The sequence below is a fragment of the Leptosomus discolor genome, chromosome 1 (assembly GCF_034619465.1).
Source record: "Leptosomus discolor isolate bLepDis1 chromosome 1, bLepDis1.hap2, whole genome shotgun sequence".
Taxonomy (NCBI): Eukaryota; Metazoa; Chordata; class Aves; order Leptosomiformes; family Leptosomidae; genus Leptosomus; species Leptosomus discolor.
In genome coordinates this window covers 9,216,448-9,793,163 of record NC_141391.1, presented here as the reverse complement: position 1 = coordinate 9,793,163, position 576,716 = coordinate 9,216,448, and the positions used below count along the sequence as shown (strand labels likewise).

Sequence of the window (576,716 nt, the reverse complement as noted above, 5' to 3'; positions counted from 1 at the left end):
AAAGCAAATATAAAACCACAGAGAGTTGCCAAGAATGGACCTATTGAGTGTCCAATATTAACACACTGAGATTTCTTTTGCTGAAGGGAAAGTAGAACCTTGTTCATAGTCTCTTAAGCCTGAAAACGTAATGCACTAAAATTGAAGCACAGTAAAATACCACATGAATTTCCATGAAAATGTGCATCATAGGTCCAAGGCTACATTTTTTGTAGATACTGAGGAACTTACAGCTCTCCCAGAGCTGAGAAAATGTAGCTTGAACTCCCAGGACAACTTAGAGCTAATGATATCTTCTAGGGAGAAGAGTTACATTCAGGTCAGTGCAAAAGTTGCCTTTGGTATGTGTGAGGGAGTATCAGGGTTGTAGAACAACAGCATTAATGGCCACAGGATCTGCCTGGGGGAGGAAGAGCAGTGGGGTTGGGAGCTAGAGCAGTGGGAGGAAGGCAAATTAACATCCTGCTCCAAACACTGAAATGCCTCAATATGGCTCTGCCACCTCTAAGCTGAGGTATGATACCTCCTCCTGTGAGAGGAAGAGAGGTGGAAATGATGCCATGCCCACTCTTACACCTTTGCAAGGTTAGGGTGAGAGGGTAGCATTTCTGTGAAGAAACTGAGCTGCTTACAATACATAAATAAGGCTGTATCAAGGTGCCTAGCACCCTGCTGCTCAGGAGTGTATAGGAAGCAACAATCTCCCTCCCATTATACAATTAACTAATTATGTTTCTCAGTAGAATTAATTATATATAAAATTCACTCATTCATATTCATAATTCTTGTGTGTCTACATGGTAGCTATGATTTTCCTCTATTACAGTTTGAATGATAACAGCCTAAATCTGCTCATTTTTCCACTTCTGAACACTTTTCATTCCTTCATGTCTTTGGCACAGCTGCTATTTCTGAAGCAAAGGGAATGCAACATTTTCCTCCCTTCTAGGACTTCTCAGAACTGTTTTATTGCCCCATTGGGAAAAACACTTTAACAAGGCTACACATTATGCATAAACTGTTCTCTGTTTTCTCTGGAGGAAACCATCATGCTTTCTGCTTTACTCTCTAGAAGGTGATTCACTGTCATTACTGAGCTCATGTAACCTAGAAACCTTCTGTGTAATGTAAACCTCTACCATTACATGCAGCATCTCATGGCCGAAGATTAGATTTCACTGAGACGAGGATGTACTAAATGAGGTACTTAAAACTCTCAGGAAAAAAAAACTCTCAAATTTTGTTAGTTAGTTATGCAAACGCGCTGAGAACTTCTCACATAAACTTTGCATCAGGATATGCAGCCCTTTTACCTTCACCTCAGCTATTATCTCGCTGTGAGCATAAACCCTTATTGCAAGAGGAAAGAGATTTGGTTGCACAAGTGTCCGTGTACCTGCAAACATCACTGAAGACATTTGAAACCACACTGAATTTCCTTTGCACTGCAGTAATCTAGAAAAATGTGACTGAGTTTAATGAAATTGTTTTGGATTAGGTTTAAAGAAATAGCAACAGAATTCTGCTGCAAGCTTAGATTAGATCCTTTTAATTTTGGTTTCTTTTTTTAAGTGAAAACACACTTTTCCTTTGCTAGAATAGAAGTTAAAAGCAATGTCCTTGTTAAACGGTGTCTTAAAAAGTGTACAGGCACCCAGGAGTGAATTTATTTCTCTAATTTGTTCATAACTTTCCCTACTGCAAAAAAATATCTTGGATAATTTCTCTTACTGCTTACAGTGCATACTGTGAAATATTCCTTTATGATGTTAATCATAATTCCTCCTTAAGATTTCTATGGGAGAACTTTTCAGTTTCATTTAATTTTTGTGCATTTTGAACTTCCAAAATATCCACTGTATTAATGTGGAGGAAGAAAACGGTGAACTTGAGTTCTCCAAAGAATTACTGGAACAGATTCATGGACAGCTCACTTCTTACAACCAGCCGACTCAGGCAAAAATAGGATGAGGTCATCTCTTTCCAGTGTCTGAACATTTTATGCTGTGCTACTGTTTTGAGTACATCTTCTTTTCCCTTAGGTTCCTGTGCATCTCTCTCCAGACAGGCAAATATTTTTTAAAAAAATAAAAAAATCAGCAAGTTGGTGTAGCAAATTAAAAACAGAGAATCTTGCCAGGAAAAAAGATATTAAAACTTGGTTATTCAGTCTCTGTTTATCTCAGTTGGAATGACTGATGGCTGTTTTTCTTCTGCTCTTTGGCTGTTTCCTCTTCTCCAACTTGAGTTTAAAAACTTCGTAACAATATTTAAAATTCAAGTAATAGTAAAATCTAAACATCCTAAATCTTGAAGTGCAAATACTCGAGATACTTAGCTCAGTCTTCAAAACTGCTCAGTGCTCAGTTTATTAACTTGCTAAGACTGTCTCCAGGGAAGCAGTGATAGCAGTTATGTTTAATGTATTGATAAATTTTAATTGCTTGAGGACTAGTTAAGAAACCACACTCATACATGCATAAACATAGCATATATTGAATGATAAAAATATTATTTTTGTTTTCTTTAAGCAAAACATCAAACACCTGATTTTTCCTCATGGCAGTCTTGGCCCAGTACTTCTGAGCTGGTTATTATGGCTTAAAAGAAAATATAACATGAATACACATGGAGTTTTCAAATAACATGCAAATTAGAGGACAGGTCAATTATACCAATAGGTTTCTACAGCTTGATATGGAGTGTACCTACGAATAATTTGCTTAATAAAGTTATAGGGAATGTCAAGGAAAAATGTCATATACATATGGTGAGGAACTGTCTCCTGGAAAAGTGATTTTGAGGTAGGAGCTGGGACACAATCCATAGCAAATCAAGTGCAAACTTCAAGTGTGGTGGTGTAGCTGAATGTAAACACAGTACTTGGATCTGCCATCACAGGAACTTTATCTAGAATAAAAAGGTGTTGTTATACTCATGTGCAGAACAGAGAAGACCACTACTAGAATATTTTTTCTAGATCTGGTTGCTCTCTTCAAACAGAAGTAACAAGCAATTCCTAAGCATTCTGAAAAGAAGCCAGAGATTTGAATTTTGTTTTCAGGTATGATAACTGAGCCTAATTAGTTTACAAATAGAAATATTACGAAGCTGATGAAGGTACCTTTTGAATATACCAACAGAAAAGAAATCTGACAGTACATGCTCTTTGATCTAGGAGAACAAGGTATGCCTGAGATCCAGTCTCTAGAAATTGATGACATTTCTTCAGATTGAGAATGGAGTGAAACATTTGAACAGGGATATTAATAAACTACTAAGAACTATAACCAATGGATGTGGAAGACCTTTTATTTATCACTTGAGCGTCTAAATGAGAGTGGTTATCTTTAACAAATATGGCTTTGACATCAAGTATTTCTTCTATACGCTCACTGTTGGAATTGCTGTGATACTCCAAAAGTAAGGCAGGATGACCTTAATTGCATATTGCTGACTGTTTTTTGAGAAGTAGTTGCTGTTGAAGTCCCTGCTCTATCATATATCAGGTTTGGCAGAATTTCTCAGTTGGATCTTTGTAAATCATGACTGGACAACCAATGGCACCTTCCTTTGGAGACTGTAAATTAAACCAAATCAAAAGCAAAGAATTTCAATACTTCACAACAAGTCCTAAAAGAATGGAGCTAGCTGCGGAAATAGAGTGGGAAAAGACCACTGAAACCCATCTCTTTGAACAATGTGAAGATACAAATAATGACAGAAGAGGTGTTTCTTCAGAATGATGTTGTTGGGAAAAAAAAAAGTTACCCCCAAAAGAATAAGATGTCTTTTACTGGTAAGATTCACCTAAATTCACTCTAAATAGAGCTCAAAATGCAAACATTTGATTTGTAGCAGAGCAAGAGATTCACTTCTTGGCTATGATATTAGAAACACCATTTTGAAAGAAAACCCCAGAAATAAGGCATTAAATTGCAGAAACAAACGTTGCTGATGTCTTGTCCCAGATGACAGTTGCAGCAGACTCAAACTTGCAGGTCTCCATCTTCAGGACCCTCTGGAGGCTGCTCTCACACCTTTTTCCACCTGCACATGAGGGTCCTAAGATGGCATTGAATGCAAATGATAATTCAGAGCAGTTCCAAGTAACTCTCAGTTCTTCTTCCATAACAATAGAGATTTATTATACCACAATAACTTTATTCTTTGTGAGGACAAACCCCTCTTTTCGTCTGGATCTGAACTGCATTTTGAAATGCAATGAGGCTTGCTTGTGTTGCTTCCTACCTCAGGGTGACCTTCCTGTTGTGAAGTCAATTGCATTACAGTCTGACGTGATTTTTTTTCCCATCCCAATGTGATTTGCCCTGTGAAACTTTGTATGGCTTCATAACAACTGATCATAACATAAATATTTGTCTGTAGACTTTGATAGTCTTACAATCCTTGACGTGTCTCTGGCTTTGCAAGAAGAATCCTCATTCCAAGTTACTGATACAGAAGCCCAAGGCAGTCTTTAGGGTGGCTTTGCTGAAGTGTTTTAATGTTTTCTCCTCCTGCCTGCAACTTTTTGTCGATTTTAGGGGCCAGGCCTGATGACTCAATCTATGAACTTCTGCAGCAGCCCGATCCTTGTTTTTATGCTTTCTGTGGATTGTTTGTTATGTTTGAATGTTTTACAGAATCAAACTCAACAAAATCCTGTTTAATAAGGACAAGGACTCAGAGTTCTTCCTCTTCTTATTCCCATTTCTCATTTTTTAAAGTGTTGTTTACCATTTTCCTTTGTTTCTTAGCAGCTTCACATTCTTTCAGATGACCTTTCTTCTATTTGTCTTCAGATGTGGCTAAAACCAGCTCTGTTGAGATAATTAGATCACATCCATTTTCCTCTCTTTCCCAGTCTGTGTTTAGTTATGTTTCTTCTGTGCAACTATGTGATTGGAGGCTGTCTTCCAAGCTGGCAGTAACATTTCTCATCTCACTATCTTCTCATAAATTATTTCTTCAGCCTCTTTCAGGAGACCACCAAAGTACCAACCTTCTTCAATAATGTCTCTTTTCAGAGTTTGTTTCTACTTTCAGATACTTTTTGACACTGCTCATTATTTCTAAGGCTTCCTTTTCTTTAGATTTTCTTGGTTCTACTTCTGTTAGGCCAGACTGTACCATCACTTAGTAAGCAGAATTCTTGATGGGATTTAGCAGGTGGCTAAGTGGCTCAGTACCATTCAAAATGTTTGTGACTCAGGTCACTGAATCTTTTAATGATTTCAAATCAGCTTTATTCCATTACCTGCAGCTCTTTGATGTTACTTATATGATGATGCATATCTTTTCTAGTTTAGACAACATTAAAAAAAAAAAACAAACAAGCTTTTCTTTTTCAATTCCAGTTGTTCATTTTGTTTCATAAATTTGAGCTACAGTGTGACATTATTCATCCACATTTTCTAGTAAATTTTTTCTCTGCATATTCAGTACAACCTTGTCGTGGTTTGAACCCACCCAGCCAGCAGCAAAGCCCTCCGCAGCCGCTCACTCACTCCTACCCCGTCGGCAGACTCAACTCGGGGATAACAACATACATTTAATACAAACAACCACCACCATCAAGGATAACGAGAGATACAACCAGGTCTTAAATACAACACACATCCCCCCCCCCCCCCCCCCCCCCGCCGCCCCCCGCTCAGCTCTGCTCCCTCTTCCCCCCCAGCAGCGCAGGGGCAGGGAATGGGGGTCACAGTCCGTCCGGCACAAGGTGTCCCCGCTGCTCCTTCCCCCTCAGGAGAGGGGCCCTCGCAGCCCTCCCCTGCCCCACCGCGGGGTCCCTCTCCCGGCAGACATTCCTCCTCCAACGGCCCCAACGCGAGTCCTTCCCGCGGGGCCGCAGCTCCCCAGAACCCCCCAGCGCGGGTCCCTCCCGGGGCTGCCGCCCTCCCGCCGACGGGCGGCTCCAGCGCGGGCTGCCTCGGAGCCACGGCCCGGTCACGGCTGCTCCGGGCCGGTCCCTGCTCCGGCCCGGGGCCCTCCGCGGGCCGCAGGGCAACGGCTGGGGCAGCGCTGGGCTCCGGGGGCTGCGGGGGCTCAGCCGCCACCCCCCCGCGGGCCGCAGGGGAACCTCTGCTCCGGCACAGCTCCCCCTCTCCTGCCTCACTGGCCGGGGTGTCCGCAGGGCTGTCTCTCTCACATCCCCCTCCTCTCTTCCCCTCACAAACAAAAGTCTCGCTGAACCTTTCTTTCACTCTTAAATAGTTACTCGCAGAGGCGCCATTGGCATGGCCTTGGCCAGAGGTGGGTCTGAAATTGGAGCTGGGGAAGCTTCTCGAAGCTTCTTACAGGAGCCACCTCTGTAGCCCCCTCCCCTGATACCAAAACCCCTACCAAAACCCCGCCAGACACCAAACCACCACAAACCTTTACACGTTACAGTATTTTTTCTTGGGTTTATTCATCAAGCTGTTAACTGGTCCTATTCTGACTAAGACTGACAATTGTCTCAGCTGATTATACAAATCTGTAGCACTTCTAAAATTCTCAGTTTTTTCTATGTAAACCCTTGTTCCTTACATATATTCGAATTACAGAGTCCAGAAGCAATGTCAGAGATCTGTTGAACCAGTGCTACACAAACACTGCCCATCCCTTTCCAAAAAGGTTATAGTACATCAGGGGGAGCAACAGAGAAGGGAAGCAAAGTGATTCAAGTTAGAGAAATAACTAACAGCAGAACTGGGCGGTATTGTTGTTGCGAAAACAGGGAAATCAATCCGGTCTTGTGCAGCCAGCACCGAACATGCAAGACGCAAATCGGGAGATAAATAGTAATCGTTTATTTACAGCAACATTTACAGGTTCTTTTGGATTGTCGGTGATAAATTAAAAGCTACAGGTATAACTAAAGGTTTATCACTAATATAACAACAGCAACACACACTATACGCACATGTACACACTAACAACAATAACAACTTTCCCGCTGTAGGCCCAGTTGCTTGGCAAATAGACAAGCCTGTATAACAGGGATACAGTGGAACAAGAGACAGTAAATTCGTGGCAAACAGGAATCAAGGATACACTCAGGGAAGCATAGAAATGCACCTGAGGAGAAAATGTGAAAGACACCTGGGGAGGAAAAGTATATCTCTCAGCATCAGCTGAGGTAAATAATATTACCCACACGGCGTCCCAAGTGGGGCAGGTGGAGAAGGAGCGAATTCATGAATCCGTCCAGTCGTTGGTATGGTTCCGAGTTGATCCTGTCCCCATTTTTGGGCCGAAATTGGGGTGATATTTACACTCGAATTTTTATATTATATCACCAGGATATACGTGGGGGTGGGGATGACTATAGAAAATCTTAATTGCTTATGTTAATGCCACAAAGTCCTTTCATGGGTGGAGGTAATAGCTCCTTTTGTTTAGGGCAAAGAGATTGGCTTATGTGAATGCCACAAAGTCTGTTAATTTACACCTGCATGGGTGGAGGTAGTGGCTCCTTTTGTTCAGGGCAAAGAGAATGGGGCATGGGGACCACGAGGCCTCCGCCCGGTCTCACACTTCTCCGGGCAATCCACATAACACCAGATATCGATCTAGTGATGGTTGCCCCCTGCCCAGTGCTTGCCACTTCACCCAATGCTGAATTTCATGCTTCCAGGCATGCAGCTACATGGTGTACATGACTTGGACTTCGCGATTAACTTGATTAACTTTGCGCTCTCTCTACAATTGTCCAGGGAGAAACATACCTTTGGGCAGGAGGGTACATACAGCTCTTCAAAATCCTGAGTGTTTTGGTAAAAATTAGTACAGAACAATTATACTTCTAAAACGATAAACAAGAGATGTCAGATCAAACTGGTACATAAGTGGTCTTAAGAAAAAATATTCGTTCATCTATAGTTCAGCTGTAGAATTTCTTACCAGTAGAGGTAGTGGCCAATGAAAGTCTACATGGTTCTTAAAGTGATGGACAATCAAAAGAAAAAAAAAAACACCTCAAGGATTAAAAAAAAAGAAGACTAACTCTCAGGAACTCCCTGGACTACAAATAGTGAGATGCTGGAATATTATTCCATAGAGGCATCCCTAAGACTCTTGCTGTTTTCTTCTGGTTTTTTCTTAGGCATCTGACCCTGGCTGCCCTCAGAGACAGGGCAGTGTGTGAGGCCATTTGTCTGACCTGGAATGGGTATTGCATGCTAAAGCATTTTTTCAGGCTTTTATAATCCGGACTCGGATGTTTGGAATTCAATAAATTATAATACAAATTACATGTTGTCTTTCTGCATTTTGGGTCACTTAATACTGCACAGAGACTGGAGCCTCCAGGACAGTCAACTTTGAAAACTGGACCAGCTTTGCAGTGCTAAAAAGACATATCTGTTATGTTTAGTCTACAGAAATACATGTACTTGTGGGCTGGAGAGCACATAGTCCCTAAAGCAATTCCTTTGTGAACTGAATCTGTCTGTATGTTGCACAGCCCAGAGAACTATTTTGAAAAAGTGGAGGCAAAGAAAAGGTACTGAGAGTCCAAACTTTCTCTCTTTCCCAAATTGTTGTTTACCTAACTGATACTTGACATGTGCCTGGCAAGATGGCCAGAACCGCAAATTCTTTCTCAATCTGTGTGGAAAAAAATATCTTCTATCATCCTGCTTTGTTTATTTAGCACTGACAAGGCACAAAGATGAGGAGGGCTATTGGTCTTGTAAAGTTTATAATGTAACAAGTGGAAAGCCAACATAATTGGAGATCAGAAGAGGGAGAAACTGAAGGATGTAGGAACTGAAGAACTTCACTCAGAATCAGCAAGCATTTTAGGGACAAATCACTCTACTTTAGTTTCTTATTTGCAAAATGAGGACGTTCTCACGAGGCTGCATGCAGATTTGTGAAAGTTAGACGCTTATTTGCTGCAGTAATGCACACAATAAAAAAGCTTCTGAGGAAACAGAATATTCTGTGTGCAATGCAATGCGGAGAAGTGTGAGGCCACACACTGGATGAAGAGGATTAATAAATAAATAGATAAATAAAATTTCTGAAGAGCAAGATAGTTCATTTGCTGAGTACTCTCCATCAAAGTATCTAATTGAAAAGAAAACCCAAACAACAACATTTATTAAGAATAGAGAGACAGTCTTCTAAAGACAAAAGAAACAGCCTGCCTAACACATCTTGTCCTACAGCAGGTCTGGGTCAACGTGAAAGCATAGCTTATTTTTTTCTGAGGTGTGGGGAATTTTTCTTCTTTTTTTCCCCTTTTTAACCATCTTAACTGGTCAGTCTGCTACCATATTTTTCTGACTATCAATCCTCTGTCCTGTCATTTCTGAAGTCTTTCTGGACCTTGTCACACAAATGTCTGTTCCCTGGAGTGCCCCCAAACCACTCATTTTGTTGGTACTGTGTCAGTTTGATCAGTCTTTCTGGTTATGGTTCTGGATGCCGAAGGTATGTGCATGGCCCTAATTACCACAGTTCCTACTCTCCTTCCCTGCACAGTAAGATGGTATCTCCATTTTGTCTAAGCTCAGTCATGCTCTTTTAGATGTGTCATTTTAACACTGGCAATTCTCAAGCATCTTAAAGGCTGTGCTTCTACCCAGGCTTAGGCATCTCTTATTCCCAGCTGGTATCAGGCTACCCATTACATGCTTTCGCCTCAGTCGTGTTCTCATCTGAAAATTTTAATGTCATTTAGGCTACATCTGGTAGGTCTTCTCAAAGCTCTTATCAAACTGGGAATTTTGTTAAATGCTACTGGATTTTTTTGTCTCAAATACAGAATAAGATGGTATCTGTTTTCATTCGGTGTCCTGATAGTGTGAGCAAGGTGCTGGAAGATTAGTGCTGAAACTACTCTGCAGCCTCAGTGACTTAAACTCACCCTACATGCTCTGCGGGAGGGTACTCTAACCACCAGGCTGTCAGGCAGGCTGGACTGGAGGCAATGTCTTCCCCTTCGTGACAATATGACACTCTGTTCTTCTACACAAAGACAGACTGTAGGATTCTGCAGGGTAGAAGACAGCTCTGAGCAGAGAGGAAAAATCCAGCCACCTTGTTTCCAGTCTCTGCTCCAAAGTCTTTCTTGTGTAAGACATCTGATACTAAAAACAGTTAGAGCGTTTAAAAAAAATAATTGTGTCTTATAGTCAAAGTGGTTGCTTATTTTTGAACTGCCTTTGACTGCTACATTAGTGAGACGAAGAACCAGTGTATTAATCTCACAGAAAAAAAAAAAACAAAACACTGCCTGTTTATCTAGGTTTCTATGGCTCTGCTCACATTCGGATCAGTAAAAGCAGTAATACTTCCCTGTATTACATGAATACTGATTAGGGATCTATCACTGATCTCCTTTTACAACAGGATGTGTAGATACTGCAGCTCGTCCCTGCCACCAGTACTGAAGTTTTTGACACCGATTCATGAATTGTCCTTCTTCATATGGAAAATTCCACTTTATTTTTATCAGTCACCATTGTGAATTGCTCCTTTTCATTGACACATCAAACATAAAATACTTAGGCTATGAAGTACCTTGGCGGTTACTACCTCTTATTTGCTATCACAATGTCAATCACCAACCTTAGTCAGCCAGTACTGTTGACTTTCCTCGTCCACTTGCTAAACTCATCAGGAAATACAAACTGGACTTTTTCCCATGTTGCCTTTCTTGCTAAAGGGAGCTTGCTGCAAAACTCTGAAAAGCCACTTCATTGGCCTCCTTCAAATCCTTCAGCATCATGCTCACTAAAAAACTTGGCCACACTGGTAGGCTTGTACCACCTATTATAGTTATTGATATCCTTGTATTAATTGCCTTGACTTCTTTTATCTTTCCTATATTGGGAAAAGATGGAAAGTCACAGTCAAGGATGATGGTAGCCAGTTGTGGTAATGTTCTTAACATGAGCAGTTACTTAGATATAAGAAACCGCTTCTGTCATTCCCCTCGTGTATTCACTCATTGAGAATGTATCTTTTAAGTGTTTTTTTTTTTTTTAAACATAAACACATGAATCTTGGTGTAAACCAGCGATGCCTTTTTAGATAAAATATTGCCAGACTTTTTCTGTATTATGCTACCTTCATTATCTCTGGAATGAAACCAATGCAGAAGCAAGCTTTCCAGTCCCTAGGCTAGGTTACCCTGAGGAACTGACATTTCTAGGAAGTTTGTTGTACTGTTCAGAGATACATCATTTCAGTTCATTGAAATAACAGGAAGACAATTTTTAATGTAACAAACAGGTTAAATAACAAACAACTCCAGAAGTTATATTACAAAATTATTTTGGTTCCCTTTCTTTTTTTTTATATGGCATGATAAAGGCACTTGTTATACATCAGTTTATTACTCTCTTATGTTTCTTTCTTTTATATGGTTTGATAACCAAAGCATGAGAAATGCCCAGCTAAATTAGAATTGCACTAATCACGTGCCAGCACACCTCTGACACTCCTCTGAAATACCACTATCTAGGCTAGCTTAAACTAATGCAAGCGATGGGAGGGCAACACTTGTGATTAGAAATGTTATATAACACCAATACTTTGTCAATGATTCTTGCTTTCAGATAGGCAGTGTGCTCTGTGAGTTGTGTGAACTAATGTGGAGGAGTGTTGAAAATCTCCAAGTGTTTGGTTTGGGTTTTTTTTTTTCAAATTTCTGCAACTCTGCACACATAAGTCATTCTTGCTGCCTTTGTTCCTGCAGAAGGGAAGTTGCTTGAACAAGGACTGTTCCTCAAAATACATGGCTATTTACTTTCTCTGAACGATAGGGTTTCTAAATACCAGTTCTTAATTTCTGTAGCAAAGACAAAGAATAAAGCCCCATGGGAAACCTGAAGTCAAATGGTATCTTGGCATCCAGTAGACAATTGTGAATTCTGTCACTTAGAAATTATATGGAACAACAGGTAATCAATCAAAACATTCAAAAGAGCGAGAGCAACAATTTCTCTGTGGTAAGTATAGATTGTTTGTTTGATGAGAACAATTTCATTCTGAAGCATGGGAAGTTCTTTATTTAGAAAGGTAAACTGTATATATTTTTACAGTTACAGCAATCATAATAAAGGAAATGGATGTAAAAAGTGTTCCTATTAGGTACTTAAAATTGAAAATAATGATGCTTACAAATATTGTGAGACATAAAACAAATGGATAAAAATCTAAAATGCTATCAGGATCTTTAAGATGCATTTTCCAATTTATCATCACAATGGTTTGTTTGGTTGTGCCTATAACGAGATGTTACTTTCAGTAAATAGTATTTGTCTTTATACATACATAAGCACAAGTTCTGAGGAATTCTGTTAAAAGTGATTGAAGTTTAGGATTGTGGCCATACAAAGCACTCACATGATGTACAGGTTTGACTGGAAGAGATGAATTGTTGTATCTGTATTAGCAGTGGTCAGTGAGTGGTGCCTATTTTGTGTCCTGGGGGATGCAGCGACCACCCAGGTGCTCAGCACTCCCATCTACGCACACTTTGCCCTTGCAGTGTATCTTCCCTAACACCTGGCTGGTTGGTGCATAGCAGATGATGATTGCAACAAGCTAGTGGAATTACAGCTTTCAGCTAAAGATGTAAATAGTGCAACAGATGATACTGTTCAAACTCCTATGAGACACACATACATTTATGCATTTATTAAACCTACTAAACCTCTTAGAAACAGTTCAATAGGTTTTGAGGTGACTCTGGCTGTGGGCACCATTCCCCTTCTTCCTTTCTTCCTTCCCTGCCCAAACTTGCTGAGACACCAAAATGTTCCTTGAGAACTTTGTCTCAAGTTAGGGCTGCTGGAGGTTGCTGGACTCCCCGTCCCTCATCCACTTTCTTAACATGCAGGACTATCCCCACTCTGCAAGCATTTCACCTTCCGCACTCACCTGCTGAGACTGCTAATCCCAAATGCGCAGCAGCACTGCTCCAGGGAGCACTATCCCTCAGGGTGGAGAGAAGGGATGTCTGGTTTGCTTCTAGTGCCATCTCCTTCCAGCTGCAGGGGAAGGACGCCTACGCAGACACCAGAGAGTGCTGGGAGGAGACACGGGTGTAGCAAGGGCAGTTGGTACAGAAGTAGAACATAGGCTGGAAGTCATGGATTCTGCAGTAGGTTTGGGACATAGCTATGTTGGTACAGCATCTACTAGTACTGCTACAGTATTACTTTATTGCCTATCACTGAGTTTTTTTAGAGGTTGTTAAAAGAAAGGAAAGGAAATGCCTGTTCCACAGAAAACATTGGTATTTTGAATCACAACGAAATCTATCTTCCAAATCTGTTCCAAAGTCAAAATTATAAAACCCTTGTTTTGGAAAAACATAAAGGTGGTTTTAATTTTTATAGTTATATTTTGTAATGCCTTGTTAACATTTGGCACACCTTCCTGAAACATATCACAGCATGTCAGAAGAAACACTGAAATTCTGTATCTCAAATTACAACAATCATTGAATGCTAATAAAAATATCTGATTTTCTGGATGCATCTGCGTCTACTGTAATAGTGTGACACATTGTACAAAAGACGAAGGTAAGTACTTGGTGAACAAATTTAAGGAGCAGCTGTTTTCGACAAGTTGTGTTGGCTTGTTAACATGCTACTCAGCAGCAATTCTAGGAGCTGGGACTGCAACTGCAAATTGGTACTTTCTATTTGTGCTCTTCCACTGGTGGCAGAGTCAAGATATGACTTGTGCTCTTCCTTTTTGCTGCCTGAATTTTGCATCATTTAGTGCACTGGATGAGAGTTTCAGTGGCATATCTACATTCCATCCTACCCTGGAAACTGGTGGTAGGGAAACACAGATTTAAATCTCCTTGGACTGAGGACAAAACATGTAAGTTCAATATCGGATGCCACTCAATGATAAGCTCTAGATCTAACGGTCATCCTCAGTGATCTGGAATTCATTGAATTGTTTTCTTACTTGCTCCACTGCCACCATGGGCTATGTTTTGGTTTCTTGGAGCGAATTGATCATCTATTTCCAAAATAAAAACCTTCATGAAGGAGCTGCTTCCAAAAAAAGAGCTGCAATCTTTACGACTGTTACAAATTGATCAAGTTGCTGTATGTCTGGAAACTTTAGATGGGTAGCTAGAGTCCTCAGTTTCCCTCAAGAGAGTATGTCTTGGTGCAAGAAGATGTATCCAGGACAGCCTAGATGACAGGTAGCTCTGCTTGCAGAGAAACCTGATGAGGATGTATCTGTGATCTGCTTTCCCAATATGCAGCAAACAAGGAAAGGAGAGAAACATTGAGAATTAAAGTGAGCAGCAACCAGCTAATAAAAGCAATTTTCTGCTGAACTAGCTTTTTCCTATTAAAAGCATTAATTCTTGTCAAATAAAATCTTATAGATTTACATACTTAAAAATGCCAGTACCTTAGTGTTCCAGCACTCTCCTTGTAGATGCTGGGGCGTGTTATCTGATGAAAGGCTCTGGCATTGAACTGAAAAATTTATTTCCTTTGGGAAGCAATTTAATTACAGAAAAGTGTTTTTCATTTTCACAGAGAATTGACTATATCTTCTTTGTTTATTCCTTTTTGTTTCTGATGTCAGTCGGTTACCTTTACTGGCAGGAAAATGTAAATGCATTTCATTCCTGGCAAGCGTATTTCACCTTCCCCTAGTGTCTCTTAATCAAATAGCAAATTTTGCTTTGTATTAAATTATTGAAAAATTATGCTCTTTACTGACCTTTGGATTTTAAACATCTTTATAAATCTTTCCTTTCTAAATTCTTTAAAATTAATTAATATTAACTGTTTAGTTGATACCACAATTCACATTTTTGGCTTCCAAAGTAGATGATGATAGCCTAAATTCACTGAGGGTACAGGGCAATAAAAAGAACATCCAAAAAACCTGCTCAAGAATACTTGGTGTATCACTCATCATTTAAATGATTTAATGTGCTTCAAACTGTGTATCTGAGAGGAAACACTTCTTTTTTTTAATTAACTTTTAAAGAGTGAAACTGCTTTTAGGCAACAAGTTACCAAATAAGGAGGAATCGCAATTCCAAAAGCCCAGCATAATTGAAAATAGATGTTATCCATCTATTCTAGTTTATAAAGTGTTCATAATACTTTAAACAAAAAAGGATAAATAACGATAGAAGAATTATTACTTGGGAGAATAAGAGCATTTTTTCAAGTTAGTAATATCATATCTTCCCTGAGATGAAAATTGGAATTACTGAATAATTAATTTTGAATGTACATAAATTTAAGAAAACATGTCATTATTATCTACACTATTCTTTATTTTTTAATCAGTGCAGCTAGACTTGCAGAAAGAAAAAATGTTTGAAGAAAATGTGCATGAAGAAACCAAGCACTTCCTGATAAAATAAGTATTTGCAAAAAGTGTTTGTTCATAAAGAATGTGCATTTATATTTTCCTAGCAACTAGGATCTCGTAACAAAAAAGATTAGCTTTGCATGTACTCTGTGCTTTTTTCATCAGCTACAAATCTTGATCGTCTTATTCAAGGTATCACAGCTTTTCTATTTCTTCCATTTTTTTCTTTTGTTTTTAGCTTGCAATACTTTCATGTGCAAATATAAACTTTGGTCTTAAGGAATATGTAGTAAATTCTGCCCTGTAATAAATTCAGCTTTGGCACAGTTGCCTTTTGGAGCAGTAACATGCCTCTTTTCTGGGGATATTTCTTTTCAACAACTTTTTTCATTGATGGACCTCAGTGACTTCTTACACTTCCCTTAAATGACAGGAATGAGTAAAGTGAGTTTGGTTACAGCTTTTAGTTTCAGTGAGGCTTAACATAATCCACATTGGGTTCAGGGAGAAGCCTTTGGCATATTTTGGACCTGCAATACAGAAAGGTGACTGCAGGAAATTTTTCAGAGGTACCACGTAAATAAGGGAAAAAAAAAGAACAGTGCTGTCATAAAACATGGTTGGGGGATACTAAACGGTTGTGGAAACTGTTCAGCTACTGCGTAGCTGAGAGGTGTGACTGCCACGCAAGAGTATTTATTTCTCAGTTGTGGAATTGGTCTCACACAAACTCAAGACCTTTCATGATGTTGTTGGTTGGTTCAGTTTAAGTAGACTCCTCAGAAACTGTTTCATTAGTTTTCAAGCGTTTGTGTAATGCTTGTGGCTCCAGAGGAGCAGAGAACATTAACATAGGTCCTTATAACACAATGAGACCTTCAGCTTCTCCCAGAAGACTGGCTAGTGAGAAAGTCCAAAATAGTTTCAGATAACTAAGACTTGGCCTAACTTTCTACCTAGATACTTTGCAAAAGAATGGCATGGTCTGAAGAAACAGTCATAGCATCAGTTACAAGCATATCTATGCAGGCAAACCATAAACCTCTAGATATTCAATAATGCTTAAATGTGTTACTAAGCTTTAAATACATTTAAAATTAAGGTTCTCAAGCCAGCAGCATTTTGTGTCAAGGTTTGTCATAACGGCTGTCTCTCATAAAACTGGCTCTGCTTACTCAGAATACTGAGGAGAGACCAAGGAGAAATACCAGCCATATTTCCTTCCCAGTCTAACTGACGTAATTCCATGCGCTTCAGTAATGTTGCTTCTCACTTATTTCTGTGCAGGACTTTTGATTCAACAAAGCGCTTACATATGTGTTGAAAGCCCTCGCCGAGCAGAGAAATCCCTTTACTTAACTGTAAGCAAAGTTAGACTGGACCTCAGTGCTTGGGTTTTTTTTTGAATTGAATGAGTGCCTAAGACCTTTACTGGATGAAAGCCTAATTGAATAAAACAGGGGATTCGAGTCTATCCCCTATAATCTTCTCCATAATGTTCACGATCTTCCTTCTCTAAACTGTCTTGCCTGATACTGTTTACCTTGTCTTAGCACTAAATGCAACATGATCCGCAGGAAGTTCCACATGTCATTGGGCTTCATCAAATGAACAGGGGTGGGGATCCTCTAACATCGTGAGATTGCCTCTGTAGGTTGTACGAAGCAAGGAATATGAGTTAAATTTGCAGTGCAGTTAATTGCCAAGTAAGAATATTAAGTATTACTTCTACAGAAGTAGCTGAATTCTGGAGTAAGGCCCCATAATTGTGGCAAAAATAGGCACATTCTGAAGAAAGTTCAAGAGGATTTTAATTAAAAGAAAGAGAGACACACGTTGTGTTCAGTATTAAATTGAAAGTAAAATGTCAGAAATAACTTAGCAATTCTGACCCAAAAAACTGCTACTAAAAACGGAAGGATTGGTGATGTCAGGACCGTGCCTGACTGCCGGGAGTCCTGGGTGGCAGTCCCTGGTCGTTGTAATGACTGCTGGAAGGTGTGTTTGGACTGGAAGACATTTTCTGAAACTGGATCATTTAACAGTCTTCCACTTACTCTGGAAGATATTATACAGTCCGTTTCATAAAACAATAGAGCTCTAACATTTAACAAGGTCTTTTTTTCCCCACTACTCTAACTGGTAAGCTATTCCAGCACTTTGCTGCACCTCATCTAGTTTCCAGGCTAAATTTAATCATGAACAGGGTATAAATATTTATTCACGTACTGGTGTTCCCCTTTATTTAAAGAGTGGTAGAGTGCTTTCCCTCATTAGTGTTTACATTTTTACTGCCAACTATAGTTGCTTTGTCTGACTGAATCCCGTGCCACCATTTCTCTCCAAGCTAAGCAGATCTTGCTCTTTCAGCATATTTGCGTTACTCCTCAAGTCCCCAAGTGCAGGTGTATGGCACAGTCAACTTCTCTGCCTCAAGTTTGTACTACTGTCCTGGCAGGTTCCAGTCATTGTTTATGTGGCTTTGGGGGGGTTGTGTTTTGTTTTGTTTTGTTTGTTTGTTTGTTTTTCCTGGTGCTGTTACAACCTTTCATCTGCATGGGGGCATTTGGAGATTTTCATATCTCTGGCAATAGTGTGTATTGCACTTCAGACTCGCTATCTGAACAGGCAGCAAGAAACATCTTGAAGGCAGCCTAAAGGCGTCTTTCAGAAGGCAAATTTTTTAAGACAGAGTAATTAGGGGAGAAATATCTGAATAGCTCTTTTCTGCATTCCCATGAGAATTTCTTTCTCAAACGTGGAGACAGTAGTGAACTTCCATAGAAGTAGTCTACATGAGTGATCTGAGCAAGTTTTATAAAGACAAACGTAACCCCAGATTAAATGAGAGTAATAAAGGCCAAGGCACTTTTATAAAAGAATTCTGAGGTGTGACAATGGGAATAGACAAAGAATGAACTCTTCCTCAGGTGGGAATTTCTAGTATCTGGGATATCTGACCAAAATTTGGTCACTTTTTATCTTGCTATATCAAAAGTGCTTTCCCGATTTTATTTTTTTGACTATGGATAAAAGTCAGCTTTAGTTCTCAGAGCTCCTTTGTTAGCTTCGTGCCCTGCTTTGCCCTTGCCTTTCCAATTTTTTTTCCTGCCCTGCTGACTTTGTAGAAGAGTGCAAACACCAGTTTGGCAGAGTTAATGTGGAAGAACGTGCTAATCTCTCAGATCTGCAGTCTTAATGCTTTTAACTTTACGCTCTTCCAAGGAAAAAGTTTTTCCAAGAATTGTGGAATTATGAATGTTTACTCAATGTTGATATTTATGATGCTTGCATAAGCATGTTGTTGGATGTTGTACAGTAGACTTTAAGAGTTTCTGTAAACTATGCTCTGTGAATGATATGAGCTGTAGTTTGCACTGTAACTGTTTAAATTTTTCAGTTAACCAGGACTGACGTGGTCTTGATGAGCCCCTGGGAAATACTGCAGATTATTTGGCACTGACCTTTGAGCCCTGGCACTGAATCAGGATGCCCTGGCACAATATTAGCGTGCAAGACAACACCTTGGGATGCAAGCTACTGAAGATGCAAAAAAACGTTTTATTTCTTGTCTTAAATTACTGCTGCGCACTCTTAACCAGCTCTCCTCTTCCACCTGAGAAGTGACTGTGGTGATACGAAGCATTTCTTGCCCAGTTTTTACTTATTTCATGGATTGTTCCAAGACTCAGTTATTAATGATTCCACTAAAGCTCTGGCCTCTCTTCGAAGGGTATCACTTTTTTATTAAGTGCATATCACAAGGGATTGTTATTCAGCGGTACTGTGGTAGTGTGATTGTTCAGTAACTTTTTTTCCACACCAGCTCTGTTCAATAGCTTTTATTCATGGTCTGGAAGCATTAATAATCTTCAGTGCAGTGCTGTCGCTAACTTGGCAAACACAGTAACTTGGCATATAATCAGAGGAGTATCCTGTAATGTATTAAGATACTTTTACTCCTACCTATAATATTAGTTAGCCTGGTTTTGGATTGTTGTGTAAAAAGAAAGGTTTCCTCCTCAGAAAGGAAGATGAAATGTCTACCAAAATCCTCCAACTCTGGAAAGCTTGGAGGGAAGAATTAAGAACTAAATGCACAGTCTGTTCTGTTCACTAGGAAAAAGGTAAAAACGTGACTTGATAGTAAGTTGTACGAAACTGAAGAGAAAAAGGATTTCTGAGGGCAGATTCATTTCTACACAACAGCAAAATACATGATAACGCAGTGCTCCCAAAATAGTTTTTAGTCCTGTTTGGCCTAAGAATACAGTGCACCCACAAAAAAAAAAAAAAAAAAGGCAAGCAAAGAATAATGAACTAAGGGATCATTTAGCTCCGTATGCTGTCTTTATTTCCCTCTTCAAAGGTTTTAAAATAAGGCTAGCTATTTTGTTTTAAAAGAACTGCTCAAAAGAACCCAAACAGAGTTGATTGGCCAAATACAGAATTAATTGGTTGAAAATCTCTGGAATGCCAGCTTGGGGGAACATAACAGTTCCTCTAACCTCTAAATTCAGTGCAATATACGTTTTAACCCCTGTACTATTCTCAAACCTGGTCCCCACTCACTGCAATATCAAGGAAAGGCCTGTAGTTCAGTGAAAGGTAGATTGGACCTAAACCCTTTGAAAAGGTACAAGATGCTGCGTGTTAATGAGCCGTAGATATGTGGTTCAATTCTGTAATAAATGGTCAAGAAAATCTTCCAAACAGTTGGAAAAATAAATGTAACTGACATTTCTCTCAAATTGTCATGGAATGCACTCCAGCTGTATTTATTATACACATTTTCCCCATGTGCTTGCATTCTTTCATGATGAACGATGTCGCCGTGTGTTGGGGTTGTCATGCTATCTTTCTTGTTTGAATCAGGAATGCGTAGGAGGTTATTTGAGGACAACATACTGTAGGGCGTCCTGTCATACTTTTGAACTTGTAGCATGGAGCTGAGCAATGGCTGAATGGTTTGGTTTAGGAGAGAGAAGGGAGACAAACCACAGCCTGCTAATGCTACGAGTGCACTCATGCATTGCTGCCTGTTTTGCTGTGTCTACAAGAATTGAGGACCAGGTCTCCATCTGTCATTGTCTGATTTTTCATTTGAAGTCTTTGGGCATAAATTTTACTTTTCTGGTAAGGTAAAGTGTGGGCCTGGGCCATGCCTAACACTCCTAGACACTACGGCAGCAGTAAATAATGCATGACCATGAATCATTGCACCTTCATTGAAATTAATAAACTTGGCTGTCACCCAAATCTGGAGAAGTATTTCGCCCTCAGGAGGCCCCCGAGTCCATCAGGGAGCATACAAGAAAGCAAGTTGATCTTGTGGTATGCAGCAAATGTAAAGATCCGGTTTCAAAAAAGGAAAGAAATGACACAACGTGTAATGCCATAAAAGCCATATGCCGTCGCACAGGATATTACTCACATGGCACAGATCTTAAGAGTGACACACATTTTGATTGCTATTTTACCCTTATGTTGTGACAGCAGAGTTACAGGAAAAATTACACAGGCAAACAGCATGTAGCTTAAGTTTAATGAGAAAGTTTCTAAGAAATACAGGAAGTTAATTTGTGGGGAAACCTTTCTGTTTCTGGTTTCTCCTGTGATCGCAGTTTTCTCCTGAACATTTTGAATTTTGAAATTTGTTCCACATTTTTTCTTCCAATGGAAACAAAAAATGAACTAGCATTCCAAATCTTCTTTTCCTAGATGATTCTCTCCCTTCCTTAGATGCGTGCTGTTACCATTTGGCCAGCATCCTTTTCTGATTTTCTTTGACCTCTCTCTTGCTTGCATTCCTGGCTGCACAGTGGCTCACTTGGAGATTGTTTCCTTCCTTGACCTCGGTGAAGGGCAGCGGTTAGGAAGCTTTCCTGGGATGTGAATGCAATGGCTGCAGTTCTTTGAGAAGGATCCAGCCGTCCCACTGTTGGGCAAGTGGTCTGATCACTCTGCTGTTACGCTGAAACTGCACTTTTCCCTGTTCTCTGTAATGAAATCGGTGCCAACATTTCCTTCTCCTCCCATGAGCTCAGTGCTAAGGGTAAATACTCCAAGAAGGCATACTGGATCAACCTCCTTAGGGATGCAGGCAGAATTTAAGGGCCTGTCTGCCTTGATTGCAACAGAGCAGAGCATGAGGTGCCCGGATGGCTTCCCAGACTGGAAGGACACAGTGTTGAGCTCACAAGACATGCAGCCACTGTGGGAACTTGCAGGATGATCACGATCTGCTGAGAGATGAAGACACCTTGGACTTCACGTGATTTGAATGTGAATTACTCTCAGGCACATAAGCAAAATTTCAGTGCCAGAAATCTTCTAAGCCACGTCTGTAACATTAACCACAACACCCAGCAAAGTGTTGTAAAGCACCTGAATAAGGTCTGGGAGAGTAGATTTGAGTGTAGTGAACGTTGATGGGAAGTAGGCTTGGAAGGTGAGTGTGCAGTCAGGGGGACTTTGCTGATGCAGTAGAAGCAGCCTTATCAGAGAAAGTATGTGCTCAGTCTCTAAGAGAGACTGCCTGCCTTGACAGTGCTCTGTCCAGCTGGTAGGACAAAGCACAAAGACTGCCATAACTGGAGAACGGACATTCAGGAAGCAGAGAAAAGATGTGTTGGTACTCAAATGATGTTTGAGAGTCATAACTTTTCTAATTAATCAGGTTATAACTAGCATCTATGGCCATTTCTGAGTGTTCTTACCAAGAAGTTTAAAACACATGCTCATATGCATCTGGGATGGTTTAAAACAGAGAAAGACAGAAAACTTCCAGAGATCACTGGGAAGGCATGATTTAGCCACTTGCAAACTCAGCCTTTTCTATGGAGGAAGAACGCATTTGTAATAGCATGGCACTGGTCTCTGCCAACCTCTTCTTGGGATACCGATTCAAAACCCATGTGCATTTCCAGGAGGAAAGAAAAAGGGGATGTTTTCTACAAAAACACACTCCTTGCTCTGTACCTAGATATGATGTAGGATCCAATGTCAACTGCAGCGTGAGTCATGTACTCCACATGCATTACAGCACTTGGTAAGTGGGCAGTGAAGTACAGTCGCAGGCTCATGAGTCATAAGCTTCACATGAGTGGGCAGTCAAACCCTGCATAAGCTGATTTTTCAGAGGTATTTTGAAAGTATAGCGTATGGCATAGGCAAATTATTCTGGTTTTGTTTGTGCTTGCCGTGGCTTCAGTTTTGGCCAAGACCCCACGTTATTAGGCCTGACATCTCCTACAAACTTTATTTTCTGTCATTCCAGCTTTGACATGCTTGTCTAGGGAATTTGCATCATCTGGTTCTCTGTAAGCAGATTCCATTTCTCTTTATATTCCAACAGAAATGAGGACACGAATAGAAATAGCAAACAAGATAAATAACCGATACTATTTCTTCTGCTGTTAGAGCTGCTTTGGCATCAAACTATGGTTCTAGTGAGTCTTAAATTCAAAATATGTATTTTCCCTTTTGCTAGTTCTCCTTTTAGTGTCGTTTGATGATATAAAATAGCTGTAATCCCCTCTCCTCCTGTTCCAAAACTTTACCTGGCACCTCACACAGCTGCCGAAACCCTGTCACTTTCTGAGACAGGGCTCCTGCTGCAGCCAAAATAGCCCCAACTGAGTTTCACAGGAGCCATGCCTGACTCGTACTCTTTATGCTTAGGGCCACATATGGGTCAGACACTCCTTCCATCTTTACATGGAACTGGAGAAAGTCGGTACTTAGCTTCCTCTCAGTTTTCTCTGGACACTTGGTATGTGGCTCGTGAGGAACACAACAAATGGCAACTCTCCGAGTTGTAAGAGAAAGACAGCCAGCTCAGGCTGGACTGAATGAGGCTTCTCAGCACTGCTCCTTGGACTTGGCATCTCCTGGAAAAACACCTTTGCTCTGCTGCCAGCTGTCATTGATGCTGCTATCTCGAGGAGCGGCCGTGTGCACCACAATGCTTGGTTTAGAGTGGAAGCTCCCCCGGTGACTCATGAGGGTGTTGTATTTAAAAGCTGCTAGCAACAAGGGTGGTTTTAGAGCTTTTTCTTGATATAAAAATCAGTATCCGCTGCAACTCCATCTTGGAAAAAAAAAAAAAAAACACAGCCCAAGCTAACAACCAAATCCAACGCAAACACGAAGACCACCAGAAAAAGCAGACTGGTTGCAAAGCGTAGCAATCAGAACCCGGGACACTGCGGGCGCGGAGGTGCCCTCAGCACCCTGTCCCATGGCTGGGGTGCGGTTACACACCCGCGCTGCCTGCACCCTCGGTTGCTTTGCGCCGGGCACAGGCGCCCTCCCCTAGGGACACCCGATGGAGCAGGGTCACCTCCTAAAAGCGCAATCCGGCCCTTCCCAGCTTTCGAGGACCTCATGTACAGCCCAGCCGGGGTTCCTTGGGCAGCCTCTTTGTTTTCCCCCGAATTGCAGCCCACCCGCATGCACGGCTGTTCCCCCACTCCTGCTTTTTGTGTCACATCTCAGCCGGGGCGGGGGGCTTGGGGCACGGGGGGAACCCCACGGGCGGGATTCCCCCGGGGGCAAACGCGCTTTTCGAGGTGGGGGGATGCGTGGACCCGGCCACATCGCCCCGCGGCAGAGGCCCTGGCGACCCAGAGCCCCCTCGGGGGTGGCCGCGGCCGAGCCCCCCCCCCCTCCCCCGAGCTCCCCCGCTCCCCCGGCCGGCTCCGCTGCGGGTCCCGGGGGAACCCCGCCGGCAGCGCCGCGCATACCCGGGGCGGCCCCCGCCTCCGCCGCGGGGCCTGCGGCAGACAAAGGGGCAGCGCCCGGTGGCCGCGGCGGGCCGGGGGGGCCGGAGCGCGGCGGGGCCGGAGCGCACCGCCCCGGCGGCCGGAAGACAGGGCGGGGGGTGAGGGGTGGGGAGAGGGGAGGACCGGCTCAGCCCGGCTGAAAAGGAGGGCTCGCCCGCCCGTCACCCCCCCCCACACCCCCCACCACCGCCCCCCCCCCCCGGGTCCTGTCCCGCACCATGGCTCTGTCCTGGAGGAGCTGGCTGGCCAATGAGGGGAGCAAACACCTCTTTCTGGTAGGGGGCTGCCCCCGGGCAGGAGGGGGTCCCCCTCGGCGGGGCTGGCCCGCGGGGAAGGGTCGGGAGGTGGGCGCGGAGGTGCTGAGGGCCGGCCCGAGGGGGCGGCTGGCTCGGCGGGGCACCGGGGAGCCCCCGGGGGTCGAGGCGGTTCGGAACGGTCGCCCCCCGGCACGGCGCAGGAGGTCCCGGCCGGGCTCGGCGTGAGGTGCTCGGGGGCGGGACGGGTGAGGGATGTCGGTGCGGGGGGGTGGGCTGGGGTGTGCTCCGTGCCGGTGGGCGGCTGGCAGAGGTACCCGCGGGTGTGCCCCCGCCGGCGGCAGCGCGGGCGCCCGTGTCCCGCCGGGATCGGCACGCGTTGTGCGGGTGTTTGCTCTTTGTTAGAGCCTCTCCGGGAAGGTTTGGGGGAGAAGATGTATCTTCTTGGAGGTCAAGTTCTCCCTGCCTTTGTCTTTGCCTCTTCGGTGTGAGTTTTTATTCTTTGAGGCTTTAACCGCAGTATCTAACTAAAGATTTGGAGCAGCTTTTTGTGTGCGGAGGGTTTCGCCAGCTCTCCGTAGTCTCGACTCACAAAGGTAAAGTTTGGTGAAGTTCAGTGAAGGTGAAAATTTCTCACAGGGGGGCTATTTGTGATAAATGCTTGAAGTTTGTTTTCCCATTCCATGTACGTATGTTTATGAAACTACAGGCATATGAGTTGTATGAATGAAGCTAACACTGAAAAGTTTGCACATGTAACTTTTACAATCTCTTGTTTCTGTTTCATTTTAGTTTTTCTGGCTCTCCCTCAATGTATGGCTCTTCTGGAAAACCTTCCTGCTCTATTATCAAGGGCTGCAGTATTATTATTTGCATCAGATGTTAGGGGTGAGTGACCCGGACATTACTTTTTGCCCTGGAAATTGGGATGCTGGGAGATGGGAAAGGGGCAGAATGCGTTTCCTAATCAAGGATGACACAAACTGCCTGTTAACTCTGGAAACTGGGGACAGATCAAGTAGGAAATTACTGGCATACTGTTGACAGTTGCTTAGGAGTAGAAAGTGAACAGTGTTGAGAAGAAAAAGAGCCAGTCAAGTGTGAGACAGCTATCTTTCCCCCTCCTCTCCTCCCACCCAGTGCTCCCAGCTGAGGCAGGCTCACAGGAACACAAACATGCTCAACAGATGACTGGAGCTCGACTTTTGTCATCAAAACGTTAGCCAAGCTTGTGGGCTCGTGCTGGCAAATTCTTTCTAATCCAGTTATTGTGATACATGTTTGCTGAAGAAATTATTTTGATAAGGCTTGGTTCTTTTCGGTCTTTGTCATCCTCATAGATCCTCCATTCGGTGTAAATCATTGTAATCGATATAATTTTAATTTTGATTTCTAATAACAAATTGTTGGAATCTGAATGGTGTAATGAAGATTTGACTGTTTTGATTTAGCAAGGGTAACAGCCACCACCACCAGAAGAACCCAAAAAGGTATTTTGGGGAAGTGAGATACTGGTCTGTCTTTACATAACAGAAATTTATTTATCCACTAAATTTTATAGCATAGAACAGGCTGATTAAGCTCCTCCTAGCACACCATTGCAGTTGTTTGAAACAACTTCTACACAAAGGGATAGATTAAGGATTAACAGCTTTCTGGAAAGTGCTCTAGGGATGCTCAGAATTTGAGAATCTGGGAAAAAGTGGATAAATAGCATGATGCTTTGTAACACTATGTCAGGAATGGATTTCAGTGGAAAGTTGACATGGGGTTAAAGCACAGATGATGCACATCCTTCCCTGCTGTAGAGCCTCTGGGTTTTAACTTTGGTAGATCCAGGATATATTTTTTCATACGGTTGGTATCATTGCCATGGCTAGCCAGTTCCCTAACCTTTTGTGAACTTGCGTGAAAGTAAATTGGCCTGATACACTTTTTTTTTTTTTTTCTTATGGCTGACTCAGATGTGTTCAAGAACTGAATCTTAGCAAAGGCGATGCAAAAAGAAGCAAATGAAAATACTTAAATCCTTCATCATGATGGCTTTCTTGACAGAAAAAGTGTGAAAACATGTTTAGTTTTTCCATAATCTCTAATGGCTTTGCAGCCCAGTGCATCCTTTTGAAAACTGTGTTGCTGGCAGAGCAAGTGGGTTGTTTATAAAGCAAATGTTCTTGGGTCAACATGTTGGGCCAGATTGTCAGCTGGTGTCAATCAGCAAAGTTCTTCTCAATTCAGAAGACTCATCTGCCCTGTACCAGCTCATTGTCTGGTCTTTTTTAGTTTTCATGTACTTCAAAATGAAAGACACAAAGAAAAGCAATATAATGGGTATTCACAACCTGTGAGATGATTCAAGCAATAGATTCTTTGCCTTGGTCAGGAGATGAGGACAAGGGGGGCATGGTTTGAGTTTGAGTTTGTCTAACCGTGCTGCAACTGTGGGAAAAAATATCAAAGGAGTTTAGAGACTTTCTAAAATGATGAGGAAAGTCAAGAGCTAAGTGTAAAAGATACTTTTGGTCAAAGTTCTGAAACTAATGTGAAAATTTTGAAACCATTAAAGACTTTAAAACATTCTTGCAATTCACTTTTTACAGTTTATCTGAGTAACATCGTTAGACCCCAATGTTAGCTTTCTCCCTTCTCTTCAGTATATTTGTATGTGCATCTAAATCATACAGATTATTTTGCAAGGGTTGGGAAGACTGAACTCTTCAGGAAACAGAGTAAGCATATCCATACTACAACCGCTGTTACCTTCCACGGGGATTTTTGCTCCTTTTTCTGTATTGGTTTGTGTAGACACTGGCCCATGGCCCATCTGCGTAACCAGTCTTCTCTGTCCCACACATGGGTGAGTGACTTGCAGTGCTTCCGTGTGCCACTTCTTGATGTTTGAAAATGTTGAGAGTTAGATAAAAATTTTTCATTTATAATTAGTTATTTTTTGTCTTAACAGATGAACTTTTTTGCAGATACTTGGATGAAAATTCATTCCTTTTGCCATCCAGTTAACAAAAAATGGTAAAATGGAATGGCATTTTTTGAATAAAAAAAAAAAATTCTCTTGGTTTTCAGTGAGGTCTGCTAAAGCATTTTTTTCGCTCTCTGTATGCTACAATAGCCTAAAATCTCTTTAAGAACGTCTACACTGAAAGATTTGCCACAGGTAATTTTATTGTTTACCAAGAAACAGAATGGAGAACAAGCAGAACTGCTGTAGGAAATCAGATTGTGATACGAAACGAGATCTTGGACTGAATATACAGAATATATTCAACTCTGCCATGTTTTCATGCTATGGCATTTCTTTCTGATGTGAAGAAGGAGAAAGAATGAGGTTAGTCTTTCATTCAGTGGTCACTGAAGTGGTTCACTTCCCATCAGCCTTTTACAGAAGGAGGAGGCTCGATTTTATTCTTTTCCGATTGCATCCTCCGCAACTTTGATCAAGATACTTAGCACAGAATTATTTAGGTACCTAACTCCCACTCAGTCTTTCAATGACGATCTCTCTGATTGTTAATTCTATACCTGTAAAAAGGCACAGCAGGGTGGTGCCCTGGAAGTGCAAAGAGCATAAGTAAGTCAAAGGCACTGATGTGCTAGGAGGAGCTTAATCAGCCTATTCTATGCTACAAAATGTAGTGGGTAAATATATGTTGTGTCAAATGTCACTACTTTGCTCAGTTTGAGTCCTGTTGATGAGAACATGAACTCTTCACTGTGGAATTTCCATCCCTGGAGGTTTTCAAAAACTAATTGGGCAAAACCTTGAGCAAACTTAGTCTGAGTTTGGTGTTGAACCTGCTTACAGCAGGAGGTTGGAATAATCACGAGGTCCCTTCTAACCAGAATAATTCTGTGATTATATGATTCTTGTGCTGTAAGTTCAACTAGAACCTAGTGGATGTAAGCCCCTTCCCAGTACTTTTGCCTTGGATACTTAATTGCTTGTAATGCTGCAGATCGTAGTCTTACTGCATGAACGCATTCATTGCCGCTCTTTCTGGAACATGATTCAGATAAAGAATCTCATTTTTTCGTAATTTAATAGATGTTAACTTGCGGCCTTATGTTGCTTGAAGAAGAGAAGCCTGGGAAATGCCCAACAGGCATGGATTTCTTATAAAAGAGCATGGCAAAGAGGAAAGGAATATTCTCATCTTTGTGTTCATGATAGATACTGCAAGATGTAGTAGGCATGAATTATAGAAAGGAAGATTCATAAATTACTTGATGTGTCTCCAAAATCTTCATTGTTGGAGGTTTTGTGTCTGCTCAGTCAGAGAAATTGTCCAGATGATTAATTTCTTTGCAGACTTCAAGGTTCTTCCCTTCAGATTAGTTTGGCTGCATTTTTCTGACAAGTTTGCTTGTGTCTGACCAACAAATTCAGTCCTAAATTCAGTACTGCCTTGAACTAGAATCTTGCTTTTAGCAGCATTAAATGAAATACTTGTTGCTTGAGTTCTACATGGACAGAAAGAGCATCGGACTCATTTTGTCATGGCATAAAAGGTCTCTCTTTCCCTATTCCCTCTCTAGTCCCTGCTCAAATAACTCTAATGTAGTCAAATGGATGTTAATGCAAGAGATAAGCTTCTGGGTTTTGGACCAAAGTGAAGAAAATGCATTCTCAGAAGGATCTCTTTGGGAAAAGATTGAGTAACTGAAGAAGGGACTGAAAAGGAAAAGTGCTGCCTCACTTTATCTGTACAGTTGCTGCCTTCTTATTGTGCAGTGCTGTGCATCACATTTATCTAATTTTTATTCACTGCTTGGAATACGTTCCAGATGTTCCAGTAACTTGCATATCTGTCCTTGCTAGTTTATCATAATGATAGAGATTTTACTAATTGAGGCCAGATTCTGCTTTCATTGATCCGTAGGCAACCACACTACAGCCTGCGTCCCTCCTACATCTAAGCACTGGAGGGAGTTGTGTATCTTGACCATGTATTTTCTTTAATGCAGTGGGTTTTTGCTGTTTAATTGTCTTGTAACCAGGCTATTTGGGATTTGCTCTTTAGAGTGTTACATACAGCAAAAATGTCTAAAAATCGATTTACGTTGCTATGGAAGCTATATATATGCAGTATTCTATAATGACTGAGAGTGTTAATCTTGATAGTCCCCTTGAATTTGCAAGTGAATCTCTTGCATTCTTTTTGCCTCATTCTAGGTCTTCTGTTTGCCAAAACATTTTTTCCTTCAACCCTTTGGATAGCCCACAGTTCAGCATCACTGCTAAGATTATTCTCAGTTACGTGCCAATGAAGAACTTGGGTTTTGCACCATATTCTATTTGCTTGCTTTTTTTTTTTTATATAGCTCAAATGTTAGTGATCCTGTGAAGGACATCTATATTATTGACTTTTATGGAAGAACTTCCATACTTGCAGAACTTCTTGTGAAACTGTCAATAGCGGAGGTTCAATTAGTAGAGGTACATCTCAAATGATTAACTGAAATTTTTACTACTGTATCAGGTTAGACCTGTGTTAAACATAGTCTTCTTGTCATCATCGCTCCTTGTTCTAAGATGGTCATGGCGTAATACTCTGTGTAGAACAGAACTGAATTATGGCCAAAATGTTTCTTTGGTTGATTATTCATTATATTATGCGTTACTACAGGGTTCCCATGGTAGTCCAACAATGGCAGGTCTTAAGATAAAACCAGCTCTATTACACTCCAGAATGGTTTTACAGACCGTAATACCTACTGTGTTGTGGTAAGGGGAAATAATTGAACGTAAAGGGAGCCCTTAGTAGCAAACGTTGCATCACTTCTGTGTGACTGTGACTCAGATATGACAACGAGGAACTTCCTGCACTGTCCATGTGTTGCAGTGTGTTGTGAATTTCTTGGGGGCAGTTGGGTACCCTTGATCCCTTGATTCATGACTGAATTTGTGGAGTTTAGATCATGCTGCATCTTGCAGGATCATTCAAGTTCTTGTTACTATTTAATATATAAAATGGTGTCACGCTTTGTGATGTTGCTGCAGAAGAAGGATGGTCTGGAACACTCAAATATGAAAAATAACTTGAGATCCCTTCCAGTCTGTGCATATATCATTCTGCCTGGCACAAAAAGAAACCTGTAACTTGGCAACACTGACAAAAGTGTTTTTTAAACTTGTATTTCCTGAGGTCAGGATTAAATTAACTGTTTAACTGATTAATAAAGATGAACATTTGGTCTGAAATCTTGCAAGTGAATACACTTTGTTTGGAGATTATCAGAGAAGTTGGAAGCAAATACTGAATTCCAGATTAAGATTGTCACTTTCTTCAGATGGAATGGCTGATATAAGCAGAAGGAGGAGTACATCTAACACAAAGGGAGTGTGTACAAAATGAGAACATTGCCTAAATATGTGGACAGAAAGAGAAGGAAAACCTTCAAGGAATGCCTGTTTGGTGAGTTACAAGTGAGTGGTGAGAATATTGATTCTCACTAGTGCAGGGAAGATACCCCAACCTCACGAAAGAGCTAAAAATATTGTTGCCATTGTCCACTCCTGATGTGTCTCCCTTTCTATATCATATGCAACTTCTGCTTCATATAAGCATGCAGAAGACTGAAGTTGAGTAAGCATAGAGAACTGGGCTGCTGTTAAATTCTCTGTGTAGAGAATTGCTGGGGTTTGGGCTTGTTTGTTGTTTTTGTTTTTTTTTTTTTAAATACTTAATATACTTTTTCAAATGTGATTCAAAAATATTACGCCACTTCATATTAAAATAATTTTTAAAGGGTCGCAGTACATGAGGTTGGGATTTACAGAGTCCTGCCTTGAAACCTTCCATCTTCATGCACAAAACCAAGTCAAACTTTTATAGAAGTTTTCACATGTTCTCATAGGTTTCTGCTACCCTTGTGTTTTCCTTCCTTTCAGCTTCCTTTCAGCTGCTCCGGGTTTTGTTTTTTTTTTTTTTTTTCTAGATCTCCAGACAGATATGGCAGGCCTAGGGGGAATAATTGCTGTCTGTACAATTCAGATCTGTCCGTCATCTTAGATTATCTGTGCTCTGTTACTCAAAACAGGGAGTACTCTATGAAGAAAAGGAAGCCAGGTCAAAAGGAGGCACTTTGTGTAGCACAGTTTGTCCCACCTATGAAAATAAATATTTTTAGCTGTGCCAGTACTGATTTGGGGGGATGGTCTGTGACCTGCATCTACAGAGCAGCTTGTGGCTTATGAGCTTTCCCACAATGTTTCAAGTTGCCCCGAACCATAGAAGATTGAAAAAATTGGAAGAAAGTCTCGAGAGAGAGCATCTAGTGTGGTGTCTCTACTGCAGCATCACCTGTTTAGGATTGTTGCTTGTAGGTAGTGAAGTCTTGAGAAACAGAATCACATCACTTCTAGGTGTGGAAGGATTTGCAATATTCTTCCTTTTTGCTGCAGGATGGGCTTAAAAGGTGAAATGGGACTTCTTTGTGGAAGTCTTCCTGTATTCTGCTCTCCAGTATGTTTTGCAACCATGTATTTAATATTAGATTTCTGTGCACAGCAGTTGCAGGTAACGTTCATCTCTATATTTATAACTGGCGAACTTTGGGGGTTGGACTAGATGATCTTTTGAGGTCTCTTCCAGCCCCTAACATTCTGTGAATTCTGTGGTACACAGCAAGTTATTGTAGCCCTCAATCTAATACTGAAATCATTTGCATAACTACAGAGAAGCTCATTTCCCCTACTTTGCTGTAGCAACACACAGAACATCCAACGAGAACGGACTCTTTACTTCTCTCTCCTGCTTTGCATGAGTGTGGCCAGCAGTCCACCCCGATTTCTGTGGGACTGTACATCAGACAAGGATAGTTGGAGAACTTGCATTCCCACTTCTGCTGTTGTGGAGAAGGAAAATATGGTGATTGCTTTATACTTGTCTGGAGAAAAAAATCTAGCTTAGTTTCTAGTATTTGAGTGTGTAGTGGGTCCAGTTCCCTACTATACTTTGCAGAGATTTCCTCTGTGAATTCGATTAATCCTTTAGTTTTTCTGTGCCTCTTTGCCCCCCCCCCCCCCATGAAATGGGATAACAGCATGTGTGGTACTGGGTAGGCAGAGTACAGAAGGAGGTTGTCAAATGCTTGGATTTGATACAGCAAAGGTGGGTAAAAGAGAGTGTGGGGGTGGTTTTTTCTCTCTTTTTGATCCTGCAGAAATTTCACATGCTACTAACATGAAAATACACTTTTTTTTTTTCCTTAAGACAATGATAATCTTAAGAAGAAAAAAGGATTATATTTCTCTCATTTTTTTAGCCACTTAATAGAAGGGTATATATTCCCTTCTAGAATGAGTGAGTTGCCTTGGAGCAAAAACCATCTTTTATTCTACTATTGTTTAAAACTCCAACAATGCACTATGTTAATTTGCTACTATGCCACCCAGGCAATGCAAAGGAAGTCAAGTAAGAGACCACTTGGAAACCATTTGGAAAGAATTAGTTTCATGGGGATATTATTAGCCTTTGCATATATGTTAAGAGCAAACTTAGTGTTCTGTTATTCTTCTGGGTCTTGCATGAATTGTGATGCTAAGCATTGCTAAATGTATTGCTTTACCATTGTTTTCAAATTGGTCATGGACTTGTTGCAGCAAGCATTGACCAACTATTTCTTTAGAATAAAACCTTAAATGAACCCTAGAAGTGCACTGCATGTTTGAAGAGGTCGTTTCCTGCTCTCTTTGTTTTTTTTGTTCTTTGTACAGATGCTGATAGCATTGTGTTAGAATTAATGTAAGGGGCATTCTTCCATAATAATTTCATTATGAATGAGTATTTGCTAGTTGTTAAATAGTGACATGGAAAAACACAAGGAAGGGTTAGTAGGGTAGCTTTTTCTACTCATATCTGATTCATATTTTTTTGTTTTTGTACCAGTTAAATAATTTGGCATTTTACTTATTTCTTACAGTAAATTATTTCATTTATTTAATACTACACGGTGTAGAATTAACTCGATTCTAGACCTATTACAAACTAGGCTGTTTTATAAGAGGAATAGTTGTGCCTGATAAAGGAAGTCTTGGATAACTGATATCATGCCTGGTTTATGTTTAAACTCAAAGACAACATAAATTCTTGAGAATCTAATGATGTGTCTTATGGGTCATATAATAGGAATTACTACAATTTTTGAATTGCTTATTGTATTGCAACTTTGTTCAGTTTTTGGGTGTTAGTCAAGAGCTACAAAAATGGTTCAGTTTACTTCTGGATTTTGCATAACGTTCTACATAATTCTCAGGTTTTTCAAATCCTGCTCATTTAATCACTGAAATAGCATAGCACATCAGCAAGCTCTAATAAAAATGCTTATATGTGTTTAATGACCATGTTTTTGAAGTTACTGAAGTTTTATGAGGTGTATAGCTCATATTTAGCTTCCCTTTAGAGGAATAATCATTAATGAAATTAAAGACAGTCTTGCATATGCAAATGGAACATTAGAGACACATTTTACTTGCCATTAAGTCAAATCACTTCAAGGGTATTGCCGTTTCATCTGATAGTCCAAAAATATTTACTAAGTTCTAAAGTCAATTTAAGCTACTGTGGGCAAGGACAGAGAAATATTTATTGTGTTTTTTCACATATATATTTTTTTTTACCATACTTTGAAGTGGAAAGTGACATCAGCATTCAGTAAAATCTCAGCTCAGTTGCTGACGTTGTGGCCGTTGTAGCTGGTGCTCAGTTATAGTCATTGCACCTGTGCTCTGGATCAGCTGGGAGAGTCCAGAGGAGGGAGGAGATGATCTAAAGCCTAAAGAACATGAACTTGTGAGGGAAAAGTAGCAAAAATAATCTCTCACTGTGCACGTGAGCAGAATGTGAAGTAACAGATGAAATAGAAGCAAGGAAGGTTTAATGTAAGGACAAAAAGGAATAACAGTGCATTGGAAGAAATAGTGGAGGAGGTCTGGAGAGTGGGAAAGAACTAAGTGATGCGGTTCATTCTGTTTTCTGTAATCACTAGGTTAGAGATGCCTCTGTTGTAAGTGTCCCTCTCAGTGTAACTTCCGTGTGATCTATTCCTGGGATGTTTGCCAGGGATCCCACATTTACCTGGCAGTGAGCGAGGTAGAGCGCGTTTTGTGGGTAATTGATTCTACTTCTCATGGGCAGCTTTTGAGAGAAGGTGTTCTTATGACTGCTTCGTGCTGTGGAAGCTGGTAGTGTCTGGTGGGGAGGTCACTAGCACTCAGGTCTCACTAAGTGATGTGAAGTAGCCAGAATTAGAACAGGGTTTAAGTATCAAGCTTGGTTCTTCAGGTAGATTGAACATCTTTACCTTCCTTTTGCCTGCTGGTTTTGTGCCCAGATGTGCTGCAGAGAAGATGGGGTACATGGGTGTTACCAACTGTGAGAGCAGGCAGTTTTGATGTTTTATGGTACTGAGAAGCTCCTGTCATGCCGTTGTGCTTGTGATCTTGCTAGACGTGCTGAAGTTTATTTTGTTTTTACTAGTTTATATGTTCATACATTTCTGTGACATGTAGATGTCTGTAGAAAACAACTAAAAGTGATGACAAATTTTGAAATTACAAGGCTTTTCTAATAATTTTTGTAAAAAAATAGATTTCCAAATAAATAAAACCTCTTTGTTTCTCTCCAGTTTTGTTTCTTCTTGATAAGAAAGATATGAATATAATAGTTTCACTGATGAAATTTTTTCTGACTGAGAAATAACAAGTGTTCTTTTTTACATAAAGTTTAATTTTGAAACAGTAATAAATCTTTAGTAATTTTTATTGGCTACTTTGTACCTGTTCAAATCATTCACATACCTCTGCAGTATTTGAATTATCTTATATTATAATAGTTTTTTACTAATTTTTTCAGTTGGAAAACTTGGGGTTTAGAGAACATTGTAAGAAATACTCTTCCAGAAATCTGTTGACAGTCTAAAAGCATCTTTTATATAAGCTAGTAAAATGGTAATTCGACCTAATAACTAGGAGAACAATGGCATTTTGCTAACTTTTTAAAAATCATAAATGAATGAGAGAACATAATAAGATGAAAAAATAGAGGATTATGACATTAATGTGTGCTTTGTTCATTTATTTGACAAGTGGTTTTGTTCTAATTATGTAAGTTCCAAATATACCAATGAAAGCATTAGTGAAATTAGGTTTCATTACAGTTCCCAGCTATTGAGTAGTTAAAATGAAGAAAACCTACTTTCTTTAGGTCCAAATATGGCACTGCGTAGTGTGAATGGATGAGGAGTTCTGTACAATTCCATAGCAGTCCTTGAAACAGTATTATCATTTCAGTTTAATTGAATGAGTATTTTTATTTTACACCTTTTTCTTGCTTGCTTACCAGAAAATCATTGCACTTAAGTGGCGGCCTAGTATCTTCATAGGATTTATCCCTCCTTCTTATTTAATTATGTCTGTTGAAGCTTTCAGGTATTTTCTTGGTGCGCACTTATTGTTGTCTCAGGTATGTTTTGTTCCGTGTGGCTTTGAGCACTGGTGAAGATGCTGGTACCGTTAGTAGAAAGATGTCATTTGCTGGCATTATTGCTGACAAAATTAATTTTGAATAATTTTTTGATGCAAATGCATGAGCTGTTTCCCTTGGAGAACAGCCTGCTGTGTGTACAGTGTTTTTTCCAGTACATATAAAACATCACAAAACTCCATTATTCTGATGAGTCAAGAGAGCATGGGAACCATTTGGTTTCACAGCAAAGAAAAGGAGGTTGAATACTGACACCAGAACCATTGGAGTGTCTTTACTCCCTGTAATCTAACTCTTGCTGTATTTGTTCAGCTAGGATTGTGTGTTAGCAGAGCTTCAGCATCTGTCCTCAATCTCAACTGCTGCCTGGTCCTCCTACCAATGTGCCGTGTTCTCCTGGCCTTCCTGCGAGGATCTCAGAAGGTAAGTACTGTCCTTAGAATGCAGCGGTTGAGAAGAAGAGAGGCCTTGTCTTTAGTCTAAAAATAATAGGAAAAAAATTTCTTGTATCCCTGTTTATTATACCATTATGTGGCTGCATGGTGCAAGTATCAGACATTCAGGCTAGATTCCTGACTCCTTTGAAGACAATGCCTTGACTGGCATTGTCTGGTTTGATTGGACTTGTGAGGAAGGTTTCTTCAACACATTTTTGAAGGATGGGGAGTTGCTGTGAAACTGTAACGAGACCAAATGTCCTCCTTCTTTCCCAACTCTAATATTAAAGACATCTGTGTCCTCTCTACTGCTGCCTGGTAGAATTCAACAGAGCAAAAAGAACTTAATCTCTGTATCACTGGAAGTATGCTGCTGGAGATGGTAGAACTTTAAATAAAAATACCCAACCTGATATATTCATTATCATGGAAGAAAAAAGTAAGCTTTAGCAAAGCTAAGAGGGTTTCTTTTCTGTATCACTATTCAGTAAACAGTAGTTTAGCTTGTTTGTGAATTGCCAGTTACTTTTACAGAAATGTAAGTAATGCTTTTGAGGAACATCTGTGGTTTTTAGATGGTTGCAAATTGAACCTATGGGTTCTGCTCATCATGTGACAGTACCTCTCAGGTTTGATGCCTATAGATGCTTACCTGTATGCAAATATATCTTTCCCTTTCATCTTGATCTCAAAAGAGTCAGTGATGAATACAACAATTAGTGCTGGAATTCTTCAATTGTAAGGCCAGATGGGACATTACTTTACGTGCTCTTGATCCAACTTAAGACCTCAAAATTGGCTCATTGACATAATCCTGTAATTTTTAATTTAGGTACCATGCTTGCAAGGATATTAAACCTAGTAAAAGCTGAAGTTGCTGTTATGTCACCTCAGTTGCTGTTAGTATTTTTTTTTTCTTTGCTTTGTTTTAGAAGACAGATTGCTTGAATTCTTCTCTTATTAGGTTGCCAGCAGGAAAACCAGAAGGCTGCTAGATAAAAGTAAAACTTTCCATGTGACGTGTGGTGTTACAATATGCATCTTTTCAGGTGAGATCTTGCTGTGCTGTGCAGCAGCTTGTTTGGGAAGCACACTGAAGCAGTACTTTGTGGTTTTTCTTGTACAGTACATTTGGGGGTAGTCTTGCTCTGCGCTTCCCTGCCTTAAATTGTGAATGCTTTCTCGGATGTGAGTGGGTTTTGGTTTATTTTTCTTTAAACACGTGGGCTTGCATTCTAATGCCAAGCCTTTCCTTAAAATTCCAGTTTCTAAAAAGACAGGTGTATGAGATCAGGTCAAAATCTGCCATTACAAGTGACCATCCACTGTGCCTAAGGAATTTGAGTGAAGAAGCAGGGTGCTACAGGCTGATCTGCAGAAGAGGGAGCAGTGGAGACAAATACCCAATTTGTGAAGAAGAAATACTCTTTGGTGGACACCTTTGAATGTTGTCTCCCAGCTGAAGCATTGCAGTATCAAAATGATTGCTGTAGTGTTAAAAAAAAAAAAAAAAAAAAAAAAAAGCCTTAAAATACGCACAGCTCTCTGCCGTATGAGGGTCTATACCTTGTTTACTTTAGAAAAGAATTCCTTAGTCCCTGATGCATCTCGTGCAGGCGATGTGATTATAGCTTGGCATCTGAGTAGCCACTTTTCTGTACTTCAGGGGAACGTCTACCTCTTGTTTACGGATCTCAGCTTTACTCTGGTTTTTTTTTTTTTAGTCTTACATGTTGCTGCTCATCTGGTGAATGCTCTTAACTTCTCTGAGAACTACAACGAAGATTTTCTGGCACTAAATGCAGCAAACTATCGTGGTGAGGTGAGCCAGCTGTCTTTTCATATTTTGCTTTTAGCGATATAATTTAAATATATGCTTATTTGTATATTCAGTTCTGTTGTATGATCCATACTATGATCTATACAGTGCTGCTGTTTTGTGCACTGAAAACTCACCATCATGTGGGTTGCTGTGGATTTTACTACTTTCTCTGGAGAAAGCATGTATCAAGCACTCTTTTTTTTTTTTTTTTTTTTTTTTTTTAAGCCAGCAGGATTCAGTCCTGTTGAATTATGAGGTGGAGGATGCTGTCATCAAGTTCTTTCACCTTGCACCTTGTTCTCCTTCTCTTCTGCTTCCCTCTGTTCCTTGGGTGGGCCTGGTTGAGACACTTCTGCCACTGTCTGGGAAAATATGTTCCACATTTGCAGTATTTTGAATAATAGTGCTATGTAACATGTTGTGGATTTAAGGATAGTGAGATTTGAGACTGATTTTGCATTTTTAAACTGCAGTGGGAACTGGAGTATATAAGCTAAGGGTGGAATTATTTATTTGCATGAACTGGGCTGGAAGCTGTTTTCTACTTAGGAAATACTTGGTTTGCATGACTTCTCTGTGGTGCAGATGTGGCATACCAGAGGCCTAGTCGCTCCTCCAGGTGCTTGCTTGTGCATTTGGCACTGGAGAGATGTTTGCAGCTTTTAGGAGTAAGCCCAGAGTCCAGGACTCTTTCTTTGGGCTAAAATCAAATTCTTTCTTGTTTATATTCATTCTAGTCTCAAGTCTGCATTTCTTCTCTACCAGCTTCCTTAGGAAAGATTTAGAATGACCCTATCCCAGCTGCATCCTTTCCTGGAAAAAAGAGAGCTTGACTCAGCCCAGGCTCATAAGGACCAACAACCAAGGTCTTCCACTCCCTGGGTGAATGATCTAATCACCAAGCTATTCTATGGCAGACATGCCAACACCAACTATTGTGCTGAGGTTCTGGATTGAACTGAGTGTCTGCATGTGTTAGGAGTGGTCTAATAGACTTAGCCTCATCAGGAACATTAGCGGGAGCTTGCCTCAGGCAAGAATGTGCCAGAGTGTGCATGGCAGCCTGTGCTAAGCGGCCTTAGGAATTTTGCAATAGAAAATAGAGATAAATAACAAGTTTTTAGTAACTCTAGGATCAAAACCTCCTGGATTTTAGGATTCTAGTAGCTCTTGAACCTTTGTGCTTGCATTTCACTTAAACCTGTTTTTTAAGTGTGGTGGGCAGTCTGGATACTACTGTCATCTTCTGTACACGGGTGTGCACATCTGGATGCAGACAAGGTCAGGGAGAGGAACGCTTCATTTTTCCTGACCTGTATGAAAACCACTCACCTCCCCTCACTGCGTTTTACTTCACGTTTAAAAAAAAAAAAAGTTTTTCCTCTACAGTGAAGACAAAACCTCACAAGGTGTAGGGGAGTGAGGCAGTTTCCTGTGAGGCCGATGTATCCCTTCTTCCTTTCCATGTGGTGGAGGACACAGGAACAGCTGGCCTTGTATTGTCAGTTCCTTTGTGTTCAGTCCTGCTTCACTAGCGTCCACAGCAAATCTCTTGGTGATGTAACTGGCAATAAAATGCTTACCTCTTGTCTTTCATTTAAATGCAAACTCTCTTGCTCTGCTCTGACCTCCCAAAGGTATGAAGTAACTGAATAAAGTTAAACTTTCAAAAAATAATTACCTGGATCCAAATCTTTTATAACAGATCAGAATTGTCTTCATTGGGGCATGCAAAATCCAAAGGTTTAGTTTACATTGAATTGCTGTCAACGTAAACTGTTACCGAATATCGAATCTCTTCCTGCATCCAGATTTAGGGATTGCTTATGCCTTCGAGTGTGTGAGCTTTATGAGGTACTTATTATTGTTACATTATTAATATAGATATAAAATCATGATTTTTGATTTTTGTTATTTTTTTTGCCCATCTGTTTTTCAGGACCCGAGAAAACTACTTTTTGCTACTGGTAAGTCTCTTGCAAAATGAATGAGAAAGTTTGCTACTTCTCATCATCACTCTCCAGACAAAACATTTTGATACTGTGTTTGCATGCTTGTATCTCAGCTAGGTTGAGATGTGTTATTTGTGTTAATATAACCTGGGTTTGCTTATCAAATAGGAGGGAGGGAGGAGTTACATAAGCCCTGTAGTAGGATGAGCAGCATCTTCAAAGCTGTTGTTGTACAGATGAGTCAGTGGAAAATCATTAGTTTCAAACAGAGATTCTGCATAATATTAAAACCAAGTTCCTAAATGATCCAATTTCTAGAAAAAGAAACAACAAAAAAGCGGTCTTCTTGCTTCAGCTGTTTTATTTAAGGGTTGGTTTAACTTCAGAGCAAGCTAAACACAGGAATCAGGCTTCAGCACTCATAAAGAATAAATAAGCAAAGACATTTTTGGTGCAGGAATTTAGAAGGGAGCAATGTTTGAGTAAGGAGAGGTAGGCACAAGCCCTGAGCTGTGGTGCTTCACAAGTAGGTAAAGGTCCTTCCTGATGTCATCTCTCTTTTACCCTTATTTAAATCAAATGCAAAAATCCCAACTTGTTAGCATTTAGGGCGAGGTCCAAAGGAATCTCTGGACAGCAATAAATGAGGTTCTAGTTCTGTCAATCCCAATACATTTACTAGAATTAGCAGCCTGTGGGAGAATGCTTTCCAAAAACCCTGGGGAAGGTTTAGATTAGTTGAGAGTGAAATGATAGAAATTGAGATAGAAGTTAACTGCTAACTGGAAATAGGTTGGGTAACTGGTGTAGTTAGTGAACCAGTGGTGGAGGCTTGAAAGAGGGTAACTGATGGAGGAGTTAAAGATGGAGAGGGAGAATCAGAACAAGCAGCTCAGGCTTATATTTAATATTTTGAATGAAGGAGAAAGACTTGGGGGGGATAGCCAGTGTAGAGGCCCCATCAAATATTGTCTGACTTCTGGGGACACCTTGAGGCCTCTCTAGTTGAGCAGAGGACCTGCAAGGTCTTTTGCCCTCTAATCACCAGGAAAATACTGCATTTTCAAAAGTTTGAGCACACTGTTGCAAAAAGCAGTGAGTCTAAGTCATCTTAAATGTAAAATTACTCAGATTACTCCTAGTCCTAATGACTGGAAATTAACATTTATTATTTGTGCTGAAGGAGTGCCCAGACAGGGACCAAGATTTTGCTGCACTGGGAACTGTACAAATAGGCAAAAAAATTATCTCTTCCCAGACAGTTCAGAACTAGATTTATTGGCTGATGTTTTTTAACGCAGTAAAGAGAAAGAATAAAGAGTTGGAAGGATTTATAGTGTGATGGCTTTTCAGATCAGTGGAGTTAAAGAGGGACAGAGACAGGGACGAGAGGAAACACTAAAAATGCACTGATGAATTGGGGCAAGGTTGTGAGAGATTTCATATTTGCAGTTTGATGGAGGAGAGAGTTGAAGAACTGGAAGTAAAAGGTGACCCATGGCTTGAATGACAGTGTAGGAAGCTGGATCGGGTCCTGTACTGCAATTGGATTGGAAGTGTTTGTGTCAGAGGCGAGATTAATTGCACACTACATATTGAATGAGATAAAGAAGAAATGAAGGAGGCAATGGAAAGAATGCACATTTTTTTATTGCAACTGCTTTTAATTGTAACCTTTCCACAAAGGGTTGAAATTATGTTTCTCATGCAATCCATGACAAAATTTCCGCTGGTTGTAAGACGAGGATTTGCCCTTGACTCAGTTTGTAAAATGGGGGAATGATTTGGGAATTGTCAGATTTTGGGTATCAGACTTTTCAAGAAGTGGATATTGAGAAGTTTATAAAAAGATAAGACTTGAAATTCTCTTTAGAGAGTCTAAAATCACAGTCAGTTATTTAAAAAATTGACTTGTTCTTATCGTTAGGGTGTGATCCTTTAAAGGATCCTGGACCATTAAAATCGTGGTTTTGCCATTTACGTCCATGAAAGCTGGTTGAGACACTTTATATTCCGACATTAAACCAGGACTTACTTAGCTTTGTGCTTGGTCATTGGCACCACTGACTTCATTTAAACCCAAACACGTGGCTTTTAGAGTGACCAGAGACTATGCTTAAAAACTGTCATTCTTTGAGAAGTAAAAGGTTTTGATGTAATGCTTCATGGATTTTAGGTTCTTAATTCAAATTCTTAATTCCTGGGATGGCAATTTTGAAGATAAGGTGCTCAGAAAAAGTGGAAACTTTGGTTGGGATTTTTCTTATCTATCTTTAGGCTGATGGTTTACTGTACTTTATGGGCAGAATTCTGCTTTAGGATGAGATGAATCATGCTGTGGAAATAGTTGTTTCTCTCCTTTGATTTAAAAAAGAGCCAAGGATAAACTAGTTCTGATACAAGCCTGCATTTGAACAGATGAGTCCAATCCTTAATATTTTTAACCTTTCCTTCTCAAATACTGGCTGTGGATCACTCTTACAGACCTTGCTCTATGGGCAACAATTTCAAGCATGATAGAAAGCCATGGAGAGTAATTTCAGGCTCTTCCTCATTCCAGGATGAAATGAATTGGCAAACAATTGTAGTGACAGCTTGCATAGAAATTGATTTGCTTGAAATTCTGTCCCTGACCAGGTTTTTAATTGTTGTGTTCCACAGAGTTTAGGGTTTGGAATAAAAAAGAGGTATAGAAACTTGTACAGTCAGTCATACAAAGAAACAAATAGACAGGATTTGTTCTTGATTAGAGACAAATGTTGTGAGCAAAAGATTACAGGAGCAAAGACAAATAGGAAATTAGTGATGCATGGTGAAATGCAAGGAAAAGGACAGTTTTCTCTGGTGAGGAGGGAAATAACACAACAGCGCTTCTTTCCTATCTAGTTGATGCATGAATTGTCTTCGAGAGATAAAATACATGCAAGAGTTTGATTGAATCATGGATGTCTAATAACTTCCACTTTCTTAGAAGGTCGTAGGAGACAAGTATGCCTCTTCAGAGTTCAAAACCTTATGTCTGTTTTAGTTCCAGGTCTGACTGGAGTCATTATGGTGTTAGTGTTATTCCTAATGTGTACAGCTTCTACGTATGCCATCAGGTAAGACATAATCTGATCATTATGATGAAAAATGCCATTTGAGTAATCATATTCTCATACTGATTAGAGGGAATGAAGACTAAATGCAATATGAGGCAAGACGTATTTAAATGAGTGTTAAAAATACCGTTTTTCTTGCCCTGTTTGTTTTTTTTTTTTTTTACTGTCTTGAGGTAAATTAGCACAGTGAATTTTGTATTCAAGAAAATTACAAAACTTGATTAAATTGCCTTCAGAGAAAAATACTGTTTGAGGAATGTGCTTGGTTAAAAATGTAGACCTTTAAAAATCCAAATAGTTCTTTTTTCCTGTCTCTATAGGGAGGCAGTAAACTAAGCATGTGGAAAGTTCTGTCCAATGCATAAATTAAATCTGCTGGAAGTAAAATAAGATATATCTTTATCTTAATTATTTTCACCAATTAATTGTAACAACAAACTGTAAAAAAAACCCAAAAAAACAACAACAAAGCAAGCTCAAACAGAATCGTACTGCTTAAGTAGAATGTTGCTTTTTTAAAGCTCTGCTTTTGATTGTCAGATACATTCTATTTAATGTTGATTATAATGTAGTATTGGCTCAGAGTAGCTGCTGGGATTCCTAAAGGTTTGATCCTCCAATGGATTCACACTTTGCACCAACATTATTGAAAACACATAGTGCATTTGAGTGACCAGTACCTTGGAGGATCTAGCCCAGTGTTGTAGCCTTTTTAAGGCTTGGATACTGCAACTGAGGCACATGAAAAACACCTTGAATTTTATAGCAGTCTCTGGTGAATTCAAAGACTGATTACATAAACACATCATCTCAAATCAGCAAACACTGAAGGGTATTTTAATTCCGTATCTTCAAACATTAATGGTGCTCCACTGATCTGAGCTAGATATGTGGTTTTGAATTTTCTTGAACTAATCTGTCTTTCCTGAGTAGCAATGTTATCAGGTGCTGATTCAGGAAAGTAGTTTGGCAAATCCTTGTGCACTTTTTGTAGACAAAAATACTTCTAGGGTTGAGACCTTTGTGAGGCACTGTAGGCTACAGAAGTGCAGGATGAGACTGCTGCACAAGATGTCCCGCATGGCTGCACTTTACATAGTCCACACAGATGGCTCTACTTGCAAAAGAAAACTGGTTTTGGGAAGATGGAAAAATAAAAGTTACTTTACTCTGCAGCAGTGAGCCAGGACAAAGTCCTGTGTTCTCGAAGGCTGTGATAAATTACAAAAAAAAGAACAGCATTTATTGATGATTGGGAAGCTTAGGAAAATATATGTAGTTGCAAACATATTCTTCAAAACAATAATTTTGGGGTTCATGCAAGAAAAGTTTCCATCTTTTGAAGTTGCATGCCTGTTATTTCCTTCTTCAATTACTGTAAGTGTAAGTGCTTTCCCGTCTTTCTGCCATCTAGCCAGCAGAATCAAAACCCTTAAGAGATCATCTGTATCTCCTGTTACTTGAGCAATAATTCTTGTTTAGAAATTTTATCCTGGCTTCTCCCTCAGGTGTATGGCTCAAGCTTGTCTTTCTAGTGTGTTTTCCTAAAGAAATAAGCTTCCGTGTACATCTTTCTGCCATTTTCAGTTCTTTCTCTGTGGATTCTCATGTGCCTTATGATGGCTAAGCTCATGCTGCAGTTTTAGGAAAATTAATTGTAAATGTTCATTGCCTATCAGAAGCTGCGCTTTTTAAAAAGTATTTCAGAGACTATTATAGTCTCTTGGATTTCAGCCCTAATCCGCTCCTTCACACTGGCATGCTTAATCATTTTTTCCTTCGTATGTTCTTCCTGAAATTTTTCTATGCATGATTATCCTGCTATTTTTGTGCCTTTGCTTGTTCAGTAAACTGTGTGAATAAGTATTAGGAGGATTGAATTAGCTGCTAATGTTTTAAAAAAGGAAAGCAAGTATTGCTTGAAAAATCTTCTAAATTTTTGCCATGTCATACCTGAGAATGAGATCAACATTTTTTGTTCAGTAGTTGTTTGTTGGAAGGGTTATAAATTTATGAGAAAATACAATAACTCCTGTGAATAAACACTGACATTTCTTCTAACTTTCAAGTTAATGTTGTTCAAGACTGTTTCCACTGAACACAATTACTAGTGACTTTGGAAATCATATATTTAAAGGAACATTAAAATATAAGGTATTCCAATGCCATCTCTTTTTGTTACCAAATATTCCAGTCTTCAGTTTAATCTTCTAGACTACCACATATATCTTCATTTTCAAAAGTAGCTGTAATGCTTAAAAATATTTTTCCAAAAGTGTGCTACTTACTGTGTCCCTGTAAAGCATGGTGATCTCCCCTTACATTTCTCAGTAAGTTAACTCTTGCAGGTCTTCACCTGCAAAATTCTGAAGAGGGTTAGCCAAAATTAAAATGAAATATTTAACTTGATCTCAAATTTTCAGGACTTGGCATTCCTAAGAAATGCATTCATTCTGTGAATAATATCTATTTTAAGCCCTAAGAAGGTAAAGGAAGTAATAAATGTTCTGAAGAATAACAAATACATTGATGTAGCAGTGGAAAGATTATTGAATGTATTCGGATATCGTAAGTATCTGTAGGATACACAGTTTAAGAAGGATACAAGTAAGAAATATGTAGGTACTAAGATGTTGGAGAATATGCTTCATGGTAAGAGGTTAAAGGATCTCCTTCCCTTTAGTTAAGGAGGTGAAGTTGAGAGCACTTGATTACATTTAGGGAACTTGATACATGTGACGAACCAGGATTTTATAGTAGAGAGATCTGCAGGAATGCTGAAGGAAGAATAAAATGCTCAACTGGCTGGAAGCTGACATTTAGACATATTCAGACAAGAAGTGTGCAGTAATTTTAGTCAATAATAATAATTAGCTGTTGAAAACAACACATCAGAAGCTGGAATTGACTTTCCATCACTGAAATTTTGAAAAATTAGTGCATTCTGAAAAAAGTGCTCAAGTTCCAATAAAAATTAATTTCTTGTGCAGCTTTTGATATTGTAGCAAGATACCAAGTTAAACCAGAGCTCCAAGACCTCTTTCAGGTCTAGGGGTAAATGTTGTTTTCTTTGTGCCTTTGTTTTCACCGTACCATCATCCTTCACTTTCTTCTACTGATGCTTGCTCCCACGGCTCCTTACAGATACTGGTGGGTGACTGCATGGAAATGCCTACCAGGACGTGGGTAGTTAGAAGTGGTTTGAGAACCCTCAAGGAGGAAAAAGTGTTAGCGTGGTGCTGAATGGGGGAAGAATGGCAGGGCGAAAGGGGAGTTTCAGAGCCCCTTGCTCTGTTGCTGGGTTCCTTAGAACTGCTCGTTCTTGGATTTTAGTTTGGTGGCCCTCAGATTATCAAAACTATTTTTTCTGTCTTGAGAAAGGAAATGAATAAGTCCTGTATTGACAGAAAAGAATGCAGTGTACGTTTCAGACGTATTGAAGGAAGGATAGTTAGCTGTTTATGTAAAAGGCCATAGGAGGGGAAAAAATTCTGAAAAAAGGTAGCTGTGTCAGAGGAGTAGCTTCTTAAACTTTTCTCAGAGTTAAGGTTGGGTTTTGTTTAATAATTGTTTTGGCTTATGAATGGGGGTAGGCTTTTTGGTTTTGGAAGAGACTCTCCTACCACGCTGTGTAGTGTGAGAGGCATGTTTGTGTGCTATGAAGCAGAGTATTTTCTTAACCATTTGTTTGTTGTTGTTTTTTGGTGACTATTTTACTCAAGAAAAAACAAACAAGCTTAACAGAAAACAGTTCCAGATGGCTATTTTCTTTGGTCTTGGTTTGTTTTACATTACCTAACAAATTACTGATGAAAGGAAGTCCTCTCTCCCCTTCACCTCTCCTGATCCTCACAGTGGTAATGTTCTTCTTGTTCCTCCCAAGACCGTCTGTCCTAGAGCCCCACTGTATGTGATCTGCTGCCCCAAAATTCTTCTACCTGTCCTCTTGTGGCTTCCTTGCTCTGGTTCTCTTTCCTCCTGTATCCCCTTCCACTCCATACCCTCACAAGTTTCTCTTACATTTCCCACCAGCCCTTCTGCTGCTGTCTACGCTACCTGTTTGTGTGTGGAACCAGTAGTGACACATTAAGCACTGCAGCCCTGTATTGGGGCAGGGTGAATGCAAGGAGGCACTCACTGTTTTGAGCCTGGAGACTGAAGAACTCTTCTAGCTATAAGGATCTGATAGGGTCTAAGAAAGACCTACGAAAGCAGTGAAGTCTCCTAATTTAGGAGTTCTTCATCTGGCTCTGTACTTGTATGTTCTTCATCTCTCTTTCTCAGCTTTTTACTTCTGTGCCAGTCAGCTGTTTGTCTCAACGCTTAATTGTTTGCAAGTACAGTGTGCCTGTAGGAATACATACTGGGCTTTGACTATTCTACGTGACTATGTGGTGTATAATGATGACCTGTGTGCACAGATCTGCTTTTAATTCGCAGTGATTCCATCTCAGTGAAACAGCATTGAACCATGGTTTATTCTTTCCAGGGTTTCAAACTATGACATCTTCTGGTATACACACAACCTTTTCTTTGTCTTCTATATGCTGCTGATGCTGCATGTTTCTGGGTAAGTAAATGGAAAACACTGTCCCTTTTCCTGAAGCACAACCAGAAAGAGCAGTTCCCTTGATTGCTGCCTTTCCTGAGCTTGCTGTGCACAGTGGGCCAACGTCTTGGCAAGATGCTGTCCTCTTCAGTTTTTCAACAGGTGTTTGTTTAAATAAAGTTGAGACTGTGGCTTGGAGAATTGTGTGTTACTACAGTCAGCTAGCACAAGCTTCTTCACTTTCAAGTTTATCCCCTGTCCATTTTACCAATTTCTAGTGGGAAATCAAGAAAACATTATTGTTTCTTTTCTGCTCCCTCTTACCTGGCTGCTGAGAGGAGAGTGGGAAGCAAAGTTGCTCATCCCTTTCTGTTTCCTCTGTACCTTCCATTTTGACTGCTAAGGAGAGGGAAGGAACAGCTTTTCCCTATTTTTTTCTTGTTGCTGTGATACAAAGTTTACTAGCTTTTCTTCTTGTTTTCACAAACATCGGACTAGTGTTCATGTGCCATGAAGCTGATGGTCAGGTCTGTATCAGGCGCAAACAAGCCCAGCTCTACCGCAAGGTAAAGGAGCTTCCACAAGTTGTGCTGTGTGAAAATCTGGTCCATTAACGTCTCTGAACTTTCCTTTGGGGATGTAGCTGCAGAGATTGGTACAGGGAAGGGCAGGTGTATTTGAATGATGTTTATTTCTTCATGTCATCAAACATCTACTGAAACCTGGGGTGCTGGAATGCCTGTGCGACACTGAGCACCGCTGCTTAAAGTAAACAGTGGAAGGTAATTAGGCCTAGCAAGATCGCAGCAGGAATACGTTGTTGAACAAAACAAACGCAGCTTGAGATCTGGTGAATTGAAATCATGAGTTCAGAACAATTGAAATTCCTGGACACAATTCCAGTTCTCTGTGGGTTTTTTTGTTGTTTGGTTTTGTGTTTGTGTTGTTTTTTTTTTTTTTTTTTTGCTGTGGCATAGCTCTTGTTCATAGCTGGGGAAGATGGATCCAACCCATTCTCCCCGTCATGGGGCAGGATGAGCTTTTGTTAAATTATTGTTGAGAGGTGTTTGTCTAACTTCTTGGAAGCATCTGGTGACTGGAATCCTCTAACCTTCCGAGGAAATCTCTTCCACTGATTGCCTTTGGGGTATTTTTCATGTCCAGTTTAATCTATCTCCTTCACTGTTACCCTTTGCCCATTGTATTCCTAACCATGTTGCCACTTCATGAAGGAAGAAGTATAGTTGGAGAAGTTTGCAAACCAAGGCTGCAGTAATACACCAAACATTAAACAGGCATCTTCTTGTACACAGCTTCCTCAGAACTGAATTGGAAGGTTGTTCAGCTCAAATCTAAAAGAACTGAGTGTCAGCTAAAAGTGGGAGAAGAATGAGTCATGGAGAGTGGGAGTGGGTTCAAGTTTAAGATGCGTAAATGTAGATCTTTACATGTTTTCTAAGTGACTGTCTCCCATTATAGTCTAATGAGTTCTAATAAATACAGTCAATGGAGACTGAAGGATGCTTCAACTAACCTGCTTCTGCAAAGGTCTAGATTCAAGTGAGCTGTTTTGATTTCTGGGCTTAATTGGTGGTATTGATTAGAAGATCTGATAATAAAGGAAGCTTAGATACCCACACTTAAGTGCCCAAATGATTCCTGCATGTCATGTCTTAGAAATTTGCAGAGGTGTGGCCAGTTACTCTACAGAGGAAGGCATCTCCTGTGTCTGAACTGTGCAAGCAGATTGTGTGATGATTTACCTGTCTGGGAATCTCTCCTTTTAAGTATTTCCATAGTATCCCTGGATTCTTGTTTTGTTTCAAACTATTATGTGTATGTTCTTATTACGGTATCCTCTTCTTCAGAGTAGCCAAGCACTTCTCAGCAGTGCCTAAAGTGATATGATTCATCTGTCTTGTGTTACTGTTTTGTTCTTTCATCCCTGCCCTAAGGGAGAGGAGAATCTTTCAGGGAATTATCCTTAAAGACTTTTGTTGCTCTTGTACTTCTTGCAGCATGACTTTCAAATATTTTAGTGGCTTAAGGCTTGGTGCATATCTACATTAATTTATCTATATTTTAAGCCAGTAATAGCAACAACAAAAAATAGTTTGTGTAAAATAGAAGCTTGATGTTTCTAGTACCGATGTAAGGAGCTATCATTTGGAGCCAAATCCTCAGCTGATCCTAATTAGTATTACTGTGGAGTTAAATGGGTTATGCTGATTCACAGGAGCTGAGAATAAGGCCTTTGTGCTGTCACTGGAGTTATCCAAAGATTTATTTTCTAAAAGGAAAAAATTCTTAAGATACCACTAAGACCTTGACCTTTAGCAGACCATTCAAGCAACTCACCTTGAGCTGAGCAACAGAAGATGGATGAGAAGATAGAAGCAGTGCAATTACCTGTAAAAACACTTAGCACCATTGACCTCTAGCTTATCATAAAAATCTCAAGAAATAGTGATACATATTTTCCAGCTCTAGCCAGAAGTGAATTTCGTCTCTATTTCAGGGGTGGAAAATAAGGGCAGAGGTTGATGTATGGCCACGCAAATCCTGTGTGCTCAGCCTGTAGGACACTTTCACATGACTTACCTTTTTTCTGTCTTCCATTTTTGTTTGCTAGAGATGTCTGTCTCCTACTTACTGACATCCACACCAAGTTTTTATGTATTCAGGTGTTGCACCAAATAAATATGTGAGGATATATCTTAGGCTTCTTAGGAAATGTGCAGAACTCAGCCTTTCTGGAAACTGATTTCGGGTGTGTAAGACAACTTGCCTTTCGTTGACAGCTTCAGAAATGGGAGTCATTGCAGGTGCTGTTAACAGGCAGCTTTGTTGTCCCAGTTTGCCACTCAGTTAGCGTGTTTGTAATGGTTTAAACAAGCTAGAGATCATTGGAGGGGATACTTATATTTGCAGTTCAGCTATCCATGTCTCAAAGAAAACTTTGAATCCTCTTTTGGGATGTTCTGAGAGCAGAGAACCTGTGGGAGCAGCTGGCAGGCATGCACACAAGGTTGATGAAAAAATATCGCGTGTGCAGTGACTCCCACCTAAATCCACGAGGCACCATAACGTTTATGGAGCAAGGAACTAGCATAACGCTGGGGGTACCTGTCACTTTGCAAATATGCGATGACCGACAGTGATGCCAGATGCAAGCAATAGGCGTGATAGGACAATAAATACAGACAGGTACAGCATGGGTGTAGGCACACAGGCACTTCCCAAGTGATTCTCCAGGGTCGGATATGGAGTTTAGATGAGCAGGTTTAACTTCCAAGCTGTACATTATTTGCTGGACCATGCAGGAAGCTTGTTACTAGCTGTCAGGACTGCATTTCAGTAGAGAAGGTTGCCAGTAGCCTGTCAGAGCCTATTTAAGTTGGGAATATTGCAGATGTCCTACTTCTCTCTCTTCATGTGAATTAAACTCTGTCACCTCTGCTGCTGTGTGTGTACGTTGGGGAGAGGAGAGGGGAGCATATGTCCTTATTTTTGATTGTATACTTGAGATGAGCCTTCACCACATGGCCTAGCACTCAGAGGGCACGTCTCACCAGTTCTCACCCAGCACCACCCTATACAGCTGCCATTTAGCCCTTTGTTTTTTAAAATATTCCTCCTTATGGTTTTACTGTTGTCAAATCCAGATTTGGAGGCAAGTAATGCTTCTGAGGAATTTTATTACTGGTATTATCAGTTCTTCCCTGATTTTGACGATGGATTCATGTATTGAGATATCCCAGAGTGTCTCAGGTTTCCATTTCTTTCTTCATAGTTTCTAGCTGCAGCTGTGAAGTTCTTACTTCATTTTACTATAAAGTCAACTTTAGCTTGAAAAACAAGCATGGACCTCGCAAAATAGTTTGCAAGAAAGGTTACTTGACTATCATGCAGGACTTTCGTTTTTTCTTTCTATCTGTTTGATGAGGTGATTTTCAAAGGAGCAAATTATACCGTGTGTGCAAACCTGATTGATAAACAAGTAGTGGGAACATTCCTGCCGTTTATGATTTAGCAACTTAGGCTACAGATTGCCTTAAGAAACAGGGCTTGCTGACTGTAGGGAGGATGAGTGAAAACAGCCTGGGTGTGATTGAACTGGAAATGTGATTATTTCATTTTTTTTCAAGGCTCTCACAATATCTTCCCCCTTTCAAGCGGTATTAAGCTTGAGGCTGTTCAGTGGGGAATGCCAAGTGAGCTGGAAAAGTTAAACCTTGCCTCTAGTGACAGAGGGTTCTATTGTTGCAAAGCCTCGATTTCATTGAAAGTCCTGAAAGCAAACAGAATGAAATTTCTTAGAGAAGATAAGCCTTGTGACTGCTTTCTAAAACCCTCTCTGAATTAAGATAAGTTGCTTGGTTTTTGACTGTTCCTTCAGTGTCTTTGCTTTTTTTATTTTCCGGTAGGGGAGTGCTCAAGTACCAGACCAACTTAGAGGAACACCCTCCAGGTTGCTTTAATCCTAACAAAACACTCCTACAGAATATGACAGTGCCAAAGGCTTTTGAAGAACCGTTTCCTGACTATACAACTGAGCCTTTCCCAGAGGACTTACCAGTACCAGAACCCTTTGTACAAAATAGCTTTATGAGAATTTGTTCCGAGGAACCCAAGTTCCAGTCACACTTCCCAGAGGTCTGTATGATCCGACGTTTCAGGTATTACAAGCCACGCCAAGTCTTTCAGTCAGCCATAACCACTAATTATTGCTTTTCCAGACCAGATGTTTTAATAATGGAAAATATTATTAAAACCTTTTCAGGCATTCAAAGATTTGGTGGGGAAAAAACAATCTGTATTAAACCTTCAACTGCATTACAATGTGGTGCATAGAATAGGGCGGAAAAATGTCAAGAGATTGGCTGTAATGTTCTTTTTTGTACAACACGATAAGAGATGTATTGGTCTTGCTATAAATGTGATTTTAAATTACAGCGTAGCAGTTCAGAGCAAACATTTATGTAACATATTCATAAGGTCCCTTTGTAAGCATTGTATGGCAGTAGTTAATTGAAATAATCAAACTCCATTTGTTCTCTTTTACCATGCGGATGCAAGTCCTAATACTCATTTCTGGGTTGCAGTTGGTTGTGATTTGGCTTTGCATAGCCTGTTGTTTGCAGACAGGCTTGTTTTATATGTGACATGGGTAAATGAGTATGATGACAGTGGGGATAGAAAAGCCTTTTCTTTTTCTGTTTTCCGTTTTCCTTTTGTTTCTTTGTGTTTTGTGGCAGCAGCTTTTTCTTCATCCAAATATTCTCTTTCCTTTTGAGAAAAAATGAGCTGGGTTGTATTTGCCAGTAGCCTGAGGAAGTTTGGGAATACAGAGTTCATGAGTCCAAGCCCCACCATTCATGAGTCCCATAACTCACAGGAGTTGCTCTTTACTGTTGTCATTGTTTTCTGTAGAACACATACATCCCTTACTAGCTGCAGTGGGAACCCATTTTACTATGGAGCCTGTAATCGTAATAAGAAACAGTCAATTCTACATTGAAATTCTCCAGCAAAGTTCTTCGGATTTGTTTTTTGCTGTGGTAATACTCCTGAATTACAAGCGTCAATGTTTATCTGGCTCCATATGACCCATAGGACATCAGACAGTCTTCTTGGGGGCTTAAGATGCCTACTTTAAAGCTGCTTATGGGAAAAGAAGAGCCATGGAGAGATATGTCCACTGAGTGTTTTCCTGGTGGCTTGTAACATTATTTAGGACTTTTTTGGATTTGGAAGTGTTTTATGCCCTTAGCGATACCAAGACTAAAAAAAAAAAAAAGGCTTAGTTGTTCTGAGCTACTGAAGTTTTTAAGGCCAAAGGTGCTTGAGGAAATTAAATGCTGTGCTGGTTGCAAGAGATGCTGATCTGTAACTTCAGAAATTGGGAATGGAAGATGGATGAGGGTTGAGGACACTTCAGTGCCATGGCTTGAATGACTGAGCAGATGTGGAATTAGTAGCTAGTTCTGCCATAAGCTGTTAGTAATTGACTCTTAGGATGGGATTTAGCTGAGCAGCTGCAAATGTCTCCATCTGAGGTGGTCACCCAGGCTCCTCATATAATCAGTGCAGAGAAGAGAGTGTTATTTTTCTCAGCATACACATCTTCCACAGGGGCAAATGAATTGTGATTCAGAAGTGCCCATTTCTCTGCCTTGTCTATGATTTTACACTAGGTTAATATTAGCATAAATTCAATAGCACAAGAATGCTCCTCTCTTAGTTGTTTGCTTGTACCCGAGATGATTAAAAAAAGGTAACAGTCAAATAATATTGCAAGTCAGACAGCATTTTTCCATAAAGGTTAACCAGTTTTATAGTACTCTGGTCTGTTAGATTTTGAAACAGTTTATGTACTGTGTCATTCACTGCTGAAACCGGTTGCAATCTAACTACATAAAACCAGAGTAACATGGTTGCAAATGAGGTCATTAGCATTTTGTTCCTGATGAGTTTTATGATTGAAGTTGTTTGTGGTTGTGGATGATGCTGCCGGTTAGACTGATTAAGCCTCTGTAACACGCTTGGATTTCTGCATGTGGAGAGATGTGGTGGTTACTTGTGACCAAAACGCTTTTCCACAATAGAGGTGAAATGAGGTCCTGCAAGCACCCATGTAGTTTTAACATTAGAAAACATAAAATGAAAAGTCCTGGAGGTAACATATTTTTATTCTCCCATAGACCTGGTTTTGGATTTCTGGACCTCTGTGCTTGTACTGTGTGGAAAGGCTGTACCGCTACATCCGCAGCAATAAACCAGTCACGATAACTTCAGTGATAAGCCATCCCTCCAATGTCCTTGAAGTAAGGATGGTGAAAGAAGACTTTAAAGCAAGACCTGGTCAGGTGAGTTAATGCGCCCCTAAAAAGCCACTGCTGCTCGTGTAACATTGTCTATAGGGGTGACTTTCACTCTGTATGTACTAACCCATCACTGAATGTTTTGAACATACCTTTTCTATCATTTTATTTTTTCTGGATGATTTTGTTTCAGTATGTTACTCTACACTGTCCAAGAGTGTCTGCACTTGAAAGCCATCCATTCACCCTTACAATGGTAAGAAATAGGATTTTTTTCTCTACGTTCACTTTTATGTACATTTGGTAAGCAAAAGGTCTTTATTTCCTTCAAGGTGAAAATTCCCTCCAGAAAAGCTTATGTTTCATTTATGAGGGTACCAATGAATATGAAATGGCATGATCATTACGTATGACAGTACTCAATACATATTTAATTTTCTTCATTGTTGAGAAAATGATACTGGGAACTTTTTTCAATGCCTTCCATAAATAAAAAACAATACTAAATAAATAAATAAATAAAGTCCATGTGACATCATTGTTTCATAAAAGAAGTTTCAGCCATTTTTGTAGACCTTAACACCAAATGAGCACAAATTGTAGTGAATTTTCTGTCATCTTTCCTACTCGATGACAAGACATTCCTGCAACTGCCTTTTCCAAAGTTAGGAAAACATCGTTTTAAAAAGAAGTTTCTAAAATAGTCTTCTGCTTTATTTTTATATTAAGATATATATTGATGGCTTTAAGTGGTGTACTAGTGAAGTCATACAACATTGGTATTATTACTTACTCAACTTGATGGATCTAGAATGGGAATTGGACCCTGTGGAGACAGACTGGATTAAAGTGAAACTGTATATAAATAGACCTGAAGTTCTCCAGAAGTGAGCAATGCAGAGGCCTGGGAGATGCTACCAAAAAATCTGTACTGCACTGGCTATGTTGTTAGAAAAAGCAGAGTGTAAGATTGAGTATTAGTGGCAGACTTTTCCTTTCAAAGGGAATAGCGGCTTTAGGATTGCCTGAAAAGGATATTCTCCTTCAAGAAGACCATGGAGATAAATATTCACGTTTGATTCTTTTCTTTGGACTGATAACTGGTACTTTATCCTCACTGAATTGTAGCTAGTGCTGTGGAACAGCAGAGATGTTTTACTGTTACCTGAAATTCAGAGTCCACAACCAGGTTCTGTCCACTTCCAGTTCTTTGGCTTTGTGGGGTGTTTTGTTTTGTTTTAATTTATTTATCTATATGCTGAGCCAGGGATGCAAGTACTGTCACAGAGGAACCCACACTAAATTCCACCTAGAATAAATTTTGTACTGTAAATCTGGGAGTGAATCTCACTTACGGGAAGCTGCCTCTGCGTAGCTTGGTGAAGCAATTTTGGCACTTGCATAGCCTGGTTTTTGTGAAGTTTTCCTGGCTATTCGCTTTACCAGTAGAAAGCAGAGGTGTGTGTTATTTATCTGTTGTTAACTCCAGTGGGCAATTTTCAAGCCTTTCCTCTGTATAGTACATCAAGATAACTAGATATGCAATGCTGAAAAGTGATGTATATTGAGTATGATGGAATGGTAGGTGGTTTGTTGTGCAGAATGATTCAGTCAGTATTTATTTATATTTTTTATTAGTTTGGTGATCAGAAGATAAGTTTAAAGAACTTAGCGTAAATCGCAGATTGCTCTTTACACTCATTCGGCCCAAGAATAGCTGTGTTTAATAAAGTTAGACCTGTTCTATACTAGTGGACATATCTTATTTAAGCATTCATCTCGAAGCATCATGTTCTTAATTTCTGACTGCCCATCTCAGTGGAAATTAAAATAATGGTAATAGTTTGATCCTTAATAGTAATTGCACAGTTTGGAAACTACGGGACTCTTATGAAGAGTTACTCTTCTTATATAAGGGCACTGCTAAAACAATTTTTAATTTCCAGAAATAATATCATCGAAGAATATTAGGCCTCATTCAGTAGTCTGTTCACTGGCAAAACTTGTTATTTGTTATGATGGGTGTTTTTATCAGAAGAGAGACTGCTGACATGAACCTGCTGGGTTAGATCATAGAATGAACTTGAATAAGATGTTTCACTGAAATCAAATTCTTTGCATGAGTTGAGGATTTCATCCAGTATTTGAAATGGCATACTATAATAATGCATGTTATGAAAAATGATTTTTGCACAGACACTTCTAGATCCAGGAGCTATGGAAAATAGATCTCTTGTTGTGAGTCTGAGTTTTCTTAGTGAACACAACTAACTCATTTACATTCAGATAATTGCGGTATTATTTCTGTTACCTGTCTAGTTGATAAATTACAGTTTGTGTAATTTTTACAGTCATGTATTAAATACATAACGTTAGAACTAGCGATTTCCACTCATGCACAATGCATTGTATTTCAAGTATGTAATACTAGATGAGGCATTTTCTGTGCATGCCCAGTGCTTTGCACTTTACAGTACAGTGATATCCTTCAGCATAACAGCATATCCTTCAAGATCGCATACATGTTTTAACTCTTACAAGATATGAAGTTATCACTGAGTTACTGAGCTTCATTTTTATTGCCACAAACATACTTTGGTAGAATGTCAACTGTGCTGGAGAAATGCTGTTATTGGGTAAACGGCTGTTATACAGCCTAATGAGGATTTCAGATGTCTAGGTTTATGACAATCTTTTGCCCAGCCTAAGCAGGGGGCAGTCATTTCCACTTGTCTTTCTAGGTCATAGAATAGGTTGCTGTCCTGCTTAGAAAGCTTTTATTTGGTTGTTTAATATGATGCCAGACATGGGACTGTGCTCATAGAGTGTGTAGGCAATAACCTAACTCAGTATTTTTTCTGCCTCCATCTGGCCTACTTGTAGTTACCAAGCAAGCTGGACACTACTGCTGTTTCTTTTGTTGGATGATGATAGTCCCTGGGTTATTTTTCTGGGTTGGTGTAGGAGCGTGGGGCTCCAAGCCACCACAAGAGCAGCATGAGACGTGCACGGGGTTTCGGATACTGGCAGCACAGTGCAGGGGAAGACTGCATCCTTCTTCCTGGCACCATTGTTCTGCTTAGAATCATAGCATCATAGAATAGTTTGGGTTGGAAGGGACCTTTAAAGGCCATCTAATCCAATCCCCCCTGCAGTGAGCAGGGACATCTTCAACTAGATCAGGTTGCTCAGAGCCCCGTCCAACCTGACCTTGAATGTTTCCAGAGATGGGGTGTCTACTACCTCTGTGGGCAACCTGTGCCAGTGTTTCACCACTCTCATTGTAAAAAATTTCTTCCTTATATCTAGTCTGAATCTACCCTGTTTTAGTTTAAAACCATTACCCCTTGTCCTGTTACAACAGGCCCTGCTAAAAAGTCTGTCCCCAGGCTCTGTGTGATGTCCTGTCTAAGCTGATGAAACATCATACTGTGCCTGGAGTATGCTTAAAAGGCAAGAAGTGACCAGTTCACGCATATCTTTATACTCGGAGAACTACAAGCAGAAGTGGAAAGGAAGGGGTGAGTCAGTGTGAAGGAGTCATGCGGGTATTTTACTAGTCCCTTCCCTTTTTGAGGTTGTGTCATATTTACAGTTTAGCTGTTCCTTACATAACACCGGGGCGGAGGAAAACACTGGGAGGCTGTTTAAAGGGCCTGAACTCACTCCCGTTGCACTCTAGAAAAGCTCCCACATGTTTCCCAGAGGGAGCTCTGAATCGTAACCAAGTGGACGTAAAGAGATTATATGCGTTATTTAGAAACGTGTGCAGTCGGACTTATTTTCTTTTCCTTTTTGTCAATTGAAAGTGTTTTTTCCCCACTGATGGAAGGAATGAGCAGAAGTCATTGGTGGAAAATGTACACAGGAATTTGGAGAAGCAAAATGCATGTTGCTCTGAACTCAGAGCTTCCAGCCTCGCTTCTTTGCTAACCTGTGACCTGGCTCTGCCATCAAAGTCTTCGTGTCACAGAATCACAGAATGGTTGAGATTGAAAGGGACCTCTGGAGATCATCCTGTCCAACCCTCCTGCTCAAGCAGGACTGCCTAGACCCGGTTGCCCAGGACCATGTCCAAATGGCTTCTGAATAAGAATGGAGACTCCACAGCCTCCCTGGGCAACCTGTGCCAGTGCTCAGTCACCCTCACAGTAAAAAAGTGTTTCATGATGTTCAGAGGGAACCTGCTGTGTTAAAGTTTGTGCCCATTTCCTCCCTTCCTGCCACTGGGCACCACTGAAAAGAGCCTGGCTCCATCCTCTTTGCACTCTACCTTCAGCTATTTATATACATTGATAAGGTCTGCTTGAGCCTTCTCTTCTTCAGGATGGACAGTCCCAGTTCGCTCAACCTTTCCTCACAGGGGATATGTTCCAGACCCTTAATCGTCTTCATGGCCCTTGGTTGCACTCTCCCCAGTATGTTCGTGTCTCTTGTAGTGAGGAGCCAGAACTGGACACAGTACTCCAGGCGTGACCTCACCAGTGCTGAATAAAGAGGAAGGATCACCTCCCTTGACCTGCTGGCAGTGTCACTTGTACACTCTGAAGTTCAGGCACTAATTTTCTCTTACAATTGATGTGGAAACTGGCATTTTTTAACTCTGTTTTTGAAGCGTGCTTCCACTGATTTTTATTCATTAGTGACTTTGTATTCGTTAGTGCAACTCCTTCACTTTGTTATCCATTGGAAAGGTTGGGAATGCTAATGAAGGAATGACCAAACGACTGGGATTCCTGCAAATGACCTGCTGGCCAGTTCTAGGTAGTTCATAGTGAACTACTCACTTGATACTGTCTTCATTGCTCCATTGTCTTTGATTTCACTTTAACAAAATGCTCTCATGTTTTACTGTGCTTCTTTCACCAGTTTCTATGCACAACTGTACACAACTGTTACTATGCTGTGTAAAACAGTGTGAGTACATTTTCAGTACTGTATGCCCTTGTGTCTGATTTACTTATTTTGGCTAGGACAATATTGCATCTTATGGTTGAATCTGAGCAAAATAGTCAGCTCCAAGATATTTTCATCTGTTGTGGGGATGAATATTTTTGGTAAATAAATACTTTAGTTGAGGGTTTGTAAAGGGACAAATTATTTTTGTGTGTTTCCACTTGGATGAACTCTTTTTGAGGAGATTTGTCTTTCAGACCAAGTGCACAATATGGGCTGGAGATCAGACCGTCCAAAGAAACATTAGGAATCTCTTTAGTGTTCTGCTTCCCGAGACTGACATTTCTTTACACTTTTGTTGAAGAAAGTGTGGAACTCCTCTGCTGTGGAATACAGTTTAAATGTCATTGTCTGTAACAACCTTTAAAGCCCTTGGAAAAGAAAACAAGCTTTAGCAATAGTATGGATTTCTAATAGTAAGGTTGGTCCTTTATTACAGTTCATATATCCAAAACATTGCTTCCACTCTTTAGTATACAAAGCCCCACCTCTTATCAAAACTAAGAAAAGAAAAAAAAAAAAAGAGTTTATGGAGATTCTTGCTTTTTCTTTTTTTTTTTTTTTTAACTTTTTGGAAAGTGGTGGTTTCTCCTGACTTCATTCTGGTTGCTCTTCATTTTAGCCTGTACGAACAAGAAGAGACTGAGGCTTGCAGTTCATGGTAGCATTGATTTTCTTTCCATCTCCATCTTACATTTTCCACTTGGTATTGAGTTTCCTCTCTTTCCAGACGCTTAACTACACTACTAATTATTTGCAGCAACATGAAACCATAGTACTGACCATTTATGGCTTAGTGCTTCCTTTTTTTGCTAATGAATGACTTCAGAAGTAGATTCCCATTTAGACTATGTATTAGAGTCTTACAAGAGAGGTCACTTTGGGTTTGGAATTTCTTGCATTGGCATGCAGTAGTTGGCAGTAAGCCTTATGGAAATAGCCTTGTGCTTTGCAGATATTAAGTGCTTCAGAATTTGTGCTGGGTCTTTTTCTGTGGCCTCTGCTGAATCTACTACAGAGTCAATGGAAGCTACGAACTCTTACAAGCTGCGGTTGAGACAGCTTGGCTACCAGAAGACTGATGACTACTCCCAGCAGTTCATAAAGCTTGGTAACCTTGTTTTAGTAGTGTTGATTTGCACGTGGCACAAGAAGGCAGGAAACAATTACATCACTTCATGTGGAACTTAGACTGTGACAGGCCTTGAAATAAGGACAAAACTAAGAGGAGAATTCTTCTAAATTTGGAAATGGCTCAGATCTGAGGTTTGGTGAAACTTCTGCTGTGCAACAAACATCCACAAATGCAGGCTCAAATGATCTGTTATCCCAAATTGGTAAAAGTTTTGGTTGTCACTAGCTGTTGTCATGCCCCCATTTCCCCTTGGAACTGAAATCTACATTGCACAAGGATAATAGATACTGTTCTGCCATTGTGGTGTGAATTCAGAGCTCATTTAAACAGCTTTCTGAATAGTTTAATCTTTAAAATCCTTCCTTCTGGTGCATGCATGGAACAGTACAAGCTGTTCAGGACTGTTCATGCAGTGGGTACCATCTCTAAACTAGAAGTACCACCTCTGAGGAGAAAAGAAAACTTTGTCCTGATGGTACATGCAGTAGTGAACTGAGTCTTTCATCAAAGCTCCTTTACTGTGGAGGAGAGCCTAGCAGGTGTTGTGTTTGAATGAGACAGTTTGCAGTATCCTCTTTGCTGAAGTTGAACTGATGATGGAAAGGCTTCATTAAGTTTTATGACAACAGCATAGATCTGCTATTTAGAATAGTAATTTTGGCTAAAATATTGGGTCTCAAAGGATTGTCCTCTTTCATTTCTGAAAATTGTGTGTGTATAATAAATTATCTTTTCAAGTACTTTGACACTTCACCATAACAGGTTGTCTGAAGTATTGCTTTAGCATCCAAGACATGAGAAATCAGTTGTATGCATTATAGGTACACACTGAGACAACACCTCCTCTAGACTGGCACTCTTGTCGTGCAAAACAGACATAGGGGGTGCTTTTCGCCACTCTATACTGCTGTAGTATAAGGGCAAGACACTCTCCCAAGAAACATTCAGGATAGGAGCCAAACTTAAAACCTCTGAATCAATGAATGATTGCATTGACTGGAGAAGGTGCTAGAGTTAGTCCCTGGGAATCGCCCCTTGGATGCTGTGGGTGCTGGAGAGGAGGGAGTCTTTAGGAGTTTCTGGGAACTTAATTCTGCACTCTGTAGTTCCTGTCTAGTGATTTCACTGACCTGACCACAATTCCTTTCTTCATGGAAGTCATTCAGGCAAATAATCTGTATTGAATTTCTTTGAGATTCAGGACATTATTTTGTTGGAAATGATGAAACAATAAGTCTTTTCCCACTAAGCTCAGGCTCTTCAGGCAGAGAAAAAGCATTGCCTGGTCTATATAGGTCAACTTTCACTGACTAACTTGCACAAGTTTTATTCCTTTCTCCATCATTCTGACCCAGCACCATTACTAGGGTGCTCCCTCTTATCCTGCAGTTCCCCTTTAAGCGTGCAAAATCCCTCTTGGAAACAATTAAAAAGCCAGCTGTCATTAAGATAAAAGGCTTAATGTGAAGATGTTAATATACATTGTAAGAAGTTGACTTCTGTGTAGGAAGAGTACCACCTCTTCTGCTGCTGTGAACAGTGCAACCTTAAATATTTAGGATAAATGTCCTTGTACTTTACTCATATCTGTAAAGCTGTCCAGGACCTCATTTGTTATTCCAGGACATATATATCCTGAGCTTGATGCTTGTTGTCTTTTCAGTTTAATACTGTTTTAGCATTGAAGTTGTCCTTCGGTGACTTTTTTTCTTTAACACAGAAATGTATCCCAAGATACTCTTGTTGATACTCAGACAAACAGGTAATTTTCATAAAATCATGTTGAGCTGCTTCTGCCTCTCTGTTTAAGATGTGCTCTGCATATCTACTGATTAGTAGCTTCACGGGATAGTTAGTAGAGGGAGATGGTATGAAGTGGCACATATAAAGTGAAAAACTAAACCAGAACAAAAAACCCAAAGCAAAGATCCCAACCTTCAGACTCCATGACTTCATGAAATATCTACTTTATCTTAGCAGGCGTGGCTGCTTTTTCAAATCCTCTGAAGAGTTTTGGCTCTTCATTCAATGTCTAGATCCTAGTTCTGGTAGCAGGTGAGCAGAAATCAACTACCTGCAACAGGTAGTTTGAAACTAGAAGTTTATTCCTGTGTTATAATGTGCTCTGACCTTCCCTACTTCAGTGCTGTGTAATAAATCTGCTTTTCAGTCCCACTGAAGCTGGAAGAGTCTGGTAATAAAAAGCTCCAAGAAGTTCTGCTGGTTTGCTTGTTCTGCATATTTTTGTGCAGATGGTTAATTTGAAGCAGATAGCATCAGGAGGGTTTGTAGTGTGATGTCTTTCTTCCTTTCCTTCCCCATACGGTTATGTATGTGTAAGAAAAGAAAAAGTCTGGACGCACTTGAATTCTGTGCTCATAAACATGGATGGCCAAATCCTTGCTGTGTCTTTTATGGCATGTAGCAAGTTAGTGGGCCAGTATGTGTGGATTTTTTAATAAGTCAAAGCTGAGTTTTGAGGAGGGGAGAGGACAAATTTGCATATTCAGATACTCAGATCCACATATAAAAGCCAAATATATATTATTGAGGAAGAATATTTTGTCTGATTAGAATCCAAATTAAAGTTCTATAAAGTAATAATTACTGAACCCCAGGCAGGGAAACTCTTAAGTCCATTAATCATCTCAGAGTGTGTACAAGAATTACCTGAAAGACTTTTCTGGGTATACATGACAAATGATAGTACTGTACCTAAATGTCTCAGAGCTATTACTTATTCATACATTTTCTACATTTAAGATTTTTGTTTTGGTTTGGTCTGATTTTTTTGTAGATTGAGTTTTCCTTGTTACCTCCACACCTCTATTAAAGTCCATTTGGTGTCTGGATTTAGGCATGAAGGGATTACAAGATGATGGTCCTCATCTATACATTTACATTTTTGGGCTTGAAGCCTTGTCAGGAAGGTCTCAGCAAATAATACATGAGTATAAACAACTTAATAAGTAAAACATTTGTTTTTGTAAGAGAAAACCAGTGTTTTGTAATGCCAAAATTGTCTTTATCCCTGAATAACTCAGAGTTCATTTAAAATCAGTGAAGTTATTAACAGTCTAGCAGTGAAGTTTTAGCTCTAAGCTTCTTTTAAGCAAGAAATTTTGTACTGTGCAAGGAGCGAAACTGGAGATGATGGAGAACCACATGCCCTGTACTGTAAACTTGAGAAATAAACTATCCACAACAGGAAAAGCCTAGGGGCCAAATTCTGCATTAAAAAAATTTGAAGAGTTATTGAGCTATTGGAAGTTTGCCTTAGTAAAAAGGATGTAAGGACATTAAGAGCTAAGTTCATACTGACAGATAAATACAATAAAACCAAAATCTAACATGATGACATTCTAATAGGATTTGTTAAATATCTTCTGCAAATGGTTGTGGAACTTGTCTTTATGAGATGATTTACAGAGCATTTAGGGAAATGCAGATATTGTGAAGTATCTTGTTGGCAAACTAAAGAAATCCCTAGAGCTTGTCTGCTCTTCATAGAAGTAGAAAATCTAGCAGCTGTTTGACAAAGAATTCAAGTAAAACAAAAATAGAATAGATTAATATTTCAGATGCCTTTAGTACTTCCTTAGACTTGTTTATTTGGTTTGGTTTGATTTTTGGCTTAGTAGTTTTGGGGTCTGTATAAAAACCCTAAGTAAACCTTCACTTATGTTTAAACATACAAATCTGACTCTCTTGGACCAAGGGAACACAGAAATTGCTACATTCAAGTTCACTAAAGCCTGAGTCCTCCTTCAGCAGACACTTTAAACAGAAGGTGTCAGACCTCTCTCATGAGCAAGTTTTTTTCTGATATTATGGAAGCAAATTTACAATATATAACGAGCACCTACTGACTTTAGCAGGGAAATGTGTTTTCTCCTGTCAGAGGCAGTGCTTCTAGGTTAGCTTCTCTGTCAGGTTAGAGAAAGGTCTAGGAAGTGTGGAAGAACATCAAAATGAAAAAAAAAAAACAAGCACAACTTTTAAACATGAATACGGTTCACATGTGGACAAAGTATTAAAGGAAATGAAGTGCCCTGCCTCTTGCTGACCTAAAATTAAGATCAGCTGACTGGCTGGGATCTGTGCTTTTGCCTGGCAAAAATACTGCATGTGCTGGTAGGGTAGTTTGGAAGGACACAGCGTTCCTCAAGGTGTTGGTGATCCAACTAGAAAACCTATTGATCCTTTGATGGTTCTTTCCATGAGTGCCTCACACCACGGGGTGCCAGTTAGCATGAGTCTGGAGATGGCCTGTAGTTTCTGCTCAGGGGTGATGGAGAAGGAGCCTTTTGTGCCATTCAGTTTCCTTGTTCGTGCATTTGTCAGCTCAGCACGGCGTTGCTTGGCAATGTGTCTGCATACCCTTGGAGGACTTTGAGAGGCAGCCTTGGGCAGAAACGTTGCTCTACTGCCTTTTACTCCTTCAGGGACAAAGGCTTGTGTCCTGAGCATCTCATAATCACAGAATCACAGAAGGGGCTGGAAGGGACCTCAGAAGACCGTCTAGTCCAACCCCTAAGGTTGTGGTTTGTTGTTTCCTCTAGCTAATAACTTGAAATGCATAAGTTATATGGTCTGAATATAGCTAGGACTGAAACATTTTTACTATGTTACAGGGAGTTGGGCTTGATGATCCTTATGGGTTCCTTCCAGCTTGTGCATCCTATGATTCTATGAAATGTAAGGTGTTGTGCTGTGCTGAAAGGGTGGTCAGCAAGTTTTTTACCTCGGTTGAGCTGCAGAGGCAAAGAAATACTGACTGGTCTGCAGAAGTGTGTCCTTGTAGTGCATTTGTGGCAGCAACAGAGTAGCAGTTGGGCTATTACAGACTTACAGATAAAGTAATTTCATGTTATTTATTCAACAATGTATGTATTTTATGCAATATGTGTTTTACAGTTGCAACTATTGGTCTATATACAATCCTAAGACATATGTTACAGTAAAGATTTATGTTTTCTTGTGGTGCAAGGGTGAAATCAAGGAACAAATGCTCAAAGATTGAGACCTAAAAAAAAAAAAAAAAAGATTGTTTTGAACACTGAGAGTAGTTTAACAACTGAGACTGCAGGGATTGAAGTAGCAAAAGCTGAAATACAGACTCACAGGAATTAGTGGGTGTGGGTTTGTGGTGTGTTTCAGGAGACGTTAGATCCCAGATGACCAGAATGATCTTTCTTGGCACTGCAGCTGACCAGTGATGCATCCTGAGCATCCCACAGTGTTATGGTGTGTTTTTTCCACTAGCCAGACTGCAGGTGTTTGGGGTTGTACAACAAGGAGTATAAGGGCATAGAAAGTGAAAGGGGAAAGTGTCTGGGGTATGTTTCTTCAGCTAGGCTGCTTGCTAGGAGTCAGCTCTGCAGTGGGAGGGCTCTGGCTGAAGCAATGACTATTCAAGGCATGGTGGTCTCGCCTTGATCATCCAGACACCCTTGATACTTAAATCATGTTCTGTGGTCAGGATTTCCCCATGTTCAGGGATGTTATAATGTCTGCTGATGTCTGCCAGTTAAATTAGGATAGCTGTAAGGCCAAGTCTCTAACGGGGAAAGCTTTTAGAGAAAATCTGGTCTGTAAAATAACATGAAACAGAAAAAAAAAAAAAAAAAAAAAAAAGAGACATTTTAGAGACTGTCCTAGCCTTTGAGGCAGAAATGTGTTTAAAAGAGTAACTCATCAGATTAACTTTTTTTCTTCTTAAATTTGCTTCTTATGGGATTCATTAGTTAAAACAGGGGTAGCCCAGTGTAACAGAGTTCACCTCCTATGAGTCAGACTGAAGTCTAGTTACTATTTTTTGGCTACCTTTAGATAGTATGCCTGTGTTTGTCATCACTCCTCTTCATTTTCTAACGTCAGGATGAATCATTTTAGGAATGTTTATATCAGTTCTGTATGAAACCAGACAAGCTACAGCTTACTGAGCTTCCAAGTACGCGTTTTCTTGTGGAAAACAAAGTTGAAAAACTTTTCTATTTATTTTTTTCTTTTTTTTTTTTTTCCCCTGTACAGGTGGGAAAATAAGTTGGTTGTGTTTAGTTCTTTTTTTTTTTTCCCTCCTCAATTCTGCCTCTTTCCCAAACAGGCTACATCTTTAATGTGTTTTTCTTGATCTATGTAAGGGTTCTGGAGCAAGGATGGGCTCACTCTGCCACAATATCTGCAAATCCATATTACGATCATCTACAGGATTATCCTGATGTATGCATCATCAAAACCTAACGTCTTTCTAAAGTGTCTTCACAGTTCTTGTGGTAGAGATGTACAGAGGAACTGGAAACTTGCAGGAATTAACCTTCTATTTTCTTACTAGTTTGCTGTTGACTCACCCCAACTCCCTGCACCCGAAGGTTTAAAAATGGTGTTTTACAATATTTCAATAGTGTTTAATACCATTAAAATTATGTCAGTAAGGTTTGTCCTGTTTCTTGTTCCGGGCAGTATTTTTAACTGGGAGTAGGTTCCAGTGATGTTAAATATTCAGGGTATTCTAAGCTGGAAACACAGATGCTGTTAACATAGTTTTCATTTGCTATATGTTGTGCTCTTATATGCATAGGTTTTTCCACTGCTCATCACCTCCAGTAGATTTTTATACCAATAAAGTGGGTGTAAAGTATTACCACTATAATCTAACAGCAATTCGTTCATTCACTTTGTATTCCTATAAAAGCGAGACATACAGGACAACTGAGAATCGTGTTGACAATCTAAAACTGATAAATAAAATAGATTTCAAGTATGTATTAATCTAATAGTGCAGTAAACATTAGTTAATTAAGATTATTATAAATTATCATCTATATTTTATTTCAGCATAGAGATAAATAGATACCAGAGCTACGGCTACTGGTGAGTGTAATTAATTTGGTGATTTATAAGCATAAAGTTCTCCAGGGATTGTTGCAAATTCCCTATGTGATAATTAGCATTTGTATTTCAAGTTAGCTTGAAAAATAAGGAGAAAAAAATATATGGAAAAGTGTTTTTTCATCAAGATATAGAATAGTCTGTATTCCATAAGTTTTATCTACGCATAAAAAACCTATTCTCACTGCTTTGAATGTGGAAATACATATAAAAATAAAATTAAAATAGGCATTGTCAACTTCCCTACGTGTGATGAACAGCTCTGAGGAAATCTACCAACTTTCCAATGCTAAGAACATAATTTGGTTTCTCTGAGGGTGTAAATCTGCACAGCTCTATTAAATTTAGCAGAATTCCTCTCATTTTCAATTGTTTTTGGAGGATGGCCAAATGCTAGCGGATAACCTGATTAGCGTAGATGTTCCTACCTGTAAAATCTTTCACTTTTTACAAGTATAGATAGCTTGAGGTTAGAATAAGATTAACTTCATGTAACGACACTATCTGCCACAGTTAATTTGTGTACCATAGCATTTTAGTCGAATGAATGTGGCAATTGAGGTTCGTTTAACTCTTCAAAATGCAGAAACAACTACTGAAAAGCTTATCACTTGTGACCTTTTGTTTAACAATGACTAATGTCCCTTCTCATTACAGACTATTCAAGTTAGTGATTTAGCTGTTTGGAAAAACATTGTTTATTTAAGGAAAAAGAAATAAAATAAAGTATTTTTTTTATTTCAAGATTGGCTAATCATTACGATTTCCTCTTGGGCAGCGTACTGGACAACAAGCAATAAAAAAGGTGCTGCATGCAGCTCTTGCCACAGTACTGTTAATAAGTCACTGGATTGTTTCTTAGAGCTCCCAGGTTAAAAGGAGCAGGATGAAATCCAAGTACTATTTGCCAAAACACATTTTAAAACCAATTTTAATTGGTTTTGTTCACAGCTGCAGAGAGGACATCATGCATTGCTGAGACTACTTTGATACACCTTTATTTGACCAAGGCTTATATGCTTATTCTCTTGATTTCCAGTTCAAGATGGTGCCTCAGCTTGTGCTTGTCTTCATAGAACATAAAGAGATCAGTTTAAATGTGTGTATAAACTGACTGTAATAAGGATCTTGGAGCAGTGTTTAGCTGTGCAGTGTTTTAAAGATGAGATATGTATGGCAAATTAAAAGCAAAATAGATGATCAGAGACTTAGATATGTGAAAATGGAAAAAAGCATCATAATTGACAAGATTTTTGACACTGTTTCTCATAAAATCCTCATAGATAAATTGATGAAGTGTTGAGTAGATGATTAGGCAGGGAGGTACGTGGAAAACTGGCTGAACTGCTGGGCTGAAAGGACTGTGACCAGTAGCACAAAGTCTAGCTGGAGGCCAGTCAGTACTGGCGTACCTCAGAGGTCCGTACTGGTTAGCAAATGATACGAAACTGGGAAGAGTGACTGATACACTAAGTGGTTGTGCTGCCATTTGAGGGACCTTGAGAGACTGGAAAAATGGGCTGACAGTAACCTCGTGAAGGTCATGAAAGGGAATTGCCAAATCCTGCCTCTCATGAGGAGTAACCCCAGGTACTAGTACATGACGGGAACTGACTGGCTGGAAAGCAGCTCAGCAGCGAATGACCAGGGGATCCTGTTATATGCCAGGTTGACCATGAGACAGCAATGTGCCCTTGCAACAAAGAAGGCCAACAGCCTCATGTGCTGTATTAGGCAGAGCATTGCCAGCAGGTTGAGGGAGGTGACCCTTCTCTGCTCAGCACTAGTGAAATATATCTGGAGCTCTGTGTCCAGTTCTGGGCTCCCCAGTACAAGAGAGACGTGGACGTATTGAAGCACAAAGGGCCGTGAAGGTGACTAAGGCGCTGGATCATCTCTTGTATGAGGACATGCTGGGAGAGCTGGAACTGATGGAGGAATGGAGAAAACAGAGTCAGACTCTTCTCAATGGCACTCAGTGAAGGACAACACAAACTGAAATACAGGAGGTTCTGAACATAAGAAAAAACCTTGCTTTTTTTCTGAGAGTGGTACAGGTTGCCCAGAGAGGCTGTGTAGTCTTCATCCTTGGAGAGATTCAAAGTGCAACTGGATGCTGTCGTGGGATACCTGCTCTTGCAGACCCTGCTTAAGCACGAGGGCTGAAGTAGCTAGTCTCCAGAGGTGCTTTCTAGTCTCAGCTATCCTACAATTCTGTGATCACATGAAGAAGGTTAAATATATGAGGATATTTTCATTGCACTTCATTACACATGCCCAGTGGTCTGTTAATAATGCAGGAAAGTTTACCCACTTTCATGATTAAACTTCTGAAAAATTATCTTTTTATTATTTTCGTAAGCTTCTGGAATATATTCTCTAACAGTCTGAAAAAAGCCACAATTTTGAGACTTAATTGTGTTTACAGAGATAAGAGAGGTAAAATAAATGTTCTGTGCAGTGAAAACATCAGTGCAATTTTCAAAGTTAAAATGACAGGTCCATAGGAAAATCTGAAGTTGGAAGAGGCCTCTGGAGATCATCTGGTTCAACCTTCTTGTGCAAGGACTGTAGATTAGATTATCCAGGGACCTGTGAAGCTGAATTAGCAAGGGAAATTGCAGCATTTCTCTGGCTACCTATTCCGTGGTGAAGAGTATTTTTCCTATATCCAGCTGAAATTTCCCCTGAAGCAACTTGTGTCCCTGGTCTTTTGTCCTGTCTGCTATGCATGGTGATGAAGACAGCACCTTCATCTTCTCTATAGCCATTTTTTAGATATTGGAAGACGGTGATCTCCCTGAGCCTTCTCTTCTGTGGTTACGCAAGCACATTCCCTTTTTGACCTCTCTTTGTATGTCAGGTTCTCCAGTCCTCTCTTTGTCTTGGTGGCCCTTTGCTGGACCATCTACAACCTTCTCTCTTGAACTGGGGGAAGTTCACTCTGTGTGGCCTAGGTGATGGGCATTTTTCTTCTGCTAAGATTTAGCGGCACAATAAGATTTTTCCAGAACTCTCTGAGGAACTCTTATGCTCAGTTACAGGTATCAAAATAGGCTTCCTAATGTCTAAAAAGAAATAAATCTTGTTTTTATTGGATAATTTTTCAAAGGAGTGCAGAAAGGAGTTAATCACAAAGGTAATGTAAAGGATAACAGGTTTGAACCTATTCTGGCTGGAGACAAGGTGTATTCTGCCATCAACTTTAATGGAAGGAGGGAATGACAGACGATTTTATAGAAGACGTGCTGAACTGGGACTGTGCATAATTAGACTAAGAAAATCACTCAACCTCCCGTGAAACATAGAGAGCCCTGGGACAGCCCAGACTGAAAAATAAACTCTGCTAAAGGCTCCTTCGGAAGCCTCCGGGAGAACAGATCGTTTTACTGCCAGTATGCAACTTTCTAGCTGAGATGCCGCTTACCTACTTATTTTTATATGGAGAGCTGGACTTGATATTTTTGTTGGAAGACATCGCAACTACCCACAAGTACCGGCCTCATTGTGTAAGGCTTGCCTACAGCCCTCCCTTGATCCCATTTTTTGGAAGGCTGAGACTTGCTGAAATAATTTTGACTCTTAAGTTTCGGTACCAACTTTTTATAGGAAAGCTTGAAAGATGACAAGGAATTAAATATGAGTCTGTCTAGTAATCATTACTCTTAACAAGGATACTCTTCCTCTTCAGGAAAATGGAGTGAGTAGCTGGGACATTGTATTTCCTGTTCTAAGGTTGCCAAGGTATAGAGAATACTAACCTTTTACCTGTGTCTGCTGCTAAATAAGAAATGGATAGGAACTGATCCTGAGCCCTGAGGCCAGTGGTTTCCCACTCAACAACAGATTATCTTGGGAACCCTAATGGCAATGGTTCAGAACAGAGCCAAGAAGTGTCCTCACAAGCATGGCGGATGATTGAGTATTTGGTGCTTGGATTCACTACCTCTTTTATTTATAATACATATGTGTTCCTTGAATTTAAGCCTTCTCCTCAGAATTCATGTTTGTCTGTAGCAGAATTAAAAAAAAAAAAGACAGGAGTGTCATCTGTTGGATGTTGGATTCATGATGGAGCTTGGATCTGTCATTAACAGGTTCTAAGAAAGGTGTCAAAACTCAGTAGTAATACCGTCTATCAAAAAGAAACCAATAGTATTTGCTTATAGAAGGAAAGTGAATATTCTTTTCTTGAGGAATAGTTGCTTGCCCTCTTTGTGTGTGAAAACATTTGGTGTACCTGCAAAAGCTGTCCAGCCAGTGCATTTGAAATCTCCCGGTAGCTAACAAGGAGTGAAACTGAGGGGACTCCTTAGACCTTTGACATGGCTTAACTGGAGGTTTTTAGATACTATGGTGTGGATAAGACTGTAAATAATATAATTCTTGTGTTGACAATCACAAGTAAGTAGCCCTGAGGTGAGGGTGTAGGTGCAGAGTGAGAGAATGGTGGCTGCAAAGTGATTTTTATGATGTGCCATGCAATCTGTTGTTTTTCCTTTGCAAACTCAAAGCTCCTGTGAAGTGCGGCTGTGTAAGAATGATCAACTTGAAAACATGTGTTCTGACATTGAAGAACCAGAAGTCTTTTAAATGCTTTGATTTAGGAGTGATGGAGCAGTTTCTGATTTTGAATGATAAGTGTCAATACTAGTGCGAGTATGTCTGTACTATTGTATCCTTAGTCGGTTTCATTGCTGAGTAATGGTTGGTGAAGTGGCTGTTCCAAATCACAGCCCCAGACAAGCCCATCCCAATCTCTGTGACCAGAAGAAAGAGTTAAGATTGAGTGGAGACTAGCCATGCTCGGCTTCCTGAACTATACTGATGCTAGGCTTGCTTTTTAGAGGGTATAGCTGCTGGTGTGGCTGCTTAGGAGTGACCTATTTACACCAGGTTCTGTCTTAACAACTGTTCTTTGAATGCATTTTGTTATTTTCTTGTTACTCAGAAGTGGTCCTTAATATATTTAATATTTTTAGTGCCCTACAGATACCAAAGCAACGTTTGGGGTCCACCTTAAAGTAGTAGGAGACTGGACAGGTATGTAGAAAATCAATTCCTTTTCAGAGACAAATACCTTTACTTGAACTGTTATCCCTTTCTGGCCTCACCACAATTGTATATGGTCTCACTAGAGATCATTTGTGCTTGTTTTCCCAGAGTCATTTTTATTAGATTCTTGATGCAACCCTTGCTTTATTCAGATGTACATTTCTTCAGATAACGTGTTTGTCCAACTACTAACAAATCTTCTGATTGTAATGTAATAATTTTCATTACTCGTCTGTTTCTGCCTCTCTTTCTTATTTTTCGGTAGCCTGCTGCCCCTGTGCAGTGCAATGCCTCTGTGCGTAGTAGTGTCTGCAGGAGTGGTGAAATGTGCAGCTCCCAGATAAGCGGATTTTGGTGGCAGCAGTTTGGATGGCTGCCAGGTTAATTAACGCCTATGGTACACTGAGATTACAGGTTGCTTTCATGTTCTTCCATGCTCTTCCATTGCTCTTTGAATGTCCTCCAGACCGGGAGTGTAAGCCAGGATTCCCTGCAGAGAAGAATGGTAATTTGCTGCTCCCTGTGACAGTTGTATACTCAAGTGATAGTGGTCTGTATTCCTTGGTGGCTGACTTTTTTCTTGGTTAGCATATCATTTCCTTGTAAGGAAGACAAACACACAACACCATCTTGTTCATTTCTTATGAAGAAATGTTTGCCATGTTAATTTGTATCAGCTTGTGTCTTTGTGGAACCGTCAAATGAACTTGTTGCCCTAAAAGGGCTTAGACCAGGGAGCATAAGTCTCTGAAAATCTGTTGAACTTGATCCGGCTGCATCCTTGGCTGCGGAAGTCGCTGAAACTTTAATAGACAAAAGTTGGGAGGGCAATGCCGTATGCGCATATTGTCCGTAATCGCCCTGTTTTTCTGTTTTTGCTTGAAGTGGAGGATGTTGGCCAGAGTCAGGTTATGGGCCTAATTAGCCTCTGATCTGCCCCACTATGACAGCTCTTTTGTTGTTAAACATCGTTCCTACCTGGAAGAGGACAGTAGACTACTGGGACAAGTGGGGTGGAGATGTACTAGCTAAATGAGTGTCATGTTTGAAGTTTTCTGATTGCCTCTGTGGTATGAATTGCTCTCTATTAGCATCTGAATGTTATTCTCCCAACTCAGTATCTATATTCTCCACTGAGAGCCAGGTCTGCCTAGATAGGAGTGTGTAAGATTCAGGACACACTGTCACATTACAGAGACTGTTTGTTGGGTTAGTTTTGCTAAACAGGGCGCTCTCCCCCGGGGTCAAATGTACTGTCGAGAAGCAGGCAGTTTGCCCAACCCTTTATGCCGCATCTGTACCATGGAGCCCTGTTCTTTCTCGGTCCCTTAAGCCCTGTGACAATTAATGGTCTCTAATCCGCTGACTGTTTGAGGAAGGATTATATTTGCCACATTCCTTATAATCTTTCTTAAGCATGCTCTAATGGCTGCTTCTGCAGACGGGATATTGGGCTGGAGGAGTTTTATGCGACATGCTGTCATTTGAGCTCTTCTCATGACCTATTCTCTCAGCCTTTATCCTATTTATTCAAACTCTCTTTTGTATCACATTTTCACATCCCTGACAGTTTATGCCTGACACCAAAGAGAGTTAACAATTTATTTCAGATAACTCAATTACAAGCCTAAATTAAAAGGATGCAAGGAGTGCAGATATGCTGTGAAGTGCAGAGAAGAACTGGTTAGTTTGAGATGTTTCTCCTCTCGCTGGCTTCAGCTTCTGCTGCCTGCGTCTGGGAGATGTGATGAAAGAACAATTTCCTGCCATTATCTGTAAGGACTTGGGGAGGGATCCGTGCTGCCAGCAGACCAAGTTATGTTTCGGGTCAAGTCTCTGACACTGAGTTTTTTGTTTTGAAAATTTAATAGAAATAGCTTGTGGCCTTAGTGGCTGTTTTGTAGGTTGGGAAAGCAACTGCTTGTCAAGGGAAAAGATATAAGGGGTAATAGAATTCCCGACGAGAAGTTGCTGTTAATGGAAAGTCATTTATTGCCCATATCCCAGTACATATAATTTTAGTTGTCCAATAGAAGAAGCCCTAAGAAGCAGCTTCTGAAAAAGGCAGTCTCTCTAGAAGTATTTTTTTTGCATAGGAGCAGATATTTAGTAGATTTTCAGGCAATACTGTTATTTGCTTTTTAAAGCAATGATTTGAATAGTGAAAAACATAGGACGAAAAAAGTAGGAAAGAGAGGAAGAAACCTCAGAACCAGTATGTCTGAGACCTTTGCAAACCAAATTGTAATCCAGACCCCTAAGTGATGTATTTCTTGCTCCATTGAAATCAAATGATGCTACGTGAGCTTAGAAGAGCTGAGAACCTGTCCATATCGGAAGCAGATTTGAATAAAGGCACAACATTCCCTCCTGTTATGTAGGCAGCGGCATCCTTTACATAAATTTCCAATGCAAATCTGAGCTTTTTCATTTATCATCTGTGTTATGGTGATATTAGTAACTATATTGTGCTTAGTTTTCATGTTCATCACAAAGAACAGAGATACACAGGCACTGGTATCGCTGTAATGTGCCCTCAGCTGCCTGTGTGGCAGGTACTTTCACCTGAAATACTTCCCATGGCTCCTTTTGTAGACTTCTGACTTGTTTATGTGTGTAGTTTTGGATGAGATGAGCCAGGCCCCAAGCATGCCTTTTTCTCTTCATTCATTGTAAAGACAGGCTAGATATATACCTTGGAGGTAGTCAGTTTAGTGAATCGACAGTTGGTTGTGATTTTTCCCACGTAAAGTTTCCCAACATGTTTTTTCCATCTTTTGCCATGTGCCCTGGGTATTGTGAATAGTGGAGCAGCTATTACAGATCTCCCTAAAGAACGGGTTTGTGATAATGTAATTACTATCCTGACACGTAACTACTTAAGTCAGCATCTGTTGTATTAACAAAACAAAAATTTGTGGCATTGTGGTGGCTTGTACTATTAATGCAGTTAGTTTATCATATTACAGAGGTGAAACCTATGGGTGTAGACCACAGCTTAGTTAGCCTGTCAAAACTTAGGCACCCAAGTTACAGCGGGTTTACAGTGGCTGATCTGTGGTAATCGCAAACATGAGGCCCTGCAGGTTGGGTTAGCCCTGTGTATCACAGCTAAGTCAGCCTGTCTTCCGCTGCGGCTGCCTGGCAGTTATCGCAGCTGAGCTGCTGGATGGCAACTTTGAACCCTACAGTAACATTGGAGTCCCTGCAATGGCTCGTGCATGGATCAGAGCTGTGAGATCCAAGGACTGGCTAGTAAGCTGATCTTGTTGCTAGCCTCCTATCTAAACACCTGTTTTGTCCTGCTTCTCTCCTATCTCTGTGGTCACCTATTTCTCCTTAAGCTTTGAAAAAAAATTCTTGGCTTAGTATTTAGAAAAGGGTTTTTTGAAAGTTTTTTTTTCGCACTTACTGTCTAGTTTGTCCTCAGCGTTGTCATCTATCAGCTTCCTCTGTCCTTGCTGCTGCCTCAAGTACTACTGCTTGTTTAGTTTTAAGGCTGACATTTTGTCTGGCATCTCCAGAGGGAAAAAGAGAGGCCATGGGCCATGCCTCATGTCCAACCACTTGACAGCAGCAGAGAAAAACCATGGCAGTGTATCAAGACAATGTGTTTCATTCACTAGACAAACTTCAGGGTGTGAGACAGAAAGTGATATTGATGATGCCAAAATAAGAGACTTCTGAAGCCTTGCAGCATATTTTTGTGGAAAACAAATACACAGCACTCAGAGGTGTTGAGGTGAACTGCATGCCTTAAGGCAATAAAACATTGCTGTTATGTTGCAGTGAGTTGCTGGTACAAATTGATGCGGGACTGTTGTTAAAACACTGCTGCTGTTCTGCACTCTACAGTAATTTTTATCTTCTAGTGACATCGTCCTGCTGTTTAGTCGCGTGTGATCCTACAGGCATTCACAAGGCTTGTCCACCATTCTGAGCAGCATGGTATTTATTGTGGGAATGCTGTAAGAGCACTTTAATACCACCCACTGAGTCTTCGGCTTCTGTCCTATAGGTTACTAAATGTCATGGCAGCAAGAGGTGTTGGATGTGTGCAGGAACTCTCCAAGCTAAAGCCAAAACAGACAGGTCATGAGGTACTGATCTGCATCACTGTAGGTCTCGTCAGAAAATACATAACTTTGCTTAATTCTTCCTGCTAGAGATGAGCATATACACTTTCACTAGGTCATTTAGGTACTGACTACCTTATTTTGAATCTGACACGGGGAGGTTTAGATTGGACATCGGGAAAAATTTTTTCACAAAAGGGTTGTCAAGCATTGGAAGAGGCTGCCCAGGGAAGTGGTGGAGTCACCATCCCTGGAGGTATTTAAAAGACGTGTAGATGTGGTGCTTAGGGACAGGGTTTAGTGGTGGGCTTGGCAGTGCTAGGTTAGCAGTTGCACTCAGTGATCTTAAAGGTCTTTTCCAACCTAAACTAGTCTATGACTCTATGATATGAAGTTTTGTCAGATAATATAATCGTCCTTTTTCTGGAAGGTCCAGATTTGGAGAGGAAGTTTCAGGGCAAAAAAAATTCAGTTAAACCCAACAATTTTCCAGAACATGGCAAATGTATGAAAGCATAGATCTTGTTTAACTCCCTATGGACTAAAACCCGAGACAGCAAAGAGTACGCACCCCGTATTTCTTACAAAGAGACAAAAATTTTAAGGCAGTTGTTTGAGATTTTGGAGGCTGACTAAGGGCTTTTTGCATGCTCACCAGAAGAAAATAAACATACCTTTTGAGTGACTCTGAAGGAAGAATGATCTAAACTTGCTGGGCTGGGAGGATTTGTCAAATTGTTCAGGAGTATCTATGTGGCTGTGTTAAGCCCTTGCAGCTCCTGCTTTAGAGAATGCCTGAAGCATCACAAGGCTTGCTGTGCATTCTGCGCTTAGCTGGAATTTATCAGCAAGCATAGGAGCTAGCAAAGAAGCAATATTTATTTTCTGTAACCCCAGGGACAGTTTGAGAGATACTGAATTAGTGGATCATTCAGTCAGTATCTACTGTGTTCTTAGTAGATCTTGATTCAGACTGGAGGAATGTGTGAAGCAGAAGATGACAAGAAGGAATAATAAGACTACAAAGTCTTCCCTCAGGATGTGACAAGGTTGTCCCAGGATCACTGTAACTGCTACTGAGCTACTTTAAAAATATCTAGTCACTGGTGACGAACAGTTGGTCAACTCTTTTGCTATTACCTCAAGTTCTGTTTGATTTGGGCCTTTTTCATTCCATAATAACATGTATTTTGTTGTCTTTAGTTAATCCATGAGATCCCTGGCAGGGTATAAAGGTGTTAATGATGTGGAACTGTTGGTTGTTCCAGCAAAATCAATGTATGGTTTTGGAAGCAGAAGACAGAGGTGGGATAGATGTTATTTTCTGCTGTTAGATTTTATGACTGCTGATTCTTGTATGGTCAGTGAATCCTACCTACACTTCTGAGGAGGATATCAGAATTGAGTGCTAAAAAGGTTTAATTGTGTTCCTATTCGTATAATTTGGTAAATAAGTAATAAAAGCAGTACTGTTACATTACTGGGAGGTTAAAATGCCTTAACAATACAATTAGCTAAAGCATACCGTAAGGAATACTAGTTATATTCTTCATTGCCACTAACGTTCATTAATTATTTTATTATGACTCCAAACAAGCTCAATAGAAGACAGGATTAAGAGAATGGAGAAAAAGAAAGAGAACAGATTTAGTTTACTGCCTCAGTGCTAAAAGCCCCTTTCTTCTGATTAACGAATTAATGCTGAAGGTGAACACATCTGAATTTTTGGCTCCAGACCTGGATTGTTTTGCATTAGTTGAACTCCAGCTGACTTAGTACCAAAAACAGTGTAACTTGAGTCAACTCCGATTTGAACAGCTAATGAGTTTGACCTCTACAGGGAAAAAAGTTTTTTAGGTGAGAAAGTTGCCTTGGTGGACATTTTCTTCTACTCTGAAGTCCTTTCTTCCTGTTATTTGTAAACTTGCACCTTTTTGCTTATCCCAGGCTCTTTTATCATATAATAATTATGGAAAATGACATGGCTGAATGATGTAAATTATTTTTATCCTTGGATATAATATGCACAGGATGTGTGTATGTTGCTGTAGTTAAGAACTGATCCAAGAATACAAGGCTGAAGGATTCCTTGCTGTGCCTCAGATGTTTTAAGTACCCTTATGAACTACGGGAATGAAACCTCTGGAGCTTGTTAACATGTAGCAGCTGATGGGATGTAAATGAATGTAGTGAAAAAAAGCGAAAAGCCACTTTCTGCTTTGAAAATAGAGTCACAAGATAGAAAAGCTCTTGGACATGTATTTGAGTGGACTGCCAGGCAAATTTCTGGGTTTGTAATCACTATTTATATGCTGTGTTTGCATATTTAAGAAGGCAAAGTTGCTGTTCTGGAGTTGCCTGTGTTTCACCATTTTTGTTAATCTTTGCTTAGGAATGGTTAGGGAAGTCCCATTCTTGTGGTAGTTTCTGTGCAGAGGTGGACAGCTGCTTCAAGGAATGAATATACCAAGTCTGGCTGCATTTTCTGGTTCCTTTGTGTGAGCACCTTTAACAAGCTCAGGTGTGTAATGATTTTTAGAGAAATGGGAGAGTTCACATCAAAATGTCAGCTCTTCATGTGTGCCCGCACTTCCCTGGGGGCAATAGTGGATGCCACTCAAATTTTGCTGAAGAATCGCTACCAAACATCATCTTGTTTTGTTCCCATTTCATTGAAACTTCTCCCTCAGGGACAGAAGGAAAAAGCAGACACACTTCAAACTTGGGATTATGAGTTATCACAATTTGACTAACAATTGCTAGTTAAAATATCATAAAAGTAGATTTGAAAGGTTTCTTTTTGGGATCAATTTCTAACAGGTTGTGAAAATGCAGTAGTTAATTAGGAAAATGTATTTCAAATTTGGAACATTAAAAAAAGTAGGAAAAAATTCTGTAGGAACTGTTGATGTTTGTAAGCTTTATGATCAGAGGGGACAGTTACCTTTATGCGCTCCCAACTCCCCCGTGATGCTTTGGAATTTCTTAGAATAATTTATATACAGAAGTTAACATAAGCCAAACCCCAAACTTGGAGTTTAAATAGTCTGTAGATTTTTCAGCTTCAGCCTTGGAATGTCCGTGGGCTCTTTCTGTGCTGTTTATGAAAATGAAACTCAGCTTTGTGTTCATGTCATGATTTAGTGGGGTTTTTTTCTGTTTTGTTTTGTTTTGTTTTCCCCCTTCCTCCTTCATTTCAGGGCAAGAACCACCACTGGAAAATGTGTGTGCATTTTAGTTGTTGCCTCTTTGTGTACAAATACTTACAGCAGATGAGCACGGCACCTTTGAACCTTCTGTTTGGTTGATCTGTTGTACTAAGTTCAAGCTTTGAGACCTTGCATTTGTCTGGCTCTTTGCTTTCTGCACCCTTTCTGCTTCTAACATGCCTTTTAAATACAGAAGCGGCCTTGCTTTTCAGTAGAGGTCTCATCATTGGTTTGGGCTGTGGTGTGATTTAAAGTGTAGCTGTCTTTTGCCATAAAGGCCACGAGCAGTGGTGGTTGCTGGGCTATTCAGAACGTATCATACTACCTGGTATTGCTCCTTATTGCTTAGTCTCTCCTACCTGTCTGCTTTTTTCCACAGATGCCTTGTCTAAGCTTGGATTGGAAGGGAAAGGGGCTGTCACTTGCTCAGACTTTGTTTTGTGCTCAGCATTTAACTCTGTGGGAGTTAATGAAAACTCCCACAAAATTGCAAATGTCATCATGATCAAATAACATGGTCAAATGACATTTTCACCCTTATTTACACAGCAAGTATTTTCACCCTATTGACACGACAAGTATTGTGTAGCCCCTTGTTGGTATGATTATTAGTGCTGAAGTTCTAGTTAGGATATCCCATCTCATTTATTGCATTATTTTTTCTCCTTCATTCGTAAGTATATTTACCCCACTTTTCACCAGCTGCATGGCTTCATCCCAAACTTCAGAATTCCTTGAAACAACAACTGTCTGTTCCAAAACCTTTCTATTCCAAGGTACATTAAAATCAGTTCTGGCCTTATTCCCTACAGCCTCTTGCAACCCAGCTTTGCATTCATTTGTGGCACACACCTTCCTGTTGCTCGATCCAGTCCTTTGACTTTTGCCTGTGCATTGTTTCTCTCATGCATCAAGCACTAGCTGGAGAATTTGGGTCTCACCATAAAGAAATATAGCCAGTCTGTGATCCAAGAATCTGAGGGGCATCTTGCAGTCACATCTTCTCTGCCCCAGTCCTCCCCTGGAGATCTATCCCATTAAATCATAAATATTACTGATAAAAATCTGCAACCAGCCAACTATATAGTTACCCAGTGCCAAAATTCCTGTGAAAAGAATAGATATGTGACAGCCACAAAAGTGTTACCTTTAAAGAAACAAACCAAACCTCAGAACTTGCACTGAAAGTGCTGTGTCCTGACAGTGGGCCAACAGCAGGTATCCACAGCTTGTCAAAATAGATATTTTAGTATGTCTGCTATCAACAGAATAGAAAAGTTTTGTTTAGAATGTTTGTGTCCGTGCATTTTATACGAACTTAAACCACACACGAAACTACATGCTAATCACAGCTCTGTACTGGACTGTGAACCTCATGGTCCTGTGGCTCAAAAAAGTGGATACCCCAATGCAGAACACAGATGTGGGGGCAAGTTCCTAATGGGAATGGATCAGATTGCCAGTGCAATCCATTTTTTAATGTAAAGGCATCCTTTTGTGAGTGTCAGTCCACTAAATTAATTTGTAATTAAAACCCAATTTTTAATTTTTTATCAGGCTTTGAAATTTCAAAAGGCAGCGAGGCAGAAGTGCCTTAAATACTCTAAAGTTTAAGATGATGCAGAGTAAATGAATTGCTAGCATGTCCACATCTTGAGTGAAATTTGAAATGGTGTTTGCTACGTGCTGAACGTGGCATTTCTTAGTGAGATAAATGACTCCTTTTCTCAGTATTAACTAAAGCACTGTGAGAAGAAACTATGAGAGGGAATTCATAGGCTGGAAATCACTTTCCGAAATGTGAATGGGATTTCAGCCTGGCCCATTGTGGTACATGGAGCAGTGTGTGCCATGACAGCAATAAACGGCGCTTCGGTATGAAGTGCAGCAGCTGAGGGGCAGGGTGCAACGTGTATTTTGTTTCACTGACATTATAACCCACATTTCTGCAGCTCAGGCATGTTGTTCTTCCTCTTTTTCTTCTTTATTTAAAGCACTTCTTGCTCAGAATGGGGATAAAATGATAGAGCTGGTTTTGAAACGGGTATCATGATACTTCTTATTTCTATAGTTTGTGACATTTGTAGCAGATCAGACCAAAGTACGCTATAATGAATTAATATTCCATGAGAGGCAAGTTTTGTAGGAGAGGTAATATCTTTTATTAGATCAGCTGAAACAGCTGGAAAAAACAGGTTGTCTTTCAGGCATACAGTACCTTCAGTGGTTTGACAAAGAGGCAGCAAAGTCAAAGCAAAAAGCAGGGTGAAATAACATTCGCTGTTACTTTCTAAAGCAGTTTTTTCCTTGAGAAATATGAGTGATAAAATTGCCTAATAAATGAATAGATGTTCACCCCCTTTTTTAAAAAGTTGATTTACCTTTTCTATGGGAAATATCATTCGTTTCTCAGAAAATTCATACGGTCAAAAATACTGTCTGAAAGCCAAAAATACCACTTGTAAATGCTCTCCCCACTGCCTCTTAGGATTTGTATGTCTCCAGCTTGCTTTATCTTCTCTTGGCTGGGTTCCCAGTTAAGGGTATATTTGCTGTAATATGCTATGGTCTCACTCTCTCCTGGAGAAGGAAAGCACTTGCATCATGGCAGATACCATCGGCTGGCAGCTCTAACTGGGAAATGAGATGGGCATGTGAGAAAACTCCACTGTGACTTGCATGAAGTTCTGCATTTTATTTATATATACGGGCCCACACGTATCCCTAAACTTTCAGCATTTGGATGTGTTTTCTACTTTTTAATAGTTTTTTTAATCTTAAAATCTCAATATCCTACCTAAACATTTTGATTGAAAATGTTTGACCATGTATAGGGAGTAAAATTTGGACAATGCTTTACGCAAATCATCACTGTGCTTTTAGTAATTTGAAGGGACCTTGTTCCATGTGTAGAAGCTGATAAACAGTGGATGACTGCTTAGCTTTGTGACTTACCCAGAACCAGAAAATTTTAAGTTATGCTGTAGTAAATACCATGATAATGAGTAAGAGAGAATGGTTGTTTGCTGAGGAGAGAGCCTGGAAGATCTGTGGATCCAAACAGGCACATTTGTGGTTATATGTGTGTTGAATAAGGGGGAACTCAGTGGAGGGTGACATTTACTGAGTGCTGTTGATGCATTTTTCAGTGTTGAAGGGGGATTTTGGGGAGAGGAGGAGTTTCAGAGATTATTGGCTATTTTGAGTTTTGCTGAAATGGCTGCTGTGATGATTTTACTTTACTGTCAAGGATAAGTAGCACACCTACAGCCTCTGAGAAGCCTCCCCGTGTTATGTGAAATGAAAATAAATCCGTGGGCAGTTTGTGCTCTTCATTGCGATAAGCAGTTTTAAGGACTATCTCTTCCCATGAATTTAACATATTCCCTTATTCATTAAGCACACTGTAAGTGCCATTTCCTCAAGGAAAATGCCACAGACACCCATGCACATTTTCTAAAGCTGTGATGCTTTGCTGTGCTTTGCCAAGTGGCTGGTGCCAGCCTAATGGCACAGGGCTTTCCCTCAAGGATTTCACTTACATTGTGTTAGCTGAGTGTCTCTTGAGCTTAGCTGTGACTGGCTTGAAAAAGGCAAATTTTATAATTAAAGGAAGACATTTTTATAATTTCTGTTATTTGATATTTGCATTTTTTAATGGGTTGAGGGGATTATGCTAATTGTGCCCCGTTATTAACAAGCATGACAAATGAAATTTTCTCAGTGCAGTTTCCAAATAAAGCAGCATTTCATCAGTACAAAAATTTGTTTAGAAATAGTATTTCTTTAAAAGTCTCCCATACTTCTGAACCTGTATGTACCAGCATGTATCATTTCTCTGCATGAAGAGGTTTTTATCATTTCTGTGCTGTTTTGTATTGCTGAGTTTGTGATGGTGCATCGATGCATTGCTATAGCCAGGTCATGACTGGTAACTAAAGGATCAAAAGGTTCGATATCTAATGACAGCTTGTACGTTACAAGAATTGGCAAAATCACTTTTTCAGAAAAGTACATGTCAAACCATTTCCTTACAATGATGTGAGAAACTGTGTGATCTAAATCATGTTAAACCGCTGGTTCTTTGTTCTAGAAAATAGTTATCAATGTAGTATAACATAGTAACATTTTCAAGCTTTTCTCTCCCATTCACAGCTGGGAATACTTTTCCTGTTGACTTGAGTAGTAACAGATTTTCTGTCATGTAAAAACATGTCTATTTAGTATTTCATTACATTCATAACATCATGATGGTTGAAAGATGGAGATGACAATCTGGTAGAAAATCCCGCAGCGCGTTTTAAGGAGAGTCTACACGAGAGCTAGTGCTAAGTTAGCAAATATATGTACTTTTAAGAAATTATTAATTAAGAGTAAACAAAAACTACACAGATTAGGTTATATATAGTAATTTATATTCAGGGAGTGGGCTAGCCTAAATTATCAAAAATGACTTGTCTAATTCTGATGTAAGAACTAACAGAATTGCTCACAGCAGGGAGCAATTAAACCAAACTTTTGATACATTTCCTGAAACACTTGTGTGCATTACATTTTATCACCTATCCAAAACAAAAAAAAACAACGGATAAAATCTATTCCAATTGCCAGTCACTCAAATGATTTCCTGCTCAGGTTTTGATATTGCCCTTTGAGAGATGTTATAAGAAATGGAGCCTCAAATGCGATTAGATCTTTGGAAAAAATGTGCATTTCTTCCCAGTGGATCATCCCCAGTTGACTAGCAAAATTTATATAGAAAATAGGATCCAGCTGAGCTCTGATCACTTTATCCTGTGTTATGCTTCAGTGCAACTAGTGCTAGGAGTGCTTTTAGAGAAGAACTTGCACGTGTTCTGTAAAAGACACAGGCAGCTGAAAACACAGGAGAAATTATCTTTATGTATAAATGGAGTCCCTTAATACCCTATTTCTTCTTTTGTTTCTTATTTGGAGCCTTGTTACTGTTATTTCTAGCATTTCAGTTTAGCTAAGTGGTTGTCTGGATAGGCGTTCCCCCCACAGGGTGTGTATCAGAGCTGTTGTGTCAGAGCACCCTCTCCAAGTGTTCAGCCTATTTCAGCTTTCCCCCTGGCCCTCAGTACAGACCCTGAGAACAACTTAACACCTGCGGTGTAGGTATTCACACAACTTAGCTGTGAGGAAGTAAGTTATGCTTAATGACCTTACTAACATCAGTTAAGCCTGAGTGATTTGCAACATCATTCACAGCTGCAGTTGGCGGGAGGAGGGCTGGGCAATCTCACTGCTGCCTTGTATTACAAGGCAGAGAGTGAGGGTGCCTTAATAAGGAAACTCGTATTCTCTTTTGAAAACTCTTTTTTCTTTGGCATTTTCCCTTCCCATCCCTGCCCCAACTATGGGAAACCAGCATCTAACCTGCCCAGTGTGTACAAAGGCTATGGCAGGGCATTGTCTTGACTGCATGTTTACCAGCTGTGGGGGCAGTTGCCTCCTCACCTGCTGCGTCCCTCTCCTCAAACAGACGTGGGTATGCAGTTTTATCCAAAGGTGGCAATCAATGGAAACAGCACAAAATATTCATTTTTTTTTTTTCCCATAAGCAGACCTGCTGATTATATCACTTAAAGAAATTTAGGGTGACTTTTAAGAAAGGAGTTGGGACATACTTAGCAGTGTTGTGTCTGTAGGGACATCCTTTGCTAGGCCAAAATCTGCTAGTGCTTCCCTCCTATTCTGTTGTAATGGAGTAGGAGTGCTTTGTACAAGCCTGGCCTGTTGTGTGTTTTGGGTGTGCAAAGTATTTTGTGCATCACCCACCTCAACAACAGTGGCCAAAGATAAAATATAATCTTACCAGCCCTAAATCACCCTTTATGTTGCACAGGGAAAGGTTTGTTAGATCTTGAATCTGAGTCTCATGGCATGTAATTGCTCCCTCCCTCTTTTGTTCTACCTGCTTTTACCTGGGAAGGAGTAAAGCAGATGGAGACAGGCTGTTGTAGGTGTAGCCAAGTGACAGAACAAGAGGCAGTGGGCAGAAATAGAAATACAAGAATTTCTTTTTAAATGTAAGAAAAAGCTTTTCCACTGCCAGGGTGGTCAGGCACAGGAACAGGGTTTCCTAAGAGGAGTAGATGTTCAAGACCCAACTGAACATAGCTGTGAGCCACTTACTCTCACTGATCCAGCTCGGAGCAGGGGGATTGGACTAGATGATCTCCAGAGATCGCTTCTACCCTTGACTATTCCGATTCTGCAAGTTTATTATGCAGCAATTTATTTGCGTATTCATGCATAACACTGGAAAAGTGAGTGGGTAGGACCAGGCTATTCACAGTTTCTGCCAGTATCAGAACTTTTGGCCATCAAATACAGTCAGTAAGACACTATTTCTGGGCAAACATAAGATGATGGCTCTTCATGTAGTAGGTGAGAGACATATGGAACTCCTTGTCAGAGGGTGTGGGATGGATTAGGAGGTTTATGTCGGGGGCTGGGCAAGTACTTTAAAGAGAACTCAAGGCATTTCTGAATAGACAAACCACCTTAGGTTCAGGAGATCCACTGAGGTAGAAATGGTTGGAGGCTGGGAAAGTGACAGCAGGAGGGTCTTGCCCTGTGCTGATTCCTCCATAGATGTCTGCATGTGAAGCAAGATATTAGGGTATGGAGGCCCTTAGTGTGAAGCAATACAGCCTGACGAATTGTGCCTTTGCTCAGCTTTGGAGAGGCATGTCCCCTGGAGCTTTGCAGTGCTGGATAGTATTGCAGTAATTGCACAGCTGAATAGGAGCTCCATTTCAGTGTTAAAATCCCACGTAGCTTTTGAAGGGTTGGGCTTTCTCTGGTTTCTGTATCACATTACAAGTTACAAAGAGAGAACCAGCTGAATCCTCCCTGTCGCATAATTGAAGGTTTTGGTTTTTTTTTTTGTAAATGTAAGGACTTTTTAGATCAAGTCTCACAACTTTACCTTAAAGCCAAAAAGGGATATACTGATGCCTCATCATTTCTTCTAGCATGCTGTGAAAGTGGAAAGTGCACCACTAGTGAAGAAAATGGTAGTTGTGCGTCCCTGCACTGGCTTATGGGGAGTTCCAACAGCAAAGTACAGTCCTTCATGGCCAAAGGGAGCAACTGTAGAACTCAGTGCTAAAAAAAAAATCTGCATAAATAACATATGCTTCAGAGCATGTATTTATAAAGATATATTTTAAAGTTACTGTTTTGTGTTGTTTCTAAACCCTGTTTTACTATTGTGCTTTATAAGTGTTGAGTTGTGGAATGAACTCTACTGTCATGACAGAAATAGTCTTCAAGTATAGTAAATACCTCTAAGAACAAAAAAGTTTCTTGGTTAAGTCATTGGTTTTGAGCTCCAGTGGTCTAGCTAATCCCCAGCTCTGCCAGGGAGTTGCTGTATAACCTACAGAAGGATTTCTAACTCAGTATTGAGCATTGAGACTGCTTAAGTTTGTGTTGTGTCCACTTCTCTTCAGTGGCTGACTGGGGAACCCAGGTCCAGCAGCATAGCTAATAGGCAGTCTGGATCGCTCACGGCTGTCTTGTCAAGTAAGGCGTACAAAATGCAGTTTAAGTATGGTCCTCAGCATCTCTCTTCCCTGTTTTGAAACAAAGCAAGTGGTGCTTTTTCCTTCCCAACGTTAATCATCCAACCTTTTAAGGTTCCTTGGACGAGAACTGCCTTTTACTCTGTTTCTTCATTGGCTGGTATATGGCTATAGACACATAAATCGTGCAATATGTGTGATTATCATGTGAATAAGGGAGGTCTAGTTAGAAATGAGTCTGTCCAAGCTAATTTTGACATAGGAGGTGGGACATTTTAAAGACGTAAGAAAGCACCTAGATTCCAGCAAGGAGAAGTTGTGCTGGTGCTGGAATCGGAGGGAGGATGATTTCCAGCTGGTAAGCACCAAGCTTGAGAAACAGACGGAGCTGACTGCTTTTTAGGAAGCAAATGCAGGTTAGGAGGGAAAGCAGGGTGTACAGAGACTTTCTTCTAAGAAAGGAGAACTATTCTGCGGGTCCAGAGTAACTGGAAGGTTCACTGCTGCCCTGTGTAATGCTTAGTTGATTTCTTTTTTTTTCCCCCCCTCTAAAATCCTGCAAAAGAAGATGTTGAACAGAGGGATGATCACTGTTTATTCACTTAGCTTAGCAAATTAAGAGATCAGTTGCCTTTCTGTGAAAGCTTCTCTATTTTCCTTCAATAAATATAAGCAGCAAGGGTTTTTATATACTGTTCAACTTTCTGGGGTTTTACTAGCTTTTTTTTTTTTAGTACCTCTGTAAATGATGGGCTTTCAGATGACTGATCAGGAGGGAAAGAAATGGTGGTGAAAATACAGGAGAATTAAACTCTGTGATGCTTAATGGACTGAGAATCATGGAAATTCAAGCTGGTCAAAAAGCCTGTCTCTTTGTATCAGTAAAATATGTATGTTTCAGGGGAATTCCAAAGATTGTGATGTAATCATTTTGGAACCCTTAGCTCATCAACAATACCTCATCATTGTTTTCTTTCCTCCCCTTTTAATCTGATGGAGGATGTTTGTATCATTGACTCTTCAAGAGGACAGAAGTGACACTTTCTTAACTTCAGAAACTTTGGCCATTAATAAGCCACAGGTCAAACTAAAATATTGGACATTTCAGCTTTATGCCATCTTGTCGCTCATCACAGTTTTACAGCTCTTAACTGGCAAAGACTTCTTCCTAAATGCCTTTTCTTTTAACAAGGCACTGAGGAACTACTTATGACAGCATTTCCAAATTTACAGGGCTTGGAAACAAGTCAGATTAGTGGGTCTCAAATCCCTTTCAATGCCATTGGCAGTTTTAAGAAAGCTGACTTAATTTTTTAGGGTATTTTTAAATTATTGCAAGGTGCTGAGAAGCTATTCATGACACAGAATGTGCTCCAGACCACTGCATTTTGCATAAAACTAGGCAGATTCTTTTAGTTTGAAATTGCAGGGCTTGCACGTGTCCATGTGGTGAAAGATGGAACTGAGATTTATGTCTCAATTAATGCAGAATTGCTACAGGTAATTACAGAAATATGACTGCAAAATATCCAAATGCATGAGAGTGTCACTATGGATAGACCTTTTGGTAGACAGCTAGGCTTCTGGGTCACAATGTTCTGTACTTTGTAACTGATGAGGCTTTTCTGTTCTCCCATTTTCTGGCTCCTTTCTAATCACATTTCTGTTTATTCTTATGAAATTTGATTTAAAAAATAATCCCTAAAACTGATTAAAAAAATTCTTATCCCATAAAAAGAAATTACCATCAGTTTTACAGTGTTCGTAATTGAATTGATTGCATGTGATTCAACCTGTTTTTATTAGAGGTTCAGAGTGATCTGAAGCTGCTGGGTAAATGGCGGTTGGGATAAACAAAACAGTAATATTTCAGACTTCAGTTATATACTGCTGTGGTCTCATCTGAGCAGGGATTTGATTTTTCAAGACCCTTGGAATTTGGCAGGATGACTTTGCTGTTATTTTCTGTGAAGTATTTTATAACCAGAAAGAGCAAAGAAAGAAGAACCACAAGTCCTGGCTTTTAAAGTCAAACCTGACACAATTGCAGTGTGTTACTTTTACCATCATCTTCAAAGTGCTAAAGCAGTAAGAGCTTCAGGGATGTCACAGCTTCAAAAAACAAGGCCAGTGCTCCCTGTGCCATAGTGTCTTTGTCTACAGAATGTGAATAATAATACATTTTAATTCACAGGGACCTTCTATACAAATTATTTTTCTTTGCTTCGAGAGCCCCAGGTATTTAAATATTATCATAAAATTTCTGCTTGTCTCTCTTTCCACCTTTCTAATAATGTATCCTGGAAAAAAGAAAACTTGACTATGTAACCACTTTGAATGGGCTTCAGACCATACGCCCATTCTTGCTCACATTTTTCTGGCTTTACTGTTTACTCACCATACTGAGCAGAACCCCATTCTGCTCGAGAACAACAATGACAAGTATCAAAATATTTCAAAGGGAAAATTTGCCTTTAAATACATCCTTCTGTCCATGTAAATTGGTAACTGGTTTGTCGTAACAAGTATTGTAAAGTTGTTAGTTAGTGGGCTTTTATACTGAGACTTCAGTCTGATTTGTGAATATGTTGAGCTGGATGTGGGGAGGAGAACAAAGGGTGAAAAAGAGGGAAGAAGAATTAGAAGAGAGACAGGAAAGAGAGGTATATATAAGAGGACAGATTAAATCTCTAAATCTTTCAGTGGCAAACTTTCTCTTCTCTATACTCTACAACCTTCCTGATTTAGGAGGACAGGGCATAAGATTGTGTTATTACATCCAGCCCCTAGTCATCACTGGTAACTATGCTACACATTTAGCTAGACGTACATAATCCCAGTGAGGCTGCCTAAATTTAACTGAGGACTTCTCACTGATCAAGGATTTGGAAGGAACTGTATGCTCAAAATGAAAGCCAGGAGGAAGTGGAGAAACTCAGCATGTTGAAAAGATAAGTTTGAGCATAAGATATGACTGTGCGACCATTCTTGATGGCTGTGAGAACTTTGTCCTGCAGGTAGACTTGTAGGAGGGTCAGTGAGAGGCTGTCTGCAGTTGTCACACTCAGCAGACTGACAAAACAATCAATGGCATAATTGATCTCAGAACAACATAAAAAATCATTAGGAGACCAGCTAGTACAGACTTAAACTAATGCAAATTGCATGGATAGAATGAGGGACAGAGAAGAAAATTGCAGATTTATCAAAGTAAGCCTTTTATATCTTAATTAAGTAAATCATATTCATGTTTTGTTAACAAACCAGACCAACACCTAGACAAAAGCATCATGGTGTAGGTACTAAACTGTAGGAGGTGATGGAAAAGGCTAAATTTTGGGAGATGTCTCTCTAAAATGATCCAGGTAATGATAGGATTGTCTGTGACTTGGTTTGGTTCTATTGATCAACTAGTGATTGCAAATGAAAATAATGTAAAAATGCTCTAATTATTAGTTTCACCAGTTCTCAAATCTTTCATTTGTTGTTTTAGCATGGATTAGAAGAAAATCTTAAGTTTTTTGAAAAAATTCTCCCCCTTTGGAAGCTGTCATTGTGATATTTTCTTGCAAATTGAAAAGCTTTCTCTTGTCAAGCATTGGGCTTCTGATATCCACTTTTGTAAGAGCACCAAAAGCACCTGTGTTCTGTCAGTAGCTGCCAAAGCTCTTGTCACCTCCCTCATCACCTTGCTGGATAGCCCTTAAAGGCAATAGTGTAATTTGCACCAGTGGGACTTTTGTACTGTGCACATACATCTATGTGTAATGTAAGAATATTGCAGACCTGAAGGGTGAAGCACGTACACGATGGCCCTATGGGACAAATTAATCCTAAAGGCTTCTGTTCAGTGTGCCATGTCTCTTAAGAGAATTTACAGGATGTGGAGGCTACATATGGTGGAGGACGTCGTAGGATGTATTTGAGATGAGGTGGAACGCTACTATATAGTTGCCATGGAAAAATGAGTAAGGTCATATGGTGAAAAGAAAATACGTCTGCCTGGGAAATTTGCCATAGCATGGGGAAAAAAATGAAAGTTGACTTTAACTAAAACAAGATCCAGTAGGGAAGCTGTTTAGGCCAATTTCAGATGCCATAACTTGGCTGCTTTCACTCCAGTACTGGCCAGCCCTGTCACATTATTATTCAAAATATTTTCAAGATTGCTGTTTGTTGAATTGAGTCCTGGAGTGCAGCCAGGTGGCCTGGATCAGTGGGAAAGGGCAAGAGCACAAGAAAAAGAGTCACGGAGTAGGGGATAGAGATGGAATATGGCTCTCTGCCTGGGTGCTGTCCATCTCGAGCAGAACAATGGAGTGGGACATAGCTGTGGTCTCACAGAGCTGTGTTTTGTCTCTCCCAGAGAATCACAAGCCCTTTGCAAGGTCTGCCAAACCAGCCTTACTCACCTACATGTAATGTGGTGGTGTGCAGCATTGAGCAGAAGAACATGTCTCCCCATACTTTGCATTGCTGATGCACCTGGGTATAGCCCTTAGGGGAAAAAAAAAAAATAATCAGACCATCCCAAAGACAAATCCTTAGTCATGGTGACTCGCACCGTGTTCTGGAGGTCAAAACCCTCAAGTCGTGGAAGGAAGTGCTGTCGTTCAGTGTTTGCCATTCAAAACTTCCTCTCATTCCTCTACCAGGTACACACAAAGGCTGTTGTTCATAGGAAGCCTTTTTATAAAGGGTTTTTAGAAATGCACCAGTAACTTGAGTTCTGTTGGGAGATTCCTGAGGTAGGGGTGGAAGTTAATGTGCTCACTCTGAAACACAGTTGGATATTTTGCACCAGTGAAAGCTTCCTGAAGCCTTTCAGTTCTTGTCCCGTGGCTTTTGAAGATCATAGTGTATCATCTTTAAAGATGACGGGACATGCCCAGGTACAGCATATTGGCAGGTACCAGAGGACTGAGAAAAGCAAATCTCTGTACCTTCCTAAAAATTCAGGAAGAGGTCAAGAAGTAGCTGTACTGGCAAGCTTTTTGTGAAGACAATGAGCAGGCTGTTCCTTGACAGATGCTCACTGAGTTTCACTTCCATCTTTACAATATTGCATTTATGGTTGATGACCACATCAAGTCTGTGTCCTTCTTAGGTACAGTGAAAGCTAAGTTACATTTTGAAGATGCGGTGAGAATTTTGGAGGTACAAGTGCTTATTTCTTTCAAAATTGAATCTGAAGAGGTGTAGAAATAAGGAAATGAAGATACCAAGTATCAGCCCTTGTTTCTTCACTATTATCTTCTCCAAGATGTTTGCAATGCATCTGAGCCAGCTGATTAAAGACTAGATTAGACCATGTGAGACAATTAGCCCTTAAAACCAAACCCTTAACAAGAGACTGTTTCTTCTGAATTTATTATGCGTTTTTCAAAGTTTTATAACTGTATGAAGTATGGGTTTGGATTCCTTTTCCATTTTAGAGGCTACATAGCAGAATTCTGTCCAAAGTAATGGAGTTTAGTTATGATGACAGAATGGTATGTAAAACTCAATGTTAAGAAAGCCATCATATACTAACCTGTAAGAAGTAAGAAAGCTGCTATTGTTCCTTTTTGGAGCTGGGAGATTCAGATTTTTTTCTCTGATTTTCTGTCCCTTGATGTCTTACTCTGTAAACTCAGTCTTTCAGGAAATTTTGGGATACATAGGGATATAAGGGGAGTAAGGACTACACTTATCCTCAGGTTCAGTTCCCAGAATGAAAAACTTAATTTTTTTCATAGTAAAACTTAACATAGTTAGGGAAACCCATAGTACAGCTACTACACGCAACACACGGTACAAACTGTGGTTTAGCAAATGAAGGATAAAATCTGTAGCTGAAGACTTCAAGCCACACTTAAGAGGTATTGCAGGAAGAGTGGGAGATGGGCAGGTGGGAAGGGCATCACCAGTGTCCTAGGTTTCTGTGCCACTGGAGGACTGGTTAAATAAAAGTTGCAGGTGATGGAAGGAAAAAAGGAAACAGAGCATGTCCAATGCTATGGAGAGTTATGGGGTGTGCCAAGGGGATTTGACCTAGGTGGGAAATTCTCTTCTATCCCTGAATCTGGGTATCAAGTGAATTTTGAGGAGGTTCCCATCTTCTAGGAACTGAGAAATTGATACTGATAGAAGTTCCTACAATTCCTGCTTACTTACTGCATCTAACCGCCTCTAGAGAAAGGCAGCTGCACAAACCACAACCACCCATTCACTTGGTGGTCGGTGAAGCTAAGTTACAAAAACTTTACCTACTGCAGATTATCCTATAATGCAGTTTTTTAAATATATAGTAGTGAACAAAAAGCAATCCGGTCTTCTAGCCATCCTGGAAAATACCAATGAATCAGTTACCCAATTTAATTTAGATTAATTAATCAATCTACGGGTTTTTAGACTACTATGACCCTAGAGTGACTGGTGAATTCTTAGTTGCTCCTCCTTTCTGTTTAGACTAACCTCTTCAAGGCAGGGACTGTTTATGGCTGTCTATGTATGATACTCAGAAGACCTGCACACAGACCTCAGAAACTTGTAAGCACTACTAGGATTCAATATCAGATGAAAAAAAATTACAAAATATTATTAAAAGAGTTTACAGGAATAGTCTTAGCAGCAGTTTTGTATGAATATATAAATTTTATTCCCTATACACTTAGCTTTGTCCTCTGATGAATATTGCTGGAGAAGAGAATTTGCTGATATTACTGCTTGCTTACTTGTGGCCTGAACTTCTAATGCAGAGTCACAGTCTGGGTTTGTTTTGTTTTGTTTTTTTTTCTTTTATTCTTTTTTTCTTTGTCCTGACAGAAAGATTTCGGGATTTACTGCTTCTACATTCAAATCAAGATACAGAGATTCTGCCCATCTTTCAGCAGAGGCGCTATCCCAAGTAAGTAAGATTGTCTTCTTGGGAGAAATAAAATCTTTATCTATTTGCGGCAAGGGAGAGCGAAACATTTATAGCACTGTACATGCTTTTGGTGTGAAGTCCTAAGGCAGAGCTGTCAGGGAGCCACACTTACACTGAGCTTTACAGTGTTTCAGTGGTGTCAGGGAGAAGCAGACGTGCTTTGCAAGCATGCCCAGCTGTCAGCGGGGAGGTGGTGGCAGAGTGCAGACGTCAAGTTGCCTGGATCAGTGTCTGGTGGAGCTTTGTTTTACTTGACACTGTGTTGACATAGGCAGATGTTTTGTCAGGCTAATCCTCACTCTTGTCTTGTGGGATTCCATCATTTACAGTGACAGATTCCCTTGGATTTTAACAGGCTCCCCTCTGGAAGTCTGCAAGCACTAGAAAACATTTTTTTTTTCCCTTTTTAGGGGTGTATGTACAGGCAAACAAAAAAAGCACTGATGTGTGTTTAGGAGGTCCTGCATGTATTGAGTATATTCTCCCAAGTGACACACCTGAATGAAACAGTAAATGCTCCTTGCTATTATATTGGTTAAAAGAAACAGTTACTTTCAGCTAAGTCTTGAGAAGAGGCAGTGAAGGGGAAAGAAGAAATAGTCCTTGCGTTAACCATGACCCGAGTGAGCAGTGAAAGACGGCTAGTGCAGAATGGACAGAGGGAGGAGAAGGAAGAAAGAATGTCTGGAGTCAGTCCAGTAATGATGATGGAAATAAGCAAAGTTATTTATTGTTGGCAGGTTCCTGAAATACATAAGAAGCAAGTGGAGCTAAGTGTTAAATACAGCTCTTAAAATCTGATAATACATTTTTTTTAAGAGCAGGCAACAAATAGAAGGGCTGAGTGCTGAACACCAGTCACCTCCTCACTGTGAATATCTGAAAATAAAAGCACTCAAGGGTGCATCCTGATTCTGAAAATGGTGAAATTTTGCAGTGACTTCAAGGGAGACAGGATTTTATCACCCTGAATTTATGCATTAGCCATTGTCACTGTGTTACTGGAACACTATGGAGGTACAATATAAGGAACTGTGGGAGGCACCCTACGTGCATGGACTGGTCTACTTGTTTCACTAGGACTTCCATGAATTACTACTTTTCTCCTCACACTTTGGAGCACTGGAGCAGTTATTTTTCCATGGCAGTAGAATGCTTTGCTTGGCTTAGATGTTTTCACTTATGGTATGGACACTGTGAGACTGGTCTAAGAAACAAGTCCTTCCTCAAAGAATAGACTTATTTCTGTATAAAGCATTCCTAAAGTGTCCGACTTTTCATTTCCTTACATTCAATTTATTGCTAGCGTTCTTGGCAAATACAGTCTATTAACAATATTGCACATTGTCAGATTCATGGGTGAATGAGTGTCTATTGTCTTCTGTGCAATAGATGCTTCAGCTCTTTGGAGACTTTACAACAAATAGCTTGTAGGATGGAGCTCTGTTGCTATTTGAAGTTATAGTGGACTTGCATCACAAAATGATACATGTTTTCAGACACATTGCTTGGCAAGATTAACTGATTCCTCTAATATACAAAATCAGCCAAACTTTGGCAACTGACTGAAAGAAAAGTTTGCATATGTTCTTAAAAGCAATAGATTTCTGTTTATAGCATCAGGAATTGGAGCAAATTTGCTTGCTTGTTACAGAAATTTATTGTTTATTATTGTTCATTTAGAAACTGGTTGAAGACTATTGACATGTCCTAATTTCCCTAGGAGTTTCAGGTGAAGTACTGGTGTTCAGCAAGGTAGAAAAACCTTTTAATCTTCATAATATATTTTGTCTTATTCCCATGTCAGTTTTTTCCCTTCTCTATGCTCGTTTTCATTGAAAGGTCAGTTAACAGAAATTAAGATAATGAATGGACAGATCTCATTAATCAGTGTCCCTGCATTGACTTCAGCTGAACAATGTCTGGTTGTGCTACATAAGGATCTGAGCAGTGAGGTCATTTTAATGAGATGTTGTCATAGGGCACAAGCTGGAGCTTGTAATGCTTAAGGAAATCCTAAGAATATGTAATGTTAAAAATAGAATGAAATTTTTAGTAATGACTTAGCTGAACAGCTTGACTAAGCAGGGCTCAGTAGGTCGAAAGGACAAAAATTTACACATATTTGAGACGTGCAGAGGAAGGAGATTGGATAGGAGGATGTTCAGCATCTCTCAGCATATTCAGAGTCATAGTAATAAATATTAAAGGCTAAATGAGCAAACTGCAATCCATCAATTTTTGAAAGAAATAGAAACCTTGATGTTCTGGCCTGAATTATGTTCTTGTACATTTATTATATTAAGACCTGAACTCTTTCCCAGGGAACAACAGAATAATTTTGGATATGTGTTTGTTCTCAGAGATGTCTGTGCACTGGGATGGCTGGAAGAAGTTTTCTAGAATATGCAGGCACATTGTTCTGGCTTTGCTGGGGTAAATGTGTCAAAGGAACACACTTTGCACTCTTGGTTGATGAAGGGAGAAATTCAGTATCTTTTTATGGTCCTTGTGTTTGCCTGAGTTTATTCTGTGGGTCTTGGCTTAGCTGAGGAGCAAATACCTACTCTGGCACATGCAGGAGATTATAGAGAGACCTGAGCTTACAAAGATTAAGGCTTGTAAAGCCACACGGCACATCGCCTTGACTTCCTTGACTTACCACTGTGTGTCCATAAGTAGTGTGGCATCATGAGCATTGGTTTGCATCATGGCCTGTGGGCTGAGATGCAATACCATGCCAGCACATTGGTACAGCATGCATCCAGTCAGCCTAACCTGCAGTGTGTGTTCTCTCACATGTCTTTACAAGGTTGCAGAGCAGAAGGAGTTTGGCTTTTTCTTGTACTTCACTCACATGACAGTGTAACTGTGTCTTGGAAGAATTACAGTTATCGGGAAAGAATATGGAATTGTGTTCTTCCATAAATTACTGCAGTAGAGATTCTTAATGAAACATATTGCATTGCACATGGTTATAGGTTACTGACTAGCAAGACCAGGCAAGTCTTTTTGATACCTCAAGTGACTCAGAGGATAAATGCATGGTTCAGAAATCAGACATCACTAGACCCCCCTCACCCCCCTCATCAGGAAACCCACCCATCCACAGAGAGAAATGTTTTGAGGAGAAAATCTGTCTCCTAGCTGACATGAAGCCATCACCGTGTCCGTGAGGATTCACATTCCTGAAACTAAGAATAAACCTGCAGCTGTGGGCAGCCAAATGAGCTGCCTCCATGTGTACCCGCCTGGGAAGAGCCTCGGCACGCAAAGCAAATCACAGACATACTTGCAGCTTCTTCCTCCTCTCCCTCACTCCATGAATGTGCTGAAGTCGCTGAGGTGAGTTACGCCAACACGATCAGACCTGTCAACAACCTAAACTTGTTGCAATGAATCTTAACCCAACTCATTAATTTGACAATGAGCATTAAGGCTCCTATATCTCATAAAAAACTCCTCAGACTTTCACTCTTAGCACACTTCTGCAGCAGCTTTTCTCACATTGGTGTCAAGCTCATGCTTTCCTTGGTTGCCCACTTTGCTCATGATGTTCCTACTGTTTTATCACACAGATTCACTCATAAAATGCGAGAACCGCTGAAGTGCTGACACAAGCTACAGAGGATTGCTTGTGAAGAAGACACTATTATGCTTATTAATTGGGCAGTAGGGTCCAGCGTGTGACAGAGTGGTTGGTGCTAGCAGTGAGGGCCTAGGTCACTCCATCCTGTCAGGGTATTTCGGTCTTTTCCTTCTGACTCCACTCTGCTCCTGACCGCCCGTGCTTTGTGCATGAGGGAAGGATGCACCATTGCCTTGTGACACCAGAGAGAAATGTCTCTTCTAGCTGGGCCTGATAAGAAGAAAAAACCAAAAAACCCAAAAAACCAGAATGATAAGGGAAGTGATAAAAGAAGTGCAAGAGTGAGAAATTAGGTTGGTGGGTGAAAAAGGCAGGAGAGAGGCTGACACTGCATGAAAGAGCTCTTGAGAGTCATGCAGCAGAATTGCTGCTGGCGTTACAGCTTTTTAGCACATTTCTCTGTATACAAGTGACTTGACAGTTCATTTGTTTTCAAAATATTGCTGAAATCCTCAGATACGTATGTGGTTTTTTTAGAGGGATTATTTACTTTTTTTTTTCTCCCCTTAAGAAATATTTGCAGTCTTCATTCTTATCTTCTGTGGGCTTGGTGGAAAAGTTCTTGAATGATTCACAGATTTTAAGAACAGAAGGAGCTGTTATGTTCCAGCTAATTTGAGTCCCTTCTTAACATAAGCCATAGAGCATTACCCAATAATCCCTACAGCAAGCTTCTGGTTCAACCAGAGCATGAATTTAGAAAGGCATCCAGACTTTAAATTGAGATGTTAAAAACTGGAAACTTCACAAGCCTTTAGATCAGTTTGTTTCAGTTGTCAATTATTTCACATATGTATAACATTAATTTCTTTAACTGCAGTTTCCATTCTCTGCCATCTCACAATACCATTTTCTGCTAAAAAGAAAGTCCTGTACCATCTGAATGACACCTCAACAACAAGAGGTTGGAGGACATTTAAACTTACCCTTGTCTTGGACAAATTAAATAAATAAAACTTTCTTGCAGGGTAAGTTTAAAAGTTTAAACCTTTCCAAACTTTTAATTTTCTTTTTCTTTTCTTAAACATGGGCGTGCATTAAGACAGTATTTTGTTAACTGTTTCCATAATGTGCACATAGAGAAATAACAGCACTTTGTAGTCAAATGGGGAGACAATGTAAATTGAGCACTATCTTATTATTTAAATGGAGTGACAAAGTGTTGAACTTCGGAGGAAAAAAAATGAGCTTAGAACCTAGCAGGTGTAATGAAATAACAGAGTATTCCAAATACATTTATTTTCCATCAGTCATAAACTTACAAACTTTTCTTTGGCATATATTCTTAGTAAATTAAGGTAGGCTTCTTGTGTATGCACATAAATACTGGTCATTTTCATGTTCCAAGACCCGAGAAAATACAGGCTTTTGAATTTTATATATGTATGTATCTTCAAATACCTATTTTTGGAGGTCATCTTTGAAAAGCTGTTGAAAATTTCAGCTCAAACAAAGCCAAGTGGTGTTATTCAATTCTCATCATGGAGCAGTCTAGACAAATAGGCGGCAGAAAGTTAGTGCCCTAAATCATCGTGCCATCTGGTTCCCAATTGCTGCTCATTGTAATGATAATGGATCTGTAATGGATCCATGCCAATTTACTACAGCTTGAGATCAAAGCCAAGAAACTGATAATATTTCATAAATAATACCCCAGGAATGAAACTTATATCTTATTTGTAACTGTCTTGAGAACATTTTTCTTTTTAGAGGGGAATAATTTCTAACTAGAGAAAGTAGTGAGTTGTGGCTTCTGGAAGTGACGATGCTCAGACAGTGCATCTGCTGAGGTTCCCCCTGAATCCAAGATTTAAGCACTCACAAGAGCAGCTAGCAGGATCGTGGCCTAGAAACCTGATTCAGTTTGCATTAGAAACAAAGGCAACATCTTCCTTGGTGTTTGACAAAGGGAAAAAATCATGACCTATGCGGTCGTCACTCAGTCTTCATTGTAAACGCGAAGAGATTTTTAATTTTAAGAAGAGCTGGAGAACTTTTACGGAGTGATTTTCTGTAAAAGGCTTTCTGTGAAGTGTTTTACAAAAGATGTTCCCTTGTTATAGAGGAGAAACTGAGGCATGGGACTCTGATGTGAGTTATCAGTGTCACCCAGGAACAATTCTCCTGGGGACGAGGCCAGAAATAGAAATCAGGTCTTCCACAGTCCTTTCAGTTCTGTGCAATTGGCACTCTCGTCTGAAATAACATCCATCCTACAAAAACATGTGGCCTGCCCATATTGCTGAAATCAGATGGGAAAGTGCCAAGTAACGGAGCCTTTCAGAAGGGCCCACACAAGCACTTTAAATGCTTTGTTTAGCACTGTACAATAAGCATGAAAATTACTGGTTTTGAAGCGCTCCAAGATTTATTTCGAAATACAGGCTAGAAGCTAACTGTCTCACCAGCAGCAATGAGCCCGCAGTGAGTCTCAGAGAATTTTGATTCCTTGATAAAAAAAGAGATACCTGCTTAAGAATATGTAATGACATTTAAAAGAAACTCAAGGTGTTTATGTAGAAGAATGTTTATAAGTTGTTTTTTTAGCAGTTTCGATTTTGTTTCTCATTTTTAATTTTTTTTTCCTTTTTTTTTAAAAAAAAAAGTGATTTGCGGTGGTATCAGGTTATCCTGTAGAGATTGCAGACCAGTGCAGGGTTGAACTCCATGACAATAAAACTTCCACTATAATTAAAGGGCATTCTCCTGTCATTTGGGATTTTTGACAAAAGTGGTGAAAACAACAGTGGCAACAGGGCAAAGGTTGGTAGCTGTTTATAAAAAGCAACCAGCAAGTTATAAGAGTAATCATGTCAATAAAAATGGAATTATTTGATCTAGATTTTGTTGAAACCATAATGAAAACAGGAAGAAAGAGGACAGAAATTCACACTGTGCACTACATGTTTGGGCTCACATCCTACAGAGACTCGTGTGGACACATTCACGTAATATCAAACAAGGCCAAATCAATAACTTGAAATATTTAGGACTGCACATTAAACTCAAATCTGGGTCATAAATTCCTCAAGACAGAGGCTAAGTTTGTTTAAAGTATCAGTACAATGCCCCAGTAACTTCTAGGGCAAAATAAAGACGCTTTTGTTCTGTTTCCAAAGGCTTCAAGTTCAAGTACCGACAACACAGAGCAAAGCAGTCCCGTTAAAAGCCAAGGGGAATTTTGCTGCTAACTTCAGCAGGGCTCAGACCTGAAATTTAAGAAACTTTGAAGAAACAAGCACAAATCTTTCGGATGTAGAGAGATGTGGGGAAAAAAACTGTATTCTCTGAGAGATTTGTGAAGCAACATACATGCAAAATTGAAGCGCTGTGTGTGTATATATTCTCTTTTAAGTATCAAGCAATCCAAAATGCAAGCTTAACTTAGTGCTGTTTCATAGCATAGTTGGGGCTCATTAGCAGTCATGAACTGTTTTATGTATAACATCGCAGTGCTCCCAATTGAGAAGGGGAAAGGGCTGACTGAAAATAACAGGTGCCTAAATCTTTCAAAATATTCGGGAGATGAAATCATTGCTTTGTTCAAAATCAATGATATAAGACAAAACATTACAGCTGGCTTGCTTTCTGCTATTTGGGAGCATGAGCATGGTTCTTGATAAAGCCTGTTGATTTAATTGATATATACCTGCCTACTACTGAGCCACAGTGTGAGACTGTGAGGATTTATCTGCCACCAGATGTCTTGAAGGATGTTTTTTTTAAACAGCTCGAAGGGAAGTTATAGTAGTTTGATGCAGAAATTATTGGTCAAGTTCTTTGATTCATTATGCAAGAGAGAGTTACAATGATCCCTTCAGGCCTTATTTCCAGTTTTATCATAGTTTTAAAAATAATGGCTTATATTAGTTTAAAAAAATAGTTTTATGATTACCATAGTTACAGAAATCCAAGCACCAGGCTCTTGAAAAAGAAAAAACAAACACTAAAGAGTTGTGGTTGTTGACTTCTTCCTTGACTCTATGAATAAAAGGGAACAGCATCGTTCATTCACTCCTATACGCCTACCTGCACATTAGCAATTTGACTTTTGGCCCCATGCTTTCAGTGAGGGACCCCGGAAGCTGTTTTCTTTTATAGAACCTATTAAAAGAAGCAGCATCTTTTGTTGGTGTTTTGTTTGTTAGTCTTGGTGAAAAAGGGAGAAAAGAAAGATTCCAGCTGTAATAAAGGGGAAAATGGACAATATTATGCCCCTAAACATGTGGAAGAAACTGGAAGGAAAAAGTTGTCTACTATGTCGTCCTTTATATTTCATATAAGACATAAGCAAAAACTGTATTTCCTGGTCTCTAAGGAGGGCAGAAGTTTAGCAATACTCATTGTTGTTCTGGCCCTTTCCCAAACAAGGTTTGAAGAAGCAGATGAACTGTTAGATAAGCATCTCAGCTGTACCACAGGTCCCTCTTCATGTTGTTTAATACCACAGAAAACAGCATACACTGCTGCTGCCCCTGGGGTAGCAGAGCAAGTGTATGCTTTGTGTAAGAGCAGAGAGGAGCACGAACCTTCAAGCCAAAAGAGACAGTTATGATGTTCTAGATTTGCATAAAATGGGCAAGAGTGGCTTGTTCTCATCAGGACACGAGCCTAGATTTCAGTTTTAGCAACCTTTTGGTGGGTGGCACTGGTGGAGTTGTTCAATTCTGATTCCTAGGCTCTTTAGTATGTGTGAGGGAGAAACTTCACATTTCTCTTTCATATAACAAGTTGGGCTTTAAGCTCTTGGTGATAATCAGGGGCAGCAAGAGGCCCATGTTGATCTAACAGCCTGCCATGTCTTCTGAGAAATTGATAGGAGATCTGGGCTGTAGGATGCCAACTGGACCACCCTGAATTGAGCATTCCCAAGTAAACATGTACATCAACCCCATTTCATGGAGAAAGATGTCTCAGCATCTAGGCTAGAGCTTAGCTCAGAAGTAACTATCAAGTCTTAAAAACTGGCAGTGGTAGAAAATCCATCTCATCCTATGGTATGTTATTCCAGATGTTAATTATCCTCAATCATCGGGACAGGAGTTGGCTGCTGGAAGATTGTGCCCAGTAGGCCAAGCCTGGCCCCAAGGAAAGTTCTTCTATGACCACGTCAAGTGGTTTGTAAGAATCACAAATGCTTTTGAATGGCCAGACAGCTAGCAGCTGGAAAACATTGTTAGCAGCTGCAGAACAGCAACAGCCTGTGATACTAGCTGCCAAATCCTTTCTGAGTGTTGCCTAATCAGCTAGCTGAGGCTGTTCATGAACAGAATTGGAGACTAAAGTAGATAAGCCCTAGCACAAAAGCTGTTTGAATAGGAGATAGGTACTGAGCTGTTGTATGGTGAAGATATATTGGGTGATATTCGGAGTTCCTCATTGTTTTTTAATAGCAGAATTTTGTGGATTACGGATTTGTCAGAAAATTACCAGTCTAAGCATCTGTGCCATGTGAGGCATTACATGTATTGAGTGAGGTGACTAGCAATGCTTTTATTTGATATCATGGATGTAGTGACATTTTTTTCTGCCTCCCGAAGCAATGAGAGAAGCTGTGTTGTAGGCACCAACCAGAAAGAAAAGGTACTAAAATCATTTGCTTTAGAGCCTAATAGCTTTCCTGTAACACTTTGCCTTATGACTTAATTATCTGTTGCCGTCAAGGTATCTTTGTAATACGAGGTTTAAATTAAGTTTGTGTACAGTTGAAATTCATTTAGAACCAACCTCTGCAAGGAATTTTCCTCATTTCTCTGGGAGCTTGTATAAGGCAAAATTGCTGCATACTCCAAAAAAACCACATGGGAACAGGGTCAGTCCTACCCCAAATCCACTTGACCGGTGTGGAACAGTAACCTATACTACAACCTACACAACTGTCAGTGTAAGTGTTCTCTGTATCTTCCCTGGTCTCAAAAAGTACTCAAAAGTGTGTAATGAAAGCCAAATGTCTGAGCACTTCTGAGGACTGGAGTCTTGCTTTCCTCTGCATGGTGCATCATGATGTTACCTAAGGATATTATTGCTTTGTATTTCCCTTCACTGTATACCGTGTCTTTAAGGCTTAAAATAGTTCTTTAGCTACATTACTGTTGGTGATTTCTAATGTTGGAATGTTTAAGGTATAATTACTTCCTCTTTTAGACAAATCACCATAAAGATTGATTTTATATTTATTACCCTCTGCTAAACCAATTCTGAAGGTCTTAAAATAGATTAAATTGTTCTTTTTTTGCATGGAAGGATGAAGCTTCCTAAACAATGTTTGAAATGCAGGCATTTGTTTCCAGTGTTTTCTCCAAAAGAAAGGTATTTGCATACCTTCTCAAAAGACTTTGAAAGCTATTTGTAGTTTGTTTTTTGTGACATACTTTTTATGTTGTTAGGGAAAATAGAGCAATGGAAGTGGCCGGTGATAATTTCTCCATCCCGTAGTACTATTATTACCAGAGCAAAGCCAAAGAAATGGTGGCAGAACTGGACCATGAATTTTCCTGTGCTTCATCCTCAGGTGTATTTTCAACTTGGATGAGGCAAATCACGTAGTGTAATATAATGTTGTGAAGGAGTCATAAACCTGATGTTCTGGGCATATGGGCACTGTGAAGATGAAACTGTGATCTTAATAATACAAGAGTATCTCCTGTCATTTCAGTTTTCAAGGAAAACAGTTCTAGGATTTCAGCTAATTGTTCCATCAGTAAGAGTTGGAAGTGTGTTCGAGAGATCCCTTGCTTAGCTCAAATCTAGGAAACTGGCACTTTAAGCTAGTCTAAGATCAAATCTGGCAGAGTTGTGAAATGAACTCACGCTTTCCATAATTTTTTAGTATAAGTTGCAAGAAAGAGTAGGAAGTACCAAAATCCATTCATTAGGGTGATAACAGTAGGCAATTCTCTGTCTATTCCAGTGTTTGAGTGGGAAGGGCAGAGGCTGCTGTCCTGAAGGATCTCAGCAGATTTGAAGAGTGTAAAAGTCATTGGTTGCGTATTTCAGTCATGTCCAAGTGAAATTCTATGCTGCATTCCATCCAGAAAGAGCAAACTTTCTGTCAAGGACAATCATTACGTGCCAGGCTCTCTGTCGGCCCTGTTTTGTTTCAAGGAGACGATGTGAAATTTTGTTTCAGCTCACATATGTCAAACCTGCTAGTGAACTGAAGGGAAGGAAAAAACTCTTAAGTTTGGTTTCTGAGTGGCTCAGAAGGGAGCAGTGATGCTGAAGATTGTGTGGTCTGAGCAGGAGGAGGAAGGGAGGGAGGAAGGGAAAGAGAGCAGGAAGGAAGAAAAGTCAGATGTAGCTTTCTGTTTTGTGCACAGTCCACATATTACATGGAGAAAGATACCTTAATTCAAAAGAACAGGTTTACCTTATGGGATCGGCAGAGCAAAATATAACGAACTTGTTCAGCTGATAGGACTCTGATTGTAATGAGAGCATCTGGGCACTGCTCTTCTGTGACAGGCAAGCCGTGCTGGTATTGATGGACAACTTGAGCTCCTTCTGTCTTGTGTTGGGGAGGAGGGTTTAAGGAATGTCTTGCTAAAATATTTGCAGATTGCTGTGACCCCAGGAGAAAACAGGCTGTGAGTTCAGTGTCTCCAAGGCTTCTTTCACCCATGGTGCCATTAGCATGCACTTGAGCATCTAATTCCCAGTTCTAAGTGCAGAAGGACTGTCCCCTGTGGCTCAGCCCCTGCTTCCCTCTTTCAGTCAGCACAAGCAGTGCTTCTGAGATGGGGCTTTTTTAGGTTTCACTGCCCCATCTGCAGCAGCGTTTTGCTGTTTGAATGTATTTGTGTGTGTATGTCTATATGCCTCCTGCCTTCACGTTATTAGACGGCAGTAACTAGCTGCGTGGTGGTTAATGGTTAACTGGTTAACTTTTTTTTTTTTTTCTCAGTGCAGATTTGCACTACAGTTAAGGAATCCACTTTAAGGGACTGGTGCAAACAGCAGTTATCGACATTTGCGCTGGCTCTTTCAAGTCATTTGATAGCAAAATAGAGCAGGTTGGCTGCAAACAACTCTAAAGAGCATCACTGGAGCTTAAGAAATCCATTTATCTCTGCATTGGCTATGCCAGCTGTATGTGGTCAGATGGACCCCCCTCACTGAATTAGATTTGTTGTTAGTTATTTGGCCCAGCATTCAGATTCTGGCATCAGTGAATAGCATCTGCACCGTGTGGAAATGTTTTAGCAATTAAGAGCCAATTAAATTTGGCTCATTCCCCTGTTCCATCCTTCTTATGATGTCCAAGGAGAGGACTCATGACTGAAATATTTAGCATCTATTAAAAAACAAGAACGTTGTCTTGATTTTTCTGAGTCTGGTGTCTGTTTCTCTCTGCACTGAAGGTCCCTTGGAGGATGAAAGTTCAGGGGACATTCCACCATAAAACTTGTTCATAGAAAAAAAAATAATCAAATGTGCTTCTATATCATGTATGGTTTTATTGGGTCACTGGTGGTAAAAAAACCCTGTGCACTCAAGTGTTTGAACACCAGCATGTAAGATTAACCAAACTGATGAAATAGACTTGACAAGGAAATAACAGGGCTGATGCCTTTATCCACAGTCACCTTTATCCTTTCTTTCATTTGTTTGTCTTGGCAAGACTTCTCAAATGAGATACGAAGCTATCGCTTACCCTTTTTTTCAAATGTGTATCAGTCAGGTCTGCAGGTAAAAGCCATCAGTTGGACAGACAGAAACAGAAAAAAAATTAACCTCTAGAAAAACTCCTTTGTGTAATACTGTCCTTCCTTTCCTTTCATTTGCTTATTAAGACTGCGATCCATATATTGATGGAGTTTATGACCACCATTATAGATGTATCTATGGGTCTCACAGACTTTTAATGAAGTCGTCGTTGCAATGCTACTCTCTGTTTTGAGAAATACAGCTATTCCTGTCTAACAGGTAGATGCTGTCACATGCTGACGTTCTCCTAAGGAAGGTATGGCAGAGAGCGGGTTGAATCCCAGCACAGCACCCAAGCTGCTATGTTAATCCTTCTTCTTTGTGCTCTTTGAAGTTCATACCCCAAGGGGGAAAGTACCTTTTGATTAGGGACCTTTGGGCACTTCCACGATAGATGTAGCAGTAATAACGTCAGAAACATGTGGTGGTGGTTTAGCAAACAGTTGATGAATGCAACCATTAGGAAAAACATGAATGCTGTTTTCAGAATCTCAGAAGGGAACAACCAGAAAGTATTCACCTGTCAGTACAACTTTTACTTTATAGTTTGTTTAAATTGCAGGGAAAGAAAGTAAAGGATATGTGGAACACTTAAACCACTGATCACAGCTAATGGATACCAAGTGAGCTCTTAAAAAAATGAGGTTTGTTAGATAAACAGAACCAAGAGCACTGGGATTTCATCCACTGTGTACTGCCCATGTCCTCGTGTATTTACTTGAAAATATAAGTACCACAGCAGGATAAATAGTAAAACGTAGACTTGGCATATATATCCACTTGTATAATGTCTTAATATCTTCATCTTAATGTCTTCATGTCTTCATTCATGATATTGACAGTGACATTGAGTGCACCTTCAGCAAGTTTGCAGATGACACCAAACTAGGTGGTGCAGTCAATATGCCAGAGAGACAGGATGCCATCCAGAGGGACCTGGACAGGACGGAGAGGTGGGCCCAGGTGAACCTCATGAGGTTCAACAAGGCCAAGAGCAGGGTCTTGCATCTGGGCTGGGGCAACTGCTGGTATCAATACAGGCTGGGAGAAGACATGCTAGAGAGCATTTTCCTGTGGAAAAGGCTTGGAGGTACTGCTGGATGAAAAGCTGGACATGAGCCACCAATGCGCAACTGCAGCCCAGAAGGCCAGTCGCATCCTGGGCTGCATCAGCAGAAGTGTGGCCAGGAGATCGAGAGAGGTGATTCTGCCCCTCTACTCTGCCCTGGTGAGACCCCACCTGCAGTACTGCATCCAGCTCTGGAGCCCCCCAGCACAAGGAGGACATGGACCTGTTTGAACATGTCCAGAGGAGGGCCACGAAGATGATCAGAGGGCTGGAGCACCTCTCCAATGAAGACAGGCTGAGAGGGTTGGGGTTGTTCAGCCTGGAGAAGAGAAGGCTCCAGGAGGACCTTCTAGCGGCCTTCCAATACCTGAAAGGGGCCTGTAGGAAGGCAGGGGAAGAACTGTTCACAAGGGTCTGTAGCGATAGGATGAGGGGTAATCATTTTAAGCTAGAAAAGGGTAGATTTAGGTTGGACGTTAGGAAAAAGTTCTTTAATATGTGGGTGGTGGATCACTGGAACAGGTTGCCCAGAGAGGCAGGGGAAGCTCCATCCCTGGAGCCATTCAAGGTCAGGCTTGATGGGGCTCTGAGCAACCTGACCTAGTTAGAGATGTCCCTGCTTATTGTAGGGGGTTGGACTAGGTGACCTTTAGAGGTCGCTTCCAACCCAATACATTCTATGATTCTATGAATCTATAGTGAATATCTGCTTGATAATACACCTTTCAGTCCTGCAGAACTAAATCATGGTATCATGGAATTCAGAGGCATTTTTGACATTTCTTTTGTCCTGGAATGAGTTGTGGGGTTTTTTTTCAGAGAATTTAGCAAAGTATTGTCTAAATAAGACTGTCTAAATAAGCACAGTGTATTAAAAAGAAAAAGTCAGTGCTGACAGGTGGCAAGCAGTAAATAGTTCCTGAGCAGACAGTTTTAAAAGGGGTGAGGTATCAAATATGCAGCAATTCATCTTGAGACTTGTTCTTTTCCATATATCAAATAACGAATGGCAAGAAGGGAGATGTAAACACTAAGTTAATTAAATCCTCGGATGATATTGGACCAGGGAGGATAATATATTTCAGAGCAGGTGGCCTGAAATTTCTGAATGATCTAGCAAATTTCAGGAGGTGCTGGGAAGAAAAGGAAGATGAGCTGAAATGGCAGAAATGTCAGACAGTTCACCAAGAGAGAAATTATCATCGTCACAAGAAACAGTGGCATGGGGCAGGGGAAATGTTAGGATCATACTTAGAACTTTCTAACAGTCTTTTGTCTGTGTGTATCACAGTGTCAAACCTATTAAATTAAGTGTTCCTGATCTTGTGGAGCAGAGGTCTGAGAAAGTGTTGCTACCTGGTTTCACCAGAAGGAAGAGCATAGACGAGGATGTAAATGACATTCTGGAAATGACAGTGGATCCGCATGAGGGAGATGAAATTAAAAGGCTGGCCTGCTCTTTCTCTCTGACTGATCAAAACTGGCATTTGAGGTCAGACCCGAGGCACAGCCCTGTGATCTACATTTCACAATGACAACGAACATGACGGGGGTCAGCTTGACCAGTAGGACACTGATTTTAGGCAAGATGTCTCACAAGTCAAGATTTGCTGTGTCTCTCTAGAACGACAAGACCAGTCATACAAAGTGGGATTTCTCTGTATATACATAGAGCAACTTCAGGGGGCTTGGTCAATAGAAACTGGTATCGGGCCTACAGGAAAAGCTCCTTCAGCTTAGACTGACTCTGAGCCAGATGTATTCTGCTGTGATGTCCAGCCTCTATTCTCTTCAGTGCCTTATAGTCACCTTGCCTTACAGCAGTGTTTCACACCCAGTGGGTTATAACCCTCAGGATATTTATGAAAAGTGAGGGTGGGTGTTATGAGAGGAATTACATATTTGAAACACTTAAACGCTAGTCCCCCGTCTCTATTTCTCTCACCAAGTCACTTGCTCATCTGTCTTGTTTGGGGTCGCCTGTTCTCTCTCAGCTTCTTAAAACTCAGAAATGCTGAAAATGAGACTTTTTCTGTTTTCTGATACTCTTACAGCACATAGAAAGGTAAGAGCTTGAAGGAATTTAAAAATTCAAGGGGTGAAAAATTCTTTATTTTGAATAACCCAAGAGGCCAGAGGGCCAGAGGCATCTTTTTGTGTCTAGAAAGGTATTTATACCACCTATGAATAATGATGCCATTATAAAGAGCCTCAGCAGGACTGAAATTGGAACACTGCAGACAATAATGGGCCCTTCACTCTAAAAAACAGAACTTGAAATAAGAAGTTGGAGCTTATTCAGAGAAAAACAATGAAGAGGTCAGATGGTCAGGGCTACATTGAGCTCATCTGTGATGTAATGCAGTATTTTCTCTGGTAGCTTGATAAGTTTCTGCCCATGAATCTATGTGCAGACTCATCTATAGGCTTATGTTTACTTCAGAAATTCCTTCTCCAAGTCAGGTGATCTCATCCTTAATCTGACATTTTACTGCAACTGTATATGGTTCACTCTAGCATTCAGCAGGTATTCTTTCTTTTCATTTTGGCCTTGGCAGTTTTCTGTATCCCTTTCCAGATAGGAGACTGTCTGCCTAAGGAACGGAGCTTGTCTGACCATCACTGAACATCTGGAAGCCATCTGAAGTTGCCTTATCATTATCTTGCAGGCTTCACTCTGCAACTATCAGAGCAATATTTAGAGAATTTCTTGCTAGACTTCCTGGCAGCTGAGTTCAAGCAAAGGTATTTTATAGACCCCAAACTGGTAATTACTTGCTTCATGAAGCTGCCCTGAAGGACATCTACTCCTATAGGCACATTAACTGGCCTGTATAGGATGTGAGGCACATCGAGAGCATCTTTCCTTAAAGAAAGTGTAGCTGTGAGAGACATCTCCTTGCAAAGAGAGTTTTCCAAAGAAGTGATGTGCTTGTGATTGGACTAAGTCACTTTGCTTACCTGATGTACAGCCTAAGACAGAAAAGAGTCAGCAGTGAGACATGGCATTTTTTTCTTGGAGTTTATTACATTTTAGATATCATATTTGTGCTTATGTTTACTATGTACTGAGGATCCCATTTTATTGCAGAATTAACTACTTCATTTCAACTGTAGATTTGTCCTTCTTTGTTTTTTCTTCTTATTCTCTTAATTTTGAATTCTTCATCTCTACTTAATCTAGTCCAAAGAGCTGGAGCAGGCTGCCTTTGGAGGGGAATTGATATGCCTGGCCTTGTCTTCAGATTGATCTGCTGCCAACTATAACTTCCAGCACTCTAGTCAGCTGCTTCTCTCCTCCCCTTTTGTTTCTGCAGATACCTAGCCAGTATTTTAACTTCTGCACATGTCATTCTTGAGATTTGTCAGCAGGTGCCAACTTTTCTTTCCCCAGCCTGAAGGTGTATTGGAGCTTGACTGGGAAAGCCTACTGGCAGTGTGGGTGTCTAGTTAGAGTGGTCTGCTTTTATTCTATCAAAAAAAGCATTTTGACCTTGGGTATGTCACCTGAGTATATTTGTAAGTGCCGGGGTGGTGGATTGCTACATCTCATGTATGCACTGTCAGGCTTTCCCGAGTCCTAAACGCCACGTAGCCTTTTTACTTAACTTGAAAATACCCAAACCCCGCTGAGGGAACTACATTAGACCTTCAGTGCTGTTAATATGTAATCATTAGAGGTGTGAAAAACTTGAATCGGCATCTGATATCTGCAATCCATCTGCATCAGTATGTGTCAATGTCCTTCAGTTGCTTCACATATCCCATAGTACCCTGAGATACTGATGCCGCAGGTATTTCCAGTGATGTGGGGACATGGGATATCCTGTCTTAGTGAGTATAATTTGCCAAGTGAGGAAGAGGGCTCAGTGCTAATGATCAGCACTGCTTGTGGGAAGGACCCATGCCATCTGCTAGATGGCAACTCTTGAGATGACCACCAAAGGGAACGGTATAAAAAAAAAAGCTTCCTGTAAATATTGAAAGAGACCAAAGGTCAAATATGGACGTGGATTGCTCTAAAGCAGAAATCCTGTTCGCAGTGAGATGGGCAGATAACTACTGTACCAGCCAATGAGTTGTGGAGAAACATGGCCAACACGTTCAACCTAATTGTGGTTGCTGGTCTGTAGCATCTTATCACTTAATGATGTAAAAAACTAAATTTTCAAAAAGTGAGTTACGATAGGTGGTCCAGTCATTACAAATACTCTTCGTTTTGTTTTACTTAATTAGCTGAGGCAAAATTGGTAGGAGACAAGTTTACAGAGAGACAAGGGACTTCACAAAATAAATGCTGTAATTGGTAAGGAAATAAGTGGAAAATTGGATTTCTTGTTATAATAAAATTAAATCAAGTGTGATCTTTAATCAAAGGAATACGTTTTGGAAACATTTTATTAAAATGACAGTAAAAAGGCTGCCATGGAGAAGAATTAATACAACATTAATTAAGAATATTGACCCAAGAATTTGGTACAGAAAGTACATGTACTTTTAGAGACAAAGTTGTCTGAGTACATAATTACACTTGATTGTACTTCTCATAGTGGTTTTACAGACCTTTTTAATGAAGTGAGTGGTCTAAACTGTTGCTTCTCTCCTGTGATAGTCAGCAATGAGTAATCAGAAATATGGGTTCTCTATAAATACTTTGGGCAATATGTAGACAGTTTTATTCAATTCTGAGGAAAATGAACTTGGTCTGAGACATTGCCTTCAGATTGGTCTAGGAGTCCTGAACAAGGAAGAGCTATGCTTACAAGGACATTCATCAATTGTGCAAATCTGTTTTCTGTTGCCATCAGTGGAAGTTCTATCTCCACGCTTTTCTGAAATTTTCATTCATAGTTATGAGGTTCTCTTCTCCTCCTCTACGATCTTCCTCACTCCTCTGTTACAAGTCTAGCTTTCCATAGGTAGTTGTACAACTTTTGCTGCTGTAGTGTTCCAGCCTACTCCAGTAGGATCTTCTTCTCCTTGAACCTGCACTGTGTCTCATAGAAAACCATGGATCTCAGTTCAATGTTTACAGAAGGAGCTTTATCCATGAAAATGCAGGTGCCTGCTCTGCTTTTCCACTTCCTTGCCCTTGTCATCATGCCCTCAATATATTTTCTCTTTCTAAGGATATTGTAGAAATGGAAGTTATTCTTCAGTCATCTCTGGACCCTTGAGAGTATAATAAGCTGAAGAACAGATGATTATATTTTGTTTTGCCGAACCAGGGAGAAATAAATGGAACTGAGATGTACTAAAACCAATGGCTTTTCTAGAATTTTAAAAATAATAATAATAATTTCGTATCTATCTATGAGAAGAAAATCTGATGCTGATTGATTCTCTAGGGTTTTGAGCCATCTACGGTCTTATAACTTGATGTTTCACTAACTGATAAAGGAAGCAACTTTTGTAGAAGAGAGAAGGAGACTTTTACAAGTTGTAGTACATATTGTAAGAATATGTTTGAAGTTGAAAGGAAAAAAAGTGAATAATCAATCAAATTAAACTCAAGCTGTTAAAAAAAGGAGAGGATGCCTACTGAAATCTGAATTAGAGTCATAACACTGAATCTTGCACAAAATAGTATATACAGTTAATTGGACCCACTGGGTTTTGCAAGCTTACTTATCTAAGGGAGTGCTGGTTTCTTTAATGAAAACATCATCCCTCACAATGTCGGGAGAACACATGGGAATCTCTGATCTTACATGCCATATTGTCACGTTTTGTTACACTTTTAAACCTTGAAAGCCATTGTGGTTTCGGAAATCCATACAAGCCAAGGATGATGTGCTTTGTTCAGTGGTGGTTCTTTATCTATAAAAGGCTGTTAGTACTGAAATGCTGTCAATATTCAGAAGCCCTCTGGAAAAATAGTGTCAGAGTGTACATTTATTAATTGAGGTTTAAATAATGACATGAAGTGTCATATGTTGATTTCAAAAGATGAAGCAGCTGTCTTGATTTTTGCTGCAGAAAATATTTTAAAATCTTTGATAATAGCAAGTACAACTTCTTTGAAAATTAAAGTGATGTAATTTGTTGTAGCTAGGTTTTTACTGAAAACTGTGATTTGAGCCTTGGACTCCAAAGTGGTCTGGAACACTTCTGTAGTCAGTTTTGCTTTCTGCAAGTCTACCATATGAAAGATTGCACGGAATCACAAAATCACAGAATGGCAGGAGTTGGAAGGGACCTCTGGAGATCATCTAGTCCAACCCCCCTGCTAAAGCAGGTTCACCTACAGCTGGTTGCACAGTATCACGTCCAGATGGGTTTTGAATATCTCCAGAGAAGGAGACTCCACAACCTCCCTGGGCAGCCTGTTCCAGTGCTCTGCCACACTCAGAGTAAAGAAGTTTTTCCTCATGTTGAGGCAGAACTTCCTGTGCTCCAGTTTGTGCCAGCTGCCCCTTGTCCTGTCACTGGGCACCACTTAAAAGAGCCTGGCCCTGTCCTTTTGACACTCACTGTTTAGATGTTTATAAGTGCTTATAAGGTCCCTTCTCAGTCTTCTCTTCTCCAGGCTAAACAGACTCAGGTGTCTCATCCTTTCCTCATAAGACAGATGCCCCGGTTCCTTCATAATATTTGTATCCCTCCGCTGGACTCCTTCCAGTAGTTCTTTGTCTGTCTCGAACTGGGGGGCCCAGAACTGGACACAGGACTCCAGATGTGGCCTTACCAAGGCAGAGTAGAGGGGGAGAATAACCTCCCTCGACCTGCTGGCCACACTCTTCTTCATGCACCTCAGGATACCTTTGGCCTTCTTGGCTACAAGGGCCCGTTGCTGTCTCATGGTTAACTTGTTGTCTGTCACAACTCCCAGGTCCTTCTCCGCAGAGCTGCTCTCCAGCAGGTCGACCCCCAGCCTGTACCGGTGCATGGGGTTATTCTTCCCCAAGTGCAGGATCCTACACTTGCCCTTGTTGTATTTCATTACATTTCTCCCCACCCAGCTCTCCAGCCAGTCCGGGTCTCGCTGAATGGCAGCACAGCCTTCTGGAGTGTCAGCCACTCCTCCACTCCTCCCAGTTTAGTATCACCAGCAAACTTGCTGAGGGTTCACTCTGTCCCTTCATCCAGGTCGTTGATGAATATAGTGAATAGGACCAGACGCAGTACTGACCCCTGGGGAACACCACTAGTTACAGGCCTACACCACTAGTTACAGGCCTGATATAAGTTTATAAGATACAAGTATATTGCCTCTGATATAAGTTTCACAATTGGATGGTTTCCAGTAATTCTTCACTTATCTGTATTATCCTAGTGCCCTGAAGAAACAGTCATGCATCAGGAAGGCATCCTGATAAACACGGTCACACAGCAGAAAGACCATCCTGACGTAACCAGCTTAAACTAGAAGAACATGAGACCACAGAGGGATACAATCAGACAGCAAAATTCGGGGAAGCAGTGAGACAGTACACAATATGACTGAGCTATGGCAAGCACATGGGCAGCCTAACTACTGTAAACTTCTGGTTTACTGTTTTTTAGATATTAGGAGGAAGAAGAGTCTTAAAGGAATTTGACAGGAGATAACGAAACAGCTCTGCAGATGTTTAAAGAGATTTCCTGCCAGGCATGAAGGACAGTGTGGGAGGAACATGAAGGCACTTGTTTGAATATTTATCACGTGGGGGTGGAGGCTGGTATTGTGGGTTATCAGAGGAAGGTGAGAGCATCTCTCTGGTGCATAAGAGTTACAGGAGCAGAAGAACATAAGGAGACTGTTTCAGCCATCAGACAATTGGTTCCTTGGAGTTAGGCTTTATCCATCATGGCAGTACTGAGCTGTGGTTTTGGTACGATGAGTTAAAGAGAAGAACGACAATGGGAAGAGAGTTGTTTAGCTGTTTTTATTGTGATTTTGGAGAACTTTATCCAAAACCTATTGAAGACGATGACATGGGCTTTTAACAGTGGATCAGCTAGCTAGTTCCATTTCATTTCTGCTTGGCCTTCAGCTGCATTCCAGAGGGACACTGATCTCTAACATCCTGTTGAATTGAGTCAGTACAGTCAGTAGACATAGGGAGCAATTAATCACATCCTGAGTCTCCCTCTAGGCTCCATTAACTGTATTGACTGCATCTCTTTTGACTGTATTGAGGACTTAGTATGCTCACACAAAGATACCTACACCTGGGTCTTAGTAACTGAATACTGCTCCAAGGATATACAATCTCATACTCCTGGGTAAAATCCTTACTCCGTTGACATTGGTAAGAGTTTTGCCACAAACTTCAGTCAGACTAGGACTTCACTTTCTGTGCTCTATGCAGTACTTTGTATCAAAGCATTTTGTTCAGCTTGCAAACGCTGATACTTCTTTAATTGAAATTTCCTACAAACTCTTGAATTAACTCCCCAATCAATCTGTTATTCCACTAATATCCCAGATAGATAATGTCTTGCAGTTGCTCCCAAAGACCCTGGAAAAAATGTAATATCAGCAATTACAGTTGCATAGTGAAGTGTACCTGGATATAAGCATGAAACTTTTCTAAGGGCACCTACACCCTGTGTTAAAGGTTGGCACTGAGGTCCAAGTCCAACAGAGGTGTGAGCAGGTATCTGCACACATCACTATGCAGTTCATTGTAGAAGATAATAACTTGGGTCTCAAAAGCAGTACAGCTGCCTGTGTCCCTGAGACAGTGTCCCTTGGTTTAGGGACAGCCCCATGTTACTACAGTTGTGTTGCCCAGCACTGGAACAAACTGTCTTTGGTGTGTGCTGGGATATTGCTGTACTACAGAAAGTACTGTAGAATGTAAGCGTGCTATAAATAGAAAATATGTTCACCAGCTATCTGTTAGATGCTTTTTAATAATGTGCTCTGCTATTTTTTGTGATATGTTCTGTTTTGAGGAGCTTTTTTTCTGTTCGTGAGCTAAGAAATTGTGCCAGAATAACTGAGAGCACTCCTAAGATTGGAAATGAATACATGTGAAAAGAACAACTCGTTATTTGAATAAGTTTGCCCGAAGGGGAAATTTCTAAACTTTTAGTAAAATTCCATTCCCTTACTTCTTGTTAATTAAAACAAAGCTGGGGGGATAGGAGAGCATAGCATGGTAGTGTGATGTATCTGGGGCACAACTCAAGAAACAAAAAGTCGTCTTGCCCCCTTGGCTTGTCTGTCTTTTTATTGAATGTTGTGAGATTTCATCTGCAATAATGAACTGCTTTTATGCAAAACTTTTCAGTACTACCAAATGAAAGGAGGAACATGTTGACAGGAAGCGAAAGCTGCATAATCTCTTCGAAAGTCTGAATCGCTGCTCTGTTTGTCACTGCGCTGTTTGATACAGCATCAGGAGGTTTCTTTCTGACTTGAATAAAGGAAGGGTCAATTCCTAAGTTACTACTTCCATCAAGGCATCAGAGCCACATTTCTTTTAGTTATAAATTACCCCCATAGTAAAATAGGATTAAATAGTGCATGTTTATGACATCCAGCAAAATCTTCCAGCGAGATCATGTTATCCCTGGAATCGGCGGTCTTTTCAGACAGTCTTGTGGAGTGGGTTAACGCAGTAGCAATATTTCTCCAGCTTTCTCCCCATTTCTCCTTCTCACACTTGGAAGTAGTGACTTCTGGCTGTTCTGTGCTGGACCACATGCAGGCACAGCAGGAGACTCTTGGCTTCTCTGACTGCATTTGCTGTCCAAACAACTGCTCCTTGCTGCCTTAGAGGAAGGCACAGTGGGCAGATAGAAATATTTTGCAGGCCAGATGGGGCTAATGGGCCACAAACTGGAGCAATATAACCAAAGTACATATTTAATTGAAGGTGGTTTCTTGAATTTCTGGCATGCAATTACATACCATGCTTGACTGGTTTGCGATGACCAGATCTAGTTTTGCATGTTTCAGCTCCTGATCATGTCAGTGTTATTCAGTGATGCTCAGACTTTGCAGGAATTGCTTCGTCCCTTCTGAGATCAGACACATATGTACTTCAGATAGCCCTCAAGTAGGCTTAAGGGCAGCTCTGCTAAGTGGTACCCCTACAGTATATGACTATCGTCACATCCACTGCAGTGATTTCTGGAAAGATCTCCTTTGCTAGTTTGCCTTCGTTTTGTTTGCTTGTGTTTTTCCCCAAAAATGTTGGCTTTAAGTCTGTATATCCAAATGAAAGTTAGTGCTACTTGTGCAAAATGCAAGGAATTTCCCTCAGGCCTGTACTTATGCCCTTCATACCTTTAGGAGCGATTCTCCAGATTTCCCTAGCTAGGCAGGATCTGATTAGGGTAACATATGTATAAGAGGTATGCCAGGAATGACAGTGGACTTCAGTTGCTGGTCTTCATTATCGAGTTGTTTTTTTTTTTTTTTTCTTTTTGCTCTACATTGATATCCCAAAATTAGATCTCTGTTGAGATATACATCTGAGACCCATAACATTTGTGGACTTCTCTCAAGGTGTCTCCTGGCCCACGTTCATTTCACAGTAATGACCTGCTTCTCTACATTTCCCCTGCTGCTTATTTAAATAAGAGATGTTCCTTTACCTCAGTCAAACGGCAGTGCAACATTTAGAAGATCTCTTAAAGTAGCTGCTGCTGCACTCTGCACCAGCAGCGGTATCATTTCATTAGTGGAAAATAAACCCTGTTAAGCAAATGAGGTATAAAGTGTTATTTAAGAGGAAACATTTAATGAGAAGATAGTTAAAGTTCTGATTATATTGTGTGCACATGTCCAGTTTAGTTTTTCTTGGCCCCATTGTGCAAAAGAATTTATCTGTCCTAACTAAGGAGTGAATTTGTTTTTCTAGTGTTCTCATCCTACTGGAACTAACATACCTGACATTGAAAAGCTTTGAGATTCTCCAAGAGAACATTTGTTGAATACTGTAGTGACTTCAGAATAAAAAGACAAAACTAAGAATAAGTATATTTAGATGGCAAATTGCTTAGTTATGAATATCAGTGATGAATTTCGGTTACTTAAAAAGGTCTACTGCCAGCACTTCCAATGCCTTCTGATGATGGTTGTGGCTGGCTCAGTGTCTTCTACCTTTCTTTCCAGGTAGGAATCCAAGAGCCAAGAACGGAGTTTATAAGACAGGGCATAGTTAAGGATCAGCCTGTTTGCCTCCAGATCCGTCAGAAAGTAGGTGCTTGGTCTGTGTTTAGAGAAGGCACTGTAGAAGAAGGAGCCTAACATGCGAGGCATCAAGATGTCAGCAATAGCAGAGTTCTGGAAGAAATTTCCTAGAAAGGACAATATTGGCCAAAGACGTCCAGACGAGATGTTGTCTTGACTTGTAAGATTCCAAGGGTCAGACCACAAAACTAAAAGAAATGAGATCAGACTGAGGTCTTAAATTATGGCTAAGATCCAGCCCTCAAAAGGAAAGAATCAGATGAGGGCTGGAAGACTGGAAAAGAGACATCTCCTCTGCCTTTAATTCGCTGGCTACTGTTATAAAGGAGAAGCTTATGCCCTTCCGTTAGACGTAAAGTATGCATAGCTTAGTTGCATAATACTACCAGTATGTGTGTGTATAAAACTAATATATGTTGGAGATTTTTTGTGGACTCAGACCAGAGGTTGATCTCAGCCTAGCTGTGAGCAAATACCTAGTCACTGAGCTGCTGAACGCAGTGCTGGTCCCCCCACACTTTGCTTTATTCACCGGTTACCTAAAATATGGTGATCCAGTGAGTCAGTCGTACACACAACGGTCCGTGACTGAATGTACTGTTCAAGTTCTCTTTATAATAGTTGTAAAGATTAATCTGTTACTGAAGTTAGATATTCAGTTGGTATTCCATGGGGAGAATAGGGGGTAAGTGGATCTTACTAGAGATCTTACAGCGCATAAATTTTGACCTATCTGTAGATGACCTTGGTCAGACTTTCAGCAGTGTAGGAAAGATTTGGAGGTCAAACTTTTGAAGATGACTGAAAGACCATTTTAAAATTATAGTAGATTGATTTTCCAGCAGTATCTGAAATATTTAAAATGGGTTGGAAATGGGACTCAGTCTCCTAAATTCTCTTTAAAAATAGGTGGACAAAACTGTTGTAATAATGAGAGGCGTGAGTCAAAGGGCTACAACTCAGCGATTTTTCTGCCTCTTCAGGTATCCTGTATGATTGTGATAGATCACATTCCCAAGGGTCTGGACATGAAGTGAAGGAGTAGACAGATGTTAATTTGTTCCTCTTGCACATTGCAGAATGGATATGTGTCACCTCTTATTTGTTCCCTGGTGGCCCTTGAAAAGCATTAAGAGAAGCCAGGAAAAACAGAATTTTTTTTTTAACCCTTTGTCCATCTTAGCTGTTTCTGATGTTCAAGAGATTAACCTCTTAGGCAGGCCTAGCCAAACTCTTTTTCTTCCTGCATATGACCCACCAAGTTGTTACTGTTTCCAGTGCAGCATTTTCTTTGCCCTCTAATACCGGACACAAAGGGCAATTGTAGTTTAGTCACCTCCACTTGTTTGATTGAAAAATAGCTTGTCTAATCATGGAATGTGCCAAGAGATTTTGTGTAAGTTTTTCATACCACCTGTACATTGGTTTCTCTCCACACAGTTTTCCAGGAAAAAGCATTTTCACATTCTACATCCCGAGACTAATAAAAAATTGAAACAAATTCTTTGTAGGGTTTTAATTCTAGCTTGCTTTTCTTATCCTCTCTCTGATTTTAGCAGCTTTCTTAAAAGTGTTCTTTTTGCTTTTTCTGTAGACTGTATGTGGATGGACCTTTTGGAAGTCCCTTTGAGGAATCCTTGAACTATGAGGTCAGCCTCTGCGTGGCTGGAGGTATTGGAGTTACACCATTTGCATCAGTACTCAACACACTGCTGTAAGTGAGCTTAAGTCTTTTAAAGCCATTTCCCCCCAATTTACCATAGTAGTGCATGTCAGCAAGACTTTCAGGGTATTAAAAAGCTTCCATTAGCATAATGGAAGTGAATAATTCCTTGGAGAGAGGTAGAGGACTGGGATGTCCCGTGAAGAGCAAAAATCATCTCATACAGGCTTTATAACCCAAACAATTGTGGCAGAGTTGTGCCAGTAATGCATCTGAGCTGGGACAGTGTCACCAGCCTTTATATCCTGCCACCAGCCTGTCCTGTGATTAATGTTGTTGCAGCCCTTCAGCTAGACTTGTTCCCCTAGTCCCAGCTTAGATGAGGCTATGGACTATGACAGTGAGATTTTGAGAGTCAGGAAGTTGTGACAGTCTTTCTGCTAGAAGTGTAGGGCCAGCTCTCCTAGTCTGTTTGACTTCTGGAAATGTCTAAGCTTAGGGTTTTAAAGGAAAGGGACCAACTTGGATTCAGATAGCATTCGGAAGTTTAAGTCCATTTGGAAAGTTTAAATTTTAGGTATGCCTTTTTGTTTTATTTTCTTGTTTCTCTCTCTCTCTCTCTTCTTTTTAAAATTTAAAGCCTTTGACATTTTATTCAGACCAAATCTTTCTCTTTTTGTTTCTCCATCACATTGGCAACATGGTTCCCACCAAATCTTAGGCTGTGTGAGATAGGCTTGCTTTTATGATTCCTACTCTTTTTTTTTTTTTTTTTTTTTTTTTTGCTAGAATATTGGCTAAGAGCTCCAGTCACAGGTTAAGCACCCCTGTTTCATAGGGACTATATAAACAGCCAACCAAAGCAGCAAACCTTCCCTGAAGTGATGAGAGGCTAGCTCGTTTTGGGAGGGTTTTATAATGCATGACTGAAACATTTGTTCTAAGATGAACATGCAATGGCCAGCTCTAACTCCAAAGTGAAGTTAAAGCTTGGAATTTAGATGTTATGCACGTTCTTCTGCCCTGGATCTGGGATGGACCTGACAGTGCCGAGCACCTCTGTAGATTATCAGCCCCACCTGTCTCATAGTGCTGCAGCCCTCAAAGACCATCTTAGGCTCTCTCATTTTCTTTTCCTGAGAGTGTATTGATCATCCTCTCAAAAAGAGGATACATTTTTGCTGAAAGCTTGTGGCCCAGGTGGATAAGATGACCGCTTTACTTGTGATGGATTATCTTTGACAGTGTTTAGCAAAGATTTCACAGCAAGTAATGAGATGTTTGCCTCTACCAGTGTGTTATCAGAGGCTTTAGGATCTTGCACAGACATTGCCATAGATTAGTGTCCAAAACCTGTTGCGATGTCCATTTATCTGGCTAAAGCCATAAACTGGCTTCCAAGAAGCCAATCCCGTAACCTGCCTTTGTAGCCAGTCTTCCCTTGTGCACTCTACAATGTACAGGGGAATCATTCTGTGATTCTGGGAAAAAGTAGCAGTCTTAGCCTGCTTCCATTCTCAGTATTTAAATATCAACAAAGCACTGGTTTAGTGGATGATCTGCCTGTTGTCTTTGCTCTGGCTTAGGAGCAGAAATTGGCAGGTGTGACCATGCAAACTGCCTTACGATGCCAGCGCTGCAGAGCAGCAGGGCCAGTCCTGTTGTGTCAAGGACGTGCAGGTCTGGGGGAGATCAGAAGCCTGTCGATGTAGTCATTTGTTTCCTGCTCAGCTATGTTCCTGTTGTTTGTATGCAATTTAATTCCTGCTCCTGCCCTTCCCTCCACTTAACTGTTGAATCCTATGCCCTATTTTTAAGAAAATATAACTTACGTGAAGGAAAGCTCATGGCTTTCATCTAGAAGGGTCTGTAAATAATGGCTGTTATTGTGGGCAGTGGTAACATAGAAACACACAAGTGTCAGATGTGGATTTGTTGAGATGGGGGTTTGCACCTTTATTGCATAACACATCCTGCTGGAGGTAGACCCAAGCATATGTGTCTGAAGTTCTATTTTAAATCTATGCTTGACCTGTTTCATGAAGTCTTGCAGTCCAACCTCTTTCCAGCTGCAATGTTTCATCACCAAGAGTGGTGTTTTGTTACTGAACTACAGCATATCGATACAAAATGCTTTGCATTTTTCTCTTCTTTTATCCTTTTTTTTTTTTTTTTTTTGATGGTGAAAGGCACTTACTTTCCATGCTACTGCTTATAGTTAGCTTGACACACCTGACCAAATTGTGACCCTTCCTCAGGGCTCATCTTAGTATAGGCAGTCAGAAAAAGATGGAGGAAATCCTGCTCTGCAGGTCAACAGTTTACAAATTAAAAGCTGAAATCAGGACTTGAAAGATGCTGTGCTTCTCAGTCTTAAAGCACTTTTTTTTTCTTTCTGTGAGTTTACACGAAAGGTGACATCTCAGCCTCTACATGCTGCTGAGAATGCCTCCATCCTTGTTCCTCAGGCTTACAGTGGAAGGTAGGGCTATGGGGAGGTAAGACAGTGGTTGGAGCCATCAAGTATGTAGATTTGTTAATACTAAACCCTTGCTGGTTGTGTCAACACCACCAGAGTTTGAAATAATGCACAATGGGTATGGTGAGATGTATCATGAAACTTTTTGACAAGGATTGGTACTCGGGAGTAGCATTTGAAGTTGACAGGCTACGGCCTTCTCTATCTGAAAATTATTTTAGGAGGGAAAGGAGGAAACAGTCTGTGCACTGTCCGTTTCAGTGATCAGAACAACAGAAAACAGTGTTGTCCAACTAAGAAGATATGGATCCTAGATATTTGTGCTTTATTTGAACTCATTAATCACCAAGGGTTTTTTTGCTTCTATTTTTTTCCTAGTTCATTCCAATCCTTCCTTTGTGCTATATTTGTATTTTATTTGAATTAGAAATCAGACATGAGAGTCCTGTTTTTCTAAATATAATGCCAGAATCTGCCCATGACTGCACTTTACCCATCAGCATTTTCTGAGGACTGTAATATATCACACAGACCCCTAATGCAATGCAGCTCTGATTTGATTTGATCTTTGTGATTTTGTTACAGTATTAATTATAATCAGCCAGAGCCTTTCACACATAAAGGCAGAATTAAGCCTGGACATTATTGCATTTGTCAATATTTTCCTCACGGGTGGCTGTATAAACTAATAAAAATTGCCATAATACACTTAGAATGTTTGCTTTGCTTTGAAATAGAAGTTTGATGATGATGCATGAATCCATATTTGCTGCCCGAATCATCTGTATAGCTGACAACTTCCTACTATGGAAACAATATCTGTGAAGGGTGTTAGCTCTGCGTTAGAGATTTGATATTCTCAGGATCATCATAATAGGCTGCGTCGGTCATTTCAGTTGCTCATGTATCATAGGATGAAGAACAACTTAGCAGTTAACTTGTAATGGAAATTCATGTTTCCACTAGTGCATATAAAACATCTTAATTAATATTTCCTTTTTAAATTATAATTTTTAATTACCCAAACATTTTATTTTCAAGTGATGGCTGGAAATGCTACACACTCAGAAGACTCTACTTCATTTGGGTGTGCAGGGACATTGAATCTTTCCGCTGGTTTGCAGATCTGCTCTGTATGTTGCATAACAAGGTAATGGGTGTTGCTTGGAGGGATACTGATAACTTAATGAGTGCAAGGTATATCCACACCACGCAACTGGCATGCTATAGAGAAAGGCAGCCTCACTCAGAACAAGCAAGCTCCAGCAATACTTCTGCTTGGGCTACCTGACCCAGACTCTATTTATTCTTGGAGCTGTGCAAAACAGTTTGAGTATCTGTCACCAGTTTTTCATTGCACAGTGTTGCCATGTCTGTCATAGTCTGGACATTTGTCTGTGAACTATCTGCTGAAACCCATGTCCCTCAGCATAGCAGGCACAAGTGACTTTACGCAGGCGCAAGTGACTTTATGCTTACACTAAGAGAAGGGATATTATTTCATTAAGAGAAGGGATATTATTTCACTAGCTGTTTTTATCATCCTCCCAGCTTTGGCAGGAGAATCGACCAGACTATATAAATATCCAGCTGTACCTCAGTCAAACAGATGGAATACAGGTATGTGGCTAAATGCTGTTTGTAAACCGAACTAGACCTTGGGGTAGTAGACCATGCAAACTGTCAGTCAAAGGCCAAAGGGAATTACTGCAGATGGTAAAAGGAGGAAATGAGGCCATAAACTCAAGTGACTGATTCATTACTAGGGCAAGCGAGCAAGTCCATCCCCAAGGCATTAATTGAATCTAGTCTAGTAGCCTTAACTTGATTAGGTGTGGGCAGAAATCCATATCTTCCTTTTCTAGGAAAGAGGTCCTTCCAGGCCAGGCCACAGACCAGACAGTTGGCCATGTTTAGTGGGAAATCTGCATAATTTCTGGGCTAAAAATCAAAACAGAATAGTTGTAGGAGCTTGCAAGCTCAAATCTTCTTTTCAAATAAATATTTTGAGAGAAACTAGTTATTTTTAAAAGCTTTGGATATGTTTGCCTCAAATATAGACAGAAGTTACAAATTTCTTGATGTATGAGCCTGGAAATTATACTGAACTGTAGATTGTCGTGTGTTACCAACCCCAAAGCTGGGCTAATTCTCCAACTCTTGGCATCTCCCGTAGCTATTTACGCTTACAATCATCATTTTACCATTCTTTAGCACGTGAGCCTAGGCCTGATTCTTTACCCTGCTGTGTCTGGAAACTTTCCATTGACTGCAGAGGGCCTAGAACCAAGCCTAACAGTCACTACAAAACATGAAATGCAGTGAAAAACCATGTCCAAAGGATTTTGATCTTCCTGGTAACAGGTGGAGGTAGCATAACATTCACAGCTCTGGTAAGAACACTGTCTAATAGTCTAAATGATGTGATAACTACAGTAGTTACGAACATTGCTCCACAAATTTAATGCCTGGATGACATATGTTGATTGAAATGGTGTGCTTGAAAATACCTAATGAATGAACCTGGTTTGTAATTGTTAGGTTAAAATTAAAACCTGAAGCAGGACTGCATTGGATTGACACAGCAAGACTGTAATAATAGACAATTCAAAGCAAGTTTTCTAATATTGTGTATTAAGCAGCTACTGAATTTATTTGTCAACTTTATGTTAAGTCTTTCTTTAAAGTCACTTTTCTTTTGTGTCTGTTGAACAAAACTGGCATGAACCATAATGCTGCTCATGATTTCTCAAGGGGGAGTTAAACTCAACTCTTCATTGCCATACAGCTTATGTGTTCACTGATGTTAGTCCAAAGTGCTGACTGCTACCAAAATTAGGGCAGATTGTCTTCGTGCTCCCTTTGCTCAGAAGTAGCATGCCTGTGTGACAACAGGGAGCCAAGCCCATCCTTCAGCAAATGCCTCTTGAATATAAAACCTCAATAGAGGATGAGTTAGCTAAGACTCTGTGTTTGCATTGGCATGATCAATGTTTCAGGTTGTTCAGCAGTGGAGTGAACGTGGGAACCTAGATAAGGTGTAACTTTTCTCTACCTTTCAATCGTGTTATGACAGAAAACCGAGGAAGGGTAATGCCCTGCAATGGAAGGGCATTTGACCTTATCAAAATGCTGGTGAGTTAGCATTGGTAGAGTGGGGCAGGTTTCACCCGGGGAGCAGTTTTGGCTGCTTTCTGCTGTTAGGGCAGCTCAAAACAGCTGGCAAACTACTCTCAGGGAGAAGTGTGAGATTTCCCTTGTTACTTTTTCAGACATAGTCGTCTTAATAGTTACTTGTACAAAGTTAAAAAAAAAGGCTTCAGACAGAAAAATGATTTTTGCATCAGCAGTGCTTCTTCCAGCTTAGCATTAAAAACCAATGAGGGAATGAATAATAGGAGTGTGGTTATTGTTTTATGGCTTAAATAAATTGGTTTAAAAGTAACGGGGAGATTAATGAGCAGCTGCATGAGGAACAATATATACCGAACACCAAGGAGAGCCATTGAAAAGGCAGTGAGCAGAGGTATTGGTGCATGAAATGGCTGCAGTTTTAATCACAACTGACTGATACTTGTGCTCAGGTTTTACACCTCAGCGATATGATAAGTCAGCCAGTGTCAGAAATGGGAGCCTTGGGTGATATGAGGCAATTTGCAAATCAGGCAGAATGGAATTTTTTGTTTCTTACAGAAAATAATTGGTGAAAAATATCAAGCTTTAAACTCAAGGCTTTTCATTGGACGACCCCAGTGGAAACTCCTTTTTGATGAGATAGCAAAGTGTAACTGGCGGTAAGTACCAGTCCGCTTGAAGGATGCCACAGTTTGAAGGCTGGGGATATCTGTTTCTAGCTATGTTTGTATGAAAATATTTTGGGGTTCTATCTTACAGGGTAGCATTTCAGCTACTGATGTTGAAATTAGGTAATATTTTGAGGTGAGAGATAGCCTGTACAAACTGAAACATTTTTTTTTTCCCACTCAGAACAGTTCATCTTTTCATACGGCTAGGATGGTCAGTGGCCCAGAAAATAAACATGATAGATTTCCATCTCACTGCACAGAGATTGCATATGTTTTTGTCCGTGGCAATATCTTGCTTACAACATACACTGATTTTATATATAAAGTTGTGTTTTTTAAAATTGTTGACTTCTTTTATAATTTTCATGATTTATAGTGCTGGTTTATAAACAAAATGCATAAGGAAGAATCTGACTGTCCTGTATTGTTTTTATTCAGAGGATATATTGTCTTTGGAGATTCCTGGCACTTTTTATTCTTTGTTAAGACCTGGCAATGTCTTTTTACTGTGCTAGGCAAACATATTACGGTCTGAAACAAGACAGTTGCAAACCAGAGAAGACACGCAATTAGACTACGGAATGTCCTTCTCCAGATCCAGCTTTGTTGTTTGAGTATTTTACCCCCCACTGCCAGTTTTCTGCCTCAAAAGCTGATCTAGTAGAAGGGATTCTGTGAATCTTCCCTAATCCTCTTCTGGCAAAGGCAGTGGGATGGGAGCAAACCACCCTCAGTAGCTGTTAATAGTAATCTGGGTGCACCAGGTTGAGGGGTGCTCTCCTATTCACCTGTGGAACGTTCCCTCAAGAACTTTTTGTCCTCTGTTGCACTTCAAAAGTGAACATCAGCCCGTGGCTTGTTGACTCTTCCCTTCTGAGGCTGGAAATGACTAGGGGACACCGAGCCCTGGCTCTTGAGAAGTACTGAGGGCCAGTATGTATCACTGTCGGCAGCGTAAGCTGTTGAAAATATGCATCTTGGATTCAGGTCCTAGGGGATGTTGTGGACGGGGTCCCCTGCCAGGATGCCCCAAAGGCTGTTACAGAGGGGCGTCCCTAGTAAGATTCTCCTACTGTGGAAACCAGTGTCACTTAGAGAAGGGTTTTGTGGTAAAGAACCATGGGAAAGGGAAATAGGTCAGAGAAGCAAGTTGACACTCTGGCTCAGAGTCCTCTGCATGGAGGGCTGTTGACCTTTTACACTCCCTTCTAATGTCTTTTTTGTTTAGCTGTGCAAATTGCAGTTTTAAAAGATGAAAATGATGACATTTCTGCCACTGCCTTGCAAGGCTGTAAGTGCACGTAATATAGATGAAGCTATTAGTGGTAGTCATACTTTTTCTTTTGTGCTTTCCATCATATTACTCCTAATTAGACTTCAAGTACCGTTTCCTCTGCATTTTCACATTGGGTCTTTAAATGGTGCCACTATTTCCAAGCAAGGTGTCTTTTAGTATCTAAATAATGTTCTGACTCTTTCTGTTATCCCGCAGCTCGCTAAGATGTAGGCTTCCTCACCGTTTGTCACTCCTTTATCGGGGTTTATAGGTACAGGTCTGTATCTATAGACGTAGTTACATGTAATCTGATAGACAGTAGTGCAACCTGTAACTCAGCTATCCCACAGAAACTTACCTGTTGTAGGTGAATATTCTGCCTATTTCTCTGGATGAGACAGGAACTTCAGTTTTTCTCTATAGCCCAATTTCCTGGTCTCCTGCTAACTTGATATCAGTTCTTATTTCTCTGTAACTTTCCACCTAAATAACCCTGCTGCAATATGGAGACCAAAAAAAACAGGGCAACCAAGTTGTTTGCAACATCTGGTGCCAGCGTTCAGGCTTTCACATGTATTTACAATCGTCCCCTTGGGCTCGTTTATCGGCAGCCAAGATATTTTCCACTTTTTATCTTGTGATTTTAGTAAAAGCTGTGCATAAATAAACATGCAGCTGGCAAACCTCTCATCGGTTTAGCCATCTAATTGGTTTGTGGTTTGTGAATTGTTGCTGTTGTTGCTGTTTGGGACCCGAGTAAGCAAAGTGCATTCGTAAGTGTCTGAGCTTTGCCAGACCTTCAGAGCGTGGAATGGGACAGCCCAATGATCAGGTCCCTGATTCTTTCTTCTGGACTAAGAGGAGCAGACGCGTGCCATCTACTGTTGATATTTTATATGACACCCGCAGTCCCAACGGTGCGCACTGGGACAGTTTATATAATAAATTACTGGTCTTGTTTTTCGTGCTCTCTTTTTGGGGATGGAGCAGAAGCCTTGTTCCTGTTCAGTTGTGTCCTGGATGAAAAGCTTACACCATACCTTGACTGCCACGCTTTCTCAGTTTCACTTAGGTCAAATGGACACGTGCTTTTTCCCACGTGGAGACTGACCTAGAAAAAGACATGAATATCTGTAGGAGAGAAGGGCATGGAGCACCACGACACATTTCTCATGCGCTGTAAAGGAGAAACCTCTGTCTAGGAACGATTTAAAACTGGAATGTTTCAAGTCCTGACTGTCCTCTCTAGGTAGCAAAGTATTTCACTTCTCCCTCACCTCCTGCTGTTCATAAAATGGATGTAAGAATACGTGCTGACCTACTCATCCCATAGGAACACTGAGGAGCTATTTGCTTAGTGCTCTGAAGGTGTAAAATCCTATATTAATATTTATAATTATAACAAAGACTTGCCTATAACATAATTTCCCTAATTATAAACATGTTAGTGATATTTAGAAAGACTTTCAGACGCAGAACTACCTAGCTGCCAGTTTTCATCTGAGCAACCAAGTGAGCCATAGTCCCACCAAGTGATACATGATTAAAGCCCATCAGCTCAGGGTAGCAGCGTGCTGCTCCATGTAGTAGGTGCTTTCAGCTGCCTGCCTGTTTGTGCCAGAGCAACTGGGCAGGAGCCAAGAGAGGCAGGAGGAAGGTGTCTACAGGTGGTGCAGTGGGAGATGTAGGTGGGGAAGGACAGGAGGTATGAACTGTGGGAGGTAAGTGGTACGTGGAGAGTGTCCAGACTAGTGGGCTGGTGGTGGGTATATTGAGAGCCCCTGGCTCACGGCATGGGGCAGTGGCTCAGCTGGGTTTCAGGAGACTCTTAGCCACAGGTCTCTTGTGCAACCTTAGGCATATCGTTTAACCCTTCTGTGATTCTGTTTACTAGCCAAAAATTCTGTGTACCTTGGTAGGATGTTGCTGGGATGGGAATACATTAGCAGTATGTGCTACTTAGACAAGTCTGTGCTTTGGGGGCTGTATATATGTTATGAAAGAGAGACAGATGAACTCTTTGGGGTTTATTTATCAGTTGTCTGTACTAACTAGATTAATGAAAAAAAACCAACAACATTAATTCTCCTAATTAAATACAAAGTAGAAGACAGATTTCTACTGGCAGCTCACGCACCCTTTTTCTCCACTGTGCACAGATTAGAGGGTGTTCAGAGCCTGCAAGTGCTGAAGGATCTTACTGGAGAACAATGAGCAACAGTGCTCTCATTATTTCTGCAAATCCAGCCACCACAACACCCCTTGCCATTGAAAGGAGTACTGCCAGGACAGGAAAGCTTAATAGATATACATAAGGATGAGAAAAATACGAGTTACAAATATTTGCCATGGATTGATAGGAGAGGTGATGTAGTTGAAGGCAGTTAAAGTCAGCGTTGTAAGGTTTGTAAGGTGCCTGCACAAGGACACCGTTGCAGTTACCTGCGTACCTTTGTGATGCTTTTTGATGTTTGAGTCCTTAGTTGTACCACACCAGTGTTACTGTGCTCTGGTACAGCGTGGACTGCTGTGCTGTTCGAGCTCCTGCCTAACATCAGGCCCATACCCTTGACAGTATTCATCAAAGGTTTCTTCTTACATGTGTTAATTCCCTTCTCTCACCAAACACACAGGCAGCTTTAAACTGTGCATTTGATCCTCCTGCATGTGCTGAAATATTTTATATTAGATAGTTACTGGATAAAATACTGAAACAGTCCTGGAGGCAGGGACCAGAACTCAAGTCTCCAGCCTCTTGGTGAGTGCTATAGATCAGAATAGTTAGAGCCATGTTCCCCTTGTGTGCTCTCTCTATCCCAGTAAATCTTTAAGATCTTTCTCTGTAGTGGCACAATTTCAGCAGGAAGATGAAGAAATTTTTTTTTCGTGATATAGAAGAGACAGCACCACATCCTCTTTCCCTGCTCCTTCCTCTCCCTCCTCCTCATCTTTCAAAAAAAGGGAGATGGTGAATGTCATGAATGGCTCAGTCCTGCTGTTGTGGATGTGCCTTGTTCTGATGCTGGCTACTATTCTGAGCCCTTAGATGCTGTATAACTGTGAGTCTGACTTACAGCCTGTGTTTAAGGTGACCAGAGAGCAAAGAGCTGTTGTTGGTGGAGTGTGTGAAAACATCAGGTTAGTTAATGAACGCAGGCTGATAGCTGTGGATGATGAAGAAGGATCATATTCTGTGTTTGGCTTTTCATAAGACATCCCGATATAGCTATTGAAGGAAGGATTGCATGCTAATGTGAAACTAAAGCGGAAAAATTATTCTGCTGCTGCCAGAAATAATCACGGGTTAGTAGTGCTCTGTTTTCATTAGTGTAACGAATCACTGTTAGTGACTAGATCTCCTGCTGGTGTAAATCACGAGTTACACTAATGAAGTCATTACAGTGAGACACATTTTTAACAAAAAAAAAGTGATTAATCATGGAAAAAATTAGGACAGGAAGTAGTAATTTTTCATCACTTGATGTCTTGAGACCAAGATGAGGCACTTTTTTCTAAGAGTTGTCTTAGTAAAATAAGTAATAGGGCTTGTTGTGGGGATACTTGGGAGAGATCTGTGGCTCCAGTAATACCTCATGATCTTAGGAGCTGTTCTCACCTTAAAATCTGTCCATAGTTGGCTTATGTATAATATAGTGAGGGCAGAATCCAATTCTGTTACTGTTAATTTGCAATGTCGTAACTTTTTTTCTTTTTTTTTAACAGGAAAACCGTTGGAGTTTTCTGTTGTGGACCAAACAAAATCTCTAAGATACTTCATAAGCTGAGCAACAGCAGCAATTCTTATGGGACAAGGTTTGAATATAATAAAGAATCCTTCAGCTGAAAGTCTGTTGGACTAGCAAGACTCTCTAGAAGATGAAAGTGCAATTTTTTGTTTGTACAACTTTAAAGTTCAGCTGTGGTTTAAACAGACAGAAATGTACCAAAGAATAGCACAGGTTTTCTTATTTATGATTATTTAAGACTTTGGAAGATGATGGATACAGCAGTATACCAACAAATAATAAGTCCTTGTGCTCAAACCCAAATATGTCACACAATATTTGTGGCAGCAGTGTTTCTTTGGAGTTGTTTCTGATAATTAACAGAAGCTAGTGAGAGACACAATTGCTTTAAAAGCTGATGGAAGAAGAATCTTTGGAATGTTTGAACTTCTTCCACTTCAGTCCTCTGAAGCTGGATCTGTAAAACAAACCCCAGATTAATCCAAATGACAAAACACAGTGTATTACAAAGACTATTGCTTTTGTTGGTATACAAATCTCCTGGCTTTGGGGTGGAAACACTCCATATTAAAGACTTTATACATTGCAGAACTGGGATTCTGTATTCAAAATATAGTGTTATTCTTGCTAGTCTACTCCTGTAATGGATGTGAATATTCCCACCCTGAATGGAAGAGAGGGCGGAATATGGAGAAAGATGTAAGTAAACCTATGGAAAAGTGAGCACAACTGTGTAGCACCCACAGGCAGACTCTGCCGTGATGTAAATCAAAACTTTTTGGCAACTAAACAGCTGGAAGTGGAGAACTCTCTGTTTTGCATTGATTCAGCATTCAGTGAGTTTGCAAAATAAGTGTGATTTAATGCAGCCAGAGAGATGGAGCAAGAGAAGTGATTAACAGGAACAGACAGGATATGATGTTTTATTATACCACACACTCAACATGGAAGTTGCAGTCACTCTGCACTCACCTGCCCTGAATGTCAAATACTTCAAGCATTTAGATGCTCTTTCGAATTATTTTACAACACAGCAGGTTGAAATCCAGTTTTAGAGGTCCCAGAGTAGGTTTGATTGACCATGATCCTTTGCATACCTTCCCTGGAGTCACGCTTGTTTGCACTGAAAGCAGGATTAGGCCAGATCTACAGCAGAGTAAGAATGAAGCCCTCATTACTGTGGCTCTTTGCATCATGTGTGCAGATAGACACCTTGCAGGCACTGCAGTATGGTTTCAGTATGTTTCAAAGGGGAGAATCTGAAACATCCAAATTTAAACTTCCCTTCCCCTCCCTGCAGTTGTTTTCCACTCTGCTCATAGTTGCCATGGAAGGGCTAGAGGTTGAAACAGGCACTTTATAACTTTTTGGTTCTAAGGAGCAACTTTTATTTTCCTCTATCCAACTTCCTTTGTTTCTTCTTTACACCCTTTTCCTTATTTTGCCAAGAAGAGGGCATTTAAGCAGATGTCAGACACTTAGCTGGCATAAATGGGCATCATTCTAGTGCATCTTAATAGAGCAGCATCGCTTCACACATGCTGAAAACCTGCCCCTTAGTCTCCAGCAGAAGCTTGGGAGCAATACCCTGTAGTGTTTGCAGCACACACAGATGTAAGATGACTCAACATCTCTCATGCCTGTCATTCACCTGTGTTTAGCACAGTGCATTTGTCTTGGTTTATACCTTTCCAGTGAGGACCTTTTTTATTTTGATAGGAAAGACACTAATATTCAGCTCACAACACAAACTCTGTCCAAGGCTCTACAAGTATCAGTATCAGTGTTCAGAGGGAAGCATTCTTCTAGTAGGTGATGTATAGGTGTGTTGTATGTGTAGTTAGTGAAAATGAGTTTGGTCTTTGCCTTGGCAGCTTCTGCTCAGGAGTTGCCGTCAGTGGAGCAGCAGGGTTGAGGTGCAGTAGCGAAGCCACACACAGGGACATGGTCCTCAGTGCCTAGACTTTGCAGTGAAGTCTTTAGCTCTGGCTCTGCACAATTTGAAATTCGGGGGGGGGGGGGGGGGGGGGAAGGAGGCAGAGATGGACATATTCCTACTGACGAGAATTCTCAAAGTAGCCTAGAGGAGAGAAGCCGAAATAGAAATGCAGTATGAGATGGGAGCCTACATTGCAGCTACTGATTTCAATTTATTTTTTTTTGAGGCTGGAAGGATCGTTATTTTCCCATTGGATCTCATTCATCCATCACTGTAAAACTGCAGGTATGCAGCGAAGGATTAGATACTTTTTAATCATTAAGATTTTTTCTAGTACTGCCTGCATGTGTTTTATGATAAACATAACACTGATGGCAAAATGCATAGATAATGGATATTGCTGATACTGCAGACTTTTTTTGTTTGCTGGCAGTTAGCTTAAAGCATGATTGAAATCATGACTGTGTCTATTAACCACAACCAGACAGTGATCTTTTTCCTCTTGTTTTAGGATCTAGTGTCTAAGGGGTTTTAAATACAGTTTAGGGTCATCTAATTACAATATTGTTTGTGGTTTCACAACTCCTCTCTGATAGATATCAGTTCCATTACCATAGAATGAGCAGCTAGTTTTGTAGTTAGCTCTGTGCTAAAACAGATTCTGTTTTCTGGCTCAGCCTCTGTGTAGGTAGCACTTCGTAATTAAAATAATAATACTAGTACTGTGCTCTTGTTCTGCATTGTAGCAGGAGCTGACGCTGTGTGTAGGCATGTTAAATGCCTCTTGGTACATTAGGCAGTGTCAGAGCAAGATACAAGCAGAGCCTGGGTCTCCTCTTTCTGCCTTTGTCCTGTACCAACCTCAGCTGACTCACTTGTAAAACAGGCTTGGGACTGTCTACCTTTCAGGAGTGTTGTGAGGCTTAATTAGTATTTTGGGATCATGTCAGTGCACCTGCAGTGAAAAGATCTGTCTAATTGCTGTGCAACTGTAATTCTGTTTTTCTATTGTGATATGAGTAATTGCTAGACCAGGTGAGGCTGTGTTTGGGGAAGGGCTAAAAGTCTCAGTTGCTTTTTTCCTTTTTCTTGAGGTATGTGTTTTAGAGGAGCAAAAAGTTTAAGCGTTACTGACTGTGACTTGGCTTCAAGAGTGGCAGATGCTATGATAAACATGGTCTTTATACAGGCTGCCATTGTCCTTGCTGCTTCTGAGTGTGTCTCCAGCTTGCAAAACCAAGCCAATCCCTCTTTTAAACTCCATGCATACATGAAAATATAACTTGGTGCCAGACAAGTAAGTGAAGGCCAACAGGACATAATTCCACATTTACAGATCTAGCAGATTTATGTAATTGAACGTCTCTTTGCGCTTTAAAACTGAGTCCTGTAAGTGGGTCTGTCATTCGTGTCCTGCCGGCAGGGTAGGGATCCCACCACGTGTTCTGCCACGTCTCACTCGGTCTGTCACAAAACTGCAGACGCCTCAGTGTTTGCTCAGTAGGACCTCTGTGTTTTATTCATCATAAATGTTTCAGGACTTTTCTTTAAACCGGGAGTGTTTTCCTGCCATGATGGAAACCAAGCCCTTTCACTGCAGTGGGAATCCAGACCTCATACAGCAGTATGAGACTCGGGGCTTCACACAGCTAACAACTGGATTAATCAGATTTATCTGAGATATCCTATTCACAGAGCACTGAGATTACTTGTGTGAGTAAGCGTTCACTGCAAAGGGCTGCAGAGGTGGGCTCTGATGGAGTGTAGGAAAGCCTGATGAGGAGCAACCTTCACCTCTGAAGTCTGCAGGACAACCTGTGCCTCTGTGATGATTATTCCAGCCCTGAGTTTGGAGAAAAATTTCACTATTTCAGCATATGGTACTAATAGGATGTGTGTTCTTCCTTGGTCTTTTATCTGCTCTTCTAGGAGACAGGACTGAAAGGGGTGTGATAGATCACAACATACAACCTTGAACCTGGGCTGGGGAGAGGACACCAGTGTGTACCCCGGATGCCTTGCTGGCAGCTGCACTGCTTAGGGTGGAAAGTTTAAGCTGAATCCATTTTTCTGCAAAATGCTGATTGTTTTGCCACAACAGACTAGAGAACAGTCGCTATAAAGAGAAAAGAGATAAACTCTCTGTTTGAAGACTCCTGCCCACAGAAGCCTGGTGTGAAGAGGTGTATGAAAGCACTGTGCACGTTTGGTTTCCACTGCATCCCGATTGTGGGCTTGCTCCCTCGGCACTGAGTCCACATCGTTTTCTTTGGTTGCAGATCTTCACCTGTCTTGTTTGCAGATGTGCCTTGCAGGTTAGAGAAGTAGTATATATACTTGTGTCCATGCACAGACTGATCTAAGCACAGAGCAACCTGTGAGCACACTTTGCAGCCACTGCAAGCAAGTGCAGTCGTCCCCTTGCTTCTGATGCTTCTAGCACATAGGTGAGAAGGTGATTTGGAGCTGACTGGGAAGGGTCAGATAATACAAGTTGCAGACCAGCCATGTTGGGAACAGCAATTCAGCTACAACAGCCTAACAGAGCAGAGAAATTATGGTTTGGAAAGAGATAAGCTTTTAGAACAGCAGCCTAAGAGAGAAGCTTCTACTCAACACTAATGCACCAGGTTATACTTTCAAACTGCAAGACGTTGCCTAGAGAAGCAGGCAGGAGGCTAACTAGTCATTGCCTATAGCAGTTCAAGCCCTGTAAGTCAGAGAAGACACATGATTATTAAAATGCAGTGTTTACTTGTTTAAAAAATAAAAGGGCTTCTAGGGAGATTAATTTTCGCTTCAGCCTGGCAATCATTTCATAAACATGTCAATTTGATTTAAGACAAGCTGGGTCTGTTCTTCTCTGGATTATACATCTGATGTGTCTGCAGATTTCCCACCCCTCACAAATAAAACCAGTTTTTATTGTTTTAACAAAGAGGATTTAACAGCAAGGTTTAATCGAAATGCCACTGGTGCCCATGCTGAACTGAGCTTTTCTGCAATGAATGTACATTTTTCTGGGTTATATATAATAGACTCAACTCTGAACGATGATTTGGGGTTTGCATTGTCTCTGCTGCTGGTGTATTTCATTAAGGCTACTATAGTGATGCACTGGTGAAACACGTGCAGCTGAAATTAGACTCCTCATTCCCATAAAGAGTATGATATTTTGGTGTCTGTACTAAGCGTAGTAAATCCCAGAAACTCTGGGATTTCCTTTGTAGGTACAGTAGATTAATTAGCCAACATCGTTTAGGATTGAACCCTGAGTCCTCTGCTGGACTGACATGTATCACGAATGCTCTCGCACAAAGGTTTTAAGCAGCAAATGATGCTCCTTAAAGGGCTGGATGAGTGTTTGTGAAGGTTTAGTATCCTGCTAGTTATATCACCCATGTTGTAAGAGGGATGGGATCTGTTTTGGTACCTGGAACGCTGCATGCTTCCTCTGAGGTTATGAATATCTACAAACCTGCGGTGGATGCTCAAGTTTTGCTGTGCCTGAAGAGTTATATTCTCTAGAAGGATCGTATTTGTAAGAGACAGCTGCTGGCACTGTGCTAACAGCAGTGGATCTGTGCCATTATTACAGGGGCACAGAGGGAAAGCTGGAGAAAGCCACCCATCCCAATTTGTAGATTGCCTCTTAACAAACCGCTTGGATCTTTGAGGATGTCAGACCTTGAAAACAATATTTACATGCTGTCTGCTTCTTCCTAGCAAAGTCTGTCCATCCCACAGTCTAAAATCTGCACTTTCTTCCTAATGATCTGTGCTGTTACACCAGGAGGGGGAAGCCAAGAGTAGCTCCTGAAGCTTCAGGTAAACTGCTGTCAACTGAGGACCAAACCAAGGTGGGCAAGAGAGCATGATGAACGCCAGCAACGAACAGGATAAAATATTTTGAACCTGGGAGCAAAGGGGAAGGAGTGAGACATTTTCCATGGCACTTCAACTGGAAATTACAAGCAAGCCCCATTGTCTGGATGTGGAAACAAAGTCTCCCTGGGGTTTGAGAACTAATATATGCAAGGGCATTGCCTTTCTATGCACAACTTGGTGCTAAAGCAGATAAGGAAACTAGTATATTTTAGTAAACACCTTGAAAACAAGCAATTTGTTTGAAATAAATCCACCATTGACTCTTTCTGGTTAACCCGTTTCAAAAAACATCTACTTCTGTTTTGCAGCTTTGGGGCTGGGAGTGGCTTTACCTGTTAACTCCTCTTCACCAAAATACTGGAGCGTGTAGTTCTCTGTGTTAGCTGTAAGTAGCTTTGACAGTTGGCTAAATAAACTCTGTGTTCATTGCTGCTGACCCTAGGTAAGGACAGCCTTGAGGATGAGAAGCAGTGTTACATAAATGTCTAGTGTACATAGCAACACTGAGAAGAGAGACGCTGCTGCATTGCTTTTGGTGCACCAGTCACACATTAAAATTCTGTCACTGCAAGGTCGCGTTGCTCATCTCATACTCTACAACCCTGGGGAAGAAATTTGGATGAGAGGTGGAGGAGGGAAAGCGAAAACTTCCTCCTTGTGCTGTAACCAAGAATATATTCATCAACAGCAGGGCATTTGATTTCAAAAGAGCATGTCATTTCTTTTTCAGGGATAACGGATTCACTCCTGGTGCTGTGTAGTGGTTAGAAATGTAACACAGTGATAACGGGTTGCTTCTGAATTGAATAAATAACGCCTCTGAGCCTTTTCTTCTCACTTTAACAATCTGAGAGAAATGCAAAATACCAGAGAGCATATAGAGTGGACTGTGTCCTGAGCTGCCCTCAGTGCAGCCTGGTTAGGAATGCTGCGCAGAAACTCTGCAAGCTGCTGGGAAGAGGCGAGGTTTAAGGCAAAGTGGAAAACAACTGTTTTAAGGAGAAACACAGCAGTGATACATGATCTGTAGTCAGAAACAGGCCACGTCACAACATTGACTGTCACGTCTTTGAATGGTGCTGAGTCAGAGCCTGTCCTAAAGGTACACTTTGGCATCAGGGAGAGCCGAGGGCTCTCGCATTGAGGCTGCAATGTGAGCTGAAAGCAGGTTTAATTGCAGCCGGGTGAGCCACCTGTATGCGCCTTCCAGCTTGGAGCTCCGACCTGTCGTGTCTGAGGGTGAGTTGTGTTGACAATGACCTGGTCTGACTCTTGAGTGCAGCCTCAGTTAGCTGAGGGTATGGCCATACCCTTTGCATGTCTGTAGCTTTGTAGAAGCATGTTGTTCAGGAACTGGGGAGCACGGTATGTTGCTGTACCTCACTAGGTATGAAAGCATGTTCTGTCCAGAAGAGATAAGGACATGAATGCCAGCTTCCACTGACAACTGAATATACCCTGCCCATATTTGTTCGTGAGGAATCAATGGCAAAATCTCTGCAGAGAAGATACAAGTGTTTTTCTTTTGTTGTGTCAGAAAAACATAAATAACTGTTTAAAAATATTTTATAAGAATGTGAAGATTACCTATAGCATTATTTGTTTTGATTTCTTAACCACTTGTAACTGTTTGATAAATGCTTTTTGAGAAAAACATCATGTCCCTAAGCAGAGCTTAAAAATGTGGCTGAGGTGCAGCTTGGCAAAGAGTCTCCACCTGATAGTGAAGTATCATTGTCCGTTGGAGCTGGAATAATTGGTGCTTTCATTAATCTCGGTCTACTCCGTCTCTGTGGAAGATTAGTGGGAGCTGAGCTTTTAGATCCATCTCTTCCTCTTTGCATACCCTCATCCAGAGGTATGAGAATCTAACCTTTGGATCACTGGAAACATTGCCATCCGTGTGTCACATAGTCCTCCTTTGGTGCTCTTCCTCCATCCATAGCGTATCTTGTGTCAAGAGGCTTCTCCCACCCTCTGCTTACCTTGACTCAGGAAAATGCCACTTTGGGAAATGCAGAGGTCCTCAATTTTAGTCACAGCATACACCAGCCTTTTATAACTCTCCTAATGTACACAAACCAATGAGGGTCTTATAGTGACCTTGACTAGCTTTAGGGAAGTGGTGGGTTGCAGCGTTCTAGTCCTGGAGATGCTTTTTAGAATGAGAGGAAGGGCAGTGCTGCAAGGACAACTGTGTAGAAAATGGGGAAAACTCATAATAGCAAAGACTATGTCATCTTCTGAATGAGATTCAGGGATTTGATTTTGTGAAAGTTAGATCGTTTGTGGCCATCACTGAAATTAAGTCATGTTTCTGCACACATAGGCATTTCAGGACAGCGGTCAGTGATGGAAAGGGTTGCTTTTTTCAATTACATTCTCTATTTCCATACAGCCCCTAGTTTATCAACTGCATATAAATTCCTCCTTTTGTTGATTAAATATTTCCTCGCCTGGTTTCTTTGCTTCAGGGAGCTTGAGAGCTCATTGTTTATAAAGGGAAAGAAGAAGGATTGTGCTGTTAAGCAGACAACTCCCAACACATATGTTCTGCTCTGTGTCTTTGAGAAGTATGCACTGATGCTGCTGTGACTGCAGAAGGACAGAGCTTTCACGGAGATTCAGATGTGACCAAGACCCTCTTCCAGGATTCATATGTTGATGAAGCTCTGGGCTTATTAATTAGCTTTTTCTGAAAGAAGTAGCCTTAGGCCGTATGTGCCAGTTTGTGAAACCCTTAATGCCACTGAGTTTTTCTCTCCCTGTGTTCCTTCTGATTGCTTGAAGAGAAAATTTGATGAAGTACATTTGGGTAGGAAATGGTTCCTTTGGTCTGTGATAGTTGAGGAGAAAAGTCATAATTGAGACATTTTTCCTCAAACTGATGTCCAAAAAGGTATTTTGACTGGGCCAGCTATATTAGTTCCATAATGTACATATGGGGTTTTTTTTTCAAGTTCTATGGTTTTTACATTGTTTATGCAAATATATTTCATGTTCATTTCAAACAAAAAAGCAGAGAAAAAATCCACAAACATCTTTTTACTTGGGAAATGTTAGCATGTCTAAAACATGTCTATTTAAAAAAATTCTTCTAAGATGCTTAGAAGGAGAGTAGAAACCAGCTGGGAAAAAACCCTATTATTTTCTAATGGAAAGCATACTTTGGGGGGAGGGTTCTTTCCAGCCTTCATTAGTGAAAAGTACTGTTCAAACTAAGCAATACTACCACAGTCTGGGCTTTGACGAGTGAATTTCTTCCTTTTAAAGCATCTCTATAGGATCATGTGTACACTGTCACTGTTCAAGGCCAGGTTGGATGAGGCTTTGAGCAACCTGATCTAGTGGAAGGTGTCCCTGCCCATGGCAGGGGGGTTGGAACTAGGTGATCTTTAAGGTCCCTTCCAACCCAAACCATTCTATGATTCTATGATCTGAACCTTCACGGCAATGTCTGTGGCTCGTCTGGACTTGGGTTGCTCCATCACTTGAGCCCAGAGGCTGAGCCAGCTGCTGGGAGCTCGGTGGCTCTTGGGCAAATGTCAGCCCTCCCATGAGAGAGCTGTGTGTACTGAGGACAGGGAGCATGCTGGGCATTCAGCCTTCTTCAGGCACAGCTTATGTTATCTCGTAGTTTCTGAGGTGATGAGGATCTAGAGTTAGGAATTATCTTGCAAAGGAAGAAGACAAATGATCCATTTTTATCTCACTTTGGTTAGTTATTTGGGACTCGTTAGCCATGTGAGAGTTTGACATGGTAAATCTCGAAGAACTGGGCACACTGGTACGAGTGTGGGTATCCTGAAAAGACCGTAGCCTGTGGTCCCACTAGTCCAAGGACTTCTTTGAACCAGAGTGTTATGAAGACAGAAAGCAATTAATCTAAATCCAGTTTCAGGAAGGAAGATATGGACCCCAGATGAAATTGTTAGAAAAAATTCGGAAAAAGCAATAAATTGAAGTTCAAGTTTCCAATTTGTCTTTTGAGAAATAAGTCTGGGAATTAGTTATTTCCAGTTAACAAGTATAATGTAATAGAAAAATGACTGCTCTGTCTTTTCTGTAGTTGCAGGTCTTCACTTCTTCACTACTGACCACATACTTCCCTCACTCTTTCCTGTCCCAAAAGAAAGAGACCAGAAAATTTGTACTGAATTTCCAATTCTATAATTATATATTTTTTCCGCTAGAGCTGAAATAAAGTTAATGTATTTAAAAGGAAGGCAGCATTTACCTTTTTATCTCTATACAATGTGCAAGCTAACCATTTTGGAAAGTACTAGCATAAATGTCCATGATTTTGAGTATTCAATGTTCTTTTCAGAGCTGCCTGTTTACATTAACGTAATTTCAATCTGTTCTTATGTTTCTATAGATCAGGATGTGGTATAGCTCTTTGAAATGTATGCTTAGTTTCTGAGTGGAACAGAAAGCAAAATTTAGTCCTGAACATTTATTTTTAAATTTTCCCCCCAGGCTTGACTTTAAGAAAAGAAGAATACTTAGGGTGTTCATGCCCATAACAAATCATGCTCTTGTCATATGAAACAGCCCATTTTGTAGCTTCTGCTTGCTGCCCCCCAACACAACAGGCAAACTATGTTTCACTGGCTGGAAAGATTTAAATAGGTCTCTGTTGTAACTCCATGCCTTGTAGCTCTTCCAAGAGTAAGCAATAAGCTTTTTGACCCTGCTAGTACCCATCAAATGAACCAAAGCTTTTGCTGGTTAGCTGTATGATAAAGCAGAGCTAGAAAATTTATCATAAAAAAAGCTTTGTGGGTTTTTTTTTTCCTTCTCTCTGAGTCTTTTGGGTTTTTTTTCCTTCCTCTCTTTTTCCTCAGTCATGTGCAAAAATCTTTTCCCATAGTGTCCCTTCCTTAATTATGCAGTGTCGTAAGGGTGGGTGCAACCCATTGGCTAAAACAGGGATCAGACAGGGAGGAATCCTGGGCTTTATCCCATGGTCTTACAGAGTTTCACTACACCAGTCACTCTGCTTAGGATTTTCAGAGTAACATGAAGAATTCAAATTCACTGAGGTTTTGAAATGGAACTGCATTAAGCTTCTTTCTAAAATCCCACATTCTTTTTGCCTGCCTGTAAAATGGGGACAGTCACACCTGAGAAAAGTGTTACAGATTTGACAAATAGTTCTTCGTTTCAAATTTGTTTAGTTAAATTGGAAAATCCTGGTTGCAGTATGGAAAGGATGCTTCTTTCCAAAAAGACAAGACTGAAATAGCCTTTTTATCTTAATGGCAGTCCTGACAAGCAAAGTATTTGGCTGCTGAGTTCTGTTGCTGTTCAGTTGTTATTTTTACATTCTGTTATATTAGCAGGATGCCCTAACATGAGTCTATGTCTCTTAGTGTATTTGACAAAGCACCATACATTTATTTATCATGTAATTATGGTACTGTACTCTCAAGGCATTTACTTTACAGTAAATCTTCACGACTTTGGAATAAAGAACCATTCCAAGACTGAGCAAAACACAGCTGAGTTGCTCTTTGTGACCTGGGTTTAATTAATGGCATACTGCTTTAATCACGGAAGCATTGTATGTGCATATGTATTACTGCTGGCAGGGGAGGCTGGGATTTCACTGCTTATAGAGATGCCCTAAACTAGCTGAAACATCCACGCAGGGTTGGCAGATATGCTACAGGAGACCCAGGATCTTCTGGAACAACAGCAGGAAGCCAGGTAGGATACCTGAAGGACCAAAATTGTTTAGCCACCCAGAGTAATTTTCTGACTTCAGACGTTAGGCACATGCTTACTTCATATGCCATCTCTTGAAATTTCTGATAAATCCAGACCATTCAAAATGAAGGACTGTTCCAAATGCGTTCTTTTTTGTATCTTCAACTATGAGACCATCTCAGAAGCAGAATAAATTTATCTTGTTCTCGTACACAGTCATCCCACCACTGGAACTTAGAGGACCAGTCCACTGTGCTCTGCGTGTCTTTGTTTAGAGAACAGTGGGAACAGCGAGCAGCACCTGCCTGTTCCATACCAGAAGTGTGTAGAAATCCTTCACACTTAAGATGAGCACTTGAGAACCTGAGTGAAACGTGATCTGGGGATTTGCTTTAGTCTGCTCAGTCTGGCAAAGTATTTCATGGTGTGTTTTATTTGAAGCACCTGCTCAAACCATACTGCTTTTGATAGATCTTAATGGAGAGCTGATGTTCTATTATGAACTTCAAGTCACTGCTGATTCTACAGCAAATATGAAACAATTGTTTTAAAACAATGTTTTAAAGAAAGTTGACACCTCCACTTGAGAGAAGTTACTGAGCTGTGGAAATGTAAAAGGTATTTATTTATACTTAGTAGAGGGTCAGTGACATGCTGGGCAGAGCTATCAGAGGAAAAATTGTTACTTTAAAGAATTATTATGGTATTTTTCATTAAGAAGAATATAATTTCCCACTCACCTTCCCCTGACCCAGTAATGAGGTTTGGCAAAATGTGTTTTGGCTCAGAGGTTTGATTTTTTTCTCTGATATTTGGAGAGGTTTTATGGGAAAGAATACGTTTCACAAATGCATTTGATCAAGAGGCAGATGTCGTTGTTCATACAAGAAGAGTGGGGAAGGGGAGCACAAAAATTGGAGGAACTATTTATTTTGGCAAAACCTGGCTAAAAACGCTGAAGCAAATAAGAAACTCTTCTTATACTGGGCAGCAAGCAAAGTATTGCAGTCTGCTGCTTTCCTAGCAGAAGAGAAAAGCTCTGCTTCCTCCTCCCCACTTCAGTGCTATGTAGGCATCATTGATCATGATAAATTCTTGATAACAAGGTGAGCAGAAGGGTGGGCAATGACAGGCAAAGACTACTGCTGCTAGTAGATGAGCCTTTCTAGAGAGAAAAACAGCAGCCGTGGGCTGAGCAGCAGCTGTCTGCCTGATCCAGGCACCAACCTCTCATGACTTTCTGTTATTTACTGAACTAAAACTCTTAAAGTAAATGAACACCTTTCTCACATAATCAGCGGGGAGATGTGAAAGCCTTTGAAGACGTTCAGGGAGACCCGATTCACCTGACTTGGATTTTTGCATTTCAGCATACAAAATCTGTTTCAAAAGCTCCTTTTTCCCTCCATTGATGTTTAGGGAATATACTCATTTATTTGGAGAACACAGCACATTATTCGCTGCAAATGTGGGTGCTGGTTAGGTGTGAACTGGCTCCCCTGTCCTAGAACATCTCAGCTGGAGAACCACCTAAAAAAGCAGCGTGTGTTACAAAATTGAGACTATCTGAGGAGCACACATAGGTGATTGCTTACCTGTCCCTAATTCTGAATTCTGGGGTAAAAGGAATTGGTATCCCATTGCTGGTCCCACCACCCTCCTGAAAGGTGAAGAGCAGCTGTGCAATCCAGTTAGAGCCTCATTCACTGCAGGGAACCAGATGCTTAGCCTTAAATGTGCCCTACAGTGCATTACAGTCACGTGGATGGTACAGGAGGGCCAAAGAGTGGCACAGCAGAATCATTTCTAATCAATGCAAGCTGGATTGTTTCTTCTGAAAAACCATCATCATTTTTGTGTGTGAGATGACTTAAAATAATCTACACTTCCCATCCATTTCCCTTGTCCAACTCCTCCCAAATTTAATTCTCATGAATTTAATGGCTCCATGATTTATCATTACTCTTTCTGGTATCTTGTTTAGCATATGCGGAAGCATTAGACTGAGCCTAATAACAGCGTGCTTTCTAATCTGAAATTGTGCATTGTGGACTGATGACTGATCGTTTAAATAATGAACAACTTGCCCTGTCTCCCTCTCCAAAACCATTTTTCTGGTTTTCCTGAAAATTAATTTTGTTAGCCCAGAGTTTCTGATCTTTCTAAAGATTAATTTTCTAAATGAGCCTTCCTGTAACTTTTTACAGTAGTGTGTCTCCTTGTAGGTGAAATTCTCCTTAATTACCGTGACTGCAGTGATTCCCCAATCTGTCATCTGTACCCAGACCGCTAAACACAATTTCTAAAGTGACAGCCTCCCTGCAGACATCCCAGTTTGGTGCTTTAGAGTGCCATGGCTCCTAGGATGAGATAATTTTTAAGTCTTGGTGTCTAGACTTGTGGATTTAGGCATCGTTGTTCCACTGAAAGGGAGAAGTCTTTCTGACTGGAAGTGATCTGATTTTGCGAAGTGACATGCACGTTTTATGGTAGCAGTAGGGAAGACAGAAATGCCTCATTTTCATTTAGGCTCTCAAATGAGAGTTGTCAAGAGCCTGATTCTCTGTGAATGTTAATAGGATGCTGATGCTTTGAAAGTCAGCCCTCTGGCTTAAATAATTGGGACCACAGACTGTAGAATTAAAAGACTAAACTGAATTGTAAAGTAGCACCTCAAGTCCGTGATGGTGTTAAAGAGGACATGGAGCCTGGATTCTCTTGTGGTCCATATCTTCCGTGGTCACTGTGGCATTAACTGACAAGATCAAAATTAAAACAAATTGCTGCTATTCTGACTTAGCAAATCGTATATTCACTTGCTCTTGCTATAAATGCCTGTAATGTCATCCACTTGAAAGAGCAGCTGGAAAAAGAGTCCTTATAGGGCTTGTCTACACACATATATGCACATGTTGTACAACTTTTAATACTACAGTAAGAATACAGTTATATAGCATCTCTGTTGCCATGAGTATATGTATTTTGCTATCAGCTAATGGCTGTACCTCTGTCACTCTGGGATGTGTGTTGTGCTTCAGTTAAAGAAAAATAAATCACATTTTCTCATAAATACACCAATAAATAGTTCTGTATACAGATACTGTCATGATCTTGGTCATTTAATATTTTTCTGGCTATCCAACCATGTATGTTTCATTCTATACAGACAGGTCATCTGATAATGAAATCAGTCCTTAGTAAATTTAGCAGAGCACCATTAATGGACTAGTATTTTCCACCCTGCCAATCTCCCAGTAAGTTTATGAGAAGAAAGTCCAGGCCTGCAAGTTCTTATTAGCAGATCTTCCTGACACAGTCAGCTCTGTGACAAAATAGCCAGCATGTTTTTGTAATGTTCTTGTCTTTGCATGAAGGGGTCACATGCAAAGATCTTAAGCTTTTAGCATTCCTCCCAGAAATACATTTTCTTCTGTGGTATGTATGGACTATTTATTTGCAATAGCTTGCACAAAAAAATGAAGATGAATAATGACATTAATGTAGAAAAGCTCGTCAGCCTCAGTCACTGGTGAGGAAAAACAGAATCTGATTATGAGGAGGGTTGTAGTAGTATGCAAAGCCAGAAAAGCCTGGTGCATGGCTCTGCCGTAAGAGTTAAGAGGCTCTTCAGACTACTTTCCTTTATTCATATTTATGGCACTGTTGTCAGAAGTGCTTGGAAAGATGTTCAGCAGTTTGAAAATGTAGCGCAGTGAAATGGTTGTGCTTAAATTTTTCAAGATGCAATTTGAACCAGAAACATTTTAACATTGTTGTGATAGCAGAAAAACGTGCAAAAATTTGTCCACAATATGTAATCAACCTGAAAACACCTTATTTGCTTAATATTGCCTGAATATGTTTCTTTTGCTAGAAAACCATGAGGAAAAACAGGGAGGTTTTTTTATACATCCAAGTTCCTTTAAAGTCAGAGAGCAACAGTGTAGGTACCACCCCTGTGGGCAGTTCTGCATTGCCATTACTATACCAGCCTCAATAATGTGGGACAATCCCCACCACTGAGCCCTCAAGGATCCCTTTTCCTGACGGATAAAGCAATGCAGTGTGGGGTGATAGGAGAGGGAAGTCATGTAAGGCTGAATCAAGTTGCGTGAAGGGAGATGATCTGAAGCATCAAGCCTCAGTTAGGATCCAAAATTAATGTTTATTGACGAGTTCTTGTTTCAAAGGGGGTTTCACATGTATGCAGGGAAAGAATGAGCTTCTCTACATGTTTCACATGTATGCAGGGAAAGAATGAGCTTCTCTACATGTTTTACTAATCCAGTATATTTCCAATACTTTTTTGGCATCGTATGAATTCTGCATGCCTGATCCCCTCAAGAGGAGGTAACAGGCAGACTGCTGGGGAGATGTCCATGTGTAAAATGGGACATCAGAAAGCCTAATGGATGCAAGATGGATATGCAGAAATAAGTTTGATTTCTATACTTATAATAGCTACTTCATATCTCATTCAGAGCTTATTACAAAAATTACAGGAAAAGGCCATTTTTAATGACAAGGTCTCATTGCTGCCAATTTTCAGCTCACTATGGAGACTGATTCAAAATGACTTGCATCCCTACACACATGTGTATACACAGATGGTGAATTACAGATTTAACTCAATGGAGAGGACAGGTGCTAAAAATACAGATTCGGGGAAAATGTGGAGGGAGAACAGAATGAAAAAGGCTGACAGCTGCTCATTGTCCTGTGTTTACTAAATGTGACTCTTAACAGTCCTGAGAAGAAAGAGACCAGGCTAGAAAAACAAAGACTTCACAGAGGTAACAGTCTCCTGCAAAGGCCAGAGACATGCAATACTGAGGAGATTATAATGAAGCTGCCTGTAGAAGATTTCTGAACATCAGCCATGCGGTGTTTTTGTTTCGTTGTGTGAAACAACATGGTGCTGATACTGCAAATGTGTCGCTGGATGCTGAAGTGGGTGGGATCCTCACCTAACAAGTACTTTCAGACAAACCTGACTACAATGCCCACTGATGTCAAGGTTTATGTGATTGCATGGTCTAAATACACCGGATGTAGGTTTTCTGGCAGCAAGCACTGTAATGCCCCATTTTCGGCATTGACCCTGCCAGAATGAACTCCCCAAGCCTGAGCCAACTGCCTAATGCCAATGGGAATTTTCTTGCTTCAAGTCACCTTGGCCAGACAGAGGAAAAGGTAAAGACAGGGTTACATTTAAGATCTGCCCACTTTGAATCGATGAGATTAAATGGTAAGCACAGCCTCATGGCATTCATTATTCCAAATAAAAAATAATGCAGGAGCTCCATCTCCCATGTCAGGGAAGCACCTATGAAGGAAAGAGGTCATTCAACACTTAACTTACATATGTCTGAGCACAGGAGTAAGCACAACCCTGAACATGACCCTGAGGAGAAAAATGATGTGCCATTGCATTTGTAGCCTGCAGACAGAAAGCACATCTCCTGTCAGTGCGGGTGAGTTGTGCCAGGAAAACATTTAGTGCCGTGGTGCTGAAAGGGTCCTCTCCCTCCTTCTGACCCATTCAAAACTTAGGTGGCTGGTCCAAGCTAACATGTGGCATCCCCAAAAAGTCAATGGGAAGAATTAGGCATGTCTGCAGGACAATTTTTTTCGTCTCGAAACGGTTGCTTTAAGATTGGTGCAGTCAATCCCCACCTGACAGCAGTGTTCACTTCCCACTCTGGAGGAGCCTAAACAGCTTGCTCAGAAAAGGGGACCAATTGGGTTTTCATGTGCTCAGAATCAGATACACTTCTGAAGAGTTTTAACTCCCACTATCATCAGGCTAGTGGTCTAAACAGAAACACCACAGGGATGGAGAGAACTGGCATGTGTTGCTTGTACCAATTTTGTTCTAGTTACTAAGATTAATATACACTGTACTAATTATTCCCTGCCACGAATCATGCTGACTGAAACAGTGTGTTCTTTGTTCCCTCTGAAAGCAGACATGGTCTCCAGGTTATATGGTGATTGGGAATTAAAGGGGAAAAATGCTTGGGGGTATGCCTACAAGTATGAAGGGGATATAAATTCCCTTTCATCAGTTAGAGCTAGGTTGAGTTCTCTGTGATGAAACTTCTCGGGGAAGAAAACATTCTGTGAGATCCTCCACTGAAGAAAGGGGAAAGGAAAAAGATTGATTGAGAATTGGTAGATGTTCTGAGTAGAGCATAAAGAGACTTTCACTAATAGGTCATATGTTTGATCACAAGGCCTTCCATGCTTTTGGGGAAGAAGGGATGACCAAGAGCTGGCAAAAAGTAGGATTTAGAAGATGAGCCAGAGCTCCCCTTTCATCCTTCCATGCATGGTGAGTTGCCATGGCCAGAGGGGGGGGCTGTCACGGACCGACTCTTACAGAGGCCCAGGGAAGATCTGATGAGGATCTCCTGTGGAGAAGACACCAACAGCTGAGAAGCTGAATCAGAAATGATTTGTTGGCTATGTCCTTTTCAAGGGGGTGATATTTGATAAAAATTACCTTGACTGATGTGAAAATGAAAGCTGTCACTGCGCAATATTGCAAAGGCTGAGATAAACTTGCTTAATATAGTTAGGATTTTTCTATCAGAACAACTTTGAAGGGTAACATCACTTCACTGACACTGAAATATTTTGCAGAAAGGCATTTTTTCAACAAACTTCCAACACAGGAAGCTGTCTTCCTGCCAGGGCATCCACCCAACTAGGGATCGTGGCTCTGCTGCAGTCTGTTTCAGAGTGCCACAGCCATTCAAACTGCCTCAAAGTGGGACATTTGGGATTTTTAAGGTCCACAACTCCAACATATTCCTGTCATGTTCTAACTCCAGGACTGGGAATCCCAAGAGCATACCAGACTCCCGCAGGAGACATCTCTTTGCCTGGGAAGCCCCTGTGAGCTCATGGGATTTCCACTCTCCCTCCATAGATTGAATGGGTCTTTGTATCTATCTCAACTCCACTGTGTCTTCCCAGTTATCCATCTGCCCAGTAGAACCAAGTGGGAGCAGGGAGTCTGCGATTCCCAGGCAATCGTGCAACGTAGGCTTCTGTGAACAGTTATGGAATAAAAAGTATTCTTTACTTTAATCTCACAGGAGGCTGTGACCCCACGGAGAGAAAGTCCATACTGAAGCAGGTTTGCTTCTAGGACTTGTGACCCCATGGGGGACCCACACTGGAGCAGTCTGTTCCTGAAGGACTGCACTCTGCGGAAGGCTGGAGCAGTTCATGAAGAATTGGACCCTGTGGAAAGGACCCATGCTGGAGAAGTTCGTGGAGGACTATGTCCTGTGGGAGGGACCCCACACTGCAGCAGAGGAAGAGGGAGAAGAGGAAGGAGCAGCAGAGGCAACGTGTGATGAACTGATGGCAACCCCCATTCCCTGTCCCCCTGTGCTGCTTGGTGGGAGGAAGTAGAGAAATTGGGATTAAAGTTGAGCCTGGGAAGAAGGGAGGGGTGGGGGGAAGGTGTTTTAAGATTTGGTTTTATTTCTCATTATCCTACTCTGACTTTTGGTTTGCAATAAATTAAATTGATTTCCCTGAGTCGAGTCTGTTTTGCCCGTGACAGTAATTGCTGAGTGATCTCCTTGTCCTTATCTCAACCCATGAGCCTTTTGTTATATTTTTTCTCCCTTTTACTGCTGAGGAGTGATAGAGTGGCTTGGTGGGCACCCAGCGGCCAGCCAAGGTCAACCCACCACACTTTTTTGTTATGTAGGGGTTACTGAACAACCAAAAGTCAACCATAATATAAGCAAACGTTAAGTCAAACTGAACAGAGGTGGACACAGTAAGACTAGGTTTCACCTCCTAAAAACCTCTCAGCTCCCCAGAATAATGCAAGATGCTATTGAAGAAGACTAACTGGAGTATTTGAGACAAGTGAAAGCCCGCTTTCTGCTGCTGATGGCGTTCAGCCAAGGACAAACAGGACATTACGGGAGCTGGAGGGAAAATATTTCTGTCCTAGAAGAAAAATGTGTCTATGGGTCATTCGTTCTTCTCAGAGGCACCACCTATTTTGCTCACTAAACTAAAGAGCTCTTTCTGCTCTTACATTCAAACACAAAGTGCATGTAGCACCAAAGTCAGCACTTCTCCTTAAACCCCTGCACAAACCACATGCTGCGGGATTGTGACAGTTGTAAAAGAGGAAATAAAAGAGCAGAGGATTACGCATTAAAGCCACCAACACATGAGCCAGTCTGGTTTCATAGGAGCATTATTTAATCAAGCCTAGGGAATACATGATGTTCTTCGGGTGGTGTGGTAACTTGTGTTGGATCGGGGACATCTTGTAGGAGTGGATCTGATAAGATACTACAACCAGAGGTTATAAGAGGTATGAGGAGCAAAACTGTCCAGCCTGCTCATGTAGCACACCTCAACAAGGTATTTGTAAACAAACATGAATCAAACTGGATGCTTGATTAGCACCTTAGTAACATCACTGAGTTACTGGAGGCCTCTAGAAATTGGACTGATAAGATATATTGTTGTAATCTTCACTTTCTGTGAGCAAGGGTTGTATCTCGGAAGAAGTTCCTCTTCTTTTCTTCTGGCAGGCCAGAATGAGCCCTGTGAGCACACCAGTAACTGCACTTCCAACAACAGCTGCTCCAACCAACCAAGCCCAGATCTGACGGGCTCGTTCAAGGTACGGTGACAAAAACTCCTGGAAGGAATCAACAGCTGGGGGAAAAAAAAAAAAAAAAAGAAAGAAAGAAACAGGAAAAAAAGGTCCTTTTACATGATGCATTGTAGTATCAGTTTATAGATGTATAACAAACAATACTGGAAGGCTGATTGGAAAAAGAAAGTGCATTGGTAGAAATTGTCTGAAGGACACAAATTGTTTTAAACAAATCTCTTCAGTCCTTATAGTCTGTCTGTCAGTTTTGTATTAAAGGCAGGAGCAGCGCTTTTTATGGTTTTGTCAAAACTGTAAGACTGTAACCCAAGAGGTTTCATACAGTATGGCCAAAGGTCCTGCTAGCTCAGCATCCTGTTGGCAGCAATAACCAAAGCAGAGCACTAGGAAGAGTTTCAGAACAGGTCAAGCCTATTATGATCCTTTCACAAAATACTTACCCAGCCTCCAACAGTTTGCACCTCAGGGATTTCCTGAACCAGATGTGGTATCATTGTATATAATAATTATTGGAGGATTTTTTTTTCCTTCCATCAGCTTTTCTAGCTGCTCTTTGAACTTTTATCCCAACTTCTTGCAGCAAGGACATACTTGCCTTAACTACATGTTGGGTGAACGAAAAAAAACTTCCTTTCACTGATTTTGAACCTGCCACCTGCTTGTTTCATTTGATAGTCCTTGTGTGGGGAGAGGCAGTAGACCCCTCCGTACAGGTCTTACACTTCACGATAGAGGTTGGAAAGTCACCTCTTCACAATGCACCCAACAACCTGTTGGCTTGAATTTGAGCAATGGGAATACCCGTCCCCTTGGGCCAAGGAAGATTTGGAATCCACATCTCCCAATTTCTAGCTGTAATTGCTATTATTAGCTGTAATTATTAGCTATTAGGGGGAAAAAAATCACCTCTCTAGGCAACTTCTCTGGGACCCCCTATGATAGTCTATTTTTGAAGTGTTCATGCATCTGGACTGATTTAGATGTACTCAAACATATTTAGTGTGGTATACCCCCACTGAGGCGATATATATTAAATATATATATATTTGAAGGCTGTAAATGTCTTCTGGCTATCTTGCATTTTCACTTGTGCCCAGAAAAGTAATCCTATATATCTTCTTGGATCATGGTGCTTCTGAGTGTATGCTGTTATGTACGCTGTGCTCTGAAAATATTCTTTTGTTTTGCAGCACATTTAAGGTTAAGCTATCCTTAGCGCTCGATGTCTGAATCACTTTCCTATTTAGGCTGAGTTTAGGCTGGGTTTGTTTTTCTGTACATCTCAGCTTCACTTTGGGGAGAGTTTGATTGCTGTTTCTCTGGTCCTTGTTTTCCTGTTAATCCAATTTTGTATTCTGAGATTGTATTTGCAAGAGTCTGCTTCTGACCTCATTAGACATATAAATGCTATATAACACTAAGAATTACCAAAAAATTAGGTTCTTGATGTTTCAGAGTGAACTCCACAAACCTCTGGGTATGAAGTACATTATCTCTTTAATCCTTCATTTCTCATCTGTCAAATGAGGACAGTACCATTCACTGAATCCTTTGTATTATGAATATAAATTAATATTTCTGCAGGACTCAGCTGCTGCAGCGAGTGTTAACACAAAAAAAGTGTTAGAGGAAACATCTTCAGGATAGCATTTGCAAAGTGTGCAATAAATCATACATTAGGTTACACACTGCTTAACTGAGGAAATGAAAATCGAAAGTAAAAAGGATTGGACATCTCGTTCTTAATGAATGCTGTCTATGCTGTGTGGTAAATGAGGTGGGGGTCTGGGGAAAAATTGGTATGCAATTAAAGACAATGCGTAGATGGACGGAGGGTGAATTATGGCTATATAGACAACTTTAATGCTGGCATTTCTTAACTTAGTGTGCTTGAGTTTGTAACTCTTACGTTTTTTAACTCTTTTATGTTTGTGTTGCAAACATGTCTAAATTAGAAACAATCAAAGTTTAGACTGGAGTACGCATATGATAAAAGAAAATTGATACATAACAGGAACTTAATGCTGTTTTAACGTTAAGTTAAAAGAGAACTGTCACAGAGTTCTCTTCCTTGCACAATTTATCTGAGATATGAGAGTTTTCTACATGACGTCCTAAGTTCATACTTTGTCCTTGAACCATCTCTCTCCTCCATCAATATTATCCTCAGAAGCTGGAGGTCTGAGCTGTTTCTTTCCTGGTAAAACATAACATGACTTTGAGACGATGAGATGTCACATTTCATGGCAAGCCTTTTCAGAAGGGATTGATCTATTTTGTTATATCCTGGCAATCAGTCATACATGCCCTTCTCTTGCTTTCAGCCTCAGTCTGTACAGTTTCTGTAATTAGCTCAAAGCCAAAAGCCCCCTCCTGGCATCTACTCCCTGTTTGGTTTTGCTGCACAAAAGGTGTTTGGCATCACTATCATAAAGTTGCTATGGCAACTCTTGGGTGTCAGAAGATGGAGGACCCCAGGACATCCTATAATCTGTTAATCTGTGACTCTAACTCAACAGAAAACCTATGACTGAACTGGCTGCCCAGCCAAAATCACGCCAACTGGGATTTCAAGTATTCTGTTACCATAATTCTTTAATCTCTAGCTGTGCAAAGCCAGGAGTGCAGCAACTGTGCTTGCTGATGACTACCTGGGAAAAGTGTCAAAGGAGTGGTGGAGCAGTGGGCGGGGCAGGGATGGTGACACATAGCTGCTTTGTGGAAGACATTAGCCAATGCCTATTCCATTCCTTTCACATGAGTGTTCAGACTCAAATGATAATCCTTCTTGGAAGCTGCCATGAACATCGATTAAAACTGCCCTTTCAGTCAATAGGTTCACGACAGAGCAAGAGGAAGGCAGGTCGGGCTGGTGCTTGATATCTACCCTCTCATTAGCGACTAATACCAACAGTATCTACTCACTCTTTCTGATAGAAAAATAGCAGTATTAACCTCAGTCATGGTCTTAGCATTCAACTCTTGACATACTCTTTCTTCTCAAAGACAGTATTAGCTCTAGGTAACAGCAACAAATTATTTCTTACTCTTAATCATTCTTTTTTAGTGTAGTTTAAAAATACCAAGCAGTCCATTTTGTGTGGGTTGCTGGGTGTCATTGAAAGGGGAGGAAACCATAACAATGCAATTTTAAGGTGAGGCAATGTGTGTCTCCTATATGTAGGGTAACAGTGTGGACTTTCCATGATGAATGATGAAGAAACATGCATGGACAGTCTATTATGGGCATCCTGAGATCTTCCTTTTGTGGTAATGTCAAACTACATTATGAATAGAATGGATCCAAAGGATGAAAAAAACCCTTAATATTTAATTTTTTGGAAAGTGTATTTATACAATTTACACATTCCTCTGTGTAAACTACAGGACGGCAAAATCTTTCCAGGGTTAATTCCACAAATTAGAAATAAAACTAAATTTTCTGACATTTATCTATTGCCATATGCCCCACTGATATGTTTTCTATCTCACTATTCCATTTGACATGCTTTTCTACTCCTAACATGGGTAGTTAATGGGCATTAGGTTTTAAAGCAAACCTTGAGGCAGCACAAATATCTTTTTTAGATCAAGCTTTCAAACTTATTCTTATCCTGGTAAGCAAGTTCTTTCTATTTCGTTTCTGCCATTTCTGGTGTGTGCATGGTTCACTGATTCTGTCCCTCTGAGTGGTCAAAGGAAATACCAGTGAGACTTCCACAGTCAAAACTAGGAAGATGAGCTGGAAGGGATGCAAGTTATGGAGTCCCTCAGTCTGTCTTAAGGCAGGATCACTTGTCTTTGCAGGGATGGAAAGTTCACAGCTCCCACAAACTTCATTAGAGTCTCCTCTTGGAAAGTCTTTTGCAATGTTGTCTTCTGACAGCAATGAGAGAAAGTCTGGAGAAGACTGTCAGCAACAGTCCACTGTCTTTGGACTGCTGTACAATAGGTAGTAGTGGGTTGTTTATGGTAGTATCTACTGATGTAAATACAAGCTGCTCTCTTTCAGTTCTGCCTTCAGCTCAAGGTGGGTAAAGGAGGAAACTGATCCACCCTTCATCATGTGGCTGGCTCTAGAAACAGTGAGAATCAGACCTTCTTTGCATGGCTGACAACAGCTTTATAATTAATTTTCAGTGCTGAAGTTGGTTAGCGTTTTCTCCACCTGTTACTTCTGCACAGTGACATTGCTGTGGAGTCCTGCCCACTTGCTGGCAATGATGGCACATCTGCAGAGTGGATTATTGGCAAAATCTATTACTTTGGAGTATTGAGAGGTAATAAATCAAATATTACTGGGTGTATTTATAAAGCAATACAGTTTACTTTTTTTGACAACCTCAGTTAACACTTGCACTTCATAACTGCTCTTTCATAGTTTGCTCATATGAATTTCTCAAAAAAGAGGTGAAATGTGGCTGTAGGATACCTGATAGAACCACATTATATGCAACTAGGGTGTCACTAACTCTCCAAAAGTGAGCTTCCTACCTCTGAATGGCTTCCAGAAAAAAGAAAAAACCCACAACCCAGTTTTTAAAATCCGTATTTCTGTTCCTCCATTAAGTGTCATTGTGTAACCATCAAAATATCTGCTCATACTCTTCTCTCTGAGCAATATATTTTTGCATTCTGTTTTCTTTGGTTCTCTCCTACTGTTTTAATTAACCTTAATCTACACCTCCTTATCTCTGCCTGAAGAAAACCCAGGGACCAAAATACTCTCTCCTCATCTTTTATTTAATTCATAAATATAAACCACTTTCCAAAGTAGCATTTCTCAAGCATTGTCATCTTCAATTGCTTTGTATTGTCCCAGTGTCCACATTTTATTGTGCATGTCACTATTCTACCATGAGCTCCTACATGCATAACATCGCCCTTTCACATTATGGCCAGCAGTGTGTGCTCCCGAGTTGGGACGCTCAGCAGATCCCTCGATGGTGGTACCATATTTGCCAGCTGCCACATTTGCTAGTCACCCGGTGTGATTTTTGCAACCAAGTTGCTGAACAGCCAGAAAGAGAAGTGAGCTGCAGTCAGACTCTGTATCTGAGCTCTCCTCCTGCAACGCATCCACGAGCAACCTGGCCTTCTACGTTGTAATCATAATACTCTTATCCCTTGCTTTGCCCTGAATGTCAAAGATCCTTAGTTTCAGAGGTAGTTTCGACTTGGGCCTCTTGGCAACTGATGGTTAGATTCCTGGGTTTATAATTGGGTAGCTGCCTGCTTTTCCAAAAAAAAAAAGTGAAACATGCAGCTACATAGGTAGTGGTCATCAAATTGTTCCCCCTGAGAGAAAGAGATTTTCTGGGGAAAAGTCAAGCCTCTGTCTACAGATTTGTCTGTTCCTATTTCTGGAAGAAAAAAAAAGAAAAAAAAAAAATAGAAAAGACTTAGGCCAGGACCTGAAATGTAATTGCTTGGAATAGCTCTTGCCATAGAAAATTGTTTGGACAGCTATTGCTAGGTGGTGCCGTTAGTCTTCCAAATCTTTTTTATTGATGCTAACAAATGTTCGTTTTCAGTAAACCATGCTGGTTGTGGTAGTTTTATAGTTCACAGTTCTCACGTCAAGGAAAGCTGGCTGTCTGCTCTGGTTTCTGTTCAGATTAGCTCCCCAGTTACTAGACTCTGACTTGTGTCTTTGATTCCTGAGGGATCGATTCCCATGCACACTGTTTGTGACCACTTCTGCTTCAGGGCTGTCATACATACAAATATAAATGAAGCTGCAATTAAAATAACCACATACTGTCACACACTGATTTGCTTTTCTGTGGGTAGCAGGGCTCCAGTTATCAGCTTTTCCTCCGTGGAACAGCAACAATATAATTTAGCATTAAAGTGACATTTTGTCACTGGATTCTTTCCGAATTTTATTTCCTGTAACCAGCTTCATCATGCTCTGGGAAGTCCCACTTCATCACCACCAAGTCGCTGGTGCTGTAACTGTTGCCTTTGATGTTTTCCTCCAGCTACTTCCTTTAAAAGCAAACAAGACCTGGCTTGTGTGTTCATCCCTCACTCTGTCCTGTCCTCTTCCTCTGCCTTTCCTTTTCCTCCTCATTTGGAAGAACTGCAGAAATGCTGCCTCTTCTCAACCAACCAGATATTCACTGCTATGGCTGTTTTTTCCTTTGTAATTTTTCCTATTTGTCTATTAACTCCTGGCTGCCAGTCACAGACTTTCTCTTCTCCCTTGAGTACAAGGGAACTTTCAGGGTCGGTCAGCAAGCTTTGCTGCTTCAGCTCCTCTACCAAGAAGTTCCTGTTTACTCCTGTGTTCCTCTGAACAGTAATCCAGCATCCCTATCTGGAGAAAAGTCTGGGTTTAAAACCTAGAGTACTGAGAAAAGTCTGTATCTGCAGTTTGATTTTCCAGCCATTTTCCATTTGTAACCAGTTCTTTCCTTCAGATAAGAAATAGCTTAAGCTGTCTTCTTCTCAGTGAGATTAACAAGGAGTTGAGCGACATTTGAGGATTATCTGAGCTTTCTAGACGAGGTTGAATTTCACTTTGTGTTGATCTTTCAAAATAATTACAGAACTACTTTCCTTACCTCTGGCTTAAGAACATGGGCAGAATTTAATAAGAATTTCATTTTCTGAGGGCCATATGCTCTCCTAGGAAAAGGAAAGAGACCAGGAGGCAACAGAAGTGAATTGTTAATGGTAAATAGTTTACGATTTGCTTCCTTTTGCAGTACCAATTCAGGTCTTGGTATTTCTGAAAGTCATGGTATTTGGCACGTTTTTAGTGATATAATTCTATGAATAATGTGTTTTTAGGAAACGGGTGGATTTAATTAAAATTATGTATAAATATTTCTCGTCTTGATCAGGAATTACATTATGGCAACATGAATAAAAGAGCAAAAACGCTACTAATAAGACCAAAATAATAATTTTGAGATTATATTTGAGGCATTTACTAGATTATTTTTTGTCTGAATACCTGGGGTTGGCCAAATTGTTTATGGCATGTTACGAGAAATATTGACATCTGTCTCTGGGTTGTAGTACTAGGACAGCCTTAACAATTTTACAGGAGAGTTGCAGATTCCTTTCATTACACATAAAATAGTTAAAAACACATTTTCTGGGTGACTGTGATTCAAGCTAGATTTTACTTGAGAAGGATCGAGAAAGCTAGATGCATGATGGGACAGTTTATCAAGTATGCAGACACCGTACATCCCCATTAGTAAGCGAACTCTGTCAGAAAAGCAGGGATGCCATGAGAACTGGTACTGATAAAGACAAAAAGCAAGCTATGAGAATGCTAGCATTGCTAAAATGTCCCTAGTGCTTTTGCTATATAGTTATTGGACTTCTAGCTCTTAATTGCCTTTTAACTGAGGAGCTGTGTTGACAGAAAGTTTTCTGCCTTAAACAGGAAAATCAGACGTGCCCAGTGACCTACCTGTTCCATGGCCAATGCTTTGCAAGGATAACTGCATCCCACATCCCGGGTAGCTTTTGGCAGAGGTGAATGTAAGAGATGTGTCTCATTGTTCCAGCCATTCAGTTTTATAAAGGATTGGGCCAAAGTATCTGAGTAATCCTCTGTTCCAGGCAACATTACATTTTTAACAGAATTTAACCATTCCCTTAGACAATAAGGAAACCTGTACTACTCAAGTGAAACTATGAGGTCCACTGCTCTGAGCACGAGACCTGATCTACCTGAGGTTCCCCGCAACTACAGCCCCAAGGGCCTCTGTCCTCTCTGTGCCTGAGAATGGCCAAGAAGCCCAAGTCGAAACTACCTCTGAACAGCAATGCAAGTCAAAATCATCACTAAACAGTGCAAAATGCAGTTGATTCAATTAAATGAGCGTTATGAATGATTCAGTTGCATTCTGTATGAATAACCACAGGGCAAGCACAAAATCAATGGATCACTGTTTTAAGTGCTGTGCAGACCTTGTGTTGGCCTCTGGTACTGAGGGGAATTTTACTCTGAACATTTAAGAGATGAGATTACATTTTTAAACCAGAAAGAGAGTTTGCATCTGCCCTTCTTTAAACCATGTCCAGAAACTGGAAAATCTCACTGATTCCCATTTGTGTTGGCACTGTAACAGCTGAGCTGGGCAAATGGCAAACTCAAAACCCATCATCACATTTTCTCCCCAGTTCTGATCATGAGCTGACTGTTTGTGTCAGATTCTGCTTTTAATAGGCTAAGATTAGATAGCACTGATGTCAGCGACTGATTTTTGGTTGGAACTTTTCTTATGGTATCATGTTGACTCTACATCAGGTGAGAAATGTGAAAACAAGCAGGTACAATTTGGGACTATATTCAGGGAAAGATCTGGAATAGAAGGATTTTTAAATATCTTCTCATTTTACAGACGTATTGCAGGTTATAGGCAACAAATTTGACATTTACCCAAAATAGTAACGTTACCTGGTTCTTGCAGATACTCATAGTCATATCCCAGCTCTCTTGAGGGTTTAAAAAATTCTCCATTTCTGTAAAGGGGCATAAAGGGGACCATGTAATTTTCTCGATTGTGCCCAATGGGTGCATTGGCTGCTGGGTAGGCTTCTAGTATAGGCCTGTGTCTTCTTAACCATTGCTCAAAAATGCTGTAGAAGAAAAAGTATGTTAATTAATGGTGGAGATTGGCAGAAATTTTCTTCTTGATTAAAAAAAGCAGTGATGCTTCTTACTGTGAAACCTGGGTACCAAGTGGCATGCAATGACTTGTGTTCATGTGTATGTAATGCTTTGGGGTTATCTACTTCAGTGCTGAGCTCTTATGCAAGCCTACAAAAAGTAAAGGCCTGCAGTGCTGCAGAGGCCGAATATGCTTTTAAATTCCATAAATGCAATTCACTGTCTTACTGTAACCTGACTGCAATTTCTGCTCAGTAATTCACATGCTTGTGAAGGATAGAGAGAAAAGGATTAAAGACCTCAGTCCTTCCTCCTCACTCTAAGAAACATTTATGGCTGGTTTTGGATAGTCTTGTTTCCAGCTGCTTAGCCCTTCTCCTTCCTCTGTTTTCCCTGCACTGTTAACAAGGGTTTTCATGCCTGCATTAAAAGTATGGCTACATCACGGTTGGTCTGGCATCACCAAGGAGGTGGAAATATCTGAGGAAGAAGGGGTAATCTATATGAGTCCAAAAACTTGATAAAGCAGGTCAGCTGTCAGGAGAGAGTCTTTGTCCAGCTATAGCTTCTTCACTGACCTTGGTGTCTGCATAGTTGTTTTACACACCCTCACCCCTCTCTCTCAGCTGCTGTTGCACAGCCTTTTTTTTACATTTTCTTAAATATGTTATCACAGAGGTGCTACCACTGTCACTGATGGGCTTAGCTTTGGCCAGTGGTGGGTCTGTCTTGCAGAGAGCTGGAACAGGCTACATCCAATATGGGGGCACCTTCTGGCACCTTCTGACAGAAGCCACCCCTGCAGCCCCCTCCCTAGTAAAACATTGTCACATAAAACAAATACAAGCTGTTACCCACACCTCTGACCTCAGCTGCTCCCTTCCATTTTTCTCTGCCAAATTTTCTCCCATTAGCTGTCTGTCACTGCAGGGCCATATGTCTGTTCTTTAACTTGAAGGCAGAAAGCTTAAAGGCAGAAAGCTTAAAGGCTGCAGTACAGGAAGAGTTTGTATTGACATTTTCAAGTCAGCTGCTGGATGTGTTTGGAAAGCAAAATTAACAAACTTCCAAAACATTCTCAGTTCTCCTCCCTTTGTGTCTCAGCTTTTTCTGCTAAACTCCTCACTTTGTTTCAATCCTCAAATCTTTTCCCTGATCCCCTGCTGTTTACAGGGTGACCTTGGCTTGTCAGCAGACACCTGGATGTGCCAGGTTGGAATAGGAGAGGTGGCAAGATGCTGCAGTGGGGACCAGATGCAGTCATCTTGTGCATGAAGAAAGAAGACCCCATGCTTGTTCAGAAGATATTGGTAGGAGGAGATTATCAGCATCAAGCTCAGGGAGGGATCACTGAATTAATTTATCAGTTACGAGGGATGGAAATGGTTTAAAGAGACCTGTAGATTGTACTTTAATTGAAATCTTCACTCAACAGTTGCTTCTCCCCAATACTGACCACTGACTGGAGGACACAGACTTTCCTCTTGCCTCTTCTAATTAATAACCAGCTGTTCAGGGTCTCAAGTTAACTCAGAAACACGGACCCCAAATGCAAGTGCTTAGCAGTATCAGGATCTCTGCAGAATGTCCAGGATTCTGCTGGTAGGTTTTTACCTCTGTCTTTGGTCAGAAATACTGAGAAACACTCTGCTTACCCCACCAAATTAAAGCCCCCCTCACACTCATCCAAACAGAGGTAGGGCCAAAGCCTTGGTTCTTTTTCTAGGATCAAAAGATTTAATAGATGAAAACATCACTATGTTCATACACCTTGTCAACCCTTAACAATGCAGGTATTAATCTTGATTAAAATCTTCATTTGTGGCTCTCTTCTTCAGTTAATTTCATCGATGCTGTCTAGAAAAACTCTTGTCAGAATAATAATGTTCAGCTGAAGCTTTCAGATGGATAAATTTAAACAATGATATCAAGGCTTCAGCTGCAGTTATCACAAGAAAGTTTGAACAGAAACTCTGTAATCAGATTACATCTTTGGAGAATGGTATAGAGAAATTCAGTAATCTTTAGAATAGACATAGAATATAAAGGAGAACAGGGCATTAGTTTAGCTTGAGGAGGAGTAGGAGAGTGTGTTGGACTCCAATCCTTTCCCTGTCTTGCTTTTGCTCGTGTCTTTGTCAAGGCACTCTAACTATCAGTGCCTTGTTTTCCTAGCAGTTGCAGATAGGAGCTGAGACAGCTCTTCTCTGTAGCACAGAGGTGTTAGAGGTACAGAGATACTTTGGTTATGGGAACATGGTAACATTTTAAGAAGAAAGCAAAGATAAGGCTTGGATCAGGTTTTCAAAGTCTGTTGATGATCTATACCGTAACTTTTGTATGTACTTCTTGGGGCCTGATTTTTAGAAAACTCTGAGCAGCCACATTCTGAAAATATGGAAGGCTGATGAGCACAAGGTTCAGAGCTGGAAGTGGTCATCCACCTGATATAGCTTTGTATGACATGCCCTGAAATGCAACATCCTCTCTGGATGACTTAAATGTTGCTGTTTCACAAGCAGTTTCAAGAAGAATCCTTAGGCCAGTAAACTTTCAAGCAGAACACAAATGCAAAGCATTTCCATGGAAATGAGCATATGTACTTTTGGATTCCTTCATTTGCAGTGTTGTTCCCACATTAGATATCAAGCTTTTCTTAGCAGTACCAGGAACATTGAATTGTCTGGCCTTGCAGCTGATCTTTAGATTTAGACAGTCATATGCCTCTAATTACTGATATGATGAGTTGTGCTGATGCACAAGATATGTTCACAATTCATTGAGTTGTTTATGAACAGTTCTTTCCTGTAGCCAGCATATAATCATATAATCTTGACTGAAATCTGTTTCATCTAACATATCTGTATGCTGCTGTAGAAATCTCAGAAAAATCCATTGAGGTTTTAAGAATCACACTTTCCATTACTGGTTTTAGAATAACTGGCCCTGTGCATTTATCTTGGTGGTTTTATTATTTTTTTGGGGGGGACATTTTGAAAGATTAGGATCATATTCTGCTTGCTAATACAGCAGTTGGGTGAAGTTACATTTATACTCTCCACTTAAAGTCTTGTTCAGTAAGATGGGCTCACAACACTAATTTTTTCTTGGCAAGATAACACACAACGCTCTGTATTTTCATAAAGATCTTCATGTTTTCTGTTGCCTGAGAAAACTGACAGATTTCATATATCAGTAGTATTTTTTGCATCCTCATCTGTTTGTATTTCTCTTTTTAAAAGGGGGGGGGGGGGGGGGGGCACTGCCATTTCCATGCCTTACTTATATTTTGTAAGAAAATTATGAAAGAAGGAACCTTACCGTTCCAAGTAAGGTTTCCCAGCTGAGTGGAAACCAAAGAAACCTCCCACTTGCATCCAGTTAGGGATAAAATCTATGGAGAGGGTACAACTTAAGCTATATCTTTGTTGTGAAGTACAAATAATTCTTGGGCACCATAAGCCATTTCATATCAGAGAGTTACATTTTATGACTCTGCAACTGAGGCTGTTAATTCTCCTCATACATTTTTAAGGAAAACTGAAATCCTGAAGTAGCCTATGGCTTTTGCTGTCAGCCAGGTAGTGACATTGGCACAGTGCTCCTCTCCTTGTGGACTTGTCTTGACTGAAAAGACTTGGGCCAAAAAAAGTATATCTGGAGAAAATAATCACACTGTCTTTTGTTTCAGAGTACTGTGACCACCAAATTACATATTGTAGGATACTTTTTTCCTCAGATAAGGTTCTTTCTCCATCCCTGGCTACATTTAAGGCACATCAAATGTGCCCTCCTTCATGCAGTGCCATCCTTTCCTGTGGGCAAATAGAACACATTTGAACAGCTACAATGGATCATCTGACAATTCTTTCATGTGCCTTGGTCTACAGCCAGTTGCTTTATCTGTTAATGGGCATGCGGTTTCCATGACAGAAATCAGTGTCTCCATCATCAGATGTTGATCCACTTACTTTTGATAGAAGTTTTTCTTTTCTTCCATTAAAAGCAGTCATGTTGTAAGTTATTTCCTTTTATTGCCTTGAAAGGTGTCCAATTCATGGGCAATCAGAATTTAAGAAACAGAAATTTAAAATATGGAAATGAACTAGATGAAATGAAGATTAGTCTTCTGATAGCCTTAATGCCCTTTGTATTTCTTCAGTGGCAAGCAAGAGTGACTTGGAAGATGTAGCTTTTATTTAAAGGCCTTGGACAGATGAAGAAATAATTCTATCTAGATTAGAGCAAAAACTGTTTCTGTCTGGAGGGCTTCTTCCTTCACTTGAAGAAATCAAAGTGCCCAAAATGCATGTCCCAAATAAGAGGCTAAGGAACTGAAAGGGATAGGAGAATAATTTGAATTTTGAAAGATTCCCTGTCTCACATTTAGAGCTCAAAAAGGCTCAGTCTCTCTATACTGCACTTCCAAAGTAGAAAATATTTTGTAGTGTGTGTATTATGAAAGTAAATATTGAAGGTTTTATAATTACTAGACTATGACGATGAACAGTCTGTGCAAAGATTATTTTTGTGGTAAGAAATAGAATTTTAGTATTGTAGTATAGGTTGGATTTAGATAAATTTAGGCTAAAATAAGGTGTTTGTATTTAAACATTGGAAAATGTGATCTAGGGATATGATAAATTCACTATCACTTAAATCCTCTGATTCAGTCAGAAGTTGCATGCTTGATGAAGAAGTAGCTAAGGGAGCTTATCTGGTCAAAAGGATTCCCAAAATGTCATAAAGGCAAAGAATATGCTTCCTGCATATTAGGGAAATTTTAGAAAGTCTTAGAGGCCCCATTTTACTTCAGAGAAAATAGGCACAAAGTAAAAATGACTTTCCTAAGTTCTTACTAGACATGCTGCAGTGGAGAGGGACTTCAGCTATGGGACCACTTTGTGCCTACCAGACTATGATACCTCTTGGAGCCGGGTTATACCACTGCAAAGCATGGAGTCTCAATTTTATTTAGTTTTTTTGCTATATATCTGTATACAGATCTCTCTGACTATTAATGAGCTTAATACTTGTGTATGCCAGCACTGATAGGTCTAAAGAGATGGTATTTGGTAAAAAGTAATAAAGACTCCCATCTGGTATGTTGATGCTTTGGTAGTTTAAATTTTCTTTCAGGGGAAATATACTTTGCTTTCACAAAGAATTTTAGTGTGATAAGGTGCTTTTACAAAGAAAATTAAAGCCATCTATAAAAGACATGGATATATCACTTCCATTTAATTGCATAAAAATAGACCAGAATATTTTCCTTGTTCTGATCCATACGTACCAGATTATACAAGGTGAAATGAAATGAGCCTTATTGGAAAATTAATTTGAAAAAAAATCCCACTTTTTTTAAAGAATGGGGGGAAAAATAAGATTGAATTGAGGATAATTAAAAAAGACCTCCAATATATATTTCTGGATTCATATTATTCTATAAATAATATATGTAATGGGATTACAGCTAATGAAAGGATGAGTCAAGAAATAAATGGGTTTATGTTGCCAGTGGGAAATACCAAGCAGAGTATAACAGCACTGATGTTTATAGGCTGGCTAACTTCATACTGTTACAGATAGTGCTGTGTTTTCTGAAAAAAGACACCGCTCACATGAAGGTGATCTTAAAACCTAGAAAAAGTAGAGTAAACCAGTAAGAGTAGCCATTTTCTTTATCATTTTGAAAAGTGTCTCTTCTAAGACACGTTTCCCAACAGTGTGTCTCCACAGTCGTGAGCAGAGCTACGCTTGACTGATTGCAGTGTAGAAGGAGAAACCAGATCTTAAATAGCTGTTATTAAAGATTTCCTTGTATTGAGCCTCCTCAGAGACACTGACACAGAGTGTAAACATAACTGGCCCTTCAGGAAGATTTTCTAAAAGTTTAATCTAGTGTGTTTTACTTTGCAATTAAGGACAGCTGGAGAGAGGGAAAGAAGGAAAATGTTTCAGCTCCTCTATATGAATTCCTCTGCCACATAACCAGAAACATGTGTGACACTGCAGATGTCCCCAGTGGAAGGACTACAGCACCTTATGGCGAAGGTTCATGGTCACTCTATGTCTGTACCACTACAGAGGACATAGTCCTGCTTTCCTCCTGCCTCCAACCTTCTTGACCTGACTTTCCTTGTAAGCATTTGCACAACCACACCATAACCAGCGTTAAGGAACTGATTTGGTTTAAAACCGAACACTTCATTTGTTTTCATTTGTTCTGGGATAGCTGAGGTGAGATAAAGTCACAGACCCGATTCATTACACTTTAGCATGTTGGCAGTACCGGCAAAAGGGAGGAACAGAGGTGAGCATCTCTAGGTAGCACTAATTGGTGAGCAGGATTGTTTCTTCTTCTTAATCTATATGCCAGGTTAAGCTGATTTAAAACAACAGTGAAACTGTGCCCTCTGTTTCTCAGCAGCCTGACAAATCCTTGCTTCAGCTAAGCCTTCACACACAGTACTAATGGTTCAGCTGCTAGGCAACTTTGTAAGCCACTAATAACTTTATCGCATTCAAATGTGAAGCCATGCCACTAGTTGTGCCAGATTTGTCACAGACAGTTTCATTTCTCATCTGTCATTTGAGACTGAGGCTAGATCAGGCTGACTATGGCAGAAGAAAGGCAGAACGTTGTTGCTTAGAGCTCACTTATATAATTTATTTCAGTATCATGAGATCGGACATTCTGTAGAAGAAATCTGGCAAGCAACATGTATTTGCATTTGGAAAGAAAGGGAAAAGGAAACAAAGTGAGGAAAGATGAAATGCCAGTCCAAGGACTGTGATTTCACAGTAGTCATCACTTTAAAAGTTGGCAGTAGTCAGCTGGTATTACAAAGTCAACTCAGGTAATTCCCATCCCAAGCATTTGGGAGAAACATCGGTGCTTCAGCCCTAGAAGAGCTGCTGATGCTGAGATTGTAAAGTCAAGGCACTGTACTCTTTGCCAATCTATGCAGTTATATTGCAGTGTCCTTCTTTTTCTTTTTGTTTTGAGTTGGCTAAAGACACTACAGGGACTCTCAGACAGGTTGTAAACAAATTACTCTGGTCGTAATGCAAGTGTCTGATTAAAAATTAAGACGCTGCCCTCATTTATTGTAAGAAACCCATCCAAGGCCTCTGAGGCTATGTCTCCCTCACAGCTGAATCACTGCTGAGGACTGCCCTGGGTTACAGTGCTCACTCTGTGTCTAATCCCAGCTGCTGAGGAATATCCAGGCTTCCACCATCACTTCCAAACTGCAGCATGCAGCAAGCAGCCTGGGGCACAACACTTCTTCCACAAATCCTTGCACTACTGCTGACAAGTTACTTCTATGCCAGTCCCTGGACCAGCTGTACCGGAGAGACCTGTTTGTGCATGTGTGCATGTGTGTGTCTGCCTGTGGGCAAGGCAACTGGGAGATCAGGAGATCCAGGGGCAGTTAATGGATAGACTGGGTGCTTGAGGCCATTTACTGGGGAATCCAGACTGTGTATGTTCATATCTATATATGTGTATGTTCGTATCTATATATGTGTATGTATGTATCTATATATATGTATATGTTTTCCCATACCTGGCTTTCATCTTGGTCAGCCAAAGAGGGCAAGAGGTTGTTGGTGCTGTTGGAATTTGTGTGAGTGCTGTATTTTTTGTGTTGATCTGTGTAGCTTATCAAGCACATATGTATATATATATGTATGCAAATATATAAATATTGTGTGTATGTGTGCCTATTGGGAATATATGCTCAGCCTCACTACTGGTTGGACCCAAGATCATGGAGCTGTGGTAGCCATACCACCTTTGGGCTTCTAGACTTGTCAATCCCTAACTTTTAAATACAGACTTGCACAAAACAGTCAAAAAAAGAATGGGTTTTGTTTGGGTTTGGATTTGTTTTGTTGGGGTTTTTTCAAGTAGGTATTCCCATGTAGATCGATTCTATGTCTCTGAAATATGCATATTCTTTTTCAGGAAAGGTCTGGCCTACTTTATTGTTTCCCTTTACTCCATCTCCTGAACCAAAAGGTTATTTGTTTGTGGACCATGGTGGAATAGACTGCCTGCAACATTGAGTGGCAATGCGCAGGTGACATGAAGCCACTTACTTATCCAGCTAGATTGATATTGCCTGCAGGGTGCCTCCTAAAGGACATTCTCTGGATGAGGCATAATAATGTGCACCATGCTGACACCTTCCCACCCGTTACAAAGTACCACCAGAGCTGGGGAGCCATGTGGTGCCTGAGGATCTTGGCACTGCTCTGCTTCACCATCCCACTACAAGCATCTGCACTTCCTTCCATCTCCTCTGTTCTCATTTATGTCACTGCACAAACTGGGTGCTTGGAAAGTGTCAGATAAAGCAAACAAGAGGGAGGGAGATGGTGAAGTTATAGTCCCACACAACCAATCTCATCTAAGAAACAAGCAATGCCACTTTCTTTGCCCGTGTCCCACTTCGCTTCAAAGTTATTGCAGCTGCTAGGGTTATGGGATATTTTTAATATTCCCTCCATCAATGTGATTTAGAGTGCTTTCCCCCCTTATCTTTAAAATTCCTCAAATCCCACATCTGTGGGAATAGGGGAAAAGAAGGGTCTTCAGCCTTTCCAGCTGAAACTGTTCCTCTTTACAATGTGAGCATTCATAGTCATTTGAAGAATGATAGAATCATAGAACAGTTTCGATTGGAAGAGTCCTTCAGGATCATTGAGTCCAACCTTTGCCCTAGCTCTATCAACACCACTAAACCATGTCCCTAAGTGCAACATCTACCCGTCTCTTAAACACCTCCAGGGATGGTGACTCGAACAGCTCCCTGGGCAGGCTGTTCCAATGCCTGACAACCCTTTCAGTAAAGAAATTCTTCCTAATATCCAGCCTGAACCTCCCCTGGTGCAGCTTAAGGCCATTTCCCCTCGTTCTATCGCTTGTTACTAAGGAGAACAGACCAACCCCCTCCTCGCTACACCTTCCTTTCAGGTAGTTGCAGAGAGCGATCAGGTCTCCCCTCAGCCTTCTCTTCTCCAGGCTAAATAGCCCCAGATCCCTCAGCTGTTCCTCATATGAGACATGCTCCAAATCCTTTACTAGCTTGGTAGCCCATCTCTGTACCCTCTCCAGCACCTCAATGTCTTTCTTGTAGAGAGGGGCCCAAAACTGCACCCAGGATTCGAGGTGCGGCCTCACCAGTACCAAGTACAGGGGAATGATCACCTCCCTGCTCCTGCTGACAACACTGTTCCTGATCCAGGCCAGGATGACATTGGCCTTCTTGGCCACCTGGGCACACTGCTGGCTCATGTTCAGCCGCCTTTTGATCAACACCCCCAGGTCCCTCTGTGCCTGGCAGCTCTCCAGCCACTCCTCCTCAGGCCTGTAGCGCTGCTGGGGGTTGTTGTGGTTGAAGTGCAGGACCCAGCACGTGGCCTTATTGAAACTCATGGAATTGGCCTTGGCCCAGTGATCCAGCCTATCCAGATCCCTCTGTAGATCTTCCCTACTCTCAAACAGCTTGATACTTCTACCCAGAGAAGATGCAGTTGGATCTTTCATTCATGCTCAACATGCTTATTTGGGTGCAGAGGGCTACACAGCTTCCAGTCGTTGCTCCAATAATCATGCGGTGTTCTTCTAGAATGAAAAAGGCAGCAGCTCCTCATGCCTCTATTGTGAGAATTCAGATAAAATAATCCTGAGCAGAAATTGCTGCTAGTGGTGTAGGACCTCTCTCAGAGAGAGCTGCTGAAGTCCTGCATTTCTATTCCCCTTTGCTGTTCTGGTTTCCTTGAGTCACATTGCGGAATGCCTAACTCTTCCCAGGAAACCCGTTTAGCTGTTTGGGGCTTCAACCCCATTGCGTATAAATCTGGGGAAAGGCTCCCATACCACAAAGTCTAACATGCTGAGCAGCCCTGTAACCCACTTTCCCAGTCAATGAATCTCGCAGAAATATTCTTGTTTTCTGCCTTCTCAGAAAATTGGGTAGGATGAACCAGCAAATGCTGATCTTAGTTTATGTTTGATCAGTTGCTGATGGATTACAACATAAAGAGCTTTATTCCTACTGGAGAGGGAGATAATGGATAAGCTTAGCATGACACATTGCTCATGACACTAAAGGCAGGAGCTGAGTGTTGGAAATAGTGCAGGAATCTGTGCAGACGAATGTCAGTATTCTCTAGTGTAGGACTAGGTAGTACCTCATCGTAATGCAGTTATTGACAAAGCAAGGTAACTCCTGTGGAAGCTTATTCTGTACCTCTGCTGGAAAGAAATTATGAGTTTAGGTGAGGCTTACCTGGGCTGAGATTCGGTCAGATATCTGATCTAAACTCTATGACTTCTCTTAGTCAAGCCAGCCTCTGTTTTTCAGCTCTTCCTAGGTACAGGAGAGAAGTTCTTGTTCCTTAAAATATCTGACATCAAGCATGCTGTTTCAACTCTTGCTGTCAAACCAGGGCAATGTTTGGCTAGAAATATTTGTTTCTAATTCATATTTTGGTCTCCAGTACTGTCCAACACTGCAAAACCCAAGATATAGATGAGACATGATGGTGTGTTCTGTGTGCTTTGTGGATAAAGAAATACAAATGCAACCATGTGCTGCATGGAAAAAAAAAAAAACAAAAAAACCAACAACAAAACATTTCCTGAAATGCAGATACTGTGTTAACTTTCTCAGGTTCATCTTTGCCATGGTTGGCAGCTAACAGAAAAGCATCACTTGAAGTAAGAGATAGTACAAATGCCAGCTGCTCCAAAGTTTAATAACTAGTTTCCCACAAAGAGAAAGATAACAAGCAGATTAAAATGGACTGCTGTGGAGGTAGCTGGACTGACTCTATATAACCCACTCCTGTGCTCTGTAATTCAGTTCTTTTAAGACTGAGAGATTGTCATTATTGAGGTGCAGAAGGGCATGTAATATATAAATCACATCTATGGTAGCAAAGTGATGATTTCTTTTAATGAATAGAAGGTAGCTACATGTGGGTGAGAAAAGTACCATGTTTTCCTGTGATTTTTTACAATTTGAACAATTAGATCAGCTATTATTGCAGAAGTGCTGCAGGAAGGAAATTCAACGCTATGCTAGCTGTCTGCATCAGAGCTTGTCTTGATCGCTGTGTCACAGAGAGAGCTTTCTCCTCCTCCAGTGTTAAGAGAATAGGTGAAGACTAACCATGCGGCTTTTGCCAAATTTCAGGGCAAAGTAACCTTTCCTTTTAAAAAACACTAATCGCTTGCATAATATGTAGTGTACAAAGTGATCCATTCTGTAACTGCGTTGGCTGAACTGAAATCTTGCAGTAAGAGTGATATGAAATATACACTTTAAAAGAGACTGTTTGAACTGAACCTCCTATATTATTGATTTTTAAGAGCAGAATGGCTTATTACAAACATCTAGCCTGAATAATGACATGGCAGGTGAGACTGCCAACTACTGTATTTCACATATAATCCAGAAGATGTCTATTTAACTTTTGTTGTTCCCCTAAAGCAAGGTGGATCAGCAGCACTACAGGTTTTATGTATGCTTAATTGATAAAAAGAACATTTCTCTCCAGAGCCTGTTCCCTGTCCTTATTTCTTGCTGTCTCTGATTCTGTAAGGTGTAGCTGTGAATTGTCAGAGGACTTATTTAAGAACATGGGTTACTTTAGATGTGGGTGCAACCTCAGGTGTACTATATAGACTCAGCTCCTGTCTGTCCAATGGGCAAAGCAGTGAGGTCTTCTGGAGGAGGGTTGCTCTAAACCTATAGATAAATATATATAAAACCTCCTTCACTTTTGCTGCTAGCCACCACTCTAGCCATGGTACAGATTAGACAGACCTGTGGTGTGACCTGCCAAGGCTGTTCCTGTATCTGCTCGGGTGCTTTGCAATTGCAGTAGCAGGGACTGCCCAGGCTTACTGAAATAAATGTTAGAGTCCAGCTCCAGTATCTTAGTGTATGAATTGCCTTTCAGCCCCAGACACAGGGATATCAAAGGAGACATACTGGGGAGCTGTGTTTCTCAGCAACACCCCAACCTTCCCACTTACACTCTGTTTTCCATGGATATATTTATGTGATATTTTGCAGTAGATGTGAACTCACTCTACCCACATACTAAGCCCACTTTGTGTGAGTCAGCTCCATCAAACAAGCTGAGTAGCTCTGGTTAACATGCTACTAAGCCTGAGAGGTTAAGAGGGGAGGCTTAGCAGCTCCACTTCAGTGCCAGCTGAGGGCTTATTGTAACAGAGGGAGTGTGTGTCCTCCTGTACATTTGTAGACATCCCCAAGGGGAAACAAAATTTCGACAAATCTTTCCTTTCTTTTGTTTCTAAACATTTTTTTGCTTGAGTTTCCCACCCTTTCGGTACTGATCTGCTCTGTATCTCATACTTGTTGTAGGAGTCTGTGTGTGCCAACAAAGCTTGTGACCAAAGTCATTCCTGGCCCACTCTCATATGAAATGCTCTGCTGGAGAGCAGTTTTCTTCCTCTGATGTTCCTCCTGGTAAAACAGAGCTGGTTTCTGTGACATGATGACTTCCAGCACAGAAGCTGCTGGTAACGAGGTGATTTTGTTAAGCATCAGATAAGGATGAGAGCTGGGCTACCTTGCTGCCATGCCGCAAAGCCTCGTGGTAGGATGTAGCTGTACATACTGTGTTCAGTTTTGGGCACCTTAATAGAAGAAAGACATTGAGGTGCTGGAGAGAGCGCAGAGAAGGGCAACAAAGCTGGTGAAAGGCCTAGAGAACAAGTCTTATGAAAACCAGCTGAGGGAACTGGGGCTATTTAGTCTTAGGAAAAGGAGGCTGAGGGGAGACCTTATTGCTCTCTACAGCTACCTGAGAGGACATTGTAGAGAGGTAGGTGCTCATCTCTTCTCACAGGTAAATAATGATAGAACAAGAGGGAACAGACTCAAGATGCACCAGGAGCTTGACATTAGGAAAAATTTTTTCACTGAAAGGGTTGTCAGGCATCGGAATAGGCTGCACAGGGAGGTGGTTGAGTCACCATCCCTTAATGTGTTTTAAGTTCGTTTAGATGTGGTGCTTGGCGGTATGATTTAGGGGTGTACTTGGTAGAGTAGGGTTGATGGTTTGAGTTGATGATCTCAAAGGTCTTTTCCAACCTGAATGATTCTATGATTCTATGCTGATCATGGTTCTCTTCCCAGTAGGAGCTACGTAATACACACAAGGCAGGGAGAAGAGATCTGATAGGCAACTCCCACCTAGGATGCATTGCAAAAAATGTAATTAATTCCCCCAAGGGATTTGGAAGTGAGGAGGTAACTGTCCCAGGCTCAGTCTTGTTACATACACAAGTAACAGGTCATACAGCTTAAGCATTACATGTCTTGAATACATTTGAGTTTAAATGTACCCCCTGTACTAGGTACTGTGCAGAGATAAAAAGAAGTATTTTGAGTGGACTCATCCAATCAAAAGACAAAAAGGTGCCTCAGCAGAGAAGTTTGCAGCTGAGCTGTTCGCTAGTCAGTGACTCTTTCACTGTAGACTCCACTGACTATAAGTGGGGCTCAAAAGGAGATGTCTGCATTGTAGCTTGAGAAGAATACAGCTTAGCCAACGCTGAGGGTGTGTTTCCTTAGAGGGAGAAACCAGAAGTTCTGCCAGCTATGGTTCTGATTCAGGCTGGCATGTTAACAGGTAGTTAAGGTGTGAACATCTCCAATGTTGATGCTCTCACTGACCCAGTGGACAGCCAGAGGACAAGGGAGCTCCCTGGGACAGAAGGACTAAGGTCTAAGATAATTTCCTACACAGACTTCTTTACTCTTCATAGCCCTACAGATAAAATGGCTTATAGGGTCTTCTTTGGATATTGTGTTACTACTTCACAATGATCACATTTAAGTGCTTCTCCAGCTGTCCTTGGCTTCCTACTGCCTTCCCTGTCTGCTTCTGAGGTGTGTTTTTTTTCTTCTATCTATCTTGCATGCATTCAGCATATGCATAGAGTCCCACTGAAACCATACAGCTCTTATTGATACTGTCCCACTCCTCCCATCTCTGCCACACTGTGAACACAAGTTATTTTTTCTTGTGCAGTAGTACTTTATAATCCAGATGCTTAATTCCAAAAGGCAACCTAAAGGTTATGGCTGTGCATCCTGAGTTAAGAAACGACTGTCACACCAAACAGCTTCCACAAGATTTCACTCAGCTGCTGGATATCAAAAGATTCATTAGCAAAATGTAAAAGCTTTTCCGAGGCAAAGTAGTATTTGAGAGCATTAGCAGCTGTCCTGCTTCACACCATTATCTCATCTCTGTTCTGGAAATGGTGCAAAATACCCCTAGGTCAGGAGCAAATCCCAGGGGCTTCACTCATAGGAGCTCTACTTGCTTACCCCTGGGCATAGCAGTAGCTCAGCAATGTTCATGGTTTCACTGAGTGGAAGGACTTTATCTGTGTTTCACCATGCCAGGGACAATTATGGGAACAACTTCACCTCATCCGCTGCCTTTACGCAGACACTTGGGAGGATACAGGTCTTACACAGACTGTAAGATCCTGAGCTGACATGATGCAGAAGCACTGTGGGTTTACTGTTATTACGGAAGGAGGTATATTGCTAATGGCAGCCTCTTGACCTGCCTTTTTCAAACAGATTTCATGTGTCTCCAAGCCATGGTTCATTCAGCGCCAGAGAAATACGACTTTTTGTCTGTGTCACCATTTTTTGCAAACATATCTCAGAAAGCAATAAGACTCTTGCTGTGCCCATATCAAGGAAGAAAATCGATCATATGCTTAATGTTTATGCAGTGATTTCTACGTTTTTACACTGCTTTATTATTAACTGATATACCACTGTATTACAATCTCCATCTCAGGTGTGCTTGAGTCCCTTGTTTGGTGTCTTTTAAGTTTCCATATAGCAAATGGGGAAAACAATTCCTTGGCCTCATACTTTGTATGTGTTCTCTCCCACTCGAGACAGTTCAGGGTAAGGCATGACTTTTATTTCATGTATTAAACAAGCCTGGAAACCTAGTGTTGCCTTACAAGAGTTTCTAATGATACTTTTTGAGTGGTTTCACTCCAAATGTTCCAAGTTCTTGAAGCAAATATTTTTTAACTGCTAAAAAAGTTCTTGTTTCCTGTCAACATTTCAAAACAAGAGAACAACTTGGTTTTTCTCATGCCATTTTTTGGTTTAAAAAACCTGAGATGACATTTAAGAGAAAATGAAAATGTTCTGTTTCAAAAACAGAGTAAAAATAAAAAGCTTTTATTTTGACATCTCCTGGGAGTGAAAATCAAATTTCCTCTTGTTAAAGTGTTTTCCAACAAAATCACTTTTAACATAATGGTAACTTTTTTTTTTTTTTTTTTTAGTGGAAAAAGGGACTGGCATGAAGGTGTGTATATTGATTCCACAGGGACTGAAGCTGTCTGACTTAGGCAATGGGGTGTTGCTGGCATGTAGATCTGGATGTGTAGATTTTGAGTTCTAATATAATTTTGAACAGCTTACTTCATATATGCTTTTCAGCTTAACACTTTACTGATAAGCAAACTGATAAGGATCATTTTATTGTTAGATTCTCAGGTAAGCCAGAGTCTGGCATTTCCTAAAGCTTCCAGCTCCAGCCTGCCACTGAAGCAGAAGGGGTTATTTTAGTATCCTGCAGAGGAGTCTATGGCAGCTGATGTTGCTGAACAGCACAGAGACATTTGCCTTGATTAGGCAGAATTTGTGGCATTTTCACTGTGTTCTGAAGCTGGTGCACAGGAGAGTTTCTTCTGCACCTACATGAATGTGTCCATGTACATAAGCGGCTATATATGAGAGTGTCTCCATTCCCTAGGTGATTTTATTCTTGACAAGGATTACTTTTATCAGAGAGCATGTACACACACACAAATACACACGCACACACTCCCACCTCTGAAGGTTTTGACTCTGATGCAAAAATTTAGTCCTGTGTAATAGCAAGCAAAAGAGTAACTGAAGCAACAAGAACAGTGTAAAAATGTCCAGCTGTCTCCTCTCATTGACATTTCATATGACTGTAAATGAAGCAGTTGCTATCTCCTGTTTCTCACGGTGCTCTGATACCTTTGAGCCATAGTCAGAGGCTAAGAACATGCCAGGCACTGCACAGACCCGCACAATTAGACAGTCCCTTAATGACAAAGCTTATAATATACACATAGGACAGGGGACAACAGACAGATACAAATGGATGGGAGGAGGACTAGGCAGCCGTGTAGTGGGACTGCAATGGCCCATCAACTAAGTGAAAGTTTCAGCTTACTAATGTCTGAGCTTTTCTGTAAATGTCATGTCAAATGGAAGAAGCTGTGGATAAATAGGGTGAACAATGCCCAACCAGGAGTATGAAGGGACTTGTCTGAATGACAAACAGACATACAATCGAGATTGATATAATGAACTTACTGGAGGAGTGAGTGAGTTCCTTAACAATGAATAAAGAATGATTTGGGGATGGGCAGTGAAGGGCCTTGAAAATAGAGACCAGCAGTTCATCTGATGTGACAGAGAGCAAAGAAATAGTAAAAGGGTATGAATGGAGAGGAACATCTGGGCAGAGCATTGAGTTAATGCAATGACGGTTACAGCAGTATTCTGAGCTGTGTCGTTACTCATGAAAGCTGGAGAAAATGGTTCTGTCGTGGTGGTGTCACTAAAACTGACAATCTGGGTCTAGCTGTACAAATAGTCTAACAACACTAGGCTTTAGAGATGCAAGAGACTGAAATCCTACACCCTATTGTGTGTCTCTAGAAAATCAGTTCTAAATTTCTTCTTCTAAAATCAGGGCCTTAAAAGTCGTCCATATTATTGTAATAAACTCTGTCCATTACTGCAGAACTTTAAAACGAGATGAGAACTGGGGTCTATTGCATTAGCTGCTGTACAGGTATGAAGTACTATGGAGATCTTTAATGATAACCTATTTTCCCCATGGCTATTTAGTTTTTCTTGCAGTTTGCAAGGGGAGTTTTTTAGGTGGGATGTAGAAGTCAAGAAGAGGAGAGGCACAGAACGGATGAGAAGGAAGATGGAAGAAACATTCAAAGGACAGAAATGCAGGGAGAACAGATAAAAATACTATGTGGCTATAAGAATGAAGGGCCTGAAAGAGTCAGCACAGAAGAAAGAGTTCCTTTTCAGAGCAAAGAAAACACCCTAGTGAGCTCAAGTGGAACTGTGGGCCCTTGCTTTCACTGCTTGTGCAGCTGCTCCTTCCAGCTTGAGTGGGTTGACTCCTCCCTTGTTATTCCCTTGTGCTGACTGTAGAGCATATCTGAATAGCAAAGAGATTTGCAATTAAGAGAAATGCTTCAGAGAGCTAAAAAAGCTCTAATTTTTGCTGAATGTATATTTTGTTGCATCTCTCCCCCCCCCCCCCTTCCTTTTTTTTTAAGCCATTCAATTAACAATTAATAATTTTCAGGGTAGTCGCCTGTTTTTACCAAGCACTGGGGTTTGATCCCTAGGTCTTCTAGCTAGCAAATAAAAAGACAAGGAGCCTGATTTACCATTGCTAAGAAAGCTGCTGCCTGGGTACCTTCATAGTTCTGCACTGCTGAAAGGGAATGGCCTAAAAAAAAAGAGGGCAGCGTTTGTAAGCAAATGCTTTGCTTTTCACCTGAGAGATCTCAACTACACCTCTGCTCCATCCATCCTTCCCTCACTTTGTGCGTCCGGCCTGGGTAGGAAAGGTTGGGGGGTGGCAGATAGGAGGCTGATTGTTGCCCAGTTTGGAAAGCAGCCCCTAACATTTGGCTCACACCTGTCAGCACACTTCGTATACACTTGTTTATCCTCCTCTGTACCATATGTTTCTATGTAAAATCAGTTCCAATGATCTATTGCCTTACTTCTATCACTCCTATTATGGTCTTAACTGAGCATTTCACAGTCGTTAATGCATTTACCCTGACAGCGTCCCTGTTGCGTGGGCATCTAATATCACCCACTTTACAGATGGGTTAGCTGAAGCTCAGAGCAACAGCTCCTCAAAAGTCTTGTTGAAATCAATGGGAAGGAAACACATCTCGAGGAGATGTGAGTTTTGGAGAACAAACTACACAGTTTCACCCAAGGAATTTGCCATGGAGTGAGGAATCCCTCTTCTGAGTCATACATGGATGCTCAAAGTCCTGGACCATTCTTGATTTCTTGACACAGAGCTGTTCCCTGCCTTTGCAAGACCCAGCAGACCTGTGGTTGCTGGTGTCCAGTCTTTTTACACCCTTTGCCGGTAAACCCTATCTCACAACCCTCCATGTCCTCACCAAGGCCTGGAAGAAATGTTTTCCTCAGCAGAAGATTTAGTTAAAAGCCCGTTGGCACAATGTAGTGATAACAATTGTCTCAAAAGTGTTCTGTCCAAATGACAAAAGTTGATATGGACCAAAAGAAATGCTTCTGCTGCATTGGAGACTGTTTCTCCTGCTTCCTCCGTTCTTTATATTCTTGCTTGCCTCTCAGAAAAGAACTTCTTTGCTGCCCTTCAGATTAAACGTCTATGTAGGAGAGGGTTTTTTAAAATGTGCTGTACGTACCTATCAGTCACATACTTATTAATTATATCTAAAAGCATGATTAATCTGTCATGGATAAGGCTGCTAAGTAACCTTAATCATGCTAATGCATTTCTGTCATTTATACAAAAGACAGCATTATTATCAGTTTTTACATCCATGTGTACTAAAGCCCATATGCACAGCAGCTGCAGAGCGCTGGTAACGTTCTTTCTGCCACAGATGTGATGAAGCTGCATCATGAATATCTGTATCGGCCCCACAGTACCTATGCAGTGATTTATTTCCTCAACACTACTAGGATTTAATGACGTTATCTTTTGCAAATAATTTTGCCTTCTAAAACAGATAACAACTATGGTTATGAAAAGTATTTCCAGCGACCCATAATGACTATGATTGAAATTCCCCTGTGGGATGGGTCAACATGAAGACCAAGGTGCTGCTTAAGCCCTTCAATGAGTGGGAGCTAAGAGATGCTTAGCTCTTATATTAGTGTGAATGCCTAAGGAAAACTATTCTTTTGATATCGCAGAGCACAATACTTTCTCTTCTGTGTTCCTTTTCTCTGAATATTCAATTGATCTATTTTTTAGTGGCCTAGGTGTTGGAAAGTTAATTTGCAGGCTCAAACCCAAAATTTGTAACCACACCTGAAACCCTTGTGCCTCCATCCTGTCAAGCAGTCAATGGGTGGATATGTTAAATCACAGCTAAGCTACACTGTTCAACTTTTAAAATATTCTGAAGAAAAGCTTTTCACAGAACAGGGTTTCAAAACTGACACCTCCAGAAGGCTAATTATACCCTACGGTATTAGGAACAGAAGACAGGCGGGTCACTCTTTGAAGGAACTGTTCCAGTGACACCTGGGTGACCTGCTTAGACTTGATTCCCTATTTCTGGGTGGATAAAGTATGAAGAATACAACTATTAGGCTCACTAAATATATAAACTGAGCAGAAAAAGCCCAACTTCAAATTTGTCTTTTTACACCTACTAGCTTTTTGCTTAAGTAAGATAAAGTTTTATATAAGAGTTTCGGTGTGAACTGCCTGAAAGTAAAGAACTTCACTGCAAGTTGATGTCTGCAAGATGCAATCTGCATCCCTCCTGTGCTGCATGCCTCAGTAACCCAAATAAAGAAGCCTTTTAGTTTTCATCTGAATAAGCACCTTGCTGCATGCAGGCAGGGTCTCAGTCAGGAGTTTTCTGAGCATACGAATTTGTGAAAGAGTTCTAAAAGTTTGTACAGGGTGACAGTGTTTTTGGTCACAGCATTGCAGTAGCCAAGTCGCAGTCAGAGCATGGTGGGAAAGTAGAGGAAGATTGGTAAGAATTTTTTAGGGTCACCATTAAATCTTGGAATTCTGTCCTTAATGCAGCAATTTCACACATTTCTTGCAAAACTGTGCTCCTCTATCCTTTCTTATTAATAAACATGATATCCTTCTGTTTTCTTTCCTTTCATTCTGCACAGCTGTACTCTTCTCTTTCATCAAGAGACAGTCAAAATTTTGTTTGTCACACTGAAATACAGATTTTTTTCTTCTTTATTTATGAATAGCACACTTGTATTTTCCTTATGGAATAGAAATTAAACCAGCACTGACATTTAGAATGTAAAGGAATTGCTCCAACTGATTATAGTTGTGTTAAAATGAGTCACACACTTTTGGTCCAAACTTCCTGACATAAACATCCATATATATTAATCACTGTGACATCATTGAAGAACTATTTTTACCCTGGTAACAAAAGCTGAATGCATTTGTCAACTTTTCAAATTATGTTTAATCCAGTGAACATACAGATAGGTTAGGAAAGACACTTGCTTTCAAATAATAGCAGAGCTAAGTTGTACATGTCTGAAAATGCTGTGCGTGCAAAGGCATGTAAAATATTTGCAGTTTTGAAATGTAGGTGAAAAGCACACTGTAAAAACACAAAATAAATTAGGTTTACTAAGAAGAATTAAACTCACCTATCAACAAATGCATGGTGTAGTACAAAGATAGGATCATTTGCAGAGCCTTGTACTTGGGACATGGAGCCATTCATGTAGATGTGAAGTGCATTATGCAAACCGCTTTGAGATATGTTTGATATTGCAGTCCGTGGATCAGCAAAGCCTGTATATTCAAGAGGAAATCACATGCTGATATGACAATGCGTATAATTCTTTTTCCAGTAAGACTGAAGATCAAAGTACCTACTTTCACTTCATTTACGTTCAGCTTTTTAGACAAGGGCTTAGGAAAACATGTAAAGGAGTGCTAATATATTTCAAAGGCATAGCAAAGACGAAATTAGAATAAGCTAAATTAAAACTCCTGCCATGTAGCTAATGCAGCCTGTCAGCAAATGTACTGCTTAATTGCTTTATATTTTTAAATTTCTGTGTCCGTTGTGTCTGGCTGTTAAAAGGCAACGTAATACCTGCAGACATTTATGTATGTACGTTTATTCATGTGGAAAAAATTTATGCACTTTATTTTCATTTTTGATCTCTATACTTACAGGTTCCTAAGAAAAAACAGGCTATTGTATCTCATCATATGATCAGCCATTTAACATTGTTTTTCTCTGTAGAACATGTTATTTTATTGATAGGAGCCAAGACAATACAAGCTGTAATCTTTACAAAAGGATTTGGTAAATAATCAATAATATACAGTCAGACTTGCACAGTGAAGGTCTGTGGACTGCTGTTATTTTGGAGGGTGCTTAAAATATGGCCTTTGAGAAGAGGTCACAGAGACCAGACCCCAAATGGGAAATATCGGACGATGAGTGTCTCGTTTAATTTTTATTTTGGTAGCCTGTCCATACCTCAGCTCTGATGTTGGTAGCCCTTCTCAGCACCTTGACAGCCAAGCTTCCTCCCTACTTGTAAGGACTCCTAATAAAAGACAACTCCACCATCTGATCCTTCTCTAGGATTTTCCGGGAAAATAAAAGCAGAAACATACTTTCCCCTCTCAATTTATTTCTTAACCTGATGCTAGTTCTGCTATTTAACCCACAGTATAAAACCTCTCTGTTCTCTCTCTTTGACTTGGTTCTCACAGTTTCTGGAAGCTGTAGGATGAGGAAGAAGAGTGGAGACATATTAAAACATCTTTACAATTTAATAATCAAATAAAAAGGGCTGTGACAAATACGTTTGTTGTGCTGATCCTCAGTGTTTTCCCAATATTGTCGCAGTTTATCAGGTCTGCAAGATGGGGAAAAGATCTTAACTCTTGTTTCTGGGAAATGCCTTACGCATTTTGATCTTTTATTTACTTATTTGAACCAAGAACTAGCATTTGAATGAGGATCAGCAATATACTTTTGAAGTGAATCTCCCAACAGTCCTTTTGGTTCATGCTGTGACTCACATCACAGGGTAATTTCTGACTTTGCAAGCTGATTCCTTTTGGAGGAAAACTAAAATGTGCCAGCCATCAGTGGGTGTTCAGTTCACGGGACTGAACTAGAGCTACTATGAAAGAACTTCTTCCTTGTCAAAACCCTCATATATAACATGGAAGTCGGGTCTTCAGTACCAACTATTTTGTTTTTGGATTTGCTCCATTTTGATTCACAGGAAGTATTAATTGAGATGTGACTAGAGATGCCTTATGAGTACAGTCATACTCTGTGAACTTGGAAACCTGAGTTTTAGACCCCACTGGGACTCTGATCTTCTGTGTGAGATGATTTCATTTGTCACTCTGAATTCCCTCACTGGGCTTTGCCTTGTCTGTTAACTTCTTCAAACAAGGGAAAAGCATCTGGCCTAAAAACACTGGTAATTGTAATACAGATCAAAATTACAGCTTTCGCACCTAGGAACCAATATACCACAATAACAACCATCCACTCTTTCTGATTGCAATAGCATGACAAAGATTTTAAGAAATTCAAAGGAAATCAAAGTAGAAGACATAATCATGACAGTTCGAGGAGGTAGAGTTGGCTTATGATGAAAATTGTGAGACTTCAAGGTGGAGTGAGTCTGGATACAGGGGAGAAAGAGGAGCATATTAACACCTAAAGATAACTGCAGGTTATCAGATGCAAGTACATCAGACGTGGACCGGGATTATTGCTGAGCATGACACAAGTGGTATGGAATAAGGGGTGGACAGTGTAACGGGTCTGCCTGAGATGCAGCCCTCACCGTGCTGTGCAGTGGTAGCTGATAACACACCAGTGTTTTGACTGCTGCTGAGTCGGGCTCACACAGCACCAAGGCTGTTTCCCCAACATTTCCCCAGTAGGCGCGGGGTGGGTAAAAACTTGGGAGGGGCTCTAGCCAGGACAGCTGACCCAGACAGACCAAAGGGATATTCCATACCACATGACGTCCGCTCAGCAATATAAGCTGGGGAAAACAGGAAGATGGGGGGGACATTCATTTTGCGTTTGTTGTCCGGAGCAACTGCTATGCGTACCGGAGCCCTACTTCCCAGAAAGTGGCTGGACATTGCCTGCTGATGGGAAGTAGAGAATAAGATCTTTGGTTTTGCTTTTGCTTCCGCGCGCAGCTTTTGCTTCATTAAACTGTCTTTATCTGACCCACGTGCCTGTTGTTACATTCTCTCTCCCCTGTCCAGCTGAGTGGGGGTGAGAGTGATAGAGTGGCTTTGGTGGGCACCTGGCATCTGGCCAGGACCAAACCACCACAACGCTGCATGGTGACATAAACAGCAATGGGCAGAAGTTCTCAAAGGGAAAATCTTGCCCACAGAAATTTGCCTGATGGTGAATGCTATGTTACCAGAATAAAACATTGCCTATGAAGAATGATATGCATTGACAGTCTGGCCAGAACTCAAGAAACCAACGGCTATAATTTCATCCTTCTTTGCTGATGGCCAGAGCACATGATCATTGGGATCAGCTGATGTAGTAATACTAGGGAATTTCTGCAAATATTAACTGAAAATGATCTATCTGTATATCATTCTGAAGCAAGTCTTCCACTTACATTCAGCTGCATTATAAGTATGTTTAAGAAAAGATAAACTTTATGCAGAGTCTAGACAGAAGGCTAGATGTTTTATATCAGACTTGGAATACTTCTTGAAATTTCTTAATACGTTTGCAAACACTTGATCTAATAATTCATAAAAAAAAATATACAGAATACTACTTTTTGCTCTGGGCAACTTTTCATGAAACTTCTGCACATGAACAACTTATCTTAATAATTAAAAGCTCTGTAACTGGGACAGCTTTAGTAACCCCACCCTCCAGCTCCCAGTTAACTGGGGTGCATTCAGTCAGTGTCAAAGGTGACATCATGTTTAACCATGCACATGAGAAGTTCTAGTATGTGATTTCTTGTTATGAAAGCTCCATATAAATTGTAAATTAGCAGGAATAAAACCACAATGTGGTGTCACTTTTTAAAATTATTTTTATTATTTTTTTATTATTATTTTATTAGCCTGGGTCTTATTCTTTTCTCTCAGACTTTTTAAAAGACTTCAGCATAATCAGCTATTCACAAAATATTGTGAAATGAGGTAGAGCCAATTAAAAAAGAATGTGTGAAGACATAAGAATTTCAGAGTACAGGAAAATTTGCTGAGGTGGCTGCAGTAAATCATCTTCACAGCAAATGTGAGGCTACAGATCTACAAGCACAGTGAGCTGAAACAAGAGCTCCATGCCTCTAGATAGGGGAATTCCACTTCCTGCATTGCCCCATGCTGTGCCTTCCTCTCCTGTGCATTAACTGCACCTCATCAGTCCTTCTGTGAACCGATTTAACCCACTAGTCTGGCAGTAAACTATCTTGGAGCCTGGGATGTCCGGTGCTTCCCAGGCTCCTGAGGCACAGTATCTCATGTAAGGGTAAGATGAGAACTGGTGTTGGTACCAAAAAGGAGGGAGTGCAGGAACTGTCCCTGATGGCTGTGAGCTGTTAAATCATCTGGCTAGTATAGGAAGCTATAGCATTCAGACATCCTTTTAAATCCTTGTTTAATTACGGAGCATAAGAAATAGCCATTAGGGCATACAACACCGAAATTAATTGAAGTTTTACCAGTGATTTCAATAAGAGAAAAATCACATTTTTAAGATGTCATAAACCTGATTTTACTCCTCCTCATAACACTGTAAATCAGCAACTGTGATTCAGTGGATTTGAACTAGCTTCACTGGAGCCAGACCAAATTAAATCAGGTGGGGATTTAGCCCAAATTGTAGGAGGAACTAATGATATCACTCAAAATTAAGGCTGCCTGACAGTTTTTAGAATGATACATAGGTGGTTCTCATTGAACATGCTGTTGGGTCAGGTGTATGTCTTTTAATAGGGTATTTTAATAGAGTATTTAATTATGTTAACTGTGTATTTTAGAATCTAATAATGGAGAGCACAGAAGTCCATGTACAATCAGTCAAGTGCAAAGCTTTATATATTGAAAGCAGGTAGGGTTTTCCTCAGTTGCTCATTTGCCACTGACTGAAGAGCTGTAAGTATGCTTAACTCTGCAGAGCTTAGAGTATGCAGGGTTTGGAGAGGATTAGCAGTGTTCAGTGCTACAGGACTGGAGGAACCGTTTCAACAATCCCGTCTCCTCTGATTCTTAGTGGACTGCTTAACATCTGTGGCATGCCTAACATCACTGAGCTATTCATAACAGTTTTGCAGGTGTTTTTTTTAACTGCAAAACTGTTTTCCTTACAAAATAAATTTTGTCTGACTTTCTAGGCCAGCAGTTAGGACAGCCGGGACTTTAAAGGTCAAATTCTACTTTGTATGTTGCATGTTAAGGAGATTGAGTGCACCCTGAGGGGATCGAGTGAAGCCTCAGTATGTCTGCAGGTGACACAAAGTTGGGTGGGAGTGTTGATCTGCTCGAGGGTAGGAAGGCTCTGCAGAGGGATCTGGACAGGCTGGATTGATGGGCCAAGGCCAGTTGTATGAGGTTCAAGAAGTCCAAGTGCCAGGTCTTGCATCTGGGTCACAACAACCCCATGCAGCGCTACAGGCTTGGAGGTGAGTGTCTGGAAAGATGCCAGGTGGAAAAGGACCTGGGGGTGCTGGTGGACAGCCGGCTGAACGTGAGCCAGCAGTGTGCCCAGGTGGCCAAGAAGGCCAACAGCATCCTGGTCTGTATCAGAAACAGCACGGCCAGCAGGAGGAGGGAAGAGATTGTCCCCCTGCACTCAGCACTGGTGAGGCCTCATCTCTAATACTGTGTGCAGTTTTGGACCCCTCACTGCAAGAAAGACATTGAGGTGCTGGAGCGAGTCCAGAGAAGGGCAACGAAGCTGGTGAAGGGTCTGGAACACAAGTCTGATGAGGAGCAGCTGAGGGAACTGGGGTTTTTTAGCCTGGAGAAGAGGAGGCTGAGGGGAGACCTGATCACTCTCTGCAACTACCTGAAAGGAGGTTGTAGTGGGGTGGGCATTGGTCTCTTCTCCCACAGAACAAGTGATAGGAAAAGAAGAAATGCCTCAAGTTGTGCCAGGGGAGGTTTAGATTGGACATTAGGAAAAATTTCATAACCGAAAGTGTTGTCAGGAGTTGGAAGAGGCTGCCCAGGGAAGTGGTTGAGTCACCATCCTTGGAGATGTTTAAAAGACATGGAGGTGTGGTGCTTAGGGACATGGTTTAGTGGTGGACTTGGCACTGCTATGTTAACGGTTGGACTCGGTGATCTTAAGGGTCTTTTCCAACTTAAATGATTCTATGATTCTATGTCTGAGTCCAACTGGTCGATATACAGAGTCCCACTCTCCCTGGGGGTGCTTTTTTCTTTAATAAGGATTTGACATTTTAGCAAAGTTTGAGTCAGATAGACGCATCTACTTTAAAATAGGAAGGAAGATCTAGATGTAAGAACTTTAAGGCTGTATCCTTGCTGGTCTTTGGAGTTAGTGATGTTCTTCTGGCTTCTGTTGTGCAGTTTTTCTGCCATTGGCAAACTCACAGGAAATATTTCAGGGTTAAGTCTTACATATTTTCTCAAGCAATATTATTACTGTAATCTCTCTAGAGTGAGGTAGCTGCAAGTTCTGCAGAATTTGACCTAAGGGGCTGTAGTAAATGAAAGTTTTTGATTATCTAATTTAGACCATGTCACCATCTAGTTTTTTTCTTAAAACTACTCTTGTAGAGATTTGCTGTGGTTTGGGCTGATTAGTCTTTCTAGTTCTCTGATACTGACCCTCTGCAACTTGAAAGCACTTTCTCAATGTGCAGCATAAATTTACCCAGAGGCTGAGGTTAGAGCTGAGTGAGGAAAGTTGGCTGTAGGCTAAAACTTTTTTCATTAGAAGTTTTCTGTTGGCAAACTTCATTTTGAGAAACCATTTTTCATTAGCTACATGGATCATAGTGTAAATACTGAGATATTTTTTCCAGACGAAAATTTCTCATTTCAGAAAAAAAAGAAAATGTCCTATAAAAATGAAATTAGCTTTTGAAATGTTTGATGTTTTATTCCATTTTTTCATGACAGAACAGGAGTAACAATACATAATCGTGACAGACAGTGGCATGCTATGACATGACTTGACTTGATACCATGTGTCATGAGTTAATTCATGAATAGTGACAGTGATATAGAATTATAGAAGAAAATTTTTAAATGTTCTTTTGTTACTTTGTGCAAACTTAGAAGGCACCTGATTTTCATCTAAAGTTACCATGAATAAAATAATTTCAAATGTGGAATTTGCTCATAAAGAAAAAGAAATTCTAAGTTTTTCAGCCACCTCTTATTCTTAGGAGGTAGCATTTAAGGTGTCACACCAAAACTGAACTGCACAATGAAGAAACCCAGCTATTTTTTTTTGCAGTCAGCTAATCTGGTTCTGATCTCACCTGAAGCTTGTAAACTCGACTGCTTTTCTGTTCTTGTATCCATGAAGTGTCCAATGAAGACAACAGTGTTCTCCAGTTAGGGCCACAATTCAACAAATCCTATTTAAAAAAAATTGCTTCTGCTTCAGGGAACTGCTTTTAACCTGTTATTTTTCAGTTAAAGCAGAAACCTGCCTGTCCTGGAATGAGAGGGCAACCCAGGGGGGCGTTGTTTTACTGAACAGTATTGACCTTTGCTGTCTATGGCTGTTGTGGTCACTCTTCAGTGACATAATTTCTGTCTCTGTAGCAGCATTTTCTATTAGTCAAACACAGATTCAGCCTGCGTAGTTGGCATCTGCTCATAATGATGCTGATATGTACCACTTCGAATGGTAAAAAGGTGTAGTTCCAGTGCACGCAAGCACGGAAGAGCATAAAATTTTGCCCAGAAGGGTTTCTTCTATGTGATCAGTTCTTTGAAGTGATCACAGGTGTTTTCCATTACAGAATGAACACAGAAGTAAATCTCACATTGGTGTAAATCAAGAGCCACTCAGTTACAGTTGTTGACTTGGTTCTGGTCATCTTTGTAAATCTAGAGCAACTTCAGTAAAGTCAGTGGACTTACTTTGGATTTACTTTAGATCTAAAAGAGAATAATTGACCTTAGGTGTATTGGCACAAACTTCTGTAAACAAGTAAACAAGGATTGAAAAACTTTATGCTTAGAAAAAGAAGTAAATGTTAGGAACTACAGAGTGTTAGAAGGTTTGTAAGAATGCCATCATGTAGAAGCGGGCACTAGCACAATAAATGCAAGCTGACAATTTAAGCTTGGCATATGTACACAACAGAAAACTAAGCAGGCCATTTGTAAGAAAGGAGCTAACACAATATGGAGTTTTTTGGCAGTAAAACTTGTTTAAAAACTTTCCACCATCTTTTTCAACATTATCCATGTATTCTTGGCTTTGCATTGCAGTTCACTATTTTTTTACCTAAATAAGTTAGTTGACAGAAATATCTGTGGTCCTGAGCTACAAAGTTGAGTGTTAAAATAATTCAGGTTAAAAAATAAACTATCTTCAAAGAAAAAAAAATATAAAAAGCTGTCTCAGAATAACACTATGTCTGATGGAATAAGCTCCATCTCCATAGTAATATAGATAAATGCCTACTGAGCCACACCTGGCTTGCATTCAGACTCATCACCAAAAAAGCCCCTTACCATGGAATGCTGTGGACATAGTTTCACTTCAGTGATCTCTGGCTCTAATGAAATATTCTTATGGAAAGAAAGGTAACATCACTCTGTTGACCTTTACTCTCTTCCATAGCAGCTCTTGAGCACTGCAGATCTCCTTTAGCTAGACTATAAAATTTAAACAACAATATAGGGTCTGGTAATTGCACTGGGGATTGGACTATGAGCAAACATGGTCACCTTCTTAACAGGATTTCCCCAAGAATAGAAAGGATCTAATGTTAGGTTGTTTTGGTTTTTTGGGTTTATGTCTACAGAACTTCTAAGGAGGGGCTATTGATTGCCTTAGTCTTATCCTACAGAGTTTTTCCTCACTGTGCTACAGCTTCCCAGGCTCCCTCTACATGGATCCTAGGACTTGCAAAAGTCCACCTTCACTACCCGGAGAAAAGGAGCGGCTCAATCTCTTTTCTCCCCTTTTAGAATCATGTAGGAGGGATCCCACTGATGCTCTGAAAGGGCTATGGCACATGTCAGGGAGGGCACATCTGGATGGACTGACAAACAGGCTTCTGGTTGCAGGGGCAGAGCAGCACCACGTAGATGTTTCCTGATCGTCATGCAATTCTGCTGAACATCTGTATTGTTGCCTTTTTTTTCAAATAGCGACACTTATTTTCAATAACAAAATGTGTCCATTTGTGTCAAAGAGGTATATGATCTGTGACTCTCTTTAGTTGGCAGTTTAAACCTGACGGACAAAACTAGGTTTTTCACTTTTTCTGCAAGTACTGAATGAATTATTGTTATTTAGTGAGCAGTCATGATACTGAAATTTAGGCTTTGCGAGTGAGTGGTCCATTTTGACTCTGCTTCTCAGTAAACACACATGTGGCTCCGCATAACTTCCATAGACTGCCTTTGCTTTGGTCTACGATACTAGCAGCATAATGGCAGACTGTGGTTATCTCATGACTTGTTTGCTTCAATTCCCTTGTCTCTACTCCTATTTCACCCTTTGCATCTATCACACACTTTATGGAGAAAAATTGGAGCAAACCTCTACTCAATTATGTCACCTTTTTCTTTCCCACACTTCATGTTTCTGTTTTTAAAGGTAGAAAGCCCAGCTATGCCCAGAGCTGGAGTCAATTAATGTCTGGATTCTCTGTTGGCTTCTGCAGACAAATTCCACATTTTTTACTGTTTTTAAAGCACAAATTGGCTCACTTTTTTTTTTTTTTTCTTCCTAAGAAAGCTTTATGGCATTCCACACTGCATTAGGAGTAATACCGAACATATTAAAAGCTTTACTTTCTTATTCTCACACCAACTCCTATATTGCGTTGTTTTGGCCCTTGCACAATTCCTTGCAAGCAAAAATCTCTGGGACATCAAAAGTAGATCGTATTTGATTCAATTGGTACATTATACTGTAGAAATATTTATATATTTCTACATATTTATATATGATAAATATGTAATGTGCTATCTCTGTTTATTAGCAATTTAACAAGATTCAGAAGAGATTGTGTAGACAAATAATTAAGAATAACTATCCCTCTTAACAAAGAGCCCTTGTTTACTAGCAAATTAGGAACATTCAAAACAGGTTGGATTGTTAGATAATTAAGATAAATAACTAAATTATTTTGGATATTATACTAAGGATCATTTTTGAGCTATAACTTAATCCCCAGCCCTTAGAGTTTGGGGAGAAGTCTGCTATGGAATTCACAGTGGTAGGATGTAGGCACAACATGCCAACTGACAGCATCCTCTTTCACCTTTATTGTCCAGCCTGGCCTCTGGAAGACAGTGGGCTTGTCACGTACGTAGACATGGTTATGATCATGTGTAAGCAGATTATTAGATGATCTCCTTTTATGCAGTGCTAGATTTTTTTGCTGTGCCTGGTGCTGACTATAGCAGGAGAAAATATCTCCTGACAGATGGATTTAGGGTTTGACCTAGTCTACAGTTTCTGTTTTCTTATCAAATACCTTTAACATGGTTCTTTCTGTCTGTTGCTATTCCAGGAGAAAACATAGCTTTTCATTTCTTTTTCAATGGTGCTTCATAGAATCAGCTCAAAATGCTGATTAAAGACTCTAACCCCAGAGAGAATCAATTTACAAGTGGAAATGGCATTAATAGAATAAAACATGTTACCTTCCAAAGTGTTTCGGAAACTGTAATTGGCCGTTTTATCCATGGGTCCAGATTCATACTGAGTCAGTGATAGGCAAAATTCAACTTCTGCTGAGGTTGGGAGCCTTGGGGTCCTTGATTTGTCATTGTTCCCAGGATTTCGCAGTATAGGCCCCTCACCTGCGGCATTGCATAAAGCCTGTTGGCTGTTGTACTCTTCAGACCGAGTACAAATTACCTGTATAAAATATTTTCTGTTAGCAGAGTTGTAATTGTAAAAAATAAAAACAAGCAAAAGAGGTACTTCGATTTTTTGTTTAAAGGAGTAAAGAAAATGTGCAATGTAATAAGTTTGTTGTAAGAATATATATTAATTTTTCAATTTTCTGTGTATGATTTCAATATAAGCTGGGTTATTTCATAGAAGACACCCCTCTACTACAGTGTACATTTTGAAATAATCGGTCTGTATCTGAAACTACCCATTTGGACTAAGGCATCAATTCTCATTTATGCCCTTGAAAACTCACTGAAGCTAAATTCAGTGTTACCTACCAATGCAGCAGGACACAAATGGAATTAAATCTGCTGCTGCAGTTGCTAAATGGAAGCTTTTTGGCTTCAACAGACGACTGAACAAAGCCATAATCACAGATTTTTCTCCACACAGAGTAAGAGGGGGAGTTGTTGACTTGGAATATGAAAAAAAAAATCTTTTATTCTGAAAATATCTGTCTGTGCCTTGTCAAACTAAGTGGGCACTTAGATTCATTATGTCTTGATGATGCTATATATACAAAATGGAAAAAGATACTGCTCTGCTTCCCAGCAATGTTGTGGGGATGAACATATATCACCAATTGAGATACTGTAGTGATGGGTATTGGGGAAGGACCTTAAACAGAGAGATGTATATTAAATACTGTCAGATTCTAACATCATTTATATAAATGTTCTGGGTTCACAGGCCAAGTCCATTTACTGTGGCATAACAAGTCAGATATTTGTCAGATGATCGGTAGAAGCTGCCAGTCCAATTTGAGACTCTTGGAAGAGCAAGGTAGTTCGATGTAATGTCAAAAGATAGCCAGCTAATTTTGACTGAGTCAAACTCCTTCACATTTGCCATGGGATAAAAGTGCCCACACAGACTGTAAGTCTGCTGCACAATACCCTTTTAAGCTACAATAACTAATTTGTTACCTAAGGATATAGGTCTTCTGATGACCATGAATTTTTATAGTAGCTCTCACTGCATCCCCTGCTTGGCCAAAGAAGTGATCAGAATGTGAGGGAGTATTTTTTTTCATATAAATGTATGTACAATAAGCCTACAGTACAAGCACTAAGTCATATTTCTACTTCTTATTCAGGAACTTGCCTGACATGGAGTCAGAATGGAGGATGGAGAAAAATATAATGATACAATGACAAGGAGAAGACCATACTAAAGGGTTTGATGGGTGTGTATAGCGGTAAAGTTGATGGGTCTATGAAAATGAAACAGAGCAACAATGGCTCAAAACTCCCAGAAGTTGTTTTGTATCCTTTTCAGGTGAGGCTGAGCCTCTGAACCAAAATTACTGTCTAGTGTTTTGCCTTTTTTCTGAAAAATTCACCTAAACAAATAAAACTCCAAACCGCTAATGATCCCTTCAGAATATAGGGCTCTGTGGTTAGCAGGTAATGAGAGGCACCCCATCGAGGTAATAGTGGTTAATGAGAACTTTGTGTGGAGAAAGAACAGGTCTCATTATTGAGTGAGATATTGTAGGGGAGAAAACACATGACACTGAAACCTCCAGACTTCTTTCATCCTGGAGGTGTATTTCCATTTCATGGACCGAAACATTGAATGAGAACGTGAATGAAAGTAATCATATCTGCTGTGAATGGAATGGAAGAACATAGGATTCTCTGTTAGTGAAGGAAGTGAGTAGAAGAGTCGTTTCACCAGCACTAGCTGTGTACAAATTGCCAGATTGAAGCAACACTTCAGGACGACCTCTGCAGTCAATAGAGAGAGGCATCTCCTGCGTGTGATTCAGCTCTCCTAAGCCAGATGTCTGGTAGGTGAGATGTACTTATCTCTAGGGGTGCCTGACTCTCTCCATTGACTAAGTCAATGAAAGAAAATTTGTAAAAAGATCAATGCAGAAACTGTCTCCGGACTGCAGTTAGCAAGGGAAGCAAAATTAAGAATGTTCAACTTAATGCTCTGCTTCTGCATTAGGATGGGATGAATCACACCCTGGAGGCATGGATGTGCTTCTGAAGTGACTAAAGACAGAGCCAAAGGCAAGTTGCTTTGCTGCCTAACTAACTTTTGAATGAGTGTAAGGAGATGAGATGAATCCTTTTCTAAGTGATTTGACCACAAATTCACAGAAGATGTATGACAGAGATGGTGATATAACCTAGATTTCTTAAGAATCCGGAGTTCTTAAATGATAATTTTCCTATTAATATGAATCTCATTAATAAATTATTTTCATCTTTTTTGGGGAGGAGACAAGAAATCTTATCAGAGAAATTTATGCTTACAGACTGCTCTATCAGCTGAAACCTGCCCTATTTTGTTAAAACCAGGTAGTTGTCAAGCAGAGAGTTTCATGTGCACATACACCCCCAGAAGCTCACCAAGTGGGTCAGGATTGTGCCTCTAAGAAGTCTCTTTCAGTAATCCCCACTAAAAAAGGGAGAGGTAGCTACAGGGAGATGCCTATGGTTGTAAACACAAAGCGTAGCTACAGTGATGTTTTTATGATTGTTTTATGTTACTGAGAGAGTTTATTCCCATTAGAAGGAAAATAGAGGGATGACTCAGGCTGAGGGAGATGCTCTAGTAACGTCTTTGTTTATAAACAATGAACAGACCTATGTCTCTAGAAGTGTGCTAGTGAAGAAGGCAAGTGTGTCTTGGCTGGTGGAGCTCAACCCCAGTGGAGTACTTGGATCAGAAACTACATGTACGTGGATTTTCTGTTTAGCTCTGTTTTCTACAGACCTTATGTAGTTCCATATCTTCTTCTGACTTCTCTGCCCCACCATCTCCTATCTTTTCATCCTCTCCCCACAGCCCTGGGAATACATCCCTGTTTGCCCTGAAGAGGAATCACATGCTGCCTTCAAGACTGGCTTTTCAGATATTCAGACAGGGGATCTTCAAGCATGAGCTCGAATACATCTAAACAAAGGAACATTTCCCCTTTGTTCTGTTTATCCATTTCAGTGGGGTTTAATGCAACTGTTCATGTTATGAGGCTTATAACTTTAGTTAAAGTGCTAAATTTTTTTTCTCTGTTTATATCTAAGTGTGCTGTCTGAATAACTGAATTAATCCTAAACAGAAGCTAGATGCTATAAGTCATCTGGTAACTTGTGATCAAGAAATACCAACATAAGTGGCAGGAATAAAAATCCTTATTTGTGACATTCTGCTACTTGTTCTGAACTAAAAATTAAAGTCTGGCCATGAAAACAGCCAGGATGCTTTTCCAGAAAGGTGTAACTTAGGTAATATAAATTATGGGTCTATCCTGAAACTATAATTTGCTGGTTTATCAGTCCTGTGATGTGTAAGTGCTAACAGAACATAGGTCAGTTAAATGGTTCTTTCTGGATGTAATCTGCATAAACCACATGCAAAATGGGTCACATCGTTGCCATCTTTTCATTCAGCAGGACGACTTTCTGCTAGAAACACGCCGTTTTAACACATGATTTTTTGTTCCTTTTCAGAACAGTCCTGAGAAAATTTGTCAGTTCACCCTGGACAAAGCTTCATATTCAAACTGCACCAAGTGCCTGCTCTCCTGCATGCGTAAATTCGCCGGCTCCAGTGGAACTGTTAGGAAGATACTCTGAGGAAAAGCTTATGTAAGTAGTTAGCAGAGCAGACGCCAGTAGATGGCAGTCCAGAATCTGCAGCATCGCTACCGGGCCTTGTAGCACCCAGCAAAAAAAATCCCTCCGTGCACTGCAGCTGAGATCTTTAGCTGATCTCCTTGCATCGTTCCCTAGAAAACAGACTGTAAATGTGTGGAAGCGTTGCTGCTGTCTCACACCTTTTGCAAATGGGAAACCCTTTTGTCCTGTAGTTTGCAACTGCTTGTGCAGACCAGCCCCTGTGCCTAAATAAACTGAATTGCATTACAGGAGCTTCAGTAGTGTTCTATCCTTCGTCTGCTATTTTTAAACTGAAAGCTTTCGAGGGGTTGGTGACCAATTCTTTGTGGCTGCTTTTTGGACTTATTAGATCTGTGCTCACAGGGACATGCAGTACATGTAATATATACCTGAACACCCAGAAAAAGGTGATGAACACTTTTCTATGGTATTGAAATAGCTGTTCGCTTACAAAGTGATCTGAAGTTCCTTAATTTGCTGGGGAAGTACAGCTACTGAAAGGGTTAATCTGCACCTCTGCTTCCTTTAGAGCTGGTCTCTTGCTCTGCTTCTCTTCCGAGCCCACCAAGCCGGAGGCTGCCCCCATGTAAAAACTGTATCAGCATGTTTTCATCGTGTTATGCTCCTGGTTAATATAGCTTAAAAAGAACCACTTCAGACCACAGCCAGAGCAACCACATGACTTGCTTATCTGTGGCACTCATCCCAGCTTTCCCAAGGGTGTGACATTGGCATTTCGTGACACATACCCGTGTCTCCGTTTGTGCTATATGAAACCTAGACTCCTGAACTGGTGTCTTGGGTCTCTTTATGTGGCCGAAAGAGATTTAGCAGTGATTCATTGCCTTTCACTGTCTTTCTCCACTTATTCTCACATCCTTGCTTGGGAATATCATTAATCACACTGGATTTAAAACATTTGTCAATTGTAAAGAGGTTTAATTTTTACTTTTTTGGCTGCATTAGAGCCTGGCATAATCTAATCCTAATTAAGTGGCATCTAGAAGCCATTTGCTCTCAAAACTGGGAAAATGCAAGGAAATCTCCAAATAACCTGCAGCAGAACAAACTGTGCTTTCGGAGCTTGTTTTCATAGGCAGAACTTTAAAAGGTGCTGTATCTATAGTGGACCAAAAAGTTTTTAAGAGACTGTGTATATTTATATCTGGTTCTTCATGTACTATTAAATATTAGCAGGAATGGAAAGGTAAAACTGACAGAGGACAGAATGTAAAGAAGAAAATCTGGAAAGCAAAGCTTCAAATAAATCTTAAGAAATATATTTGTGCAAGGATAAGTTCATTAATTATCTTTCTGACCCTTACGATGTATGCATTAACTGGACGAGTTGTGAAACTCAAGCTAAAAGGAGATGAGACAAACATGAAGTGACAGCACTGAAACAAACCCAGGGCCTTCAAGGTGTTCTCTCAGCCGTCAGTAAAAGCTTCTGAGTTTCATCTGTTTGCTCAGAGGCAGCCCAGAACTTTAGGGTAGCTTACACTCCATTCAGCACCTCAAAATAGTGCTGGGATAGAGTAGGAAACTCTGTTACCAATTACCGCTGAAATATTCTTTAACACTTTCTGGTTTGGCAGACTGTCAAATTCACAGAGACACATTTCTCTACAGCTAGGCTAATTTTTCTGGTGATTAACAAACCCCTGTTTTTATTAAATTCCTTAGCTATTTATTTATACACCTTTGAATGTGTTTATTTTTCACACTACATGACTCCTGAGCAAGCATGGCTGTATGCTAGAGAACAGCCAAGCAACCGCAGGCCAAACTCTGCTGTCACCCACTCATGATCCTGTGGAAGAAGGGGAATTACTTTGGCATTACAGTGACATAAGGAGGCTGAGGATACCCAAGTGGCTGTTCCTGCTGTGCACAGATCCTGATTCCCTCAGGCTGTAGTACTGAGGTGTGGCATGTGGAGATTTATCTCTTTGTAACAGAAAATATTTCACATTTATAAACCATGTAAGCATATAATTATGAGACCGATCTTGATAAACTCTTCCTTTTTACTTACTTACTCCATTTGGGCTGTTGTTTTTTAATTTACCAGCCTGTAGCTGGCACTAAAACCTATTAAATTGTAATAAAAAATAAAGTTATTGTGTTCATGAGATACTTGGCTGTCCACAAGCAGATGGGTGTAATACTTTGACTGATTTAAGAATCAAGAAGTGTTGGCTTCTGGTATTTGTATTTTTGAAAATTTCCTGCAGTTTTTAAAGGTGGTCATAAAATAATGCTTCAAATTGCCCCCTCAAACTATTCAGCTAGCAATACATCTCCCTGATAAACTGTGCTTAGAATTAAATAACTGTGCCTGAATAGCTGAATTTTGTCTTTCTTATGAAGTCATATTTTCAGGTAATGATCTAAAGTACTATCCTTACTCGTTCAGGAGCATTATATCCATTTTCTAGTTGTGTAACTTGTTTCCTTTGTGTAGTAGCTTTGCATTTGTGTAAGCGGTTCTGCAAGGTGATACAGACTGAAGTGCTAAGGGAAATTCTTGGTGCTTGCAACAAAGAATTGGCTGCAGGCTTACACCAGCACATCTGAGAGCAGACAGCTCTCCACGTTACACAATTACTTCTCTTAGTCACTCTTCTTCTTTTAGGAAAGACAAAATACAGGAGGCTAAAGTTGGTAGTGTAGCCTGCTAGCCACAATAGCAAACCTAAAACAACACTTACATTCTCCTGCTTGGTTTTCTTCATTGTCTGTCTAGCACACTGTGGGGATCCCCAAAGAATGCTAACTACCAGCAGAATGTTTCTGCTTTTATTTGCAGAAGGCTTTTTATGCATTTGTTAACTCCACTGACTTCAGTTATTTCTCCAAATTAGTTCTGGTGCAGAAGAGAGCAAAGTTTCACCTACTACTATTTAAGTGAGGCATAAAAATTATTTTTTTTTTTTTTAGCAAATCCATTGTCTTGAATAATTATAGAAATGGGCACTAAACCAGAAAATGCTCAAAATGTTGTGGAAATCTCCGTTCACCATACAGCTTTCTGTTAAGTCGACATGGAATTGCAAAATTTGGTAAAACATTAGTAGGTGTCATGCAGTCCTCTTTCTGAATGCAACACTCGAATCATCACAAACAAGTCACTGAAAACATGAGAAAATCATTCCCACCTACCCTAAACAAGAGCCAAGCAAACAAATAAAAACACTAAAGATTCCTGACAGTCTTGGTGGTAAAAACAGAAGCAAGAATCAGAAGTGTCGCTTAGATAATAAACATGAGAAAAATGTATGCAGATAATTCACTCAGCTAAGTCGTAACGGCAATATGTTCAAGAAAAAGTAAGGCAAAAGCAAGAATTTCAGCATGTATTCATGGGTATCCATGTTGCCATGGCAACTTCTCAATGGAATAAAGTATTTTCTCCTTTCTTTAGGGATTAAAAATAAGAGAGATGCTGGTCTGCAAATAGGCACTTTTTTTTTTTTTTTTTTTTTTTTTTTTAGTAAATCTATAACTATTTCCTAACCTAACAGGCATTGTTTTGTTATGCTTTGGAAAGAGACTTAAAATTCTAAAAAGGACACTATATTATAGATGTGTTATCCAAAAGGTTTCTCTTGCCCTGTTTTTATTTTGAATACTTATTAAAAGCTAAATTCCTTCACGTTTCTGGATCGTCCTCTTTTTTCCTCTTACTCTTTAGCTACAGCGTTTGGACAATCGGCGTATTCTGCAGCAGATCTGTGGCTGTTTTCCGGTTCAAGCTAAGGCTGATTTTGTTCCCTTTTGATTTTTAGGAGTGAGATTCTGATCTCGTTTTTTGTGCTACTTAAGGAACTGTATTGACTCTTATTCCATCGTAAGCAATTGTTTGAAAGAAATATTAGTTTGTGGTGTATCTTCACCGCAAACTCACTGACTGAAAATGCAGATCCGTTCAATCTCTTATTCTATCTCCAGATAAGACAGAAGAGATATACATAGGCAGAAAATGTTAAAGGGGAATAATACCCTTTGAAGTTAAAGTCATTGTAGTCCTATTTTGGATATTTTGACAAAAGTGTAACATTACCAGAAGTGGCTAAAAAATATAGGTGTTAAGCACCTATTTTCAGAAATGACTTGGAAACCTTCAGCAAAGGACTTAGGGGCTCTTACATACATACACTGACACTGAATATGTTTTAAAGATAGCACAATTTTTATTGCACCTATATATCTGTTAAAGCAACTTGTTTCATAAAAAAAGTGTTTTTATTTTCAGAATATATTTGTGGGAACTGACCTTAAATGAGAAGTTCTAAACCTGACTATTTCTTAGATACTACTCATAAAGTTTCTGGGTGTTTATTACCGGGATGGAAAAATTCTAAGAATCTGAATTTAGTATCTTTGAAAAGGTGAGCTAAACATAACTATCTGACCCCTCCAGGTCTTTAGAAAATTCTGCTAGCAACTTGCTGATTCCTTTATACTACCTGCCTCCTACTACCTTGGGTATGTCATCCAATATATTGTGTTGATAGCTCCACTTGACACATGTAACCGGTGCAATTCTAGTTTCATTTAGTCCACTTTAACACTTGAACCATTTTCACTTATCTCTGGCAATGCAATCTAATTAAGTTAGTAGAGTTCATTCAGACTCACACTGTTAGAAATGAGCAGAATCTTAGAAAGTGGGATGAAAATACATGCTTGTAGCTATATCTATTTTATGGCAGTGCCTACAACAGTGAATTCAATGTGGCCAGGAAATTTCCTGGGCACTGAGGCCAAATGACATGAAATAATCCATGTTTATGCCAGTAAAATAATCTTAGCCTCCCAAACAGTCCCTGATTAAGTACCTTTTTGGGGGAGAACTAGTCAATACATACAAAACGTATGCCAGAGAATGCCCTAAAACAGATCTGTTACAGTATGTGAGAATGTTTGACTTTATAGATTTATATACACAGCCTGTATTGTTCAGAGGACACAAATAAAGACTAAATACAATATAACTAGCCCAGTTAGCTGCTGTTTTGTAATGCCAGAATATCAGAGAGCTGTTGGAGCTTGTAACTCTTTCACTTTCCATTAAATCACAAAAACTGCCCAACCTTCATCTGGGCTGTTGCTACAGAAATAAATAGAACAAAGATAGATTTACACCAACATAATCATAGACTTCAGCGCCAGAAGGGACTGTTGCTATTGTCATGATGGAGTGTGTCTATGGAAGCCAATAGACCTTTGTCACTGTATTTCAGGCAGAGTGGCAGTAATGAGCAAGAGACAAAAATATGTCTAGAAGCTCTCAGTGTTAGAATAGCACAATATAGTTCAGCTATATGAGAACATATCACCTATGTAAATATGTAAATTTACCTTAGTTTGATTTGCAGTGCTTTTAAGTGGCAGGAATAGCTATTGAGTTTATTTCTTAGTTCTTTCGAGCAACAGAGATTACTTCTTATATATCTTTTGAACTACTGATGTGAATTACAGAGCTGATTCTTCTGCACTCTAAAGATTTTTTTTTTTTTTTAAATTTGAATGCAGACAAGCTTAATCAAATAAGTTTTTAACTCTTGGGTGGCAGAAGGCACTGGGAGAGGGGTAGACTCTCTGAAAACTGTTTGCTTCTATTTCCACCATTCAGTCACCAACTGTCTTGCAGTAGTTGTGTGCTAGCAATTTGTGTGTGTAAACCCTACTTTTTATCACCTGACTGCTTCAGCAGACCCAAGCCTGTTTAGCCTGCTAAATGCCATGTCTGGACATAAAGGCATCACCTCCTCCTTCCACCTTAACTTTAATTTCTTAATTAAGCAGCCTAAATCCTACAGTCAGAGAGAGAAGAGACAAATGAACAGCTCTAAATGAAGATTAGGTCCACATAAAATCTGATTTGTACTCTGGTGGCACTTACTTTCTCTCCAGGAACATCTAAGGGAATACAGCATGGCTAAGCTGCCAGCTTGTGCACCTCACTTAAGCGCCTGAAGTCAGGTGGGGTAATTCTGGCACAATCAGCCTTTCCCTTCCCCTTCCCCTTGGACTGTTCTTACCTGCCACGAGTAGAAAAACGATGCTGGGCTGAGTAAATTAGGGTTGGTGGGATGTCTGCCACCCATGTATTCATCAGTGCAGATCACACAGTCCTCTGCATCTCGCCAGTCCCAGTAGGGGATGGTGAAGTTCTCGTCACCTGTTATCTTCTGGATCGCACGTTCCCACATCAGCAGAAAAACCCGGTGCCAAGGCAGAAAACCAGGGGCTTCATGAGCAAAATCAATGTCCCGCCACACATTGGACCCACCTAAGAGTGTATCTCGAGAGGCATAATAATGCATCCATACAAAGAGGTCATATACGTTGATGTTTCTGAACATAGGTTTGGAGCCATTGTTCATCTGAGTATACGTTCCAGTAGCAATAACAAAGTCCTGGCTACGGGTGTTCTTTGCCAAGTTAAGATAGGCAAGAAACTTGTCCTTCTCACTGGTGGTGAGCTGGAAGATGTTTCTTCTTGTTCTTATTTGCCTTTCAGTGCAGTTGAATCCTGAGAAACCAAACTTGCATTCCCCACAGCTGAACCCCATGAAGTTGCCTTCACATTTACATGTCCTGTTGTAAAATACAGAGGGCCAGTCCTCTCTGTCATCCACTCCTGAGAAAGGGAACTGTGGTCCCAGCGGAGCCCGAGAGAGAAGGATGTTCTGGCAGGACCCTCTGCTGGAAAGCTCCCCACAAGGGGACCCGTCTCCATCCCAGGGGGGACAGCACTCCTTCCTCAGCAAGCTCTGTGTGTTTGCACAGGCTCTGGGGAACTGCCCAGAGGACGGCTGAAGGATGACTAGCAGAAAACCCATGGCAAACAGCAACATCCTCACAGAGCAGCAGGAGAGCACTGGTGTTACGCTTCAGTGCATGGAGTGCTCTGTCTGACCCCTTCAAAGTCCTGGGTGTGAAAGAAATTCCTTGCCTCTGCCAGGAATGCTTCACTGCTGACTTCCGCTACAGTGCACCCCCCAGTGTCCTTCCCCATTCCTACCCTGGGTGCATTTACACAAAAGATACACTGCAGGGTTAAACTGATCATCACATGTTCTGGGTGGAAGCCAAGTGACTTTTTTCCCCACCCCTGACCTGTTTCAAAATACAGACATTTATTATAAACTTTCATCTTCTGCCTACCACATGATTGCTTTCCTCTGGCAATTGGAGAGGAAGTCAAATTAAAATTTGGACACAGAAACAATTGTTGGCTCTTCAAGTTCGTTGTTTGATTATATGCTTTAGAGTAAACCATTGTTTTAAAAAAGACCCAGAAGAATCTGATCAGTTACATGAGCACAGTGAACCTAAAAATGAGAAAATAAACAATTTTGGGGTAAGATATCTGTTTTTTTAAGAGGAAGCAAATATAAAATGTGGTCAGATTGAGTGTGAACATAGGGCAGAACAAGAACGAATGGTTTGGCTTGGCATTTTTTATATTTCAATGTAAGCTGCTTTTGCTGGGCTAGCACAGAGCAAAGTAACTTCACAAGGGAAGCGATAAGCTTTTCCTTTTCAGAAAAAAAAAAATTTGTTCCCCTAGAATCTATATAACACTTTGACAGTCAATGACACACCGCAATCTGCACCCAAATCTTCTCCACAGTTTTGTGGGGAATACAGGCAATCTGCCAATAGATTTGCAGAAAGCTCTTTAAGCAGCTGTCTCTGGACCTGGGGAAACGAAGTTTGACTCTTATTTTTCTTCCATCAGGCACATGCTTTTTACTCAATAAGTTACTGGGAGCCTCCAGACCACCCATCTCTTTATTCTTATAAATTCTCCTGATCAGAGCTAACAGAGCTGCATGGGTGGCATTAGAAGTTATACACACTTTGAAGTTGCCCCTTGAAGCAAAGTGACAGCAGTTGTTTTACTGCTGGGCAAGTTGCACCTGAAATACTCAAGGTTTTCTTCAGCTACCACTGTTATTAGTAAAAGTGGTTTTGTGGGTTTTATTTTTTTACTAAAAACATGGTGAAGTATTTCCTTATGCTTAGGGAGAATCTCGGCAGGGCAGGAACAACATATAGGCAAATGAAGTGAGAACTTTGCTGGGAAACGATGCCTTTTGCTGGGATCAGCAGGTCATCACATGACTGCACAGAGGAGCACGAGGTGCTTTAATCCTGTTGGCTTCTACGCCTCAGGTATTCCAGATTATCCCTGAGTCCCAGTGCCAGGGAGCCTGTGGCGGGGGAGCCTCGAGAAAGAAGGGCAAAGGAAAAGCAGTTGCTTTTTCAAAAAAATATTTTTAACCGCAGGCTGATATTTACTATTGTTTGACTGATTCCCCTAGTTTCCATGTTCGGCTTGTAAAATAAATTTCATCATAGAAATGTTACTCATTTGATTTATTTTATTTTCTCTGTGCCTGGCTGTTTGGGAAACCTTTGTAATTTATTTCGTTTACTGTTCCTCTCGTGGAGGTTAGTGCAAAACTACTATACGTGAGAAGAGATCCATCTCTGAGGGTAATGATACATATTTTTTAATTTTCACTGAAAAGCTAGAGGGATTGGGAAAGGGCTGACATAGAGCCTCAGAGAGAACCAGAAAAGCCCTCAAATATGTATTTAGGCAGACAATCATACACACAAATACATTCAATATCCTATTTTTATAATCAAATGAGATTTTATGTTCAATGTTAAAAAATAAGAATCTGAGCCTTGATAGTTTCATATGACAGATTTCTGAAGCAGCTGGTTAACAGAGGAATCCCCTGTGAAACAGTATGAATGAGAAGCTTTGAATGAGGAATGTGACTGTGGAGCAGCACATGTCCTTCTTGACCCACTATTAAGCAGAGTCCTGTTTTGAATAACTGTCAGTGATTCAGATAGTAGCTGGGAATTAAGACTTTCCATATATCAAGAGTCATAAGCGTTAACCAAGTGAGAATATATATGTTCCTATTCCCATGTGTGACTGTCGAATCACCAAAACATGACCCAGTCACACCTTACATGCTGCATCTGTGCAAAATTCTCTTCATTAAAAAGTCCTCATGGGACTTTCCATCTCTCTTGTGCTTCAACCCGGCACTCTTTATTTCATTGTTCATCTAACAAAGCCATCATATCTGCATGAAGTTTGTGTGTAAGTTGAATTTAACCTTTTTGACTGAGGTCTTTCCCTTGCTTTCTGCCAGTGGATTGGCATCATCTTGCCACGTGCTCTGAGAGACCCATTTCTCACACATGGGTCCCTGCATCTGAGCATGGGTCAAGACTTATTCATTTAACATACACAAATGCTAGGTAGACTGGAAGATCAGCATGGCTCTTGCACTAAGGCACACTACTTTCTGTATCCAAGAACATGAAAGGCAGGTGGCCATCTCCAACTTGATTCCAAAGCATCAATGACCAGGAATCACTTCACTGTTGGGTTTTGTAGGGGCAACCTTCAACAACAAGCTAGCATGGGTGTCTGCCTCATGTCCTTAAATCTTAACTCTACCCCGAAGTTTGCAACTCATCAGTCAAATTGTTGGTTTCAGTCTAGTAGAGTAGCACAGTGATGACAGTTTTTAAAACCTAACTCGTGTTTACATTACAAGGTCCCTAAGTGCTTTATAGAGATGTTAATAGTTATTGAAAGGAAAAGACCCAGACACAAAGTAGTGAGACATCTTTCTGAAGTTTGCATGCTGTGGTGGTAGCATCAGATTTTCAGCATTATGCTGCAATATGAAACCAAAGAACATATAGACATGGCCTGAGGCTTTCTGATGTGGTTATGGGCAAAGAAAAGGAAAATCCAAATATAAAACAATGGCATTGGATGGAGGTTCAGATTATCTCATAAAGATAACTCTTGTTCTCAGATCTGACTGGGTTGATCTTCAAAAGTTTATTTCTTCCTTTTGGAACATATCACAGGAAGTTTTAATTATGGTCTGCTGATACTGAAGTGATCAACATTTGACGTAATGTTAGTGGTTTTCAAAAAATTCTGATAGCTGGATGACACTGTGAAAAAAGTACCTCTCAGTATTGCTCGTTAACATTTTTTAGGCATTCTGCAGGGATTTTAAGGTTCAGTTGTCTATGTTGAACAGGGAAAAATTGGGATGGGAAAATGGAGAAAAATTTTTAATTGTAATTATTTCAAAAGTCAAGTATAAAAATGTGAAGAAACATAGACTGGATACAAAAAGTTGGTGCTGCTCAGTTCCAGCGGAAAGAAAAACCGTCAAGAGAAAAAAAAGAAAAAAATCCCCATGGTTATTTGAGATGGATAAGTACAAGGACCTTTTGACAATGTGAGAGCACTGACAAATGGAAGGATAAATAGTCTATTAACCAGCCAGAAATTCAGTCTCAGAAACCAGTAGGCTCCAATTGTGCTCTCTGATCCTTCCCTGTTATTTGCAGTTCAGCATCAGCATCCTTATGCACTGCGTAAGTCACCTGTATTCAGATGTTTTCCTGAGCTCCTGCTGAGCTCACATATCATGTGGCAGAAGAACAAAGCATTGTTGTTTTCACCTGCCCCATGACCCCTATGCCAGATGGAGTTATCAGACTCTGGTTTGCCAGTGAGCCAAAGCTGGGTCATATCACAGTTACTACGTTGTGGTCGTAACCAGAATAAAATACCAATTTCCTGGTTACTGATAAATGGGGAGGGGAATTTTAAGCAAAGTTGTGTTTATCATTAAGAGAAATGATGCAGCTAGGCATTTAAACATTACACAAGGAAGAAGAAAATATTAAATTTCTATTTATAATAAACTTTTTATCCTTTGGTGGAAAAATAATCAAGTTTTTGATTAAAAAGTGAGAATTTCACTAAGTTCACTCCTACTTATCAAAGCCCGTTACTAAGAAGCAGACTAGAAATTCTCATGAGATTTTTAGCCTAAGAAAAGACCTCCACACCTTTTGGAATGATATTTGAAGATAAGGCTTAAACATCTATTTGGATGTATGAAAGGAGGACAACCTCAGGCTCAAAAATTATTCTGAATGCTGTAAGTAACCAACTTTTAACTTGGGACCAGCACACCTAATATGCAGTCCACACAGCTGATGGTCTGATAGATGTAACCATGGGCATATTCAGCCATGAGTGGGATGTTGGGCCCCTAATCTGAAATTCACTGCAAGGTTCAATTAAGCTTGGCTTGTGCAGAAATTCAAAGCGCTCCCGTCACCCCAGCCAGCCTTAGCCCTGAACTCCTGCAGAAAGAATTCACAGGTGGTTTCCCAGGATAAAGTCGTGTTATCACAGTTATGAAGAGCAATCTTTGCATTAGCGGATCCACCCCCTTCCTGATCCTAATGTAACCTCGTCCATGCATGAATCCCCAGTCTCAGCATTGTTGAATCAGACAGAGAACACCAGCGTTACTGTTTTGTAGGTTTATTAGTGCATGCAAGGAGGAGAAATACTTGTTCTAGCAAAAACATAAAGGTATGGACAGATGATATTTGATTGGTCACACAGCCAGCTGGCACAAGGTTAATCTATCCATTTTAACAACCTTGAACCAGTGAGTTTTGCTGGATCAGTGCTTTTATTATGTAGCCATGTTATTTTTGATCTGATACTGGGAGACCTAGAGACTTAGTGCACCAGAAAACAGATATTCAAACTGGTCTGAAAACATAGGCTAAATATTACAGTCAACATTTGGGGTAAGAAAAAAAGTCAGTGATCTGCAGTCCAAAACAAGGGAGAAGAGGCACTGATGCAATCAGAACAATAAAAGTATAGAAACAGCAGGAAAAGACAAAAGGCAGTTTTCCCCTGTTATGGACTGAAGATAATATGAAAGCTGTTATTAATCTATCAATCTACAATATACATGCTTCAGTTTTTTGCTGCAGGTGACATAAAACTTACCTGATATCATAGAATCATAGAATATATTGGGTTGGAAGGGATCTCTAAAGGTCATCTAGTCCAACCCCCTACAATAAGCAGGGACATCTCTAACTAGGTCAGGTTGCTCAGAGCCCCATCAAGCCTGACCTTGAATGGCTCCAGGGATGGAGCTTCCCCTGCCTCTCTGGGCAACCTGTTCCAGTGATCCACCACCCTCATATTAAAGAACTTTTTCCTAACGTCCAACCTAAATCTACCTTTTTCTAGCTTAAAATGATTACCCCTTGTCTTATCGCTACAAACCCTTGTGAATATCTACCAGTCTTGACAGCATCTAAGGGGAACACTGAAGCAATATTTTCTATACTTTTCTGACACTCCACTCACACTTCACCTCTGCTTTCAGCTCTTTGCTGGAAGGTAGCCTGGCTTCTGGCTTTTGGGAGCATGCTGGGCAGAGTGGAAGTTTTGGTAAGTGAGTTCGAATGCTTTTCTACCACCTTTCAGAAGAAAATTATTATACAACTTTTTACTACTGTGTGGCTGATATGTAAATTTGGTCTTGATAGTAGGCTAGGGCCTAGGTCTAACTAGGTAGATAGTAATGTGCTGTTTCAGGAAATCCCTGTCTCATGTAACAGCTCACTGGGGCTGAAAGCACAGAAAGTTTTTCAGCAACCTACAAGGAAACTACTCATATTTTTTGCTGTGTTAAAGTTCTACTTATTTTCCAAGGGGTACTGGCCTGCTAAGGGGTCAGACAAGCACTCTAACTTGTGTAAAACTAGTGGTGGAAACAGCTAGGGGAGAGGTAAAGCCAGTCTTTGCTCTGTTGGAGGTCCTTTGGACTGACTCCCCCATTTTGCAAAGCTGCATCCTTCGCCCTTGTGGCAGATACCCCACAGCTGTGTCTCAGTCAGCTGCAGAGTTTTACTCTTGCCATTAAAAACCTTTAATCTTCCTTCTCAAAGGAGTGCCCTCTGATAAACTTAACTCTCTGCAGGTTGATAGGGGGGAACCTTCTTCCTGGGCTGCCCACTGTGCTTGGCTCCTCTTCTGAAACAGCTGTGTATAATAAATGCCTCTCAGCCCTTCTCACAGACTTGTCCTGCTCCATTTATTCAGCCCTGCAGAGACACAGAAGAACAATAAAAATTCCTAGTAAGTGCCTGTTTGTTTTGTGTTTGTGCACTCTTTGGAAAAGAGATAATCAAATAGTGTATTAAAAAACATGAGAGTGACATTTAGCATCAGGTCTCAGCAGTTCCTGGTGGTAAGGCAAATGCAGCTTTGCAGTGTTAAAAACTAAATCTGGAAAAGGAATGAGAGAATCATTTGGGGTGGGTACATGTCTATAAACCAGCTGGGACCCTCTGAGGATGAGGTCTCCTCTTATAACCTCTTCTGAGCAGAAAGCATCTGGGCTTCTAGGAGATCTGTAGATAGAAGCAGGACCTGTGCCTCAGACAAGCAATTCACATCCATATTTTTCTCTTATTTTAAGCACACATTATTTTAATCATAAATTGGTCCTTTTAACATACTACCAAAAATTATTTGAATACTTAAAAATGGTGAGAAGAACACTACAGTTGTTATAATATGTATCCCAGAGATTTGTTGAAGTAAAATAAAACTTAGTGGATGGGAAAAGATAGTTGAATTTTTCATATAGGTAGAATAGCTTCTAAAAAGAAAAAAATACTGAAAACCTGATTAAACGTGCCTAGTTTAGTGGAAAAAATACATACAGAAGAAACCAGTATCATATGCTGCATTCAGACTTTTTGCTTTTAATCACAGAATCATAGAATGGTTTGGGTTGGAAAGGACCTTACAGATAACCTAGCCCAACCTCTCTGTTGTGGGCAGGGACACCTTCCACTAGATCCAGCTACTTCAAGCCCCATCCAGCCTGACCTTGAACACTTCCAGGGAGGGGGCAGCCACAGCTTCTCTGGGCAACTTGTGCCAGTGTCTCATCACCCTCACAGTAAAGAATTTCTTCCTTATATCTAATTTAATCTACTCTCTTTCAGTTTGAAATGGTTACCCCTCATCCTATCACTACCCTCCCTGATAAAGAGTCCCTCCCCACCTTTCCTGTAGGCCCCCTTTAAGCACTGAAAGGCTGCTATATGATCTCCCTTAGAAGAGGAACCTTCTCTTCTCCAGGCTGGACAACCTCAATTCTCACAGCCTGGCCTCATAGGGGAGGTGCTCCAGCCCTCTGATACTCTCCTAAGCTGCAGATAGCTTTACCTCCTCTGTGTTTGAAAAGCAGCTTGGCCGACTAGACTTTCAGTTACCTCAGAGAACCCCTTAAACATCATGACTTTTTAATGCTAATGGGTTCTTAAATTCTGCAGTTTTTACTTTGCCTGAAACCCCCTTATCTTGGTAACTCTGGTAGAAGGAGCAAATCAGAAAAAACCAGGCTGACAGAGACTACAATATACGTTTTCCATGAAACATGGTGGGAGAAGGAAAGCTGTGGAAAGCAAATGTTCCCTAATCTCCCAGACTGCAACCTGCATATCTGATTATTATTGCAAGATTTTTAAGCAGAGGCCTCCTGTGCTGCAATGGGCAAGAAAGAGATGACCTGCCAGTCCAACACACTCATGGGAGAGAGACACTTCCTTTTGCTTCTCCTGCTCAGCAGAATGGAGAAGATCATGCGGTTCTTCAGTCCCAGATCATTGCAGAGAGAAAATGCAGATAATGAAGTAGGCAATTATAATAGCTCCACTCACATTTCTATTAATTTAAACCTCTCTACAGCATATGAAAGATAAGGGAAAAAGACATACATTGTTTAGAATTCAAAAAATCTTATTAACCTTCCATAACTGTCTGACAATACTCAAAGGCCCAGCTACACAAAAGACTCAAATATTAGATGTAGTCTCTGATTCTCCCCCCATTCCGAACAATGACTGTAATGACAAATCAAGTTGTACTGAATTTGGCTTTTTCTGTAGAACTTCACTAATTAATCCACAGCTAAATAAATATATAAATAAGACCTTGACATTCAATTACACTTCAATGCAAATAGCATACAGAAAACTCAGTTTCTCACACTGCAAACTCTCTGAATGAAGTACAAAATGTCTTGGTAAGACATTTAGCATCTGGGAAAATAGGGGGAAAAATCCTTCCAAAGTAATGTACAATGATTCTGATAACAGCTGACTGTTTTGAATAACACAGAGAAGGTGAATTATGAAAAATATTTCTCATCTTTCTCCTTTTTATTTTGCCATTAGGACGCAGTATGTTTGAAACAAGCAAAAAGGGATTTTTCTTTCTCCAAGTCATAGTTAAGCTGCTGGATCCCTTGTAGTTGAAAATTTTCGAAGGTTTAAAAACTGACCAGAAAAATTCAGGAAGAAAAATATATCAAGGCCTGTTCAGTATGAACACACCATCTCCGGCTCCAGAAGTCTCTGAACCCCAAATTACCTGAAGATGGGAGATAACTTCAGGGAAATATCTCTACAGACGTGTTCTGTTCCCAGACCCATAGTGCATCTGCCCTAGTCCGTTGTGGGAGCAGGACACTGGACAACACAATCATTTGATTTGACCATTCCTATGACAAAAGCAGACTGAATATCGCTCTATTGCAGCTAGAGGTATGTTTAGCACAGATGTTACCAGGCAGTTCCTGGTCACTACTTCAGAGTGTGCAACTATTGCAACATATATCTCCTTGATATTCAACAGCAAGGATCCCGGAGTAATTAGAAAGGAGAATGAAAAAAATTTGGGGTTTATTTAGCAAATGAAAAAGTAGGCTTGTTTTCAGCTTTTCAGAAGTAAAAGCAAAGAGCTGGATAGAAAAGAATAGATTTTTGTGTCCAACAAAACAGATTTCTTTAAGGTTATTCACATAGATACTGTAAAAATTATTTGTGCACCGTTTGCCCAGGGAGAGCTCATGTACCTAGAAAGACACTTGAAAGAGACGAATAGCCAAGTATGTTCCTGGAAGTCCTTTCTTCTACACAAGCCAGAGAACATACATATAGAAGATATCAAAAAATAAATAGTTTGAAAAGCAAGTGATGCATTAGTTGTGCAGAATACTAAGATATTAACCTATACAAATTAAAGAGTTTTGTTCAGGAAGAAATAAGTTTAGTATTTCTGGTGTAAGTGTAAAAGATTCTTGTGACTAGAATGTTTAAATTAACCTTAAATTATTCCTAGTCACATGGGATGGACTTGGTCCAAGCTATTTTATCATTAAAATCTTTTTGTCGAAGTATGCTTTTGTCAAAAATCCAAATCCAATAAAACATCAAAAGTCTTGAGGGGAAAGGCTACTGTAAGACAGTGTGAAAGACTGAGTTCTGAGAGTAGTGATTTGGCAGATCACTTGGCAGGTGGGAGAAGTAAAGACTTCAGAGTGAGTTCCCATAGGGAACTTTATACCATTCCTTACATTTTTATAAGAACACATAAAAATACTAAAAGCGCTTGCCAGGATCTTTTTGTCACCCACTTGCTTGTCTCCAGATGCAATAGGCACAACGTGCCTATCTCCCAGTGAGAAATATTTATCTACATTATAAATGCACAGGTGCTATTTTGCGTGTGTGTATGCTGTCTAGTTAGGGAAAACAAGCTGGTACAAAGTGATGCTTTCTAGTAAAGGGATATTATTCACTGACAGTGAAATTTTAGTAGTTTTTACTGATGCAAAGCTGGGCATTTAGAAAGATTTAGGCTGACACACCAACAATGAATTACTACACTTTTAAAATAAATTCAGTGTCAGACGTGAAAAAGGTTGTGATAGAAGAAGCTTTGCATACGTTACTAAATTTTAATATAATCTAGCATCAAATACAGTCAAGTTTATTTTGGACAGTTTTTCACTCACAAAAAACCAAAGCCACATTTATTTTTATGTTAGGTAAAATGCTTTTAAACATGTGGAAACTGCAGGACAATATTGTTCATCCTGATAGTATGTGCCTACCAGCATGACCAAAGATGGCTTCGTCACTAAAGAGTGGTGAGGACAGCATGAGAGAAATATTGAAAGTGGGTTATAGTGTGAAAATTACTGACAATGTGCGTACAGTTAATCTTAATTGCCCTTTACACCAAAAATATGCAAATAGCAATGAAGAGAGAGTTGGACTTCAAAACCTTTTGCTTGAAATCTTTCTTGAGGAGTCTGTTTTTTGAGTATTTTATTATTATTTTGCACCTTGTGCTTAAAAGCAAACACTGCATCAATGCCATAAGCTGATATCAGACTTCCGCCCAGAAAAGATATAAAGCTCAGAAATTCCTAAAAACATTTTTCTGCAGCTTTTCTATATGGAGTGATGTCTCAAGTTTTCTAGGTCTGATATTTTGGGATCTCCCAGAACTAGAAGTAAGTGTCAGTTCTGCTCTACTTTTGAGAATGTCTTCATTTCATGGGGGCAAAGCTCCTGTTTTATCTTTCAGTGCTTGAAAAACGTTGGACTTCAGTCTTACTATTTGGGTAACTGGTGGTTTGCAGGTGAGTAACTTTTATGGATGACTTCTATTTTCCAATTTTTCTATTTCTCATATGCCTTGCATGTTAGAAGATTAATGGATAGAATTCAGCTGCTCAAAGATGTCTGTTCTGCAACTGTATTTAGCATATAGGCTTCTCAATATGAGTTATCAGGGGAGTGAAGGGGTGTATCCTGCCTTCCTTTCATTAAACGTGGCCCCATGCCTCATGCAAGCTCCTGCTCCCAGGAGGTATGTAACAATAGCAGTGAGGTGATAGCACAGCTCCCTTGCTCTCACTGTGACTGCTTTCTTCTTTCTCACAATCAGTATCACTTACGCAGGTTGTGAAATTGCTACCCGAAATGGTCAATGCCATGGGGAAAACCTCACAGCTCCTTCATGTTAAAGACTAAAGTGGTGATAAAATCTCTCTAGTCTGACCTTTTCCCTAACATAGACAATGACCCCTCAATTCCTTACCATGCTTAATAACTTGGGGTTGTACTCTGCTAGTCCTTTCACCCTGACATGTCAAATCAGTTTGCACCTCTAAGGCATACAGATTAACTGCAGTGGAATTGACCTAAAAGAATTCTTGTATATTTGTACTAGTTGAAAAACTCAGGAACAGTAACTGTGAGATTCATGAAATATTCCTAGTAGTCTACAATACACTGCAAGTCCATTGCAGTGAACTCCCACTGAACCAAATTCTTTTGGTTTTGGCCAAAGTTTGTATTAGCTAAATTATTAATAGACTTATTTACATGGACAGGACTAGGAAAAGCTGATAACGACCAAAGTGATCTGTGGGCATGCCACATTTTTAAACTGCTCTTGCATGCATTTGATTTCAGTGTGATCAATGTGTTTCTATGTGGAATATCTTGGGCTTTGAATATTTTACGTCATCCAGAGAATGGCAAATGGTTAATGTCTTGATATGACATATAATTAGATATTTTACCTTCATTCACAGGTAAAGAAAATGAGGTTGAGAGAGATAAAGCAGCCTGTGTCGAGGCCACGTAAAGCCTATTTTTAATGTGTTTGAGAATTTGTGGCAAACCCAACAACAATAACAAAATTTAATTCTCATGAAGATAAAGCAGAAGACAACTGACAGAAGTACCGTTGCAAATTTCTCCATCTCTCATTTGTTTAGCTTGAGACTTAAAACCAGTTCAGGTCACATATGAACTTGCCACATTTCCAGCAAGTATCTGTCTCACTCTTTATTCAGTCAGTAAGTTATCTTTGCCCTATGTGCAGGAAAAACTTGCTTTCACTGGTGGACTAAACTATGATGAAGAAAAAATCTTTCAAGGAAAAGCTTATAGATAATCTTCGTCATTGTCAATGGAGGGCCCTCCTTATAAGTTGAATTCTTCTAATCAAATGTAACTACCTGAATTTGAGCTACTCATCTGCACTGTTACTGGAGAGAAGCTGCTGGAAAGAGAAGTTACTGGAGGATCCTTCCTTTCTACTCAGCACTGGTGAGGCCAGACCTGGAGTACTGTGTCCAGTTTTGGACTTCTCACTACAAGAGAGATGGACATACTGGAGAGAGTTCAGCAAAGGGCCAAGAAAATGATTAACAGATGACAGCATCTCTCCTATGAGGAAAGGCTGAGAGAGCTGGGGCTCTTCAGCCTGGAGAAGAGAACACTCAGGGGGATCTCACCAATGTATATAATACCTGCAGGGAGGGTGCACAGAACATGAAGCCAGGTTCTTTTCAGTGGAGCCCAGCACTGGGGCCAGAAGCAGTGAGCAGACTGGAAACACAGCAGGTTCCCTCTGAACACCAGGAAGCACTTTTTTACTGTGAGGGTGACTGAGCACTGGCATAGGTTGCCCAGCGAGGCTGTGGAGTCTTCATCCTTGGAGATATTCAGAAGCCATCTGGGCATGGTCCTGGGCTACTGGCACTAGGCGGCCCTGCTTCAGCAGAGGGGCTGGAAGAGATGACCTCCAGAAGTCCCTTTCAATCTCAACCACTCTGTGATTCTATGATTCTGTGAAGCAGAAAATTTTAGGATGGAAATTACCTCATCATAAAGCAAAGCAAACACCTAAAATAGTCTAAATGAAGTACTTACTCCTTTCCATTTATTATTATGGGAGTTTAGGTTACTCATCTGTATAATGTCTACATTATAGAAATCTAAAATTTGGTGAGATGTGCCTGGCATTGGTTGTTTCATCCAAATATTCAAGTGTTTTGTGTTTGACAGTTGGTGAATTACATCTTTATTTATTCTTTTATATATAAACACTCAGGTATTGACTCAGGGCTGAAAAATTGTGGGATACTTGCTGTTCAGCTTCTGCCAATAGTAAAACAATGCGTATCCCATGCAGAGCTTTATATAGCAGATGTGATAAATGAGTAAATACAAACGAATGAAACAAGTGGAACTCATCTTCCCTAACTTCAATTGTCCAGACCTGAGCTAGTAACAGTGGACTTCCTTCAGGGGAAGTGCCAGCAGCTCATGGGTTCAGTCATTTCACCCTGAAGTAGATGACCAAGATAGATCAGCTTAATCACTTCTAGGAAGTGTCGATTTCTCTCGATCGCTACAAAGAAAAGACAAGGTGGCTAGCCCAGGCTCAGACATCTGAAGCAGGGTGAGATGTAAGAAAGGTGATTTTACCTTCGCATTTAACCCTGCATTGCCTCACCAGAGTAAGCCTGAGCAGTGCTTGAATCCAGCAAAGATACCATTTGCTGCCCACCAGTATGACACTGTTTTGTATTCAACTTCACTGAAACATTTCCCTGTTTCTTAAAAGCAACAGAAATAAAAACAGCCCTGAATGACTTGTTGATTGAGTTGCCAAAGATACCTATCACAAAAATGAACTTGCCTATGGATTTTTTCAACAATACTGATAAGTTTATTTTAATCCTATACAGACAAAGAAATTGTCTAGGTAAGTGCTCTGATTTTTTAAATGCAAGCTGTGTCACCTGTATACTTCTAAGTACTGACAAATCAGAGGAGATTCCTGCAGTATCAGTTGTTTCTTAATATTTATAACACTTTTAGACAACCTTCTTAAAAAGAAAAAATAAGAAATAAGTAGCCTTTCCTTCTGACAGTGAACAGTATATTTTCTACAAATGGAAAGAAAAGTTTGATGCTACCAGATATATAAGCAAATACATGATATGGAGTGTTTCTCCCTTTCTAGAAAAGCAGAATTATTGAAGATGAAAAGCAGAATGATTTAAAATAAAATACCCAATTTTGACTAACGGAGGTTATACACATGTTGACTTCAGAATGCAATTACTATGGAAACAACAAACAAAGAGGATATGTCAGAGCGTGCCAAGCTGAGATTCGTGCCTGGACTGATTTCAAGCCTTTTCCTTGCTGAGAATTACAGCTGAAGGTTTTCAGGCTGAATTCTACAGGAAAAGTCTTCCAGCACGTTATTTTCACTGCTCAACTTCTCCCCTCTCCTTTTTGATACCAAAGCATGAATAAGGCAATTTTTTTTCTTAAAGACTAATAATTTTGAAGGCCCAAAATTTTGGGATATCTACTTCTTAAAACCTTTTTCGCTTTCAAAAATTACCAAGTAAAAATAACACTGTAGAAGTATGCATCTGATTACGTCGCTCCAGGTTTTTATAATCAAGGGAGAGAAATGATCAATTTTAGTTGCAATCCATCTGGCTTTTTCAGACATCTACCTCATAATGATCTGAATTGCATGTTGTAAGCACCTATTTCTTACCATTTACTGCAAAAGGAGTCTGCAGCACATTTACATTTGTATATATAAATATGTCACTAAACATAACCACGTTATCATGTATTATATCACATATAATAGGTAAATATACAGGATAACCTGGACTTCACAGATTATTTCCACCTTAATAAACAGCCCACTTTAAAAAGAACTGTGAAAGATGAAGAAAAAATCCTGAGAAACCTGGAAACTAATAAGTAATTTGATAAATCAAGAAAATGTAATCTTTCAGAGGGCTTGTTTCTTTTATTGATCAATTTTATGATGTGTTTCAATCCTTTTATTATCCAAAATGTTTTTTCCAGTTACTGGATATCCATGTTTTATAACGTATCTTTGGCAGAAATAAAAATACGTCACAGAAATTTCAAATTTTAATACAGTAAAAATTATACTGTGAAAGATGGTATTGGGAGAAAGTATTAAAACTTGCAAGATATAAAATATGTCATTTCATTTATAGTAAAAATTACGTAAAATAAAGTAGGTAATTTTCATTAAAAAGTGTATGAAAAAAGATATCCAGTCATAATTTTAAAAAACTATGACTTTTGCAAAGAACCAAGGAGTAATCAGGATTTTTGAGAAGGAAATTGCAGCTGCTATATACTTCTTTGGAATGTAGGAGCTGGAATAATAGCTGTATTGCCACTTTTTTAAACTTAGAACCATTAAATTTTCAGAGTTTTCTTTGCATTACTGCACATACTGTTTGGGGATAGAGGAGCGGGTTTTGAGTACAAATAAACTGGAAAAAGAAACAGTCTCATCTGAAAATACAGCAGTATAGAGAAGACTGAGGATCCTCATTCTTAATCCTACTAGATATTAAGTTTCAGTTAATAGTAATTATAGTTTTCTTCACTATATTTTTCTTCTTCCACTTTTCCCAAATTGGAACAAATCACTGTAGATCAAAAGAAAAAAGAAAATAAATATAATTTTCTCACCAAAAAAATCCAAACCCTTCATTACATTTTGGGTTTACCACATGATTTATCTAAAGGTTTTAATCTTTTTATTTTTATTTTAGTTTTTTGAAAGTTGGCCTGAAATACCATTTTAAAATGAAAAGTCCATGTATTTTATTAAAATTACTCAAAGTAAGTCTTCATCTGTCTTAATTTCTTCTTATGCTTTTAGCTGAATTCAAGCTGAATTTGTTAATGGTTTGGCATGATCAGACCTATATTTATTAATGAAAAATTGCTTGCTTTCTTTTAAATATCTGTTCAAAGAGCTGAAGGCACACAATCTGGCTTCAGGACAAACATACACACAGAGGAAAACTCAAATGTGCAAAATATTTTTAAAATTGCTAAATTTCAAATTAAAACAGCTTGATTTTGACACTTTCTTGCAATGTTTGTTTAGAATATAGAGGCTTTTTGTGGCCTCATGAAAGGAAAAAAGGTGAAACTAATTCAAACTCAAATTGCGTCTGACAGATACAATTTCTTCTGGGAGTTAAGATGCATAAATTTAGATACCTGCAAGCAGGTGTGTGTGCGGAGGTGTCATGGGTGAGACAGGGACTTCATTCAGGTCTCTGAACGCATTCATTTGAGTCATTTCAGATGGAGAGGGCTAGAAGGTACACCACGAGACAGACTAGCACCTTCTGGACAAGGCAGCTCGAAAGGTGGTGAAGTAGCCTTAGGCCCTCAAATGGCTCTAGATGCCGTTTATGAGAGGGACACGGACACTGAAGTGTGGCAATGACTCTTGAGTCTTGAGGATAGCCAATAGTGTCCCACCTCAGATTCCAAAAAAGTGCAAGTCTCCTTCACCTCCCATGATGTTTTGCCAGCCCAGTGCAGTCTCAGACGTCCCATTGCACCCCAGATGTTGGCGGGTGTCTATATTTAGGTAAGTGCCTCCTGTCCTACATCTCCACAGCAGAAGTGGAAGATGTTTAGACACATAACTCCTGTGTCTGTAGTGATACCTGAAGGAGGGAGTCCTGATCTGAAACAGAATCTTACTGAATAAGCTTATGGTAATTTTTATCTAGCTGGTCAGAAACCAAATCATGTTTATAAATAGTGAAAAATAAACTCAGTATTTGAAATACATTTGGAAGCATATTGTGATACCAACATCAGTCAAATGTCATGTTTACATCTACACTGAACTGGAGTTTAGGTGCATGAAAGAGTCAACCACAGTAGAACTTGAAAACCTATAAGGAAATGATGCAGGCTGAATTTATTTACCTGTGTGACTTTGAAGCACCACTGTGAGCAATAAGTATCACCGTTTGTGAACTCACATTTCCCTCTGCTTGGCCATGTCCTCAATGCTTTTAGCTTGTTCTCCACAGGAGGACTCCCTTGGGCGAGATGAATCTGCACACAGCTAGTGTTATGTGTAAGGCATAGCACATTTAAACCTGTGCTATATCTTCAGAGCCCTAAAAAATAGAATTAACACACTGGGAAGCCAGGCTGTTATTCTTATTTTGACAATGTTCTTATTATTTTATCCTGATAATCTGATTTTCAAAGATTTATACATTAATTTTTCATACATTAATCCCTGAAACTATGCTTGGAAAGCCCATACTATAAATACCACATGGCTAATGCACATGGCCAGTGGCAGACAAAATTTACAAGAAACAGACAAACCTCAGAATAATAATTTCATTATATCACCCTTATAAATCTTCTCAGCTCTTCTGACACTTTAATTACAAAGTGACACTTTCAGTCTTAAAGTATTGTGGCCTGTGTAATAGATCATTTCACTTAATATATGTCACAAGTCTGGCTACTGTAGACAAGTCATTTTACAATCCATCTCCTTTACAAAGGCAGAAAGTCAACAAGAGATTGAATATTATAACCATAAAACTCAATAAGAAATTGTCCAGAATTTATTACAACACACATACATGCAAAATATGCAGTGTCTTCCACATCCTCCCCCTTCCCAGTCTCCCATGCAAGCTTCTCTGTGGAATACAGGTATGGGCTGAACAGCCTGGGGGCAAGAAAGAGGTGGCCAGTTTTGGAGCTATTGTTGCCGAAAAGTGATAGTTCTGGAAGCTGCATGTAAAGGACAGAAGCTCCAGAATAACCCTGATGAGTAACTAGTAGACAAAGGACTAGGAAGAAAATCTGTGCCAGGAATAAAGAACGTGTGACTTGTTTTCAGTCTAACACAATCTTAACATAATTAAAGTTTAAAAAACCCAGGAAAGATAACGCAGTTTGCTGTAAACAATGACTTCAGAATGTCAAAATGAGAATGAACAAATACCACTAATTATAGGAGTAAATGCAGTCCTAGCATGGGACTTCTGGGGTCTGCTCTTCACTTAGGCACATACAGAAATTCACAGCAATGCTCATAAAAGCTGCAGAGACAGACAGTTTATCCGTGATCCATTACACACATCTACATCTCTTCAAATTTGCCTACAGAGCTCTAGTTATTCATCCTGTAGCCTTTACATAATAAGAAGTCATTGTTGTCCAAGTAAAAATACCATCTTTGATCTTCGATTTTCACTGTCTTTCATTACATACCTACACTGAAGCAGCAGGATTGCCGGCAACTGTGTTATACAGGCTCTCCGATGAGTTGTTTGCAAAAATAGATGTTTTGGAGAGAGGTCAAGCTGTTTTCAATGGACAGAGACTTCCAAAGTCGTGGCTTAGATGTCAGAGATGTTCTGCTTTCTTTTCCCTTGATCCTTGTTTCGGCTACATCTTGCTACATTCTCTCTGCTAATTTCAGCTTTGTTGTCATCATCAGGCTTTAAATGCATTTGACTAAGTCAGAAATATGAATGTTGCAATTAACATTGATTTGTGTGCATTCTCCATTGCAAAGATGAAATCATTTCACAGATGTCTCAGGACACAGAATTTTTAGATGATCATTTTAACCTCAGCCTACCAAGCAGTGTTTTACAAACTGTGAAACACTATCAGGCTGGAATAGAGCTGTCCACTCTTTTGCTCACAGAAGCAGCCCTTCCTTGACATGTGATCATTTATTTTAGTTATTAATTCTATTAGCATACATCTTGGTTATAGTGTTAACATTGTGTGACACAAAGTGCTATCAAGAATTAATGAGAATTCAAATCTAGGAAGTCATGATTTTAATTTCTGGGTGGTTGATATTTTTCTTGGTTTTTAATTTGTGAAATTTGAAAGAAAAAGAATATTATGGTCACTGGCCACCAGCTTTACTTTTTGCTTCTCTTTTTATTTTCCTTAATGAAAGGTTCATCATTTTATTGATAAGGCTCTGCACATAGAGGAACCCATCCTGAAATCAGCTCCATATGGACAGACCATATGTGCACACTGAGTCCCACTGAAGTAAACTATGGTCAGCATTTCTTATTTCTGCTATAGTAACATGCTTGTGTCCCTAACCAGGGACCCTGTTGTGCCAGGAACTGTACAGACAAAAAGAAAAACTTAATCTCAGCGCTAGCAGATGGATCATCACAGTACAGATAGGATGAATGCTACAAACCGTAATGGTGGCAGACTAGATTGTTAAATGTTACATATCAGTATTACTCTGTCAGAATTAATGAAACCATCATATTTCTATGATTCCGTGTAATGTGCAGCCCTGTAGAAGAGGTCATTCTCATTTCCGTTCTGGGTATGAATCATGAGTGATCTTTCTGGCTGTCTACGAGGTTGCACATATGTGTGTTAAGATTAGAATGAGACATAATTTTTGTGCTCTGGGCATGTCTACAGAGGGAGGCAGCTGTGAAATAAGGCATAAAGTGAACATGTAGTGCATTAATAATCTTGCAGGAGCTCACTCTTTTTTGAAACTGGAGTTAATAACTTTTTTGTTACCATACCGTAAACACATACGTGTGGAGAGGTAGTGTAAAATATCCATTTCTGTATCAATTTATGTCCAATACTTCTTTGCAGACATCTCCCCTTTAGAAAAACCTTGTGTAATGACAGCAGAATCAAACCAAAGGCTTATTTTCCAAAAACTACATTTTCATGGCAAAGATTTGCATGTAACAGATGGAAAGAATGTTGCTGATCCACAGAAGAGAGGTAAGGGTGTGCTTGTCTGTCTTACGAATGTTGTGCTGGTGGCTTTTCAGAGAGAAGGGAAAAAAAAAGAGGCAAAGGCAATAGTATGTACATATTTTGTGATCAGCAGAGCTACACAAGATTTCACAGTCAAGCTCCTTCCAAGTAGGTCACAATTACATTGCAAGCTGCTTGCATGAAAAACAACACTGGGTAAAAATCTGGAAATGGAAGATTAAAGACAAGATGCAAAACCTTAAGAGTTATGATAATGACCCATTAATATATTTATCCAGAACTGAGGTGGATTCTCTGTCATTTAAAATCTTTAAATCAAGTTTGGAAGGCTTTCAAGAAGAGATGCTGTTGCTTAATCCAAAGTTATGGTCTTTACTTACAGAATTTCCGGATGAGAGTCTCTGACCTGTACTATGCAAGCAGTCAGGTTAGATGATCATAATGGTCCCTTCTGGCCTTAAAATCTATCAATTTATTAAGCAACCAGCTGTAATGCTGCGATGCAGAGGCAATTTACATCAAGATCTGAAGAGCACATAAATTAATTGTTTCATTAAAAACCATTTGAATGCTTTTACATCTTGATGCACACTGCTTCTGGGTGCCTTACAGATTTTATTAGATCTTCAGCCCCGAAGAACCTGTTATGACTCCCTGGCCTGACTTGTGCATTATGCCGGCCGTACCAGGGTGTTCTTGGGGAATTCATGCCGTGAGGAGCCCTGACATCACTGTCTAGTGCCTGTGGGTGGTTCTCTGGCTACCTCTAGAAGGTGCTTCCCAGCGGCTCCACTCAGGACTCTTGTTGGCATCATGAGGAATGAGTTCAGCACTGTGTGGGAGCGTATTTCAGATCTTTCGTACACCTACAGCCTTATGCCAAAAATAAGATGCAATCATTTGTTTCCTAGGTGATAACTGCACTGGGCGTGCGCAGTCCTTGCTGCTTCTAAAATGGTGAAGTATGCTATCAGCCTTTCTTGTAGTGCTTTTGAAGCAACGTATCAAACAGCTTGTACTGCAGAACAAATGGCTTGTTGATTATGTACACGCAGGGAAAAAAATGTATTGAGGTTTGCATTTCAGTACTCATTCTGGGGAAAAGTAATTCTATTCTGTTTGTTTTCTTTTTCTGTGTTAAGTGAAGGGAAGAGGGAGCAAGACATTTCAGTTCCTAGGTTTCTAAATACTAGTAGACCTTTTAGATGTTCTTTCTTGATAGTCTATCTGAATCTGCATCTGTATGAAGGTGTATAAACTCTAGTTCCAACGTTGTTCTCTCATGCACACATTGAAAGCTCATCAAAGCAGAACATCATCCAAGTGTATCTTCTGTCTCTGAGTATCTGAATGCCAAAAATCCATCAATATATTTGCTTTACACTACTGTCACTTGCAGGAGACAGTAAAGGGTAATATAAAAAGTATAAAAGGACTTTTACTACTCTGCTAGATTTTTTTTAGTTCATTCTTTTATTTTCAATATTACAAATGTCTGTAAGTTTTGAAAATATGCAAAGTTTCTGAATTCTTGAAATGTTGTATTTAATTTAATAACTTACATTTAATTTTTGTTTACTACTGCTATCTATATAAGATTTTATTTCAAAATGTAGTATTTTATCAGAAAGTCCATTAAAACCTTTTCGTTGTCAGAAATTCTTGACTTCTTTCACATAATGTCCACTGACGTGCCAATGAGTGATGACTCTTGCTGTGTATTCTACTTCAATTAAGGCAAAAATTTAATAAATTAGTAAGATACTTTTTTTTTTTTCTGAGTAATTCTAAGCATAGTGGACAAACTGATGGAATTTCACTATACAGTCATTTTTATAGTCTTAATTTGGGAAGATGAAGTTTACTGTTTTAGTTTACAGATATTTTCATCCTAATCATAAGCAAGAGTCTAATTCCAAAGTTTCATGCTCTTTTGTCTGAGTGGTGTCTAGGTTTAGACAAAGGCTGGAGCAACGGCATCCTGGGGTGCATTAAGAAGTGTTGTGGCCAGCAGGTCAAGGGAGGTTCTTCTTCCTCTTTACTCTGCCCTGGTGAGGCCACATCTGTAGTACTGTGTCCAGTTCTGAGACCCCCAGTTCAAGAGGGACAGGGAACTACTGGAAAGAGTAACTAAGGGAACTACTAAGATGATTAGGGGGCTGGAGCATCTCTCATATGAAGAAAGGCTAAAAGACCTGGGGCTCTTTAGCCTGGAGAAGACTGAGGGGACCTTATCAACACTTACCAATATCTAAAGGGTGGGTGTCAAGAGGATGGGGCCAGGCTCTTTTCAGTGGTGCCCAGCAACAGGACAAGGGGCAATGGGCATAAACTGGAGCACAGGAAGTTCCACCTCAACATGAGGAAAAACTTCGTCATTCTGAGGGTGACAGAGCACTGGAACAGGCTGCCCAGGGAGGTTGTGAAATCTTCTTCCCTGGAGATATTCAAAACCCGCCTGGACGCAATCCTGTGTGTCCTGCTGTAGGTGAACCTGCTTTGGCGGGGTAGTTGGACTAGATGATCTCCAGAGGTCCCTTCCAACTCCTGCCATTCTGTGATTCTGTGATTCTGTAATCTCTGTGTTATACCGTTGACTGGTAAAGCGAGGTGAAATTCCCAGTTTCACAATTTGAAGATGTGGTAACTGCTTCTTTTTCTTGATGTCCATGAGGACTGTTATCTGCACTTGCCATATCCGATGTGTGTGTGTTTGTGTGTGTGTGAGTTTCTTTGAGGGTCCATTCAAACATTCATACTTTCTTTGTAACTGACTTCAGCACACCCCCCCCTCAAAAAAACAAATTGTAAGACTGACTGCCCAGCTTCTTCCCTACAAAAATCAGAGGATTGACATGAAATTGAGGAAAAAGCAAGCTTTAAAATATGTGCAACTACTTCTCATATTGTTTTTCTACTTTAATCAAATTCCTGATTATTTTAACAGGTTCAGGAGAAGGTCACACAGCAAGATGATAATCTGCAGAGCTTTCAAATGGTAGCAAACCCATAAAACTTAATTTACATGGACAGTTGTGATATTAAAACCCTGGAGGAGTGCAGTTTACAGGACTGCAACAGAGCAAAGTTCTGTGTCTTAGGGTGCATTATTTTTGAAAAAATAACACAGTTTGTTAAATCACATTTTGATATTGCATCTTGGTATGAAAAGAATTGTAGAAAAAAATAATGAATCTATATCACAGAAGCCCAAAGTGAGATAATACAAATACCACCTATCACATCAATTGATCTGATAGCATACTTAGAATCATAGAATCATTTAGGTTGGAAAAGACATTTAAAGTCATCAAGTCCAACCATCAACCTATACCATGCTGAACTGTAAGGACAAAGCCTTGAATATTTTGACAGCTAAGGTGATTTTTGTGATTTTCCTAGTTTTATTTTTAAAATCTTTTAATCTTTTCCAGAAAAAATCTGAATAATTTGCTCCTGGATACAGGAGTAATTTGTTTTCAGTCAATAGAAACAACAAACTTGTTAGCTCTGGAAAAAATGTCTTGAATATGATCACAAAGAAAATATGGCAATGTACATTCTCTAAATGCTCTTTAAATTAGCATATCATTACCAAATTGATTGTATTCTCTGCAGTTGCTTCACAGTCTTCCTCCACACTTAATTCCTGTTCTTTACATTAATTTCTTGACTGAAATTATTAAGGGTATTTCTGGAAAATTCACAGGTATCCTCTTGCTACTGGAAGAATGTCAGTAGTGTCAATCTCAAAGACAAGCTGCAAATGCTTTGTGTCCAAAACCGAAAAAAAAAAGTAAATCTAGGTGATATGTTTCATGCAATTGGTTCCCTCATTGTATCAGCAAAGCTTTTACATCCTTCATTTCAAAGATATTAAAACTCCATGTGAACAAAATCACGTTGCTTTATTTGTAAAAAAAAGAACAGTCTCAAGAAATCAGGAGTAGCACTGGTATTTCTGAAAAGCCTAACAAACTGAAGCTCTTTACTGGGAAAATACTAGCATCACCTCAGAAGTGAGTTGTCTGCTCAAACATGGACCTACCAAACCAACTGTATTCTGAGGGTTGCATTTCTCTCCCTTCATTGTGGTTAATAGACCAGTGGGTAAAGCAATGTTTTGGGGCCAGTTCAGATACGAACTTTGACTGGGTGAGTAAGAATTGTGGGTTGTTTCTCTTTTCTGTATAACACAAGCTTTTATCTTTGCTTAAAACAATATCTCTGCCTTTCTTGCAGTGACATATACATAGATGTTGCTGCAGCTTTGGTGCTACATAAAATCACTGGTCTTCTCCTATGTCATGTCCTCCAGCTACTGGAGAGATTAAGCTGTTTCTCTTTCTTAAATCTGGCCTTTCATTTCACGTTGTTTTCATTTATGCTCTTTATTCAGTGAGAACTGGCTCAGAATCAATCAAAAAACCATCCACCTATATAAGGATAAGTACTTTTCTGTCTTCGTGCAGGCTTTGGTTATTATATATTTTTAACCAGTCAATCATCTCACTCCAGCTTCACATCATATTAGTAGGGAATGGCAGATGTTGACTACCTCTTTTCTAAATATTTTTTTATGCAGGAAACCACAAGCTTTAAGAAAAGTGTGGGAAACAGGGAAGACAAACATTGGACCTTCTCTAGAGATCTGCTAGAAACATGGAGAAGTTACTACAGTTTTCTAATGTCAACGTGGCAGCTCTGTACTGGTACTGTTAGCTGGAAAAAGAGAGACATGAAATTTTCTACCAAAACACAGGTTGAGCAAGAAGGTTTTCATTGTTCCCTTGCTCATTTTTTATCCTTTTTTTACTTCTGCTGCCCTCAGAGATAATCCAAGCGCTCATCCATCAGGACTTCTTCAGAGACAGAATTCTAACCAAATATTTTTTTCATGTATTTCTTTTTTTCATTCTTTTTAAGTCTGAAATTGTATCTCAGAACTTCTTGGGGCCACAGTGGGACTTTTCACATGGCTTCATAAGGTCAGAATTCATATTGAGAATCTCAGTGGGGCCGCACTGTGATAAGCGTTTCTGTCAGCTCAATGCTGTGGGAGTAGCAGCATTAGAAATGTGTACAATAGGGTAGGTTTGACAAATGAATAGCGCAGAGTGTTCTTGAGCACACCATGTCTCCAAGCTGCTTTAATGCACAGACTAATGTTTAAACACAGAAAAAGTGGAGAAGTGAACATTTGAACTTCATATTCAGCTAGTGGCCTATACTGGGGAAAAAACAGACAGTTGTTCTAACTTTTCCAAAAGAAGTTCATATCATGGTCTTGACAATTACTTAACTGGACTGGTTTTTAAATTTTTTTTCACTTTTTAATGGAAACCATATCATGTGTTCATCCCACCTGACTGTAAGTGTTCACAAGGTAGGTGTCTGCACCTCAATTAGTCTTTCATCCATAAATTGATCAATCTTGAGATAAAGTCACTTGAAGCCTTTTTAAGGATGACGCTAATTGCATCGGCCAAGTACCAGTTTCTCTCCATCGATTACAAAGGAAGTATATATGATCAGAGGTGGTCATCACATTACAGTAGTCTATGTCTGATAAGGAGAGTTCCATTGTGCACCCACTGTCAAAACCTAAGCTGTTCATGCTCACACTTTACTGGAAATAATTTTGATCCATCAGCAATGATATTATTCAGCCATCACACTACCATCGCACAAAGCTTTTGACCTTGAATGAAGAAGCCAGAAGAGATATTGGGGAAGCCCTAATTATACATCAAATACAACTGTTCAGCTGTGGTTTTGTCTTAATGAGGCAGCCCTAGACGTCAAGTGTCATATAGCATCCAACAACTAAGCTGCTTTCCTTTTAGTTGTAATTTCTTTCGGTGGGCATTGGTAGTTAAATGAAAAAAAATAACAAAAATTTGGTTATTGTAAGAAACATGAAGTCTGACAGAGCAAACTTTTTGGGTGTTTGCATAGATAGGTTTACCTAAGGGAAAAAGAAAGAAATATGTAAGTGAAGGGAAATGCATTTGGTATTTAACTATAGTTCAAAGGAATTTTATCTACTCATTTTTTTCATCAACCTCTTCCATTTCTGGAATGAAAAAAAATCAAATTTCACAAACTCAAGAGCTTGCTCACTACTTGAAGTCATGCCAAGAAAAAATTGAGGTGCACCTGCTTATTCGATGGGCCGTGAAAAAACTTAATTTGTCAGAAACTGTAAATTTGTGAACAATCTCCATTCCCATTGTTGGGACTCAAAAAAGTAGTCATCTTCAAAATACAAAGACATTTTGTCCACTCAGTGTTCCTATGGTAACTACAGTAATTGTTTACCTAGGAAACATGCATTGGGGATTTATAATTTAAAGCTATATACCAAACATAACACCTTTTGGTTACCGTTGGCCTTAGTTCTCTTTTTCTGTCTTTTTTGATGCCCTACAGGAAGGGGAGTGACGGAAATTATTCTGCCACTTTTACAGGTTCTCCTTCCCAGCTGACGTTTTGCACAGAAAGAGCCACAAGCAAGGAGACAGAGATGGCTCCAAGTCACCTTCTGTGGTGGGTTGACTGCCAAGCAGCCACGTGCTGATCCAAGTCTGTGTTACTGCTGGAGCAAGGCTGTTCTGTGCTACGTATTTCCCAGTCTTTTGCCAACCTCCTTTGTTCATGGAGGGACTGGGAATCAGATCACACTGTCAGCAGGAGGAATTAGCTGGCCATGAATAGCTAGAAATAACAGTATTTCAGCTGAAATACACCAGTAGAGTCACTAGTGTATAGCAGTGCAGTGATGTTTTTTCACTTTCCTTTGAAGGACAGTTTTGTTCAGGTGAAATTCGTTTTTGTTCTGTTCGTTTCCCTGCAGAATAGTCCGGAGGCTGGCTCATCAACCAAAGGGCAGTTCTCCGCAATGTGAATGCAGTTCTCCACAATGTCAATGAAATGGATTTGTAAGAATGTTTTATACATCTGCTATTAATATTTCTCATTACAGCAAGGTCTGGATTCTGGAATGAGTAAAGTTCCCACGGAAGAATCCATTTCAGAACCAGCAACTTTTCTGCCTTATATTCACACGAAACAATCACAGTGGCGCAGATCTGATCTCACTTGGGGTAAGTTTGACAACGTAAACAATCCCATCCCTGTCACCTCCCTGTTGTTCAGCAGCAGATGACAGTCTGGGATGCAGACGTAAGCAAGGGCAAGTTCAAATCCCCCAAAAGAACCTACCAGTCGAGTTTCACCCAGCCAGTACTCTACTCTCACTGCAGAGAGTGTATCACACAGCGGCATAATTGGACACTTCATTCTTTCAGCCTTCATTAGAAGCACTCTCCCATTCAGATCAGAACTCACCAAGTAGAAATACAAGCACCAGCATCATATTTTGAATTATATGAGAGCTCTAAACCACTTTCCCCAGCACAAAAAAAACCCAAACTACCAACAGTCTTAGGAAGTTTCCTGAGAAGCTTAGTGTTATTGAATTTTTAACTTCTTTCTTTAATGTAAAGTCGTGTGCATTTCTACAAATTTCAATAAGGAGGTCTGCCTATACCCCAAGTTCTCCTTTCAATGTGTGCATGTTGATCACATTTAACTAAGATACTCACACATGTTTCGAGACTCTTTTTGAGCGCACTGGAATTTTTGTGAAAAACAGTGATAGGAATTGCATAGGAGAAGGTAGATGGACATAAAATGCATAGATACTTAAAGATATTGGAAATGACAGAGGAAACAAGAAGTGATCACATAAATGTCATTCTTTTTTATTAAGTTAAAACCAAAAAAACAACAAAAATGCTTATAACAATTGACATAACATCATTGTGACCTTGAATAATAGAAACAATACCTTTATTCGTAAAGGTAAAGTACAAGTCAAATTTCCTCAGCTGGAATTACTAACCCTGAATACTCCTACTAATATGAATCAGAGTTGTAATGCTGCAAAAGTTCTACTTACTCATTTTGGCAAGTATGGCCACTTTAGACATGAAATTCACTCTGGAAAGAGCAGAGAAGGAATTACAGGGAGGCCACGTAGAACAATACCCTAGAATATATTCAATTAGTTTGTGTTAGTTTTTTATTCAGATACCCTGCAAACTGTTTTCGTTCTCCTAATATAATTTAATATATTTTTTTTTGTGAGCAAATCTAAGGGCTAACTTCAGTTTGGGATTTCTGAGTTTTCCCAGCTAAGACCTGGGTCCATACCTTGCACAGAACTAGAACAGTCTTGGAAGACTCGAGCATTTCAGCCTCCTTTAAACCTATGCACAACCAAGAGTCAAAAATTAGTCACAGATTCCTTAAAAGCGCACTGGTATAATGTAGATATCCCTATGAGGAACAGGTACACTTCGGAATCTATGAAGACAATTGGGCACATCTTAATGCCCCTTTCCTTGTTATCCTGAACAAATGTTTAAGATAGATCAAATGAATTGCACCCTACAAAAGACATTTTCCCTGTATTCACTCTGAAGAGAACATGAAGTTTATATATGAATCCTTACAAAACGGACAAATGAAGTCAGGCCCTTGCATTCCTCAAGGTTCAAAGGACAATACCAACCAAGGATTCTAAGAGTAGCACTTTTATTATAAGCTGGCAGGCTGCTATTTTCTTTTAAAATGTGTTGTATAACATACTTTGTGCCTTTTTAGTCTCCTTCTGCGTAATAGACTTACTGTAAGGGTACTTGCTTGGGAAGCAAGAATGATTGTCTTGATTTTAATTATGTCATGAACTACAAGCATACTAGATTGTTCCCACCTTGCTCCATCTCCTTCATCTTGTCTAGTAAGGAGTGAATATTGTTGTATATGTGTATGAATAGAAACACATCATATCCATTTTTCAATATTTTTTTTAAAGCTTGGCTTAGAGATTACTTTGCAAGAAAACAGGCACTTGGTTCATCTTGGCCAATACAATACCACCTTCTTGTCCACACTCTGTCTTTGATCATGCCCCCTGTGTCCCATAGGTTTTATTCATTTTGGAGCTGAGGAGAATCCAAATTAGTATTCCCTTAGCCTCACTATTTTCACTCTCAAACTAGTACAGTGGTTAGCATGCTTTTTGCAGATATTGATTATACCTGGAGACTTATTCATACTCTTTATACCCCTGCAATTTTCTGTATGCATGAGCTCCTCAGAGTGCAGAAATTCAGAATATGTTCAGCCTTGCCCAATATGTTAGTACCTATAGGTGCTACTGCCACAGAAGAAATGGGTGTTACCAATAGTGGGCTTATAAAATATAGTCATTATGTGTCCTTAATCAGGTTTATTTATTTTTTACTGATGCTGTTGCAAACAGGTACAGGAAGCTTTCATTTTATTTACTTTTAAAAAAGTGTTAAAATAGGAGGGGAAATTTCCTGGTAGGGGAACACAATCTACCATGAGTGGAGAAGACAGTTATGGGTTCTGTAAAATGTTTGTGAATGATGGGAAGGGAGGAGGGGAGAAAGGGGGAGGAATAGAGCAAGGGAAAATATCTGTATTTATTGGGATCTTGTTTAAAAGGTTGACTTTAAAAGGTCAGTGAGAAACATTAGGAATGTAAGTGCCATGGCCACCCTCATCCATTCTGTTTGCCTCCTTTAATCTTTGATCCAGCTGCTCCAAACATCTGGCACAGTGAACTCTGACTCTGGGCTCTGATTCACGGGGAGTCCTTGGGGATGTGTGTGTAGGAGCTGCTTTGCATCCGCCATGGCTGCATTCACACAACTCTGTGCGTCCTGCGTGTAGGGGGTTGGGGATCACGTCCCTCATCATTGTGGGTCACCCACCGCCCTGCCAGCCAGTGAGGTGTCTCTGTTGCCAATGAGAGGTGGCTGCTTTCTGAGTCCCTCATCATACAGTCCCTAGGGAAGACAGAGAACTGCTGTGGCAGCCCAGCAAAGCAATGCCACCTCCTCTCTCCCCAGATCCCTCCAACACTGCTTCCTCCCAAGGTCCCTGTGCATAGTAATACAACTTTGCCTTTGGTCTCACTTTTCCTTTCTACAGACACATCCCTCCCCTCCTTCTTCTGACCTGTGCTTTCTCTACACATAGCTGTCATCTTTTTTTTCTCTATCTCCAGCCTCCTGACTTTCTATTAAATTCATAGCCCATGGCTAATGGGAAAGACAATGTCTGAGGGGACTGTGGGTGTGGAGAGGAAGAGGAAGGATGCACCTTACCCACCACCCTACCAGGGCAGTGACAGGGATGGGGAAGCCCCTGGTAACTAGTGTGTTCTCCCTTCTCATGTAACCTACCTCCATCCCTTCAAGCACCAGCACAGAGGCTCTTGGAGCTGAGTAGAGGGAACGAACAGTTAGAGCCACACGCACACACAGTCACAGTACCCTCTGCTCTCAGGACTGGCTTCTGCCAGGGCTTCAGCGACTGGAGGAGTCAGGAGAGCTGGGGAAGGATGTAACGCAGGTCCCAGCTAACAGGCTCCCAGACAGTCCCAGGCTGGGTCTGAAGGAGGATGTGAAGGAGAAAGAGGCCAGGCTCCACACCTGATAAGAACACATGAAATCCCTATCCTTCACCCTTTGGGATGAAAGGAGCAGTCAAGCTGGTAATCTGGTGGAAGAGAGAGAGCAGTAAAGGGATCACAGGGGATTAGGAGCACGGATGGAGTCATTATAAGACTGCCCCTCTTCCTCTATTTCCCAACTACTTTATCAAAGTTACCTCAGATGGTCAGGGGTGCAGAGGAGGACACCACCATGCAGGTTGGATGTGGCAATGCAGTCACCCTGGGGGAGCCACATCAAGTAGCGACCAGGATTTGGGTCATTCGGTAGTTGTTTTTTTTTTTTTTTTAAAAAAAAAAAAAAAAAAAAAAAAAAGATAATATTTTAAGCAGCAGCCCAAAGAGGGGGGAACCAGCAGGGAGTGCCAAGCTGTTAAGCAGCAGCAGAGAAGGGCTGTTAATTCTCGAAAATGGATGCACGAGCTAATCCTCCCCTGCAAATAGAGCCCGGTAAACAGTTGGACCCAGCAGCCTTTTAAATGCCAGATCAGCTCTTACTTAAATGGCATTTTGCTTTATTATTTATTTATTTTATTTGACTTTATGCATTTGTTTACTAAGAATAGCTTTGAATAAAGAGATGATCTCTGTCTGGCGCTGTGTTGCGATGGTTCCTGGTTGGTTGTTGTTGCTGTTGCTGCAGTTGGAGCAAGGTGAGGTGTTGAGTTTGTCAGGGCTCAGGCTACCTGGGACCCCTCCCACCCCCACAGCCCCACAGCTCACGCTCAGAGCCGTCGTGCCAGGCCCTGGGCCGGGGGTCCCTGCCCACCCTGGGCGGAGGAGCGGTGCGGTGCTGCCGGCGGGAGAGGAGCGGGACGGCTGAGCGTGAATGAGAGCAGGGGCCTGTGTGTGTAGGGCTGAGCCGAGACAGGGAAGAGGAGAGAGGGAGGGGGGAAGCTTCGGGAGGATGCAGGGATGCCGGAGAAGAAGGTAAAGCTTCGGCTGGCTTCGGGAGGGAAGGGTTAACCGAGGAAAGGTGGGTGTGTGTGGAGCAGGTAGTCAGCGGGGGAAAGAGGTGCTGTGGGGTTTGTGGGGAAGCAGAAGTACCGAGCTTGTGGGCAGAAGAGATGCAAATAAGAAGCCTGCCCGTGGGTCTGCAAAAACGGCCCAAAGATGCCGGGTGGGGAGCCAGGGGGCTGGCGGGGAACGGCAGCGCCTGGGGGTCCAGGGAGCCCTGGGTGGGGAGCAGAGGGGAGGGAGCCCGGCAGAAAGGGGGGGTGGCTGCAGGTGGTACTTGCCTTGGGGAGGAGCGGGGGGCCGGCACAGGCGGGGGCAGCCCGGGGGAGAGAAGAGCAGAGGGCACAGCCCGCCGCGGGGGCTGGCAGCTCCGGCTGCCCTTGGCAGGGCCACCGCTCCTCCTCTCGCCGTGCCCGCTGCTATCCCCCTGAAGCCGAGAGAAGGGGCGAGAGCTGGAGAGGGCAACCTGTCCTTCCAGTGGCAAACAGTCCCTCCTTTCTGCTTGGTATCGCTGCTTCTGTGTGTATAGAGGGGGTGGCCGCTGCTCTCGCATCCCCCTCTCTCCCCTTGCCAGGGAGCAGCAGGCAGAGCCCAGGGCTGGCAGGCTGCTCGGTTTCCTAGAGGGATCTGTGCCACTTGGTGGCACTAAAAAGTTGCGCTGAAGCCCGGTGCTTTCCCGGTGCAAAGGGCCCCCTTGCCCCCCAGCCCTGGACCCGCAGGTGCGGCAGCGGAGCGCCCGGCCGCCTCGCAGCGCAGCCCCCGGGGGGGCGGGAAAACTTTGGCTGAGCCAGTTCGCAAGAGGCCGCCGGGACCGCAGGGGTAAACTCTTCCCTGCGACTCAGTTTTAAACAGACCCTCCCAAAGCAGTTATCGCTTCTTTTTTTTTTTTTTTTTTTTTTTTTTTTTTTTCCTCTTTTTCTGTGGATGATGCTGTTCTGAACCCATCGCCGCTTTCTCAGTTGCTGGAGGGTAGTGCGAGAGGGAGGTGTCGGTTTGTAGGGGGACTTTGCAGCCTTCAAAGCATCTGGAGAGATTTCCTCACGGGGCAGAATGCAGGGTTAGCCCCTTATAAATGCAGAGAGGGTGCTGCCATGCACATGTGAGGAGGGGCGGAGGTGATTAAGCAGGTGGGTCAAGCTGCAGCAAGTGTTTAGGAAGACCACGGCTGTGGTGGCAGAGAGCAAAGACCCATCTGTTGTTTCGTCGTTTGTTTGTTTATTCCTCCTCCTCACCAACCCCCACCCCCCCCCCCCCCCCCCCCCACCCCCCCTTAAATCCAGGGACCATTCACGCCTCTTGCAAATGAGACTTGGGCTATGCTGAGAGAACAGCGTGTTGCATGGCGTGTGTATATGTGCATGCATGCGCGGGGGTAGGGTACTCGTCCTCAGCATTTGCCTGCGATCAGAAGAAAACAGGATGTGCCCATAGCTGGAGGAGTGACAACGCTAGCAGAGTGGGGCTCACCTGCTGGTGATCTTTGCAGAGGCATTTGAGGATTATTCAGCCCCAGAAGGTCTGTGTGAGGAATGCTATCTCTGCCGCGGCTGAAAATAGGAGGTGCCCACCCCTACCCGTCTTGATTATTGTCAGCGAAAGGATCACTTTGCCGCCACTGTAGGAGGAAGCAATTGCTGCCCCCGACAAGGTAATGCTGTGGGCTGTGAGAGGGGATTTATGTGCCCTGGGTTGCAGACAGAAACCCTGTGGATGCATGAAGAACTCTTTCCCCTCCCTTCCTCCCTCCTGCTTTTGCTCCGTGTCCTGGTTGCCGGAGGACAAGCACGGCTTCTGGGGGGCCAGAAAGCCAACCGGTGGGGTGCACCTCCAGGGGCTTCTGGGGCAGCAGTGGGTCGGGGTGCTGGAGGGCAGCAGGTGCTGATCCCTCCCCAGCAGCAGGATATGTGTGGGGCATGGGGGGACTGGGGTACTGCAGTACCTGGTCTTGGTGGTGTGTGTGTGTGTGATATAGCCCTTCCGTTCACCAGTGGGGATTTGTCTTGCCAGGGAGGGATAATGGAAACGGGGATGTATTTGTTTCCCAGAGATAGCCAGGCTTAGCTCAGCCATAGACTTTTCCGTGTGACCTTGGGACAAATCATTTTGGCTCTACCCGGCAAGTCCCGTCTGTTCCTTATTTAATAATTGGAGCTCATGTCTCCACGTACAAAAATGATTCGTTAAGGGTTGAGAGGGACAGTGGTATCACTAACTGAGCAGGGAGACAGAGACCTAAGAACCAGTGTGTGTGCACACATGTACATCTCTGTGCTCAGCTGCTTAGTTGTAGCAGGTAGCTATGCTGGGTGTTAACCTTGTCCAACAGTTTCCTCTAAGACCCAGATCTGTGTATTTAATTTATTTACAAAAAATGTTGACCTGCATGGCAAATGTGACCACCATTGCCATTTTTACCACTGGTTGATTTTCAGGTTGGGTTTTTTTTTTTTTCCCCTTCCCTAGACCTGCCTGGGGGGCGAACGCTGGCGGCGGGCGCTGCTCAGCACCAGGGACAGCGCCCGCCCCGCCGCTGCCCGCTGCCCTCCCGCTGCCCGCCGCTGCCCGCTGCCCGCCGCTGCCCGCTGCCCACCCCCTCTCTGCCCACCCCCTCTCTGCCCACCCCCTCTCTGCCCACCCCCTCTCTGCCCACCCCTTCTCTGCCCACCCCTTCTCTGCCCGCTGCCCGCTGCCCACTACCTCTCTGCCCACCCCGTCTCTGCCCGCTGCCCACTGCCCGCTCTCCTCTGCCCACCCTGCCTCTGCCCGCTGCCCACCCTGCCTCTGCCCGCTGCCCACCCCGCTGCTGCTGCCCTCCGCTGCCCTCTGTCCGCAGCCGGCAGGCAGCGCTGTCCCGCACCGCGTGGCTCCGCCGCCCCGGCAGCCCCACTTCCACTTGGTCTCCTCCCGGGAAGGGCTTTTTGGTGGCGATGGGGGGGACAGGGTGTAGGGGGAGGCCGGACGTTTCTTTCTTCCAGTCTGGAGGACAAAGTCGGGGGATCACCTCGAAAGTGGCGTGGTGGAGGACAGTCTGGAAAATACACCACCTAAAGAATCCTGAAAGGGACAGATGTGTAGAGGAGTTAACTGCCAGGCTCTTTTCACTCTCTAGGACTTTTTTTTTTTTTTTTTAATTACTGTATTCCTAAACATTTCTATCACATACTAATATCTTGTGAATTCTCAAATATTTTAATTACATGCTAATATTTATGCTACATGACCAAGGATGCCAGGGTTAATTATTATTTCAAATGATCAGATAGTCTTTTTGGGGTCTTTATATTGGTTCTTTGACATTTTATTTGCCAGCATGTTTATAGCTTTTCTGGTACAGTGGAAGTACTGTAATGCCAATGCAACACCACGCTTCTTGTGACTTGCTAGAAAATGTTTTTTGGAATTGCTATTGCTTTTTCTTGATCACCCTCTCCAGATCATACAGTTTTGTCAATTAATAAAATGTCGAGGATTACAGCTGAAATCACATCAGAGCTATTAGTTCCTACATCATATGGTATAACAGGTTTTTGGTAACAGCAGCAATAAGTAGTATATTTAGCAGAATTGCAGAGAACATTGCAAGTTTTGCTGAGAAGTTAAGCACCTACATATTAAACCCAACATTTTTTCATCAGCCAGAAAGTGTGTGTGGGGGGGCATAATATTGGAAAGTACTTCCTGGGATTACTGAAGATCTTGCTGATAATTATAGCAATCTATGTTTATTATCTATGAAGGCACTAGATCAGCACATTAGTCTCTCATTTTCAGTGGCTGTTCTGGCTAAATGCTTAAAATTCTTCTGCACTGCTTAGTTTCCCCCTCTTTCTAAGTGGAATTACAGAAAACTGTTTCATAGTCTCTCCTGTTGTATAAGGCTCTTTCCTTTGTCAAAGGGCTTGATTCAATGCCCACTGGAATTCACAGAGCCGATAATGCAATGACTAATGCTTGTTTGATCTTTTTTTTTTTTTTTTTTTTTTTTTTTTTGGTGAATGGAAAATATAAACAACAGTAGAAATCTCAAAACAGAACAGTGTGTTCGTATTTCATGATTTTGACTCAAGACCATTTGTGTTCATCAGGCTTTCTGTGATCAAAGCGAATTACCTCTGACGAGTGGGTGTGTGGGACAATCCTGCAAACTGAGCCTTTCCATAGCATTGAGAGGTAGATTGCACGAATAGCTTGAACCCAATGCTTAGTGTTTGCAATGCCAATAGCCGGTAGAACTGAGCAAAGGCTTAGCATCCTGAAGGTACATTTTTTCCTTTCATTGGTCCCCATTGAGATGAGATGAGAAGTCTCTCTCCTTATGTAATTGTTTTTCTAAGGCAGTTCCATCTTGCGCTTTCTAAAGATCTTCACTGTGAGATGTGGCAGGACTGACTCTAGTAATTCGGTTGCTACTTGTTAAGGTTTTGTTTTCTCTGATCATTAAACCTAGGTTAGTTTCTTGGATTATACTGATGTAACCTACATCTGTTCAACATATATTATCTCATGTCTGATGGCATTGAATTAATTGTGGTATGTACTGTAAATGAATATCTGGAAAGCATTAAATCAGCAGGTACAAGGCTGCAAGCTATACGAATGTAGAGTGTAAGTAAAATTTGTCACTACAAATCAATGAATTTTGGGGCCCTAAGTTTTAGTGATTGCTCTGATCCCAAAAATCCTTTAAAGAGACCTTAAACTTTAGATAAGTCTTTACAGATATTTGACCAATAGCATTCTTCATGTACTTAACACTGAGTGTATTCCTAAGAGTTTTTGTGGATGGGACCCATCACTCCTTCACAACACTGTTCTGTGATTCAGTAATCTGATATTTTTATTATTTAAATCTGCTTGAAGATTTAGAGACTATGAACAAACAGGCTGTAAACTCACAAAACTGTAAGAAGAAACCTGAATGAAAGTGTTGCTTTTTCTCTCTTTTAAAAATATTTTTCCATGATACGAAACAGGGAATATTAAAAACCTGCTTTTGCTGAGTTTGTATTTTTTCCTGTCAGAAGCTACACAGACAAGACAATTCAGATTGCAAGAAAGACAGGTCCTTCACTCTGGGGTCACTAGTGGGCGCTGCTACAATGATGTAAGTCACAGGGGGAAAGAGTTTTATTCTTAAGGTTTAAACACGGTTACACTTGTGGCAGTAGAAGCCCTTAAGTCAGACGTGTCCCATGTATAAACGCTCAGCCACGTACAGAGTGGAAAATCAGCCCTTTGTGAACTGTTGATAGTTTGATTTTGGATCAGGGTTTAATTAATGCCGTTAGGTATTAGGGCTCTTTTTGTTTCTTTTGGTCTGTACAGACTGTGGGTATAGATGGACTTGCACCTGAGGTTGAAATAAATAATTTTAAGAATTGTGTGATGTTTCAGGGAATATTACAGATGCTCATTTTCTACTCGGTTAAACCTCAACATGAAGTAGCTGGAACTCTGCCCTAAAGGAACAGCTGAGAATTTCTCCTGACAGAGACCGGCATAAAGTTTTTACCGCCAGTGAAAACAGAGATTATAGGAATATGTTGAGTGCTTCATCAGATCTATGTCTTCAGTCATCTGGATAGCCCTTAAATTTTTGTCTAGGGCAAGACTCAGCAAAGCACAAGCAGGCAGAATTATCTTTCTGCCTTACTACTTCTGCTGTTGCTCCAAGTGTGAAGCTAGTACACCAGAGGACTGTGACCAAAGTGTCTGTCACTTGTTGTTAAACATGTGATTTCAGGATTAATTTATAGTTAGATCCACAACTGAAATAAGCTAGGGCCTTGATACAGCAGTAATTAAGCACCTGATTCGATTTTGCCTATGTTGCCGTATGTTAGCAATAACTCCCTTGGTGCTGAAGAAATTGAAGAATGTGAAAAGCAAATTTGACCCTAAATGCTGTGCATGTTGATTTGCTTGTCCATCAATGACAACAAGTAAATGCAGAAAAATTATTAATTGGGAAACAATCTCCAATACTATTTGCATGCATTCAAGAGCTCACTTTCTTAGATGCTGCTCACACCTCTCAGTCTGAAGGCTATAGCACACCAACTACCCTTTAGGAGCTGTATTTAAGCTTATAAAATTTTGCTTAATTTTATTGTAATACTCACCCTGCTTGTAATAATAAGCTTCCTGTAATAGGAAAGAATGATAATCAAAATGTGGAGTGACTTGTATGTGGTTCTCTTGGGACAGAAGAGCAGTAAAATTGTATATTTGAACAGCTCCCTTGGACATCTTCTGTTCAGGAAGATGTTCTCCAGGAAACATAATTAGTGTGCTTAGTCTGTCAGCTCTCTGCTCAGCCACCTTGGCCTAAAATGTTATCTATTGCCTGATTTTTCTCATGACATCTTTGCATGGCATAACCAGCTGTATCCAGTGGAAGGATGACAGGCGATAAGCACAAATCAAAATGAAGACAATTCTGTTTAAACATAAAAAAGAACCCTTTTTACCGTGATTGTGGTCAAACACTGGAACAGGTTGCCCAAAAAGGTTCTGTAGTCTCCATCCCCAGAGATATTAAAAACATGACAACACAAAGCTGAGAAACGTGCTTTAGTCAAACTTGCTTTAAACAGGGTGGATGGACCAGACAACTTCTTGAGGTGCCTTCCCATCTCCACCATTCTGTGATTTTCAGGTTTTTGAGAGGCAGATCTGAAGAACCAGATCTCTGTTACACAAATACAAATCCACTGAAATTTAGCAGGCTTACTTAGCCATGACAATGTAAATTCCAGGTTATTTCACTACTTCATGAAAGTCCACAGAAAGCATTGACTTCAGATGCTTCGGATACGTGTCCTAAGCCTAACAATATAAAACATAAGCATTTTTCTTGGTGTGATTAGTAACAGCTTTCTAAGTCCAAAGTACATTGACTTTCACTTTAGTACAGTGGAGCATGTGAGCAAAGTTTGTTAATTCTGGCAAAACTGCAGTCTACATCTAGCCCATTTTTTTCCCTTGGATGCCATGAATGGAAAGATTTGATGGCTTTTAGAACTTGTTTTTGGGCCATAGAAACCCTCTAGCCATGAGATCTGCTATTATTAAGGAACCAGAAATATAAAGGAGACTTTCAGCTTTACTTCATTCTTTACCCTGTAATTTTATATTGATAGATACAGTTGAAGACAGAGAAAAGCAAACAGCTGTTCTTTGGCATGAAGCAGATAAAACTGTCCTTGCTGCCCACTCTTTCTCATATATCCTGGAAATTATTTAATCCATAGACATAACACCAGGAACAGTATTGCTAAACTTGACCAAAAACCTGGTTGATGTGTGCTGTAAAATTAAAAAGATGGGTGGGGATTGGATTATTTTTGTGTGTTGCAAGCTCACCCCAATTCTCTGAACTCTGTACATATGCAGCTGCACAGGCAGCTAGGTTATAAAAAGGCATCTAATTGTACATCCAGTTACAGTCTGAGGCAGAGCTGACATTTGTCGAGATATACTTGTGCTCTGTACATGTGGCCTTGATTTGAGAAGCTCAGAAAAATAAGCATCCATGGTTTTAAATAACAGAGTACTATTTCTGTTCAAATGTTAATAAGTTAGTAAAAAATTAAAGATTTTTTTTAAAGTGATAATACATTAAAGTAATTGGAGGTATAGGAATTTAATAGATGTGATAATGTACAAAGATATCCCCTGTCATTCACCCTTTGGACTGTTTGCAAATTACATGGTACCATCTTCAGAGTCATGGAACAAACAATTGGAAGACATAAGCAGTAGTGATACTCTGTAATTAGAGACTAATTAACCTGAATTGAACTGCTGTTATTCTTTAGTGGCAAAGGGTTGCAGTATTAAGCCAACTCTTCACAAGTTAAAAAAAAAAATCCTTCTTGAAGTATTCTACAGTTGTCTGAACCTTATTTCATTATTAACAATATCTATGACTAAAAATTAATATTACATGAACCTATTAATATTGCAATTAATATTACAAATCCATTTCTATTCAAAGTTTTCTCTTTTTAAGGATTTGGATTTAATTTGGAAATACTCACTGAAACTATGGCATGATTTCCTCTGTGTAAATACTTTATAATTTATAGATGTCTAGGTAAAATGATAATTAAACAAGCTTAACATCAAGCAGAAAAGTGCTTTTAGGTTTGGCTGTCTCATCTTCAGAACCAGGAAGGTTTTCACTGTACTGAATGACCTAGCCGTGAGAGGTAAATTCAAGATTAAAAAATTGCCAGATTTTTAACCTGGAAGAAACAGAGGTAAATTTCCTATGGCAAGGATTTCTTTCACTTTACGACATCTGAGTCTTGTTAGAGTAGTCGTTAATGGATTAGAAATGATTGGTGGGTTGGAAATGTATGGGGATGTCAATGGGTTTTTTTATTACGTCAAAAGATTTATGTCAACAAAACTGAGATCAGGCTCTGTCCCAGAATTTTGCAGTTGTTTTGTTGATAATGAAATCGGGCATGTGGTTCATTAAGTAGCTCAGCATCTTCCTAGATTTAAGGGTGTGCTTAACTTTCTGTACTATCCACGGGTTCACTGGCAGGTGCAGAGCAATAGACGATGCTTTAACGTGCTCAGGGATCAAGACCTGGACAAACTACTGTTTAAGCATTATATTTAAAAAGAGAAACATCCTGCTGAAATTCGACTGCTAGGTATAGAACATTTTTGAGTTCCACTAACCACAGCCTAAGATATGAATTCTTTGTCTTCTTTTTTTTTTTGATCCTTCATCAGCACTAAAGCCAAGTGCAGATTGCATTGCAGACTATCGGCAAACACAGCAGAAGAAATATTTTAGGCACTAACGCATCTGTATCATCTCTGTGTTGAATTCTTTCTACCAGCAAAGTCTGTATAGTTTTCTACAGTACCAGGATTTGCTGAATAGCTTATTAGTGATTTTTGGTTTAAGGATATAAAATAATAAAAGATTCGCCGCTGAAAACAAATACAAATATTAACACCGAAAACAGTTTTCTTAATTCTAACTTTATTTTAAAAATTGATTTGTTTCATGTTGTGTCTTACAAAGACAAAACAGATTTACAGATTTGAAGAATCAGATTATGCATTCCTTAGAATATTACCAGAACAGCTCTGTTTGTCAACAGCAGTTTCCTAGTGCTGTAATTGATAACAAGTAGAGCTCAAGGTACATTAGTGTGACGTATGCATTTGTGATATAGAAAGTGTCTGAAAGTAGAGGGAGTTATTTTTGAAGACACGTTAGAAATGGCAACATCTTTCTTCTGTGTAATGAAATACTTGTCTGTCATTTGTGCTTTTGAAAATATTTCCCCAAATAATTTTTAAACAAAAGCGTCAAAGAGAAAGACACTGATTTATACCAGAAGTAGTGCAAGCCTAAGATTGTAAAACACTGAAGTACAATGAAGTTTTCCAGCTTGAAAATGATGGAAGCAATTGTATATAGGAGACAATGCATTACAGTCATTGACAGCAGTAGGAATAAGGGCAATTTTAGAACAGATTACAAAGCTGACTGTAACTAATTTTAAAGCTCTTTCTCTTATTTATTCATTTTTGAAGGTTATGAGGATTATGATCACATGTGCAGCTCCGCATAGCTGTCTACTTGGAGATGATGGTGACTCCTTAGAGAACACACGCAAACTCCTGGTTAACCATCAGCATAGCGCTCCTTTTATCCAAAAGATTTGATAACTGCTTTTAACCAGCTCTCTGATTTTGTTCCATCATGTTGTCTCTACCAGCCTAAACCATTTCCTAAAATGGTCCTTTTTCTGTTCCTTGCAATCCTGTTATTGAAGGAAGATGTCTGTGGGAACTTCGGGCTTTTGGTTTCAGCACAGGCCAATGAAAGAAGGGTGGTTGCACACATGCCTGGTGATATTATCATTGGAGCTCTATTCTCTGTCCATCATCAACCAACTGTTGACAAGGTTCATGAGAGGAAATGTGGAGAGGTAAGAGAGCAGTATGGCATTCAGAGAGTGGAGGCAATGCTACATACCCTTGATAGAATTAACTTGGACCCCACACTGTTGCCAAATATAACGCTAGGATGTGAAATAAGGGACTCCTGCTGGCATTCTGCTGTGGCTCTGGAGCAGAGCATTGAGTTTATAAGGGACTCTCTTATTTCATCAGAAGAAGAGGAAGGGATGGTGCGATGTGTGGATGGATCATCATCGTCTTTCCACTCCAAGAAACCCATTGTTGGTGTCATCGGACCCGGCTCTAGTTCAGTTGCCATCCAGGTCCAGAACTTGTTGCAGCTTTTCAATATACCTCAGATTGCTTATTCTGCCACAAGCATGGACTTAAGTGACAAAACTCTGTTCAAGTATTTTATGAGAGTTGTGCCATCTGATGCACAGCAAGCACGGGCTATGGTGGACATCGTCAAGCGCTATAACTGGACCTATGTTTCTGCTGTCCATACCGAAGGTAAGAGGTTATTTTTTTCCATATTAAAATGCCTTCGAACTACTTTGATGTGTTCTAATAAATAGATGATAATAGTTTGATGTTGTTGGGTTTTTGTCAGTCTGTTGTCAACAGTACAGGCTTTTACTTTACTTAATAATAACTTCACATTCTCTATTGGACTGAAGTAGCATCGTGTTGATAATGGCTGAAAACAAAATTTGAAATACAGGATTTTGTGTGCTCTAGGGCCGCTTGTTGCTAAAAGTGCTTACTCTGGAGTCTCCTAAGTGATGTTAATTTAATTTAGTCGACATTTATTTATTTTTCTTTACCTACTGATTGATGTATTTATGTAGAACATTAATTTTGACTATATTAGTGTCAATTGGAAGTGAGAAAGCTTCTGGCCTTCCCAGTGCAGAAGAGTACTAAATCGTCATTTGAAACTGTAGCTGAGTCAGAATGTGTTCCTGCTTAATATCTGAGCTGCAGAGGCATAAGTACTAGAAAACATATAATTCTGGCTAATATCCGAATGAAAGTTATCCCAGCTCCTCAAGATCAAAATGGTTTCAATCTTTTTTACAGTACTCCATGGAGTACTGCACCCACTTCTTGCTCTTCATCTGACCATTGGTTTTGGGAGTGAGCAAGGGAAGTCTCCTCGAATCTACTTCACACATTTATGCTCCATCAGGTGTCCATAAAATCAGAACTGTGTGCTAAATTGCTTTCCTCTTTTTATTAATTTGAGTTAGAGCTTAAGTTTCTTACCCAGTGTTCAGAAGAGTGTATGATAAAAGGGAAATGCTATGGAAAAGCTTAACTGATTTTGTTTTTCCTTGTATTGCCAGAGTTGAGTGGGTTCATCTTGTTATAAATGACTAGAATTTCATATTACCTTCAGAGCAGGTTTCACCAGCCCCTTTCTAATGACACCACCATTTAATGAATTTTCTGAAATAAGGTTCTGCGATGAATTTTAGGATCTCACTGGGTCGCCTCTGTTCAAACAGACAAACACCGAACGGAAGGCTCAGAATATGATCTGAAAATGAAAAATGTTATTAAGAGATTGAGTAGTGGTGGCAACGTTGATGAACAGCAGCAGATGCTGCTGGCTTTATTACAACGAATAGAAAGCAGATTGTCCTTCCCACACACTGAGTGTGCTTCTCTGGCAGACTTCACACTATTCAAAGCTCTTTTTGGGGAGATGCTGGTCCAATGCTAGCGTGTAGAGATCATTTTCCTCCTACAGATATGTAGAGAGCTCATTCTGCAGTATTTAAAAAAAAAAAAAAAAGTTAGAACTTGCATGCAGATTGTTGAATCGTGTTTCCATCACAATAATAACAGTAAATAACTGCAGCATCTTTTGTATGAGGATGCATGAATATACTAGCATTTTAATATAACAGTGTATAAATCACTCTACGTCACATCATGTGGTGAAGGCATTCTGTGCCAGATGATGCCTTTGGCATGGCTTGGTGTGCAGCCTTCATTTCACAAATACGTATGAATAAGATCACGGTAAAAAATAGTGTGACTGATACATCAAATCATAAGCATAAGATTTTATATCCTGAGTACTCTTGATGACTCATCTAATTTTTGCTATGAACAACTTTTACACCTGTGCTTCTTCAGAAGGGATGCTTATATCTTCAGTGTGGGAATTGTCAAGCTTATACCCAGGTCTGATTCTGCACAGAGTGAGAACACTGAATTTTACCACTTCCTGTGGACACCCTGTTTGGAGCAGATGATGACATACGACGTGTTAATCTTACGGCAGCGGAACTTTGCACTGTGCACTAGAAAGAAGGGAATAGGGACACAGGGGTTGAAGCTGGAGATAGCTGATATGGGCAAGACAAGACTAGTAAATGACAAAGGAGCTGAGTGGGAAGAAGGAGAAATGATGACTGATATATCTAGTACAACATCTGCCTACTTCTGCTGGCATTAAAGTCGACAAGATAGGTGGTACATCGTTAATACACCTAAGACCTCATATAATCCATAACATATTTACAGCAATATAACTCTGGACTTCAGTGAACAAACACTAAACTTGGGTTCTGGGAACCTTATCATCCTGTCATCTATTTGCATAGTCTGGTCATGATGATGAATATGCTCTCCAGTTAAATAACATCACACAAATGTTTTCTAACAACAGAACAGATGGTATTTACAATGGGATAGAAAAATACAAACTGGTCAAGGTATTTCTTTGAAATGTTACAATGTCTGTTGTTCTGGGCATTTTCCAAAGATTATGGCAGATGTTATCACTTCTAGTAATGGAAAGATTTTTTAAAAAGACACCAGAAAAGAGCCCTACAGATGAATGCTAAAGAAAAGAATTTATATTATTTTTATTTTTGTAGTTATTTTACGTTCTAGCATAGTATCTGCTTACTTGTAAACATTCTGAATATGCCCCTCTACTCAGTGTCCTACATTTGCAGGTATTATTTCAAAACCGAAAAAAAAATGTTGAATCCCCCTCCTTGAAATTTTTATCAATTTAGGATCTTACCCACCCATTGAGAGTTGTCCTTCTTTCAGTACCTCCAGTAATTCTGACCATCCTCATTCATTATCTTTAGCTAATCTTCATACATTACCCAGACTCTTCTGAAATATGATCTTGGGTTTTCTGGGAAGGATTACCAAGGAGAGAGAGGGTCCTCTCCTTCAAAGGTGGACGGTGAGAAAAGAAGAGGCAGAAAAGCTTGGTTATTTCATTACTTTGGTAGTTTCATCAGCAGTTAAAGTTATAAGTTTCTTTTTGGTCTAGTATAAGAAAAGCCTAGCATAAGTCAGTAGCTTCATAATAGAAAGCTTCTTGTTTAAATCTTTCCTTCTTCACTTACTAATTATCTGTGCCTGCAGTGGCTTAATACGTTGGGAGGCTGATCTCAAGTTGTGTTATTAAATCCTTATTCAAGACTTCCAGATTTAAAACATGCAAACATTTTGAGAGGTTCTTGTAAGCTTTCCTCCTTTGACATTTAGCATCATGGTTTAATCTAGTTGATACCTCCAGGTGTACAAGTAACCACTAGGAGTAAATATTTTTCCTGAGAATGGGAAGGTAGTAAGCATTATTGTCACTGGAGCTCTTGTAATTTTAAGGAGGAATTTTCTACAATCCAAGTAATAGGAAGTACGAGTAATAAATGAAGGATATTTCTCATAAAGCAACAGTCATCTCCACTTGCTGTAGTATATTTTACTTCTACCAATCAGAAATCTTTGTAAGTCTTAGATAGTCTTAGGTTGTAACTCCCCTTGCTCGGCTCTGTCAGAAATGATATGTACTACTGGCATCTTTGTCTTCCTCCACTGTCCTACTCTTCCTTGCATTTAGTGATTTGTGGGGTTTTACTCTGAATCAATCTGGCTTTGAAATAATCTTTTTCACCCACTATCAGGTCGCTTTTCAAAAAAGCCTCACCAGTTCTGAACTCCAGGTCACACCTTGGTCCCATGACCATATGTGTTAACACTGTGTGGCAGGGAGGCAGGAGTGAGCAGACAAAGAAGGAAACTGTGATGGAAAACTCCTTGTATTGAAGACCTGTCACTTAAAGCCTGAAGCAAGTGCCTTCAGCTTCATGGATTACTACAATAGGCATGCTGGGTGTGCTGGAGATCATTTTATGTGAAGTTTGCATATTGAACTGACTCTTTCAGCTGACCTTACAGATGTTTTATTCCACCACTGTGTTAAGAAGCAGAGCTTAAACAAACTTTCCTCAAACTTAACCTAATCTGTACTTCTTAAGCCAACTTTGCCACAAGTCAGTAATGCAGCTGAGAACTCTCCTGTTCTGTGCCTCTCCCTGAGCCAAAGTAGCCCAGCAGAGAGAACCCCCCTGGTTTAGTTCCCCAATTTCTCAGAGCACATTAGGGATCCTTTTTAGCTCATATAACTCTCGTTCACTCCCACAGAAACTAATGCATATAGAAGGGTGTAGAGAGGAAAATTTGTGCCGGTATTTGGATTTTGGGTGGTGATGGTTGGCATGCAGATGGGCCATCACCTCAAACATCCCTGGCATTTTGTCTCGGCCTTTTCTTGCTTAACCACTCAACACCACAGTTAATCAGAAATGATCAGGGAAACTGGGGAGAAGCTGTCTATCTGCTGCAAGAAACAAAGAACTGTCTGTTTACCTCGTTTCCGCTATGAAAGCATTTCTTTTTTTTTTTTCTGAAAGATCAGAGAAAAATATATACAATTTTCTCTTCTCCCATCATTGCAATTTGAAGGCCTCATTGAAAGCCCATTTGAAGTCAATACTCCCCCGTTGACTAGACTGACATTTGGATTAGGCCTTCCTAGTCAGAAAAAAGGTCAATCCCTGAGAGTCTGTGCTTAAAATTTGCCTGGAGCCAAATAAATTAATAATTTGAAAGGCAATTTTCATTGCCATTGGAAACCATTTCTGTTACCACTCTGAATAGAGTGATGAGGTGATGTTTGCTGGAAAAATAGGACTGCACAGGGGTACCACTGAAACACAATAGGCTAAATTTATTGGGGGTGGCAAGGGGTAAATTTCACTCCATTATGTAAAAGGTGTGATTTACTTTTGAACACGTTTAAGAAAGCAGCCACTTTGTTAATGTTTTCTTTAGACAGTTCTGCAAGTAAACATTGAACCAAACTCAAAGTCCTCTCTGTTTAATATGACTGTCCTCCATTTAAATTTATCATAAGTGTATACAAAGAGGTGGTTCATATTAATTTTCTTAGGATGGACCCAGGCAAACGTAACAAAAGCAGAACTTTTTTTTCCTGCAGATAAGGGTTATTTCACATGTTTTCTTCCATATTTTTTCAAATGTGCCTGGTTACAAGACTATTTTTGCCTACATTCTTTGCTACCAAGTAAAGAGCAAAATGAAAATTAGTCACAGTCTGTGAGAATAGGATGAAGAAACAAGCGAAAGTGCTGCAACAAGTTGACCTTAAACCTGCTGCTTGGAACAAATTGTATTTATATGACATTGTGGAGATTTTTCTTTTTTAGATATAAAACTGTATCATGGTCAGGTATATTATTTGCTTTTTCCAAAATAATATGACTGAAAATTAGATTAATTTTATTTTAAGCATGGGTGACGCTTTATATGCAGAAGAAAAAAACACATAGAAATAATGTTCCAAAAAAGGTCATTGCTAGTCCACGAAAATATTTTCAGTGTCAAAGAAAATTTATTTCTAAAAATCTGCTTCTGAAAATTTAAGAATGTCCAGTCTAAAGATGAGAATGTTCTATTTCAACTACGTTTAATTTTTGCCTTTAGGCAAAATTGTTACTTGGGTTTTCTTATTTTTGAAATTACTTTCATTTTTTATTGTTTTGAGACTTTTAAACTGTTTCAAACATAAATGTTGAGACCAGGGTGATCACAATTTAATATGCTCTCAGTCACATTAATTTTGTAGCAAAAATAAAAGTAAAGAAAATATAAAACAGTTCCAGTCCTATCCTGTTGAGCTGTTTGCTCATTTTTGTTGAATGTTGACATATATACAGTGGTGGGGCTTTTTTGCCCAATTTCAAATATTTATCCTAACATCACAATTGTGAAAAGTGAGCAAATGCTATCAAATAGGTGGGAATACTAAGACAGAAAACTGAAGTAGCATCATGTTAACATTCCCTTTGTTCTGCAGTGAGTGACTAACTGGACAGCACTTCAGCATTACTGGCAGACTGCTCAGGCCAGACATACCTGTGGTGAAGTATCTTGACTGACAGGAAAATGCAAAACCAGTGGTATACTCTGGAGTGTAAAGGGGATGAAGATTGTTAGGGGAAATACCATGAGACAGCAAAGGAAAGGTGAGCAAAGAGGTGTACTATGCTAAAGTTTTTTTAAAAAATCACTTTGAAAGGAATGATATAGAGTCGACATAGCTAAAACCAGGACATTTGGATCTTCAAAATGTCTCTTTGCTTCTTTTCTTTAGGGGCTAAATGTTCAGATGCCACTTTTCCCCTCACTTAGACTCTATAGCTACTCAATGAAAGTTGCAGTGTCATGAAACTTGCCTTCATTGAGAAGAGACAGTGGGAGACCAGCATCCTCCAGCTTCATCTTAAATTTGTCTTTTGCCTTAGGCCTGGAAATGGCACAGTTCTTGTCCCCATCCTCAGGGTGCAGCTCTTCAATCAGGGAGGGATCTATCAAGTTGATGAGATTTGGAAATCTTTCAGGAAACAAGGTTTCACATAACAGTGCCTGCTGGGTCAGATCAGTTTTATGACATGCTATCAGATGACCATGGGTAGTGAGAGCGGTTCACTTTCCTATATCCTTTATTGATATTTTGTCTTTGAGATGGAAAAACGCATGCTATAGACCTGGCTGGAAAACAGATATTCCATACAATTGGAAAAAAAAAAAAAGTTCCTGAAGTTTTTTTCACCTCAAGTCAGAATTGAAAGCCAAAATAATAAGATTTTTTTAGTGAATGAAATCTAGCATAAAATTCAGAAGTCAGTCAAAAGAAACTGCTTGTCTTGTGGTTATATTAAAAGAATGGATAAAAGGTAATTTTATATGTCAAATGGAAGCTTAATTAGAAAAGGCGTCAACGTTTTTAAATTTTTGCACAAATACTGATGTTCTGTGACAATTTTGAAAAAAGGTGTTTTACTCAGGAAAGGGCTGGAAAGTTTCCCCCCCATCCCATTTTATTTGGCATGTCTTCTATAAACCAATCCCGAGGTATACATTCCTGGATACACTGACATCTCATTAATCCAATAGTTAAGCAGGAGCTGATGAAACGGGTCCCGTTATTCATTATTTGTGATGATTTGTGGCATTTCTGTATCTATTTATTACTTTTCTTTCTTACTCTTGAAATCAGAGATTTTTCTTTTTCCATGCGTGCTGCTTAGTGACAGGAACTTTAAATCATGAATTTGTGAAGTAATTTTTCCTAGATTTCAAAGTCAAAAGTCCAGTTAGTACATTTTGGGATAAGAAAAAAAACCCAAAACATTATTTCTTATTCATTGATATAGATCCTGTTACAGAGAATTCAGGGGAGATCAGGGTCTTGTTGTGATGGGAGCCAGGAAGAAGGGGAGAGAGAGAAAAAAGCTACCCAACGTCCGTGGAAGAACTAGGATGAGAATCACTTTAAAAAGTACTAGTTTAAGACCCCAGGTATGAAAAGAATTTACCAGACAACAGGATTTAATGTCCTACATAAACAAAGAAAAGGAGGATGCCCTACACTTGTCAGTACCTTTATGCATTAAAACCATATTGCAGGTAGCTTAATAGTGCAGGAGTCAAAGCAACGTTGCTTCAAAGTTTGAAAGTTCCTGTACAGTTAAAGAGCAGAAACAGGTATTTACATAGGTCCACACATGAAGGATCGCTTTCTGTACTTACAAGAGCTAACTTCTGATTTCTTTAAAAGCTAAGAAAGGCAAAAGGCCTATGCTGAGTCTTTTAAACTTTTCTGTCTTCCTTGTCTTCCCTAAGGCAGTTCTGACTAGCTGATTCCTGAATCGTGCAGGAGACAGTGATCTTGGAGGTGAATCAAAAATTATAGGCTTTGCTTTAATTTAATTTGGAAGCATCTGGACAGAGGATAACATTGCATTCATCTTACTAAAATTTGATTCCAGGCTTCTGATGATGTGGGGGCATACCATGCTGTAATGCAGAGTATTGTACAGAAATACATTGTATGCATATACAAGAAAGAAGTGTTAGGAAGGTTATCAGCAGAACAGTTACCATCTACCTCGGCAAATAAATCTTGAGACAATCCTGTTCATAAATCACAGACTTGTTTTTAAACTAATACAATTTAACTCACCATTCTGTATATGCCAACTGGAAAAAAAGATGGTTAAACTTTCCTCTAATTGAGGGGTTTGGTTGGTTGTTTTTTTTTTTTCTGGAAGTGTCTGGCAACATTTATGGATGACCAGATACGTGATCCAGTTGATATATGTGGAAACCTCCATATAAAATCAATTACATTGTCAAAGGGCAGACAAACAATTTATGGGGAAAAGCTGTTCCTCGAAGTGCAATATGTACTAGACAAGTTGGAAAGATAATAACTGGGGCGGCTGATAAACCAGCACACTGAATGAATCCAATGGCCAAAATCCAACCTAACTCTTGACAACAGTGGAAAGATGAGGAAAATTATCTGTTTCTCAGTCTGTTGTGATCTGGTCAAACGCTTCTTGTTTATCGTTAACTAGAGTTTAATTTAATTTATTTATTTATTTTTACCTTTTCTTCCTGAAATAGATTTCTTCTAACTTCCTAAATTATGTTATAGGCATTAGGAGGAAGATGAGTAGAAGTCCTGCCAAAAGAAATGTGCAAATTTGCAATGAGAGGACTATGATCAGGATCTAGGAAATTACCTTACCTCAGTCAATTTTTTTTTTTTTTGTGAACAAGATAGTTACAGCAGGTGAACTAGTTGTCCAATATTGCTGTTTTGGAGTGCATAAAGCTTTAGGCAAGTACATATAAACTACATCTGATCTAACATGGCAGAGTCACAGAAGAGGTTCACATTTCCCTGATTTGAAATTACAGAAGTCTATTATTTATATCATAATTTTACTATGTAAGATAGGTAATAAAATTACAACTAGTCATTGGTAGTTATTGCTTAGGCTAAAACATTGTTTATGAAGATACACACAGCATGTCTTCACTTAAGGACTTTATGTAAAGACAGATTTGATTTCACTGGTGGGTAGTCTGTTCAGACTGTGAATTATCCATTCTTCAAATGAAATGACTGACTGTGTTGCTCCAACTTATAACCTCTTTACTGACATGTTCTCAGGGCTTCCCACCCCAGGCATTGTTCTAATCTTTCTTTTGGCTAAACCAAAGAACTTTAGTTCTCCTGTCACTTCTGTAAAGTGGGTTTTCCAGATGCTGAGTTATACATCTTGTATAAACCTTTCCAGTTTTGTCAAATCCTTTTTTAAGAGCATGTACACTGTTGTTTTTTTTTTTTTTTCTGCTTTTTAGGGGGTACTCTAATGATACTCCATTTACTTCTTCAACTTGCAGTTAGGCAGGAAATAATTTTTCATAGATCAGCATCCAAGCTGCTGTTTCTTACCTTATTAGCAAACAAGTACAATGGTGGCCTATAAACCTGTACTGTTTATTTTTCCCTTTTACAGTTCTCTGCCTCCTTCTTGTCATAAGTCATCTTCTTCCCATCTGACTTACTATCTCACCTTCTTCAATGTTTGGTGGGATGTTTTTTACTTCCTATTGTCTCATCTAAGGATGAACTTATTTGAAAATTTCTTAAACTTTTGGTTTATGTGACCATGGCTATCAACCAACACAGATTGAGCCCCTGCTAAAATAAAGGCCATCAAAGATGCACACTATTTTTAAAGTTCTTTCACCTGGAGAATCCAGACGTAGTCCAGATGTCTTCTAAAGTTCAGGCTTTAAAGTCCAGACTGTCATTAAAAAAAAAAAAAAGTGACTCTAACTAGATACATTATTTGACAATTCTACATTTATTTTGTCTTAAAGCCTTGAGGATCACAGTTGTTTAATTTGCAGATTTGGCATTTAGTGAAAAACAGGACTTTTTTTTTTCATTTGCAAAAAGCCTTGAAGGTGAAAGATAAGCTGAAATTCTTCCTCTGCTTTACCTTCATCAGTTTCAACAATCTTCATACTCAGCTTCATTCTCAGTTAGAATAAGGTTCTTGGCCAAAATGTCTGCTGCACTTGAAGAACCCAACACCACATTCTATCCACCTTCTCTCCACCAGGTTGCCTCAGAGATGGTCTTTGTAAACAAGACGAATGAGCAGTCAGGAAGCATGGTGACGTGTTCTTGAGGGTGTTCACTGGCTTTCAGAAAGTATTGTAGATGGCTGCCATCTCTGAGCTGTGCTGAACAGGCAGCAGAGATGCATCCTGACAGCAACTGAGTGGAACTGTATTTAGGCACGGAAAAGGAGCAAAAGCCAGAAGTTTCGAAAGGGATCTTATACCTTCTGTTGATGGAGGATGAGGTTCAGCTCCTTTCCCATTTCCATGCTGGCTTTGGAGCTCAAAGAATTTTATCATAGGTTTCAAAAGAAATCCAGGGAGGAAAATTAGTAAAAACCTGCAGGTGCTGCTCATTTGCTTTTATGAGTACAACAGAATTTAAAGTTCCATTTGATAGGTAAGTAATTCTTCTTTTTCCATTCATCTTTAGCACACAAAAATAGAGGATTCAAATTCTTTTCGCACTAACAGAAGCTTTCAAAAAATTAGGAAGTGTGCCCAAAATGAGAATATGAGAGAGTGTTTACTATCTTTCCAATATAAGCTTCTCATATGTCTTCAGTCATGTTTATATATATAAAGGGCTGCTTTGGTTTTTTCCTTCCAACAGCACTGTGGGATGTGAAGTTACCTTGCTCATTTTCATGCATATGCAAAAAGACAGGCATTTCTTACCCTAAAGGGAAGTTATGAGAGTAACTCAAATTTAAGGGGTCTAAAAAAACATTGAAGAGGTGCTCTGTATCTCTGACTTGCATCTTTCCCTTGAAAGCCCACTGTACAGGGTATTTAGATACTCAATTTCTTTTTCTGGCATCTCCATGACGACTAAAAAGAAAGTGATATGTAGAAGGTCCATGTCTTACTGGATATGGGCTGAAGGTTTTGTTCACACAGATAGAATTTCTAGGGAGGGATTTTTATTTTTTTTTCCCAAACTCAAAGGCATTTATGCAAATGCATAAATGTCAGCATGCTTAAGTAGCTACAAATGAAGCATCTGGTACAGCATGCATTCGGGGATCTCAACCTTACAGATTTTGTACAGAAGTTGGAGTTACGCAACGATGCAACGGGTGGGACATGCTAGGAATGTAGTTCCTCCTGGTAAGCTACTTAAGATTCACCCACGGAGTGTAAGCTTTGTAGTTATAACAACATCCTGCTATAGAGTTTCATTGAAAAAGTGGTTACTTGACCTGTAGACTTATCAATTTTTCTTTTCCTTCACCATTCCTTATTTGGCTGTTTCTTCAATTGTGCAACCTTCGTTCCCCTCGCTCCCTCTCTGGCCTCTTGTCTGTTAACAAGAACTGTCTGAATTGCCCAGGCTAACATAGTCCTTTTCTTTCCCTGCTCCCAAGCTGATTTTTTTACAGCGCTATGCATTATTCATGTGTATTCCACCAAGGATTTACACAGACAGATTCTGCTACGCAAGATGTTCACAGGCTGTTCAGGCAGGGCTAGACGGTGCCTGTAGGCACCACCCTGTGGGAGGAGTGACATGTAAATAGTGCTGACCCAGGAGGCAAGGTGCTGAGAAGCCTCTCAGTCATGCATGGTTGCTTATGACCATTCCGGACCAATGCTGAAGCCTCTGCACCCGCATGCAATGGCTTACGTGTCACACTAAGCCACACTATAAGAGGGAAGACTATTGCATCCTCCACTCTGTGCTGTGGATCTGCCTTTGCTGTTTGTTTAACTCATGTCTCTGTGGGCTGGAAACATAGTACTCTCTCTCCTTCTAGCCCCATCCAACTGCTCTGGTCAGGAGTGGGGTCAAATTAAATCACCAGAACTAGAAAATTTGGCCTGAGAATATTAGGTGCGGAGATCAGGACAGTGCAGTCCTGGAGCAGGGAGTTTGGAATGGTTTATCGCAGTGAAAGACACAGTTCTGTCCTCTCCTGGACTACCCATGTGGCCCCAGTGAAATTGTAGAGAACATGCCAATGCCTTGTGATGGAGAGACTGGTTCAGATACACCAAAGTTGCATTTGGCTGTACCATTGCAGCATTGTGTTCAAGTTGATCAGTTCATTGGCAAATGCAGCATGGGACGTGGCACTGTGGAGCTGAGGATCCCAGCTACTGGTTCAGCACAACCAGCTAGATCAGAGCTACACTGGGGGCGCCTGCAGCCTCTTCTGTAGCCTGCTGTGGACATGCCTCCAGCCATCTGCAAGGGGGTCTGCTTAATGATTTCATAAATTTTTGGCATTTTGAAGGCTGAGAATTGGCACACATGGGTGTCTTTGAAGCATTTGCTCCAAATAACCACTTTTCCAATGTGTGATGGAAGTGTTGTGAGGATCAGTACTTTGGAGATTTAGGGACACTCAGACACTACTGGTAACATAGGTCAGAGAAGCTCATGGATGTGTAGTTTATGTACATGTTCTGGTACCTAACATGCATGGGTTTGTGCCCTTAGAGAAGGTATTCAGTTTCTCTTTATTGAGAAAAAGTACCTTGATTGACATACCTCTTCTAGGAAGGCAGAGAGAGAGAGGACACTGGAAGCCTGGAAAACTGAAAGCTTGAAGGCTGATTCCTATTTCTCTTTTACATGCAAGCTTTTAACTGATCTTGTTTTTTCTGCTCTTGAACAGTTGGTAGAGTGGGCGTTACATCCAACACCTCTGTGTGACAAATCTCAGCCTACAAAATACTGCCACGTTACATTTCATTAACCATATGGGACCTAATTATTCTGCCAGCTAAAATACAGATGCAAGTCCCAAAGTATCCGTTTGCTATATGTGCACGGGCCTTGTAGAACCTTACAGTACAGACTACACAAATCAGGGTGTTCATTTGACATTTGCAACATACATGGCTTCATTAAGATGTGTAGATCCTAAGCTTTAATATATAACTTAAATAAAAGGTGAGTTATTGCTCACAGGATGGAAAGTTTTGGGGGAGATGGGGTAGTGTTGGTGTATGTGTACTCTTAAATGGAAAAAACTGTCTCAGGCTTCACAGAGAGTTACATTTCAGCATTTTGCAGTCGTTTCCGTAAAGAAAACTGGACAAAGGTAGCCAGAGTCCTTAAAACAGTGGAGCATTGCCATCCTCTGCCTACAGACAATCTGGAGCAAAGCAGCCCGGATTTGACAGTTTTCTCCCTGCTCTGTCTGTCTCACTGGGATGTCAGTTCAAAGACATAAGTGCTACATAATGCCACTTGCTGCAATTTCATCATAGATTATTTTGTCAGCTGGGCTGTGGAAGGGTGGGAGTGACCTCTGTGCAGATTGGATCTGAATGCCAAGAGGATTCTTAACAAGAGGGAAGGAAGCAGAATATCAAAGGTGTAGACGAAGGAGAAAGACAAGAGTACAGGATTAAGAGAAACAAAGTGCAGAAATAGCAGTGATGGTTAAGACAAACTGTTTCACTGATACAGCTTCTAGATCTGAGTACTCTAGATCCTATTCAGAACACACCATCTACAGAACCTGAAATGCTTCACAAATTAAATATAATTTTACTACTAGGGAACCAAAGGACTAAAAGTTGGCATGTTGTGCTAGAGGTCAACCATAGCACCTATCTTGTTTCCCAGGTCTCTGGTCTCCCTTGTTCTAGGCTATCTTTGGTGGTTAATGGTCATAACCTCTTACCGTATGGGAGGTGCCATATAGGGTCCTTCCACCATCGTTTGTGTAAATTCAGTGGGGACCACAAGGCTTGAAGCTGTTTTTCAGATCAGAAGTGAGAAAGCAGCAAGGTGCTCTCAGGGGACTAAATATTTCTGCAAACGTAGCTAAATTTCAAGCAAAACCAAACTATGGAATACAGCAATAACTCAAAACTGTGTTTGCATTTATAAGCAGTTGATTTGTCCTAAATATGTCAAGTAGAAATGGCTGGATTTTGTTTTATAAAATGGCTCTTCAAATCAATCATGTTAATAACTTTTCATAAACTGATGGTTTCTCTCCGGCTAGATAAATATGTCACTTTGATACGATCATGGTAGAGGTGGTATTAGCTTCATTACATAAGAAAGAAATGAGTAACTACTTCACAATTTTGTGGAGGGGTTTGTAAAAAAAACACACATGACTATAACTAGGACAACATTTGAGTGGTTTTTCAGTGTGTTTGTTCTCTGCATTAGTGTGAAAAAAAAATTTTATAGTATTTTCTTTCATTTTTTCTGCAAAAAAAAAATAATTTTATAGGAAAAGGGGAAGGGTTGTTTGGGTTTTTTAAAATGAATAATGGTTTTAAAAATGGAAAGAGTGGGTTCTTGTGTATTGTCATTTTCTGTTGGTGGAATTTGATATAGTCTTATCACCTACATACAACACCTCTGGACAGCCGTGGGTTAGAGTTTACATGCCCAATGGTTGTTTTTGCTGTCCTCTAAAAATAGCGATGGTGACATTTGTAGTGAAACTATTTTATTAATCTGCATGGGTGTGTGAGGAGGTACTCCAGCTTCAAAGATCAGCATTTTGCCTGGCATGAAAAATTTACTGAACAAATATTAAGATTGATTGCTTTGGGTTTATATATAATCTGAAATGTATTTGGGGCAACATACCAAGAAATTTGGTCAAATTGTGAATATGGTCTATTTGTGGGCTTTGCTTGAAATGTTTCAAGCTATAAAATGGTGCATTTTTCTAAAATCCACAGTGAAGTTTTTGACACAGTATAATCTTTGCAACCGGAAAGTCTCCAAAAAGTTACCAAGTGGCACTTTCTGATAGGAAGGATTTTGTAGTAAGAAAGGATATTTATTGCCTTCTTTCCAATCACACATTACTTTAATGTTACGAATAGTTTACAAATAATTAATATGTTTACTTACTATTTACAAGCTACATACTAGTTACATGCCTAACTTTCTTATAGGAAGTCAGTAGTATCAAAACATCCAGTTCTGCAGTTGAGCAATCTCCTGAGTTATTCAGGAATTCAGTATTAAGCAGAGACACCTGACTTATCTGTGGGTAAACCAGTTGCGGAAAAAGCACCCCTTGGGTGCTCAGACTGGTTCTTGATCTGGGCTACATAGCCTTGACGCAATGCTGTGCTTGTATGGCATCCTGTCATGTACTTCATCACAGGGCCGTTAGTGTACACTTTCACTGCCAGTTTGTTCAACAGGAACACGAGGATTTCTCTCACAAGCCAAGAACTATTTTTTTTTTTTTTTCCTCTACCACTCTGTATTTCTTTGTGTATCACTGTGACTCTGTTGTCTGTTTATTGGCACTGAAATATTTTCCCCTCTCTTGTTATGCAGTAAATAGCATCTAGCATCAAGGTACCCTCACCTTAGCTGTTGCCCATATATGTCATTATAAGTAATTTATGAAAAGAATTTCCATTCTCAAATAGTAGCACATGCAGTATTGACTTACTTTACTGTTAAACCCTGAGTCCTTCTCTTTCATCAACTGTTTATTTCTTTAGTCCAAAGAGTGCAATGGAATTGGACAAAAAGAGATGGCAGTTTCAATCCATCCCGTACTCTGCAGGGTTCTGTTTCAGCAAGTGCTCTGAAGGCTTTTGCTATTTCTACTCTGAACAGTTCAACTAGCTAAGAAGCAGCAAATCAAAAAGTATCCTTTGCTGATAGACAACAGAATTCTGAATACATGTGTGACAAGTTTTTAGTATTATCTGCTAGAACAAGAACAATGCTGATGAAGGAATTGCCTGCTTGCCTTAATTACCTGTTTCATCAAGTACTCTTACTGTGTGTGGCAATCAGTTTATTAATTTTCTTCCTTGCAACACATTTCTCTGAGCAAGCCCCTTGACTCTCCAGTCTTGACTGAAGCAGAAACAGCTATATGATCATAAATTCTGTAAAACCAGCACCTTGGAATAAACTTGTGGTTAGAGATCAGTGATGGTTAGCAAAATGCTGCTTCTACATGTTTGTGGTGTTGATATGAAAAATGGTATTTGTAATATATCGGTAGCTCAAAATTATATCCAAAAAACTATAAGCATCCACATGGAACTTTGGACACTCTTCCAGTTCTGGTGTCAAGACCTTAGATTTCTCATATTTCTAAGAGTAATTCTAGTCCTTTTGAAATACATCAACCTGAAGCTGTTCAGGACAGGGAATGGATTCTCCCTGGACGTGTGTACTTCACATAATAACAAAGACCAAGGGCTGCGCTTAAGCATTGCACTTTCTAAATGTTATCTCACACCCTGTTTCTCTTCTGGACCACTTCAGTGACCCCTATACAAGGCAAATCTGCTATAATGAGAACTGGACCTGAGCAGCGGATGCAGACTAATCTATGTTACTTGTCCTTGTCCTGTTCCCTTCCAGTCTTCCATTTTACAGAAGCTCTTGGGTGAACATAAAGAGGCAACATCCTCCTTGTGAACTTTACAGTAATAAATGTCATGTAATTCTAAATTTTCAGTTGCTATACCTGAAAAATCTTAATTTGCTTGATCTAGACAAGATGGTACAATCTGATCATATCAGACCTGCCTATTTTGAGTACTTCGTGATTCATACTGTCTCCAACTGTGTCCAGGAATTATTTGGGACAGTTCTATTTGATCCAGGCAAAAATTATTGCAGGGTCTATTGTAGCAATTTAATGCCATCGAGAATCATGTTGCAGTACTAGGGAATGTCCTCTGGTGCTGCTTTAATATACTAATAAAAATGTTACCTTAGTTTCGTGATAACTATCCTTCTTAACCTGCAGGCATATATTAAAGAAAGCAGTTATGAATACAAGCACAAACACATAGATTTCACTCCACTTGAATTTTTGTATAGTTATTTTTGTTTCCCAAGGATCTTAATTTCTTTACAGCTCTCTACAACTTGTTGAGATATTTGATAGCTGAAAATGTATTATTATTAAATGTGCTTTGTTTTATTAGAGTGAATAATGATACAGTAAAAAATGCTAGCTGTGAGCTTACTCACTTTTAATTAAATGAATATATTTTGTATGAACATTATTGTTTATTGAAGGAGGGTTAATTTCAAAAGAACAAGTATTTGAGAAATTAAGAAAGATAACGAATTATATAAATTAAAGTACTCAGGATCAGACAGTCAAATATAAAACAGAATGGGCACTAAGGCAAAGATGCCTTTCTTATCCAATGCTTTCATCCCAGTTAATGGTATCTATTGGAATGGGATCCATTGGGAATGGATTTTCCCATTGGGAATGGAGGGAAGAGCTCTAAAATCCATCAGAAAGTTTATTTCGATAATGTATCATGGATAACCAAAATAGTAATAAAGTAAAAATTATAAAAGTCAAGATGAGTTAAATCTCACAAAGTAAATAAAAACAGATCGCTAAAGTTTACCATTATTGTTTGCAAAGTTATGAAAAAGAACAAGAACAGATTGAATCGACATTAAAAGTAATTCATTCTTGGCCCTAAGCCAAAACGAAGATTTCTTGGCACAGAAGTTGTGGAGAAGACGGCTCTGTTTCATTTTCCTTCAAGCTGCTAAATAAATTGTCCCAGAGACACTAGCCACTAAATGGAGAGTCACTTCCAAGGGGTGATTCAACCTTCCATTTTGTTTAACCTTTTCATTAGTGACCTTGGATTGCTGCCTTCCTAACTCAGGAACTGTAGATAAGTATTTAAAATTACGTGTGGTGAATAACAGTATTCATAAAGATGAAGACTGTAGAATACGAAGGCAAAGGCAGGAAGGAGAATATGGAAGTGGAAATGCTTACAAATGAAGTGGAAGAAAAACTCTTCAGTAAAATTAAAGGGACTCTTGGATCATTTTGGTTCCGGAGGATTAAGAGTAGTCATCTGTGAAACTCGGCAGCAAGGTCTTTTTTAGAGGGACTTTTAGACCACCTTTTTGGGGTTCTTTAAAGAAAACATTGTTTCAGGAGTGGCAGTGTAATACTGAAAAATAGCTTAGACAACGGATACTCTTTAATGTATGTTTGTGTGGGTGGAATGATCTCATTATCCACAGGCCATGTCACTGTAATACATTTGTTTTCAAATAAACTTTGAAGAAAAGGATATGGAAGTAAATATAAGATCTCAGATATTTTTCATTATTTAAATGGGATTATTGATTTTATTTTATTTTTTTCTCCCTAAGGAGAGGAAAATGTGGTTTTGGCTTCCTCTATTCAGGCTTGTTAAGTGCTGATACAGTGTTATAGAGGAAATTAGAGTTAGGGTTTGGGTTTCCTAGTAGTTGGAAAATGCTGCTGAACTGAGGTGGGCCGGAAACTGGGTGACATGGAAAAAGAAGGTATGACATTGCATAAGGTTCTTCACAGAAGTCTTCAGTGATCAGCACTGGGACCAGTTTCATGTAATGCTTTTGTAACTGATGTAAGTATAATTAATTTAATCACTGGGATTTTCTAATGATGGAAAACCAGTAGAAAGGAGAAAAAGAGCAATTGTACAAGAAGAATTAGTTGGTTTTGGAGACTGAGCTAAAATAAATTGTACCAGGCACTTAAAATCTTCCCTGTTCTTAAGTATCTGACCTAAATAGTCCAATCCAGAAGCATAGTCATCCTAAGCTTTGACTGTAAATCAGTAAGAAATTCTGACACCTGCCAAGGGAGTCTCAAGTTTTTAAGTGGCTTCCAGAGTAGCTCTGAAGTGTGTAATGATCTCTATTGACTAAGTGTGAAGCTCAGAGTGATAAAGTTCCTGTGTTGCCTACCACAATATTCCTTTTCCCTTACTGATTAATGTTCATTTCTGTGGTTCCCCAAGAGTTCAGCACTTAGAAAGAGAGGGTGCGGGAGAACAGAGAAGCCAGTATGATAAAGATATAAAAAGGGCGAATGGGAACTTGGAGTGGTATTTTCAGGAAAAATAGAAGAGTGTTTGTCCTGCTGTACAGGATTCTGTAAATCATCTGATTGCTGCAGACTGGTAGTCATTGATGTCTGGGGAAGAGAGAATCAAAGTAGGGAGAGCTGTGGGGAAGGATTATTAGTGTAATCTGAAGAGCCTGTCATGAAACAGGAGCCCAGAAGATTTGTCTTTGTTTAGTGGAGCAAAAAGAAGCCTGAATAATACCATTGGGTTTTTTAAATGCATCACATTGAATGGTAATGATGGCTGACAGAAAAATGTTAATAAGTGCAGGCTAAGTATTAGAAGGATTTCCAACTGTCAGGTGAATGTGGCTCTAGAATAGTCTCACAGCAGATAAACTTTTTGTCCAGACTGCAGCTGGCTTTGACTTGCAGTGCATGCATGATCTTCAGCAGTATGTATATATGTATAGAACATTGGCATGTTTAATCTTAATTAAGACAATAAGGCATAATGATTTTTCCAGATACCTTAATTTCGCTCCCCAGAAAAACACATTGACTTTAACGATTGTTGAAATGAGCTGAGCTACATGGCAGCAAACAGGGGAAGAATTTATAAACTACATGCAATACCCTGGTAAATGGAACAGAGCATATAGAGCCTGGTGTTAAAATCTACACCATATTCAAATAAACCAATACTCATGCCATGTTCAAGTTAGATAAAGAGGCAAGAAAAATGGGCTGTTACTCAATAAAGTTAGCTTAAGCACAGGTAATTCCTGTGGCTTGTTCTGCTCCTGTCCCCTTCTCTTTTTGAACTCCAATGTGCAATAAAAAAAGAAAGCGGGATTTAATGGAATGTAGTTTTGTACATATGGGGAATCTGCAAATTCTAAAGGAATCATTTAATAGATTTTGGGCTGCCTAGTATGCTAATTACAAATTGGAGGAAAAATCAATTGATCTGTAAGATTTTCTCAGTATAGGAATAGATTCCAATTAGGGACTGACTACGCAAAGAAAGAAAGAAAGAAACCCCACACACCTGAGATATATCTTTGTGTATTCCTAAATGCTATGTCAGAGAGTGGATTTTTTGTAACTATCTTTTTATTAAAATCCACACTAATGACTGCATCAGAGACTGGAATTTCATTGCCCAAGGTGAGTGCTTTCCTCAAAGCTGTACTCTCGCTCTTCCCTGGGCATACTGAATGTTTGAGTAATTTATATAAAAATAAAATCTCTGACTTGAGAGACTGAGGGAAACCCATATCATCATGCCGTGCAGTTCCCACTGCTTGGAGATCTGCAGTCTCTGCTTCAGCTCAACCACAGAGAGAAATCCAAACTCACATCTCACATGAGGATTATTATGCCTGAATCACATGTGAGAAGTGCTGCTGAAGTGAGCAACTCTTAAATAGAGGGAAGGGCTTTGATTTAGCTAAATTAGGCACCTTCAACCTTATTCAGGGAAGGCATTTTATAGTATTTTATATGGTCTAGTTGGGGTAAAGGTCAAAGCAGAATGTTGATTTTGGAGGCTCTGGGTGGGCTGTTTCTTGTGCTGCTGAAGAAGTCTAGATGGCTAATTCTAGTCTCAGGTAACTGGATAGCTGGATACCTGAATCCCTGTTCGCTTGTTTGTTCTCTTATCCAGATGGGATCACAAGTGTCACCAAGGGGAACTACTCTTACACATTTGGGGGTTTTAACAAGATTATGATAAACCTTGCAACAAGTTCCCCAGAGTCGCTGTAAAATCTTCATCCTTGGAGGTATTCAAAATTCATAACATTGACTGTAAAAGATCCTGACCAACCTGATCTAAGTTGCTGCTCCTTGGAACAAGGGGTTGGACCAAGAGATTTCCAGAAGCTTCTTCCAAATTCATTCTGTTCTCTGGGTTAATTTTTGTATGGGGGAAAAGCAAGAAGATAGACCACAGTATATTTTGACTCATTTTAATGTTTTTCCTCTCTTCTCCTAATGTAGTAGTTCAGATTTAAGTAATTCAGTAGCTGCAAACTAGATCGACTTTTACAAGTAAGCAGTGGGGCACATATTTTTGATGGGCCACACATATTCACACATTTATATTAATTCATAAATATTCAGATATCTATTGTGTGAAATGATTAGAATCTGTTCCAAAGCTCAAAGAAATTGCATGAAATTATTTGTTATAGCCAAATACGAATATGTAAAAGAAGATCAACATATGTAAGGAAAACGAAGTGCAGAGGAAATAAGGATATATATTCTGTCTATTTTTCCTCTCTGTCATTTGCTCTTACTGTCCAATTTTACAAAGAGGTGGGCAGAGTTTCCTCTTTCCTAGATTATTGACTACATGTGTGAAGGGAAGCATAAGGCCAAACTTCATCCCACCCATGAGCAGACACTCTGCTCAAATGAACTATGTAGAGAACAAGTTAAAGATTGTTTTCTGTGTGTTGCTGAAGACATGTGGTTTCTTTACCTGATTGCCCTAAGGCAGGCTTGTGTGTTGTGAGTTTTCACATTGCTCCTTAGATTTACATGCCGGAAGAAACTGTTCTGCTCAGACTCTCAGACCTGCTGCATAGCACAGGTCACAGAATTTTACCCAGTAAATCAAACAGTGGGAGAAATCATTCTTTCCTCTAATATGAGTGTTATCAAGCCCGTGAACTTGTGACTAAACCACTGTATATCTCATTGAAAGACATTTGGTCTAAATGTAAGGCCTCCAGGAGATGATTAATCAGCTCCATCCTTTAATTATGTTGCAACAGTTAATTACTCTTGCTGTTAAAAGTTGTCTTGCTTCTAGTCTGAATGTGTCTGTCTCCATGGAGACATTCTTCTGTGGAAAGAATAGGGCACAATGACCTTTCTCTTCATAGAGGTTTCTATTTGTTGTCTTTCTTTGTAGATTGTTTGTATTAATCTCAGGCTACAATCATCCCGACTGATAGATGCGTCCTGATAGCTTGGTGTAAATACAGAGCTTCTCTAATCAATGCAAAAAATGTGCTTTAAATGTACACAAGTACGAGAGATATCAAAATCTGGCTCTCGCAGTTAATTTGCTGCAATTTATAGCTAGAAGAAAATCTTGTCTGTAAAACATGCTTCAACTTGGCTTCTCCTGAGCCAACTTAGTGAAGGTTTCCAGTTTTGATTTCCATTCAGCTTGGCTATCGGTCTTGGGGAGGGGGAGGTGTTCTTGCCAATATCATAGATTTCACCTTCATAAAGACATACTGAAGAAGAAATTAATCGTTCTCAGGGAGAAGTTTGTCTTTTACTGATACCAACCTGATTTTATTATGCAGTGATGTCAGGGAGCAACTACTCAACAGTCAGTACTGACGGCTTGAGGAACCTGCTGAAAATTGAGATTTTCCCCTGTATTTTATTAATTTATTTTCTGCAGGTGATTTCTTTGCATCACTTACTTAAGGTTTTGAAATCTGGGATTCTGAGCCAAAGACTGCTCAAGGCAGTCCATGACACACTCTTGCCTTCTCCCTCATTGTCAGCAGCTCCTAAACACACACTCTCACTCTGTTCAAGCCTGAACCAGTTACTTTGAGTGATCCAGGACTTAGGAGCTTTGACGTATGCCTGTCTCTGACTAAGCTTGACCAAACCAATCATATTTGGCTATGCATATTTTTGTTTTTGATAAAACCTGTTTAAAATACCAGAATAATGAAAAATGTAATCAATGCTTTAAAAATCAGAATTTACTGACATGGGTTACACTAGATAGCATTGATTAGTGACAGAGAGGTTCAGAACCAATATGCTTTGCGTTTACTCTTACTCAAACACCATCTGCCTGCATGAGGAGAAGATCTTAAAACCAGCAGTGTGCTTGTTATAGGATCCTGTGCTGGAAAGGGTATGGAACTGTTTTCATTTAATATGCTCTCCAGCTTCATCCCACCTAATTCTATGCTTTCTCTCCATGGAGACGAGGGGCATGATATTGACTCACATATGCAATATCCAGGGAATTTGTGAATTGGAAGGGGAGGAAAGTCTAGCCTGACTTCTACTGCTCATGCTCACGTAACACCTTAATTCACTAATGATTTCAAATGCATTGAGTAAAATATCACTCCTTGTTAAGACTGAATAAGCCAGTCTGAAAATTGCTCAACTTTTAGCAACAGCAGTTAAAAAAATGCCAATCGTAATGAGATGTCTAGAGAAACAGGAATAGCTTCATAACATGTAAATGAAGGTCTGTTTGTCCCAGGCTGTCATGTCTGATAGTGTCTCACAGCTGATGTTTCAAGGGAGTCCTGTGGCTGGATAGTGCGTGCACTTATTGGTCTTCCTCTGGCTTCTAAGTGGTAGAAATCATCTGATGCCAAGGTGTGCCGAGCACAGCATGCATGCAAAGACAGGGGTGGAAAGATGTAGTGAGTTGTGCATCTGCTGAAGCATGCACTGAAGTATGTCCTGAAAGAACTGGGGTGACCCCAAAGTCCTTTCTGTCTGTCGATTCATCAGATAAATCTCTACTTGATTTAATACCTTCAAATTTCTGTAAAGTATGATCATTCTGACTGTTAGTTCTCTGTACAGATATTCAACCTTTAGCTTAAACTCATGAAGTTCTTGACCTTGGTGTCTAAAATAATAAATATAGCATGGAAGGTTTTTCAGGTCTTCCCTACCTGTGTGTAAGGGCTTCAAGAAAGTGTGAACATATGGAAGTGAGGAGGACTTAAGACAGTGAGCATTTCACAGGTTAGATTGTTTTAGGCACCCGCTTTTAGCATCAGCGGAGGTGAAGGTGAACGTGAGGAGGAGACTGGGCTCAGTAAAACTTTCCCTGCTTCCCTGCTGAAAATAGGGATGAACTCTAGGGCTCTGGGAAGTGCTTACAGGACAAGGTGGAGTCATCGAAGTGGGGTTTTTTGTTGGTTGTTTTCCTTTCTTTGCAACATTGTGATTGTAATCAAAGTTGCTTTGTGAGGCCTGGAACTAAAAATGTTTGATTTCCTCTCAAGATTTTTGTTTTTAAATTAACTCCTCCATCTCACTAGCCTCGTTTGATACCCAATCAAGTGTCAGCTGGCTCCTCCATGCAGCCAAGAGGCAGCACATGGAGTGCTATCAGCAGATGCTGCCAAACACAGCAGAAAAAGGTTGAGTTCTGCCTCCCTTTCCCTCATCAGAGGCAGTGATTTATGCAACTCTCCTCTACCCTGACAATGATTTTGGTTTCACTAAATTTGTGGGAACATTAAACATCTTTGTGACTTCCATCTTTTTTTTTTTTTCTGATGTGTCTGAAACTGGCCAAGACGTATCTAGAAGGGGATGGACAAATACACTATGTCTTCTGAAGAAAAGAAGCTACACGTATTAGGAAGTCTTTGTGGAAACAGAATAAAAAGTAAAATTATGTATGATTTCAGAAAAAAAAAAAAATTGAAATTTTGAACTTCAAATATATGCATTTTGAAAGCACTACTTCAGATGAGAAAAACAAGCTTAAACTCTTCCAGTATTTGAATTCATTTAATAATAGTGTAGCCTTTAAACCTGAATTGTGTTTCATTTTTATGGTCACCATGTATCACCTCTGGGTGCCTATAAGACAAATCTTTGTGTTCATAATTTTTGCATCAAGTCATAATTTTGTTATCAGATAAAGCAAAATTACTCACAGAAGTAAGGCAACAAGCATTTATGTGGCTTTTTATATCTCAGAAAACATATGCACGTTAATAAAAAAAGCATTCCAATGCCAAAAGATTATTTTGTTTCTTAAAAAGATACAAACAAACACATCACTGGGGAAATTATTGGTACGTAATTGTATTTCATTTAAGAACATAAAACACAAAACTGTCTTTTTTGAATAAAACTATATTAAAACAATGTCATTGGTGGCTTTTTACTGCAAATAAAAAGGACCTGTCAAGATAAGACTTACAGTTACAGTGAGGGATATGCCACCTCTTCTATTCAGTTCTAGCTATTCCAAACTTTGTTTGGTCTCACGGTGAAGAATTATTTTGTGTGTGTGTCTGTACACCTGGAATTTCCCCTGAAGCAGCTTGTTTCTCTTGTCCGTTGTCCCATCACACGGACTGCTCTGACAAGGGTACTGTTATCTACTCTGTAATGACCATTTAGATGCTAGAAGACAGTGATTAGATCCCTCTGAGCTTTCACTTCTCTAGGCTGAATAAACCCAGTTCTTTCAACCTTTCTTCATACAGCAAGCTCTCCAATTTCCAGCCATCTTGATGGCCTTCTGTAATGGCTTTGCATGGCAAGGTTTAGGTAGCGGTGGTGGGGTGGTACAGGGGTGGCTACTGTGAGAAGCTACTAGAAGTTTCCCCTGTGCCCAATAAAGCCAATGACTGCCAGCTCTAAGACAGACCTGTCGCTGGCGAAGGCTGAGCCCGTCAGCAGCAGTGGTAGAGCTGCTGTGGTAATGTATTTAAAAAATGGAAGAAGTTATTGAGCAGAAGCAATTTCAGGTGGAGAGAGGAGTGTGAATATGTGAGAGAAACAACCCTGCGGACACCAAGGTCAGTGAAGATGGAGGGAGAGGAGGTGCTGCAGGCACCAGAGCAGCAATTCCCCTGCAGCCTGTGGTGAAGGCCATGATGAGGCAGGCTGTCCCTCTGCAGCCCGTGGGTGGTGGAGCAGATGACTGCCTACACCCCGTGGAGGACTCCAGGCCAGAGCAGGTGGATGTCTGAAGGAAGCTGTGACCCCATGGGGAGCCTGCACCAGACCAGGCTCCTGGCAGGACCTGTGGACCCATGGAGAGAGGAGTCCACATTGGAGCAGGTTTGCTGCTAGTGACCCCATGCTGGAGCAGTCTGTTCCTGAGGAGCTGCACCCCATGAAGGAGACCCATGCTGGAGCAGTTCATGAAGAACTGCAGCCTGTGGGAAGACCTCATGCTAGAGACATCACGGAGGACTGTCTCCCATGAGATGGACCCCACATTGTAGCAGGGGAAGAGTGTGAGTCCTCCCCTTGAGGAGGAAGAAGCAGCAGAAACAGTGTGTGATGAACTGACCTCAACGCCCATTTTCTATCTGTCTGCGCTGCTCGGGGGGGGGTGGGGGGGGTGGGTGAGGAGGGAGAGAAATCGGGAATAAAGTTAAGCCCGGGAAGAAGGGAGGGGTTGCAGGAAGGTGTTTTTAAGATTTGATTTTATTTCTCATTACTCTTCTATGATTGGATTGGTAATAAATTACATTTTTCCCCAAGTTGAGTCTTTTGCCTGTGACAGTAATTGATGAGTGATCTCCCTGTCCTTATCTCAACCCACAAACCTGTCATTATGTTTTCTGTCCCCTGTCCAGCTGAGAAGGGAGAGTGACAGAGTGGCTTTGGGGGGCACCTGGCATCCAGCCAGTGTCAACCCATCACACCCTCCACAGGTTGTGCTCCAATTTTTCTGTTTTTCTTGAACTGGGGGGAATCAATACTGGATACTGTCAACAAGTTGTCTTCCATCTCTGATGTTATCCACAGGCGCCTTATTTTTGGACATGACAATGTCACTTACGTTTGAACCTGGGAAGGGACAAGATTGATCCACTTCTCCTCCCTTTTTTCCTTTTTCTATATTCCTACCTTCCTCTACTTGAATGTTTTGGGGTCTGTTTTGATTTGTATCTTATATTGTATTCCATGGGGACAGCTGTAGAAAATACAAACCAGAAAGAAAGCAAAACATATTTTGCCTTATTTCTAGCAATTAATCTTTAGGACCATTTCCATTTTACTTAATAAAAATGGGGATATTTTCCACGCAACTAGTTTTAAGGTTTGTTGCACTAGTATTTATCACCTTTTTTTTTATCACGGTAAACACATATACATCTGAGGTATTTCTGAATCTGTTCAGAGCTCAAATATATTATGTGGGAAGGCAGTGGTATCATAATGGTCTGATCTTCAGTGGAGTGTATTTGGCGAAAGTTGAAAGCATTTGGCAATTTCTGGGGCAGAATGAATAAGAATTAGCTGAACAAATAATTCTGTATTGTAGACTTGTGAGAATTATTTTTCTGGATCATGGTCTGTCTGTTCCAGGGTATTATTTATAAATATTGCTATTAAACCTAGCAGAAGGTAAAAGAAATTAAGTTGTGAACAAAAGCAGCCTACCTGCCATATTGCATTTCTATTGTGGCTTACAATATCTTTTTTTATTTTCAAAACACAGAATCTTATTGAATTATTTCATTGTTTAGTGACAGACGAACCTACCCTCCCTCCTCTACCCCAGCTATTCTCACCATTTCCCAGTAGAAAATATTGACATCAATGACTTTTCCAATGCAAGCCCCTTGCTGGGGCTCACTTTTCTATAACTAGGAATCACACTTACACATCACTTGATTTTAACAATCACCAATGTACTCATTTATGAAAAATCAGAAGAGATTAATTGCCTATCATTTCTTTTCCCACTTAAATACTGTAGCGACACAGACATGAAGAGCAGGTTAATAACTTTACACTACACGCATGATGAATTTCTCAAAATGTACTGAATTACTGAATGGTATTGTACTGATTCATGTTCTCAACCAACCATCAATAAAGAGCATTGACTCGTATGTCTTTCATTGTTCATGTACATTATGCTTTGTAACCCAACTGTATGCCAGAGCACTCTATTTCCAGTGTTTACTGAGTCAGTGTAACAGGTCCTTTCAGCCTGTAGAACTCTCTAGACAGAGCTTAGGCACTCTGCTCGAGACAAAATTACTGCTTTAGAGAGAAGAAAGAGTGAAGACTCATATTGGTTTTAATTCTGTTACTGAAACTGAGCTCAGAGGTTTAGACTGAATCTCTCTTCTGTCTTTTCTGCCTTTCTTTGCACTGCACATCCGATGTGTTTGCCAGGGTGACGGGCAACATCTCCGCAGACAGGGTGAAGGTGACAGATAATCACCTCCGTCTAACGACCAGTTTCTGCATTCCAAGGTTCAAAAGCAACAGCAGTACAGGAGATCAAAAGTAGTGATTTTGATGTGCCACAGTAGACACACTTAGGCATCTAGAGTAGATTAGAAACTCCATCCAAAGACCACTGATAAGCCCCGTCAGGCTTTGTGTTTGCCCTTTGCCCTGACAATACTGTCATTGTGATGTTGTGCTGAAGTCAGTACAAACCTCAGAAAACATTCCAGAGAATGTTACAATTTCTCTTAAAACAACTATCCCTTCCATTGTAAGCAAGTCTTGATTTGAGTGGTCGTGTGACCTGGCTGTGTATTGTGCGAAGCAACCATTTCTCTTGCTGATCTCTGAAGTACACTTCTTTTGATATGTTCACCCATTATTTACTGAATCAGTAGAGTGATATTTGACAACGTTTGGATGATGGCAAAGAGAGAATCACAAAGATTAAAGATGACCTTTTAAACAACTCTGTGAGCAAGATATGCACCCAGGGGTTAGTGCTAAAAGGGACTGAGAGCCGTCAACATCCTGTGAAGTCCCTGGGAATGAGGACAGCAAAGTTCGTTTCTTTACAGCAAGTGCTCAGCACTGGCCAAGACATTGCCCAAGGCAGGGTTTCACCATCATTTCTGCACACACCTACTGGCTCCTGTTGCGTAAACAAAGCTGTCTAGAAAAATGTGATGAAAAAAAGAAAAGCAATTTTTCTGAGCATTCAGAAATTTGATTAGGCAAAAGTTTGAAAAAATTCTGGCAGACTTTAACTGTTATTTCTTAAAATGAATTGTATGTGCCCATCCAGTTCTCAAGCACAGAAAACCACGTTTCTTCATGATTCTGTTTGAAGAGACCCTGTACCTTGAAATCAGCATGGTGGTTTGCTTCTGACTGTGCTGTAGTATTCTACATCAGATTTATGCCTTAAATAAGGTCAAAAAAAAAAAAGTGCCCTGTGCCAATACCTGACATGTGAATACAAGACTCCTGTCAGCACAGATGCCAGTCCCAGCTGCATAGCTCAGCTGTTCTTGCTGATGGATGCCAAGAGGTGTAGTGGAACAGCATATAAAGTGATACCCTGCATATATGAATTAAGTATTGATGAATGGAACTGTCCCTATGAAGTTCCCATTTTCTTCTAGATGACATAGCCATTTACATTTAAACAGTGCTCAGAATTTAGCTAAGGCTTTGACACCTTTTCAAGTCAAGAAACTGTTGCTGTCCCAAGTGATGTAATGTGGACTGTTTGGGGCACTTTTTTGTGTAGTCATACCACCAGCCCGGTTTCAGCCCCCACTGCAGACATTCCCCTCCCCCCCTGCTGGATACTGGAGGAACTGCCACCTGATTTCCACTGCATGTGGTGAAAAATCGCCTTGAGTTTTTACCTCTAGGGCAGTACTGCCAGGTATCAATTCACAGTGCTGCAAGCTAAGGTGAGAGTCAATAAGATGTTCCTCGCTACTTGCTGCCCTGCATTATTGATGCTGAATATCATCAGAATGATGTTAACATAACTCTGGTCTGCTCCAGCTTGCTGGCACGAACTGTGACTTTTTGCTGTATCAGTCAGCCCTTTTTTCTTTTTTCCTTTTAAGTTTGTTGGTTGACTCTGTTTCTGCTTATGGGTGCTTGCACTTTGATCGCTGGAGTACTCTGACATTCAACAGCCACTCAAAGGCCTGGTGCTGAACATATGTGATAATCTGTGCAGTACTGGGCACTGCTGGGTATTTCTAGATAGAAGAAAACAGCTTTATTTCATTGTAGGGCTGTTAGGAAATCCGCTACACAATCCAGGAAGCTTTGGAGAGCCTCTAACCTGTCCCTTACCCTGACGTTGCTATCTATGCATTTTACACATTCTTTTTAATGGTTATGGTTCAGTTGCATAACTAGAATTTAAAATAGCAAAACAGAAGTTGAAAGACTGGAGAGAGGAAAGAAAAGAGGTCTGAAAAGCCTGGAAAATTTCCACGGACACAGGACTCGCTGAGATGAAATCTCCAGCAGCAGGGACGGATGGTGAGTGCAACACTGCCATCTCTTGAATACCCTTCACAAGATCTGGTTTCCCACGGATTTCTTTTACTCAGTGGAGCCCAGTTAGGGCTGCAGCTCCACCGCACACATCCCAACACGCCGAGTACTGCAGCCTCCCTCTTGAAGGCTAAGTAATCCAATTGAAATCCAGACATGCTGAGAGAGGAAAACAACAGCAAAAAGGCAGCCAGGAAACAGGAGGAAGCTGAGAGTAGTCTGGGTGCAGTGTTATGTGAAATAAGGTTTGTTTCTCAAATCCTTTTTTGTACGTTTGAAGTTTTAGAGGGTTCAAGGATAAGGAGACCATTAGATCACCTAGTCTGGATGCCTGCCTATTGCAGTGTATTCAAGGTGTTTTTGCACTGGGCTTCAGAGCTTGTTATTGACTAAAGAGGAGCTTCTAGAAAGGCGTTAGAGGCTGAACTGAAAAATGAACAGATTGAGAATCTCTTGGTGGTTTGAGTTACCCTCATTCTTAGAAATGCATGTATATTCTGCAGTTGGAATATGTCCAGCTACAATTCACAGCTACTCCTCCTTATGCCTTTCTTTGTTAAAGTCACAAGTACCTGATATTTTTGCACCTGTGAAAGTATTTCACATTACAGCCATGCTCTCGATCTACCTTTTGCAAACCAAACGTGCACATCAGAGGAAAAAAAAATAGAAAATACCAAACAATGGGTACAAATCTACCACACTATTGCAGCCACGTTACTGCATAGCTTGCAACATAGTTTTCACCACCCATTTTAAGGTTACTTGCTGTCCTCTGCCAAGTATTCTGATCATAGTAAAATAATTACTATGATGATACTTAAAATCCTGGTATATGATCAATCCCTGGAAGCAATGTCTTAGTTTGATACATCAAAGTGATTCCTTAGGCTCTCTGCAGATTCAGAAGCAGACTCTGAAAATACTCTTTAAGTCTTTAACAGCTGGAAACTATCTTTTAAAAATGAAGCAAAATTAAAAAACATAGAGACTCTGGCAAATGACTGAAAAGCTTCCTGAAACACCTACCCTGAGCTAGTCCCTCGCTTCCCCCACAAAAGCAGAGCTCTTACTTTGGGAAATACTGTGTTAGCTAGTGTAAAACTAATACCATAACTTTAGTTTTTGATAGAAATGAATGAACTAAATAACCTGTCAAACTTCTCCAGCCTTAATTTGTGCTCATGTAAATAGATTATGGCTCTATGCAAAAGAGAAATCACATATGGTAAGAGTCAGTTAATCTATTTACTTCTTTCCAGTTTATATTGTTTAGGAGGTGGGAGGAAAAAATAAAATACATTTCTTGGTGAACTGGATTGCCAACCTTTAATTCTCAAATGCGTTTTTTCTCCCAAAAATCATGACTCATGATTTTTAATGTTGTAACAATTCAGTTCACACTGCTTTAAAACTTGATCTGGTACGGCTTTATTCCTAATCTTTAATTATGAAATGACAATTACTTTCTCCATTCTACACATCACAAAGGTGTGCTGAGTGATGTTTCCCTAACACCATCCAGTGAGACAAAACCAGAAATTTTGCCTGCAGTTCAGATACTTCTTGAATTTACTGCAATGTTTCTCATAACAGTTTTAAAACTCAGAATAGCTGCTTTTTGCAGATTCATCTCATACCATATTTTCCCAAGCCATCTGTCATAGAATCATCGAATTGTTTGGGTTGGAAGGGACCTTAAAGACCATCTAGTTCCAAACTCCCTGCCATGGACAAGGACACCTCCCACTAGACCAGGTTGCTCAAAGACCCATCCAGCCTGGCCTTGAGCACTGCCAGGGAGGGGGCAGCCACAGCTTCTCTGGGCAACCTATGCCAGTGTCTCACCACCCTCACAGTAAAGAATTTCTTCCTGACATCTAATTGCAATCTCCCCTCTTTCAGTTTGAAATCGTTACCCCTTATCCTGTCACTACCCTCCCTGATCAAGAGTCCCTCTGCAGCTTTCCTGCAGGCCCCCTTCAGGTACTGGAAGGCTGCTATAAGGCTGAACAACCCCAACTCTCTCAGCCTGTCCTCACAGGGGAGGTGCTCCAGCCCCCTGATCATCTTTGTGTCCCTCCTCTGGACCTGCTCAAGCTGGTCTGTATCTTTTTTGTGCTGAGGGCCCCAGAGCTGAACACAGCACTGCAGGTGGAGTTTGACGAGAACAGAGTGGACTCACCAACTATACAGTTGCTAATTTATTTGATACTTTCGTTAGAAACTGATAAAAATAAATCACATGTAGATAGTCAATTTCTTAAGCAGTTATTCAAAACACACAAACAAAAAACCTTTAGGGATCACAAAGTGCACAAGTGCCTTGAAGGAATGCAAATTCCCACAGGGTGCTTTCTAGGGAGTAAGTACGTTAAATAACCCTGTTCTTTGTACTTTGTTTATCTGAATCCATATTTTCCATTCAAACATTTGCATCTCCTTCTTGATCGATATATGGGTTTTCTGTTCTGCTACCTGACTATAAGAGCAAAAAACTTTAAAATTCCAGGCTCCTGGATAAATTCTCTATGTTTTTCATCCCTCCAAATACAGTAGCATGTCCATATTCATGCACTCAACAAACATGGTACCATGTAACAAACTTGTAAACATTTGCACTAATTTGCCTGAGCTGATGACAAATTTTAGAATGACTTGCAAACTTTCAGTAATATCTTCACTCACCTTTTGCATTCATCTCTTGTCAGGGTAAAAAGCCAATGGAATTAACAACATACATGACATTTCGTTGTTTTTTAAGATTCAAAACAAAGTAAAAAAAGAGAAAACTCCCTAAAACTGTAAGCTGGTTTTGATAAGCAAAATCAAATATTTCTTTCAGGAGTTTGTTCTTTTCTCTCACAAAAGCCATTTAACAAGTGAAATAAGACAAATAAAAGCTATACCATATATCTATACTATACATGCAGTTGGAAAAATCAGGTCAACAAGGGAGAATTGCTACTGTCTGTTGTTCTGCACCAGAATTTTCTTTGTAGTGTAGCTCTTGAACATAAAACTCTGGTGTTTGTACAGACAACTTGTGCGTTATTCAATGGTACTTCCTTACCTCCCTATAGTGCAGCTGAAAGGATGCTGAAGGCACGATGTGCTGCAGTTCTATTTCTTGGCAGGGTCAGCAGTCACTACTGTGTCAAATTGTGCATGTTTTGATGTTCAGCTTGAGGGAGTGTAGTTCAGCTGGTGTTGCTTGTCAGAATTCTTAGTAGTATTGACCCAGTGGTGGGACTGATGGAGTAGAGTCACATTTATATTTGTAGAGGAAGACCACTGGTACTAAAGATCAGATGTGAACACTGTAAATGTCAATTTGTTTGTTGGTTGTTTTTTTTTTTTAACTTGGGAGTAGCTCTCCTCTAGTCCTGGAGAGTTGATGCATGACCGTGCTGGTGTGTGACAGGTGTGCTTTTGCAAGCACACCTTCCAGTTTTGTTTCATTCAAAAGGAAACTAGCTGCCATAATCTCTGAGCATGTCACCATGTAAACCAGACCACAACAAAGGGGAAAATAGAGAGATTTACTTCAGAATTGTACTTTTAGTTTGACCTAAATATAGATGCACCGATTATTTGCTAAGGAATATCTGCTATGGAATTAAAAAATACCCAGTTGCTTTTGTACTTTTAAGAGGTATTATTCAGACAGCAGAAAATGAGAGCCCTGGATTTCTTTCATAAGGTGTCAAGCCAGTCTTACCAGAAACATCTATTCAGATGACTTTGGTAAACCAGCTTGACAGGTTGTAGGGAAGAGAGAGCAGTGCAGAATAAATATCACTGAATTTCTTGGCCTTATCCCCAGACTACTCTCCCTCTGAATTGGTCTTTCCTTTTTTCTTCAAGGTTCAGCAGATGTTTAGCACAGCAGGACAGATGTGGGTATGCAAGAGAACTTGGATGACAGCAGTTATTCAGCCAAGAAAAAGTCTCATGGGAGAGGTGATAGTGATATATGATCTCTGATCAGTACAATTTGAGTTTGCTGTGTGATGCTTTATCAAATGATGGAATAAATTTATGTGGCAGACGACAAAGTCAGCTTTAAGTTCTGTTGTGTATTCTACTTGCTCTCAGTTTCAATACATAAAGATTATATTAATAAAACACTCTTGCAATTAAGTACTTAAATGTTTCCAGGGATGGGACATCTACCACCTCTTTGGGCAACCTGTTCCAGTGTTTCACCACCCTCATCATAAAAAATTTCTTCCTTATGTCCATTCTAAATCTACCCTTTTTTAGTCTAAAACCATTACCCCATGTCCTATCACAACAGGCTCTGCTAAAAAGTCTGTCCCCATCTTTCTTATAAGCCCCCTTTAAATATTGAAAGGCTGTAATAAGGTCTCCCTGGAGCCTTCTCTTCTCCAGACTGAACAACCCCAACTCAGCCTTTCCTCATAGGGGAGGTGTTCCATCCTTCTGATCATTTTTTTAAGTCACATAAAGAACATTTGAATCCACAAAGACAGACACGGACCAGGTCTGAGGGTGAGGAGCTGCCTGCCTGTTACCACATTATCTTGCACAAAAACTCATGTGCTGCACCATAAGGGAAGTGTGTGTGGGCTACAGACCCCTCAACTATTTATTGCCCTAATACAACCATCCTTTTTCTGTCCTCCCCAGATGAACAACTACCTGATATTAGTAAAATTCTTCTGTGTAGTTCACCCTCATTTGGCAGAATATTTGCTGAACATTTGGCATGTCAGAGAATGGAAAAATATGTTCTCCCAAGGTTTCTTTTGGTAGTTTTGCCAAGTGGGGATTCAATGAATGAAGGGAATGTCCATCTTTTTGCCACAGGTCATAACTTGAGGCCTTTCCAGTTTTCTTTATTAAGTCTCTACTCTTCAAACTCTCATTAATTTAAGGAGAGCTTGTTGAAGTCTGTTAAAAAAATATAAAGTAAGCACCTGGCGACTTACCATTCTAGTATGGTGCTTATAACCTGTTTCTGTCCTCCTTATACATGCCAATTATTTTATGCTGCCTTTTGCAGAAGGTGTCCTGCAATATCTTGCCTCTGTATGCTCTGTTCTTATATCTCTGGCTTGTACACGATGAAGGGAAAAATAAATGTGTAGATCTTAATACGATAGGGTGAAAAATGTAATTTCACTGCTGGAAACCAGAATTGCTTCTGAACATAATCTGTGATATTGAAGTTTACAAAGTAACAAAGGAAATCTATTAAATAAATAAATTAATATAAGCATTGCCTTTAATGGACAATTTAGCCATTATTTTAATTAGGTTCAGGAGATTAATTGACAAGTTTAACACAAGTCAGGAGTGATTCTAGGATGGCTGAAAGCAAGGAGTAGGGCTGGAAACTAGCTGAGAGGAAAGGATGGTTTAAGCAAGTACATTCTTTGCTTCAAAACATCAAAAAAAGTTCTTGGATTCCCTGGTACCAAAACTTTGGCAGCATTGCTCAGCAGCAGTGGGAGCTTATGTATTTTTCTTGAAAGTTCTGTTCTCCACAGAATCCTCACTTTGGAGCCCTAACCCTGAAACACGCCTCAGACTGAAACTGGTAAAACAAGAGGGATTCACCAGGCAAGGTATATGTCTACAGCATTAGTGTCTTCCTCTGAGAAGGTCACAACTGGATCTCTATTGTCAGTAGAGAAACATAGGCACCTCTAGAATGATTTTATTTGCTTTATTTCCTTTATTTCATCCTAAAGTAGACGTCTCAATGATATCAATGAATCTTGCACTAGAAGCATCTACTTTTCCCCCACTGACCTTAAAGGAAGCCTGAGGTGACAATCGTGTCTATAGTTATATCATGGTTATGGAAAGCCAGGCCATTGTATACACATATGTCAACAACCTATTTGATTTCTTGAAAGAAAAGGTGTAATTCCCATGCTTGTTCCTCCTCATTGAAGAGATTTGTTCAAGTCTGGCATTCATTTTGAGTTGCAAGTTCAACTTTCCTTGCTTGTTAATCTTACTTGTCTCTCTTGGCTCCACAATGAAGACTCACAAGTGCCAAGTGGAAGGAAAAAATCACTTCATTTTATGGGTATGCTTTTGTACATGCAACCCAGGATGTGATTAGCTTCCATTACTGCAAGAACACACTTGATATTTAACTCCTTGTTCACCTGGACCCTCCAGTCTTTTTCCTGAAGAGCTATTACCTAGCTAGTCAATCCCCAGCCTGAACAGAAACATATGATACCTGATCATCTGTTCTGTTAAATCATTAACAAACTCCCTGACCTGGTCAAAAGAACACTTTTACAGAAAGTCTAGGGCATGGTTGAGTAGTCAGGATAGGTGGTCAGACTACAGCCACCCTGTTTTGAAAGGTGGAACATAGGGAGGAAGGCTGTTCTGTGGCAGTTTTCCCAGTGAGAAAGAATGATCCAGGCCACAGCTAAGTCCTGTATCAACATGAGCCTGGGTTGTCTTCCAGCCCTGGGAGTCCATGGCCCTGGCCTTGGTTTCCACATTTACCCTCTGTCATGTTCTCCCCTTCTCCCTTCTCATTATAGCTGATCCCAGCTAACTACTGACTGATTGCTTTGCCTTTGGGCCTTCTTTACAGAACAAACTGATGTTTGTAACAGGTACTGGCACCAATCTCATCTATAATGCAGTGATTCAGGATAAGAAACCATAGACCCCAGCTTTAAGGGCAGTTAGGTTTCTGTCTCCAAGCGGCACTTAGATACAGCCACAATGGATGCTTTAGAAGTGAGTAAGACAGTTAAAGTGAAAGCTGCCTGACACATTTGCAAAATAAAACTTTGTTTAGGATTTTCAAGAGAATGTAAAGGAGTCAGGTGCTTGGTTCCCACTGAATTTCAAAGATAGTTATTGCTCTGATTCCTCACACCCCTTTATAAACTCCCAACCTCTATCTGTATTTTGCGTATTTTCCTGTCTCAGTTGTCACTCCCTTTCTGCTTTTATTCTTGACCTACAAGGCAAAGATTCAGTTTCAATTCAGTTCAAAAGAACTCAATTTCCACCTTTCAGTTCCACAAAGATTTGCAATTCTTTTGTTTTCTTTATCAATTTTTTCAGCTAGACTAATGCAAGCAGAAGCTGTTGCAGAGGTAGAAACATGCAACTTTTATGACACTTTGGTGATCTCAGACCCAGCAAAACTTACCTAGATCATAGCGTGTCGTCAAAACTTGTCTAAGATTATGTCTATTTTTTAGCTGAATTGTAACAAGATGAGAAAAATTTATTGCCTTATTTTGTCTTTTCACATTTTTCAGTTTATACTTACTTTTAATTCCATGAGTTATATATGCCGAATTTCAATGAAAGACTCTAAAATTTATGATTTTAAGCCCACATTTAATGTAACTCTGGCTCCAACTCCTGCAGTTCACTGGCAATTTACTCATCATTTTCTAATTTACATGAGAAACGATTTTTCCCCCCTAATCTGGCCCCTAGAAGATATCTGTTCTGTGTGTAGCAGTTAGACTTTCAGCATATGGAATGACTAAAAATTAAGATGTATATGTGCAGTGGAAATCATATTGAAAATTTGCAGGAAATGAGCTTTAAGTACTGGCTTTTCTCAGCCTCGCTACTTCCAGCCTCATCCATCAGTTTGGCTCTCCTACAGCAGGAATTATGTAACGATTTTAATTCTCTGGTTGGGCTTGGATGTCTGTCTTTGTAAGGATGCTGTGGCAATCTGATCTTTTCAACAACAGATTGATTATCTCCTACAAATGCATTTTCTCCAGTGCTTCAAAAACTTGATGGTAAATTAATTACCTTGTAAAAAGTGATTTATTTTATTTGAGTCCACTATACTAAGATACAGAGTTTTATCATGCATTACTAATACTCTTTCTCAGATTCTTTTCAGTGCATTATAGAGAAAAAAGCTATGGCACAAAGACAGCTGGATCCATCTCCCCCCCCCCCCCCCCCCCCCAGTCTCTACAGCTACATCTGTGTTACTAAATAAAACAACACAGGAACCAGAGGCCCATTGGCATGATATGGCTTGTATCTCTACATCTAAACTCTTATTATACAGGACACGTACAGCTGTCTACTGGAAACAGTCTTTGGCCATGCTTGTCCCTGAGCTATAACCACATGCTGCTTAGAACTGTATTAGCTGACCTGGAGAAAAACTTGATAGGGATTTAGGTAATGCTGAAATAATATGGATGAATGCTGTTTGAGCTGATGTTTATAACCAAGCCCTCAATCTGTCTAGTTAGATAATATGTTTAACCTTGGTTCTCTTTCAAAAGTGGTGATCCTTTTCTTTTTCCCCTCTTGACTGTAATTACATATTTTTTTCATGTTTCTATAATGGACCTAAAACACTGTAGCTCTAGGTTCATGCAATACCATACAGCTCTTGGTAAAGCTCAGTGTCAAATTAAGTGTAGTCATCTTGGTGTTGTGCTCTGTTGCCTGGTTCAAAGCTGTCCTGTGTCATTGCTACTGTATGGTAATTCTGTGTTTGGTACCTGCAGTTCTTTCCTCTGTGAACAATTTTGATGAAGAATTAAGGGTTAAAGAGCCTGCTTAAGCCAAAGTAATTGTATCAATCAAAATGCAGCACTTAGAAGAAAAAAGTAACACGTGATCCTCCAGCCAAGCAAACAGATTTTATTGTCCAGGATATCTGCCTGAAATGCTCCTCACTTTCAGTCTAGACATTATTTATCTTTTTTTTTTTTTTTTTGGCTTTGTTAGTTATGAGACAATTTGGCAAGCATGTCTGAAGGTCAAGTCAGTCTCCTCAGAGCCTTTGGTTCTGCAGTCCTGGAATATCTTACCTTCTCAGTAGTTCTCCTACATAGTGACTTGATCTTCCAACTTAACAACCCTCTTTATTTAACTTCAAATAGTTAGTAAATAACCCAGTATTTAATGCAGTGTACTCACATAGTTAATAACACCAAAGAGCAAGAGATATCTCAGAAAGCTATAAAAAGCAACCCTTCTAGATTTGAGACAAACTGCTCACAAGCCTTTGGATTTGTGGCACTGCATTTCTCATTATCCCTTCCGAACTCACAACAATCTGTCCAGAACAACCATCAAGAAAATTGGGGTTTATGTTCCCATAACATCCTTCTGTAACCTTCACATAGGGCATTATCTTCACTAGGAAGGTTAATTAAATACTTTTTTCAGGCCATATGTGCACTAAATCTGTGTTGAAACCACATAGATTCATGCTTTAACAACCAGATCATGTTTGATTATTTCAATTTGGTTTACACCAATAAACAATAGGTTATTTCCTAGCCCACTGTTAGCATGAAGGGACTTGACACTGATTTTAGTAAGGAAGAACGAGACATTTTTATTTTAGTGTACAGGTTAGAGGTGTGTGATATGGATATTTGCCATAGATCTCTTTTATGTTGGCAGGTAAAGAATAGCATAAAGAATTTACCAACCTCCTTTCCACACCCAGCTAAAGTAATAGACATGGATAGGTATGAGATTTCATTGAGGAAGGAATTATATCCAAATATGGTCTAGTTATTTGGACACTAACTTGAAGATTATCTTATGTGGAATCAGAATCATTTAGGTTGGAAAAGATCCTTAATACCATCAAGTCCAACCATTAACCTAACACTGCAAACTCCACCACCAAACCATGTCCCTAAGCACATGTCTACAATTCTTATAAATACCTCGAGGGATGATGACTCAACCACTTCCCTGGGCAGCCTGTTCCAGTGCTTGACAACCCTTTTGGTGAAGAATTTTTTCCTAATGTCCAATCTAAACCTCCCCTGGCACAACTTGAGGCCATTTCCTCTTTTCCTATCACTTGTTACTTGGGAGAAGAGACTGACACCTGCCTCACTACAACCTCCTTTCAGATAGCTGTAGAGAGCAGTAAGGTCTCCCCTCAGCCTCCTCTTCTCCAGCCTAAACAACCCCAGTTCCCTCAGCCACTCCTCAGAAGACTTGTGCTCTAGACCCTTCACCAGCTTCGTTGCCCTTCTCTGGACATGCTCCAGCACCTCAATGTCTTTCTTGTAGTGGGGGGTCTCGTGGTTTGAGCCTACCCACCTGGCTCCAAAAGCACCATGCAGCTGCTCACTCACCTCTACCCCATCCCCTGAGGGATGAGGAGGAGAAAATGCAACCAAAAAGCCCGAGGACTGAGACAAGGGACAGGGAGGGCTCACTCACCAGTTATGGTCACGGGCAAAAGACAAGCTCAACTTGGGGATAACAACATACATTTAATACAAAACAACCACCACCATCAAGGAGAATGAGAGACACAATCAGGTCTTAAATACAACACACACTCCCCAACACACCCTTCTGGTCTTCCTGGGCTCAACTCTGCTCCCTCTTCCCCCCCAGCAGCGCAGGATGCAGGGAATGGGGGTCACAGTCCGTCCGGCACAAGGTGTCTCCGCTGCTCCTTTGTCCTCAGTGAGAGAGGTCCTTGCAGCCCTCCCCTGCTCCACCGCGGGGTCCCTCTCACGGCAGACATTCCTCCTCCAATGGCTCCAACACGAGTCCTTCCTGTGGGGCCACCCCAGCGTGGGTCCCTCCTGGGGCTGCCGCCCTCTCACCGACGGGCGGCTCCAGCATGGTCGGAGTCACGGTCTGATTTGGGCCCGGTCCCTGCTTCTCCGGCCTGGGGCCCTCCGCGGGTTGCAGACCAACCTCTGGGCCAGCGTTGATCTCCAGGGGCTGCAGGGGTTCAGCTGCAGGGGAACCTCTGCTCCAGCACAGCTCCCCCTCTCCTTCCTCACTGACCTGGGCGTCCATACGGTTGTCTCTTTCCCATCGCCCTTCCCTCACCAACACACACAAACCAAAGAAACAGCAATCAACTGCTTCTTTCACTCTTAAATAGTTATTTGCAGGGGCACCACTGGTCTGGCCTTGGCCAGAGGCGGGTCCAAAGTTGGAGATGGGGGAACTTCTCGAAGCCTCCTACAGGAGCCACATCTGTAGCTCCCTCCCCTGCTGCTAAATCATGCCAAAACCCTGCCAGACATCAAACGACCACAAGGAGCCCAAAACTGAAGACAGTATTTATAATATGGTCTTACCACATATTGATATGTAAGCACATTACTGTCCCAGTGAACTCAAATTTAAAATTTCCAAGTCTTAAAGGCCATTGTAACACTGCTACAGGTAGTGAAACATTGTGATATTATGCAAATGGAGCTTGCATAAGTATCTTAAATAAAACAAATGGACAATGTCCTTTCGTCTTTAATCACTGTCAGATTTCTGTCAATAAAGTTATTGATAAGTAACTCTTACGTGTTCTGTAAATCTTTCTCTGCTTGAGTGAAGAATGATGAAAACAAATTCAAATGTTTGAAAAGCAGTTTATAAGCTATTAGAGATGCTTCACTGTTAAAAGGTGACATGTTTGAATCTACCAGAATGAGCATATGTCCTTATGTTGGTAATGAGCCCAAACAGACAGTAATGAGTATTTATAGCCTCTCATATATATGTGTACTTATTAAACACTGGATATACAAAACTATTAATATAAGCTCTGATAATGCCAGTTATCTAAATCTCTTCAACCACAAGAGAGATGTACTTTCGGAAAAGGGTATAAACGCCCATTGTCACCAGGAGGGAAACAAATTACACATAATTAACTCTGTTTAATCTTTTTCTTTGTAGCTTTGTACAGTATACAATCAATTTTAGTCCATAATTTTTGCCTTGTCTTTACAATCATAGTAATATTTAATCACAGTTGCAAGAACAGGGGAAAAAAAGAACTACGTAAAATGCAAATGCTGAATTAAATAGGAAAAAATAGCTGCAAGAAAAGAGAGGTGACTTATTTTTATCCAGTAAGAAAATGCTTTGATGTCAAAAACCTTTAAAGTTAAAATGTTTAGTATAGGCAACTCATTGAAAACCAGATTTCTGTTTGGTGTAAACAAGTTCAGGATCTTGAAACTGATGGTCATTGGTGTGCTTGCTTTGCTTTGATGTTGCAACATAGACTCTGAGGTAAAAGATCTGGCTGCTTTTTCTCTATAGAGTCAGATTTTTAGAAAAGAAAAGTCAAATTCTATCCAACCTGTATAGCATAGCACCTTGAGTAGCAGTAACTCTGTGGGAATTATTTTCTGCCAGAATGAAACAAAGTTATATCAGTCCAATTTGAGACTAATATGAGAAAACACTTATTCAAAGACTTTAAGTTATAATGGATTTATTGCTTCCTTTGGATGCTTGCTGAAGGTGGTAATTACCTTCAGTGTTAAAAGCATACATCTTATTTCCAATTTAAATTTTGGAAATAACACTGAGGGACATTAGAGCTTGCCAGGCACATGACAGCTAAATGGACGTGACCTCTAACATCAAGGTTTCACCTTGGTACATAATTTTGAACTGCTGAAATCACCTCTTGCAGATAGCTTTTGGACCCTAGTATAAAAATTTTCCTCTTGTGTAATCTATATAGCTTAGATGCTTCAATTAGAATTCTTAAAAATGCCTACGTTTACAAAACCTTTCTGTTTCCAGATCTTTTTAGTTCTATCTTCAAATGAGATCAAGCTGGGAATTATCTTTATATGCAAGGAAATTTCCGTTGATGAATTGAGGGAATAAAGATAGTACTAATTGGTTGCATAATATTAAAATGTCTGGAACGTACATGAAGGTTCAGGCTGTTAATTAAGATAAATTGTGAAAATAGTCATACAGACTATAATTTCCATGTAGACTTTAAAACCAAGAAAATTGTCTTAGTGAAGGAGAAATATATGATAATAAATTCATCTGTGAATCTGATTCTGCTCTCATAGTTTCAAATCATCTGCTAGTGGCACGCACATTTTGGTTTCTCAAACTTCCTTCTATCACCACTATCATGTCCCTGTTTTCTACAAAAATGGTGATAGTCAATTCTAGAGGGTAATTCAGAAAACCTATCATGAACAATAATTATGTTAAAAGTCTGGATAATTTGTTAAGAATCTGGCATTCTCCCAGCCTATGTTTAGAAACTCAAATACTCAAATAATATATATCCACGTCATTTATACCTCACTTTTACTTACACTTTACTCATGAGTGGAAGGTAGTCAGTGCCTTCAGACTGATTGCTAGGAAGTGTCAATTGTGACTATTGCTGCTTTCATGTGTTTAATAAAAAAATGCTGTAAAATAGGTAATATATCACAAAACAGGATCAGAAAAATCCATGTGTGGTAAAACCTAGTTCCTTGCATTTTTTCTGTTGCTGTTGTTGCTTTCTCACTACTGGTTTATCTCACCTGTACTTCAGTTTGTCTAGGAATAGAGCTTCACCTACCTCCCTCGGAAATCTATTCCACTGACAGGCTGTTATCACCAGGATACATTTCGGTGCTTATACAATTGCCAACCCTTCCCTGAGACTCGTATATCACCAGTAAGTTGTAATGACTGCTGACAAGACAAAGTGGTACAAACCCCACTGGGATTAGGGAGCTGCAGCACTAGGTGGTGTTAGGGTAAGTAAAAAAATCAGGCATGCCTAGTTAAGCCTCACACGCTTCAAGGAAGATCTCATTCTATTCTAAGTGCACTTAACAAATGCCCACTGGCTTACACGTATCTACCCTGCTAACTGATATGTATTTATGCAGCTATTTCATCTGAGAGTCTCCAAGTGGTTCAGAAATTAAGCCTGACTGCATGCCTATAAGACAGATAGAAATGATACCGCTTTTAATGTACAGATGACAAAGAGAAAGCATCAGATGATGTTTCACACTGGTAAAGGAACAGTTTCACTGAGCTAAAAGAGTTCTCAAGTAAGGGTGATTTCATCGGGCTAGCGAGGTTCCTGAGCTCACTGTCTCAGCTCTCATCTCTCACTACAGGAAGACACTGAGAGGGCAGATGCAGTGTCCCTCAACCTTCCTTTCTAGAGGTAGTGGTGCTGTGATTCAATTTCAGACATGTGTGCCCTGTGTCTCATTAGGCCAGCTTGTGTTTCTGGGCCTGTCTTCTCCTTGCTGCTGTTCCTTCTCTGGTGAGTGAGGCCAGACCTCCTGTCTCCTCCCACAGAAATTCACGTCTCCAGGGTTGTTCTAACCCTTCCATCTTCAGTATCATATAGTGCTTTCATATCCAGTATCTCCAACCCCTAGCCTCTGTACCATCACAGCTCTCTCATTTCCATCACATCCAATCCCACTCAAGCACTGTTCCAATATCTCAGCCTGCATTTAACATCTTCCACATCCTCCAGGTCCTGGTAGTTTTCACCTTGTTCTCACTTGTTCTCACCTAGTTCTCACCTACACCTCACTTCTCACCTTCTCACTGTCCTCAGATCATTCCACCATCCTTGTCCATTCACCACTCTCTATAGCCCAGTTATTTTCCAACCTAAAGATCCCTTCAACACTACATTATTCCACGCAGCCATGGCTATCAGTGATCATCATGACAACTTCATAGCCCCTTTAACTGCACTCTAAGCTTCATCCAGCCATAGTAACACTCCAGTCATTCAACTCCCCCATAAGAGTTGTGAAACTATCCTGGTCAACCTCAAGCCATCCCTAATGACTGTGTCCACTCTCTCTCTTCATCATCTTCACTGCCAAAACCTAACTCCCTCTGTCTCTGTCATCTCTGTCACTTTCTCCGGCTTTCTTCACTCTCAGGAAGGCATATGGAATACTCTCTCAATAATAATTTACACAGGAATCATAATTATTCTCTATCTATTATCTAAAGGTCATTGACTATGTTGCATAGCAAACGTGTGCCACTTTAAAAATGCCTGTTACAGCTCTCTGTTTTGAGAGGTGAATAAAATTGTTGATTTTCTCAGCTACACGCCATCCAAGGAGACAAGCTGAGCAATCCACTGGTTATTACACAGAAAAATGAGTTTCCTGGATCACAGTTTACCACTGCTGGAAAATTGATGATAGTACCTTAGTGGAATATTTTTAAAAGCAAAACAATGTTTCGCATTCAGCTGAAAGCTGAGGGAGAGTCTTTTACCATCATGGTATGTTTGTCACTTTCTTTAGTATGTTCTTTCTAAACACCATCTTTTGGGTGCCAAAGGTGAAAGGCTAGTGAAAGGCCGCAGAGGATGGATGGGTGCTTGGTCTTAGCCAGTGTATCTGAATGACTATATATTTCAAAATGTTCAAAAATATTTCAAAACAGATACTCAGTTCTCACCCTCTTGATATTTGATCATATACCATTTAGATATTTAGATCTGTAGATTTGCATCATTGAAATATGAACTAAATGGTTACTGTCTGTCCATCCAGTTGAAAGAATGGCCAAAACAAGTTGAGAAGTTGGATACTATATTTACGTCAGTACATTCATTTCTCCATGTAAAGTAAAGGGGAAAACAGACTTTATGAACTAGATTGCTAGGCACTGATTGCAAGAAATACTTGACAAAAGAATGAACTGAATTTAGATGAGGGCGTTTTGGTCCATAATTGAGGAGCTGTACAGTGATCTTGTCTCTTACATTGAAAGTGCTTTGTATGACAGCCGGTGGGTGGTCCACAATGTACTGATTAAATTTGTGCAGAAACCTCAATGTGGAATAGAAAGAAGAAGCTGTTATTGTGCTTTGCCATAAAAGATTGTATTAGTGGAAGAAGTAGCGCTCTCACATACTGGCAATATAGGCAAATTCTTCAGCCAAACTCCCAGCAAATTCAGTGGTAACTTTGCTAAGTGACAGCTGAGAAATGCAGTTGCTTTGTGTCTCATTGACAAACATGTACTTATGAAATAAGGAAATCAATCACTATGGCAACTTTTGTTTTATCCCCTGAGGATTTGTTAGTGTACAAGGATAAAGATGCCATAGAAGTCATGCTTCTCTTGACGTATCCGTGTGTTTCCGTTTGCCCCATCCCTGATCATATGAGGAGAATGAACTGCACGATTGCTGGGCCAATTGGGGGCCATCACAAATGAACTATTCACAGCCCATAGGTCCTGTGATATACTTTAAAGTCTGTGAGTGCTTATTCACGTTTTTGTTGAAATCAGTGGTGAGCCTGTCTTTGATTTGGTGACACAATGAGAGCCTCAAGCATTGCACATGAGCCGTGTGAAACCTGAAGAACAACAAGGAGCAAAAAAGAAGTTGTTATTTTGGGTTGAAAACATCTTTCAATAAGCCTCAATAAATCTCCTTTGTATCACAAGATTGATACATGGGTGAAAGGAATAATTTTCTTTGATCCCTGTTTTTGCGTCATTGACGTTTCTAATCTGAACCTGCTGCCATAACCATTACACTTCATTGCCTGCTGCCCAGAATTTCTTCCTACTTGAGATTTTGCATACCTTGAGGTACCTGTCAACTACCTAACTTTCACGTGCCTGACTTCCTGCTGGCCTGCTCATCATCTCCATCTGGCTCCACAGTAAAACAGGAGGAGAACGGAGACACAACATTATGTAGTGAGCTTCTGTGTACAATTCCCTTTCACTGAAGCTAGAGCGGCTGCCAGATGTAGCTGGCAGCAGCCCTGTGCAGGCACAGCTTGTGTAACTGAAAGGTATTTCCATGGTGGTTTCCCTCTGTGGCTGATAGAGTGGTTTGGAAGAGAGAGGAGGAAAAGAAACAGATATTGAAGATGGGATTCAGCTGCATAAACAGGGTTCTGGTTGCTGCTGCGGCATCCTAGGGCATGCAATGCACCTTCGTGGGGCACACAGATATATTGTAGGAGCCACAGGGGACCCACTGCACTCTAAAGCACCAACGGCCAAGCTGGATACTGTCTTCAGCTTAACATAGTGTTATGGGCAAAAAAAGAATGTAGCTGATAAGCAGAGCCCCAAACCCAATAGTGGTCTAATTAAAGTATTAGCTGGTCTTCATTGAGAAGGAAGTGTGTGTGCACGTGCTTGTGTGTACGTGGAGTGTCCTACCGTAACGTATTACAGCCTCCATTCTTCACCAGAAGGAGCATGATGGTGATGGCAGAGATTTCTTTCCCCACCTTTTTTCTGCTGTTGCATTTGATCCAGATTGTTTTGTATGTTTTTAACATATAATCTGCCTACTAGCCTTTTCCTCACTGAGTTGAAGTTCCGTACCATACTTGCTTTTTTGTTCTCTTTATTATCCCTGAAACTGGTTTTACCTGACCCACAAGGCTGTACTCACTCAAAGACCAGCAATTGTCCACTGTGTTCATATTTTTCTTCTAGTATCTTAATTCCTTCTACACAGGAAAGCTGCTTCTTTCTACTGTCTATTAATAGAACTTGGGGTTATGCCACACAATTTTACAAAGCAAACTAAAACTGAAACAAGTTCAGACGACTGTCAACTGACTGCTATACTACTGCTATCACAGCTAAGACCAGTATCACAGCCTTTAACCAGTAATAGCAAATTTGTATGTGCAAGGACCACAATTTCACAGCTACCAAAATAACACTATGAATTCACATTCAGGAAACTGCATTCTTCCCCATCCAGGAAATTAGCCCACCTGGTTGACCATGAAAAGGATGTGAACATGCCTTACTCCTGACAGGCAATCCTACTTGCCTTTGCAGTCCAGACTATTGTGGGGAAGATAATAATATGTTAGGGAGAGCACAGAAATATTTGAATTAGTGTGTTTTCTTTATAAATCTTACATACACCTCAGTCTGTCAGTCTGATTTTATCCAGGTTGAATTCATACAGATAGATAAAGAGAACTTGTCAGAACCAGGAATGAATGGTAAAACAACAGCAGGAATATAGAGCGTCCTTTTAAACAAATAACCACGGAGGTGGCTGATCCTAACACTGCTGGTGTTGGCTGAGAACAGGGAGAGTGCTGGCCTTTGGAAAGAGAAGGATGGATAAGGTGCCAAATCCTGTCCAGCAGCTGAAGAACAGTTTGTGAAGATCTGCAACAACAGCAACAAATAGCTTTTGAAACTATAAGTAAATGGAAGATCCCAAAGTTCAATCATATAACTAAAAGTCTAGAGGTTAAAAACTTAGTAAAGCATAAGTCTCGGGTTTTCCTCTGAATGCTGTATTCCTTTTAGCTTTATGAATCTGCTTTTTTTTTCTGGAGAAACAACCTTAATTGTCTTTGTCCACAAATTTCAGAAGGAAATTTTGTGGGTGCCAGCCCATGCTGGCTGACAGACTTACACCTGACTGATTCACAAACGTCTTTGCTGAAGTTAGAGGCTAGTCAATGAGAGTGGCTGAACTGTAGGATCTTGTGGATAAGGAGAAGCAGATGTGCAGAGAGGTCACTTAGAAGCTATGTCAGAAAAGACAACTTTATTTAAAGGCTGAAATAAAAACCTGATGGATCCCCCACCATTTTTTCTGGCTTCCACTCTGGAAATACTACCAAGATTTTGACACAGTCTAATTATTTTTTTTTTCCCTTATTTTGAAGACATCTTCATATTTAATGTAGTTTGTATTTATATTTAATAAATGTTTACTTAAAAAAAAAAACAGAATCAAAAACTCTGTTGAGTATCTGTGGATTGAAAGGATCTAAATGAAAAAAAAAGCAGTACTCAATTAGATAAAGAACAGGTTTATTTGCTTTCTTACGCTAGAGAAACATAGTCTCCCATTTTCAAACTGCTAGTATTTTTCTTCTTGAATTGAAAGCCTGCTCAGGAAAATAGATTTGTCTTCAGTAATACTGCCATCTCCACATTCAGGGGCTGGTATAATACTTCTTTAAACATTTTACATTAAGTGCTGGTTAGCATGAAAAGTCCACTGTCTGTATTGGAAGTGAATGACACTGTATGGAGGATTTGAGATTTAGTTTCTATGGCAACAAGCTTTGGAACAATGCTTTGATTTAGGATACAAAAACCTTGACAGTTGACTTGTTTAAATATTATTAATAATTTTGTACTTTAGGAAAAAAACACATCATATCTGAAGACCTCAAAATACTGATATTCTGGAGGGAAAGTAGGAACATTGTTCTTCAGGCATAAAACAATTTACTGTTTCTTCAAGGCAACACAGCAGATAGGTGGCCGTCTCAGGAGGACGGAAATTTTGAATCTCCCCAGTGCCACTATTCCATGACTTTTTCAGACTTAATAGTTCACTAATGTCCTAGAACTAGTAAAATAAATAAGCATGAATACATAAACAATTTATTGGTGATGTTCTGAAGTCTTCATGTAATCCCCCTGAAAGCAAAGAATGGTTTAGTGTAAAGCTTCTTTCCTTAGACCCGTGCGCCATTGAAAATGACATTATTTTATCAGTGGACATCGTTCAGTCCTTGTCTACTCATTGTGCTTCTCCATCAGTCTTTGAAAGTTCAAGTCCTGACAGATGAAAAACTGTCACATCTAATTTTCTTGATCCCTGAATGACATTCTGCTGCCTTCAATAAACCATACGTAAGTGTAAAATTCACTAGTAGCTAGTTAAAGCAAATGAGTGCCCCTACCAGCCCTATGTACAACCCTACTGCATGCCTTGGAATTGTAACAGATTTAGGGACCTCTGCACTAAGGAGCTATATGTTAAAGTAATAGTTTGTTTGCCCTTTTCCTCCTCCACAGGCAATACAAGCCTTTCAGCCCAGCTATTCCAAACCTGCTAAGCTCCTCCAGATGATATGACACTGATTTAATCAATATTCATCTATTTGCTTGTTGGTTTATCAGCATTTCAGGTACACTTTGACTATGCTTTCCAATTTTCCTCTGCATCTACCAGATGAACTTTTATGTTCCAAAAGAGCCTGTATTTCTCCCTATAAATCACATAAATTTAGGACATGGCACTTTAAGAAAAAAAAAAAAAAATCAGCTGTGATATGCACTAAATTGTGAGAGTTGCTAGCACCGTGATCCAGGCAGATTTTTCCTTCTACCCTGTTAGCCCCAAGTCTGTGATTGTGGTGAAGAGGGGTACATACATTAACCTGCTGTTGGAATTAGATTGAAAGAAAATATGCTGTTGATATTAGCCTCAAGGTTGTAGAAAGGAATAGGTTTATGCAAGACATTCTGTCAAGACATAATTTATTAAAAATGTGATTAGCATTCCTAATAGGAGAGGGGTAGTGTGAAAAAACATTACTTACATTGCCAAATCTATTTACACCTATTTAGATGTGCTACTGCAAAAACACTTAGAAACAGGCACAGAATTTAATGACGAGCCTCTAGCTTTCCTTGGAAGTAAATAAGAATATGTTTAAATTGGGAAAGCACCTTCAAAACATGAAATGGAAAGGAAAAATTCATGAATTGCATTCATCTTGTTTTCCCTTCTGAAAAAGCACTTTCAAAATAGAGTTTTTCTCTTAGTATAGTAAGGCATTCTCTTAGTATGGTACAGCAAAGGCCTCTAAATAACATTTAGCATCCAAACATTTGTGGTTTTTTGTCTTTTCTAAAGGGATTTGGAGTGATTTAAAAAGCTTTTTTATCAATGTTATATCACAACCCCAGAGTTTATCTGATCCCAAGAAATTGTGTCCCTGAGAATGCCCAACAAATCTGAACAGCTAGCACGTTAAGAAATAGTGAATATGATTCATTATTCCTGATCAGATTAATTTTTAAGATAGAAATTTGCACAATTAATTTATTAGAAATTATTATGTCTTTTTTGGAGGATGTACACATTAACTAACCTTGATTTAATCTGTATGCCCCTTAAAATAAGCTTTATCAAGAAGATTCAAAAGCTGAGGTAAGAGGAAGTAAAATCATGTTCAAGATATTCAATTATTTTCTACAGATAAGAGTAGAACTCATACATTTGGTCACTGCTAATGTATTTTACTACTCTAGAAATAAGACACCATTTCACAAGAGCTTCTGTCATCAATTACCGAATAAGTGAGTGCAATCTTAAGAAGATTTCAACAGAAATGCAATTGGAATAACCAAATGTTATAGGATTTGGGTTTTTAAGCTGCAGACTTCTTGCTTCTTTTGGACTGAGACCCTAATTATGCTTTTCAGCAGAAAAATTAAGTCCCCAACCTGATTCCAAAAACCTGTGCCCTACTTTGTGAAAAAGCATGTCCAGATGCTCTCTTAGGCCTTTAAATAGACTATAAACTCTTTTGACATCCCTGTTTGTATAACCCATGTGTTTGCACTATCATTCCATACATATGGAACGTGTTGCAGTTTTTAGCACTTTCTTTATGACCTTTGTCTTTGAGGAACACAAGCACTTCAGTTCAATGAACTAGCTTGTTGGTTATAAAAGCACAATGCAATATTCTTTGAATCTCAGACTATGTGTACTTATAAAATTAAATCCTGTCCTGTATCTAGAAATTCTAACTAGATCGAGACCCCACCACCTCAGATTTATCATAAGTCCATGTTGCTCTCATAACACTTGACTATGGTGAGAACATCTCCTGGCTCATGCCATCTTCTGAACCATGCCTGCCTGGAACACTGTTGCCTAACCTAAGCAAAATCGTGTGAGGGAATGTGGTTACAGTTAAATGGTGTAATCAACAGCAGACCCACGTTTAAGTCCATGCCTTAACCCTATTTTGCTTACTGGTATAGAGGAGCTGAGCTGAAGGGTACCGAGGGAGACGAAACATTGCTTAGATGAAGAAATTTAAGTTCTATAAATGAATGAAGAATTTGAAGAAACACAAAGTATATTTTCTACAGAGAAGTTTCCAGACATGAAGCCCCACACAGAACAATGAAGTCCTCGAAGAACCAAAAAGCATGAAAAAAATTTTCTAATTTCACGATGATGGTAATCAAACAACAGAACAGGTTGCACTGAAAGATTGTGGAATCTCCATCCCTGATGATATTTAAAGGTTGACCAAACAAGGCCCTGTCAATCCAAGTCTAATTGGGGCATTCAACCATGTGATCTCCAGGTGTCTTTTTCAACCTCAGTTATCCTCTGATTCTGTGAAAAAAGGACTGATGTTACTGGTGGAACAAATCTGTGGCTTCTCCTACTGCTCTTTTACTTGGTTCAAAAGTCTAAAGACATGGGTTGACACACTTTCATAGATGTACTGCAAACCCCACCCCCCAACACCACAGGTGGTAAATGAGACTACCAGCTTGGCCTCACCTAATAACTCATAAAACAAGGAGGTTTGTGCAGTGGCGACAACTACTGACAGTAAATCACAGTGTGGAGAAATGCATGTGCACAGTTTCTCTTTGAAAAGCTGAGTCACACATATGACTGCAGGACGATAATTTTTTCTGCCTTAATCGAGGCCCTGTGCTTTCTGCATCCTGCTGATGTATGCTGCTCTGATCTGCCCTCCAGTGTGTCTGCCTTTTGCTGTACTTACACAGTATAAGTCCTCTGGTGACACTTCTTTCCCTGAATTTATGGTGGTACGCACTGCAGGATGTGTGTAAAGCTGCTTCCGAAACTGTGTTTGCCTCTTACACAAAATGCCACCTCTCATTTGATATGTTAATTTCAGAATCTAATGATGTTTTAATTAAAATAATTTGAGTTCATAATCATAGGCCCTGATCCTCAAAAAGGAAGGAGAGTAATGATAGTAATTTAAACACAGTTATTCCATTCAGTATATACGTACTTGAATGCATGAACTTTTCTTAATACAAATACTAGTTATGTTCTGGCTAATTAAAAGCAACAAATATTAAAAATTCTTGTAAGGAAACTGGAAAAGAACGTTCATATTTTTGTTTCAGAGAACATGAAAGAACAGGTTACCATTCTTCTGGAGCTATTGAAGACTAACTAAGAGTAGAATCTGGTCCGTTTGTTTGCTGAAGTTTTAAATGAGCTTGTGTCATGGTGGCATTAAACGGATATTGATGACTGTGACTCTGATTTAGGAAAGTGTACTTCTCAGTTCCATTATAGATGAAGAGATGTCTGCAGCACTTAAATGCTTTGAAGAACTGGGATTTAATAATATAACTGCTTTAAGATATAAAGTTCTCATTCAGCTGAGGGTTTAAGTACAGGCTTTTTTTTAAAAGCTAGCTTCTAGAAGAATAAAAACCTCATTATTTTGTGTGTCTCCTACTAAGAAGAAAAAAGATGAAAATATGATCAGAGAACACTGCTTCAGTTAGAAAATGCCTTTCTTCCAAATAAAGTTACCATTGCTGGATGTAGAGATCTGAGACCTTGATAAATATTTTAGGAATAAAGAAGAAAATTTACCATGCAGACTATGATCTGTATTATTAACACCCTGCTGTCTGACCTAAATCAAGAAGCGAGGAGAATGCTGATTGCCGACAAACCTTAAAGCTCCCTAGCTTAAATGTGCCATGCCATGTGGAATTCACTGTATATAACTTGTATACAAATCTGTAAGTCAAAATCCATTCAGAAGGTATCTTGATAAACATGTTCAGCACATTTTAGAAGCAAAAACAAGAGCTATCACTCTGGACTATTTCTTTTGTTTTTTTTGGTCTTGAATTCTAGGACTCTTCCTTGAAACGTTCTCTAGTATACAGAACAGAAGACACTTGTTTATGATGAATATGTAATATGTTCTGTACCGAAGCTACTGATCCCACACAAAATGATAAAGTCTGTACTTTCTTATGTTAGAGTATAATTCCCTTATATCTTTGTCTCAATTACCAATAGTATTATATGGAAAACGAATGGTACTAAAGCCTCAGATAACTACCAAAATTATTATGTAAGGAAAAACTATGTATAAAAATAATATTAACTAGTTTAATAAGATCCATCCAATGAACAAGGACTTCCCGACTACATTACCTGCTAGTAGAAAAGTGCTGACAAAAAGTTAGAAATTCAGATGCAAGAAAATGCTGATTTCACCTTTAAGTGATAGCACTGAATTATATAAGCATAATTGCCTATCAGATGATGTGCAGAGCATGTCCGATTTTTCTGCACAAGACTGGATATTTTAAAGCAGTAATCATATCCCACTCAACCTCACTTACAGCTGACTCCACTTCTCAGATATATGGGGATTTGTGGGATTTATTGGTCCATGCTCTCTTGAATCACGCATGCTCATTTCTGCTGTGATGCACGTAAGATGGCATACTTTCTTAAGCATAATAGGTAGCTGGGTCTGAAGTCCTTTAAGGCCTATAGGTCAAGGGTAATGGTTCCAAACTCAAAGAGGGTAGACTTATATTAGATATTAGGAAGAAATTCTTTACTTTGAGGGTGGTGAGACTGTGGAATAGGTTGCCCAGAGAAGCTGTGGCTGACCCCTCTCTGGCAGTGTTCAGGGTCAGGTTGGATGGGGCTTTGAGCAACCTGGTCTAGTGGAAGGTGTCCCTGCTCATGGCAGGGAGGTTGGACCTAGATGATCCAAACCAAACCATTCTATGATTCTATGATTCTTTGTGACCTTGGTTTGATGATGTGGGAGTGTAGATAACCTCCATAAGTTGTTTGTTCCCCACCTTCAAAAAAAATAAGACTTTACCTCCAGTGCACTGGCTCTAGGCTTTGAGATTTCAGCCTGAGTTTCTTTCTTTAGATTGTCAGACTGTATTCTTTACTCTTCCAAGATTTCAAAATATGCCTTGTTACTGGTGGCAAACCAGTAGGGTCATTTAACTACCAGACCTCTTTGCCTACAGAGTAGGAGTAATCTCCATCCCTCGATGAACCAAGACTGCCTGCATAGGTCAAGCAGACCCTCTGGGATCTGAGAAAAGGATTATATTCAGTGGCCTATGTTGTGCTGGCAGTGGTATCAGAGGACACTTATAATAATTTCTGTCCTCAGAGACATTGGAGTTCTCCTTGCTCTGTGGCTCAGAGTCTTATGTTCATGGGGTGATGGGGGAGATGGTTCCTGCTCCTTCCTTTTTGCAAACCGTCTGCTGCAGAGGTTGCACAAGAGATTTAAAGTTACCAGAATATTTCCTTCTTTGTTAATTTAGAACTTGGTAAAAACTAGAATTTGTAATACTCCCTGGTCAGTTATTCAGCCATCAATGTTTTTGTGACCAGGGAGACTGAATAGTAGTGACAAGTTACTAGTGTGCAGCAATTGCATTTCTGCAACCACCCAGCAGAGACAAAAGTAGAATTTCAGTGTTTGCATAGAAACCCCAGTGGAAATATCAATTTTGCTTCTGTGTTCATTAACCCAGAAGAAACCTGGAGGAAATCTTATCTGAGTGAAATTCAAATGTAACAATGTTATAAAACCCAGCAATAATTCACATAAATCTTTGTGTGCTTGATAGAGGACCTTTGATTTAATTATATCGATTTTTTAAATTTAAATTTTTTTAAAAATGAAATTTGTCAGGACAAACATGTAGCTATAGAGATGAGTGAAGGATCTCTGTCACCATAAGACAGTGAATAAAAAATAGAATTTTGCCTTGTGCTTTTGCTCTTCTATGAAAAAGGTACAGTAAATTTCACTATATTTATTCCTACAGTCTTAAGTTCTGTAGATGTGTACGTTACTGCAGGTTTCTCAATAGCATGAGAGGCCATTGATCATGGAAGTCTATTCTTGGTTCTGCCCATAAACAGTTTAGAAAGACTGAGTTAATGAGCATCATGAAATTACTACATTGAAGGAATTCTTTGCACATGTGGACCACAGCAGATTTTACTTGTTAACACCTTTTCCTTACGATTCACAGGTAAAAATCTGACTGGAATACTCATTTACTCTCCAGGAATGCTTCTTTAATAATAGATGTTTCAATGCTTGGAAGAAAAAATACAGGTTTAAAATGTGCTACTGGAAGCCATATGGAAAATGTGGCAGGCATTAATTGAGAGATATTCTGGTAACTTCTTACTGTGATGCATTAATTATTTTGAAAGAATCTTATGTTTCCTCATGAGTAACACAAGAGAAAAGGGGCAGTTAGGGTCGAAAACTTCCAGAAAATTTGGGGAATTTGAAGAATAATTTTGTTCTCCCCAAATTGGAGAAGTTTCCAAAATATTAAAAGCTTCAAATTGTTTTATTTTATTATTTTATTATTATTTGTTATGTTATTAATGGGTTTATTTATTTATTTTATATATATATATATTTATTTTTTTTAAAATAGCATTTTTAGTAGCACTGTTATGGAACCCAGTTGCCGGTGGAAGGGAAAACACCCGAGGTATATCCTGACCACAGAAATAAGCTGGACACCCATATTGTCAGAGCAACAGTGTGTTTATTGTCATGCTCCAAGCTATGGTCACCAGGAACAGGGCTGCCAGACTGTAACCTGTGAAAGGCTTTTGTCATATGATTCACTGTCTCATACATTTGCTTTTTTTCCTCCCAGTTTCTTCCTCTTCACCACCCTCATCCTCTCTGCAACAAACAGCTCATCCCTGTTTACTCTTTCTACATTTGCCTTGATTTTGCTGACTTGATGCCTTTCTTTGATGTTTACGACATTACTGTCCTGGTAATTTCTACCTTGGTCAGCAATTCTGTTAAGTTAGTATCTCCTTTTCTATCCATAATATCTCTCATTTCTATCACTTGCCATGTTGTTACCTTATTAGTGTAATCACAAAAGTCAGGAGTTAATAATCTGCATACACATTATTACAATTTTCCCAGGTGTAACACCATGAAATATTAGTGTAGCAACAGATGACAGCTGGCCATCTGCACCCATGTCCTAACAATCACAGTGGAACAAAACTGTCAAAAAAAAAAAAAGGAAAATTACGTTTCCAACTTGGGTCTAACCAGTCGATCTTTCTGCAACTTCAGGTACATTTAAAGGCAGCAATCTGTCTACTGTTATAAACTCCCAGTCCTTAGCTGGGATGTTATAATGAAATAAGGGTATTCTAATTTCAGAAACTTTCTCATGGCCTTTGTATTGTAAAAGGCCTCTTCCAGGGACACTTCAGTCTAAGCATACACAAAGGTAGGTTTAATTTTCTCTAGCCATCACCCCTCTCTGGAAAAAGGTTTTGGCTTTTTTATTTTCCTTTATTCTGGAATAAGCCTCCTTGAGTGTGATATATCAGTTAACTCAGATGTTCCGTTCTAAGTATATTAATGTTGGGGATGGAGAAGAATAAAGAGAGATTCATTAAGGATATATAGAGAGAGGCAGTCAAATTTATACAAGATTTCACAGAAGATTTCTCCCATATCTGGAGAATCATAAAATCAAGAAGAAAAGAAGAAAAGAAGAAGAAGAAAAGAAGAAAAACTATCCCTTCTTGAATATACATCAGGTTAAAAGGCCCTAGCTGACTGTAGTTCTTTAAGGATAATATGGGCAAGATTATGTGCATAAAGGAACAGGAAATATTCTGCAAAAATGAATCACAGGACATAGAGAGGGATTTAGGAGGCTGTTCAGTTCTCTGTGGAGGAGCTGCTGAAGGTACTGAGATGCCCAAGGTACTGCCTCAAACTGCTGAGACCAACCCAGCACTCTGAGGAAGGAGAAGTCCCCTTTTAGGGAGATTTGGCAGCTACCAGGAATGGGAAGGTGCCAGCCTACATACACTAAAGCTGACTAGTTTAAAAAAAACCCAGAGCTTCCCAGAAGACAACCAGGAGAAATTTCTTGTATCATGCAAAAGCAGAGAGGAAAATGGGGAAGACAGTCTTGTTGCTTCCATACAAAAGGTAGCTGAAACATTCTATCCATAAGGAGGGGGCTCAATTTGTAAGCAGTTAAGGAAGAAAAAAAGTCTGGATAACCTTGGTGCACATAACTATTTTTGTTTCCTCATCCACTGCAAAAGTATAGGGTACTTGTTTTAATTTTGTTTGTTTTTTGTTTTTCTCTCATACAGTGTCTTGGGGCTTTTTGTTTGGTTGTTTGGGGTTTTCTTTTTTTTTTTTTTTTTTTCTCCTACAATCAACAGCACAAGATGTTAGTCTAAGCCTCTTTTTCTTTATCATTTTACAATGAAGTAAATGTTTGAAAGAATAAGGGAAGAAAAAAGAAAAGATGTTTTACCACTGAATGGAATACAATAAATTGTTCCTTGGTTAATCACAATATTCATTTTTAACATTGTGTGCCATCAACAAGGGAGAGAGAGTAACAGAAAGGGGATACATAGACATTCAAAAATTCTAGTCATAATCTTTCACAAGATATATAGACAGTGGCATCTTGGAAGGGAGACTTGCATTTATTAAGTAACAACTGATTGGAGACTGATAAATTATCATTATTGTTTGTGCAAAGAATAACAAAAGAAAACAATGCTTTATTCATCTGGGCAGAGAAATGCAGATTAAAAATAAAATCTGACAAAACAGGTACAAATAGGGGATGAAGAGATTTGGGAAGGTGCTCATCAACTGGCAGAGATTTGGGAAGGTGCTCATCAGCCAGCTATGTTTGTTTAACATTTTGATTAGTTTAGAGTAGCCTGAAGCAACTCTAGTAAATCCTTACAAATGTCTGGATAGAAAAAGCTATACTGTAGAGATTAATTGACCTGCTGTACTATACAGCCCCAACTCGGTGTGGGTTAAAAGTGCCTGACAATTTACTTGTTTTTCCTTAGGAAAAAATATTATCAGTCAGGGTTTTTTTTACTCAATATTTGTTTTCCTGGTATTGATTGTTGGGAAACAATTAAAGTTCAGTTTATACTCTTGGGTTATAACATTTTTTGCTGGTGAACAGGGAATTTGTGATCCAAACTGTGTCACGAAGGAGACAACATGAATTAGTAATGATTTCCAATCACTATGTGTATGGACATTATAAATGAAATATTAAAATAAAGCCTGATCAGATTATCAAATATGATTTGCAATGTCTGCAAAACCTTTACCCTTTCTGGAAGAAAATAGTAAAATAAAACTCTAAAAAGACAATTGAGTAAAGCTCATTTTAAAATAGGGCTGTTTAGCCCTGTTTGATCCTACTAAAGCTGTTATGGTATAGCAAGTAGTCCACTTCAGGACAAAGGGTAAATTTTTCCACAGTACTTATACCAGTAAGCATTCACAGCTTACTATACTACAAAGGACAGCAAAAAACACAGAAAAAAAAACAGAAAATTACTGCCTTTCTGCACTAACTCAATGCAATCGATAATTGTGGGAGATTTCATGTTCCTTATCTTCTTTTACAATTCTTTTGAAGTTGTTCATGTAGCAACAGTTTGAAATTAAATGTGTGGAGTCTCCATCCTTGGAGATGTTCAAAAGCCAGCTGGATGTTCTCCTGGCCAACTGGTTCTAGGCAGTCCTGCTTGAGCAGGAGTGTTGGGTCAGATCATGTCCAGAGGTCTCTTCCAACCTCAACCATTCTGTGATTGTGTGTCGTTATATTCCGACTAGTCAGAACTGTATCAGTCTATTTCAACTGTAGATGGAGTCTGGACAGCAACAGACCTGTGTTCCCTACATTGCCACCTTTGTCTCCTACATAACCACCTGTGTTTCCTACATGGCTGGGCTGTTCACCCCTACCTTGAACTCCAAGTTATACTATGAGATGCAGAAGGAATAATACATTACCTGCTGTGTGAGGTGCTTAATTCATGTCTCCTGACAAAAAAAGAAGTGCAAATTTGTTTACACTTTTCAAGGCCAGCAGAGTTCGCCAATAACAATGACAATGGATTCTGTGATAAATGAACAGATACTTTTAACAACAGCTGTAATAAAGTGTATAAAGACCTGTTACTTCAGGATTAGATGCAGAGAATAATATGTTATGATCACTTTTTCATCAGACACAGGGAATAATGGCTTCCCTAACTAGAAGCCAGAGCTAAAGAATTCTGTCTGGATTGATCTGCAATACGGACAGAAAAAAAAAAGCTTAATTTTCTAAATGGAACAAAGTAGGGAATATGACACATTTATCAAATGGTTATAGCCTTCTCTCAAACTATTTCCAGTTGGTGCTTCTTAGCTGAAATAGGTTCACTGAAATGAAACAAAAAAGGAAAGAGGAAAGAGGAAGAAGGAAAAAAAGAAAAAAGGAAAGAAAATACAAGAGAAAAAGAAAGCAAAAGCAAGGAAAGGAGAAAGGGAAACATGTCATGATTTAACCCCACCCAGCAACTAAGCATCACACAGCTGCTTACTCACTCCCCTTACCCCGCAGTGGGGTGAGGGAGAGAATCGGAAGGGTAGAGGTAATAAAATTCATGGGTTGAGATAAAAACAGTCTGTATTTGGCTTACGTGGTACAGTTTTGGTAGCGGGGGGTGGCGGTACAGGGGTGGATTCTTTGAGAAGATGCCTGAATCTTCCCCTATATCTGACAAAGCCAACGTCAACCGGCTCCAAGATGGACCTGCCACTGGCCAAGGCCGAGCCCGACAGCGATGGTGGTAGCTTCTCTGTGATAACATATTTAAGAAATAGGCAGAAAAAACCCTGCAGCAGAACAGCAACCAGAGAGAGGAGTGAGAATGTGTAAGAGAAACATCTCTGCAGACACCAGGGTCAGTGAAGAAGGAGGGGGAGGAGATGCTCCAGGCACCAGAGCAGAGATTCCCCTGCAGCCCATGGTAAAGACCATTGTGAGGCAGGCTGTCCCCCTGCAACCCACAGAGGTTCCACAGTGGAGCAGATATTTGCCTGCACCCTGTGGAGGACCCCACGCCAGAGCAGGATGCCTGAAGGAGGCTGTGACCCTGTGGGAAGATCGCGCTGCAGCAGGCTCCTGGCAGGACCTGTGGACCCATGGAGAGAGGAGCCCGTGCTGGAGCAGGTTTGCTGGCAGGACTTGTGACCACGTGGGGGACCCACACTGGAGCAATCTGATTCTGAAGGACTGCACCCCGTGGAAGGGACCCGCGCTGGAGCAGTTCGTGGAGAACTGCAGCCTGTGGGAAGGACTCACATTGGAGAAGTTCATGGAGGACTTTCTCCTGTGGGAGGGACCCCACACTGGAACAGGGGAAGATTGTGAGGAGTCCTGCCCCTGAGAAGGAAGGAGTGGCAGAGACAACATGTCATGAACTGACCACAACCCCCATTCCCTGTCTCCCTGTGCCGCTTGGGGAGAGGAGGTAGAGAAATTTGGAATAAAGTTAAGTCTGGGAAGAAGGGAGGAGTGGGGGGAAGATGTTTTTAAGATTTGTTTTTCATTTTTTTGTTATCCTACTCTGGTTTTACTGGTAAAAAATTAATTTTCCCCAAGTTGAGTCTATTTTGCCTGTGACGGTAATTGCTGAGTGATCTCCCTGTCCTTATCTCAACCCACAAACCTGTTTTTATGTTTTCTGTCCCCTGCCCAGGTGAGGAGGGGGAGCGACAAAGTGGCTTTGGTGGGCACGTGGCATCTGGACAGGGTCAACACACCACAGAGGTTAATAATATTAAAATTATATTAAAATGGTATTAAAACGATATTAAAATTATATTAAAATAATACTGATACTTATTATTAATAATAATATCAACAATTTGTAAGGAAAAGAGGTAGGGGGAAGTAAATAAAATAACGAAGAGAGAGAGAAATAAAACGCCGTGAAAGACAAGTGGTGCAAATGACAACAAATGCTCACCACCAACCAACCAATGCCCAGCAAGTACCTGTGCAGCAGTCCCTCCTGCCAACTTTCCCCCAGTTTATTGCTGAGCATGACATCATACTGTAAGGAATATTCCTTTGGTCAGTTGGGGTCACTGTCCTGTCTGAGTCCCCTCCCAACATACACCTGGCAGGATAGTGTGAGAAGCAGAACAGACCTCAACTCTGTGTAAACACTGCTCAGCAATAATGAAAACACTCTTCTGTAATCAACATTATTTTCAGCACAAATCCAAAAAATAACCCCATAGTAGCTACTGTGAAGAAAATTAACTCTATCCCAGCCAAAACCAGAACAAAAGGGAAAAGGAAAGGGAAAGGGAAAGGGAAAGGGAAAGGGAAAGGGAAAGGGAAAGGGAAAGGGAAAGGGAAAGGGAAAGGGAAAGGGAAAGGGAAAGGCAACAGCAAAGGCAAAGGCAAAGGCAAAGGCAAAGGCAACAGCAAAGGCAAAGGCAAAGGCAAAGGCAAAGGCAATGGCAATGGCAAGACAAGGGAGGATTTGTAGATGTCACTACAGTGATACATATAATTCATAGTACAGTTTGTTTCTTTCCATACATTTATTTATATTTCTGTTGATTGTTATGGGAAAGTGTGAAGAGAAAGATGTCAGTTTGAACAATGGATTTTAAAATCAATATAAAGCTGTTTAATCTTCATTGGCAGTTTTAACATGCATCTGAAACATGATATTTAAATATAATGAACATAGATAGACGATGGAAAACAGCAGGTATTTTCTCATTATTACAAAAAATCTTGAAGAAACACATTCATCTTTTTCATTACATTCTCAGTTAACATAATACAATTTCCTTCAACAGCTGCCACAGTCAGCTCTGCTGTTTGAAGCAGAGGGCATGCATTATTTAGTCAGATGTTTCTGTGTGACTTTGTTAAAAGAAAATTTGGATTGCAGGTCTTAAAGGTTAAATGTAAATGGCAAACCCAAGCCCCTGTGAAAATGGGTTGCCAAACATGTCTCAATTATTCCTTTCAAAGCTAAACTTGTGCACAAATGTAATTAATTTTGATTATTTTTAAGGGAAGTTGTCAGAGAGCTAATAACATCATAATTTATAAATACTGATGCAGAACATAAAATTGCCTTAGAAGTCAAATATGTTTCTGGGGAAGTCTAGAAATGCATACTCAGTGGCTGTGTTAGACACTAGCTTGCTTACTTCTAAAAGAGTCAGATTAGTGATGAAATCTCCCATTCTAGGTAGTTATGTTTCTTCTTATGATGTTTGGAGAAAAAAAGGATTTTCCAAACAGGGTTTGCAGCTCCCAGAATACAAGATGCAAGCCAGCAAAAGGGAAAGCATTGGGGAGGAACATTTTGGAAGTCCTACTTTTGTTTCTGATGCTACCATCAACCTATAGCCATGGAACAGGTTCCTCTGTCACCTGGGATTCAGTGTGGAGCCACTCCAGGGCTTTGGGCAACATTTCTTTGGGAACGTGGGAGGGTGGGTATTTCTTGGTTTTATTTGCTGGTGTCCCAGTGAAGAAGACTCTCATAGAGAAAGAGAAATGGTTCAAAGTGCTCTTTCACCTGAGAGGATTCAAATTTCCCATATGGCAGGAAGTCATCCTAAGCTACAGGCTGCAAAATACTCGGCACTCGCCACCCGCCTCATCAAAGCTGGGCCACTGAGCAGCCAGGAAGGTGCAAAGCCCTAAGAATAGCAAGAGGACACTTGATTCTTCAGACAAGTTTAAGATGTTTTCTTTTCCTTATATGACTCCTGTTTTCCTTCTAAGGACTGTGCAATAGACAGTCTAGTCTTACTTCTAGTTAGTCCTAGAAGTAAGGACAAGATACATACTCTAACAAATGGGAAGCAGAAACTTGTAATTTCTTGCCTTTTCTCCATCCTGTTTAAGGATTATCATACTCTTGGCTGCAAGGCAACTGTTCAAACAGAAAAAAGTTCCGCCTCACCTTCAAGCCTTTGGTAACATTTGTCACATCTATATATCTTATGTTCATTATATACTGAACTTTCTACAAATGAGTGAGATTTGTAAATGGTATCCAACTGCCCAACACTTCTTCCATCAGCTGCAACACACCCTCCACCCCCCAAATTAAAAAATAATAATAAAAAAAATCTTGTTATTTCAGTGAAAGCAGTAACAGAAATGAGCGCTTTGGAAAAATTCACCCATATTGTTAATTCACTCAGTTACAGACAGTCAGTCAGAATCCACTCAGATTCCACACATCCTTAGCAAGAAAAAACCCAGTCATGAGTTGTGGGGTATTCAGGTGGCCATAGCACTGAAAACAAAGAGGCTACTATCCGCTATACTCATGCTTTAAGTATCGTGCAGTAGGAGCGTGTGGATCTTTGTCTGCCCATTCTGAACTTTACAACAGGCTACTGAGTCTTTTGGTCTTTTCCAGTTACATGGAGGTTTGTTCTTTGAAGTCTCAAGGTCTTCATTCAGCCCAGCAGCGGAAAAATAATCATGAATGATTACCATGAGCTTGGGAACAGGGTGTTCTCTGATACTATAATTTGTGGAACACAAAAGTGAGGCAACATTTGTAAGAGTGTTTATCCACAACATTGCTTTGTTGATACATAGAATATTTTTGTCAGCACTTTAACACCGATTGACATTTCTTTACAGAAAAGAAAAAAGCTTTCTTCAAGTTTTCTAAATGAACTTTTGAAGAACTAATGTCATTAGACTCAGTCTAGACAACTACACACCAAGAAAAACATGTAATTAGTTGAAACCAGTAATACTTTGAGCAAAAACTAAAATATGTGGATACTTTTTGTTGGTGGTGGTTTTGTTTTTTGTTTTTTGTTTTGTTCTGTTTTTTTTTTTAAATGCGGTTGAATTATTTGCAGAATTATAACTAAATCCCGTATGTCAACTAATCATTCATAATAAACATTTTGAATGACCCTAAAAAGTGGTCCTTGATCCATGTAAAGATAGCTATTGCTTATTGCGTTGCATAATCTCACTATAAATAGATCTATACACGAGAATACATATCTATTAATTATCAAATTACTATCTTCAAACAGCTATCAAGACCAGGGGTTTTTTGTTAATTGAAAGATTTGTGTATTGTCTTTAGCCAAACCACCATATCTTGGTGCTATTTACAAAACAAATTAATCCAGAAGCTGTGACTTCTGCCCATATTTTGCTTTTCTGTACAAATTAATAAAGAAGGATTCACTCAGCTCTGGTGCTTGCAAGTTATTTAAATTAAATTATCATTAGTTCTTTAGATATGTACTAGATACATGTATTTTTCTAGTACTCTAATATCTATTTTCAGCTCCCACCTTTTCTCTGCTGACATCTTTCTGAATGTGACTATAAACATACTGTGTTTACCCAACCATAAAGAAGGAAAATGACTGTACAATTATAGAAAGCTTCACCCCCCTCAGGGCACAGTAAGATCAGTTCCCATTTATCGAGCCCTAAATACCTTTTAGTGTTTTTTAGTTTGAGGAGGGGTTCTGAAACGTATATGCTCCAATGCAAAGGACACAGGTTTCTAAGGGACTCATCGAAAAGTTTTCCTCTTTCCTGGAGGGCAAGGGTTCAGCATTTACTTGAACCTTCAAATTCTTGGCCTCTCTCAGTCATTACTAGCGCATTTATAGCCAGATGAATAACACATGCTTCAGGCCATTGAGACCAACTACTGAAAGCAGTAATCAACTGGTGAACAGACAGCTCTCCAATAGCCTTTGAGGTGTTAGCAGTTCACACAGCAAGTACTTCAAAGCTGCTACTACCAACAACCTACAATCAGGCATGTCAACAGGCCTTCTCTCAGACCTTGGTCTCAAAACCTTTATCTCTGGGATTAAGAGCACTTTGGGCATAAGAGGACACCTGCTCAGACTCCTCTATTACTTCTAAGTCTGGCACCGGGTTTTGCAACTGCTCTATATCAACATTGTTGACTGTGGAAGCCCATTAAGTCCCTTCTCCAGTCAAAGGACAAAAGGATTTGTTTTGTGGCACTTCTTATGTTGGGAAGACTATAGAAGCTACTTAATTCTGTTTCCTTATCCCCTTGCCTGCGAGTACCCATGGGAGATGGCTTCTCAGCTTTAAAATATTTAAAAATTCTTTGGCCCTTTTTGTTGAGACATCACATGGAAAATTCTCATTACATTTGCTGTCTCCTTTCCCTTGTGGCCTGTATTACGGCATATTTTTCTCCTAACGTAAAAATATTACAGGCATTAATGTTTGCAATATGCCAAATACTTAATGTCATCACTGATACACTTATGCTTATTCCTTATATTTGAAAAGCTCATGGATAAATTACTTTAGAAATGGATTAAGTTGACATTTACCTGAAAGGCAGAACAACAGAAGTGATAACCAAAAGTTAACAAACCCAGCTTTACTTCAACAGCTTTACTCTGTAATATTTATTTCATACAAATACCTGTTCAATCCAGTTTTAAAGAAACAGATATGTTACCTGTCCCAGATTTGACATTGATGTTTTATTTCATATTGCAGCTCTTCTATTTCGAAAGACATTCTGACCGAAGTAATTTAGTAGCTGTCTCTTGCTCAGCTTAAGTTCATGTCCCTTGTTCTTGGATTTGGCATTTGCTCAACTAGCCTTGTAACAATTACCCTTCACTTCACAGTTCTGTATATCAAAAAGTATAAGGTAAAATTACTGATTTCAACTGTATAGCTCTCCTCTGTGTTGAATCTGCCACCGATTGCCTTAACTGCTGCAGATGGTTTGCAGGGTCTAGAACTGGCTAGTGATGACATTGCATCTGATGGATAGTAGTTGTAACCTTGCAGCTGACAATAACAACAGTTTGTTGTGGGGGAAATAATGTAGACTGTTTGAGTAAGAAGACATTTTATGTCACGCTCCAAGCTTTACCCTGCTGTCAGTGGCACCAATGTACAACTAGACAAACTCGATGCTGGTAGGCCAGATTATTTTGAGTTTTGTTACTGGTAACATATCTGCCAAACATTTGATAGCTTCATGATTTTTATCCAAACATTTTAATGCGCTTAGTTGCGTATTTAGCTTGCAGATAATGCTAACGTTGTTTAGATTTAGCATAGTGAAATCAGTGTTTTGGGAGCCATATTCAGTGTGAAATGTTTTGATTAGGATAAAAACAGGGCAATTTTTGCCCACATGCACATCTCTGCCAGCATGTATTAACTCTCCCTGGGACAGGGGCAGTAACAAATACTCTACTGTGCAAATAGTTGGTCTGAGAGATTTCGTAGAATGTCATCAGGGAGATCCCATGACTCATGTCTCTTCAGTTCACTTGCTGTGTCCCACTTATCCTCCATGACTTCCAGAATGATTGGGCTAAAGCTGTTCAAATAATTTTTAAATTTTAAATAATTTTAATTTTTTCAGTGTTGCCTTTACCATAAGAAAGTTTTTCTAGAGCAGAATCTGAGCTCAGGAATCCTAATACCCAGCGCTTCTGCCCAAACGCATGGTAAATTTGGTGCATTTCCAAGAACTCATCTATTCAGAGGAGATTTTTCTGCTTCTCCTAGCAATGTTCTTTCTCAGAAGAAAGTTAGCTGAACCTCCCTGACTGCCCATTCTGATGCTGTGGTGCGAGGTCACATAATGCAAATCTGTTGCATAAAGCAGCATTATGCTTCCAAACACAGACCACACTTACCTGCAGTAATCAGATCTGACTGATTATTTTAGCAACATGTTCTGAACAGAATAATATGTTTAAGTTTTCTTTATATTAAGCCCTTCACAATTCTGTACTAATGCACGAAAATGAGGCTTGCTTACAAATTTTTCCTGATGATTTTATTGACATTGCCATATTATTGTTTAAGCTAGAAAAATGTGAAGACCTCTGAGCAAAGTGGAAAAAAAATCTGTCAACAGCCACCATCTGTCATTTATGTATTGTACTGTGTTTAATTATGGAAATGCTCACTTAACTGGCAATTGTCTGACATGAAGTACTACAAAATGTATTCGGTTTATTTAAAATCTGCATGCTGTTCTCTCTGATGTCCTAAAACTTAGAATGGATGGCAATGCGTATCATGCCAGTCTTTATGACCTTCCTTGTAGTTTCCTGAATGAGAATCTTAAAAGTGTTAGCTAAAATACAATCAATTAAATTAGTTCATTTTGGAAAAAAACAAGCCTATCAGATGTGCTTTAAGTGAACATTTTTCAAGCATGATTACCTTTTACAAACTGAAGCTTTGTTTTCATTTTTATTCTTTTGTGATATGCATTTATGATCTTGTATTACCATATTAATCTAGTAAATTGACAGATGTGGAGGAAAATGAAAGATTTACTGAACTTCTTAATAACTTTGCTTTACCTAGCCTGTTTTTTTTTGTTTATATGTAAATTGTACTCTTTTTTTTGACTGGTAATTTGATTGAACTACAACCAAGAAACAAATAACCGCTTCGTTAAAGTTCCTGGTACATTAATTTCTATGAACTGGTTGTTAGCACATTTCCATATAACTTTCTATACAAACTGAGGAAAAGACATAGAACTTCAACTAACACTAAGGAATCTACTTCAAAAGAGTAAATAAAATATTTGTGTGTTTCACAGGGATTATTATGGTTTATGGTTAGCATATCACATTCCTATGTTGAAGGTTTCAGCAAAATCCGTAAATCTGTCACAGCATAGAACTGTTCTTAATACAAATGTGATTTCAAGAACTTTGATCTGCCTAATTATCCAAACTATTTCTGGACTGTCAACAATGAAGTACTTAGAAATCAGCATTACAATCAAGATTTTGTCTTGCAGTATTATTGAAATTATTCACACAAGCAGACAGGATCTGAGAGAACAATGTAAATAGGAGAATTCACCAGCTGATCTTTCTTATTCTTATAGGGCATTCCAGCAAAAATTGTGATTTCTTCAAGGAGTTGTTCTGTTCTATCTCACTCACTATTTTTTCCATGATTCTTCTGTTTGTTTCACTGCACAGATTGATTACAAACCATTCGCTGTGAACACTCATCACTGAAAACTGAAGATGTATCAGTTAGTTGTGGTTAGTGGGAAGGACGAGCTAAGGTAGCTTTACTCCTCTCCCCTTCCTGTTAGGAGCTGTAGTATCTGCTCCCAAAGCGCACAATGCTACCAGAGGTGCACAACTCTTATTCCTACCTTCATTCGGGCTGGATCTGTGTGTCTCACAAGAGATGTTATGAAATGTATTAGTATAGTTCATAATCAGGGGAAGGGAAGACAGAAAACATCAGGTTGCTTCCCAGAAAAGCAAATTGAATACTGGGAGAGCTCCCTTTCTTAATCTTGCAGCAGACCTCATTCCTAGTAAGAGCAGAAATAGATATAGGCTATTATTAGATTTATCAGCAAGATTCAGTTTATTTTGCTCGTTAGGCACAAAAAAATGTAATCATGTATGCGATTCACTCAAGTTAGCTGAAAAGGTTTTTGACAGAGGTTGGATGACATTTAGATTATATGGCCTTTTCATTGACTTACTAGTTAGAGCATAATTAAGTCCTGGACAGAATGGGTGACTTTTTTCTTTCTTTCTCTCTTTTTTTTTTTTTATTCGTTTTATTTGTTTGGGGTTTGTTTGTTTCGTTTTTTTTTTTTATTTGGTCTTGATATTTGGGGTTTTTTTAGCTTGCTGGACATACATATTCTTCTGCAGGGCACAGGGGCAATTTGAATGAGTAGAGGAGTGCTATGATACGGAGTTGAATGAATGCTTCTTGAAAGTAGTGTTTGTTTATTTCCTTCCATGAAAAAAAATTTTTGGAAAAAATAAAATACAATCATAAGACAAAATCTGTAGTACTATTTTTTTCATATAGCTTTACCTGTTTCACAGAATTCCAATGGTATGTCAACAGTCACTTCAGAATATGATGACTTGTCATATTCTTCACGACTACTATTCTTACAATTTTTCAAAACATTTTGGTCTTTGTGCATGATGTGAATGTAGTCTGAAAATCTGATATACAATGACGCATCAGTTTGCTCTACTACTATTTACACACAGTGAAGTAACATGAAAAAATGACAACATAAATCCATGACAGAGACATCTTAAACCTCAAGTTTCATTTGAAGTTTTTTTTTTTAAATAACTAGTTTTGAAAAGTTTCCAAAATTTTAATTTACAGTAAGTCCTGAACTTTCTGTTTCCGTTTCAGTCCAAAAAGTGTTGAAATGCTTAATTATTGTTTTTAAAATTGGTTACCTAGATGTTGGCCTTCTCTTTCTGTTACAGTCTCTGGGTTTCACAAGTACTTCCTTCATTGAAGCAATATTATTTTTCCAGATTTCCATGTATTTTTTGCATTGATTTAATATAATAAAACCATTTTAGAGTCTGATCACTTCCCAATTGAATCTTTTCTATCAACTTTAAGAGGCTCAAGATTTTATGAACAGATCGTATGGATAGTTTAACAATGGATAGTTTAAATTCTCACTGTTATTCCTATTTAGTTTTATATACGTGGCAGTGTATGGACCTGCAGATTCTCCTAAAAATTTTAGTTGCACAAAATTAAAGGAAACTAAGTGAACCTCACAGAAACTAAAAGCAGAGTTTCTGAAAGCAGGAGAGTCGTAAGAAGCAAGGATCCAAAAAGTCTATAGCAGTTAGAACTTATTTTTTCTCTGATGAGTTAGTTTTGCTGTCTTATGACAATCACAAAGAAACAGAGAAGGAACAAAATACGTCAATTTTTGTTTCATAACATTTCAGAAAGAATGTAGCTGAAAACTTGACCGAAAGTTGAAGTGTGAAAGCAATAGTCTCATATTCTCTCCAATTTGAAAATTTAGGTCTGTTGTTTTATGGCTTGTGTAAGGATTGTCCCACCTGGAGAAAAGCTTAAAGCAGATGTAACCTACCTTAAAAAAAAAATAAAAAAAATTAAAAAGACCTAAGTGTTTCCAATGTCCTGCAGTGTCGTTATGTCCTTGAACTTCCAGCTGGACCATACTTATTTTTATTCTAAAGATCTGTGCATTATACCTTTCATCAAGGATAATCTATATAATTCCTGTTTCTAAGATCAGTAGAGATTGTGTGGTGGTTCTGGTCTTTTTGAAGTCTTTGCTCTAAATTTTTAAAATTATTGTCTTAAAATAAGAAAACATAGTCAAAATGTTTCCAAATCGCTTCACCACAACCATCACTTTTCTGATTGTTTCTCTACCACTTACTGATTTTTGTTCTGAGTATCATTCAGGACAAAGTGTGTTCAGAACACTCTTCTTGCTGCTTCTTTTTAAAACAGCCTATGAATTTCCCTGAGTTTCCTCAGTCATTGCCTAAGTTGTACCTGATTTTGTGAGTTGAAGACATAGTTGGTTTATTCAGCTGTTCTTTTATTCTGTATGCTGATCAGCCTAATCATAGAGAAACTCTTACTTCCAGTTCCAAGTTTCTAGAATAAGTAAACATTTAAAATCTGATGGTTTCCCTCCTTTAAAACAGCATAGCCTAGCTGCCAGCACGTAGGCTGGATCAAGACAGAAATCCACACCCCTGTGTCTGCTGTGACGCTAATCCACCCCGCAGATAAATGTCTCTTACTTCTGTGGACATCTTCCTAACATCCCAACATTGTACTGACATCTGTCACTCTGTTATGCATCATGATCAAGTCATCTTGTTCTTATTTTTCACAAACTAAAGAGATTAATCTTCATTAGTCTGGAGTACAAAGCTTTCTTGAGCCTTTGAAAACATCCCATGGGTTTTTACCCACCTTTTTGCCAAAAATGAGAAGACCGGGACACTTCACCATGTAGAAATTAATTGTCCATTTCTTCTAATATTGGAAGCTACAGGATATACGAATGCTGTGACATTGCTGTGGCTGTAACAGGGAAGTTTTATTCTATTGGAAAATTTTCTTCCTAATGGTGATGACACACTAGATTCATCCAACTGTCTCCAATTTTTCCTGCACTGTCACTTAAGAGAAAGTTTAAATTTGCGCATAATCTTCAACATGCACCTTATGATCTTTATTGATTCAGAAAAAACATGCATCTCTTGTGATTATGGAAGCTAGGGAACTTCATAGCTGTTGAATAAACCTTAAATTGCTGTGAAGATTAGCCTAAAAATTCAAGTTGCTTGCTGGACCTGACTGAGAACCAGCAGAATCAGCAGAATCAGACTAGTCACAACCCAAGGCTTTCAAACTAACCCTGAACACAGGATGGCATTCTGCATTACATCTGTAGCTAACTAGGTGCTCTATCAAGTCACTTGTAAGTCAGCTTTAAAACTACAAAGTCAAGAGATTTCCAAATTAATCCTTATGATCCATCCTTAAATCATCCTTACAATGTCAAAATATTGTTATATGTATGATGGTTATCCTGCTGGTGGAGACGTTTGCAGTACTGATGTATAATGAGATCGGGTAAGGACAGCATGTCAGCCATAAATCCTAATTTACTTGATTCTCTCTGCCTGAGTCAGGCCATAGTATGGACATTTATTTTAGTTTGAGTCCCTCATTATCCGCTACAGGTACATAGTGTCAACATAGATGAGGGGGGCTCAAAAACAGCTTTAAACAGAACATGGGCATTTTTTCAAATGTCCTTCATTTGATAGTTGTAGAGTCAGCTTCTCCCTCCAAGCTTGAAAAAGTCCTTTCTCTCTTGGACCAGGACATATTTGTATCATAAGTAATGCCTGGCCGAGTGCCTCTGACACAACCCTGATTTGAAACTTGGTAGCAGGTGTTCTCTGTCCAGCTTCTTCCATTCTGCTAACACAAGAGAAAATGGGCCCTCTCGACTAGAGCAAATAAGATCAGGTGAAGCATGCTGCTGACTTGCATGAGATAATCTGCTGCAAAAATACATCTCCACAAGTCAAGTGTGCAACATGGTAGGTTTTATTAAAGTAATTGTTTACACACTCTCAGCCTGTGTAAGACTGAGATTAGTATTTTTTGAAATAGAAAAGTGTTAATATGGAATAGTGACTGACTGGCATTCTGGAGAAGAAAAATTTTTATATAAGAACCGAATAGATACAGTAAGTGAAAGTCAATATGATTATCCCTCCCAGAAGATGTAATCTTTGAGTATGGGCAAGAAGAAACAATTTACAAGAGTGAGATGATAGCCATCTGATTTTTCAGTCTTTCGCCTGAAGCTGCCAACATGTATATACACAAATGGCAGGCCAAATGTGATGGTGACATCTCCTGGGAATGACTTGTCCTCAATAAAACTACGTCTTTAAACTCAGCCCAACAGACTGTTGCCAGCTGATAATGACTATGAGTTGTAAAGTCAGCCCAACAGACTGTTACCAGATAATAATGACTGAGTTGTTGCATCTAAAATTTATGTCTGGCTGCCCAAGAGGAAGAAAAGACTTTGATTTCCTTTGCCATTCACAGGATTAGCATATTAAAGAAAAAAGAAAAAATGGGCAAAGCAATACAAAGTCTGTACAATAAATATGAAAAGATAAAAATTCACTCTTATGGTAATTTTATTGCCTGAAAATTGTTTGATTACCTTCCTGCATCCTTTTCTAGACATATCTTTTATAGCACCAGACAACAAACTAGATATATACGTAGGCACAATGTTGTTCTAAGAACTGTTGTTTAAAGTTTCATTTAGGTTTGGGATCATTTTGTTTGAATGCTTATTCATAACACTAACTCCAGTCAGAGTGAGGACTGTGAAAACAAGAAACAAAAATTTTTACCTTTTTGTTGGACCATATTCTGATCTTACATGTAACAGAATAACACCATTATAGCACCAATAACTTTTTGGTGGAAAGAAACATGTTTGTTAAAGTTCTGATTGTTCCTAATTATTCTGATTATAGACCTTCATGAAGATTAACAGTGTAATTATTTCATTGCTCAGTTTGCTATAATAAAAAAAAAAATGTATAAGATATGTTTGAATTCTGTGTATAAATTTACAGTTAGTGGCAGTGCAGTTCACTCCTTTATGAAAGTGACACCTCTGTTAAGCAGGAGCTGATGCTAGACAGCAACTGCTGTGAAAATCTTCTAACACAGGTTTCAGAGATTCCTTGTGTTGACCCATTTTTTTAAGCTACAGGGATCCCTTTGTGACAAGGTTAGATAAAGATATCTACATGGTAGACATCTGAAGTTAAACGAAATAATCAGACTTTGCATGTCCATTTGTATCTCCTACTCTCTGTTAAGTAATCAGACACTGAATGAGTCACACAAGTTGCTCTTCATTTGGGTGAGATAAACAGATTGATCTCTTCCACTCTTTTGTTATACAACACATTTTCTAATTATTTTGATGGCTTTTATCTGCATGATCATCAATTTACTATTCTCCTTGTTGTTTCATACAAAATTAATCTAACAGTAATAATTGTACCAAAGCCAAACACAGAGATAAGGTGACCCTTTATCCTGCTTCGATCTACCTCAGTTTGTATTGAGCCTTTTGAACACACCATTGCCCTGCAACCTATGCTCAGTTTATGAATTAAATCTTAAGTTCTTTTCAGGAGTCATTGATTTCCTGAATAGAGACTTCCATTTTACAAATATAGCACTCCTGTTCTGTTCCAAGACACGGAAGTTCACATTTGACTATATTAAAACACTTCACTAGTTTATATCCAACTTGCTGAATCACCCAGGAGGTTCCATAACTTTGGTCTATTTTTGTTTATATTTTGCGGTTCGTCTGCCTTCATGCTGTTCCTGGAATTGATTAACACATCGCAGTTTTTCTCCAGGCCTTTAATAGGAACGTTAAATGCCAGAAGGTCCAGGATTACTCCCTGCAGGATCTGGCTATGTTACATTCATTAATTCCCCTTTTACATGATTTGGAAACTATCAGTCAGTTCTTAATGTGATGTTTAATTTCTGTAAGATACTCTTTGTTAAGGTTTCCTAATTAAAACATTGTGAATTAATAGGTTGAAATGATTCTTATCGACACTATTAACTTTATCAAACAAACTTCTAATTTAATTTTTAACATTCTGTTGGTTTGATAACACCAATTTCTCATATCCCATCAATGATGTTACTCAACTGATTCCTTTTCAGTTCGTTAAACTTCATCTTTTCTTTGGTTAGGATTTATGTCAAATAGATATACCTATTCTGCCATCTTAATATTGACCCAGCCAAATGCTACTGGGTTGAAAACAGAGTGTAAGGGAAACTGTTCGGAGACAGACAAAATGGGAAAGACTGAAATGTTCTTCAGCAGCAATAGGCAGAGTGAGCAGTTCCTTCCACTTCTTAAAAGACAAAATCTGCTACTGAAAAGAAAATTAATGTCAATAAATTATTTTTTTCTGCTATTGTTACGAATTCCAGAAGCACTCATAATTGCTTCTACATAATAAGGAGAACTTTTAACTCAAGTTTTCAAGGTTTTCACATTGTTTGATCCATTCATTGTGTATTTTGGTATTGAAAGTGATTATTTCATGCTTGCTTAAATCGCCCTACTTTTTAATGTTTTGCATATCATGGATGTAATCTTTAGCAAAAGGTGGCCCATTTTAGATATGTACCCTAATTGTTCATTTTCTGTAGATGACTGAGACACAACAGAAATATCCCATCCTAACTCAGGGATTCATTATATATTTCTTGCAGCACTAAATTTTCTATTTACATCTGGGAAAATTTCAGGTGTCCAAATAATTCCATTCTGGACCCCTAGATACCTCAGAAAAGCTGACCACAATGCCCATTTTGTGTCTGAGTAAGGGATGAATTCCAGCCTGTCGTCATTGTTCTCACCTCAAAAAAAAGATAAAAACCTGGCATTTCAAAGGCAAAGATCTACAGGCCAGAAACCAAAAGAAATAAGAATCAGAAAAAAATCAGTCTAATGTTCTTTGACAGTTGATATTATTTTGACACTTTCCGATTTGAAGTTTTTCAAAATTTTTGGCCTACTTTTTTTTTATTTGACATCTCAGTGCTCAACTTGTGTTCAGAATAAGAGGAAATGATGAGTGAATCAATCCTAGCTATGACAGAAATTCTCGCTTTTGCTTAGCTCTTACTTTTTTCTCCTACGGACGCTACCCTGTATTGCCTGCAGCAATCTATACATACTTCCAAGTTAATTAATAATTCTTCAAGTTATTAATTTCCCTTTTTAAGGAATCGTTCTAAAAGTTTAACCAGAATGCAATTTCTGATGGATATTAATTAACTAATTAATTAACTCTAGAAGAGTTTAATTCCAGATTAAGACATTGAAATATACATACATGCATGAGTGCATGAGAACTGTTGGTCTAAACTCCCATTATAGTCCTTAGAGATCTAGTCTAGAGACTAATAATCTCACCAGAAATAAGCACCAGGTTTTGTACAGTTGTCCTGATCGATTTCCAGCTGCTAGTCCCGAAGGATACGTATATCCTATATGTCCTGAACCATATTCGCTTGTCCTACTTTTAAGTCTCAGCAATTCTAGTGCCTTAGATACTGCCAGGCACCTACTGAACTGAGGCTCTACTTGCCAAAACACCAAAGCACAAGTGTGTACAACTCAATGTAGATATCTAAACTGAGGTGTCTTGACTGACTGTCTCTGATCTGGCCCTCACCCTTGCTATCGCTATGTTTGCATCTACACTGTCAAATAACTATGAATCAGAGTCCACTCCTGAAACCCAGGCCCTGGATCACGTGCACTGCAATGTGTGTCATGCCATATGAGGTACATGCACATTCCCTCTACCCTACACAGTCTTCCAACATTATCCAGATGGACCTTGTGTTGCTAAGCGCTGAATTATGCCCTTATGCTTCCTCAGGCCATAAACATCCTCAGTGTCATGCAAACACCACTGTGACATGGGCATGTGAGGCTTAGAGGAGACACTCCTGTGCATTGTGGACACAGGGACTGGGATTCAGTTGTCTAATTCTAAACATTAAGTGTTATTTTACGTATGGACAGATATCTCACCTTGCCTTCATCTGCTGCTCTGGAAGGATATGGTTTTCCTGTAAAGCCTGTGTCATTTGTGCCAACTCTGTGCAGATGGTTTGGATACATTACAGCATATAAATGGCACCGGGAGCCAGTAATCAATTTTTGTAGTGGTTGTTTTTAATAATACAGATGTAATTTTTATCACGTAGTTCATAATGATAATGATAATATTGGCATGTTTTCTTACAAATTTTCCAGGTCCTTCCATTGCACAAATTGAGGAAAAATTCATATTTCAAAAATGAAATAGAAATTCTGCATTTATGTTTGCTGGGAACAAGATGGAAATGTCAGCCAAGTACACCCTAGATTCTGAGGACTGGAAGGCAAATAAGTAGAAACCCACATTCACTAATGATACCTCATATAATTTTTGACCAATTTCATTCTTGTTTTAATTTCAGCAGACAGTACACATGGGATTCCTGCTGGTTTTGTATACTTATAGTTGATGATATTACATTTATCCAAAGCAAGCTTAGGGCCAACCTGTTTTCTAGGGGAAACAGCTAACCACCTGTGCACCATAGGAAAAAAAATCTTTGATTAACAAGTTGTGGAAAGGTTGCAGAGAGAGAGAATACTTTAGGACATGAAAGCTCTGGAACAGCTTTGATTGGTGAAGTATCATCTGACATCACATTTGTGTGAGAGAAAAAGTCATTTGTAAACAAACTTTGAGACATTAGTGATGACATTTGAGAGATGAAATCTGAAAACTTGTCCTGATGAAACCAAAACAGAATAAATGATTCCCTGTGAGTCAGAAAAGAATTCAGAGCTCTAAAGAAATGACTCAGAAACTAAATATACTGAGTAGGCTAAAGGCATGAAAAAAAATAATTTAGCAGTAGAAAGAAGCTGCGGGAAACTCAACCTAATTCAGTCAGTGGCTAATGTGATCAAAATCTGTGAACTGGTTCATTTGTATTAAATATGGCATGAGGTATTTTGAACACTTTGAGAAAAGTAGAATTGAATAATCTGTTTGCTAGCAATAGGAATTACATGTTTCATGAGAAAGCCAAGAATTCCAAGTAAAGGAAGGGAAAACAAGTAAAGAAACGGAGAGCCAGATAAGGAATGGTTGCCAAGAAGTGATAGAAGATGCATTGCTCTCATACTGGACAGAGCTTGCAGCTGCAGCCTGGAGTCATTGGGCAGTCTGCAGTCTGGAAGGCTGAGAGACTCATGCCCTTGCTTTGTCACTGTGAGCACTTCCAGGTTCTCTGCTTGCTATGGTATGCATCCATGTAATCACATCAGCTGTTCATGTAAATGTGGCAGTACTAATAAAATGTCCTTTCCCATTCTGAATGCTTAGATTAGAGTTTTATGATACTCATAGCAATTTAAAAGCTATACATAAGCATTTAGGGCATGAGTTACCACTATTTGCCCTTGGTTTAGTAATTAACAGTTAGGAAAACTGCACATAAAATGGAAGTTAACTCTTTTCTCCGTTCTAAATCATACTATCCTGGTGGGGAGATTTGCCCTCTCAAAATGGAGTTGCAGATGAGATCACACTGGACTTCTTACAACAAATTCCTTGCTGGCTCCATTTTTTGTCTCTTCTTCTGCTAATATGAGAGAAGTATTCTTAAAAGTAATAAAGTATTTCCTTATGTTGAATGTACAGGCATAGAACAGGAGGGAAATGCAGCTTATTCTATTTGCTAGATCTATAGCAAGATCTACAAAGAGGATCTGCAAAAAATACAGATGTTAAAGGCAGAGAAGTAGGTAGTGGTGCCTGGGTTCATTGTGAATACTTTGATTTGTACAGACTGTCTAAAAAATAAAGAACAGAACTGCAAGCTAGAGGGCATGGGGGAAATATGAAAGCATCAGCTGAAGTGAGCAATATATAGAACAATAAAAAAGAAACTATATTTGGGAGACAGTCAGATGAACAGGTTTGCAACTATTATCCAAGAGCAGATTCCTGTTGTGTCCAAACAAGAGGCTCTAAATAACCCAGTGTTATTGTTTCCATTCTTGCCATAGATAATAGCAAGGCATACAAAAGGGGAAAAAGGTTTAATTAGACTTTTTGCTGGTTTTGTGCTGTGGTTAAAAATAAGTTTAATTTCTCAAATTTACATACTGATTTTTTTTTTCTGTGAGGATAATATATGCCACTCCCCTCACATCCTTCTGAAACAGGAAGAACAAAATGTTTAAATGGTATTGAGAATCTTGGAAAACTTATCAAACATGGGATGGTGGAGGGATGGTCAGGTCATTTACTTTGAGCAAGAAATTAAGCATTATAAAGTCTAATCTTGTAAGTATCTAGTCCTGTGGAATTATTCAGAACACTTAGACTAACAACTTAGCACTTAGACTTAACAGTTCTCTACATAGATGATGTGCCTTTTTGATAGAGAGGTAGCAGTAGTCCTTAAGGGGTTTATTCAGAGATACTACACACGTATGAGGAAACTACCTGAATCTGTCCACATGGAATATTGAGTCAAGGAGTGTCTGAATGAGCTTCAGAGAATGCATCTGTTTTTCTACACTCTTTACGGTTTCCAAATGGGAAACAAAGGCAAAAGGAAGGCCTACTGACCATGCAATAGGCTGGTCCAGGGACAGACATGTTGCTGTTCTCCGTGTCTTCTAAAAGTGCATCTCGAGAGAAAGGAATAGAAATTCAGGATCACTTTTGTTTACTTGGTCCTTTGCGCACCCACTGACATGTCTCACCAAGAGAGGAGGGTGATGTTTCCAATCATATTATCATATCACTTCATAACTAGTGTTATCACTCTTCAACAGCAGTAGCTGCAGATTTGGGTCCTTATGTCAGAGGAGGAATTAAATCCAAGTCTCCCACTTCTGTGACAAGTGTTTCAGGTGAGACATGAATATACTAAGAATGAGCACTGCTGCCACCAACACTGAATGAACTCTGCCCTGCTGTCGGTGAACACTCCAGTTCGTATGACGTGTGGAGATAAAATAATGCTGAAATAAATCATATGAATCATAAATCAAATGAATTTTAAAAATCAAAACATATGGTTTATTTTAAGCTAGTGATCCACTTCATCTACAGTTCATTTTTTTTTCTGATTTGACAGAAAGACAGGTACACTAATAATTATTGTCTACATTTCATCTCACATTTCTAGCTCCTTCCTACTGCATCTCCTTATTTGACATGTTCTTGAAACACAGAGCATCTGTTTGTATCCACTGCAAGATTCATTCAAAAACTGCAGAGAAATTGTTTTTTTATGCCTATGTCATTCTACCATGAAAAGAGTCTGGATGACAGTCTGTATTTGATCAGTTGAGTTCCATCCTGTGTTAATTTATTTTATCTGATGGAATTTCCTTTTCAGCACCATATTTCTAAGTCTTAAGATGAGTAACATTACAAAGATCATGGTGTCAAAAAAAGTATAGACTCCTCAGCAAGAAGTTTTGAGGACAAGCGTAAAGTTTGTGCAGATTGATGAACATTCTGTTTAAGAAGTTTCACAGCTTAAAAGTAATTATTTTTTAAGAGGTAGTTACATGAGTTAAATTATTGAGATACCTCCTGGGTTTATCATGCCTTCCATCACTGATTCTTAGAGCTAACATTAGTGATAATAATAGGTAATGGCAATAACACTTAGCAATTAATGGTGACCTCTTTTCTGAAGATCAAATATAAATTAAGCTTCCCAATCTTCTTGTGAAGTCATATATCCATTTACATCAATGACCAATATATTGTATGGTCCTATTACCATTTAACACATTCTTACTTTCCCTACTTTTAAATTATGATCCCTTTTTACATCTTCATTTAAATTACATTGTAAGCTTTTGAGAGCATAATTACCTCTTCCTTTAGATTTTTCATTGGCACGTACTGTATTGCAGGACACCACCATAATATTAATGATCCTGGGGCCTTACCGAACTATCAGAAGACTGTCAACAGTAGAGTATGAATGGGGACCCATTAAGAATTCAGCCAACCTACCCAGAATTTTAAAGGATATTTCAAGAATTATCCACACAAGCTGGAGATGGATCCTCCTGAATCCACTTGTTCCACTCTCGGAAGTAATTTTCTGTCATTTTTCTGATCTCTCATCAGCATATGGTGATAGATTAATGTAGTGATGTGTTAAATCCCAAATTACCTTACTGAAATGACACCTTACTGGAGGGATCATGGTTACGTAGTTTGAAACCCAGGGGGTCACATATAACTATGCTGAATGAAGATGAAGTAGATTTGTTTCACTAGATACATTTATAATTTTAAATATAAATCTTATCCCAAGATATTATCCTACATCTAGGTAGACAATATTCCTTTTCTACTTTCTTCCTCCTCTCCACTCTCTTAATGTACTCCCAGGGGTCAAGACTTCTGGCAAGAATAAGGGAAAAGGAACTTGCAACTGATATCATGAGAACACTGAGAATCTAAATCTTCCTCATTTGATACAAAATGGCTGTAAAGTATTTTTGTTCTGATTGGGAAGCATACATCCTGTTAAGAGTCCCATTTCAAAATCGCATTTCATACTACATGAAGATCTGAACCTAAACTTTGGACCTGAATTCTTTTCTGTTGAGGGATGTTTTACTTTCGAGCCCAAGTTTAGATGGTAAAATATGGTCTTTACTGCTGTAACAGATCAAACCAAACTTAGTTATAGGTGGGTGTTTTGCTTTGCTGTTCTCCAATCTGATATTTAAATGTAGATGCTGTCTTCTGTGCTATCGCATCCACTGTGACATCAAAACACTGTACACAGTGATGAAACTGTACCTGCTAAATATGTATTCATGACCTTTCTGTAATGTTTCTTCTGAAAGCTCATCAATGAGGTTGAAAATTTAAGGCTTACCACACAAAGGTCACCCATCATTTACTTATGTTTTGGGGACTTTGGTCAGGAATTAAAAACGTATTCTTTAACAGGTCTGTGTTTCAAAAAGCCACTTTTTCTCTAAGCTAACTGTCCAAAAGATGTACTACTCATAAATGAAAAGTGATCTGAGTAAAAGAAAATGTTTTATCTCAAATAAATCGATATGAATAAAGTTGAGTACCCAGTGAACAGTCTAATAGAGGTGTGATGCAATTAACAGATAGCTGGAGCTTCCTCTTCCATTCATCCAGGTCTCACTTAGTAGTTACCTTGCACCATTAGATTTTCAGACTTGGCACTAAGCTCATTACTGATGGTGTTATGCTTAATGTAGAAACAGCGAGGGTTAACAACAGTGTGTCTAAGAAGGAAAGACTAGAAACCAAACTTTCCTACAAACATCCTCATTCACCATTCTCCATTTTTGTCGGGTAATATTTTGTGAGCATTCTGTTCTAGTTTCATCCATTTTCTTAGCAATTACTCTCAAATAGGCTTTGTTGCCTGTATTCCTTGTTATCTCTGATAGATTCTTTGCAAGTAGCCATATCAGAAGTGAAAGAAAATCAGTTCCAAATTATGAACTGCACAGCAGTGTTCTCTTTCCTCTTGGATATAAACCATGAACAGTCAATTGAATCGATAATATGTTTGCTCAATGTTTTTATTTGGAAAAATAAAAGTCTGTAATTATTCTAAATAATTTAGTTTCATCAAATGAACTTTACTCTTAAATTGTGTATTTTGGAAGGTGGCAACTGATATTTTCATATCTTGGCAAAGACTAACTACAAATATATTAAATGAGTAGTTGAATAATGGTATAGAATCATAGAACCATAGAATCATTAGGTTGGAATAGACCTCCGAGATCATCAAGTCCAACCGTTGACCTAATACCACCATGCCCACTAAACCATGTCCTGAAATGCCACATCTACAAGTTTTTTGATCACCTCTGGGGTCAATGACTCCACCACTACCCTGGAGAGTCTGTTCCAGTCTTTGACTATTCTTTCAGTAAAGAAATTTTTCCTAATCTAAATTAGGAAAATCTAAATCTAAACCTCCCCTGCTGCAACTTGGGGCCATTTCCTCTTATCCTATCGCTTGTTCCTTGGGAAAAGAGTCCAACCCCCACTCACTACAACCTCCTTTCGGGTGGTTGTAGACAGCGATAAGGTCTCCACTCAGCTTTCTCTTCTCCAGGCTAAACAACTCCAGTTCCCTCAGGTGCTCCTCATCAGACCTGTTCTCCAGACCCTTCATCAGCTTCGTTGCCCTTCTCTGGACCTGCTCTAGCATCTCAATATCCTCCTTGTCATGAGGGGCCCAAAACTGCACACAGGATTCAAGGTGTGGCCTCACCAGTGCCAAGTACAGGAGCACAATCACCCCCCTCCTCCTGCTGGCCACACTACTTCTGATACAGGCTGCAATGCTGTTGGCCTTCTTGGCCACCCGGGCACACTGCCGGCTCATGTTCAGCCGGCTGTTGATCAGCACCCCCAGGTCCTTTTCTGCTGGGCAGCTTTCCAGTCACTCATCCTCAAGCCTGTAGCGCTGCGTGGGGTGGTTGTGACCCAAGTGCAGGACCCAGCACTTGGCCTTGTTGAACCTCATACAATTGGCCTCAGCCCATCGATCCAGCCTGTCCAGGTCCCTCTGCAGAGCCTTCCTACCCTCGAGCAGATCAACACTCCCACCCAATTTAGTGTCATTTGCAAACTCGCTGAGGCAGCACTCGATCCCCTCATCCAGATCATCGATAAAGAAGTTAAACAAGACCGATCCCAATACTAAGCCCTGGGGGACACCAGTTGTTACCAGATGCCAGCTGGATTGAACTCCATTCACCACCACTCTCTGGGCTCAACCATATAGCCAGTTTTTAACCCAGCTTAGTGTGTGCCTGTGTAGACCATGAGCTGCCAGCTTTCTTAGGAGAATGCTGTGGGAGACAGTGCCAAAGGCTTTACTAAAGTCCACATACATGACATCCACAACCTTCCCCTCATCAACGAGGAGGATCATCTGATCATAGAAGGAGATCAGGTTGGTTAAGCAGGACCTGCCCTTCGTGAACTCATGCTGGCTGGGCCTGAATCCCAGTTTGATTCAACTGATACTTTGCAGATGGTTATTTGTTATCTGGGAGAACCTTGATTATTTGTTTATTGCAATCTAGTTTTCCTGGATTTATTAGCTGTAGTACAGTGCTACCCAGCTCTTGCATTGAGATCTGGGTTTGTTGTACTATGCACCACATGAAGAAATGTACTCTGAGGTAATTTGGAACAAGTATCTTACAAAAAACATGAGTAGACAAAGAAGAGAATAACAATGTGAGACTATAATATTATGCAGCTAGAAGATTATTTCAGATCTCATACTAACTGTTTTTAATAAATATTTTGTTATTTAGGAATAAAATAACCTATTTTAGGTTGGCTAATTTACTGAAGACATTGTAGCAGAAGAGCTTCAATTTTACAAAACAACTAAGCGTTTGGGTAGTTCTGTGATGTTGATGAAACCAGTAATTCACGTGAATAACAAAACCTGTGTTTTCATTTTGAAGGACTTTTTCATTTTTGACATGTATTTTCATTCCAGAAGGGAATAAAATTTTGGCTTTTATCTTGTTCCAAAGGATACAATTTTAAGAATAATTTATTCTGAGTCAGTCAAACTTGTTCATGCTGTTGACATTTTCTATTCTATGTTACAGCTGAATGTAGTATTCTTTTGCAACTTTACATTTCAAACTGAACATTGAAATTCCATTTTAAAAATGCCAAAATGAATGTTTTGATGAGATCAAAATGTTCCGGCTTTATTTTTTTTCAAATATAATTTCAAAAATGATAATTTCTAATGTGATGTTTTCTGTCAAGTCCGATAAAGACAACTGTGTGGTAGGCATCATGAATGTGTGAACGTTTTGGAAATTTCATTCCTGGCAAGGAAATCATAGTCAATCTTGTCACCATTAGAGCACAGATCGGCAAACATGTGCGTGTTTATCTTGTGTGAGAAGCCCTGGTGAAGGCAGGGGAAACACTCACACACGTCTTGATTCTGCAGTTTTTTCCTGATGTGCTCAACATTGCTACTATGGATAGTAGTGGGTTAAATAAAAGCACATGGCCTTGCACAGTCATGGCCATAAATAGCAACAATACCTTGACTGGGGTATAAAAATAACTACAGTAGACCAGAGAAATACCTGTTTTGACTGGTATTTTCACTCTTACTGTGGTCAGGTATTTATAGAAAGAATATGAAATGTTCTTCCATGACAAAGAATTCACTCTTTCACATGCTTTCTCAGTTTTTGGCAAAGTTCAGTTTAGGACCTACTGGTCCTGCTGTTATACCTACCTCTTTTTCATGATTTAGTCCTTTTCTTCCATTCATTTATCTGATTTATTTTTCAATTGTTAGATTGCATGATGTGGTGGGTTGACCTTGGCTAGCTGCCAGGTGCCTGCCAAAGGATATAGATGCTCCAGCGTGGATCCTCCACATGATCACACATCCTGTCAGTAAATCTGCTCCAGCCTGGGCTCCTCTCCGCACAGGTCCACAGGTCCTGTCAGGAGCCTGCTCCAGTGCAGCTTCCCACAGGGTCACAGCCTCCTTTAGGTACATCCATCTGCTCTGGCATGTGGTCCTCCATGGGCTTCAAGTGGATATCTGCTCCACTGTTAATCTCCATGCACTGCAGGGAGACAGCCTGCCTCACCATGGTCTTCACCATAGGCTGCAGGGGAATTACTGTTTCGGTGCCCGGAGCACCTCCTCCCTCTCCTTCTTCACTGACCTTGGTGTCTGCAGAGTTGTTTCTCTCACGTATTCTCACTCCTCTCTCTCAACTGCTGTGCGCAGAAGTTTTTTACCCCTTCTTAAATAGATTATCCCAGAGGAACCAATTTTGCTGATGGGCTCAGCCTTGATCAGTAGTGGGTCCATCTTGGAGCCACTTGGCACTAGCTCCATGCAACATGGGGAAAGCTTCTGGCATCCTCTCACAGAAGCCACTGCTGCATTTCCCCTACTATCAAAACCTTGTTACACAAACCCAACACACTTTTGGACTCTACAACACTCTTTTTTTGAAGTTCTGCTCTGTATCACATTTCTACTTGTAAAAAAAGAGATGTATTTTCTTAGAGAGTAATATTCATACACTTCCGCATTTCTCTTTCTTCCATTTTCTACAACAATAGGAAGATGTACACTGTATTTTCATCTTCTACAAGACTGTTTCCTTTCTTCGCTTTGCATCTGCTTTTCTCAGGAAGTGTAAATGGTAAAAAGCATGTCTAATAAACCCTGTCAAAACCAGAATTGATGTTTGCTGAACCCAGAGAAGAACAGCACTGATATTAAATGGTAAAATAATTTTATTTCCATTCAGAGAAGGATATTAAATATCTTGGTGTGAGAAGATTCTGAGATTAAATGGAGCTATGATACGAAAAAGTCCATATTTATTCATTCTTCTTTTCTAGCATGATGCGCTTGGTTGACATAATGTGTATTCATTAACAGGAGGATTTGAGCTATAAATAACATCTTCAAAGTATTTGTGTATCAAAATCCCTCACTGAATTCATTATACATAATTGAACATGAAAGAAAAAAGACAGAAAATCCCTTTAAAAAGGAAAAAACCCTACAAATTGCACTGGAAGATGTAGGAAGTCCATTTACTCCATTCGATATGTAGCATTTTATGCATTACTACAATACTTCAGTTTCAGTAATCCCAAAACAATGATGGGTTATCAATAGACAAGTTCATAAATATTGAAGGCTGCAATCTTCATCCAGACCTGTTGATCCTCAGTTCATGCAGTGGCATGTTGCCAAGAAAGAAAGCTTGCTATGGAGGCCAATAAAATGCATTATGCTCAGATTGGTTGCACAGCATTTTTAATCAGTAAAGTCAAGATAACAAATCACAGAAGGAGCCAATAAAAACGTTTTCTTGGATGACGGCAAGTTGGTTTTGGCAGAAGCTGGGAGGATCAGGTTGACACTTGGCCAGAATTATTTATGGAGCAGAGTGAGAGGAAGAAACGCAAGGTCCCTCTGTCAGCTGCGGTGGTGGCAATGGATACAGTGGGAATTTCAGATCTACAGCAGAGGAGAGGGACTAGCACTAGAGTGAGACATCAGCACTGTAGGATGAATGCTCTGACATTTTAATTTAAAGGAGTTTTGGCCCTCAGACCTCACAATTTTTGCTATGCTTCTGGAGGCATGTCTGCAGCAGACAACTAAATTCTGGGAACTAATTTTTGGGACATTTAATGTGTTGAGCGAAGTAGATAGCAAACTGTCAAAGGGTTCCTGTGACATTCTTTGGTCTGACTAGTCTGACATGTTTTAAAGTTTCCCCTGAATGGTGTTGTCTCCTCAGTGCAGTAGGAAATAATATTGATCATTTCTAGAACCATGTGATATTATTTTAAAAGCAAGTTGGGTTATTTTCGGAAAAGTATGATTTAAAGGTAAACAAAATACTTTGAGAACTCAACTTGAAGTCGACAAATAGAAGGAAAAAGAGGTCAAAACAGGCTGGTTCATTTTGGTGAGAAAACGGAAACTTTTTATTTAGGAACAATCCCAATATGAACTGTCACTATGTCTAAATAAATACATAGCAGAGTTACATAAATCTGTCTACTCATCCTTCTGTCTGTGTTTCGATCTGTCTGTGCATCTGCATTCATTCCTTTAAGGGTATTTGTGGCAGGTAGATAAGGAAGAGGCCCTTTCCAATAAAGTCCTTAGAAAATTTAGGACTGAAGAAAAATAAAAGGATACTGACTGAAGTGCTTAGCCAGAACTGCATGTACAAACACACAAACACTTTGTGTGACAATCGGGAAATTTTCTTGTTGAGCTTCTACTGCCTGAAGAATTTGTTCCACCCACATTTTTCCCCTGCCCTGTTTTCCCGTCACTGCCTTGCACTGGCTTCATAGACAGCCTGGGAAAGGAAAATAAATTAGATTTTTGTCGTTGTAATGTCATGAGTGCTATAGGGCTGGGGAAAGAAGGAGCTGAGAAGGCGTGACTGGGAGAAGTGAGAGAGGGTGTGAAGGACTGTTGGGGGCAGCATCCCTGTAGATTGACATAGTCATGAAACTGCTTTTCAGACTCAGTGTTTGGTATTTTTGCATGAAATAACTAAGGCAATCGCCATAAGTAACTCATAATGGAGAGAAGAAAGACTAACATTTTTTTTTTTTTCCTATTAGTGGCTGTCACTGCACCATTGTTAGATCACTAAGTTTCACATGGAGAAAAATGATACCTAAGGAGAAAGCAGGATACTAGTTTATGTCTTGTATCTATGGAACAGAGCCTTGCTACTGCTAAATGATGTGTGAGTAAGCTGGGAAATTTTTAGAACCTACCAGTTCCTTATATGTATAATGAATGTTAACAGTTTGCTTTTTATCAAATGGGAAAACTAAATGAAGGCATTTCAAAGCTAATTGCAACGATCAACTTATTCAGCTGATTTAGCTCCTTTACCTGATGATAAATGTATGCCAGATTGCCTTTTCTCAGGAACGACTCAATAGTGAAGTGTTAGAACTAAAGCTGTTAGAAGATCTGAAATTCTGTCCCATGATAAGATTTGGGGTTAATAGGAGTAAAGAAATCACAGGGAAAAAAAAAAAAAAAAAAAAAAAAAGGAAAAATCCCATAAAGAAATTAGTTTCAAGATGCATATTTTCACAGGAAATAAATTTTAAAGAATGAAGAACAGATGTAAATTTTGCCTTTCCAGCTACCAGCATAGCAGGATCTTGTCCAACTCATTTGCTTTGGTGCAGACTGCTAGAAGGGGAAGAAAAACATGAGAAAAATTAAAGCTTTGTAAGTGGGACATTTCTTCCAGACATTATCTCTGACAGAAAGTTCTGCTTTGAAACCTATATTTTTCACCATACCAAGACTGGATCTGTGTTATACCCTGGTAAATATGAGAGTGCTTAGTCAGTCATTATACAAACCTTTTGTGGTAGGTGGACCCTGGCTGGATGCAGGTGCCCACCAAAGCTGCTCTATCGTTCTTCTTCTCAGCTGGACAGGAGACAGAAAATATAATGAAAGGCTCCTGAACTGCGATCAGGACAGAGAGATCATTCACCAGTTACTGTCATGGGCAAAACAGACCCAGCTTGGGAAATTAGTTAATTTATTACCAACCAAAATCAGGGAAGAGTATTGAGAAAAAAAAACCCTACATCTTAAAACACCTTTCCTCTACCCCTCCCTTCTTCCCTTAACTTTACCCCCAATTTCTCTATGCTCTCCCCACCAGCATCACAGGGGGATGGGAAATGGGGGTTGTCATCGGTTCATCACATGTCTCTGCCACTCCTTCCTCCTCAGGAGGAGGACTCCTCACACTCTTCCCCTGCTCCAATGTGGATGCCTCCCACAGGGTCACAGTCTCCTTCGGGCACATCCACCTGCTCTGGCGTGGGGTCCTCCATGGGCTGCAAGTGGATATCTGCTCCAACATTAACCTCCATGGGCCACAGGGGGACAGCCTGCCTCACCATGGTCTTCACCACGGGCTGCAGGAGAATCTCTCCTCTCGCGCCTGGAGCACCTCTTCCCCTTCCTTCTTCACTGACCTTGGTGTCTGCAGAGCTGTTTCTCTCACGTATTCTCACTCCTCTTTTCAGCTACATTTGCACAGTAACTTTTTCCTCTTCTTAAATATGTTATCCCACAGGCATGACTATCGTTGCTGATTGGCTCGGGTCCACCTTTGAGTTGGCTGGCATTGGCTCTATTGGACATGGGGGAAGCTTCTAGCAGCTTCTCACAGAAGTCACTCCTGTAGCCTCACACTGCCAAACCCTTGCCACGCAAACCCAATAAACTTTCCTATACAAATCTTTGTAGATATGATCCAAACAGTATGATTTGATTCTTTATCTTCAAAATTAAGTGAATGAACTTGGAATAGTTTTTAAATTGCAGTAAGCAAAATGAATGTGTACCGTCTTAAGGAAGAAAATGATGGTGTTGAAGACAGCTTATATTATAGTTTATGTTACGAAATTGTCTTGGCAGCCACAGGGACAAGACTATAGTTTAGGGATGACCATGGAGGCTATTTCTAACTGGAAACATTTCCCAGCTTTTTGCCAGCACATATAGAAGAGAAAAAATACTCCATACTCCATACTCTACTTCTGTCACACAGATGCACTACCAGCCTGCATTCAAAGTCCTAAATATGGGGGCAGGAAGAAATACGCAGCTGTCAAGAAAAAGGTGGTAGGTGGTCCTTACATTGAGCTGTTGGCTCAGTTTAAATCCATCTTTTTGGGTTTTTTGATATTCACATGCCTGTTTATATGCTTATGTATTCTCCTCCAGTTAGGTTTTGCTAATTCCTTTAGGTTCTGGACTTTTGAAACTGCTTTTCAAACTCAGTGTTTGGTATTTTTACATGAAAGAGCTAAGGCAGAGAGAGAGATCTCTTTTGAGACCTTTTAGATGTCATCCAGCCTATCTCATATACTGTTGTTCTGTTCAGCAAGTTTTATCTCGTTATAAGGGCTTATATTTCCAGTCAATCCCATGACCATCTGTATCCTTTTGACCATTGCCATCTGTTTCAGTTTCTGACCAATTACCTTTGTCACTCTGAGGAGTCTATAAATCACAAAGAAGCTAAGCCATGTGGTCTTTTTGTGTTTACTGATAGGAAAACACCCAAATCTTCTCCTGCGAAAGAATACCTCAAAATTCCTTGTATGGCAAATACTTGTACAAAATTTCCTTGCATGGAGCTTTGAAATTTTAAATCTCTCAATAAAGTGTTTTTGAAACAAAAATCGAAGTATAAAAGGAAAGTAAATAAAGTAAGAAAGGTATACAAAACACTTCAGGCTTTCCTGTGATTGTCTTGAACATATATCTGAGAATGCACTTTGACAGCAGCCAAGAGGTTTATTTAGTTTGACACAGGCTTATCATTTGGAAAATTTACTATGACTCCTAATGAAATGAAACTGTATTTAGTTATACCTTTTTATGAATTACAAGCTTAGTAGAAACCCACCTTAAATTTTGAACTCTGAATAAACTTCCCATCTGTTTGAAAAATGGATGTCTTGCTGTAGAGAATACTAAAAGCCTATCATAAAAAAATTTATAGAAATGTGTTTTTGAAACATTTTTTGTAAATAGGTGATCAGTTCGGGTCAGTTATTTGTGGGATCATAACATCCTTTCCTTAAATGTGTTTTGACGTCTGTCAGTTCATGCACTTGTCACAAACCCTGACAAGTTGCACCAATTATATCTCAAGTTATGTTTATCCCCCCCATAAAAAATGTGCCAGAATATTTTTGTGCTATTTTACTTTTATGATTCAGTGAAGATACAAGCCCATGTGATTTGTTGATCTCAAGAACAAAAAACAGTTAAGCATCTTGAAAGATGACATTGCTTTGCATTAATTCTTCAGCAAACAGTTTCAAACCCTTATTTTCATAACTCAGTTTGTGTTCACAAGTAGCTCAAGAGAAGTGGGCCAGTTTTTCAACTAAAAGTTGATGGGTTCCCATAAATGATCAGCCAGTTTGTATTTAAATGGACTGGTCCTTCTTCCAATAAAGTAGTATAAGTTTAATTGAATTATTCATGATCCGACTCACGCTCTGGCTAAAGAATATATTTGCTGGTTGCATAGTGAAAGTTAAAGATGATGTTTTGTTTGTTTATACTATGAATGTCTCATTTATATTGCACCTTTTTGCACACAAGGCTCATGTTCCTATAGGAGCTGTGCAAACACAGAGCTAAAAGATGGTTTTGATCTAAAGACCGTAAAATATGATTACATATCTGGTCTGGTCTGCATGATTTGAGTGTCCAAAATGGGCACAACACCCCTGAAATTTTGAGCAGCTGGCCTGATATACTCCTAATTGAAAGAAATGGCAATTCAGTGCTATGCACTGTGCTCCTATACACTCAAAGAAAGAGGCAAGGTCCTCTGAAACACTGAAGAAAGCTATCCAGTCCATACTTTTTACTGATCTTTTTTTTTTTCTTCTATGGACTGAATATGGAAAGTGGATGTCTTTGAAGGCAACGCAGGAGCTCCCTGTTCAGCCAAAAGTACAAGTCAGCCTAGTACATATTAGGTATCTCCATTCATATTTTGTTTGTTTTCTTGTTTGCTTAACATCTTAGTGGCAGTTCTAGGATCTCTTCAAATCTCACCAAACATCTGTGACCCAGCCAGCCAACAGTTTGACAGCACTATTCCCTGTTTTTTTTTGTGTCAGGTAGGCAAGAGCCAAAAGACACTGTGAAGAGCAGTGGAGACTTTTCAGTGGCAATAAAGTTTCCAGGTGAGGGAAGATGAGGTTTTCTCCCCTGAATAACTGGTTTTATATTACAAAGTATAAAACATGCACGTAGAAGGAAAATAGGACTTGACAACATGACAAGCACTAATGTATTCTCAGCACTCCAGCAGTCAAATAATTATTGAGCTTTGGGTGCATCATAGTATTGAACAGGTTTAAAGAGAACGTGGAGTAAGCCTGAAGATACCTATGAAGCACTTCTTCCAGGTGTGACAGAGCACATAAAAGTACCTATTTAAAAATGTAACAAGAAGATGAAGAAAGTTGACAACACAGGCTGATCAGAAGTGAAGCTGATGTTTTAGGTTGCAATGAGAGGTGACAGAGTAAGTGAGGAGAAGCTGCTAACTGCTTTGGAAGGGAAAACCACTGGAAGTGAAAATAAGGACTTTGGCAGGAAGCGAATGGAAAGATGTACTTAAGTACATCTTTAACTTTAAAAACAAATAATGCAACTGAGTTTACTGGAATTACTTTAATTAAGGATATCCATAAATAATTTGTTAATTTGGAGCTACAAAGAGTGCCTGGAATACCCTGGGTTGCTGGGGGCATGAAATCATAAGAAAATAAGAACATAATAGTTCCTTTTCAGTTTGTTAGAATTACTTACTGAACATCTATTAGTGTTTGGAAAACATATTTCTAAATTCTGCTGCAGAATGTATTCTTTTGCACTTCTAAAAGGCCACCTGTCCTTCCAGAATCTCTTTGCAAGTGATAAGCAGGAAAGGACTCTTACTGGAAAATGTCAGCCTTTCTAAATGTCTGCAATGCCAGAGAGGAAGAGATACATTTAGCTATGATAGATACATGTCTGCGTTAATAACCAGCATCTTTGCTGTGGAGATTCCCTTGAGGATGCTATGTCCACATCAATGAAATGCCCTCAGACTAAGATGTATCATCTTGGCAGCTGTTCTGAGATGAAACTCACAAAATCTGAGATGATAATGCCTGTCAATACATATTAACAAATAACAGAATAAAGGGATATGCAACCACAAAAGCTGAGCTCAAATAACACAGAGATTTGACAGACCTAGTAATGCAAGACAGCTCACTCAGCGTGAAGGCTGAAAGCCTGTCTTGAATTTACTTTGCGGTCTATTATTCTAGAGCTTTTGCTGCTAAGGAGGTCAGCGATTAATAAGGTCTATGGGGACTGGGTAATCTAGACCTTAATATTCCAGTGCTGATTGTCTCTTTCATTAAGTGGTTTTATAAGACCTTGAACAAATTTCTTTTTCTAGGTTTCTATAGGACGTATGTGAAACAGTTTTAAACCTTATACACTCTACAGGGTTTTAAAGGCATAATGGATAGTTAAAATGGTTTCATAGCTTTAAGTGCAAGCATCATACCTGTTCCTACAGATACACACAAACATGTTGTCTGGAAATAGTCACCCACTTTTAGACTGAATTGACTTGTAGCTATGACTGATGAAAAATACATTTTGTGATTCCTTAGCTCTTTTATTTTTTTTTTTTTTTTTTAATTGTGGGCAAGATTGAATGAATGGAGATCAACATGAGGTTGTCACAGCATCGGAAAGGGAAGAGGCAGGACGCATCCTGCCTGTCTCAGGGTACAGAAGAGGCCTCAGAGCATAATCAGTGAGCCAGCCAACATTAATGTGCAGTGATATTGTAAATTCCCAGTAGTCCCCATGCAACAGTGTAGCAAACCGGTTTCAACAGATTTCCAGTATGAAATGTATGCAGAGAGCATGACAAATTCAAGAGTATCATGCAGTTATTTGCTTTTCTGGACATACTTATATGTGTGCTTATGTATTTATAATTCTAGACGACTCTTTACTCAAAGCAGTGTTCAGACTTCCTAAGTGAAATTTTATCTTACCTAATATTAAAGCCAATGATGATGCCTGAAGTGAAACTTAATTTTGCCTGAGTTTGTTACACACAACAGCTGGATATCCTGCTCTGCAGAAAAACATGGTACAAGTTGGATAACATCATGCAAGGCATAAAGTGTGAAAAAAAAAGAAAAAAGAGATAATTTGGGGGAAGGGCCTCTCACATCAAGAGTTTAGCCTGAAATATCTTGTGATGGATTTCTGCAAGATGGTTAAAACCTCTGGAGGGTCCAAAACCCCTCTGTAGCACCATGAACTGAAACAGCAACTTTTGGCACATGTCAGTTCCTATAAAAGATTTTCTGCCTCAGTTTACCAGTTGAAAAACCAGGAAAATATTCCATAATTGTGTTTATTTGGTTTATGGCTATTAGATACCTCTGCTGCTTGTGGTTTTATTAATAATTTTAGAGTGCTCTGACATGTTCAGATTAAACTATGGGATTACATTAAAAGTATACTAAGCTTGAATTATACAAAGGATAATGGTATGCTGAAAGATGACAAAGATTTTTAAAACTGGTTTGTATACTAGTTAAGTAGTTCAAACTGGATATATAGCATCTTCCCTGAAACTAGGTGTTTTTTTAGAAGATCTTATAGTTTAAAAAGTCAGGCATTTTGAGATATTTGGTATGTTAGTGGAGTCTATCTATGACTTTTGACAGCTTCTCAGATTGTTTTCTGTCACATCTGACAATTTCTCATGCCATGTCCAGCAGCTTCTCATGGTCTATTCAGTTAGCTAAACCTCAGGCTAGTCATTGGTCTGCACACCATTAAGAGAGCAAAAATGAAGAATTTAAAAGAAAGCAAATACTCTAGTTCCATTTTCTGTTCCACATGTACTGAAGCTCTGATGGATTACAGGAAGAACAGAAAACTGAAGGTAGTATAATAGTGAAAAGATTTAGCTAGCTAAAATTTTAAGACAATTCTAATTTGAATTACTATAAATAAGTGAATTCCAGTTATATGTGATGAACTGTTAGACTGTCATCCAAGTGATATGTTAAATGATCATAACTGATCATTTTTCAACATAATTCATGTTTTTGTAATAGAATAAGTGATCAAATTGGGGCATTAAACTGCACAAAATAACGTCTATTTCTTTTTGAATACTTTTGTTTCTGTTAGGTATCGAGGGGCTGATAAATCAAATTGATAGAATCAGAACAGTTTGGATTAGAAGGGACATTCAAAGATCACCTAGTTCCAACCCCCCTGCCATGGGCAGGGCACCTTCCACTAGACCAGGTTGCTCAAAGCCCCGTCCAACCTGGCCTTGAACACTGCCAGGGAGGGGGCAGCCACCGCTTCTCTGGGCAACCTCTTCCAGTGTCTCACCCTCCTCATCATATAGAATTTTTTCCTTATGTCCAATCTAAACCTTCTCTTTTTCAGTTTAAAACCATTCCCCTTTGTCTTGTAACTACAGGCCCTGGTCAAAGTTTCTCGTCTTTCTTATAATCCCCCTTCACATATTGAAAAGCTGCAATAAGGTCTCTCCAGAGACTTCTCTAGGCTAAACAATTCCAACTGTCTCAGCCTTTGGTTATTGGCAAATACTACATTATATTTATTAGCCAGTTAAGAGAAGCTTTCCCATTTTCATTAAATTAACTAGGTTTCCAAATATATTAATTTCTGCTTAAAGGCAGGAATTGTTCTGGGGGGATATTGTCAAAGAGGTTAAGGACAGTTGCACTCTTTCCACCTTACATCTATGACTCAGTCTTCCAAAAAATTTAAGCAAGTGTTTACCATCAACATGATACAACAGAGGCTCAACTGTTCCAAAGTCACTTCTTGCTTTCATTGATAATTAAGGAAAGAAGGAAAGTTTTTCACTAGGACTAATTTCATGGGTAAAGGAAGACAAATCTCAGGATAAAAACTTAATTTCGAGAGTTCTGCCTACAAGGCTACTTTCCAATAGTCTCTCTGCTCAGGCAATGGTTTTTGCCTTCTAAAGGAAGGCCAGAGCTAGAGGGAGCATACTGAACTGTGTGTTTTCAACAGTTGCTGTTAAATTAGCCCTTAGGCTGTTCTCCAGGCATTTCTTTTTTCCTCTGTTATACCACAAAACAGCTTAGTTTCATATGCATTACATGGTTGATTGACTGATTAATTATTTAAGGCTTATTGTAATTGATATTTTGGAACAGGCCTTGAGGGCCAGCTATGTCTCACCTGAATAATGAGCAGAAATTAAGCAGTGGTTATCTTCCATTTTCTGAAACCGTAATGCCGCCCTTTGCTTTTCATGGTGCTATGATACGAGAACAGCCACTCATCCCTCTATTTTTGCCTAACTCCAACTTCTCTGATGTGTATTAATGACTAGACCTTTACTCCATACGAAGACATAGGGCAGCAGATTTGGAGAGGGTGGGAGAGGGCTTCCTGCTTGATCAGGTCTTCACACAGCACTTCATATCTGCTAAAACTACAAAATACTGCATTGGCCTTGATGCTACACTTATGTAGCTTGTATGCATGATCATTCTCAAAGATTTCTCCAATTTTCAGTAAAGCACTGACCGACAACTGATCAGAGCAAAGATCTGGGAAAGAAAGGACTGTGACAGTTTCTGTACTCTCAATAGCTTAGAGAAAGAGTTCAGAGCATTTATTTAATCATATTGTGTTTCAGGTTCCCAAGCATTGAGCATGAGCAAAAAATTAACCTTCATTTTTGACTAGTACTTAGAGATCCTTGGGTGACTCATTGAGCATATTACTACTAATTATTATCAATTTGGGGAAATAGATTTAGTATTGTTTTCTTCATGGTTTAATAAGTTCAGTTCCCATTTTCTGGGTGTTATTTCTTGTCTCTATCAATTTGAGTTATTCTTATTTCATTTCAAGAATATTCTAATTTTATTCTGATAATTTTACTTTTATTGAGTTTCCTTTTAGAGTTCTGTTGGTGCTCATAACAGCATCAGTAAGGACCAAAGGTTCTTGAGGAACATTAAATAAATGGAGTTCGACCAAAACTCCATTAGCTTTTCAACCTGAATAAAGATGCAAGTCCTCATGGAATTGATTGTGTTTATAGTTTACTCAGAATGAAAATGCACTTTTTTAATGTCCCACAGAAGCGATAGTTGGAGTGTCTCAACTCCATTCCTGTGTGTGGACTAGACTCTTGAAGCTGCGTTATTTAGATGGAGAATTGCTAACCAATGCTCAGGTAAATAAAAAAGTGAAGAGTAAAACTTGGACTTCAAATCATGGACAGGAGGAGAGATAGGAAGAACAAGACACTGTGTGGTGCCTTCAGAAGTGGCATTCATCTAACCAAATGTCTACAATATAAATAGCTAAAGTTATTTGAGATGCATCCTATCTCAGCAGGTATCATTATTTCTGGTACAGCAGGAAGCTGGTGAGCCTGGGCATCTGAGGGCAGTTCAGCCCCCACCCGCCCCCCAGCACTAAATGAAGTGTGCTATTTGCATTAGGACAAATATTTTGGTTGTGCTCTGTTACTTGCCTCCCACACCACAGGTAGCAAGCGAAGGTTCCAGTAAATACGGCAAACTTCTTCCACTTTTTCATTACCTGCCTTCCATGTATTTAAGCTTTTGACAGGCAGCGTTCATGCAGAATACAGAATGCTCAGTCATTTTCCTGAGGTCCTCAGGGTGTCCATAGCAGTACTGGGAATTAAAGAAAAATCAGACACGGTTCACAACCACAATAAAATCACTTTCCCCCTGGATTTCATAAAAGACGTGGTCAGAGGTACAGGTTTACTTTCTATGTGAGGAGCAGAAGGGCCACTGGGAGAGGCTTTTTTGAAGTTTAAGAAGTTTCAGGGATAAGTAGGGATGGCTGAGGAATAAAAAGTTATGGAAGGCAGGTTTCTGAAGACAGGACTGGGTGAAGACACAAGAATGCTCACCTCTGATAGCACAATGCCACTGGATATCCTTCATGACTATACCTTCTATCCAGCTATAAAAAATATATTTTAAACTGAGCAGTGAAAGTAAGCAGAACAGTTATTAAATAGTAGTATAACACACATTTTGTACACATTAGCAGCATATCTTTAATGCAGCAACCGCATTTTATTTGTTTTTTCAGTCCAACCACTGGCACACTGTGGCCTTATTCTTTTCTGTTTTCAGGGGAGAATTCTGTGGTAGAAATTTCGACTGCTATGGAAAACATATTCATTTCTTACTTTTATTATTTTTCTTCTCTCATCTCCCACTGTTTTTCATTTTTTCCAACTATTGCACCTTCCTGTTCTATCATATTCTGAAAACTTTGAAAGTAAAAATGTCTTTCATTTGTATTCACAGTGATTAGCACAATGGATCAGGATCCTTTGATCCTGGCTCTTGCACGTTACGGTGAAGCAGATAATAGCAAAGCATCTGTGAATGACAACAAAGTCAATAGTGTCACTTTGGGTTCTCTAAACACTAATAAAGTTCTAGTTGCAACAGACGATACTGACCGCGCTTTCCACACACACAAAGAAAAATCTTCCTCAAGGCTCTAAAAACTCTAGTTTGTTCCCTTGTTATTCCCCTGCTACTTAGTTGCCGAGTATTATATGGTTATTTTCTGCAGTAGCTTAGAATGCTGAAGGCACTTTCCTATCTCCCTACTCTCATTAGTCCAGGTTCTGTGCCTTAGAGAAAGGTGGGGGCTCATCATGTGATGTTTGAGTGGTGGTGTATTACCCAGCTTTGCACGGTAATGGCCAGCAACACACTGTAGCAGACACCCTTTTGGTTACTACCTGAACATCAGGTTAGAGCTGTGATTTTAAACTGTAGACCTGACCAGTAAATAGATTTTATTAAACCTTAGAGAAAACAATAACTCCCCGTATTTTTGCTGTTCTCAAAGAGAATTCTGAAGAATATTCTTTAACCGAAAGCGAGTAACTAATTCTATGGAAAAAAAAAAAAAAAGTTGCTTTTTTTATGAAAGATGCCAACAAAATGATCACAGTAGGTCCTTTTCCTTTGAAATCTTCATATTATGGAAATCATATTGGAAATATCATGGGAAAGTTTAAATATATAATCTTTCCAAAAGCAGAGAGGAGGTTGAAAGAAATGAGACTTTGATTTCAGAACAGGGTATCATTACATAATAATTTATTGTAGGTAAAATGGGGATAGCAAAAATATTAGTGGATATCCAAATAAATCCTATAAAGCATATAGTGCACAGGTGAAAAATAAAAAAAAAAAAAAGGTGAATTTTATTTACAGATGTATTTTGTTTGCAGAATTTTAGTCAGGATTTGCTATCTTAAACTGCTTATACTGAGAGGAAATCAACATAACATCATTAAGCTTTATGAAGGAACTGTACCCAAAAGCAAAAAAAAAAGTGTCATTAACACTGAAATATATGGCAATGATAAGTTGACAAACGTGCATGAATCCGCTCACACATGAGCGCACACAGGGACGCACCCGATCATTTCGAGGCCAGCAGGCATCATTGCAGAAGTTTTCCACCTGTCAGCCTTGTTAGTGTTGTTTTTATTTATGAATCTAATTTATACAGCTTATTTCAGCCTTTGGTTAAAATTACCCACATTATTCATGCCCTTTTCTGAATTACAAATCATTTCACATGCTATGGGGATGGAGAGGTATGCAAAGCAGCTCTTCCTATACATACCAACAAAGCCCAGTGCAAATCTCAAACATATTTATTGGAGAATTAAAGCTGTTTGCTTATAACAAATTGGAAATCTGTGGTGCAGAAGTATTATGCATAACCTTGTAAATCAGATTAACTGGTGTTCCTTCTTTCATACAATAAATTCCATAGGGAGCATCTGTTCAAGGCAGTGCCTGATGACCTGGCACTAGATCAGAAAGCTTGCTGCTTTCTGCACTAATTTTGGAATCTGGTCCAAGTGGGAGCATCATTACTTAAACTCAAATCTATTTTACACTGAGATTAACATGCTGTGATACCTGCTCATTGTGGTCCATTAGTCCTTGTACCATTTGAGCAGCCAGCTGTGGTGTGTTCAGCAGCCTGGTCTGCTCAGTTTGATATGCTAATACATTTTATAACACCACCATTCAACACCGTTGTGGCCTTTTTTGAGCAAACACACCGTTACAGTTGATGAGGTAATTAGAAATGCAAAGAGGTCTGAAAAATCAGAGAAGTTTATCACAAGAACTGACCCGTTTTTTAACTAGTATTTCCTTAAATTGGACAAAAGACATACTCGTTTATTATGAAGGCAATGTAAAATTGTTTTGTGCATTGCACAATTCCACGTGTTACAGAAATATCTGTTTAAGACTGAGGATGAATATCTGTGGGAGAAAACTGCAAACGAAGGCAATGGAGTCTTCATGTCCTCAAATAGAAATGGAAAATGAGCTTTAGAGGTAACTGTCTCAAGGGAAGGATACAGCATGAAATTCTATTTTGCACCTCAAGTATGGAGGTGCTGTCTTTCTTTGCCTTTATGGTGAAGGTTTGTTTAAACTGAATAATACAATCTAGAATTGGCTTTGTAACAATGGAGTCACCTGAAGGGAGAAATGTTTAACTGATGCTTGGGATGCAGACACACAGATGTGAAGGACTGTGAAGGCAACATGCACCTAAATCATACTGAAGAGGACAAATTTTGACCTAGCTACTTAGAATGAAAAATAACTAGTCTGGAAGAGTCATCAGTTTACAATAATGAAGGATTAGATAACCAATGGTCCAACTAGTCAATAGTAGTTGATCAATTACTTAACAGTGGTTGAAGAGTAAGACATGTATTTCCTTACTGTTGGGAGGGGTACTGCAAGGAAATTGCATAGCCAAAACAAATCATAGAATCATAGAATCATAGAATCCTTAGGCTGGACGAGACCTCTAAGATCATTAAGTCCAACCGTCAACCTAATGCCCACTAAACCATGTCCAGAAATGGATGTTTTTTGAACACCCAATGTCTTTGTTCTAATTTTTGCAAACTACAGATTGAGTGATCTCTGTATTTCAATAATGTTTAAAATCAAATATTTTTATTATTTCCTGCATCAATAATGAAAAATTCATCTTTTCACTAAATGCTTGCACAAGTTTCTCATAGCATTGAAGCCCTACTAGATGAGAATAACCTCAGCTGAGAGCTTTATATGTTGGCATAAACTTGTCAGTAAAATCTGATCTGATATACTCCCTATCAAACTCAATCACAAATAAGCAATACACTTACCAAATGAAGGCTTCTCATACAATATCCTGTCTTCGCACTTCAAGACACACGTAAAGATTGAACTAATATTCTTTTTATTTTTACATCTAAATAACTTATCATTGTGTACTCAATAGTGCACTGGTTAAAAATTAACACTACAATTTACTGGAGTTGAGCAGGGAAAATAAAATCTAAGTATGTTTTAAATCTTTATAGTAATTGTGATTACATTTGGCTAAACGAGAGAAAAAATGTCCTTAGAAAACTCAGTATACTTCAAAAAAATAGTTTGCAAAGGATTCCAATTCACTTAAAATTATTCAAAGTCTTCTTGCCACTTATAACTCTTAAATGACTTCTAGTTTGAAGATTTGTTTTTTCTTTGGCTTAAACAAGTGATTAAAATTTGGTTAATAGTTTTAGTTGTAACTTCAATAGCAGAAAGGATACTAGCCACTTAATAATAAACCCATTAAATCTTCAGAGATGGTACTGGGCCATCTAAAAGAAGATGAAGGAAGCAGTCTATCACGTATTGTTTACAAAATATCCTTAGGAAGATTTTGTTGTCCCCCCCCAATGCACAAGCAGCTAGTGGAACCAAGTAAGCTCACAGAAACATGGTAGGAGAGGTTTCCCAAAATAAGCAAAGATCTAAATAACCCAGTTCTTTCACTGAAGTTTAATAGTCTAAATTTTCCCAAATCTAGTATTGGCTTTGTTCTCTGGCTCGGTTTCCTACCCTTAATTGGGAGACTAAATCATTTCCCTGATGAAGCTCCCACTAGAGCTAGAAATTTATTTTTAAGGGTGAGAAACAATCTTTTTCTGGTCCAAAAATACATTGCATATTTGGTCCAAAAATACATTGCAAATCAAGAAGTTTTCCCCTGTGAGGAGAGGGAGCAAGGATTTTCTTGGAATTAGATTAACAAATGAGAAAGGCAGAGGTATTCCCATTTTAGTCAGCGATTCAGTAGTCAAAGTATTCAACTGGCAAGCAGCAGATCTGGGCTTCAGTCCCCTCTTCTAAAGGAGATGTAAACCCAAAACCACTTACCATTTAGGAGAATTCCCTGACTGTGAGGTGAGAAGCTCTGGGTTGTGGTGCATTTGAACTCATTTGCTGACGGCTTTTCATTTTGTTAGGAATACAGCCCTGTCTGATTCTGGAGGAATAACCACAAGCTAAAGACTTAGCCCCTTCATGTGCTGAAAAACAGTTTTATAGAAGGATTTGGGGGTACTGGTGAATGAAAATCCAGACATGAGCCAGCAATGTGCACTCGCAGCCCAGAAGTCCAACCGTATCCCAGGCTGCATCAAAAGAAGTATGACCAGCAGGTGGAGGGAGATGATTCTGCCCCTCTACTCTGCTCTGGTGAGACTCCACCTGGAGTGTTGTGTTGAGCTCCGGGGTCCCATTGTAAGAAAGACATGATCTTGTTTGAGCAGGTCCAGAGGAAGGCCACAAACATGGCCAGAGGCTGGAGCACCTCTCTTATGAAGAAAGGCTGAGAGAGTTGGGGTTGTTCATCCTGAGAAAGAGAAGGCCCCAGGGAGACTTTATTGCAGCCTTTCAATATATAAAGGTGATCTATAAGAAAGACAGAGAGAAACCTTTTACCAAGGTCTGTAGTGACAGAACAAGGGGTAATGGTTTTAAACTGAAAGAAGGTAGGTTCAAGTTGGACTTAAAGACAACATATTTTGTGATGAGGGTGGTGAGACACTGGAACAGGTTTCCCCAAGAAGCAGTGGATGCCTCATCATTGGAAGTGCTCAAGCCCAGGTTGGATGGGGATTTGAGCAACGTGATCTAATGGAAGGTGTCCCTGCCAGTGGCAAGGGTGTTGGACTAGACGATCTTTAAAGGTCCCTTCCAACTGAAACCCTTCCATGATGTTATGATTCTATGACTTAGTATTTTTTGGGTGGGTTTCCTTGGATATCTGAAAATAAGGCAACTAACCAAACTGAATTATACACTCTACAACTCTAGTCAACTCATCTAGAAAAAAAGATGTGTAAGATAGTTAGATGTATCACCTTCTGCAGCTGCTGATTCCACTCCATCTGCTATAGTGCTCAGGAGGATGACTCTTAAGATCCAAACTAGCAGGTTTAAGATCCCAACTATCAAGTGCTATAGGGGACAATCCATCTATCTTTCACATAGAAATAACCAGTTGTTTGAAATTTTGCAAGTCCTTTTATTTCATACGACTTTATTTCCTTTCTCATTCTTTGTTTTTCTTGTCTAATTAGAACTACCTATTTTAGAAAAGGGACTTTCTTACACTGTCTTTGTGTCATACTTAACATGGTAAAGATCTTAGCTGGAGTCTCCAAGCAATATTTAGTACTAATTGTATTCACAATAATAGTTACTAAAGATACATAGTTGAAGGATATATATGCTTAACACAGCATTGCTTTATCAGCAAAGTAATTAGTAAAAAATCTTTCCCCCATCCCCTTTCTGTCTCCCTCTTTCTTTCTTCTCTGCTATGTATCTGTGCCACCTTTGTACTTTTGAGAAATTTCCCTTGGTTGTTACCTAATATGAACACCGCCTGTTACAGTGTATCACAGTCAGACTGTTATGAAAATCGATTGCTGCTGTGGTGTGGCTTGATTTTTATGATCTCCATTAATATCAGAAATCAACACAATGTGCTGAGTGTATATGTAATAAAAAGGATCTTGACTTCTGCAGTCAGCCCTGAGCCTTTTGACTGATAGGGAGGGCAGATGAAATCTAACCTGAGGCTGAAATCCTGAAGAACATTGCCATTTTCTTTCTATGGAGTACTTAAAAAAAACCCCAAACAACAGAGACCAAGATTGTTTTGGTTTGGTTTTGTTCTTTTATTATTTTTTATTTCATTTCTTTTCTCACTCCTCCTGGGATTTACTCCAGGGAATTTTATAAAAGGCATTTTGTAATGAAGTGCTTCACAAACACTGTCACCAAATTTGATATTGGGTGTTTAAACAGGTCTATGAGGTTTGCAAGAGCCTTGTGAGTCAGTGCTTTTGGAAAGGTAAAAATGAAAATGAAGCTCTGAGGAAGCTTTAAATATGTCTCTGCTTTCTGTGCGCTCTTTAGTTACAGTTCAAATTCAACAAAGTCCAGGCAGGTTTGGATTTTGGATTCATTCATATAAACACACAGGGAAAGTCTCCTGCCTAATTGTGACCTTTGAGTGTACCTCTAAAAGGGATGTAATATTAGGCAACTTTCTAGCCTATGACTGTTCTGAAATGAAGATAAATATTATCATCAGAGATTGATGGGAATCCAATTTCTAATATTCTGCTTTTTTAAAACTCCAGCTCTGAAGGAAAAGTAAGATTTTTCAATTCCTTAAGAAATGGCAATTCTCTAAAGGAAAAGACTGCAAACCATTAAAAATATTTTGCTTCATTTTTACAGGAATATTTTGTTTTATGAGATCGTTTTGAATGTTTTGGTTAACTTGATTACATTGTACTTTATTACAATACATCTGATTTCAGCTATATGGAAATGTAACATGTACTTTACAGCACAAAAGAAGTTTTTCTGCAATATACATCATATATTATAGTGCACAATAAAATCTACGTTCTAGTATTTTGGTCTAAAGGAAAAGAAGCAAAATAAGACAGGCTGACACTTCTGATGCAATAAGATAAATTTTTACCATTACAAATGACGTCAAAGTTAATATATGGTAAAAAGCATAGCCATTGTTTTTAAAACAACGTTTAATTTAGGCATTTTAGAGGCAGTTTACAAATTAATTAAGTAGTGTTCTTTACTTTTCCCATTTTCTTGCTTCAAGTACTATTCCCAGTGATTATATTAGTATTATTATTCCAGATCTAGGAATACTTCTGTCTACTCCTGCAGTGATCTTATCTGTAATTCACATCTTTTAAGACCCTTGCAATGTATTTTATGATTTATGTCGTGTAGTGGGTATTACTTTTAAGCTTGCAAATTATTTTTTTCTTTTTTCTCCTAGTAGTTACCACAATTGTTTTCCAAATAATTTGTATATTTAAAGTATTTACATTTGTACCTTACTGTTCTAGGAAACAGAAGGCATTTCATGCCCTGAATTTTCATTCCTATACTTAACATATCAACTCCCATGACACCTTCTGGCATGCTACGATTGAACATCCCGCTGTCTCATATTTCATAGTTTACGAGAGACTATGTGTGTACAGTTGAAAGTTTTGTTGATACAATTGGTCCAGAAAAAGTTCTGGAGAGATTTCTGGATCACAAAATTCAGCCTTGCTGGTCAACTACAGGGAGAAGCAAAGTAAAAATAAAATTTTAATAAAAAATTCGCAAGTACCACCAAGAAAGATTAAGAGAATACATCCCAGATTACATTTTGACATGATACGTAGGTTACCCACAGCGGAAGATACAGATCACATACTCTTCAGTCAGGAGGAACTGAGACTGCATTTCTAACATCCTCTATAAGGTTCCTAATAAGAAGACATTACTGGCAGTTTGGTCCAATAATTAACTTTTTTTCCCCACAGGAAATATTCAAAAAAATGAACATTCTTGCAAACAATTTGGGGTGACAGAAATCACATTTTTTTCCCAAAGTCTAAGCTAACAATTAAAATACAATAAAACAAAATACAGAGACATGTCCCTTGCATGTTTATTCAATCATATTTCATTGCAAAATTATGCCTTATTTTCTTTCTGTTTTCTCTGTTGCCTTTGTTTTTATTTTTCCACCCAGTCCAGAATTTTTGGTTCAAGTACGACAAGGTGAGCCTATTTCTTTTCCCAAATTTCTAGCCAAGTCACCAATATCTTTAGAAAACTTTACAACATTTATATATCCTGGCTGGCATCCTCAACACTGTCCAGTTCAAAGTCATTTGCAAGTTTCATTACCATTGTTTACTCCCTCTTCAGGTCATTAAGGAAGAAGCTAAATATGATAGATGACAGTGTTTAGCCTATCACATGAGGCCATCATCTTTGCACTTGAGCATCTCACAGTCAAAAAGAGTTTCAGATCCTCTGATCATTTTGCCATCTGCTCATTGGTCAAAAGGCTTCTACTCCATGTTCTTTCAGGAGAACCTAGTGCTCTAGAATAACTGCATTTTTTTTTTAATGCCCCCCTAGGTAAATTCTATCTGCAGTGTTGCTGTCTGTAAGCATTTTGCTGGCGGTTTTCCTTCCAACACCTAAGCGAACAAAAGCAGTATGTAAAGCTACAGCAGTGCCCAGAACACATTTCCTTTACTGTCAACCGCGCCCTTGAAATCATGACAATTAAAGAGCACTTGACAGGGAGATCCAGCTAACTGAGCACAGACTGATCTTCCTGAATGCTCTGAACACTCATTAATCTGCCCTGCCAAGTGCCAATGCTGATCCTGCGGATGGTGAAACTTGCAATGTAGTGTCAACTATACTATAGGATCTGTTCCCCTTTGCTCCACCCCTGCCCCCAACAATGGTATTCAGGTTACAGAGAACCTTCTTGAAGAAAATACATTTGTTCATGAAAAATATGGCATGGATCCTAAACTTGCTGAAAGTAAATATTACTCCAAAAGGGAATGAAGAAACATCAAGTCTAACACTATGAAGAGACATCAACTCTAACTCTCCTGTTCTCTTACTAATATAATGATGTAATACATAGTAATAGGATGGAGGAGCAATGTCTTAATAGTCATTCAATGACCCTGTGAAACAGCCTGGCCATTTCAGTCTGTGCCCACTTGTTTCATTGTCTGAAGGTAGTTTGGGATTTTTTCCAGTACTGTTTTCTTTTCAATAAGTGATTGTGCTATAGAAATGTTTTGCTACTCTGGCATTGGATTAGTCAATTAAATACTATAGAGGGAAATATTTAATAAAACTATAAATAAGATGTCAGAAATTTTAGTTCAAAATTGCCCCCAACTGACTATTTATTCTACAATTTCTATATTTTTTCCAGTTTATTTTCCAGTTTATTATGTCAAATTACCCAAACAGCCCCCCCTCCCCGAAAAAAAAAAAAAAAAAAAAATGGAAAAAGATAAAAATGGCATCCTGGAATTGATATTTTTATAGGCAGAGAACCAGAAACATAAATAAAGTCCTAATTTGCCAAAAGATCAAACTATCTTCAGCTGCAGCTGTTGTCTTCCAGAACAATTTCAGGTTAGATGCAGTAAGGAATGTTCTATCTCAGAAGCATATATTGCAAAGTCTGTTCTTTTAGGTTCCTGATACTTGTCATGGGATACCTAGCTCTGTGCTTGGTACCCAAGCTCTCTGTCTATTATCTGAATAGAGCAAAATACTTCAACATGGGGCTCAGAAAATCTTTGCATTACAAACGCATAGGAGAACATGGCAGATATGGACCACATCTTTAAGTACTGTTGTTCACTTGGATTCCCAGTTTGAATCTTATTCTGAAAATAGGCTTTTATTTTCTTTTAAGACATGGGTAGAGGAAGAGGCTAACTTTTTTATATTATAGCCTTTTAACTACAATATTCTCCAAGGACATACTGAAAATTTAGGTTTCATTCCCTCTTTAGCCTCAGTGTGTTCAAACTCATATTCTTCAGTTTCCAAAAGAGTGCCATACTCATCAGTGCATAACCTATTTTTCTTGGAAAGAGGGTGGAAAAGATGTAATACAAAAGAGAGGAGACCACAATCTATCCATCCTATTAAAATGATCTTTCTGGTCAAAAAATAATTCAGGATGTGTGACTCATTTGACGTAGAGTCATCTTATACGTACTTGGAGACTTGAGTGCGAAGAAGACTTGATAAATAGTTACAATTATAAATCTAGGCAGCAGTTGCTAAAGGATATTAGGACTGCATTTTGTTCAAGAAACTAAATTCTCCCTGTCATACTCTACCTCATGCTAGAGTAAGTAAAGTGGAATTCAGAAATTATAGAAATTTCTAGAAATTAGATAATGATAAATTCTCAAAACATCTGATTAATCTTGATGAATTCCTTGAAACAGTGTTGAAGACTTTAATGGTTCTCCTGGAGGAATCTGGCATATTTATAAGGTTCCAACAAAATAAAATGATGTAATATTACCTATCTTGAAAAAGAAAGTGAGCAAAGTTCTCAGCCAACATAATTTCACTTCTGCAACAAATAATTGTTTGCAAGAAATGAGCAATTTCCTTCAGGTGTCACACAGAAAGGACAATGTGTATTCTTAAAAAATAAATTGTATCAAGCCAATCTAGTATCCAGTTCAGAGCCTTTGTGAAAAACGAGTGACCGTATCTTAAAAACATTAAATTTTTTATTATCACTCATGAACATTCTTATAAGCACACTACAAAAATATTAATCTAGACTTCCCTGTGTTAGGTACACAAGTGACTTTAAAACTTTATTCAAACTGTATTTCTCACTTGTTAGCTTTCCAACAGGACAGATAAGCTCAATGGCCTTCTTAGAGATCTGCCTTGAATCCACTTTTGATTGATATTTCCAACATTGATTTGAATTATGATAAACAGAGTATGGTTATTGAATCTGTAAACAGTTCCATGCTGGATGATGCTGTTCCTAGAATAGAATAATCTGCTGCTCAAATACTAGATGAGGAAAGATTGACTGAGCAGCAGTTCTGAAGAAAACAAGACCTAGAAAATGAAAATGGATCACAAGCTACACTTGAGTCAACAGTGTCATTCCATTGTTAAAAAAGGTAAATATCACACTGAAAGTATACAAAGAGATAATAAGTTTTAAAGATAAGAAACAGTCTTTCAATTCTACCCTGCTCAGGCAAGGTACAAGATGGAAAAGTACCATATCTTCACAAAAACTGCACATCCTCCTGCATGGACAACATGAACTAATTGGACATCAACCACAAGAAAACCAGAAATATGAAAAGAAATGTAGAAAACACGCTCATCAGATTAAAACTGGATTTGTTTATTTTTTTTTTTTTAAAAAAAAAAAGTGGAGGCATGCTGGTTGTCTTCAAAACTGTAAGGACTTCTGAAAATATCAATCTGCTATCAATATCAAGCTATTCTTATATTTGATAGGACAAGATATAATAGGCTTAAATTAAAAGAGAACATAGAATAAGTTAAGAACTAGTGAAGGAAAACTTATGAAAAGACTAATTTCACTTGAGACAGATTGTCCAAGGCAGACATGAAACCTCTACTGCTGTAAAGATCTTCTAAACCAAAAATTGATCTGTAATTATTTAAGAACTAACTGTTCTTTTGCCCTAGAGCAGCTTACTCTGAAATGGAAATCATATTCTTGCCTTCCTATCTTTTCTTTCTTCAGTTTCTGCATCCAAAAGTTGAGGATGGTAGTGTTCTACTTGGTAATACCCTCTGAAGTTGCAATTCAAAAACCACCTGTACCCTTAACATATTCAAATGCATTTTCTAAATATTCTTCTAAGATGCAATCTTCGTTATCTGCCAAGAGGAAACAATTATCAAACATGTTCCTAAAATGAGACTATCTCCAAGAAGGTAATTAGTCACACAGTATAGGCCTTCTCATCCTACACAGTATACATTAAGAATGATGAATATGCCCTAAGAAACTTTCTATTATCCCCTTCAAAATCTTTTGACAAGCATTCCTGGGAAATACAGTCATAAATTTGCCTTCCAGTTACTACTCTAAATATTCATTTAGATTCCTGACAGACCTCACTGCTCTCAGAGTTCAGATAGGGAGAGTCACGAAACCCACTCTTGTCCCAAATGAATGTGCTGAATATGAATGTGCACAATCAGTTAAAGTGAAATTAAGGTGGTCTTTTAGAAGAAGCCTTGCCGTCATCTACAATCACTGTGGGAAATATTAGGTGTTATTAAAACATATGTTAGACATATAGAGTGATTGTTGTTATAATAAACACAATGTGGTTATTGTTACAACTAAGCAAATGTGAGTTTTTGTAAGGCAAAACTATCGGGTTTCATTCAGTCTGTTCAACGTAAATGTGGCCCTAATTACTGTAGTTATCTGAGTTTCTCTCAATCTATAATACATTTATTCTTGCAGTACCACTGTCAGGAAAATATTTTTACCTCCATTTCACATATGAGGAAATAGAGTAGGAAGAGATGCATTTACCAGAAAACTCAAAAGATTAACTGAAGTTTTTCAGAGTCTATCTAATCCCTGAATGATACTTCTTTTTGTTGGATGACTTCTGGTAGCACTCTTCTACTGCAGCAGCAGAATAAGACAGTGAGTATATTTCAGGAAAAAAAGAGTTGTGAACCATAGCAGAGTTAAGATTTAATATTACGTGAAGGTATGTTCCAGGTTGTAAATATACAGAAGTGTGACATTGTTGACTTTTAGGAGGGGTCAACTCTTTTGAGAAATATAATAATTAACAGCCTAGGCCAGAACTGGGACTGCATCCAAATACCAGTGAAGAAACCCCAGGCAGTGGCATTCCTCAGGAACTCACTATGCCCACAATGAAGGATACAGGATAATAGACCAAAGTGTTCCCACTGCAAAGCCCTCTCCTTTCTGACATATCATTCGTCTCCTGAAAGGAAAAACCTCAGCCTCCAGTGCAATACTGTCAGTCTCATGTGTCCTCATTTCTATCTAAAAATCAAACAAAAAAAGAAAAGTATAACCCTAAATGAAAATGAAAGAAAAGATAGAGTATCCCTGGAGTCCACTAGGAGCTGTGCTTTAATTAATGATTTCATTTTGAAATGAAATTATGAAATAATACAGGAAATATCTAAGGGAAATATCTTAGAGTCTGGAGGATAGAAAGAGCTATTTCACAAACAGAAAGTACAGAAAATTTTTAATCTCTCCAGTCTTAAAACAAGAAGAGCAGTCAGAGGTGGCAGCATGTTTCTGCAAAAGTTGTCAAGCTTAAAATCCTTTAGCAGACACTAACATCACGGAGGACTTCAAACATTGTTCAGTGGACAAGGCCACAAAGCTGCAGACGTGCCAGTTAGCAGGATGGATCAAAGGACACGTACAGAAAAGGCTGTTTCCAGACTGTTCCCTTTTCTCACATAGCACCAATGTTAAATGAGTCTTTCTTTTAAAGTTATGAAGTGATAATTTAAAAATAAACAGAAGTGAGGTACATTAAACTGTGAAACTAGGTCATCATTTTCTTAAGAGGAACGAATATATTATTTCAAAATAGCCAAGAGAAGATGAGAAAGAGAAGAGAAACGTTGGTATCAAAGTGATACTTCTGAGCTCTCTTAGATGAGGAGATAATGAACAGATATATTTAATTTAATTGAGTACAGTTATGTTTGGTGCATAACATATGTTAATAATTTAAACATCAGTTATTTAAACAAAAACCTTATGAATGGAGCTGGTCTAAATACGTTTGAATGAAAACCTCTGGTTGGAAAATATCTAGTAGCTGGAACTTAAATACATCACAGAAAAAAGCTTAATTAATTTCTTAACTAATATTGTTTTAAATGTTAAAATATTTCAGTTGTTTAATTTTGAAGCAAAAATAAACCAGTTTCCTGATTCAAAATTCATATTTTGATTTTATTTTACATTGTAGAAGGTAATATGAGGCTTATATGAAATGACAAAATGGTCAATACCTAAATTAAATATTGTAGGATCATTCCAACAAATTATTTCAATCAGACTGAATTGAATTTTAAGAGGATTAGAAATGGATGGTTTTGGTTAGCTCTTACTTTTTGTGATTATGAAAACAGTTCTTGTCCTCAAAAAGTAAAACACTGAAAATCTCAAAACTGTTAACAGAAAAGGAAAGTGAGTTTACAGCCGTTACGATGTCATGATAACTAATGCTTCTTTATACTGACACATCTTGAATTGTAGTATCTTCATCTATCAGGCCACCAGGAATATAGGCAATCCTTTCTGATCTGAGTTTTATGAACACTTAGCAATAGATTAATGGTGTTCGAAGACCTTTAAGTTTGAATAGAAATTATGAACATCCAAGGAAATAAATGTAGGAGTTCTCCACTATCATATAGATAGCTAAGGACAGAGTCCTAACTGCAGTCATCAGGTTTTTATGTCCCTTATAAGGCCTTAGCTGTTAGGTCATGCCCTCTGAATCAATTTGAGATTGTCTGTGCTTAAGAAAGGGAGGTACAGCAATTTTAAGGATGGAGAAGGTAGTATTCTTAAATTAATCACTGACGGAATTTTTGCCCAGTGCGGCTCCTTTACTGTTTTCTAGTTGTCTGATACCTCTCCAAGCCCAGCCAACATTGCCTGGATGCTTTGCTTGAGTCATTGCTCCTCCGAAGAAACCTTCTCTCGACGTGATTGCTTGAGGAGCAACAGATAAACCTTCTTGACAACTCTTGCCAAAGAGCATAACCTCACAGCAAAACAACTCTTGTCTGAGAAATAATTGCATAGAACAGGCCACATTTTCATCAAGACATCTTCCATCTTGGCTGCATGCTGTGCTGTGCCACAGTTCTGCAGTGGCCCTATGAAGAAGCTTTGTAAGGACTGTTTCAATATGCAGCTCCAAATGAGGCATGGTGCTGGAGATATAGCCTGGTGTCATGCTGAGGGAAGCCTAGTGGGACTTGTTCTGGGTTGGTGTCCTTTCGCCAAAGCAGCATTTGGCTACTTGTATTCTGAATGCTAGTTTATAAGAGTCGTATCCTTGCAAATGTGTGTGTGTACATATATTTTTTTCCCATGAAATTCAGACTTTCAGATTGAACATCTTGTAAGGAAAGAGCTCAGAGGCCTTGAAGCTACTATCTACCAAGCAACATAACGGGAGAGGAACAGCCTAGTCTCTGAGTGATTATTAAGAAAGAGATCTGGTTGGAGATATTTAAGTGGAATATATTTTGAGGAACTATTCTCTTTTAAGGTATTTTTAATGGGCTGCTTTCAAATTTTTATTTCATTTTTTGTTGTTTTATAAATGCACACTTCATATAGAAACTGAAACCCTATTTTAATATAATTTAAATAAAATATTTTGATCAAATCAAAACAGGGTTATAATTTTTTTTCTTTTTTTGGCACACATAGACAACTCCAGAATTTCAGGCACACGTGATTTGCTTTCATTTGCTTTGTACCCTTTAAAATGAAATAATACTCTATTGTCCCATTTTATTTGCACGCATCATTGTACCAGGAAGGCTGTGATTTTCATAATGTTATATCAGTTGCATGTGGCCCCTGTAGCTGCTCAAGAGATTTGGTATTATATCCCTGTTCTTAGTAGTGATGAAACTTTAAAAGGCTCATACAGTCATGGCAGTTAAATGTGGACAATATCTAGCAGGTACCAGTAACAGTAGGTACTATTGGTGTTTTGCCATGATTAATTTGGATTGTAATATTCAAAGAGAATTCTAACACTCCCATTTGGGAAACCACTCCACACCCCCATATCCCTGACTTTCAGGAAGATCATCCTGGTAATCAACCAACATGCTGCCTTCCATAAATATCTTACTCCCACATGCATTTTCAAAATTATACCCACTCAGATTTTTAGGTATTTCTGGCAAAATTCATCAAATTGATGTCAATGAAAGCTGGAAAAAAAATGAAGCTCTATATTCCTTGTATTTCTTGCAAAACATCTACTGACAATTTTAACCTGACTTGGCTTCTTTTCTGTGGCTCAGATACAGCATAGAATATTATTATGTGTTTTGCTCTTCCTTGTCCATAAAAATGATAACACTTCTGCTTAAATAAATATGCTCTGTGGTAGGTGGGATTATTACCAGCTGAGTGAATGATATAACGCATTTCTTTAATTTCACTTGAATTTCCTCTTCTTTTACTTCGTGAATTTTCACGACATCCTGCCTGAACCAATTTTACGTCCTAAATCTCTCCTAAAGGTTGATTCTCATCTGTGTTCACCGAAACTCTCTTATAAACCAAACAATTACCTGATAATAATTTGCATGTGCAGTTAAGGACAAAAAAGCTCCTGTAGTTAAAAAGACATATGTGACACCCCAAAAATCCCTGGACAGAAGAAAATGTAGTTCACTATTCCATCTGGATGTAGGGACTTTTTAGGTCATATTGATAACCTTTACTGTGATAGAGCAGACGTCAGTGTATTTTGTTTGTTATTTTAAGATTAAAAATCTTGCTGTTTTGCTATGTAATGCAGATAAGATCTAACAGTTTGTGTTCAGATAGTTTAATTGCCTCAAATGCTGGGCAGGAGAAGTAGCAAGAGCAGCCTGCAGTTTGCCTGACCCTTTTCTATCAGATTGAAGTATTATTATGTACCGTACTATATTAAGCTTCATCTGGAAAAAAGCACAATCTGTTCTTTTTAAGCTTCTTAATAGTTTCTAGTACTGATTCATTGGAAGTGGAACTAACAGATTGTTATAGTTAGACTGTAGGTGGGGATGCATATGCTTGAGTTTTGAACAAAATTCCGACTCTGAAGCAGGGATAAGTCTTTTGCATGATGATGATGTAATTGATATTTTTTTTAAACATGCAGAGACATATGGGAGTATCTTTTGAACTGAGCTTAGGGCCAGATGTTCAGGTAGGCAACATGCAGGATTCAGGCCGGCATTTTAAAAGAACCCAGCTGCCAGCTGTTGCCATGAGTACGGGGCGTATTTGCAAAAGACATCAACAGCGAGCAGCTCTGATTATACCACTGACAGAAAAAACTTTCAAGAGGAGATGAACATTCAGTAAAAAATTGTGAAACCTCCTCCAACAGAACCAGTCACAATATAGACGTGCTGTTTTCCAAACACTAAAATGGTGATGGATGGTGGGGGTGGGGGGGCAGGAGCAGGGTGCTGAACATAAATTGACCATACTTCAGCTCCAGCTTGTGTGGTTTGCTGAGTCTTAGCTGCTGATCTGGAACTAGCCAATCAAAGTAAATCAACCCCTGCCTTCAGCTTAACTTTTCCTTAGAATCTTTCTTTAAATTTAGAAGTGGAAACAAAATACGTACATGATAAATTACCGGGACATAGGCAGCTTTCATCACAGGGGACTCACAGAAGATGTTGCTTTGGTTCCATCATAGGTGTTCTGAATTAATTTTCATTTGGAAGTGAAACTGCAAACTCCTCAGAGTCAGGCTGCACAAGTCCTCATCTTGACCATCCATGTGTGCAAGTCCAGAAGTCCCTGTATCCTTCTCCTTGTGTCATAGACCTGGTTGAAGAGTGAGAACTGCCCTGTCAGTGGAAACTTGCTCTTGGGGTAGTAGTTTTAGTAGTAGTATTATGAAAATGCCACCATTCAAGAACCAAATGTCCATAAGGAGCCTAGTTCCATAAGAAAAAATTATATGGCCTTCCACTGTGATCCTCACACCTCATCCTGAAAGAAATGATGTGATGTAACTTCCCCAGTTTCCCAATCCCATTCCCTCGATACTACATGTACACCTTCATGCACATACAGGTTTTCTACAGAAAGAAAGATAACTCAGAGGAAATTCAGCGTAACACGTTGTGCAAAGAAGTTTAGCAGTAAAGATGTTCTTTCTCCATCAAGGAGTGTTCGTTATCCCCACAGTATAGCTCATATTAAATATACATACCTCATCAAAACTCTCGCACAACAGGGGAATCGACTATGAATAATTAATTAAGTAGAGTTTAATCAGCAACGATCATGACAAGAGCTGGTGTATTTGTATGAGTGTCTTGAAGCAAAGTTACTTTCTGTTTTCATCAAATCTCCCTTGAGCTCATGCCATACAGCTATTGTTTTCACAGTTGGAGAAGTCAGTCACTCTCAGATTTGGACTGCCAGGATGTTTTTCTTCCAAATGATAAGAACGTAACACTTTACTAAGTGGCCTTGGTAGTTTAACATGTTTCCTCTCATTTTGGAGGAATTACTTTCTGTACTGTTTCACAAAATCTCCCTGTCTTGATACACAGAGATCACGGCATTTGTGCCAGAGCAACCTTTACATGACTGGAAAACAGTTAATGCACTTCATGTTCATTGCAAGACCTACTATTTTTCAGTACTGTAATTAAACTTATTGTCAGTTTTATAGCAAGCCTCGGGGTAACACTTTGTACGCTTGTAACACTTTCAGACAAAAAGTGCAGTATCTGGAACAGTGAAGAGTTCCAGTTCTGTAAGCCAATTAGACCTGGCCGTGAATTTTCCATTGATAGAAAATGAAGGCTTCAGAATTTCAATCTCTTTGAGACACACTATAGAACAGCTTTTCCTCAAATTTCCACCTTCTATGGCAAAGTTTGATACAATTTTTTTTCCTTTTTATTTTCTGTTAGTAAAAATGAAAAAGAATATTTAATGTTGATCCAGATTGACCTAAATGAGAATAATTTTAAACAAAGTAGTGTATTCCATGTCAAAAAAGCTTAAATTTATTTTAAATGGCCTCAGGGCTCGGTGGGATTTATATGTGACTGACCTCCACTTTCCTTCAGACTGACTTCTGAGGCTATATTACATCTTTCATGAGGCAGCACATTTTTAACCTCTAGCTGAACTGTTTCAGCATCTCATGGGAATCACTTGATGCTCATATATAACAGGAAACATAGTGTGCCTTAAGAGCGTGACACATGGGGAAGCACAGGGCACCTGATTTACAACTCCGAGGAAGCATTGCAACAACTGAGTTTAAAAATCTTAAGGCATTTTGTCCAGGCACAATTTACATAGTAATGGCTTCTCCATCAGGCCTGATCTCAGCAGGGAGGAAAATGAAAGTCACACTGGCTAAGGAGATCTGCATTCAGGCTGCCATTCTGGTTGGATATCATTTGGAAATTTCAAGGTCTCAGTGCCTCATTCCTGATGTGAAATGAAAGTAATGGTATTTCCTCTCTTCTGCTCTTTGTCTCTTTTCGTTATTCAAATGGTAAGATCTTCAAACTGGAGACAGTGTTTTTCACATTCATGTACAGTGCTGAGCCTAATACAGCCTCTAAACTCTAACACCAGAGAGACAGAGACAATTCCGCAGGTGGGAAAGCTGAATAATTGGTGGCTCCAATGTCCAAGGTCACAAAAACAGGTGACAGCCCAAATCCAGCTGTCTGATTCTCACTGCTTCACATGCATTTTCACTGCCAGTGCTCTTACATACTCGTAACTATACTGATAACAGAAAGCATTTTCCTTACAGATTCTTCCATTTGCAAACTAACAGAAATAAGTGAAGGATCAGCAGTTCATTGCAACAGCACTACTTTAACTCTCTCAGTTTTATTACTTCACTGACTGTGTGTCTGTGAAATACTACCAAGGGGTTAAGGCAATATTTTGGAGAAAGGTTTCCTGCCTCAAAAGCCTTCTTATTAAAATGAGACATGAAACAGATTTAGACAGCCAGATGGAGGAGCACAGGGAACCAGAGAGACAATCCTGGTCAGGATGACTGTCAGTGGTATCAGTACACCCACTGTTTAAGCACTGTGACTTTTATGTGGGCCTGGCAATGAAGAATTTTCCATAGTGAGACAGAATAAATAATAATAAATGTATCTATCTGTTACTATTTATTATCCATTTATCCCACAAGGGAAGATTAGCTTGAAAAAAACTATGAAATTTTTCCTGGTGGATTGGCAGACATTCAGTTTTAAAAAAACTAAACAAACGTAGAAGTACAATTAGATCATCTGTGATCCTGCAGTCTCTGTGAAACTAATCCTTAATTTTACCTCCTATTCTTCCGAGTCACCAGAAGTTCTTTCTTCATAGGATAACTTTTAACTTTCAGTATAATTAAAAAATCATTGCTTTTCAGATTGCATTATGAACAAAGTCATGTTGTTATGAGTCATTTTTTTTGATTCTATTTAAAATATTTATTCTGAACATATATTTTTAGATTTTCTGAAGTAAACCCCAGAGCACTTGACCACATTTAGACAACTTAAGAGAATCAGAAGATACTGTGCAATTCATACATACATTGTTACAGACATTTGGAACCAGATCCTCAAAGCCATCGAGTTACCCAACAGCCTTTGATTTCAATAGAGATGTAAGCCCCTAAACAGAAGTGAGGTTTCTGGGAAAGTATGTTGATCTTAACTTGAAAAAGGAATTAATAAATTAAAATGTCAATTATATTTCATTAAGATTGGTATCAGATGCAGATATGTTACATATTCTTTAAAATACTTGCTGTTTCCAAAGCAAGAAAAGCTTCTGCAAATTTTAATATTTACATGTGTGTTTCTGTTTGTATTTAGGAAACTATGGTGAAAGTGGAATGGAAGCTTTCAAAGACATGGCAGCCAAGGAAGGGATCTGCATTGCACATTCCTACAAGATCTATAGCAATGCTGGTGAACAGAGCTTTGACAAACTACTGCGAAAGCTTCGGAGCCACCTGCCCAAGGCAAGAGTGGTTGCCTGCTTCTGTGAAGGCATGACTGTGAGAGGGCTCTTAATGGCTATGAGGCGCCTGGGACTCGCTGGAGAATTTTTGCTGCTGGGCAGGTGAGTAATACTATGCAGTTATAGCCAGCCTTTTTACTGAGTAGGGCTAAAACATAAGACAGTCCAGTGAAGCATACGTAAAACATGTACTCATGGTCTCTCCTATACATGTGCATATCTAAAAGATGGAAAGTAACGCCAGACATGTCGTAATGGTACATACTCTACAAAGACATACATATTTCTCATGACATGCCAGGCAAACACAGGTCTGCTTGCCTGTCTTCATAGCATTGTGTAAGGAAAGGCTGACACACAAACATTTGGTCTCTATCATCCATTTTGTTCACTGCAGTTTAAAATGCATCACGTACATATACAGCCTGAAGTTATGCCTCATTCAAGCAGCGCTGTTAAGAATTGCTGATGCAGTCTGTGGGTGGACCTGAAATAGATCTTCCTGAAACAAAATGTGTTAGCCGTCACCTTTCCTTCCTGAGCCAATGTGCTGAGGTGCATATTATCCTAAAGGCAGCATATAGATAATCCTTTCTCTTAGCTCAATGATACCAATGGTTCCTTCCCTAACCACCAAAGGGAGAAGGGAAAACTCACTCAGATGTGTTCACCCAGCAGTAAAAGACTCTGGGCTAGTAAGCAGAGAAGTAAGAGGTACTGATCCTAATGGGATCTTGTATTTGCCACATATTCAACAAGCAGACGCTAAATGAGATGAGAAAAATTGTGTATTGACCACAAAATGGAGCATACCAGGAGTCAGCTATTGTGTTCTACTGCCTTCCCAGTTCATTATTAGAAGGATGACCTGATGCTGTCCCAAGCATGAACCCTACAAGGACACAAATAAAATGGTGTCAGTGAAACCAGATGTCATGGTGAGACCGTCAGGGAAACCTGTAAGGGCTGCAGCTCTTCCCAGATGTCTTGGAAGCTTGGATGCTGAGACTGTCCCACTGGTCGGATATCAGACTCTAATCCCAGTCTGTCCTGTTGCACAGAACTGCCCTTCCCCCTTGGGCAAAGCAAACAGGCAACAATAGGGACTCCTGGCTTTGCCTTTGCTCTTTGGCATCAGCTTACTTTTTGGGAATTTCAGATGTGAATTTCTTAATTATTTCTCTGTCTTGTGGCAAAAGTGTCCGTCCTTCCTTTCAAATACGTTTTATCTGTAGGTTCTCCCACAGATTATCTTGGTCCTTCTCTGGACTAACACCTAAACGGACCACAGCCCTTAGGATGAGATTCACCTAAATGTATTTAGATGTCTACAATTTAGACACTTCCACGTGGGCTAGCCATCAGGATTTCCTCTACAGATAATGGAGAAAAATAGGACCTTCTTAGGTGCCTTGTTTTTAATGTGGATAGTTCAAGCAGGTCAGAGAAATGATGTTTGAGAAAAGGGCTTGCACAAAGACTCTTTTAATGACTAGCTTTGATGAGAAAGCCTACTTGCCAGTTGTTTAGAGTAAAGCAGAGCAAATGCCACCTCCACTATCTCCAGCTGAATCTGGTGCCATATGACCTTTGCTGTCTTCTTTTATACTAAACACAAGAAGTTGTTAATTTTCCGCAGAACACCCAAATTTAGAAGCATGAAAACATAATTTAAAAAAAATATGTTGGCCCTTAACTCCTCCAGACTCTAAACCATACTTAATTTTGTATGGTATTTGTTTACGTACAACAGTGTTAAATTTAGCACTCCAAGATGCTTTTATGAATAAGAAATTCAGGAACTAGTGATTGTGAATAAGAATGGAGTGATACAGTTTAGCTCTTCAAAAAAGTAAGGTTTAGAGAGAACTGGCTTTGTGGTTTTTTCAGTGAAAAATACTTGATTTTCTAGCTGCAGTGGGAGTTGTCATGCCTAATTATAAGAAAGTTGTTATTCAGTATATGACTTCCATCCAGTAGTTGAAAGTTATAGCTTCTCTCAGAAGTTTAAACTGTAAACTGTTTGAAGTTAAAACAAAAATCCTTAATTCTACAGGACCAATTTAATTGTGTCCATGCCTGTGGCAGTACTGTACCATATGAAAGATGTAGCATGACCTGGAAGTGTCTACAAAGAAAGAAAAAGAAAAGTGTAGGGTTGTTTTTTTTTTATGTCCTTTCTGTTTGTTAACAGAGATTCCAAGGTAATGGCTGACAAGTGGATATTGGCACGGATGTAAACTAATTGCAGCTACCTTCACCCAAGCAGAGCATTCCTATGGCTGCATCAGACAGTTGAGGGCAGCTGGAGTGATGTAGTCTCTCACATAGTGCTTTGGAGAACCCAAGGATCTAGGAGCCTCCCATCTCCTTTCAGTAGATTTGGTTCAGATTTGTATTAAAGTCAGGTATAAGCCGGAAAAAAAAAACTAGTTTTGCCTACTGAGGACTTTCATTTGGCTTTGAGTCACCCTGAGTCAGTGGACTGTTTTATGTCCCTGCAGTGCAGCAAGACTCATGTGCAGAGAGTGGGATGTTGTGCAGTGGTTACGTTCCACAAAAATGTTCATTCTTACAAAAATATTCTTCTTCAGCTATGGGATAATCTCTAGGTGTTGCAGCAGGGGGGAAAGATAAAAGAGGGCGAGGAAGAGAACTTGCAGAAAGGCTTCTTGATGTAGATGGGATGCAAGACAATTGTCCATTGATGGCCTGATTTCCTGTAGGGATTTAACGCTCTGTTTTCCAGAACCTTGATGTGCTGTGTGCTCTCTTCGTTTCAGCCATTTGGCTCTGCTGGCTACAAACACTTAACTGTTGGTCCAGAGCTAGGATTGTTGGTTGGTTCTGCGGAGAGTGGTCTAAGGAACTGATCTAGGATGGATGTGACACCAGGACAAACCCAGATTTTACAAGCAGATTATGTTGGGCACTTTTATGTTCATCATTTATATAGGGGAAAAAGGAATTTAGTAAGAATTTGAAAAGAACAGATGGTTCAGAGTACTCAGAGGGGAAAGAGCTACATCTGAAATAAAAGAAGGCTCATGCAATAAATTTCTCTTGTAAAGCTACACAGGAAAATGGACTAGCATAAGATTTATACTTTCATTCATGCTCTGATCCTGGAGTTGCTCTGGGCTGCCCATTCAACTGAGAAGGTTATAAAAGGACACTCCAAGAGTAGGGAGAGTGTCTGTCACTGAAGTGCAATGGGCTCATATGGAAAAATTCATCTACTGAAGGATTTGTATTTGTTTCCCCGCAAATGGATTTTGCTTCCCCCTTGTTCTGTGGAGAATTATTTTATTTTCTTTCCAAATACACAGAAAGAATTAAAGTCCCAAAGCCACACAGTATCTCTGTGGAAAACAGCAAGAAATCAACATTTCCTCTTCCTTTTAGCTTTTTTTTGTTCCATTTCTGAGTTGGGTTTATCCCTAATATTTCCAATCTGAAGACTTGCAAAAATACTGAGATTTTTTGGAAGCGATGGATTCCTCATAGCATTTGTTCTACAGTCAGATAAACAGGAAATGGAGTGGCCAAGGAAAGTAGGTATCAAATAAATCACCCTGTAGAGCCCCAAGGGGAGGAAAAAAGATATCCTTCAACAAACACCCTGCTCTTGACATACTATGTAGTTCCTGAAATTGCATTGCCTGCCTGTGACAGAGATGAGAGATGGGAAGTCATTAGTGATTGTAGTGTTCCAGAGCTTTTTGATTCATGGAAAACATTTTAAATGCTCAGCAAATATTTACCTCATGGACCTGGAGGCATTGGACTTAACCTCATATAAAAAGCTGAGTGTGTTGACCTCCAAGTGTGAAAAAAATGTCATTTTAACCTAACCGATGTTCATCTTAATCATCAGGCTTTACCTGTTTGTGCTTATTGCTTCTGTCATCCACAGATCATATGCCAGGAGATGTCCTTACAGATAAAATTAATTAGAGAATTAATAATACATTCAATATAGCAGAATAACTTCAGAAGGCATTTCAGAAAGAAATATCAAGTATTAATTGTGTAGATAAAACCAAATTGGTTGTAGGTGATTTTCAGCTGTTCCTCATTTTGTGTAATATCAGCCCCAACAGCTGAAATTTTCTTTCATGTTGTACGTACACCTTTGTCCTGCTCCTCCTGACTACTAGTTTCTGATGTTTGGACAAAATCTCTGTGATAACTCTCTGTAGTGATAATTTTATCTAATGACTTTCATCTACAAGGATTCCAAAACATGTCTTGGAATGATTAAATATTTTAGTGCCAGGTTACATTATTTTTTATAATACAACAGAAACTATTAACCACAACTGAAATTATGCATATTGACTATAACTGTCCCAAATAAAATGGGTTCAGAGAACAGTACTGCAATACTGGAAAATTTTATTCTTTTTTTTTTTTTATTTTATTCTACAGCAACTAACACTTTTGGGATGGGACCCAGTCATGGTGTTGGTGACAGCATTGTCAAGGATTGTTACCAAGAGGCAGTTTGGACACAGATACTCTCTTTGGGGGTAGAAGAATGTTAAGATACATGGATGCAGGCTTTGCATGCCTTCTACCTCCAGATGAGTGAACTGCCCCTGGGTTGTTTTATTTAATAGTATGAAGGTAGATAGTACAAAGCTACAGAGCAAAAGACAGAAATTTTGCAAAGGATTTATGATTCTAAATGCAAGACAGTAGGACTTTTCCTACCTTGAGGAGAGGAGAAGAGAACGAAGGGAAAGTAGAGGCATATAGAGATAAAATGGCTTCCTCAACATCTCCAGCTTCTGAATGGCATTCCAGCGGCAATATTGATCTGCAAGGAATTACTGAGACTTCCATATGCTTCACCTTCCAGTATGCATATCGTGTGTCAGACTTGGTCTGGTATTAACTATCTCGTTTGAGTAAAGAGAAGTTAGTTAAGATTATCTGGACTTCCTTTGGTATAAAACAATAAAAATAAACACAAACAATACAAAAATCTAGCAGAGCTGGAAATGTTTCCTTAGACTCTAGTACTGATTCTGATTTTCAGCTGTCCATTTGGAGAAACATGGCCAAAATTTATCAGCCTAATTTAATCTTCACATGACTCTTAGATTATTATTCAGTCAAGGGTTTACAGAAACAATATAAAATTGTGTCTTAGTTACAATATCTGCAGCAAAGGGATGGGAAATCTAGGACTGCAGGGCATTCCACAGAGTTTCTGTGCTTCTCTGAAGTGCAATCAAGACGGATGGCGACATCCTTAAGTGTCCTTGCAAAGATTATGAACCACATCCTGCATTTTCAGAATTCACTCCATTCATTGATATGCAAAAGGTTGTGCCTCAGGATAAGGGAAACCTTTGTAGCATGCCACAGTTGGCAGAGCATGTCCAGCTGAATGTGGGTAAGGGGAGGACACCAGTTCTAGCAGTGTGATGATCACAAGCAATTCAAGTGAGGCTCTGCAACAGGGCAGAAGGCCCAGTGAAGCAGTGCCCGTTTTTCTCAGAACAGCACAGTATTCTCTTTTACAAATCACCTCACCTAACAAAAGATACCTGCTTAGCTCCTGAGGAGATGGCTAGAGGATATTCTTATTGATTCTGAGTCTCACAGATGTTGCAGCTAACTAGAAGGTGAGTAGTGAAGATGAGGGTAAGGAGAGAGAATAAAATGTGGAGGACCATTAGTTCCAGGAAGTCCCCAAAGTAATTTGGCAGATAGGAAACTTAGCAATATAAAAGAAAATCTGGTAAGCAACCAAAAAGGGCAACTATTGCTGAAGGAAAATTAAAGCAAGATAGATGATCTGAGGGAAATGTATTCTTTTCAATAATTTAAAAAGAGAATTTTTAGTGAGACTTGTAAAAGTGTCTATTGTATGAAGAAAGATCTCACTGCAGAGGATGTAACAATTTCCCTCCTGAAGTATGCCGTGTTCTGTGTGGTAGGTGCATTTTTCTGTGTTTGTACAAATACAACTGTTGCAGAAGTTCTTCTAAAATAAATGAGAACACGAAATTTTGCAGACCTGAACTATGCTTTAAATTCACTTTTGGTTATTTCTGCTGCTTCAGGGAAGAATTAATCAGCCAAAATTCTTCTATCTAGACTAGTTCTATGTGGATAACCTTTGACAAAAATATAGAAGCTAAAAGTAATATAAGTGCACAGATGTCTTCTCCAGGGACAAAACAAGCAGGTGAAAAAATACTTTCATTCATGCAACCATGGTCTGTATGAGGAATCTGCTCCCTTTTTCTTCAGTCCACAGTAGATAGGAGCCTGGTACAGCCTCATCTGAATGCTGTTTCCTCTAAGGCAACTATCTGCTGCCCACTCATTTGTTTATTTCTCAGTTGTCTTGTTCAGACATCCATGTGTAGCACAAGGAAGCAGCTATCATATTATACCTGGCAATTAAATGCACTGCAATTAGCTGCATTAAGTTGGAATCTTCATTGCCACCCAAAAGACAAAGAACTTAACCGTAAAACAAAGATTTGCCTTTCTAGAGCTGTAAAAGACATTAGGGAAGTGAAAAGCTGTCTTCCCTGCTATATCCAAACAGTGTCCGTAAAGGTAAAGCAGACTAGAGGGTAAAGAATAACTTAGTTTGAAAAGGAGCTTTGTGGTCTCCATTCACCTGGAAGCCTTGTAGCTCTGAGACCCTCAAGGTGAGCTGTGTCCTGCTGCAGATGGAAGGAGTAGAGTGGCTGGCCAAGGCTGTTTGTGTAATAAATGAAAGGAGCACCATTTTCTTTCTATGGTATGAACTACAAAAGATTAACATAAAAGAGGATGCCGCAAGCTATGCTCGAGGATTTTAGGGAGATTATTGAAACATCTACACTGAAAGCAAACCAATCAACTTGATTTTTTTAATCTTTTGTCTCTTTAAAATCCTTTTCTTTTTTTTTTTTTTTTTTTGTATCTATCTGACATGTTTCTAATAAATATTGCATCTTGCAGTCCAATTTCAGAGTCAGTAATATGGATGGAGGTAGTGGGGGATGTAAGTAAGCTCTAAGTGTGTTTGGAAGAATGTTTTCATTTTGCCCTTGCAAGAATGATGTATCTTCCCTGGGGGGTGTGTGGGTGTGACATGGTGTCAAGCAAACATCAGAGAATTTCCTAGCGCGAATATTGGCAAGTGAGCACAGCTTCTATTTATGTCAGTAAAAGATGCATATGTCTCTGAGACAAAACTCAGGTCCTACACATCTGAAAACACATTAGAAAATAAGCATGGCTGTATCAGGTCAGATCAAAGGTACACCAAATCAATGTGTTTTTTCTGGAAGTGGCCAACAGCAAAAAGTGACAGCAGGACAGGATGAAGCGAAGTTGTCCTGGAGCATTCTTAAATCTAAGATTGAACTGCAGTTTAGGAAACTCCTAAATCAAAGTTGGTGTCTGTCTTTGTAAGGGAAGACCTTGTGTGGTGCCCTGCTATGAGTAAAATGGAAGAGGTACAGACAGGGCTCAATCATGAATGCAGAGCTTAGTCCTAGGAGATATGAGCTTTAATACTAACACTGGCACCGTATTTATTAGTGATATTATATGTGTCATTGCATTTGTATGTCTTCACTTTTTCTTTGTGACTACTTTAGACAGTAAGCAACTCAGGCTAGACACTATTTTATTATGTACTGTGTTGCCCCTTGGACTACAAGGCTCCAAGCTCTTTTGATTACTCAAGTGCTACCATAAAGCAACTCTGCTTCAGTGAGCTCAATAGGCAGTCTTGCTCAATAGGAAACAAATAATTAGTTGACATTGGTAATGAATATATCTTTCTCATGACATGACAAATCATGAGTATGTCCAACTAGATTATTTACTTCCTGAAATGTCTGATCTTTCTTATCTAAGACCGGCATTAACAGCCAAGGGAAGTTAGCTTTGTCAGTCAGTACACTTGAGTAGAGTTGTGCTTTGGCACTGTAGAAAATGGCACAGGCTAGGAACTCAGAAAGTCTTTTCAAGTCTTTCACTTTTGCACTGCAGGTTCATCTCTACCTAATTCATGCTTGTTCCATCTTTGGATGGATCTGTTTACAATCTTTCAAAGATAAAAGTTCCACAATCTTCTCAGTCAACAGTTTCCTATGCTAGCTACTCCTTATACTCTCCCTAATGTCTAACCTACCTTTTTAAACTGTTTGTTTTAAGCCCATTACTTCTTGTCCTATCCATGTGAACAAAGGAAGCAGTTAATTCCCTGCCTTTCTAAGACTACTATTTATATATCTGAAGATTTATGCTTATCCTCAATTTGCTTTGACAACTTTCAGCATGAAAGGAAAACATGTTTTATGCTTTGGAATAACATGAGATTTCTGTTCTCCCAGTGGAAATAAGACATAAGGAAAAACACAGAAAAAGAGGTGGCAAAGAATCCTGAAGCATTATATAAGGTTTATTTTCATTGTAAAAGGACAAATCCATGAGGTGACTTACACCATTGAAAAACAGACAGTGAGGCAATCTCAAAGAGAGCTCTACATTGACAACAGACTAGTACTTGCAGTTCTACATGAAATCAAAATCAAGTCAATGGCATTGCTGGGAAATTGTGTCCATTTGTGGGTGCATCTCTGTTCTCCCACAGGAAATATACGTTTCTGGTTTTACTTCAGACTTTAAAAATCTATTTACGCAATAGCTTATTAGAACTCAGAATGTGAGAATTCTATGGGGGGATTACTCAAGATTTTCTTCAAATATATCTTGTCAGAGTGATAGGCAATGTCCACAAAATTTTCTGAGCAAAGCCTCTATTGAGGATGAAAGAGACTCTTCCAAGTCTAAGAAAATAAATTAAAAACACTCTTGGAACAATGAAAACATTTTCTTTTTAAGCTTTAGAAAAGATGAGATGCTTTCTTCTCAAAAACAAGAATTTGAGAGGTGAAAAGAAATTAAGCTCTTAAATTCCAGCATTGTTATTCCACCATTCTGTGTAGGCTACATGACCATAGAATCATAGAATTCTTAGGGTTGGAAGGAACCTCAAGGTCATCTAGTTCCAACCCTCCTGACATGGGCAGGGACACCTCCCACTAGATCAGGTTGCTCAAAGACCCATCCAACCTGGCCTTGAACATTGCCAGGGATGGAGCATCCACAACTTCCTTGGGCAACTTGTTCCAGTGTCTCACCACCCTCAGGGTGAAGAACTGCTTCCCTATATCTAGTCTAAACCTGCCCTCTCCCAGCTTCCAACCATGACCCCTCATCCTGTCACTGCAGGACCTCGTAAAAAGTCCCTCCCCAGCCTTCTTGCAAGTCCCCTTCAGGTACTGGAAAGCTGCTACAAGGTCTCCCCAGAGCCTTCTCTTCTCCAGGCTGAACAAGCCCAACTCTCTCAGCCTGTCCTCATAGCAAAGGTGTTCCAACCTTCTGACCATTATTGGTAGCCTTTGTCTGGACTCATTCCAACAGCTCCATGTCTTTCTCGTGTTGAGGGCTCCAGAGCTGGACACAGTACTCCAGGTGGGGTCTCACGAAGGCAGAGTAGAGGGGTAGAATCACGTCCTTTGACCTGCTGGCCACAATTCTTTTGATGCAGCCCAGGATACAGTTGGCTTCTTGGGCTGCAAGCACACACTGTTGGCTCATGTTCATCCTATCATCCACCAGCATGCCCAAGTCCTTCTCCCCAGGACTGCTCTCAATCCACTCATTGCCCAGCCTGTATCTGTGCTTGGGATTGCCTCAACCCAGGTTCAGGACCTTACACTTGGCCTTGTTAAACTTCATGAGGTTGGCCTGGGCCCACCTCTCCAGCCTGTCGAGGTCCCTCTGCATGGCCCCCCTTCCCTCCAGCGTGTTGACCTCACCACACAGCTTGGTGTTGTCAGCAAACTTGCTGAGGGTGCACTTGATGCCACTGTCCATGTTGTCTACAAAGATGTTAAAAAGCACTGGTCCCAGTACTGATCCCTGAGGAATACTGCTTGTCACTGGTCTCTACTGAGACATCAAGCCATTGACTGAAACTCTTTGAGTGTGACCTTCCAGCCAATTTCTTATCCACCAAGTGGTCCATATCTTTACAATTTGGAGACCAGGATATCGTGCCGTACAGTGTCAAAGTTTTTGCACAAGTCCAGATAGATGACATCAGTTGCTCTTCCCTTGTCAACTGATGCTGTAACTCCATCATAAAAGGCCATTAGATTAGTCAGGCAGGATTTTCCCTTGGTGAAGCCATGTTGGTTGCCACCTATCACCTCCACATTTTCCATGTGCCATAGCAGAGCCTTCAGGAGGATCTGCTCCGTGATCTTGCCAGGCACAGAGGTGAGATTAACCGGCCTATTTTTGCCTGGGTCTTTTTTTTTTTCCCCTTTTTGAAAATGGGGGTGATGTTTCCCCATAGGAAACACCACTTTCCCCGTAGTTACCTCCCCATGACCGGAGGTAACTATTTAAAGCATAAAAACTAAGACTACAAATGTGATCCAGTATATATTCCTAGCAAGATTTAAAGGTAGTGGGAATAGGATGGAAGTTAGTATTATCCTTGAGATTTTAGATATTTAGAACAGCTATAGACTTCTGGTTAATGAAGTTAAGTGAGCCTAAAATTATATGTCATCCATTAAATGCTTGACATATGTTTGTCTAAAAAAACCCAAAACCTATTTCTGTTCCTTTAAAATTAACTTTGTGACAAATAGAGGTTTGCTGGAAGGTACTGATTAGTGGTTAAGGTCTGTTTCCTTTCTATTATCTTTCTCTGTACTATGTGGGTATGTTATTTTCCATGACTTCTTTTCTCTTTCTTTTTTTGATTTTTCTGCATCATCCTAGAGTCTGCACCTAGGAATAGTGACTCACTGCACACACACAAACCACACACACATGTCTGGATAAATAGAAGGTATTTATGAGAGCGGAAGACCCAAGGCTCCATGTTACCCCCTCTTGATAAAGAGCATCTGTTCAAGATCATGTGGTCCTAGGAACAGTTTCTTCTCTGTCAAATCTGCCATCAGTTCTGTTCACATCTTATTTACAGAGGTCCTTTGTGTAGGTAAACAGGAGAAAAGTGTGTGGCAGATAAAGGGAAACAAATACTGGGCCAGTGGGACAGTGTTCATTCAGTTGTCCCAGCTTTGTGGCTATTGTTATACGTGCTCCATTTTTCAGTTAGAGAAGGAAAGTGGGAATCAGAAAGGCAGAGAGATCTTTCTCTAACTCCACATTTGAGGTGATTCAGGAGTACTTAAAACACCTTGAAGATCTGAACATAAAAACATTACCCATGTGGCAGAGATTTATACTGAGGAGCCCATATCACTAATACTGCTGAGTGATTATGGAAGAATCTTGCTCAGAGTAATGAAAACTTCTCATTTGTAAACTTGTGGTGTAATTAATTTTTCTATCACTCTATTAAAATGACAAAGTAGCACACAGAGCAGTGCATTTCCTCCTCACTATGGATGAATTGATAGTCTCTAGTGAAGCTGCTATGTCTCCAGAGGTTAAAGCTGAAGGCAACTGATAACGTGGATGAAATACCAAAACTCTCTGAACCTCATTCTGGTGGAATTCAGTTCACTACTGCCTTGAAAAGACATTATAAATCTTGGCAAGAAGTTACGATTTTCAGGAAGAGCAGATAAAAAAGCCGTGTACTATTTCAAGGAATAAGGCCCAAGCTGAATTCTCTTGATCTTTTTCCTATTAATTAGAAACACTGTAATAACAGAATGGATTAAATGACCAGTGTTTTAGTTAGGAAGGTAAAGATAATAAAATAAAATCTATATTTACTAAGGGGCTATAGCCTTTAACTGTTATTCATGTTGATTAGTAACAATGAAGGAAGTGGAGTCGCGCTGAATCATAATAAGAAAGTCATCTCTAGCCTGGGAAAATGTATAATTATAAAATATGGTGATTTAATACATTTTAACTAGTATGCTGTTAAACATTATTTGTCAAAGTGCTGAAATGCACAAATCAGTGTTTGTCTTGGATGCTGACTCTTTTTGACCAGGATTGGTTAGGCTGCTTTTTAATATAGTTCTACCAACTCACACCAAAAGGAAAATCATTCCTTGTATCTTAGCAGTTAAAACAGAGTAAGTTAATTACATTTCCATTTGAGTAATTTTCCAAGCTCTGCATGTGTTCAAAGATTTCAGGGTTTGGCTAAAGCAGTTCACTTTTCATAGACAAACATACATCACCTGGAGGTCACCTGAGTAAGAAAAAATGCATGTTAATCACCCAAAACCTGATTTTACCTGAGCATTTCTGACATGATGAATATTATACTGTAACATATTGTCAGCTTGGCAATATCTTGTGGAGGATGACTGTCACAAAATCCAGGGCTTGATGTCAGCCTCAAGTGTACGTATCTTAATAGAGATGTAGGGAGGGGTTCAGCAGAAATAATACACTAAAATGTGTTATTTAGTTACTTGCTCTGAACAGAGATATTTATACAAACATTTAGAAACTCCTGAATAGAACTCAGTGTCCAGAAACAAAAACCTTAACTGCGGGTTGTTCATCTGGTTTTGTCAATAGCTGATTTCTTGAAATTGCCTTACATAGAAGAGGAGTAATGAATATATACTTGGTTTTTCTTTAAAAACAAAAATCAGAGACAGAACTAATTCTGAAGCTGTCATCTCTTAGCTGAAACTTTTGAGGTTTATGTATATTTGTTCTTTTTACTATAAGATATATAACTGATATTATGTAGCAATAATAAGAAAACAGATAGCTTAATTACTTATGCAACGATTGCTCTGTCAGAAATCTAATTACTTCTCGCTGCTCCATAAGTCCTTGTCATGGGGAATCTCCCACTACAAGGGCTTTGGTAAAGGTAATTAGTGTTTTCTAATCATCTCCCCCTGATATTTTACACTACATTGAACTTAATATGCTAATTTCAGCTACTGTCAGCCAGAAACTGACAGTTTGTTATTTCATTCCAGTTGTGCTCTTGTAGCCAGAAGACTAAATGATTCATACTCCTCAAAGCATTAACTCCTCTCACCCAACTGAAAACAAGAGGGCCAAATAAAGCCCCTGGGAACAACACCAATAACAAACAGCAGCAGGTACCATGGAGCCTTCATGTTGTTCAACCACAATAATTCAGTTGGGAGGTGTAGAAAGTGAGACTCACGTGAATGCAGTCAAGGTGTTTCCAACTGACCAGTTGAAACCACACATCTTTCTTCTGCACTCTCCACCGAAGTGCCCAGGAATCCACTCAGGGTCACGATATAGATCCCTGGCAGGAAAACATTTGTTTTTTCTGAGGCTCTCTTATGGCAGGTAGTACTTGACTGTTGCATTTCTCAAAGAGTGAAGCCCATCTTGAGCTCAGGATATAGCTTCTTTGATTCTTGGAGATGGGTATTGTCTGAACTGGAGTCATACATATCAGAGAAAAGGACCTATTTCTCTTCAAAATAAGCAGTAATGGGTTTACATCATAATTTCTTTCCTAATTCAAACAGATTTTTAGCTGGACGTTTTATAACACTGACAGAGAGAAGCAAGATTCATCTCTCATAAGGCCAGTGCTAAACTGGTCTTGAGCTCACTTAATTAGTCAGTGGAGAGGCGCAGACATGTACACAGGTTGATTCAGATCTTAGGTAAGGTAAATTGTCCTCTGATGTCCCCAGTAAAGGGGATTTGGGGTGAATACATACAAATGTCTGCTATGTGATGAGAATCAGGGAAGATAAACGTTGACCAACGTATCCCTCTCTCAGATGGCATCTTGGCTTCTTGGGAAAAGAGAGGTGTCATTGTTCTTCAAGTGGGCAGGCAGATGTTAAGTGCTTCCTCGGGTACAGGTTTAACGGACATTCTTTAAAAGTAGGGGAGGTCTATGGAGGGAGTTTATTCAAGGGTAGGAATTTATTCATATTCAGGAAAGATAATTCTTCACCTTGAATCCTTTTTTCCAGAAACAGTATAGTAAATTCACATTCCTGCATATTCCTGCATCTTCTCTCTGTGCTCAGAGGTGGGTTCTGGCATCTTCTGCTGCCTTCTGTCTTGAAAGGGAGCTGTCACTTAGATGTGCCAAGAGACAGCTGAGCCTACTGAACAGAGACCGAATGTTTCCCCACTGGCTCTGAGGAATTAAGCACCCGAAAATCCTTCCAGTTTTGGGAATTTCCAGTCAAGCTTGCCCTGGAGGGTACAAACTTCAAAAGTTTGAATCAGTTGCTATTTGTGCATCTCAGAAGAGAAATTTCAAGGAAGAAATTTGATATCTGGCCTTGATTTCAGCCCTACTGATAATGTCTGTGGATGCCGCTTTCTGGTATTTCTGGTGGTTTAGGTGCCAGGGGGTTCTCAGAGACATACCAAGGTGAATCTGGCTGCATACGACTACAAAATAGTTTCTAAGATTGCTCTCTGCTCCCTGTATGTAGCAGTTTAATGGCAAACTTCTCCCACAGGGCTCTTACAGCAGAATCCACGGTCTCATTCAGTGTTACTGTTTCTAACACTTTATATGCTTATAGCAAGTGAGCACTTTTAAGATTGGTTCTAGACTCTTGCAGATTGTCGGCAAGGGTATTTTTTGAGTTGCTGTCTTTTGGAAATTAATTTTATAAAAGCAGATTAAGGTTGTAGATGGCTGGGGTTTTTTTAATAATCTTTATCAGTGGTCAAGAACTAGGAAATTTCATTTGGAGTGTTCAAAACAAAACAATTTTTTTAAAGAAATTTACTGATCTGTATTCATTAAAGAAATCATTACATAATTCTTATTGAAATTTTATTACTAACATTTTTTCATTAAAACACCTACTTTAGAAAGAAATGCAAGATTTTATTTTGATAAAAAAGAACTTCTATAGAAGTCCTCAGCTGCAATAATCCATGTTCTTTCAAAGTACTGAAAAAAAAATCTCCAGGAGTAAAAAAGCTTTCTAGGGTTCTATAAATTAAATTATTTTCAATACCACAGATATAAAGCTTTACAGCTAGCAAATTTTAACTTTATATTCTTTTGAGGTTTTGGTGGGGTTTTTTTGGTTGGCATTACTTTCTTGTGACTCGATCCATTATGGTTGTATCACACTGGTAATGTAGTTCTTATAACTATTCTAACAACAGCATTTAAATGGGCTCTCAAATCAGACAGCAGCTGTAAGCAATACCAATAAACATCTCCTTTCTTTGACTGTTTTGGGTGATGGTTGTTTTGTTACTGTTGATTTTTTTTCATCCTAGAGAAAAAATCATTTCATTTGAAACACTAACCTTATTCTGTGCCAAACCACGAGGAACAGTAATAAGCAATGTTTATGAATTAAGCTTCTGTCCATGAGTATTTCAGGGAGAGATATGATTTCTGTAAAGCAATTTTTGCCTTGGCAGCCTATTACAGCTGGGACATGTTTCCCATCAAAACCTACAAAATGTCTTATCCTCTTTTAAATCTCTGTTTGGATATTCTCTATACTCCTTCTGGAAGCGTGGCAATAGTTAACATACTAAGAGCATCATCTATCATATTGCTTCATGATATTATTTATTTGTATTCTGCTATCATCATGTATTTTTATGCTATTTTTATTCGTGTGTCTGATTTTATGTCTGAGGATTTTGTGTGGCCTGTACCTACAGAGGGCTTAGCACCCCTAAATCCTAGATTCTGTCTATAACTCTGAAGTTCTAAAGTAATAATAATGATAGATGCTACTCACTGCTCTTAATTAAGTAGTTTTCCAACTATTAGTTTCAGGTATTAAAATATTTTAGTCCCTTTATTCTCTGTCTGAGCCTTTTACAGGTGAATCATCTCTCACCTGCTTAAAAAGACATGGAGAGTTTGAATGTTCAGGGGAGAAAACATAAATCTGTCATTTAAATCAGAGATTGTTCTCAGCCACTCCTCACATAAAAAGTTCCAAAACTCAGAGACACTGTTCAAATCACAGGGCATAATTTGTTTTTTATTTCAGAATTAACATCTTAATCAGCTATTTTGTTATTAGATCTTAGAAAAAATGTTCCAATGGTTTTAGGTATTTAACTAAGATATAGTAAATGGTTTTCTAAATTGAATTTTGTATCCTAGTGGATATGGTTATTCAAAAAATCAATTGAATGGAAATAAATATCTTACAGAGGCTTATCTTCTGCATTTTAAACAAGTTATACGCTTGGGTTAATGCTGATTAAGTAAACTTCTCTGAAGCTTTAAATTATCTTCTTGGACTAAATGTTTTGCAAACAAATGTAAAGATGATTTTGCTGTATTTGCCTTGCTCTTTACCTAAAACTAGTTTTCTGAAATGAAAAATTCTTGTTTATGAGATTGTCACAGATTTTTCACCATCTATTCAGCTTTTCTTATATGACATGCTCTTCAAGTGTTAGATTAGAGAGACTAACCAATTACTATGCATTAGAGTCCTGTGTCAGATTATTACTGACTGTAAAAGGAATTTCTCATTCATTAATTCACAGTTCATTTTCAATATTGTAAAAAATGTGTTGAGCTTAGGTAGCTCTGTCAGTGATGAACGTTATTTAAGTTACTGTTTTGAACAAACTAACTTTATTCACATTGTTCATTACTATGTTTTTGTTAAGAGCTGGACTGTGATTTTTTAGTGGCTTGCCTCCATCCAGCTTTATGTTCAGAAACAATAACCCAGAGATTATTAAATGTCCACTGTCCAAAAATGTGCATAATGAAATCATTCTATATCTTTACAGAATGAAAATTTAACCACAAGCATTGTTTTCAAAAATTTCGTACATCTAATGAGAAGGCTAGAGACTTCCATAATTTCTTCTTCCATACTTAAAAAACCTAGTAGTCAATTTGTTTCATGAAATTCAGTGAATTTTGGGATCCGGAACAACAATAATCTGGAGTGGGAAAAGACAGAAGATAACCAATACATACTACAACAAAGCAGATTCATAGATGCAACTGAGTTATTAAATTCTTGTCTGCAGATGTGGATTACATACTTTTCCTCATAGAACCAACATGTTGTAAGGATTGTAAGTGGTCTGAATTATTTTTAATCTGTGCTTCATAAACTACATAAACTACTTCAAGAAGTCCACAGAAGGTCATTACAATCAGTAAACTCACATTCGTTATGCATGCTTCTATGAGTCAGACCTCCAGGTATTTGAATATTAATGTACATTAGTATGAATAAATCTGTATAATAATGTAAGACATTCAAACAAAATTCTGATTTCTCTGTATAAGAATTCTACATTTCACCCATTTAAGTCATTAAAGAGAGCCCCATGGAATTTAATAGGAGTCAGGAAGTGAGGCAGTATTTCTCAATTGTACTCAGAAAAAAAAAAAAAAAAAAAGCCCTAGATCTCCTTGTACTTGATCTGCTAAAATGTATTAAAGAAGCAGTCACAGTGTGTTAAGCACTTCAATAACAAAACCAATTTGATTTGCTCAGCTCTCTTTAACTGTTCTATGTGATTTGCACGAAATGAGCTTGGAGGGTCACTTTCAGTAACAATTGACTTTCTAGAATGAAAAAAAATAGCATAGAAATAATCCACTACGCTGAAATTAAAAAGTGATTGTAAGAATGTGTCTGGTTTTTTTTCCTGTTTCTGATCTCCTCTCAATATATGGAAAGTTATTTGAAAAGTTGCAGAGTGCCATGCTTAAATTTTGAGGAAGAAACTTGTATTTGAAATATCTTTCCAATATTGACACTGTAGTTTCTTTTTACACAATCATAGAATCACAGAATGGTTTGGGTTGGAAGTTCCAACCCCGTGCCATGGGCAGGGACACCTTCCACTAGACCAGGTTGCTCAAAGACCCATCCAGCCTGGCCTTGAGCACTGCCAGGGAGAGGGCAGCCACAGCTTCTCTGGGCTAATATCAGTGATCATTTGAAATCAAATTAGAAAAAGACAAACTAAACTTTTCATGCCACATCAAAAGTTTAGAGGCACTGGAACCTTTTGTGGGAATATTCGGCTTGTCTTCTGGTTGGAAACTGGGGACGTTTTCAAGTTTCTATGAGACAAGAAATTCCACACTCAGAAAGACCCTGGACTGTGGAACCTAAGGGACAAGTTTTATAGGTATAACCAGATCTTTTGCTCAAACCATTGTAAAAGTGATTTTTTTTTTTCCATTTTGTAATCCTGGTAACGGTGCTATTCTTGGATATTTGAAGCATATGCATTTTGTATACTTTTTCTCGCTTTTGATATTTTTCTTTTTATTTTGCGTTCATGTGTATCATCTCTCTGATGACTTCACCGTCCTGTAAGAACAATAAGTAAAGCAATTAAGAATTATCATGGAAATCTATGACAGATGATAAATAAGCACTTTACGAATGAATATCTCATGATGACACTAATTTAAAAACAAGCTCTTTAAAATTGTGCATTTTGTTATGGCAGCTGAATTGCTGGCTTGCCAAGGAGTTCACAACACAGAGAAGCTTCAAGTAGGCTGAAAAGCCCAACGAAGGAGTCTCACTAGGTTAAAAATACCGAAGTGCTTTATGCAAGAGTGATGTATGATTGTAAGGGAAATGAAATGTGTTTGTTCTGAACCAAAACTCTTGGCTGGCTGGCTGTTTGGCAGGGACACGCAGATGTTAACAGGAAGTGAAAAGTTGCTGGATTTTATGTGCGCTGGATTTTTTTGGTGCCATGATCTCTCATTCCTTGAATCTGCAAGCATTTTTCAGGTGTCCCAGGTGTTATCTTTTCATGCAGGACACCATGTTTGATGTGTTGTGTCCTGGGATAGCTGAGAGATTGCAGTCCTGGGCTTCAAATGGGGCAGTGCCATGTCATCCCATCCTCTACTTTGGGCACAGGGTTCACTAACTCTGAAATTACTACAGTATGTGTATGCTCTTATCCATGATAAAAATGTGATTTCTATCCAGTCCTATTCACAGGTCTCTTTTGGGGGAAAAAAAGATTATGATTGCTGAATAGACTTCCAAGATCTCTATGAACAAACAAGTATGAAAGATAGAGAAGGTAGCATTCATGATATTTCTTTAACATTTGTGTTGGAAATCTATGGCTCCTGCTATAAATCATCCCCTCTACTATCTATAAAAGGAAAACAGCCAATTAGTTTAATCAGCTAATGTTAGACATTGAGATTGGAGATTTTGAATAACCTTCGGAGTTTCAAATACCTTTAATAAGGGAAAATGTATTTTCATGCATTAACTCAAATTGTTGGACTTTACTTCCTTAATAGATGAAAATTGTATTGCCTAATTACCAATTGCACACTTTAAATGAAGCTGTGACTTTATGCACTGTATGGATAAATTCTCCAGTTCTGACTTACACAAAGATGGTCTCTAAGGAAGTTTGTATTCACACAAGTTTAGTGCCACCCTGATGGTCTGAACCTGCACTGCACTTAAACACCTTCAAATGCATAAAGAAGAGCCCACATCCTTCTGCGTAACTATTACCAAAGTCACTTGTTTCTGCTCTTGTGGAAAGTCTGTGGTAATGCTGAAAAACAAGCCTAGACTTTGCATATCCTGAAAAAAAACCCATCCTTTTTTCTTCATACTAAATGTCTCTTCAGTGTTCAAATTCCATAAATAAAGCAGCTGTCCTTTATGCCTATGTATTACTCAGTAGATATTTGGGTGTTTAAAATAAATAATAAATTTTAAAAAAATAAGATTTTTTACTTATGTGACATTTTCTCTAACTGCAAAAAAAAAACCCAAAGGCATTTTCTTTTCCTTCCCCCTTGAAAATGTCCAATCAAGCTGTTTTGATCTTCTTTGATTTGAAAGAAATGTCAGATTTGGGGGTTTGTCCTTCATCCCAGAATTAATTGTGACAATGGATTTACAACTACTTCCAAAATATTGCTTATAGTAGGTAGTAAGAAAACAATATTCTCATTTCTTATATAGACAATGTGCAAACTTTAAAGTGTGAATTCAGCTGATGCAAATAAAGCTAATAAGCTGTGTTTAAATTTGTTTAAATAGCACATCAATTTTCTTTTTGTTCTCAAAAGCCTTGGAGAAAAATCAAAGAGAAACATAATGAGAAGATCAGATGTTACATGCCAGTATATAGGCAAATTAATTTGCTGCTACTCATTCTCTGAATAATGATGGATAATGGCTTCCGATATTTAAGAACAAATGTAATATGAAGAAAAATGGAACTAACGGATAAGAGCTAGGAAAAAAAAGTATATAAAAATGGAGGAAGACATAGTATAATGAAATATCGGAAGACAGAGGGAAAAACTGATACACCGAGAAGAATGTAAACAATCATGAACTGAATGGAAAGAAAAAAATGAAACAAAGAGGGTACAGAAAACAGATGATGTTAAGAAACAAAGACAACTACTGTGATAAAGAACCAGATCATCAGCTGAACCTCTTCTTGGAAAAAAGTTTAATTAGCAGGAACTGAAAACTTCCTTAACTCCTATGGGCCATTCCCACCATCCCAGTTCCAACAAGAAAATATATAGAGGATTCATGGAACCATAATAGAATCATAGAATCATAGAACGGTTTGGGTTGGAAGAGAACTCAAAGATCATCTAGTTCCAACCCCCTTGCCATAGGCAGGGACACCTCCCTCTAGACCAGGTTGATCAAAGCCACATCCAACCCGGCCTTGAACACTTCCAGGGATGGAGCATCCACAACTTCCATAGGCAACCTCTTCCAGTGTCTCACCACCCTCAGGGTGAAGAACTGCTTCCCTATATCTAGTCTAAACCTGCCCTCTCCCAGCTTCCAACCATGACCCCTTATCCTGTCACTGCAGGACCTCGTAAAAAGTCCCTCCCCAGCCTTCTTGCAGGTCCCCTTCAGATACTGGAAGGCTGCTGCAAGGTCTCCCCGGAGCCTTCTCTTCTCTGGGCTGAACAAGCCCAACTCTCTCAGCCTGTCCTCATAGCAAAGGTGTTTGTTCCAACCCTCTGACCATCTTGGTAGCCTTTGTCTGGACTCATTCCAACAGCTCCATGTCTTTCTTGTGCTGGGGGGTCCAGAGCTGGATGCAGTACTCCAGGTGGGGTCTTACGAGGGCAGAGGGGCAGAATCACGTCCTTTGACCTGCTGGCCACACTTCTTTTGATGCAGCCCAGGATACGGTTGGCTTTGTGGGCTGCGAGCAGACACACTGTTGGCTCATGTTCATCCTATCATCCACCAGCATGCCCAAGTCCTTCTCCCCAGGACTGCTCTCAATCCACTCATTGCCCAGCCTGTATCTGTGCTTGGGATTGCCTCAACCCAGGTTCAGGACCTTACACTTGGCCTTGTTAAACTTCATGAGGTTGGCCTGGGCCCACCTCTCCAGCCTGTCGAGGTCCCTCTGGATAACATCCCTTCCCTCCAGCGTGTTGACCTCACCACACAGCTTGATATTGTCAGCAAACTCGCTGAGGGTGCACTCGATGCCACTGCCTATGTTGCTGAAAAAGATGTTAAATAGCTACCTGAAAATGATATAACACTACTTCAATTTTTATCAGCCATTTTTCTCCTAGAAAAGTCAAGAAAATAAATAATTAAGAATGCTCCCAAAAATCCTATTTGCTGTGAGCAGTAATCCCTATGCCAAGACAAACATTTTAACTCAAAGACAAAAGGAGATGTGTTTTAGAATACAGTTTTCACTTGTGCATGTGCAAGAGTGTTAATTAGGTGCTGTTGAAAATAACAATTCCCAGAGACCTCTCATCACATGAATTTTATAACAATGTGAGTTTAAAACCATCCTCAGCACTTGAAACAGGTCCAGGCAAAGCTATTACTTTTAAGATGCAGTATTCATATTCATGGCAAGCCAGTAACACATCCCATTTGATGCCAATGGAATGTTTTGCAGCTCAACTTGTGAATATTTAAGTACCAGTATAGAAAGCTGGCAAAATCAATTGGCTTTTTAGCTGCTGTCATTTTACAAATGAGATTTCAATAGGAAGCAGAGGCAGATGGAAATGACTTATCAAGATCTTCTCCATTGTATTTCATTATCACCTAATGGCACACAAACAAAAATAGTCTGTTGTACTTTGTGGAAATTTTACATAAAGAAATTGAGCATTATAAACATGTCTGTGACTTTGAAGTTGAATGATTTCAAGTTTTTTCAAAAGCTTCAGAGGTCGCCATGCACTGACTATGCAGATTTTTTGTGACCATTTAGCATGTGTCTAGGTTCAAAATCTGGCATTACCAAACTTTATCTCTCCGAGTGCTAACAAACTGCAGTTTTGGATAAAACTTTTTAAAGTTACCCAAGAGCTGGCTGGCTTAATTGTTTGACTAAAGCTGTGGTATAATTTGAAGTAAGCAGACTTACAGGTTAGGGGGAAAGGGTTTAGTCAACATTTTGAAGCAATATTATGTGGATGTTATGTACACTAGAACTGTTTTACTTCAGTGAAAACATATCTTTCTTCCTTAGAAAAGGTCTGTAAGTGCACTGAGAATATGTTGGGTCTGGACACATTTTACTTAATTTTAGCCAGATGAAAGTTGGATAGCTCACTCAAGCTGGTAAATCAGTTTTGCTGTATGGTAAACGGAAAGAGGTAGAAATTTCCAGAGGATAATTCATTCTTCCCTAAAATAGACTCCTCCTGTATTTCCATCAGTTATAGAATGAATCCAAGAAGTCAGTTTTAGATGTTGCATCTTATTTTGTCTGGCCCCTAGCTACCACTGCAAAAGGGCATGGATGTCCTCTCAGTCCTGTTTTGCATCTGCTAGCCTTTTGCAGATGTCTCATATGCTACAAGGTGAAGTAGTGACCTGTATATGGGCAACAGGATCAAATTCCAGTTGGTGAGATTTGGCTAGATAAATAACTTAGAGGGGATTTAAAGTGTAAATTTAACCTCATCCCTATGGTTCTGAAAATCTCTTTCTTTCCCTTTCCCCAAAAATGACCTACTGATTTGCAATAATCAGCAAAGTAACAGTAAAACTGAGCTCAACATAGCACTATTTGTTTGAAGAACAGTGTCAGCTTCACGATCAAAGAGAGGAATTCAGAGATTTCTTTTATGTAAAACATATACTAAAATAAAAACTACGTGGTCCCCAGTACTTAGGAATGCTCAAAGCATAGCGTAAAGTAGAAAAAGAATGCAGGATGAGGTTCGCATATCCCCAGTAACGGGTCTTTTTTAAATACATTTTTGCAATTTTCCATGGTGAATCTGTTTACTGTGTGTTTGGGGACTGAATCTTAGACTAGGTATTTGATTAGTAAGAACAGCATAGGTATTCATTTGCCTAGAGTCTCAGGAAGAGAGTAGGCAAGCACTTAAATAAAAATATATTGAATAAATATATTTCCACATGACTGCATACTTGTCAGTGGCTTTAATCCAAAAACTGAGTTTTGTTTTTCATAAAACAAGCGATAAAAATTTATATATGTTTATTTGTTTGTTTGTTTGTTAGTAAAATGCTTAAGGAAATAGTCTTCAGGAGCAGTGGCCATCATGTGTTGTCAACTCTAGAATTTATTTTCCAAAAATTCTTGATAGATATGACTATTTGCAAATAACGTTTTCTCTGCTTCTTCAGTTTTCAGTCTATAGTTCAAGAAAATGTTAGAAAGTATTTCATGCGTATGACAATTAGTTTTTGCAAAGCTTATGTGTATGTGTGGGCTTGAGGAGTTACATGTAGTATTTTGAATATACTCAGTTACTTATTTCTAAACATTTACATGATTTAAACCAAATTTTTGACACTCATCTCCATTTTTGAAATTTAAACACAGACCTTGAAAAATGTTATTCATATGCCTAATTTTAATTGTAGATATGAACTGAGGGATCCTTAAGCTGAGTATGATGTTTTTTAAGCAATGTTTACTGAAGTTTTTAGCTTGCTGGTGAGGCATCTATGCAAGTGTTCATTTTCCATCACTGAGTACAGCTAGGGGAGGTGAATCCCAGCATCTCATTCTGCCTGCCTAAACTGTTCCTGTGCATAGGCAGTGCAGACAGGCAGTGCAGCAGCCACAGGTTAACAGAGCCCTTCATTTTGTTGAGGCAGTGTAGTAGTCGTTCTATGAACAGTTCCAAATGTCTTCGTGAGATCTTATTATAAATTTCTAAAAAACATGCATTAAAAGAACAACGTAACATTAATTAATAAACAAACAAACAAAAAACCCACAGCCAGGTGGCAAGTCTGATAGCTTTCCAAGACATGCCAGTCAGAAACCGTCTGTTCAGCATCTAATCACAGGCTAGCTACGTCCACCACTTTTCTATTCTTTTTAACTTGTTTATTTCAGATATTTTACAAGAATATGCTCAGTTGTTTGTTCTGGAGTAAAATATCTTTTGAGAGCACTGAGGAGCCCTCATGCTTGATTATGGCCCAGAGTGGATTTCCACATGCAGTTTCTGTGGCTCAGGGTACTTAAGCGATTTTTGATTGTATCACATAAAATATTTCTGTTCAATACATTTGTTTCAATTTTTTTATTTTAATATTTTGAGTTGACTGCAAATGTAAAGTGAAGATTGGGGCCTTGTTGTGCTAAATAATATAATGTGTCTTATCCTTAAATATTTATACATGCTAAGAATTTTGCTAATAGAAGGGCAGAAACTTTCAGGGTGTCATTTAACTCTCAGTGCATCCAGATTATAGTGGACTTCAATCAACTGAACGTAAAGTGCAAAGTTGACCAGAAGTGTTACTTCTTCTGAGATTTCTTTCTAAGTGAAAAATTTATTTTGTACTGGTTTTTAAAAGATTTTGATTAATAAGAGGTGATTTTTTAGAAGGTGTCCCATCAAAAAGGATTTTTAAAAATTATCCTGCTTGTTGAAATACAGGAAACCAGTTTTGACATTTCCTGGTAGAATAGAGGACAAAAATTATAGAATCAAGCACAAGAAGTATAACTGAGACCTTGCTTTAGCTTGTGTCTATTAGTCTCCCAATAATTGTTTGTGCTTATCCATGGCTATCTTGGATATTCATCTCTGAATCTAAGCTATGAATTAAAAACATTTAGGAAAAGATCAGAGAAAAATTATCACTAGCAAACAGAGAACAGGAGGTATAGTAGGAGAAATGGAGTAACTGCTTGATTCTGTGTAAACACTGTAACACTTCGGTATTCATTGGCAGTTCTGCATTCAGGTGCTGCTGACAGAGATGGATGTCACAATCTGTGGGTGACACATGCATACAGGGAAGAAGATAAAGAAGTTATCAAAACTTATAGAACATACATAAATCATCAGGACCCCAAACGGTAATTCTCTTCCTGCTTACACCTTCTTTCAGGATGCAATATCCAACTCTTGACCTGCAGTGATACAAATTGCTTCATTCTTACATCACTTCAGGTCTTGCCACCTTTTTACACACCCTTCTGTAACACAGAGAACGCAGAAGTCAGCTATGCAATGGTTTTGTGGTGTGTGATGTACTTTATGCATCACACACTTGAGCCTTGTGTACCCAGTGTCATCATTCTAATCAGCTGCAATGTAAGAAACAAGCAATGTATGACAGCCTGAAATGTTGCAAAGCATGTAGGGGTGCCATCCATGCTCAGTTACACACCCAGCAAAAGCAGGCTTTCTTAAAGAAGCTGGGAACTTGCCCCGATATCTTGTTTAATCACCAGTTTATCTTGTTTGTCCTATCTTTCCCCAAGTTCCTGGTATTCTGTTACTCCAGGGACCCCGTCTTGGTCCCTTTATTTCAGATGACTGCATTTCTGTGAATAAGTATATTTTCACACATCTTAAATGTCATATGGATTTCCATTGTTTCACCATCTCCTCCTTACCCAGCTATTTCTCCCTCATCCTTTCTGATTGCTTATAAAGCTAAATGTTTCAGACAGTCCTGTCTGAATCTCTGGCAACAGTAATTGTAGCATTGAAGGCTGCGAGACACAGAGGCATCCTGAACACAGCTGTAACATGTCGTGACTCAAAAGTTCAAGTGGATACCACCCCTCTTCCAGTCAAGTCAGCTCCAGCAGGTGTAGTTTAGGGCAAACATGCCCCCAAGGCAATTTGTGTAGGTAATTTGCACTAGCAGAGTCTGCGTAGGGTGCAGGTGACTCTAAGTCTAATGAGCTATGTAATTTGCTCAAAAAGGCTTATGAAAATAGTTAACTGCCTCAGAACATAATCATACATTTGTGTTACTAAGTAACAGATGTTGCCGTTATATCATTTAAATTTAAATAATGATTAATCTCCACCTACACCAGATGTCATAAATTTACCTAAAGAAATTAAATGGTAGAAGCAACAACTTAGATGTTTAAACACATGGCAAAAGATTAGCTTACACTTTGAAGGAGTGGCCTTTATCTCACAGTCAGGGAAAACTGAGTTTTCATTAGACTTCTCTGGTGGTATATATGCCCTCATGTATTTCTAAGGGGGAAAGTGAAACCTGGATTTATTTAGTAGAAGTTTTCAGAAAGTTGAGATTTATTTTTGCTAAAGCTTGAGTAACCTACATATGTAAAATCTTTAACTTGAGGCAAAAGCGGAAGTGTCTTTATTTTTTTTTCATTCTGCCTGAAGAAATCACAATTTTGCCTAAAGACAAGTAAGGTTAACCACAATTAACAATCATACAATCTTTCAACTTTACTAACAGCAGCAGCAACAAGCCATTCTCCCATATATAAGTGCATAGCTATATTTAAATCACACTTTTATGTACTGTTATAAATGAAAACAGATGATTTTGTCACACAGCACATTAGAAGCGTTGAATGTTACCCCAAACCATCTGCAATTGATCCTTTCATGCAAAAAATAACAATTCTGCTATGGGTCACAACTAACCAATCATGCTTAAAAGGGACAGGGCTTAGAAGCAGCACCACATGATTTTATCTACAGTGGTTTTGGGAGCCAGGCTAGTATCTGACAAATATTGCATTGTGTTACGGAGTTATACAAGACCTCTCAGATCTACCTCCCTGTCTTCTTCATCAAAGACTGAGCCGGTACCCAATGACTGTCATTCAATGCCATCCAGTGATTGAAAGGACACATGAATCCAATTTCTGTGGGGAATGTAAAGTCATAGAAAATATTTCTGGCTTCAAAACTAACTGGAAATTTCCAAAAATTCTCTCTCAAATAAGTACTACTTAGGAAAAAAAAGAAGGTTGAACAAGGTCTTTTCCTTGCACTACGCTTGGGTAAATGGCATAGGGAAAGAAACTGAATATTCCTACCCACCAAGGATTGTTACTGGAACTGATATATATTTGGTGGGAGAGAGGATGCCTATGGAAATTTGAAGTAGAAGTGAGGATGACTGCTCACTAAAAAGGATAGCTGAAAAATATGTAGACTAATACAATTCCTGAGCATCAAAGTGGAGTACCTAGAGACAGAAGTGCAGGAGGTAAAACAAGACATTATGGAAATAACACCATAGGCATAGACAGACACTACAGAAATGGCATGGTGATGTAGTTGTCATGGTACAAAGCATTGGTACTCTTGGGCATGGTGTTTAGGAAGGTAGAAACAAGTTATTGTCATGGGGTCAAATCCCAAATTAAAGGTATGATTGACATTATAGAGATAAGAAGGGAGATAAGGAATAAAAAAAAATCTGTTTAGGTTGAAAAAATCCTTGGGGTGGTTGAAGAAACTCTACTAATTTAGTGCTGGGTATCAGCTGTAGTTGAAAACAGAAATAACAACTACCACGATCAGGGTCTTAGTGGGAAACTTTGACTTCCCAGAAACAGAACGGGGATCAAATACAAACGGTAATGATGAGGGCCTTCTGTTCCTGAAAGTGTTACTAGTAAATAAGGGGGGATGCTAAGGAAGACACAATTGTAGAAAATTGTGTCTTCCTTAATGTCCCCCTTGTTTACTGGTAAAAGTTCTAAAATAATGTACCTAAGAGCCTTAGATAAAGTGGCTGAAAATTATAGAGATGTGTGTCAAGATGTGTAGAGAAGTGTTTTGGCCCCAACAGGATTACCCTACAACTCAAAAAGCAGGTATTCAATAATAAACGAATAAGATAAACTAGGTCTTTTTTATCTCTAAGTGTAGAAATAAAGCAAAAATTGCTGTAAAAGTAGCTGAGCAATTGAAAACAAGCAATAAAATGTTCTTCCACCATGTAAAGAAAAACAAAGGAAATAAGGAAATTAGGATGTGAAGTTGCTATGCAACAGTGACTAAAGATAACATAGCTATGGTCCAAAAGGTGAATAAATACTTTCCTCCCACTTCTCAGTAAGGGTAATAATGTTGTCAAATATGAGAAAAAGGAGATGTCCATTGTTTTAGTGGATATGGAACTGGAATTCAACTACTTGAGGTGGGACTAAAACTGAGGACATATAATAATCCTGTTAAAGGTTGTCCTTAGCACTATATCAGGACTAGATTTTCCTGTCTGGACTACACCGACTGTTAGTTTGAAAGCTTGCAGACCCCTCAGAATGTAATATTCAGAGCACATGAAACCATATCTGAACAGGCTCAGTGGATTAATAAACAGCTGGACATGCCAGAAATGGCTACTTTATGTTCACATAAAGCAGTTTTGTGGACCAATCAAAAGTAGAGAGTAGAGAAGTCTTGGTGTACACTGTTCACACTACCTCTGTAAAGGCTGCTCTTTTAGCTTGATTTAGCCAATGCACCCAATGACAGACTAGAAGTTTTCCATCACAGAATGTTGCTGAAATTGGTAAATGAAGTTGTGAGGGCAGTAGCAAGGCTTCTTGGTAAATGAAATGTCATATTTAAAAATGGGGATGTCCTGCAGATAACTAAAGACTTGTAAGTTTTGCTCCAAAGTATACAGAAATAATCAGAAAATGGAATAAAATTAAATAAAATGAAACATACTCACTGAAGGTAGATTGCACAGGAATTACCTGGTAACTTTCTTTGCAAAGACAAATAATTTTGTGGCAAAAGTTAATACATTCCATCCACCACCTGAATTTCTGTAAGGCAGCTGGTATAGTGCCAGCAAAAAAAAAAAAAAATGTTAGCTGAAATGAAATACAGTGTAAACATTTTGAAAAATAAAAAAAATGTGAAGACTTCATGACTGCTAGGTTTGTTGAAAAAGAAAATATTGCAATAAAGGAAAGGTAAAGATGTGCCTTGGGGCCAAGTTTATTCTTTTCACAAAGGCATATAGCGCAGAAAATAAAAGAGAACTAATGAAAGTTGCTGATACGTCGATATTGAGACTCCCTGCCAAAACAAAGAATCAGAAAATTGAATGAGAAGACAAAGAAGGCTATAGCAATTCGAATGGAAAAATGTAATGCTACAATGTTCAAAAGTGTGCATCACCACACCACTTAATTTTTAGATCGTTTGGCTGAGGTGAGAGTTTCCACAATTTGCCATCAGTGAAAACACTTTCACTGTAAGCATGGAGTTAATAAGAAATATCATAAAGTAAACACATGCACATAGTAATTCATCGTAGAAAACTGTGTTCTACGGCTGTGCTTTGCTCATCTGAAAATGAGCTGTTGATGTTTCCAGCAGGGATCAGTTAGTACTGCTCCCACATACAGAACCACTGTCTAAGGTATAGCTGAGATGAGGCACTTGGATAGATAGATCAGAACCTTTGTTCTGAACCACTATGGCTGTTCTTACATCTGGAAGGCTCTATGGTGTCCTCTCTGTTTATGAAAAATACGGTACAACTGGACCATGCATGCAAAAGCACCATAGCATGGTTTGAGGAATTAAAAGACCATTTCAGGAAACTGTTAGAGTGAATGCTTGTTCAGTGTGGCACAGTGAAGGAAGAAAGATGACATATTTTGTTTCAGTAAATACAATATGTCAGAGTAAATACAACATGTCAATAAAAGCTGAAGAAGGAGAAATGTTCCTTAAGAAGGACAATACCCAGCAGTGGGTCCTTGGACAGAAAATGCCAACAACCTTCTGGATGGCATTAGGAAGCGTATTGCCAGAACGTCGAGGGAGATGTTCCTTCTTCTCTGCTCAGTACTAGTGACAGATAACTGGAGTGCTGTGTCCAGTTCAGGGCTCTCCTGTCTGAACATATTTGTTGCACATCAAAGTAGTGGCAGCAAAAAACAATCTTCCAAAACCCAATTAACTTTCAGAGAGAGCCTGATCGGTTTATGAAAGGGATTACTTCATGTGGAACCTGTGTCATCAGGGAACTGATCTTAGTGAGACAGGAATAAAGAATACTCTCCCAGTCCTCTGTTTCTATCAGAATTTTAGTGAGGCTGCTGAGCAGTGAGTCGCAGACTTGCCATGAACACTTGTATTTCTGTCTTCTATATTGCTTTTTTGCAACTCAGCAGGAGCAAGCCAGCAACCACAGTAAAAGCTTACTCAAGTAAATTTCAACCAGTTTCAAAGGCTTTGAGTTCATCAGAACTGGGGGATGGTCGTAGTTTTATATACATTTTAAGTATTCCGTAAGAAGCAGCTATGTGAACTCATGTCTTTCATGGAGAATACGATTAACATTCACAAATGCTTTAAGGACAGAAGCCAGCAACCCTTATTCTGCTGTTTCTACCACATTTAGTATGAGAAAATAAAAGCATTCTGTCAAGCAGTACAAGGACAAGAGCAGCTATTCAGACTACCCAAAAGATCCAATAAAGATACTGTCTGAAGAGGAAGTTATCTTTTACAAGGAAGGACCTCAAGCAGAAGCGGGCAGGCTTCACAGTGGATGAGAATAATCTGACTCATTAGTTAAGTTGCATTGATTAGGCCCATAGTAGTACCACCATCGTGTTTTACAGTATCCTTTTGACATTGACAATCTTGCCTTTAGCAGGTGCAACTATTTAAAATCAATAGCATATAACTATCTAATTAACATTTGAGTCTTCTAAAGTTCCTCTCCTCCTAATGCTGAAAATATGACAGTAGATGATAACATTCCCACTGAGCCACATTTAGAATCGCTACTGGATATGACTACTCTTCCCTATGAAGGGATGTCTTGTCATACACCCAGAACCACCATACTCAAGTTCTTCTTTATATTGATGCGTCATATTCAAACTCATCTTCCCACATTCCCTGCACTGACACATTGCATAACCATGAGCACGTGGCCCTTCTCTGCAAACTCAGATACTCTTCTAGTATAGAATGAGATAATACAATGAAATCTTAGCATTTGGGAAATTTAAAGTTAGGTAAAATAAAGCAGGAGAAAAATAAATGTAGGGAATAACAAGTTACGGCTAGAGGATAAACTAGATGACCTCTAAATTTGTCAGCAAAAATAAAAAAATAACTGTTGAACACTAGAATAAGATTTGAAAAAATGATTGCAGTAAATATTTTGTGACACTTCACAGTCATTAAGTTTTTCAGATTCTTAAGTGCTTTGGTGAACTGGGGTGTACTTGATTGATGTGCGTGGATGAAAAAGATCTGAAAAGAACTAAAAAGAATATTTCTTCCTTTGGATTTTGAAAAAATGCAAAGAACTATTAATTCAGTCATTTAGAAACTTAGAAAGTAAAACTTGTCTGGCTAGGTATCTGTTTGTGTTATTGTTTAGTAACTAATCTCTGGTTTCATGTTTTTCTGTAAAGATTGTATCCATCCAGTACAATTTCACATAAGTAACCAAAGAAACCCCCAAATCTAGGTATAATGAAGACATGAAATAAAGAATTATATTTAGACCATTGAAGATAGTTATTTGACTATTTTTTAGACATCAACCTATACAATATGTAGGAGTGCAAATTTAAAGCATATATGTTGTCCACTGAGACCAGGAACTAGAGATAGGAAAGCCAGAATGTGAAATTTAGAATGTCTGGCATTTTTGAAGTGTTCTGGGCCAAAATCTTTCCTTGCAGTTATCCAGTTAAATTCAATCATCCAAATTGTTAAATTAGCTAGAAGGGCATTAAGAAGTATAAATAAATGGATTTGTTTTATATTTAACAAATTATTCTTAGAATAAATCCACAACTTTTCACTGACAACCTTTTCAAAGATTAAAAATCAATTAGGTTCTTTCACCCTGAAACTTTATCTCACAGTGTTCAAAAATCTAACTGCAAAGTTAACTGAAAGTTTTGTACTGATTTCAATTGCTGTATGAAAAAACTACTGTTTTTCATAAATCTTGTCCTGTCTTACTTTGTTAGCAAATAATTCTTTTCTTTCTTGCAGCATACTCTCCTTCTCTACTATACCATCTACACTGCCTTGACTATTTTCTATGCAGCATTTGTATATTGTCATATAGAATCATAGAATCTTAGAATTGTTCAGGTTGGAAAAGACCTTTGAGATCATCAAGTCCAACCATCAACCCTACTCTCCCAAGTACACCCCTAAACCATATCTCCAAGTAGCACATCTAAATGACCTTTAAACCCATTAAGGGATGATGACTCAACCACCTCCCTGGGCAGCCTATTCCAATGCCTGACAACCCTATCGGTGAGAAACGTTCCCCTGACATTAAGCCTATACCTACCCTGGTGCAGCTTGAGTCCATTCCCTCTTGTTCTATCATTAATTACCTGTGAGAAGAGACCAGAACATATAGACAGAGTTCATCAACAGACTAGTCAATATGACAATTTACTAAAACAGATTAATCTAATCCATTAAGAACAAAGTCTTCCCATTACGGACGGGAGATCCATGTCCCTTTTATTCAAGGGTTTTGAGTTTGTTAAAGAGTCAAATTATAAAGCACTAGTCTGTTCTCATCAAGCCCCTATTCTATAATCTAAGTGGCATCTGTGTGTGATCTCTGTAGATCAGTAGACCCTGAGGGTAGGAATTATCACACTTTACCTACATGTTGTCTGTCTCCTATAACATGGCCATTTAGTCTCTCTATAGTTGTGAAGGTAGAGTTGCACTCAGGACATTCAGGCTTAAATGCCTGTCTTGTGAGTGGGTGATTCACTGCTCTCCATTAATACTGCTGACAAATTTTGGGCAGTTTAAATAAAGTGAGACAATCCCATCCTAAATGGTTAGAAACTTTTTGAAGATACTGTTATTTACTTACAAGTGCTTACCTAATGGCCCCATTTTCAAGGGATTAAAACATTTAGAGATACAAGAAAGTATTCACCAGTTTTCAAAATATAGGGTACTCGTTTCCTGCCAGTGTGCTAATACAGTATTTCACTAGATCCTCACTAGGTTGCTATCTGCATTGTAGTCTCACTCTTGTAGTCTCACAAGTCTTTACAATCAATTCTCATTTTTCTGGAAAAATTTTAAGATATCCTGATATCTGACATACACAGTCCTTTCTTTTTCGTGTTGTAACTTGCTGCCTGCTTGCACGTTGCTAAATAAGTTGCTAAAGTAGTATGTAGCAAAGACTTTTAGGCACAAAAATTAGTCAAACAGTAAACCAAAAAAGATACTGTATGGTCCCTTTCAACAATGTGATTTTTGTTCCAAATTATTTTCAACAATAAGACAGAATTTTCATTTCTTTTTTCAGCGTAATGGAAACTTTAGAACTAAATAGAAATACATTCCTAAAAAACATTTCTTCAGATTTTCAGAAAATACTAAGCATTCATCCTCTGAGAGAGATGCCATTATGAGGTCTCAGGATGGCCATTGAGGATCACCACAGGCACCCTGCACCTTGTATTTTCTATCCATTCCAAGTCAAAAATTCCAATTCAAGTGCGTCGGTATCAACAGGTATCATCATCAGAGGCACAGGGTAACATTGCAAATGTTGCGTTGCAGTAAAGGTTTTATTTGCATCAAAGTTGCCCATATCAGATCGTATTCACTCGACACCTTTTATAATATTCACAAATTAAAAAAGCCAAGCAGTCAGGAGCACAAAACCACCCTCATAAATGGACATGAGTGTAGGAAAACAGGATACCAGCTGTGAGTATCAAATCTGCCTGCCACCAATGCAGCCAAGAATAGTCTTATTTTCCATATGCATTAAGAGGTTACAACAACACACCTCCAGATCTTGGCTGAATTGCTGGATACACCTAATAAAACCAACTACTGCAGAAAATTCGTAAAGAAAAGCCAAAATACTTTTGGTTTTATTGAGTGGTGCAGCAGTTTTCACTTCAGACTAGAGAATATCTTTACTATTAAGTGTCTGCCAGACCACGGTGTTGTCCCCTTTCAGCATAATATTCATCACATGTTTCCATGTCTTATTCTCCAAACAGGAGGTGAATACTGAGGGTGGGATTTAGATTAGCTGAACTTAAGGCATTTGAAACTTCTCATCCTGGCTGTACCCATTTTCTGCTATTTGAAGACCTTGGAGGAATATAGGTGTCTCCTGCCATCAGGTTATGCTTCTATAGTTTACCTTTGATTGCCTACTTTTCATTCAATCTTCTGTCAGGATCAGCTACAGATACAAACCTGTATGGACATTCAGCTCTGTGATGCAGAATCTTTGGGACCTTTTCTCAAGAAATTTATTAATTTGCAGCTATTCCCTTCCTCCATCCCATTCATGCCTCTGCATCACATAGCAGTATCTCCTCATAGGGTGTAAGACCCTAGCAAAGCTACCACAGCATTCATTTCTCCTTTAGCCACAACTGATAGAAGGTCTCTATAGGGAAGCTGTTCCTCAAGCAAAGATGGGTTCTGTATCTGTTAACACTTGACTTTTACAGTGAGGAAGATCAGGGAAAGTACATGGGGATATCTGATTTAAATCACTGAAATACATAATAATAAGGGTTTTTTTCTCCCTCCCCTTCTAGAGTGATAAACTAGGAATTATCCATCTTTTTAGTAAAGGGAAATGAACACTGGAAAGGAAAGACAGACATTCTAATTCTGGTGTCTTAAAGTTCTGGAAGACTCTGTGGAAGGAACTGATTTGATTCCATCAGAAACCAATTGCACTCCCTCAGTGCAGGGAAGTTCACTGCAAGTCAAAAAAATATTTTAAAAGGGAGGATTGTCTGTGACTTACATTCTGATGTTTTGTAAGGAATTTCTCTACAGTTAGCACAAGCACACACTCTATTAGGTCTAGAATGGGTCATGTCTTTCCCAGCAAGAAATTTCTCCATCAGAGCTGGATGTCAGTGGCATGAAGCAGATGTCAGAGTTTGAGTCTGAATCAAATCCTCTTGACAGCTTTTTAAGCAAAATTGTATTTATTCAGAAAAGTATAGTTTCATTATCATTATCTTTTCCTAAAACTACCACTGGGATTTTCAGCTGCCACCAAGGCAAAACTATCCTATTTTTAAAACCTCTTTTCATATATTGTGGTGTCATCTTGGTGCTTTTTTGCAATACCTCATGGGTTACCCATCAGTTCCCTAAATACTGAAATGCCATGAGCTAGCTATTCTTAACGGATACAATAATACTTTTGTCATTAAAGATCACCGAAGCAGAGTGCAGAATGTTTCAGGTTTCTCCTGGTCAATTTTGGCCCTTCAGAGGCCTTTTATTCAGGAAAAGAAAAAAAAAAAAAAAAAAAAAAAAAAAGGAAAAAGAAGACCTAACCCTTTGAAATATCAGAAACCACTGCACTACAGTAGCAATTGAATTATTTTTTTTTAAAGATAAAATATATATTTCTTCTGGTGTTGCACTTGAAATAATTGCAGTCTCTATTCCACATCATCATAATAAAATAGATAGTATGAGAATAGGCATCAGACTGTAGGTTTATCCTTTCGTACTTCATTAAAAAATCATGCAAAACTACAGGTGCAAGAGAAACAACCGAGAGCTGGAACAGGAAGAGATATACACCACTAGAAAACAGGTTGGATACATAGACAACTTTGTTGCTTTTCCCTGTTACATACTAGTAGAATAGAATCATAGAATCATTAGGTTGGAACAGACCTCTGAGATCATCAAGTCCAATCGTTGCCCTAATACCACCATGCCCACTAAACTCTTTCCTGAAGTGCCATACCTGCATGTTTTTTGAACATCTCAAGGGATGGTGACTTCCCTGGGCAGCCTGTTCTGATGTTCGACTACTCTTTCAATAAAGAAATTTTTCCTAATCTCCAATCTAAAATAGTACTAATAGTACTGCCAATGCCAATAACAATAACAACAATTTACATTTGTATAACACTCTTATTCCAAAACACATGGCAAATCATGGGTTTGGTTATATGGCTTAGTGAAGGCACAGATACTTCCATTCCAGAGTTGCACCAGTGTCATGAAGAACAATTTTATCTTTACTCTTCACAAGGAGTGAAGAGTGATAGTATGAATCTTTCTTTATATTGGGATGCAAAATTAGTGTGGAAATACAGGATAAAAGACATATTTTTCTCAGGACTTAACAAAAAATAATTTGAAAAATGTTTGACAGAAATTGTACCTCAAAAGAATCTTTTGCATTCTGGAGAGGTTATAGTAAAAAGCTAACATTTGTTGCTTGAAACAGCTCCTTCCTCAATGACTTGCATCACAAAGTAGCAGTGCGACATTCTCCAAAGACTGAATGGTACAAGCATATCAAGAGCTCCTCCAAGTAAAAGATAGCAATATGCTAACACCATAAGCATTATTTGACCAACTACCTGCTAAGAATGTAGGGAAGACAACCCACAGAGGCATCCTGAGAGTCATTAAAACCTCACTTTAGGTTATTCAAGAGCTTTTCCTTGTAAATCATCCTGAATCAGCACAATCTCTGGACATCCCATCCTATACAACCACCAAGCACTTCAAATCTTTTCAGCAACTGGCTGAAGACCAGTTGCAAAGTACAATATCATTTTGCCTCCTCTACAGTTGGCAGAGTTTCCATATCTGGGATCTTAGCCTGGATTTTGCCAGACCATGTGGCAAATCTGGCCCATGGCTTTTTGGGTGGATAGCAGAAATTGCCTCACTATGTTTCTGCCCTGCATCCAACTTGTTATCAGATAAACAGAGACAAGCTGACAAAAAGGTAATGCTTCTTATAAGAAATTTTCCAATTTCAATTTCTTTTTATCTTTTCACACTGTGATGATCCCCAAGCCAAGTGCATTTTCCTGTGAAAATGGAATGTGTGTTCAGCTGAGTGATTTCAGATGAAAGTGTTGGCTTATTTCATGTGGGAAAAACTCCAGGCCTGGAAGACCAGTGTTCTCAGGTGCTGATTCAGAGTAGACATTTTCTGTCCTAAATATTTCTGGAACTGGAAGGCCTGGGTGCTCTCTATCTTAAGACAACACTCTATATAACCACTGTATAATCATAGAGTATAGCTTTATGCATGATATCATCATAAAAATAATGTTTCTCACGGGTGTTCTGGACCTTTCTAAAATTAAGATAAAAAACAGAACACAGAAGATTCAACCTTCCATTGAGTTGAAGACATGTTTCTTCATGTTACTACACCAAATTAGTGCTATCATATCTTGAAATCAACAGATATGTGAAAATCAGGCATATGATGTTTTAAACAAGAACATTTAGCAAAATATTAGAAGTATAATAGTAAATGGGGTAAGAATTAGGAAAAGGAGACATTTAGATCATCAGAAACTACAATGACAAGTCCCAAAAAAAGCTTACAGAATTCACTAGTTACTTTGAAATTCTTTTTAATAAGTCTAACAATGTCAAACAGAGCTATGACCTGTCTGTGCATTTAAGTTTGCCTCTAACTGGCTTGTGAGAGCATGATTTTATTGACTTGTTTTCTGTCATTTAATAGCAGTCATGTAGTTGTTATTGATCTGCACCTGAAGCAAAGCAACGTCTTTACTTTTTTTCAGAAAGTAGATATCCATGGCCCGGAATTATCTCACCTAAATGGAGAATTAAATTTTGTGCTCAAGTTGTCAGTGTTATCATTTAGATATCCTGTATAAAGGACTCTTCTTGATGACAAAATAATAATTATGTCTTAGGCATCCCTGCATGGATCACAGACAGGACCCAGGAACAAGTGCTGTCTATACTGAACATGACCAGTTTGTACGCTAGACTTCAAAGCCAGGAAAGTCTCTAACACTGTTTTATCTACACATGTAGGTATAGCCATATAGAGGTAACATAGCAAAAACAAGGTGTTAGAGAGACTCTCTGTGACTCTCCGGTTTCTTTCCCATGATATTGGAGAAGCTACTCATATTATTGTGGAAAACTATTTAGCTGGCCTCAGCTGAGGAAAGTCCCACTGCAAACTCTCAGCACACTGAGCACGGCTGAAGAAAGAGCATCTGCCACACAGGTGAATAAAACATAATATGGAATAAAACAGTAAGATGCCAAAGGTCTGTTTTATTTGTTTCTTTTCCTGCATCTCTGTGATCTACAGCTAAGGCCCACCACCTGCTCACATACAGCTGCCTTCATGTGCATTTGGACTACCATTCAAAATTGTCTTGGAAAGTTTATAAATGCAAACTGAACAAGACTTTCAGGCTATGCCACAGGAGTGATCTGGAAGCAAGGCACTAAAGCTGAAATCAGTTAAAGTTCAAAAAGATTTTACAAAAATAGAAATTGCCAATTACTCCACTTTTGAAGGAATGCTAGTACCAGCAAGTTTTATTTTTCTTTTTGTTTTGGTTTTTTTTTGAAGCTACACGAAATTGCAATCTTTTATAACCTTTCTTACTTACAAAGTTGTAAAAATGGGTTTATAAAGCATTTAAGATAGATGCATATGGATATATACCAGTAATTGTTCAGTAATTAGAATCTCTCACTAGGTTTCATACATAGAAATAGATGCCACCTTCAGCTGAGCTATGAAACTTTTAGGGAGTCCCAGTGCCAGCTCCAGAAAGTGCTCAGCATGGGCAGACCTATAAGATACAATCTTCATTAATTCTTGCAAAGGCCCGTGAAACCACAATGTAGGAATATATTAACAGAAGGCGAACATCTTGTCCTATTTCACTGCCTACATCGGCACTTCAAGCACCAAGGAACTACTAATTATTTTAATTATCTTATCTCTGCTAACAATAGTGCTTGACTTCTTAGGTTTTTGGAGATCATTTTCTGGAAGACAGATACTTTGTAAATGGAGATACTAATCCAGGACAGATTCTGATACTTTTACTCACATCAAATAGTAAAATGTTCTGGAAGTAATTCTGCTAATTATCACAGAGAAAGGTTGTTAGCAGCAGCAGGACACATTTCAGGCAACTTCTCTGAATTATCAAGGCAGAAGGTGGAATCTCTTCTGATGTCACAAGAAGTATACAAAAATTTACTGTTTAAAAAATATCTTTCAATGAAGGACATATTTGAAGTACTTCACCTATTTGAAAAAGACTTTTAAGCAGGATACTTGTTCCAGGAACAAGAATGGGGCTTACAAGAGCTGGTCAGGTGTGAAGAAATAAAAGTAATAAGTGGGCTTCAGTCACTGTTGTTGTTGACATAGTACCACTTAACCAGTGTATTTGAGTACATAAGAAAACAAATGCTGGTTTCCTGATTAACTCCTTTGCTTATTTGGTGCATACATTAGAAAAATAAGCTTCTTAATATAAAAAATCTGTGGACTGCATTGTCTGATGTGTGAATGTTCTGGGTCTTGGGAACAGCTGGGTTCTTTGTTCTGACGAGGTTTTTTGGAACTTTCAGGTGAAGTTCTTGCTGTTGTCACCACTAATAGACTTCACGATTTTCTGTAAACAGACATGACCTGAAATAATGTCATGACCTATCAAAGTCAAATCTACAGGCTTTGGCCTCTGTATCTTGATGAACTACATGTAAATGACAAAATGTTGAAGACCATGTGCAGCAAAATCATCTTCGAGCAGTGTCAACCTTGGGGAATGATAGCAAAGATCTTTTTTATTACTGTGTTCTGCTACACACTGTTAAATCAAGAAAGTTGGTCTAGGGTAGCTGTGGGTATTATGTTTCTTATCCTTCTCAAGGAAACAACAAATTTCAAGCCTGCTTCTAGGTAAGAGGTAGAGAGTGATTAATGGAGAATGCTGAAGTCTAGAAGAAACTCAGGACAGAGAAGATAGGAACAGAAGTTTGTTCTTTTGGTTGTTAAAATACCTGTGATAGAATACCATCTCACACGCACATATGCATATGCACTGTGATTTTGATGGATGTTCTTGATCAACTACTACTCTTAGATACACGTTCTCACTGAAAAGCTGATGACCTTAATTTGCATAGCTTAGCTCAGTGAGGCCTTAAATTTGGGACTTTGGTTCGGTTCCTTATGTATTTGGAATCAACCAATGAATTAACGTTTTGATTCTATATTTTGGTTACAAATATCCCTGAAGTACAAGAGGTTTCAGAACTCGTATTTTAGTCCCTGTTCATTGATAAGTAGATTAGCATTAAAGATGGTCAAAACCCCATTACTGTCCTCTGCAGAATGCTAATATTGCAAGAAGATTTTTTGCACTGAAATTGGGATAGGAAACCAAAATACCACACTCTTTCATAGAATGGAAACTCAGATGAGGAAAAAGTCAAACTGGAAACACTAGGAACACCATACATACATGTGCATATGAGGAGAGCTGTAATGATGCCATTAGCTTGGTGAATTCATCATGCGTCAGTCTGGATCACATCATGGTTTAACTATGAATTTCTAAGTCTGAATATGCAAGTAGATGCAAATTAAATTAAACTCAATAGTCAGGATCAGAAAAGATTTGCTTCATCTCTGGACTGGATGTAGAAGGAGAATATTCACTGTAAGGAGGTAAACATCCTTCTACCAAATGTAACAGATCTCTTCTAAAGAAAAATTTTCAGTAAGTATGTCATCTACCTGGACTTGTGGAAAGCATTTGACACTGTTCCACACAACATCCTTGTCTCTAAAATGCAGAGACATGGATTTGACAGGTGGATCACTTGGTGGATCAGGAATTGGCTGGATGGTCACACTCAATGAGTCACGGCCAACAGCTCAATGTCCCAGTGGAGACCAGTGACGAGTGGTGTTCCTCAGGAGCTGGTATTGTGATGACAAGTGTTTAACATCTTTGTCAGCTATATGGACAGAGAAATTGAGTGCACCCTCAGCAAGTTTGCCAATGACACCAAACTGTGTGGTGTAGTCAACATGCTGGAGGGAAGGGAGGCCACCTAGAGGGACCTTGACAGGCTGGAGAGGTGGGCCCATGCATACCTTATCAAGTTCAACACAGACAAGTGCAAGATCCTACACATGAGTCAGAGCAATCCCAAGCACGGATACAGGCTGGGCAATGAGTGCATTAAGAGCAGCCCTGCGGAAATGGACTTGTGGATGAAAAGCTGAATATGAGCCAGCAATGTGTGCTCACATCCCAGAAAGCCCTGAAAACCCATTGCATTCTGGGCTGCATCAAAAGAAATGTGGCCAGCAGGTTGAGGGAGGTGATTCTCCCCCTCTACTCTACTCTGGTGAGACCCCACCTGGAGTGCTGCATTTAGCTCTGGGGCCTCCAGAACAAGAAAGACATGGACCTGCTCGAGTGGGTCCAGAGAAGGGCCACAAAGATGATCAGGAGGCTGGAGAACCTCCGCTGTGAGGCCAGGCTGGGAGAGTTGGGGTTATTCAGCCTGGAGAAGAAAAGGCTCCAGGAAGACCTTAGAGCGGCCTTCCAGTACTTAAAGGGGGCTACAGGAAAGGAGGAGAGGGACTTTTCACCAGGGCATGTACTGACAGGACAAGGGCTTTAAACTGAAAGAAATTCTTTCCTGTGAGGGTGGTGAGACACTGGAAGAGGTTGCCCAGAGAAGCTGTGGCTGCCCCTCCCTGGCAGTGTTCAAGGCCACGTTGGATGGGGCTTTGAGCAACCTGGTCTAGTGGAAGGTGTCCCTGCCCATGGCACGGGGTTGGAACCAGATGATCTATAAGGTCCCTTCCAACCAAAACTATTCTATGATTGTATGACTCTACGACTGACTGATATGTATGTCCACTTACTGGAGATGCAAAAAAATTGCATTTTACAGAGGCACTCAAAATGATAAATGGATGTGTAAATCCTCAGCACATGAGAATAATATATTTAATTTAGTTTCCAATTATACTGATGACTGATTATCCCAATACAACAATTGTAGGCTAAAGGCTTGAAGTTCTGGTAAAAACACATTGGTGCAGTTTAATGCATTGGTGCACCTCATCAGTGCACAGCAAAAGTTGACTTCTTTGGCTTCAGAGAAGACATGAATAAGTTCTGCTTTTGAGAGACCTCTAAATTTTTTTGTGAAGGCTGAAGAAACTGTTGGGGGAAACAGACTGCAGCAGCTTCAACGTTAAGTTGAAAAATCAGTTGAAAATCTTGAGAAATCATTTTTCTTTACTTTCTCTGGTACGGAAATCTCTTTTTCCTAGCAACATGCTTAGGATCCTAAAAGAGTGCTGTTTTTTCTTAAATTTCATCTAGACAGACTGCAGTTGGATAGAAGGACTGGGTAGGACTAGATTTTTAGTAGCTTGCAGTTGTTAAAGTGATATTTCTCTCTCCATATTTTTTGGCAATAAGAAAATCCTATCTGAATAGGTTATCCAGATTCACTTTGTACCGATAATTAAAAAAAGATCATTCTAAGATACGTCTGGTCTCATCTGATAAAAGATAACTAAAAATAGCCATATGATGCCATAAATGCCTACTTCTCTCTATTGACTCCAAGGAGGTCTGAGTGACTAGCTCAGGTGTAGGCATATACCTTGTAATTTCTATAGTAAATATAATGAATTTCAGGGCTTGTTTCTGCCCATAATCACATAGTAACTCTTGGTAGGTGTATTTAGGATATCCAAGACATCTCCATGGGGCTGGCAAAGTCATGTGAGATTTGCAATCTGTGATGTTGGCTGGAGGCTAGAATTGAATCACAGAATTATTTAGGTTGGAAAAGACCTTTAAGATTATCAAGTCCGACTGAACACCCAGCACTGTCAAGTCCACCACTAAACCATGTCCCTAAGCACCACATCTACGTGACTTCTAAATACCTCCAGGGGTGGTGACTCCATCACTTCCCTGGGCAGCCGCTTCCAACTCCTGACATCCCTTTTGATGAAGAAATTTTTCCTAATATCCAAACTAAAGCTCCCCTGGCACAACTTGAGGCCATTTCCTCTTGTTCTATTGCTTGTTCCTTGGGAGAAGAGACTGACCCCTCCCTTGTTAGAGAGCAATAAGGTCTCCCCTCAGCCTCCTCTTCTCCAGACTAAACAACCCCAGTTCCCTCAGGGCTCCTCACCAGACCTGTTCTCCAGACCTTTTGCCAGCTTTGTTGCCCTTCTCTGGACACGCTCCAGCACCTCAACGTCCTTCTTTTAGTGAGGGGCCCAAAACTGCACACAGTATTTGAGGTGCAGCCTCATCAGAGCAGAGTACAGGGGGACAATCTCTTCCCTCCTCCTACTGACCACACTGTTTCTGATACAGGCCAGGATGCTGTTGGCCTTCTTAGCCACCTGGGCACACTGCAGGCTCATGTTCAGCCGGCTGTCGACCAGCACCCTCAGGACATTTTCTGCTGGGCAGCTTTCCAGTCACTCATCCCCAAGCCTGTAACGTTGCATGGGTTCTTGTTAGAGCACAGAAAATACTGAATCCACCCATGTGGAGGTAAATGAATCATTCTCTTGTTGTCTTATCTGTAATCTGGAATTCCTAAACTGAGAAAGATTTAAGCATCTGAGAGAGAACGTATGTCCATATCTCTAGCCTAACAGAAACATGTATTGTTTACAAAGGGTCTTTGCTAAGAGACCTACAAATCTTTCTTCACTTATTGTATATTTACACTCACCTCTTAATTTAAGATTGCATTCATATGTGTGCTGTATTTAAACACATAAATTATGCTGTTACACAGTTGCACTATTACAGATGTTTCATGGGACAGCAGCAGCCTTTAGAACAGACATATTTCAAGCTGAGATCAATAAACCATGTTTAGTGATACCAGGAGATGTGACAGATATCTCACTTATGTGGGCTTTCTAAACAAAGCATAGCTGTGTGAGAGGTACACTTTTAGATTCAGTTAATTTGGCGTCTCCTCCTAAGTCAAACTAGCCACACATGTCATTACTGCCACTGTGCTTTTCACTTTGGCCCGTACTAATCCCACTAATCATTATATTCTCACCTGGGGAGCCTACCTTAGACACAGAGTCACCATCTGTATAGCCAGTGGGAAACAGATGAGACGTGCAAGAAATGTCTAGACTAATAAATAAAAGACGTTACGGACCATTCTCTGGCTTTGAGGCTTTCTAGACTGGGACAACTTGTGTAAACATAGACCGATTACCTTCTCTCCCCAAACACGGTGGCAACAACCAAATTGCTTACTGGGGTGCGCTATAATAAACCATACCTATGGACTGTCTGTCCTGGACTTCAGTGCCGGTTGGCATGGCCTAAACTTATACCAGCATATATACTGGTATATGGATGGGTGATCTTACCTCTCTTACATGCCAGTAAAAATACAGCTATAGTGGATAACTTAATCCTTTGCCTTTCAAAGTACCTATGTTTCATCTCTTCAGTTACAGCTCTGATATGTACCCCAGATTTCTGAAGGCTTTTTAGATTTGTTGTGTGTGTCACTCTAAGCAGTTGAAGTTCATGTCATGGTAGGAAATTCTAGCAAGAAGACATAAAATACCAGCAGGGGAAAGCCAAGATAAACAGATGTCCTATCACCTTATGAACCAGCCTGAAGAATCATTTTTTAATAAGGCTCTTATTTTTAAGTCAGCTAATTTCTATATCCATGAAGGAGCTATACATACACACATACAGATACCTCATAATACAATGGGCAAACAATTGGCTGAAGTTTTGATTGACTTTTTAATGCACAAGCCCTACACTTGCAGCCTAAAATTTCCAGGAAAGCAGTACAGAAATACGAATAAAACAACAATTTTAAAATGTCATTTTGAGAAAGATAGAAGCAGAAATGTCATCCTGATCTGTAGAACTTGGGGAAAAAAATTTGCTTATGTGTTTTGGCATTTTTCATCATGTATCTAGCACTGGGCAGGAAGAGTAGGAACTCCTTTGTTGTTGTTTCCTTGGGATTTTTGTACACACGGTATAGTATGACTTGAGTTACCCTGATTCTGTTTTGGGCAAGCAGTTTTGTTCACTGGCAATGAATAAAAAGTCAAACTGACCCTCTGCCAGCATGTGAGTCTCATACTCAGGTTCCATTCACTTTTATATTGCTGCTAGTACTTCTTCCTTCACTCTCAGTGTAAGTATATTTTTCCTCTGCACGTTCCTACACTCTCCTTCATTTCTGTCAGTCCCATTTCTTCATTTGATATAATCTATGCCTCTTTCCATGACTCCTATGTTCTTCCTTTCTTATTCTTCTTTTCTGGTTTTATTTCCTCTTCCTCCTTTTTCTTGCCATCTCTCTCTTTTCACACAGCTTTTAGAAAGGAGGGTGGTTAATGCATATCTGTCCGAAAATGAGGAGAAATGTAGAGGTGGTCAGCTGTCCTCCCATCTCATGCTCTCAGGAAGGTGGTGCTGGACATGGATCTTGCCAACTAAATTGCATATGGAGACTATCTATTACCTCTTGACTTTCACATTCTCTGCTTTTTTTACTGTGGCCACTTCTCCTTGGTAATAATAATCTTGAAAAACTGCTCTTCCCATTTTGCTTCATGCTCCCTCAGTCATACTCGAACCCAGAATGCCACCTCGACTATGTATTAGGAGTCGAGTCCCTGCTGGTTTCTCTCTGACATTCATAACTTCCATCCCTGAACCACACGTTACCAAAAGTATTAAGGACCCTAGTTTAAAAGACTATGTATTCTACTTTAGAGGGATTTATGAAGTCATTACTCTTACAGAAAGAACATAAAGAAGCAGGTTGGTTGATTTTCCTTTTTATATTAGTGGATGAAAAGTAAATGGGGGTTATTTCCAGGATCTTGACCCAATGTCACTCAGCAGTAGCTCTGAGTACTGAACAGAAGCAAACCATTTCTCTCTGGTAGTCTGCTGTGTATGATTGGAATGTCATTGTACTGTCTGGGAGATAAGAAAGGAACAAAAGTCCAGTGGCAAAATGTCCCTTAAAACTACAAATGTACCCATCTGGATACCTGCCTCAGCCTCCAAAACAGCTTTAAGCAAAGCAGTGTTTTCCCTGTTTTTTGCCCACTGGTCTGTTCAGATTCAAGCTACCCATCCTGCACACTGATTTGAACCTACAGGAACTCTGAGCAGAAGAGATTGCTTTGATCACTACAGCAATACAAGTTTTCTTTCCAAGTTTTCCTTTCCTTATTGATTCACTGGAGGGACGGGACATCATCCAGAGTGACCTTGACAGGATCGAGGAATAGACCCATGCAAAACTTGTGAAGTTCAACAAGGCAAAGTGCAAGGTCCTGCACCTGGGTGAGGGCAATTCCCAGTATCAATACAGACCAGGGGATGAAGGGATTGAAAGCAGCCCTGAGGAGACATAAACTGACAATATGTGCTCACAGCCCAGAAAGCAAATCACACCCTGGCCTGCATCAAAAGAAGTGTGGCCAGCAGGTTGAGGGAGGTGATTCTCCCCCTCTACTCTGCTCTGGTGAGACACCACCTACAGTGCTGTGTCCAGCTCTGGGGTCCTTCAGCGCAAGAAGGACATGGACCTGTTGGAGCGGGTCCAGAGGAGGGCCACAACAATGATCAGAGGGATGGAACACCTCTCCTATGAAGAAAGACTTGGAGAGTTGGGATTGATTAGCCTGCGGAAGAGAAGGCTCTGGGGAGACCTTATTGCAGCTTTTAAGTACTTAAAGGGGGCTTATAAGAAAGACGGAAAGAGACTTTTACTAAGGCCTCTAGTGACCGAACAAGGGGCAATGGTTGTACACTGGAAGAGAAAAGATTTAGACTGGACATCAGGAAGAAATTTTTTATGATGAAGGCTGTGAGACACTGGAACAGGTTACCTGGAAAAGTTGTGGATGCCCCATCATTGGAAGTCTTCAAGCTCAAGTTGGATGCAGTTCTGAGCAACCTGATCTAGATAAAGATGTCCCTGCTCATTGTAGGGCTGTTGGTCTAGATGCTCTTTGAAGGTCCCTTCCAACCAGAACCATTCTATGATTCTACGATTCATGATTCTATGACTCTATGATTCCAGACTACCAAACCGTAATCTTGTTGTTTTTCCTTTGAGCATTATCAGGCTTCTTGACTGGAAATGAGCACGTTGCAATATAAACAAAAGAAGGCAATGATTCACACTTACTCAGAGCCTCTGTAAAGTTCTTGATGTCTGGGCATAGCAGAAGGAATTATATATATATGTATCTCCAGTGCAACTATGAAGAGGATATACTAACTGACGAACACAGATCCCTGTTCGTCACCACATTCTCGAGTCATGTTTAGAGAGCCCGCTGATGCCATCAGAAGGTCCAGTTTTCTAGATTCAGACACCAAAGTCACTTTTTACAGTTGCAGCATGTCCCTGTGTTGCTGTGACACACCTGAGGCTTGGGCAAGACTCATTTAAGAATGCATGAGATGGAAAGAAATTAATAGAAATCACTGAGTTAACATGTAGGAAGAAAGAGTATTATTCAGCAGATTCATTAATATAGCCTTAGCTAAATAATGCTTTGCTATATACACCAACCATTATAAATGTCTTACTTTATATGAATAAGCCTATAGGAGTGTTTACAGAATGAAATAGGAGCACCTTATGCACTGCAGAAATAGAGGTACAACTTTGTTTTCTCTTTGAAAAAAACTGGTAATTTTTACCATTATTCTGTCTTCTTTCACAAGATGATAGCCAAAGAAATGCATTAATTTTTGGAACCTTGAAAGAACAGAAGATGATTTGAGCCTATGTAAGTAATTCTCTAAATGAGCAGTTTCTTAACCTTCAAACAAGAACATCATGACATCAAATCTGAACCTCCTGTCTGAAAAACAAGCATTCAGTACAATTTCCGTTGCCTTTCATTTACGTGGGAAAAAAGCATCTGGAATTGAGTAAAACTTTGGAAGACAAAATTAATAAGAACCAGGTTTGGAAACCTTTTTGAGTACTGTAATCTGTAGATCTTTAGAAAGTACCTGAAAATCACCACTGTAGAGCAAGTCATAGTTGTTAGAATGACTTTGTGGATAATTTAAAGTGAAGTGTTAAATCACGGGCTGTCTGACACATTACAAAAAATTGTCACAGAAAAGGATAATAGTGGCTTCCTCCTTTTAACATGTATGGATCTAGGGCAGAAAGAAGTGGGTTTGGCTCCAGGAATCAGTAGGCAGAAAAGAATTTTCTTTCTACAGCAGGATTTCTTTGAGAAAAAGCATTCAGTATCTGCTTATGTCTACACACGTGGGAGTCTCCTTCTCTGGAGATGTTCAGAACCCACCTGGATGCATTGCTCTGTGATCTACTCTAGGTGGTCCTGCTCTGGCAGGGGGATTGGGCTAGATGATCTTTCGAGGTCCCTTCCAACCCCTAACATTCTGTGATTCTGTGAATTTGTATATACATTTGCGTAGGGACAACACTTGTCTCTTTTTTGAGCACCAGGGTGCAGGGGGCATGGTAGTTGTAGGCTACATTATACCTTGCAACAGCACAAAAACTTTATTCATGTGAGCTCTGCAGCACAAGCAGTGAAACATCATACCCTTTCTCTGTGTGGCCCTCATTCCTGTACTAGTGTTGATGACCTTTAACCAGTCTCACCAAGAAAATGTTTGTGAACGAGGGAGTGAGGTGAAGCCACCCTGTCTCCACCATCTTCCTCCCTTCACCATTCTAACATAGCTTCTTCCAGCAACTGAGGCACAGGGAGAGAGGGAAATGGGGAGGAGGACAGGTATGCAGCTGGCAGAGTCATGAATTTCCGTTATGAGGGCTATAAGATGATATATTTCTTATATGATCTACATGATCGGCTGTCTTCGTAAGTAATATAATGGCAAAGCTTTGGGAGTGTTGCCAAAGGCTTTAGCAGAATCACTGACCGTTGCGTTTCTGGAAGACAGGGTGTATGTGGTTATAGGTGTAGCAAATTCAAGATAAACTCAGACACTTTAATCTTTTTAAAACATTATTACTGTGATTGACAGAGCTTCCAAAATAAATCAAGGTCTTAAAAATTCTGTAAGTTGATGTCATGAGTAGATTCATTTCCTCTGCCTTAGAAATGAGACTGTTTCAGTTAGTCCCCTTAGACCACATGTAGGGTATCATTTTCTATTTTAGTGTAATTGTTCTCAGCAGGTTTTTTTAGGGTTGTTATGGTTGGATTTTTTTTCTCTTTCTGTCCAACGATTAGTAAAGGAGTCAATAACCAGACATTGACATCTATGTAGTAGTCATTTACTTGCCACATTAATCCTAACTCACCTTTTTTTTTGATGTACCTATATGAACGTCCTTGGGACCACTACTCGCATGAAGAAGGCTTAATAGACACAAAATTAGACACTAGAGACAATATTGTCCAAAGTTATAAATCAGCACCATTTCAATGACGTTGATTGGACAATATCACAGCTCCAAACTGTAGTAATATTACTTTGGGTAAAGCAGAGAATAAATATTAACTAAATCATGGGAAAGACTAAGAAAAAAAAAAAACATTAATCTCTCTCTTGTGTCTAGTAAAACTGGTTGCAAATTAAGACAATAATTTTACGGAATAAATATTTGTCCACTAGAAGATAGAATTAGACCAGAAAGGCATATTATATAATGTAAGCTTACTGTCATGGTTTAACCCTAGCTGACAACTAAGTACCAGACAGCCGCTCCCTCACTGCCACCCCCAGAGGGATGGGGGAGAGAATCAGAAGGCAAAAAGTAAGAAAACTCATGGGCTGAGATAAGAACAGTACAATAATTGAAATAAAATAAATCTAATAATAATAAAAAAAATAATGAAAAGGAAAATAACAAAAAGAGAGAGAAATAAAACCCAAGAAAAACAAGTGATGCAAATGAAAAACGATTGCTCACCACCAACTGACCAATGCCCAGCCTGTTCCCAAGCAGCAGCCTCTGGCCAGCTTTCCCCCTAGTTTATATGCTGAGCTTGACATCACATGGTGTGGAATATCCCTTCAGTCAGCTGGGGTCAGCTGTCCTGGCTGTATCCCCTCCCAGCTTCTCATGCACCCCCAGCCCACTTGCTGGCAGGGCAGCGTGAGAAGCTGAAAAGTCCTTGACTTACTGTAAGCACTGCTCAGCCACAACTAAAATATCGGTGTGTTATCACCATTATTTGCTTCCTAAATCCAAAGCACAGCACTGTACCAGCTGCTAGGAAGAAAATTAACTGTATCCCAGCCGAAACTAGGACACTCACAAATAGCTGTCACATAATACCTTTGACCATATCTATCAATTAGAATTTTGCAATTCGTGGGCTGATTATGACTTTAGCTACGAGTAAGTCATCCAGGCCCCAGGTTTGTGTGCAAGTGTGTATGTGTTTATTGTAGATACCTAGGACATCCATCAGAGCTGGAATATGTGACACAGGATTTACTGATTCCTGATGAACCAGCAGTTGGAAGATGGGTGGGACACCCTTGGGCATCACAAATAAAACTAGATGCTTATAATTAGGTAAATAAATCCTGCCCTGTGGATGTTCATTTAGGAAAACACAAAATAAAAGTTAAAGAGTTTTGGGGCACTGCTTTACTTCTTATCCCTCCTAGAATCTCAGCGTGAGCCTGTAGCATTTCCAGTCACCAAGGGATGGCCTAGATGTAAAAGGTCTGATTCTATTTCAAATGTCTCTTATTATCCTGCCTGGCCCCCAACAGTCATTCCTCACTGGCACAAGTTTCCCGTCATCCCTGTATTGTATCTGCCACTCCTATGCAGATGTGATGTAGAGCATTTGAAATGGCTCTAGACGTTTATGTCAAGTGTCCCCACTGCTACCCTTTTTCTGGACAGAAATCCAGCAGCTCCTAGAAAAGGCACTGAATTCTCAAGACTTGCTTAACACTGGTCAGGAATATATTTATTGTATTGTGAAAGCTGTTGAGATATAGCATAAAACTTTCAGTTTGCTTTCTAAGATGTAAAGGAGAGAAGCACATTTTCTTCCAAGTGGCTAGTTCTGCACCAACAGCCCTAGGCATGTGCCTGTATCGTAAGTCTACTGACTACCATAGAAGAGGTGCGGAGGATAACCAATTTCTCTGGTAAGACCTATTTCTATTAACAAGGTATTAAATAAGCCTGACTCAATTTCCCTTTCTGATGCAATGATTATGTACAGGCTTTTTGTGTGAAACAGCCCCAGGAATAGAGACCTTTAGGCAGACTGCAATGCAGGTGCCAGAACATCTATATTTGATGTACAAAAAAAGAAGCTTAAGTTTCTAGTCTAAATCAAGAATAGTGACTTGAACCACAATGCCCCAGATCTGAAGAGGGTGCCCTCAACATTGATTACCTTAAGGCAAAGAAGAAACTCTCTCTGTTTCTGACTTTAGCACTGGAAGCTGACCAATTTTTCCTATTGAAACTGAGACAGGAAAAGACTTCCCAAAGAATGCCTGATTCTGATAAATCACTTACAGATTATTTTCTGGAAAATTACCAAGCACTTTATCCTTGTGTACCAAATGAGATGATTACCTTGGTAGATTTCCTTGTTTCCTGTATTGATGTTTTCTGCTCCTTCTGGGAGCAATGACAGGCATAACCAGTGAGCAGACAGTCTCCCAGGGGTAAAAAATGGATTCCAAAATCTTAAAAATTCAGACCAGTCAGATTGTCACTAGGAAGTCTTGCTTGCTATATGTGTTTGTGTCTTTAAGATGAATATGGTTATCGAGCTAGTGAACATTCTATTTATCTGTTTGCTTTTCTTGTGGTTCTTTCAAAGTGAAATCAAGGCATCGGCACAGGAAAGCTTTCTATTCCAGTTCTATAATAGCTGTTTACCAACCAATTCACAAACAGTGGTCATAAAATTGCCTTATCTTTATTCTTACAAGGTTACATATCCCCTGCAACCACACAAAAACCTTTTCTATCAGTGTTCTTAATTTATCAAATACCTGTTACTGATATGGAAAGTAGTACATAGGTACAAAAATACGTGAAGTCAGAACACTTCAAGTAACAGACAGAAATGGGCAGTTTATGAGAGTACATACAAATATATAAAGTCAACAGACAAGAATAGAAAGAGAAGCCTCAGGAAACCTAAGCAAATTTTAAAACCATGTTTCAGTTAGAAATCTGTTTTATCTGTATACCTATGACCAATTGCCGCCAGAAAATTATTTTACAGTCATATTTTCGTAATATGTCATGATATTAATAAACTCACATAAATACTGTTTGCTTTCTCTTTGTTTTGGAAGCAGCGTGTCAGGACAATATTGGCAAATTGACAGGAATGATGATACCACACTTAATTGCATCTGTAGATCTCAGATGTAAGATCAAAGGAAACGCATAAGTAAAATCATTTGCTCTACAGCAGCCGCCTAATTTTACAGGAGAAATAGCACAGACTAGACACAAAGTGATGTCAAAGGCACAAACTAATGCAAATAAACAAATTTCTAAGAAATAATGGTTTACAGTCCTGATAAGCATGGCTGTTTTCATAATAGCAGCCAGTAAAACTATCTGAGACAGAAATGTAATTTAAAATTGATGATCTCCTTTGAACATTACAGCTCAAAGCATGAAAGCTGTGTATCCCTGTGCCCACTCTGTTTCAATATGACATCCAGCTGGGCTAAGCTGTCTCAGAGTGAGCTGTGCTTATAATCCAGTCAAATCAGTACAGTCATAAAACAAATGAGGATTATCAACATCTACTGCAAAATTATGCAGCTTCCGTGGCTTCTAGATTATCCTTTTATCTCAAATACAAATTCTATTGGTTAAGCAGTAACTGCAGGACCGACAATATTTGAAACTTAAGTATTTAGAGTGTTGTGATGTCGTGATGACCCAGCACTAAGGTGCTTCTCTAGCTTTTATCCTTTGTGGAGAAAAAGTGGTGTATTTTGTGTGGGAATGTGGGAAGAACGAAGAGATGTTACCAAAGTCCCCATGGCATGAACAAAAGTCTCACATATCTCAATAAAAACCACAAAGGGCCGTTTCCAGCAGCTTTTGCTCACACTCCCAAAGTGTAAGCAGGACTTGTACTCTTCTTCATGAATGAAAACCCTGTTCAGATCGCTTTGGCTGCAATTATGCAAGCACAGGTGGCCATGCCAGATGCAAGCTCTTTAACTCTCTTGGCACTACAGTGGTCTTTCTCGCCTTAGTGGAGGAATCAGGAGTATCAGTATTCCACAGACCAGCAAGCAGCCTCAGTCCGCTGTGCTGTAGCCTGTGAGGAGGATGTCCTCCTCGGATCTGCAGAGGCAGTGCAGACCTCTGATTTGGGTTAATCTCTCACACTTGATGGCACTAGTACCTGAATTCTGGCCTGATAAGCAGTTCCCAGCACGAGGCTCTAAATTGTAACTCCTGAGAATTACTGTAACGGGGAGGGAATTTGTACTTGTTTAAATAAAAAAATATGCTTTCTGAGATAATGACAGGCTTTAAAATAGAGGTGTTTGATTCCAGACATTACTGCAAAGCCATAACTGTCCTCATCTGCCTTTGCAACCACTTTGTGTACTGGAAGGACTTTAAACAGGTTAATAGGCATCTTTATCTTCAGCTGTACTTTGCTAGGAGAGGATCCAGATAAACTGTTATCCTTGTTTTATTTAATGAAGCTTCATGCTACTTTAAACTCCTTCTCTCTCTCTGTATTTTTTGTATACATGTTATATCCACATATATGGGAACATATATTGAAAAAAATTAATGTTGGAAGGTTAAAATCAAATAGAAATTTTAAGTCCTCTTCCCTGATTGGCTGGTGGTTTTCTTTTGCAGTTGATGAATACCTGTAACAAAGATCATGTTAATTCACAAAGCAACTGTGTGGCAAAACACTTAATTTTACTAGAAATTTAAACTAATTTTAAAAGTTTAAAAATGAAGGATTTTGTTTTTAAAGGTATCTGCCCAAATATAAATATGTTTTTCATTTCTTTAACAATATGCCTTGGTGTGTTGGCTTAATCTGTCAAATTGCATAGAGATTTGACAGATCTGTTGAGTCGTTGGTTTTTTCTTGATTTTTCCTGGTTGATATAGCATGTACTAAAATGAGCATGATATTCCTGACAGCTAAATTTTAATCTCAGCAGTTCGATAGATTAGGTCTGTCAGGCATTCAGCCTTTTACCTGTTAGGGTCTGTAATACATTTCCATTAAAAGAGGTAGGAATATAATTATGCTTAGGAAAATAATACCAGAATTCTATCACTTTTTCAGTATTGTTCTTTCCTTTGTTTGCATTATACAAGGGCAACTGAGCATACTCACAGACATTCGCATTTACATTACATTACAGGCATTACTTTTCCATTTTCCTCAGATCGTTTCTATTTTTGGAAATGCCCATTGACCAGCTATTCTCTTTAGCCAGTATGTTCTGTCTGTGACCACTGGGTATCAATTGTTGGCAAGACATACAGTACAACCCCAATCTGTGTTTCTCAAAAGGAAAAAGAAAGTAATGAGGTGTGTCATCATAAAAGTGAATTGTATTTCAGCGTTACACAGCTTGCTGTATCAAGCCCTGATCTTCCTCTTGTCCACTGATTTGCCAGCACGTTCTTTGTGTCAAATTTGGTAATAACAGAACAATGACACAACGGTAAGCACTGGATTGCCCTCACTTTTAGGAGATTTTGTGAACTGCTTGCAGCAGGAGAGGACATTAATCCAATAAAAATGAAACAGCACGCTTCTGATTTCATACCACTTGATTGTGTTGAAATAAAGCCTGCTTCCCATTGCTGTGAGAAGACAAGAAATGTAAGTTTAATAAATAGGTACCCTGTGATAAAGACATTCAGCAGCTTTGGCCACCTAGCCTCCCAATGCAAGGATGGAAATGCTAGGTCTACAGCCACGACTGAGCAGACTGGGCTTCATACACCTGTGTCTCCTTCATTTTGGTGCAGTGTTTAGGCCAGCCTATCCTGTGAGAGTGTGGTGGGTATAAAAGCCAGGACGGAAAGGTCTGGACTAAAGTCATGTTTCCCCAGATAAACTGGCCTGGCTTGGTGGGAACTAGTACCTCCCAAACCGCAAGTCTGGCAATGGCACCAAGCAGGAGGCAATCTGTCCAAAACAGGCTGGGAGACAGAACTAGTCAAAGGGAAAAGCAACTCTGAAGTTAGTAACCAGCTATGTTGGACTGTACAGAAAAGGGGTGTAGGGAATTGTGCTATAAGGAGAAGCAGAATGAGCATGAAGAAGAGAATATTCTTTAGAAAGGGCCTGAGGAAATACCCATCTTAATTCATGAGTACTGTTTCTTGGACAAAAGACTGCACACAGTAAAGGGCTACATTCCAGTCAGGAATGTAGTCATAGAATCATAAATCATATAATGGTTTGGGGTGGAAGGGACATTACGATCATCTAGTCCCAAACTCCCTGCTGTGGGCTGGTTGGAACATATATGACGTGTATAACTATAATATGCATCTGTTATAGTTACTACAATAGATTAAATTAAGAGCAAATTAAAATCCTCCCTGAGCACTAAGAAGTGCAGTGAAGATGAACTTCTCATGCATCTCACAGATCTACACCAGAGCTGTTAAGGGTGATCCAACCTGCCTGTGTAAAAGGAAATCGGTAAAGTTTCCTAGGTGTCCCAGAAAATCTGCTCTTTTTCGGTTTGTTTACTGTGTTCCCCTCCCCATTATTTGGAAAATCTCAGTTCCTGTTATTCTGTGCAGATGCAAGTTAATCTCTGGAGTCATTGTTTTATGTCAGTCTGGTCAATGAATGAGAAACAAGAGTGGCCACCGGATGTAAGAGAAGTTCCTGTTGAGTGTCCATTGAGTTAAAGTCCATGCAGAATTGTGCATTGCAAACTTCTTAACCTCCACATGTTGTATGGGAAAGTTACTCTTACTCCTTCTAATTTAACTTGTTTCTGCAGTACAGCAGTCTCTTCCACCCATGAAGAGTTTCATTTAAGTCACTAGGACTGTGTCAGTATAAAAGTCTGTGAAACAGATTGCAGTGCAAAATCGAGACATGATTATATACCATATTAATTTATGCAATAGAGAAGAATAGAGAAGATCTGAAGAATGTCTCTGTGGGAAATGAAAGACCAAAAATGCACCACTGAGCTTAATTTTTTTTTCTAAAATTGGATAGCGGACATTTGGCACATGAAATAACCTTAGAACAAAGCTTGTATAAAACATTTTAGACCTCTGAAGCTAAAAACTATGTTCTTTTTAATGCTGTTAAAGAGAAGCAAAATTCAAAGGCTAACAAGTTGTAATTGCTTTTTGAAAAGAAGGCTGCCTAAGGTGAAGGTTATTTTGGTCCATTTATAATGTGTACTGCATTTTCTAGCTAAATTATAGAAAATTATAAGCCATGATTTTCTTGCTGCCTTTAACTAGCTTTACATGACTCTCACAATTCATCTTTGATATTTTGTTGCATTGTACCAATTGTATTAAGTTTACAAAAATGTTGTTCCCAAACAGGCCACATTTCTGATAATTAGCTTTCTGCAGAGACTAAAGATGAGCCTGGTATCGTCTTTGGTGCAAAGCTCTTCAGAGGACCAACCTTCTGTATTTTCTTTGTCTCTGCTACTTACAATACTGAATAAAGTTCATGTTCTTTGAGGTCAGTCTTGGGGGAGCACAGATGAATTTATTATAACCAGCACCATGGAAAAAAGAAGCAATGGAATGAGGGTTTTGCTACTTTATAATAAAAAATAAACTGGGAATTAGGTCAAGTTCTCCTGATTTAATGCATTCAAATCATTGCTCAGTTCTTGAGCAGTGTATAGAAAGCAAAAGAAAAGTGGAGACTGTTTCAAATATTTTCTCACTCTTGAACACAATCACATAACCCATAATATGCTTTAAAAACATTACATATTAAAAATCAACTTTGATGAATCTACACTTAATTACAATGTCAGGTTTTTTTAAAGGAGTATGGGATCCTTTAGTAACAATTGCAGACGAATATGATCATCAGAAACTGTCATCATTGTGGGGTAAAACATGAAATATCATTTGTTTTGGCCACCTTCATCTGAGCCTGAAGTTTTATTCCGTGGTCAGTACTTACATAATCCCTGGCACGTTTTTCAGAAAAAAGTGAAAAAGGAAATGTAAATAACATCAAAATGGTAACCTTCTCTGATATTTTTTTAAAAACAAGTGTAGTACACCAATATAACATGTTGGCTAGTATAAGCAAAAGTCAGGTAATAATATTTAGAGCCACAGGGTAGTAAAAGAATTTGGAATCAGGTTTATTGCCTGCACTGCCAATTGAAACATTGTATAAGGGTAATCAGAGCTAATTAAGATTTTTGAGCCTAAAATGGCACAATAAAAAAGGATAAACCAAATTCAGGAAAAGTAATGTCATTGGTGAATATTGAATGCAGTAGGTCCAAATGCAACCTCTGGTTCAGGGAACTACCGAATTGCTGGTAGCAGGATATGAACATACATTAGCCATGGAGAGATAACCATGTACTTACAGCCACTTCTGGCAAACATCAGAGGCAGCATACTGATCCCCATGTAATTTTGATCTGACCCACTGCATTAGTGCTTATGTTTTTAGATATTTACTCTCCTTTCTTTCTTTCTTAAGCATAGCCTGAGTTTTCTCAGAAAGTTGGAACAGCTTTCTGCTTATTAGTATGCAAACAGGCACTCTGAATATGGGAACTTTAGAGTCAAAGTAATATATTTTCTCTGCTTGTTGCTTGCCAGCAGTCTTAATGGTTCTCCAAGTCAAGTTGAGCAATTTTATTGCTGTTCTAGGATATATTTCTGTGTCCTTGGGGTTCTTTGTTTCTGTGTGCTAAGACAAAACTGTAAGAAACCAGAGTGCTGTATTTGATGGACACATGTGGCACAGGTTAGTATCTCATACTGGGTGTTGGACAAACATACACGTACAAACACGCAGACACACGGAGATGCTGAAAGACTTACAGTCCCTGATGGGAATGAATAAGTCTATGCTCAGGACTTGTTTTAGTCTCACCTAAAAACTTATCTAGTAATGCTAGGAGATGATCTGCAGCTCCAAGGCTTCTATCACACCTCTTGTCAAATTGATCTGTTTTGCCTAGGTTGCTCAATGTTTGTAAGGCTGCTTCGAGACTTAGGGAAAAAGATGGAAGAAGATTGAAGTGTCTTTAGTTGGTTCATGTCTTCCAGCTTTTTATTGCTGTCTTGTCTGATAGAGAGAGTTCATCTGGGACCCTTTCCCAGTATTGTGGCAAGGTTAGGATGAGGACAGGAGTCAGCCAGAGAAGTTCAAAGATGAGAAGACAGAAGTGGTTCTAGAGGCTTAAGGGAAAATTGCTGAAGGACACAGCTGACATACATCTCAATCCTTGGCTGAGGCTCTTTTCATCATCATTCACAGCTTGGGTGTCAGGTTGACAGCTTCTACTCTAAAAAATAATGTAAGTGAATGCATTGGCTTTTTATATACTATTGTCTGGCCAATGTTCTTGTGCCTTTTTTGTCCACTTACCCCTAATTTTAATAAGCTTTTCTTACCTCTAGACTAAATTATTTCAACTCATAATGGACTGCATACAGCTAAGATTCAAAATGCAGACATGCAGAAACCTTCAGCCTTCTGCAGAACATTTGACGCAGTTTCAGCACCACCCCAGCAGCCTGAAGTCTCTAATCTGCTTCTTGCCCCATCTCCTACTACTGCACCAGGGGCAAGTTAAGAGCTTGAGTTGAGAGTGCATTGGCTTGTAAGCCAATATTACCATCTGCTGTGCTCTGAAGGATTCTGAAATCTGTACTCTTACCTCAGACTCTGCCTTTACTCCTGAGTCATATAAAAAGGATTACATACTTATTAATTTATTAGTTACATTAATCACAGAATCACAGCATGACAGAATAGTTGAAGTTGGAAAGGGATGTCTGGAGCTCATCTTGTCCCAATACCCTTCTTTAAAAAGGGCCACCTAAAGCTAGTAGCTCAGGACCATGCTCAGAGAGCTTTTGAATATCTTCAAGGATGGAGACTTCACAGACTCCCTGGGCAACCTGAGTCAGTGCTCAGTCACCCCCACAGTAAAAAATATTTCCTGATGTTCAGAGAGAACCTCCTGTGTTTCAGTTTGTGCCTATTGCCTCTGGTCCTGACACTGAGCATCACTGAAAAGAGCCTGGCTCCATATTCTCTGCATTCCCTTCAGGTATTTATACACATTGACAAGAACCCCCTGAGCCTTCTCCTCCCTAGGCTAAACAGTCACAGCTCTCTCAGCGTTTCCTCATAGCAGAGGCGCACCAGTCCCTTATTCACCTCTGTGGCCCTTCATTGGATTTTCTCCAGTATGTCCATGTCTCTCTTGTAGTGAGGAGCCCAGAACTGGACACAGTACTCCGGGTGCAGCCTCACCAGTGCTGAGTAGAGAGGAAGGATCACCTCCCTCAACCTGCTGGCAGCACTTTGTCTAATGCAGCCAAAGATACTATTAGCTTTCTTTACCACAAGGGCACATTTCTGGCTCATGTTCAACTTAGTGTCCACCAGCACCCCAAGTACTTTTCTGCCAAGCAGTTTTCCAACATGCATTGGGGCATGGTGCTGTTCCTTCCCAGCTGCAGGACTTTGCACTTCCTTTTGTTGAACTGATGTTCTTGACTGCACCCTCTTCAGACAACATACACCTTGCAGTGTTTGAGACACTGAGTGAAATCCCATAACCACAGTCATTCCTTGGTGATTTTTTTTTCCTCTGTACACATTCATGGATGTGTGTTTTTCCATACTTTATGCTGCTGCCCTAACCAGCAGAGGCTGTTCATCTTTGCATTGTGCTCATAAATCACCTGAATATGTCAACCTTGAAGGCTAATCTCAATGGGGTAGAAGCTGTAGCAGACAAGTTGAGAGGAAAATTTCGTGTTTTAATTTTGTCTATCTTTTTTTAATACCAAAAAGGTGACTAAGAAGGGAGCTATAACAGCTCCTAACCTGGCTGGAGAAGTGCTTGGCAACTGAACCGCACACAGATATCATAAGCATAGAATATCTTAAGTTGGAAGGGACCCGTAAGGATCATCAATGTCTCATATCCTGGTGTAGTGAATGGAAATCTAGTCACTACCCGCTAGAGCCTCAAGAAGATTTAGCTCTCAGCCAGCAGAAACTTGTTTAAATTATGCACATATTTATCTAGTATCATTTGAAATGCCCTATAGTACTCTGGCTTCTGCCTGCAGAAATGCAATGGTGTCCCATAGGTCCTTATCTGCCAGCCCACATACTTCTCTTGGATCTCAAAGACCTGTAGGTGGTTATGCAGCCAACTGAACTGAACCTTAGTCAACACATACCGAGAAATCTAGAGAACAATCCTTGTTACCTTATAAGAGGAACCTAGATCTCAATCCAGCCGTCTATACATTGGTATCTGGAGCTACTTGAGATGCTCTAAGATATATAAAACTCCTACATGGTGCTGTCAGAGAAGGCACAGGACCTGTGGGAGACTTGCACCCTTCTGGACTGGTAGAAGGGAGTCAAGCAGGATACCTCACTGTGCCTGAAATGACACCAGATACTTGTGCTTAAGCAACAGAATCACCCTTTGATGTTGATTCATTACAACAGGAGCCTAGATGTCTAATTCACATGTAGACATTTGCATGGAGAAACCTCAATGTATATGCTTTACTCTGGGGTTGGATATCACCACTACCGTCCTATATGTTCTGTTCATTCTCATGTGCCATCGATTTTTCTGTGTAATACAAATCTTCTCACAGAACTCCTGTACAATCTCCCATAAGTGTTCATCCGAATTTTCTAATCATATTATTCATTCCTCTTAGCTTATGAAGTCATAGGCCTCCTAAAGATCCTTTACTAACACATTTCTTGACAACATGACTGCCACAATTATTTCTATGATACAGCCACTACTGACCATCAGTGTTATTGGAGAATGTCTGAAGCATTCAACTAGAGCTAATCATACATTTTAAAACAATAATCTACATTTTGTAATAAAAAAAATTAAAATCAATATTTCTATAGCTCATCTTGAGTCATTGGAAGCCTCTATATGATGTGCTACATGAAGCAACACTTGAAGCTTGGTAATTCACAGGTATTCAAGTTGTAAAATCACAGAATCGTAGAATAGTTTGGGTTGGAAGGGACCTTAAAGATCAGCTAGTTCCAAACCCTGCCATAGGGCATTGCCCAGACCCAGGCATAGAACCTTGAACTTAGCCTTGTTGGACCTCATGACGTTCACAAGGGACCACTTCTCAAGCTTATCCAGGTCCCCCTGGCATGTCAACCCCACCATGCAGCTTGGTGCTGTCTGCAAACTTGCTGGGGATCCTGTCGATCCCAGTGTCCATGTCACTGATGAAGGTATTAAACTTCTCTGGTCCCAGTACAGACACCAGTATTGTCACTGATCTCCATCTGGACATTGAGCCATTGACCACTACCCTCTGGATGCAGCCATCCAACTAATTCCCCACTCACCAAACAGAGAGAAAGATGTTGTGGGATACCACGTCAAAGTCCAGATAGGTGACATCTGTAGTTCTTCCCTTGTCCATTGATGTAGTCACTCCATCAGAGAAGGTCACTAGGTTGGTGAGGCAGGACTTGCCCTTGGTGAAGTCATGCTGGCTGTCATGAATTACCTCGCTGTCCTCCATGTGCCTTAGCAGAGCTTCTAGGAGAATGTGTTCCATGACCTTCCCAGTCACAGAGGCAAGGCCGACCGATTGGTAGTTCCCAGGGTCCTCCTTCCTATCCTTTTTAAAATGGGTGTAACATTTCCCTTTTTCCAGTCAACAGGGACTTTGCCTGACTGCCATGACTTTTCACATATCAGGGAGAGTGGCTTGGCATCTACAATATCCCATTCCCTCTGGACTCTGGGATGCCTTTCATCAGGTCCCATAGACACGTGTCTGTTCAGGTTCCTCAGGCGGTCTTGAATCTGATCTTCCCTTACAGTGGGAGGGACTTTGCTCCCTCAGTCCCTGTCTTGCAGCCCATCCTCATGAGAGGTGTGGGAAGAGAGGTTGTTAGTGAAGACTGAGGCAAAAACTTCATTGAGTAACTCAGTCTTCTCCTCATCCATTATTATCAGCTCTCCAATCTTGCTCATCGGGGAGTACGCTTTCTTTAACCTTCCTTTTCTGGCTTATGTACCTGTAGAAGCCCTTATTCTTTGCATCCCTCACCAAGCTCAGCTCCAGGTGCACCTTGGCCTTCCTGACCCCATGCCTACACAAAGGGCAACATCGCTCTACTCTTCTCAAGATACCTGTCCCTGCTTCCACTGCATGTGCAATTCCTTCTTGCCCTTTAGTTTGCCCAGCAGGTCTTAGATCAGCCGTGTTGATCTCTTACCTTGTTTTCGCAGTTTCTTGAACTAGAGGGTCAAGAGCTCTTGCACTCTATGGAAAGCATCCTTAAAGATCTGCCAGCTCTGTTCTGTGCCCTTGTCCCTGAGGGCAGTTCCCCAGGGGGTCCTGTTGACTAGATCCTTGAAGAGCTGGAAGTTTGCTTTCCTAAAATTCAAGGTCTATGGCTTTATTCTTTGCCTGACCCATATCCCTTGGGACTGTGAACTCCACCAGCATGTGATCACTGCAGCGCAGGCTGCCTCCAATTCTCATGTCACTAGTTAGCTCACTTGCATTTGTGACCATCAGGTCCAATATCTCGACCCCTCTGTAGGGCTGTCTGTTACCTGGCTTACAAAGTTATCCTCCATGCACTCAAGGAGTCTCCTAGACTGCCTACGGCTCTCTGTGCAACTTTTCCAGCAGACGTTGGGGTGGTTGAAATCCCCCAGCAGGATGACAGACTTTGAGCGTGAAGCCTCCTGCAGCTGGAGTTAAGACTTTGTCCATAGGCTCCCTTTAATCAGGTGGCCTGTAGAAGACCCCAACCACACGGTTCCCTTTGTTGTCTCAGTCTCTATTTCTTACCCACAAGCTTTCAAACACCTTGTGGCTGTTCTTCAGAGACAGCTCTTGATGTAGAGGGCAACGCCTCCGCCCCTTCTTTCTCACCTGTCCCTTCTGAACGGCTTGTAGCCATCAATAGCTGCACTCCAGTCAGGGAATTCGTCCCACCAAGTTTCAGTAATGGCAACCAGGTCATGGCAGCACGGTGGCTTCCAACTCTTCCTGTTTGTTGTAGAGGCACTTCAGCTGGGCTGCCAGCTGTGTCTCCTTAGAGGCGCACCCTTTAATTCCTTTGAGGGTTTTCACTGGTGTTTCCCTGTTGGCTCCTATTACCTCAGAAGCCCCTGGCTCACCTCTGTGAGACTTCATGAGTGCTCCGGTGTACCCTGCACATCTCAGACTGACAGGCTGAGGGCCCTCGCTAGCACCCTGTCCCTCTAACCATGGCATGTCATCCTACATGTAGGGTATTCCATTATAAAAAAAAAAAACAAAATTGTGGCAGTAGCACCAGCCCCGGAAACATGTATTAACAGACTGGGTCCACTCGGTATCCTTAGAAACTATAAAAAAAAACATCAAAAATATTTGTCACATACAAATAACACCAGAAAGATGACATTTAATATATAGAACATGGGTATAAAGAATTATCTGGGTTTGAGGTTAGTATTTTTAAGAAATAAATCCAAATCCAAAAATCATTGCATAAGTTTTTATCATTTTCCCAAATCTTATTTTACTGGGTAAATTTTCAAGCACTTACAGCTACAGTCAAATCTGTTTCAGTTAGAGTGACAAAACAATTCAAAGGCCCAGAATTTGCCCATTTGTCAGGAAAGTAGATTTGAGCCTAGGTGAATTCAGATGTCAAGAAGGGAGAAAAATATCATGTCTAATCCGCTGATCAGAAGGGAGATTCACCGTTTCTGAAACTCAGCTACCACTGTGAGGCAGCTGAGAAAATAGAGCTTTTGCGCTGAGTTTGTTTTTGACTGAGTTCTTTGTCCAGATAAATTTAATTCAATAATGAAAGGCTAATTAAAAAAGAAAAAAAAAATCTCATTTTTTAGATTGTCAATCAATTTACTTAATAAATAAAAACTTTTTTTAAAAAAAAAGTATGAACTCATTGTGCAAGGAGAATTCAAGATAGCTCTTTCAGTTTATGTGCTGTTTCCAATAACTGGCATAAAGCAGCATGCATAAGCTTGCTATTTTAAGGACATAAATCATGTTTCATTTCCAATGAACTTGCTGGCTTAGTAGGGAAAGAAAGTCATACATGAAAGCTGGGTGCGCGATTTAGCTGACTCTGATCTGAGGGTAGCAGGAAGGCCTCAGAGAGCAATTCTCGCTTGGAATCCATTCAAAATGGAACTGTTGAATCCTTTTATCCAATCCAGAAGAAACTCAATTACAAGAAGTGACATTACACAACATAATCAAAGTAGTCTCAGCTCCAAATCCATGAAGGCTTGTTGACACAGGGAATGAGTCAAGCTGATGGGACCATATGGTGAGAAGGAGTGTGTGAACAAGCCTCCTTGTCTTCCATCCAGAGAAGTCTGTGGCAGCATTCTTGACTGCAAATACATCTCACACCCTTTAAATCCATCCGTGCAGTGCCACACAGACAAGATGAATGGTGGCGAGCAAAACAAGGTGTTCTATGAAGGGAGGTCCTCAACATAGCTCTGCCACATGTAGGTACAGCCCAAGCTTGCTAACATTGAGCAGGATATAATGTTTGTACTGCCACAAGGATCACTCATATAATTTGACATAAACAACATGAATCATTACACAGAAATTCACTTTCCCACAATGGAAAGCTACAATAATTTATTCAGTGATGAAATAAATTGTGAAATAAAGAATTTTAGATTGCCATCAGTTTTAAAGCACCCATGCTGGAAAGGCTGGAAATTCACAGACGACTAGATAGACTTCTGAAACCAAGTGCAGTCTTTCCATTGACTTCAGCTGGATTTAAATAAGCTTCAGAGAAGAGGCAGGTCACCTAAAATACATCATTTTTCTCCAATCAGGTGAACGCCAGTATACAAAGCCCTGGGTAGGAAAAGTTGACAGTCCGCTACATTCTTGGTTCCACAGAGATCTATTCAAATTGGAATGAGAGAAGCTTATTAATTAAATAATTAAGATCCTACATTATAGGAAGGCTAGATGAAATTTGTTGAGTTGACAGACTAGGAGAGGGTTGAATTGTTCCCTCTGAAAGAATGAGGTTGAGTGGGAGAGATAGAAAAGAGGAAAAATAAATAAAAGTCGTTAGGAAAGGAAAGAACAATTTATAATAAAAAGAAAAGAAGAAATTAATATTAATTAGCTATGCATAAAGAACAGTTAGAAATTTGTTTTTCCTAACGATGAAAATACTAAGGTTCTGCGGCAGCCTTCCAGAGAAGAATAATGAGAAAAAACAGGTAATTAAGGAGGAAGCCTGTGTCCAGCACTACAAGAAGATGCTGCTCATGAAAAAAGACAGTTGATTATGATAACTCAGAAGGTGCTTTCTTGTGTGTTTGCACTAGTTAAGAAACTGGTTAAGGACACAGAGTTTAACACTAATGCATTACTATCCTGACTGCTATATGGTTAGCACACTCCTAGGCATGATATTAGCCTGAGCCCAGCAGCACCTTTGTGGACAGGAGCATCGTCTGGGAAATAACACGACATAAACTGTTTTCAGCAGGCAGTATGGATGACACCATCTTGCTGAGGGGAGGGAGGGAAAGAAAACATTTAGTCATGGCCAAATTCCACTGTGCTATTTGTCAGCAGTGCCAGGGAATGGCTCCAGAATGTTTTAGAAGTAAAAATGTATCCTTGAAGTTTTGTATTCCTAGTAACTTAGTTAGGTATTATCCCTAAACCAGAAATTTTCAAGTACAGGACTGTACTGGATACAGCCAGCTCCCATCATGATATTGCAAAGAGATCTCCAGCCCACCAGTAGCAGTGACCAGTTTATGGTCCTAAGCCAGTCTGCACAATAACATGTTTATAATTACTTACAGAAATTACTTTTTTTTTTCTTATTTACTTTTAAAATCCCTAAATCAGTCATTATATTCCCCCTGGAGATCTTGCCAGAGAAACTAGAGGTCAGGCACTTTGTTCTCAAACCTCTGACTCCTAGATGCAGGTCACCTAATGTAAGTTAGAAGTATTTTGGTCCTCTTACAGGTCACATTTAAATAAATTGGTAATTTTTTATTCAGGACAACTCTTGTTATCCCCTAAATTTACACATACAAACTCTCCAGATGGCCTTCAATGCACATAATAATAGACTGAAGAGTTTACTGCATTGTAACTTGAATTAGCTGTTTTACAAGTATGGTGTCTACATTTTATGGACAAATAACTCTTTTCGTGTAATTAGTTTTGGGTTGTGGTTTTGTTTTGTTTTGTTTATTTTTCTTTTTTTTCCTTTACTGACAAAACTTGCAGTGCGGGATAAAGAATAAATTCGTTGATAATAACTCCATTTACATAGTTTGCAGTATTCCCTGGTTTACAACTTGGGTTAATATATTCTTTCTTTTAGGTTAGAATAATTTAAAACTGGTTATCAAATATCAGATAACTATAAGAGGAATCAATTTCAATTGAATGCAGAATTTGAAGCATAAGTTACTTGGTACTTATTCAGTCAAACTGTCATGTTAATGCTTCAAATGGGGATATCCTTTACAAACCTATGATTTGGCAAATGGTCTATCAGAATTTTATTTTAAATAAAATGTTTGGTTTCAAAATTTATTGAGTGAAAGTTGATCTATTGCATCAGGAGACTGATGGGAAACCAAATTTAGTCTCTTTGGTTGTTCTCCTTAGATTTTTCTATGTCAAAATGTTAAAAGCTAAACTATAGGGTACCTTCTAATTTTTTACAGCTACCTGAAGGACTAATTGCTTCCTTATCCTCCTAGTTAATCCAATATTACCATAACAGATACATACCTTAAATCAGTCAGGCCTGATTCCTGAACCAGAAAAAAAGGAGAGAAACTGACTGATGTGGTGAGTCTAAGTGAAATCAAAATTACAGCTCCCAAGTAGGTGATTCTACAAAAATATTGGAGTGTGCTCTTTGCTCTTAATGATCTCAAATGTACCAGAATGGCCACTGGCATGTAGCTGAGCTACAGAATGGACACATTCCAAACTCAGTTGCATTCATCCATCTTCATAATTTCTGCTTCTTTGCACAGACCTACTGCTCTTTCTACGGCGTCACTTACTTATCAGTCTCTTTTAAAAGTGTCACTAAGCTGGGTACCTGAAACATCCATACATGGGAAGGGATTTCATGCACGGTGGCAATCCTGCATTACTACCTGTTCTGACCCAGAATGTCAAAGAGCCGTTGTAACTGTTTTCTCATCTTTTCAAAAATCTTCTCTCCTCTTGTCATAGATGGTTTGAGTCAAGGGTTTTATTTTATTCACTACTTGTGTAGTACTTAGTATACCACAGCCCTGGTCCATTGCTGAGATACCTGTGCACTGCCACCAAGCAAATAACAGGGTTTGGGAACTGTACTCTGGCTAGCTGTGCCTCCTCCTACTAGTTCACGTTGCTCTTTTCTCAGCCTGATGCTCTTTTTGTAACAATCACCTTGTAACACCATCCTTACTCTAGTGCTTCCAGCAACGCATTCTGTCACCACTCATTTCTGAGTGCTTGGCCAGGCATTGTAGCCAGTGTTTACAGCAAACGGGCCATTCCTTAAAACCTCTGTTTACTTTACAGTCCTAACAAGTTGCTTCCAGGCTGAGCCTGAAAGTCCAATAATTTAATTGGGGTGGGATCTTAAATTGCTATGTCATGTCACTCTACACAGAAGACTGAAGAAATCTGAATACAAATCAGAGATTTTATGGAAGTTATTTTGATTGTTTTACAACAGGTGTTTACCAGCTACTGTATTTCTCAGGTCTGGTGAATGTCACAGGCTCATTCACATCTGAGGTGGAATCTTCAATGGTGAAATCTTCAACAGTCAAATCAATGAGATTCCTGATATGTTGCACAGAGATGTAAATCCAGGTTTCCTCATGTTTGAGAGTTAGCTGAGTTAAACCCTAGTAAGAATGAGTATGTTTCATACTGCAGTTTTCAATGTCAAGTGAAGTGAAGTTGAACTGACTACAAGGACTTCAGATTACAGTAGCTGTTTCAATTTCCTGGGTGCACAGCTCCAATCTGAGCAGTAATTTCAGCTCTATTCTTGCTCCCCAGGCATAACTGCTTACTTCATAATGTATTTGGTTTTTTGCAGTAGTTGACCTTATTCTTTCTTTTTTATTGCTCACTGTGTTCCTCCATGTGGCCAAAATGGAAAACAGAACAGAGCTGGTATGATGGTTTTGTGTTGATTACTGACCACTTTTCACAGGGGGAATCCTAGCAGATTTGATTAAATCAGTTAATTAAGCCGTGTAAGAAAGGCTTCTAGATACCGGCAGAGCAGCTAGGAGAAGGCCAGTATAAGAGCAAATCAGAGTCTTAAGTTATAACCGTTCTTATCTATATCAAGCAATATTCTCTTCATTACGTCTATTCTGGTCTTGTGTATTGCACAATGGTTCCTGTGATTTCAAATGAACCTGAGTCTTTTGGGTCTCAGCAGGTTGCAAGCAGAGTTAGGCGCTTGCTGCTCACCTTGCTGTCCTCCATGCTCTGCCTGACCACCGACCTGAGAGGTGAGAGAGACCTATGTCTGTGCCATTAGGCTGCTTGAGGACATATCATTCCACAGATCTGGACACGGCCATGATGTTCCACACACAATCGGGGATTTGAAAGCTAGACCTTCATGTGTCTCAATCCTTTCACAGGTTTAATTAGGGAATATGCCATAGAAAACCTAACAGTTACAGGATTGGTTCCCCCAAAAACCAGTCACCTTTACCACTTTTCCTGAGGCAGGTAGTCAGACACAATACTTACTTTCATGTAATAGCTTAATGTTTACAGCACTTGACCAGGAGAGAGGAAGCTTACCTTCTGGACTCTTCACAATCCAAGGGAGACTGGACTTAACGCTTCTCAAGAAAATACCCATAACCCAAGCTACATTTGAAAAAAAGGTTGAGATGTTTTCATCACACCTCCTTCACCCAGCCTGGAGTACAGCCTGGGAAGCAGGCTACACTGGGACAGGGAGAGAACATTAAACCCTCAGGGAAAATGGTGTGTGAAATCCTCGCAGCTAAACTGAGGAAGTTTGGTCTGGATGATCGGGTAGTGAGGTGGATTGTGAATTGGTTGAAGGAAAGAAGTCAGAGAGTTGCAGTCAATGGGACAGAGTCTAGTTGGAGGCCTGTATCTAGTGGAGTCCCTCAGGGGTCAGTACTGGGACCAGTACTATTCAACACATTCATCAGTGACCTGGATGAGGGAAGAGAGTGCACTGTCAGCAAGTTTGCTGATGACACAAACCTGGGAGGAGTGGCTGACACACCAGAAGGCTGTGCTGCCATTCAGAGAGACCTGGACAGGCTGGAGAGCTGGGCGGGGGGAAATTTAATGAAATACAGCAAGGGCAAGTGTAGAGTCTTGCATCTGGGAAAGAACAACCCCATGGACCAGTACAGGTTGGGGACTGAGCTGTTAGAGAGTAGCGCAGGGGAAAGGGACCTGGGGGTCCTGGTGGACAGCAGGATGACCATGAGCCAGCCATGTGCCGTCGTGGCCAAGAAGGCCAATGGCATCCTGGGGTGGATTAGAAGGGGTGTGGTCAGTAGGTCGAGAGAGGTTCTCCTCCCCCTCTCCTCTGCCCTGGTGAGACCCCATCTGGAATAGTGTGTCCAGTTCTGGGCCTCTCAGTTCAAGAAGGACGGGGAACTGCTGGAAAGAGTCCAGCGCAGAGCCACAAAGGGGATGAAGCGGGTGGAACATCTCCCTTCTGATGAAAGGCTGAGGGAGCCGGGTCTCTTTAGCTTGGAGAAGAGGAGACTGAGGAGTGACCTCATCAATGTTTACAAATATGGAAAGGGCAAGTGTCAGGAGGATGGAGCTGGGCTCTTAGTGATGGCCAATGACAGGACAAGGGGCAACGGGTGCAAGCTGGAGCACAGGAGATTCCACATTAACATAAGGAAAAACTTTTTCACTGTGAGAGTGACAGAGACCTGGAACAGGCTTCCCAGAGGGGTTGTGGAGTCTCCTTCTCTGGAGACGTTCAAAACCCACCTGGACATGTTTCTGTGTGACCTACTTTAGGTGGTCCTGCTCTGGCAGGGGGGTTGGTCTAGAAGATATTTTGAGGTCCCTTCCAATCCCTAACATTCTGTGATTCTATAGTTCTGTGAATGGCATACAAAGGGAGGTTGGCTGATCATCTTCATGGCCCTCCTCTGGACCTGCTCGAGCAGGTCCATGTCTTTCTTGTTCTGGGGCCCCAGAGCTGAATGCAGCACTCCAGGTGGGGTCTCACCAGAGCAGAGTAGAGGGGCAGAATCACCTCTCTTTACCTGCTGGCCACATTTCTGATGCAGCCCAGGATGTGATTGGCTTTCTGGGCTGCAAGTACACTTTGCTGGCTCATATTCAGTTTTTCATTCACAAACATCCCCAAGTCCTTCTCCACAGGGCTGCTCTTGATCCACTCATCACCAAACCTGTATTTGTGCTTGGGATTGTCCCAACCAATGTGTAGGAGTTTGCACTTGGCTTTGTTGAACTTCATGAGGTTTGCACGGTCCCACCTCTCAAGCCAGTCAAGGTCCTTCTGGATGGCATCTCTTCCCTCTGTGTCAACCGCACCACTCAGCTTGGTGTCGTCAGCAAACTTGCTGAGGGTGCACTCAATCCCACTGTCCATGTCTTCGACAAAGATGTTAAATAACACTGGTCCCAACACCGACCCTTGAGGAATACCACTCATCACTGATCTCCTCTTGGACATCAAGCCATTGACGATTACTCTTTGCATCCAACCATCCATCCAATTCCTTATCCATTGAGTGGTCCATCCATCAAATTCATGTCTCTGCATATCAGAGACAAGGTTGTCGAGTGGGGCAATATCAAATGCCTCACACAAGTCCAGGAAGATGACGTCAATTGCTCTTGCCTTATCCACCAGTGCTGTAACCCCATGGTAGAAGGCCATCAAATTTGTCAGGCATGATTTGCTCTTAGTGAAGCCACCTATTCTTCAGATATTTCTTAATTTGTCTCATAGGAGGCTGAAGTTCCACTGATTAATACTGTAGGCAGCTATTAATTATTTCATGTCTTAGAGACCACAATCATGAATTGACACTTCACTGTACCCTACAACAAAACACAAACCAATAGGACTGTCTGTCTTTTACGAGACAGGAGAGAAAATTATGTCTGTCACGAAGTTCAAAGAATCTCAAATCTTTTGATAAAATGAGACAGAGATTTACTGCCTTACATCTATTTCAATGGAAGTGAGGTCTACATAGTGCAGTTTAGATCCCTTTCACCTTATTTTTACATTAGAAAGAAAAAGTAAATGTACTTCTGCTAAATTTTTCATTTATGTTCTTAAAACACATATTTGTATACAGAAAATATATTATTCAGGTTCACTGAATGGTTTTCTCTGTCCATCACTCTATCCAGCTACAGTAAATGTTTCAGAAGATAAGATAGAATAAAATTACATTTTATTCTTTATAAAATACTAGGACAAGAAGTTTGGTTCGCATACTCTGAGTTAAGTTACAATAAAGTAGGCAATTCTAATTATCCTTCAATTTAAAACAGATCAATGGAATTAAAATTGATTTATAAAAGACATCTAAATCAAATCCACAGTACTTTTGCAGATGGTTCTAATGAATCAGCATCTTACAGAGCACACCTGTATGTCAGTAGAAATCTTCGTCTTTCAAGAATGAATCTTTGAAAAAAAACAAAAGGAGCAGCTGCTTCATTATAAATTCTCAAGTCCAAGGTGTTCTAAAATCTGATGAATGTCCAGTGTCACTGAGAGCTCTATTTTAATAATCTGGGCTTGTTAATCTGCTGGTGGATCAAGAAAAAATCAAGGAACAGTGAAAACAAAATGCATCATGTGAAACTTGACATGTTCTGTTGGGAAAGGGCACCAGATCAAAGAGATGGCATGACGACACCATGCTGTTTCAGGGCAGAATAGATGGCTATTGCAAAAGCAATAAATGTTAGTAAAAGACATGATGTTACAGGAAAGTGAAACAAAAGAGATAGTCACTTGAAGGATACTCAACAACCATGATTAGCTATACATACCCTCTATTTCTTGAACAACCTCACCCTCCCATGTATTTCCTAATATAAATAGCATTTTTGTAATGCTGCCTTTTAGAATTGGAGTTGGCACCCCTGCGGCCTGTTTGCTGGAATATTTTACTGTTGTCATTTGGCAGTTACAAGCATCCTAGAGAATAAAGTCAAGGAAAAATTATTCCTCTCTCATAGAATGGTAGTCATTTTCTTATACTTTCACTGTAAATACACTTTGCTTTCATCTTTTTTTATTGTTTTCTGTGGTTGCAGCCTTCAGTTATTGCTTTCTTCATATTTTCATTTATGCTACACATGCTACTAAATTCCAGGTTGGACAGTTCCTTATATTTTTTTCAGTTCAACACCGCAGATGCACTCTTGCTGTATTATTAAATTCACTTTTGTGTGTGTGCTTTTACAGTCAAGTCCTTCTTCCCTGCAGAAATACTTTGAAGATCAGCAAACCCTAAATTAAAATGAAAAGAGAATTTTCTGCTCTCTTTCTATGAGCCACTGGCAGTGCTGTGCTTTGAGACAAAACAGACCTAGGAGCATAAAAATGTTGTTGGTTGTATTAGTTTGGTTGGCTGAGCAAAAACTATATCTTACAATGTTAATTTCGTTCAGGGGATGATCCAAATCTTTGCTGCCAAACACAGTCCCATGAAAGCATTCCAAGGCAGTTGACAGCAGTCTGCTGGAAAACACCAAGAAAGCCATGGACAGAAGAGAAGCAAAATAAAACCTCCCCTGCATTCTAGATACCCTCTGCCTTTTCCCTATCACACTAGCTGTGATCAAAGCCTTATGTTTTATTTTGATGTCAGAAATTTCTTAGCAAGTTAGCTTCTATTTTTTTTTGGCCACAGAATATTGATGCTATAGCAAAATTAAGTACAGATTTCTGAGTGACACGGGAATGTTGTACATGCAATGTTCTGGATCAATAATTCCACATTTTTAGAAGCCAAATTTTATACCGGCCAGAATAGATCCACTGAAAGAGCGTACATCAGGAGAATTTATTAGTTTGGGTTGTGTCCATGTATTGGACTGATACCTCACATTTTGGGAACCACTGCCCTAGATTAGGAAAATGACATCTATTCACCTATTTTCATGTCTTTTTTTATTTCCTCCTTTTTATAACAGTTCATCACACTAACATTCTCTTCATTTTATAATTTAAAAGAAATAAAACCCTTCACTTTTAATTGCAGTCACTATGGAAATTTGGCACTTTTTTTCTCATTAATTTCGGAGGATTAAGCCGGGGTTTTTACTACGAATTAAAGTTTGGGTGCTTTTTTTTTTTTACAAGGAAATATGTTTGTTTCTCTTGTAACGGCGTTTTAATTCTTATTGCCTAATTCTTCCTCTTCACAGAGGCACTTTGATTTCAGAGTAATACCAAGCTATTTCAAAAACTGTTTTATCAGTTTAAATTTCCTGTGACTAATACAGGCACCTTAGCTAAGGTAGTGCTTCTATTTTAGAAGTCTTTCTGAGTTGGGCAACCCTCACTTACAGTAAGTACTTAAATATCCTTTACAATCGTTTTGGCAGACCTTTAGAAGGCGGTCGGGGCTATAAAAGACCAAAATGTAAGAAATCTTCTTCTGTGTCAGACCCCGTCTGCTGAGTCTATTTTGAAACAGATTCCTACTAGAAAAGGACTTCTGATTTATTTTTTTTCCTGAAGGTGTTGGTTAAGGCAGTTTTGTCTCTTCAACTCCCCACATCTCTTCTTCATCTTTCTTTTTTCATGAGCTATTCAAGTGCTTAAAACACTTATAAAATACAGATAGATACAAATAAAGATGTGTGACAAATACAAACAAGCATGAGTCTTGGATTCTTAGCACAAAGACTTCAGACTTAAGGTCCCAAACCCTACGTGTATTCTGATCATCACTATCACTAATTACCTTTCTCACTAAAGATATCAAATGTATTATCTGTCTAAAACTAATTAGATTCTCATTCTTCCAAATCTATATGAGGTTGGATCCTCCACAGTATAGCAGAGATTTTAAGAATATGAGCTCAAGATAAAAGCCTCAAATGTCACAAAACACAGTTTTAAGATAATCCTATTTTAACATCAAGTATAGGGGTATTAACAAGTTTCAAAACTTTTGAAAGCTATGAAATTATCAGGACAAGCTGCTTTATTTTTCTTCATTGGATTTATAGTTCACACCCCTAGTCACACTAATGCTGTGTGGGTAGAAAGGCAGCTGTAAAACCCTAGACTATTCCAGCCTTAAGGATACTCTCATTTAGTGTCAGAAACAGAGGAAAAAAACCCCACAAATATTTGTGCCATCTGTAGGAGGATGAGTGGCTTTTTGTTTATGACATCATTGGCCTGAACGTTAGGGGGAGCCATCTGCACGACGCCTCTTCAGACCTCAGTTGCGATCGCACTTTGTAATTGATAGCATTTTGTATTAGGGTATTTCCCCCCAAATTATAAAACCTTTCCCACTCACCTTAATCTGTGTGAACACATCAGAGGAATCGAAGTAAAACTGGTTTCTGTATATTACTAAATTCTTTCCTGAAAAATTCTACACTGCAATGACTTGCCTTTTGTTTATCATAGTATTAATTGCACATTTATTTTACATTTTCTCATGCTTTATTACTTATTACAGTTTCACTTCTTGGGCGAGGTAAAATAAAAAGTAATGCAGTGTATGACCTACTAATTTAAGGAAAATGTTCTGCTGATATATTCCAGCCCAAAGTTACTGCTGCTTTCTTACACCAACATTCTGCCTTTGCTGGCCACGTTTGACGTGTAGACCTAATTTTACCTCATGTGCCATGACGAGTTTGACTAAATTATAGTACACTTCTGCCCACTTCTGACATTTCTGTCTCAGAGGATGAAGCAGATGTATTTCCAACAGTCACCCCTCATGGCTGGGTACTGTGCAGTCCACATGCCATGGTCTCTACCTACCCATCTGCAACACGTGAACTACGGTTCTGCCCCTACTACATACCTCTGTCTTTTCAAACATAGTATTTTTTCAAGATGAGGGGTTTTTTTCTTATTTACCCAGCAGTATTTCTCTCTTGCCTTTCCTGTCCTTACCAAAAAAATCATAGTTACCCCAACACAAATGCAATAATACATTGCTGAATTTCTGTCCCACTGCATTCGAGAAGCTGGTTTTCCAATTAATATGTATTCTTGGCTGGGCAAGTGTTAGCAAACACTGTGGTAAGCTCTGGGTAACTACCCCCTCACAGACCTCATAAGCAGCTCAACGGCCATGGTGTTTCCTTACACAGTATATTCAGAACAAAATACCTGCTTTCCTCTCTTCAACAGCTGGGTTTCACAATGTTTGTTCAAACTTCATACCTCTGAGACCACGGCGGGTCTGTTGTATTTGCTTGATATAGGCCAACAGATTCACAAGATATTACTGAGGGGAACAGGATACATGGACGGATACCCTAATAGTAAGAGACTTATATCTCTGGAGAAACACGCTAAACAATCATTTGTAGTAGAATGCCACAGGCATTTCTCCTTTAACAAACCAGCATTCACAAGACTGTAGTTGCACAACCCTCCATCATGCTCACCTTCCTGAAAAGTGTGTCCAGCTCTTCTCTCTGCCCTGTCAGAATAGAAATTGAACTGAGCTGTCAGGAAATTCCTCAGAAATTATTCTGAGCTGCTTATCTCAGTGTCCTCACTACTTTTGTTCTACTACATAGAAATTACAAAAATGTTCTCTAAATCCCTCATCTCCCAGCTTAGTTGCCTAACCATCAAATTGGTATTCATGTCCATTCACATTTTGTAGACCAATTAATAAATCATTTCAGGCAGGCTTTCATTAAAAAACAGTATCAACATGTTGCTTATAGCAAAGGGAATGCCAAAAGTGATCTGATGATGAGTATTTGTTTCCTTTTATTAAGTAGTATAAAGAAATATTCATGCCGGGATGATGAATACAACAAGACTAAGAATCACCATCCAATGAAAATTTGGCATCCTTTGTTGGGGTGCTCAGATTTCTGTCTGAGATTGACGAAGGAAAATAAGTGAACTTATTTTGGTTTCTCAGAATAAGCAAGAGAGTCTTTAATGTGGAATAAAGAAAGAAGTAAATAATAGAACTGTGACCTTACAGTAAATGTTATTTTAAACAATATACCTTTAAAAATAATTAAATAAAATGCTCAGTTGAAATAATCAATTTTTATTTAATTATCACAGAGTTATATTCAAAAAATCAATAAAAGCATTTTAAATATTTAGACTAGCGTGTTTGCTAGTACGAGACAGAGTTTTGCTGAAAGGGTTAACTGGTAAGAAAAGCCAAAACAGCTTTGTTGCAAATTGATTGGGATTAAATGGCCCACAAAACATATTCCAATAGATTTGGAAATGAAAATGAATTAAAATTGGCATGCAGGTTCTTTCTACTAAACTTTTAAATGCCCCTCAAGATGGACAATTGGGAAGATTTTCTTTTTTTTTTCCTTCACATTGCTTCATTTCCTCTTCTCCTTTTGAAGTCACTAAAAATGTTAGTATTGACTTCAGTAAGAGGAGAATTGGACTACAGCATTTTTGAAAAGTTCTTGTGCGCTTTCTTTGAGAAGGTCAAGTAAGTCCATTGATTTACTGTTGTTAGGTACTTCGGAAGACATCAACTGATTTAGCATTAGTACATGGCAGGAAAGATGTGTAAGCAGAATAAGCGAAATAAACCCTTTTAAAAAGGTTCTTTTTTTTTTTTTTCCTTAATATAATTCTATTTAAAATAGGGCTTCTGCCAGCCTACTGTCACAATTTTTAAATGACATAACTGTTGAGAGAAGCTGCTGTTGAGACTTGCCATCATGACCAAAAGTTCCCATGGCATTTCTTTGCTTTTGTGCTCCAAAGTCACTTAGGCACTATAAACTTACTAATTTTATCCTTTTTCATAGTAATTTCTTGCTTTACCTTTTCTCATGCTTCTCATAGTTAGGAAAGCAAGTCTATGCCCTCAGTTAATATCTCTTTTATGTCAGTCAAACTGAAGAATATCTCTTGACATCCTCATTCAAGAAAGTATGTTCTCTGTTCAACATGGCTTAGTGATCTGCTATGGCATAGACCTCTTCCTGATGATATTATTTCCTGTTATATTTACATTTTCTTAGTTGTAAAATGTTGCTTGGCAACATGGATATGGATTCAGCGTATTATATTGTGTCTAGCTTTGAAAGATTACTTTTTTCCTTTGACAAACAGATTTGATTCTTTCAGTATTCGTAATGTTACAGAAATGTTCCTGTAAACATTTATGAATTATCTGGAATATTTCAGGCAGTGAACTAAAATTAGGGGACTAAATTATGGATCTAAATTATAGAACTAAAAAATTAAGATATAGAAAAACAAAGCATATCTGTAGAGCCTGTGTTGCTCTTGTTCATGCTGACCAGCCTTGTTCTGAAACATGCAATCTCTATCCATAATATGTGGAACCAATTTTCCAGTACCTGGAATATTCAGATTAGGGCTTGGTTCAAATACACTCTAACAAATAAATTAATTAAACTACTCCCAGCAATAAACAGTGTTTGCATTGCCCATGAAGCTAGTGATAAATAGTTGAGGTCATTAAGAGTCTTGCCCTTGACTTTAGTATGAACCCTGAATGAAAGGATATTAAATGGAAATGTGCATATAACATTTTAAAGAGGGGATCTATCCCTACAATTACTGTGCCATTTACAGAGGAATAGCTAGAAAATATATTAGCATACGTGAGCCACATAATTTACTGTTTTAGCTAAAGACATTTCAATTACCCAGCTGTCACAGAGAAAGGCCTTACCATGTACTAACTGATAAATCACGATAGGTTATACTCTATTTTCATAACTTATCATTGGTTTAGGACATCAAAAGCCTGGATACACCAAGAAAAGCAATAAAAAATTCCTGATGGAATTATAATGCTTTGCCCTGTGTCTTGCATATCGCTTTGAAATGTTAACAAGGTACTTCTCAAATGTCAGTTATCAAACAAGCTCTGTGAAATAAGATTGCAAGACAGAAGAGCATGTACTTCATGGAGTTAGAATGAATTTTACCAAAAAAAAAAAAAATCAAGTATTGGTCTTGTGTTGCTGTTTCCTAAAATTTGTCATCCATGTGCATCTGGAATGTGTTTTGCAATACAATTTTTGAAAGCTCTTGTCAAAAAACAACTTATTGTGTCATTGTACTGTAGAACAGATATTTAAGTTTTCTAGATAACCCCTACTGCTATTATTTTTAGGCCATTAACAGTCATTTCTTTTCAAAGCCTTTTCTAGAGGATTTACAGCCAAAAAGACCCCAAAACAGTAGCTCAGTATTTGCAGGTGAATGTGTAGTTTTAGTGACAGACCTCTGTTTGCAGAGACAGATACAGAGGTGCTGATAAATTTCACATGCAGTATTTATTAGCGGTAACCATAGCCGCAGTTCTGAAACCTAAAGCCTGATGATGATGTCTTAAGGGCTTTGCATGAGTATAAGCATTGTTTCCAGTAGTTTCACCCAAAGTAGGTTAAGAGTCTTATCCTAATCCTTTCTTCTTTGCAGGAAAAACTTTTTCACTGTGAGGGTGGCAGAGCACTGGAACTGAGGCTGCCCAGAGAGGTTGTGGAGTCTCCTGTGGAGACATTCAAAACCCGCCTGGACTTGTTCCTGTGTGATCTACTCCAGGTGGTCCTGCTCTAGCAGGGGGGTTGGACTAGATGATCTTTCGAGGTCCCTTCCAACCCCTAACATTCTGTGACTTAGAGTTAGATATAGGTGTTGTGTTAAATGACACATTTTACTTAAAGTATGATCATCTCATCAAATTTTTGTGCTTTTTCTCTCAAGTATACTCTGGATTGCATTTGTTTTCATCCTTATGCATTGGCTACTTGTACTTTTAATCAAATTTCTTATGCAGAAGGCAATTACACACCTAAGGTGCAGATCATCCCTGGGCCTCGTTCTTATTTTTGCTAAGGTCAGCCTCTGCCAAATCAGTACAATAAAGAAGCCATAAAAGTGCTGCTCAGTGAGAATCAGGCCCACTTGAGCAAAGAAGCTAAGCAAAAAGTAATGGTCCTGATCTAATGGCTTCTTCTGATCTTCGTATCTGTGAGTTCTCTCACATTGATTTGAATTCCTCCTCCACATGGGTCATTGCAGCTTAAAGAAATCTCAGCAATATTTATGCTGAGAGAAGTTAAGGAGTTTTTATGACATACCAAAACACTAAAAGATGGTAAAGAAGCCACTGGCTGTACATTTTTTTAAGATTTCCTGTACTCACTTGCTTGGAAAGTGATTTAGAAAAAAGTTGTTACAACTTACACTCTTAACTTCACCTAAATTGGAATGATCCCTTATGTCTAAAGACTGCTTCAGATCAGACTGATATTGCTTTATGTTACTGACATAAATCCTCACCCAATAAAAAGGTAGAACATGTGAATTGGTGTTTGCTAAACTCATTCAAATTCTGCTTTGGGTCTTGACCGAATACAAGAATTTTTTACTGAACACTGTCAGGGAGACGATGCTGCGTTTGGTGAGCTTTGGTTTGGGTATAGTAAAGCAAGCTCTGTGTATTTATGAGACTAAATCTGTCATGTTTGTGTGAATGTCAACACAGAAACCAAGGCAATGCCTCGCTGTGGGAATTATGGTCCCTTACTTAAAATGTTTAACTCCAAGCACTGGACAAGTGTTTGATTTAAAATTAGTTGAGCGCATAGACATGCATTCTTTTTGAAAATGACGCTTCTGAATCTGTGGAAATGAGAAATACAAGCTGCTTCAGTGAAAGAGATACAGCAAAGGAGATCACTCTTTGTTTTCACACTACTTTGTGCCACCAAGTTGTGAATGTATTCCTCTGTAGACCTGCTCCGAGTCTTGTAAGAGATTTGTGATTTGCTGCAGCACAGAATCCTTTAGTCCACTCTTCTCAAATCCTGTGATGTATATATCACAGATTAGCTCTGTCATTTCAGCACATTTCTTATGGCACACTGTTTTCAAGAAGTTGGCTTTGAATGCTGTAGAGCAAGTGATGAAATGGTCAAACTGCAAGGTGTTTGACACAATTTCTCCTGCTGACGACAATGAACCTTTCTAGTGATGTTCCTTCTCTCATAATCATTCTACCTCCTCAAATGCTTGACTGAAAGAACTTCATGTTTATAGCCTATGACACCCGAGTTATTCTGAACTGAGTTTTTGAAGATGAAGAGCTTATAAAGCTGTTGTATAATTCAATTCTGTGGATATCCACGGGTAATACCAATGTGAGTGCAAGGGACGAGCTAGCCATCACATATTATATTGTCTGAAGGCAGGCACTGAATTAATTAGAGGGATATGTCTTGATCTGAGCACAGAGCTGGGAAGGCAGTAGTGATTGATGTCAGTGGCAAAGCTTCAGTGGCAAAGCTTCAGTTGATTTCAGCAGGAGGAGGGGTTTAGCACATTTACCTTGCTTGGGTCATTGTTCTAGGTCTGACAATTTCCTTTGACATATTTGGCTCGGTTTGTTGAACAGGATGTTAAAAAAATTACTGAAATTACTGATTCCTTGGAGGACTGTGAATATTAATTTCTTTGTATTTTTTGATTAATTAAATGTGTGCTAATTATTGCAATTATCTGCTTGATATTACTTATTATTTCTCTGAAAAGAAAAAAGCCATATAACTTCTGTCATTTTAAAACCTTGGCACACACCGAATGTGCTATCCCTTGTACAACTCCAAATTTTATATTAGTCTGGAGCACACACTGAAGTCTGGAGATTTAAGACTTGTAAAAAAGTAAGAGTCTGTTTAACTCTGTGCTATTAGGCCAATGGAACCTTTCTGGTTATGCACGGTTTCAAAATAGGGGAAAAAATACATATAATATTGTTAACATAGAATCCTCACATTTTTGTTCTATGTTCAAATTGTTAGTGTGAGTACACAACATTCAAATTCACGCCAAAGTTTCCAATTACTCATAAACAGACACATTGTCTCCAAAATAATAAGGTTTAGTATTAATATATGCATTATTATTAAAAGTAACTGCTGAAATATGACATGTATTTATCTTTCTTTAAATTTAATTTTGTGTTGTCTGACTTTTTAACTCACTTTGTTTGCACCTCCCTAGAATGCCTAGATATGTCCATATATACTGATTTACTCATACTGTGTCCTTGTTTAAACATCCAAAGATTAAGTATATTATTTATGATTGAAAGTATTATTCTACAGAAACAATAAGATGTAACATCTCAAGTGTAGTTCTGAATTATATTTCATAGCTGTATAACAGATTTAATAATTTCACAAACATATACCAAAGAAACACATAATAGCTGGCATACAGATGTGAGATTTTCTATTGCATGCTACTTTTTTAAGGCTAAAAATGCTGTAAATAAGAAATAAATACATATTTATGTATATATAGATAGATACATACATATATGTGTATACATATGTTTATGAGTATTACATTTTCTGTCAAGTCAGAGGATGGTTTTACTTAAACAAAATTTTTTACCCATTTATGGATTATTTTTGAAGTAGTAAGGCTCTCCCAGTTATCTGTTCATTTATATGGTCGTGTTTGAACTTATCATAAAGTTTATTGTGGCATATCCATAAAAGCAGTGCCTGGATGTCTAATGGAGAATCATTCCATTACCGGCAGCCCCAGTAAATCATTGACACAAGACAATTCTGATTGAGAATGAGCTATTTTTCTCCTGGTGGACTTGATATAATGAAAAATCCTCTTAATAAATGCAAGTGAAATCAATCGTGAGTAGAAAAATAGTATTGGCTTATATTTATGGTCATATTGTGCTGCTGTAGAACAAATGGGGTCTTCCTGCATTCAAGGTCATCCCAGAGATGTTTCCATTCAGGTGCATGGGATGCACAAAAATTAGCTTTTTGACAGCATTTCAAGACAGTAGGTTTTACTTATCATTTCTGCCAAGACCTGATTTCTGTACTTTTTTTTTGCTATTTGCTTATACAGGCTTAGTAGGTACATAACATTGCATTGCATTGTGCACTACGTTACAGTGCCTGAGAAGCTAAACCAAAGTCAAGCATTCTGGGGAAGACAAAAATCAGTATTTTTCACAGTAAAAATACATATCTAACTGAAATGTTTTAGAGCTGAACAATTTTTTTCCCCTGTTTTTCTGCTGTTGCTGACATTATGTAACTGGTGTTTTTTAGGCTGTCATTACGAGAAGTTTGCAGTTTGAGGAGCTTAGAGTGAATTATAAACATGAGTCAACAGCATTAATACTGTTGAAAAGAAAAGCTGCTGCCATATTTGGAAAATACACTTCAAGGATGTGAAGTAACCTTTCATCACTGTAACAAAGCAGTTCTGATGGCCAATGGCCAATTCCCAAACAAGTTCTACGTTTTCCTACAGCACACACATTTCCCTTTGCTTTTACTCTCTCTTTTGGCAGTCCTTACCTGATGTAAAACCTGGAGAAAATGGTTCCTGCTGCTCTTTTCCCAACATTTTGTCATGAGAGGAAACCATTCATCAAGCTTTTTTCCTCTTTCTACCTCCTTACTAAAACCTTAGCAGTTCCTCCTCGTAGCTGCAGGGAGAAGATTTGGGACAGTGTGGGTACTGCCTGCTGACTTCAGTGTGGGAATGTGGACAAGCACGAGTGAGTCCCCATCTCAGGATAGGATGTCCCTATGTCTACACAGTCCATCACCGCCTTCTCATCTTTAGTCCACAGAGCTCCTTGATGCTCACCAGCAGCCCCAACCAGGTGACATCCTTGACACTGTCAGCACTTTCAGAGCATCCCAAGGTAGCACTGAGTCCGCAGAGACAAGGACCAGCTGGACACTTTGAGGAAGAAGGAGACCCAGAGTGACAGCAGTTTAAGAAAACAGCTCTTGAAAGGACAGTTGGCAAGAACTAGGTTTATTTAGTCTAGTCAAACCTGAAGATATATGCAAATGCTTGCTCTAAAACAAAGGCAGTAAAAAAATGAGGGACTTAAATTGTAGCACAGATTTACATTATATCTTAGGAAAAGACTCTTTAAGACTTTCCTGGTAATATATCAAATATTTACCTTCTGCTCACTAAAGAATTATTCCAGATTCAAGACAGCATACTGCACAAGTTGACTATCCTTGGTGTTTTAAGGGGTAAACTAACACTCATTCAAATTTCTCTTCAGTTTAGGGAACAGCACATACAATTTATATGTATCGATATAACTTCCTCCATTTAGTCTGATTAGCTATGAGAGCTTGCAAGCGTGAAGAAGGGGCATCACACATCAGAAATTATATTTTGTGGTAGACCGGACTACAGTCAGGCTGAATTACTTTGCAGCTCTGAACTACAGATGCAGGCAGCTGCAAAACTATGTTTCATGAAAATTAGGTGTTGCTATAGACTATCAATCTCTCAAGTTGTCATCACAACCTTTCTCAGGTTGGGGAAGTTTGGATACTCTGCAAGTAATTAGTACCAGTAATCCCCTGTGGAAAGTATCTGCCAAATTCACTGCATAGCTACTTCATCTAGATATCACCTTGTAGAAAACAGTGTGTCATAATGCCTAAAAATAATCAGTTCGTTTCTTTCCTTTGAATTACTCTTAAATTCATTTATCTTTATAATAAGCATGAAAGGGAAGACAAAGATGAGGAATTGCAATCTAAAAAAAGCCAGGCAGGAAGACAAGAATTCATTGCATACACAGTTATTATAAAACAAACTCATCTAAATGCAACAATTTACAGCTGCTCACCAAAAGCAAACCCCAACCACACCCCCCCGCCCCTAATATTAACCAAATAAATTTACCTTCGCAAGATTAGCAGTGCTTTGAAGACGAGCATGACTCTTTCATATTTTTAGAGCTTTTAAGATACAGGAAAAAGCCGGAAAGAGCAGAGAAGTACAATGAGAGGAAAATTAAAGACAACCACTCAGTCAACAAACTCCTACACAGGTGGAGAAAAATTCTCAAATATATTCTCAAATGCTATCGGTCAGATTTTTGGCAGGAGAGTGATTATACGTGGGCAGAACAGCAGTTTCCATCATCATTATATGGCCTGCAAACAGTTTTTTGCATAACAAAAAAGACGAGTCTACAGCCTAATGAATGCACTCATTAACTGTAATAGCTTTAGCTATAGATTGAAGGGAGGGGGAGCCTAGGGAAAAAGAAATCAGCTCAACTGATCCAAAGATACTGCTGCAATTTCAGTTTAGAAAATAAGTGGAACTGTTTACAAAAGGGAGGGTGGGGAGTCTATTTTTGCTGTATATATATATATATATATATTTCTTAGTATTTTGTCTAGTCTTAGAAACAGTGTTTTAGAAACGTGTACTGAATATTCCAGGCAGTTTTCACAGGGCTCCTAAAGCTGCATTCCCCAGATCACTATTACTGACTCATGACATTTCACTCATCACAGTTTGTCCAGAGCCCATAACTGGAAAGTCACCTTTTGGTATAGTGAAGTTACTTAATGGCCCAAACTAGTAGACATGTCTCCAGCTTTCTATGTTCTGTCCCACTGGTGCAAAAAGATAGAGCATTGTGTTAGCTGTAGAGGCAATATGTCACATGGTGAGGAGCTGTTGCAGGAACATCTCTTCCAGTTGGTAGTCTGGATGTCCACCTACCTAGTTGCAGTTGGTTTAGTGTTAGTCCTCTCCCTGCTCCCCTCTCCCACCCAGGACTGGCAGCAGCTGAGAAGAGGCCACTCCACCATCCTAGGCAAGAAAACTTAAGTGGTACCAAAAGAGTGGTATCAAGTGGTATCAAAAGGAGCCTTAGCTCTAAAACCATAAACTGTGGCATCTGAGTGGGATTTGGGTGTGTCAGAGACAGTATGTACCTTCCTACTCTCAAAAAAAAAAAAAAAAAATTTAAAAAAAAAAATCCCTGACCCATTTCAGTGAAGTAGAGCTAAAAAGCATTCAAATAATATTCATATAACAATATATAGCAAAGAATTTGGTTTGGGTAGGTCAGCTGGTTTTGTATGGAATGCATTATGTCCTTAAGAAATTTGTGTGCAATTTTGGAAAGAACATTTTAAAATACCCGCATTTTCACTTTACCATTTGTTATTTAGACAATCCAAATAAATTCTTAATGCCACACACCCTATAAGGAGGATGGTTTCACATTTCAACGTCTAAGGTGTATAGAAGGCAGAAAATATACTCTGGATCTTTCCCCATAAATCCTGATATCTTGATAGTGTATACCTGACAATACCTGATAGATCTTGATAGTATATACCTGACACCTTGATAGTGTATCCATGATCAACTTTTTTAAAGTGAGCAACTAAAAAAAAATCTCCCCACTGGCCAAAAAGTCATATTTGCAATTCACTGTTGCTTAACTTATTAGTACAATAAAATTAAAATAAGTTTATGGTCAAATTTGCATATAATACGGTGACTGAAAAGGGTTGCAATTTGCGGTGTCACCTGGTTGCTCTGTCCCTCTTTTTCTATCCAAGTAATTTCAAAGCGGATTATAATTAATACGCTTCAAATCATGGGTTGTGTAACTTTCTCTATATACTTGACTCTCAGAACAATAAAGTTCGAATTCTGATTTGTAGCATCAGGATGTTGTGTGGAAAGATAACAAAAACATAACAGACATTGGCATTGTTCAGGAACATTTAAATTTGAATCTGCCCTTGAAGGATATTGTGGTACTGAATGGAAAAGTAATCAATTATAGTATCTATTTAATCCTTTTATCAGCGTAGGATTTGCTTTGAAACTTTTTAGTCCAACTGTCCTTCAAAAATTGCAGACTTTCCCTACTTCCTTGGAAGGCTTCTCAAGAATCTGAAAGCATTCATTGAAGTCAACATTATAAAGAAAAATCTGAAGCGTATAGTTGAGATTTAAGAAATGTCATACGCAGTATAAAAGACTTGTAACGTTTAGAAATAAAACCTGCGTTCATTTTGTATGTGTGTAGGCATGTCAGCTTGTTCAATTACTTTACTGTTGTTCAGATCTGATGTCTTATCATTGACTAATTGGCATTAGGTTTGCCAATGACTGAGGTCATTTGGACTACAAAAGGAACAGCGCTTACATATAGGGCCAATAACATGGAATTGCCACTGTGGATATTCGAAATTGAGCAAGCGGCCTTAAACTGCCAAACCTGTGTTTACTTCAGACTGTTGACCAAAGTGCCTAAATTGGGGAATATATAATTTCTTTTCTATTTCAAATCCACAAAGGATTGTCTTAATTATACTGAGACATAGTGTTATTTGGGGAATATATCTAAAGCCCTTCCTTTCACCCGAAAGAAAGAGATAAAACAGTATCATTTTCATTTAGGGTAATTTTGAGAAGACTGAGAATTTTTAAAGCAATAGAAACAAGCATTTCCAGTTCAGATAAAACAATAAAAAAAAATCTTTTAATGTAAAATATCTTGACTGTGTAAAATGTTAGCTATCTCTAATTTCTCTAATTAGGAGAATTTTTCCCCCTGTTTCTTTCACCCTGTGCATGGGAAAGTGTTTTTCCTCATGGTGCTTTCCCTCTGGAACAGGAACCGTGATTCTGCTGGGCACAGGTGGGTGACCCACTGCACACCCCTACATCCTCCAACTGCATCATTGGAGTCAAACACATCATTGATCCTAAATCAATTTCTATTCTTTGTTGATGCTTCCTATCGCAATTGCAGAAAGAGAAAAAATACAATAATGAGAAAAGAAGTAAGGTAAAACATCATGAAAATCTGGTGAAACTCTGAGGGAGGGGCATTATTTTATCTGTGTTTGCAATGTTTCTCTAATCCACCGAGTTTTATACAATCATCATTCCTAGACTGCGTCAAACCTCAGCATAAGCTAATACAAATACAGGGTGGAGTGGATGTCAAGAAGTCAGGTAGTCTATTGTCCTCAGTTCACCGAGGCAGGGTCATTTATATCAGATGAGTATTATCTGTCTTATTCTCTGACACCCCCAAAAGTCTCCAGACTATTCTAGTTCCTCCTACTCTTTACTGTGAGGAATATTTTCCTGGTTTCTAAAATGAGTCTTTCTCCTTCCAGCTTAAGTCACAAATGCTTACATCAACATGATAAACAAATGAAGATCTTTTTGCTACAGCTTTTTATGTGCCTGAATACGGTTATCACATCTCTCCCCTAGTATTGTGTTTGCTTCTTTAGGCTATGAATCTTCAGCTAATTTGATCAAGCCTGTTTTCTAGACCACCTTCCATTTTTTGGTAGACCCTTTACCTCTGATGCTAACCACTAGGTTTTCCTTTTGTGAAGTTTGGTAGTAAAAGCTGTCCTGGATTTGTCTTAAGTAGCTTTCTCCCTGTAGCGAACTGCAGGCCAACACTTTCTCTACTCTTCCTCTCACAATACAGTGGTTAGAGAATTGCTCTCTGTAACTTCTGATGTCCCTTGTTTGTTGCAGCTTGTTTTGTGCCCCGGTCTTTCTCATTTTATCACTATGTAATGTTTTTGTTTCAACTTGATCCTTGAAAATTTGAGCTTGCTTCTGCTTTTCATATATTTCCATCTTTCAGATGGGCACACTGATGTCTTACTGTATTTCCTACCCTTCCTCTGCACGGTACTTTTTAATTAAGTACTTTTTAGTTCTTTTAATCCTTAGACATTCCTCACAAGAGAGCTGACCATAAAATTTCTAGGCTTAGTGAAGTCTGTTATTTCTCCTCATTGCTATTTTAAAAGTCATAAATGCTATTTTTCACAGTTGTTCTCACCCAATTTGCCTTTTATTATAACCTTCTCAAGCAGTCCACACCTACTGATTAAAGACTTAAAGAAGACCCTCCTCTCTCTTGTCACTAGATACAGCCTGTATCCAAGTAGTGTCACCTAGGCTTTCCAAGAATTTGATAGACAAACTACTGCATTCTTCTCCTGCTCCTCATTATCAATAAGTCCTGTGCTTTGGAGAATGCTCTGTAGTGGCTCACGAAAAGCTTTCTCCACATCATCTTCCAGATCTGATGGCATTAATCAGACACTTATCACAGGAGGGACCATATACTTGTCACCTGTAAGCATGACCAGCAATCAATAGCCTGAATTCCTGCCGTGTTCTGCTCCTCTGAACATGTGAATGAAAACCTGATGCAAGAGGCAACACCTCTGTCCTACTCCATTTGCTTGCTTTTCCTGAACCCATTAAATCTCTTTTTTTCTGTTTATTTATGTACGCCTAATGATCTCTTCTGAGCAATTGTTGTCTCACATGCATTTTACCACGAAATTAAGATTTCCACATGCTCTTACCTAGTTTAAGCGGGCAGTAATTCTCCTTTGTCCTGTTTACAGGGATGTGCAACTCTAATCATTTGCTAGTCCTGTAGAAGGCGTCAGTCACCTCTGCAAATCCCTGTTATCCCTGATAAACAGATTGACATCAGTGGCATACTCCATGCTGTTGATTGTCATGCTACTTACCAAGTAGATGTGAGGTGCTCTTGAGGCAATGTCCCTCTTGTCTTTTTGAAGACATTTTGCCGAATTAAATGCTTAGGTCATTGTTGACAGGGATGACTAACTTCACTTTTTTATAAATGTTTTTCAGGAAGGTTAGCAATTTCTTGACTGCACTGTATGAGCCCAAAGCAGCCATCACCATCATACATATTGAATGGTCTTTACAGTCATTAAGTGTCTTTCTGATGACGTCTTCATAATGCTTCAAGCATGAGCTTGCTCCTGTGCTGCTCTTCACCTGAATGTTCTCCTCCCTCCATGGTGATTCTTTCCAGAAGAAACAAAAAGACTTCATTCAAACAGGTGGAGATTTGTTTGTAACAGATGCAGACCTGCATTTCACCTTTCTTGGGTATCAACACTTTATTGTCAAAGATTGCTCTTCCTTCCTCCCACAATCCCTGTATGTGATGATAGGAAAAATGGACTGAAGTTGGCACAACAGCGCCACCCATCTGGGGAAGCTCGTATTCGTGCTGGCTATTTCACGTGGAAGATGGGAAAGGACAAAACACAGAAACCATATTCAGGTTTCTCACATTTTACAACAGCAAACATAATCCTAAAAGGCCTGCACTTCTTATTGTTATACATAAGTATAACAACATATACTGGTCCAACAATGACAGTCCTACTTGTTCAGGTATGCTTAGGTAGAAGAGTCTAAAGACTTACTCCCTACCATTACTATCCAGGGTTGTGGGGAAGGAAGCAAGCAGGGTGCTCATGATCTGTGATCACAGCTGTGCAACCCAGTTATTTAAATAGGGTCTCATCTGTCTCTACGTTCCTTTCAGATGTTTAAAACTAATTGTATGTACAGTAATGATCTAAAACATTGAATGATTTTATTGTGTTTATATTTATTCATTGTTGTATTTACTCATTAATAAATTTTGTAAATATTAGTGGCTCTGTCGTGTCATTTATTGAGGCCTTTCTGTGGTATGAATCTATGTTGTGATTTACTGTAAATTAAACAGACCTTTGACAAAGGAGCAGAACTCTTCCCCTCTGTTTGCTGAAGGATATTTTCTCACTAAAATCTCCATCACTCTGGCATAGCCTTCCAAAAATGGTAGCTGGGGCAATGTAGACACGCAAATAGGATCTGATAACAGATAAAGAACATTATGATAATGGCCCTCCTATTTCAAGTTCATCTCTTGCTAGTACTGCAACAGTAAAAGCTGCTTTTCCCTTTTACCTTCCTTCTGTGATCCCCATTTTTTCGGGTGCACAAGATTTTTCTTAGGGTTTGTTTTTTTTTTAGAAATATCATTAGCAATTAACAAAATCTAACAATTTTAGAAATAACATTAACAATGATATATTTTGTTTGATACAGTATGGTTATTATCCTGTATCACATCACTAGCCTTTAAGGAAAACGCACCAGACATTGGTCTGAAAGCCAAGAATGTAAACACAAAAGAACTGGATGAGAGGAAAACATGTCATGATCCTGAAAGACAATTCCTCACTGTGTTAAATGTGTGTAATATTGAGGGCAGCCAGATCTGCACATGTCATCGTCCTCTTACCTTTCTACCCTGGCAAGCTGATGAATGAAACATACTAATTACCGCATACAGCTGACAGGTATCTCAGCAAGGGGCTTTTACTTTTGGTGCTGCAGCTGTGCAACTACTGCTTTGTTTCACAGCAAGGTTTCTTCATGTGCAACTCTATCTTTGGGTCTCCGTGGGATCACTTTAAGGACATTTGCCCATTGGTTAAAAAGTAATACCATCTACTTCTAATAATCAGAATCACCTAATTTGAATAATATTGGAAAGCACAGCGTCCATAAAAGGGAGAAAAAATGAACTTGTGTAGTGATCAGTTAAGGATATCCGTGTCCCATTTAAACTGTTTGGACCCTTTCATAATCAGTACTAGAATGCTGTTCTCCTGGATTTATTTTATTATCTGTGAGGAAGCTGTTCTTAACCACTTGTTCACCTAAACATCCTATACACCCCACTGCTAACATAAAGAACCATTTCTCTCACCAGCACACAGTCCTGAAGTGAGTTAGTGGTAACCTATGCACCCCATCACTTCTGTGGGTGAGAGTGGAGACCATACTGGACTTCATTTGGAGCTCCTTGTCACAGCCAATTTCTGGTGCCAGAGCATCTTTCTTCAGTTGAACCAGTAGATGTTAGGGATGGGTAATACCATTTTGAACTTTTCACAGTGCAATCATCAATGGAGTAGAATGATATCACCAGTTAATGCAGTAAAATTAAGCCATTAGGAGAAGAAAGAAGGTTTAAGGAGCGACAGGCAGGACTATGAAAATAGGCAGGTATCTGCCTCGCTGTCCCCTTCTCCCTCATCTTGACACCCGTTACTGAATTCAGAGGATGTCACAGGTCTAATATCCCCAATTCATCTATATCATCCTGTCACTGACATCCCATAAGTGTTGTTACTCTTCTGTGGGTGCAGAATTTAAATATCACACACTACTGGTGCTTTTTTACATTCACGCGAGCCTGTTTTTCTACTCCATTTTCACTGGCCTTTAGACATTAGTTTAGCATTTGCTTTGCCACCTTGTCTGTTTAAGGCTCTGGTATCTCTACGTTGTTTTCTCTACAATACACACTTTGAGTACATCTTTTCCATAATGCTCCTAAAACCTTTTGCCCAAGAAGCTAGGCTGAAATACTTATTTGAATAAAAAGCAACTCTGTTGAATTAAGAAGTCTTTGTGTGGAAAAGTTGAGAAGAAGGGTTATGTAATACAGAGTTGTTATTTCTATCTTTTTTAATAAAGTTATAAAACAGTATCTCTGCTGCAAATCTTCTTAGAGGGAATAACTATTCATAAAGAAATACTGTAATTTTTATAGCGCTCTGCTGAACTAGATCTACAAAGGTGTTCCTCTGAAAAATTATCAAGAGAATAATTACAAGAAAACAGGGTTTTTTTCTAAGTCTAGGGACAACTCATAAAGCTGGGGTACTGACAGCACAGCTCTAATTCTCTTAAATTCTATTCGGTTTAAAAAAACCCCAACACACTACAGAAAACCTATCACTTCCTGCACTCATAAAACCTGTCAGATTTTATGAGGACGGATAAAACTGCACAAAAACTTGCCAAAGATTAAGATGAATGTTTCGAAGAAAAGGTTAAATCACTCATAAATTTAAAATATCTTCTAAGGCTTTTATCACAAAACAACCATAAACGGTTCTAACTCTTGGTTCAGTAAATAGTCCTGGTGAAAAGTGGGGAGTGTTTGCCTGTACTCAGCCTCCTGAGTGGGGTTGGGAACATTAACACGTGTGTTCATCCCTAGTTGGAACTAAGGTTGAAGGTAAATTTTGCAGGTGCTGTATTTCAGCTAAACATCAGTGCTCATCTTCCTCCTTTCGTGAATGTATATTTTACTCTTTTGTGCCAAGTAAATTAGTGTGTTTGAAATCTGAAGCATGTTTAATAGTCCCTTCATTTCATTCCAGACACTGGATATTATTTTTGCCCCTGGTGAAGCTGTTATTTTTTGACATTACAGCTGTGCTAATAAGACATTGTCAAGAGCCCAGGCTTCAAGGAAAACAGTGGCTTGTGCAGGAGTCAATGTCTGAGGTCTTGACTTCTGCACTAGGTGAGGACAGCTGTATCCCCTTGTAGAGAGCACAGAATGTGCTGGGGACCCAGCGACTGCAGCAGGCTTCCTGCAGGCTCTGCAACACAGGAGAAAATTTTAAGCCAGGCAGCAAATGATCAAAATAAAACACAACCACAGATAAAGGTCACCTACATCAGTTACGCTATGACTAATTTAAAATAGCTAGGGCTAGCTTTAAACAACTCACGAAGTTTTAAAACAAGATAAATTAAGCTTACTTTTTATCCTTCAGTTATTCAACTTTTAGAATTTAAAGGTGCTCTGTATAGTCATTAACACCAGTACCTTTGTAGAGGGGAAAAAACTACCAATCTGAGATTCTTCTATAATTCTCTAACTGTAAGACCTGGAGCTTTTGAAAAACTGAAATATCGTGTTCATGATAAAACAGCAGAAATTTGCAATGTTTTAATGAGACATACATTTTTAGTGGAGTTGAGTGAAACTTTGTAAACGTCAGTATTTCCAAGAAAATCCATTGTGAAATCGGGGAGAGGGGAATTATCCTGAGAAGCTTGTGATGTTTTGTTTGATTTGGGTTTTCAGTCACTTCTGGCTACTTGTGGTCAGAGTGTTGCAAGCAGAAAGGTTAACAGAAGGGGATCAAATTTCTGTGTGCAATACAGTGGCACACAACTCCAAAATACTCCAGCCACGAGCAACCAAGAAACAGGAGCAACACATGGATCTGCATGATGCTCTGCCCAGCTTCATTAGTGACATCTGCAGAGAGGACTTATTGCTTCAGATGCAACGTCACTCTCTCTCAGCATCTGAGCTTGGAGCTGGTATTTCTGCCTGAGCAGTGTCAACCCATTCAAAATTTGCTTCTGGCTCTCTGTGCCATGCTCCATTGTGCAGTATAGGCATGGTCCACAACACAGTCCTGCCCTCCTTGCTATAAGAGGTCCTGTCCACGAGGTCACCTCCTTGTGAGGAGGTAAGAGTAGTATCAACGCAGTGTCAGTAAAACACTGAATCCAAGATTTTCTCCCCAGAGCACAGCGAAGCTTAGCATGATGCAGAGATGTGCTTACACACAGCAGATTTTAGGATCCGTGATTTTTAATGTTGTTTCAATTACCTGAAGTGGAGGATGAAGAATATATCATCTAAGTAGAAGGTGTAATGACAAGCAAACCTAAGGAAAAGGAAAACACTGAATTATTCTAATAGGACTATTACAGGTGTTTTACTAACCTCCACTCAGAATCACAGGTGCAGCCGTGTGCTCTTAGGCTCTGAATTTTACTTTTAAGAAAGTTGTTTACTTATTCCTTTGAATGGTTAATGCTGTCTCTCTTTCATTTATCCCTGCAGTGATGGCTGGGCAGACAGGTACGATGTGACAGAAGGGTATCAGCGTGAAGCTGTCGGTGGAATAACAATCAAGCTCCAGTCTCCTGATGTGAAATGGTTTGATGACTACTACTTAGAGCTTCGTCCAGAAACCAATCACCGAAATCCATGGTTTCAGGAATTTTGGCAGCACAGGTTCCAGTGCCGGTTGGAAGGGTTTCCTCAAGAGAATCCTAAATACAACAAGACTTGCACAAGTAAGTGAATTTATTACTTCTGCTGTATAAACCAGTGTGACTGAAGGTCTGGTCTAAACAGCTCATGTTGGACTGATGCAGCCTGGTCTGGTGGAATAGTAGTGGGGTTGGAAGAAAAGAGGCTGGAATTGCAATCCTTACTCTTTACAAAACGATGGCAACCACATTTTAAAAAGTATTCAGATCTCCAAAGAAATAAATAGATAGTTCCTCAGTACCTAACTCCTCTCTAAATTTGAAAATCTTGATGCTACTCTAACTCCATAGGTGCCTAAAAACTTTCAAAAACATTGTAATACAAAATTCAATGCCTCTTTTCTGAAACGAATCTAATCGTATTGCTTTAGTTCACAGGAGCAATGAGAGAGTTAATACCCTGAAAGTTATCTGAAGTCCATATGGTAACGATGATTATTTGTGTACTTCAGACAGAAGACTAGCTGGGTCAAAGATTTCATTAGGTTTTCTTTCAGCCATGAGTCATTTCAGGAAATGCCATTTTGAGCTGGTCTTTTTCATTAAATTGTACTGATTTTAGCAAAAGCTGCCACAGTGGCAAAACCTTTTTTTTTTTTTTTTTCCCGGAAAGATGTGGTGCATTTTTCTGTTTTTTTTTCGTTATTTATGTTAATTACTCTATTTCATGAGATGCCAAGCAGTACTAAGACAATGGGCATCTTCCCAGTGCTGGGGCATAAGGTGGTGCTGTGCGGGGCATTAGCCCAACCACAGCCTCTGAGCCCTAAAGAACCTTCCCTCCTAAAAATGTCAATAACTTCCACACACCCATGAGACTAAGAAGTGCCTTTAAGGATCAAAGTCTTGGATTCACACAACACAAAACCCCACCTAAGTCCCACTTCATGTTCCTAAGTCTTCCTTTCAATTTGGACAAGGTCACAGAGGAAGTTTGTGGCTGAGATGGAAATTGAATCTAGGAATCCCAAAATCTCAGTGTACATTGTCAATGTTCAACTGACTTTTCTCCATTATTTTTCTTCTGCTACCCTTCCAACACAGCCTGACACCAGTTTTGTTTGCACTATTGACAGATACTGCATATTGAGCAGCAAACTTCATTGATTTCCCCACAATAATGTAGATCTCTTTCCTGAGATGTCAGTACAATGGGCATGGCTGGATAGAAGCTAATAAAGACCTGGTTTCTACCACTGTGCTGTGTTAGCAATGATATTTCAACTTGACTTTTGTGGGCTTCTTTTTATATTTACTTTCTACCTACACTGGGAGAATCTAATTTCTGTTTTATATGAAAGATCAGGAACTGTGAAATGTAGGTGCCTACAGAGTCTTTCACACTACCACAAAAAAAAATTATCTTGGCAGTGCAGGGATGTGTTATTTTAGACATGAAGTCACTCAGTCATGGATACGAGACAACTTAATCATAAAGCTTGAATGGCTCAGTTTGAACAGCACTCATCGTTGGAAGGTTTCCCACAAAGAGATCCTGGTTGAGCCATAGCTCAAATAGGTTCCTAAAACTTAGGAATGTCAAACACACAAAGAAATGTGCAAGAATTGCAACCGGCTGATTTGCAAATCATGAACAGTGAAAAGGACTAATTTCCCAAACAGATTGTTCTAACTAATTTTCCTTCAGCTTCAGTGTCAAGTTCAGTGCTGGGCCATGATGGCTATAGTAAAAGAATGAAAACCAGATTATAACAGCTTTAGTTCTTTCTTGTTCATTCAGTTGTGGAGTTCCCCAGATTAACACACTATGTGCAGCAATCAGTTAAGACTGCCCATTTAATCAGGGTTTTCACACAGGAAGCTGTTAGTTATCATGTTACTCAGTTTTATAGCTTTGATTTTGATCTAGATCATAATTCATGTAAAGGAAGTTCAAAGGTTGGCCAGAAAGATCACATGCAGATTTACTTAATGACAATCTTTGTATCACAAGTGCGAAGATACCTATGTTGTTTTTCTCATAATAACCTCAAAAATGGCAATGGTATATGATAAAGTGAAGAAATATTGAAGTTAGACAACTTCATGGATTTGCCAGCAGGAAAGACACAAATGAATTCTCTAAGAATTGCAGAACTCAGAGATTTTGAATTTGGGAGTTTAACCTCAAAATTAACAATTTTGAGACTGTCATGGTATTTTTTGTTTCTACCTCATTTCATATCTTCCATATGACTTTGAAACCGTGTCTTTGTATTGATTCCTACATTGATGTTTGGTTTCTTGACTTCAAGCACTCAAAAGTTTTGAGCCTTAAATTCCCTCAGTTCAGACTGCACAGTTGTAAATGTGATACTTGCCCTCGATCGTCACAAGTATTTCATAGACTGTCCTGACAGTTTCTGCACAATGATGAATATATTAGTGCTGCTTCAGATTTATCCTGATAAGAAAACAGGACTGTGCTCTTTAGTTTACCTCACCAAATACGTTCCTTCTCCAGCACCTGCATTAACAAAAAAAAACCAAACCAAACAAAACAAAGCCCCAAAACAAAAACAAAAACTAAAGATGTTTCTCAGGATTCCAATTAAAGAGACTGAGTTTACTGAGAAATGCTGGAGAGAAATAAAAAACTATTTTTGGACCAAAAGGCAAACCAGTCTTTACTTCTTGGGATAATGATGAAAAGATACACATAAAGATGACTGGTGTTGATAGACGAGGTCATTATTAAATGAAGGTGTCTATATAGAAAGCAATAACCTTTACTTTAGTGGGAAAAAATGAATTATTTTCCTCAACCTAGTTGTACTATCATGAAAAAATAAACAATAGTTAACAGGATAAAAGATGCATTTAAACAGCAAGAAAGTAAGCACAAGGAGACATGGCTGAAATCTGAATAGATAATTGACTTCACCTATGCCTCAGATATTCATTCAGTTGCTTAAACTTTGTATTTATTTTGTTGATCCCTGCCTAGTAAGATGGTAGGCTACATTTACCTCTGTGACAGAAAGTACGTGAAATCTAAGTCAAAGAAGCCAGCTTCAGTGACTTGTGAGGGTTTTTTCATCTTTTAATATAAGCTATCCATAGACAGTGCCAAGCAGGTATTATTATGAAATGAAGACACTATTTAGTAAGACATGTATAATAAAACTGTGAAATCAGCCAAATAAAGAGAATCCAAAAAACAATCCAAAATATATTTTTTCCTTCATTCATTTGTATCAAGGAGTAAAAATTCACCATCCCTTCACATACACTTAGCTCACACTGAGATGAAAATTTTAGCATCAAGACCACTTTTCATTTGCAGATTTGAAGGTACTTGCTTAATCCAAATGGGTGTCACTGCTGTTGCTAAGTACACCAATTTTCTGCCCAGCTGGAGCACTAAAGAAAGTGAGAAGTTTGCAGACTTCTCTGACTTGATTTTCAGTGTAATCAGTTCCATGCCACAGGAGAGCTGCTGCAAGCCACCTCTGAACACCGAGTCAGAGCAAAGAATTTTAAATGCATCTTTAAAAGGAGAATGTAATGGCCTCTGAACACTAGGAATTTTACCAGAATTTCATTTGGCTTCCCCTATGGTACCAGGTAGATTTTTTTTTATTATTATCTAAGGCACAATCCAGTGAAGTTGGTAAATAAGTGTGCAAGTTGATCCAGATGAGTGACTCCACTCAAAGACCATCTTCAGGTCATACAAGGCTAATCAGATCCTTTGGTATTGATTGCCTTCGGACCTTTGAAGACTAGATGTATGCGCGCTTGCTTTCTTACAGACAAGTGTGCCCACCACAACTTTTTACTCCTAGTGAGGGTGTTTTACAAATGCATCTTAACACAGGGCAGAAACAAAAGCCAATGCAAGCAAAGTATGTGAAACTTTGTGAAACTCTGACTCAAGTGACATTGGTGGAGAAAGTCAAGTCCTCAAAGTCATCAGGAGCAGAAGCATATTTATCACATTTACCAGTCTGTTAAACGAATCCTTTTGCCTCCACTGCTAAGTGATCTTGTTTTTCCCACGCTGTGTAAAAGCCAGAGGCACAGATGGAACAGTATTTTTTAAGGTGTTGCTTAAAAAGAGAGCAAAACCAGAATACACATCCCAAGTATCTATAATTTAAGGGTAAGACAAGAAAGAGCAAATAAATAGAGGCTGATACTGATGAAGCAGTGCAATATCTTAGTTTGACTGGCAGAGGTTAGAGACTTCAGAAAAAAATGGTAGTTTCATGTAAACGAACAATATAAATAAGAATCTGAAGGAAGCTGATGGGGCGCTTGTGCAGGTATTTACAGCAGGGTCCTGATATTAAATACTGTGATTCAAAGCAGCAAGCTAGAAAGCACAAAGGGAAATTATGAAGGCTGAGTAATTACGGGCAAAGATCAACCACACACCGGACACAGAGGGCACTGAAAGTGAGGAAAGAAACTTATGTCTGAAATGTCTGGGAGCAAGGAGCCAGTGGCAAAGTCTACAGGGAAGAAGGAACATACTCAAAGTGATGAACAGGGAAAATGAGATTTGCAGCAGCATTCTGAACAGATCTCAGCTGGATGAAGAAATACAAACATTCCATTCATGATTTAACCATGTGGTTTCTCTGAGATAAAACCCCTTTTTCCAAGGGTGCAAAAATTGACATAGAAGAAGGATGATCAATAGATCTCCAAGCAAGTAAGAACTGGATTAAGAGTGATAGAGTTTATTTGCAGAAAGGGGGATAAAGGAGATTTGGGATAAATTTGAGAAAAGTTTTGCAGGTCAAGGTACAGAAGGGCACATAAACTGGAAGTGCGAAAATTATGTACCTGTTTGCTGAATCTCATCCAGCTCCAGCTACCTTTAATGAGGTCAAAAGGATCCACAGAAAGTCCCACAGTTTCAGCTGAACAGAAACTTGGTTTAATAAATGGCCCTTTTGGGTTTCCAGATAGAACTAAGGAATAAAACTGTCTCATCTTTGTACTGCAACATACTAATAATCCGTTGGTTAAATGTAAATTCAAATGCCAAAGTTGATTTAATCAGAACCTAGCCCGTAAAAAAAAATAAGAGCTGTCAGAACAGAAGGGTATTTTCCTTATTTCAAGGAAAGCATCACATTTAAACCTCATATTGCCTAAACTTAGCATTCCTACACTTTAATTTTTAGATTGAAAACAAAACAAATTAAGTTAAAATGCATTTCTACTTTCTAAACAGAGACTTTTAATTCTCCTGGATACATCCTGCTGCATTCAGTTTGATATTTGATATGTTATGTCTCATGCTTGGGCACTGGCAAGCTGAAGGATGATCCAGCCCTCATTTTTATGGCCCACATTTCAGATCTGGGGCTTAAATGCAGTTTGTCACTACCTACACATTGATGCTGGGTCAAGTCCAGAAATTTCCAAAGGCAGATCAGCTGTAAGGCGTAGATCCAGATCTGAATTTTCTAGAAGCCTGACATAATCTGAGCCAGGACCCTACATAGGCACGTCACTGTTGTTTTGACTCACTTAGAGAAAGAGGCAGTGTGGCACTAAGAACTGCTATACGCTCTGTATACCTATTTGAAAGATTTTTTTGATATACATTGATCCTGATTTTAACATACTTGTAACTCAAACCCTTGAGTAACTTCAGTCTCCTCACTGCTGTTATGAAATTCATCAAACTCCTCCAAAATCTGAGTACAAAGCTACATCTATTTCTCCTTCACTTTATGCTCCCTGCCTTCCTCCTTCCATGTATTAGATATATTTAATGATATACCATGCTACTGTGGTTTTATTCTTCATATTTCCTTTACTCACTCACTGACTTTATAAATCTTGAAAACTATCTGGAAGAGATTAACACCATGTCTCTTCAGCCTTATGCTTAAAAGTAAATTATAATTAAATGTAATCAGATTATATACATTTATTATTACATGGATGAATTGGGGTAGCTACTGTCATTCTTTCCTCATAGCTGTTCGACTTCCTATGTAGATTCAAATGCTTCATATAAGCATATTTGCAAGTACAGAAAGCATGCCAGCATTTAATGTGCTTTCGCATCTATAGCAGTTGTGTTTCATTGCAATTTATGACCAAAGAAACTGAGTTTTGTAGAAGGTGAAAGGACAGGGATGTTGTTAAGAAAATGGCATGAAGAAATAGGTATCTATTTACTTACCTTCTCCTAGGATTTACTGTCCCTGTTATTCTTTTTGCTGATTTTACTGAACTACTGAACAATTTGCAGGCACCCAAGGATGCAGGTCAACCTCTAGTCAGATTTGTGAGAGATCCAAACACGCCTTGCTCATGTGGGCTTAAACAGACATAAAATACCAAAGTCAACTACTTGGGAAAAAATCTTTTCAAAGCCCTCTCTGCATTTTAGGACACTGAATTTGGTCCCTCAGTCATTCTCAAATTCAACATTTTAGTGATAATCATCACATAAAGTGTAACAGTGTTAATATTGGCTTTCAGTTTCGAACTGTGAAAGTTAGAATTGGCCACATTTGGCGAGTGGATTGTGGTGGAAGATATTCGCTTGTCAAATTTGAAAAATGTTCTATCACAGCATGTTGATTCAATGACACACACTCTGACAGAAAAGCACTGAAATGAGTCATTTTTTGTTTTCTCATTTCAATAACACTGAAGTTTTTGTTTCAAGTTTATAATTTGCTTTTACATTGTTTCCTGCTATGTTTTTTTCCGCAGCATCAAAATGACATTTTCCAGTGTTGCTCAATCTCTTTTTTTGCCTCAGAATTTCCTTTTCAGGAAAGATAAAATCCAATCTTCTGGTTTTGTATTCATTTTGAATGGAAAAGGACATTTGAACTACATGGAATTTCCCACAGAGCAGAAAATATCTCTGTTCTTCAGTCCAAGAACCTGTAAGAAATTAAAACAGGAAAATAAATAAATAAACTATTACAGTTTAGTGTCTACAGAAAAATACAACTGAAGCCTTACAAATAACAGAGAACTGAAAGTTACATTTTTCTTTAACATAAAGCTCTGATGACATATTTTGGAAAAGGTTCCAAAATGAGTCTTTTTCTCTGCGTTTAAACATTGATAACTTAATTAGGTGTGAACACGATACCTTGGTTCATATGTACAACGTTTCCTCTATTTTATAAGACTCCATTCATTTCTTCACTGAAGAGACATGCATGTTTCTGAGATGACTGACTTGGTGGCATGCCACCCAGAACACACATATCCAGGGAAGGTTTCTGATGTGTTCCTAGAGAGCACAATGGTGCCAGCATGGACCCATGACAGACCTAAGAAGTCACACACTGTATTCTGCAGCAGATGGGCACTACCATGTCTTTCTTGCAAAGACAACCCTGTTGTCCTGATTTTTTTGAGATATTCACTAAGGCAAAGTGAAAAAAAAAAAGGAAAAAATACTACGTTTGCTGGTGGGTTTGGACTTCAAATACTGCTAGCAGAAAGTGAATGTGGGACATATTTGCCAACAAAACTAGAACTCACTTCTGTCAGCCTCTTGTCTCTCAAAACAAAAATTAGCACAAAGAATCGATGAAGTCTTTAATGACATATATATGGAAACTGTATGGAAATTTGTGAATTAGTCATAAGGAAACATTATGAGACAGTTGGAGACTGCAGGTTATATTTCTGGTTTCCTCTGTGACATCCTCTAGGATTTTGTCATAAACAACCTTTTGATCACTGAGAAATTTTAAGATTAAAAAACTGAGAAACTACCAATTTCCCTTTATTTCGATGTTAAACTCATTGCATAGCAAACAAACTCCTCTGCACTTTGGAAAAAATATTCTCCCATATTCTGTCTCATATTTTATTCTCTTGTTTCTCCTCAGAGAATGAAATAAGCGGGGGGCTGCCTGGAATATAAAATATTTTCTCTCTTTGTTTTACCTTTTCTCCATTCTTTAAAATTCAAAGTATTCTCAGCTTTGGAAAAGTTAGAAAGCAGAAGCAGCATATTGAATCGTGGTGATTTTGCACTCTTTAACATTCCTGCTTGATGAGGCTTTGCAATGACACCAGCTGGCAAACAGAAAAAATTGTATTTCAGCTTCGCTTAGGGTAAAAAGGGAATTAAAAAAAAAAAATAAAATAAAAAATAAAAAAAAAAGGAATGACAGCTTTTACATCAAAAAAATCCATAAAATAACGAGTTTTATCGAAGAATGTTTTCTGTTTATTTACATGCTAAGTACCGGAAACACCGGTGAAATTTCAGAATTTCCCGCAAGCTGCAGGTTTGTTTTCCCGTGGGGGGGGGGTGGGGCGGGGGGCGGTTGGGAGGGTCGTCGCGTTGCTCCTCCGGCTCCGCTCCACGAGGTGGCGCCACCGCCCGGCGCAGCGCGGCGGGAGCTCGGGGCTGCGGGGGGCGCTGGAGCCGCTCCGCGCCGCCCGCCCGGGACCCGCCTCACCGCGCACCGGGGCTGCCGGGGCCCTGAAGCGCTTCCTTGGCTCGGGGCCCCTAAGGACACTGATTGCTTCTCCATAGATCCAAGGAACGCACCGTTGCCAGTTGGAATCGCTTTCCTGGTGGAAGAACGTGTTTCTGTCCCATCACCGACGTGTTTGTGTTTTGGAGAAGTGACAAAGAAAAGAACGAAGGACGCGGAGTTTGGCGCTGGGCAGCCTCGGCCTGGCTAACCACAGGTCCAAGGCTGCCTTCAGAGCCGCCCTGCCCAGCCTCCCACATGAACCCCCAGGGTCATGCTAACGGGCTGCCCGGGCTCAGACTCCGCGGCTGCGCACGTACTGCGCTGGCCTTCGCCTGGCCCCGAGCCTTCCTTCGTGAGGTTCTTGCTGAGCAGCACCGTGGGCGAGCGCCCTGCGTAGCCCACCTTTATCCTCTGCTGTGGTATCGCTGGGGTGGCCAAAACTGCGTCACCCCCAGCAGTGTGGGCAGAAAAGGTGCGGGTTACGCGGCGCTGAGTTTATACCGTTCTCAGACTGTTCTTTGTCTTTGGTACAGTCACAATCCTATAATAAAGCTGAGAACGTACACATAAATCTAGACGTACAGAATATGTATTTAAGCGGGGAAAAGCATCGATATTAACCACCTACTCCCGTGGCAGCAAATTCTTAAGTTGATATGTAATGCATATAACCATGTTGCAAAGGCTCACCTGAATCCCTTATATAGAGATTCCTAAATGCTATATCGAATAAATATTTACATACTTCTATTTCCCATGAGATTCAGGATAATTTTACTTCCATTTCAGAGATAGCACAATAGCACTTGAAAACTCCAGCCAATAACAAGCCCACTGCATTAAGCAGAGGGAAAACAGGAAGATAATGAGAAGTAGTCCTCTTCTTGAGGGACATTTAGTATAAAGGAAGATGGCAGATAAAAAGTAGTAGAAAGGAAATATTATTAGATGGGAAACTGAAAGACAGATGGGTTGTCTGATTGCCAAAGAAGGGACAGGATTTGTCTATATAATATTTTGTAGACAGAAAAGGCTATGTGACTTCGAATCTGGAACTGCCTCACGATCTCACAGCTTGGAAAATACTAGGATAAGTCTTTATTTATTTACCAAAATTACTTTGACAAGAAAGATAAGGGAATAAATAGAATGGAACTGAGGGATTTGCACATGTGCTCTAGCCACTGAGATTCCCTCATTTCTCAGAGAATTCTACAATGTTTGATCATTTATGATTGCAAGTACTCTCCCACTTCCCTCATTAGGTATGATTTGGTTCACCCTGCATTCTTCCATTGCCTTGTACATCTTAATTGCAGGAGGCAGATTTTTTTATTTCTACAGTAATTATCATGATACAGTGTTAATATTTTTTGGTTCTGAGGTACTGCCGTATGGATTACTTTCTATAATCATTTCGACATAATCATCAAGTTCAGTACAGATTCATAAGTAAGTTGATATTCTGAAAAATGTTCGTGGGAAAATGAGCTACATCCTGAAAAAGTTGCTCAGTTCTACCACAGAAAAAGTACTGAAGCCTGTCAAAATTGCAGTAAGAGTCAACTGGAGACCTGCGAAATGCAGCTTTGTACCTGGCCCCTGCACATTGTCACTTCTGTACCTCTTCACTCCTGCTGTCTGCAGCATCCTGGGAGTGATGCTGAGTCTGACTGCAAACTCTGTGGGCCAAGAAAGGTTCACTGCTGAGGGAGGTTTACTTTCAACTGGGAGTAGCCTTTTCCTAAGGTTTGAACACCCATTTGCAGCTGCAAAATTTGGTGCATTAGGTGCCCTCCTAGGGCATTTTATCTCTTTTAGTGCCTTTCAAAAGAAATTTGATACATTGCTCCAAAACTGTGACACTCAGTCCAAACCCAAGCACTGTGAGCAGGAATGATTTGGAGATTGGCTTTGAAAGCCCACACTTGAACTGACTAAAACATTCATGTGAACACGTCCTGCTTATCCATACATGCCAACATTAAATGGCATCATGCTGGCTTTTCCCAGCCCACAGGAAAGCAGGACATTTTTATTTCCTTCTTTGCAAATTTTTCTCTTATGGGAATGTACAAGATGGAGAAAACCAGATCTTTTATAGGTATGAGGTTTTTTACTCTGATAGAAGAGAGTTCTACTATGGCTATTATAAACAAGCATAGGGGTTACAGCCTGTGGATATTTATTCTCTGCCTAGTCACTCTGTAGGAACTCCTCAACTTTTATTAGATTTTTTCTTTATTCTTGATTAAGAGTTTAATCGGTAAAGTTAATTCCATGAAACATTACTGGTGTCATCACCATTAAGTTCTTCCATGCCATCTCTCCATCTCATGCTCACCCTGCGTCAGGAAAGGTTCTTGACTGAAGACAGCACTTGTAGATGACTTTAACAATATGTGGTTGAGTTCTAACATGGAAAATAGGCACTAACACTCAAGTGAAGAACACGTTTAAGGCTACCTAAATCATACTTGTTTCAGAGATAGATTTAAAATATTTTTACCTTTTTTTTTTCTGACTGAGAGACTACCTTTTAGCTTGTGTTTTGAGACTTCCCTTAAAACCATTCATAGGATCACTGTGGTAGATAGGGTTACTTACATGCTTCAAGTCTGACATGCCTAAGTACTTTGTGAAATGGGTTGAAAATCACTTTCAGACTGATTTTTTTTTTTTTAATACTGTCATTTTTAAGACCGTATTATGGTCTATTGAAGAGCAAAAATTCTCTTTTGTCGCAGTTTTTGAGATGTTCTCCTTAACTACAAAGTCCTGAGGTACTGTAAACTAACAGTCAGACTTGACAGGTTGGATTTGCCCCCATATAGCAAAGTGAGGCAGTTAACATTTCAGGGAAATGTTTTCTCCAGCTGCAGGAAGTATATTAAAATTCTTACAGCAGCTAATTCTCTCACAACTCCGTTGACAATTGCCAGCAGCTTCTATGAAAAGCTAAGCAGCCTCATTACAAATCATCAGGTGAACTGAATGAGGTTCAATGTTTAAAGAAAATCATAATAATAATTCTATAAAATTGAAGCACAAAGCCCAGTGGAAAGTGTTCCTGTAAGAATTAAGTTATTACATTTTTAAACAATCATATGCAATAAAGCAGCTGAAATATCGTTTAATAATAAATACTGTTGCTGATGCACATCTGATTCATTCTAATGGCTACTATAATTAACTGCATGGTTTGTGAGCTGTTAATTTTGAGGATGAATAATTGGTTAAACCATGTTTTGTGTATTGCAATGTAATATGCTTGTTCAATTTTCCACTTAATTTCAATTAATATGGATTTTACATGTTGCAGTTCTTATGGTTATTATTTTTAATTAAGAAAAAGCAATACTTTGATAAAACAGAACAAATGAACAACACTGTGTGTTGTTTCCAAAGCTTTTTAAAGATATTTCAAGCTCATATCACTTAACTATCCAAAATGTTAATCACTGCTCTTGAGGTCAGCTCGAACTGGGAGTGCCAGCTCCTGCATTAAACAGAAGGGAAAAAGGGATCTCTCCATCCTCATTCACTTACTGACCTCTACACAGTGATTTTCAGTTCAAACTATGTTTCTTTGCTACCCTCCCTGATGTTTTCGGTACTTCAAAATGTTTTAGCGCTCAGAACTGCGTGGTGATGTTCTTGGTCACCACTGAAAAGGTGAGCTTGTAGATGCATCTGCTTTATGATGGGGTCAATCACCAGCTGGAGATTCTTACTCATCTCCACAAAAGGTGCCTAGGCATCAGACTGGATGCTTGTCTTCTGGATGGATATTGATAAACGGGATGAGTGCCACCCTCAGGGTCATGTATTAGTCTTCATTTCTTTCAAGCAAAAAATTGTCTGTGCATCAGCCTTTGCGTGGCATAAATTACTTCTCACATTGTGTTACCCTTGCAGCACAGACGGGCAGGTGTAAGCTCCAGCCCTGCCGCTTGTGAATGCCTCTATGCAAGGCAGAGTCTCAGAGAGTGGACAGAGAGGGCTATTTGCATTCCCTTTGCTCATGGCTGCCCATACACAGAACTCCCTAGCTCCTAGGGATTGCTGCTTGACTGATAAAAGGAGAGCAAATGTTCTAGTAGAGCTCTTTGTTTGTCCTCCCTCCAGAGCCAAATCTTTCCAAGCGCTGACAAATTCCCAGCACCACTGATGCAGTTGCTTTATCTCTGACTCTTTTCACTTCCCCAGTATTAAGGGTCTGGTGGCTGGAGTGCAGCTGGCAGCTTTGCTGATGACATATGAGGCAGAAAAACTCCAGCCTACCCTTCCTTAGCTGGACTGCTGCTGCCAACAGAGCGAATCTGTGTCATTAATAACACTGGGTTATAAAAAAAAAAAAGTCCTTCAGGGTGCTGCTGAATGAATTTTTATTGTGCATTTTACAGAAGCTTAAATAGAAAATAGAAATCCAGACAATATGTTTTAAAAGACAAACAAAGTAACGTTAACCAATTCTGGCTAAACAGAGTCATTGCCTAATCCGCATCATCAAACCCTTCACAGACATTTTAATGCATTCATCTGCATTGCATCATTACCCTCACTTCACAAAGAGAGAGAAGCAAGAGACATAGAAGTAAGAGAGTTATTAGCACAGGGACTGTTGGTACAGGAAAGGAGTTGTGCCTACGTCGGTCTGTTCGCACAGGATTGGTTCCGTGTCTCTGAAACAAACGTGTTGTCAACAAGATCACTGCAGAATAGATCCCATGTTAGCATCTACACCTCAACAAAAGATTTCTGATGGTTTGGAGAGATTTCTGCAGGCAAGGAGAAGTTCCTGAATTCCCCAAAACATAGCAAAATGTTCATGACACATGCTTTAAAAAAGAGATGGAAGAGAAGTAGTTGAAAAACAACGTATATGAGGTGTGGAGCTGCACCGAGAAAGGCATCAAACCCCTAATATTCTGTGATTCTGTGGATAGTAAAATGTTTAAGGGAACCTCTTATTTCCTTCCTTTCTTTTTTTTTATGACATGATCAGTGTGTGTACCAGTGAGAGTATCTGCTGTAGCTGTTTAAGACCCTTAAAAATACTTTTTCCACCATTAATAACTAACTCAACAACAGATGTCCTAAGAGCTTATCATAATTCAGTCCCGTGCCCTAACCACCCACTTTGCAATGTTCCCCGGCAGGCCAGATGACCCTGAGGACGCAGCATGTTCAGGACTCCAAGATGGGCTTTGTAATCAACGCAATATACTCGATGGCGTACGGCCTCCACAACATGCAGATGTCGCTGTGCCCAGGCTATGTGGGCCTCTGTGACGCCATGAAGCCCATAGATGGTCGGAAGCTCCTGGAATCCCTCATGAAGACTAACTTTACCGGGGTCTCTGGGGACATGATCTTGTTTGATGAGAACGGTGACTCTCCAGGAAGGTAATGTTGACATTTGTCAAGCTGTTTAATGCCAGATATATTAATTGTAGATGCATGCAGACTTCACATCAGAGCTAAGTTCCAATACTTTTATTTTCACATTTCTGTGCTTATTTTTCCAAAATAACTCTTTTCTTTTAATGTGCATTTTTTATGATGTTTAAGGTTAAAGACATGAACTTTCAGGCGTACAGTCTTACTGAATGAATTTACGTTTTCATCTGTAACATTTAGAGGTATCAATTCTTACTACAAATCCTCAGCCCTTCAACTTTATGTTCATAGACCATGATGGTCACCACAGCATTGCTCTCTCTCTCTCTTTGGGTGTTTAAATATGTGTGTTTGGTTGAGCTATAAGCAACCATAGCTGACATAGTTATTTTATAAAGAAAAGCAAAACAATATCAGAAATATTGTATTGATTGGTCTGGGATATTTTTTCTCCATCAGAATTATTAAAAAATCTGCTTCCATATCTTCCAAATAAAGCCTTTCCACTTGTGTAACAGTCTAAGCTATTAATTCATACTTTGCTGCTATAAGCCAAATTGAATTTAAATAAAGCTTCTTTTGCTGATAACTTACATACATGTATATACATACATCTATGAAATTTAAGACAAATTTTTCTTTTTCTATGACATATATGCAGTATCCATGTAAACACACATTAAAAAGAGTTATGAGGTTTTTTCCTGGGTTTCTGCCTACTGAATTCTCAAAAGATGAACAAGTGTGATAGCATTCAAAGTAATTTTTTTCCCTGCATTTCAGTGGGTAGATTCCTGCCTCATTCACTGCTTTTGCTCCAGTTTGATTGAGGAAGCCCTTTCTGTCTACATTACTGGGAGGTTTTTAAACATCTTTGTGATGGCACCAAATAAACAGATGACTAGAGGGAAAATTGTTCATCCTGTACACTCATTTAAATTTTGTCTTCTCCCACTAATGTGAACTGAAAGGAAAGCATTAACTTCTGACTAGAGATGAGTAGGAGAAGGTAAATCCATTGGTGATAAGATTTTGACATTTCCAAAAATTTCTGCAATTTCAGAACTGAATTCTTTTTAGTTTTAATTTTATTTGAAAACCTGAAAAGTCAGCATTCTTCCCAAATGAAAGGAGGACAGCCACCTACCAAGCAGTCTGTTTGTGGCTCTGGAGACACAAATTTTCAAACTGTTCAGACTCAGGCTGTAAGGAAGCGCACTGTGAGCTGATAGAACTCAGACACAAACTGACTGGCAGAAACCCAGGAAAATTTCAGATGGAAATTTATTTTCAGCACTATTTTGGTGAGTAAGACTGACTTCTGCTAAACATTTCTATTTTTACAAACAGCTGAATTCTGAAGAAAAGTGCTAAGTCTGGATTTTTCTGATCAAATTCTTTTTAAAAGACTTGTCCCAGACTTCGCTTAAAGGATTCCCATTTGGTTTTAGTGGTGCTCAGGTGCAATGGACTACAGCCTACTTTGTTCCTACCTGTTTCACTCATTTCTTGCAGAAAGACTGAAGACTGCCACAAATAAATGATACCTGGCATGACAACACCAATGACAATATCTAAATGTTGCAAAGAGACCTTTATCTTTACCTTTTCCTCATGTTGGCATGCTTAACAATAACAATTTAACTCTAGTTGTTGCAAGGAATTTAGTTTAATCCCTTGGGTCTTTTTAAATTCAATTCTAAGAAAGAAGATGAAGGAATTATATCATGTGCAGTCATTTGCTCAGTCACAGTAGGACATCAGTGTTTCACTGAAGAGCATGGGGACACCATGTTGATCGTGCACCTCAGGGTAATGCAACTTCAACAAAGTCCAGCCTCACTGGATTTGTGTGAAATACAGTAGTGCTCTGTCTACTCAAACTTATGGACTGTGTGTGGTGACAATATGGTCCCAGAGTTTGTTTACTTTTGAAACATAGATCTTTGTTCCCTGTTCTGCAATAGACACATCATTAAATCCAGTTTATGTGCTTAAATTAGCCAACATTGAGTCAAAATTTACTTTTTCATCATTAAGAAGGCTTTACAGGAAGCTCTGTCTCTAACACGCAGGTTTTGAGTAGTTTATAGTCTTTTGAGCCCTGTGAAACACTATTTGCAACAGCTGGGAGATGGTGCAGTCATACTGGAACAATTCGTCTGCCCTGTTCACTTGTGCTTATAGCTGCATCTTCACTTCACAAAAAGGAAATTTAAATCCTCACAGCTGTACTGTGGTGGTGGTGTTAAGCAGCAGAACATAAAAAGCCTTTCTGACCTAGATAGCTCAGGATTTTGATGTATAGCAAAAGGGGGTTGATATTATACAACAGATGATTAATCCCACAAGATACTTTGAATCCTGGCCCTATTCCAAAGTCCTTTGTGTGTATGTTGAGCTTGAAGCACAGAGACAGTCAAGTGGAGGGCTTGTTTTAGACAAAGACATGGAAAAACCCAAATGAGTATAGAAGGAACAGCCACAATTTCTCAGGAAGATAACAACTACCTGTAAATACTATTGAAAGGCCAAAGAAGAAATTGAGAAGGCAAGAAAAGGCAAGAAAAATAAAATGCTGATGTTTTGGCTGTGCTGCCAGTAGAATATGGATTCTCACCAACTTCATAGCTCTTCTGTTTTGAAACAAGTGTTTTGCACTGTGATTAGGGCACTGCTGGAAATGTGCTATTTCACCATCTGGTCTCTCATATCCTTAAGTGACAAACGTTCCCTATGGTATTTCAAGTAAGCTCCAGGGAACCAGTGACTCATGAACCTCCACTATAGCAAAGGGCTTACTGAGTCTGGCTGTTACTATCAGTCCACCAATGCTGTTCCGCACACAGAAGAGAGACACAACATGTTGAGACAATAGTTTATTTAGTTTGTTAGGTTTCTTTCCAGTATTCCCCTTGGGATCCATGCATGGAACTACTACTGGAGGGATAATTGGTTTAGGTCCTGTGGCTTGTTAAGCATTGGCAGTACTTCCGTTCATCTGCCCACGAAACTCTGAATTGACAGCTTTAACAAAGCGATACTCAGAGGAGTGTTACAATGTCCTGACAGCGCTGAATAAAGACTCCGCAGTGACTTCTGGGCTAACTTTTTGGTTAGTCTGTTTAATCCTTGAACAGGCTGTTACTATGCCTGTGAACCTCAGTAAAAAAAGCTTGGTTTATAACCATGCATAAAAGCCTGTTTATTCAGGTTTGTGTGTGTTTATCTAGATTCAACTTATTTGTGTCAATCTGGCATTCATATCTCCAACTTTGATGGGGTCATTCTTGAAGCTGTGGACATTTTCTCTTTACACAGGATGGAAAGTGAAATATTCCAAAATGCAGGAGTACCATAATTATTTTCATCCTAGCTGTGTCATTGCTCATTTCTTCTTCTCTTGGAAAGACTCAAGAATCATATGATGGGTAACATCATATTGACCATTCAGTCAGGCTCCACTTTCATCTTCTTTCACAGGTTGCTTGCGGTCCCAATCCTGGCCTGTGTTGATTTTGGCATTGAATCACTGACATAATTTCCCCACTGTGACAGTTAGACCTGATGCAAAGCATCCTGAGAACCATGGATGGAGAATAGTTTTATTGTAAATTTTTTTATGTCAGTGTGGGAAAAATACTGATGTTAGACATACTATGGCTACTGCTCGTCTGTGTTAAAAGTGTTTCCTCAAAACTTAAGAGAGATACTTGGGTATCTTAGTTAAGAGATCGTTTGATTTAATGAGCTGGTTCTTCTACTTATCTGCACATTTAACTTCACAATTGCACTCTGACAATATCACTCTTAATCCAACCCTGTCCATATGCTTTGCCTTGGGAACTAATTTTGTGCCTGCTGCCAGGAAAAAGTTCTCCTTAAATAAATACAGTCATTCTCAGAAGCTCAATCACTGAACTCCAAAGTGTTCAGGGAACTTTCATGGTGCTAGAAGAAAACAAATTAAAATACAAAGGAAGAGAAAGATTATGATATCACAGAAATTATTGGGAGGGACCCAAGGACAAGAATGATGCTTGACATTTTGCCTTCTTTATTTCAACAAGCTTGATTTTGACCATGTAGTGTTCCTCTAATTTTAAATACTTCATGGTATTGTCCTCAACTCAGCTATGTTTCCCCTTTGTGTTTCCAAAGATATGAAATCATGAATTTTAAGAAAATGGGGAAGGACTACTTTGATTATATCAATGTTGGCAGCTGGGACAACGGTGAGCTGAAAATGGACGATGACGAAATATGGTCAGAGAAAAATAATATCATCAGATCTGTGTGCAGTGAACCCTGCGAAAAAGGCCAGATAAAGGTAAATATTTTCCCCATTTACTTCAGTCGTGTAGAATACATAGACTTGAAATTTGAAAGCAAGTTTCTCTTGACTCTTACGTGGAGACGGTATCATAGAATCATAGAATCATTTTGGTTGGAAAAGGCCTTTAAGATCATCAGGTCCAACCATTATCTTAACACTACCAAGCCCACCACTAAACCATGTCCCTAAGCACCGCATCTATACGTCGTTTGAACACTTCCAGGGATGGCGACTCCACCACCTCCCTGGGCAGCCTGTTCCAATGTCTAAACACTCTTTCAGTAAAGAAATTTTTCCTAATATCCAGTCTAAGTTTCCCCTGGTGCAACTTGAGGCCATTACTTCCTGTCCTGTCATTAGTTACTTGGGAGAAGAGACCAACACCAGCCTCACTACAACTTCCTTTTAGGTAGTTGTAGAGAGAAATAAGGTCTCCTCTCGGCCTCCTCTTCTCCAGGCTAAACAACCCCAGTTGCCTCAGCACTCCTCATCAGACCTGTTCTCCAGACCACTCACCAGCTTCATTGCCCTTCTCTGGACACACTCCAGCACCTCAACGTCTTTCCTATACTGTGGCGACCAAAATTGGACACAACACTTAAGGTGTGGTCTGACCGGTGCCGAGTACAGGGGCATGATCACTTCCCTACTCCTGCTGGTCACACTATTTCTGATACACCTTAATTAAAATGCACAGACTCGCGTATTTAGTTCTTACTTGTATCATAGTCATCTCATTATTTTCATAAGTTGCTGTTTTCTTGTACTCCTGTATCTGTGAACCACTGATTTTTTCTGTACTTATATTCCAAATGCTGTAGAACAGGTACTGTTTGGGAATTTTTTGCTGCATATTTTTACAGCGTCTGATTCAGTGGGGTGCATATCCCTGACTTGGACTTGTCCGTACAATTGCAGGTAAATTACAAATAATCATTGTTACTGTTTCAGTGCTAGATATAGATACCTAGACTGGAACATTATTACTTAGACCTTAAGCCTGTGGTATCATCAGAAAACGTCAATAATACCACAACTTAGGACTTCAGGAAATGTAGGTAACACTGGTTTTTTAATCATACCTGGCTTACTACTGCTTTATTTCCCAGGTTTTTGATTTTTCCTTCCTCCCTTTCCTTGTTGCAGTAAGAGGGTAGATGAATCTGTCACATATTAATTGTAGTCTATCATCCTCCAGCATCCCATGACACTTACTGCAGAACAGTTAAAATACTGCAAGTCCTTAGCTTACCTTGCAGTCATTTATATAAAACCCTGTGGATTGAGAGGATGGCATGGACATCAGAGTGGCTCAGACTGAAAAAAAAAGCAGCTGTAATTTCTTGTATCTCTCACTACAAGCTGGATCACTTGTCTGCTGTGTTAACATGGCATGCCTGCAAAACTGGGAAGCAGCTGCAGCGAGGGGCTGATAGGAAGCTGACCATGCTCTGCAACACAGAGCGAATCTCTTCAGTCTGAGTTTTCCAGAGTTTTAGGACACAGTCACTATGTTTTATTCTCTAACTGGTCTTTGGCAGAGTCAGTAGGCAAGTTTCATCAGACCAAATGCATATGTTTACAGTGAAGGCATATACAGTTATATCAGATTTCTAAACTTTCTTTATAATCAACGGAAATAATATATTATTCCAGATCAGGAGTCATCTCATCCTCATATAGGCTTTGAAAACAATGAAAATGAATCTTGGAGTAGAAACACTACTTTCTCTTCACTGATGGTAAAAGGCTGGGGTGCTTCGGTGTCTGGCGGGGTTTTGGTAGGGGTTTTGGTGGTGGGGGAGGGGGCTACAGAGGTGGCTCCTGTAAGAGGCTTCAAGAAGCTCCCTCAGCTCCAATTTCGGACCTGGCCAAGGCCAGACCTATGATGCCCCTGGGAATAACTCTAAGAGTGAAAGAAAGTTTCAGTGAGTTTTCTGTTGGTGAGCAGGTCAGAGGAGGGGGATGTGAGAGAGACAGCCCTGCGGACACCCCGGCCAGTGAGGCAGGAGAGGGGGAGCTGTGCCGGAGCAGAGGTTCCCCTGCGGCCCGCGGGGGGGTGGCGGCTGAGCCCCCGCAGCCCCTGGAGCCCAGCGCTGCCCCAGCCGTTGCCCTGCGGCCCGCGGAGGGCCCCGGGCCGGAGCAGGGACCGGCCCGGAGCAGCCGTGACCGGGCCGTGGCTCCGAGGCAGCCCGCGCTGGAGCCGCCCGTCGGCGGGAGGGCGGCAGCCCCGGGAGGGACCCGCGCTGGGGGGTTCTGGGGAGCTGCGGCCCCGCGGGAAGGACTCGCGTTGGGGCCGTTGGAGGAGGAATGTCTGCCGGGAGAGGGACCCCGCGGTGGGGCAGAGGAGGGCTGCGAGGGCCCCTCTCCTGAGGGGGAAGGAGCAGCGGAGACCCCTTGTGCCGGACGGACTGTGACCCCCATTCCCTGCCCCTGCGCTGCTGGGGGGGAAGAGGGAGCAGAGCTGAGCCGGGGAGACCGGAGGGGTGGGGGGGGAGGTGTGTTGTATTTAAGACCTGGTTGTATCTCTCGTTATCCTTGATGGTGGTGGTTGTTTGTACTAAATGGATGTTGTTATCTCCAAGTTGAGTCCCTCTTTTGCCCGCGACCATAACTGGTGAGTGAGCCCTCCCTGTGCTTTGTCTCGACCCTCGGGCCTTTTGGTTGTATTTTCTCCTCCCACCCCTCAGGGGACGGGGTAGGGGTGAGCAAGCGGCTTCAGGGGGCTTTGCTGCCGGCTGGGTGGGCTCAAACCACGACAAATGCCCAGCCAGGACAGTTGGTTCAGTTGAGAGCATACCTTTTGCAGACACAAAGGGAAGGTGGGATGAATTGCTCCTACAGTAGCTAAACATGGCTTTGATGTTAGCCTGCTCCTGCCAGAAAGTCACATATCTGAGACGATGGAGATGGACGAACAAATAACTTAAGAACTGGGTGGGTCTGAGTTGCTTTATGAGTTGTTGCCATAACACAGGTGATGGGAGGTATCTTGTGATCTATGTTAACACAGTTTTCTTCCACTTTCTGCCCATGCTGTCAAGGATTCTCCCAAGAGGATTCTTCACTACAAAGCCAGTTCATCACACACTTAGACACATGCTTGAAATCCAGTGTCTGAAATGTTCTTCATGCTCCTTGTTATGTTATTGATTATAAATTGATTATAAATATCAGTTTATTTCACAGTCCTTTATCTTCATGGTCTTCACAGATGATGGTGAGAACTTGAGCCTGATAAGCTGCGCAGTGGTTTTCCGGCAGAATTCTGTGGGACTGAGTTATGCAGGAATTCAAAATGTTCAGTGTAACGACATCCAAAACTCAGCATCATTTGGCACATCCATCTGAAGGACCTGATAAAATCTAAACACAATCCAACTCTATACATTTGAAATAGTGCAGACATATGATTATTTAAATAAATACAGGTTCAAAACATTATCCAGATGACAAGGGGAAAGGAAAATTTTTGCTTTAAAGAGCATTATTTTTGTTAGAAGTGACAAAAAAGATTGGTTTACAGTTAAATGCTACAACAAACAATTGTTCAAGAGATGGGAAAAAAAAAAAAAGCTGACTAAGCAATTTAATACAAAAAAAGTCAAACCTAATTCTCAGCAGTGAAGAACAGTTGTTCTGATTCCTAGAGAAGGAATTCTAAGTATTTTATAGAAGATGTTGATTTGGTGAAGAGTTTAAGAGAAAAGTGTAAATGCATTGTTTTGACAAAAACTTTAGGTGTTTTGATAATAACATGGTTTCTATTTTGCCATTTCATTTTGTTGAGTATTTTATACATTGTAAAATTATAGATTTTTTAATGCATAAGTTTACCAAAATATGTGTCTAAAAATTAGTACAAGCTTTCCAAGAATTCATTTTCTCAGACATAGGAAATTTTGTCATTTGTTAAACTTTTTATTCTTGTTCAAAATGAAAGAAATCCCAAGATGTGAATTATTCTGGAGGACAGATACTCTGTTTTGCAAGTAGCTTTAGTCTCAACACATGCAGAGCAAATCACTTATGCTCCCATAGCCTTTCTGCCAGTTTAGCTATTCAGATGTGGCTTTTTTCTTTTCATACTCCACAATTTTAAAAGTAAAATCAAAACCTGAAGTTTTCAAGTCCCCATATTGCTGATGAAAATAATATAATTTACACTTTTTTTCACTGCAGCATTGCAAAGAGCAATCCAGTTCTTACAGATTACACTCCTTTACATCTAATTTATTAAAATGGCAATAAAGATATTTGGTTTTGAAGCCACCTTCTAAATTCATCATTGCAAAAGATACACAAGTCAATGTACTTTTTATGTTATAATTAGGAGCAATTCATTTATAAATTGTTTGGGAGGAGCAGAGAGACTGGGAATACTTTACTTCAAAGGGAAGACATATTGACAAGAAGCACAGATGTTTTCCATGCCCAGAGATGATAAATAAGGATCTTGAAAACTCTGCATCTCAGTATCATGAGTGTGCAATAACATTTGGCAGTAAATTATAAAATGAGAAATCAGGTCAGACGTTAAAATTGATAAAGATAACATTTTCACTCTTAAATGTTAATTAGAAATGCAGTAATTAAATAATTCTGGAAAAGGCATGTTCAGTTTGGTATCTGGAAAATATCACTTTTAACAAAACACTCACAAGTGGATGAAAAATAAGCACCCAGAAATCTCTGGGTAATGAGCCCTTAGGGAAATAATACTGTTGACATGTTTCTGTGTATGGACCACAATGGAGTGAATTATATGCCTTGAGTATCATGCACTGGCTTCTGTAGGCACATTATCATCTATGAAATTTTGAGTTTTGCTACTTCTAAAAGGGGAAAGAAATCTTATTGTCATTCTATACTTTTATTTTGTAGCTTACTATTACACTTCTGTCGGGTTGATAGTTTCTTTCTTCTGGTACATACATAATGGGAGAACTGAGAATTGTGTCATATTTTGTGTAAGCAAACACACCATGAAAAGGAACTCACTTTAACATAAAATTAAAAAACTCCCCTATCAAAAAAAAAAAAAAAAATATATAAATTAACAACTGGGGCAGCATGAATGTATAGATATGCTGCTAAACCAAATGCCAATTTTTGTCTCAGGTGATCCGTAAAGGAGAAGTGAGCTGCTGCTGGACCTGCACTCCATGTAAAGAGAATGAATATGTATCTGATGAATACACATGCAAAGCCTGCCAGCTCGGCTCCTGGCCCAATGAGGACCTCACAGGTAAATGAGTTGTGACTGTGCTTAGGTTGTCAGTGAAAATATTCATCTGCTGAGCTGAAGAAACAAGTGCCAGATATAAGTGAGTATGAGGACTGTTTCAGTCAGATCAAACTCAGGGACAATGCTGAAATTTGAACTGAGGCTGGTATTTGTCTTCTCAACCTGATCCAGGAATCAGCTGCTTTCTAAAGATGTGAGTTAGACCTAGAAATAAAAAAATTAATAGTCCTGGTTCTGCATTCAACCCTGTCCTAATATCTAGCTGGTAGTGAAGATCTTGTCCTTCCCCAGATAGAAAACTAAATCCTTGTCAGAGAAATTATTAAGGTCAAATTTCAAAGGGAGGTCAAATTTCAGTTTTATTCTCCTCCCAAGCAGGTACAGAAGAGTTGTGCAATACTGTCTTTTTTAATCTGAAAAAGTTATGAACTAGTTGCTGTATTTACTGCTGGCAGAGGCATGAGTGCTCCAAACAGGCTTAGGTTTGCATTAGCCCTTTGTTCACCAGAGTGTCTGCTAGAATGCAGGGTTCATGTTCTCCTTGCCATGCTGTAGATCTCTATGCTCTTGCAGAATACCGATTTGGTTACTTCCGAGATAAATTACTCTAACGCTTGTGTCCCACAGCCTCACTTTTTTATGACTAATAAACAGAATTCAAGTATTCAGATGCTCAGAGCACACACCACTTCAAAATGCTGCATTGTGCCAGGCTCTGTATAGACAAGGGGAGAGGAGCTCACAGACTTGGTTTGCATGAAATTTTTATGGATGAGGGGAGAAATTTTTGAGGTGAAAGAGAGGGAAGACAAAGGGAAAATCAGTTTGCTGGATGAATTTATATAAGTGGAAGAGTGTCAGGCAAGGCTTGGCCTATAGGCAGATTTTTATATATAAAGTTAATCCTTTTCTGGTAAGAAATGTTGCAGTGCTGTAATATATGAGCTAGGTTACCTACTTACTGCAAAAATATCATTTAGCCATGAAACTGATTGGGTTTTTTTCAGAAAATATCAGACATGAAACTTGCCTGGAGAAAAAAACTTTTAACTGAGAAAACTGAAACAGCAATAAAATGCATTTGCAGGTGCTTGTGCAGCCCTGCTCCCCCAGCCCTGCCTCCCCAGGCAGTGAGCAATCAGCCAGCAAAGCCTTCTCATCTCAGGGAAAGCTTTCTTGTGCCAGCAGAATGTAGAAGGGGAGAAAAAGCGACCTGGCCCTACGTGTCCCGCAGAGCAGAGTACTGAGGGTGTGGTATAAGCTCAGGTTCACATCCCAGCTGGGCCATCCAGAAGCCTCCAGGGACCAGTTGCAGGGACCAGGCCACCACACCAGGCTGGTCAGTTTATGAAGGTCAACTAGTGCAAATGGTCAGCTCTTCTCTGTGTCAGTGAGCACCTGAGGTTTTACCCAACATAGATCAGTTGGAAAAGGAGCTGCTACAAGTCAGTTAGGAGGGAACTTGCTCCATGTGCCTCATCGGACCAGCAGAGGACCCACTTCTGAAACACCACTGATGGGAACTGCCCATTGACCTGGAACTTTGGGTAATTAGACTCTAAGCACCATATGTAAGGCCAAGTGGAGTGGCCACCAGGCTGGCCTTCAGGCTCTGTGCTTTGAGCTGGCTCCCCAGGGCATGCAGATCTCCATGCCTCAGGCAAGGCATCATTCTGGGCTTGTAGGAGGATTTGCCCTCTGAAGATCTTTCTTTGCCCTCAGGATGGAAGAGCAGGACGGGGCGGCACCTTTAAAACTCTTGTAAGATGAGTCAATGATTTGCCATCCAGCGATGATCGTTTTAAAGGAAAGTAGCTGTCTTTTTAGTCAAGCCAGCTGTTTTGTGTATTACATGAGCTGCTGCATTTTGCAAACCAATCATCTGGCTCTAGACATGCATTTTATGCCTTTATAGCGACCAAAGTCAATATGCACATCAAACAGCCCCTCAACATCAGTGCCAAGCAATGTTCCTCAGGAGGTCCAATACTTGTTCCTCAGCCATGCACAAATTCAGCAGGCACTATTTGGAAACTGAACCCTGTCTTGGCCTCCATGATCTCAGCTGATACAATATGCACTATTGGTAACAGGACACCCATCACCATAGCTTCATGTCTGTGTAGTTTCCCCCTAACTTACTATTAACATGATAGCTGGGTCTTGTCTTACTTAAGTTTGTATCAAAAACAGATTTTAAAAACTCTATTCCCAATTTATCCATACAATATATTGAGCTGTATATTTAATGATTCTATTTATAGTCCCAAATTTTGCAGCTTGTAAAACGCTGCGTCTCAGTCTTCTTTACAATACAAGATTTAGTAATAAATGTGAATTAAAAGTAAGGAGGGGGAGATGTATTTTGTATTCTGGAAGGAAATTTCCCTTCAGTTTTATAAAGCATATACCAGTCTCCTTGAAATGTCCCTACACCTGATACTGCAGCAATCTATGTCTCTTTGCTGCTTGATAAAAGCGTGTCTTAGGTAATGTCAGCTCCACAAGGCTACACACATAAAAAAGCTCATTGGAATAAGTCTTCCTTGCATGATCACCTTCAGATGAGAGTCCTGTAAATATATCAGCCACACACCTGAGAAGGCTTTCAATGTGGAGCTGCAGCTCACTGTTTGCCAGAGATCTGAACTTGGATAAAACATTTTTGGAATCCTTTCTTGGCTCACACAACAAAACATTGCTCCATCTTTCTTATGCTCAATGACCAGCATCAGTTTTGTGCCACAAACTTCACTATATGAAATTTTTGATGGCAGGAATGTTGCTTATAGAAAAGAAGAAAGATTAATGCAGCCACCTGTGGAATATCAGAATTCAGATGCGGGAGGGGAGAAGACAGCAGGGATCCAATATGTGTAGGAAAACAAAGAAATTATTCTCAGAACAGAAAAAGACATTGGAGTTCTGAAGTACGGAAAGGTACAGGGAGTCCGAAGGTAGTGGGAAAGACAAGTGGGAGGAAGAGTTTCTCTTGATTAAATCAGTTACTGGAAAATATCTCCATCTAGAAGTGAAGCCAAGGATAAAAAAAGGAATGTTTAACTGCCCATATTTTATTTCCTCACAAATTTCAGTTTCATTGTTTACACGTACAACATTCTCCATGGATCGGGCTCTTCCTTGAATGAAGAACTAGTTTCTTTTCTCCACATTTATCTATACCATTCAAACATGCACCCCAAGTAATTTTCTTCCTCCTGGTTTAGTATCAAGACATGCTTTCCAATCTACTGTAGCTCCCCTTCTTCCCTGTGCATCATGTTAGCAACATGCATACATTACAGCACCACTTCACACATTAATATGGCCAATGCGGCTGAGCCACATGCTCAATTAGAGCAGGAAAGACTCAGGGGTTTAAGTCCAGAAGTATATGCCAACCCTTCCACTATTCCTCAAAGCCCTTCTTTTCATTATATTCACAGTGGAGGGAAGAAAAATAGATGCCAGGCATGTTTAAATACAAATGAAAGGGTTTTCTTAACTCTGAGGACCAAATCTAAATGAAATTAATTTTTCAGTCGCTTGAGGGCAATGGCTTTTTGGTTCTCCAAAAACCCAAGCGACTTTGAGGACAGAGCCTTCTGCATTCAAAAAAGGTGCCTTGGAAAGACCAGATAAGTTTTGTTCAGCATCTCAGAGTTTTTTCAGTTTATGGAGGAACATCTTGGTCTAGTTATCAATAGTGTTTGTTTAAGGACATTTTTGAGGTGAGAAAGAGGCAATTATTCTCTCTTTCTGTGATTCGGGGACAGCATACAACAGTAACAGAAACAAAGATTTGTTTAGTGACCTCAGGGACTACAAGGAAAGTAGATAATATTAATTTCAGTGACTCTTGGATTATCTTCAGGCTGTATTGTCATTTTTCTCATTCTCTGTGTACTCCAAATACACTGGCTATTGGATTCTCTTAATTGGATTTCCATTGAAATAGGAGCTGAAATATTTTACAGGTCTTGAAATGTTTTCTTTCCCATTCAAGGATAAGTCTAAATATCAGAAATATATATTTTTACTATAGTTACAAAAATTCTTTCACCAAATAAGGTACGGTGAACCCAGGATAACAGCATCCTCATCTTGTCTGCCTGTCTGAAAGTGACAAATAAGAGGTGGATTACCCAAACAACCCTTAAATGCAAAGGAGTGAAAAAATGGCACCCCACCTCTAAGTGACACAACAGCCATTTCAAAGAGTTCTGACAACACTGATTCTGTATCCCATTTGGCTTGTGCCGATCTGGATTCCTCACTCAGAAGCAAGGATGATTGCCTCCCTCATCCTGAGGGCAGTGCTCGTACCGTCAGCGAGAGCTGCAGAGAACAGACGGTGCTGGGAGCCGCTGCTGTCTCGGCTCTGGGCACCGTCTGGGACAGGCCACTGCCGCGGCTCATGCAAACCAGCCGTGGGGCCAAGGACAGGGGTGATACTCGATGTCAGATCTCCTCAAAGGCTTGGCCAGCTCTTCCTGCAGTGTGCCCATTTGGGCTGTGGCAGAAGCCACGGGGGTCTGAGGCTCAAGCGTCTTGTAAGACTGGATCCTGCCCTCTCCCCCAAGCAAAAAAAAACATTAATCTCTTGCCCAAAATATTTTCAAATGGTAACTGCTTGTTGACATCAAACTACTTTCTTGTATTGTTGCTTGCAATGAAGTTACAGCCATTGGTCATTTCTGCAGTTGTCTGACAGTTGTGAGCACAAGGCCAACCACAGTTTAGCCTGTGCTGACATTGATTTTGCCACTGAAACGTTGCTAGGATCTTGCTTTTGACCATAATTGGTAAGGCTGTAATTCAGGCCGAGGGTAGAAGGAGGACACAATTTTTATCTGGTTGTTTTTAGCATTATAAATGCACATCAGCAGAGACAATGTCAAATTTTCACCCTGATTTTCTGTGCCCTGTATTTCTCTTTCCTTTTTATTTCTTATTCCAAATGAAATATAACCTTTTCCATAAGTCACTCTCTCACCAGACTCTTGGAGAAAGCAGATGAGGATGAGTTAAGGATTCAGGTGGCAATATTATGACCAGGATCTCTGGCTGTCATTTTTCTCCCCTCCCTTATTGCTGGGTTTGTAGTCTTTTCATCCCTTTGTTGCTTGTTCCAGGTAAGTTGTGGACTTTAGCTTCCAGTCCATTTACAACCCAAGTCTGTAGCATGAGCCACACAGCGCTTCAGGCTCAAGTGACCTAGTTCAAGAATGTTGAGCTCAATGAGCATCTCTTGGAGGCTCCAGGGCTGGATGAAGGGGGACTTGTCAACAAAACCAGGAGGATCCACTTGTAATTGTGCCTTACATTACAGAAAGTTTGCTGAACATGACATATTCTGAACAAAACATTTACAACACAGAGAGACAGCAATTTTTAGTGAAACTTAAATCAAAACATTAGAGCTAACATAAGGATGGACCTGGTTGCTGCAATTCATCAGTTGTTCCAGACACTCTTCACATTTTTGTAATTAAGGCATCAATCCCCATGTGGTCACAGAGTAACGTTAATGTTAATGTATTATTCTAAGATTCAGTCTTGCCTTTCAGTGCAATGCACTGCTTAATTAGTATATTTGAGTTACTGGGGACTTAAGCTCCTGAGCTACAGATGCCCCAGCTTTCGTGCTTTGAGATGTGATCGATACCATCTCCTGCCCTGCAGAGGTGGCGGAATAAAAACATGCACAGTCCTCAGCTGCATCCACGAATTGTGCAAACCAACCTTTGCTGATGGTTTCAGTAAATGTGCCAGCCTGGGAACTGCAGAAGCTAAGAGACCAGCACATGGTAACCTCTACATGCCCTGCTATTGTAGCAACTACAAAAGGTCCCACCAGAACAGGGCAAAGAACTAGCAACCGTAATAGTTTACCATAGCACCAGACCTTACTACCAAAATGTTGAAGATGTCCTCTCTCACTTCAGTTGGTCCACATTCCGTGTGGAGGTCAGGGGGCTGATTTCTCACTCAGGACTTTGGAGAGTCTAATCCTCACTTTTGCCTTGTCAGTTTGGGTAACAAGTTGGGGTTTTATTTAGAAAAAAAAAAATAATTATAAAAGCTACCCTACCAGCTTCATGTAGATTTTTATTCTGAGTCCTACATTTTTACATCTCAGTTCTCCTTATGTGAAAACCCAAATAACTAATCAAGATATCCCTTCTCCCATTTTTGGGGATTATAAATAGGGAAACATTCAGAACATTAATATAAAATATCTAACAGCATAACATCAACATACTTTGAATAAAGTGTGCCAAATCCTACATGGAGACTCTCGTTCACAATTAAGATGTGAGTATGCTGTTGTTTAGATTTAAGCCTTGGTATTTGGACTTCTATTATCCTTGGAAGGGTCTGTGAAAAGTTACAAGAAAACCAAGTCTTTTGGCAATGGGTTGAACTCACTGCCCAGGATGCCAAACCCCACTGAAAAATATTTAGGACTTACTAAACCAGCAGTAATTTTCTGCCAGTTTCAGTCTCCATGTGCAGCTTCAGTGAGCTTTAGCTCGTAATGCTGACTTAACAGACTTCATTGAATTCCCTTACCTTTCCAGAATGCATTACAAGCCTTAGTCTGTCATGTTTACCTTTGAAACTAGTTTAATTACATATTTTATATTGCCTACCATGAAAGAGATTTTCAGTGCTAAGCTAATACAATTTTATGGATGCTGAAGGCATGGTGAGGTCTCTTAGGTGTCAAGGCTATAATAACAAATTAAAACAGTGTCAAGATCAAATCCCCAGAATATATGTACTATAATACAGTGCTTCATATCTGTGAACTCTTCTCCCAGATGAACTAATTTTAACACAATATGAAAGATATGAAATAAGTAACAAGTTTACCCCTTCAGAGAGAGCACAGGGTATAGATAGACCTATGGCAGTAGTCAAGCCTTCAGGAGCTTCTCTTCTTGTTTATGGCACAATTTAGCCCATCCCTGAAGTAGCCAGACGTTTTTCCAAAATATCAGAACATTTTTTTCTCCCCAGAAGATCCTTATACATCCTTATCTGTAATTTGTTGGTGATTTTTGATGCTCCTTTCAGAAAACTTTTCTGTGGTGTGTGAAACGGAACTCTGATTTTTTTATATCTGCTTGTCTTGCTATTCACATGTGTATCGAGTACCTTGCTCCTACTGGCCACGTTTCTGGCCAGAAGAACATACAGGCAGTTTCATGTCAATTTTACTGAGGCTCTGGTCCCAGAAACAGTGCACTCTTCAGCACAGAGTAGAACAACGCTACACCTGCTCCAAATTGGACTTCCTCCTAACAGCCTTTCCACAAGCCAAAGATTGCCTCAGCACCCTTCAGGGACCACAAGACAAGGCTGATGGCTCTGTTCCACCTGGAGTTTCTGAGCCAGCTAGGAGAAAAGACTTTCCAGGTGCTTGGAGATGTTGACAAAGTGTAAGAGGTGGGCTGTGGGGCAGGATCTTGTCCAAATGACCATTGAGCATACACGTATTTAGAGGACAGGAATGAGTTCTTCTTGCGTTACCATTTTTCGTCTTTTGCCTTAGTATAATGCTGGCCATCAACCTAACCTGAACACTCACAGTGCTGTTTTTCCATATTTCTTTTACTTGATCTTGTTGTCCCTTTCTGCAAAGTGTCATTCTCAGAAACCATTAGCTGCAAAGCTATTATATGAAAACCTCACCAATCATTGCTTTATGAAGACTATCCAGTCCTTAAATCTTAATTGAGGAATAAATCATTGCATAGTTTCACATTCTCCTTGTAAAGTATACCCAGTGATGAGGGAAAAAAATTGGACAAGTTTTCAACTCTTTTCTCAGGTATTTTATTAAGAGAAGGTAAAAAGAGTAATAAAGCAAGGAAGGCATGAAATAGACTGAAACTAATGACAAATGCTTGGTTATGATTCACTTCTGCTGCAAAATTAGAAAGTGAGCAAAATTCAGCCCCTATATCATTGTCTGCATGTAAAGGCCAGCTGTCAGATAAAGACCTTTTCTCTTCAAATTTCCTGTCCAAGAATATACAGTAGTATTAGAAGCTGGTAACAATTTGTTTCCTCAAAACATTAATTAAATTTTGGTAAAATCGGAAATCAATTTACAGGTCACTTACTCATGAAACTTCTTGAGGATATCTGCACACACCAGAGTGTGCTTTCTGGTTTTCACCCTTCTTCAACCACTCTCACTGGTATAAACCATTGATTTTAATGATATGATACCTGTGCTATGTTAATCTTGAAGAAATCAGAATGAAATACAATGTCTCCCTCACAATGAATAAGTAAACCCTTTAAAGTCAACAAGAGTCAAATTGGTGTCATCAACTAAAGCTACGAGAATGTTTCATAAAAATCTAAATGTCTTCGTTACAATAAGGTGTGGCAACAATCTTATTATTGCAACAGAAAGTGTTGCGCTCCAAAGCAATTAAAATATGGATGGCAAATTAATCTGTGTTTTGTAACCAAGAGCATAAGTCACTGGAGTGACTTCAAATTTGTATCCTTTAACTGCACTGGTGTTGGAAGACTTGTTGACCCTAATCCTTCTGATTTTTCTGCTTTCCGCAAGAATACAGAACTATCTGCCTTGTACTTATGCCACACAATCTATTGAGTATATCACCTTATTGTAAGTATTATATTTTTGATAATATTAATTGTGTAGAGATATAAAATACAGAAATATTGGGAGAAGAGAGGCACTAAGCCTAATATCCACTCATACCATTTCATGAAATGACTTTTACTACTAAGAATGTCAGTGGCAGGTTTGGAAAAACTTTAAGGTCCACTTAAAATAAAGGGAAAAGACAAAAAGTAGATCTTGCATGTAGAAATTCCCAAATTATAGTCCTGATATCTACATTTACTCCTGTTCATCAAGTCATTGAGGTCCCAGGTTCCCTAATTAATTGGGTTTGCTTGACATTGAGATGCCCATCAGCCAGTGCTAATTATCCTCACTGCTGAAAATACAGATGTGAGCACCTGACACGAAGGGTGAAGTGCCTTGCCACAACCCACCCTGAGTCAAGCTGGCACTCTTCTGTCTCTCATAATCAGAAGACAGCAACCTGATTACAATGATCCTAACTTTGGAGGTAATTTAGATTTTGCAGTCAAGATTAGTCAGGTTTAATACAAGTACAGGGGAAATAAAAGCTTTTAGTTGCATTCCCTCTGCTCCATCATCTCCTTCCAGCTGTGCTGCTCTGGCTGGCAGTGCCAGCGTGTCTACTATTGTCAAGAAGTTACACTCCAAAGCATCAAGGTCCTCTCCTCTTATTCCTGTTGTACTGGGTCTGGCTCAGATGGAGTTAATTTTCCCTGTAGCAGCCCTCATAGTGCTGGAAAGGTGTTGATAACACACTAGCATTTTGACTACTGCTGAGCAGTGCTCACACAGCATCATTAAGGCTGTCTCACCAACATTCCCCCCTCACCAGTAGGCTGGGAGTGGGCAAGATCTTAGGAGAGGACATACACAGGACAACTGAATCAAACTATCCAAAGGGATATTCCATACCATATGACATCTGGTCAGCAATAAAAGCTAAAAGAAAGGAGGAGAAGGCAGGGGGACACTCGTTGTTACAGTGCTTGTCTTCCGGAGCACTTGCTACATGTACTGAAGCCCTGCTTCCAGGGAAGTGGCTGGACATCTCCTGCTGATGGGAAGTAGAGAATAAATCTTTTGTTTTCCTTTGCTTCCGTGCACGGCTTTTGCTTTTGCTTTATTAAACTGCCTTTATTTTGACCCATGAGTTTTTCCATCTTATTTTCTCCTCTCTCCCCATCCTGCTGAGAAGGGGAGTGACAGAGTACCTTGGTGGGCACCTGGCATTCAGCCAAGGTCAACCCAACACACCTATCCAGGCTTTCCAGTAAAAAAGAATGGAGGAATGGAGGAGGGATGCCAGCAAGAAGTTTTCTACCAGCTTTTATTCCTGTCCATTGATCTGCACACTGTGGAATGAAAGCTTCTTTGACTTCCTATGACCTGCTTACATAGAATGACTTATTAAGACCTATATATAGACTGAAAAACAAGTGCCCTTAGATGAGTTGCACTGCTAATTCAGCTTTGACACTAATTTATTGAAGTCAGTTTGATTTTATGAGTTAGATGATGTTTTAATTCCTCAGAAGTCTCAAAAGGATGAATGGCAGATAAAGAAGTGAGCAGGGTGTGCCATCCCAAATTACCTATTATCTGCATCTCTGATCCTAGAAAATTTTTGTGAGAAAAAAAGGTAGCACATCTGAGAAAGAAGCACTCTCTTGACAGCTAGAATCTGTACGATTCCTCTCCATACTCATTAAACAAGTACCAATATTTTTCATAGTAAACAATATAATGAGTAGGGGTGAGATCTGGTCCTTTAGGTGCATATAATATGCAGACAACTCTGAAGCACTTTGCCCTGAGGTGCAAACTTGATTCTGAAATTTGTTAATAAATTATTATATTTAAAAGAATTTAAAAGGAAAATTCCACTGTGAGAGGAAACTTCTCTTAACCATCTTGGCCATTTTTTCAGTCATCATGTTCTATTCCAGATAAAGTGTAGTACAGAAATAAGCTGTCTCTGAAATATATTTATTGTGCCATTAAATTAACATAATCTTAGCCTACACTTATTATAATGGCACCTTCTTGAAACACAAAAGGAAAAATATCAGGAAGATCTGTAACTATATCGTTAAAAGATCTCACTCCTACATACTTCAATTTACCTTCTTTTTGTCTTTTTCTGTAGGTTGTGACCTCATCCCAGTCCAGTATCTCAGATGGGGTGATCCTGAACCAATTGCAGCAGTTGTTTTTGCATGTCTGGGTCTGCTGGCCACCTTGTTTGTTACAGCTATATTCATAATGTACCGTGATACTCCAGTGGTCAAATCATCCAGCCGAGAACTTTGCTACATCATTCTAGCTGGCATCTGCTTGGGTTACTTGTGCACTTTCTGTCTCATCGCAAAACCTCAACAGATTTACTGTTATCTGCAACGAATTGGCATCGGCCTCTCCCCAGCTATGAGTTATTCTGCTCTAGTAACTAAAACCAACCGCATTGCAAGAATCCTGGCTGGAAGCAAGAAGAAAATTTGTACAAAGAAACCTCGATTCATGAGTGCCTGCGCCCAACTAGTTATTGCATTTATCTTGATATGTATACAATTAGGCATAATTGTTGCCCTCTTTATAATGGAGCCACCAGATATAATGCATGATTACCCAAGCATCCGAGAGGTCTACCTGATTTGTAACACCACTAACTTGGGTGTTGTAACTCCCCTTGGATATAATGGATTATTAATTTTGAGTTGCACCTTTTATGCATTTAAGACAAGAAATGTCCCAGCTAATTTCAATGAAGCAAAGTATATTGCCTTTACAATGTATACCACCTGCATCATTTGGCTGGCTTTTGTGCCAATATATTTTGGAAGCAACTACAAGATAATTACCATGTGTTTCTCAGTTAGTCTGAGTGCCACAGTGGCCCTCGGCTGTATGTTTGTGCCCAAGGTCTATATCATCCTTGCTAAGCCTGAAAGGAATGTACGCAGCGCATTCACCACATCAACTGTGGTCCGCATGCACGTAGGGGATGGAAAATCTTCTTCAGCTGCAAGCCGCTCAAGCAGCCTGGTGAACCTGTGGAAAAGAAGGGGATCATCTGGTGAAACCCTTAGGTAAAGTTTGCTAATGTGGTGCTGTGGGGAAGCAATGACGATCTTCTGAGAGTTACTAATAGTGGAAGGGAAATAGATTAATTCCATTTGCCTCTGCACTGGGAGAGGAGTGAGTCCTCTCTCCCACATCTGTAATGGTTTTATGTTTGTTTTAGTCAAAACGCTGTGCAAAAACAGGGGACAGAGCAATGGGCAAACAATTACAAGGCTGGAAGTACTGGCTGTGTCAATGGTACTCTTAATGCAGGGAAGGAAGCAAGATCTTAGGAGAAAAAAACCCAACAGAACAAGAAATATAACTCATTGCCTTGTCCTGAATGAACACATTTACAATCTCTTTCCTTTAAATGAATTGCATAGTGTCTGTATTTTGCCTTTAGTCACAGCGTAAGACAACAGGATTGCTGCTATTGCTTCATAATCAAGGTGGAGTAATAAACACAAGTGGCATTGTGAGCAGTCACTCTCAGGCATCTGAGGATTTGCTTCATATGACTCCTCTGTTATACCTTTTACCTCCTTTCCCTTGATTTTCCTTTCTTCTGTTATCTCTTCCTGCTTTCTTTCTTTTTGTCCTCACCTATCTTCTCTTCTTTACCTTTCTTAATATTTTCTGTATTCATCCTCCTAACCCTATCAAATTCCGATGCTCATAGGTCCCACTCTTGCTACCCTTCCTGTCATTGAACAGATACTCTCTTGTGAGATATTTCTTTGTTTCTTCCCAAGGAATTATTTGAATTCAGTGATCATGAAGACAACTTGCATATTCAGTGTATAAGAATTACAGTAAGTGAACACTAAAGAGAAAGGAGAGCTTTGGAGTGGAAATACTGTCCTGCTTCATAGACAGAGCAGGTAGAAGTGCAGCCAGCCCAGTGGTTCGTTTTTATCTTTTGATTCCTTTCACTTTTGTTATGGGTGCTATGGGGATGATTTGGGTTATTTAACTGCTGGCATAAACAAAGAATTCTGCCTATATGAAAGTGGAGAGAAACAGTTTTGTCATTACTCTACTATATATGTTTACCCTGAAAGTGACAAGTAGCTATATTTTCCTCTTCATGGAAACACACATGAATTTTAGGATTCATAATATGAGTATTTCCAGACATGGCATTGTTCATAACTGGAGTTGGCATGGAATGAGGACAATTTATACTTCCATTTTTGTGTGAATCACAATTTAAACTTGAGGGGAGGTTTTATTAGTAATACCTGCAGGAGAGATTATGCCAAAGTGATGATTTGTTTCTGTCAGATTATTACTAATGCTTCTCTTTCAGTGACTTTGAATTGGTACAGAAATGGCCAGTCTATTACAAGATATTTTATACTTATAATCAGTTAATGATGGTATTTTCTAGTTCCTTTCCAGGTGAAGAGTAGTATGCTACTTTAAAATGAGAAATCCTTTATCAGCTTAAGTGATGGTTACTTAAAATGTCCCTTTCTACAGCCTCTGTCTGTATGCCTGAATGACCTGAGGTGTTCAGGTTAAAAGCCCTATAACAACTTCTAGGCCAGCTAAAAGAGGCATTCTTCATAATATATCCTCAATAGGAGGGCACTCTTCCTCTTTTTCCTTCACTTTTGCTGCAGAGCTCATTTGTCATCTCACAACTTTTTTACTTAACAAGATTAAGTTGTAGATGACAGGAAAATCTTGGGCTTAGGAAGGATTTGTTTGCCATCTGATAAGGCCCAGGTTTGAAAAGTATTGCTCTAAAATCTTTGTTTCATTCTGAAACGTAAGGAGTGTACCCTGCTATTAAATATCCTAAAAGACAAGGTGGATTTTCTTTCTTTTTGAGGACTCGGTTTCCATTTCTTTATATCCCTCGATGTGTAGATAACACCTGCGGCAGAGAGTTATTAGCAGAATGTAATAGATCATCATCAACAATTACTTCTTTTTCAATAGCACTGTTTTGGAAATGTCTTCAATCCTGAGGAGCATTGAGAGTGCCCGATATGTATGTGTAGCAATTAAAAAGCCAGCACAAAGCTGATATATTGACATATTTACCTAGATATAAGGAACTGGAACATTTCATTTGAAACTTGGAGAAAAACTTACATCATCAGCAGTGTTCATCAACACATACAACTGCAACAAAAAAGACACTGCTAATGCATGTGTCTGAATCTTCAGCTGGTTAAACTGTGATGGTGTCAGTGAGTTTAGCAGTGCTCAGTCAGTGTGTGCCTGAAGGGTCTGGAAATTGATTCCATTGATCACGGGCAATTCTCTCTAATCAGTGCCTATTTGTTTGCACGAAAGAAAACAAAACAGACTCCTGAAATGTTCAGAGTAAATTTAAAATGCTGCTCAGGTCTTCACCTGTGTCTGACATCGTCTCCAAGAAAGAACAGAAACCCTCTTTCGGCTTACTGTAGGGCATCAGCAAACACGAGTCTGACCATTTCACTTCATATTCAAACGTTTCTTTTGAAAAATCTTGTTTCACAAAGTAATATGTTTCAAAGTATTATTCAGTACAATGCTCAAAAGCTTGTTTGGATAGTTATTCAAGTAAACACTGAAGTACTAAGAATCAAAGGAAATACGCACTAGAGCTACATGGCATTATTTAAATAGCTCAGAGGGCTTTTATTTAAACAAGAGTGAGTCACTGTTGAATTTTAAAGAAATATGCTATTTAAGTCACCAGTGCATAGAAGGGCCCCTATCATTAGTATTTTGCTTCTTGACATTAATTTATAGCATTGTGTAATATTGCATCAAATCATTGTCAAACAGATAATGCCAGTGCTCCATTCAGAGCTTTCACATCAGCTGCAAAAGGACAGATAACAAGACTGCTTTTGCCTAAATAAAGCAATGCATCTGTTAGAGTCCTAAATGACTTTTTGCATGGGGTGTTCTTCAATTAAGAAAACTCAGGCAAGCTGTGAGTATGTGTTGGAATGAACCTTCACACACTGAATATGTAGGAGAGAGCAAAACCATTCATTACCTAGTGAAAGTAAAACCATGTCATGTAGGCTATTGTGATTCAGTAGCACTCATCAAAATATGTTCTACCCTCACTTAAAAGTAGGGCTAACAACCCAGATGTTATCAGAAGCAACTCCACAAAGAAGAATGTTGAACACCAAGAGCTGAGTCAAAGCCACACAGCCTGTGTAGAGGAGGCATCTGGCCCTTCTGCTTCCAGTTATCTTACCAGTTAATTTCATAGGGACTGGGAAGGCTGTAAATAAATTGAGCAAATCTTACCTTAAAGTTCCAGGAACTAATAGCACATATGCTACACAGCTCTTCTGCAAGAGTCCAAAATACAGGGCTAATTTATCCTCTCCTCATTCTCAAATAACTCTGTATCCCAAGTAAGATAAGAATTGTATATTTCTGCTACAGTAGCTGCTACTGTGATATTTCTAGCCAGGACTGCACACCAAACTGTCTCAGTCATGCTACCTTGGCCTGAGGGATAGAGCAGATGTTCTGAAGTTTCTCTTACCTTTCTAATGTCTTATCCCTGGATTTCACACAGTAATTTAACCACCGTAGGTGTTTATCTCTTCTGGAATGTGTCTTTAAATGGCCCAAACCACACATGCTCCATTTTCCAAGCTTACATATACTGTCCCTTTAAACACATGTATGTCCCTCCACCTGCCTGTCGAAAAGTAAGTTTGCTTTCCTTTAAAGCAGGTAATAGACTGTTCTGAGTGACCAGCAAGGTGTCAAAAACAGCCCTAAACAGTCTCTCCCACATACATGTACTAAGCAAGCCTTAAAAATCCTACCAATATTTTTCTCTCTGCCTTTTAAATTTCTCCCAGGTCTTCACAGTGCAGCTAATGCTTCTCCTCTCCAGTTCTCCCACTGTTGGTTGTAAATGCCCCAGTGGTTCCTACCCTCAGCTGCTTCTTTTGGAGGTCCCCAATCCACCCGCAAGGTTCCTTAGTTGCTTCAGCAGCAAATTCTGCACTGTTCCAGCCTGTAATATGTTATGGGAAAATCAAGAGGAACCTGGCATTCTTCTATAGATCAAGCTGTGACCTGGACACAAACAGCAGAGCTGTTCGGGCAGTGAGGTCAGAATACACCAGTGCAATCCCAAGGCAGGGCTCTCTTCTTGGAGATTAGAGGCTTAGTTTATATGCATCCCCTTTTATTTATTTTTGCAGTGACAGTGAGAGGCAGAAGAAACGAATTGGGCAGCTAATTTTTTTTTTTAGCTGCTAGTTGGCCATTCTCCCTGCGATGATGTATGACTCATCTGGTAGTTCTACCAGATTCTCAAAAGACAGAAGCTGGTTAGTGCCCAGTACAAGCCAAAAATACTCTCCTGAGACAATACAAGACAAATTATCGTCTTCTAAATGAGTTAGGATCACTGAAAGTATCTATTCATTTAAGCAAAAGGACCGAGCAGTACTTTCAATCCGTTACCCAGGCAGGTAGATATGATCACTCAACAGGAAAGAATCACCAACAAAGTCAGATAATGTTAGTCATATTCAAGATACATTTGATGTTGTGGTACTGCACATAATTCCTCCATACAGATGTGAACAGCACAATACTAGACAACAGAAAAACGATACACATCAATTTCTGCACCTTATCATAGGCACCTACCCACAGCAACCCACGAATCTCATTGAGACTAAACCTTAACAGCCTAAGTGGCAGTGATGCCTTATTCCAGTAAATGATGCAGTATTTCCTAAATAACTAAACAGAAACTGTGGCTGTCCAAACAAATAAACTACTAATTTGTTTTATAATGTATTGTCTTGCCCTCTTAAGTTTATATACCACTGTGTGATTGCAGAACTGGGCATTGCTCTGTATGCACCTGCAGAAGGGATAGGACTGACAGCTTTAATTCAGGAGTGGGGATCCCTTGTTCTAGTGAGCCAACACTCATCCTCAGGTGAACCACAGAATTTTTACTGTATAAGTCATTACTATTTTGTTTTATCTTACTAAATTTTATCTTACTTAGACAAAGAAGCTCCGCCTAAGATTATCCACCATAATCAGGTGCCATTTGGGAGCATTTTTCTCCCTCTCAAGCGCTACACTGGTACAGTAATAGCAGCTTGAGGGACCAAGTGCCTGCCTTGCATGGGCATCAGAGAAAGCATTCAGGTGTCCAAGCTCATGTGCTGTTAAATGCCTTTCCCATCTCCTGTGAGAAAAACAGGATAAGCAAGGTAGTTTTTTTCCATTGGACTGGATTCAGCCCTGGACCACCAGTGGCTGTAATTAGTGTTTTCATCAGACAGTCCCAAACTGTGCCATAATGAAATATTTTTGAAACAGGTGTCTACCATCACACTGTGTGCTCTGTTTTCTGCAAGGAACAGCTGGTTTTCCCCCTTATCTTTTCTCTCTTTTTCCCCTCTTATAACTGACTATATTTGTTTCATTACAATTCAAACAGAAGCTATTTTGATCCACAAGAGAAGAAAAGTATGCTTGGATCAGCCTAGAAGCTGCCATTCATGGTTTAAAAATATGGCAGTCTAAATATCATATCGTATATCAGCACGTCATGTCTCAGCATCAAAATCTTGAGATGAGCTTTTTCAGAAGCCTGAATTGAAATTTCTCCAAAAAATTCACCCTGTTTTCCTCAGGAAATCTTTCAAACTTTCCTTCTAATTCTGAATCTGATTGAAATCCATTCAAAGCACTGAAAAAACAAGTAAACCAAAAATTTCAGGCTTGAACTAACTTGAGCAATCCTAGCTGTGAAAACTTCTTCAAGGTCTGACTACTGCTATGTTGCATTATTAGGAAAGCCCCAGGAAGACAATGAGTTTCCAGACAAATGGGAATCCTCATCAGATTAAACCTCGCCACTGTTACACACACCATGCCAAGGAGCTCCAAGATGAAGTCCATGCAATTCCTATTGCCCAGATAACAAATTTTGACTGGGTGAAAGCCACATCCATGAATAAGTGGATAGATTTGAAGTCATGGCCATCAAGCTGTGATGAAATGTTTTTAGAATATATGTGTGTGTTATCAGCATGAGAATTCAGATGTAAATGTAGATGTAAATTCCCTGTGCCTCAGGAAGAGAAGAAGTTACCTGAGAGATGAAACAGGGCTGTTATTTGACATGGAGCTTTCAGTTCTTTAAAGACAGAGTACAAGAAAACCCGGGGGAGTTTTGTGGAAAGCTGAAACTGGCTTGCATTCCTCACGTGTACACCCATTGAGAAAGATACTGATCGTGAGTTTCTGCCACAGCATATTCTATTGGGACACATTTATTGTAGTACAAGTGCCAATTTTGTCTTCATTTATATGCAGCTTGAACAATTTCTTTGACACATTTTGAATGATGATAAAAGAACACCACACTTCACTTCCAAACTAATTTGTAGAAACTTTTTACTTACCAGGCTTTGTCAGGGCATGGGTTATAGGTTCATCCAATTTTCACAACCAAGGGGCTTAGGCACTCTGGGTGATCTGATTGGTTCAGCCTGTCCATTATGTCAGCATGGGTTGCTTTCCTGCTGGAGCCTGGTGAAGCCATTCTGTCTTGTATAAAATAAACACTGGTTGGAAAAGGCAGAGAGCTATTTTCTAGCCTCGTGAAAAGAAAATTATTTTTAATGTCGGACAATGGCAGAGGAGAGATTCTGGCCTAAGTCTGTTGTACCCCACAAGAACCCCATCCATTATGTTTTTACATTAGCTTTTCACTAAAAGACCTTTACAAAAGAATAGAGGAATAATTTATTGGTGACTTTTAGGTTTTTAAATCAGCTCTTGCTTGTACAGAGAACTAACCAGGAGATTATTGAAGAATGTCAATCAGGAGAACTAATCTTTAAAAATTTACGTTATAGAAATGACTGGCACAATCCTTGAACTGTAGCAGTGACCAGCTTTTAGCCATTGCTTCCCTCAGCACAATAAATCTGAGTAGAAGCTGAAAAGTGAAAGTGCTGCACAGAACAGGCCTAGAGATTACTGTAAGGCAAAAGATGTTACTGAGAAATCATCATGTACCATAAAAATAAGTTAATTTCTACGGATGCTGTTTGAGGGGACCATCAACTACAAATTGCACAGAAGAACTTAAATGGCTTTGTACCATGAGGTGATGGCAAAAAAGTGAGGGTTAAGCTTCTTAGATGACAATGTCATTACAGCAGGTAACAATTTACATGAGGTGAAGGTTTGGCTCAATGGATATTGTTCTTATTTTAAAAAAACAAAATCTAGCCATAGTGATACAAGATACTATTTATTTGCTTCACAGTCTTGATAGAAAAGAATTTTGATGCATGCAGGAAAAAAATATTTGACTCTTCAGAGTAAGTCTTTATCCTTTTGACTGATTAGTTGGCATTTATTAATTAATTAGTTCCCAAATGGATCATTTGGAGCTATTTTAATCTAATATGCTACAAAAATTTAGATTGAGAGATTACTGAATGGTTTGAGTCCTTAATTTTTCCCTAAATAATTTAGTCTTGGTGTCTTTTTGGACAAACTTGATACTGTGATTAATTGAACTTCAAATATTGTGAAATAACTGAAGAATATTTAAAGAAACTCAGTGAAAGGTATTAGGTCTGAAAGATTTTGATAAATCGCTGCTAAAATATTTCATCTGTATAACAAATTGATATTCTTGAATGCCTTGATTACAATGATTTTTAATTTATGTACAGTGCTAGTGTTCTTGGTTTGAATTTTCCCCTCAAATTTAATTACAATACTGATTGATTGATATAAATTGTTTGGCTGCATAAACTGAGCACATGTATTCACAACTAATTTTTTTAATTATTTACATTATTAAGACAGTGTCTCCATCATTGTGAACCAAGTATCATAGCTGAATTGTGCAAATTATATTATGTTGTAAACAGTTCCCTACCTACTGTTACACAAATATGCTTTAGATTGCAAAATACAGTCTCGCTGGTGCACTACAAAAAAAGAAAAGGAAGGAACAGTGAAGATGGGATGCAATAGCTTCATATTTTTTTAGGGGAAAAAAGAGCTAAAGAGGAGTTTTCTGATTTTTAACAGTAGTGTCTACCCCTTTTACCTTTTTTCTCATCTTCAAGTCAGTATACTAAAATTCTGGTGACAAATAAACGTCACCATATACTATATCAGTATTGCCCCTATGAGTCACGCTGAAGAGCACCCAGACAAGCCATGCAGACAGTCTCACGTCCTTTAGCATGCATGATGTAGATCCTATTGCAAACTACCACCTGATCTGAGCACAGGCTTGTCTACCAAAGGAACTTCTAGTTCTTTCTAGAGCAAACTTTGATATGAACTGGCATTGTAATTAATTTGACAAACAGAAGACTAGGACATCCATCCTCCTTCCAAGGCCCAAACAAGACATGAGCCAGTCTATGACTATGGAAATACCTGCATGAATTATAAAGAATGGTATTAGTGCTCAAATGCTGAAAGTTGATGTGTCCTGGTAGAAGAGCTGGAATTTCAGCTGACTTAGAAATGCATTTGATTACAGATGTTTTTTAATAACTGTGACTGAAATTCAAGGCAAGTGTCTGCTAAAATATATAAACACAAAACTCTCTTTTAATTTGCTGTTGTTTCAATTATAGCATTATAAATTGCAGTCATTATCTGGTTTGCTGCCAGTTGATGACTTATAACACAATTATACATTGCCAAAAAAAATTAAGTCATTTTACACTCTACTATCCAATAATGAGGTAGCAGAGAAAGAAAGGTTAAAAATCTAATAAACAAGCACTAAAGATGCAAAACATTAGACAACAAAATTGAGTTAATATATTATACAGCGTAGCATAACAGATCTAAGTAATAAAAAGCATCGGAAAAGAGAAACTTCTTGTAAGTTAGCAAATAGAAAAATGTCGTGTTAAGCTCGATGTCATGGTCAGGTGTTGCAAAGCAGGCCCTCACCCATCCATTTCACAAACCTAGAGGAGTTTCTAACCTTCTAACCTTTAAAATGCTTCAGAGCAAATGAGGGGTAGCTTCCTTTTCAACATAATGAAGGAAATAATGAATAAAGTATTGAGACCTTCCTGTGGCATCTCTATATATACCTGAAGAAGAGAGGACAGAAGTTCAGCGTAGTGAGTAGAATGGGTAGAAAAAGAAGACTTGAGTAAATAAGACCTTGCTCTACAAAAGTCCTGTACAATGTCCAACATTTCAGAAATACCCTTTCTGGAGGAAGGTAAATAAACCTGCTGGTAGTATTTTGCTATCGGTCTGACCTTCCCTTGAGCCAGTATAATGCCTCACATATCATTCCATCAAAATGTTGTTTTAATTTACCAGCTGCGATTACATATAATGGCTTAATTAGAAAAAGTTGTAAAAAAAAAAAGGAAAAGATTATTCTGGACTTGCAAAAAAACAAATTGTGTGTTTGCCTTTAAAGTAATTTTGCTTGCTGAAATTGCACTATTGCTGTATAAACAATGTTTATATGCTGATTTTTTTTAAAAGGAACAAAAGCTCCCGTGCTTAACAATATATCATTTATTTTAGCCATTATATAAATAGGAAAATGTCACACAGTAAGTTAAGACTCCTTTAAAAGTATTTAGTGCAGTGTGATGCAATGTCAGGACAGCATGACCAATCTCACAGAACTGATTTTCAAGAACACCGTATGTTTGTAGTTCAAAACAGCCCCTACAGAAACAATGCTATTTTTCATATTTCGTTCTTTACAATTTATGTAGAAATCATACACATACTGCCTTATCTAGTCTAAAGGCCAGCCTTAACTCTGCTGCTATGAAATGTGAGTTCTTCATCATTCCTTAATATCAAGACCCAGTAATATTGCAGGTGAAAACTACTACTTGTGTGTAATATCTGAGAATTAAAATATATAGCTAGGTTTGGAAAGGTGAATGGCTTTGTTGCATTCAGCAATCTGTCCAAGTTCCAGGCACAAGCACTTTGAAAATTCTCTGTAAAAATGATGGAAAGCAGAAAGACGGTATTTCATCAACACTGTAAACCCTTCTGAATCCCCTCTCCTCTTCTCCGTTAATTTCAGGGCTTTCAAAAAGTCTTGCTTCAGGTTTATTCCAAAATAGCCAAAATGAGAGGTCTAGGGTTCAAATAATAGATATTACCTGCTTTGATTATTGTTAACTTGTGGAAAAAGCTTGATTTAGAAAGAGTTTTAGACACCTAATACAATTTTCAGTATCCAGACTAAAAACTGGAATCCCATTAATTAACAAAGTTCTTAGGAATTAGCCACTGCAATGCAGAACTTAAGTCCCAAATACATTATTAGCTCTTGCTCTACAATGAGATTTGGCTATACAACCTCTCTCCTCTTAAGTGTTTCTGTGGAAACACCACTTTTCATCAGGACATTACTCCTATGTGGATTTACTCTGTTCCACTGGGGTTAACAGTGCCAAGCACACATTTGGTGCTCAATAATTAATAACATTTCTGCATGGCAGTATGAGATTGCGTTTGAAATATGGATTAATGACAGCTCTCCATCTCGAACGCAGCAAATTAACTTTGTTTTGCATTACATTAAAAAAAAAAAAAAAAAAAAAAAAAAAAGACATCCTGAGATACCTTTTAGTAAGTTAAACTTTTTACTGAAAAAAGAGAGAGAGAAAAAAATCTCTTGTCTAAGAGTAAAAGCCAGTTTCTAATGGCTGAGATTTTTTTACAGACGACAGACTATCTGGAACAACTACTTTTTGCCATTGCAAGCACTTGTCTTTTGGGCAGTCTGTCTCAGCCAGTGTAGTGTGGACATTTTAACAGAATCTGTGTACTAATACCCACATTCTACTCATAGACTATTTTTCAAGGATTTGACTAAGTCTTTGACCAGACTATACAGAAACATGGGCTACGGCACATCTTCTAGATCTGGCCCACCACCATCCTTCAGATACAGGATATACTACCATACGGAATGAACTCCTGGTCAAGGCATCCAAGACTTTTTGTGTGGAAACCGGGAGAGAGCAGGGGCAGAAGGAGCCATGAGCACACCTGAATCTCACCCTAACGTAAAGTCAGGACCACTAGGATACCAGCACTTGGTTCTAAAGTGTAGGCATAGTCTAATAAAGTCCGTATCTAGAGACTTATCAGCTCTTGTCAGTCCAGGGGCCAACACCTTCAGTGGGGAAAAAAAACCCACCATACAATATAGGGATCTACACATTAAAACTGGTTTCTACAGCATTGTAGTGGTTGTCTATTGGTCTCACTCAGGATGACAATTCCCATATTCCCCCTTTATTTCCCATAGCATCCATTAATTTTGGTCTACAAGAGGAGTTTTGCTGGAAGGTGAAGAAGGCAAGGAAAAGGTCTAACAGTCCTTCAACCCTGAGCAGTCAAGCTGGTGTTTCCTGACATGTATCACATGTACCTAAGTTCACTAAAAGCCAAGGCAGTAGAGACATGGTTTCTCTCAGCCCAGGAGTAAGTTTCTTTCTCTCTACTGATCTCCTCTGGAGAGTACAGGGCACTGTTGTTTAAGACAGAGCGATGTGACAAAGTATTTGCCAAATGGACAAGCACCACAGTGACTGAATTACTGGGAATTACTTCTCAAATTTTCTGTCACTGATCAACATTTACAAAACATACTAGTATGTATCATTAAGCATTTTTCTTAAGACAACTCACCCCTGTGCGAAAAAAGTCATAGCCCACAATGCGACACCCAAAGATCCCAAAGAAACATTAAAAATGACCCAAAATCTTTTAAATCCTTCAACAGAATTTAGTAGCTGCCTTTCTGCACAGAAGCAAAGTCTCCTCTCTCTTTTCTCACCAATATATAATCTTGGAATTGACAATGAGAAAAGAAAACTATTCTTGCAAATACTGCTCACACTGTAGTGTTTTATGCCTCCTCCATACATCAGCTGAAATGCCAAATTAATTTTCACATTAACAATTTTTATGACAACTGCAAAGAAATGTTTGAGAGTTTTTTTCTCTCCTCAGATCAAATCTTTTAAAGCAGTCCTTTGTTTTAAGAACCAGGAAGGGGACATTTTTCTAATGCAAGACGTTCTGAAGCAAAATCATATTCTTTATCTGCTCTGAAATCTGAAAACTCTTTTTATGCAGAACCTGGTGTGCCTTTCAAGAATGGTCACTCAAAGAACTTTGCAGCTTCCATGCACTGGTGAGATGCACGTTCCACACTAGAGGGGTTGATTAGAGTTTAGCCATTGTTTTCTTAATTACATGGATATTTAGCAGTGAATGAATGGCAGTGGAGCAGTTACTAGGCTCAAGTCTTTGAGGCATTCTGTGACAGCATACTATTTCTGATGGTGTAATATGCTCTTGAGTGGATGGAAAAACTTGAGAGATTCGTAGTAGTCTCTTCACTGACTTTCTGGCAGTGAAATTTATGCTAATTAGTGGTGAATGGACAATTTGGGGGGGGTTCCTTGTCTGGTTCACATGCATCTTAACCAGGGGTTCTTCAGGATGGAGTTACCGAGGACACTTACCTCGTTTCCTTCTGTTGGCTACTTTTTAGTATTCAGCTTATTGTGAGCACTTAGTCTCCAAATCCCTTCTCTTACTCTCGACTTTTTCTCCTTCTGTCTTGTTGGGCACAGAGTATCTCTTTTGGTTATTGAGTCTGTATGTAACTGTGTTTCCTTCCTGCTCTTCCTAAAGTCTGCTTTCTTTGATGTCTAACACCTTCACCTCAACTTTATTTCCTTTTCTTTCCTGTGAAGTTTCTACACACTCTTTTCTCTTTGCTCTTTCTCCCTGGCTACCTCAATTGAATTTGTGTGCTCCAGTTTGACTTCCTTTGTATTTTCAGTGAATTTATCTACTCTCTAAGCCCCTCCACTTTTTCCTCTGCTCTAGGAATCAACTTCCATTTAATACGTATGTGTCCTGCACAAGCTTCATGCCTATCTGGGAGCACTTTGGATTGCCTTGAAACCTTGGTAGTCAGTCCGCAAAACTCCTGTTGTTCCTCCTTTCAGTAAGGTTATAATTTCTAAATGAAAGGACTTCTCTGCACTGAGCACACCTCATTTTACTGTCTCTGGTTCACTCTCAGATTCACTAAGCTTCTTCCTTAGTTATTTATGCAACATACACTGCCTCTGAGGATCTACTACGATTGCATCCAAAGTTTAGCCTCACTTTTTGTGTACTCAGGTTATTCCTCTTTTACAGGTTCTCTTCAAGGTACCTTTTGCTATGTAGATCAGGTTAATGGACAAGCAATAAATAAGTTAATTATTCTGTAATGATAGCAGTGTTAAAATGTACAAGCTTCCCCACAGAAGCATCTTCAATGCTGACATCCAGTTAAGTGCTCAGAGAGTAAGCGATGTCCAGGTCTTATCCTGGTACCCTAGGCAGGGATTAATTAGATCCTCAAGTATTAAACTGTTTGTCCAAGTGAATTTTTCATCCAAGTGCACGGTATGACATTTAAAACATTCACAGTACTGTACTGGGCTCTAGGATTGGGGTTGGTTTCACTCGATTTTATGTCTGCATTTCAGCAAGTCATCTAACCTCCTCATATTGCTCATGGAAAGAGGAAGGTCCATTCACGACATGAACTGTGAGCCCACCCAAATTTTACCTAAGCAATCAACTACACTGGTGCTTGCTTTGACAGCAGAGGAACAAGTCAAGTGTTACCGAGATGGAGGATCAGAGAGAAAGATTAAGTTAGGATTGAGAATGTGGCCACCAGCTGATTTCTCATTGAACCTGAATTTAAGTGCTGTTTCCCTTAAACTGTTCAGCTGAACATTTTGGACTAACTCCAAAAAATATTAAAGACAAAAGGTTAGCATGTTATTTATTCTGCAGAATATTGTAGCTCCTCCTATATATATGTATATATATAAAAAGAAAATGGTGAGCACCTCTGCTGCATAGCCCGTTTGCTTTAGCACAGGTCTGGGGTTTGACACAGTTATTCCACCGCTCCCATGGCTGCTTTGCACTATACCCCACCGCTACCACAGTAGCATTCATGTGCATGGCCCTTTGCACAGCAGCTATCACAGAAAGCTGAGCACACAATCACTTCTTTCTGTTTGCTCCTGTTGTTGTCGTGATTTATTAGGTACAAAGGCAGGAGACTGGCCCCGCACAAGTCGGAAATAGAGTGTTTCACCCCAAAAGGGAGTATGGGGAATGGTGGGAGAGCTACAATGACCAGGTAAGCAAACAGCAAGTGGCCTTAGAGCAGTGTGATATGTCTGTAAACAAGAGGAGCAGCCCTGGGACAATGCCAGGCCAGATCCTCTGTCTGTAATTCCTGTGCATACCATATAGTATGTTTAGAAAAGAAAAATAAAAAAGAAATGGCCACTGCTGGTTTCTATGTTCCATCTGACCACCAAAAAAACCCTGCACCATGTTCATTCGAGTGATCCAAACCACGTGTCCTGTGTGATGTTGTCATAATATGGTGCTTTGGGGAGGAGAAGCCTTACACTTGACTCATTAAGCCAGTAGAGCAGGTGAAGAGAGACGGCATTCAAACTTGGAGTGAGCAGCTCCAGAACTTGTCTGGAACAGTGGTCCCACTACATATGAGGGATTACATTAGGTTTCATCAAAAGAGGTTTTAAAAAGAGCAGAGAAAAACTGATTGATGAAAACATTTTCAATATGAAAATGTAGGTTCTTCTCAATAAAAATATCTTGGAGGAAAGTGCTGAATTTTACAGTGGTTTTAAGGAAGGGTTTCAAACCCATTTTAAATAGAGTTCAGAACATCTTTTTTCATAACTTTCTCCATTTAGTTTAATTTTTGTTTCAAACATTTCAGTTTTGTTTTGGCCATTATATTTGCATGACATTACGCACCAATGCTACAATTTTAATGAATATCAAATACTACATTTTTTCAGTGTTACTGGGATGAACTGTTTCAATATGGCCATTTTGACATTTTTGTATTGAAATATTTCAATTTATTTAAGTCTGTAAAATACTTGGAGATATCAGCTATTCATCTCATTTTGAGTCCAGTCAGATTTCCAAATGTTGAACTCTCCCGTAGGACAGAAAATCCATTTCTCTAGATATCTCCATTAATAAAGGAATAACCCACATGTGTCACAGATGATTATAAATCTTTCATGAAACCATACTCTTAATAAGCATTGTATCATTGCGTAACATTCTGGTACAAGTTAGCAGCATTTTGATTACTATTTATTAAAAGATCTATTCAGTCCTTATCAACCCCTGTAAGGTATTTATAAATGTAACCTTAGAGCACAGTACGACCAAATTATACCTTTACTTTTCCCAAGTGTTACATCACAGGTGAATTTTGCCATTGCAGGAGGGTGTTCAATTAAACACACAGCGTTATGTTCCCCTTGGGTACAACAATATTCACTCATGTACATAAGGCTATCAACTATAAGGCCCCATAGCACACACCTGGGGGACTCCTGCTGTTAAAGTAACATCAGGAACATCCATGGCTGAGTGTTGTACAAAATAGATACAAGCCTGTTATTTTTTGTCAGATGGGATTCTGTTTCTTGTCTGTGTGTTGTCTGGATTTATTTTTTTCCTACATTGCATTGCCTCAGTGATATTTATTCTTCATTTAAAAGCTATCTGTAGTCATTACATAAGAGAATTTTGAAGAGAAGAAACGTACATGTAAATGTCAAACAACTGTATTTTGTTGTACAGTGTTCAGCTCTGTTTTGCCTGGCCATATATATATATATATATATATACACTTGAAAAACTTTTTTTTTTATATTTTATATCTTCACAGTGAAGAATCTGTTTGCATTCCAGACTGTAATCGATCTGAGTCAAGTAGAGAGGAGAAAAAGGTTCCTGTTAAAGAGGATGCCCTAACAGTCAAAAAGACTGGAAACTGTGTCAGTCTAATAGTTCCACAGCAAGACTGTCAGCTGCAAGACCTACTCAAACAGTTAAGAACACCTGCTGCTTAACAGAGAGTGCAAGTGCCTTTGATGGCTGTGTTTTGTTGTCTCCAGCCACAGTGTCTTGGCCAGTGGTCCTTGTCAAATTCCATGAGCTAAGTAGAGTTGCCACTGAATAGCCTGGGAACCTCCCAGAGACAATGTAGATGTTGCAGAAAGGAAAGTAGGTGCCATTCTGCTGTCTCAGTAAGTATCAGACCAGTGCTAGAAGTCACTGGGATGAAGTGCAGATGGAAAAAGACAGATGCAAGGGTCTGACCGTTTGGGAATAATGAAAAATTCTCATCATCTTACAGGACAAAGAGGTCCCATGATACTGATCAAATCCCACCTACATCCTTTCAGTCTCAAAAATGCTGTGCAATTCCATACTGGACAGTATTGCTCAGCTTATGCTTTCACATCCCTCATGCAATGTTATTTTTGTGTTCCAACCCTAGCGTCGATGCTTTTCACGTTAGGGCCTGACTATCTCTGTATATTAGTCTTACAAATGACGGGATTTTTCAAGATGAAAAGTGGCATAAAAATAGAGGTGATGGGTATATTATGTGATGCTTTGTAAGGCTCTTTCTCATCAAGACAAGTTACTGCGTCCAGCATCACCTGTGCATCATTCACCTATATCTGATAAAATCAGTTATGGAATAGGATGTTTTATTAGGCAAAGCAGGCATCATGACATCCTTCTTTTTTGCATTTCTTGCATGATGTTTGCATTTCTGATTTGATTAAATGCAACGAATAAGAAACTGCTTAATAATTCACAAGAGTAATTTTTCTGTTGGTAAGTCCCATGTGTGTAAATACCTCTGTAATTATTTATCAGGCATGCCAAACACCTGAATTTCCTCCAATTCTATGCTCTTTGCAGAGGATAGAATTCAAATCAACACTTGACTCTGGACATACAACTGGGAGAGTTAAATGTTTCTTTTCCTTTTTTTTTTTTTTTCTTGTGCACTGCTTGTGCTCCTGATTTCAGGGTCAGGTAAGCTGATGGTTCCTATTTTTCCCAGTTTCCATTCATACCTTTAGCAAATTATCAATGAAAAAAAAATGAAAAACCATGATGACTAAGCAATGTTGAAAGCATCTTAAAGCTTTCTGCATCAGGAAGCAGAACTCACAGTTCAAGAGGTGGCATTGTCCTCTCCATCCTGTGAAAAGGATGCTCCAGTGTACCAGAGATGTGCTCAGAGATGCTCAAAGTGACATTTTTTGGATGAGAAGCAAAACCCAGCACTAGCTGCCTTAATTAATGATTGCAATGAGGTCACAGTAATAGAGGAAAGAAGTTACATCTGGTATCAAAATCATTTTTGCATTTTGGATCATGGTAATAGGTGTCCTAGAAATGTTTCATTCAGATACCAGACCCTTAATTTCCTATTCTAAGCAGGCATGCTGCAGCTGCCAGCATTAGCGTTGCTGGTGGCTGTGTTGGGAGGTCATTGGCAAAGATTCTGTCCGCCGGCTCTCTCTCACTTCTAGTTTCTTTCAACCTTATATATTGAAGTCATTCATATGAAAGTCAGCTCTGATTTTCATGAGGAAAGGAAGTATCAACAAACTACAGTTCATGGAGTAATACAAATAAATGTGCTCGCTGTTGTTAACAGAAAACAACTCTGCAAAATAATTGCAAAATATGTTGTTTACTTCTAGAACTCAGGACAGGACAAAATGAATTTTTGCCCTGTATCATTCCTCTTTTGTGTTTCATTGCTATTTATCTCCATAGAACAAGCAACATGGGAATAATTTAAGCTTGAGTGATGTATCACTAGCAGGTATTTGTGTGTGGCAGAATTGGCTTTCACCCAGGGAAACAGTTATATAGGCATGTAGAGTTTTCCTTAAAAGCTGTTTAAAATGAGAGGAATAGAAACAACATAAACCATTGCAGTAGTAAAACTGACCTAGTTTAGATACCTTTAGGTTTCTCGGCCAGTTTTAGCCAGTCACCAAGGTTGTCCTACAGTCCCAGGAGAAACTATGACTTCTTCATACAGGTATACTGGAGTTCGCCACTTACTTCATTTCAGTGTTTTTAGCATGTTCAAGGCACTTGTGTTCTCCCAGGGATCAAGAACTTGGGTCGCTACAAGCAAAATATATATTGATCTGAGACTGGTTCAGGTGACAAGACTAGAGAAACAAAATACACATGTGCTTGTACGCATCACAGGCACACACACCAATCACCCCTTATGAAGAGTCAGTTTTTAATTAAATCTAAACCCTTTTCAGGCAAAGTAATTATATCATTGATTCTGCAATAAGGTTTCAGCAGAGGACTCTAAAAGGACAACAGCTTCTTATGATTTATTTTGAATAACAGGAGTTCTCCTTGGCAGAAAGTTGTATGGACTAAGTAAAGTACAGAAGTGTATCCTGCTTACCATTGCCAGCTGCTTCTGTTAATACGATATAGGGACTTCTTCCTTAAAGCGAAGAGAAGACTGTCCTTAAGAAACAGGCTTTGTCTTCACAGTTGGAGCATTAACTATGTCAGCTTCTTAAAAAACAAGATACTGCTTCAAGGTTGAATGCAACACTCTATTTTAGCCATTGAAATATCTGAGCATAACTGCTGCCAATTTTAGCTCACTAGAATTTAGACCAGAGCTCTGAAATGTGAACCTTCCTGCATGGATTTATAAAGTAAAGAATTTGAAAGAATTCCTTATTATATTTATATGAGGACAGGTTGCAAACAGATCATAGAGGACTCCATCAAGTTATTGTCCAGTATCTGTTTTCAGTTGTATCATTTCAAATCTGGAATCAAATACTGATATTGGTACATGATAGAGAACAGAAATTCAAAAGTTTCCTTAAATTTTTGTGTTAATCTCTATTGATTGCCCTTGTATTCCAGTTTCCACTGGGGAATAACAATACATAGCTAGGCATTCTAAGCTTTCTTAGAAAATAACAAATCTCATCATTTTAAACTGATTTTCCTATTTCTTTTAAAGTTATTAACAAGAGAATAAGTGACTTATTTTCAAATTACACATGATTTCCCTAACTGTCCCAATTCTAGTCCCTAGGCACTCATCATCAGAATTAATTTTAGAAAATGCAGGTAATTAATGAGAATGGCATCCTTGCTAAAATATGAGAGTTTTCAGCTGCTGTGACTGTGAATTCCTCTTCCTGTTTTTCATTTCTTCTGCATTTTGAAGGACCTCACAAAACACATTTGCTTTAATAGCATCTAGCTAAAGAAACCCTGGTGGCAGAGCTGCGCCCCATCTCATAAATAATCATACCACAGACAAAGAAATGATGAAACAAAACTTCCACTACCTCAACCAAAAAAAAGGACAAAGTGATCTTTTCTAGACAATTAAAAAACACAAACAAACAAAAACCTGTAAGAGGAGGGGAACATTTTCCTTAACACCCAAATGGATAAAAAGCAATTAATATCCTTTATGAATACAGAACAAAGCCCTAAAGACCAAACTTAAGAGACTCTAAAAAGACTAAGTAAGGGAAGAAAATGAGAAACAATACTAATTGCTATTCTATCAGCAAGTAGACAATGACAGAGGAAATATTAGAAGTATCAGGGACTTCAAAAGCTCTCTCATTTATACCACTTTCATTTCTTGTACATATTAAAACATGGTAGGTCTAGCAGGCTGGGAAAAAGCCTAGCTATCAAAATCAAAGGAGCTTTTAGTAAAGAGGCTCGAGAAACAATTAGTATGACTGGTTCTGAGGAAATCCCTCTTGTACATAAAGCCGAACCTAATTAACCTGTGGTGAAAGAAATTAAAAATATGTGCCATGCAAAAGGCTTTATTTTACCAAAAAGAAAGTGTTTTGCTAACAATTTGGGTTGGAAATTATGTCACTGATTGGAGTTTCTCTTCTACAGATATGACCTGTACTCTGCTCTATTCAGTGCATGGCACCAGCAGAAAAGCAGAGTGGGGTAGAAAAATGTGTATTCAGCCAAACTTAGCAGTGGAATTCCTTTGGGAGCTCAAAAGCATAATTCTTCTGTTCTAATCTGAGGCAGCCAAAATCTGTTTGCAAGAAAACTTTAAAATTTCACGGATCTAAAGTTTCCCATTATCAAAGGGTCATGGCAGAGCTGGGCATAATAAATGTAAACAATTCCATTAGTAGACATCATAGTCTATGTCTCTGATCTATCTTTATTTCTCTACTTTTAAATTGTGTGCATTGCAGTGCTTTCCAGTTAACTTGACAGAGTAGCAACAAGCACTTAGAGCAGGATCTTAAGGTACCATCACTGCAATTGACCTGTAACCCAGCTCCATATCAACATGAGAAAACAAGTGGTGCTCCTTTCATAGACGTGATAAATGATTGCACACCTCAGTCCAGTGTTGATTTTGTAGTAAGTAGGTGTAGCATGATAAAGTGGATGATACATTTCTGAGATAACAATTCCAATTGTTGCTGGGCAAACTACTAGGATTTTAACTGTAAGTTCATTCCTTGCTGATAAATTGCTGCCTGCTTCCTATTCTGTTTTTTAAATCAAGGAATTTGCAACTAATAATGGTCAAGTCTTTCAGGCTTTTGCACAAAATTTACATCAAACAGCCACTGGGTCTCCTTTAGAGCCCTAGGATCTCTATGAGAGCCATACATACAGCTTCATTGCCTTTAAGCACAATGCAAAGGTGGAAAATGAGTGCATCAGCCAAGACTAACCCAAAACTAAACTGGGAACCATGGGGGCTGGTAACAGTTTCTCCACTGAAGATTTAACTGTCAGCTGCCCTTGCTGAGGGCTGGATACACCCCCAGATTTCATCCTTTTCCTTTCCCCAGGCTCCTCAGCCTCATATCCCTCCTTAATAATTGTCTTCTGAATGGTGACCAGGGAGGGAGTGATACATACCTTTCACAACCTCTTACAATCTGACCTTCAGTCAACTGAAAATGTCTACGTGCATTCAATGCTCATGAACACACTTAAAGCCATAGGGTTTGAACACCTGTACGAAGCCAGTGCTTGAAGTCATAAGGGGTGCTAGAATAAACCTCTTTCTTTGGGCAAACATTTCTATTCACATTGACTAATCCTTCATGTTAATGGCATTTATTTCACCTCTGTGGCAGACAGGTCTGTCACAGATCCCCCTGATCTCCAAACTCAGCAGGAGTTGAGAGACCCCACCAGGGAGGACATCGAGGATTGGAACTAGGCCCTCTCTTTCTGCCACATCAAAGTTACAAGAGCCACGTCACCCAGCCTTCTGGTCCAGCTCAAACTCAGCAGGAGCTGGGAGGAGGTCCCATGGTCATTATATCAGAACTAGCAGCAAGATCTCGCCTGCCAAAGCATCCAAATCCTGCTCCTGATGCTGGCACCAGTCTCCCACTGAGCTCAGGACTCAGTATGACCAAGGAGCCAGGGCTCTCAAACACCTCTCAACGCCCACCGAGTACATGTTGCAGTAAGAGAAGCTTGCGAACCTCAGAGACCACAGTTTTCCTCTGGAAGACATTAGTGTCAGCTCCTGTTCAGCTCAGAATCGCATCCACAGAGATGCGAAGAGTCAAAGTGATCAATGCTACAGATTAGATTTTGCTTTTCCTTCTTGCTCTGATTGAGGTACAGCAAAAGGAAGGGATTGTCTGAACAGCAAATTACAAGCCACCAGCTGTTCTGCCTGGCATTTTGGGGGTAGGTGCATAACAGTTAACTTCCAAGATCTAGATAACAACCTGGTGATCACTGCAGCAAAGGGGTGAGCCCTTATATACTCATACAGATCATCTCCCAGTCTAGCCTCTCTTAAAATACCCACTGGTTTACGTTGTGTTTGTCTATTGGATTCTGTCACGCTGCTTTTGAAGGGGAAAGTTGTTGGCATACGTTGTGTTACATGATCCATCATAATTCCATGTAATGTAATCATGGATGGGAACTCACAAGAAGGTTTTGTTTACGCTCAGCACACAACTTTTTTTTTAGATGACCGGAAGAGCTATTACACTGATAGTGTGTGGCCAGCCTCCACATGAAGGCTGGTATAAAGTCATCTGTGTTTAGTAAACTATGTGTCTTGCAAACTGTTACACTGCAGGCTAACATGTAAGTATATCTATTTCAGGCTTAAAAAGCAAACAAACAAACGACAAATTTGTGGTACTCTGCCAGGGTCTCCAATGTGGTTGTCTTTCCAAAAATCCTAAATGGCTGTAGCAAATGTTTTGGAAATCAAAGTGAATTGTTTAAAGTTCTGTTGCATTTTATATATAAATCATGCTTATTTGTATGTGGAGACTATGCTTTTCCTGTTGACATCATTTCAGAGCCATTGTTTGTTTCAGCTAAGAAATAGTTCTAATGGTCTTTCTTAATCCCAGGAACTATAGGTTAATGTACGTATAAACACCAGCTCATCAGCCTAAGGAAGATGTAAAAGGAAAGGAGTGGTTTCACACTATGTCTTTGTAAGTGCCGCAGCTGGCTTTCCTTAGGTAGCAAGAGGAGAAATAAAGGCAACTTTGATAAAGAGCAGGGTATGATGGGATCTAAAGAGAAATTACCCTAAGAGGACTCATTCTGCAGGAGAGTGGAGCAAAATGTTTATTGCTGTGTCCAAACTCAGGTCAATGTGAGGAGCTGCTTGGATAGCTTATCCATTATTTCTTTCCTACTAGGAATATAGTTTTATTCTCTGAGCTGACCTGCAACTAAAAAAATTAATTTCTTTAAGCTAGTGGTGGCTAACTTACCAAGTACCTTGATGAAGAAGAGGCCACCCATTAGAAGCATCTCTCCACCCACAACCTGTGTAGTGCCTTTCTGAGTATTGCTCCAGTACTTCCAAGTACTGGAATATAAACAGATTTTTTTCCCAGCCATAATCATAGAATCATAGAATCATAAGAGACTACGCTTGTCCATCTCCCAGTCCACACTCCCTGCCCCATGCCAGGAATCCACAGCCAGTGCCCCACACCAAGCTCCTTACCACTGAATGCTCTCAGGCCAGCCTACACACCTGCCCCCTACAAGCCAGCCAGTCCAGGTCTCTCACCTATTCCCTTCAATCATTTACTTCTTCCCCCATGCATCCCTCAGCCCCACAGGCCCCCTTCCTGACATCAGTCCAACATAAGAGAAGCCATCAAGCTGCTCCATCCCCCAAGACGGACGCTGCCTGTGTCGCAAGGGCAACAACGGAGGGATCAGTGGTGGCCACGAACTAGCAGAGCGTAGGTCACGCCTGAATGCACAAATGGCTTGTTTCCCTGGAACATATAGGTATAAATGATAGATACAGATATATTGCAATAGATAGACACAGATGAAATTACAGTCAGCTTTGTGATGAACATAGGCTGTGGGATACCACATACCCATGGGATAGGTACAGTGATTATATTTTTAACTTTGATGCAAGTTACCATCTTACCTCATTTCTGTTTACAGCTCTAATGGGAAATCGGTTTCTTGGGCCCAGAACGAGAAAAGCAGCAGAGGAGCACATCTTTGGCAGCGGTTGTCAATCCACATCAACAAAAAAGAGAACCCCAATCAAACTGCAGTGATCAAGCCTTTTTCTAAAAGCACAGATAGTAGCCGACATAGTAGCAGCGCTACATTTCCTGAGGCCAGTGCCAAAACACTTTACGAGGTTTCGGAAGCAGAAGAGCAATACCCAGCTCAGTACCGACCGCAGACTCCCTCACCTATCAGCACCTTGAGCCACAGAACTGCCTCCGTTAGCCGAACAGAAGATGATGCCCCTACCTTCCAGTCAGAGCCTCCTCAGCGAAGTAGCTCCTCTCAAGGCTCCCTCATGGAGCAGATCAGTAGCGTGGTTACTCGCTTTACAGCCAATATCAGCGAGCTGAACTCTATGATGCTTTCAACAGCCACTCCAGGGACAATGGTGGCCACTCCTCTCTGCTCTTCATACCTGATTCCACGGGAAATCCAGCTTCCTACAACAATGACCACGTTTGCAGAGATTCAACCACTTCCTGCCATTGAAGTCAATGGCGCTTCACAGTCAGCTAGGAAACCTTCAAATGGCAGTGTCAAAGAAGGCACTTCAGAGACGCCATCAGCCAAGCAAGACCTTGAGGAGTTGGTAGCTTTAACTCCTCCTTCTCCTTTTAGAGACTCCATCGATTCTGGAAGTGCATCTCCCAGCTCTCCGGCTTCCGAATCAGCTCTTTGTATCCCGTCCTCCCCAAAGTATGACACGCTCCTCATCAGAGATTATACTCAAAGTTCTTCTTCGCTGTGAATGTAGTTCAAGACAACGTTGGATCTCAACAACTACAAGCAAGTAGTGAGGGGACAGCCAAGCGTTCAAGATCTCCAGTGTTTACGCAGATAGAGTGAGAGGCATTGGGTCATCTTGTGAGAAATGGAGAGGAAGAAGAGGAATTACTTGAGAAGTGGAAACATCAGATTAATTATGCTGTTTTAAAGACAAAAAGACTCTTGGCAGATTATCGTGGCCTTAAAAAAACATGGGCTTTTCACTGAATCTATTTTTGAGGGCTTATAAGGAGTCTGTTAAATCAGTTACATACCAAGTGCTTTGCTTTAGTATTACAATGAACCGTGTGTACAATATACGGGGCGGGGGGGAAACTAGATTGTAAACAACTGTACAATGGTTTGTTCGTTTACTCTGATTCCTTACCCAGAAGTGAACCTTGATCTTTTATCAAGAATAGAAGACCAAACATTGAATGTACATTTTCTAACAGACTCAAATCTGGGACCAACCTGTCAAGCATTCTTTCTTTTTTTTTCTATGAAGATCTCAAAAAGCAGTAATGTATGTTCAATACCTACCAAACTTTGCTGAAGCATATTGTGTCCGTGATACGTTACACGTGGATAACACTAAGCTGAGGCTTTGCAGGGAGTGACTGCAATATGGAGGGCTTTACAAGTGACTTCTCAATCTACGCATTTGTTATGAAATTCTCTTCATTCAGTATCAAAAATTCGATTTGTTAACATTGGATTCACCTTCACAGCAACAAAACCCAAGGAAGATTTCCTGACTATTTCACCATGTTGCCAACTAATAATGAAGTAGCAAAAAATATTTTCTGGAGTACTGTTTTGTAATTCCCTTATCAGGGCAAGTTGTTGAGGTGAATATTCTCTTTCTAGCAGCACTACCAAGCTATATTATAGCTGCACTCCCCACTGAAATTAACACATTTTTATGGACATTCTTATGCTAATACTACAAGTTAAAATACTTATTTGGGCTCCCATAGTCTTTGCTTGTAAGGAACAGGTAAACACCCTAAGGATTTTCTCCGTACTTTGAATGACAGAATTCTAGGAAACCAATCTGGATTATGATAAATGCTAACTGTCAATGGAAAGGTTGTCATAATCATAATTCATATATAGGGAAAAAAACTCCTGTGTCAAAATCTGCTTAGAGGTGATTTAGCTACTCTTTAATAAGCAACAGTTTTAACTTTATTTAGCTGCTGATGTCTTGCAGCTATGAACTGTGACAATAAAAAAAAAAAAAAAAGAAAAAGAAAAAATACTTTCAAAGCAATACAGATAAAGGTTAAAATAGAGAAGACCTAATGAGAGATGAACCAACAGTGTTTTTCTTTGTTTCTTAGCAACTCACAGAAGAAGCAAGGGGATTCCTCATATTTTTTTCCTATATCAAGGTAGTACAGTTTAGTGCACTTCATACTCTCACAGCACTTTTTTAATACAGGCAGGGAAGAGTTTTAAAGTTTGAATAGAAGTTAAATAATTTTTGATAGGTGTAGTTACATAGAACTTGTAAGTCAGGCCCTAAGCGCACATTGTATTGGCTCTCTCCTTCATGACATCGCTGTCCTCAGGTGCCAAACTTTTATGGGGTTTTTTATTTTATTAAGCATAGTATGAAGTGGTGAGCGATGTACAAGTGAAAGTTGTGTTGATGCAGCCTTATATAGAAGACAGCCTCATGGAAGGGAGCCTTGAAATAAGGCTGCTATGTTTCATTTTCAAAACTTTTAGATCTCATTTCTTCCAAGATAACAAATATTTTGTAATCAAAATTCATACCCCCTTTTTCTTCTCCATGTCCAAAATAATAAATATTTGATCAAACAAATAAAAGAAAGCACAGTCATATACTTTAGCCAAGAGCATTTTCTGTTCCTTTGGGAAGCTAGTTTCAGTATTATGTGCTGCACCCCAATTTGCTGCTCAACAACATTAAAAACAAAATGTCATAGATGACTGAATCCAGGCTAGGACCTCATAGAGATACTCTAGTGACTCTGTACATTCTGCACAAGGCAGCGTTATCCAATAAGCAGTCTGTGGGCATGCTTATTTTGCCAGGTACAGTCATTTACTAGCTATGCCTATATGTAGTTCTTGCCTCCTCGCATGATTGATTAGTGCAGACTCAGTTCTGTGCAACTGACCAGAGCTTGGTTTTGCCCTCCTAGTTCACAGTACTAGCATGTCTCATCATTCTCTAGCTGCCCACATCTTTAGGAGAAAGCATCTTCTTTCACAGGTTACAACTCACATGTAAGGGAAGGGCATGTCCCATCAGTCTGTGACACAAACAGTCTCATTTAGGGAGTCTAGACCACTTAAATGTTGTTCATGGAAGAGTTACATGATAATATGTGTTCCCCATCATTGCAATATTGGTGCGATATATACAGAGTGTACTGAGATAGCTAAGGTGAATTTCAAAGGAATTCTATTACTGTCTCACACTTTAAGCTGTTGAACAATGTCCTTACTAGAACTTTCTCCACCTTGATCTTTCCCTAGCCTTTTACATTCCCATTTCCATAGTATTTTCTTATGTTGGTGAACACTTAATATTAATGTATTCCTGCTAAAATCTGTGGGCTTCACTGCACTGTGAAATAATCAACAGTGGAAATAAGGATTATACAGACAGACATAAAAATCTTTTCTTAAAAATAAAATTAGTAAAAATGAGTGAGAAATAGAAACTGTCAAACCGTGACTCAGCATAAATATACCTCTTCTGCTCCCAAACTGCAATTCTGCACAATCCTGGCCATAGCTATTGCTGAGAGCTTCTTGACAACTTTCATATATATTGCCAAGGTGATATATGTATGCACGGGCGTGCGTGCATGCGCACACACACACACAGACCCCTCAGTCTTAACACCTGAATACATGTTTTAAGAGGCTAAACCCCTAATGTTACACAACCCAAATTTTAAACCCTTTTGCTTACTCTCGCTTTGGGGGGAGTCATGCATCTTTTGTCTATCCATTAGCCACGGCAGAAATTTTAATTGCACAAGAAACCAAGGATGGACCCTGTTGAGACTGTATCTCCCTGTTGTCAGCCTATCTTTAAGGAAAGATAGATCAGCCTTAGTGGCATTTAAAGAAGGCAGATTCCATTTTTTTAATTATACAGCCTGGAATGCCGTATGATTGTATGATATGTTTGGATTTCATCAAAGGGAGGAAAGTTTTTTGGGGGAAGAAGATAACAATTATGCAATGACTGTAGTAGTAATTCAAAAGAGACCAGTGGGAGATTTGCAAGACTGGGAAATCTTTTGATAGAAACCAGTGGGTTTGACACAAGAAAAAAGAAAATGATGAATGGCAGACATCATGATTTCATTGTGCTGTTTGTAAGCTAGTCTCTGTTTAGGACATTAAGATATAGTGACATAGTTTTCCAGACATAAAAGCAAAAGTTACAATCACGAATGCTTTCCAATCTAACAAAAGAATGTTGCAAGTACCAACTGAATGGCTTGAATTTGCCTTCCAATTCAGTGCTGCTGCCAGAAAGGGAATTAAAGGACTTGAAACTGTTGTCATTCTTGACCAGAAGGACCTTGGAAAATCACTTGTTTCTTTTGTGCTTGAGGCCAACCCGGAAGAGTGAAGGTGTAACCACCTCTGGAATCTGTGCTTTTGAAATGAAGTGAATCACTCTGGCAGGCCAGTTGGGAAGAAGTATTAGCAATACTGAAGATGAACTGTATTTTTTAATTGGCTCAGAAGAATAATTGCATGACTTTGGAGATGTGCTTCCTTGTACTTCTATCTGAACATTTGGTGCCTAGATTCATACAGATACCTTAGACCAGAGATTTTTTAGACCACGGTCCAAAAAGCACTTGCTGATGTTTCATGGAAGGCTGGCTGATCACAATGTGCTGGCTTCTTCCATTGATTTCCAGCTACAAAAGCAAATTAAAAGTGAAATGCTAATTAAAAAGTAACTGTTAAAAGTTGTAAAAGCAAAAAAAAAAAAAAAAAAAAAAGTTACCTTGCTTGGATGTTTATTCAGTTGCTGTGTTTGCAAAAGGAAAACTTTGTGACCAAAACTGGGAGAATAAGATCTCCAAAGAGAGTAAATGGGAAGGCCAATCCATGATTCAGACTCTGGATGATAGCAGAGATCACGTGGGGCTGTTTTCTTTGGAGAGACCAAGACCAGACTGAAAGACAGCATGGCTGTGGGTGTAATTTCTGTAGAGGAAAGTGTGCAACTTTGCTATTCTGCTTAATACATCATTTATGAGGTGAAAGGAAATAACATGACAGCGACAGTATACAAAAGATGCCTGGTCCTTCGGGAAATCAGGGCACTATGCTCAGGATTAATGACGTGACCGTGACTTTTTTATTGTATTGGAGACTAGTGTCAGGGCTGACCCAAAAAAAAGGACTTTGGTGCCTAAAGTTAGGATTTCAACAGAATTTAAAATGTACATTTAAAGCTCAACCTTTATTCAACTGCCACCTTACTCAGGCATCTAGCATTGTATGTCTGCAGGTGCTCAGAACTACCCTGATCTTGACACCTCTAAGGATCTTTGCATTTAACTCATGCTAAGACCCATCAGGGATTCAGAAAACATCAGTTCCTAGGTTAAATCCCTGTATATACCATGCGTGAGTACACAGAGCCCACAGCACACAGGCCAAGAGGATCATACTCCCTACAAGATGGAGTACAAATCATCTTTTGTTTTAAGGCTATGGCTCTGGTCATGCTGCTGGTTTTAAAATAGCCTTGAGGATAGAGCAGAAGGAGAGAGACCTAAATTCAGACTCCACCATTGTTAGAGGCGATTGAAATCTTCCTCCTGGCTGGAGAGTGCTCTAACGACTCAGTGTTGAGGTATCCTCTGTTCATCTTACTAAGGCAACTTCACAAGACAGAAACAAACTCCAAAGTCCCAGAGTAGAAAACGAACTACATCCTGATAGGACATACACTTGATATAATTAGGGATGGTATGTGACCATTTAATATAAAATACTTTAAAAATTTCCAGAGCATGAACCAGGTGAGTATTTTAACCACAAAGAAGTGGAGACAACATTTTTTCTGTATCACGTATTGGCTCAAAAAATCCTTAAATACTTCTCTGAAAAGTTCTTCAGTGATAGGAGGGGAAGACATGCCCCTTCTCACCTCTGTGTCTGCAACCATCTTGTCTTCCACCTGGTGTTCGCAGACTCCTCCATGGAAAGGGAGAGTCTAAGTCTTCTTGGATAGGTGAAGGAATTAAACTTGGGGTTCCTACTTCTCCGAGACTACAGAAAAAAGAGACTCATTTCATTTTCCTCCAGCCATCTTTTACAAAGGCCACCCATCTTTGAAACAAAAATTACAACCATGTCCAGAAATGGGTCCCAGTTGAAAATTTGTATTTTCTGTGAATTGCATTTCCATCCTGGCTAGAGTAAAGCAATCTCAAACATCTCTTTCCTTGTTGCATTTGTTTCCTGGGCACTTAACTCTTTTCACAAACTTCATAGTAAGGTTAGACCTTTAACAAAGGGTTCTGGCCTCCACACTAGAGCCAAATAGTATTAAAAGAAAAGGTATTACACTGCATAACTTTAAGTGCTGAAGTCCTTTACTGGCATTGGCCCTTAACCTACTGAGGACAATGGAATCACTCCAGATTAATATCCATGTAAAGAAAACCAAAGTTTGATAGTGGTCAGTCAAGTCTAGGTCTTGGCTACTTGCTTCAGCAGAGAATAACAACCCCCTGTTCTTCCCACTTTCTTTCAAATCAAATGGCAGATGTATTTTATTAGGTTCATTCTTGAAGCAACTTGCTAGGTTTGGTGAACAATACCTTCCCATCATTCTTCTTTATCGTTGTTACTCTAGCAAGTATCCCAATGGGAAAATTGTACTTCGACTAAATGTGTTAAGGGATGTGAGAGAACATGTCCAAAAATAAGAAACAGGTCACAGTTTTCTGGCAGTTTCATGAATCTCATAAAAGAAAGTCAATACTCTCCATGAACAAGAAAATCATTCACCTGCTTCCCATTTCAGTGTGCATTGCACATATTAAAGACTTCAGCTGAATTATCTGAATTCATTTTTTTTTGCTATGGTTTATTATTATACCCTCTGTTCAAATCTCTGCAATCGCCTCTTACAATGTTATACTGTGAAAAGGAAAAAAGATACAGACCAGTGAAGCATAAAGGTAAGTAAAAAGTTAATGTAGGTGATGAATTGGTATATATGGCTGGTTTTGTCTCATCTGAGTAATGACAGTAGAAACAAATAATAATCATTAAGTCACTCCGATCTGCCAAATGGGAACAAATATACTATGTATATTACATGTACTAATAAGATTATATGGCAGCTGCTGGTGGTATTTGTAATTAGAAATCTATATAGAATATAGATGTTTTAGAGAGACGGTGCCAATTCTAAAAGATTTGTGTGGGCTACAAGTGCTTGTATTTTTTTTTTTTTTATTTGCTAATGACTTATGAACAACTGGTTTCAAACATTCTGTGAGCGTTTGTTCTTTTTTATGTTGTTGCTGCTTATACTATTAAAAAATAGAGAATGTAAAGTTATTATTTTGATGTGAATTGAAAATGATTTTTCATAAAATTTAACATTTTTATCAGCTTTGGGTTTGCTTTCTACCTGTACAAATGTAATTTATTTTAGCATTGAAAAATACATTTGCTTGTTTCTCAATTGTCTACATCATGTTATAGTTGGTGTTTATGTAGAGTCAGGTACTTTTTGAACAGTATTAAAAAAATTCTGTGATATGACTGAAAAATGGATTTTTTTTTTCCTCAGAAATGCTTACAGCTATGTTTTAGTGCACTTTTCTGCAAACTAGGTGTGCCTATACACAAACTCTTCAATGATAATCTCTCTCTGTGTTGTTTTAAAGGATTAACTTTACATTCATAAATAATAGTTACATATACTTCTAGTATAGTTTGATCTTTCTTTTGAAACAAGCACAATCTCATTGATGAAGCATACATGCATTTTCAGGTTAAGAGGAAATAGTTTAATAATCTAGTCTTGAACAACAGAAAACAAAGCTGTTCAACTGAGAATTCATATATCAAAGCGTTATTTTTATAGCTGTTGGAAGAAACCACATTACTCCTACCATTGCAGGTTCACCTCTGATCTTGAATTGCAAACAGAACATCTGAGAAAATTTTCTATGATGTCCTTTAATAATTTGCTTTCTAGTGCTCTACCACTGTCCGCACTAGAAATCAATGCCTTACCTCAAGTCTGGCTACATTCTGTTTCCAGCCAATAGATTTTGTTTTACTTCCCCTGCTAAAAGGGAAAAACAAAACAAAACCCCAACAACCCACCCCTCCTCCAAAAAGCAACTTTCCTATTTAGAAATCCTCTCCATCCCATTCCAAAATCTGGTCTTACATAGACTGGCATGAGTCTGGAATAATCCCATTGCATGTAGTGAAAAGCAGAATATGGACTGCAGCTCTCAGATAAAAGACTGTCATACACACTGTCTTCTAAACACATCTCTAGAGAGACTGCTGATTTGTTTTATTTGCTGTCGAAGAATTAAGGGGAATAATTTCATAACACAATGGTAGGTAAACTGCCCCTCTCCAGCTAAAAATAATGTAAATTCACATCATGTCTTTGAACCATCTGAAAGTCCACATCCCAAAATAAATTCTTTCACTGCAGAATTCTATGGCAGCTGTTTCAGGGAAATATACTGCTTTAGATGAAGAATGTTTTAGCAAAAGAAACAGTGCAATTACATTGCACTTTGGAGACAGGGATTTTGAAAACAATATGCAATAGCCTGCTTCATTACAGATTTTTTTTTTTTTTAAAGCATTATCTGGAACATTGGATCTAATTTTTTTTTTTTCAAGAAAAATTAATTTATGCTGTGTACCATCAGCAGCTCTCAGCTGTGTTTCTTCTGAGTTTCTACTATCACTACAGTATGATGACCTTCAGAAACTAATAAACTAATAAATCGCATCCCAGATTTAATCACAAATTAGCATTTACATAAAAGGAGAGGGGTACGATTCCATATGCCTTCAGAAATATCAGGGCACTTAGTGGTGACAAAAGCAAAAGCCCAGTTTCTCGGGAAGTTTGGAGTCTGATTTCTCTGCCTGTCTGGAGTATGATCTTTCTTTCATGATTGGTCCATAAATGCCACCTGACCCAAGAGAAATCTTACTGTGAGTGCTCCTATGTTCCTAGGGAAAAAAAAAAAAAAAAAAAAAAAAAAAAAACCAAACCAAACCAAACTTTCAAAAACCACTGTTTTCAGTGCAGAAGGTTGTTTTTTGAAAAAGCCGCTCCTGATCATATTCATGCTATTTCATCTGCCTAGGTCATGAAGCAGTAATAGGCAAAAAGGGTCCTTAAGGGAGGCAAAACACAACAAGATCAGATAAGCAAGTTCATGGCTCCTTTAGGCCCTGCTTAGCTGAATTAATATGTGGACTGGGTGCTCCTTTCCTTCTACCATCCTCCTCCTGCTCTCAGCAGGGATGAACCTTGGGAACAAGGTTGGAATTTTAAGAACTGCAATCTGCCCCTGTGTTTGTTCAGGGGCTGTTTAATAACTTGTTTTCCAGTTGTAGGAGTTTAAGACCAAACCACAGCGGAGTGCATGGGGCATTTCTTATGGCAAAAGAGTTAGACTAGGTTTCTTTCACATATATGAAGACCTTTGTGATTTATTTAGATTTTTTCCAGGGAAGTTCAGCTTTAAACCACCATCTGCTTTTATTTGTTTGTCTGCTTGTAAGCCAAGTCTTACAATTTAGTTATTTTTTTTAGGCTAAAACAAAGCAACCGTTGTCCTTGTTTATTTTGTAATACATATTCACATTTAACTCCTTCCCAACGATCAGTAAATGAAAAGCTTCACTGATAAGTGTTGCCTGGGCTTTCTCACATATGTTGTGAACTTATATATGTTCATAAGTATAGGAAAAGTGCGAGACTTCAAATTTGTGCTTGTTCTGTAAGGTAAAGAGTAGGCTCAAGTGCTTGTCACAAGCTTTATGCAGTGTGTTATACACACTGTGGGCTGATGCTTGGCCCTCATGAGACCGATTCCGAGAACCTGGGTCTTCTCTACCGAGCACCCTCTGCCTGAGCCACTCCTGAGGCACTCCAGAGCTTCAATTATGAATGCACTTAAACATGTGTGTAAGCAACAAGGTTGTCTGTTGAATCTCAACTTAAGAACAACTTTAGACTCACATTCAACTAACTGTGTAGGTACATCACTGATGAATCTGGAGAGGAAGATACAAAGAGTACATGGTCTCCTAAGAATTTCAGTCTAACACTGAGAAGACAAGATTGGCTTCTGAGAACAAAAAACCACTACAGCATATTCACAAACTAAGGTGTCAATGACAAGCTTACATATGAAATGCCAGCAAGGCAAAATATGAAAGGGAGAAGTCCTGTATCTATATAGAAAGAATAAAAGTAGCATAAGAAATATTGAGATTAATTGACTTCTTAGACAAATAAAGAAAAGGATACCAAACCCAAAAATTCAAGACTATATTACAAGTGCTTGCTGAGACATTACTAGAAGAGTAATCATGAGATTATGAATTTAGGAAGCAACTAAAGAGGCCAGCTCAACTCTGGAGGCCCACCTGAATGCAGACCGGTCAAAAGTGCTAGGTACCACGTTGCCACGAAGCAGGCTGTGGATGGAAGGGCATTAAAAAGCAGGAGAGGAAACTTATGATGATCTTAATAAGGTCACTGGATTTCCAAGCCAGTGTCATACTGAAATCCTGCCACAACCTATAAACTGTGTGAGATGCCAGTATTTTCTTCCAGATTAACTAGTCCCATTCCCTCTTCTGAGTCTTTTTCTTTGTTATTTTCTGACCAGAAAGATGCTGGACAGTTAGGTAATTGCCATAGGAAAATCTGGCACCAAGTTAGTGCAGCAAAGTTGAAAACACAAGGACTTGCCACATTCTTCTTTGGGAAGATAAGGCTGTCAAGTATTGCCCATATATGAATACCATATGTTGGAAAACGTTCAGCCAAACAGCAGGCTTCACCAAGCTCCATCTTAAAGCAATATAATAGAGTGCCTTGGCTTGTGCCACTTACAGTTTATCCCAGCTGCCTTCCAAATAGCCCTGGGAGGCTTGGAACGATGACTTCATTAGGTTACAAAATACCAGGCTTCTTGGTTTCACTGCTGCTCCAACAGCAAACAGCATCTGTTCAGGCTGGCTGGGAAACAACAGTAGCCCAGATATAACAAGACATGTATGTCCCCACTGAATTAAAACCCTCTAACCACAGATGAAAATCTGTGGCTGAACACAGCTACAGAGAAGTCATGTCTGCTGCAAATACCCACAGAAATAAAGGGGAGATCATTGGGCAAGGACAGCTTGAATTCAGTCCAAAAGGTACACGTTTCTTGCACCATGAGACAAAATTTTGCCTGTAGCTTTGTTAAAACAGGCTGAATGCCAAAGGAAAGGAAAGCAATCATACAGTATTGCATAGAAAAGGCCAACTCTGCTGTGATGGATTACACGAAAATATAGGAGTTATCTTTTGCTCTGTTATTCCTCAGTTATCTGCTGATGACAGACCATGGGATAGTGAGTTTTTAAGTTCTTCATTATCCTTTCACTACCCCAAGCAGACAACAAATTCACAACATGATAACCGACTGGATGTTCGATCATCTCATACTGCATTGACAGCTGTTGTCTTGAAAATAGATTGGGAGATACAAGCAATGAGTCAACGCTGGCTGAGAGGGAACATGCAGCCATCTGAATGAAGCAAAACACCACATATGTTTTACCAAACAACGTAAAATAAAAAAGACTGCAATTACAGCAATATCAAACCTGAATAATTTCACTGAAAATATTGGTGATGAGCATGAATGAGACTTACAAGTGTGTAACAGATCAGTCAGAGGCTGTGTTCAGAGTGACTGGCAGTGTAATACCTCCTGTATTTGTTTTTTCTTAAAATGTTTCCATGGCAGAAGTTTGCCAGAGAATGTGCAGCTTCTGTTAGTTATTAGGTTTCCCAGCTTCTATATTTGATAACTTTCAATAATTTCTTAGCTTTGAATTTTCCTCAAAAAGTTGTCTGCAAAACCCAGTGCACCCAAATTCCATTGGCAATTTCCTAAAACCTTTTACTTTTGTTATTTTAATCAATCCTTGGTACAATTTTGTCTTAGTACTGCCAGTACTGGTTAGTTTTTACTTATAGTAAAACCCAGAAAACAAATCTCAGTTCTAATTAAGCCAACAGAATTCAGCCATAGAGTTACTTAACCAGTGAGTAAGTCTGGAATTTATTGTTAACCCTATTTGTGTTGGAGCTGATGATAACCCATATGCATCAGCAGGGGCACTGTTCCTGGTATGTAACTGCTGAAAGGGGATCATTTTCTGCAGCCTGCCTGTTCACAGAAATACAGCTGCTGACTACAGCTCGACTTCCTCTTGACTAAAACCCTGTTTTATTCTGCACCAATTACCTTTGATACAAAGCTAGTTTTCTGGGAGAGTAAGTTCACTAGGGTAGTCAAACGCTACATCATGCCAGTCAGTGTCAGTGCCAGAAAACGTTCCCATTCATCTTAAATTTACTAGGATAGACTAGATATAAAGTCATGTTCTCAGTTTCAGGACTTACTCAAACATGAAACAGGAAAAAGAGTGGAACACTAAGAGGTGAACACAATTGGATCAAAACTGAAGGGAATGATCACTCTGTGTCAAAGTCTTTCTGAATTTAACAGATTTCAAGTCCTGGCTCTTCTTCTGTCCTGTGGGGAAGAGGGGAAAAGCTCCAAATCAGTATTGAAACCCAGCCCCAAGGAGTTTTTGCTACAGCTGCTGGGACATAAAACCTGTCGTCAGTCCAATAGTTCAACTTCGTTCTCAGTGATGACAATGGTTTCAATAGAGTTATCAGGCAGTGGGAGCATATTTAGCTGGGTTAAACATATGTCATTAATTCCTATTACCCACTGGCTAAGTAATAAACATGCAATTTTTGTATATATATGTACGATTTTTGCATCAGGGTGTTTGGTACATGACTTGTTAAGGTGGCATTTTATGCAGCCTTCAGCAAATAATAAGGGCTGCTCTTTCTCAGAGTACTTTGTGTTTTCTAAAGTTGCCATTTATGCAGACACTAGAATTGACTTCTTTTATTTATGATTTTTTTAACACTAGACAGCAGTAAAAACATTCAAATTGCTCATCACCTTTGTTTTCCTGTTTCTCTTTACAACTTCCTTCTACAGCAGATTGGTACCTCTCATGCTGTATTTCTGCAGCGTGTCAGCTCACAGCACCTGACAGGTGAAACATATTCCCTACTCAAGGAAATATGACTGTTTTTTCTCCTCCACCCACACATGAAAACAGAAGTCACAGATTAGGTCAAATATCATTATGGTTTGTATGACAGGGTTTCATTCTTCAAACATTTCTGTTTGATGGTTGTCAATTTAGACTCAATAGACAATAATAAGATTTCTGATATTCAAAGCCACTGTGATACTACCTATAACAATTGAGTTTGGCATTTTCAGTGACTAATGGTATCCATATTCTATCTGAATTACTTTCTGTAATAAATATTTTGTACGAGAAGTAGAGAGAGACACAAAAAGTGGATCCCTTATGACAAAGTGGCACAGGTTTTAAAAGGAAAATTTACTTAATTGTTTTAGTATTATTTTAGGGTTTTTGTCTTACTAAAAATATGTCTAAGTCATAAAGATAGAAAGTGGGTTTTAGTTTTAGTTCATTTCTTTGACAGATCTCTTCGTTATTTTCAATATCAGAGTTACTGAGTCATTTGGTCATGGTCACCTAAATTCATGCATGTTGATGGCCTAGTGCAACTGTGTGGTAAAATGTACCTTAAGAACATTCTTCCCTGAACTTTAAGCTGTAGAATTTTTGCCTCACTTTTGCACAACTGAAAGCAGACGCATGGTCTGTTAACGCATCAGTCAAAATATGGTAACTTGGCAAGCTGAGTGGTACCTGACAACCCCTGAAAAAAACAAACCCAAACAAATTCCCTGCTTCCTAGTATTCCCTTTAACTAAAGAAAATTGTCTGTCTTTGAATATTCGAGATTGTGGAAACTCAAAAGATAAGTCGACAAAGAGGAGCCATGTTCCAAATTAATGAGTCTGCTAAAGGAAGAGAATTTTGCTCCACTGTAAAACAGATCAAAACATGGGGGAAAAGTATGAATAAAATGCAGTACATAACTTCTGCCTTTCTAATTCCATTAGCTGTGTTTCCACTTTTAAAAACTGTAATAAAACTTGGTTTTGCACTGATATAGTTAGCATTGCAAAATCTGAGTGAAGACAAGACAGTGATAGCTTTTCATGCAGTGCAGGAAACAAAGGTCAGTCCATGGTGGATAATTTAAGGTTGACCCTGAACACATCCTGTGAACCACACCTCATACCTCGTACTCAGTGGGATTTAGCTAATTATCTCTATGACTTGTAAAAAGACAGTCTTGTTCTGTTACGGGAAGGATTTAACGGTCAGCTTAAAAGGTCTGAGACCCTCTCATCCATCCTACTTCCTCAGCACAGCTTCATTCAGCCTAGATTCTGCAGGCAAATATTCTGACCCAGTGCAATAAATCTTAAAGCTAGAACCTTAGCTTTGCCATTTCTCACCTCCCATCTCAACTGCCACTTGGTTAAAGTATTTGCAAAAAGATCTTGCAAGGAAAAATATCTTCACAAAGCTCTTCCTGAGGATTTTATTTCCAAATACGGTTATTTAAGCACTGTTTTTCTCCTGTCTAGCACAGCCCTACTTCCCAATATCAGAAATCCCTTTGGTGGAGCAAGAATGGTGCTGGCTGTCAGCTCTGTGGATTTTACCATCTTGTCACAACAGAGATAATCCTATTATCTCTTCTTTGAACTCGCTTCATAAGGAGGAAGAAAATGAAAAGCTATAAACCAAGAGACAGAAAAATGAAATAAAACCCACAACACATTATGGTGTAGAGAAGGCTATAAATATCAGGAAATTTTCAGGTGATACACTTCATTCCAACCTGCTTGATTCCTCTTTATGCCTTATTACTTGGCTTAGATGATCCTTAGCTTCAGCAACACCTCTCTGTGTTTGAATCAAACCTCTAATGAGATACTATAGCATAACCAATTTCCCCCAAATCCTCTACAAAGTCTGTGCAGAACAAAGAATTGAATTCATCCCCAATTCTAGGCAATGACCTTATCGTACCTTCTCTCACCCCAATAAATCAATAACACTTTGGCTCTTAGTTGCTTGGAGCCAGCCAAAAAGTTATCACTGAATGCCCCACTAAAGGAGCTGTTTTTTTCCAAGACGCATTTCTAGAGCTGGCCATTTAAACTTCACAAAGGCATACAGCTAAAGTCATCCCAAAATGCTATCTTGTGGTCAGCAGCTATTATCTCCTTTTACCCACCCCTCCCCACAAATACTTGTTATGCTACTCCTTCTTTTGTGCTCTGGAAATATTAGGGGTTTTTATGGAGAGGATAGGTTTTGTGCATGTACTGGAAATACTGCTATAACCCTTCCACAATTGAATAAATAAATACTCTGGTCTTAATGCAAATATACATGTGGATAGTTGCATCCTGGCAGATGTACTGTTTATCAATAACTTTTTTCAATTATTTACTTTTATTATGTCTTACATAAATAGTCCACAAATCACAACGAGGAAATCAAACTTTTAAAAACTTTGTATCGCACTCAAAATTATTCACCTCAGAAGACATCTGCTCCTTAAAGTCCCTGTTAAGATGTTTTTCAGAGTGAATTAGAAGTACTCCTGCATAACATTATGTTGTGACACTTTTTTTTTACAGCATCTGTGAAGTTATTATTGGCAGATGCAGATTGCTTGATGAACTGGTGTCCCTTTTCAAATTGCATCAGCCATACCAAGTTAATGGACCATGTCTCAGCAGAGTGGGTGGGCGGTGAACCACACAGAACTACTTAACATTCAGGGAGCCTTTTCTTTCCTTCTTGTCTAAAATTGTTAGTTAAGTCTCTGCTGTTATCAAGTAGCAAGTGCCACTGGAACCTGTTTAGCTTACCCCCTCTGGTAGCAGGGGATAACTGCAGCAAGACCAGTGTAACAAAATGAGACTGCACCACTGTTCTCCACATAGCTGGCAGTGCAACAGAATGGGGCAAAGAAAGGAAATAAGATTTTTTAAAAAATAAAATTAAAAAAAGAAGCACTGCTGAGAAGGAACCCTTCTCCACTGGAGAAATACAAGATGCAATGCTGTTTCATTGATATTCTTTGTTCTCATCCATGACAGTTATCAGGGAGATACTGGATTTGTAACTAGAGCAACTGGCATAAAGTACACTGAATTCACCAGAACTGTATTGATTTACACCAGCTGGGTAATGGAGGGGGGAGCGAGCTCAATTTTGCTAACAACTCTAGTGAAAGCTAGCTTGGCTTTCATTTCTTTTAAGCCAGCTTGGCCAAAAACACTGTGAAACCTAAATAGGAAAGTCAGGAGGAGGAATAGAAAGCTCACACCGGGGAAGTGATACGTCCATTATCACGAAGCAGGGCCGCATTTAGCACTAAGGCTTCATGCTGCTCACAGCATTAAGGTGTTGCTGTATCTGAGAAAGCTTTAAACCACCCATCCTGGGGACTGGGAGCAGTTCACCGGAGGTAGCACAGGATCTACCTGTGACCTTAGCAAACACTCAGACATCAGCTCATGCCATGGTTTTTATTGCTACAGTTTGTCCGGTATTGACAGCTGCCCAGGGTGGGCTATGGCTAGGGCCGATGTATCTGCACCCCACTGCAGGCACAGTGGTGATGGTAACAAAAGAACTGCAGACACGTGACTCAGGAGCTCAGGTCTAAAATAAGGTGGGCTCTATTTCCCCTTGGCAGCAATAAACACAGATGTCTAAGTAGCTTTAAAAATTGATTTATGAGTACTTTAGAAATTTCCTGCTTTTTCTGCATCCACACGGGTTTATCTGAAGGAAATTCTCCCTCACTTAAAAAAACAACATGCCTGAACACGACTACTGAGCTCCTCTCCTAGTCACAACAGTGTACACCATATCAAGAAGCAGACTGTTCTCTAACTTGCTGCATTTTCAGTTTTAAACACCATAATCCAAAAAAACTGCACAATATGAGTGTGGTGGTTTGACCCTGGCTGGATGTCAGGTGCCCACCAAAGCTGCTGTATCACTCTCCCCCTTCTCAACTGGACAGGGGAGAGAAAAAGTTTAACAGGCTCGTGGGTCGAGATAAGGACAGGGAGATAATTCAACATTTATCATCACAGGCAAAACTGACTTGACTTGGGAAAAAATGTAACTTATTACCAAATAACTGAGAGAGGAGTAATGAGAAATAAAACCAAATCTTAAAACACCTTCCCCTCACCCCTCCCTTCTTTCCCAGGCTTAACTTTGTTACTGATTTCTCTCACTCCTCACCCCCCAAGCAGTGCAAGGGGACAGGGAATGGGGGTTGGGGTCAGTTCATCACGCTGTTGTTTCTGCCGCTCCTTCCTCCTCAGGGGGAGGACTCCTCACACATTTCCCCTGCTCTAATGTAGGGTCCCCGTCATGGGAGAAAGTCCTCCATGACATCTCCAGTGTGAGTCTTCCCACGGGTTCAGTCCTTCATGAACTGCTCCAGCGTGAGTCTCCTCCATGGTGTGCAGTCCTTCAGGAACCGACTGCTCCAGCATGAGCCCCCCTCACAGGGTCACTAGTAGCAAACCTGCTCCAGCGTGGGCTTCTCTCTCTCCACGGGCCACAGGTCCTGCCAGGAGCCTGCTCCGGTGCAGGCTTCCCACGGGGTCACAGCTTCCTTCAGGCATCCACCTACTCCGGCATGGGGGCCCTCCACGAGGTGTAGGCAGTCATCTGCTCCACCGCCCATGGGCTGCAGGAGGACAGCCTGCCTCACCATGGTCTTCACCACAGGCCACAGAATTGCTGCTCCAGCGCCTGGAGCATCTCCTCCCCCTCCTTCTTCACTGACTTTGGTGTCAGCAGAGATGTTTCTCTCACATATTCTCACTCCTCTCTCACTGCAATTACTGCTGCGCAATATTTTTTTTCCTCTCTTAAAAACGTTATCCCAGAGGCACAACCAGTCTCGGCCAGTGGTGGGTTCATCTTAAGCCAGCTGGCATTGGCTGTATCGGACATAGGGGAAACTTCTAGCAGCTTCTCATGGAAGCCACCCCTGTAACCAGCCCACTACCAAAACCTTGCCACGCAAACCCATTACAATGAGAAATCAAAAATTTTTCAGCTGAAGATTTCTCCACATCACTGCTTTTCCCTGGAACAACAGAAATGCATAAATTCATCCATGACTATGTGTTATCTCACATCTTACTACCTCCATCTGCTGTTTTCCAAATGTACAATCACTTTTCACCTTCAAAGCCTGAAAAAAGCAATTGTGTTTTGACATGGGTAGATCTAATTAGAGGTAGACCTCTAATAATAATGGCTTTTAAAACAATACAGAAATTGAAAGAGCCCTATTTAACTGCCTTTGCATTTTTCAGAATTTTCGGAAGTTAGTATATCATCATCAGGCAATCTATACACCCCATCACGGTTCCTGTTACTTCAGATACAGAGATACTGGTATTTTTAGCTTTGGAGAACACCCTGTGATCTACGAACCAAGCAGAACATGCTGGCTCCCGTACATATTTTAATTCGATGCTGGAAACCATGTGGTGACCTGCCAGGAAATTTGCTAAAAGTTAGTGTTCAAAGATTGTATCTATTCATGATAAAATATTAACTTACAGTATTTTTTTTTCTGCAACTATCATATGTATTATATGAAATTATTCTCGTTTTGATAAGCAAAGTATGTTCATTTATGCTCAAGCCCTCCTGAAGGCTCAATTCTTGCATCTTTTTTGTGGTTCCTTGAAATTAATGCCTTCCATCTGAGAAGTGTTTCCTTGTATCATGACACCAATACCTCTGTATAGCAGAGAGGGGTTTTTGTCCATTAAACAAGAAACATTTGTAGCAGATTTCTGGTTCTAATATTTTTTTCACACTATTAAACAGAATGCAATTCTTCATTTCAGCTACTAGGCAACTGAAAATTTTCACAACAGTCATCAAAATTATTCACAGAAATGAGGAAAACTAGTGAAGAGAGATGTCAGATGGCTGTTGCTTATTTAATGCCTTGTTTGCAAATAAGAAAATATAAAGTAATCGAAAACCAAAAAAAATTCATGGTCATCCATTGCATAGTATACGCTATCATAAAGTAATTCGTAAGTGTTAGGAGAATCAGGAATGTAACTGCTTGAGGATTTAAATTTTAAAGGAAGAAGGATGAGGAGCATGTTCTCCCGGGTTAAATATGCTTCACTGAGACTATAAATCGAACATAATCAATAGCAAGAAACACTAGTGACATGTTCTTGGGAGCCACAGAAGAGTAATGAAGAAGAAGCAGTTTGGAAAGCACTCCAACTTGATGCTTTAGAAAGATTTTAATGAACATTGATTTTTGGAGACTTTTATTTGTTGAAAGTTATGCAAAAGCACTTGGCTTTGGCAACACCAGATAAACAAGCACCGGTCTATCATATAGATCACTAACTTCACAAAATTCATTCTAATGACAAAATCAACAGTAAGTGACATGATGAATCCTCTGTACAAAAATATCAACTTCAGGGAAACTTCAAAATCCTAAATCCTAAACCTTGTCTTCATTTCTAAATATGGGATGATCATGTATCTACCTTCCTTACAAGGCATTAGAAAGATGTTTGGAAAACATCTGAAGATGAAAACACTTATATAAGTACTAAATATATCACTGCCAAGAATAGGAAAGATGGCTTTTAGATATGTCACATTATACTCATAAAGGACAACATGCTTGAGACTATAATTGTGTAATGCCTATTATTTTACTATTCTGTCCTGTTATAGGCAACCTGACACAGAATTCAGCATTTTAAGAGCACTTAAGATTATCTGATCATACACTCTAACTTTCTGAATATTACATGTGACATAATTTTTCTCAGATTTTTCTTATATTGGGACCAGGAACTCATTTAAAGAAAACCTATTGTCATTGTTAAAACAGCTCACCCCATTATCAGAACTTTGGCTCAGGGAAGTAATCAGTAGTCCTCAAAAATGTTACTTTCACATACTCTGATGCATGTGTTTGTGTGGAAAAATCCTATGCAATTATCACAAATTCTTAACAATAACGAGCAAGATCCTTTCTCATTCTGCAGCTGAGATCTATTATATCCTAGTCTTCTACTGGGAAAGTCAAAATATCTCATAATCTTGGGACTATCACATTCCACAGCAAGAATGGGCCTTAGAATATGTTAAAATTAGGCTGTAGTCTGGTTTAATTGATCTTTATTTGAGTTGGAAATTTTGACAAGCAAAACAAAACAAAACTATGATGACTTTAAGTGATTCATGTACAGTTTCTAACTCAACATGGAACTGTGACTAGCTCTGCCCGATGCTTCACTGGACCCTCCATTTATTATAAATGACCAATAGTTGTTGATGGATAATTCTGAGCAAGTCCTTTCAGTCCTCTGTGCCTCAGTACACCACTCTGCATGGAGATGGATCATACTTCAGAAGTGTCCTTCCCTGCGAAAGAACCTGGACAACGCGCTTATAGAGGGAGCTTGGCTTTTGGATTGGCAATGTTAAGCAAGTCCTTCAATTAAATCCCATACTTCGAGATTGACTGATGAAAGGTGAAGTGATAAAAGCTTGATAGCACTAACGAACCTTTCAAAAAATGTTAAGGGTATGCAATAGCCAGTGACCTTGTTCCCAAGACTGTCTTTCCAGCTGCCGTGTTTAGTCCAAAATGATACTTATTTTCAGTATGTGCTATACAAAGTCACAACAGTTATATTTTTTACTAATTCCTGGTGGAAACAAACAAAAAGTTCACATCTATTGAAATGAGGAAAAATGTGAGGTGGACAGCAATGAATCCAAGGATGTTGTCCTTGATACCTCTGTCTTCTATTTTTTTACATCAGTGTGAAGTGGTAAATTACTACTATAGCGTTGTGTGAACCAGTTCTCCAGTGCTACTCAAAGAGACAAGATGGCCCAAAGAATTATCAACGGCATTGACAATAAGATTTACTGCTAGAGATTTCCTTCATGTTCAACCCAAGCTGGTGACCAAAAGATGGTATGATCCTTTAGCTAGCAGACCTTGGTAAAACAGTCCCAAGCAGTTCTCTAGTAATTTTTCGCAAAATCCACCAAACTCTATGAATCCAGAGGGTGAGAGGTGGGTTCGGAAGCTTAGACAACTGGAGTTTAATCCTCACTGATTTTGTGTACAAAAGTGAGCGAGACTCACAAAGCCTGACTCTTCAAAAGTGATGATTGCACTTGGTTTTCTCTATGCTTTGAGTATTCTCTGGCTTCCCTTGGAGCCCTACCAAAACCCAAAGCCATGCAGCCAGGCATTTTGTTCCTGTGAAGGGGTTGTTCACCTCCTGCTATGTGCAGTCATAATTTTAAATTACAATCACCTCCTGCACTGAAGTATTTCCAGAAAAGCCAAAGCATCATGCTCATTGCTTGGTCTTGCATTTACTTTAAAATGCTTTCAGTTTTTCCTTCTATCTGTATTTGTTTGTTTATTTTTGTTGCTCTGGCAGAAAAAATATAATTTCCAAACTCAACAAAAGAACCACTACCAAAATATCCAGCTCATATGGCACCTTTGGTGGGTTTTGTGAAGTTTCTTTTGCCTTCTTTCAGTTTTTTCTATTTAAAATGTACACCCAGCCATATGTAGAAATACCCAATAGTTAAAATAGCAGTGTAAGCTGTCAGTAAATTACACAGATAGATACTAGTGTGTACAGAAGAATTCTTTCACAGAAGAAAACACTCTCCTGGAAAAAATTATATTACAGACTACCCATGAGGAATTTTCTCTCTTGATTTAGACTGTATTTCCCATTCTAAAAGTATGGAGTAATACAAGTACGAAATGAAAAAAAGATGAGAAAGCAGAGGTAGAAAAAACCAAAGATCATAACTGCAGATTCTGATCATGGAACAACCAAAGGAAAACATGACCTCATTCCTGAGTCTGTAGGTGTAAGGATGCTGTGAGTGTAGTCTTTATCAAACATCCAACAAAACAATTAACAGATAGTTCACTTAACACAGTGTAGATACACAGTGTAGGCACAGCATTTACAGTACTTGGTATCGGTGGACCCTGTGCGGGATCTTCTACTTCAGACAATGAAAGTGGAGGATCTTCCTTTTTTAGTGTCATTCTCACTGCACCTGAAATAATGTGGCTTCTCTTTTCTTGTGGCTGAATGTTGATGGAAATCCTCAGAGACCTGGAGCAAGGATGTGTCTGTACTCCCTGGTTCTGGGCAACTTGTTCCTTCTGAAGAATTCTGTCTTGCTCTGGTCCTCTCCTCCAAGATTCCCTCTCCAAATGGCTACTATGAAGCCACAGCTGAACTAGCAAGTAATGTAGGTTATCCTTATGAGGGAGCTAGTGTAAAGTAACTCAAGTGCAAGCTGAGACAGCTTTCATTGTGAGCTTTCTTTGATCTAAAGGTTTAAAGGCCCTGTACGCTGCAGAAGTAGACATACTTGTTTGCCCCTTGCATTCTCTTTCTCTGTGGAGTTGCTCTGGAGAACTTGATGCTGTTTTTCTAGTCCTTCTCTGTCCCTCTCCAAGATCTTTTCTTCCTGGGGAAAAATTGACAGTTTGGCTAAAACGTATTCTGCAAACTACAGAATGTTGTTCCAAGTAATCATATATATGTAATCAATGCCTAAATAAACTCTACAGCAATTACCACTTCTTGAACTGAGGATGAATCAGAGGTTCTGACCTTCTCTCAGAAGATTTTTGAAGTCACTGCACTGTGCCAACAAGTGTTTTCATTGACACAGTGATGAAAGCAAGAAGGACGTATGCTGAACATGTATTAGATCAATGCAGTACATCTTCACTAGAGAAACCTGCCAAGTGTCAGTTCTGGAGTATATGATCAAGCTAACGAGCTCTTCTTAATTAGTTATTTATTATTTTATCATACCAAAAAATTGTAGTAGTGCATCTCATAAAAGGATAACACAGAAAAACTACAGTGGACATAGCTGATGAGTCAAAATTTCTCATAAGCAATATCTACAACACTGCAAATATGATATACTGGATAATATACATGATACGCTGGATAATACTGTGTTTGTAAAACTAACATAATGTTTATAAAGAGAACTGTTTACAGAAGTGCTGCAACTGAGGATTACTTTTAAGCCATGTATAAACTTTCTAGTGCTTCCTCCAGATTATTCCCTGTTGAGCTCTATCTCATTCTTCCCAAATTTCATAGACATTATTGCATTTCTCTTCTAACAGTGTGGTTGATATGCTAGTGGTGCAAACAGTTGTTAAGGCCAGGGGACACTAAGACATACCCTGTTAAAGAGATGTGCATTAACTGTCATTCTTAATCCTTGTTATGATTCGGAGCCCTTCAATTACACTGTTAGTCTTTCTTATATGCCACACATCTCTGTTAGTCTTGATGAAATCCTGGTCTTCTACCTCTTGGTCAATATTCTCTTTGTGTGAGAAAATTGAAAATCTATCTTCAGATAGAAGTAACGATCTTCAATGTTGTCTCTACTTTGCCTGATTTGCTTCTACTTCATCTGCTGTGCATCCCGCAGTACTTGGAAGGCTCGCTTTGTGTTTTTATTTGATGTCATTCCCAGTGCACAGGGGCTCCAACTCTCCTTGGCAGCAACAGACTGTCCATCATGTGAAGCAGATAACCACAGAACTAGTCTCTGTTTTCTAATCCAAGAGATGAGTCAACACTCTCTCTTCATTCCTATCCGTATTGCCATTGCCATCAGTCACTTTACTATCAATGCCATTTGCATGTTGCTTTGTGAGTACACAGAACAGGACATTTTGTGCTCGTGTTCCCATGTGGTGTTGAACTGTTTGAATTTAGTGACAGGTTCTGTGACTCACTGCTTCATTAGGATGGATGGGACACACTCGTCCTTGCTGTGCATGCCTTCAGTGTCCTGATGCCAGCTACAACCCACAGCAAGATGTCATTTCTTTTCTCATACTAAAAATACTACCAGTAAAAATCCCAGCACTTGGGATTTTCTCTAGGTGAGGGTGTTCCTCGGTTTACATTGGCCACCTCTGCAATGAAGATGAGATCCAAAGACTTTCTCACCCAGCTATTCCTGTTCAAAGATTTTTGGGTGAGTAGGAAGCTTATGTCAGTCAACATCCTGTATGACTTTTATCCTGGGTAAATCTAGTGGAACTTCGTTAGACACTCATGATAAGCACTGGCTTCTTTCATATGGCATGTTAACTGTCTTAAAACCAGTGCAGCTAACCTGGCCAACGTTACACTGCTATCATTCTCAGTGCTATATTCGGTAAGTGCATTGTGACTTCTTTGCAACCTTCCCTCAAAGTTAAAGGAATTGTGCATGTGAGTGGGCTCACGGACAGTTTCTGGAATTTTAACTTTTGTTTAATTTCTGAATTTCCTCCTTGAAGCACATGTTCTATTAAAATTTTGACCAAGTTCACCGTAATTTGTCTCCCTCTTCTTTTACAAGTTAGTTACATTGGAAGTTAAAGGAGTAAGGAGCTTTGCTGAAGCTGAGTTTTGCATTTGATGGTATTCCTCCATTTCAGCTCCTAAGAACTCCAAGGAACAACGTTTATTGCTTGTCCCCTTTGTATCTTTTACTAACAGCTTCAGACTGCTTGTGCTGTATATGCCCTTTACTTGGCCACGTTTTCTCCAGTCTAAAATCACTTTCTATAATTTTTGTGGGTTGATATTATGGCTAGCTGCACCATCCATCAGGAAACAAATTGCTCTTTAATATAAAAACAGATCATAAAATGCAGCATCCTTCTTCTTCAGTGCAGCAAGAACCTTGGGATCTGCCAGGCTTGCTGGAAGTGCCCTCCTCAGACTGGTTAGTTCAGAAAGCAAGGTTCTCTCCCTCTTTCTGTCTTTCATTCTTAGAATGGGACATTGGTTGATTCTTTTCAAACCCTGTTTGTTTCAGTGGCCATAGTTCAGGAATTTTTACTTCTGCTTTCCTGAATTCTATGATGTTTAAACTGGATTGTGCTATTTATCTTCTTGATGCACTTGTCCCTGTCCAAATAAGGTTCTTTTTCTTAGTCCTGTGAACTTGTTCTGAGTTAGCAACTATTACTGTCTTCACTCTTTCAGTGGACAAACTCTTCTGTCCTTGATAGTCAGTGAGGTCTCTCTGGAGCTATATCTGTTTCTCTCAAGGGTATGTTCTAAAACCTGGAACCAACTGCTATGCATATGATGCTGCCTTTAATAAGGCTGTGCAATGCCGTATTAACACAGCATGCAATGCCTTCATCCATGTGGATGCTGAAGTTCTTCACTCCGGTGGGTATGCTGCTTGGTTTTGACTTCAAAAAAAATTCTCTCTAAAGCTTCATTGTGGGGGGGGTTGCAACACTCATCAGTCACCTTTTTTGACTCTTCCAGCATGTTACGCATTATTCTTGACAGCAGGGTCTCGTTCTTTCCTTGTTCTTCTTCTCCAATGAAACAAAAAAAAATTCTAATTTACTTCTCTAACTTCTTTTCATATTTTTTGCTCATGGATGACACAGGTTCAAGTCTTGCTTTATTTTGTTTTCACCTTTGTGCTGCAAATCCAGCATCCTCAGAAAGCTGAGTCCCTTTATGCTATTTTCTTAATCCTTTTCCAGTGTTTCCCTTTTGCCTTTATATCATATTTTCTCTTGGGGTTATTTTCATTATCAGGTTTCAGATACATAAATACTAACACACGGACTCCAAGCATGTAAACTAAAATTGAATCTTTAGCCAGAAATCTATTTATGTAGACAGCTTCAGCCAATGTTCCAGCCACTGCCATGCAGATTAACTGCCTGGTGTCCCCTCTAATGTGTTTTTTCCTCCATTTTTAATGCTACTTTTTAAATTCTGTAGAGATGACAGCACATTGCCTGTTCTAATCTGAGGCCTTCACACAGCAACAGCTTCTGTTTGTATCAGAATTTGTGATGAACTAGTGACCAAATCTCCATCATAGCAGAAAAAATTCCCATTTGAGAACAAAGAAGGATTAGAACCTAACTCTTCAGCAATATTCTTATTTAACTCAGTCAGGACCTGAATCTGAATGTGCCATAAGGTATTGCCATCTGCCCAGTTATCTCACCCTAGGAATCTACGAATCAGTTGCAAACAAAAACTAACAATTTTTAGGAATATTCTAGAAATCTGAATTCAGGTAAAAACTGTAAGCAAGCCAGGCAGAATTCTTTTCTACTGAATTGTGATATTTTATGGTTGCTAAAATAGTAATTATAAAAAGAAAATATTATGTGTTTTCATCTTTTATTGACTTTAACATTTAAATAGTTCACTCTTTGGAAATGAATGCATCTTTAGGATAGAGCATATGTAACAATACGTAACTTATTGCCAGCATGGCAGAAAAACTGTAAGGACTTTGAGTCACGTATGGACAGTAACAGCATGGACTGCTCTTGGCGCAGCTATCTGACACTCTCCTTCCTATTGGCTGGCTGTAGAACAAGACAGCTAAAAGCTTAGAAAAGTCAGGTCAGGAAAAATAATTCTTAAAATGTCTGGCTAATAAATGCAATTACACTCTATTTCTTGGCTTCAATTAAGGATATAGATAACTATAACGGTCAGTACTTATGGCAATGATTTAACAGCAATTTTTTTCACCATAAACAATTAAGAAAAGTAATTCCATGCAGAAGTTGCAGTCCAGGTAACAGCAAAGCAATCTCACACCTCAGGGGTGACTGCCTCACTGTTTTGGACCATTTAAAATTATTATGGTTACTAGTAATTGAGACAGTGTACCATATCATCAGGCACTCAATATTTATCAATATCAAGATATCGATAGAAAATTACAAAAAGTACTGTGATGACAACAGTTCCTTCAGATTTATATCAAAAAGGGACAGTAAAAACTTCGAAGGTAAACATAATCGTTTACAAGAATCTACAGAATGTAAGGGTTGAGGCTGGGCCAACCACTGATGAATGACAGACGCTCTCTATTAACCCCTCTCCCCTCCCAGAAAGGGAAGAGAGAAAGAATAAGGGAGAGAGACTTATGGGTTTGGAAAAGAAAACTAAATCAGCTTTAACGAAATAATAACAATAAAAGATAATCATAAAAAATAAGAAAATCATGAGATATATACAAATACATAATATAAAACCAATACCGAAGCCAACCCCCCTGATGACGATAGTCACCACTGACACTGCAGGGCTGGCACTGGGGCAGTCCCAGGCTGGACTTGGCAGCAGACAGGAACCGGGTACAAGAGCTGGACTCAGGAATGCATGGATTGGGATCAAAGACCGAAGAACAGACAGAGTCTCCTCGGATATTGGCCATTGAAGAAGAGAGCTTGACCCTCATGATCCCTCAGCTTTATACTGATTATGACGTATATGGGATGGAATGCTTAGTTGGTCAGTTTTGGGTCACCTGTCTGGTTCACTCCTCCCTGCAGGTGTGACCTTTTTACATACTTGTGACCCTTTTCACTTCTGAGACCCCAACATGGAGTACAAGATTTAGCAGTGACTTTGGGTGCTGTAGGAGTAAGTATAAGCAATGGCCTTTCTGTATCTCATTCTTTAGTATTAACTATAAACATCAAGCACTATCACCACTAGAAGCAGTCACTGTCTGAAAAACCATGCTGTTGATTTCACAAAGTGCAGTTACTTAGAAGAGACTTGACTGAAAAGTAAAATTACTGAACAGAATTACTTCTGTTTTAGCTCAAATCAGGACACAGAAAAACAGAACTGCATGTCTATGAAAAGTCTCAGGATGTGAAACACGAAAAATTGATTTGGCCCACAGAGGAACCTAGTGAGTATGTGCTCTCAAAAACAAGTATGAGTCAAGTGTCCTCTTTGGACAATCAAACTGAAAAAAAATCTTTTTAAATATTTATGGAATAGAAGATCCTACAATTAATTAAAATTAAGATGATGCAACTTGTAATTGCACTATCAGAATCAGAAATCGCTCTTGCTACAAAGAGGGAGTGTGTCGTGTATATAACACTAGATAAACATCCATATAACACTCTTGTAAAAATTATCTAATGTAGGACAGTTAAATCTGATATACTGGAAAGATGCTTTGTTAGTTTTTATATGGAAGACAGATTTCTGCAGCAGATAGAAATACATTAAGTATTACAGCTTCTTTCATCTTTATGTATTAATGTATTCCAGTCCTGGCTATTCTAGAATAATATATTCCAGATCTGGCATACCCTTATTGTAATGGAGAAATTTTCTATAATGCTGACCTATTATAACAGGCACTGGATGCAATCTCACTCATTTACTTAATGTTTAAAAGGATTTATTCAAATTGGTAAAAACCTTTCTTTAGTTCCTCCAAATAATGAACTATTAAATGCTATATTGACAAAAACTTATAGACTCTTCTGTGCTAATGTATTCCACTCTCAGTCCGCAGGGTGAGAACATTTTCATAGCATTTCTTTGCAGATTAATTGATCTAACTGCAGTGAGGGCTCTTATCATTCCTCTGCCAGAGCTGAATTCAGCTGCTAATCATGCTGCAATCGGTGCAATTGTCCTGCACTATGAATAGCATAGGAGAAGATCATGTTTATGATTAGATGGCCCTGAATTTAGTAAGACCACTGTAGACAGAGGAGAAAAGGAGAAGCAATAAGCAGTGAAATAAGCAGACAAGGATCCCAATGTATAGAGAGCATCTCTGTGGATGAAGGCTATCTGATGTCCCTCTGTGAACAAAGAAGCATCACTAGGGTGCCACTTATACTTTCATTGTCAGCATCCCTGCTGTAGATACTGTTAGTCAGCCCCACAAGGAGACATTTTGCTGCTGCTACTTTGTTCCCGTGCACTGCAGAGGGTTGGGCAGAGGTATAGGTGGAATTCCCCATGTTGTCAGTCTTGGGTGCTTTATACCATCAGAAGTCCATGCCAGTGGTTGACATCAAGTCTCCACAGACTGATATTTTATCCCTTTCTACCTATTTGCCCTGGCTCTGGGTACAGCACAGTAGTGTTCTACATCAGTAGAGCATTAAGGATGTAGGCATGATTAAAGCATTTTTCATGTAAGGGAAAGGATAATTTCGCTTAGCTGTATAAAAGCTATAGGTGTAATTTCATTTGGACTCCATAGATAGCCACTGTAAAGAGAAAAGTAATTCCAAGAGGAAATTCATCCTCCCACCTTAGACATTACATCAGGATAAGCTGTTGTCAGAGATGTCTCATGCTCTGTCTTTCCATGTAACAGGGAAAACATACGACTACCTTAGACTAAAGGCTCATCTTTAGACACCTACAATTAAGTGAGCAGTATTACTTTCACTGTCCGTTTTCAGTGGGAGGTAATGTGGCCTTTCTCAAAATAAAATTTCTGACAGTAGCATCTATGGGAATGGATCTGAGAACATATAAATCTGACTGCAATTCCCAGTCCATTTAACTGTCAATTAGAAAAAAATAGTATTTTGCAGAGGAAAAAGAAATAATTCAGCTGGCTGTATTGACTGGCTCAGTGGACAAGGAAGGAGCAGTGGATGTTGTTTACCTAGAGTTTAGCAAGCCTTTCAACCATGTCTCCCATAACATCCTCACAGACAAACTAATGAAGTAAGGTCTACATAAGTGAACAGTGAGGTGGATTGAAAATTGGCTGAACTGCTGGACTCAAAGGGTTGTGATCAACAGCACAAAGTCCAGCTGAAGACCAGTCACTAGTGGTGTACCCCAGTGGGCCATGCTCAGGTCAACATTGCCTAACAACTTCATTTAGGATTTGGATGATGGAACAGGCTGCACCCTCACCAAGTCTGTAGGCAATACAAAACTGGGCAGAGTGGTTGATGCACCAGAGGGTTGTGTTGCCATTCAAAGGGACCTTACAGACTGGACTATTGGGCCAAGGGGAACCTCACGAAGTCCAAGAAAGTGAAATGTCAAGCCCTGCTCCTGGTGAAAAATAACACCAGGCACGAGTACAAGCTGAGGCTGACAGCTAGAAAGAGAATCGCAGCTTTGCAGAACGACGGGGGAGACCTGGTGGACACCAAGGTGAATATAATTCAGCAATGGACCCTTGCAGCAACTGCCTCCTGAGCTGAATTAGGCAGTGTTGCCAGCAGGTTGAAGGAGGTGATCCCTTCCCTCTGTTCAGCACTGGTCAGACATATCTGCAGTGCTGTGTTCAGTACTGGGCTCCCCAGTACAAGAGACACGGACACACTGGAGTGAGTCCAGGAAAGAGCTATGAAGATGTCTGAGGGCTTGGAAAATTGACATATGAAGAGAGGCTGAGAAAGCTGTGACTGATCAGCCTGAAGAAGAGAAATCTCATGGAGAATCCTGCCAATGTGCAGAAGTAGCTGGGGTGGAGGGAAAAAAAAAAGTGGAGCTAAACTTTTCTCAGTAACACCTAGTGACAGGACAAGATGCAGTGGGCACAAATTGAAATACAGGAAATACCACTTAAATGTAAGACAAAGCTGTTTCACAGTGAGTGTGGTCAAACATTGGCACAGGTTGCCCACAGAGGTTGTAGAGTGTCCATCCTTGAAGATGTTCAAAACCCAACTAGGCAAGGCCCTGGGGAACCAGCTTTAGCCGACCCTGCTTTGAGCAGGGGTTTGGACTAGGCGATCTCCAGAGGTGGCTTTCTATCTCAATTGTTCTACAATCTTAGGTTTGTAGAGTAGAAAAAACATGAAGACCTCTTTAGTCCTCACTTACATCATAGGATTTCAGGTACTACATCCTTGAAAGACATAAGTTAACATTCCTGAAAGGAAGGAGTTTGGCTTTTTTTGACCAGACTTCTAAATGCTGTTGCAGACACTGAGTGGCCAAGTGTGAATAATTTGGCTTGTGTGGTTCTTGCACAGTATTTAACTATTCACTAATGACTGCATCATTTGTACACTCTCTATTTTCTTAGTCTGCCCTAAAGTCTTAGGTATAGTAAAATGCTCTTTACACTGAATGATTCATCCTAGATTTAGCTTTCTTTTTTCCTTCAAGAGTTTCCTTAAAATCTTCTCCATATAATCTTGCTCTTGGTCATAAGAAATCAGATGATAAAAAGTCCTCCTGGGACTCTCGCTTACGAACTGTATATACTTTCCTACTTGTGTCTTTGTTCTCCATGTAACACAGATGTCTGTTACGCTAACACAATAGTTCTTATACCTTGCTCACCTTCTTTTAACCACATACGCTCTTTTGAGCTGTGAAGGATTTTCCAGCTTCGGTGCACTTTGGAACTCACCCTTCCAGGAAGCTAATGAGGCTGGATCTCTCACAGGGCCCAATTATTTTAACTTCAATTATTCTTACTCTGATTTTGATTTGATAGAGAAACCACTTTATTTTCCATACCTTTATACTGTCTAGGCAGCTTACTGATACTTCTCCAGAAGCCTATTTATTTGTGTTCATTAGATCTCAGCAGGATATCCAAATCGCTCTCTACTTTTTGTTACCTGCAAGACCAGAAGTTCGGCTTTAGCCTTTCCAATTCTCTTTGCTCAGAGCTTGCAGCAACTGAGCCAGATGCAGTTAAGCGGGAATGGCTGTGCTGCGTCATTGCCTGCTCCAGGGTCTGAGCCATCGGCTCTGCTTTGATGAAGGGAGAAGCAGTGAATTTTTGTCAGAGAAAAATTAGGGGGGAAAACCACAAAATTTTTTGGGTTTCACTAAGAATTTTGTTGAATTAGGTACCACAGAATTTTGCCCCATATTGCCTAGACTGTTTTGGTTCTTTGAAGTCACCTTACAGAGTAGCTCCAAACATCTGGAGCCTTTCAGTTTTAATGACATTTCCCTTAGTGACAGACTTGGAAATAGCTCATCAAGCATAATGATGAGGGGATGAGTTAAAATATGGTGTTATTGCCTCTCCCAAGCTGCTAATGTCTACTTTGTAGCTGATAAATTCCCTGGGCTAAATTACACCCTGGATAGGAAATGGCTATCGCAAAAAACTATGGCAGTTTGACATGGTCATCAAGGGATGATAAGTAGCCCTCAGGGAAAACAATATAAACATATTGTCTCTTCTACTAGTTGATCCCACTAATTAAGAAATCAGAATGTGATAGAAAAATATTGATGGTGAACAGATGTATTCGCTGAATGATTATTGCAAGTCTGTTTTCTAAAGCTAACATGTACAGCAGAGCACTCAATATTTTACCATGAACTTTAGAAGTCTAATTAAGTGTTACTATCAATTCTCTGTAAAGCACTAGAAGCATGGCAAGCATTTTGCTAAAGGTCACCTCTACATGTGAAATGTTTTGTATCTAACTTAGCTGAAATTCAGGTAAATACACTGATCTCATTGGCACATTGCATTCTCCCCATCTGTTATGTCCACATGTTTTTCATCCTATATCATAAATTCTTCAGCATGTTATCAAAGTGGCTGTGATTCTAGCAGCCCTGGACGCCATAGGTGGAATTCACTAATTTTAGGTATCTGTGGTATAAGTCAGTTACTCCGAAGTCTCAACTTAGTCAACACGTTAAACAGAACTGGGTAAGTAGTCCGACCAGACAACTGGAAACTGGGACACATTAAAATTAAAGCGTATGATGAGCATGAACTTGCCACTAATAAGCGGATGGCCTGTTTGTTCTCACTTTCGTTGATGAGAACTCTAAGTAAGCATTGAGTATCAGATCACTTGTATGTGCTTGAAGAGATGTACTTAAGTTAAGCTACCTATATTAGAAAACCCTGGGCCAAAGCTAAAATCCCACCCATATTTATCAAGCAGGGCTTTGTGTCTTACAGCTTCTGATGTTGCCTCAATGTGCACCATGACTTTTCAAACCTGAATAGCCCATCGACTTAAGAATGCTTGATTGAGACTCATTTCCTTGACCTGTCATAGACAAATAAATTTGTCACAAACTGTCATTTGCCTTCATATTTAGTTATGCATGTTTCCTAATTTCTCAACAAGGTATCTACCCCTCAAGATGACCTGGAATCACTTTATTCCAATTCTGTGTTTTCCTTTCAAATTGAGTGTATTTAGAAGCATCATGTGAAGAGAAAATTTAAAAAGATTTGTCTGCAGCTGAAACAGGAAGCACTGGGAAGAAAGTGCCTTATATTTCTTCCTCCCACTGGAACATGTCGGTATCCACATGGTCAGTGGACTTGACACATAAGAGAGCAGCTTGCTTTTATAAATTCAGTTGAATGGAAGTGATTGCTGTTGATGTTTCATTTGCTCAACGGTGTATTAGCTGTAAGCTTCAACAAAAATATCTGTCAAAGAAAGTTGGAACATTTTGAACACCTGTGTCCCAGGCTGGTGCTATAACCGTTGATGTGAATTAGAAGAATCTTTACAAGGCTTTATCTCAAGTCTCTGAAACCAGTTTTACAGCAAAGTAAATTTGGCCTGCCCACTGGTAACACAGTGCACTGAAATTGAAATACATTTTCTATGTCAAAAGCTGGGCCAAATAATGAGTTAGAGTTCAATCATAGTGGGGTACCTCCACAAGACTGAGAAATAAGTTTCCCAAGCCAGGAACAGTCCACAAATCCTGCTCTTTCTCCAAAAAGTCCAAGGGCACAGGGAGCCTCTGAAAGGTTCACTTCATTCAGGATGCAGTGCAAAACTAGTTCCATCTCTCACCATGAAGAGAGTGCTGGAATAACCCTAAAAGTCCTAGTACAGAAGTTATCAAGGCATCACCTATTCAGGTTTGCAAAGTCATGGTGTACACCATGGAAACAGTGGTGATAAACAGAAGTACTACTGTACGCAATAGTATCTTCAATTAATCCTCTGATAGCTTGTTCCTGCACTTTGAAACAGGCATATGTAAGATCTTTGGTTAAATAAACTTGTGGAGAATAAATAGTTGATATATAATCCTACTGATGTCATTTGCTTTGGCAGTAGGCTTTTTTTTTAAGAAACCAAAGAGTAAGATACTGTCTTGGTATATAACTGGCTTAGGATAGAAGCACTATGTCCTTGTAAGGTTTATCTGTTGTCTTTCATGTTTCCTCTGTGCTTCTCTTTAGCTCTCTCAAGGTCAGACTCAAAACAGAATATTCCAGGAAAAAAAAAAAAAAAAAGAAAATAAATGAGCACTGCATATTGAGACAGATTGTTGAACTTGACTAAAAAATCATTTTGTCTCAAACTGAGATCCCTTCATTCTATAAAATACTTTGCTCTCCTTCCAGTCGTTCTCTTATTGTCATGAGAGCTCATCTACTTTGTAGAACAGTCAATTTCCTAAATCCCAGTGACTTACAGAAGTTATTTGCTGGATCAGAACTGGCCCAAGCATGAGAAACTGCAGACCTTCCTGACAAAACAGATTTGCTCAGAAGCACAGCCAGACTTTGAACAATAGGTAGAATGAAAAGCTGAATTTTTTAGTTGGCTGAGGGTATAGTGCGCTATTTTTTAAGGAACTCAAAATGGACTTGGTGCCTACTCAGTTCCAGAAAACAAGGTAAATGATCCAGGCATCCTGGGGCTGCCACCTTTGGGTGTAATATAAAGTCCATATGCAGTAGGAGCTGCCCTTTGACAGCAGTCTATAGGTCTTACCTTAGCTGACTCACCTCTTCCTTTTCTTTAGGCACACATCTTCACTTTCTTTGCAATTGGACAAGACTCCTTATCCTATTCACCAGCTAGTGAAGTTGCTGAACATCTCCTGTACAGAACTGAAAGTGTGCTCATGCAGAAAATTGAAACAGATTTTAACAAGAAGATAGGGTAGACTGCAAGATGGGGCACAGGGTTTGGCCAAAAGTGTTAACCAGCCACTTGGTTACACATAACAAGCTCCTTTTATTCTCCCTTATCTTCACTTCCCTAAGATTGTTCTTTTCCAGTCTATCTTCATGCTTCCCTTTTTCTGGTCCCGTATTCTCCCAAATAAACACCACTGCCAGATACCTTTCCCTCTCAGTTACACTTTTGCTACCTTTGTACCCAAACTTGGTATTTCTGATGCTGTTACTTTGATCATCTCAGCAATACCAGGCATATTGCTGGAGTTGTTTCCCAGGCCTTGCCACCTCAGTTTCCCAGAGGTCCCCAGTGCTCCCCTCCAGGTGTTGGTGCCATCTGGCTGTTTCTCACACAATTCTCTTTTAAACACCTGTAAACTTTGTCCATCCCTCAAGGTGTTACCCGTAACTTTTGTCACCTTCTCACCCTCTAAGTTTTTACATCCAGCAGTTTCTCATGGTCTGTCCAGCTAGTTAAGCCTCAGGCCAGGGCCTAGTCATCAACCTGCCCACCTCGCCAGAAACATCTTTAATGATGAAGAGTCAGCTTTGAGAATTAATTTTCCCACTATTATTCACTTTTTTTTGGACAAAGAGTATCCTGGAGGTAGACTTCTGCATACAGTACTATCCTATATCCTTGACATGTACAGGTTAAATGTGGTGATACTCATGTTACTTAAATTTAAATACCCAGAAACAAGTCATCTAAGTGGTGACTGCTGTAAATTCTTCACAGGTAACGAAAAAAAATGGACAACTCTGATTTGATTTGATCCTATCACCAGTGCCTTAAGAGATATTGACTACTTCTCTGAAAGAAGGATACATTGACATATACCTTTTATATAGGTGATCTCAGGTGCAATGAATTCAGTCCTAAGTGCACTCAGAGATGATTACTCATCTTAATCATTCCATATGATTAGAGGTAATGTTCTGTTTACTAGTTTTTCAAGTCAAATGATTCATCATCTAAATTTGATTGATGTTTCAGGTTTGACTTTCCCAAAATCTTTCTCAAATTCTTTGCTTTGTATAAATCGTGAGCACTCATACTGCTGGCATAGTGGAATCCTCATAATACTTGGTTTAAAGAGTGGAATTGCATTTCAAGATTAAAATGACTCCACTGAAATGAATCCATCAGTTACAGTAACAGCATGGTAACCATGCTTGATAGAAAATGCTTCATGCAGAGTTTGTAGATAACATACAAGGTGACTGAATAATTCGCTCTGGACACATGAAACAAAAATAGCAGATGTGCCTGTAGCGAAACTTCTATCTTGTGAAGTTACTTCTTCCCAAGTGAGCTGTGACCCTCCAGGGTAAGCAGATTGTAATCAAAGTGACTAGAGACTATAGACATTAGGGGGATGTTCAAGAAAGATGAAAAGTCAGCCAAATAATTATAGCTGTGAGCACTTCTGATTACCCTCCACATGATCAAAATTATGTATTCAAAAAGCTAGGAACTTGGCCATTGAGTCCCTTACTGCAGTTTTTTATCCTGACATTTAGAAAATGACTCTTAACTAAGACTTATTTTGATGGCTTTTATATTCTAAAACCACTATTTTTCTTAATGTTTATAAAATATATATTTTATTATTACAAATATTCATTTATAATTAATAGTAGTAGTATTTAATTTATCTTGTATACTTCAATAATTCAGAAATTTAATTATTTGAAAAATTATTTGATGGAAACAATTTTTTTTTTCTAACAGTTCTACATTTTAAGAATTCAAAGTACCAGCATTTCTCACAAAATAGGCTTTCTCTTTTCCAGCCATTTGTGTTCAGGATACAAACCATGAATGTTTTGTTTAACCTCCATTGCTACGAGTGACAAAAGAAGCTCATAAATACAGGGCAGATGAAGGAAAAATTGTATAAAACCAGAAAGCACTTTCAACAAAGTTTCTTACGCCAAAAGTTTCTTTTCCAGCTCAGCATCTTGGAAGCATTTCCAAATGAACTCCCAAGTCAGCCAGTCTCTCCAATAAAGCATTTGCAAACCCTGCCCAAAACATGATTCATCTCTCAAAGATTATTCTGATGCAGTTTCCATGTTCTAGCAAAGGGCCCTCTTTTCTTTGGCACTGCAAGATCACTCAGACAACACATCTACACATTCTGCCTGCAAATTGAACAAAATCAGAGGTGAGATGTATGGCTAAAAGCAAAACAGGTCCAGTTCAAACCTGTGTGAGAAAGAACCTGCAAGAGAAAATCTCATGTTCTCCCCGTCTTTCAGCACAGATAAAAACAAAGTTGGTGGGGGCAAGGTGTTGTCTGGGGTTTTTCTTTACTGTAGTGTTGGTGCATCTATCTTCAGGACAATCAGACAAACATGAGCAACATATCTCTGGGCTGCAACATATGAATGTAAAATCTGCAGAGTTGGAAGGTAAATCTGTACTTCTTGTAAAACATGACAGACAAATTCCTCCTCAGGATTTGTGGATGGGTATTTCCTCTAGGCATATGTGCCCATCTACGGGTCCTTTTCCTGCTCATTTAAAAGGTTTTTATTCAAAAAGGCAAATATTTCACACCTCAAACAAAAGACTTTTGGCTCCAAGCATACTACTTGTAAATTAATTAATTTGCAAGACACAGCTTCACAGCATCACAATTAATCCCTTATTTTACAGCTGGGAATCTGAAGCAATGACAGGCAAGATTTGGAGGGGAGACTGGAACAGATCCACACAATCTTAATGTTTAACCACTATGTTGTTTCCCTGACCTGGCAATTAAGCAATTTGAAAATTCAGAGGAAGATATGATTTGTGCAGAGTAAGGTTCTGCTGACACCATTCTCATCTGGTACCCTATTCTATTCTCATCTGGTATCCTCTGCTACAAAAACTAGGTAAAACTAGCTCATCGATAGGATAGATAGTATTCTGGTTGATTGAGCTAGAAATTTAGCATGAACTGCAAACTCTTTTCCTTCTAAATTGAACTCTAAATCACCTGTACCTGTAGTGTTGAGAAAAACAGGTCAATACACTTTGCAACTGATTTTTACCAATATGTTTTGCACTGTTAACACACAATGAATATGTTTACTAGGGGCAAGTCCTGCCTGACCAACCTAGTGGCTTTCTACAATGGATTGACTGCATCAGTGGACAAGGGAAGAGCTACAGATGTCATCTATGTGGACTTCTGCAAGGCCTTTGACACAGTCCTCCAAAACATCCTTCTCTCTAAGTTGGAGAGATACGGGTTCAGTGAGTGGACTGTTCAGTGGATAAGGAATTGGCTGGATGGTCGCATCCAGAGAGTAGTGGTCAATGGCTTGATGTCCAGATGGAAAACAGTGACAAATGGTGTCCCTCAGGGGCCCGTACTGGGACCAGCATTGTTTAATATCTTCATTAATGATATTGACAGTGGCATTGAGTGCACCCTCAGCAAGTTTACTGATGACACCAGCTGGGTGGTGCAGTCGATATGCCAGAGGGACAGGACACTATCCAGAAGGACCTGGACAAGCTGGAGAGGTGGGCCCAGGTGAACCTCATGAGGTTCAACAAGGCCAAGTGCAGGGTACTGCACCTGGGCTGGGGCAACTGCTGGTATCAATACAGGCTGGGAGAAGACATCCTAGAGAGCAGTCCTGTGGGGCTTGGGGGTACTGCTGGATGAAAAGCTGGACACGAGCCACCAATGCGCAACTGCAGCCCAGAAGGCCAATCGCATCCTGGGCTGCATCAGCAGAAGTGTGGCCAGGAGATCAAGAGAGGTGATTCTGCCCCTCTACTCTGCCCTGGTGAGACCCCACCTGCAGTACTGCATCCAGCTATGGAGCCCCCAACACAAGTAGGACGTGGACCTGTTGAAGTGTGTCCAGAGGAGGGCCACAAAGATGATCAGAGGGCTGGAGCACCTCTCCTGTGAAGACAGGCATAGAGAGTTGGGGTTGTTCAGCCTGGGGAAGAGAAGGCTCTGGGGGGACTTTATAGCGACCTTCCTATACCTGAAAGGGGCCTATAAGAAGACAGGGGAAGAACTGTTCACAAGGGTTTGTAGCGATAGGATAAGGGGTAATGGTTTTAAGCTAGAAGAGGGTAGATTTAGGTTGGACATGAGGAAAAAGTGCTTTAATATGAGGGTGGTGGATCACTGGAACAGGTTGCCCAGAGAGGCAGTGGAAGGCCCATCCCTGGAGACACTCAAGGTCAGGCTTGATGGGGCTCTGAGCAACCTGACCTAGTTAAAGATGTCCCTGCTTATTGTAGGTGGGTTGCACTAGATGACCTTTAGAGGTCCCTTCCAACCCAATACATTCTATGATTCTATGATTCTACTTTGTAAATAATTTCTTGTTGGGGCTTTCTTGAGAAGGATGTGTTTTAATGTTTGGTGGTTTTTTGTTTGATCAGGATTTGGTTTGTTTTTTTCAGTCCTGAATATGCAGGACTTGAATGCATCTAATAAAAATGACCACCTTCTAAGCCTTGGAAGCAAGTGAGGAGAATTATTTTTAAAAGTCAACAACAAGAAAGGGGCTAATTGGACCTCTAGGGAGGGTCAAAGGTAAGTTAGTCTTCAGAAATGAGAGAGTCTGATGCAAATTCATGGAGCTGCCTGATCATCAGAAGATAAGATTTTAGCTGCACTTTGTCCTTTTTAGGGGGAAGACTTAGAACTGACAAAAACACGTGATGGAAACTGGTAAAAAAAGAAATAACAGTGAACAATAAGATCACTTACAACTGGCAGTAAAACCACTGATAGGACTTCTCTGTTCTTTCCCTGTGTGTCACTTCTCTGTTCCTCCTCTCTTTGAATTGTGACTGCAGGTCATGCGAAGATAGCTGTAAGACTACTGTTATCAGATAATCAGCACAGCCTCAGGCTTCAAAGCGAGGAAATTCTTTCTATATTGAGTAACGTTTCTTCACAAAATATTAGTGGGTTAATTTTGTATCAGCAGGCTCTGAGTTGTTTCTGTCCACCACATCACTAATATCATGGTGTAACCAGGTACTGGGTGTCTTTCACAGACTGAATCATTAGAAAAAAAAAAAAAAGAAAAAAATAATCAGAAGTCATCAAAATGAGCTATTGGGTTGATTCAGCAGAACTATGACTGTGTGCACTGTATTTTGCTGCCTGGTCCAATAGTAGCAGGATCAATAATCATGAAATCTGACCTTCAGGGGTGACCTGTGCTATTCATGGTTTGGCAACACAATTGCTGTATCACCTCTGCATTGCTGTTAAAGAGCGTTTGGCCCCTTATTTCCTTATCTTGAAAAGATAGTACTGTACTTAGGCATTAGAAAGGAATGTCACAGAAATCATCCAACCCCCACCCCCCCACCCCCCCACTAACCCCTGGAGCAGGTCTGACTGGTGGAAACATTTTTTATTAGCACCGTTCCTAGAGTTCAATGAGAAGTCACAAGCTCCTTGATGGAGCGATTTGCAAACAAATGCTACACCTAGATAAGGGATGACACAGCCCCACAGGGTAATGAACCCTGCATCCATCCCACCCATCTTTAAGCGCCTAAGTGTACATCTATGCTGCTAAAAAGAGTGCCAAAAAGCAAACTGAAGCACTGGACTTATATGGTTTGCACTGCTGGTTAGCTCCCTCTCCTCCTGGGTTTTTTTTGGACTATTCCAACTAGCTCCCCCCATGAAACATCTGCTACAGAGAAGGCTGACTCCAAACAGTGTGGACATGAGTTAGTAACTGACAATTGATTTAGCAGTACAGACAGTTTAATTTACGCACTCAAGTTAGGCACATGGTCACCCATGTTGACTATAGTCACGACCTCTGAATTCTAGGATCTGAGTTACCGTCTGATGGTTTCTTCTCCACTGACAAAGGGTAGAAATGTACTTTTCTAACCTATCTACCTCATTTAAGCACACAAACTCGTAGCTTCCTACAATCTGCCATTCATCACGTTGTTAGAAATAGACTGGCAAAAAATGTAAAGGTATCGTCTCCCCATTTTGCTAATGGATATTCACCAAAATTATAGGCAGCATATGCCCTAGAATGGACACACAACCAGTTGCCAGCAGTGTTCCAAGTTTTGTGCCTTATGATAGGCCTAAGAAAGGAGTTCTTCAATCTAAATGTACAAGCAAAACGAGTGCAAGCAATTGTAGAAAGCACTTGCAGAATTTCTGGGAAAGCATGTAAGATACACACTTTCTGCCTGAAGACAGTGCACTGCATATCAGCACGCTCAAGAGGAAGTGGCTGCTGTCTGCTCTTCTCAGAACTGTGAATCAAGAGTTAATCATCCTCCTAAAGTCACAAGGCATTAAGTGATGGTTTGAATGCCTCAGCTCAGAGATCTTTTCTGAATCCTGGCTGCTAGTTAGCTAACTGCAGATATTTGACTTGAAGAGTAATATTCAATGTAATTTAGACTACTGATCACAAATGCAGGCTTTGTAGGATGCATGCATCACCATTTTTTTTTCTTTTTTGAACAAGAACTGTAAAACTATTTGAAAAAGAAACACTAACCTATTTATTATATTTGTTCTCTGGTTGCAATTACCTTGCCTGTTTTCCCACATCATTACTAAACCCTCATTTTGCAAAGCTACTTTAATAAACCTCTGCTCTTTATTTCCTACTTAAAGCTTACCCCTTGTTTCTTTCTCGATCTATTATTACACCGCAATGATCATCAGTGTGCATGAAGGTAGTTGTCAGGTTTCAAGGAATATTTTATTTGCAGCTAGGCTTGTGCATATGCATGCAGCATTGGTGAACGAATAATTTTCATTAAGTTTTCTGTTAGCACAGTCAGAAAACAGCTGAACGCTGCTTGAAAAACAAACAGGCAACAGCTCAGGAAAATCTATTAACAGTACTGAACAGAGTTGGCTAGTGGAGATACCATGAATGTACTCAGTTTGGCCCTTTGGCTCTCACTATAAATGCTAGGTATTGTTTCCGGGAGGTATAAGTAACAGGCTGGACTGCAGCTAGATGACTATGCTTTTGATAAACTAATATACATCTTTGGAGAAGATTTTGGTTCTCAAGTAATAGGAAGAGATAACATTCCCCTATCATTTTCCCCTGTTTGGGACCACCTACAAGAACATTTCTACTTGATAAATACTCTTGTTTCCCCCCTGATTAATCAAAATGTTAAAGTACTGCCCAGCTCCACAGATGGTGAACTTATATGTTTATATATGAGTTGTACAAAGTCACATGTGGAGCCTGTGGCTTAGCCAGACTTCCTTCTTCCACTACCCACTTCCTCCATCCATCCAAATTATGGGACTTCACTACATATGAAGTTGCCATGGAAGCTGTGCTCTGCTAAACACCTTTCTCTGCCAGGTGTGTGTAGCTCTCACTACTGTGAATGAGAATTGCATGAGCACTTCACAGGAGGAAGAAATCCCCTGAAGTTTTATCTCCAACTTGTTTTCCAAAACCCAAATTACTCTCTCTGTCTTTCATTACTGCACATTTTATCTGAAAACTAGATCATTTTGTCATTGAAGTCTCGGATGGCAGCCCATTCTTTAGAAAAACATATGTTCATTTTCATTTTTTTTAATAAAACTAGGGAAATACATTGAAACTGAAAACAGTCTTTCCCAGTTGCACCCTGGACCAACAATGGTTAGTGCATGTTCTCAGTACCCCGGCAGTCAGCAAGACCCGTAGCTGGTGATCTGACTCCAGCTCAATGAGACAAAACCCAGTAGCAAACGGGGCACTGAGACCTTCTCAGCAAGGTCCATGAACTGTACAACTACACAGCCCTCTGACTCTTCCCAAAATGAGACGGAGGTAAATTAGCAGGGTAGCAACAGGAACCTTCACATCTAATTGTTTGCAGTGGGTATCCAATACCAGTGTTGCCTTTTAGTTCTGCTTTTGAGCAATAGGAATGTATTATCTTAGTAGATTGATGTTTCATATTCTTTCTCTACTGGTGAAAGGATAAAACATAGGATCATCAACCGAGAGATTTTTACCTAACAAGCACTGATTTTCCCTATAAAATAAAAAATGACTCTATCAAAACAAACATCCACTGTTAAACGTCATGCCAGAAGAAGGAGAATCACTAGAAAGGGAAATAACAATTCAGGGGAGAGGTTAATTGCATGCTTTCACGTACTACTAGAATGAGTTCAGATGCTCTAACATAAATAGCCCGGATTCTTCTTTGTGTGCTTCATTTCTAAGTGCGTATTCTATCAAACATCCTGCCAAAATTCAGTCTGAGTAGAAAACCTTTTGGCAAGATTGCATGAAATAAATTCAGAGATTCTTAGAATTAATATTGTTCCAGAATTATTATTTTTTTCTGTGTACAAAAAGGAAAAAGAAAAGGTTTTCAGGATTAGTCCTCATAGTGAGATCTTTTACTCTGTGGTAATGAGTGATTCCAAGGCCCTGTGCTTCCACCCACACACACCACAAATGTTAACTTCATGTTAACCTAATAGACTTTGTCCAGCCTAGCTGCTGGTAACGATGGCTGCTTCTTGCAAGCCAAGAACATAAAAGAAGTGGGTGTTACAGAATGAATTGTTGCTTAGTCCCTTTCTAGCAGCAGCTCTCTCCACAGTCAGAGGATGGTATTTTAAACCCCATACACTCTGCTTTGCCTGAGACTTTTGAACAGCGCTTGGCACCGTGCTCTGTTTTAATGGTGTATGTGCCAGGCTTTTCTTGCAAAGGAGGGAGCAAAAGGACAGCCCAGGTCAGGCAGGGAGATCATCTCTTCAGCTGGAACCCACAAGTCGTGGGGAAACAAACCTCTGCTCAGACTAACATCAGTGTGCTTCTCAAGGGCTGCTCAGCAATTTGCTTGGAGAACTGAGGAATTCAGGTGTCAAGTGTCATTCAGTATCACTTTAGTATTTTAGTGAGAAAAAGTGCGTATTTGTTTTATTTATTGACTGCTTAAGGAAAACAAACCTCTCATAGGCACTCCCTTCTTGAGAAGGAGAGTTATATTAAACATTAAATCCATGGAAACATGCTTGAGTTCACATCTGTCTGGAAGCTTTAAACTAATCCCAAAGGCTGATGAGTTGCACATTTTAATGTGCAGTTGGATTGTCTGAGCACCATGATTCGTGTTTGTGAACATGGACCTACAGCCACTCTCCCAGATGCCTGTGGCAAACCTTCTGCCTTCAGTAACCCATCCCTGCCCCTCCAGCCTCAGCCTGAGCTCAGATGCCAGGCTGTGGTCTAGCAAGGCTGTACTGCATGTGTGTTTGACATGTATATTATATATGTTTTGTCCTGCCAGCTCAGCTAAGATAGCGACATTAGCACCAGTGAGATCTATCAGAGCCCTAAATTATACCTTTTTTTCTTTCTTCTCCCATCTGTTATTTGTCCCAAATGTCTTTTTTTTTTTTTTTTAGGTAATGAGGTATCTGGGCACATCAGTTTGCCTGCAGCCTCCAGATTCTGTCAAGATATTAATTATCTTCAAACTTCTTTGAGGGTTATTTCTAAAAACAAACTGCTGTTCTTTCTTGTTCTGTCCTCAAGGAATTTCCTGGGTTTGGTCATTTTTTGCCTTGACCCTGTAGCTCTCCCCTGGACAGCCGTAGTGAGCTCTCTGTACAGGCAACTTAGGCAGGAGATGCAACCGATCCACCACCCCAAAACCTCAACTGTAAGCTAACAGTCAGCAAATTATAGACAACAAGTAAAAGAGTTGATCTAGTGTTGCTAACACATTTCCATGTCCTCTGATTTTGTTTTTTCATGCTTGTTTAAAAACAAAACTCAGAACAAAAACAGATGCTGCAAAATATGTGAAGTGAAACCACTGAATTGAATGTCATCCTGGAGAATGCAAATGAAATATATTGCAAAACTAGTTATGAAAAAGCCCTTAGTTTGCAATATGTTTGTTTTTCTAGATAGGCTCTTGCTCAATCAGTTTGTGTCCAACTGGCTAACAAATTTCTTTATATCTTCCTAAAATGAAGGCAAGTGCTGGGTTTCATCAATTTTAGCTTTTAACACTAATAATTAACAAATCCTTTCTACTAGGAAAGGAGCAATCACGGGATGGTAAAAGCAGTCATGACTGCTTAAATATTGGAATATTTCACACACACATGCACCATATTTTGGGGTATCTATGTTAACCTCCAGTTTGCAGTAAGATTTGGTATCAGTGCACACTCAGCAATGGAAGCTCTTTGCTGCCACATTCAGTTTGCATTCAGCAGGTCTTCCATGGGCAGGGAGGTAATTGCCCAGAAGAGGAGAAGATGTAAGTGAGAGGTTTTGAATTTGAGAGGCAGAGAAACAAGTAGCAAAGCAAAAACAAGTGTAAAGAGCAATGAATGGGCACTTGGGCACTTCACACTGGGAAAGAGAAGGCTAAACTCTTCTGACTCCTTTTGCAGGAAAACAAAGAAGTGATATGATCACTTGACACTTGCCTGACATTTCTTTGGACAGAAGTGTCATTTATTTTTGTAAAATGAAGTACACATCTGTATTCACTCTCTTCTGCTACAAATGAGCCTTTGAAATGTCCAGAGCAGGGACTGCACTTTGCCTCTCCTGTGAATGAGGCAGGACAACCTTGTAGCAGAAAAATATCACCTGGAGCTGGGAGAGAACTAAGCGCTGTTTGCAAAGCTGCTGCAGGTTCATAGTTGCCAACACTGCTAAGCTCAGTACAAACTTCCCTGCTGGAGTTTATTTCTTCCATTGTATCACATGGAGTTTTAACCTTTTCTTTCTCAAACGCACAAAGCTGCTAGCACTCACTGTCCTGCAGAAAATCCTGGCAGTATGGACCTTATAATGTCCCCTCCACCCCAAGGCCTCAGGCCAACCAAAAAGCAAGGCGGCACACACAAGATAATCCCAGAAACCAGCAAAGGCATTTGTGCTGACCACATGTCTCTGCTCTCTTCTGACAACTACAGGCCACTGTATTTTAGCTGAACCTCAACTTATTCAGACCAAGCCTAACCACATCCCTCCAGAGAGGTCTGCTTCAGGAGCAAGCTGGACTCATCGCTGCCCAGGAAGGGGAGAGAGCAGTGCCAGCAGTTCAGGTGTATGTCAGGATGTCTGCTGGCTCCATCCCCAACACTGGAGAAAGCTCTCTCCTGCCCATGGATGGGGATGCCACCAGTGAAGGAGGGCTGATTGCCTTCCCATGTCCTCAGGCTATTTCACAAGACTCTCACAGTCTCTTTACACATCTTTCCTGCCCCTGTATCATGGATATGGGGTAAAGAGATGACTGCAATTCTAAATCAGGCAAACATTATATGCCACATGCATTTGTTGAGCACTAAATAGTATGGTTTCATTGCCCCCGTATAGCACTGCAGGGCAAGGCTGTCCCTGTGGTGTCATCATGAAAACAGAGCCGACGTCCTCACAGGGGTGCATGGTACAAGGATGGCAGACAACAGATGTTCAGACTGGATATTGGGAAAAGTTTTTTTCACCATGAGGACAGTCAGGTAGTGGGAAAGGGGCCCAGATAGTTTCTGCACTCTCTGTCCTTGCAGGTTTTCAAGACCCAACGGGATAAAGCCTTGAGCAACTTAACCTTGTTCAGAGCTGATACAGCTTTGGCCAAGTTGATGGCATAGAGATTCACAAAGTCCTTCCCAACCTTAATCATCCTACACACTTTGGACCTCTTCTTTTCTAGGGAAGTGGAAAAGAGTCCCCAGGTGCTGTTCATCAAAGCCTGCGGTCTCCCTTCTCCATGCTGTTGCTCAGAAAGATGAGCTTCCCTGTGCAGGGAGTCAGTCTCCTCCTCCAGCAAGAGCCTATCATCAGAGACTTTCCTCTCTACCTGAAGAATGTTGGGGAGACTATGGTGTTGAAATAGAAAGCTGAGTAAGTCTGTGCTAAGATTTATTTTGTTGATATATTTGGGAAGGAAGGGAGAACAAGGAGAAGTCAACTTAGTCCAAGCCTTCACAATCCCTAGAGCCAGTGACTTCAGCAGAAGTCAGCAGAAGACTTCAAAGGAAGGAGAGAAGGGGAGCACAATCTCTCCTTGCTTTCTGTGTCTCTCTAGAAAGAGACTCACTGTTCTCATGCATAATAGGGGCTTTAGCCCACAAGTGCAAAAAGCACAGATGCATCTGTACACATGAGAATGCAAGTGTTGTTCCGAGGTGGTGAACACACACACGTTTAGCAAGCAGGTGCCTCCTTGTATGCACATCATTTGTGAGCAGAGCTTGACTGCTTTTTAAAATAATATCTCATCCACAAACTGTGGCATCAAAACAGTGCAAAACCCAATAAGGAAAACCCAAGCAAAGCTTCAAACGGCCATTTCTGAAATACACCCTATCAGGCCTTACACCATTTCAACTGAGAAATCACATCCATTGGATGTGAACTTCTGGCCATTGTCTTGAATTCGACAGTCAGGTAGCCAGTCCATCTTCTGAAGACATTTGACTTTTCTACCCCATCTAGGAAAGACTGGCCCTGTTGTTATACACGTACTGTGCTGACAAATGGCAGACACATGAATTAAAAGCAAGATTAGATATCTGCAGTAAGGTCAAGGGAGCAGAGCCTTCATTGTTGCGGAGCAGAGCAGTGTGATTGCCAGCCCTGTGCCTGGGTCAGTCTGTGTATCCTGTGTGCATGTCCCCTGTGTTGGCTTGTGGCTGCTGTCAAGTAGAAGAAGTCCAAGATAGTGACAACACTTCAGGCTGCATGTCCCAGACTTCTGGCACACTGAGTATCTTTGCTATATGTGAAGAACTGTTTTGTTGGTATCCCCTGGAACAGGTGTTGACAATGCCTGGAGGAGTATTTAGCAGGGTTTTCTCTCTCAATCTAAGGACTGTTTTAGCTTTATTCCAAATTATACCAAATAAATGACACCAAAATCCTGAAAGTGCCCATTCAACAGGCATTCAGCAGCACAAAAGAAAGTTGTTTTCATGTGCTCAGAGCAGGCTTTTTCAGCAATATAATGGACTACCTGGGGAGAATGACTTATTCCTTAATACTCCAGTGACCAGGAAACTGGAGGGGGATTTGATGTACACAGTGCAAAACCAGAAATGATGTCCACACCATTTAAGCAAGGCTTGGTTTCATCAGTACTCAAAACAAAAATCCCCATGCTTTGTAAAATAGTGTCACTGTTCAGAAAGGGACATTTTCCACCACTGTACTCGTGTGCCAAAATTGGTTGTGGCCTTCGAATCATCATACTGAAATCATCATCATTTTGGGTAACTATGAATCAAGTGATATTCGATGCAAACCTAGATGTTCTCTCCAGTATCTTTCCCATGTTTCTGTGATGGTAAGTACTTCAGGACTGCAGGAATGTATTCTGCCTTTTTAACTTCTCATGCAAAGTGTCTGTGTGCTGTGAGGCAGGGTGAGAAGATGGATTTATACTGTCTCTTAAACAGATGGGCTGGACGCTGCTCCTGATTGCAGCTTCATGCATCTGTTTATACTCATGCAAAATGGAGGTTAGATGAAAAGAAAATGTATCTGGGTGAGGCTCAGTGCTTCAGGCCTCATTCCTCTCCTCCCATCTCAATACTGCTGTTTTAGAAACTAGGGCCACTGTAAATAAACGTTACCTCCCCATGAAAGCATCATTGTGCACGTCTCCAGAGGACACTGTGGGGTTTCTACTATGTGATGCCATGCAAAGTCTCTACTGAATGTGGATCAACACAGGAACGTCATCACTATGAAAACAATATCAGGTCTGCAGGGCTAAAAACTGGAGAAAATGTGGATTTTCAGTTTACAGAAGCCTCCTTTTCCCGCTTTGGCATTTGCATCTTACATGAGGTTATTCAATAAACCAAATGCATTAAATAATGCAGTTTATAGTGCAACAGTACCTAGGAGTTGTAGGACTCTATTGGGGTAGGTCCTATATGAAAACAAAACAAAGAGACAACTCCTAACCCTTGTGCTCTGTCCTCCTGTGATTATCCATGCACTAGATGAGACAATAACTAGAGACGATAGACAGGGAGTACAAAGACAGAGCAAGAAACTAGCCCTCAGCTTCTTACCCAAAGCGGTGTGAAGCAATCCTAAGGTTAATGCAAGCGAGCCCTGCAGCTCTGTAACAGGTCTGATATTGCTTCCAATAAAGTAAAAATTGCTTGCAAGAGGGAACAAGCCAAGGAGAATCAAAGCAGAAATGAGAAGGGGAAAACTGAGAATAGCAAGATGAAAAAAAAACCAAAACAAAACAAAATGGAAAACAAAATACACTGGGCAGAAAAGGGAGGAAAAATAAAGATGGTAGTTTTACAATTTATAAGGCTCAGACAATGCTGTGACATGTGATTCCAACCACTATCAGAAAACTACATGTAAAAATCTTAATTTTTGCCTTTGGTTCTAAAAAAGCAAATGCAAAAAAGGCAGAGGTCTAGTTCAGTGTGGGCGGTACATCTGTTTTGTGGTGATTAAGCCATATCTGCTGCCCTACAGATAAGTGAGGGTTCACGGCATGTCTCCCTGCTTTTGACATGGTACCACTTCCACCTGCGCAAACTGGCTTGCACTCAACATCAGTTGGAAAAAAGGCTCAAAGTTGGAGCCCTGGAACCTCCTCTATTGCTGCCCCCTCTTCCCCTGACTAATTAACACTTGATTTTAACAGACAGGCTTTTTGTGCTTGTGTGCTATATTTTGTTTTAGACAGCTTCAGTCAGAGCAAACCATTTTTGCCTCCCGTTAGTTATCTCACGCCACACAATGCAGGTGTGCCAATTCAGAGTATCACAAGACTACTCATTCCTGTAATTTTGCATTTAAAAGAAGTCAGAGCATCCCTATTCACATGGATCACGTCCAAAATCTTGTGTATTTGTGTGCTGATGTTCCACAGACTGTTGTGGCACAACTTCAGAGCATTGGCATGTTTTCAGGTATCTCAAAATAGGTGCAAATTCCTTTTAAACATCTTGGACCTAACTTTTTTGTTAACAGTATTTTAGAAAGTTACATTTGAAAATTATGGGAACATTTCCTTTTTTTCCTAAGAAAAATGAATGAATATGCACTGAATAGCTTGCTGCAAGCTTCTCAAATGTATTCATAGCTAAATGTCTCATGTTTAAAGATGAGATAGGCTCAAGAGAACTAACTCAGTGGCTTTATAGATTAAAAACAGAAACAGCAGCTTCTGACACTCAATTTATTCTATTAAAGCCAACACTAACTCAGTTAAGATTTTCTCTGAAGAGAAACTTTGGTCTCTTTAAAGAAAGAAAATTATCAGCTATTGAATAACAGGAATGAACAGCCTAGTATTGTTATTTTCTTAGTTTAGCATCACTGAGAAAATAGGCAATTTTAAAACTGGTGGTATATGTTAGTGTGATTCTTTACATTCCCACTGTGAAAAGCAGTGAGAACAGAAAGAAAGAGGCTCCTTCAAACAGCAATTCAAAACAGGAGACTAAATTAGGCTCCTTAAAGTACTCTTAATGTGTTTTATATACATGCCTACTTATTCTTGCAGAATTGTAGGACTGGCGATGTGCGTGTGGGTCACTGAGCTCAGACTGGGCTGTGGCAAACATGGCACCCTGTAATCCTTCACTCTGCTCCACCCTAAGGGCACTCCCAGTTTTCCCCCCCTTCTTTGGGATAACCCAGCTGCTTCCAGCTTAGGAGCCGCCTTCTGATTTTCGAAACTGAATTTTGACCTGGCCAGTATGTGCCCATCTGCTGCTCTGTCAGCCGCCATTTGGCTTCAGGTTACACGTGTCCCCATCCCTGGTGTCACCTCCCCAGCGCATTCACAGCCAGCAATGGTGTGTCCTGCATTTCATAATCGCCTAGATGCAAGGAGTGAATGGCAGAGCTGATATAATAAACTTCTTTATCTCCTTTAAATGGAGACAACCGAACTGCACTTGCAGCACCTGCAATTTGAAGTCTGATTACATCTGTGTCTCAAAAGGGCTGAAGAACAGCCTCAGATAAAAAGCTTTTTAATTTCACACATAAAACAAGGTGAAAGAGAAAGAGCCCAAGACAGACTCCATTTTTTGTGGCCCTGGTGTTGAAGGAGTAAAATCCAATTAGACCAAAGTGGGTGATAAACAGGAAGGCAATTACAGAAAGTTTTCTGGTAGAAGACATTACATTTTTTTCCTGCCAACCTTCAGGTTTGATCGAAAAATGGAATGCTTTGGGTTGGCAGTGTTTCAGAAAAAGTGCTACAAACTGACAGTCTCTTGACAGACTTCTGAATGCATCAGTAGATAGTCCATAAAGCAGCTTGGAGTAACAAGTGAAGAAATAAAAGAAAAAAAAAAAAAAAGAAAAGAAAAAAAAGAAAAAGCAAAAGCACCCAGTGTTTGTTTTCAAAACTCAGGGTGGAAAAGCAATGAATATTTAGCATATGCACATGTTTCTTTGGTACACACAGAATTTACCTGGCATTTGGCTTTGAGGTCACACCACGCAGCTGCATATGTGTATTCACCTTATGCAGCCCCATTTTAAAACTAGGCGTGACTTCAGCTGAGTTATAGGTAGTAATAACAGAAAGGATGTCTACTAAGCATTTATAATTGCAAATATCCTTGGGGTTTTCCTTCTTTCTCAAATAGGAGCATACCTAATGCAGTACTGGAAGGTTTCTCATGGGCTGCAATTGCAGGCTGTGTGTTGCAATACACAGCAACAAACAGAGAGGCGCTGGTATTTGGGTGGGCACTTTCCTTGTTCCATCTCAGTTCAGCAGCTGCCAAAGCACAGGAACAACTTACAGGTGCCCTCAGTTCGCCAGCTCCTACCAGGCAGTAATGGTCTGCGGTGCATTGCAAATACCTTTCCACCAGCCAGGTAAATGTGCTCCACAGACCACAGCACCCCTTGCTGCACTGAACGTGCCTTTGTCACCAGGGCAAGCACCAGTAACAGCCTCCTGGATGACTCAAGCTCTCAGAAGTCACACGGGTGCATACACGGAGGACCTGTGTGCTATGACTTAACTTTGCATCACTGTGACTGATCAACTCCATGGCACAAAACGGGTTTCACAATGGGCAGCAGAGCACCCCTCAGGAGCTGGGACATAAACCCCACTCAGGACAGCACTGAATGGGTGATCTTTTTTGCCTGGAATAGGCAGAACCTTGTGCAAACCAGTGCTTTTAGCAAACTGCTGACTTGCACCTGAGAATAAGAAAATGTGTCAGAAGCCTGGGAGAAGTGGGTTAGATCACGAATTAATTAGTCCTATTACGGAGTGCAGTTCAGCACTGCAACAAATCCACTGCTGTGACTGTAGTGAAAGAGAGGCTGCTGTTCCCCTCCTCCAGCTCCTGCCTGCCTCTCTCCTGCCTTCCATCAGGCCCAGAGACCGTCTAGACACATGTTCAGTGAGTGGTTCAGTGAGCCAATGCAATGGAAAAATACTCCTTTTTTGGGAGGGCATGTTAGTTTTTTTTGCCTGATCACCTTGCTCACCTGTAACTGCTCAATCTCTGGTTTTGGTGCCACAAAAAACACACGCTGGGCCTGGTGGGAGAGGGGAGAAGGAAGAGGCAGTGCAGGATCGTTCTTTGCATCATCAGTCTGCAATTACACCAGCCAAAGAAGAACATTAAATGGCAAACAAATACCAGGAAAGGGAAATGAGTTATCAATTTATCTGTTTACTTATTTGAAAATTGATTGGAAAGCCTAAATATAATGGATTTTTTTTCCAGAGGTATTTTATTATTGCTTTATTTCAGTATCACATAGCTGTATTGCTATCAGGATTTCTACTTTTCGTGCCATCCGACTTCCCACATGACCCACATATTGTAACATCAACTTGCAGGACACTGGATTAATTTAACTTCTCTGTCTTTTTTTTCCCCAGTTCCTAACAGTGAAAACAATAGTGTTTACCTATGGGGTTGTGTAGACAATTGATTATTTCAGGTTTATAAAACCTTTTACCCTCTGAAGGTTAAAATGCTCTTATGTACCAAGCACTCAGAGAGAAAAGCTGTTTGTATATGAGATGTGATGGTTCTGAAAAATGGCATTTCCCTTCAGCGAAGGCAACTCTGAGAAGTTAATTTTAATTTTATGATCTTCTTCACCTTCTTTCATTGAATCACAGGGCTGGAGGTCTCTCCAAGAGGTCACCATCCACTCAGTGATGGCTTATGTCTTCCAGTACGGGTTGGATGTGCTCTGGGGAGAGGTTTCTGGACTCTCAGCAGCTCAGCTATATCTTTCTGGGAGTGGCTACACCAAACTCGACCCAGTCATCTAACTGACAACTCCTTGATTCCTTGATTCTGTACTATCCTACAGATTTAAATAATTGAAAGAAGATTTTAAAATCAAGTCTCTCTATATTAGAACTTCCTGAGCTCCTGACAGTTTTGAAGATAATGGGATTTTCATGTTGCTTTTAATTACAGCAGTATTTCCTGTTATTCTGCCCTATTTGGAACATTAGCTGGATATTTTAATAGTGTCTTAATCAACATGGAATAAGCATTGTGATTTTAATAGTCATTACATTAACCAAAGTAATATTTTCCAGGAAGCCTCCACCCAAATTTCCTAACTTTCTAAATAGAAGTGCAAATTCAACACCATTTAAATTAAGATATTTTTCCGGGAACAAGGGATTTATATTTGTAGACACACACACACACACAGAGGCTATGCAGTCAAACATTCTGTGTATCATCTTCCAGAAAAAGTTGGCAGAAAAAATAACTCATCAGTGGACAAAAGCCAGGCAAACTAACTGAAAGGTGATATTTTTATTTGACTTATGGGATCGGATTCCAACCTTGCAGTAGGAAAAAACAGACTCCACCGATGTCCTTCTACAATTTGGGTACTTCAGCAGCAGTTGCAGTGAGCAAGGTTTCTTTCTCCCTACCCCCAGCTATTCCCAGCCCTGTGCTTCAGCAAGACGGTCTTCCAGGTGGACCAACACAACTGGTTTGGAGATGTGTTAAGCCCAACTTGGTGAATTGATCTGAACGGAAGATATCCTCCCATTCCCCTTTCTTCCCCCCCTTTTTGGTAGGTTTTTTATTCAGCTGTATCATTTTCCCAGTGCATCTCACTATGCTGCAGTGCAGACAGGTATGTTAGCGTACCTGGGAGGAATGATGCTCTCAGTCAGAGAACCCACCAGATCATTAAACCACAGGCTCAGACTGTCCTTAAATCCCAACCTATTACTATTTATTATTGCTACGATTATTATTATTTAGGCTTTGGACAGTGGTAGCACTTTAGAAAGCTACCTTTTTGCCCACTGGACCCAATAAAGAAAACCATAAAATAGCACTTTTGAGGAAACACACTGGCTGTTTCTGAAAAGAATAATTTAAATAGGATTTTTCCACACTGCTTTTATTTGTTTTGTTATTAATTCCTGCATTGGAATAAATAACGAATTCCCCCAAAAACCCAAAGCAAACTTTCTGAAAAACAACAGCTCTTTCCCAGACATCTACAAGCTTCAGTCATTAATTTAGAGCTCCTAGGCAAAGTGCTGTACATCAAGCTGTACATACACACTTGAGAAACCATCCTGCTCATTCTGTTCACAAAATTCATTCTCATAATTGCTAGCAACTGTTTCAGTTGTTCCATATAGCACGTGTCTTCCCTTAAAAAAAAACAAGTTTATAGGTGCAACAAACAAAGACATATTAGCTACACTCATCCTAAAAACGTTCAGAAGCAAGGCTCTGCATTTTCACTGTGAAGTACACAGGATTAGTTCAATCATGCATAAAAGCATATAGTGCTAAGCTGGTTTAAGTATCCTGCAATAAAAAAAATATGGTGAAATTTTATAGTGAGATAATGATCACGTATGAATTAATGCTCTGAAAAATAAGTCTTTGAGAATAGCTCTTCACTTTTTAAAGGCACGTAATTAGGACATTGCTCTTGCAGAGAGCCATCTGTAGAACAGCAACAACTGGCTCAGAAAGGAGTTCATTTCAGAGCCTACACAGGATCATAAAAACACTCGTATTCTTGCACCTTTCTAAAACAGGCAAAGGAAAATGCAGCCCTCAGTTATGCTCAGGTTCTGTATTTTTTAAAATTAGTTCCATTATACCATGCTAACAGCTTCATCAGCGGCAGGGGTGATGATACACCGATAAAAGTGCAGCAGGGTTTGTAAGGAGGTGGGGGTTTTTATTAGATAAATCTGAAATAAGTGGACAGCTTTTGTGCACAAGGATCCTCTTTTTTGGTTTAGTTTTCCCTAAAATTAGCTTTTTGTGAAGAACTCTAGGCACACAATCTTTGTGTTGTCTCCTTTAAAGTTGTGGATGGCTCATTACTACTTGGGCCATGGATAGCTGCCAGGCTGGGGAACCGTCCTGACTGAATTACAACCACCCTTGGGGATTTTTGCTCCCAAGATTATTTTCAGCCAGACAACTTCCTCACATCACTTCACCATACGGTCATGCACCACTTCTACTTGTACAGGCAGTGACAGGTCAAAGTGGCCAGGATTGGGACAGGCTAGAAACAAACACTTCATTTGGCATTATTTGCCAAAATTCTGATTATAAGCATTCAACAGTTAATCTTCACATCTGTTGTCACCAAAGGAAAATCTCCCTTTTTCCCCATGCAATTGCTGCTGGTCGTGCCGATCCCTGAGCTAGCTCTGGTGAGCGCTGGATCCTTTGCTGAGCTGATTCAACTCACTAACCCAGCAAAAAGCTATTCACTTTCTGGGGGATTTTGACGGTTTATTTTTGGGGTGTTTCCCTCCCCACCCGGTGATAGTGACTTCAATTACCTTACGAAAGAGACCAGTGTGTACTATAGCTATCAGGAGGTTACTAGCCCATCCAGTCTCCTTGGGGGCAATAAACCATCACATTGACTTGGCTCCTCCTTGTGTGGCTTTGCCCTCAGTCTCAGGAGCTTTGTAAAACACTGATAAAACACAGTTTAGGGAGGTCTTATAAGAGATTTGATAACATTTTGGCTTCAAGAGAGCAGGTAACAGCTTACCTGAGTGTAACAATAAAGGACAAGTCTGTGACCAAGCACAGATGTCCCATGTGTCTCACACATAGTGGTACTAATCTAAGGCTGTATCTCACTGACAAAGCCAGGTATGTCAGCGCTTGTGAGCCGGGGAGGTTTTTTTCCATGGAAGTAACTAACTCAAAATTACTATTGGAGACCAAGCACAAGGAGTTTTTACCTTGCTCAAACAGGTAAAATAAACTACAGCTGAAGAGCAGAATTGGAGTGAACTCAACAGGCCAGACTGAACTTAAGCCACCTCTGCCTGGTCTCAGTGATGATTTTACAACCCCATTAAGTAAAATACAGCTCTATTTGCGATCATCTATTGTGACTCCAAGGCAATTAAAGAGAAAGCTGCCTGTTTTTGTGCAACGACAGCCTGCAGTGGCTACAAACTGAAACTGAAAATTGAGGTTCAAAGCATAGTAAAAGGCAAAGAGGCAGGATCACCCAACCAATGTCATGGGGACGAGATGAAGATACCACAGACCTTTTCTGCTCCTGCATAGAAAACGTGAAGAACTGTAACACAGACTTTTTCCTAAGGTCACTGGAAAATTTTGGGGTTGTTTTCAGAAAGTGTGAAGCCAAACCAAAAATCTCATTGGTAAAGAAAGGAGACAGGATGATGTGTAGACACATCTCGTTAGAGAGGCTTGATCAGGAATGGCAAGGCACATGCACTTGTACAGCAAGTCCAGCAAAACGTAGCCACCTTCGGAAAAAAAGCCCCTAGAGGTCTTTTAATGTTGATAACAACACTATTGGCCAACACAGTCTTACTGAACTGAAACAGCATTTATTTTCTTGTCTATAATACAGAGGAAATTCTGCTTTTCCTACCAAGTCTGTGCTTCAGGATCCTTAGAATGCTCTCTCAAAACAAGTGCAATACGTTTTTATCTCTATGTCGGCCTGAGTAAGAGCATCTATTAGCTGGTTGTTCTAAGAAACAGCAACAAAATGTCAAATAATCCTTCCCAAAAAGGTTGAGAAGATGGCATAAAAGCAAAGTGGTTGTGATAAAATAATGTATTACTTAAAACAGTTAAAATTTACTGATGCCATTCCTGATCTCCTGGTTTAAAGCAACAAGGACACAAAAAATTAGGACACATAGTTTAAACCTAGTTTATCTCATAAGCGAGCTAAAGCTGAACTGTTGAAATCTATAATAAGAGAATCTACAAGTAGATTTATACCAGTTTAACAAAATTATTTAAAATGTATATCCATAGTTAAACTAATGCATTGTTTTTATAGCTAACATAGCACTATATGCATTTATTGTTCTCCCGAAAGGGGTTATTTTTTATACAACTCTTTTTTTAAATGGGGGTATATTTACTCATTAGTAAGTCTTTTAGCCTTCTTGATTGCATATATAACTTTGGGGATTTGAAAGCATGCACATTCTGAATCTGGAGGGACAGTGGAACAAGAACCACTTCCCTGCACGCTCAGCCATGCACTGGGCTGCACTCAGAGGCTCATGGTTCAGTGGAGACGTCGCTACCCTTCAGCAACACTCGTTCCCTGCAACCAGTCTGGTTGTTGGACATGCAAGATTTTGCGTGTCACTAAAGCTTCCACCTTCGGCAGGAATTTTGTGCACTTTCTGTTGACTGCTCAACAAAGGGTCTCAAAGGCGGTGCAGGTTTTTGGGGTCCATACCCCGTGCAGCACCGGTGCTGCACAGTTTCCTGACCATGACGCGTGGCTGCTGCGGAAACTCTGAGTCACTCTGTGCCGCTAAACCCGTGATGGACCTGTCCTCCTCAGCTGCAAGGCACTCGCCTGAAGTAACACCGGGGACCAACCCTGCTGGCCTGCCCCTCTCTGCAGGGGACTTCTCTTGAGTGTGGAGTTGGGATAGCGGGACAGGGGCTCTGGGCAGGAGGTAGATGGGCTTTGGGGAGGAGGATGCCCTTTGGGAAAGAGGACTACCTTTGGAGAGAAGGACATCTGTGGGGTGGGGTATGCCCTTTGGGGACAAGGGTGCCAGTTGCAGGAGATGGTGTCCTTTGGGTAAGACACCGTTTGGGGAGAAGGACGCCCTTTGGGGAGAAGGCACTTTAAGGAAGAAAATGCCCATTGGGGAGGAGGACTCCTTTGGTAGAGAAGAACATCTTTCGGGTGGGGGATGCCTTTCGGTGAGGAGGAGGCCCTTTGTGGGGGAGGATGCCCTTTGGGGAGGTGGGTGCCCTTTGCAAGAGAGGACAGTCTTGGGGAAGGACACTCTCTGAGGAGGGGGACACCCTTTCGGGAGGAGGACATCCTCGCGAGCTGGGTGAGGGCCCATGTCTTTGTCACGGCCCTCAGGGGGCACACCGCCTTCCCCAGCGGGGAGCAGCCCCACTGCTGCCGGAGCTGGGACACATGGGCACATCGCGGCCTTCCCCCGCCCGCCCCGACCCGCAGCCCAGCCCGAGTCCCCCCAGCGGGGGCAGGCGCGGAGGCCCGGCCCCTCCCGCCGCGGAGCGACCGTGCTGGGGCGGTCCCGGCCCCGGGGGCGGGGAGGCCGCGGCGCCCGGGCCCATTTCGGCGGTGGCGAGTGGCAGCAGCGGGCGCCATGGCTGGGCGGGCGCTGTGGGCCGCGGCCCTGGTGCTGCTGGCGGCGCTGCCCGCGGCGCTGCGGGCCGACACGCCGGCCAACTGCTCCTTCGCCGACCTGCTGGGCGCCTGGGAGCTCCGCGTCTGGCGGAGCGGCGGCCGCCACGGCAACTGCTCCCAGGAGGGTGAGACCGCGGCGGCCCTGCCCCGTTCCCCTTCCCCGGGGCCCGCGGAGTCCCGGGCTCGGCCCAGCCTCGCCGCGGGGGGTGTCCCTGTGAGCCTGAGGGAGGAGTGGGGCGGGGGGGGGAGCGGCTGCTCCGTGCCGTGAGGCCCTAAAACTGAAACGGGCGGCGGGGAAGTGGGTTCCTGTCTCGGCCGTCGCGGCCCCCCAGCACCTGCGGGTGGGAGCCGGGCTGTGGGGCTGGCTGCCGGGCTTCGGGCAGAAAAAGGTGAAGTGGGGTTTAGGAACGTGAAGCACTCGCGTTAGTCTGGCTCCGAGTGATCACTGCGGGCAGCGCTGTTACTCTTCCATTCAGTTTTTGGGGTATTTTATTGTTGGTTCGTTTCGATTTGGACTCGACTAGGCCTCTTCATGAGCACCACCGGCTCATGCCGGTTCATTTCTTCCTCTCTCACAGACCGCAGGTGCTTTCCCTTCAGCTCAGCCTGTCCTGAACGTGGCTGTTGCCCAGCAGCAAAGCGTGATGCTGCTTCGCGGGGACACCCAGCCCGCTCCTGGGCGGCCGGCGGCTGCCAGAGCCTGCTGCCCAGCGAGCCTGGTAGCATCAGGAGAAATAGAAATATCACTTCCCTTCAGAGGATGATAGTGGTGGGGAGTTACTGTTTAATTATTGCGTGCCATTATTATTTAAAAAAGATAAAATAGTAGATACTCTGCACTCTTCCGCTTTTTGATCAGATGAGGCGGGTGGCAGTAGGAGCAGTGGAAGGGAGGTGAGTGGTGGAGGGAGGCAGGGCAGTGATGTGAAGGAGCGTGGGGTGGCCAATATCTTGTCCCAGGTGATTTAGTGAAAGATTTGTCATTGTAGACACAGTGCCTGTGTGACACAGTGTCTTAAGTCCTGTGCAGCTGTAGAGCAAGTTATGTTTTAAATAAGCTGATGGTTCTCACTAACAGCTGTTCAGTGCTGCTGCTAATTAAATATGCAAATACTGTCTAGCAGTGGAAAAAATGAGCATGTAGACCTGCTGACAGGTGAGTGGAGTCCCTGAAGTGTGTTCGCTTCATGCCTTTTTGCAGAAGACTATTCAACAAGTGTGTCTTTTGGAATAAAATAAATGTTAAAACATTCTTTGTAACAATTTTTTATTTTTATCTCTTCCACGCAATAATCGTACAATAATGTCTGTATTTCTTGCAGGGCCTGTGGAAAGAAAGGTGCTTGTGAATCTTCAGAAGTTAGATGTGGCTCAGGATAGTCTGGGCAACTACGGTTTCTTCACTTTGATCTACAATCAAGGCTTTGAAATCGTGTTAAATGACTACAAGTGGTTTGCGTTTTTTAATGTGAGTTAACTTGGTGTGTTCTGCATCACTGACTGTTGCTAAAATGGCCTATAGTGGGGCAGCTGGGGCACTTGGTTATCTTTGGCTCTAAGGTTTGCCTGGTTTACCAGATACAGGGCTTTTTTTTTGACGTAAGGAAAGAGTTATCAGAGTTATCAGCGGCTGGGTAGGGAGCAGAGGGAGGGAAGATGTATTTGTATTCCATACTGGGCATTATCTGAAAAATGTGTTACAGATGCTGCTCTTTTCCCTTCTGGGCATGCTTAAACCAAGTGAAATAGCAAACATCATTGCTTTTATCTTTCCTTAAAGATGTTCTCAAATGCATGAAAACTTTAGAAAGGCCATCTGCTCTCCTTGCTGGAGGATTTCTAGGTTCTTTAAATTTTATTCCAGAACACTGATATCTAAGGAACCTTCCTGCTGCCTATAATTGTTCTTTTCCAGTAATACTGTTATCTCCAGTCCCTGTTAATGACTTCAGATCAAGCTGAAAACAGTGCTGGTAGGCAGGAGAAAAACACGTGCTAAGCAGCGCTCTGCTTCTGTCCAGATGAGTGGCTTTACGAATCTGGAGGGTGGCTTGAAGCAATCTCTGCAGGATGACTTTGCTACCTGCGAGACAGATGTTTTGTGCAGCAAGACTGCTCAGTTGGTGAGTGCAGCCCTAGGCAGGAGCAGTGAACATGTTTATTGATTGTTTCAGGAAGCATGATACTGTGTCTGGCTTCAGATGAGCTGATAGTAAACACCCAGGCCTTGTCCAAGCCTAAGTCTGAACCTTGGCTATGTTCAGCTAGGTAGTACCTTGGCTAGGTAGCGAGGAGGGTGAAGAAATGGCTTTTGCTTTAAATTGTCTTTTTGCGAGCCATTGGAGATGGCTTATTTCACAGCAGCTGTTTTCAAGTCAGTGTTTTCAGATGTTAACAAAAGTGAGTGATGCACACATCCTTACTGAACAGAAATGATGTATGAGGCTCTGATTTAACTGCAGCTTCCTCCGTGCTGATTAGAGCTCACTTAAGTTAAGGGAAAGGGCTGTGTAGGTGGTTTTACAAAAATGATGTGCGCTCCTCCTAGGTTTGGCAGGTGATACAGCAAAAACTACAGATGCTGAAGGGTTCTCTAACTAAGCAGAATTACTCTGAAGCTTCTGGAGGAGGGAGACCTCTGTGAGCTCCCAACAGTGGGAGGGCCTGCCTCAAGTGGCAGGAATTGCTGCCTCCGTGAGTACAGTGGAGCAGTGTATGTCATAGTATTGTCCATGAACTCAGGCTTGAGGGGCCATCTCTGGCAGGTGGAATTCAGCAGTCATTGCTTGCTGTGGTGGACTCATCTGAGGAGAATGTAGTTGAGAATATAGTGGACTGGGAATCCTTAGGCTGATGTATTACACTGAAATGCAGAGTTGCTTTACAAGCCAGTATGGTGAGCAGTTGAAACAAGTGTTGATTCAACACTGTTGATCAAACTAATTCTTGAATGTGAGGAATTTAATCATAGAAACAGTGAGTGGCCTGCCCTGGAATATAAATGGAGCTGTTAGACACCAACTTGAAGACAGTTGAGAGTCACTGAAGGCTCTACTGCTGCTGTCTATAACTTGTGAAATCCTGGAAGACGAGCGCTAAGTCAAGTGACTGCTAAGTGCTGATGTCTGTATTCCTCTGTGCTTGTGAAAATATCAATGATTTAGGCTGGAAGGACCTTCTGGAAGTCATCTGATCCAACTTGCTGCTCAAAACAAAGTAAGTTGAATATACACCTGAGCAGTAGCAGTGCATGATAGCTTGCATTTCATGGTCATGAATGTGTATTAGCCCTTGTAGGCAAATAGATTAATTGTTAGTTTTGCAGTTGCTTTTAGTATTTAGAAATAGCAAGCTTGTGTGGCTCATTGTTCAGTAGTAGGGAATCCATCAGCAAGACATGCTTAAATGAAAGGCTTCTTTCCTTAAATATTAGAGAGGATTAGAGCCCGATTCAGTAACCCTCTCTATAATTTTGCTGCTGTAAGGGAAGCAACAGGTTACCAAGATGCAAGTATAATGGCCAAGAAGCACTTAGTAAATGCATTTTTTGCTGCAGACAGCTAGTTGGCTTTGTTAGGCAACAACTTGCAATGCTGTCTGTCTTCAAAACTGTTATTTCACAATTGTCAGTGGGGACTTGGGAAGCAGTGGTTCCTTACGAACTGCTTGACCTTGTGACATGTTTAGATTTGCATATCTGCTTACTTTTAATCCAGTACATGTTGTATTACATATGAAGTAGAAATAAAAAATATCTAGTTAGTCCTGGTATAAAATAAGAATATGGTTTCTTCTATCGGAGGTTTTTGAAGAATGATTGCCTATTGTTTAAAATACTCCTACCATTTGCACCTGAAAGTACCGTAAACATAGCAGACTTTGTTTGCTTAGTATTGGTCATAGTCTGGAAGCCCTTGGAGTTAAATAGGGTGAACTAGAATGCTAATTGGTGAGGGCCTTCCTTCCTGGAAG

The 576,716-nt window shown here is 39.7% G+C and overlaps 4 protein-coding genes across 7 annotated transcripts in view; 3 read left to right on the top strand and 1 right to left on the bottom strand.

Annotated features, from left to right (window-relative positions):
• The first annotated feature begins 24,319 nt into the window (after positions 1-24,319).
• NOX4 (NADPH oxidase 4) lies at positions 24,320-131,952 on the top strand. 2 transcript variants are annotated; one of them, XM_086481712.1, is made up of 18 exons: positions 24,320-24,376; positions 25,148-25,243; positions 36,169-36,279; positions 37,258-37,342; positions 38,018-38,115; positions 40,055-40,082; positions 43,096-43,168; positions 47,658-47,738; positions 52,145-52,373; positions 54,422-54,586; positions 54,735-54,797; positions 72,506-72,566; positions 94,227-94,308; positions 120,479-120,598; positions 124,068-124,176; positions 124,578-124,646; positions 126,720-126,820; positions 131,832-131,952. In XM_086481712.1, exons 1-18 carry the CDS (start codon positions 24,320-24,322, stop codon positions 131,950-131,952), a joined length of 1,749 nt encoding a protein of 582 aa, XP_086337838.1. The 2 variants fall into 2 exon arrangements, with proteins under 2 accessions (XP_086337838.1, XP_086337839.1); XM_086481713.1 differs by lacking the exon at positions 120,479-120,598.
• Positions 131,953-151,872: 19,920 nt separating this feature from the next.
• Positions 151,873-202,206, bottom strand: TYR (tyrosinase). Its single transcript, XM_009948068.2, has 5 exons — positions 201,388-202,206; positions 191,450-191,666; positions 181,240-181,387; positions 160,481-160,662; positions 151,873-152,096 (listed from the first exon to the last, which is right to left on the bottom strand). The coding sequence occupies exons 1-5, from the start codon at positions 202,204-202,206 to the stop codon at positions 151,873-151,875; spliced, it is 1,590 nt and encodes a 529-aa protein (XP_009946370.1).
• A 40,624-nt stretch (positions 202,207-242,830) lies between these two features.
• Positions 242,831-514,977, top strand: GRM5 (glutamate metabotropic receptor 5). 3 transcript variants are annotated; one of them, XM_086481708.1, is made up of 10 exons: positions 242,831-243,509; positions 361,285-361,534; positions 455,390-455,625; positions 469,196-469,442; positions 473,598-473,766; positions 478,894-479,020; positions 489,808-490,747; positions 504,856-504,951; positions 506,539-506,700; positions 514,155-514,977. In XM_086481708.1, exons 1-10 carry the CDS (start codon positions 242,831-242,833, stop codon positions 514,975-514,977), a joined length of 3,729 nt encoding a protein of 1,242 aa, XP_086337834.1. The 3 variants fall into 3 exon arrangements, with proteins under 3 accessions (XP_086337834.1, XP_086337835.1, XP_086337836.1); XM_086481709.1 differs by lacking the exon at positions 506,539-506,700; XM_086481710.1 differs by lacking the exons at positions 504,856-504,951; positions 506,539-506,700.
• Positions 514,978-572,703: 57,726 nt separating this feature from the next.
• CTSC (cathepsin C) overlaps positions 572,704-576,716 on the top strand; it is an 18,832-nt gene continuing 14,819 nt past the window's right edge. The window contains exons 1-2 of the mRNA XM_086481707.1: positions 572,704-572,869; positions 574,067-574,212. Coding sequence (XP_086337833.1) covers positions 572,704-572,869; positions 574,067-574,212 — 312 coding nt within the window. The remainder of the gene's footprint in view (positions 572,870-574,066; positions 574,213-576,716) is intronic.

Coding starts and splice junctions, on each gene's coding strand:
- TYR (XM_009948068.2), bottom strand. CDS start 202,206: ATGTTGCTGTTTGCCATGGGTTTTCTGCTAGTCATCCTTCAGCCGTCC. Junction 181,388..191,449: donor TTTCCGAAACACTTTGGAAG/GTAACATGTTTT, acceptor TTGAATATACAG/GCTTTGCTGATCCACGGACT. Junction 152,097..160,480: donor TGAGTATCTGCAAGAACCAG/GTAACGTTACTA, acceptor TTTTTCCCCCAG/CTGTTGATTCCTTCCAGGAG.
- NOX4 (XM_086481712.1), top strand. CDS start 24,320: ATGGCTCTGTCCTGGAGGAGCTGGCTGGCCAATGAGGGGAGCAAACAC. Junction 54,587..54,734: donor TTAAAGCAAGACCTGGTCAG/GTGAGTTAATGC, acceptor ATTTTGTTTCAG/TATGTTACTCTACACTGTCC. Junction 72,567..94,226: donor AGTAGTAGGAGACTGGACAG/GTATGTAGAAAA, acceptor TTGTCCTGACAG/AAAGATTTCGGGATTTACTG.
- GRM5 (XM_086481708.1), top strand. CDS start 242,831: ATGGTCCTTTTTCTGTTCCTTGCAATCCTGTTATTGAAGGAAGATGTC. Junction 473,767..478,893: donor GCGAAAAAGGCCAGATAAAG/GTAAATATTTTC, acceptor TTTTTGTCTCAG/GTGATCCGTAAAGGAGAAGT. Junction 506,701..514,154: donor CTGCAAGACCTACTCAAACA/GTTAAGAACACC, acceptor TTCTGTTTACAG/CTCTAATGGGAAATCGGTTT.